The 495947-nt window shown below is 40.7% G+C and overlaps 4 protein-coding genes, 1 long non-coding RNA gene and 2 pseudogenes across 18 annotated transcripts; 4 read left to right on the top strand and 3 right to left on the bottom strand.

Moving 5' to 3' along the window:
- The first annotated feature begins 52351 nt into the window (after positions 1-52351).
- On the top strand, positions 52352-58472 carry ARL14 (ARF like GTPase 14). The gene is made up of 2 exons (XM_080658439.1): positions 52352-53110; positions 56468-58472. The coding sequence occupies exon 1, from the start codon at positions 52501-52503 to the stop codon at positions 53077-53079; it is 579 nt and encodes a 192-aa protein (XP_080514565.1). The 5' UTR covers positions 52352-52500; the 3' UTR covers positions 53080-53110; positions 56468-58472.
- LOC308241316 (PHD finger-like domain-containing protein 5A) lies at positions 56899-57197 on the top strand (annotated as a pseudogene). The gene has a single exon. The product of its transcript is annotated as a PHD finger-like domain-containing protein 5A (transcript).
- Positions 58473-71331: 12859 nt separating the features above from the next.
- On the bottom strand, positions 71332-107286 carry LOC308242008. Its single transcript, XR_013959913.1, has 3 exons — positions 106297-107286; positions 72415-72538; positions 71332-71714 (listed from the first exon to the last, which is right to left on the bottom strand). It is a non-coding gene; the product is annotated as an uncharacterized lncRNA (long non-coding RNA).
- On the top strand, positions 107214-355867 carry PPM1L (protein phosphatase, Mg2+/Mn2+ dependent 1L). 4 transcript variants are annotated; one of them, XM_080655774.1, is made up of 4 exons: positions 107214-108547; positions 291557-291731; positions 350049-350210; positions 352582-355867. In XM_080655774.1, exons 1-4 carry the CDS (start codon positions 108149-108151, stop codon positions 352926-352928), a joined length of 1083 nt encoding a protein of 360 aa, XP_080511900.1. In that variant the 5' UTR covers positions 107214-108148; the 3' UTR covers positions 352929-355867. The 4 variants fall into 4 exon arrangements, with proteins under 4 accessions (XP_080511900.1, XP_080511903.1, XP_080511902.1 ...); XM_080655777.1 differs by lacking the exon at positions 107214-108547 and adding an exon at positions 179341-179507; XM_080655776.1 differs by lacking the exon at positions 107214-108547 and adding an exon at positions 236159-236278.
- A 19102-nt stretch (positions 355868-374969) lies between these two features.
- Positions 374970-390905, bottom strand: B3GALNT1 (beta-1,3-N-acetylgalactosaminyltransferase 1 (Globoside blood group)). 8 transcript variants are annotated; one of them, XM_080655769.1, is made up of 6 exons: positions 390597-390905; positions 389269-389342; positions 388525-388615; positions 385639-385734; positions 378895-378990; positions 374970-377936 (listed from the first exon to the last, which is right to left on the bottom strand). In XM_080655769.1, the coding sequence occupies exon 6, from the start codon at positions 377902-377904 to the stop codon at positions 376909-376911; it is 996 nt and encodes a 331-aa protein (XP_080511895.1). In that variant the 5' UTR covers positions 377905-377936; positions 378895-378990; positions 385639-385734; positions 388525-388615; positions 389269-389342; positions 390597-390905; the 3' UTR covers positions 374970-376908. The 8 variants fall into 8 exon arrangements, with proteins under 8 accessions (XP_080511895.1, XP_080511892.1, XP_080511893.1 ...); XM_080655766.1 differs by lacking the exon at positions 390597-390905 and adding an exon at positions 390298-390464; XM_080655767.1 differs by lacking the exon at positions 390597-390905 and adding an exon at positions 390016-390172.
- A 63921-nt stretch (positions 390906-454826) lies between these two features.
- On the bottom strand, positions 454827-455786 carry LOC308241313 (pre-mRNA-splicing factor SPF27-like; annotated as a pseudogene). The gene is made up of 2 exons: positions 455057-455786; positions 454827-454831 (listed from the first exon to the last, which is right to left on the bottom strand). The product of its transcript is annotated as a pre-mRNA-splicing factor SPF27-like (transcript).
- An 11051-nt stretch (positions 455787-466837) lies between these two features.
- NMD3 (NMD3 ribosome export adaptor) lies at positions 466838-495675 on the top strand. 2 transcript variants are annotated; one of them, XM_080654592.1, is made up of 17 exons: positions 466838-466972; positions 467502-467563; positions 468451-468585; positions 469856-469952; positions 471724-471804; positions 473356-473484; positions 473742-473832; positions 474903-474981; positions 475537-475633; positions 478327-478444; positions 481159-481304; positions 489722-489834; positions 490879-490951; positions 492646-492752; positions 493802-493872; positions 494291-494401; positions 495521-495675. In XM_080654592.1, exons 2-17 carry the CDS (start codon positions 467520-467522, stop codon positions 495532-495534), a joined length of 1506 nt encoding a protein of 501 aa, XP_080510718.1. In that variant the 5' UTR covers positions 466838-466972; positions 467502-467519; the 3' UTR covers positions 495535-495675. The 2 variants fall into 2 exon arrangements, with proteins under 2 accessions (XP_080510718.1, XP_080510717.1); XM_080654591.1 differs by lacking the exon at positions 495521-495675 and having other exon boundaries at positions 494291-494555.
- Positions 495676-495947: the final 272 nt, after the last annotated feature.

Below are 495947 nucleotides of genomic sequence, written 5' to 3'. Positions count from 1 at the left end.
GTTGATGTAGAAAGATACTTTTTGGCAACCCAAATTCCAAATATCTTGTTGTTAAAGTTTTTTTTTTTTTTGTATTCATATGTTTTAAAGCAAAGTTGCTTAAAAAGGAAAAAAAAAGATTCAACAAGGAAGTGGTACACTCTTACTATAGGTAATAGACATTTGCAGCAGCTAAATCATAAGCTATAAAAAAGGAAAATTTCAGAAACCTTTGAAAGTGCCCTGGAATATTAAGAAAAAATTTTCCAGTGCCTTTCTAAAAAGATTGTTTGCTACTTTTACTAATGGTACTAGCTGTTGAAAGTCCTATTTGATTGTATACAAATCAAGTTCTTAGAGATCCTAGGGAAGGGAAAAAATGAAACAGATGTAATGAGAATTGACTCAATACCAGGGACAAGGGCATTTGTGTTCTTTGTAGGATGGAAGTGAACAGCTTTCTTTTCTCTGGATCTTTTATTAATAACCAAAATTGTGTGAGGTATGTTGACTGGATAAATTAACTCTTTAACTATGGTTAGCACTTGAATAGACTTCGTGAGGCGCTAAAGATTTTGGATAGTTGTGATCAGTTGATCTGAGAGTTTCTACAGTTTAAAGGAGTTCATAAAGAAGGTGCAGATGGATATTTTACTTATTAAATAGACATTCAAAAAGTGATCACTGAGTGTCAAACAATGTTTTAACCACCTTGAATGAAAACTCATTATCATAAAACATTTTCTATGTTATGAATGGGGAAACAAGGCACAGAGAGGTGAAGCAAGTTGTCTTAGGTCACACAGCTGACATGGCTAGGAAAATGAGGATCTCAAAGGAAAGCCTACGGGGGCCAGAGTGGTTTAATCCCATAAAATCTCAAATCTAACCCATCAGTTTTACTTTGAGGCTGGGCCCTCATACTGAGGAGAAATGGTTGGGAGCATGACCAAAATTCAGCAGGACAGGGGCAGTGAAGAAGGAAAGAGAGGGTCTGGACTAATGTAGTAGAGGGTCAACAGTCAGAAAAGCTCTGAAAGCAAGCTGCCATATTTATTTCTTTTTTATTAAGTTTATTGGGGGATCATTGGTCAACATGAATATATAGGTTTCAGGTGTAGGTTTCTATGTTACAAGATCTGTATATTGCATCACCACCCAAAGTCAAATTTTCTCTTGTCACCATACGCTGCTATATTTTTAACAAACGAAGTTATAAACACTCTCTGTTGCTAGCTTCCTTTTTAAAGTTCAGGGAAACTAAATTCATGTAAAAACGAGCAACAGAAAAATATCAAGGTCTGGTACCATAAATAGTTATTACTGGTATAAGGAACAGGAATAAAGGGTAAAATAGCAATAAAAGCATACCAGAAAGATGTACTCCAAAAGCAGATCTGAAGCACTATATTACTTCAAAATGAGATAAAATACCTTAAAAATTATATAAGAAATGAAAGAGCAGGGGAGATCAACCAAAGGACTTGTATGCATGCATATAAGCATAACAATGGACACAGACACTAGGGGGGTGAGGGCACGAGCTGGGAGTGGGGGTGGGAGGCAATGGGGGGAAAAGGACACATATGTAATACCTTAATCAATAGAGAGAAAAATAAGTAAATAAAAATAAAACCCTAAAAAAAGGAAATGAAAGAGCAAAATAAATTAGAATTCAAAAAGGAAGTGACTGAACTCAAGAAAGAATTAGAAAATAAAGTAGCAGAGTTTAGGTTCGCAGTCTAGAGCCTGACTGCAGAGGACCACACCACGGGCCACCCTCCAGGTTTAATAAAGGTCCTGAATGTCCTTACTCTTAAAAATGGCTTTAAAATATTTTAAAATAATAAATGCCATTGAGTGGTTTTTAGTAAAGATGATTATTTTAAATAAAATATGAACATTTTCTTTCATATTTTGTGGCTGCTTCAGTAGAGAATTATAATTTAAATCTCAGGTCCTGTAATTTCAATCCAAAGACTGTGGTGCCTTACTACATTAAATGCGATTTTTGTGAAAAGCAAATGAAAATTTATTTAGAAGCCAAAGCCAAAAAATTAATTTAATAAGTGACAGCATATGTCACAATATATTATGGAGACATTATACTTAAGTAGAAACTCACCCAAAATTTATGAGTGCAATCTTTTGTAATGTTACATTGCATTATTATATACTAGAGGCCCGGTGCACGAAATTCATGCACGGGGAGGGGGGTGTCCCTCAGCCCAGCCTGCACCCTCTCCAATCTGGGACTCCTTGAGGGATGTCCGACTGCCCGTTTAGGCCTGATCCCAGTAGGATCGGGCCTAAACGGGCAGTCGGACATCCCTCTCACAATCCAGGACTGCTGGCTCCCATCTGCTCACCTGCCTGCCTTCCTGATTGCCCCTAACTGCTTCTGCCTACATCAGGCCTAGTCCCTCCCATCTGCCCTCCCCTGCTGGCCATCTTGTGGCAGCCATCTTGTGTCCACATGGGGGCAGGATCTTTGACCACACGGGGGCAGCCATCTTGTGTGTTGGAGTGATGGTCAATTTGCATATTACTCTTTTATTAGATAGGATTGGAATTTTGCCATCATAAAGGTGTGAGGAATGTGTTTAAGAAGAGGGTGCTGTTGGCAGAAGAACTGAGTGGTAAACTGAGTCATTTTCAGGGTGGGAGAGCATGTGTACTTTTAAGACGTGTATTGAATATGACTATTGTTTTCCTAATACAACTCAAGAAAATTAAGCTTGATAAAATCTATTCAGTTTGGTGTTCTACTGTGAGAAGACATGATAATGGAATAGGATAAAATCTAATATATAGTGACATAGATCTCACCGTGTGTGTGTGTGTGTGTGTGTGTGTGTGTGTGTGTGTGTGTGTACACTGGAGGTGAATAAATGCAGACTGCATGTATTCAAATTATTTTGTTAGATTTACCAAACTAGTACATAGGCCAACCCCATCCCACCCTTGTTGAAAAGCACAAATACAAAATATTAAGGCTAGTTAAAGAGATATTTGGATATTTGGACTATGTACAGAGGCTGTGTATTCTAGCATAGATCATCCCAGAAAAGGTCCCTACCCCTGAAATTTTTTTGCACAAAAACATTGTTCATGAATGTTGAAAAGTCTTAAAGGCAAAAGGATGGCTTTATCAGCAAGTTGTTTTGAAGTTCTCCATAACTGTGAACCAACATAGAGTTGAAGGGGAAAGAAGCATTGTTTAAAATCAGATTTGGAAAAATGGAAGTCCTAGGTTCTGATTTGGACCTCTCCAAAAACAATTTGGACCTGGACTTTGGAGCCTTAAGTGGGCCTACCTCACGAAGAATGAAAATGGAAGTGACTTAGATCTCTTTGCCCACTATTCGTTAATACGTTAATTTACTAGTGCAGCTGAGCCACAGTTGAGCGCAGATGACATTAGCCAATTTATCTGGGGCTCACTTCCAGGGTGACTATGGACCCTGGACCCCAGGTGAATTCTGCCTGCTTTGTTTCCTGGCACCTTAACCTCAATGTCTTACACAGCCCATCCGTTCTTACCCAGTTACTGAATCCTTTCATGACTTGTTCAGATTCTTGACCTTTTTGGGGGGGTTTGTTTTAAATGCATTTTCACCGCCCATGACACATTCATTGGAGCTTGGAGGTTAAGAAATAAGAAACAATTTAACTCAGCACATTTTATTTCTTCTGAACAGGTTTAACAAAAAGTTGGTGGGGTGGGATAAAAACATCTGATTAAAAAGAGATTTGAATTTTGAAGAGTCCGGTTTATTTTTGGTACCATGACTCTGGGAATACAGAGAATTAACTTGTTCCTCCTGACTATACAGAGATTCAGCTTTGTTTTTTACATAATATAAAAGAGAATTTTATAGTAATAATATTAGTAAGTTTCAAGAAACTTTGGGGAAAGCACTTAATATTTTTAAGGAAGATACAAAAAAACTACTTATATATATATTTTTTTTTAATTTCTGGTTTTTATTTTATTTTATTTATTTTTTAAAGTCCTCACCCAAGGATATTTTTCCATTGATTTTTTTATTTTTTAAGAGAAAATGGAAGAGAGAGGGAAAGACAGAGAGAAATATTAATTGGTTGCGCCTGGCTCAAGGCCCGGGCTTGGGAGGAGCCTGAAACCGAGGTAAGGTACCTACGTGCCCTTGACCGCAATCAAACCCTGGACCCTTTGGTCCACAGTTTGACACTCTATCCGCTGAGCCAAACCGGCTAGGGCTATAGTTGTTTTTAATGTAGCTAACTTTATTTTTTTAATTTTGGCTTGTAGTTACCATAAGATAATACATGCATGTGATAAAATACATAAAGGAAATAAAACAGTAGGAGGTTATCCAGTAAAAATAAAAATTTCCTCCCAGATCTGCTCTCCAATCTTCAAATTTCCCTCTAAAAAAGACATGTACAATAGTTTCTGAAGCTGAGGCTGATGAGCAGGTGGTGAATTAATCCTTTTGCAACTCAATCTTTGTCTTTAAAGACTTAAAAAACCCCCAACATGTTGGGCTGCAAACCTCAGCACTGCTGGAAAGAGCCAAATAGCATTGGTTTCCTAAGAATCATCAGTGGTGTTGCTATGTAAAGTGGATAGAATCCAAGGTTTATAAATGATTGCACAATGAAAAGTAGAATGCCCTGTTGTGGATCACTGAGTAGGTACTGCTCAGGTTACAATTTAACCACTCTAAGGAAAACAAACTATGGGAACAAATGCTAATAAGTGAGACATTCATCAGAGATTTGCAACAATTTTGTTTTAATTTATAGTTTATGGAATATTCCTCCTTCCTCAGTGTCAAGAATTTGAATGACTGTTTAAAGTAATTGTTATCTGATAGGATAGTAACTTCAAAGAGATAGATGTATTCAAGATAAATTTATTTTATTTTTTATAAACCTAATTGTAAATGTTTATCTTTGTATTATTCACTGCTATTTGATTTTTTTAATGTAAGAAATTCTTTGTCTTTTTCTGTTCAATACCCACTTGTCTTTGATATATGAATACTACATTTCTAAAATTATGGTGAATATAGTCTTCCTTTACAGTTATTTGTATTAAGCTACTATTCTAAAGAGAATGTAGAATAGGTGCTTTTTAAAACAAGTTATTTATATTCTAGATTATTTTTTGCTCAGAGCCCAATATTTCATTAGTGTGATCTGACTTATTTTTTTCTAATGCATTTATCTTAACACTTGTCTATATTGAATTCACCTTCATCTTTCTGCATCTTTAGAACCATTATTGATATTAACTGCATTTCACAGTTCACACAATAAACATTCATTTCTTTATTCAGCAAACATTCATTGAATATCTATGAATGTTGAATGGTTCAAAGCTGGATAAGTCACAATGCTGTTTCTAGCAGCCTCACAATATTTGAATTGAGAGGTCAACCAACATGGAAATGCAAAACACACTTGAACAAATCAATTTTATGAAATGTTAATACAGAAGATATGTTCACAATTGGGCACCACTTTGGCGATGAAACATAATAATGTTGGCAGAATAAATTGTATTCTTGCTTAGAAAACCAGTTTCCTGCTATCCTTAGGTAATTGGACAAGAGCTCAGAAATGTTCTGTTGTATGCAGAAGAGAAATATTTTGGTTATTCATGATATTAATTTCTGTTCCACAAACTCTGAAAAAGTTGTTTGGTCCTATTTCCAAAGGTTTTACTTTCTGGTAACTATTACATCAGCAAATGTAAGATTAGTCACCTGCAGGGTGCATGGTTTGCCTAGTTCTAACATGCTAGAGTTGATGATGAGGGATACTGCCCAACTAAGATAGTGTCTTTGCAGTCCCATTCAGAAATAAATTGTAGAAAAAGCCCAAAGGTTGCTTCTTAACATGGTGGTGTGCTTCTGTAGCATATATATTTTATCTCCTAACTCTTAAGACAATTCTATATTGGAAAGCAAAAATCATGTGTTTTAATTGTTACCTAATCACTAAGCAGAAGATACGTTCACACTGGGCACCACTTTGGCGATGAAACATCTGGTTCGCAGATGTAAGTCCACATGCTGCTTGCCAATGATGTTGGTACTCTTACTCCTGGTGATTTCCATTGGCCATTCTTTACTTGATCCCATGGTTATGACATTTTACTCTCTAGAAATTTATTTCTGTTGAAAAACTGATAAATTTTGTTATTTTTCCTCTCTTCCAGATTATTATTATTTTTAAAACATTCTTTTTAAAAAATATATTTTATTGGTTTTTTACAGAGAGGAAGGGAGAGGGAGAGAGAGTTAGAAACATCGATGAGAGAGAAACATCGATTCAGCTGCCTCCTGCACACCCCCTACTGTGGATGTGCCTGTAACCAAGGTACATGCCCTTGACCGGAATTGAACCTGGGACCCTTGAGTCTGCAGGCCGATGCTCTGAGCCAAACCAGTTAGGGCTCTTCCAGATTATTTGAAAAATATAAACTACAATAGTACTAATACAGATTGATTTTTACTGTGACATCTCCTCCTAGTTTTTATCCCTAAGCCAGTTCCCTATTGTGTGGGGGCAGAGTCTAAGATGGGCCCATAATCTCTGCCTCTGGTATTTATGTCCTCATGCAATCCCCCTTCCTTGAGTGTGGGTGGGACCTGTGACTTGTTTCTAAGCAGAAGAACACAGCAAGATGATGGGATGTACTTGGTTACATGGATGTGATTACTTACTAAGACTGTAACATTTGTCTTGCTGAGAGACCTTCTCTTGTTGGCTTTACAGAAGCAAACTGCTGTGCTGTGAGCTTCCTTAAGGAGAGGACCATGCCCAGGGCTGCCTCCAGCCAACAGCTAGCAAGAAATGGCAGATCTCAGTCTGAAAGTGAGCAGATCCTTCCCAGTTGAGTCTCAGATAAAAATCCAGCTCTGGCAAACATTTTAATTACAGTCTTGCAGAGGACTCAGCTAAGCTGTACTACAACACCTACTCACGTAAACGGAGATAATAAAAATCCGCTGTTTTTAGTCACTGCGTTTACAGAATATTGTTATGCAGCAAGAGATAGCAAATACATCGATCCTTGACTAAAATGCCTTTCTGGCATATTCTTTCTCCATCCATTTATTAGTATCTTTCAGCATGGAATTTGGTCAAGGCTTTTTGAGAAAATAGATATAGCTTCCTCTTTCTACATGTAATTACTTACCTGCCAAAAAAATATCTAAGCAAGTATGACTTTTTGCCTTAAGAATCTGCATAATTGTTTCTTCTGCCCCCAGGGATCACATATATGTACATATTGAGTAATTCCTTTTATAATTGATTCTATCAGTTCTGTCTTAAGAAAACAAGGCTGTAGCTACTCCTTCCTTGATAAAATCTCTCTCACCAATAGGATAGCTCAGTGTAATGTAACACAGTGTCATTTGTTAAGCATGTGCACTCTAAAGATTTCTCTGGAAAATGGTGTGTGAATGTTTGGTTCCATGCCATGTGTATTTTTTCAGCAGTATGTCTGAATTGGAATGTACCTGGTCCTAAAAATGGACATATGTGTAGGATAAGCTCTAGGTTAGTGCCATCCAATAGAAATATAATGTGAACCACATATTTAATTTTAAAATTTCTAGAAGCTACATTTAAAAAGTAAAAGAAGCAGGTGTAATTGATTTTAACAATATATTTTTACTCAAAATCAAGATATTCAAAATAGTATAATTTTAACATGGAATCAATGTAATCCAATTAATGAGATATTTTCTATTTTTAAAAAACGGAATCTTAAAAATTTCACATATGTTTTGCATTTACAGCAAATCTCAATTTAGATTAGCCACGTTTCACATGCTCAGTAACCATAGGTGCCTGTTGGCTAGTGTGTTGGACAGTACAGCTTTAGAGAGTTACATGAGCATGTTAAACTATAGACATAAAATAACCCACATAAAATTCAGCTTGATATGGCCTAATCCTTCTGGATTGAAAATGCATATTATATATACATGTAAATATAATAAGACCTAAGATGTGGGTCAAAGAAGGGAGCCATGGTAGGTACTATGATTTAATAAATGTACAATGGGCCCTGGCTAGTGTGGCTCAATTGGTTGAGGGTCGTTCCAAAAGGTTGCCAGTTGATTCCTGGTAAGGTTGCAGGCTCAAGCCCCAGTAGGGGGCTACAGGAGGCAGCCAATCGATGTTTCTCTCTCCCTTTCCCTCTCTTTTCCGATCCCTCTAGAAATCATTAAAAATACTTTTAAAAAATTAAGTGTACAGTGTGTCCTTGGCATGTACAGATTTTACATTTGTGGTATTACCTGCCCAAGAGTGATTCTTGTAAATCTGCTGTGGTGTAAATTTAAATCACCCTGACTATAGGAGCAGTTCCTTGGCTGGCTGGTGTGTAAACCTGTCTGACCTCCCTGTATCTGTATTTCTTTATTTATCTCACTAGAGGCCCAGTGCATGAAATTCGTGCATGGCGGGGGGGCATCGCCTAAGCCCAGCCTGCACTCTCTCCAATCCAGAACCCCTCTCACAATCTGGGACTGCTGGCTCCTAACTGCTCACCTGCCTGCCTGCCTGATTGCCCCTAACTGCCCCCCCCCCCCCACACACCAGCCTGATCACTCCTAACCCCCTCTGCCTGCCGGCCTGGTCACCCCTTACTGCCCCCCCTGCTGGCCTGGTCACCCCCACCTCCCCCACATACCAGCCTGGTCGCCCATGCAGCCTGCTGTTCAGTCGTTTGTTCATCCCTCACTAACCCCCCTGCCGGCCTTGCTGCCCTACACAGCCTGCTGGTCATTACTGTTACTGTGATGGTGTCCCAGACAATTTGCATATTCCTCTATTATTAGTATAGATAAGCATTAATGTTGACTAAAATCCTGAAGGAGTCACTTAATTTTTACCATGTATATTGTGGCATTTTATGGGAGAAATCACATGCTTAGTGGAATACACAGACAAGGTCATGCCCATACTAAGACTGAATCTTTCACCAGTGCCAGATTTTGATGGAGCTGAAGGGCTCATAAGACTAGATTGTGTTTTCCTGTCTGATTCATTTAAGCAAAATCTCCATGAAATGTTATGCCCCATTTATTGAAAATTTTCATCGTAACACATAGCAGTTTTTCTTTCTTTTCCAGATACTGCTATGCTATCTTAATGTTATTTGTTAATATTGCTTAGTGAGCCAAAGAGAAAATTCTTTCTCTTAATTTAATAAATTATTCCTTTCAAAAACTTTGTATTTTAAAGTTATCTGAAGGAGAAATGAAGGACCTTTACCTGAAGATATTTAAGTATGTTTCTCAAGGATTATCTGACTCATGGCTCCACCTCCTTCTCCTTGATGGAGAAGAGCCAGATTATGAATATCTCTTACATTTTGCTACTAAGTATGTGGATGTTTGTTATATTTAAAGTATGTTTTAAATATTTCATAATTTTTTTAAAATTGAGGAAATGTCATTCAACTTGTTCTCTGATTTCTTTCCATCAATACAAGGTTCCTCAACCCTTGGCACTACTGACTTTTGGGGCTAGACAATTCTTTATTGTTGAGAGCTGTTGTGTACACTGTGGGATCTTTGGCCCCTCCCTACTAGAGATGCCAGTATCTCCCATTCTGTCATTTCTATTCTAACAGTCATTACTTATTTTGGGTCCTCTCACCTAGACTCTACATCAGTCCCTGAACAGGCCCACGTATCCTAATTTGTTAATACACCCTCCACATTATCATAAAAAGAATAATCTCTATAATTTATTCAGCCTCTAGTGTGCCATGCAAGTCTTGAGTGCTTTCTTTTGTTAGCTCTTGTCTGACATGATGAAACAAAGAAACAGAGAAGTGAAATGCCACTGCCAGTGAGTATAAGACAAGATTCAAATTTAGGTCTGCTTAACTTCAAAGCCTGTGATCTTTATGTCATCACACTGCCTAACCATGACATCTTCCTGAAACACGAGTGGAACTTGTTCCTTCCTTATCACACACTTTCAGTGGTTTCCCAGTGCATTCCGAAGGTGGATGATCTGTTCATTGCTTTCTACATCCTGCTCCCATTAGCATTTTCATGCACACCGCATTCTTATCTTGCTTATTTCTCCAAACTGCCATGTATATACACGTTTTCATGCCTTTGCCCATGCTGTTTCCTCAACCTGACGTACACTTTCTATCTCCCTTTTCCCCCCTCTAAAATGCTAATCACCTTTCAAAACCTAGCTCAAATGTTTTGTGTGTGTATGTGTGTGTGTGTGTTTTTTTTTTCAGGGAAAGCTTTCTTGATACGCCCAAGATAACTTGTTTCTTCTATTTCACTCCCACAGTGCAATGCTTACTCATATCTGTCTGCAAATACCTGGAAGGTAGGGATCACCCCTTATTTACATGCTGCCCCACTTAAAAAAATTGAGGCAACTACAAGCTTCCTCTTTTTAGCTCTGTATTTCCTAGAACATATCACATAGGGGTTTTTAGAAAATACACACACGACTATTCAATAAAACTTTATTGAATACATGGGTAAATGAATAAGTAAATAAAAAAATATTAATGGTGTTTTGTGTTTTCTTTGCATTGTAGAAAGTTTGGAAAATACAGGGGGAAAGAGTAATTTCTATCCCCACCACATAGATTTTGGAACATATTCCTCTGGTTAGCTGATGCTGAGATATGGCTTAGAACAGTGGTTGGCAAACTGCGGCTCTGTTGACTGAGTTTGCCGACCACTGGCTTAGAAAATCACCAATATGTGTTGTTTGGTCTAGAGTAGACATAATGGGCAAAAGGCAACAGTTGCACAGATTCCTGTCCTCTCAGAGAAGTGTACTCGTCTCAGATGAGGCTACACATACCAAGGTCTGGATAGTTATTTTTATGTATGGGTATAAATTCAAAAGCTACAAAAGGGTATGGAGTGAAAGCTAAATCTCCTCCATTTTTGTTGTCAGCCACCTAATTCCCCTTCCCAGAGGCAACCATTGTTATCAATTGATTTTACATATTTTAAAAGGTGATTATTCCAAATAATACTTATTTGAAAAATAATTTTTTTTGTGTGTGTTAATCCTCACCTGAAGATATTTTTCTATTGATTTTTGGGGAGAGTAAAAGAGAGAGGAAAGGACAGAGAGAAACATTGATGTGAGGGAAACACATTGATTGGTTGCCTCCTTTACGAGCCCTGACCAGGGCCCCGGGCCAGGGAGGATCCTGCAAACAAGGTGCGTGCCCTTGACTGGGATGGAACCAGGACCCTTTGGTCTGCAGGCCGGTGCTTTATCCACTGAGCCAAACTGGCTAGGGTGAAAAGTTAATTTTTATACATTACTCTTATACCATATACAAAAGCGACTATTAAAAAATCTAATATCTAAAAAATCACACTCATTTAGCTAGAATTGCCAGTGAATTGATTTTGTGAACCACCAATTCTTTTTAAGCAGAGATGAATGAAGAGTCTTGAGATTGCAGTACACATGCCGTATTTGTCCGTTGTAGTGGTTTTTGCTTCTTAGTGGCTCACAGTAAGGATTTCGGAGGACAAAAGGGTTTAGGAAAGGCTTTAAGGAGGAGGTGAGCATCTGGCTGGGCTTTGAATGTTAGAAAAAAATTTCTTTTTTTTTTAAAAAAAGATCTTTATTATTGAAAGTATTACATATGTTGCCTTTTTTTCCTCATTGACCCCTTCTAGCCTGCCCCTGCCTCCCATCCCAGGCCTTCACCACCCTATTTTCTGTGTCCATGGGTTATGCATACATGCATACAAGTTCATTGTTTGATCTCTACCCACGCACAAGACAGCTGGTTTTCAACAAAAATTTGTTTTTTCTTTCTCCCACAGAGGCTGTAACGATGTCGTGCCTGTCCAGCTACGAGCCTCTGAGTGTTTCACGTTTCATGTGGCTAAGCGCCTGCTAATAGGAGGCAGCAGAAGTAGTACATGCCCTCTGGTCTGTGCTTTCGGAGAATGGGTGCCGTGCTCCTCTCCTTCTCATGGGTTAAGCAGAGTGACTTTAGAAGCCAGATGTTGAAGATGACAGAAAGTCTGTGTGGCTGAGTCTCTGAATGACTTCATGGAGCAGAGCCTCTACCCCTCCAGGCTGGGACACCACTCTGAACCATTTTCTTAGAGAAAAATAGCTTCTCTTGTGCTTGAGTGATTATTGCTTAAGGTCTATGTATTAAAACAAGTAAGCCTACCCTAACTAAGTAGTTATGTTCCTCAAAATTTAAATGCTTAATTATTTCTCTAGAGTCTAGTCTTAATGTCATTTATTTCTGTATTTGTGTTAATATAGTAACTTTTTATTCTGTAAAATATCTGATATATAAAAGTAGAAGAAATCATATAATGAAGCCTTATGTACCCATCACTAAATTTCAGTATTTATGTTATAAAGCCATTCCTATCTTCTATGTGTATGTGCCATTTCCTGTATATTTATGGCTATTCTTTTTTCTTTAAAATATATTTTATTGATTTTTTACAGAGAGAAGGGAGAGGGATAGAGAGTTGGAAACATCGACGAGAGAGAAACATCGATCAGCTGCCTCCTGCACACCTCCTACTGGGGATGTGCCCGCAACCAAGGTACATGCCCTTGACTGGAATCGAACCTGGGACCTTTCAGTCCGCAGGCCGACACTCTAGCCACTGAGCCAAACCGGTTAGGGCTATGGACATTCTTATGTCATTGGTACCCTCTTCCCCCTGTGCTCCCTCCTGGATAATTTTAAAGCAAAGCTCAGAATCTCAAATATCATGTCATTTCATTGTGTCCATTAAAAATGCCATGTAAGAAACCTCCTTCACTTTCCCTGGAACTCAGTGCTCTTTATGAAACTGTGGCTGTGAAAAGGTCACTTCCCATGGCTTGACAACACATGATGAAGACAGTGTGAGCTGTAAGGTTAAGCTTGCCTGCCAACGTGAGAAGCACAAACTCTCTCCAGAATGTCCCAGAATCTACCTTCACCCCATTCAAGCTGGAAGTTTTGAGCTTATAAAGGGGCCTGGCTGTGCCAGGAAGGCTGAAAGTATGGAGTGACTGGCATCGGGTCAAGAACTGCCATCCGATAACTTGGGTTCTAAAAGTCTAAACTTTGCTCAGTTACTTACTAGGTGTATGTCCTTCAACAATTTACTTAATTATTCAGATCCTCAAGTTTTCTTATTTATAAGTTAGAAATGAGCCCTGACTGGGTAGCTCAGTTGGTTAGAGTGTCATCTCATACACCAAGGTTTCAGGTTCGATCCCTAGTCAGGGCACATAAAAGAATCAGCCAATGAATGCATCAATAAGTGGAACAACAAACTGATGTTTCTCTCTCTCTCTCTCTCTCTCTCTCTCTCTCTCTCTCTCTCTCTCTCTCTCCCTTCCCCTTCCTTTCTCTCAAATCAATAAAATTTTTTAAAAAAAATCCTTTTAAAAAAAGGAATGATACTCATTCTATCACTAGATTGATATAATAAAATCAGCTAAGGTTTTTAAAATTATCAACTTTATATATGATAATCAATTTATAATGTGGAAGCAAAAATAAGCTGTTTTAATTCTTAATGTTTTCCTCTGCAGTGGCATTTGAAGTCATTTAAGCTATAGGAATCTATTAAAATCAGTGTTATTGGTGGGAGAAATTATTTTTTCTAAGTAGATTTTGGATATGAATCAGCACCACCATCCATGAAAGGAAAAATGACTCTGCAGTTTGTATATTTCTAAACACCTTTTGTCTGGACAGTACAGTGTGAGCTCCTGCAGGGAAAAGAGCCAATAGAATCTTAACTGAATTTTCCCCTCAGCTCGGCTTCTCTGCATCCTCACCAATATCCAGGTTTTGACCCAGACAGTTCTGGGTAATCTGGGGTGTGGAGATTTCCAGATCGTAATGACTTCCCTTATACATCACAATGCCCCTTTCTGCATAACCGAGCTCAGTTCCAGCTGGGTCACAGTGACGAGTGTTGACGGGACAAGGCCAAGCAGGTTGCTTGGCTCTGGGCTCCAACCTTGTGGTGCCTGCCTGGCAGCCTCTGAGCCCTCACTGGGGCTTCCCCAGCCTTCACCCTAACCTCTGACCTGCCTCTTACTCTCTTTTACCTCCCTATGTTCTCTTTTCCTTTACAGTATTTTAGTAACACCATTGTAAAGCTGTTTTTAAAAAAGAAAGTATACAATAACTCATGTGAAAAATAAGCAATATATTTTTTCTCCTCTTCTGCTGAATCTGTAGGCAATGTTCCTCCTTTCTGGTTTCTGTTTTTTTTAATTACATTATATGTACCTGGTAAGTTAGAACCTTTTTTTTTTTTTTAACTTTTAAATCTAGTTAGTTAAACTAACCCCAGACTTTATTTGGATTACACTAGTTTTTCTATTAATGTCCTTTTTCTGTTTCAGGATCCCATCCAGGACACCACATTACACTTAGTCATCATGTCTCCTTGGTCCTTGTCTTATCTGCGACAAAATTTAGGCTTTCTTTATTTTTCCATAACCTTGACAGTTTTGAGGAGTACTAGTTTTCATGACAGTCAGGTATTTTGTACAATGCATCTCAATTTTATTTTATTTCCTTGGATTAGAGTGCTTTTATGGGTTTTGGGGAAGATGGCCACAGAAGGGAAGTACCAGTCTCATCAAATTACGTCAAGAGTATTTGCTAGCAATATGACTTATTATTGGTTATGTTAACCTTGGTCATTTAGTGTAGGCAGTGTTTGCCAGCTTTCTTCACTATAAAGTCACTTTCCCCCTTTTCCTATAGTCTATTCTTTAGAAGCAAATGACTAAACTCAGCCCACAATCATGGAATCATGGGGGAAAGAGGGATTAAACACCATCTCCTGTAAAGGGAGTACCTACAAAAATTATTTGGAATTCTAATAGAAGGAAGCTTTGTTTTTTTCTCCCTTGTTCATGTTTTCAATCATTTATTTATATCACACGGCCTTCTGGACATGAAGAGACGATGAGGCCAATACAGGAATTTTGTAAATGCCCAAGCTTGGGCTCCAAGAGTGGAGTTTCCCATGTGGTTGGTCTGAAATGGGGCTGAAGCATGTGCGCTCTCTTTAAATTTCTCCAAACTCTACCGTCCTGCCCAAGTTGAGAACCACTACTTTGTTTTTTCTTTTTAAATTTCAGGTTCATAGGACAGATTTGATCCTACTCAGTTCATGGCATGTTATCATCATCGGTCCATGCGATGTCCTTCTCTAATTTTGTTAATTCCGTTTTGTCTTCCATTTACACTGCCCTCAAAGATTACCATTCTAATGTGTTAAATGAGTATGTTCTCTTTGTATGTGCTTTTGTAAAATGTTTTTGTTGTTTTCTATACACGCATGTCTCAATTATTAAAACAGCACTTTGTAACATAGCCCATTCTCTCTCTGTGTGTGTTTTAACTTTAAAAACATTAACAAACTTCATTTTTTAGAGCACTTTTAGGTTTACAGGAAAACTGAGTGGAAAAATACAGAAAGATCCTATATGCTCCTCTTTTCCCTACCCTGGTTTCTCCTTTTATTATCATCCTGCATTAGTGATTAACTTTTCAACTTTAGCTGTCTGAGAAATGAAGAAGAGGACAGTGCTGTTGGTAAGAGAACCTTTTGACTCCCAATAAATAACTTTCTTATGAATGGAAATAAAAGAGATGTCTTGGGATGTGGAGATGGATACCATGAGACTCCACGCTCTTTAAGCAAAAAGAGCTGGATCGTTGAAAAATTTCTTTCCCTTCTGACTTTAAAATTCTTGACTCATCTTCAGAGAAAAAGAATGTAGGTCATTACAAATAGCATAGCAAGATTTCAAGTTTTGTGATTTCATACTTGTGAGAACTAGTTTCAAAGTAAGTTCTCAATTCGTTTTTTTTTTTGGAATTAAATTGAAAAAGAAAACTGCATCCAGGAGAAAGGGTCAGTATCTGAATGGAGGTGGTGGAGGTTCTTCTGATGGTGACTGTCATGGGGAGGTGGCACAGGACACTAAGATCTCCACAGGAAAAAGCAGTTTCTGTCTCTACCGGGGAGGCTGCAGGGAAACTAGTACCTTCTCCGTTTCTGGGGAATTCTGTAAACCTCTCTGAGAGGCATTTTGGGCAGTTATCTGTCAACTTTTCACAGGCGTCTACCTTCAGACCCACGGAAATTCTATTCAGTTTGGACTCAATCTGGAAGTCATTTCTTCCCCAGAGGAACTGAACTGGCTATAAATCTTACTGAACACCTCAATATAGGCGGAGCACAGAGACTGCTGATCAGAGACAGATACAAAGCTTCGAATGTGGAAAGGTGTTGCTCCCCAGCAGTAAGAAACTGGCAGCAGGTTCAGGGTATTCAAGGGAAGCTAAGCCCCGGTGGCATGGTTCGGAGAGATGTCTCAGTAAAATCCGAACGTTAAGCAATCGCAAATGCAGATTTGAAGGATCCTTCTAACTGATTTGTTAAGGCAAACTGATATGTGGTAAGAACAAAGTGTGATATCTGGAGGAGGATCAGTGACGTCTAGATAATATGGAAAGTGAAATTCAGTTGAGAACGAACACTTCCTGATAGTTGCCTAAAAATTTCCACTTCCTTAGTGGAGACATTGAAAGATGACACCAGAATGCATCAGCTCAGTATTTGTTCTAAAATATTAGGGGTGGGTATAATTAGTGGACTGCATGCTTTTTCTTTTACACTGTGATTCAGTCAGTTTCAATTAGTCTTTGTATTGTTTTCATAATACCCAAGCTGAAGAACCCCTCCAGATTGCTATAGATAATCATCAGGGCTGGGTGGACCCAAATGACAGTTGCAGGCAGTTGCCTGAGTGAGGTGACCAGGTGGCCCGTGGCCCTGGCAGTGTGGTGCCTGACTGTTTTGTCTGGTGTGCAGCCGTTACAGTGGCACTGGGCAGGAAGCAATGTTCATTATGGAGACTTGGGCCCCACAAGAAAGGAGCACTTTATGTTTAGTCTGTTCTGTTCCAAAAGGCAAGGAAGTATGTGATGTATTATAGAAATAGTTTCAGGTAATGAGTGATTTTTCAGTTTTTATGGTGGAGAGCAATGATTCTCTAACATGTCTGTGGATCAGAATCACCTAGAATGCTGTTAAGACCTCAGAGATTCTGATTCAGTAGGTCTGGAATAGAGCCCAAGAATTTGCATGGTAAGCTTTGGTTATCTAGAACATCCAGATAAATTTATCATTCCCTCATGACGCTGAACTTAAAACTTCAGATGTTATCGCCAAAGGACATGGAAAGCAGGATGCTCCTTACAACGGGCCCTACTTCCTTTCCTGCACCAAGGGCTTCTGGGATCAGTCTGCTCCACTTCCTCCATCCTCTACCAACGCCCACCTCCAAATCAGAATATAAAATGAGAACTTCACTCTCTCTTCTCTTTCCCTTAGTTCCTGGTGCTAATACATGTAAAAGAATAGTGAATAATATGTGGCAGTATATAATTGAGCAATTGTATTTTAGGAGTTCAAAGACAGGGGCAATCAAGAAAGACCCATGGTGAAGGGATTAAGAAGAGAAGAAGAAAAAGAAAACTCATAGACGCAGACAACAGTATGGTGATTACCAGAGGGAAAGGAGGGACTGGGGGAAGTAGAATAGGGTATAGGGGGGATAAATGGTGATGAGAGGAGACTTGACTTGGGGTGGTGAACAAACAATACAATATACAAATAATGTATTATATAGAATTGTACACCTGAAAGTTATATAATTTATTAACCAATGTTACCCCAATAAATTCAATTTAAAAATAAATAAACTAATAAAATTAAAAAAAAAGACAGATCCATGGTGGAATTGAAATGGAACTTTGATCTTGCCAGAAGAAGGGCACTTGGCTAAGCAGATAGGAGACAGCATACATTTCAGATCAAGGCAGTGTCTTGGGCAAAGGCCCAGAGGCAGGACAAGTGAGACAGGACTGAGAGAGGGGTGTGTGCTGGAGAGAACTCTGAAAGAAGAATGAATAGATAGGGTGGGGCTAGGAAGCCAGGCAGAGTTCAGAGTTGACTTCCTAAGACATGGGAAGGCCTTGTAGGTTTTATAGTGATTAAAGGCCTGCTTCAGCTGGTTTGTTAAGTGATGGAGTGTGCGGGATGGCATGACAGTGGAGGACACCCAGCAGGCTGTTCTGGAAATTCACATCTGTGTATGCCGGAAGTTCCTTCTTATAACCTCAAAAGCGCCTAATTCATGATCTAAGACATCCCTAGATATTACCTCAGTGGGTCTGGGCGAGCTGGGCCACGCCACACTCTGCTCACTTCCTTCCATTTAAACTTCCTGAAAATCACTCTCAAGTTCAAAACTTGGCGTGTAATTGTTCAAACTGATTTTAAATAAAGCCTTATCTTTTTCAGCTTAAAACTCTACTCTGCCCTTTTCACAATGTCAGTTATTGTTTCTGAACCAGCCTTTAATGTCTTTGTCCCACCTCACTTTCTCATCCCTCCAAGCTTTTTCTTTCCTACCTCAGCAACCTCTATTCTTCATTTGATCATCTAAACCTAAATTATCATTACTTTTTTATCCCACCTGGCTTAGTTTAGAGGTAAGGATTTTCTTTTGCCTGATGATCAAAAGATACACTGACAGATTTTTCCCCTAATGTTGCTTCCACTTAATTTATGTCATCTATGATTCATAGAGCATCGCAGAATAAAAATAGGCTATTTTCCTCATTTGAGTAAGAGAATATGAGCACCGTCCCCTCTGTTATATGTGTAACCACATTTCCCTAGTTCATGTTGATGAAACAGCAGCCTGTGCCTCTCAGTCTTCACCAGCAAAATGTGGAGCTGCCAGGCCTCAGGTTCTCACAGAGGCCATAGGGCATCTGCTTCAGAGGGCGTGCTCCCGCATCCTCATTTGCCCTCCTGATGTCAGTCCTCTGGTTCCCACTACCCTCACGCCCCCCCCCCCCCCCCTCACTCCAACACAGGCAAGTTCATGCTTGCTCCTTAATTTCACTTAACGGCTGTCTGTCACCCTTCCCTCCCTGCTTACCCTCTTCCTGGGCCCCAAAGCAGATGTGGTTTTTGCTCTGTGGTTTTCAGGGGCTCTGCTCTTTATTACTGCCCCTTTCCAGGAACAAAGCACCAGCCCGGAAGCTGAGCGCAGCTGCAATCACAGGGACACTGCTCGGTGCTGCCTCATTGCCATCCCCCCTTTGATCTCCTCCAATGTGCCCAGACCCAGCATCTGCGCCTCAACTCTCTTCTCAGAGAACAAAGAGAATCATGAATTATGCTGTGAGATTTATATAGTGATTTCATAAACGTTGGGTGGTTTTACCATGGTTTCCACCACGATAAAATGTTGACTTCGGATAATTTTGAAATGATGATGAAGTACTGCGGGGGTTAAAAAAAGTAATGCTTTTTCTCCCACCTTCGAAGTTCATCTAGCTGGGCTCAAGGGAGACAGATTAACAGGAGAAAGTTCAAATTGTAATATCTGTGGATAGGGTATATATGACATTTTGGACAAAGGAGAAGAGGGGGGTAGGGACCGGGTTCTTAGATTTCAGAAGTGAGAATGAATGATTTACAGGTAGTTGAGGAAGAGTGGAGCAAATGTGGCAGGCAAATTCTTGCTACTTGACTCAGAAACAATGAGACCCAGGGGGAATCTAGCTAACAGGCCTCTCCTATTTACCATACTTCATTCAACTTAGGCTATTCAGGCTAAGGGGACCATCCTGAAGCAGTTTTTTAAAAAATATATATATTGATTGATTTTAGAGAGGAAGGAAGAGGGAGAGAGAGCTATAGAAACATCAATGATGTGAGATAATCATTGATTGGCTGCTTCCTGCATGCCCCACTGGGGATCGAGCCTGAAACCCAGGCATGTGCCCTGACTGGGAATCAAACCATGACCTCCTAGTTCATAGGTTGACGCTCAACCACTGAGCCACGATGGCCAGCCTGAAGCAGATTTTTTATTTGAATCTCTTGGGCAGGAAAGGGGGGAGTGTCAGTACATTTCCCTGTGCTTTCTGTTTCTTACACCAGATACTGTACATGTGGCTTCAGTGTGCCCAGGAATGGAGTTTCTGAGGCTCTCATTCAAAACCAAGTGTAGCTCTCAGCACCCCAAATACCATCACAATGTCTACGTTTCCAACGTACACAAATTTAGGTCCCATTCATTCATTCAAAATATATTTTTTGAGAATTTACTCTGTGCCAGGCAACAGTCTTAGCACTTGGGTGATAGCTGTAAGCACAGCAGACAAAATCTCTGTTCTCAGAGAATACATATATAAACAAATAATATCAGACAGTGAAATGTGCTGTGAGAAAAATAATACAAGGTAATGTGATAGACAGTGATGGGGATGATGAGGGAGGCCTCTAGTTGAAGTGGTGACATAGATCTGAGATTCCCAGGATAAGAAAGAGGCAGTCATGAGAAGCCCTAGTCAAAGAATACTCCAAGCAGAAGGAAGATTAAGTGTAAAACATGAGTAAAATGGGGGGAGGGGGGAGGGGAGTGAACCTGCAATGAAAAGTCAGTGAGGGATGAGGAGTAAAGGGAGTGATGGGGATGGGATGAGAGAGGCAGGAAGGGTCCTATCATACAGAGCCGTATAGGCCTAGGTAAGGAGATTAGGTTTTATCTGAGTGCTATCAGAAGCCATTGCAGAGTTTAACCAGTACCGGTGGAAGATCATGATCTGGTGTAAGTTATTTTTTCCTTTTGAGTGTTTTGAAAATTTATAGTTCAGATAACACAAATGTCACCATTTTAAAGTACATAATTAATTGTGTGTTTTTTAGCAGTTCATAATGAGTGCAACTATTACCACTAATTCCAGACATTTCCATTACCCCCAAAAGAAACCCCATATCTATTAGCAGTTACTTCCCTTGCCCCTTTCCTCAGCCCCTGGCAAAAAAATAATATTATTGGTCTCTATGGATTTGTCTATTCTGGACATTTCATCTAAATGGAATTGCTATAGTAGGCAGTTAGATAGACATGAGCAGAGTAGGAAAAGCAGGCCAGGTATAGAAAGCCCTGGGTGCCTAGCAACAGACAATTGTTAGGTGGGACCTTGTGTCCCCTAGTATATCGCTAGTTGAGGGATTTAGACCCCCTGACTTTTCATATCTCGGGTCATGTGGTTGGACCCCCCCACCCCACCTTTCCTCTTCTGGCTTGTCGCTAGTCATGTGTTAGACCCCTTCAAAAGAGGAACAAGGGGCCTGGAGAAAAGCCTCATATGACTCCCATACAAGCCCTTGCAGGACCACTCACTTCAGCATCAAGCCCTCGGGACAATGAAGTTCTGACCCGCATCAAATAATCTTAGGAACAAAGTGTCTGGTCTGTTGACCACAGAGACAAGAGTTTGGGTTAGAGATAACATCTAGCCCTCACCTGAGCTTCAGCTCCTGGCCCAGAAAAGCAGCAAAACCAGATGGACCGCACCATAGTTGATATCAGGACCAGCTGCAATCAGTAGAGACCATGACCTCCCCTAAAATCCCTGCCTTTGGAAAGCAGATAAAAACCTTTCAGATGAAAAACCCACCTCTCTCTCTCTCTCTTTCTCTCTTTCTCTCTTTCTCTCTTTCTCTCTCTGTTTCTGTCTCTCTCAGGCCCGTGCCTTCCCCTCCCCCTTTCTTCTTCCAGGCACGTTATCTTTGCCTTTCTCCTAAATTCCAAAGGCCCTTCTTTTGCCTCCAACTTGTTTCATGAGTCCACGCAGCAGAGATTGCTCACTTCTATCTCTGTGACTTTCTAAATAAACTTTCACTTGTGTTTGAGTTTCTTGGCTCCGAATTATTTTCTTAGCCCAACTCAAGGACAGAGGTCCAACATCTGGTGCTATTTGCCATTAACAGAATCATACAGCCTGTTGTGTCTAACTTCTGTTACTTCGCATAATGTTTTCAAGGTCATTCATTTTGTAGCATGCAACACTACTTCATTTCTTTTTATGGCAAAACAATATTCCGCTGTATGTGTATGCCATATTTTATTTATTCATTCATCTATTAATGGACATTTGGGCTATTTAACTTTTTGTCTTTCATGAATAATGTTGTTATGAACATTTGTATACAAGTTTCTATATGAATATATGCTTTCATTTCTTGTGGGTATATATTTAGGAGTAGAATTGCTAGGTCATATGGTAACTCTATGTTTAACTTTTTTAAAAAAATAAGTCTTTATTGTTCAGATTATTACAGTTGTTCCTCTTTTTTCCCCCATAGCTCCCCTCCACCCGGTTTCACCCCACCCCATGCCCTTACCCCCCCTCCATTGTCCTCGTCCATAGGTGTTTGATTTTTGCCCAATCTCTCCCCGCAACACCCTACACACCCTCTTCCCCCCGAGAATTGTCAGTCCACTCCCTTTCTATGCCCCTGATTCTATTATATTCACCAGTTTATTCTGTTCATCATATTTTTTTTCACTCGATTTTTAGATACACTTGTTGACAGATATGTATTTGTTGTTCATAATTTTTATCTTTACCTTTTTTAAAAAAAATATATTTTATTGATATTTTACAGAGAGGAAGGGAGAGGGACAGAGAGCCAGAAACATCAATGAGAGAGAAACACTGATCAGCTGCCTCCTGCACACCCCTCACTGGGGATGTACCTGCAACCAAGGTACATGCCCTTGACTGGAATCGAACCTGGGACCCTTCAGTCCGCAGGCTGTCGCTCTATCCACCGAGCCAAACCAGCTAGGGCTTATCTTTACCTTTTTCTTCTTCTTCCTCTTCTTAAAGAATACCCTTCAGCATTTCATATAATATTGGTTTGGCAGTGATGAACTCCTTTAGCTTTTTCTTATCTGTGAAGCTCTTTATCTGACCTTCAATTCTAAATGATAGCTTTGCTGGGTAGAGTAACCTTTGTTGTAGGTTCTTGCTATTCATCACTTTGAATATTTCTTGCCACTCCCTTCTGGCCTGCATAGTTTCTGTTGAAAAATCAGCTGAGAGTCTGTATGGGTACTCCCTTGTAGGTAACTAACTGTTTTTCTCTTGCTGCTTTTAATACTCTCTCTTTGTCTTGCTCTTGGCATTTTAATTATGATGTGTTTTGGTGTGGTCCTCTTTGGGTTCCTTTTGTTCGAGGTTCTCTGTGCTTCCTGGACTTGTAAGTCAATTTCTTTCACCAGATTGGGGAAGTTTTCTGTCATTATTTCTTCAAATAGGTTTTCAATGTCTTGCTCTCTCTCTTCTTCTGGCACTCCCATAATTCGGATGTTGGTACGAATTGAAGTTGTCCCAGAGGCTCCTTACACTATCTTCATATTTTTGGATTCTTCTTGCTTTTTGCTTTTCCAGTTGCGTGTTTTTTGCTTCTTCGTATTTCAAATCTTTGACATGATTCTTGGGATTCTCTAGTCTGCTGTTGGATCTCTGTATATTATTCTTTATTTCAGCCAGTATATGCTTAATTTCTAATTGGTCCTTTTTCATATCCTTGAGGATCTCACTAAATTACTCAGAGGTTTCTAGGAGATTCTTGAATAACCTTATAACCGTGGTTTTGAACTCTATATCCAGTCATTTGCTTTCCTCCATTTCTTTCATTTGTGACCTGTTTCTTTGTCTCCGCATTTTGGCTGCTTCCCTGAGTTGATAGAGTGGCTTTGTGTGCTATGTGTCCTATAGGGCCCAGTGGCTCAGCCTCCCCAGTCACCTGAGGTGGAAGCTCTTTGTGAACCCCTTTGTGGGTTGTGTGCACAGTCTTGTTGTAGTTAAGCCTTAATTGCTGTTGGGCATAATTGACCTCCAGACCAATTGGCTGTGAGGACCAGTTGTGTCTACAATGGGAGAACTGCTGTGTTGGAGACACCCTTATGGGGCAGGACTTGCTTCAGTGGGGCTTTGGTGCTCACTGAGTCTGCCCCCTGAGTGTGTCTCTTATGGATCTGAAGAATTGTAATCTGGTATGGTTTCACTTTGACCACTGGGTACACTGGCTCTTGGATCTCCAAGGAGGTGGTAAGTCAACCCCTGCCTAAGGCCATCCAGCAGGAGCAACAGAGAGATCTGCAGTTTCCTCCTCTTAGTATGGGGTTTGGAGGTGCCCAGTTGAGGCGCAGCTGTCTTTTGGAAGCTCTGGGGTTCTTTGACCCAGCTGCAGTTTGTAAGATTAGGTTGCAAAAGGCCAGGCCAGGCCAGGCCATTCATATGCAAATGCCTCTGCGCACAGCTTGGGTGGGGTTGTAAATTGGGTTGGGCGTGGTCTCAGGGAATCACTGGGCGGAGCAAACCTCAATGGCCGCCAGTCTGCTCTGCCCCGGATAGGTCCCTGGGTCTCTGTGTCCCATGGCCCCATGCAGGAACAATGAATGCTGCGACCACCTCTGAGAGAAAGCTGCCCTCATGTTCTGGCCTGTTGCCAGACAGTCCAGTTTCTCCCCATATGAGTCTGGGTCCCCTGAGTCTTGCCCAGTACTGGAATTCAGAGCAGTTGGGAGCTTGTGTTTCCCTCCCGATTGAAAACGACCACAGCGTACTCAGTTGCCAGCCCATTTCCGCGCACGTGCGCCTCCATACCTTCACTCTTCCATACTTCTGCACCTTCTACCAGTCTATATGTGCTTTTCTCTTTCCTTCTTCTTTTATTTTATTTTATTTTATTTTATTTTTTTGAATTGACCTCCAGGCCAGTTGGCTGTAAGGATCAGCTGTGTCTATGCTGGGAGAAGTTCGGTGCTGGAGACAGCCTTATAGGATTAGACTTGCCAAATTGCAATAGCCTCTGTGCTCAGCTTGGATGGGGTGGAGCCTCAGTCTTTGCTTCCCGTCAGCCTTGCCCTTGTGCGCACGTGCGTGCCTTCAGACCTCTGCCTTCCCGGCTCCCGAGTCTCTGCCCGAGAGTCCAGACTCCCCCCACAAGAGCGTGGGTCCCCAGGGGCTCGCCTGGAACTGGGGTTCACTGCGGTCAGAACTGGGGCTCAGTGCATTCAGGAGCCTCTGACTCCCTTCCACTAGGGAAAGCCTGTGGCAACCTCCGCAGCCTTTGTGCGCACTGGTGTGCGTGCACTTTCAGTCCTCCGCCTTCCCCGGCTCCCGAGTCTCCGCCCAAGAGTCCAGACTCCCCCTGTAAGAGCGTGGGTCCCCAGGGGCTCGCCCGGAACTGGGGTTCAGTGCAGTCAGAACTGGGGTTCAGTGCATTCGGGGGCTTCCTTTCCCCTTCCGCCAGAGAAAGTCAGCCAGGCTCTCAGCCGCCCTTCCTCTCTGCGCGCCCAAAGACCCTTTGCCGTACCTCCAATTCTCTGTGAGCTTTTCTTTTTCCTTCTAGTTGTAGAATTTTCACTCAGCCAGCTTTCCTGTGGTTCTGGATGGTGTCCGTTCTGTCTTTTAGTTGTAGTTTTGAAATTGTTGTGCCAGGCAGCAGTTTAGGTGTTTACCTATGCCGCCATCTTGGTTTCTCCCATTCTCTTTCCTTCTTCTTGTAGAACCTCTCAGCCAGCCTTCCCATGGTTCTGGATGATATCCGTTTTTTCTTTTAGTTGTATTTTTGATGTGGTTGTGCGAGACAGCAAGTTCAGGTGTTTACCTATGCCGCCATCTTCTCTATGTTTAACTTTTTGAGGAACTGCTAAATTCATTTCTAAGGTGGCTGTACCATTTTATATTCCTGCCAGCAATATATGAGGATTCCACTTTTTCCACATCCTTGCCAGCACTTGTTATTTTCTGATTATAGCCATCTTCAGGGTAAAATATCTAATTGTGGTTTGACTAGCATTTCCCTAATGACTAATGATGAATCATTTCATATGCTTATTGGCTATTGGTATATCTGCTTTGGAGAAATTTTTATCCAAGCCCTTTGCACATTTTAAAATAGGGTTTGCAAAAACTTTCTCCCATTCTATGAGCTATCTTTTCACTTTCTTAACAGTCCTTTGAGCTTATGCAAGTGTTTAAAAGATTATTCAGGCAGCTATGTGGCAGATGACCTATTGGGAAGCAAGAATGGTGGTGGGGAGATAAGTCAGGTACTATGGTAGTGATCCAGGCAAGAGATGATTATGGCTTGAATGGTAGACATGGTCTGGCTTTAAATTGTTATTGTCAGATCTAACTAGGCAGTGTTAGATCAGCTGCCTGAGATTTTGTTCCATTTTATATTGTTTTGAGCTCAAGAGAGGAAATTGTGGCACAACTAACATTCATATGGCTTGTCGATAGACTCAACAACCAGGCCTACCATGTGACCTTAAGTGCCTGTGGATTTGTTATACAAGTTTAATCATGGCTTTAGATTTGGAATGCCCAAATTGCAAATCTCTCACAAAAAAGATGGTAAATTTTATCAGTAAACTCATTTTCATGGAACCTCTTAAGGTGAAGAGAATAAGCATTTTTATTGGGTTGAGGTAGAAAAACAACCCAAAGGCCTGTGCCTGAACTCTCTGTCCCCTGCAATAGTTTCCTGAGGAAATCAAGGAGGAATTGGAATAATTTGAAAGTTATGTAACAGCCTGATTATAAGAGTAAAGGAAGTGGAAGAATGAAATCAAAGTAAAGGAAGGCAAGATGATTATCTAGAGGGAGTATAAATTTTTCTTAGGAAACTCCCTTAGTCCAATTGGGATGTTATAACAAAATATCATAAACTGGGTAGCTTATAAACTGCAGAAATTTATTTCTTATAGTTCTGGGAGCTAGGAAGTCCAAGATCAAGGTGCTGGTAGATTCAGTGTCTGGTTCATAGACACTGGTTCATAGACAATTGTCTTCTCACTGTAACATCACCTGGTAGAAGGGATAGGGAGCCCTCCAACCTCATGAGAACTCCACTCTCATAACCTAATCAACCCCAAAGACCTACATCTGTTTAACATGAATGTGGAAGGCTACATTCAGTCCATAGTGGAAACAGAGTGAGCACTTAGTATATGCTAGTAGACTGGGGATATATGAAGACCAGAATAAGCTCTTGGAGACAAAGGTGGATATGCACAAAAGGAATAGGACGTGTACCCAGACCTAATTGTTTATAAAGAGGGTATTAGAAAAGTTAAAGATGTTTTAATTATTACTGGTTCAGCAGTAGGTGACTGGACCCATTAAAAAACAAACAAAAAGAGGTAAGACCTCTGACTAAATTCATCCCCACTGCCTGCAAAAAGCCAGATCCAGGAGTGAACTGAGAGGCCCTCTGAAAGGAGCAGATGAAGAATCCATGGTAACAGCAATTGGGGAACAACTTTTGAAGACTGGGTAGTTATATCAAGTTGTCACAAAGAATCTGGACAGATCTGAGAGCGGAAAAGCATGAAATACTCAAATAATTGTTGTATGGGTAAGATTCAGAGACAGGCCCTTATTGCAGGTGGCAAGCAGGTTTTGCCTGTGCCTTTAGGGGGTGTGTTGGAGAAAAATAGGAAATTGGCATTCTAACATTAATCAGCTAAGTCTAGGCCCAGATTGGATGCTGGTTTGATGGAATAATATCTTCCAGGTGGGACTATCCAACATGGGTAGGAGAAAGTGGCCAAGATTTGTTTGAACAGTGTAGCTTTTAGTAGGTTTATAATTGATTGATTTCATATGCCTCCCTAAAGTGGACCTCTGTGCATCAAACACCTAGACAGATATACTAGACAATCTATTTTCTCGGTTAGAAGGCAAAGAGAAAAATTAAAAAGACCTTTAATGCCAGCCGTTCATGTGTTAGAAAAGGAAAGTAACCAATTTAAGTAGGTTGAACTTTTAGAAAGTCAACTGAGTCATCTGGAAGGAGCAGAGTAACAGTAGCGGGAGGTAAAGCACTAGAAGCATATACTAGTACTTTAATTAAAGATGTCCCAGAAATAAATGCCATCCCCTCCTGGAATATTTAAAAGTGTAGGAAAGACAGAGAATCCAGGGTCCCATTGGAGAGGAATAGATCCCCACAGACCACAAGAAACACAAGCTTTGAAAGCATCAACAGTAATTCAGTTCAGGAATCTGCTAAGAGTAATTCTTCAGTGGAATCAACCAGGTGACAACTAGGTGAAAATCTCTTTTCTAAACATATTTTAGAGTTCTAAGCAATTTCATAGCAAGAGGCAATGGAAAGTACCCTCTGTGTCTGGGACCGAAGAGGCCTGCTGATGGGCCGTTGATGAGGCCCACATTCAGTTCAGCACGGGGATGCCAGAAACATGGCGCTCAGAGGGAAAATGAAAAGCTAGAGATTATGAATAATTAGAAAGGTAGGAGCACATTAAAAAAAAAAAGCTTGGTTATTTGGGCTGCCACCAACACAAACTTCTAACTTTACAAGAAGATTGTAATGTCTCTAATGCTACTATCTTAGAAAGAAGGCTATGTGCATATATCTTCAGTACTACTGCCACCCTCCCCTCACCACAATATGTCAAAATTCACTACCAGATGGGAGATTGATCCTGACTCAGTATAAATTCAGAGATTGTGAACTTCAGATAACTAGCCTGGACTCACTGGCATCATGAAGAGGATTTCTTTCATCCAGAACCACCGAACCTCTAGTAGGGTCACTGGTGACACTAACTGTGGGCTCTGGACACATCATTTTACTTATAATAACAAGATTGAGTTGTTCCCTAGATTTGGTGAGTTGGGCTAGTGCTGGGATAGTCTTTTGTGTTCTGGTATGTCTTGGAGTTTTTAAACACAAGACATAGTGGAGATGCTTTCCATATGCTTCCTCTAGGACCTATTTCCATTATGTAGAAGATAGCCCAGGTTTAGTTACCAAAGACAGCGTATGTACCTGACAGCAAAGACCCTTTTAGCTGAGAGGGGGCAGAAATAGGACATTGGAGAGGATAAAGTTTGGACTTTAACTTTTGGATCTTTAACTCACAAGTGCAAAAGAACATGATTTTGAACTTTAATTCTTTTGACCTCTAAAATCTTTGGACTAATTTGCATGGAATTTAATCTTTAACTTTAATTTCCTCTGAGGAAAATCCATTAAAAAGGCAGTTAATATTCAAATTTGGGATGTTGCATGTTGATGGCATTTTTATGATTGGAATATGTTTATGTTGTTATTTCATCCCATTGTCAAACCTTTGACAACCCTCCCATAGTTGAAAGTAAAACACTGCCTACCAGCATCCCAGAAGAGCGTGGTTCATGTTGGGGGAATAATCTTTTGACTGTGGGGCTGGGATTGCCCAAGTAGATTGTTAACCTTGTCTTCCAAGGAGGGCAGTCACACCACTAGTTCAAAAATCTGGGGAATGTTGGCAGAAGGGAATCTTTCCTGTGACTTCTCAGTAATCTTCCTGGTCTTTCCTCCTTCCCACTCACTCCTCCCAGAACTTGTCAGGCAGTGCCGGGTGATACCAGCAGGCTCCTCCACCTTCTCCCTCCTTCTTCCTGTTGGAGATCTGCCTGCTTGCTGCATGTGCATATTCTGCCCAGTTCCTCCATGTTTTAAGTGTTGCTAGGACAGGCATTCTACCCTGCACAGGGCGGTCTGCGACTTGCTAGCTCTGGGGTCACATTATTAGGATTCGTTTACTAGCAGGTAGAAGAATGAGCTATCATTCTGATTTCCATCGGTGTGACTTCTGTGTCTACTTCTCAGTTGATTCTTAAATCAGCTTGGGCACATACGTGTCAATTTAACTCCTTTTAGCTCTGTTAGCATTACTATATATTTTTGAAGGGAGAGCTGATGGTTGCTGATTAATTGGGTATGAAGGAAAATGACAAACCAAAGATGATTCCTAGGTTTATTGGCTTGAGTGACTAGGTGAAGAGTGGTACTATATAAGATAGAAGAATTAAATAGTCTACATTTAATACATATCAGAGGTATACATGTGGTGAGGTATACATGACTAGCATATGTTGAGGGAGGTCTTGCATGTGGTGAGTCTTTACTGGAGGGTGGATGGGTACTATACAGATAGTGAGAATGACTTGGAAGAGGTGGGATGGCTTGAAGGCCAGGAGAGGAGGAATTCATTGATGTAGATCAGGTATGGTTCAGATAAGAGATAAAGGCTTCAAACTTGGTGCTGGGAGTAGGGAAAGGAAGATTAATGTAGGAGACATTTAGGAGGTAGAATCAATAGATCTTGACCAGTGGATATGAATAGAGGGATAAGGAGAGGGAGTCAAGAACAACTTTAAAGTTTTACATTTATGAACTTGCCCATCTAAATTAAATATCTGGTAGTTACAAAAAATATGTTAATTTTATAGATTCTTCAATTTCAAATATGACAACTCTTTTAGTCACTATGAAGGCATGCAAGGTATATGGGGAGAAAAATGGAAGGATTAACTTCTCCAGAGTCTATTTCTCCTATTCAAAAGAAAAAACTACCCCTAAACATTAAAAGCAGCAGCTAAGATTAATCCCTCTGGTTGAAGTGGTCTTCCTTTTAGATGTGATACACTACATCAGGAGCTGACAATGGAAAAATATCCTCTGGTTTTTCTATAAGGAACCAGATAGTAAATATTTTAAGCTTTGTGGACCATAGGGTCACTGTTGTAACTACTCAGCGTTGCTGTTGTGGAACAGAAATAGACAGTAATGGGTATGGCTAGGTCCAATAAAACTTTACTTATAAAACAGGTGGTGGGCTGGATTTGGCTCACTGGGCATAGCCACAATATGCTGACTATTTACATAATACCTTACATGTATGATTAGGTTGCCTTTCCTTTCACTCTAGAGAGCAATGGCTGATCCCCAAACTAGTGAATTAGAGGGCTTTGCAATGTTACACAAGGCTGGGAGGAAGCAGTACTTGTTTGATTAATGAGTTCCTAAGTTATAGTATCAAGGGAAATATGATCCCCATATATCGACCTGTTGAGGGCTATTGGTAGGAAATGAACAGTCTGAGGCAAGATGTCTGAATTTGTTTAATGGATGGCCAATGCAGAGGGGAAGGGGAAGAAACAGAATACAAATCTCTCCAGCCCATGTCCTTCTGACCACATCTCCACCTTCAGGATGTAAACCTTCCAGTTCCTTCTATCCAGTGGCAGGAACAGGTAGAAGAGAGAAATGTTGTGACTCATAGCGCCTCAGCAAGGACTGAGAATTTCCAGGACCAGGAGGAGGACAAAGGCTTGCTAATGTAGGGGAAGGGTCACTCCTAGAGAGGAAAGGTGGGGACCACATAGGGGCAAAAGAAGTAAGTAAGCCCAGCTGGTGTGGCTTGATGGTTGAGCATCAACCCATGAACCAGGAGGTTGCAGTTTGATTCCTCGTCAGGGCACATGCCCGGGTTGTGTACTCAATCCCCAGGAGGGGGTGTACAGGAGGCAGCAGATCACTGATTCTCTCTCATCATTGATGTTTCTCTCTCCTCCGCTCTGAAATCAATAAAAACATGTATTTTTTTTTAAAAAAAAATAAAAGCACAGTGACTGTAGAAGAGAGGGGTGGTGTGATGAGAGACGAGGGGTTTATGAGAACACTCTCCATGGCCATGGGAGTATCCATGGGGGAACCCCCTCTCAAGGTCTGGTCAACGAGGCCTGTGCTCATGGACCATGCTCAGAGATGAGTCAGTTCAAAGAGGACGGTAATGGTGAATTTCTTCCCTCTACTAGACTTATACAGTTTGGAATCTGTGGGGATACTTGAGTTAAGAATTATTTGACTCCCGTTTAGCAATTTCCTCACACTTCTATGCAAACAACCAAGAATTTCATAATAAATAAGTATAGCTTTTTAAAAAATTATTGCATACTAATTAAGGAGATTAATATGCAGCACTAATTCTATTGTTTTATTGTGTGAGAACTGAAAAAGCATAATATAATTGCTGTTTTTAAGATCATTAAATATTTAAGGTTTTTCATAATGTGTTACTTTTTTTTTTTTTTTTTTTTGCTGTTTTTGCTTTCAGGCAAACCCAGATATAGTTATTTGATACAAAATAACAACAAATCTTTGCTCCAGTCTTTTTGTTGTTGTTAAGCCTCACCTGAGGATATTTTTCCATTGATTTTTTTAGAGAGAGTGGAAAGAGAGGGAGAGCTAGAGAGAGAGAAACATTGGTTATTGGAGAGAGACACATCAGTTGTTTGCCTCCCACACATGTCCCAGCCAAGGCCAGGGATTGGGCCTGCAACCCAGGTACATGCCCTTGACTGGGAATTGAACCTGGGGTTCTTTGGTGTGAGGGACGATACTCTAACCACTTAGCAACACCCGTCAGGGCTACACATTTATTTATTTTGATTATGAAACACATCTCATTTTAGATACCATTTGTGTACTGATCAGGCTAGGTTAGGCTATATGCTATGGTAACAAATTAACTCCCCAATCTCAGTGGCCTAACGTAACAGATTTATTTCTTGATCACATTACACGTTGTATTTGGGTCACTGGGGAGCGCTCTCCCACACATCTTGTAGCTGCGTCATCGGGAACATGAGGCCCCATGATTGCTGCCACAGAAGAGAGCTGCAGGGTTGCACACCGACGCTTCAATGTTTTGCCCAGAAATGACACGCATGATATTTACCTAATAAAGGGTATTTTAATATAATTACAGTGCTCTTTTGAAGTTCAGAATGGCCTTCCCTTTAGTTATGTCACCCTTCATACAGCTTTTATTGGGTAAATTCCAGTTTTGTTAGCCCAGCATTCTTATATATATAGACAAAGGAATCAAGTCTAAGTCATTTAAATAAGAAAGGACTTATAAAGGGAGATTAGAAAGTCCAGGTAATCATTGGAAAGGCTGGAGGAACAGGTTCTAGGGCAAGTTACCACCAATCCCAGTACCAAACTGTCTTTGTTGCAATGGGGAAGGTATCGCTCCCACTGCTGTCCACAGAACCATGACATTGAAACCACCCCTGCCAGCAGAATGGCTATCGGGACCCTGTCTGCTCTTCAGGTAGTTTCTGACAGGTGCAACTGAGAGCCAGAAACTGAACTACAGAACCTCACCCTAGACTCAGTTAGAGGCTCGGGAGACTAGGAAATTTTAAGTTTTAGAATTCACTTCTTCGAAGACAGAATTTACACTGCGGAGAACAATAAACATGTGAGGCTGCTTTGAATCACAAATGTTTACTATACTTTCTTTTACAGAACTCATTTTCTTTGTACTTGTTAATTTTGTTTCTGTTACAGAAGTAATATAACTAGAGATAAGAAAGAAACACTCATATTGCCACTACCCTAACACAGCTGTTATTATTTCGCCATATATATTTTTTTTCTGCCCCTTTTCTGTGCAGAATTCTTTTTCTATAAAATTATGTGACAATGAATACTGATTTCCTGGTGAAATATTAGAACACAAACATTTCCCCCCATGTTGCCACATTATCTTCAAGGTTATGAATTTTAATGGCTGTGCAATATTGCAACCATTGGAATGGCTTTAACTATGTAAATTTACTGTGTAAATATAATACTGTGATGTAAGTCAGTAGGTATAACTTTTCTGATTACAACTGTAAACGGATTCTCTCATTGATACATCAACAATTGATAGTTACCTTATTTTGTAGTTTTCATCAAGAAAACTACATCAACATCTTGATAGTTACCTTATTTTGTAGTTTTCATCAAGATGTTTGGCCTCACAGAGACATAGCCCAAGACTCAATGATAGGGAAGGAAATGTGAACATTTCAAGTAATTGTTTCATTTAAGTACAAAAACAGTCTTTACTCTTTAGAAAAAGGGACTTTAGTATGTATCAGCCATCTTGCCAGTCAGTCTTACTTTATATAATGCCAGATCATTTTAAAAGATTCCAGGTAACTGTTCCATTATTCATTTGCTTATGTCATCATAACTGCAATGTAGTTTCTATTATATACAGCAAAATCCAATTTTGTTAAATTATTACCCTTCCTCTCAAAGAAAAAGTCACATACACTATAGCCTTAAGAAAAATCCATTAATTCATTTGAAATGTATGTATTAAACACTCACTCTTCCAAAGAACTCTGTTATCCACGATGTATGGCACGATTCCTGTCAAGAAGAGGTTTCAAATCTCTGATCAGGAACTTTTTTTCCCCTAAAGCAACAGTATATTGTACAGCCTTTTAAGTTTTATTTAAAGGCACCAAAACAACATTGGACTGATAAGTTTTATTCATGGTTGTAGCACTGCATGATTTATTTTATTTTATTGTCTAAAGTTTTACATATGTCTCCTTTTTCCCCAATTGACCCCTCCCCACCAGCAATTTGCACTGTGTGATTTTTGACAAGTTACCCAAACTCTGGACCCCAGTTTCCTCATCTATGAAGGGACAACTGGGTGACAGCTCAGATTTCTCATTGCTAACATCCTAAACGTAGGTGAAATATTCCACAGGCAACCAGTGGTTCTCTATCGAAAACAGAATAATAAAAATATATTTATTATACATGTGTATATTTATATACACACATACACATAGGAAAGATATTTGCTTTGAAAAACCTTATAAGCACCGGCGATGTGGCTCAGTGATTGAGCATCAGCCTATGAACCAGGAGGTCATGGTTTGATTCCCGGTTGGGGTACATGCCTGGGTTGAGGGCTCCATCCCCAGTTTGGGGCGTGTAGGAGGCAGATGATCAAGGATTCTCTCTCGTCATTGATGTTTCTATTTCTCTCTCCCTCTCCCTTCCTCTCTGAAATAAAAAATATATATATATTTAAAAAACCTTATAAAATGGGTGTGCTATGTAAGATGTATGAAGTACTAATATAATCTTAAAATCTATCATGAAGCCAAAACTGGTTTGACTCAGTGGATAGAGCATCAGCCTGCGGACTGAAGGGTCCCAGGTTCGATTCCGGTCTAGGGCATGTACCTTGGTTGCGGGCACGTCCCCAGTAGGGGGTGTGCAGGAGGCAGCTGATCTATGTTTCTCTCTCATCGATGTTTCTAACTCTCTATCCCTCCCCCTTCCTCTCTGTAAAAAATCAATAAAATGTATTTAAAAAAAAAATCTATCATGAAAAGAACCGTTACCTCTGAAGAGTCATCTCTAACACTTGTAGCTGTGGAAGTCTTGATCGGTTTCAGTTCTGTCAAAGTGCTAATGAACTGTTGGACAACATTCTCTCAAATGGGGTCATTTAGGCACAAAATCATGTTTAGGTACAGGATTCATTGGGAATAACTGAATAATATAAAGTAAGACTGACTGGCAAAATGACTGATACATACTAAAGTCCCTTTTTCTAAAGGTTAAAGACGGTTTTGTACTCTTGTAAAGAAAATAGTTACTACACTGAGTGGCCAGATTATTATGATCTCTGAATGCATAATAATCTGGCCACTCAGTGTGTGTGTGTGTGTGTGTGTGTGTGTGTGTGTGTGTGTGTGTATATATATATATATATATATATATATATATATATATATATATATTAGAGGACCGGTGCATGAATTCATGCATGGGTGGGTCCGGCCAGCCTGGCCAAGGGGAGGGGACATGGGCGGTTGGCCGGCCTGCCTGCTGGTCGAACTCGTGGTTTAGGGGACAATTTGCATATTAGCCTTTTATTATATAGGATATACACCTAGTGGCCAGATTATTATGCATTCAGAGATCATAATAATCTGGCCACTCAGTGTATTTTTAAGTGCCTAATAGACAGCCAGCCTCTGAATAGGTGCTTTTCCAAATGAAATCTCATTTAATCCTCACAGCAGCCCTGTGATGGAGGCATTATTATTTGTTTTATAGACAAGAAACTGAGACTTAGGAAGTTAAGTAATTTGTCCACAGCCATCCAGCTAGCAAGCAGCGGAGCCAGTCAGCCCAAGTCTGCCCGACTCCAAAGTCCATGCTCCTTCCATCCCAACCTAGTTTGTAGCCTCTCTCACTAGACTTAATTAACATTCCCCTTATGGTAACAATCATATCTTATTTGAATTAATTTCTCATATCCTGATGTGGTCAAAACCAGTAAGTTTTCCAAATGAAGTTTAAAATATAGTCTTACTTAAAATCTAGTCTTATTTAAACACACACACACACACATGTCCTGGCATTAGTAGAAAGCATCATTACTTAGCGCATAAATAATTTCCTTTATAGGCTGTCTTTCCCATGAATCATTCTAAAATGAAGTAAAGAAGAGCTTTCCCCCCTGAAACATGACTGCTCAAGAACGTTTGAGTCAAAGTTTCTTTCTGAGTCTCAACCATTCTCAGATGAACCCCGGAGTAGTTTCTTTGGAAGGATGCCTCATTTGTAATCATTGTTACTTAGTGTGTAACTACTGCATCAGACTTGCAAAGCCCTTTACAATTATTGTCTAATAAATACTTCCAACAGCTTCTGGTGACACCAATATTTCACAGAAAAGCATAATGAGATGTAGATATGTTCATGCACTTGGCCAGAGTGACATTCTGCAGCCAAAGGAAAGCTGAAGCAGTCCTGGACCATTAGGACAGAAACTCTGCTCCTGGAATAAAACCATTTAACAGTCGCACTGATCCTGTAATTGTAGAAAAGGAATCAGTGGTAGAGGTGCCCTTAAAAAAATCTAGTTTCCAACTTACTACTCAGAACTGATTCACTTTATTTTCCAGTTACCTTGGAATCAAGGGTGTGCCCTTGAGTGAACTGATGTAGCTCTTCATTCTTACCTTTAAATTTTGCACTGATTTCAAAATGAGAGAAACAATGCTATTTTATGTCATAGGCTTCCCTGTCGCCATTTTGTTTTTTTAAAAAATATATTTTATTGATTTTTTACTGAGAGGAAGGGAGAGGGATAGAGAGTTAGAAACATCGATGAGAGAGAGACATCGATCAGCTGCCTCCTGCACACCTCCTACTGGGGATGTGCCCGCAACCAAGGTACATGCCCTTGACCGGAATCGAACCCGGGACCCCTCAGTCCGCAGGCCAACGCTCTATCCACTGAGCCAAACCGGTTAGGGCCCTGTCGCCATTTTGGATGGCTCTTTTAAATTCCTGTATTCACATAAGGCTTGGTGCAAAATAAGAAGTGTGAGAGAGAAGCTGCCGCTCTCCCCACAAACAGAAGTCCTCTTGTATTTGTCTTCTGGCCAGATCCACATGAACATAGGTCCGTCCGTGTTATTAAGTCGATACTTTCTGATCCATTTTATTGTTCACTCTTGGCAAGAGGAGCTTTCCGATTTCAACCTTTCTGATGACTAAGCTGAATGTGTTTGGATGAAAAATTATATAGTTAAGAGAAGACAGTAAATCTTTGCGGTGTGGCTAATAAATATGACTGTCGTATTTTATACTTGATTTCATGATGGTTCGGATTTGTCGTTAATAAGCAGACTTTCCAGCATCACATTATAAATGAAATGCCGACTTCACTTAAATTTTATGTTGGGTCATCGGATAATTTGACAGTAACTTTGATAGCTACAAAGGAAACCTAACAGCAGCAGGATTTACATAAGAAGCTGTGTCATCCTGTGCATTCAGAACCAGAAAAATAAAACTCCCGTAACAAAAGCACTGGTGTGTTTTTATGAGGTAAAATCTGGACAATAATCTTTAGATCAACTTGTGGGTAAATTTACAGATGGGATATTTATTAATTTCTCTGAGGTATAATTTAGAAATTTTTGAAGACAATGTCGTTACTTGACAAATACTGGCAGGCCCCCTTCAGAACTGATTTTTCTCTGAATGGTTCATTAAGGATGTCTTCTAAAAATTAATTATGATGAAATTTTGTTTAACTAGTTTTATTTAATCTTCTGAATTCAATAACCTCTTTAAAATATTTATGTAAGGTCAGATTTCTTGGGAAATCCAGAATAAGTGGAAATAAATTTATGCAGCTGAGAAACTTAATATATATATGTCTGAAATGTACAAAACCTAAATTCAAACATTTTTGTTTGATGGCCCTAGTGTGATGAATTTTAGTCTTAATAGAATTAATTGGGAGAAAAATTTAATTATCAAAATGATGTTTCTTTTACCAGATTAGGTAATCGACTCATTTCTTGGCAGAGAGAGCTATCCATATGAAGTTGCCTCTAGACTGGGGACAGAATGATTGGGTCCAAACCTGTCTGTTTGATGATGAGTCACTGATGTCTGGTATCGGGCCCTCGCCCATAAAATGTTATAATGATATTTTTAGACTTCAGTGGGTGGTGAAGAATATTTTATTAAGTACCTATAGAGTGCTTTGAAGGTTCCAAGTCCTGAATGTTATTAGATCACAATATACAGAGTAGGTATTTAAAAACTGCTCACTCATTACTGTCATGCTTGAATGGACTTCCTAGGATTGGGAAACTTAGTTAGCTAAATATAGAGCCCAGTTGCTGGCATTGGGAGGAAAACTGCTATGTTAGACTCACTGAGCAAGAGTATGTCAGTGTCTAACAGAGCATGGGTCTAGAATTACATCCTGTATTTGACTTTACTTATTGTGGTGTCTTTCAAACTGGTCCTACGGAGATTTCATAATTTTAACTGTGAACTATTTATTTATTTATTAAAATATATTTTATTAATTTTTTACAGAGAGGAAAGGAGAGGGATAGAGAGTTAGAAACATCAATGAGAGAGAAACATCGATCAGCTGCCTCTTGCACACCTCCTACTGGGGATGTGCCCGCAACCAAGGTATATGCCCTTGACCGGAATCGAACCGGGGACCCTTCAGTCCACAGGCCGACGCTCTATCCACTGAGCCAAACCGGTTAGGGCATGAATTATTTATTTTTAATATTACTTTTGGTTCCATCCAATCCTGAAGGGCAAAGAGATATTTACTTAAACCCGATCACAGAAATGTAAATGGTTCCACTATATATTGGTGACCAATATATTGGTGTTATTACCAATGCTCTGATGATTGTGTCACTGATTGTAGGGAGCTTTGGTTTTTAGCTGGCTTGGTTATGTGGATTTTACTGGGACTCCTCCTCTCTCAACCACCGAGACACCTTTGTTAATAGCCCTTCTGAGAATCTCCAAAGTAAAACAAACATAAAACCTCAAAATCCTGAATATTAGCAGGCACAGGAAATTATATGATCCATAAAGTCTCTCTAGGCTCCAAAGGCTGTAATGCTGACAGTTTCTACTTATCCCGCCCAGTGGATGGCACACAGGTGGATCTGCTGCTGCCTAGCAAGTTCTTCACTGTTCCATGAGGAGAGACCTGGGGCACTGAGGGGCAGATAACAAGGCTGCCCACAAAGACAGTGGGGCCAGGATGTGGAAGACTTGGCAGCTGTCTTAGACACATGTGGTTGCCACTTCTACCCTTTCCTGTTTACCCTGGCCCCACCGGAGAAGTGCCCACAGGTCCCTCTGCTCTCAGATCCCTCAGAAACAAGTTTTATTTCCAGTGGGAAAGCAGCAGGGTGTGGGCTAGGGTAAGGCAGTGAGGCACCTGGGATGCAACATTCAAAGAGGCATCTGCTGGCTTGATCCCTAGTGTGGGGCGTGCAGGAGGCACCCCATCAATGATTCTCCCTCATCATTGATGTCTCTCTCTCTCTCTCTCTCTCTCTCTCTCTCTCTCTCTCTCTCTCTCTCTCCCTCTTCCTCCCTCTCTCTCTCTCTCTCTCTCTCTCTCTCTCTCTCTCTCTCTCTCTCTCTCTCCCTTCCTCTTTGAAATCAATAAAAATGTATTTTAAAAAAACACAGAGGCATTTGCTCTCAGGGGCAGTCTGAGGGTGAGTGCCTCCTTAACTCAGGTACCTCAAGAGCCAGCCCTGGGAGAAGGTCTGAACAAGGTCCGTGCCAGGGAGAAAACAACCAGCACAACCTTCGAATCTCCAAGATGGCAGTATGAGTTGGAGAAGCCACTCAAATCAAACAAAGAGCTAGGAGTTCTTTGGTTTCTATTGTTTACTGTCCCTGGCTTCAGGGCACTAGATTTCAGCAGTTTCACAATCTTAATGGCCCCCACAAAGAGGAAAGGACTATTAATTATGGGGGTCAATATGGAGACAGCAGGAAAAAATAAGGTGTGTGGGGGGGAAAAAGGCAAGGTCAGAATGAATTGTGTACACAAAGGTGGGGCCATGAAGTTCCTTCTATGTCAACATTCTGTCTGCGGGGCTGGGACCCAGGCCACCTCGGTCAAGGACCCAGGCCACCCTGACAGCCAGCGTTAAAGGCCTGGCTCAGTGGTTGGCAAACTCAACAGAGCCAAATATCAACAGTACAACGACTGAAATTTCTTTTGAGAGCCAAATTTTTTAAACTTAAACTTCTTCTAACGCCACTTCTTCAAAATAGACTCGCCCAGGCCGTGGTATTTTGTGGAAGAGCCACACTCAAGGGGCCAAAGAGCCACATGTGGCTCACGAGTAGCAGTTTGCCGACCACTGGCCTGGCTGAGCTCTGAGAAACTCCTTTACCATCTTGGTAGTTATTGCTCTCCTTTGCACAGTGATCAGGGTAGACAGACCTGTTTTCATTTCACAAAACTGAACTTAAAAATCTAGAACTAAACTTAAATTTCTATTTCACGCTTTCATTCTCCCTGATAGCAGAAATATAGTGAATAGATTGCAGATACGCTTACTTCTGGTTTTTAAAAAATCATTTCTGGTAAAGTCTATGATTTCAGAATTCCCCCTTTCACCTCCATCTCCTTAGAGTCGCACCAAAGTTCTAAGGGACATGGGGTGGAGTATGGAGTTCCAGGCTGGCATTACAATGTGAACTTGAGAGCAGGGACTCTGTCTGTAGCATTCACCACCATACCTTCAATGTATAAAATATAACTGACTAACAATTAAATGTTTACAAATATTGGTTACTGATTGATTTTTATTGGACTGAGTCAACTTACTGATTAAATTAGGAGTGAACTGGCATTTTTACAATGCTATATCTTAGCCTTTACTTGGTTATTTTTTTAAAGATTAACAGTAAAAATTTAATATTTTCTTCATACAGGTCTTTCACATTTATTATTGAGTTTGTCCTTTGATATTGTACAATTTTTTATTGCTAATGAGAATGGGATCTCTCTCAGTTATTGCTGGCTAAGAGGAATGCTACTTATCTTGGTATGTTGATCTGGTGTCTGGCCACAATGAAGTCTTGATATGTCATCCAATTCTCTGGTCTTTTTTTGGTAAACAATCATGTCATCTGCAACTCTCCTTCCCTTTTCTTATGGCTTAGGACTCTTGGATGACTATCTTATGTTTTTGGGTTCCCTGGATGCTATTCAAATGAATGTTTCATGACTTTTCTATGTTATAAATGTACTTGTTTGGCATTCTGGATGGCAGCTGAGAGGCTAAGCGCCTCCTTTTTCCTTAGTGAAGATTATGCCTGTTATTTCAGTAGGCTGTGTCAGGTATTGGGTTATTGTGAGCCTGTAATGATAGAATTCTGGAAACCACTTCCATGTGGGTGGGAGAGAGAAATCATTAGTAAACATCTGTGGAAATGCAAGAAGCTAATAACCTGAGCTGAGGACCCGCTTGGTCAGGTCGTCAAACTGCGGATGTTGGCCAGCTAGCTCCTGTACATAACCTGAGAATCAAAGGCGCCCCTCCAACCACAAATGGGAACTCTGAAGGGTAGCTGAAACAGGAGGTATCAAGATTCTATTCAGGGCCCCTTCTGGCCAAACCCCTAGAGAAGTAGCACTCCACTGGAGGAATACTTTGAAGGAAGAGAAAGCTATGGCTCCTATGAAGGGCCCCCACAACCTAGACTCTCAAAAAGTTTCAGATCCTCCTGGAGCATACTTGGTTATCCTTTGCAGTGGCATCATCAGCATAATTTATGGGGGCTCAGACACACAGCCACCCTGGGAAGGATCCCTTGGCCAAAGGAAGACTGAGTCACAGATTCTTCCACTAAAGCTTCTTAGGAGCCTTGGAATCTAACTTTCAGGATAAAGCCTTTTTTATCTCCCACCACCTGGCACAGTGATTGGCACATGCCAATTAATAAATATTTGTCTAATTGCTTGCATATAAATATTTTCTGATGAATACATTTTATTTCTGTCAAGCCATGAAATTGAAAAAATAAAAAATTTCTATACCAAATTCAAGGGAAAGCCACATTCTATATTTATGAACTTTAGACCTTCCTTACTTTTGAGTAGTTACATTTCATGCTGAGATTTGTGTAAATATTTTAATGCAAACTTACATATATATATATATATATATATATATATATATTAAAATTACAGAAGCCATGCTTCTTTTTTTAATTAAAAATATTTTTACCAATTTTTAGAGAGAGGAAGGGACAGAGAGACATCCATCAGTTGCCTCACACACCTGCCCCAACTGGGGATCAAACCTGCAACCTGGGTATGTGCCCTGACTAGGAATTGAACCCACCAGCTTTTGGTGTACAGGACGATGCTGACCAGGGCCTTATGCATATATTTTTTACCTGGCAAGTATTCAGTGAAAGGTTGGCAGAGCAAGATATGCCAACATGGAGTTGGATATAATGATGGAGAATATAAAGTGGGCAATAATGAGAAGCCCATACTCAACAATCAAGAAGTTTTTAATGTTTTTAAAAAAGGCTTTATCCTGGAAGTTAGATTCCAAGGGTTAGGGATGCTAGTTATAAAAGTTTTTTAAAAAAACTGATTTGAGAGAGAGAGAGAGGAAGGGAGAGAGAGACACACACATCAATTTGCTGTTCTACTTATTTATGCATTCAGTGGTTGATTCTTGTATGTGCCCTGACTTAGGATGGAACCCACAACCATGGCATATTGGGACAAAGCTCGAACCAACTGAGCTCCCTGGCCAGGTCAGGGATGCTAGTTTTAGAACGTGTATGGCAAATGTGAGTGAGGGTACCTATTTCAGGAAGGAATTGGAGTGCAAGAAACCCAGTACCAGACTTGAGTTTAACATTTGCAACTGGGACTTATTTAAAAAGCCCCCCCCTCCCAAATTAAATTAAATTTACAAAGGCAGTTGCCTAGTTGTTAAAATTAAAATACCCCCGTTATGACGAGGTTAGTGGTAAGGATGACTCTGTGCTGAGTCTTAGAAAGGAAGATTGGAGCTGCTTAAGTACATGATGTCTCAGATTAGGATTGAGACTACAGTTAACTTCTAAAAGAGGATCAAGTGGCCCCAACTATGAGAGGAAGAATTATAGGCTTGGGAACCATGCTGTATCTGAATCCAACAACTGAGAATGGCAAATGTGGTACTATGCCCCTCCTACACTCATAATAGACTGTATTAGTCAAGATTCTGCAGAAAAATAGAACAGATGTAGATAGAAACATATAAAAAGACATTTATTACGAAGGATTGACTCACGTGATTATAAAAGCTGAGAATTCCCATGATCTGCTGTCTGCAAGCTGGAGGCCTAGGGAAGCTGGTAGCGCACTTTCAATCCAAACCCAAAGGCCTGAGAACCAAGGGAGCCAATGGCATACAACACAGTCTGAGTCTGTAAGCCCAAGAACCAGGGGGAGGGATGTCCAAGGGCAGGGAAAATGGACGCTCCGTCTTAAGCAGAGAGCAATTCACCCTTCCTTTGCCTCTTGTTCTATCAGGCCCTCAGTGGATTGGATGATGGCTCACTGTATCGGCAAGAATGATCTTCTTTACTCAGTTTACTGATTCAGATGCGAATCTCTTCCAGAAATACTCTCCCAAACACACCCAGAAGTCATGTCTATCTTGGAATCCCTTAGTTCAGTCAAGCTTGACACATAAAATTAACCATCACACAGACATTGATAATGGACCACAGTACTCTTTCCCACCAAGCCAAAATATAACTTTATAACCCCTCTCAGAATGTTGCTAACAATGTATCTCATTTGGCCAGCAAATATAGATCCACCTGCTATCCCTGTGACCAATCCTATATAATGAAAGGGTAATATGCAAATTGACCTTAAGGGCGGAACAACCAGAACGACCGCTCAACCAGTCACTGTGAGGCGCACTGACCACTTCTTGGTCCCTTTCTTCAGCCGGCAGGCTCTGATCGCCCGATGGCTAATGGGGAACCGGGAGTGATTGGCGGGGGGATGCGGGTGGTGCCAGGCCAAGGCCCCTGCCCCACCAGTTGCCCCAAACAGAGGGCAACCTGCGGCGGGGGCGGGGCCAGCAAGCAGGTGGGAACGGCAGACCTCTTGGTCCCTTCCCCTGGCCGTCAGGCTCGGATTGCCTGATGGCAAATGGGGAACCGGGGGTGGGTGGCAGCAGGGGGCAGGGCCAGCTGCAGGCAGCCAGGGAAGATGGCCCTGATCACAGGCCAGGCCTAGGCACTATACCCACACACGAATTTCGAGCACTGGTTATCTAGTAATAAAATAATAATAGCTACCATTTACTGAGTGTGCATCATGTGTCATGTATTAGGCTGTGTTGTATCTCATTTATTCCTTACAATAACCCTGTAGAGGCAGGTAATATTGTTTTCCAACTTACTAATGAAGAAACAAACCTGCTTAGGTTTATACTAGGGGGTGGGGGAGATACAGTTGTGATTGGAAGCCAGGTCTGTCTGATTGCAATCTGTGCTTGACTAAACCTGGAAAGTGTAGGGCTTCAAGCCTATACGAAGCTAAATACTTTGATTTACTTCTAGAGTATTTAATTTGTGTCTTGAAATTTCTCATACTGGAGTTAATTTTAGCTATGCACTTGAACCAGTTGTGCACCGTGGGTTGCACTATTTTGAGGTAAGAGGGCTACTTATGGAGAATAAAAGTGCAAGGGCCAAATCTTTGATAAAAATAATTTCATCTCATCTGACCTTTGATTGGTATTCCCGGAAAACCAGTCCTGAGAACCTGCAGCAATGGGCGGGGTTGGGGAACCGTGGGGAGGATGCCATATCTCTTGGTGGGCTGACTTATTATGTCACTTGTCACTTTAAGTGTGATAACATTTTCTTTTCTCTCTTCTTACTCAAAAATTCCCTTTGGAGTTTCTCATCAAAAATTGTTATTTGGGTATATTAGTATATGGATAATTATTTATACAAGTATTAAACTTGGTCATGGACTTTATTCACATCCATTAAGAAAGTGAGACCTGAATCATATTAAGTAATATTTTTATGCTCATCATTTTTATTTTCACGCTTATCATAGAAAGGAATTATTTTTTAAAAGATAAGAAAAGTGAGGCAAGAATAAAATTTGTTGCTTATATGAGTACTAGCGCTCTCTGAAACATAGTAGTTTATTTACATACTTCTAACAAGTGTAATTAGCATACATTAAAAAGGGCACAAGATGAGCTTTTCCATTATGACCCATATTAAGGACCATTTTATTTTAAAATAGAACTTGGAAGCTCATATGGATCCCAGCTTACTAGTATATCTTGATGCCCTTTACCCATGTTACAGGTCTGGGCAGAATTTTTGAATTTGTTTTCAATTTAATTGGTACAAACACCCAGGAGAATGTTGACACTATTTCCCTGTACAACCTCGTGGTTTAGAGCTGGGGACAGGGATAGCAGGGGCTAGTGGGCAGGGAACTTGAAGCACTTAAGAAAGGCTCTATTGCCGGCTCTGGGCATTGGAAATCATAATGTAAAACAAAAACAAACCCAGTTTGTGAAGTGAGAAACTTGTTTACCTAGGCTGTAATACATAATAACAATTCATTACTTTGTTCCTGGCCACTACTCTAGCATTTCATAGACTTAACCCAAACAGATAGAAGAGAAGAAAGGGGAAAAAAATTAATTGAGAGGAAGAAGGATAGAGCAAGGAGGTAAGAGGGTGAAAAGAGAGAACCGAATGACCTGAATCCTAACCACTCCCTCCACATTGCTGTCCATTCTCCTTGGAGGCAGTATGACATAATAACTACATCAAGTAGGTTTTATTATTCACTGCGTCCTCTTACGACTTTGACTTCTTGGTTTATCTTCCAGAAAGACCAGAAAGGAGAATGCCAGTGAGTGGCAGTGGACACACTTAGAAGACGCTATGCGGACATGGCACTGTAATCTTTCCTCCTGACACTAGCTCCAGCTTCCTCCTCTCATGAAGCCAGGCAAGTCTCAGGGGGCCTCTAGTGGGTGACCAAGAGCCTAGTTTTCCCAGGACTGTCCTGCTTTCTGACATACTCACTGTAAGTACCCCTTCCACTTTCAAAACTGTCCAAGTTTGGATGATAAAGGATGTGAGCACCCCATGCAATGAGCCATGCTTGCTTGACACAGACCTGCAGCCTCCTCTCCTCTTATTCCTCTGCCACCACACGCGTCAACTCCACAGTTGGGAAACTGCTTCCAGTTTCCTGGACACAACTTGCTATTTCACCCTTCTTTTTGATGACTTCTGTGCTTCCTTAAAGTTTTATTACCTTAGTGATAGCAATATCTCTGCCGTGTTAGTGTCGGTCTCCTTCTTAGACTATTAGTTCCTTGAAAATGGAGACTAGTTGGATTACATCCATATCACCAGTGTCTTCATTATATCCAGACATATTACATGCTCAATACAAGTTTGATGAATGAAGCATGTCAAAATTACATATGTACATAAACTAGGACAGGAAGAATATAGACAAAAGTGAAATTCAGAATCACATTAGATTTTTGTTGTCTCAGATGACTTGAGTTTGTTTAAATATTGTTTTTTAAAATATATTTTTATTGATTTCAGAGAGGAAAGGAGAGGTAGAAAGAGATAGAAACATCAATGATGAGAATCATTGATCCACTGCCTCCTGCACGCCCCCTACTGGGGATTGAGCCCAAAACCCAGGCATGTGCCCTTGACCAGAATTGAACCTGGGACCTTTCAGTCTGCAGGCTGACACTCTATCCACTGAGCCAAACCAGCCAGGGCTTAAATATTGTTTTTAAATAAAATTTTTATTTTTTAAAATAGCAAGGTTGGTATAGTGTTATTTTGAAAGGCTTAAAAAATAGTTTAACCTTCAGTTACTTCTTAAAGGGTGAACTCTATTATTCTGAACACAGCGGATAGACAGGGCTTGCCACTTAGTGTGTTCCACTCAGTAGATGTTGATTGAATAATCACAGATTTATCGTGAATAAGAAGAGAAATGAGAAACTATAAAGAATGGAGACCTATGAAAACCTGTAATTTGCATAATTTTTTTAGCTGAAGTGAAAAAGAAACCAAATAAGGTAAGGTGGTCAGGTTGCACCACCCAGTTCTTTGGTTGCTGGCTGGGCAGACACTCAGAGGGTACTATCTATAAATTATAATATATCAATTTTAACTGAGGAAGAGTGGGGCTGCCCCTCCCAAGTTCCAGATGGCCCTCACTGCCCCTTTGCTTTGTATCATCTCCTTGTTCATTTTAATCTCCTTTGGGGCAGGGGGAATAAAAAGTTTGGGGTGCTGGGAGAGAAGTCCAGCACATAGTAGGAATACACTGATGGTAATTATCAAATGAACAATTTGAAAATTGCAGGTATTTTTAAATATTAGCTCATATATAAAGCTTGTAAGAGGAGAGAAAGGAAGTTTTTATCAGTCATCTGCCAGGTTTGGTGAAATGTGTTTTCACATTTATTCTATGTAATACTATCAGTAATTATCACAACAGTCTTGATTTTATCACCATTCAACACTCAGTAAGTGCCAGAGGCTGGATTTGAAGTCAGACCCAGTGGTCTACTCATATGACCAAAAGAGTTCTCTGCCATTGGGGATGTGGATAGAAGTGTTGGTTCTGTCGTAGAAAAATGGCATTTGGAAAAGCTTTGAAGGTTGGAAGATATCATTCTTCACAGCATCAAAGAATCTCAACTATGATAATGAGTACCTGTTGTTCACATCACATGTTTGAGAATAGAGTATATTTCTGAGAACTGGCGTAGAAATATTTGAAGTCTGGAATTTTAGCTTGCAACAAAAAATGGGAAATTAAAAATGTAGCCTAGCTTCAGTGGTGGTTGCATATTTATGATTTTTGCATTTTTCTATGTGTATATGCTACTTCAATATTCCAAAAGTTTATTTTTTAAAAGACTGGTAAAATAGTTCTTGTAGATAAAGCAGGGTATATTTTAAGTCTGCATAAGCTAAGCAAGTCTTATGACCACATCCTGATTCTTTCTTTTTTATCTGTGAAAAATAATGATAATGGAATAAGTTGCCACTTTCTTCCAAGAGATAAGTTTCTATGTCTTTACTTGGTCAGTACATGGTTGAGTTTCTAATTTATGTCTATTTGCCTCCCATTTCCATGGTAAGAAGTTAAAGAAAATATTTCTTTCATTCCTGTATTTTAAAACAAATTTTCTGTGCTACTCAGCCTGCCAGTAACTCTCTCCCAATTCTAGCTTTTTGCATAATCTCAGAATGATTTACAGAAAACAAATACCTTGCCTTTCCTCAGGTTTGGCTGGGACAAATGAATCCATAAATGTTGTGGGACAATAGGAAAGGATGTTGAAATATTTATAGACTTTTAAAATGAAAATTAGCATGGAAAAGAAGTTATTTTACTCCCTTTCACAGAATTATCTCTTCATTTGGATGTAATATTTATCCAGAACTTGACCTTTCATTTGCTTGGCTATCCTGAAAATAAGGCACAATTGGTCAAATAGAAAACAGAGTGAAGGCATATACATACCAACAGTGGGTCTCAAAAGAATAAATCAAGTTTAATAAAAAATAAATGTTAAACATTTAAAAAGTTAATTTATTGAAATATGGAATTGGGAAGAGCTCAAGTGGTAGTGTAGTCAGGGTTCCTAAATTCACCTTTGGAAATACAGTCTTATCACAGGTGTAAGCTGAATAATATCTCTACATTACTTCAGACTGCAGCCTAATTTGATTAGCTCATTTCATTAAATTCTTTTTTTCAAGATGTTATTTTGAAAATTTTCAAATCCACAGGAGAGTTACAAGATAATACAATGAACACCAAATACCCCTAACTTAATTCCACCAGTTATTTTTACCACATTTCTGTGAGTGCTCTCTCTTTATACGTGTGTGTTTGCTGAATCAATTGAAATTAACTTGCTGATATCACCCCTAAGTACCTTAGCATGTGTCTCTTTAGAATAAGAACATCTCTTATACTAGTATAACCACAATACCATCCCTGTACACAAGACATTTGACATCTATAATAATAAAAGTGTAATATGCAAATTGACTGAAGGGCCAAACAGCGGAGCGACTGTCCATCTGGATGACCACACTATGACACCCACTGGTGCCAGGCCAGCCAAGGTGGGTGTGATGCGATTGGTGGGGGGCCCCACCATTGCCCCATGATCGCCCACAGAGGGAGGCCCAGGCCCCTGGCCAGTGGGGTGATCAATTTGGGGGCTCTGTGATCACCCCAAAGAGGGAGGCTCAGGCCACTGATTGGTGGGCTGTGACAGGTGGGTGCAGCCTCCCTCTGGGGGGCAATCCATTGTGGAGCCCTGGCTGGGTGGGTGGGGCCTACCTCTTTGAAGCGATTGATTGTGGAGTCCCATGATTGATTACTCAACAGAGGGAGGCCCAGGCTACTTGGCCGGCAGCTCTGTGAGGGGTCGCAGGCCGGGCTGAAGGACCCCACCCCCCAGTGCACGAATTTCATGCACCAGGCTTCTAGTTGATAAATAACAGCATCTAATATACAGTTCATAATCAAATGTCAATTGTCATACTTTCTTTAATCATTCTTTTGGACAAAGAATCCAATCAAAGATAAACATAATCTATTTAGGAAACATGTATCTTTTAATTTAGAATATTCTTCCTCTCCTCTTTTTTCTCTTTTCTATCTTTCATGATATGGACATTTTGAAGAGTCCAGGTCTGTTGTCTTGTAGCATGTCCTACAATCTAGATTTGTATGATCGTTTTCTCATAAAAGTTAAACATGTTTGTAGGAAAAAAATACATGTGTATATACTATGTATTCCTGTTTTCCTCATATGTTATATTTTCCCATATCTGAGACCTTGCTCACACAGACCATCTCTTTAATTACTGCCCTTCCCCCACCACATCTTTACAAGGCTCTGTTCAATATTTAATCTTGTCTAGGTGATTTCCCTAATGCCTTCTATCCTGAAATAATCTTTCAATATCCAAAATACTTTAGCTTTTCTTTTCTTATTAGAATTTACAAATTTTTTAAGTTAGTATTATTATTTTTATTTGTTCACATATTTTACTTTACCTTCTCTCCAATGAAATCCTCCTAAAGGGAGACCTAATTTATCTAGATTCCCTGTAATCTAGCATGGTGGTTCACAAAGTAGGCAATCAATATATATAGTTGTTGAGTGAATGACTAGATGGATGAATAAATGAATGAAAATGTTATCTCTATTTTCTGAGATACAGTGAGTTGGTTAAAATATTTCTTTAAAAGATTAAAATAATTTCTTCATAAGTGTATTTCTGCACCCAGAATAGTCTACTTATTTAAAAAAAATAAGATTTTAGTTTTAATAAAAATAAAATATGTATATTATATGCCTTGGTATAAGCTGTTTTAAAAAGCAACTTGCTAAACATTGAGGGAAGCCTTTCAATCTGGACAGTTCATTCTTTCAGTTTGGAATATAGTCTTATATTATTTTTTAAAATAATTTCTTCTTTTGCATTTTTCTATTCCCTCTAGAATAAAGAACTACGTCAAACATTGAAACTTCTGGATTAATCCTCTACAACTCTTACCTTTTCTTTCATATTTTCTATCTTCTACTTTCTAAACTATTTCCTTCCAACCTATTATTGATCTTTATTTAAAATTTGGAAGTCATGTTTTTAATTTTCTAGAGTTTTGTTTTTTGAGTGGTCTTTTTAACAGCATCCATTTATTGTTTTATGGATGCGATATCTTTTCAAATCTTTGGAAATATTGATTAAAACTTATTTTCTTCTGTTCCCTGCACTAACTGTTTAAACTTTCTTTTTTTTAAAAAAAAATATATTTTATTGATATTTTCACAGGAAGGAAAGGAGAGGGATAGAGAGCTAGAAACATCGATGAGAGAGAAACATCGATCAGCTGCCTCCTGCACACCTCCCACTAAGGATGTGCCCGCAACCAAGGTACATGCCCTTGACCGGAATTGAACCCGGGACCCTTCAGTCCACAGGCCGACGCTCTATCCACTGAGCCAAACCGGTTTCGGCTGTTTAAACTTTCTTTAAGTGTTCTTATTTCTATCTTGGTCTTACCCTCATTCACATTAAAGGCATTTTAAATATTAAATATAGAAATCTCTCTGTGCTGAAAAGCTGATTAGAAACTCTGTGTATATGAGCAATGTTTGCCAACTGCCAGGATGGCTATAGGTTACTTGAATGTTGAGTTAGGCATTATAATGTGAAAACTCCCAAATGCCAAAACATGGAGGTCTCTTTTTCTGACATCATTTAGTTTCTTTAGAAAAGAACCATTCAGTTTCTTTTTTTGTTTTGTTTTGTTTTGTGGTTTTTTTTTTTGGCCTGGGGAGTAACTTCTCATTGCTGAAATGTCACTCAGCAAAGGTGTGTGTGTTTGTGTGTGTGTGTGTGTGTGTGTGTGTGTGTGTGTGTGTGTATGTTTTGCTCCTGATTCAGAGTTTTAGCTTGACCCCCCTATGTTTTTACGCCCTCATCTCACTCCTTCCCTCTGTAACCTATGAATCAGCACCCAAAGCCTCAATTTCATCCTGTTGCATCAGTTACCCCTCATCTCCCATCTATATTCCATCTGCCAGAATTTTGTTAAAATCCCTAACTCTTTGATGGACTCTCCTGTCTTCTTGTCATGGGTTTATATGTTCTTTTTATTTTTATTTTACCATGATTTTGGTGGAATCTTGAGAAAGAGAGGAGATAAATACAAGAAAATATTTTTTAAGATATTGATTCCAAATAAATCAATTTATCATCTTTAATCAGACTGTGTGTTTAATTTTAAAAGTGTTTGTGTGATAAGCTACCTCCTCTGTAAATTTGGCCTTATGAATAGTGTAAATTTTCTGCTTAGAAGATTAAAGAAGTGATTCCCTATGTGATTATGGGAGTAAGGTTCAGACAACCTTGGGTGGTTTCAAGTTTCCTACTGAGTAATCTAGACAAGGGGAAAGTACTAAAGATACTGCATAGGGAAGTATGAGATAAACTCTCTCTTTATGACTTCAGAAGGCTGGTTACTTATTTGCTGCTGGGATAAGATAAATGGCCAAATAATTGGAGAATTTCTACAAACCACTTGTCAAGTTAAGTTTTATTCTGCCGCCAACTCTTGCTCCCATGCATGTCTGAACCTTTGGTTACCTTAGATTTCCAATACCTGGAAGAGAACAAGCTGCTGCATCATCCAGGCAGGCCCCTCCTGAGCCCGACTCACCCACAAAAAATTTCCCTTTGAGCGACTATGGCATTGGCTGGTTACTCACACCACGGATTCCTCAGGATTGGTTGGAACTGCAAATAAAACACTGTTTGCCCATAATCAAGCTGATAAGATACAGCATAAATACACACAAGTTCCTCTTCTCTGCATATAATGTGAAGTATTTGCTCTCTTCTTTCCTCCTACCATTTTCATGCAAGACCTGGAGAAGAAACGTTGTCTCTGGCGGAAAGGAGAATTCATGAAAGGCTTAAAATGGGCCTGTCGAGTTCTAAAAATCCTAAAGTCAAGCAAGCCCAAATTCTTCTTCTGGGACTGGACTCTGCTGGGAAGTCCACCGTCCTTTATAAGTTAAAGCTTGCTAAGGATATTGTGACCATGCCAACAGTAGGTTTCAACGTGGAGATGCTGGAGTTGGGGAAGAGTCTTTCCTTCACGGTCTGGGATGTTGGAGGCCAGGAGAAAATGAGGACCGTGTGGGACTGTTACTGCGAGCGTGCCGATGGGCTGGTGTACGTTGTGGACAGTACGGACAAACAGCGACTGGAAGACTCCAGGAGGGAGTTTGAGCACGTTCTGAAGAACGAACACATTAAAAACGTGCCGGTTGTCCTATTAGCCAATAAACAAGATAAGCCGGGAGCTCTGACCGCGGAGGACATCACCAGGCTGTTCAAGGTGAAGAAGCTCTGCTGTGACCGGAACTGGTATGTGCAGCCCTGCTGTGCCATCACCGGGGATGGGCTGACCGAGGGCTTCAGGAAATTAACCGAATTTGTGAAGAGCTACATGAAATCACGAGCAGACACGTTCGCATTCTTCAAGCAGAACTGAGGTCCAAGCAGGGGAAGACAAAGTTGAAAGGGTAATTTTTTTGTTTTCTCTCCATGCCGAGTGAGAAAAGAAAGTTGCTGAGATGGCAAACTTTTTTCTGAGATGTTATTTCACCCAAATTAAGTTAAATTACTCATAATAATAGCTATAAAATATTATTTTTGGCCAGTCACTTTAGCAGACTGTGGTAATAATAATTGAGAATGAAAAATTTACTATTTTGTGCATGTTGAGTGGTTCAGAATAATTATATTTAGGACCAAATAAATTATTGCTTTATTGTTTTTATATGACTACTAAGTAAACTGTCTGCTAATAGAGCCAGAATTCTTTCAGATTGTTTTCAGCTGTTTTCACCACACTCCTATGTAATAGTTGGATGGTGTAAAAAAAAAAATCAACTTTAAATTACAGAGAGGAAAAAGTTTGATGTTACCATTTTGTAAATCCCTATCTATTCCCTATATAAAATTTCTCTTCTGGATTCCTGCCAGCTTTTTGAAACCTATTGCTGGGAATTTTGTACAGTGAATCAAACAATGAACTGCTAATTTACCAGAGGCTGTGTTCCCTCATAGGTGGCAGAAGTTTCTATCTTAAAGCTCTGGGTATCAGGATAACACCTTAGAGTTCAGGGCAAGGCCTGGGATTTAGCTCAGCTTGAGCTTCGGCCCCAAGACTGGCTTCAGTATAATTCAGCTAAACAATCATTACTTGAGAACTGTGTACAGCTCACTGTACTCATCAAACAGGAATGAGAGCCAGACTTTGCTCACAGTGGGTAACGACATAAAGCTAATCAGCAGAATAGGACAATGAGTGCTATGTGATATAATAGGAGAGACTCTTTCTGACCTGGAAAAACAGGAAGTGCTTCATGCAGGAAGTGGTATTTAAGAGGGCACCCAACTCCTGGGGACCCCACAAAGTTACAGGTTAGTCACTGGAAGTTCCCATCATGAGGAGACTCTCTAGAGACGCCATAGGGGAGGGCAGGAAGAGTGAAAGAACTAGAGACAGAATTGGAATTCCCCTGAAAGGCTCAGAACGCCTAAGGAGGCCCTGGTACTATTTCATCCTACCCCACCTTTAACAAGGCTCATTTGGGCTAGAAGAAGGCTTCAAACCTCCATGGCAGACCCTGGGACTCCAAATCTTAAGGTCACAGAGAGAAATAAAGGTATAATAAAATAAGGGTGCCAGGCCCTAGATTCCTTTCTTCATTTTCTTCTCTCATCTTGGCCATGATTTGTTTAGCAAAGATCTGAGCAGCTACTTTTGTGCTATGTCGTAGCAATTCAAATCATAAAGTAGGCATACACATAATACTAGTTACCATTGGTTGAATACTTGGGTGTGTTCTAAACACTTTCATACATCTTCTCATTTAAAGTTCATGACTGCTCTGAGAGGAATAGGAGTTACCTCAATTTTACAGATGAGAGTACTGAGACTAAACAAGGTTAAACAACAACAACCACAACCACACACACACACAAAAGACTTAGTATTTTAACTAAGGAGTGGCAGAGCCAAGATTAAAACTTAGCTGTGTCTAACTTCAAGACCTATGCTGTTAATGGCCATGATATTGTTTTATAAGTCAGGTTTGGTCGCTCTCTTCAATGAGCTTACAAGACACAATTAAGAATAAACCCAGGCTAAACTAAAAATAGAACTACCATATGATCCAGCAAGCCCACTTTTGGGCATATATTCAAAAAACTGAAATTGCTCTCTCAAAGAGATATCTCTACTGTCATGTTCAGTGCAGCATTATTTACAGTAGCCAAGACATGGAAACAACCTACGTGTCTGTTGATGGATGGATAAAGAAAACGTGGTATATACACACAATGGAATTTATTCAGCCACAAGAAAGAAGGAAATCCTGCCATTTACAATGACATAGATAAAACAGGAAGGCATTATGCTCAGTGAAATAAGCCAGACCGAGAAAGACAAGTACTGTATGATCTCCCTTACATGTAGAATCTAAAAAAGCCAATTCATAGTAACAGAGTAGATTGGCAGTTGTCAGGAGCTGGGGGAGGTGGGAGGATGGGGAGACATTGCTCAAAGGCACAAACTTTGCATAAGATGGGTAAGTTCTGAGGATCTAATGTATAGCATGGTGACCATAGTTAATAATACTGTATAACATACTTGAAATTTGCTAAGAGAATACATTTGAAGCATTCCCCCCCACACACAAAAAAGTTAACTATGAGGTAATGTTAATTAACTCGAGTGTATGAATCCTTTTACAACGTATATCAAATCATCAAGTTGTATACTTTAATTTAATATTATATGTGAAATATAAAATATATTTTGTCAATTATACTTCAGTAAATTTGTGGGGGGAAAATACTAAATCCAGGCCAACATATGGTATTTTTATAAGAAGTTTCTTTGAAAAAACAAGCCAGGCAGAATAAATTGTGTATAATAACAGAGATATAAGAAAAATGCTGAAAGATTGTGGAAAAAAGAGTTTCTGATTTTAGGAAGACCTCAGGGTAGTAGCAATGTTAAATGCTTAATAGCAGAGTTTTCCCAGTTTCACAAAATGATAAAAACCTCAAGAAATGCATCTTTAAAGAATATGCATCATCCCTTAATACTTTCCCTATGTGTTTTTAAAAAATCTTCTTAATCTTAAAATTAGGAGTCACTAACTTATGTCTATAGAAAATGTCTAAATAGAAAATGTGTCCTGAGATTTTGATAGTTTGAATTGTCAAGTCCCTTGTGGCCCAGTCTTTGCATAATATATAAAATTCAGAGAAATTGAAAAAATATTGAAAGCAAATAAAACATTCACTTCAGAAAGCTCTAGGTGTGTGTGGTGGGTGCAGTGGACAGATGTACTCTTTAGAGCAAAACTTATAAAGTCCTCTTTACTATCTGTCATTTCAACATCCCTCCTTCATACAGTGGCTATATATCTCAACATCTCTACTAATATTTCCTCAGAAACTTGAGCACTTTCATGCCGTTTCCCCTTTCTTCCCTGAGATCAAATTTATTTTCTTCCATCAGTCATTTGCTTTCTTTTCAATGTAAATTTTACCAATCTTTCTTTGGTATTTCCCTCCTGCTTTCCTAGTATGTTCTCCTCCAAAACACACACACACACACACACACACACACACACACACACACACACACACATCTACACTCTGATCTACTAATAAAGCTCCAAACTGAGGGAAGAAGAAAAGGTTAGGTGGACAATAGCAAAATATTGCTTAGCAGGTGAGAAGAAAGAGGCTGTGAATAGTCATGCCTTGATATTTATTATTGTCATACATTTTATTCTTTGTTATCTATATGTAATAAAGCAAAACTTTAAAAAATGTTTTTTATTGTGTTTTGTTTTTAGAGAGAGAGGAAGGGAGAGAAACATCAATGTGAGAGCGAAACATTGATCAGCTACCTCCTGAACGTCTCTACTGGGGATCAAGCCTGCAATCCTGACAGGGAATTGAACCCGAGACCTTTCAGTGCATGGTATGATGCTCAACCAACTGAGCAACACTGGCCAGGGCAAAGCAAAACTGTTAATTTATCAAAATAAAATACTGACATGGATCTACAGCAACCAAAAGCGGAACACTTCTGAAATGTTCCTTGTTTAAAGATTTAAAGAGCCTGAAAGGAAATATCAGTTAAGTATTTCTAGCTAACGTTCTAAGTATTCCCAGGTGGAAAAAAGAAATCCCTCCAGGGCATAAGAATAAAGAATGGCAAATAAATAAAAGCAGCAGCAGTGACTGACATATGTTAAAATTAATTTGTCAGTTTAAAAAGCTGATGTTTGGACTTGACTTTTGCTGCAAGCAGGCTGGTGTTGACGCCGGAAGACTGTGAAAAATGTGGTGGCTAGTGTGTGATCTGTGACTCTTATGTGCACATATGTGAAGAGTGAAACTGTGGCTCCTCTCAGGGGGCTGTGTGATCTGTGGAGGCCCTGGAATCTCCGCTGCCCATCATTATAAGGAGTGCGCCATCCAGGAGAAAGGTAGAGATGGTTGCCCAAAGACCGTCAATCTGGGGAGCTCTAGGACAGATCTCTCTATGGACACAAAAAATACGGCTTCAAGAAGAGGTAATTGGTGGGTGGCCTCTTCCTCCCCCATCTACTACCAGCAGAAAGGCGCAGAGAGCAGAATATCGCCCGAATGGCCTGGCAGGACACTGGCACCTTCCCACTCTTCTGTCTCCTCTTATCCAGATAAAGTGGTGGGAATGGAAAGGGACTCTTCACAGAGCACTCTGCAGACTGTATCAGAGAAGGAAATGATAGATTCATTCATGGTTTTTCTTGAATTCAAAAATAAGACTGTTTTCCACACTGGTAAGTTCTCTCTGCACCAAGAACTTCTAAAACAGGAAGAATATCATTTCAGTCTTCTGTTTGAAGAACTGACCATGACGTGTTCTCACAGCAGCTCTGATGGTGGTTGTCCTTGATGAAACATCTGCAGTGTGGTTGGGAGCTCTCAGAACAACAAATGTGAGCACTTAAACCTGTAACATGTACCAGGTGGTGCTGGTCCATGTTATTTTTCTTCTAAGAAATTGGTAATCCTTTCTTTTTCTATTGTATTAATAAATGTAATTATTTTCTGGTAGTCAGCCACTGTCCCCATTAAACACACACACACACACACACACACACACACACACACACACACACACACGTTTTCATTATGTTCTGATGATGAACAAGTTGGTTTCTGCTAAAACAAGGAAGACCGGGAATTTCAGATGAAGAGGCCTGAAGTTCTTGACCCTTCTATGTGGCAAGGAGAGATAATCCACAGAGGCTGCAGTGCATTGAGTGGGTGGAGGAACAGCCCAAAGACAACATCTGTAGGGCTCTTGTAGACCCTGTGGTTGGCTGCTTTTGTTTGCATGAGCTCTCTCTCCAGAGAGAAACCACGATATGGAAAGAAGACAGAGGGACTTCTCCTTTGGTGGCTAATGATTATTTAACATAATTTGGGATATAGGGTCACTGAGGTTTCAGTCCACCAGCTTTTTAGCATGATATTAACTATTAGCAAACTGAATTGCTTCAAGCACAAGAAAGCACATTTTACCTTGAAAGTGCCACACAAATATTAAAGTTGGTTATTATGTGACTTAACCATATGAGTAGTATTTTTCACAAATATTACCTCATTTTGTTCTTGTCAAGTCTCATAATGGATCTCATAAGAAATATCAACACTATTTTAACAATATGAGGAACTGATCGAGAAGTTATTGAATCTAGTTCTCTTATTTCCAAGATTTAAAAACATGTAACTTTTACCATACAATGGGTTTTATAATAATGTGGCACATGCCACATTACCATTAAATTTCTCTGTTTTATAACCAAGTGGGACTGGTGAAAGTTTTTTAGTTAAAAATATTATATTAGTTTAAGGTGTACAACAGAGGATGAAAAAGGCAATTTGTATGCCTCAAGAGGGACATATTTCTTTGTGTGGGTGTTTTGTTAATCCTCACCTGAGAATATTTTTCCATTGATTTTTAGAGAGAGGGGGAAAGGGAAAGACCAAGAGAAACATCGATGTGAGAGAGACACATCAATTGGTTGCCTCCTGCACGCACCCCAACCAGGGCCCAGGCCAGGGAGGAGCCTGCAACTGAGGTATTTCCTGGACCCAAAACCTAGGAGCCATCTTCCTTTTTTCCTCATATCTCATGTCTATCAGCAAATCCTGGTATCTCTCCCTTTAAAATACATTTCCCTCTGGCCATTTCTCAATCCCCGCTGGATAGCTGCATTCTCCACACAGAATTCTGCAGGAGGTCTAAAATGAAAGTTAAATCACATTGCTGCCCTGCCTTAAAACCCTCTATTTACTTCTTACTCTGTCTTGTACCTGCCTCCTATATTTCCCACCTCTCTCCCTCTCCAGCCACACTTGCCTTAATGTGCTGGTATCACTTCTAATCTGTTACAGCCTCAGGGCCCTTAAATTTACTGTTTCCTCAGTTTAGAATATACTTTCTTGAGGCCTTCAAAGGGTTCAGACTTTATATCCTTCAGGGCTCCAAATATGTAGAGGTGTACCTGAATCCTTCTCTAAATGGACCTCCTCCTCCCTGCCACTCAATACCTGTTTATCCTGCTTCATTGTTTTTTCATAGTTTTTATCATAGCTTCAGTTTATTATTATTATTTATTCCATGTTTCTTTCCCTCCCTAGCAGGTAAGCTCCTTGGGAGTGGGGACTTGGTTCACTGTTGAATCCTAGAATAGTACTGAGGATGTTAAAGGTACTTAAAGGATATTTGTAGAACAAATGAATGAATGGTCTGGATCTACTGCATTTGGTTATATGACTTTTAATTTAGAATATTTAAAATGAGGTATTCTCAGGACCCCAGGCTGCCTCGCAGGATGGAGTATTGACCCAATCATGGAGAGTAAAAGGAATGTCACATTTGGGTTGACAGCCTCATTCTAACCTCAGGAGCATGTGCTGTGCTGAGAAGAACATGGGCTTTGGAGACAGAAGTGGGTGGGAATTCTGGTTGCCTCTGGTTTTGGCTATTACTTCACCTCTGAGAGTCTCAGTTTTCTCTACTAGAACAAGAAATAAGTTTTTATTGTGTTAAGCCATGGAAATTTGGAGGCTGTTCCAGTCATCACTGTTAATTACCCTAATAAATTAGGACCATGGGCCTTGCTCCTCCCATATGTCTGGAAACCCTCCTTTTCCTAGTCTTCTTTTCCTCACAAATCCCCTCTTCCCTAGACACATTCTAGGATCTTCATTGGACTCCTCCAAGAACAGGAAGGCAAAAATATTTTTACCTCAACTTTGTATTTTGAAAATTTACAAACCTTCAGAAAACTTGAAGAAAGAGTAAAACTAACACTGATGTGATTTTCACTTAAATTAACCAATTATAACAATTTTGCCATATTTGAGCACACTCGCCTCTCTCTACATACAGACACACACACAAATGCAGTAATTCTGACACTTCACACCTAAATATTTCATCATCCATCTCCTTACAATGGACCTTCTGTTATATAACCACAGTATCATTTTTACACATAAAATGTTAATCATTAAATATCATCTCATAGTCTATAGTCAAATCCCCCCAAGTAGAATTTATTTATAGAATTTATTTGATCCAAGATCTATTGCATTTGGTTATATCACTTTTAATTTAAAATATTTTCTCTGCCTTTTCCTATATTTTTTTGTTTTGTTTGTTTTTTGTGTTTGTTTTTTTTCATGACCTAGAAATTTTAAACACCCAGACCAGATAATTTAAAGACTATCCAGCAGTCTGGATTTGTCTGATTGTTTCTTCATGATTAAATTCAGGTTAAACATTTTTGACTAGAATATTGCCCAGGTGATGGTATACTTCCCACTGCATCCATTTAGGAGTCTCTTAGTGCCCATTTGTCCCCTTATTGATGATGTGAAATTTGATCACTTCCTTTATGATAGGGTTGATTAGATTGCCCCAAGGTAAAAACATAAACATAAAGCCACTGTTAAACATTGTTGAACTTAGTTAAAAAAAAACAAAAACAGGTCATGAATTATAACACATTGAATAAATAAAAACAAAAACTGGCCCTGGCCTGTGTGGCTCAGTTGGTTGAGTATAGTCCCATGTACCAACAGGTCACAGGTTCGATTCCCAGGAGGGGGCTTATAGGAGGCAAGCGATCAGTGTTTCTCTCTCATCGATGCCCCTCTCGCTCTCTCTCTCTCAAATCAATAAAAACATATTTAAAAAAAGAAGGAAATTAAAAAACAAAAACTGTAAATTCATTTGATAAATATCATTAACAATATAAGAATACAAAAAGAAAAGGTATGGGGTAGGGGAAAGGAAAACTCTTTTATACAGAAAAATGTGGAGGGCATGATACATTGGAAAGCCACTATTTTGCAACTGCAATGTAATAGCTAACCTTGGGTAAACACATCTTATTTGTATAATAAGATCACACAATGATTTCCTGAAATATCTTTTGGCTCTTCTGTGACATAGGATTAACAAACATTTGAAATGAAAAGCCTTGATCAGATAAAGGAAAAACTAGGGGATCCTTCCTTTTGTATATTTTTTCCTTTCTCCCAAAGCTGAAAAAGTCACCATTTACAAGTCTAAGATGAGCAGATTTCCAGTTTTCTGACCTTGGGTTCTTTTAATCTTTTGTCATGAGGCTACAAGGTATATTGGAACTACCTGCTAAAGGAGGCTTCTTCATAAACAAAATTGAAGACAAATGTCAAATTGTGAGTTAATATTTATAATATATATCATAGATAATAATCGAATGTCCCTAATATAAATCTTATATTGTTTTATATTGCTAAAGCACTAGAGAAAAAATATCCTGTTCTGTCTGTTGAGCTAGATAGTGTCTGATTTCCAGCCCAAAGCACTTATTTTCAGAGCAGAGTAAAGCCTCCCAATGTTTCCTTGATTTCTTTCTAAGAGAACAGGCTAGACCAGGGGTGGGCAAACTTTTTGACTCGAGGGCCACAATGGGTTCTTAAACTGGACCGGAGGGCCGGAACAAAAGCATGGATGGAGTGTTTGTGTGAACTAATATAAATTCAAAGTAAACATCATTACATAAAAGGGTACGGTCTTTTTTTTATTTCAATAGTTTTATTCATTTCAAACATTTTAACAAGAAGAATGTAAACACTAATTATTATAACTTGAAACTTCAAAAAATGGAGGAATCATAGCACAATAACATACCTTATATTGAAGATGGCAAAGGCAAAATAAAATTGCCTAACAAAGGAAAGGTACAAAAGCCTTTCAAATTAAACTTAAATATAATAAAATAATTTAAAACTAAAACAAATAGAAAAGAACAAAATGTGTAAACAGTAAATTAAACATTTTCTTTAGTGCAACTTCCAAATTATGCCCGGGACGTAGATGTAGATGGCAATGTAGACTGGGTTGAAAGGTTTTTGGTCTTTAAAACATCAACTTCAGTGGGAACAGTGTTGTTGGTCTCCTTTTTAGCTAATGCTCTGATACTGTGCTCTCCAGGGGCGTGTCTCCCTACATCACCACGATAACGTGTCTACGCATTCCCAGGGTGATGTCGGGGGACGCGTCCGCGGGCATTACAAGGAGCCTCTGGAAGATGGAGAGGTTGTTCCTTTACTGAATGAAGGAAGAAGGAGCTGCGGCCGTGTTTCCTGACGTTGCCATGTTAACACTGCTGCTGGTGAAGGAGCGGAGGGGAGAGCAAGAGAACCCTCCGCTCTTTCGGCTCCGCGGGCCGGATAGAACAGCCGAACGGGCCGGATCCGGCCCGTGGGCCGTAGTTTGCCCATGGCTGGGCTAGACGCTAGAGGGTAGAAGTCCATAATAATGTTGCTCCAACTCAGGGTAGGGTCACCATTTCATCCTGCTATGTCTGATCAGTCCATTGTACACCTATTGGCCTGGTATAAATGTTAATAGTACTCCCTATCACTCTCCAAAGTGTCTAAGTTTGGACTACAAATGGTTTCTCTACTTCTAGGAGACCCCTGATGCTTTCTAAGAAGACTTCATTTGGTTGATGTTGAAGAGTAAATGCCGAACCGGAGAGAGGAGCAAGAAAAGACTGGAATGTGATAGGCAGAATAATGATCCCCCTAAGATGTCCTTTTTTTAATCCCTGGTTGTTACCTCGAAGAGCAAAAGGAAAAGTGATTAAGTAGGTTGAAGTAGGAAGATTAGCCTGGATTATCCAGTTGAGCCCAATTTAATTACATGGAATCCTTAAAATTGGAGAAACTTTCCTGGCCACATTATTAGTTAGAGGAAGAAGGGACTATAAAAGAATGCTCAGAAAGATGCAACATTTCGGACTTTGAAGATGGAATAAAGGGATCTTAAGGAATGTGGGCAGCCTCTAGTGGCTCAAAAAAGCAAGGAAACAGATTCTCCCCTAGAGCCTCCAGAAAGGAATACAGCTCTGCCAACATCTACAGAACTGTAAATTTGTATTGTTTGAAGCCATTAATTGTGTGGTAATTTGTTACAGCAGTAATAGGAAACTAATACATGGAATTGACAGCATTTCTAATGAACCTTGAAGGGTTCAATAAGTCATCCATTCATTTAACTAATATTTCAGTTCTAATATATCCCTGACCCAATGGTAAATAAGATGAATTTCTCAAGGATGACATGAAATATTAACAAGCTGAGGGTAGTAAACCAGGATATGTAAACATGGACGAAGGATATCTAAGGTTGAAGGGATGGCATGGGTGAAGGTTCAGGCAGGGGGTGAAAGTACATAGATTAAGGCTGTAAATAGCCAGTAGTACAGTTTGGCTGGACCATAAAATGAATGGGAGAGAAGAAATAGAAGTGCAGTTTGGAGGCAAGTGGTAAAGGGCCTAGAATGCTAAACTAAGAGTTTGGACTTTATCCTTCAAGCAATGGGAAGATACTGAAAGTTTTAAAGCAGGGAAGGGGATATAACCACATCTGTCTTTTACAGAAATACCTCTGCTATACCACTGGGAAAGAAACCAAATGTGGTTTTGCTCACTATGTAGGTACTTATCAATCAGAAGAGACTAGCTTATGCTGTGGTAATCAACAATCCCAAAAGACTATGCCTCAAGACAAAAGAAGTTTCTCTTTCCCATGCTACATGTCCATCATGGGTCAACATGGGGGATCTGCTTTTTTTTTTCTCTGAACATAATACTTTAATGTATTAATTTGAAAGTGCTCGATAGCATAAAAATTTTAAGGCTAAAGAGAAAGAACATAGCAAGAAGCAATTTAAACTATTTTTTGTGACCGTTTAGCTAAATATGTTAGTTGGATCTTTGAGAGTTTTCACATGAATGAACAGAAGTTCATACTCCACTAGTACATATGCCTGTGTTTGAACAAAAGATAACCAATTTCCCCTTAAGCCAGAACATGGAGTTGAGTTTATTAACTGAACCAAGTGCCATGGGAATATGAGAGGTTAGGCCAAAGAGTAGTGACTAGTGCCAGAGGTCAAGAACATATTACTGTATTTGCTTTCTTGGCTTCAAAGAGTACTAAGAAGGCATTAGAAGTGCCAAAGCCTATACAACAGCCAAGAGAAGCTGGTAGAAGAGAGGGGTAGTAAGGTTGTTCTTGGACATGAAGAGGGAAAGGGATTGCACATTCTCCAAATGACCTCTATTTTCAAATTGGTGAAGCTGACTCTGTACTCAGCACTCATCAGCAAACTGGTCACAGAGTTTTTATTTTCTCATAGGGATTGGGATTGTTCTGTGTCTAAAAACTGTTTCTTGTTTTTGAAGAGATGTGCTTTTTTTCTTCTTTTCTCCTCCCCCTTCACCACTCCCCCCTCCACCCCGCCCCATTGCTTTTAAGCAACTGGGAGCTGAGAGCCTAAAGAAGAAGGCTCTCTTTTCATGGGCAATTGTGAGACTTTATACCACAACGGCATTCTCACAAGGGCCACTGCCTGCAGACGCATCCATGAGGCTGTGTCTATTCGACACTTTCATGAGAAGTGGGTAGCAAAAAGAGAAAGCCAGAGAAAGAGAGTGACATAAGGGACTTCTGCTGAGGACACATGTCACACAAATCTGGGTACTTTCAGAAAATACAGACATTAACAGGAATTGTACTATTTTTTCCTACATGGATCAAGATAGATTTCCCATTTCCTGTTCATTTGGGTAACTGCTTGGACGGTTTCTTTTAAATGTGAATGCCAGGTCAGGGTTAGGTGCAGAGTTAAATTAAATCGTTTATTTTGAAAATTGACATCACGTCAACATTAGCCATGGATATGTATATGGTTTAAAAACATTTAATAGTTTAGCTGACCTATAACTTAAGATGGCTCCCGATGAAGGAGATAAATAAATTATATGGGAAGTTAAGACTTAGGGGAAGAGGCAAGAAAATGTAAGAGAATGGAAATCAAGGTAACCCAGTGGACACTTCATGTCACCACTGAGGGTCATTATTAGAAATAGGATGCCTCTGCTCACCTTAATCAGGGATGCAGGCTGAGGAAGCTATCACCATTTCCTGTTAAAATAAAACCAGTTTAGTCATTAACTTAGCTTAATTATCAACCACTGTGAAGACACTTTTTCACTATGTAATAAACTGCTTACCCCTGAGCCTCATTCCATGTTTTGGTCTGAGCGCTCCAAGGCTGCAAACTGTCTTTTTAGTGTGTGCACAATACATTTTTAAAAATACATATTTTGTTGATTTTTTTTGCAGAGAGGAAGGGAAGGGATAGAGAGTTAGAAACATTGATGAGAGAGAAACATCAATCAGCTGCCTCCTGCACACTCCCTACTGGGTATGTGCCCGCAACCAAGGTACATGCCCTTGACTGGAACCGAACCTGGGACCCTTGAGTCCGCAGGCCGATGCTCTATCCACTGAACCAAACAGGTTAGGCTGCACAATACATTTTTACCAGTAATTCATTGGCTTTCCTTTGGCTCTGAACCTTTGGCATTGGAAAGTTGCCTGTTGCTGGGTCAGAGGGAAAAAAGCTCTGGAGCGCCTCAAAGTGGCAATTAATTACAAGCTGTGTCTGAAAGTAACCCATCCCATCCACTTTTATCTCATTGATCCCCGGCCAGGAAGTATAGTCCCACTAAGTGGGCAGAAGGAGTAAAACTGGCAACGTTTGGTGATGCTTTAATGACTAAACATCAATAAATATTCATTGGACAAATGAATCAATTGGAAGGAGTAGGTTAGAGGTCATTTGATGAAGTCTAGTGGAAATAGAGAACAGGAAGCAAAAGGAGACGGGAGTCAGTGACTAATCAGATGTGCAGGACGTGAAAGAGCAGTCTGATTTTCAGTCCGGAGTGTAGGAAGGGTGATGCCAGTAAAACACACACCACACACACACACACACCGAGACAAGGCGGGCATTTGGATATGTGCCTACGTGTGTGGTTACTAGAGTGCAGCTGAGACACCTACATTTTCTCACCTTTTGCTGGGTAAAATCTGCAATCTCGGCTTCAGGCCTTTTGCTCTGCATACAAACTGTTTCTCTTTTGTGTCGAGGCGCTGGGACCCGTCTGGAAATCAGAATTGGTCGCTGTTCTGGGGTGGACGGCCAGACCCACCACAGGAACGGAGGATGTGAGGCGCTTTACGTGAATCAACTCACAACATTTGGTAATATATGGTTATATATTTACGGTGAAGAGCATTAGCAGATTGTCTGGAATGCAGCTCTGCTGGGTAATCTGGTGCGAACCACTTCACTGCTCTGAGCCTCAGCTCTTTCCATTTTAAAAGCTGAATACCACCCACACCGAGTTCTGTGAGGATCTGGGGAGGAAGGGCCAAGAGTCCGATAGCGCGCACACCACGAACACACCACCCCGACCTCCCCTCGCACCTGCCGGGGACTGAGAACCAAAGGAGGGCACTGAGGGTGGGGATGGGAATGGGGATGGCAGTGGAATTGGGGGTGGGGCTGGGACTTAGTCCCGCCCCTGATCGCGCAGAGAGATGACGTCACTCCAGCCCCTCTCCACTCACCTGGAGCCGCCGGGAGCCGGAAAAAAAAAAAAAAAAACACCAAAAAAAAAAAAAAAAAAAAACTAGACTCCGTTGGCGGCTCGCGCGAAGTGCTGACGTAACGCCATTCGCAGCCTCCGCTGCGCGCTGACGTCACCCGCGGGCGTCCTTGCCCACCTGGATTCTGCCGCTAGTTTGCTAGACGGACAAGCGCGTGTGGAGCGTGTGGGGCTTTCCTGAAGTCAGTGTGACGTCAGCTAGTAGGGAACGATGGCTTTGGCCTCGTGTCTGGAACAACGGGGCACCTAGAGCGACGGTGGCACTGAGGCTGCATGCAGTTGGGGTTGGGTAGCTCCCCAGAGCAATGTAAGTGCTTCCTCTCGGAAGGGATCTTGGAGGAACATGACCTCTAATCAAACTTCTTTACGTAGTTAGTTGAATTTATTGGGGTGACACTGGTTATCAAAATTATACAGGTTTCAGGTGTGCAGTTCTACAACACATCATCTGTCCACTGTATTGTGTGTTCACCACCCCAAGTCAAGTCACGGTACATCACCATTTATTCCCCCTGTACCGTCTACTTTATAGTTGTATACACGTGTTAGCTGCTACTCATTTTCCATTCACTATGCACCTGTGCCATAAGTTAAAGATTATTTATTTTAAAAAGGTAAAGTCACAAATATTTTTGTATGCAAATAAAAAAGTGAACTTTAATGAGTTTAATGCATTAATTAATGAGGAACCTGTAAGATATTATGGGTTCCTAAAGACCGTAAAGTTTGTAAGGTATTCTGAAATGAATTTACACCTTTCCTTCCCTGACTTCCCCTCCATTCAATAGATCAAGTTTTTTTTTTTTACTCAACTTTCAAAATTGGATTCCTCTTCTCTCCGTTTTCACAAACACTATCTCAGTCTGAGCAGAAATTTTCTATGGATGGGACCACAGCCTTCCAACTGACTTCACCCTCCGGCCACCTTCCCCCAATTAGCCTTACCTCCCAAATCCATTCTCTATACAGCTTTCGAAGTGATCAAAACAAAACAAACAAACAAACAAAAAAACAACAGTAAGTATAATCTAGATTATGTTACTCCCTTTCTTAAAATCCACCAATAGTTTCTCCTTTGCCTGGAGAATTAAATTCACACTCCTTATGCTTGCTTACAAAGAACTACTACATGATTTCCTGTGCCTCTTCATCTACCTCATCTGACACTTTCTGATTCTCTCACGGTGCTTCAGGGCCTTCTGCTTGGACAAGGGAGGGAGAGCACATGCTGGGACCTTTCGTTGTGAGGGGTTTTAAAGGCTGGAGGCTTAGGGGAGGTCTTGGAGAGGATCTCAATAGAATATTCATCATTTTTTTTTTTTTTTTTTTGCTGATGCACCAAAATGAAATTTATTCCCTTAACTTCATCTGTCCTTGGGTGTGGTTGGCACAAATGGCACTAATTGAATTTCTGCTATCTATCTCCCCGAGTGTGGTGATTTCAGCTGTTTACTCTCTGGTTGGGGAGAAGTGCAAACCATTTACTCTTAAGTGTCTTTGGTTACAGAATATATGGTTTTGTGATTTATTAGATGGCTATATAAACTGCCTGGCTATCTAACTATCTGTCTCAGTTTCCCTATTCTGCTTGTCCTGGCCTACTAGCCAGTCTCAAAGGCAAGGGGAATATTCACAAGGGAAAAGTAATACAATCCAGATCCCACTTTTACACAGTCTCTTTTACATAGAAGTCAAACCTGCTTTTCTTCCTCTACTTTCCAGCTCAGTGATTGATGGCCACACCACCATTCATTCAGCTATAAAACCCAGAAGCCTGGGCATCCTTTTCAATTCCTGCCTCATTTTATTTCTCCTATTTAATTACACATCAAACTATTGCCCCCAGTTCTGAAACATTTTTAGAATTTTACCCTCTTCTTTATTCATACTATTATGGCCTTGCTTGATGTTATAGGAAACACTTCCTTCACTACATTATACCTTTTTCCTTTGCTTTGCAGAGTAGGTAGAATGAACAAACTGTTGAGCAAACTGAGGTCCACATGACCCTGTCCAAAAAGAGAAATTATGTGTAATGCAATAGGGAAGAAAATATGTCATATTTGTCAAGTTCCTGTGAGGTATCCTTCTGCATACAGGAATTATACTTGCGTAGATATTTATTTTTTTTATTAGAAAAGAGGGAGGAATGTGTTCTTCAGTGTCCTGAATGAGCCAGAAGTTGTGATTGGTTACCATAACTGAATCTGTTTCAAGTGATGGAAGCAGGTGTGATGGGGTGTCACCACAGGCTCACCATTCCTGCCTCTGGAAGTTACTAGTATAATGTGGCTACATCACTCCCCTTCTGGGCCAGTTTGGCCTGGTGGTGAAATGCATGTAATAACTCATGGTTAGCATTGTCATAGATAGTGATAGGGTTTCAGGACATGCTGCCCCAAATATGGCACCTTGGCAAAGTGAGTATTCTAAGCTGAAAGAGTCTGAGAAAACAGCAGAAACTGGAAGGTCACTTTGACTCCCCTCTGCACCTTCGCCCCTGAAGCAGGCCAAAACACCCTTTAACATGAGGGTTTTATGACCTGGAAAGGAGCAAGACAAAGGGACAGGGAGAAGAATCCAAACAAACTGGTTTTGCTAAGTTTCTCCCAGGTTACTACACTTACTTCATACTTTTTGACCTATCATATTTCCCCACAACTATCCACCCTTCATCAACCTAGCATAAAAATACTCTGGATTAACCCTTTCTTTAGGTCTTCATTTCCTGTGAAGGTTTCCATGTCACATAAAATTTATATGCTTGCTCTGGGTGATTGCAGGTTCAGTTCCTGATCAGAGCATATACCTAGATTGCTGGTTCGATTTCTTGTTGGGGCATGTAGGGGAGGCAACGGATTGATGCTTCTCTCTCACATAGATGCTTCTTTCTCTAAAAATCAATAAAAACATATCCTGGGGTGAAGATTAAAAAATAATATGCTTTTCTCTTGTTAATCTGTCTTTGTCAGTTTAATTTTCAGACCCATCCCAGGTAGGAGGACCCAGGAAAACGTTGTCCTCCCCTACAATAGGTAATAAAAGTAAAGTTAAAGACAAACACACACACACACAAAACCTTTCGGCTTATTCTACGTCCTTAAACTACTATCTCTTTGCAATTAAACTGAAACCTAGCCTAGTAAGGTAGAAGTTGCAGTTGCCTACCCAACAGCCATTTTTTTCTCTTTTCTTATAATATTTGGCACATAGTAAAACAATTATTTGAAATTCAAATTTAACTGGAAATCCTATATTTTATTTGGCAACCCTAACATTTATATATTCAACTGTTATATTCCTTAGTAACATGTCCTTATATAAACACTAGAGGCCCAGTGCACTGGTAGGGTCCCTAGCGGCTGCCTTCCCCCGGCCGGCCCCGCCCCCTTGTCGAACTCCCTGACAACTCCCAGTTGAGGGGACAATTTGCATACTATGCTTTTATTATATAGGCTATTCAGATTAGTAAACAAATAATTTTTAAAAAAATTATTTAAATGTGAGCATTTATGTCCAATATCAAGTCCTCAAGGTCCATATCCCCAAAAGTCCGGGGGTCCCAGTCCATGGCTCCAACTTTGTGCACATTGAGAGCCATGTCGTATGGTAGAAAGTATAGCACCTGCAGGGTCAAGTTAGCAAAGGAAGTGAGGTTGTTGTCCCAGATGAATCCTCTGGAGGGAAACTGTGATGCTGAAGATCCATTAGTGAAGACAAAATGACATCCAGCCAGCCTCCCCACGCCCTGCCCAAGAGAGAAATGATGCAGCCAGGCCTGCTTATCCAGGTCCTTCCAGTTACCACCTCTGGGTCGGAAAGGGCAAGGGGAGGGACAAACTGAGAACTTTCACTGAGAGATCCCTTCCTGGATGGGGGTCTGGGGAATCTGGGCATAAGTACCATGATCTAATTCTCCTTCCTCTTACAGATCTCTTGCCAATGCCTCCTCACCACCAATATTTTCTGATTGGACCTGGAGGTCACTGGTCAGTCTTCAGGGGAACAGAGCAAGACAAAGGTGAGTGGAGAATGTATCCAGAGAAGCAAAGGAAAAAATACTCCACATACTTTCTGAGGTTCGGGGCCTTGCCAGCATTATATCTCTCCTTGTTTCCTTTCCTACTGCTGGGAAAGAACCAGCAGAGATGGGCAGAAGAATCCTGCCTAGGAAATTATTTTCATAACAGAAAGCCACACAGAATGGACTCAGCATGGCTATCCATAATTTTTGGATTATGCTTCTTTGGGAAAGATTTTTTTGTTTTCTTTCACTACCCCAACCCAGGAAGGGTGCTCTGTCCTGTGACAATATTTTATCAGTACACTGTGACTGTATTCTACATAGTGTCTTATCTTATGTGCCCAGATCTAGCCAGGGCTAGCACAGAGTAAATGTTGAATGGAAGGATGAATGAATGCATGAATGCTTAATCAGAGGATGCTAAGGAGTTTAGGGAGATAACAGTATCTTGAATTTCTTTCACTCTCCCACAAGATGGCAGCAATTACCATGGTCCAGTTTTCCTACAGATGGAACTCAGCACATCTTCATTGAGTGCATTATGAATACAATAAGTCTATTTTTCAGATCATTATACCAAGGACAGAATAATACACTGATGGCAAGGAAAATAAAAAATAAAACGTAATATTTACTATCACAAATATTGGATATGGCACAATAAATTTTACTTTAAAAAGCATTTGGGAAACAAGTGTTACTGAATTTGTGAAAGAAAAATTGCCCTCTGTGCAAATGTTAGATAAACAAATGAATTATCTCTGCCCCATCTGGTACCTAGCTGTTATCTGATCTCGTAGAATCACTCTGTTGGGCTCTTCTCATACACCTGGCTCTGTTTTCTTGCTCTCAAAATTAAAAAGTTCACAGGTTCCAGGTTCTCAGGTGGCTTGCTTCTTATTCCAGCCATTTCAGTCTGTGCAGAGACCATACAGTGCTTCTTATACTGGACAGTGAGTGGTTAAACTCATCACGGTGTCAGATCATATTCACTTCTGAAAAAGGACACGATTTTCAGAAAATTGTCACTGAGTAAGTATTCTTTACAGGCTCAGAGATGAGAGTGTCCAGTGAGGTTGAGGGTAACTTAGTTTTCTTAAAAGTCTTAAAAAATTATTTATACACACACACACACACACACACACACACACACACACACACTAGGGGCCCAGTGCATGAATTCATGCACCTTGAAAGGAACTGTGGGCCATGAGGCTGTGGTGGGCACAAGGGTGGGTCTTGGCCAATCCTCCATGCTCCCGCCCAGCCCTTCCCACAGCAGCCCCCAGTCACCTGTCTGCCAACAGCCCAGTTCCTGCCACCGCTGCTCCCATCCGCTGAAGTGCAAAGTGATTGGGGCCAGCGCTGTCAGCAGATGCCAGTGGCAGCTGCTGTCCCGATGCTCCCTCAGGAGCAGGGGGAGGTGGAGTAGCCTTCAGAGGCAATCAGGGCCTGTAGCCGCCGCTCATACCTGCTGATGGCGCTGAGCGATCGGGACCGGCGCTGGGCACCAGCAGTGGGTGCAAGCAGCGGCTCCGGCACCGGCAGCTGACGCGAGCGGGGCCAGTGCTGGCAGCAGGTGTGAGCGTCAGACGGGACCACTGCGCGTGGGAGCAAAGAATTTTCAGTAACCACCAGAGGCTTGCCCCGGTGACAGCGACCGGCACCCCGCCTTGGTCTGGCACCCCTGCTCACCTGCTCCACCATCCTGCTGCGGCTGACGCCCGCCATGTTCCATGCATGCCCCTTGGTGGTCAGCACGCCCCTTGGTGACCGGTTGTTCTGGTTGTTCCGCCATTCGGTCTATTTGTATATTAGCCTTTTATTATATAGGATTATTTCAGAGAGGAAGGGAGAGAGGGAGAGAGAGAGAAACATCAATGATGAGAGAGAATCATTGATCGGCTACCTCCTGCACGCTCCCTACTGAGGATCAAGCCCGCAACCGCAGGCGGATGCTCTGTCCACTGAGCAAAACTGGGTAGTAGGGCCTTAAAAGTATTTACAGTTTCTGAATGTCTTAGAAATCAAGAGCATGGTTCCTACATTAAAAAAATAAACTTAACTTGCAGAAATCTTGCTTGGATTTTGCTACTTTTGCACTGCAAGATTGCCAAGACTTGTCTTCAAATTTACCAATTCTGGAATTAGCATATATTTGCCCTGTAACTTTAAGCAAAGCTATGTCCCAGAGACATGTCTATGTTAGTAACACACAAGAATACGAAGGATGAGGAGGTGGAAGAGAATACAGAGAAGAATGATCACAGAGCACAGTTGTTCTGGTCCCTGGGCAGTGGAGAGAGTCCCTAAGAGGCTGGTTCTCCTGAATCTCAGTTGCTAAGGGAGAGCCCACACTCCTGTATCGTCTCCCAGGAGCTATATTCATCTTTTTTATATGATATCATTTAAGCATTACAACTACTCCATGTCAAAGCACAATTTTAAAAAGTTAAAAACATGATTTTCATATAAAAATAGAATGCATATGTGCCAAAATATATTAAGCTCAATATTGAATGAAGGAACTAGTAACATAGCAAAGTTGGTTTCCAAAAGCATTTAAGGAAAAGGGAATTATGTAGCATGCCAGAAAAAAAATTTTAAAGATAGTGAATGTCCTATAAACAATAAAATTATAATGTTTGGTATGACTTTTTTCTATTGGACAGAAATCTAAAAATTAATATGTAACTTCATAATTATGGGGCTCTAATCAAATAGCAAATAGGAAAATCAAACAAAGGTACTTTTTCCAAGGGAATCAAATCATCCTTGCAGGCCTGATAAATAATGACTCAGCATGACATTGAAAGGACATATAGTGATCCTCTTTATTGCTTATAATTTCTTGTTTATCCTCCAGGCGTTTCCTCTCTAGACTGAAAGCATCACGAGGTCAGGGGCTGGCGTGTCTTTTCACCATTGTGAAGAACGTGCAAACACGTAATGAGCAGTGACGGGCGCTGAGTATGCAGTGAATCAATGTTTGTTTAGCTGAACTGAATTGAGTTTTAGAAAGATGAGTAACTTGGTAAGTGGTGAGTGGCAGATTCCCTGAGATTGCTTATAACTGCTCAGTAAGGAGGTGTACTATTTCCTAGGAGTGCTGTAGCACGTCATCACAAACTGGGCCCCTTAAGGCAACAGAAATTGATCTGCTCACAGTTCTGGAGGCTTGAAGTCTGAGAGGGGCTGGCAGGCCATGATCCCTCTGAAGGCTTTAGAGACGAATCCTTCCTTGCCTCTTCCTAGCTTCTGGTGGTGGCCAACAAGCTCTGGTGTTTCCTTTTAGCTGCATCACTCCATTCTGCCTGTCTTCACATGGTTGTCTTCCCTCCATGTGTGTCTGTATCTCTGTGTCTCTTTTTATAAGGACACCGGTGATTGCTAATAAAATATGGCCTCATCTTAATTTATACCTTAATTAAATCTGAAAAGACTATTTTCAAATAAGATCACATTCACAGTACCATCAGTTAGGACTTGAACATATATTTTTAAAAAATATATTTTTATTGATTTCAGAGAGGAAAGGAGAGGGTGAGAGAGCTAGAAACATCAATGATGAGAGAGAATCATTGATCGGCTGCCTCCTACATGCCCCCTACTGGGGACCGAGCCCACAACCCGGGGCTATGCCCTGACAGGGAATTGAACCGTGACCTCCTAGGTGGATGCTCAACCATTGAGCCACACCAGCCAACTTGAACATATTTTTATGGTGGACACAATTCAATCCATTATAGGAGGCTTGGAGTCAGAAGGTCTTGGGTGTGAATACCTTTAGTACATTTAGGTAAGAATCTCTCAGCATTGTGTGTAGGCTTTCTGCTTCCCTAGGTGTTGGGGAAAAAATCCCGTTCTTAGCTACATGCAATTTCAGGAGCCCCAGGCACTTATCATGACTATTTTGCATCTAGTCACCTTGATTTGATCTTTTATCTCTAGTTCTAAGAAATCCTTTTCATTTCTCTGAAATGAAGTACTTGCCTTTTACCCAGGTTCTAGTAAATAAGTTCTTACCTTGACCCTGTGTTATCTGAGGTTTGGTACCTGTTCAGGAGACCAGTTCTTCTGGGACCTAGTCCATGCCCTGATCTTGCCAAAGCACCCAGGTGCAATCAAGTACCAGCTGAGCTATAAGTTGCTAGAGAACAGGGAGGGAGCAGGCACTCCACTGTGACTGGCAAAGAGAAAAGTGGGCAGAGATGGCTTTTTTGTGTGGTTAGCCTGGCATTCATAAGGTGTGCTTAGCAGATTTCTGATCTGACGGGTGTCAGTGGCATCCTATCATGGTGCCTGTACTAGAGAGGCCTTTTGGGGTTTGGGAGCAGCAGCAGTTCTCAGCATTTGGCTGAAGAAAGCAGTAATATTCAAGTGTTTAGCTGTAAAAACCTTCCAAATTAATTTGGGGTTTTTTTTTGCACATCTCCTACAGTCAACTTCTTCTAGTTGACTAGAAGTCCAGTGCATGAATTCATGGACGGGTGGGATCCCTCCAGCTGGCCAGCAATCAGGGCCGGGGCCAGTGGCTGGGGAGGGACTGCAGGAAGGACCACGGGAGAGCTCCAGGGTGTGTCCAGCCCCATCTCACCCAGTCCAGATCGGCCGGATCCCAGCAGCAAGCTAATCTACTGGTCAGAGCATCTGCACCCTGGTGGTCAGTGCACATCATAGCAACCAGTTGGTCGACTGCTCGGTTGGACACTTAGCATATTAGGCTTTTATATATATACTAGAGGCCCAGTGCACAAAATTCGTGCATGGGGGGAGGGGTGTCCCTCAGCCCAGCCTGCACCCTCTCTAATATGGGACCCCTCAAGGGATGTCCAACTGTCCGGGATTGGGCCTAAATGGGCAGTCGGACATCCCTCTCACAATCCAGGACTACTGGCTCCCAACGACTCATCTGCCTGCCTGCCTGATTGTCCCTAACCCCTTCTGCCTGCCAGCCTGATCACCCTCTAACCACTCCCTCCCAGCCTGATCGATGCCTAACTGCTCCCCTGCCAACCCATTTGCCCCTAACTGCCTGCCCCTGCAGGTCCGGTCGCCCCCAACTGCCCTCCCTGCAGGCCTGGGTCTCCCCCCCGCAACTGCCCTCCCCTGTTGTCCTGATCGCCCACAACTGCCCTCCCTTGTAGACCTGATACCTCCCAACTACCCTCCCCTGCTGGCCATCTTGTGGTGGCCATCTTGTGTCCACATGGGGGCAGCCATCTTGTGTGTTGGAGTGATGCTCAACTTGCATATTACTCTTTTATTAGATAGGATAGAGGCCTGGTGCACGGGTGGGGGCCAGCTGGTTTGCCCTGAAGGGTGTCCAGGATCAGGTTGGGGGTTCCCTTGGGGCATGGGGCGGCCTGGGCGAGGGGCCTGTGGTGGTTTTCAGGCTGGCCATGCCCCCCCGGCAACCCAAACAGAGGCCCTGGTATCTGGAGTTTATTTATCTTCTATAATTGAAACTTTGTAGCCTTGAGTGGAGCCAAGCCTCCTGCTTACTCCGTGGCCACAGACATTTTTGTTGGGATTTATTTATCTTCTATAATTAAAACTTCGTAGCCTTGAGCGGAGCCAAGTCTCCTGCTCACTCCGTGGCCGCAGCCATTTTTGTTGGGATTTATCTATCTTCTATAATTGAAACTTTGTAGCCTTGAGTGTAGGCCTGGACCGGCCAGGGCAGCAGGGAAGCTTGGTTTCCTCCATTGCCGGGGGCAACTCAAGCCTCCTGCTCTCTCCAGCTCTGTGGCTGCTGCCATTTTTGTTGGGATTTATTTATCTTCTATAATTAAAACTTTGTAGCCTTGAGTGGAGGCCTGGGCCGGCCAGGGAGCAGGGAAGCTTGGCTTCCTCCATTGCCAGGGAAACCCAACCCTCCTGCTTGCTGCAGTTCTGTGGTTGCAGCCATCTTGGTTGGGTTAATTTGCATCCTCGCTCCTTATTGGCTGGTGGGCGTGGCTTGTGGGTGTAGCAGAGGCACGGTCAATTTGCATATTACTCTTTTATTAGGATAATAAAAAATAAAGATAAACTTTGATAATTATTAAACATAAAATGTAAACTTTTAGTAGAAATCTAATTTCTAATGAAGTAACTGTTTCCCCCCACACTCAGTTCTGATATCTATGAATGATTATTGCTTACTGCTAGAATGAGATAGAGTTTTGTATAATTCTAATTACTTTTTCATTTTTTGCAGATAAATGTGCCAAAAAATATTTTTCATATAAGTAACATATCAATATATTAAATATTTTAAAAAAGGCTTTATCAAGACTTAACAAATGATTATTAATTATAGTTATTACTCTTTCACTTTGAGATGCCTTGATTAACTCAATATAATCACAGAGGATTAGAAAAGTGGAAATATTCCTTATTTTCTATGTCTTTGCCAATACAATATGTTTTATAAAATGCTTTTCTCTTAATTACATAATTTAAACATATTTTCACTGAAATCTTGGAGCTGAAAATTTTCTTCATTTGGATAGTGGAAGGTCTAATTGGCAAACCAGTCATCTTTGTTAGTCCCATCTGTCCTAGTCAGATGACTTATTGTCCATCAGAAAAAAGTTTGACCTCATTTTTCAATTTAAATAGATGTGTGTTGCATTTCAGAAGAGAGTATAAAAATCACTGGAAGAATTATGGAACACATTTTATAAGACAAATTATTAAAAGCAGTCAAGATTTAAATGATGTAGATCTAACATAGTTAATTTATCAATGTCTTATCAAGTTATAAAAAAGTAACAAATCAAATGCTATTTTTCATTACTTAATTTACAATAATGTAGTGTAATTTGTAGCTTAAAATACTATTTATTTATGAGCGAGAGAGTATGATAAAAAGTATGCTTAGATGCTGGTGTTCAGCTTTTGGAATTAAATAAGAACAATATATACAATTAGAATTAACTCCATTAATTTTATTAGACATCATGATCAAGCTTTCCTATGTATTTAAAGAAAAGAAAAGGTAAATAGCACTATTAAAATTAATCAGTTCAGCAGCTAGCATTTATTTAAAAAAACCACAAAGAAATACTAAACATTTTAAGATGACATCAGATCAGGATTATAACCAAAGTAAATATTTCCTTGTATGATTTGATAAAAATAGATATACATCAATTCTAAAAAATATTTGTAAAGTTTTATGGGTAAATTTTTATCTACTTATTCTTTAAACTCTTGGTAGATCAAGATAACATTTTAGTTACATTAAGAGTCAGCTACGGAGGAGAAACCAAGATGGTGGCATAGGTAAACACCTAAACTGCTGCCTCGCACAACAATTTCAAAACTACAACTAAAAGACAGAACGGACACCATCCAGAACCACAGGAAAGCAGGCTGAGTGAAAATTCTACAACTAGAAGGAAGGAGAAAAGCTCACAGAGAATTGGAGGTACGGCAAAAGGGCTTTGTGCGCGCAGAGAGGAAGGGCGGCTGAGAGCCTGGCTGACTTCCTCTGGCGGAAGGGGGAAGGAAGCCTCCGACCGCACTGAACCCCAGTTCTGACTGCACTGAACCCCAGTTCCGGGCGAACCCCTGGGGACCCACGCTCTTACGGGGGGAGTCTGGACTCTCGGGCGGAGACTCGAGCTGGGAAAGGCAGAAGTCTGAAGGCGCGCGTGGGCCAGTGCGCACAAAGGCTGCGGGGGTTGCCACAGGCTTTCCCTAGTGGAGGGGAGTCAGAGGATTCTGACTGCACTGAGCCCCAGTTCTGACTGCAGTGAACCCCAGTTCCAGGTGAGCCCCTGGGGACCCACGCTCTTGTGGGTGGAGTCTGGACTCTCGGGCGGAGACTCGGGAGCTGGGGAAGGCGGAGGACTGAAAGCGTGCTCGCGCCAGTGCGCACAAGGGCTGCGGAGGTTGCCGCGGGCTTTCCCTGGTGGAGGGGAGTCAGAGGCTCCTGACGGCACTGTGCCCCAGTTCTGACTGCAGTGAACCCCAGTTCCAGGCGAGCCCCTGGGGACCCACGCTCTTGTGGGGGGAGTCTGGACTCTCAGGCGGAGACTCGAGCTGGGGAAGGCGGAGGACTGAAAGCGCACATGCGCGCAGGGGCGGGGCTGACAGGAAGCCAAGACTGAGACTCCACCCCATCCAAGCTGAGCACAGAGGCTATTGCAATTTGGCAAGTCTAATCCTATAGGGCTGTCGCCAGCACCGGGCTTCTCCCAGCATAGACACAGCTGATCCTTACAGCCAACTGGCCCGGAGGTCAATTCTTCCCAGTGATACCAACAACAATAAAGACTTAATTACAACAAGGCTGTACACACAGTCCACAAAGGGGTGCACCAAGAGTGTCCACCTCAGGTTAACTGGGGAAGCAGACCCACTGGGCCATATTGGAAACCTAGCACACAAATCTACCTTACCAACTCAGGGAATCAGTGAAAATGCGGGGTCAAAGAATCAGATCACAAACGAAAGAAATGGAGGAAAACAAACGACTGGATATAGAATTCAAAACCACCGTTATAAGACTTTTTAAGAATATCCTAGAAAAGGCCGATAAATATAACGAGACCCTCGAAGATATGAAAAAGGACCAACTACAAATTAAACATACACTGACTGAAATAAAAAATATTATACAGAGACCCAGAAACAGAATAGAGGAACACAAGAATCAAGTCAAAGAATTGAAATACAAAGAAGCAAAAAGCACTCAATCGAAAAAGCAAAAAGCAAAAAAAAAAATCCAAAAAGTTGAAGATAATGTAAGAAGACTCTGGGACAACTTCAAGCGTACCAACATCAGAATTATGGGGGTGCCAGAAGAAGAGAGAGAGCAAGATACTGAAAACCTATTTGAAGAAATAATGACCGAAAACTTCCCCCACCTGGTGAAAGAAATAGACTTACAAGTCCAGGAAGCCCACAGAACCCCAAACAAAAGGAATCCAAAGAGGACCACACCAAGACACATCATAATTAAAATGCCAAGAGCAAAAGACAAAGAGAGAATATTAAAAGCAGCAAGAGAAAAACAGTTACCTACAAGGGAGCACCCATACGACTGTCAGCTGACTTTTCAACAGAAACTATGCAGGCCAGACGGGAGTGGCAAGAAATTTTCAATGTGATGAATAGCAAGAACCTACAACCAAGATTACTCTACCCAGCAAAGCTATCATTCAGAATTGAAGGGCAGATAAAGAGCTTCACAGATAAGAAAAAGCTAAAGGAGTTCATCACCACCAAACCAGTATTATATGAAATGCTGAAAGGTATTCTTAAAGAAGAGGAAGAAGAAAAAAGTAAAGAGAAAAATTATGAACAACAAATACATATCTATCAACAAGCGAACCTAAAAATCAAGTGAATTAAAAACCTGAGGAGCAGAATAATCTGGTGAATATAATAGAATTAGGGGCATAGAAAGGGAGTGGACTGATAATTCTCAGGGGGAAAGGGGTATGGGGGGTTCATGAAGAGAATGGACAAAAATCATACACCTATGGATAAGGACAGTGGGGGGGAGGTAAGGGCAGAAGGTGGGGTGGGAAAGGGGTGGAGGGGAGCTATGGGGGGAAAAAGGAGAAATAATTGTAATAATCTGAATAAAGATTTATTTTAAAAAAATAGAAAAACTAAAAAAAAAAAAAAAAAAAAAAGAGTCAGCTACTCACAATTGTAGGGAGCGACTATAACGTCAAGCCTCGGACTGACCTGTGGCAGGGCCACAAACAAGTCCCAGCTTGGAGGGCAGACCCCTCTTAGAATAATTAAGCTTGACCTTACGGTCCTCCCTAGTTCCTTCCTAGGTAGCTAATGGGCTGTGGGAGGTGCAGCAGGTGCTGCCAAAACCAAGTGAAACTCACAAGAACATTGTAAGCATGTTGACCACTACCCTTGTTTTGCTTTGTGTGCTCTGACTATAAAATAAAGACTCGACTTGCAGGCCATGGCGCTGTCTCTCCATCAGAGAAGCAGCGTCCCACTGAGCCCCAGCTGTATTCTCTTGTCTGTCTTACTTAATCCTTCACCACCCCTTCTCAGGCTCACCGAACCTGCCCGTGCTGGATGTGGCCCAACTATGGTAGACCACAATCCTGTCCCTTGGAGTTATCACCTTAGTGTAATCCCTTTCTTTTGGTTCTAACAGAATATGGCAAAGGTGATTCTATGATTATGTAATGTTAGATGAGATGAGATGAGACTGTCTTGCTAGTAAAGTCACTCTAGAGCCTTACCTTCCTGGTTTGATGAAGTAATTGGCCATATTGAGGAAGCTCACATGGCAAGGAACTATGTGCTGGTGGCCTCTAAGAGCTGATGTTATTCTGAAGAGCTGAGGGTTACTGCTAGCCTAACTAACCCTTTACTGCAACCTTGTGAAACCCCAAGCAAAATACTCTAATAAACTCTAGCCAGACTCTTGACTCACAGAAACATGAAATAATGAGTCTATGTTGTTTTAAGTTGCTAAATTTGTGATAATTTGTTGTTCAACAATAGACACCTGATAAACAAATCTATTCAGTTTTGGCATTTTTAGGTGCTTTATAAATAATAACAAATCCAAGAAAATAATATTAGAATAGCTGAAAAGAATTGTCTGTGTTTAAATATGAGGGGAAGCCTTTTTAAAAAGAATTTAATATACCCTATTGATTCTCTCTTTGCTTTTTTTTTCATGGAACACTTCCAGAATAATGTATGTATGTTTGTTTGCTTATTTGTGTCAGTAGAGAGGAAATAGGAAGAGGCATAGTCCTTACATAGCAGGATTCCCCAGGCCAAGATACTATTTTTAATACTATGCTTTACTCTTAACTGAAATGTATGTAACACTAGGAAAGACAACAGTCTCTAAGGGTTTATTATACCCTGATTATTCATTAAAAGATTCCACTCCTTCCTTTAGGCCCCTGGAGGTTTGTACACTCAAAGAAATTCTCCACTGTAAGACTTGGGATGAGTGAGAGGTGTGCCTTTATTTAAAGAGTGGGAGACCTCTTGGTTCATGGTTCACTTCCCGGGTTGAGCACATGCCCTGGTTGCAAGCTCAACCCCCAGTAGGGGGCATGCCGGAGGCAGCCAATCGATGATGTTTCTCTCTCTTTTTTTTTTTTTAATATATTTTATTAATTTTTTACAGAGAGGAAGAGAGAGGAGAGGGATAGAGAGCTAGAAACATCGATGAGAGAGAAACATCAATCAGCTGCCTCCTGCACACCTCCTACTGGGGATGTGCCTGCAACCAAGGTACGTGCCCTTGACCGGAATTGAACCTGGGACCTTTCAGTCCGCAGGCCGACGCTCTATCCACTGAGCCAAACCGGTTTCGGCAGATGATGTTTCTCTCTTATCGATGTTTCTATCTCTTTATCCCTCTCCCTTCCGCTCTCTCTAAAAATCATTAAAAAATTTTAAAAAGTGGGCGAAACTCTCATATGAACATAGGCACTTTGTCTGGCTCATCAGTATTGGGAAAGATTATCTCTGGAGGTTAAGGACCTAGAATTTAATTCTCTTTACATTTTCTCTTTCATCCCATTTGGAAAGTTTTAGGACTACGTGATTAATCAAAGGCATCTCTAACAATTAAAAAACCCAGTCTCCTGATGCAGCGACTTAGAGCCTATTTAGTTCTCATGGGAAAGATAAAGCTAAAGGGAAGAAAAAACTCTCCACCCCTTTGAAACTTATATTCTGGTGGAAGGAGACATACACTAAATAAAATAAATGTATATAGTATGTGAGGAGGTTAATTATTATAGAAAAAAATAAAGATGTGGGATAGAGGTTATTTGAAGATGGCAATTTAAAGAGTTGGTCAGAGAAGTCCCCGCTGAGCAGGGTAACTTTAATTTCTGGGGGAGGTTCCATGCAGGTAAAGGAAATCCAACTGGTATTGGATTTCTAATCTGTAACCTTATGCAATGGAAAACAATGGATCAGTCTTTTTATAGGGTTATGAGCAGAATGTTTGTATCCCTAGAATTCTATACCTTGCTAAACCATCATTCACATATTGAAGGAAGAAAAGGCAACTTTAAATATGCACGAACTTATGTCTCCTTTAAGAAAAATATACTCGATGAAGTTATTGCAGTCAATTTAATGTGAGTCAGAAAAAATAATTTAAGAAAAAATACTGTGGTCTATAAGAAATAGTGGTGAGCAATAAAACAAGTAAGAACTATAATTAAATCTAAGTAATTATTTGAATTGTAGTTGTAGAGATTAGTTATTTAAAAGGATTTTTTTCATAGAAGAAGAAAATGTAAAATCTTAAAAATAAGAGCCTGTTAATTCAGAATCAGATATTTTACCTGGCCAGAATGGCTCAGTTCGTTAAGCATCATTCTGTGCACTGAAGGTTGTTGGTTTGATTCCGATCAGGGCACATACCTGGGTTGCAGGTTTAATCCCCAGTCAGGGAATTCATGGAAGGCAGATGATCAATGTTTCTCTCTTCCTCTCCCTTTCTCCCTCTTCCTTCCTCTCTTTAAGCATGTCCTTGGATGAGGATAAAAATAAAAAGAACTGGATATTTCAAAAGGAAACCTGAGACATAGCACATTATAGAAGTGAGAAGTACAGTAGAAAAGGGGCAAGTAAAAGCATTATAAAATTTTTATCTTCTTGGGAGAAAGACATAGAAACTTTAACTCTGGACTTCTTTTCTCTTTGACATTTAAAGGTTAGTACAATCAGGATAAAATGGAACATAAAGCTTCATCCTTATAGTGGAGAGCAAAATGAGTGGCACGGGTAAAGATTATGGCTTTATCTGGAAACTTCATTTCACAATAATAGTAACGAATAGAAAAACAAGAAGAAAAAAAATTCTAAAAGGAAGAGAGGGGAAATGTGAGAGAATGTTAATATCCTATTAATAAAAGGCTAATACACAAATTGACCGAACGGTGGAACAACTGGTTGCTATGGTGTGTACTGACCACCAGGGGGCAGACGCTCAGTGCAGGAGATGCCCCCTGGTGGTCAGTGTGCTCCTACAGGGGGAGTGCCGCTCAGCCAGAAGCTGGGCTCATGGCTAGCGAGCACAGCAGCGGAGGTGGGAGCCTCTCCTGCCTTCGTGGCAGCGCTAAGGATGTCTGACGGCTGAGGGCTCCTGGACTGCGAAAGGGTGCAGGCTGGGCTGAGGGGACCCCCCCCCACCCTGAGTACATGAATTTCATGCACTGGGCCTCTAGTATATTTAAAACAAGGAGTCAGCAGTAATGATGAAGTAGATAATTACCTTAGTAGGCCCTTGATATAAACTTCTTATTGGGAAAAACTAGAATATCTCAAGAGAATGTTTATACCCCTTTCCCCCTGTCTCTGTCTTTCTTAGAAATGTGAACCCATTTGGGGCTGCCTTTTCCTAATGATATCTGCCAACTCTAGAATAGGCAAAGGACAAAAAGCAGAGCAGGGCTCCTGAGAGACTCCTAAGATTTGGAGGAGTAAATTGGAGTTCAAGGCCCATGAAGGCAAGAGGCCTTGGTAAGCCCCCAGTTTGTGGACTGTGATACGGAAGGACTGCACTCCATGAATAAATGAGAAATAGACTGGCCCTCCTACAGACTGAAGCTCGGCTTTTATCTCAATCAGAATTAAAGGAATCTGGAATTTCTGGTGTTTCCAGCTATTGGCCAGAAATAAACATATTCTCTGTACAACTTTTCATATATACTGTCTGGTATCAGTAACAAGGGCATTTAGGATATAATACAACATGTTCAAAGCCAAGAGAGAAAACACAACAGAAATGGATTCATGGAGGATCTAGATAATGAACTCATCACTTGTGGACTTCAGCTATGTGACTGTGTTCAAGAAAATAAAAGAAGAGTGAAATTTTCAGCAGAGAACTGTAAAGCATGTACATGCACCTGCACACACAAAGCAGATGGAAATTCTAGAACTTAAAAAATTATGGTAATTGAAATTAAGAGCTCATCTTTTAAAAATTAGGTCATATAATGCATAGGTCCTGGAAAGACTATTGAATTAAAGTGCATTGATCAGGTATTATCTATTGGTCCAAGTTGACGGGGAGGTAACTAGAATATGCATCACTCACTAGATCAGTAAGAGGGGCAAGGTACTGGGTTAGCCTATTAGTAGTTAAGTTTGGGGGGAATCAAAAGTTATATGTGGCCCTAACTGGTTTGGCTCAGTGGATAGAGCGTCGGCCTGTGGACTAAAGGGTCCCAGGTTCGATTCCGGTCAAGGGCATGTACCTGGGTTGCGGGCACATCCCCAGTAGGGGGCGTGCAGGAGGCAGCTGATCGATATCTCTCTCTCATCGATGTTTCTAACTTTCTATCCCTCTCTCTTCCTCTCTGTAAAAAATCAATAAAATATATTAAAAAAAAAAAAGTTATATGTGGATCTATGACTGCCGAAATCCCCACATTGTTCAAGGGTCAAATATATATATATATATATATATATATATATATATATATATATGCACACACACATACATACATACACACACACACACACATACACACACACACACACACACACACACACACATATATATATATATATATATATATATATATATATTTATATATAAATTAAGTGTATGATGAAGATCATACCAGTCAATGGGTGAATTATACAGATTGTTTAATGTATGGTGCTATGTTAATTGAATGACCATCTGAAATATACATATATAATTTAATATACATAATTTAATATACATAAGTATATATTTCTACTTCATATCATACAGTAAATTAATTTTGAGAATGTGAAATGTTTACAAATAAGTACCATAAAGTAATAGGAAAAATGTTAGAATATATAATGTTTGAGGGAAGACGTTAGCATTTACCAAATCTAGAAATAATAAAGAAAGGATTGAGTACATCAAAAGACACCAAAAACAACTGAAATGAAAAATTGGGGAAAATAGTTAAGCATATATGTAAAAAAAAAATTAATGTTCTTAATGCATAAAAACTTTTGCAAGTAAATTATGAGCAAAGTAATCAGCTTGATAGATAAAAGAGCAAAGGACATAAAGAGGCAATTCAAAGAAGAAATGCAAATAACAATAAGCATTTGAAAAAGCCTTAGACTCAGTAACAATTAAAGGAATGCAAATTCAATGAGATGACTTTTTTTCCCCCCCTGTTATATTGGCAAAGGTGAAAAAGTCACGTTGGTGAGAGAGTGTGAGGATACAGATTTTGTTGGTGGCAGTGTAAACTGGTGCAGCTTTTCTGGAGGTTGGTTAGGCAATATATTGAAAAATTTTTAATGTGTAAGGCCTTGAATTCAGCAATTCCCCTTACAGGAGTTAATCCTAAGTAAATATCCTATCTAATAAAAGTAATATGCAAATTGACTGTCACTACAACATACAAGATGGCTGCCCCCATGTGGTCAAAGATGGATGCCCACATGTGGACACAAGATGGCCACCACAAGATGGCCAGCAGGGGAGGGCAGTTGGGAGGGACCAGGCCTGCAAGGGAGGGCAGTTAGGGGTGACCAGGCCTGCAGGGGAGGGCAGTTAGGGGTGACCAGGCCTGCAGGGGAGGGCAGTTAGGGGCAATCAGGCTGGCAAGGGAGCAGTTAGGCATCAATCAGGCTGGCATGGGAGTGGTTAGGGGTGATCAGGCTGGCAGGCAGAAGCAGTTAGGGGCAATCAGGAAGGCAGGCAGGCAAGCAGTTGGGAGCCAGCAGTCCCAGATTGGAGAGGGTGCACGCTGGGCTGAGGGACACACCCCCCATGCCCGAATTTAGTGCACCAGGCCTCTAGTCATATATAAAGATGGACAAAATGTATACTGCAGTATCAGAAACAGCCTAAATTTCCTGATAGAGGATTGGTTAAACAAACTAATATAGACACATAGAAGAGAATATGTAGCCATTAAAAATAACAACGTAGATCTATGAAAGCCTGGTTACTACACATTATTGAGAGAAAAAGAATAAAAATGCATGCATATTTACTAGTGGGAGAGTAACTTGGTAGGGCAGTTTGGGAATAACTATCAAAAGGTAAATGCAGAAATGCTTTAATGCAGATGTTCCACTTTTTAAAATATATATAAAGATATGTTTGAAACAATACAACAGGCCCAAAATTGAGTCACTGATGCTAAGCCTCTTGTTAACAAACCAAAACTTACAGTCTCGGTCTCTCCCAGAAATGGATTCTTAAACCAATCAGGAATGACTAGATCAGCACTACTTAATGTGCCCGATAGACCCCTGTTATTTTCTAAAGGAAAGTGATCTTGCCTTAACTCAGAATAGATCTGATTGTCTGAGAACCTCTGCTAAGTCCTGGCTTGAACATTGGTGGGACAGGACTTCTTTTCATTTCTAGAACTCGATGTCGGCAATCAATAGTGATTTAAGCAGATGCTTCAGGAAAAATGTCAAACTTCGGTCTTTAAAAATATTAATGGAAAATTTAAAAATCTGTAAACTCTTCAACACCTCCACTTTTCTGAAATCCAAAATTACTAATATAAAAAAAAGAATGCACTGCAATTCAGTTGAATTCACAGATACTTACTGGCACAGCTGCCATTTGCACCAGAAAATGAAGCAAAAGTGGCAGGATACGCAAGTAGCTATTTGCAGAGGCTCTTGAAACCCACAGTCTATGTTTGCATGGATTCCTGGCACTGGATGCTCAGTGCAAACCGGCATCCAAGAGCCTCGCTTAGGTACGTATCACCCTGCAAACCTTAAATTTACTTCACACCTGCTTTTGAAACCTGGAAGTACTGCCAACTTGTTTTCACAGATGGATTTGGCAAACATTCCAGCATCTTGTACAAAATTATAGATCACAGTAAATCCGTGTCCTAAATTCTTTGGACATATGGAATACGTAAAAAAAATGTGATATCTGCTTCAGAAAGGAGCCCAGTGCCCTCTCAGGTCCTTATCATTTTGACCAGAGCAGCACAAACCAGGAACGGGAGAAGCTGTGGCCCCAGGGTAGGCTTGCCCGGTTTTCTCCCCGCAGAAAGCATTCCTAGTCAGGCGAGACTATCCGTGCCCAAAGCTTTAATGACTTTGCTGCATTCTCTCAGAAGATAATTCTACAAGGTAATTGCTTGTATTATGGAATTGTATTTCTGGACTGAAGTTCAGGGTATTTTGAAAATTCAATGCAGTGCCATGTGTATACAAATAAGCTGCTTAGGAGGGGAAGAAAGAGGCAGCCAATGAGAATTCTTTACTAATGCTTTGAGATTGTCTGGGGTTTAAGCAATTAACCTTGTAATTTTGTCTTTAACTCTTAGAAAAAACAATTTGGGTACTTTAAATAACCACAACAGTGCTATATTCGCACTGTAAGTAGAAAGTGCAAGTAATGGAAAACATTGATATTTTCCCGACCATACACACAGCTTTCCTCTTTCATGTACTAAAAAGGCTGTAGAGAGTAGTGGTGAAGAGCTTGAATCTAGACCACAGTGCCTGAATCCTGGCTGTACCATTTAAAATATATATATATTTCAGAGAGGAAGGGAGAGGGAGAGAGACACATCAATGATAAAAGTAAATCATTGATCGGCTGTCTCCTACACGCCCCCTACTGGGGATGGAGTCCACAACCTGGGCATGTGCCCTTGGCCAGGATCAAACCTGGACCCTTCAGTCTGCAGGCCAATGCTCTATCTACTGAGCCAAACCAGCTAGGGCCTGGCTCTGCCATTTGTTAACTGGGTGATCTTGGGTAGATTACAAACTTTTCGTGCCTAGGCTTCTTTATCTGTAACATGGAGAAAATAGCTGCCTGTGTTATGGGCTATTAGAGCATTTAAAACAGTAAGCACTATTTAAGCATCAGCGGTCATTATGAACTTTTGGATACATTTTTTATATTGGAAGTTTTATTGCAATCCCAAGATAACTAAATCAATAGATACTTCCATACTATATTTTTGCAGACCAAAGTATTTGCTTTGAACAGTCACTTAACTCTTATTAAAAGATGAATAGCATACTCATTGTTAAAAATAATTTAGAATATTAATACCAGAAGCAGATGTGTGTGTGCGCAAAATCCTTGCTTACATGGGGCTTATGTCCTTTAAGGAGGACACAGACAGCAAATAAACAGATGATAAAGCTGGTGGTGATAGTTCTATGAAAAAATATAAGGCCAAGTCAGGGTGGAGAGTGATGGAGAATAGGCTCCTGTAGGGAAGGCCTCTCTGATGAGGTCACACTTGAGCAAAGAGCTAAAGAGGTGAAGGAATGAGCCATGTAAATATTTGAGAGGAGGGGTGTCCAGGAAGAGGGCACCACAGGTGCAAAGGCCCTGAGGTGAGAGAGTGCTTGGTATATTTAAGGAACGGCAGTATGGAATGTAAACCCAGGAAGTTTGTCTCCAGAGCCTACATTCCATATTCCCACATTAACTTCCGCTGTAAACTCTCTGCTTCAGATCTGAAGATTATGTGAAAAAAGTAATCATCAATATTATAACACATATAAGTTATATAGACTTACATTTGTTGTTCTGTTGACTTACACATTCCAAAGAATCAGTGTGGACAACAAATTTGACTTTTCCCTTTTCAAAAGCAGCTCAGATTAGCAAGCAAAAATAGTATGAGAAGCAAGTAGGACACTGTGAAATGCTCCTTAGCCTAGAAAGACCCTTAGCCTGAGATTTTTGTGTAAGAATTTTCATGCCTAATTTTTTTTCTGAGGCCAGTACTGGGTTCCTGAAGGGTCTCTGAACCCAATAAAAGTTGAGAATCATCACATCACCAAACAGTGTTTCAGAACCTAGATAATCTTTTTGGTTTTGTCTTAAAAATAACATCTCAAGCAAAAATGTAACAAAAAATTAAGCATGTTTTTAAAAATATAGAAGAAACCAATTGCTTTTTAAAAAAGGTTTTGTGGTTATGACACCATTTAGAGAATAATTACTAATTAGATGAATTAAAGTTCAGGATTTAAGTCTGGAAGAGCTTATTTTAGGGGAAATTATAAAGAGTAGCAGATAACGTCATAGAAAGCAGCCACCTGGTTAGAGGAATATTCTGAAGAACATGTAAAACTGAGTGGTATAAGCTTTCTATTTCTAACACAGGGCCAGAAATTCTGGGCACGGAGAATCTAAATCAGTGGTTGTAAACTGAGAAAGTGTGTTATTCCGGGTCCCCTGAGAAGCCTCCAAAATGGGATTCGATGTGAAAGGATTTTAGTAAGGGAAACATTTGTTTGAGAGAAGATGGAGAGGAAGGCAGATAAGCTGGGGAGCCATCACATTGTGATGCAAGCCTGACTCTGACTGAAGGAGACAGAGAAGGAAAGTTTGACGGAAACATCCTAGGTCACCTACAGTCTAAGGAGGGTTCAGCAAGGCTGCCATGGAGTCCTTGAGCCAGTCATGGGCTAGGGAAGTCCCCATCTCCCAGGACTCGGCTTGTCTTGACGTTTAGTGTCTTTGCAGCACTCAGTCGTAGGCTGGGAATAGCCTGCTGGAATCCTGGTCTCCCCACAAACGCAGCGATGGGTTTCAGTGCAGGGCTCTTGGTCAGTTATGCTGCAGCTGATGTTGGAGCGGTGCAGGGTCATGGCCACAGGGGGGTAGGTCTCTGAATCCCCTGGGGAGCCGTCTCTTCATTTTCCATCACCTTCAGCCCCAGCCCTTCCACTCTAACTCATTTTTTGGGTGGTGGTGGTTTAAATGTTACATTTTTAATCACTGAGAATGCCATTTCAAAGCTATACTCTCATCAGGAAAATGTGATAAAGGTATGGGTACCTTTTCAGTGATTTTATGCCACAAACACCACTGTTTAGTAGATCGTTTAATATGAAACAGTTTCCACTGACATGTCTTGTTTCATTTTCCCATTAGATAGAAATAAAACTTTAAGATAGCTTAAATATAACCATTAATGTTATTCTACAAAACAAAACAAAACAAAACAAAACAAGGCCATGTGGTCATTAGCAACCATAGGGACCTGCTGCAGCCTTGCCCCGGCAGCCAGAAGCTGGTGGGGAGAGAGGTACCATGTCCCGCGTGTGTTCTGAGGTGGTGGTAAAAGGGGTTGAAACCCTAGGAAACAGAAAAATATCTTCTGTGTTTATGTTTATTTTATGCATGCATTATTGGGAGTGATTTTTTTATAAATGGTTTACTAAGGATTTGCAACAACATTACTTAGTAGCTGATAAACTACTATCTCTGTATGTCTTATTTGTTCTAAAAATTTAGAGGACACCGTTATTTAGCAAAAACAGTTCTCATCCATCTATATAAAACCCTAATATGCAAATTGGCCAAACGGCAGAATGACCGGTTACTATAATGCACACTGACCATCAGGGGGCAGATGCTCAACGCAGGAGATGCCCCCAGCCCGCAGGCCCCCCGACTGGCGGCGGTGGCGGGGGGGTGAGGCTGGCAAGGGGGCGGTGCCAGGCCAGCCAAGGCGGGTGCGAGCGGGGGCCCCGATTGCCCCACTGGTCACCCCGCAGATCAGCCCTGATCGCTGGCCAGGCCTAGGGACCCTACCCATGCACGAATTTCATGCACCAGGCCTCTAGTGGTCATATAAAGATAGAGCCCAGTTCCTGTTGTCCCAAGATCATTTCAGCAATGATAAGTTTAAATGCTGACTGGGGAAGGGTAGCTCCAAAGATTACACTGTGGGTTTGCCATACATCCCATCCTCACATCCCTCAATCAGGACCCCTCTGCTTTCTGCTCTTCCTCCTCACTCTCTCGGACTGTGCAATGAAGCACTTCCTACCCCCTGCGGTGCATGCACAAGGGTGTCTCTTTTCCCACTGTGGATCTGACCTGGAGTAGAGCACTTGATTACAGGCATTTCCTCTAAACACGAGTACGCCAGTCCTGACTATCAGGTGTTATATGCAACAAACGCTGATGGTGTTCTATTTGCCATTATTTTAAGTGGGAAAAACTGCAATGGCTATTGGTCAATGCATAAGCATTTCCTAAACTGTAACACAATAGAGTAAAAAGCCTGAATATAATAAACAAAATGTTCATGTTCAGATATAAATTGCTCGATTATCACTTTCTGATCACCAAAAAATTAATACAGTTATTAACGATTGCTTTGTGTGCAGTAAAGTGCGCTACTTGAATGTCCTATGTAGCTATGTTGGCTAATTTTATGTGTTGACTTCACTGGCCTAAAGTGATGCCCAGATAGCTGGTAAAATGTTATTTATGGGCATGTGAGGGTATTTTTGGAGGAGATTAACATTTGATTCAGTAGACTGAGTAAAGAGATCACCCATCACCCTCACCAATGTGCGTGGGCATCATCCAATCTGTTGAGGGCCCGAAGAGAACAAAAAGGCAGAGGAAGGATACATTTCCTCCTCCTTCCTTTTTTTTTTTTTTTAAGTATATTTTATTGATTTTTTACAGAGAGGAAAGGAGAGGGATAGAGAGTTAGAAACATCGATGAGAGAGAAACATCCATCAGCTGCACACCTCCTTGGGGATGTGCCCGCAACCAAGGTACATGCCCTTGACCAGAATTGAACCTGGGACCCTTCAGTCCACAGGCCGCCGCTCTATCCACTGAGCCAAACTGGCCAGGGCTCCTCCTCCTTCTTGAGCTGGGACATCCATTTTCTCTTGTCCTGTCAGAGCTCCTGGTTCTTGGTCCTTCAGGCCCCAGGAAGGTTCTGAATTGCACCAGTGGCTTCCTGGTTCTCTAGCTTGTAGATGGCAGATTGTGGGATTTCTCAGCCTCCATAATAGCATGAGCCAATTTCTATAATATATCTCCTATATCTCCTCCTGTATTGGTTCTGTTTGTTCTTCTTCTCTGAAGGACCCTGATTAACACAGCAGCAGACACCATCTGTGACTGTCCATATCTCCCCTGGCCTTTCTGGCCCATAGCTGATTTCCAGTGCCAGCACCAGAGATTCTTTGCCTGAGGGCTCTCAGAGTCCATGGGAGCTACTAGGTCTTTGTCACCGGGTAGAACTGTGGGAGCAGTCCTCACCCAGGGACTGACCAGAATAAGGACTGCTGCTCCCTCATCCCTCTGGGGGAGTAATGTTGAGACCTGTACTCTACACTGACTTCCTTTATTGGTATTTCCTAGATCACTAGCCAAAAAGGTATTTGCACTTGAATCCTTGTCTTAGGTTTCTGCTTTTGAAGAACCTAAACCAAGACTTTTTACTGTAAACTTTATGCACTATGGATGACTGTGATCTCTTTCTTAGCTCCAGCAATATCCCACATGGACTTCCCTTCATTGGCCCTCAGCATGCTTTTCAAAGTAACTATGTGTTAGAATATAAACCGTTAATTTCCTCACACATCATTTTGTTTAAAATGCTGTATTGAGTTTTGAGGATGGAAATATAAATTTTTCCTATATAAATATCTCTGAAAAACATTGACATTGAATGCAGCTTGAGTACTAAAAATCAAGAAGTATCAATCAAAAGTTGGAAACAATTAAAATGTCCATCAACATTGGTAAATGGTGGGGGGGGGGAGCATACAAACAATGGAATGTTATTCAGCCATAAAGAGGAATAAAGTACTGCGCTGGCTGGGTGGCTCAGTTGGTTGGAACGTCGAAAAATATTCCTCGTCAGGGTACATACCTAAGTTGTGGGTTTGATCCCAGGTAGGGGTGGGTATGGGAAGCAACGCATCAATGTTTCTCTCACAAAAATGTTTCTCTCTCTCTCTCTCTCAAGGAAAACAAACACCAAAAAAATCCCCCACAAACATATCTTTGGGTGAGGATTTTTTAAAAAGGAATAAAGTACTGATATGTGTGCAACATGGATGGATTTAAAAATACGCCAAATAAAGGAAGTCATATACAAAAGGCCACATATTGTATGACCCCTCTCCCTGCCTCCTGCCTTTAAATGGAATATCCAAATTAGGCAAATAAGGAGACAGAAAACAGATTAGAGGTTGATAGGGACTGGAGGAAGGGCAAATGGGATTGATTGCTAATGTGTAAAGGTTTCTTTTAGGGTGACAAAAATGTTTTGGAATGAGATAATGGTGATTGTTGTACAACATGGTAAAATATACTAAAAACTGCTGAAATCAAGAGGCATCATACCAGGAAACTGATGACTGGGAAGATGTTCTGTGGGATATACATATACTGCCTTGCATTGATTTGTGTATCAATCTGTTCTGGCTATGTATGGTGTCAGATGGGTACTAGACTTATCAGCGTGGTCACTTTGTAAGTTATATTAATGTCTAATCACTATGTTGTACACCTGGAACTAATATAATGTATGACAATTACAATTGAAAATAAAAAATAAATAAAATATCATAGATTGGGTGGCTTAAACAACAGACACTATTTTTTCACCATTTTGGAGGCTAGAAAGAAGTCTAAGATCAAAGATCAAGATTGAGGCTGACTGATTCAGTTTCTGATGACTATTCTCTTTCTAGATTATAGATAGCCACCTTCTTGCCGTGTGTGTGTGTGTGTGTGTGTTTGTGTGTGTGTGTGTGTGTGTGTGTGTGTGTGTGTGTGTGTGTGTGTGTGAGAGAGAGAGAGAGAGAGAGAGAGAGAGAGAGAATGTGTGAGATGCCTCTTCTTATAAGGACACTAATCCTATTGGATCCCATCCTATGATCTTGTTTAACTTTACTAACTTCCTTAAAGGCCCCATCTCCAAACTCAGCCACACATTTGAATGCTTAGGCTTCAACATATGAATCTGGTGAGGGTGGGGAGGGACACAGACTTTTAGTCCATAACAGATGGCAATTGATGTACTGGTCATGGTTGGAAACTCTAAGATGACAAGATGCGGTTAGAGAAAAGGTCATTCAAATCATGAGAAGATTTAACACTTAGTAGAATATGCTTTCTTCTTTCTCTCTTCTTATATTTCCTTTTAAGATTTTTTACTCTAAAATTGTGTCTTTTTTCCTAATAGTTGAGCTCATTTTATATTAAGATAAATTTCTGATTTGCTCTTATTTCTATAATCTCACATCCACCCTCCACTATGTATCTCTTTACCCTGAGATGAACTAATTAAAAATGAGGCCATTCATTTTTGGGTTATTTCAGATAGTTCAGTAAATTATCTTTAGTTCTTATTTATTGACTTTGGTTGGTTCTATTGGTCAAAATAAAACAAACAAATAAGTTACTCTGCAAGGTGAGCAAGGAAATTGAACGTATACTTGCCCATGCACAGACTACTTTACATATTGCATTGCTTCAGAGATTTTGTTATTCTCTAAATAAACACTGTGAAAGACATTAAAGCATAATGAGCCTTCACAGTGTCTATCATTAGATTGCATATATGATAATATTTATAACAAATTCATTATCAGGTACAAAGAGAGCAGAAGGAAATGAGATGGGAAAACCAAGGGACTATCTGGAAAAATATCTAAAGATTTTTGTCCATAAGATAATTACATGATTTCTTTATGAAACAGAAGACTTCCATCAGGAGCAAACATTGTTCTGTGGTTAGGAAAAAATCTGGCAAGGAGATGTTCTAAGGGGTTGCTGGATAGAACTGGAAAAACAAAACAAAAATAACAGAGGAGAGACCTGAAGAAAAGATAAAGTCCTGAAGATAAGAAGAAAGATATAAATAGGAAACAAATGAAAAGTAGATTTTATCTCAGAGTAATATGTTTATCATTGCCTAATTCCCTTCTCTCCCCATTCTCATGGATGAACTCAAGCCAAAAAAAAAAAAAAAATGCAGAAAGAGAGATTTAGATATAGTTGTAAGGAATATTTCCTGAGAAAAGTTGTTAAACACTGTAATAGGCTAACAAAGGAAAGTCCAGAATCCTTTTCTTTTTTTTTTAAATTTTTTTTTCAAATTTTTTATTAAGGTATTATATGTGTACATATCTTACCATTGCCTCCCCCCCACCCGACTCCCATACCTGCCCTCACCCCCCAATGTTTTGCATCCGTTGGTTACTCTTATATGCATGCATACAAGTCCTTCAGTTGATCTCTTATTTCCCCCACCTCTCCCTAACCTTACCGCTGTAATTAGACAGTCTGTTTGATGCTTTACTGCCTCTGTAACTATCTTTTGGTTCATCAGTTTATAATGTTTTTCATTATCCCTAAATGAGTGAGATCATGTGGTATTTTTCTTTCATTGACTGGCTTATTTCACTTAGCATAATGTTCTCTAATTCCATCCAGACTCGTGCACTGCTGGTGGGAATGCAGACTGGTGCAGCCACTGTGGAGAACAGTATGGAGTTTCCTCAAAAAACTGAAAATGGAACTCCCATTTGACCCAGTAATCCCACTCCTAGGAATATATCCTAAGAAACCAGAAACTCCAATCAGAAAGGATATATGCACCCCTATGTTCATAGCAGCACAATTTACAATAGCTAAGATTTGGAAACAGCCTAGGTGCCCGTCAGCAGATGACTGGATCAGAAAACTATGGTACATCTACACAATGGAATACTATGCTGCCATAAAAAAGAAGGAATTACTACCATTTGCAGAATCCTTTTCTTTGGATATTCTTAAAAGAAAAACAAGTGTTTGTTTTTTTCATTTTCCCTGAAATGTGGCTCCAATCCAATAGACTTGAGAGGAGATATAAATTAAAAACAAACAGAAAATGACTAGTCATTATTCACCATTAGAGCTCCGATGTTATAAAAATAGCAATAATAATAAAGAGCTATTATTCTCTTTCTCCTCACTTAACTGGGCATTCATTTCCTCAGTTCGTTCCAGTAGATCTATTGAAAAAAATTATGAAGGATAGTATTTGTTTAATGCCACAGCATAGTTTTAAGATGTGAATGAAATGTAAAGTACCATGAGAGAAACTTTAGAATGAGAAACCATATAGTCAAACAGACTAAGTAGACCAGTGCTAATGATTATTTTGATGTTTCCTTTTGATGTCACATGAAGGAAACAAGCAGCAGCTAAGGATACATGTTATATGAGGATTCTCTGCAGGAAGAAAAAAAATGTAGGTGCTTCAAGCAGACAGGTATTTAATATGGGGAATTAGGTAATTACAAAAGCATTGGAAGTCTCTGAATAGCTGAAATCAAGGGGCTGTCATTAGGCAGCTTGCCTCACTTCCACAAAGCTAGAGACTACAAAGGAGAACCTGGAGTCAGACACTCACACATTCAGTTTACCAGAGCTTGGCTATTGAACAGAAGAACTATAGCTTCTACTTTCTAAACCTCACACCAGGTCATCTCATCAGTGGAATCTAAATTACATCCAAAATTCCAGCTGCAAAGAATTCTGGGAAAGGTGGTTTTTATTCTTCCATTTCCCATGATTGGGAGGATGTTTAGAAGGTGGTAGAGATGACTATCAAGGTCCAATAGACAATATCCAGGACACATATATATATTTTTTTTAGCAGAAAAGAGTCTTGCCAGTCTGTTGTTAAACACAGCACATAAAATCTTTAATGAAATAAAAGATATTAAAAACAAAAGTAATAAATATTCAAAACTCATCACTTTCTAATTATTTTACTACATTTTAGTATTATGTTCTTAAAGTTATTCAAATCAATGGAATCTCTATGATTGAAATACTATATAATATTGTGCTATGATCAACTCCAACTTCATATTCATTGATACAGCTTCAAATCAGCCATGGTGGGAGTATTTATACTATAGAAATTGGCAGACAATACAGACCTGGGTCACTTCCCATCCCCAACCCTCCAGAGCAAGTGGTTAAACATTTACTAGTTAAAAGTATTAGAAGAGTTGTGCAATAAGGAGAAAAATAAGGTAATTAATACGTTTTCAGGCAGTTAGAATAGGAGGGTCAAAACTGGAATGATGATTCACGACCAAGAAAAACATTGGGAAGTAGGAAATAACCAGTGGATAATTAAAATTCAGTGAAATACATATTTGTTAATTGGTTGGGATCTATCATTTGGAATCTTAGAAATTATGATATTTAACTTCAGTATTTAGGCTATCTGGTCAATCTCTGGGAATTCCAGGGCCACACATGGTCCAAAGAATGTTCTCTAGCGGTCAGTGAGGATTGAAACCCTTTTAAATTATGATACCATTTGGGAAATATATGTGGAAGTGTAACAGCTTTGGAGAGAAGGATGTGTGCTTTGAATAGATGGAGAGAAATGGGGGGCCTTTTAAAGAGTCCCTCAGCAGCACAGGTAGGGCTGGAGACAAGGAATTGACCAGCTACTTTATAAGCAATGCAGGAGAAAACTAAGGGTGTGGCCACAGAGTAAGAAGTTATAGGCAACTTAGACTCAGGTAGCAATGAATAAATGTTGGAGACTACTGAGGCAGCCTAAGAGCCAGGAAAGAGGAACTCTAAGTGCCATGCAAATGGAATGTGTCCTACTTTTACTTCTATATGATCTCAGATCATGTGATTATTTTGTCATAACAATCTTTACCTGAAGTATCTCATCAGTAATCAAACCTCAAATTATATCATGTGTGACTGAAAGGTTTATCAAGCATTCTGCCAAGAAGAGTAAAAACAGAAAGGTTTTGTGAATAATCTTATATTCAAAGTACTCAGACTCCCTAATTTAGTCTTTCTACCAGTGCCCCCAACATAAAACAAATGTTTTCAACATAAATAATTTAGGGAACACATATAACCAAAGGGACTCCAAATTATTCTCAGGGTGCTCAGAGAAGTCATCAGAAGAATCCTATCTAATAAAAGAGTAATATGCAAATTAACCATCACTCCACTACACCCACAAGCCACACCCACCAGCCAATCAGGAGTGAGTATGCAAATTAACCCTACCAAGATGGCTAAAGCCACAGAGAGAGCAGGAGGGAGGCTTGGGTTTCCCTGGCAATGGAGGAAGCCAAGCTTTCCACACGCTCTGGCCGGCCCAGGGCTCTGCTTAAGGCTACGACGTTTCAATTATAGAAGATACATAAATCCCAGATACCAGGGCCTCTGCTTGGGTCGCCAGGGGACGTGGCCAGCCTGCAAACCACCACAGGCCCCTCGCCCAGGCCGCCCCATGCCCCAAGGGAACCCCCACCCTGATCCGGGACACCCTTCAGGGCAAACCAGCTGGCCCCCACCCATGCACCAGGCCTCTATCCTATCTAATAAAAGAATAATATGCAGATTGACCATCACTCCAACACACAAGATGGCTGCCCCCAATGTGGTCAAAGATCCTGCCCCCATGTGAACACAAGATGGCCACCACAAGATGGCCAGCAGGAAAGGGCAGTTGGGAGGGATCAGACCTGCAAGGGAGGGCAGTTGTGGGCGATCAAGCCTGCAGGGGAGGGCAGTTAGGGGTGACCAGGCCTGCAGGGGAGGGGAGTTTGGGGAAAACAGGCTGGCAGGGGAGCAGTTAGACATCAATCAGGCTGGCAGGGGAGTGGCTAGGAGGTGATCAGGCTGGCAGGAAGAAGTGGTTAGGGGCAATCAGGAAGGCAGGCAGGTGAGCAGTTGGGAGCCAGCAGTCCTGGATTGTGAGAGGGATGTCCGACTGCCCGTTTAGACTCGATCCCACCAGGATCGGGTCTAAACGGGCAGTCGGACATCCCTCGAGGGGCCCCAGATTGGAGAGGGTGTAGGCTGGGCTGAGGGACACCCCCCCGCCCCTGTGCACGAATTTCGTGCACTGGGCCTCTAGTCTATACTAATAAAAGGGTAATATGCTAATTAGACTGGGAGACCTTCCAGGAGACCTTCCTGGATGACCTTCCGGGAGACCCACCCAGATGTCCTTCCAGACAAAGCTATGGTGGCGGGTTGGAGGCAGAGGTGGTTAGGAGTGATCAGGCCAGGAGGGTCAAGCAGCGGGGGAGGGGGGGCAGTTGGGGGCAAGCAGGCCAGCAGGGGGGGCAGTTGGGGGCGAGCAGGCCGGCAGTGGGGGGCAGTTGGGGGTGATCAGGCTGGTGGATGGGGGAGTTGGGGGTGAGCAGGTCGGCAGCGGGGGCAGTTGGGGGCAATCAGGCCGGCAGGGGGAGGCAGTTGGGGCGAGAAGGCCGGCGGGGGTGGGAGCAGCTGGGGGCAAGCAAGCCAGCAGCCAGAGTGGTTAGGGGCAATCAGATAGGCAGGCAGGTGAGCAGTTAGGAGCCAGCAGTCCCGGATTGTGAGAGGGACATCCTGTGGGATTGGGTCTAAACCGGCAGTTGGACATCCTCCGAGGGGTCCCAGATTGGAGAGGGTGCAGGCTGAGCTGAGGGTCACGCCCCCCACCCCTGCCCCGGTGCATAAATTTCGTGCACTGGGTCACTAGTTTGGGTATAAGAGTGGGTCATAACCATTAGCCTACTTTGTTATACTACAAATAGACATCAAGTGTGGCTTGACTCCAGCTCTCAAGGACCCTGTTCTTACTGTTCCGCCAGACTACCAACCAGGGTTAGTTGTGTTTGAGGCTGATACAAAATTTTGTTCTTTTTAAATTGCTCTAAAGAAAAAAATATCACTACCTCCTATAGGGAAAGAAACAAAATTTTATCTTTCCACTTATGCCATTTCTTGTTAGCATCAGATTATTAAAACTATTCACAGTGCTTCATATTATGAATTAGAATGTTGATGTGTGTTAAATTAGGATAAAGCAATTTAGGTAATGCTTTAGATTAACATTGTAATTTAAGAAGCTTGTTTGGAGATTATCAGAGAAAAACCTAGGGCAATTAGATGAAAGATTCTTAGGATAAGTATGGTTTCTGTAAACAGAGTTAGTGCAATGGCATAAAAATTTTATTCTGAAAACAAGTATTCTTGATATATCTCTGTAACTAATATAAAAACTTGAATTGTAAGAAAAGGACCTTGTGCTTTTCGAGTCCAGTAAAATAAAAATCATATTGCACCCTAACATGATTAGTATTTGCCAAATTAGTTCTCCATTTGACAGAACATGTGGGATATTAAAGTAAGTTTAGATCGATACACTATTATCCTAATATATAAAAACCCAGGGTCCGTAACGTCCAAAATGACTGAAGGCTCAACCGAAGGTGACCCAGCACTGACTGCCGCTGCTGCGGGCACAGCGACCCACACTGACTGCCGAGGGGGCTGTGGATCAGGCCCGGAGAGAGACCCGGGGGGGGAGAGAGGCAGGGTCTGATCCGCAGCCTCTGTGGCAGCTGTTGATTGGCCCTTGCCTCTCTCTTTCTCTCTGGGCTTCACCAGCAACCACAGCTCTCTCTCCCAGCCTCCATGGGGGCTGCTGATCAGACCTGCCTCTCTGATCAGGCCCAGAGACGCTGACTGGCATAGAAACCAACCAATCAGAACCAAATCTGGGTGAACTGTAAGGAGCCAATGGCTGCCTAGGAGGTGGAGCTTTTGACACTGATTTTCATAGAAACCGACCAATCAGAACCAAATCTGGGTGAAGTGCAAGGAGCCAATGGCTGCCTAGGAGGCGGAACTTTTGACGCTGACTGGCATAGAAACCGACCAATCAGAACCTAATCTGGGTGAACTGTGAAGGCAGAACCTAAGGTGGGGGCTGAGGAGGGGTTTTAAGGGCAACAGCTGTTTGGTGTAAGGCAGCCGTGGGCAAACTATGGCCCGCGGGACAGATCCGGCTGTTCTATCCGGTTCTCTTGCTCTCCCCTCCGCTCCTTTACTTTGAAATTATATTAGTTCACACAAACACTCCATCCATGCTTTTGTTCCAGCCCTCCGGTCCAGTTTAAGAACCCATTGTGGCCCTAGCCGGTTTGGCTCAGTGGATAGAGCATCGGCCTGTGGACTGAAGGGTCCCAGGTTCGATTCCGGTCAAGGGCATGTACCTTGGTTGCGGGCACATCCCCGGTAGGGGGTGTGCAGGAGGTAGCTGATCGATGTTTCTCTCTCATCGATGTTTCTAACTCTCTATCCCTCTCCCTTCCTCTCTGTAAGAAATCAATAAAATATATTAAAAAAAAAAAAAAAGAACCCATTGTGGCCCTCGAGTCAAAAAGTTTGCCCACCCCTGGTGTAAGGTGTAAGAAAGCGGTTCAATGTTTTTTTAAAAATATATTTTATTGATTTTTTTTTACAGAGAGGAAGGGAAAAGGATAGTTATTTTTGATGAAAGAGAAACATCGATCAACTGCCTCCTGCACACCCCCTACTGGGGATGTACCTGTAACCAAGGTACATGCCCTTGGCCAGAATTGAACCTGGGACCTTTCAGTCCATAGGCTGACACTCTATCCACTGAGCCAAACCGGCTAGGGCATGGTTCAATTTTTTAATGACTGGTTTGGCAGTATAGTGCATATGGCTGGCTATCAGTCCAGATATAGGGATTATGTACTTTTGTCTGCCAAGAGCATCTCCTCCTGCTGAAGGAGGCTTTTCCCCACCCATTTAAGCAATCCTATTCTATATAATCTATCTATATAAAAGGGTAATATGCTAATTAGACTGGGTCGACTGGCCATCTTCCTGATGTCCGAATTCCTTCTGGACAAAGCCAGGGTGGTGGGGGCTGAGGCAGAGAGGACAGTTGGGGGCGAGATCAGGCCAGCAGGGGAGGGCAGTTGGGGGCAACCAGATCGACAGGGGAGGGCAGTTGGGGGCGAGATCAGGCCAGCAGGGGAGGGCCGTTGGGGCGAGAACAGGCCGGCAGGGGAGGGCAGTTGGGGGTAACCAGGCCAGCAGGGGAGGGCAGTGGGGCAAGATCAGGCTGGCAGGGAGGGCAGTTAGGGGTAATCAGGCAGGCAGAGGCGGTTGGGGGCAAGATCAGGCCGGCAGGAGAGAGCAGTTGGGAGCGAGATCAGGCCGGCAGGGGAGGGCAGTTAGGGGCTATCAGGCAGGCAGGCAGAGAGGTTAGGGGCAATCAGGCAGGCAGGCAGGTGAGCGGTTAGGAGCCAGCGGTCCTAGATTGCGAGAGGGATGTCCAGCAGTCGGACAATCCCCAAGGGGTCCTCAATTGGGGAGGGTGCAGACTGGGCTGAGGGAACCTCCCCTCTGTGCACGAATTTCGTGTACCGGGCCACTAGTACTTATATAAAATGAATTAATTTTCTTAGATTAACTGCTAAGATTAATTTTCACTTAAAGGGCATTTAAAACACAAGATTTATTATTATATTTTACATCTAGAAAGATTTTATGAGAAGCACTGCAGATTTAATATAGTTCAATAGTCATGCTCATGATTTACCATTTAGCAAAAGGACAAATATCACTTTTAAGATAAAATTTATAGTAAGGGTCCCTTATAATAGGGAATTTTGATCACACTTTGGAAGTATATATAGAAGCAATGTATTTTCAAAAACCATTTGGCCATAAATTGTGAAGTTAAACATTTTTATTCCGAACTCTCCAGTAATTTCACTCCTACAGATATACTTTAGAGAAACTTTTGCATATATATATAAGATAGTAAAAAAAAACAATTTGTGAAATCATTGATTATAATAGCAAAACACTGGCTTAATCTCCATAGAAGAAAGATGAACACATAAATTATGAAACAGTGATACAGTGGAATATTATATAGCAGTGAAAAAGGATTGAATTACATGAAACAACATGGAAATATCTATAAATATTTCACTCAATATAATATCAAGTAAAAAAAAGTACCAGAAGACTATATACAGTAAGACAACCTTTTTAAAAATATATATATTTTTATTGATTTTGGAGAGGAAGGGAGAGATAGAAACATCAATGATGAGAATCATTGATTGGCTGCCTCCTGCACGCCCCCTAGTGGGGATTGAGCCCACAACCCAGCATGTGCCCTTGACTCAAATCGAACCTGGGACCCTTCAGTCCACAGGCCGATGCTCTATCCCCTGAGCCAAACCAGCTAGGGCAAGACAACCTTTTTATAAAGCTCAAAACCAAGCAAGACTAAAAGACTATATCACCTAGTGATGTAGACATATGATGACCTTATTTTTTTAAAGATAAGGAAAGATAAAACATAAAATACAGGATAGTGGCTACCTGTGGAGTACAGGCAGGAAGGTGGGATGGGAAAATAATCCTTAGGCTGGTACAAAAATTGGTCACAATCCAGGTTTTAGGTTGGATAGTGGGTTCCTAAGTATAGTACTTAGGGTTGTGCTTCCTAAAAATACTTTCATACACTCTTTTGTATGTATAGTTTATTTTTTGTCTTTCTTTGACTGATTTATTTCACTTATATGTATAGTTTAAAAGGTTATACACACATAAGGTGTATATCTACAAAATATTAGTAAAAGAGTCATACTCAATACCTAGTACATATTTATAAGCAGACTAGAGGCCCGGTGCATGAAATTGGTGCACTGGGGGTGTGGGTGTGTCCCTCAGCCCTCTTGCAGTACGGAGCCCTCAGGGGAGCAGGCCTAAGCCGTCCGTAGGACATCCTTAGTGTTGCACCGGAGGCAGGAGAGGCTCCCACCACTGCCGCTGCGCTCGCCAGTTGTGAGCCTAGCTTCTAGCTGAGCGCAGCTCCCCTGTGGGAGCACACTGACTTACCACTATGGGGCAGCTCCTGCGTTGAGTGTATGCCCCCTGGTGGTCAGTGCACGTCTTAGTGACCAGTCCTTCAGCCTTTTGGTTGATTTGCATAAAAGGATTTCAGGACAATTTAAGAATACAAATCAAACTGGGAAATTTTAAAATGTGCAGAGAATTTCTGTGTGTAAGAGGCTCATTTAAAATTCAGGGATTTTATTTACATTCATCATTAAGAAGCTCTGCTGATAAGTCATTTTACATTTGATTTTTACAACTTTGTAGTAAGTGGCAAAACCAAAAAAGAAATGAGGACATTATGGAACAACATCATACTTGAAACAGATTTATAATCAAACTCTGTTCTAAAGATTTCTTAAACCCAAAAGCTACAATTCTGAAAGTTTCTTCTGTGAATTTATTATTTTTAAAAGCTATTTTTTTTATGTTCTTTATATATGTGCAAGGCTGACATGAGTTAATTGCATAGTTGAAATTACCTGGTAACTATTATCACTATTATTTGTATCTCATGAAAACCTAGGATTGCAATTAGCTCTGTTCATTATCATGTCACTTGTAATGGTAAAATATTTGCATAATGTACATTGTATGATACTCTTCCCTGTGAAATTCAGATAATATTTTACTTTAGCAACAAATATTTTAGGCTTTTATGTAGAGATTAAGGAAAGTTAACTTGCACTTGTTTTCTGCCCCACAAATATTCATAGTGCTTGTCCCAAAGACTAAAGTCTTTGTGGAATAAGAACTTGTGTGTTCTTTTTGAGATTTATGTAAGACGTACTAAAATGTTACTATAGAAGTATAAAAATTAGACTAATCATCTCAGTATCAGCAGGCAATCAATGGATGTTAAAGTATTGAATTGGTGGTCAGAACTGAGCTTGAATTCCCAACTTCTTATTTGCTGAATTGTGATATTCATTTAACATCTTTGTGCCTTACTGCCCTCATATTTATAAATAGAGATAATAGCTCCTCTAACCTCACAGGCTTGTTATGAGAATGGAAATATATATGAAAAACCTTTATAATCTCAAGGAATATGCAAACATTAGTTTGTCACTAACTAGAGTAAGGTCTTTTTTATTTCTCAAATATATTAAAATTCACAGTAAACTATATCAAAAAGTTTATTTAGGTCTCTACAAATTACTATGTAAATGACATGTATTTAATAGAAATAAGAAAATGCTGATAGGGTCTGCTTGAAAAATCATTCTACTGATTTTCACACAAAGTAACTACTTAGATGTACATATCAAAGATTCTATCCACAGACTGCTTAGAACATTTAGATTTATTAGTGAAGTCAAGCCCGCCTTTTCCTATTTAACCTCCAGAGAGACCAGTGTGTTCTTTTCTCATCTTTATTTAGGTATTGTGGAAACAGAAATCATGCCTCTCACTAGTATCTGCTGTTATCATCAAAACAGTAATGCTATGGACAGGCTGGATGGAGCTGTAGGTCTGGAATTATACTTCTATTCCAGGGCCTAGTTCGACTTGTAGTTCTGGTATCTTGATCTGGTATATTGCTCTTGTTGTAGAGAAACAGATCCATATACAGAGAGGCTGTACAAAAGCCATTTGCTAACTTACACTAAGAAATATTGTAAACTCACCTTCATAATGACATTAAATGAATTACCTTTGCTTTATAGTTCCCAAAGGCATTTGAACCCAATATCTCATATTTGAACATCATAACTTATGAGTTTGGGACATAATGACCTAATTTATTTCTAAACTGTTTCTTTATTTACCAGGCACAAAATACTGAAAAGTAGAAAGCAGAACAGGAGACCATATCTTAGTTGTCAAAAATTAGACACTGTTAACAGTTTTTTCATATTTCCATCCTGTTTTTTCTATGTATGTTTATGTAATTGAGGTCATATGGTATATGCCGTTTAAATGTCAACGTTTTTCACTTTTTTCTGGTTATGATGGCAATCTATGCCTTTCGTAAAAACTTTGAAAAAGTAGAAAACAGACAAAAGTCCAAAGCAGAAAATGAAAAAAATACATATAATATACTACTGTAGTTAACCACCACAAACATTTTGGTGTATTTCCTTCCAGTATTTTATTCCTTCTTATTTTTTTTAAAACGTAGTCGATCTCATACCAAGGCAGGAGCGCTTGGGCGGCCTCCACTGTCCAGTCCAGCGATGGGAACTGCAGATCAGCACTCTTCTTCCTGGACAGGGGTAGTGAGAGGGAATAGTTTCCTTTCACGCTCACTGGTTTCCGTATCCTAAGCGGATTTGCACATAGTTCTCTTCTTTCCCCAACATCTTCAAGGCCACTGACTCCTACCCATATTTCAACAAGTTATCCTGATGGCGTCTGGAAGCCCATACTCTCCTCCGCGGTCTTTCACTTCCGCTCATTGACAGACTCCCGCCTCCACTTCACCTTCTGCGAAGACTGAGGAAGTGGTAGGAGCTTTACAGGGGCCTTCAAACCCAAACAGCAGTCAGAGCCCTCGGCCCGCGGCAGGGTCAGGGGACCACTGTGTCTCCCCGGGAAGGGTTGCGATTAAGTAGGGCCTTCGCGGCTAAGTCTCTGTTCTAGGGATGCCGGCGCCCGCAGAGAGGCCAGCGCATCTTCGCCTCTCCCGAGGTTATCATCAGAGTGCTTTCCTTGGGGCTCCGACTCTTCACATCCTACTGTTCTCGGGAGGCTCTTACTCCTTTAAAGCTCACGGATCGTTCTTCGCCTCTCGGGGATCCTGGAAAACCTCTGTCACTGAACCCCAAGGTCCGATCCCCTTCACTTCGCTTTGCGAGCCCGGAGAAGTGCGTCCCTTCTCGCTTGCCTTATGCCGGGCGAGGCGGGGACCGCACTATTGTGCCGCCTGCTGGAGGGGGGGACGCTCACGTGCGGCTCTCCGCTTTCCAGCCGGCTGCAGGGACTCCCGAGATACCAACGTTCAGACAACCAGGCTCAGGATTACATTGTCCTGGGGGCCCGCGCTGAAGGGACGAACGGCCATACACTGAGCTAGGCAGCGGGCGCACCCCTTTGCTCCCCCTCGATTCTCCTGGACCGCACGGGGCTGCAAGCGCGCCAGCCGCCGCTGAGCTTCCTCAGCCTTTGACAGCTCGGCCCGAGTACCTCGCGGCCCGAAGTCCCCGCTCCTGGGGCGGGGCGGGACGCACGCGTGCGGAGAGGGGCGGGGCGAGCGGGAGGCGGGAGGTCGGGAGGGGGCGCGCGATCGGAGCCGAGAGGAGCCGAGCTCGGAGGTGCTGGGAGAGGCAGGCAGAGCCGGGCGGCTGCCTGCGTCTCGGCGCCGTTTGTGCTGCCTCTCTGGGCTCCGCGTACCCCCAACTCTGCTCAGGCTCCAGCAAAACTTTTATTCTCTTGGGCCCCCCGGGGTGTCTGAAGGAATCGGAGCACTCGGCCGGCTCTGTGCTCCCCTGCAGCGCCGGCCATAGAGGGGACCTGCATCCCTCGCCCGCCGGGCTCTCGCGCCCCGAGCCTCCTCACCTGCTGATCGCACCCCGGAGCGGAGAGGGTGCACCCGAGGACGGGCCGCGCGGACGCCTGCGCCCCCGAACTCTCTCGCCTACCGTGGCAGACCTGCCCGGCGCAACTTTAACTTGATTCCTTGCGCCCAGCTCGGGCACCAGCTGCTGCTGCTGCCGCTGCCGCCGCCGCCGCTGCCGCCGTCTCGGCAGCCGCCGCCTCACAAAGGCGCGCAGGGAGGGGAGGCGGCGCGGGCGGCGAGCACTGGCGTCCGTGCGCTAGGCGCGGGCCGCCGGGTCGCCGAGGCCGGGAGACAAAAGGGAAACTGCCTCTGTTGGCGGTGCCTGGTCGGAGTAGGGTGCCTCCTGCCTGGCTCCGCGGTCCTCCTTCCCCCGCCATCGGCTGCTGCTCCGCCTCCCTCCCGGCGGACCGTCCCCGCAGTGCTCTGGGACCCGCAAGCCTTCGGGGCGCGCGTCGCTGCTGGTGGTTCGGGCTCTAGCGATAAATAAATGATAGAGGATACAATGACTTTGCTGTCTCTACTGGGTCGCATCATGCGCTACTTCTTGCTGAGACCCGAGACGCTCTTCCTGCTGTGCATCAGCTTGGCGCTGTGGAGTTACTTCTTCCACACGGACGAGGTGAAGACCATCGTCAAGTCCAGCCGGGACGCCGTGAAGATGGTGAAGGGCAAGGTCGCAGAGATCATGCAGAACGATCGGCTCGGGGGGCTCGACGTCTTGGAGGCCGAGTTTTCCAAGACCTGGGAGTTCAAGAGCCACAATGTGGCGGTGTATTCCATCCAGGGCCGGAGAGACCACATGGAGGACCGATTCGAAGTTCTTACGGACCTAGCCAACAAGACGCACCCGTCCATCTTCGGGATCTTCGACGGGCACGGGGGCGAGGTAGAGTTTTCCGGGGCTGTGTGTGTGTGTGTGTGTGTGTGTGTGTGTGTGTGTGTGTGCGCGCGCGCGCGCAAATAACAGGAAGGGGGCAGGGAAGGGGTAGGACTTGGGTGCGAGGGGTGTGGTGAAGACCTGGTGCCAGATTGTCAAGCCACTAGTTCCAAGTTGCCAAAAACATTTTTGGACTCAGACTTCTTGGGACTGAGGGTCCATTTTGGAAGAGGGAGGGTCATCCTTAGCTTATATGGTGTCTCATCATTTATGATGTTTCTCAAGGCCAGAACCCAGCAAATGACTGTGCTAGTTTTGCTGGGAGAGTTAATGGTTTCTACCTGGGGTCTCAGCGCCTCTGTTCTAGGGTTTGAGACCTAGGAATGCACAAAGAAGGAAGAAAATATCTTTGATTCTCATTAGGGAAAAGAGACACAAAATACAGAGCCGAGTCAGTGAGAGCTCAGTGAGGATGAAGGAAGCTGTGACTCCTTCCCTTCGCCTTCGCTTTGAGGAGAAACCCTAGGGACATCCCTGCGCTTCTTGCCAACTCCATTAACTTTGCAAATGCAGTCGGGCTAGTTGACAGCAGCGCCTCGCTGGCCGCCTGTGTTTAGCTGGTTCTGCAGCCCGGACCGGAGATGCCCCTGGCATTTGCAGAGGTGGCGATGCCAGATCTTGCCCCTGCGCCCTGGTCGAAGTGAGGCTCAGACGGCTCCCAGCTTCTCAAATCCTTTATTTGGGGTTCATGTGTTGAGGTTAGAAGGCCGGTTGAGGTCCCTCGCCCTCTTTTCTGCGGCACCCTGATTGCGCGCTGGGGCTCAGATTTCCTGGAGGTCCGGGGAGGATTGGCTCTGGTCCTTGGGCATGGGCCCAGTAGAAATGAGTGGCAAATGTGACTCCAAAGAGCACCGGGCCAGCCACCCCATCTCTTTCAGTTTGGCAGTTTATAACAGTTTCATTGTTGCATACTCTTTTTTTTTTTTTTTTTTTTTTGGCAGCATACTTTCTTCCTTATGTCCTCCCTACCTTCTTCCCACCCCTTCTTCATCATTTCCCCCTTCTCCTCACAACGCCCTGCTCCCATCCAACTTTCCCCCAACTCTCTTCTTAGCCCTTCTGATCTCTGGGTGGGCTGTAGGGGATGTCATTTTCTTTCAATCTTTGCTTGTTCTTTGTCATTTGTTTTGGGTGAATATTGAGAAAGCTTTCCATTAGTTGTCTGCGTTCTATCTCTGATATTAAGTCACTTCACCTACCACTCTGATAGTCTGTCCGTGATACTGTATCTACCTGCCTTGTAGAACCAGGTTTGCCAGGAATGGCAAACTTAGTTGGAAAATTTATTTGGTGGAGCTGAAATCAGTTTTTGCTCTTTCCCATTCACCCTAGCTCTTTCTATTCTGCCTTTCAAAATGAAGGTTTCTCATTGGTTGTAAATGTGTAGCCTCCTGTGTAGTGTGGGTTCCTTTCCCCTTGGTCACAGGGTGGGGAAAGATGTGAAGTTAATTGGAAGAGATGCTGTGTACTTGGGTACTAAAAGCATAGCCTGAATGGCATGGTTGCCAATATGATAACTGATATGTTTTCTTGCCTTGAGTCAGAATGTTTATATTTTCATTTTGTGTTCTAGACTGCGATAAGTCTTTTAATAAAGCTTGTATTTCTTAAACATTTTTACAATTAAGTTGTTGGCAGATGATAATCTGTTCCTGGTCTTAGAAAGCACAGCCTTGTTTTTAATGTAGAGGTCTGTATGTAATGTTAATGTTGTGAAACTCTGGCTTTTGCTTGTCTGGTGTGCTGTTGGCATGTTTTATTCTGCATGTGTCAGAAAAGGCTATTTAAAATTTTCCTTTACGTTGGTATTTTAAAACCTGAAAATTGCAGACCCAAATTGGTTGAAAAATTTTCAGTACTGTGTTCTGGAAAATGTGTCACCCAGAAAGGGGACTAGATAAATGCTTTTATTTAACCAGAACTATTTTACATGTACAGGGCTTTTCATTAAATTTTTAAATAATAGAGGAGAAGTGATTATTGTTAGAAAATTATGAAATGCTTTTTATTCTGCCTTACATTAAAAATCCCGCTCTTTGTAAAATAATCAATATTATCACATTTTAAGGTAATTTCTCTCTTGCTTTTTCTTTCTTCCCAAGAAAATCCCACCATGTGTTATTGAGCTCCTTTAACATTCACCAGAGGAGGGTGCTACTGTTTGGTTTTGGTAGAGATGATAGTTATCTTCTTCCAGAGAAGAGAAGGCTTCTTCTGAACTCTCTATTATTTAAATATGTATGCTGTCTGTAGTGTGTTACAGAAGGAAACTGAGGAGGCTAATTTTATTTCTAATAATTCACACTAATAAGATAGGCTATAAAAAACCCACCGGGACCCATCGAGAATGGTAGTGCTTTTTAGATCCAGAGAGGACCTAAGCCACATTGTGTGTTCATTTTATCCCATTTTTAGATGAGATGTTTGTTGATGGCTGGAGAAGTTGTGACCTTCCTAAGGCTACATGCCTAGTTCAAGGCCTTCCGTTTGGTGATTTTTATATGAAACCACTGGACAGATTAGTTTGCATATTAACCCGGAAAGGCAGATAACACACTAGGGATACAAAGGTGAATGAGACGTGACTCTCATTCTCAAAAAGTTTCAGTGTAGTGTCAGAGATAGACCTATATACCAAAAATTTCAGCTATGGTATACATGGGGTGACAGGGAAACACTGAGGGGGACATATAAATCAGACTGGGAGGTGGGAGGCCCGGGAAAGACACCATTTACTTCAAGGTTTTGGCTTGACATCTAGCTTTGAATCTCTGCTCTGCCTTATACTAGCTATGACCTTGGGCAAGTTCCACTTTATCTGGGAGTTTTTAATTTGAAAAAGAATAATAGTGCATGCAAACTGTACCCTCATCAATTGCATCATACACTATCTAGAGGAATGCCAATGGAGAGAAGGATATGGAAGAAGAAAGTTTAGAGACCAAAAAGTCTGCAGTGTTAGGGCAACAACATCCAAGGAGAGAGGCCATACATGTGAAAGCTACAACGTTGATCACTAGAAAGGTGTGTATGTTGGATGTGGATCATTCATTAGGAATCCCCCAAACTCTATTTCTCTTTATTCTAACTTCTGGTGAACTGACTATTAAATCAGGATTCCCAGTATCCTAATATTGGGATAGCAATACCCTGGCTTCAGGTACAAATTTTCGGATTGGTTAAAAAGAATATTCTCTATGATTAATTAATAAATTAATATTATTTTTTGAATCATATAAGAACATTTATTCCAATACTGCCAGCAGTATGGTAGAGCAGCAATAAATTGGTATTCTTATTTGTACTTCAGGCTCTTATGAGTTGGGTTAGCATGAGTTAGTTCTCTTGAGTCTATTCAACTGTGTATTTTTAGCAAAGATATCTTTGGCTTTGTTATGTCAAGGACCAGACTCTGGATGGCCACGATTTCTAGATGGATGAAATCTTAAAGAGCCTTGTCTTGATGGTCCTATAGGCCAGCTTCCTTGCTTGATATCCTTGGGCCCTTGAGACATTCTAAACACTAATACTATGGGTAGATGGTTGACTGCATGTGTGTATATGTGTGTGTGTGTGTGTATGTGTGTGTGTGTCTAAAGCTACGGCAGTGATTGTTTTGCTGTATAACAAAGATTAAAACAACTAAGAGGTCAAAAAAATAGCTCAGGTTGTATCAAGTGATGTGGGAAGTTTATTTTAAAAATTAAAACATAATGTTTATCTATGAAAATTTTTGTGTATTTACCTATAATTTTCATCCACAGGCAAAGGTGGGTTTTGTTTTGTTTTTATATTATCTGAAGAAATATCACCAATTCTTTGAAGCAACTTTGTCAGTGCTCATGGCTGAAACCTATCTAGAAGAACAGATTGTTATGCATTCCATATGCTTATAGGCATCACTGTATTAAAGGTCATGTATTATTGTATCATACATTTGACAAACAGCTTGGTCAGTGGGTAAGCTTAGAGTTCCACCTTCTCATCCGAGAGAAGCTGTACTTCAGATGCTGTCGGGCTACGGTCTTGAGGCTCAGCAGTTCTCAGGAGCTCAGCAGAGAAACAGCTCATGAAGGGTTGCCTGAAGGAACTAAAAAGTCTAGTTCTGTAGATGAGTGTTCTTAACTTTTCTGGAGTCATGCTCCTTTTTGAGGATGTTGTGAAACTACAGACATATCCTCCAGAAAAAGGGACCTGTGCATCAAGTTTTGTTTATAATTTCAAAGATAAGTGGATGCATGAAGCCTCTGGATTTTAGGTTAGTCTAGATACGATAAAATCTGTTCCTGATAAATCTAGACCTGCAGGGAGCTGTCTACTTGGACTCCTTGGCCCGATCGCCTTCCTCTCCATCATTTGCAAATACTGATTTGTGTGCTGGCTAGTGAGGGTTGTTATGAGGGGTGGTCTTCCAAAGCTGTCTGACAAATCAGCTGCAAGGATGTTATTGGGGACTTTTTATGCGGACCAAGGGAGAGATAGTTCTCTGATAGCTTTTTGTTTTTATCCGAAGGATGCCAAATCATGTACCTGATTGGATTGTTTTGTGTTTGTTGGCAGCTTTCAGTGTTAGAACCAAACCTCTGGCCTGCCTCTAGCAAATATGTGGAATTTTACTGAAAACATTCGTTTGGTGCATGAACTTCACTCCCAGGACAGCTTATCTTCCTACATTTGGCTTTCCTTTGTCCTGTTTCTGTCTTTCTCGTCTTACATATGTCATTTTATCTTGCTCTGGTATATGTATTTGTGTAAGCTTCATTGGATCCTTTCTGAAATGAGAGATGATTCTGAATAAATAAATTATGAGTTGGACAATGAATGATCTGCTTTACAGACATTACAGCTGCTGCTGGTAAATGTAGGGCTCCCATATTACTGACGTACAAGAGGCTTATGGATTTAGTGTGGACTGATGCCTTATGGTTTAAGAGAACATTTGCATTATTTTGGTTTAAAATGGCACATTAGCCCTGGTTGGGTGGCTCAGTCAGTTGGAGTGTCGTCCATACACCAACAGGTTGTAGCTTTGATTCCCAGTCAGGGCACATACCCAGGTTGCAGGTTCAATACCTGATCGGGGCAGGATGTGTTTCTCACATTGATCTTCCTTCCTTCCTTCCTTCCTTCCTTCCTTCCTTCCTTCCTTCCTTCCTTCCTTCCTTCCTTCCTTCTTTCCTTCCTTCCTCTCTCTCTCTCTCTAAGATCAATAACAATAATAAAAATCTTCAGGTGAGGATTAAAAAAAGGCACATTAACATTTTTGACAAAAAAAGCGGGTGCTTCCCTCTTAATACCCATTCCCCCCACCCCGAACCTCTTTGTAGGTGTAGGTGAATGTAGGATTCTGGCTGCTGACCTTGGTGCATCTTCTGAACAGATTGTTTAGAAATTCAGTTCAGTTAAACCAACATTTTCTGTATACTCTGCCCTAGGTGGAAAACAATGTTACAATGTTGTGCTCCCTATGATACCCAAAGATGAATCAGTGCATTCTCTGCCCTCCTAGAGCATTTTATCTACTGGGAAAGATGAGCTTTTTAAAAATAGCAGAGCTTACCAGACCCAACTGGACCACCTACAGAAGGGGAATGGCCTGACTCAGGGAGCTTCGAAAGTCTTAGATAATTTTTTAAAAGTATACATTTTTATTGATTTTAGAGCAGAGGGGAGAAGGAGAGAGAGATAGAAACATCAAAGATGAGAGAGAATAAAAAATTGGCTGCCTCCTGCAAGCCCCCTACTGGGGATCAAACCCGCAACCTGGGTATGTGCCCTGACTGGGAATCAAGCTGTGACTTCCTGGTTCATAGGTTGACACTCAACCACTGAGCCACACTGGCTGGGCAGTCTTGGATAATTTTGAAGAGGAACTGACATTTGACAATATCCTAGCATTTTAATAGACAGAGATTGGGTGGAGGGAGGATGAAAAGATGACATTACAGGTGGAAGAGCACTGTGCCAATGGTCTGGAGGAAGTAAAATGCAGGCACAGTTGGAAGAAAGGCAGGTAGCCCATGTCATGACCCAACTGCTGCCATTCTAGGAGCCCACTCATTATGTTTTTCCATATTTGAGGAGTACACTCTGGTTTTGATATACTTAATATTGTTTTTAGTTTGACTATTTTTAAGTTAAGTCTATTATTTAAAAAAGAAACTTCATATCAGCACTATAGTGGAAAATCCATACAATGAAACTCTTGGCCTCCAACTCACTAGAAGCTGTCTCCATCTTGATGAAATAGAGTGATTCTGAAAAGATTCCTCTCCTAGTCTCTGGTTACCTCTGTCTCCCTCCTTATGCATTTTATGAGTACAAGGGTGGCTTTTAAAATTTAATTGTTGGCCAAAATTTGAAGCGAGGCAGGCTGCTTGCTCCCTTCTCAGATGGAAGGTACCTCAAATGATGCCATTCCTTGAGGTAGCCCGGTTTGGAACAGCTTTCCACTGTGACTCACATGACAGATGAGATTTCACGTATAATATACTTCCATGGGGAACCCAGAGTTATGGGCAGTTCCCAATGTTCTCACAGAAATCCCACCCATTTCTAATGCTGGTAAATGAGACGACATTATAGGAATAAACCTGAATTCTTTTTAGCTTATTTTAAAAAGCAAGTAATTCACAAGTTATGGTACTCGAGCCATTATTGGTCACAAATTGTGACATATTTACAATGACAAGATACACCATTGTGCTGGGACCACAGTTGAGGAGCCTGGCCTGGGTTTAGTGTACACATAGGTGATGCTCTGGAACTGTTGTCAGCACTGATATTGAAAACCACGCTGAGGAGCCTTGGGCTGTGGGCTGTGATGTTGGAGAAACATTGGATAGTTTTGAGCAGAGGAATGGCATATGATCCATGCTTCAGTAATCCTGTTCCTATAATCTATAGAGAAGATCAATGTGAATAAACAAGATAGAAAGGGGAGGGGAGGTAAATTGGTAAGGCTGGGCCAAAGCAGTGAAGATGAAACCCAGGGGTGTGGGCCATTGCTGAGAGAGAGGAAGAGGATGAACTGGAGACGCTCTGAAGTGGTAAGACTGCTGTCAGGGCGGCACCATCAAAATGAATGAGGGCAGTTGGATGGAGGAGGAAATTTGGACAATGGTAAGTTTGGCTATACATTGGTTTCATTTTTCCTTAGATGTATATATTTTTCCAGGATTCATAAAATGTTTGTTGACCATTTGGTTGTTCAATTTGTAAAACATTATATCTGTCATACCTTATCTAAATGGACACATTTTAAAACTGAAAAATATACATTGTTTATAATATCTAATTATCCAAATGGTAAGACATTTCTTACTGTTTTACCTTGTTAAGTTTAGGTGTTGTTACAAAGTCTAGCTTTTCCAAGACTAAAAAACAGCATGTTTTCATTCCTCTTCATTTCCCTGGCACTGATTTTAAAATAACAAATATGTATATCATTCAGCCTCAGATTTAAGTGGTACTCTAGGTGGTCCCTAGGCTCTGATCAATTTATTTATTTTTAATATATTTTATTGATTTTTTTACAGAGAGGAAGGGAGAGGGATAGAGAGTTAGAAACGTCGATGAGAGAGAAACATCGATTCAGCTGCCTCCTGCACACCCCCTACTGGGGATGTGCCCGCAACCAAGGTACATGCCCTTGACCGGAATCGAACCTGGGACCCTTCAGTCCCCAGGCCGATGCTCTTTCCACGGAGCCAAACCAGTTAGGGCTCTGTCCAATTTAAATAGAGACAAATAATTCTTTAGGAACTCAGTTTTTTTAAAAAAGGTAATATTTTTATTTTGAGTATTAATATTTGAAGCATTTGTTTTATTCTTAACTTCTATTTTGATCTTTGTCTACTTAAGTAATATTTTTTGTGGTTTAACTTTTTTCACTATTTTAATAATCCTACTTAATGAATATTAAAATAAATCCAGAGCAAGTTAAAATATATTAAAATAAATTAATTTTAAAATTATAAAAGTAATATGACTACATGATAGATAGTATAAACCCCAAAATTAATCCAAATCTTATTATCCTGTGCTATCCACTATTAAGATTTTGGTGTATTATTTGGTTATATTTTTTATATGCATTTTAAAAAATATGTTTTTAGTGATTTGAGAGAGAGGGGAGGAGAGAGGGAGAGAGAGAAACATTGATCAGTTGCCATCCCTACAGGGATCAAACCGGAAATCTGGACATATCCAAGATCCTGCATTTGATGTATTTCATCCCTGGGAACTGCTTTCAAGGAAGAAGCAAATGCAGTCCAGCAGGATGATACTTTTCATCTAAAACTAATCTCATAGATAAGAGATGATAGAAATAGCAGTGGGGAAATGTTAGGGACAAGAAAGGAATATTGGGGACCGGCTATGGTTGTGGGAAATATTGATCATGCTCTGTTAACCACGATTGCCTTGTGTTGGTTAAAGAAAGGACATTCTGACCTGGCTGGGAGTTGTACACCCTCGGGACCTGGGAGTCAACCTTGGAATTTGGTCCATTCTCATGGAAAGATTTTGGTTGCCCAAACAATGGAGTCCCACTGCAGCCTCCTACTTTCCCATGCCTGTAATCCCTACTTCCCCATGCCTATAATCCAATTTCCCTGTGTGATCTTTGTCCTGCCCTATATAAGCAGCTGGCTTATGGGGGCAGCAGAGCAGATTTTTGTGGATGACCTGCTGCTCTCCCATACTGCCAGCAGTATTGGAAAAAAACAGTCCTTTTCTGAAAACAAAACAAAACAACTTCCCCCCCCCCCCGCAAAAAAAAAACACCCAAAAATAGCCATTCGCAATAAACAATAATGGTTTGTGTTTTTTAAAAAAATATTTTTATTGACTTCAGAAGGAAGGGAGAAGGATAGACAGATAGAAACATCAATGATGAGAGTCTTTGATCGGTTGCCTCCTGCACACCCCCACGGGGGATCGAGCCAGCAACCCAGGCATGTGCTCTTGGCCGGAATCGAACCTGGGACCCTTCAGTCCATAGGCTGATGCTCTATCCACTGAGCCAAACTGGCTAGGGCAGATTTGTGTTTTATTTTAAAGTAATAAAGGCTTGACTTTAGGAAAATGTATGGGGTGAATATATCCTTGTATAATTTCTCTTCATCCAGAAGCACTGTTTTGTTTTTAGAAAACCAAATAATGTCTTACTACCAAAATGATTGTTAATTTTAAACAGCAAAATACTATTTTTCTCATTTGTTTATAATACTGGAGTTGGTATGTTTAGTTTGAGCAGATGCTAGTCTTGTGTTTCCATTCCAGAAGGCTACTTAATACATTATTCTCTTAGTCAATCTTAAGTCAAGCCCAAGCTTTGGTGATGGCTAGTTATAATCTGTTTTTAATATAAATATTCAAAAGCAAAGTTTAAATAAACAAAGGAAGCCATCATTTAAAATAGTCACTAGCATTATAGTACTTTTTATAACTTCCTTTTATAGTTATAGGCCCTCCCTTGAAAAGTCTGAAACATTTTAAGTAAATATTCATGTAGAGAAAAACCATGCATACTGATAAATTGATATCCTTTCAATGAACTTGAAATCTGTGCTATGTAAAGCTGTGCTTAAAGAGTGAAGATATAGCCCAGCCGGTGTTGCTCAGTGGTTGAATATCAACCTGTGAACCAGGAGGTCACAGTTTGATTCCCGGTCAGGGCACACACCAGATTGCAGGCTCATCCCCAGTTTGGGGCCTGAAGGAGGCAGCCCATCAATGATTCTCCCTCATCATTGATGTTTCTATCTCTCTCACCCTCTCCCTTTCTCTCTGAAACCAATAAAAATATATTTAAAAAAAAGTGAAGGTAAAATATTTTACATTTGAAAAACAAATCTATAAATTTAATTACTTGATTTTTCTGGATAATTTTTTACCCTTTCACTATTTAGTGAGAACAGGCCCCAATGTAATGGACCCTTAGCTGCCTCCACCCTTCCTAGAATGAGGGAGGGCTATGGTAATTGAGTCTGTAAAGAATGAGACTTCCTTTCCTCCTTTCCTTGAAGACTAGGAGTTCCTGTCTGCCTCGGGGCATGGGGTTCCTCTGCAGGTAAGTTTGGGGCCACTGCATATAATTGTGCAAGAGGGACATATGCAGCAATACCAGAGACACCATTTTCTAATGTGTACAGAAGAACTGTCTGCTCCCCAAGCTAGGTAGCGCTGGGTCTATAATCACTTGGAAAGGGCACCTTTCTCTAATTTGTACAAAAATGAACAGTTCCATAGCATTAGGTTTCTTTCTGAGACTCACATTCTTTATCATACCATCCATCACTGTTACCGTCCTTGTTCTGCACCTGTGTGAGCAGCTGACAGATAATCTATGTGTCTTACTTGCTAAACCAAAGACCAGTTATCCATTGCACAGCGTGTCAGAAAACCTTATGACTTCCCTGGAGAAGTGAACACTTACTTGCATTTACTTTTCCATGATAATATTCCAGGTTTTGGTCATTATAAATGTGAGTGGGAATTTAATGCCCTGTAGTAATAAATCTTAAATATTTCAAATTGTATCTTTAATAAGACAGTCTCTATTCAGCACTGCCCTTGGACAGTGAAGATTTTAATCTAAAACCACTTAAAAATTATTCTTTTAGCTATAGAATCGCTATAAGGTTGAAATGGTTCTATTCTAATAAGTATATATGCTATTTTAAAAAAATCTAATGAGTACTTTCATTTCTCTTTTTAATTAAGTAAATTAACTTTCAGTTAAATTTGTCACTGGACATTTTCTGGCCAAAGAAGTCTGTACTGACATTGTCAGGATTTTATGGAAATTGATTCATAGGATTTTAGTCATGTTTGCTTTTTTCCTCCCTAGAATAATGAGGTGCATTTGCTACAACAATTAGTTTACATAGGTATATGATAAATATGGGTGTCCTAGAATTTGGGATTAAGAAGTTTTTAACTTCTCTTTTATTTCAACCCTTAGATGTTTTTCTAAATTTCTGTTGAGAAAGAAGATAAATTTTGTCTTTAGATAGGCCTGGCAGGAATCTTGAATTGTCATATAATCCAAATATAGTGCCTAAGGCTTCACAGCTACATGAATAATCTATTTTGAAAGACTTTCATCAAGGAGATTCCATTTGTCCCTGAAGAATTTTTTTTCTCTGTAATCCTTTCTTTCAGGAAATTCATCTTAATATGGGAACTAGGTCTCTTTGGTTTAAGCTTATTTCTCTTAATTTGGCCCTCAGCCAACATATATTAGGATTAGGTTGTTGCCATTCATATTTCAGTAAGATTACAGTAATAAAAAGTTTCCTTTTCCCCCTCCCCCATTTAAAATAAGTGCATCAATGTATGAGAGAAACACTCATCTCAAAGAAAAAGGAGACACAAGGTAATTTCTACCAAAGACAGTATCGAGCTAGTTCGGTAATAAAGAGAACGTCTTCCAGTTTTACAGATTGGTGGAGTAAATGCTAGCTAGACACCTAGATGGTGCATTAATTGGAAGTTTTTGGTGGCAAGTGATAGGAAACTCAACTGGCAGCAGCTTACACACTAGTGACATTTATCGTCCAACATAAGGAAAGGAATGGAAGTAGGTGTTTCCAAGACTAGTGCACTCAGCAGTTCAGTAACTTCAAGCCTTTTCTAGAACTATCCAGAGATAGGAGAAAGAAACTGTATTCTTACAGCCTGAGGAAAACCTCTCTAGAAACTACCGCTCATATCTCCTAGGTCAGAATTGTCTAAACCCATGACTTGGCCATGGGGATACTATCGTCATGGTGAACTCTGACCCAACATAGTTCACCTTGGGTTTGGGGAGGAGCCCAGCCTCCTCTGGAAGTCCTAAAAGCCTGAAGGTGAACAACACTAGGGTTTTGTTAGCTAGGAAGAAGGGGAAGTGGGAATGTTGTTGGTGGGCCCCACAAGTGGGAATGGGGTTCAGAGATGGTGGCCTGGAACATTTCTTGTTTGCACATTAGCAAATTCATCGGACAGTGGGGCTGTAAAAGTATATAACACTGATATGGGGAAAATTAGCTCTAGAAGACTTTAAAAAAGGGTAAACCATCTTATTTTCAATTGGCTTCAGGATGACTTTGCCTGGGAGCTGAGATGTAAATTTGGTATTTTAGGGCCCTAACAAATCTTAAGAAACGATTAGTAGTTAGTTTTGTAACTCAGATTTTCTCTCTGTTCTGTGTAAACTAGCAACAAGGAGGGGACTGAGTGTTTAGAAAACAACAAAGTGGATTCTTTTCCTCTAATATATGTTGTTCAGTGTGGTTAATGCTGCTGAAGAATGTGAAACATACCACAGCGGTTCTTCTGCTGGCTGTCCATTTCTATTTGACTCTCTTCCTGTTTTAGACAATGAATTTGTTGGTAAAATTCAGTAGGACTTCTGTCCCTTAAATATTAGATATCATAACTTTTAACATTATTATTTTAAATATTTTAATTGATTTCAGAGAGGAAGGGAGAGAGAGAGAGGGAGAAACATCAATGATGGGAGAGAATAATTGATTGGCTGCCTCCTGCACACCCCACACTAGGGATCTAGTCCACAACCCAGGAATGTGCCCTGACCGGGAATCAAACCGTGACCTCCTGGTTCTAGGTTGACGCTCACCACTGAGCCACGCTGGCTGAGCTATTATTTTGTTTTAAGGTATTTGTCCAGCCAGTGTGGCTCAATGGTTGAGCATTAACATATGAACCAGGAGGTCACTGAAATCAATAATAATAATAATAAAAAAAAAGATATCTGACTCCACTTCAGGTCAAAGAGAAGAGATTCCTGGGAGGTTCAGAATTTTTGTACACATTTTGGGGGGACAACCTGGCAGTGGTCTAGGATACAGGTACTCATCCTACCACTGCTGTTATAAATTGGTTACAATAAGGGCATCTTTCAATTATGTTGTTCTGACTGATTATTGCCAGTCTATACAAGTGCCTACTGACTAACCTTCCCATTTAGTTTTAATGGCCTTTCTGGGGATTCATTCTCTCCTTTTTTGTTTCTCAAGATATGCAATCATATTGTCTGCAAAAAATGTTAATTGTGTTTCTTACTTTCTAAATAATTATACTTTTTGTTTTTGATATTTTTTGCCTCATGACATGAACTAGAACAGAACAATGTTTTGTAATAGTCACGATAGTGGGTGTTATCCTGTTGCTGTATTTGAAATTATTTTAAAAGTTTGAGATGAGAGGAATGTGAAATGGCTTCCATTTGTGGATAATAGGGCCGACATTTCTTTATTAATATAATGAAAGATGAAAACCACTGGTAAAGAAGGAGCCAAAGAAGAAAGGATGGTCAAAGTATAGAAACATAGAGAATGAATGGTCACAAGAATGAATTAGAACTTAAGTGTACATGTGATGCTGAAAATCAGTGGGCATTGATCGCATTGATCACTCAAACACTGCCTTTGAGGGGAATTGTCATCCATTTCACAGAAACGTCCTAGGAGAGCATTAGTCTAAATCATAGGCACAATATCGACTGAACAGGATACTGTTCTGCAGGTTGTGGAAGACCTGGAGAGATACATACACACAGGAAACTGGCCCTCTGGAGCCCGAGATCTGGTGCTATCTGCTCTGGCACTTCAGCTGGTTTTGATGAAGGTTGTCCTTGTTTTATCTGGGATTTCTTTGTAGAAAACCCTTGCTCTAATTTTCACTGTCTTGTAAGAGTCTGTGTGGGGTTTAGTGTACAAAGACAAAATCATGCATAGCCAAAATTTCCCTTGGAAGATCTTCCAAATCGTCCATAAAAAACAGTGCTTTTGCACCTCTCATTCTGTAGACTATATACTATGTAGTTATAAAACATATAATATCCAAAGTAATCTATAGTATAGAATAAAGTATATGCATATAAAATAGAGTTTAATAGTGTTTTAAATGATATAGAGTATCTTGAGTTTGTGTAAATTTGTGAATAATACCATTCCTCTGTACCTTTTATAATAGAGTAAGAAAGTGAAGAATATTTTGATTTTTCAGGTGGTGACAGGAACTTTTTTGTTTTAAAAAGAGCATATTATACATATATCCTAGTGTGATCACTTTGAGAAAATGTCATTTCTTAAAATTTTAATGATACAAAGCAGAGTAAACATGTGGCTTTTTGGAGTTAGGAGTATGTTGAATATATCCTGATTATTTTTAAAGTCAATTTTAGAAAGATAATTATAATGCCATATTGAATACTTTATTTTTGGTCCAAGTGCCAGCCATATCTTTGGCAGCAGATGGGAATATAGAGAGATGGGCGCTCAGCCTGGTAATTTATACTCATAAACACATAGAAAAGGTTTACACTTGGTGTTTCTTTCTGACCTATATGGCTTGAGACCCTGCGGGATTTTATTATCCTTTGATTTCAGAGGAGAGACCAATTGGGGACTCCGACCTCTTCTTCTTTGCTGGCATCTCTCCTGAGCATCTGATATGGTACCTTCAGGCCTAAAACTGTTTTGGTAAATGTCTGCTCCTGGGTTTGTCTGAGAATGAGAATCTTTGAGCAGGAAAGAATTCTTGGAAAGGAAGCTTTTATTTTTAATACCTATGAGATTCAAGTGGCTACCGATGGAGAAATCACACGGGTAAGGAACTGGGATCCTGACAGTGTCCAGGGCAGCTCTGCACATCTCTGCGCACCCCCCTGTCCCAGCCACAGACCCTGCTCTGGTCCACAGAGCCACACAGAGGTGGAAGTTGTTCATCCCCAAAGGATTTTGTATTGTACAGTTTTGGACATGAAAGAGTTCAGGTAAGCATTTATTTACTTTGGAAATATTGCTTAAGTGGGAATTCTTTGATGAAAGGACAGCTAATGTTTTTCCCCCGCAAAAATAGAATAACAGCGGGAGTGCCCAACTGACGTTCCCACTTTACCAGAGTGATACCTTCATGGTGACTTTATGTGATGGTTATTAGGACATCTACTTTCTTCACTTAAGAAAATTTAACATTGATGCAGTGTTTTTTGGTACGCATTCCCTCTTCAGATTTTTCCAGTTGACCCAATTCTTCTTTTTAAAAACAGTTTTATTGGGATATGATTGACATACAATATACTACACACATTTAATACATAGTTTGATTAGTTTTGTATATACCTGTGAAACCATCACCATCATCAAGATAGCAAACATATCCATCACCCTCAAAAGTTTCTTCACGCCCCTTTGTCATGCCTCTCTTCTGTTCTTCTTCAATCCCTCCATCTCTAGGCAACCACTAATCTGCTTTCTCTCACTATAGATTTAGTTTTTATTTTGTAAAATTTTACAGAAATGGAAAGTTACAGTATGTACTCCCTATTTTTTCGCCTCCCCATGCACATAATTATTTTGAAATTCATCTATGCTGCTACATCCATCAATAGTTTACTCGTTTTTATTGCTTAGTATTCTATTATGTGGATATACCACAATTTGACCATCCATTTACATGTTGTTGGACATTTGAGTTTCTTCCACTTTTTGCCTGTGAACATTCATGTACATGTCTTTGTATGGCTTTTATTTCTCCTGGGTAAATACCCTAGGAGTAGATTGGTTGGATACTATGGTAGGTGTATGTTAGTTTAAAAAAAAAAACAAAAAAACTACTACACTATTCTACAAAGTGGTTGTGCTAGTTTACATTTCTGTCAGCGGTATATGAGAATTCCAGTGGCTTTATATCCTTGCTGGTCTTTTAAATTTGAGCTGTTCTGGACGTGGTTTCACAATGTGGTTTTAGTTTGCATTTTCCTAATGACTAATGATGTTGACTATCTTTTTAGGTACTTCTTTGTAAACATGAAGGAGGAATGATTATTAAATCTTGTTTTCTTATAAAATCTGACTTTTGTCCTTGCCTCTGCGGTGTGAGTGAAAAAAAGAGCAAGAGAGGTGAAAGGGTTAGACATGATTAGACATGACCCCCTCTTACTGAAAGGAGAGAGGCCCAAAAGTATAGCCTAGAAAAAAGAGGTGTTGACAGATTGCACAAGGTAACCAAGAAATCAGATGAAACAAGGAGAGCAGGAGAGAAAGACAGGGGCCTGCGACTACTAATGATGGTTTGTATTATCAGATTCTTCCATTTTTCTAAAACAACATATTCTTTTTTAATATATTTTATTGATTTTTTACAGAGAGGAAGGGAGAGGGATAGAGAGTTAGAAACATCGATGAAAGAGAAACATCGATCAGCTGCCTCTTGCACACTCCCCACTGGGTATGTGCCCGCAACCAGGGTACATGCCCTTCACCGGAATCGAACCTGGGACCCTTGAGTCCGCAGGCAGACGCTCTATCCACTGAGCAAAACCGGCCAGGGCTAAAACCACTTATTCTTGTATTCCAGAGTAAAAATTTGAATGAGATTTCTCTTAGAAAAATGCCTTTGAAAGCACAGACTATAGACATTGCTTCTGCTTTCTTCCTACTTACTCATTTCCTCTTCCCACCTGCCACCTTTTCAAACCTAGATTTTGGAAGGTTTCCAGGCTCTCATAATTTCCACATGTGCTGGCTTGTTTTCAGCCTCATCTTCTTAGGTGTTTCTGTAGAATTTGGCTTTCTTGACCACCTCTGACTTATTGAGACTCATCTCCTGGTACCACTTATATTTTTTTTGCTCCTTCTCTGACTTCTTTGGGAGTTTGACTTCCTTCATGAACCTGCGTTTCAAGGAGGGCTGTGCATGGTGAGCTGGTCTCATTTTGTTTCCTTGAGCCAGAATTTTTGCAGCTTCCAAGGATTCAGCCATCCTTTCTGAGTGGAGGGCTCTTCTTCCCATCTAGAGCCCATATCACCACATGCTGACTTAATATTTTGTTTCTGGGTATCACTTCCTTAACTACCTGTCTGAAACCAAATTTGCCTCCTGTGTCCCTAGATTCATTTTTTCTCTAAATGTGTCTCTTCCTCTCATGGGGCTGTCATTGCCTCAGTCTCCCATTCCTGAAACTACCATGTCATCTTTTTTTTTTTTTTTTATTGATTTCAGAGAGGAAGGGAGAAAGAGAAACATCAATGATGAGGGAGAATCATTGATCAGCTGCCTTTTGCATGGCCCCCAGTAGGGATTGAGCCCGCAACCCGGGCATGTGCCCTGAGAGGGAATTGAACCATGACCTCCTGGTTCATAGATCGACACTCAACCACTGAGCCACGCCAGCTGGGCTTACCATGTCATCTTTGTTTCTTCCCTCTTCATTTAAGTCTGGGAGATTTTGTATAATACCTCTTATCTCTGTCTCCATCTTTATAGTTAGACCGACACCATGCTCCTTCAGGCTTTCATTTCTTCCCGCTAGGATTGTGACAGTGGCTTCCCAACTGTTCACTTAGTCTCTGGTCTCTCTCCATTGAATCCATTCACTGATGATAGATCAGTCTTCTAAGAAACTCTCTGGGCGTATACATGGTTTCTTTTGAAAAAGTCTATGATTTCTATCAACCGTGATTTATTGCTCTGAAATTTGGCTTTTGGGCTGTCCTGATGGCATCCCTGACTGCTTTACCTTATTTAACCTTATCTTCCGTCACTCCCCTACAAAACTCTGCACTACAGCAGAATTGGTCTCTGCATCATTCCCCGAATACCTGATGGACGCACATGCCCACTGCTGTTATTTTGTTAACCATTTCATTCTATGAGAGATTTCTCATTCTTTATTTCAAGGCTCCCTTCAATTTCCAGCTTAAAATAGTCATTTCCTCCTTTGAACTTAGGTCTGTGACAGGCCATTGAACATGTTGTGTTAGTGTTCATTTTTAAGGTACTTTTCTAACCAGAGTTCAATTTCCTTGAGTTTCTTGCCTCTGTTAAATCCCCACGGTGTGCCTCCACTGATCCAGATGGCTTGCATTCTAAAAATAATGCCTCACAATAATTCTAGAAATAGTGATGCTTAACAAATGGAAAGAAAATGCTAAGTTGCATGACTGCATTTGTTATCACTTATATCTGTTGGATACCAGAGAGCTCTGCTCATTCTGACCGTCAAGTGCCTGCGGCATGTGGGACGCTTTCATCGATGCGCTCACTGAATCCTCAGGGTCCTTTGAGGCAGCTGTTGTTTATCCCCATTTTATAGTTGGGGAAACTGAAGCTCAGACTTCTGTGTGCCCAGGCTTACACAACTACTAAGTGGCAGAGCTAGCATGAAAATACTTTCCATGTCTGCCTGACTTCGAAGTCCTCCTCTTCTCTGTACCACACTGCCTTTTGCAGGCCTGGTTTGGCAAGACATTCATATGGTGGTTGTTTCTGAGATACTGTTAGCACTCTGCTTCTGACACGTTAGATTATCTGTCATACATGTTTCAAGTACATGTGAATAAAATCAAATTGAGGAGATGAAGTAATTTATTTACATTATTCATTGTATTTGCAGTTTTTTTTATCAACTCTCATGTCTTGTGCTTTGTGTTGTCCATGCAGAGCCCTTTAAATAATGAACAAGGAAAATGCAAATTGAATATATAGATTTGATTGCCTTGTCACAGACCATAAGGAGGGAACTGTTACTTAAAGCTGACATGACCAAGCAAGAATTCATGGAAAAGTTGGAAATTGAGAGGAACCTTGAAATAAGGATAAAAGACAGATAGCTGTGGGGAAAAGAAATGAGAAATCTCTGAGAATGGAATAGAGTTAACAACAATTAAAACCTAGGCAAGTGGTTTTCATCAGTTTGACAGGTAACTATTTCTGGTTGTAAGGCAGGAATTTTGAGAATTGAGGCTGGCTCCTAAGAAGAAGCTGGGCAATATTCTCAGATTTAACTTCATCTGCCCTTCAAAAGGTGGTTCAGTTATTTCCTCAGGGGTGTTATGGATTATCCGACATTAGACTTGCCTCAATTTTCAAACGTTAAGTACCAAAGAACATGTCCTAGAGCTCAATAGAAGAAAATTCAGGAGCTTGCCTTCCAAAAGCATCATGCAAGGTAAAATTATACATAGTATTTAGTATCAAAGAGTGGGGAAATGTAAATGAACAATTTCATCTGCCTGGGGGTGGAAACAAGGATTCATAGACTTAAGATTTGGCACTCAGACATTCTTGGTTTGTACTCAAAGAATGGAAACATCAGATAAGTTGCACAATAGAGTAGAAAACAACATATTGATACTGTGAAAATACCTTAGAAAGGAATAGAAATCATCGATTCGGTCTTATTTTGCCAAATGTCATCAGAATATATTTGTTTCCTCTACCCTAATTATTGAGTTAAAGGAATGGCATTTTATTTTACTTATTTTTTAAAATATATTTTTATTGATTTCAGAAAGGAAGGGAGAGGAACAGAGAGATAGAAACATCAATGATGAGAGAGAATCATTGATTTGGCTGCCTCCTGCATGCCCCCTACTGGGGGTTGAGCCCATAACCCAGGCATGCGCTCTTAACTGAAATTGAACCCAGGACCCTTTAATCCTCAGGCTGACACTCTATCCACTGAGCCAAACAAGCTAGGGCAAGGAATGGCATTTTAGAAAATGTCCAACATGAGAAATTTATAAATTCTCAGGTACAAAATGGACATTTCCTACTTTGGGGAACTTTATGAATCATGTTGAAAACCAAAGTAACTCAATTCATAACACCATTAGCTACCTTCTTCTCAGCTCTTCCAACTGTGGGAAACAGAACTTGCTTGTGGGTTGTTTTTTTAAACCATGCAGTTATTACTAATCACCATTTCAGAGAAAAGTGAGGTATCCCAGGATAAAAACATGATATTTCCTCAAGGATTAGATTAAGTTTCCCCTTGGCCATATTGAATCTGAGTTGCAAAACATTTTTACCTTCCTGAAATTGGGGAGAAGTTATGGCTATAAATGGTTAGGTTAGCATTATGTCTGTTTTTCCTGTTTAGTTATTGTATGTCTACTTTCAGATGTACTGTACCGCCTCAATGCCTTATGCAGAGTGGGTACCCCATATATGTTTGTCAGATTAGCCTTATCGTGAAATTAGGGAAGATTAGCACTATGAAGAGTCTTTTCCATTTCTTCTAGAATGAGCGTTTAATCTAAATACTTTCTAAAGTATTTTCCTAAAAAATTTTTCAATTGTGGTAAAAATAATTTAACAAAATTTACCAGCTTAACCATTTTTTAAGTATAGAGTGCAGTAGCGTTAAGTATACAGTAGTCCCCTCTTATCCGCGGTTTTGATTTCTGTGGTTTCTATTACCCACTGTCAACTATGGTCTGAAATAGTAAACAGAAAATTCTAGAATTGATTCATGAGTTTTAAATTGTGTGCTGTTCTGAGTAGTGTGATGAGATCTCTCGCCATCCAGCTCTGACCCTCCAGGATGTGAATCATCCCTTTGTTCAGCAGGTCCAGGATATATACACTCTGCACCCGTCAGTCACTTACTAGCCCTCTTGGTTATCAGATCGACTGTCACAGTATGACAGCGCTTGTGTTCATTACTTAATAATGGCCCCAAAGCGCAAGAGTAGTGATGCTGGCAATTCAGATATGTATGCCAAAGAGAATCCATAAAGTGCCTACTTTAAGTGAAAAGTATAATCAATAATATATTTTAAGAGAGACTAATATTCACATAACTTTTATTACATCATATTGTTATAATTGTTTTATTTTATTATTGTTGTTAATCTGTTACTGTGCCTAATTTATAAATTAAACTTTATCATAGGAATGTATGCATAGGAAAAAACATAGCATATATTGGTAGGGTTCAGTACTTTTCCCAGTTTTAGGTATCCACTGAGGGTCTTGGGATGTATCTCCTATAGATAAGGTGGGTGAACTCCTGTATGCACATTGTTATGCATCATCTCCAAAATGTTTTAATCTTGGAAAACTGAAAGTCTATACCTATGAAACAACAATTTCCATTTCCACTTATCCCTATCTTCTGGTAACCAGGAGTCATTCTGTCTCTATGAATGACTACTTTAGATACCATGTAAATGGAATCACTCAATATTGTTAAGGAACTAATAAAGTCTTCAATAATATTTTAACAACTCAATTTCCCTTTTATTTATTTTATTTTTTACTTTTTATGGACATACACACATTCAAAAAGTGCATGTCATAATTCTATAGCTTGATGAATTTTTGCAAACTGAACACACTCTTGCAGTCAACATCTAACTCAAGCAACAGTGTTTCCAGTAGCTCAGAAGCTCCATTCATGTTTCCTTCTGGCTATTATCCTTTCATTTTTAGAAAGAAAAATGTTTTTTCTGACATTAGAAACATTTTGTGACATTTGAACCTATTCATGGCATTATGTATACTTTTAATAGCTATGGCTGACAGTTATAGCCTTAGCGATGGCATTATTATATGTTCTTATTTTCTTTTGCTTTACAAAGCACATCTGGGAAGGGAGTTCGGTCCTGCAGGTTTTTACATTGGACATAGATAGGCTAAGTGATCTTATAGATCTTTCTCGACAAATTGGTGATGTGTTTCTTGCTTTTATTGGTTCATAGATAGAAGTCCATTGAAACCAAAAAGCTGTCCAATTGTATTAAAAGAAAAGGAAAATGGCTTGGCTGCACCGCCCCCTTAGATGTCCTGTCTAAAAGCATTCCACATTCAAAAGAGTTCAAGCACATGAAAGAAATCCTCTGGCGGAGGCAGGCCACACAGTGCTGGGTGCACTTGCAGGCCCTTGTCTCCTACCACCCAGTGAGGGGAGTAGGCCAAAGGACTGGCAATTTCTGAAAGTAATGGACTGCAGTGTTTACCCTGCTTTTGTCTGGACATATTTAGAAAACCAATAGAAATTTTTTTTCAGAAAGCAACTTCCCTGGAGAAGAATAAAAAAATGGAGGTTGAGTTTGAGGCTTTTTATATCTTCTTTTTGAAATCAAAGTACAGAACACAGTAACTCTGAAACCACCAGGAAATTAGCCTTGCCTGTGTGTTTTGTTGAACTTCCTGGGCCCCGCTATTGGCTCTGCTAAAATATTGTGCATGCATTTCAGAATGCCATTACTTATTTTTGGCTGCTGTTTTATTTCTTGATATTTACTTTTTTTTTAAAATTGAGGTAGAATTCACATAACATAAAATTTACTTGCTTAAAGTGTACAGTCAGTGGTTTTTAGTATATTCATAAAGCTGTAAAAACATCACCCACTATCTAACTCAAGGGCATTTTCTTCACCCCAAGGAGAAACCTCCTGCCCAGTAGCTGTCATTCTCCATTTGATTTATTTAGTTTTGCCAAATAAATGTTGTCATTGTTGTCTTTATTTCATAGAATTGTTTCTTCTGGACGGTGTCATGACAGTTGTATGTCTTTTCACGTAGAGTTTTGCCCCATCTCGTGTCTGTTCTGAAGTTGATTTGGGAGTGCATTTTTCATCACTACCACCAACACTATGTTGACTGAAACTGTTATAGGACAAACAACAACAGTACATTAGTCACGATCACTTATAAAAAAATTTCAGTGCAGCTGGTGGGAATGCAGACTGGTGCAGCCACTGTGGAAAACAGTGTGGCGTTTCCTCAAAAATTAAAAATGGAACTTCCATTTGACCCAGTAATCCCACTTCTAGGAATATATCCCAAGAAAACAGAAAGGATATATGCACCCCTATGTTCATAGCAGCACAATTTACAATAGCTAACATTTAGAAATAGCCTAAGTGCCCATCAGCCGATGAGTGGATTAGAAAACTGTAGTATATCCACACAATGGAATTCTATGCTGCTGTAAAAAAGAAGGAATTCTTTACCATTTGCAATAGCATGGATGGACCTGGAGAACATTGTGCTAAGCGAAATAAGCCAGTCAGAGAAAGATAAACATCACATGATCTCACTCATTTGTGGAATATAATGAATAACATAAACTGATGAACAAAAATAGAACCAGAGACATAGAAGCATCGAACAGACTGTCCAACCTATGAAGGAAGGCGGGGGGTGAGGAGGTAAGAGGTCAACCAAAGGATTTGTATACATGCCTATGGCCTATGAGCATAACCAATGGAGACAGACAGTAGGGGGGTGAGGGCATATGCTGTGGAGTGGGGGCGGCCAGGGAGAGGTCAGTGGGGGAAAAAGGAGACTTATGTAATACTTTAAACAATAAAGAATTTAAATTAAAAAATTTTCAGTGCAGTATAGTTCCCACAAAACTAACTGAGTGTGACGAGGCATTCTGATTACCTGCCAAAGTTGGCCTGTGTTTTAAAAGTTCAGTTGATTGCGGAAAAGCTAGGTTTTGGAAAAAAAAATGCATAAAATTGTATTTGTAATTACACATAGTTGATTTCTGAAGGACTGGGATTGTTTCTAAATGAATGAGATTACCCTACTTAAAAAACTTTAGATTAAAAAAATTTGTTTTGAATGTATTTTTATTATTTAAAAAATAATGTACACTAATTGAAAAAAATTAAATATGTAGAAGGGTTATGAAGATTTAGAAAAGTTGTTAAATAAAAAAAGAGTTGTCATCTCACCTCTCACTTCATAGAGTTTATATGTTAAGGACTTTTGATTTGTATATAATTTTTAAAGATATGATGGAAATGTTCACTTATTGAATTGCATTACTCCATAATTTAACATTGTTTAACATTTCTGTAAGGTTTAAAATTCTTTTCCTTTCAAAGTAGTGATTGTTAAAAACAAAACAAAAATCCTCCTAGTAATCTCTCTTAAAAATTACTTTGGCCTGTTCATGGTCCAGTGGAATCTCTGAGCCACTGTAGAAATGTACATACTTCCAGAGACTGTCTGTTTATCATCCAAGAAGTCCATACACATCCAGTACTCTTCAAGGGGCCTCCTCCCTCAGAGCAGCTTCTTTCCCAAGGCTTCAGAGCCAAATGACTTCCAAATTCTCATCTGCATCTTTTTTTATCTTTATTTTGAGAGTATTACAAAGGTCCCCCCTTTTTTCCCCTCTTGGCCCTCTCCATCTGGTTCCCACCCCAACCCAGGCCTTCACAACCCTATTATCTGTGTTCTTGGGCAAATTCTATATATATAAAAAGCTAAGCGACCATCTGACCGGCCGATATGACGTGCACTGACCACCAGGGGGCAGACGCTCCATGCAGGAGCTGCTGAGCTGCAATGACTTGGCAGTGGCGGTTCTCAGGTGATGCATCCTGAAACCAAAGAGGAGGAAGCCCAATCCCTGCAGGCTAGGCCGAGGTACCCCATCTGCCAGAGGGACCCCACTCATTCCGCAGATGCCCTTTGAATCCCGGCGTTGCCCCAGGTGCAGCTGGCCTGGGAGGGACCACAGGAGGTTGGCTCCAGGACGTGTCCGGCCCATCTCGCCCAGTCCTGCCCCACCAGCCACCATCTAATTAGTTTTCTTTCAATGTGTATGAATCCGTGCACCGAGCCTCTATTCTGCATATAAGTTCTTTTGTTAATCTCCTTCCCCTCCTTTCCCTCTGATATTTGTCAGTCTGTTCCATGTTTCCATGCCTCTGGTCCTATTTTATTCATCAGTTCATTAGATTCCACATATTTAATCTTTTAGTAATTTTCAGGAAGAGTATGCATTTATCTCATGTACTATGTATAGAAATTAAATACTGGAGGCATCAAAATTCTGTGGTTGACTGGATTCACTAGAAAAAACTCCCCTTCTCTGGGACTGAATATTTCTCTCTTTTCACTGCTGAATCATAGAGTTCTGTGTTGTCTCATAGAGTTTCCCAGAGGCTTTTTGTAATTATAGAGAGATGCTTGACTTCAGAATTTTGTTCCTGGGAAACAGGTATTGGACCAAAGAAAGATCTTGCAGGTAAAAGAGATGGCTCTAGCAGTAAGGTTTTTGGAACAGAATCCTCAATTTATTTTAGGTCAGATGTATCTAGGAAGACTATAAATGAACTACGACTTAAAATAAACAAGTTAGAATCAGTAATTGCCTGAGCAACTACCTAATAATGAATTTAGCATCTTTGTGCAATAATGTTTTCATTCTAGGGTAACTTGTAGCAAATTAATTTTAGAATACTTAATATATATTTCTATAGCTTCACTGTATTTTTAATACTATTCTTATCTACCATACTGTTTCATTCATTTATTGAAGTTGTGTGGTTATTAGACTATGATGATAATGATAATGGACTGGAGAAAGTTGTAGAAAGCCAAACAAACCATTTTTTACTACATGAATAGTTAATCAGGAATAAGAGTATTTTGCAGAAATTCTGGAGCTTTAATGGATATTAGATAGCACTTACTGTTGAAAGAGAAAATGGAAAAAAAGTGTAAAATGAGGTCAGGTTATGCATACTCTGTTTCCTCAGTAAAACAGAGAAGAATTTGTTGGCTCTGAAGCTTACCTTGTGTATTCAACATCCACACAAATTAAATAGTAATTTTAAAAATTGTTTTTGTTTCCCCCCTACATGCTCTTTCATCCAAAGGCAAATTCATTATCTTGTGTAATCACCCTGCCAAACATTGATTTATCTCAACCAATCCTTACTATGTTCCTACTATGTCGGGAGCACTGAATTTTGGATAAACACTGAATTTTGGATAAATCAGTGGTGAATTAGGTTAGTTGAATGGAGAATACTTCTTTTATTTGTTCAGATAAACTTTCCCTAAGGGAAGAATTGGGAGGTTGAAGAAAAGTTGTGCTGATCAACAAACTAGGAGTGGAAAGACAAAAGTGATGATTGTTTGGGGAAGAGTACTTTTGCAAGAAACCACTCTGACCCATCTGCCTGGCTCTGTGGTTGTTCTGAGGGTGACTGGGAAACTTTCTAAGCCTTTGACAAAACTAGCAAGTTGTTTCTCCTATTTGAAGAGTAGGGTTGGGTAATATGTTTTATTTCATTCAGTTTATTTTTTCTTTATCTCATCCAACAAGCATTTATAAAATGTTTGCTCACTCTCTGTTACACAGTGTGCTAAGTATTTAAAACCAGGAGTTAAATCATCAGAATTTTGCTTGGGGGTCTACATATACACTTTTTTTTTTTTTTTAAGGAAAGAATTTTAAAAGTTTACTTCCTGGAATATTTTGAATGTTCTATATAATTTTAAGCTTTGTATAAGAAATAGTAAATGATTATTTTATTTACTTAAAGAGAGAAAGAATTATATACTTAAAAGAAACATTGGTGATTTGTAGTACCATAAGTCTGAAAGTAAAAGGAAAGATATATTATTCTTGTTTTATATTCTTCTTTTTATAACTTAAAAATGCCCAAACTAAAAAATTCAAACAGTGTAAAAATAGTTCAATAAAAATAAATTCCCTTTTACTCCAGAGCTCTAAACTCCCTTCCAGAAGCAACTATCATTACCAGTTTCCTGTTGTATCTTTTGAGTAATATTTTAAGCTTGTACAAATATATCTATGTTACTCTAGGCCCCTTTTTATACAAATAGGAGTATATTATGTCAACTCTTCTGCTCCTTGTACTTTTTCAGATCTATTGCATTCTTGTTTACTGGCTGCTCAGTATTCCACAGTATGGGAGAAGCGTTCATTATTTAACTACTAGTAGCCCTGCGCATGAATCTGTGCGCCAGTAGCTCTCTGCCGGGCCTGGCCGCTCTGCGCCTGCTGCCCAGAGGCTCTCCGCGGCCCAGAGGCCCATTCGCGCCCCGGCCTGGCCAGAGGCCCATCCGCAGCCGGGCGGGGAACGCTTGCCTTGTGGCTGGGCAACGACACAAGCGTTCTTCCCCTCCCCCACCAGCCACTCCATGCCAGCTGCCCAGAGGCCCTCTGTGGCCGGGGTGGAATGCTTGCCTCATTGCCGCGGCGACGAAGCAAGCATTCTGCCAGGCCGCTCACATTGCCCGCTCTTAGCGGCTGTCTCCCCAGGACTGAGGGACTCTGGCGGGGCTGAGAGGACTGGGCACCGCCATCTTGTGGCTCTGGGCGCCGCCATCTTTGTGATGGAGTGACAGTTAATTTGAATATTACCCTTTTATTAGGTAGGATTCCTTGCTGATGGACATTTAAGTTTTACCCCAGTTTTTACTCTAATAGGTAGTGCTACACTGCTTTGTTTTTGTTTTTTTTAAATATGTCTTTTCCATGTGTATATCTTTAAGGATAAATTCCCAAAAGTGGAATTGCTGAGTTAAAGAGAATATAGTTCTGATTTTGATAGATATTCTCAGAAGGAGCTTCATGGGATTTGACCAATTTATATTTTCACTAGAGGCCCAGTGCACGGATTTGTGCACATTGAAAGGAAATTAATTAGAAGGTAGCCAGTGGGGTGGGACTGGGGGAGACAGGCCAGATACACCCTGGAGCCAACCTCCTGAGGTCTCTCCCTGGCCAGCTGCACCTGGGGCGGTGCCAGGGCTCGAAGGCATCTGCGGAGTGAGTGGGGTCCCTCTGGCAGACAGGGTCCCTCGGCCTGGCCTGCGGGGATCGGGTCGAAACCAGAAGTCTGACATCCCCTGAGAGTTAGAGAGGGCACTCTGAAAGTTGCTGTTGCTCGACAGCCCCTGCGTTGAGCGTCTGCCTCCTGGTCAGTGTGCGTCATACCTACCGGCCAGTTGGCCGGTCACTTAGCCTTTTATATATGTAGATTAGTGCTAGGTGAGAGTTCCTAAACCCTCACATTCTTATCAGAACATTACATGTATTTTTAAACTTTTTGACCTTTGCCTGTTGGATAGGTGAAAATGGTATCTCATTTTAATTTCCATTTCTTTAACTATAGCTAGTGTTGAACATTTCTTATGAATTAAAAGCCATTTGTTAGTATTTATATTTTGTGAACTTCTGGTTCGTGTCCTTTACCATTTCCCCATTGCATTATTGGTCTTTTTCTGATCAAGATGTAAGAGTTCTTCTTTCAATAAAAAAATTTGCCCTTTGTCATATGTGCTGCCAATATATTTTGAAGTTTGTTGTTTGTGTTATGACTTATGGCATTTTTTCTTTGCAGATTAAAAAAATCTTATGCTATCAAATTTAGCTCTTTTATAATTTTGGGATTTTGTGTTTCACTTTGGAAGCTCTTTCACATTTAGAGGTGATAAGGTTATTGTTTTCTTTTAGTATTTTTGTGAATTTATTATTTTTGTCTTTGATCAATCAGAATTTGAACTCTTGTTTGGCCAGTAGAGAGAGCTTCAGAAGGTCTTTGATTTGTAAACCTCTCACAAGTTCACAGTATTTTTATCTGTGTGTCCAGCTCGATTAGTGCTACTCTGTTTTCTGGTCACACTCACTAGTGTTATCAGGCTAAGTTCATAATGACAGTCACTGTAGTCAGTATCTACTAGACTCCCAGTTGTCACGAGACCATTTTTTGAGGAGAGTGATAATACGAAGATGTAGGTCTACACACCAAAGGAGTGGAAAGAGCACAGGCTTAGAGTCAATCAGATGTGAAGTCCTGTCACTTCTGCCGTTGAACTACTTATTAGACTTCTCCCAGCCTTCATCTGCAAATAGTAAATAGGAATAATAATATGTACTTTGCCAAGTTTTGTAAAGATTTAATGAAATACTGAATCTGAAGAACCTGGGGCGTAATTAGCATTTAATACATTTCTTAATAAATTCATTCCCCCTTCTCTTCCTAGCTTATCATTTAGTCTTCTTGAATGTTTTTTTTTTCAAAGCTCTAGTTTCATTTATTCATGCATTCAAAATCCATTCATCAAGTACGTACTTTGTGTATTTTGTGTCAGGCACTATTCCAGGGTCTGGCATTAGAGCAGTGATCAAGGTAGGCAAAGTCCTAGTTACCATTTCCCCATTGCATTATTGGTCTTTTTCTGATCAAGATGTAAGAGTTCTTCTTTCAATAAAAAAATTTGCCCTTTGTCATATGTGCTGCCAATATATTTTGAAGTTTGTTGTTTGTGTTATGACTTATGGCATTTTTTCTTTGCAGATTAAAAAAATCTTATGCTATCAAATTTAGCTCTTTTCTTTTATAATTTTGGGATTTTGTGTTTCACTTCGGAAGCTCTTTCACATTTAGAGGTGATAAGGTTATTGTTTTCTTTTAGTATTTTTGTGAATTTATTATTTTTGTCTTTGATCAATCAGAATTTGAACTCTTGTTTGGCCAGTAGAGAGAGCTTCAGAAGGTCTTTGATTTGTAAACCTCTCACAAGTTCACAGTATTTTTATCTGCGTGTCCAGCTCGATTAGTGCTGCTCTGTTTTCTGGTCACACTCACTAGTGTTATCAGGCTAAGTTCATAATGACAGTCACTGTAGTCAGTATCTACTAGACTCCCAGTTGTCACGAGACCATTTTTTGAGGAGAGTGATAATACGAAGATGTAGGTCTACACACCAAAGGAGTGGAAAGAGCACAGGCTTAGAGTCAATCAGATGTGAAGTCCTGTCACTTCTGCTGTTGAACTACTTATTAGACTTCTCCCAGCCTTCATCTGCAAATAGTAAATAGGAATAATAATATGTACTTTGCCAAGTTTTGTAAAGATTTAATGAAATACTGAATCTGAAGAACCTGGGGCGTAATTAGCATTTAATACATTTCTTAATAAATTCATTCCCCCTTCTCTTCCTAGCTTATCATTTAGTCTTCTTGAATGTTTTTTTTTTCAAAGCTCTAGTTTCATTTATTCATGCATTCAAAATCCATTCATCGAGTACGTACTTTGTGTATTTTGTGTCAGGCACTATTCCAGGGTCTGGCATTAGAGCAGTGATCAAGGTAGGCAAAGTCCTAGTTCTTATGAAATTTGCATGCTAGTGGATAGGTAGAAAGACAAAAAATAAAGCAAACTAGAAAATGTGGCGATGTGATAAACAATTTAAACAAGGAGAAATAGAAATAGAGTATTGGAAGTGTTTCTTTAAATTGGCTGGACGGGAAAGGCCTCTTGGATAAAGTGACATTTTACTGAGACCTGAACAACAAGAAGGAGCCAGCTGTATTAAGATTTGGAGGAATAACATTCCAGGCAGAGGGACCAGCCAGGCAATGGTGGCAGTGAAAACTTGTTATACTTCAGGGAGAGGAGAATGGAGCTTTTCAGATAAGGGCCAGATCTTGAGCGACCTCCCAGGCTAGCATTTGGAGTTTGGTGGGAGGGGAATTTGGAGTTTCTCATAGGCCTAAGATCTATGGGTATGTGTTAATTTTCATGGCTGAATGATTATGATAAAGTCAACGCTCAGCATGCTCTGGATAACATACATAATATCCTTTGGGGAGAATGAGAATGAGAGTCTTATCTTAACATAGTGAAGTTGGTGGATTAAAAATAAAAGTGAGGCCTAATACACATAACTAATTTTTCTGTGAGCTAATGAGATGTGATTAAAATAACATGTTCATATAATTAACTTTTAATTATTTTTTCTTAGTGCCATTTAGTTTATGATAATTCTTCTTGGGATATTGTGAAAAGTTATGACCACTTAGTTACAAATTTGTACTGAATATCACTCATATTTGATGATAGTTTAGGATTAAGACAAAAGTCTATTATTTATTTATTATTATTTTTTTATGTTTTTTGTTTTGTTTTTTTATTTCAGAGAGGAAGGGAGAGGGAGAGAGAGATAGAAACATCAGCGATGAGAGAGAATCATCGATTGGCTGCCTCCTGCACACCCCCTACTGGGGATCGAGCCCACAGCCTGGGCATGTGCCCTTGACCAGAATCGAACCTGGGACCCTTCAGTCCTCAGGCTGATGCTCTATCTACTGAGCCAAACCAGGCACAAACGTCTATCTTTAAAAATAAACTTTTTAGAATAGTTTTAGGTTTGCAAAAAAGTAGCAAAAAGAGTGCAGAGTTCCTATATACTCCACACCCAGTTTTCCCCATTATTAGCATATTACATTAGTATGGTACATTTGTGGGAACTGAGGAACCAGTAGTGATACGTTGTTATTAACTAAAGTCTCTATTTGCAAGGCAATTCTGATACTACTAATTACCAGGAGTTAGTGTAGACCTCACAGGCTGAGGTCTCAGTGCTCTACAAGGCTCTTCTCATTTCACATACCTGCCGCACCAGCTTTGGGGTTCTTAGACCACCTGTGTTCTGACCAACTAGGTACAAATTCAGGGGTTTCCAGTACCCCCTTAGGTTCAATGATTTGCTGGAATGACTCAGAACGTAGCAAAGCGCTATACTTATGATTACAGTTTTACATAAAGGATTCAAATCAGGACTAGCAAATGAAGAAACTCATAGAGTGAGGTCTGGAGGGTCCCACTAGGAAGCTCTATTGACCTCAGGATGCATCACCCCCTTGGCACATTGATATGTGCCAGGAAAGCTCATTGTGGAATGTACCTCAATTTGAGTTTGTCAGATGTTTTTCTCATGATTAAATTGGGGTTATGAAGAATGCCACAGAGGTAAGTGCCATTCTTATCCCATCATATCAAGGATACATAACTCTCATGACTTATGGCTGTTGATGTTGTCCTTAATCATCTGTCTGAGATCCTGTTTATCAGCTTTCTCCACCCTCTTTCTTTCATATTGTACTCTTTGGAAAAAAGTTACCATGTGCAGCACATACTTAAGGAGCAGGGAATTATTCTTCATCACACCTCCGGCATGGCGTAAGATAAAGGTATTTTTGGTAGAAAGAGAAAAAATTTGAAATTTATAAGTCATTAGGAATCTGTTAACCTTTTCAAATATTAGAAAAATGGAATCTTAAAGCTGGATGGGACCATTCTTTGTTTTGTTAATCCTCACCCGAGGATATTTTTTTTCATTGATTTTTTTTTAGAGAGAGTGAAGGGAGGGGAAGACACACAGAGAGAGAAACATCTATGTGAGAGAGACATATCCCTTGGTTGCCTCCCACACACACCTGGACTGGGGATCGAGCCTGCAACTGAAGTGTGTACCCTTGACCGGAATTGAACCTGAGACCCTTATAATCCCAGGGCCGGCTCTCTAATCACTGAGCAACCGGCTAGGGCATGACCATTCTTTTTTTTTTTTTGTTAAGTAAATTATGGTAGATCCACACAATGGCATATTGTGTAGATATATTTTTTTTTATTGTTTAAAGTATTACAAATAGTAGGACATATGTCTCCTTTTTTCCCCCCGTTGACCTTCCCCCGGCCTCCCCTACCCCCTGGCACATGCTTGACCATTCTTTATACAAGCAAATTTGGAGCAGCCATCAAGTTAGAGGCCAGTAGAGTCCACTGAAGGGGAGAGAGGCTGCAGTAATTCAAGTGCTGCATTTCCATGGTTGTCTCAAGTTGCCTTCAGTCTCCTCTGACTGCCACCCTAGGCCTCTGATTTGCTTTGTGATAGGAGATATGGTGAGAGTCGCTTCTTTCCATGTATAAAGCGGTGTGTACATTATTTAATGTCAGCTTGGTAAAGTGGTGTGCATGTTAACTTCCATGAAATTTAATTCTTCCATGGATTGACTTTTAGAAATTGAATTTTGGAGATTTTGTTATTGTTGTTTTTATCTGGGCAGATTCAACTTCTGGCTTATGGGAGCATTGTTTAAAGTATCATATATGTTCAGGTTTTGTGGTTTGGGATGTCAAATTACATACTTGTGGAACTACTTAGAGGAAAAATAACCACTATGTTAAATCTGATAGTTGGTGAATGGGTAAACGTGCATTCTGAGTTGCTGAAGGATTTGAGAACCATACTGTAACTGGCATCCTCATGTAAATAGCTCTCCTCCTGATAAAATTATAGCTTCCAGCCAAGTGGAAATAATGAAATTTTAAGTCACAATATGTTCTGAAAACCATTTGGACTGGGGAGGGGGATGTTGTTCACCTTGTAGTTTTATTTGCATCTTTTAAATTATTATTCCTTCAAGCGCTCCAAGCAGCAAGCATCATCTCTAACTTCTAAAAACACTTAGCCCCTCTTGTCTTCATTGTAAACCTTGTTTGTGGTTCTTAATGGGCTGAGTAATTCAAACAAAACCCTCTGAGAGCAAGAGCACTATCTTCACTTTATGGGAAGAAGAAACTCAGGGAGGGACTGTGAAACATCTGATTCCAGGCAGTGGCTGAGCTAGGAGATTAGCCTTGGTTGTCTTGACTGGTTCCATCTCTAATTGAAGAAGAAAAGCTGCTGTGTCTGCTTTAGCTGGTGAACCTCACCCACCTTTCAGGGAACAACACTATGGACTGGGCAATTGGAAAGTGCCACCTGGAAAGCAGACTTTGTCATGTATTGCCATATCTTTTCTCCTTCAAAACCCATCAATAAGTATTTTCCCCCAGTAATTTTCCCAACTTAAAAAATGGTTTTTTAAATCCTTACCTGAGGACATGCTTAGAGAGAGGGAGGGAGAGAGGGAGATAGGAACATCAATCAGCTGCCTTCTGTACACTCTCCAACTGGGGATCAAATCTGCAACCCAGGCATATGTCCTGACCGGGAATCGAACCGGCAACCTGTGGTGCATGGGATGATGCTCGACCAACCGAGCCACTCCGGCCAGGCCCAACTTTTTTCTTTTCTTTCCTCTCCTCTCCCTCTCCTCTCCCTCTCCTCTCCTCTCCCTCTCCTCTCCCTCTCCTCTCCCTCTCCTCTCCTCTCCCTCTCCTCTCCTCTCCCTCTCCTCTCTTTTCTCTTCTTTTCTCTTCTTTTCTCTTCTTTTTCCTTTCCCCTCTCCTCCCCTCCCCTTCCCCTTTTTCTTTTCTTTCTTTTTAAATTTAGAATTAGCCTGCTGGACTCAGTTTAGATGATCCCAGTTTTGTTGGCAACATCCAAAGCATAGTCAGGAGCCAGTCGAACATATGCCTTCTTCTCTCTATTAGGCCTGAGCAGGGTGTGATCTTGGCCACGTCAGTGTCATAGAGCTTCACAGCCTGTTTGATCTGGTGCTTGTTGGCCTTGACATCCACAATGAACACAAGTGTACTGTTGTCTTCTCTCTCCTTCATGGCTGACTTGGTGGTCCGGGGGAACTTGATGATGGCATCGTGGGCAAGCTTGTTTCTCCTGGGGTCGCTCTTCTGGGGATATTGAGGCTGCCTTCCGAGCTGCAGTCTCTGGTCATTGTGGGAAGGTGGGTGAGGCATAGATCATCTTTTATTTGTGTGGCTATGGACGTCTTTCAGCAGTGCTTTCTTTGCCTTAAAAGCCTTAGCTTTGGGTTCGGCTTTGGAAGGGTCAGGGGCTTTTTTCTTTGCTTTTGGTACCATCTTTGTGAAAAGGCCTTCCTTCCTTCCTTCCTTCCTTCCTTCCTTCCTTCCTTCCTTCCTTCCTTCCTTCCTTCCTTCCTTCCTTCCTTCTTTCCTTCCTTCCTCCCTCCCTCCTTCCCTCCCTCCCTCCTTCCCTTCCTTTCTCCCTCCCTCTCTCCCTCTCTCTCTCCCTCCCTCCTTCCCTCCCTCCCTCCCTCCCTCCCTCCCTCTCTTGCTTTATAACAGAAATCCCCTTTTCTGATTTATTTTAGACCACGATTTCTCAGCAGGGACACTGTTGGAACCCTGCTCTAAGGTTAGCAAAGAGACCTTCAGACCCCAGTTTTGACTGTGACGTGTAACTTGGCAGGGCCATGTAGCAGCACCAGCCAGCTTCCTCTTCCATCAGAAAAGCCTTCTCTGACCACGGTATACACAATAGGCCTTGCCCTCTATTTTCTGGTACGTCTCATCCCCCTTGCCCTGCTTATTTTTCTCCGTGCCACTTAGCCTCTATAGGAGTATTTTTGTTTCTGTGTTGACAGAAACAAAAATATTTCCCCACTAGAATATAAGCCTCCTGATGACAGGGCCTCTTCATGAATTTGCTGTATGCTCAGTGCATACTTGGCCTGAATTTGGTATTCAGTAAACATTTATTGAGTGCATGGATAAATGAATATTTTTTATTCCTGCTACATTTCCACTGAGTTTTAAGAAAAAAGCCTTTGTACTGGTTTTAAAAAATAGTTAACATATTTAAATCATCTCATTGTTATTGCCTCAAAATATTATTCACTGTAGAGGTGACCATTTTTAGCCTTTACTGTTTTGTATTAAAATATGATTTCTTCTGAGGCTCGTTTCCTTTATGCAGTTTTAATTTTAGAGAACTTTTAATTGTATCATTAACATTCCTGTCTGTAGGTCACTGTTGTATGGTGGATTGGGAAAACAGGGAGAGACCCTGTTCTACTTATACCAACGTTTTGTGACCTTCAGCTAACTGTGCTTTTCCCTTTTTTTTTTTTAATGGAGAAGTTGAAAATACATGATACATTGAGGTAGGTTTTCTCAATAACTTAAAATTATATTGAGAGATGTTTTATGGCCAAAAAACCTGTGGGGGAAAAACCTGCTGAATTGTTTTTTTAAAAATTTCTGTGTTTTCTCTGAAAGGACAGCACGCAGTATTTAAACACCCACAACTGTGGTCATTTTTATTTTAGCAATTCTGATGACAATTACACTTGCTGGCCGGGTGATTCGCCATGTGTCTTTAAAACTCTGACATAAAATGGGCTGTTTTATTTTTGTCCTATTTGGTACTTTACCTTGGATTCTGAATCCAGACTCCTTTGAATTAATAAAGTACTGTAAGAACAGAACTCTTTGGTATTCTTATAGCTCTATGGTTTTTACATGTTTTTTTTTTTTGTATTGTTATTTCAGGTAAGGAACAATAATTTACAGTTTAAACAATTGTTTTAATTTTATTTTTTATAGTTTTGGAGGCGAGAAGTCTGAAATCAAGGTGCCAACTTAATTGAGTAAGGGCTTTCTTCTGGCCAAATACTTTTTATTGTATCCTCACCTGGCAGAAGGGGTGAGGGAGCTCTCTGGGGTCCCTTTTTAAAATATATATATTTTTATTGATTTCAGAGAGGAAGGGAAAGGGAAAGAGAGAGAGAAACATCTATAATGAGAGAGAATAATTGATCATCTGCCTCCTGCACGCCCCCTACTGGGGATCGAGCCTGCAACCGGGGCATGTACCCTTAACCATAATTGAACATGGGACCCTTCAGTCAGTCCACAGGCCGATGATGTATCTACTGAGCCAAACCAGCTAGGGCTGGGGGTCTCTTCTTTAACCCTTACCCAAGGACAAAGAGAGAGAGAGAGAGAGAGAGAGAGAGAGAGAGAGAGAGAGAGAGAGATGAGAGCAAAACATCAATCAGCTGCCTTCCATATGTGCCCCCGGTGGGGATCAAATCTGAAACCCAGGTATATGCCCTGACCAGGAATTGAACTGGCAACCTTTCAGTGCACAGGATAATGCTCAACCAACTGAGCCACTCCAGGTGGGCCAATTTTTAAAACAAACTTTGAGCCCTAGCTGGTTTGGCTCAGTGGATAGAGCATCGGCCTGTGGACTGAAAGGTACCCGGGTTTGATTCCAGTCAAGGGCACATTCCCAGGTGTGGGCTCGATCCCCAGTAGGGGGCGTGCAGGAGGCAGCTGATCAATGATTCTCTCTCATCATTGATGTTTCTCTCTCTCTCTCTCTCTTCCTCTCTCTCTCTCCCTTCCTTTCTGAAATCAATTTAAAAACACACACAAAAAAACAAACTTTCATAAGATAGATGTTTTTATGAGCTAGTACCCAAGCTCTGTGTGTGTTTAAAAATAAGACTCCATACAGCTTTTATTTTCTATTTATTACTATGTATAAAGCCTGTTTAGAAAGTCTTATACTTTGCTATAGATCAGCTTTCACAATTTATAGTATTTGAGAAAACACAGACCTATAAATAAGCCTTTTCTAATGTGGGAGTGATGAGATTTACTAAATGTTTACTAATATTCATTGGGGTCCTTTTAGTATTGATGAGAGAAAAAAAGCAAAAATATTCTTGAGGTTGTTTATTGTACCTACCTAGATTATCCTAAACATTGGTGATTTTTATCTAGCAGGTTTAAACAGCCTTTTCTGAATATGGACATAAAAACTTTACTTTGAAGGACATTATATACTTGGAGCAAAGCAAAGTTTGTTAAGCAAATGGATTTTATATCTTGTAGGACTAGGGGAATAGTTATACTTTATTTTTGGCAACCGAGGATAAAGAACACTGTCCAGTTTAAGACAGCCAGTCCACAGTCATTTACCGGTTGAGTGGTTTTTAAAGCAGAACCATCTACATTTTCTAAGTTTTATGTACATCAGCAATTGATTCAAACTGTGTTTGTTCCCCTGGGCCAAGGGGTTCTTGTGTTGAAGTGATGAAACCTGGCATAGTCCAGCCCCACAGACCAGGCCTGGCCATTTGTGCCAAGGTAACTTGTACTCTCTTGACTTTACTCAGGGGACTTTTGCAATTTTTTTCCCCTTTCCAAACTGTGTCCCCTGCCTCCAGTGCATTTCTCTTTTAGTATTTTTCCTTTCCTGTCATGTTTAAGCCTGAGAAAATTTAACTCGCTCTAGTATATGGGAATTTGGGGACTTACATTACCTATAGGTTCAGATGTTCTATGGAGACACATTGCTCCGTCTCGGTTAGCTCAGTGTCACACATAGTTTGAACTTATATAGTCATTTCCAGCTCAACTTCCAGTTTCTCTTTACTTTCAGCCACTGTCTAATCTGGGCTGGAGCTATTTCTGTTTATTGCCTTGGTCACTGGGATAATAGGCAGCTTAAGAATTGCTTTCTTTGCAACTTCACAGCAGTCTTACTTGGGTCTTGCCTGGCATCTCCTACGTAGATGTATTGTTATAGGCATGAACTCGACCAAACTTCTCCTCTCTAAATGGATTCCTTCCATTGGAAAGGTTAGCCTTTGTCTTTTTGGTTCTGAGATGTTTCTGAAAGCTCTAGTTTTTTCTCACAACTCTGCCTTCATGGTTTTGCCCTACTTTCTCCTACCCTGGGTCCCCACTGTCACCCCCACCCCAGGTGTTCTCTGACAGTGCCTGGTCATGTGATTAGAAGAAAAGGATGTGGTCAGCATGTGGCTAGGCAGTTGTGTACCATCTAAGCAAGGGGCTAGAAACCTACTGGCCAAAGTTCAGAGCTGAGGTTTAAAGAGCCCATGTGATGGATCCTATGCAAGTGAGCAGTCCACCCTATGTCAGAATTCTTTTGTTTTTAAAAAGATAGCAACAGGGTCTTAAAAGATAGGCAACTGGGTCTTAGGAAGAACATTAGAATTTATTGACCCCTGATCTCATTCAGCCCTCACAGCATTCCTGAGGAGCAAGTGAGGGACAGATGCATTTGGGAAACAGGCATATCAATACAAACATGCACGTATTTATACTGTAAATTTTAAATGAGCCTAATAAATCACCCTAGAAGACAATGTGGTATAGCATGGGCTTTGTAAAGTCATGGAGGCCTGAGTTTAAATCTCTTTTATCCTGGCAAAAGCAATAGTCCTCCTGGGACAATATACTTTTTGAAAGTTAATTTTTAAATGTTTTTATTTCAGAGAGAGGAAGGGAGAGGGAGAGATGGAAACATTAATAATGAGAGATAATCATTGATCGGCTGCCTCCTGCACGCCCCCTACTGGGGATCAAGCCTGCAACCTGGGCATGTGCCCTAACCCGGAATCAAACCGTGATCTCTTGGTTCATGGGTCAAGGCTCAACCACTGAGCCATGCCAGCAGGCTAAAAGTTAATTTTTAAAAAAATTTAATAAATCTTTATTGTTCAGATTATTACAATTGTTCCTCTTTTTTCCCCCATAGCTCCCCTCCACCCAGTTCCCACTCCACCCTCTGCCCTTACCGCGCCCCCCCATCCCGCACTGACCTCATCCATAGGTGTACGATTTTTGTCCAGTCTCTTCCCGCACACCCCAAACCCTTTTCCCCCCGAGAATTGTCAGTGCACTCCCTTTCTATGCCCCTCATTCTATTATATTTACCAGTTTATTCTGTTCATCAGATTTTTTTATTCACTTGATTTTTACATTCACTTGTTGATAGATATGTATTTGCTGTTCATAATTTTTATCTTTACCTTTTTCTTCTTCTTTCTCTTCTTCTTAAAGAATACCTTTTAGCATTTCATATAATACTGGTTTGGTGGTGATGAACTCCTTTAGCTTTTTCTTATCTGTGAAGCTCTTTATCTGCCCTTCAATTCTGAATAATAGCTTTGCTGGGTAGAGCAATCTTGGCTGTATGTTCTTGCTATTCATCACTTTGAAAATTTCTTGCCACTCCTGTCTGGCCTGCATAGTTTCTGTTGAGAAATCAGCTGACAGTCGTATGGGTGCTCCCTTGTAGGTAATTAACTGCTTTTCACTTGCTGCTTTTAATATTCTCTCTTTGTCTTTTGCTCTTGGCATTTTAATTATGATGTGTCTTGGTGTGGTCCTCTTTGGATTCCTTTTGTTTGGGGTTCTGTGCACTTCCTGGACTTGTAAGTCTATTTCTTTCACCAGGTGAGGGAAGTTTTCGGTCATTATTTCTTCAAATAGGTTTTCAGTATCTTGCTCTCTGTCTTCTTCTGGCACCCCCATAATTTGGATGTTGGTACGCTTGAGGTTGTCCAGAGGCTCCTTACACTATCTTCATATTTTTGGATTCTTTTTGCTTTTTGCTTTTCCGGTTGAGTGTTTTTTGCTTCTTTGTATTTCAAGTCTTTGACTTGATCCTTGCGATCCTCTAGTCTGCTGTTAGATCTCTATATAATATTTTTATTACAGTCAGTGTATGCTTAATTTCTAGTTGGTCCTTTTTCATATTCTCGAGGGTCTGGCTAAATTTATTAGCCTTTTCTAGAATATTCTTGAAAAACCTTATAAGTGTGGTTTTGGACTCTATATCCAGTCGTTTGCTTTCCTCCATTTCTTTCATTTGTGATCTGTTTCTTTGTCTCTGCATTTTCGCTGCTTCCCTGAGTTGATAGAGTGGCTTTGTGTGCTAGGTGTCCTATAGGGCACAATGGCTTAGCCTCCCCAGTTACCTGAGGTGGACACTCTTGGTGCACCCCTTTGTGGGCTGTGTGCACAGTGTTGTTGTAGTTAAGCCTTGATTGTTGTTGGTATCACTAGGAGGAATTGACTTCCAGGCCAATTGGCTGTGAGGATCAGCTGTGTCTATGCTGGGAGAACTTCTGTGCTGGAGACACCCTTATGAGACAGGACTTGCAAAAGCCTCTGTGCTCAGCTTGGATGGGGCGGAGTCTCAGGGCAGAGCAGACAGCATTGGTTTCCCATCAGCCCTGCCCTAATAGGCCCCTGTGTCTCAGTGTCCTGTGGTAATTGCTGCAAGCACCTCTGAGAGAAAGCCGCCCTTGAGTTCCGCCCGCTGCCAGACAGTCCAGTTTCTCCCCGAATGAGTCTGGGTCCCCAGAGTCTCACCCGGAACTGGAGTTCAGTGCAGTCGGGAGCTTTTGTCTCTCTTCTGCTTGAGAAAGCCAGCCGCGCACTCAGTTGCCAGTCCTCTCCGCTCGCACGTCTCAGTACCTCTGCCTCTTGCAGCTTCTCTGAGTCTCAGTGTGCTTTTCTCTTTCCTTCTAGTTGTAGAAATTCCACTCAGCCAGCCTTCCTGTGGTTCTGGATGATGTCTATTTTGTCTTTTAGTTGTAGTTTTGAAATGTGCAAGGCAGCAGTTTAGGTGTTTACCTATGCCGCCATCTTGGTTTCTCCTAAAAGTTAATTTTTAAAAGAATCAAAGAAAAGCTTTGGTTTTAAAAAAGTATAATTTAAAAAAATCTCACTATTCATACCACTGGTGTGATTGTACAGCCTCTTTGTAGCTGGAACATAGACTCTATTAAGAAAGAGAATGCCAAAATTCCCCTCGTGGATTAACTGCAAGATTCCTAGATTCTTCATTGAGCCCAAACAGGTGAAAATGGAGCAAACTGTGCTGGCCAGCTGGTCTGACTTCAGCAGTTAAGCTAGCCCTGGGGATAACTCAACACTCAGTGTGAAATATGCATAAGGGAAATTTAGGGTGCTACTCAAAAGCTAATCCAGGAGAAGTAGAAAGAGATGTGTTTGTTTGTTTTTCCCTCCAAGAGGCAGTTGTATACTCTCAGTTCATTTTCCTTTTTTTCCTGTGTGGTGTCAGTTACCTAGGCCTCTCTTCTTGGCATGACCATTCCTATTCCAGCATCTGATGATTTGTTTAATCAAAATTACATTTGAATAAGAACATCACAAATTAGCAATGGTCCTCAATTTAGAGAAACCATTGAAGTGTTTACACAAATATTAATTTTTGTATCAAGAAAAATGTTAAATAATAGAGTGGACAAGTTTAGATAAGATCTAATGATGTATCCACCCAATCTAATACATCATAGATTGCTTTATGGGCTCATGAAGATCACTCTTTTCTTGCTGGAAAAAAAATCCCACTTCTAATGGTTTTTCTGCTATTATTTATTTATTTAGCTATTTAATTATGCTTGATAATTGATGGTTGGAGAATATATTTTCAAATTAAGCTTTGAGCCTTCATATTCAAAGATATTTTCCCTTCTCTATCTTTAGAGATCTTTTTTTGAGTCTGTGTAATATTTAATCTTTAAAAAATATTTGAGAGACTCTTAGCATAGAGATTGTTAAAGGATCATTGTTTGTGCTGAGTTATAAACGTTATTGTATAATTTCAAGCTTTCAGATATTCTAGTATCTCTCAGTTCAGCGACCCCTCTCAGAAAGTCAGAATGCCTGAGAGAATCCCATTTCCATATCTAAAATTGGAAATGACATTCAGAGACTACAGGCATTTTACCAGACTGGGATGATATGTTTTCTCTTTCTGTTAAAACCTGAAGGAAAAAATCAAGCAGAGCTCTTCACTAAATAAACTGTCTGTCTTTGGACAGTACTTTTTGTCCATTTATTCAAGTTGAGAATCCATTGTAGCCATGTATCTATGATGTGTTCCTTACCACTACCCGTTTTTAAATTTAGGATATATATTTTTCTGCTAATCAAATCTGTAGGGTTTCAGTTTTCTTTCTTTTTTTGTTTTACATTTTTTTTATTTGTTGATTTTTAGAGAGAGGAGAAGGCAGAGAGAGAGAGAGAGAGAGAGAGAGAGAGGGAGGGAGGGAGGGAGAGAGAGAGAGACATCGACCTGCTGCTCCATCCATTCATGCACTCCTTGGTTGATTCCTGTATGTGTCCTAATCGGGGACTTAACCCAAGACCTTGGTGCATCAGATGATGCTCTAACCCAGTGGTCGGCAAACTCATTAGTCAACAGAGCCAAATATCAACAGTACAACAATTGAAACTTCTTTTGAGAGCCAAATTTTTTAAACTTAAACTTCTTCTAACTCCACTTCTTCAAAATAGACTCGCCCAGGCTGTGGTATTTTGTGGAAGAGCCACATTCAAGGGGCCAAAGAGCCCATGTGGCTCGCGAGCCATGGTTTGCCGACCACGGCTCTAACCAACTGAGCTACCCAGCCAAGGCCAAACATTCTCGTTTTCTAATTTTGTTTATAGACAGCTATCTTTGTGAAATATACCTTTGCCACATTTAAGCCAAGTGCCTTGTATAGATTTTTTTGAGACTCTTAAGTGCTCTGTTTGCCATGCATGGGCCTTTTGTTGTGACTAAACTGATACTAACATTTTAGAGAGAGTGCAGAGAATTCACATTTGCTCTTGCGAATTTTGGTTTTTACAGTATTTGACAACTGATCATCATGTGAGAGGAATCTGCCTTCTCCCTTACATTTGGGAAATTGGCCTTAGGGAAGAGATTGAAGGAGGCCCAAATGGAGGAAGCAAAGTCCTCTCTGGGGACTGAGTGACCTTCCCCTGGCATCTGGGTTTTCCACCCCCTCCTGTGAGGCTGCCCTGCTTGGCAGCTGGCTGTATTCCCAGCCTGCAGGCGATCACTGCCCAGGGCCTAGAGCTCTGCCCAACTTGGCAAGATCATCTGTGATTTCTGACTGCCACCTCCGTACTCCAGCGGCATCCATCATCCAAAGCTGACTGTAGTTTGCATCACCTGGAAGCCTAGTAGTAAGTGTGGTCTTTACCTGCACCTAATATTTGTTAAATTGTTTTTTTCTTCTTTCAGTTACAAGGAAAGTCCTGTACTGAATGTGAGAAATGAAAAAGTAGGGGCCTAATTTCAGAACAGCGGTAGCCTGACTAGCATTACCGTGGGGAAAGCTTTGTCCTGTGGGATTTGTCAGATTGCTGTCTGCCACACTGCAGTTCAGTTAAAAAATGTACTTAAACCTAAAGTGGACACTATTTAATCCTTCAATAATTCTTTATAATGCAGTAAAAAGGTATAGTCCATAACTACAGCCCATAGGCAGTTTCTGGCCTGCACACTTGTTTATTTGTTCTGTTCAGCATTTAAAAACCTGTAAGTTTCACACAAGGACCAGATTCTCGGCATCCCTTGAAAATCTGGAAGATGAGTCAATATTGAGCCTTTGTTCTCACATTGGTTGGAGCTAAGAAACAATAGCTCCTCCATCCCCCAACAGCCCGCTTCCTGGGTTGGGCAGTCTGCCACACCAACTGTTGTCTTACACTGCAGACTACGTTACCAATCTGGGCCCTCTAGCCTTCATTTCCAGCTTCATTTCCCTCTTATATTGACACCCACCCTCTGTTTCACCTATAAGGAACAACGTGCAGAGCTCCAAGGAAGGGATCATGCTCTTCAGCTTCGGAGCCTTCACACATGCTAGTCCCTCTTCGTGAGATGCCTTTCCCCACTGTCTCCTCCTGGGGGACTCTCACTTAGCCTTTAAGGCCTGACTTGATCACTGTCTTTGAGAAGCTCGCCTGGACACCTTGTCCTCTTGCTTGGCTGTGTTAGTTGCTCCTTGGCTGGGCTCCCTTCATTGCTCTCCGCACCTCGGTCACAGCACACGGCACACGGTGTGGTGGCTGTTGTTACATGTCTTTCTCCCCCTCAGATTGAAGGCATTGAGGGCATTGAGGGCAGAGTCTGTCCTACATTTTTTAATTCAAGAACTCAACAATTCTTGGCACATAACACTTGCAATACATATTTTTTTTTAAATATATTTTATTGATATTTCACAGAGAGGAAGGGAGAGGGATAGAGAACTAGAAACATCGATGAGAGAGAAACATCGATCAGCTGCCACCTGCACACCTCCCACTGAGGATGTGCCCGCAACCAAGGTACATGCCCTTGACCGGAATCGAACCCGGGACCTTTCAGTCCGCAGGCCGACGCTCTATCCACTGAGCCAAACCGGTTTCGGCATTGCAATACATATTTTTAATTGATATGTTTAATGTTGTCTAAGGCAGTGGTGGGATGCTCTGAAAAATTCCAATACCAGGCCTCACCTCAGACCAGTTACATCAGAATCTGTGAGGGTGGGGTCCAGGCATTGGTAGTTTTTAAAGCTAGCTCCTCAGGTGATTTCAGTGTGTGGCCAAGGCTGAGAGCCACTAGTCTCAGGGGTTTGACTAGGGCAGTGGTCGGCAAACCGCGGCTCACGAGCCACATGCGGCTCTTTGGCCCCTTGAGTGTGGCTCTTCCACAAAATTACACGTGTGGGCACGCACGTACAGTGCGATTGAAGGAGTATCCTAATTAAGTTAATAACAATGTACCTACCTATATAGTTTAAGTTTAAAAAATTTGGCTCTCAAAAGAAATTTCAATCGTTGTACTGTTGATATTTGGCTCTGTTGACTAATGAGTTTGCCGACCCCTGGACTAGGGTAATCTAAAGAAAAGTGGTTTGCTGCGATGTTAGTTCGGGATTAGCACATTTGGTGATGATTTTAGGAAAATCCACCTGGGGTGAAAGATTGTATTTAATTTCGATAGCACAAATAAGTAAGAACCTATCTTCAGGAAATTAGTTTCTCCTATAGCAGTCAAGTAATTCTGCAAGCTCTAATAGTGACAAGTAGCTAATCAGCAATGCCACTGCAGTACATTAATAGCGCTTCATCATTTTAATAGTTGATGTTGTATAGCCACGCACCATTTCCCACCTTGCTGCATTTTTATTTAAAATTTAAGTGGATTATTTTTCAGTCACTCTGCACATTAGCCTAGGCATTTGTTGAGTTTCCAACAACTGCTTCTTTTTTGTGCACATCCTCCCTTTCTTTATATTGGGACTGCTAGTTGGAAAATAGACAAAACCAAAACATTAAGCGGTGTCATGTGGAAAACACACTTGGGATAAAAGCTATTTTAATTTGGTGAAAGCTATCACCAGCTGCATTGTCCAAAGATTAAAAGATCAGTCCTGCTCTGGCTGGTGAGGCTCAGTTAGTTGGGCATTGTCCTGCGCACTCAAGCATTGCCGGTTCGATTCCTGGTCAGGGCACATGCCCAAGTTGCAGGCTCCATCCCTGGTAGGGGGCATGCAGGATGCAGATGATCAAAGTTTCATTCTCACGTCAATGTTTCCCTTTCCTTCCCTCTCTCAATGAAAATAAATAAAAATATATTTTAAAATGTTTCTATCTCTCCCTTCCTTTCTGAAGTCAATTAAAAAAAAAAAAGAGAGAGAGATCAGCCCTGAGATAATGAATAGTTTGAAGGGGGTTCAGAAATCAATAAATAACCAAATAAAGAAAAGGAAAAGGAAAATAGTGAAGAATTGAGGAAGCACTTATGAATTGGGATTGTGTTTATTTTGGAGAAAAATAGGTGAAAAAATTTCTGTATGGGCACTTTTGTGTGGATGATGACTGTTATTTCCACTGAGAATGAGGTATAGTAGGTATTTGGTTTAAAATTTAAAAAGTTTTAGAGATTTGTGTCTAAACAATCATTTATAAAGACTGTTAGATAGTGATGTTAACTGTGTGATCTCTTCTAGAAAAGCTTTTGGAAGATGACTGACTACTGTCCGTCTGACCAGATAACTTCTTGAGATTTCTTTTCTCTCTGGATTGAAAAATCACTTCCAATTAATCTTTTGTGTCTTTAGCAAATGATCTTTTTCAAAGTGCCCGTTTATCTCACTGAGAAAGCTGAGTTATCTAGATTGAATCTAGCAGTAGTACCTTATTGGAGTATTTTAGCTTTTCTGAAAATTTTCTGCTTATTCAACTCTGTTTCCCCTTTGGGCTGAGGCTAAAAGGGAGTGATCTGACCTTTCTTCACAGGGATTCTCTTCCTTGTGGGAGGAGGATGGGAGGGTGCTGGGCTTCTGGAGAGATGTGGGAATTTACTAATGCGACAGAGTCAGCTCAGTGGCTGCCTGAGGAGCCCTGGCCAGGAGCTTTGGACTCGCCTCCAGCCCCACCTCTTGACCACTGGCTGGCTCATTCCCACTTGACCTGGAGGGAGAGGCAGCTCGCCCAGAAGGGCCAGACCTGCAGCTCTGCCCAGCCTGGCTGTCACCTGCAGGAACCTGAGTGAGGACACCCGGGATGTAATTACCTGCCTTGACACAGCGGCTTCCGGCACAGCGCAGAGAAAGGGCCTGATTAATCATCTAGTCAGCCTAGCCCTCCCAGCTGGATCCCTCTCTTCAGTCACAGCCTGGTGAATCAGGGGTTGAATTTTGAAATCCTGCTGCCCTTGCTCGCGTATTTGTAGGGCAGCCTCTTTTTTTCTGGAGCGGAGAGGACGGTTGCCAGTGGTGGCATTTTACCTTCCTGGTTCTCTCCCTGTCCTTCTGCTCCCTGTTCCTGCTGCCAGCCTCCTTCCCTCCTGCCTCACATCATCCAGAACTGGCTTCATACGTTTGCTTGGACGGCTTGGGTAAAGTGGTGGTGGCAGCCCACAGAAGGGTGAGGGTGCTGGCAGTAGGGCCAGGGAGAGATGCCAGCTGCTAATATTGGCATGCCTGGCACCAGTGCTCTCCCGGAATCTGCTCCCGAGGCTCAGCTCTGCCAGCACCAGGCTGCTGTTTGGAAATAGAAAATTCTCATCTAATTCTGGCAAAATACTATTTTTCCCCCTTGAGTTTGCTTAGATTATTATCTAGATTCCCTCCATTCCTTTGATTGTGGGGATTTGGCCTTCTGTGAAGGTCATCAACATGGAGAAATGCAAAGGAAAGTTATGTTTGCCATGGCCCTGGAGTAAAACATTGGCAGTCCTGTCTCATAACCCCTGACCTACTCCCTCTTCTTCCTCTCATGGAGTTTTTCACCTGAGACTCAACTTTAGTTCCTCGGCCAATCTGAAGCCACTACAGACAATATTTAAATAGCTTCAGCCTCTCAGGTGGTGGGGTCCAGGTTACCTTTCCAGACAGGTGACCTCCTGGACTCCTGTGGTGCCATCTGAGTCTCAATTCTCCCTCCTCCCTACGTGGTACCCTGCTTTCTAGCCTCACGTTGACAGCTCTAGACCTTTGGAGCTGACTTTGGGAAGATCACTGGTGCCAAGTATGACATCGGTTGCAACTGTGGCACTTGCATCCTCAAATGTGCTTGACAGTGAAGCCCGGGCCTGAGAGTGGAGCTCTGCTCCAGTACCACCTGCCTGTTGACCTCCTCAATGTGGTCTGCTCCATGCTCTGTTTTAGAATTTTTTCCATGGGAGATGGAGCCTGATGAAATGAAAGGGCACATGTGATCCCAGACAGACCCCTGTTCAACTTGCCTGGCACTTTTTACTCGTGTGCTCTTGGGTAAGTTTCTCTCCAAGCCTCAGTTCTTCAGTAAAACCAGGGAGCTAGTATCTATTTTACAAATTAATGATAATTATATAATATATATAATAATGATAGTTATATAATATATAACACAATGATGATTTTATATCTATATATATAAAAGCCTAAGTGACCATTCGACTGTTTGACTGGTAGCTATGATGTGCACTGACCACCAGGGGCAGATGCCCAATGCACAGGCATGGAAACATGGAACAGACTAGTGAATCTCAGAGGGAATGGGGGAGGGGGGAGAGTGGGAAGAGATTAACCAAAGATCTTATATGCATACTAGCGGCCCGGTGCAAGATGCATACTAGAGGCCCGGTGCACTGGTGGGGTTCCTTGGCCTGGCCTGTGCCCTCTCGCAATCCGGGACCCCTTGGGGGATGTCGGATTGCTGGTTTTGGCCAGATCCCCACAGGCCAGGCCTCCACTGGTGGAGGGACTCCACTGGTGCACGAATCCATGCATCAGGCCTCTAGTATCCTAATATATAAAAAGCCAGGGGCCATCACGACCGAAACAACTGGATGGATGACCGAACAGCAGGCTGCATGGGGCACAAGGTCGGCAGGGGAGTTAGTGAGGTACAACCAAATGACTGAACAGCAGGCTGCGTGGGATGACCAGACCGGCAGGGGGCGTTTAGTGAGGGATGACAAAACGACTGAACAGCAGGCTGCGTGGGGTGACCAGGCCAGCAGGGGAGGCAGTTGGGGGCGACCATGCTGGCAGGGGGGCAGTTGGGGGCAACCAGGCCAGCAGGAGGGGCAGTTAGGGGCAACCAGGCTGGCAGGGGGGGCGATTGGGGGTGACCAGCCTGGCAGGCAGAGGTGGTTAGGGGTGATCAGGCTGGCAGGGGGGCAGTTAGGGGTGATCAGGCAGTCAGGCAGAGGCAGTTAGGGGTGATCAGGCTGGCAAGGGGGGCAGTTAGGAGCGATCAGGCAGGCAGGCAGGTGAGCAGTTAGGAGCCAGCGGTCCCAGATTGTGAGAGGGTGCAGGCTGGGCTGAGAGGATCCCCCCCCCCCCCATGCACCAATTTTGTACACCGGGCCTCTAGTATAAAAATAAAAGCGTAATATGCTAATTAGACTGGATAGCTGAATGACCTTCTGGATGACCTTCCTGACGAAGCCAGGGCTGCTGCGAGGGCTGAGGCAAGCTGCTGTGGCCGTGAGGGCCGAGCCCCTTGCATGAATTTCGTGCATCAGGCCTCTCTCTATATAAAATGCCTAGCACACTTCTAGCCTTTAGGAAGAGCATCTAATTCCTTTCCTTCCTCTGCTTGGTGTCTACATCATGACTGAGGTTGCCATGCCCTTTGGCCACAAGGAAGCACTTTCCTTGCCTGACTGCATCCTGTAATTGGCTTTTGCACTCTTGGTCACTTTTTCTGGTCTTTGTGGAATTCGTATTAGTAGGTCTTGGGCCAGGCAGGTCTTTTTCCTGGCTGTCTTGGGTTTCACAAGAGGGGATTATGCAATCGGACAAAAGGGGCAAAATCCAAGAAGGTAGCTGCTTTTATTGCTCTCCCTCCTGTCCCAATATGCTAGTTGTTCCTTTGTTCCTGTATATATTTACCTGTAGGATGGGCTGTGTGGTTCCACATGCAGCCTTATGAAATAAGATGCCAGCCTTTCAAATCTGGAGTCTTCTGGCTTCCAACTTGTTTAGCTCAGCAGTGAAAATAACATTTGTTGCTATTAAATTGGTCCCTAATGGCCATCTTCTGTTTCTACTTTGTAGCTACCAAGCAGCTGGCCATGAATCAGCACAGTTGAAAATATTTTAACCAGACACTTGGACCAGGCGCTAATGTTGTATTGCCCAGACCAAGGCAGAGGTCAGCCAACCAACAACTGATAGGGCACATGGCTAGCGTGTGCTTCTGAATGGTCTGACAGCAAATCCTGGATGCAAGTTCAATATCTAAAGAGAAGATTAAGGAGGTCATAAATTGTACAATATTTTGCCTTGTGTAGCAAAATCTCAATGTGATTTAAAATGTATCTCATTATGTGCTCTGGTGTTGGTGAGCTGGGTCCAGCTTGCAACATCTGTTAGGCTGATTTGATGGTTATTGCAAGTTGCAGGGAGTGTTCAAAAGCCTGTTTTACAAGTGTCATAAAGTGAAGGGAAAATATTTTCTATAATTTCAAATAATAGAACCTCAGAGGCCTTTGATCATATTGAAAAAGTCCATGTCAGCTCAAATCACCCTAGGTTTCTGTTCGTTATGTTGTGGCCTTCTGAAATAGTTAGTTTTAATTAGACTGCAAAAAGCATTTATTTTCAGTGACAGATTAATGCTGAAGTTGGAATATGCAAAGGCATGGAAATAGAATGAGGAAATAAATGAAATAAATGCCAGATAGCTTTTGAAACTACTCTAGTGGAAAAATCTGTAAGTAAGGGGCTGCTATCCCTTCCACTTTATTAGTAATGGAATTTAGATGAGGTGTCTAGATTGAGTGCTGATCCTCTGGGATCCTCCTCTTTTCTCCCCTTCCTGAAATGAAGAGTGCTTTGGTAAACCGAGGCCTGGAGTCCGTGATACGATTCTCATGCACAGTCACCGGGCCTCGCTTGGATTGTGTGTTCTAACACGGGTCAGCAAACTGACCTGTGGCCAATTTTTGTACAGGTTTTTATGTTTTTAAACGGGTGAGAGAAAACAAAAGGAAATATTTGACAGAAACCGTATATGCTATATGGCTCACGGAGCCTGACATATTACAGGAAAAGTTTGCCAACTCCTGTTTTTAATATACATATTATAAATAAGATCTTTCTCTTAATGAACTTAAATTGAACATTCTACACTGTGCTTTTTGTCAGATGAATGAGAACAGTGGGAAACGTGTGCACTTCAGGGCTGGACAAACCTGTTGTGAATCCTGGGGTGACTTTCAACCTGCGAACTCAGGAGAGTTACTTCACTCCTCTGAGCCTCAGCTTCCTGGGTGTTGTTGTCACTCTGTGCCTTGCACTTTAGGCCAGAGCGGGCCTAAGCTGTAGTCTGGCCTCCGTCTGTGGGAGGCAACCGAGCCGATCACCCTGCTGATGCTGCCACTGCCGGCCCTCGCAGCTGCCGCGGCTGCCGGCCTTCCTCGGCCAATGCAACCTCTGCAGCTTTGTCTGGAAGGACATCTGGAAGATGTCCAGTCTATCCGGTCTAATTAGCATATTACCCTTTTATTAGTATAGATTACAATTAACACTCAATACTCTTTTATATTAGTTTTAGGTGTACAGAGTAGTGGTTAGACAATCATAATTTACAAAGTGATTCCCCTGATATTTCAAGTGCCCACCTGGCACCATACATAGTTACTACAATATTATTGACTATGTTCCCTCTGCTGTACCTTTATAATGCCTTTTATTTATGTAGCACTTTCCTACAAGGACAGAATGGTTTTATTAAGATACTAGAGGCCCGTTGCAGGAAGATTCCTGCAAGAATAGGGCTTCCTGTGGCCGGAGCGAAGCCCGCCTCGGCTCCCTTCTCTGCTGCCTCACTCCCTCCGCTGCCTCGCTCCCTTCTCCGCTGCCTCGCTCCCTTCTGCAGTGCTTGGCTTCCTTCTACGCTGTCTTCAGTCTTCGCTCCATGCCTGCGCATGCAAATTAACTGCCATCTTTGTTGGGTTAATTTTCATACTCGCTCCTGATTGGCGGTGGGTGTAGTGGAGGTATGGTCAATTTGCATGTTTCTCTTTTATTAGAGTAGATTACTTAAATATTCTGTAAAGATTTTTTTGACCTTTTATGTACTATTAATAGTGTTTTATTTTTGTTTAAGGGCTAAATGGCATTTTTTACTGAACTGGTTTGAGAAACCCAAATTTTCTAGATGTCAAAAATCTAGTTTATGTAGTTAATGCCCATGAACTGTATACTTAAAAATGGTTAAAAGAGTAACCATGTTATGTGTATTGTACCACAATTTAAAAAAGTCTACTGTAGATGACCAAAATTCAGTTTCAAGTAAGTTATTAAATAGCAGTTATTCTTGATATATTTTATTTTCTTCTTTGGATTTTTTGCATTTTTCAAGTTTTTTTTTTTAAAAAAAACAATAAATATGCATTACCTTTTCAAACATAAAATTTTTAAAAGACTGTTCTACAAATACTAACAGTACTTTCTATCCTCTCACACTTCTATTAGTTTAGCTTCATGCATGCTTTTGAGCCATACATTTTTATTTTCAAATTCAAAAATATTGTTCTGTAATCATCCTTGCCTTAGAGATTTAGAAGTGAGGAGAATGAGTTTAATTCAATGGAACAATCTGCACACACCATGTATCTACTTTATTGTAGAAAGCAATATTTTTTGACAACTTGACATACAGATCTCCAGGTCTGTAACAAAGTAAGGCAATAAGTATAGTTTACATATCTCTTTTCTGTGAAAAACAGAACATTTTATGAAATGGGAAAGAAAATTCATTTTTTTTTTGAAGATATAAATATGCCTAAAGAAAATGCAGTTAAAATGTGAGATTTAAGATAGACAGAGAGTTTTTTTGTTTTTTTACCCAACTAATTACACGTTCTGTAAAACCTGGATATTCTTGGGTTGGTGGGGGCAGGAAGGATAATATTAACAATTTCCAAGAGTCCTTAATTTTGCCCGGCCTTTTTGGCTTGGTAGTAGGGCGTCGACCTGTGAGCCAAGAGGTCACAGTTCGGTTCTTGGTCGGGGCGCATGCCCGGGTTGTGTGCTCAGTCCACAGTGTGGGGTGTGCAGGAGACAGCTGATCAGTGGTTCTCTCTCATCACTGATGTTTCTATCTCTCTCTTCCTCTTCCTTCCTCTCTGAAATCAATAAAAATACGTTTTTAAAAAAAGAGTCCTTAATTTTATATAGAGTTCTTCTCCACCTGAGATTTATCAACACTGGAGGAAAACACAGGGCCCTATTTAGCTTCTGATGAGATAGAGGAGAAAATCTAGAAAAATGTGAAGAGAGAAATTATGTTCATGCTACTTCTGTATTCCTGAATAAGTGGCAGCAAGGCATACTTTTCATCCTCAATGAGGCCTCCATTGTTAGATCTGAGAGCTTGTATGGCCTCACTCCAAACCTTATTTTAGAACTATTGGCCCAGTGCACAGATTCATGCACCGGTGCGGGCCCTCGGTCTGGCCTGCGCCCTCTCGCAATCTGGGACCTCTCGGGGGATGTCGGATAGTCGGTTTCAGCCTGATCCTCACAGGCCCAATACCCACAGGCCTGATCCCTGCAGGCCCGATCCAGACAGGAGGGAGCCCGATCCCCACAGGCCTGATCCACACAGGAGGGAGCCCGATCCTGTGTGTTGAGCGCCTGTCCCCTGGTGGTCAGTGCATGTCATAGTGACCAGTCGTTTGGCCATTTGGTCATTCAGTCACTTAAGCTTTATATATATAGACTAGGGGCCTAGTGTACAAATTTGTGCACCTTGAAAGGAACTGTGGGCCACGAAGCTGTGGTGGGCACAGAGGTGGGTCTTGGCCCATCCTCCGTGCCCCTGCCCGGCCCCTCCCACCGTGGCCCCCGGCCCCCTGTCCACCGGCAGCCCCGCTCCCGCCGCCACTGCTCCCATGCGCTGACAGTGCCAGCCCCGCTCACACCCACTGATGATGCAGAGCGATTGGGCTGGCACCAGCAGCGGATGCAAGCAGGGCTGGCACCATCAGCAGGTGCGAGTGGCAGCTGCTGTCCCCATCGTCCCTCAGGAGCAGGGGGAGGTGGAGAAGCCCTGAGGGGTGATTGGGGCCAGCAGCAGGTGCAAGCGGCGGCTCCAGCACCGGCAGCGGGTGCAAGGAGGGCTGGCACCAGCAGCAGGTGCGAGTGCCGGATGGGACCGTGGCACAGGGGAGCAAAGAATTTTCTGTAACACCAGAGGCTCACCCCAGTGACAGCAACTGGCACCCTGCCTTGGTCTGGCGCCCCTGCTCACCTGCTCCACCATCCCGCCACGGCCAGTGCCTGCCATGTTCCATGCTTTGCTGCCTGCTCCCGACGCCCGCCATATTCCGTGCATGCCCCCTGGTGGTCAGCGCACGTCATAGAGACTGGTTGTTTGGTTGTTCGGTTGTTCTGCCGTTTGATCTATTTGCATATTTGCCTTTTATTAGATAGGATTGCAGTGAGAACCTTGGCTACACAGTTATTCCAGAGCTCAGAACTCCTTTCTACCACCTCCCATTCTGTTGTGCCTGAGTCTATCTTATTAGTAACTACTGATTAGAACAATGATCAAAAGTCATTTTAGTTCTTAGGGTTACTAAGGATTAGAAATTCCTGTTGGTGCCATTGACATAGAGAAGAAGGTAGAAAAGAAATTAAACATAATAAAGTGGTAGGAAAGAAGAAAAGTTACGAAGAAAAAAATAGGAGAGAAAGAGAATAAAAAGGAAGCTGTAGATTCGGGTTGAATAAACTAGTTATTTCTTTTTTAAAAAATATATTTTATTGATTTTAGAGAGGAAGGGAGAGGGAGAGAAAGAAACATCAATGATGAGAGAGAATCATTGGTTGGCTGCCTCCTGCATGCCCCCCACTGGGGATTAAGCCCGCAACCCAGGCATGTGCCCTTGGCCAGAATCGAACCTCGGACCCTTCAGTCTGCAGGCAGATGCTCAATCCATTGAGCCAAACCAGCTAGGGCTAGTTATTTCTTTCTTGATCCCATACCTGCATGGGTACGTTCAGTCTGTGAACTGTGAGGATATCTCCGCATTGAAAAGCTCCCAACCCCAATGCCAGGAGTGGAATATAAGATTATATGCCAGACAAAGGAGTTTGAGGAGTCATTGAAAATATTTGGGTAAATGAATGGCATAACACACTTTGATGTCAGCGGTTGATGGGCAAAATGGATCAGAAGAGGGGTGGGACAAGCTGAGAAATGAGGTGATGAAAGCCTGAACTAGAGCAGGGGCGTTAGTAGGTAGAGAGGAAGGGATGGTGGTGAAGACAAGAACTGCTAAAACGGAAGAGACAATAATTGGATGTGCGTGATGATCATGCATCTGGACTGTTACATAGCACATCCTGCAAATAGTCTGGCCTCAAACGGTACTATTTGGGAAACCCCAATATTTTAATATTCAAACTATTTTTCTTTAATACTTTACTTTTGTGGTGGTGCTTTTCATTTTTTTACTTTTGTAGATCATGTCCTAATTTTGGCTCTGTAAGTAAAGGTTTCAGTACATTAATGGACTGGAGGAAACAGAGTCAAAGATAATTCTGAATGTCTGTATCTTAGTAACTTAGAGAGCTGTGGTACGACTGATGAAGATAGAGAAGTTGAGGAAGGGAGTTGGTTTGATTGGAGGAGGGGGATGGTTAGAGTTAGATTGGAAGGCATATTTCAACTGATAATTTACATAGTCTTACCATGGTGAAAATGTATTAATGTTGCAAATGGCTGAACTGACTACAGATACTTTGCTACAATTATTTAACAAATAGCTGAAGTGTCTATTATGTTTAAGACAGTCCCTGATGCATAAAATTGAATGCTAAATTAAGGAAAATTGAATTAGAATTTCTCAAAGGAAGAATTTTAAAAAAAAGACTAAGACAACATGAGATCCAAAGGGGAAAACATAGAAAAACTACAAGACAAAAGGAATATGAAAGTTAATCACAGAAGACAAAGAAAGTAAAAAAACAAGTCACCACTTACAGTAAGATGGAACTATCTTCTGTTATCTCAAGAGGAAAAAATGCATAATTTGTATGGGCACTGGATGCCTGGAAGGTTGCCAATATAGCCTTTGGTGAGAGTCCCAAAGTTCAGGGGACTTCTAATTTGCAGGAAGCCAGTTATTGTTCTTTTCTGTTATTTATCTGGTTGTTTGCTTTCTTTGATTTTTCTCAGTGTTGTTCTTGATTACTGATGGCCAGAGTAGTGAGGGAGTTTTAAGAAGTAGTTGATGTGTGACCTATTAGTATCAAATAATGGTAAGGCTTTCAACCTGTTGTTCACATGGACAAATAAATGATATTTTTATCTTTATATATAAAGATTCATCTTTTAATATTCATCACTCATTTTCTATATTTATAACATCATTATTGGCATAGATATGACCAGAGGTAATACTGCTTCCATGTCTTCAACATTTTACTATATGCCAGGTACTCTGCTAAGCACTTTTCATATATTAGCTCATTTAGTTCTTACAAGAACCTTGTGTGTTAGTACCTCTCTTCCCCCCATTTACAGACAATGAAAGTGAGGCACAGAGAGGTTAAATGATTTAAGTTCCTATAGCTACCAAGGCTGGGATTTAAATCTTGGCAGTGTGACATCGAAGCCTTTGATAGCAATGCTGTTCAGTATAGATCACCAGGCCTGACTGACTCAAAAGCTGGTTTATTAGAATTATTGTGGAAATAATATCCAGAGAACAGAAGAGCTCTCACTTTTATTTTGCAGTTCAGATCTAGACATAAAGTTCTCACTGGATTTAAGAAAGGATTATTTATGAGTGCTTGTTAGAGTACTGAATCATAAAGATGATGGTGTTTTGAATGAATGTGTTAGCAATGTTAGTGTGTGATTAGGGCAGGAGTTCCCTTGTGAGGGAAAGGTCATGGCTGGAATTCTGTGGGTGTCAGCCTGCTCCTAATATGGTCAAGGTCTACCCTTTTACCCTAGTTCCTCACATGACAAAAGCAGGCATTTGGGCATGAGGGTACCGGCATGTGAGGATGGAGATAGATCACTGCACCTCCATAACAAAGATGGTGGCCATAGTCAGAGCTCTGTCATTGAAAGCCTTTGTGAAAAAAAAAAAAAGTGTTTTTATATGTAATTATTTTTATCTACTTGAGTATATATATATTTAGTCTCATTTTTATACTCTTCTTGCTTCTTTGGGCCTCTTTATTTTCATTGAACCCAACCTTATTTTTGAAATTGTCACTTTTGGGGTCTCTAAGCCACCATATTTTAATGTAACTTTCCTTAATTGGCAATGCCTGTGCTAGGACAGTGTCATAAGCATGGTAATGCTGCAAATGGTTAAACTACTTAGTGAAATAGTCTTGTGGTCACCTCAGCCATTTTTAACATTCTATATCCTGATGTAGACTGGCTTTCCTGTGCTGGGAGAAGATGGGTGATTAATCTCGCTCCTTCTGGTTGGCCTGGTTACCCGTGGTTCGACATATCTGTCAGGATTCCACTGTTTTCAGATGTGGCCTCACTGTAGGTAAAAGTAATAGTCTTGCTTCTGAGATAAGTCTTATGATGAACATAGGAATGCTTTGGCATTTAGGTGTTTTAACCTTATTGTTGAAAGAATACAATGAATTGCAGTTGGGATTTTACATGCATTTTAATCTATGGCTAGAATATGATTTAGGGTCTTTGTTAAACTCTGGCTTAATGATATTATTTGTTTTTAATTTTTTCTTTGTTATACTTTTTCATTATCATTAGAGGCCATTGGGACAATTGGTAAATTGAATATAGTAAATTAAATAAAATGTTTTGTGAAGTTAATGAATATGGAGATCTATTAATAGCAACAAAAAAAGTCACACTTGAGTATTGAGTATTATAGAGAGTTTCTTTGGCAGTTTTACATATTAATTGCTAAAAATATCAGCATATTTTATGTGATCATTCTTACCAGGTACAGATGAGTTCCCTTCCTGGTAAAATTACTATTCAAAGTCTATTTAGATTTATTGCATCTTTTTGTCTTTTAAAGCCTATTTTTAAAGTAATATGATCTTTGATTAGGGGGTGAAGCAAATGGCGGGAATATTATCACCTGATTCTACTGAGTCTAGTTTTTCTTATTGAAAAGTACTATCTATAAAAGAAAATGTATATTTATAACACTCATTGAAACAAATTTATTGGATAATGACAACAATCTTTGGGTCGAAAATAGCAATGCAAAATTTGACTTAGTTTTATCACTTGCAGGAATTTTCATTATATCCCCTGTACAGAATTATCAGCTATAAATAGGGATCAGCTAATTTGATGAAGAGGCTGTAGGTCTACGGATAATTGAACAAATATATCATGGTTTTAAAAAACTCACATGAGATGACAGTAATAGTGAATAGGGCAGAGGAGAAAAATAGAAGGGGGAAAGAAAAGGAAAAGAAAATATAAAGGAACAATGATGGATTTGTGTGCAAGAAAATGTAGTTCCAATACCGACCTACTTACATGCTTTCTTACTAGAGGCCATTGTTCATTCTCAAACTTTTTTTGCTTGGCTGGTTTCTTTCCCCATTTAGAAGGAGGACAATCCTCCTCCCTCCCACTCTGGTCCTGTGACCAAAGACTAGTGTTATTGAGGTTGTGGGGAGAAGTAATGGAAATTTTCTTCTGCAAATGTGGTAAGCCTTTGCAAGGACTGGCTTCCAGCAGAAATCCTGTTATCGTCTTTTTCTTTTTGTTAATCCTTACCCGAGGATATTTTTCCATTGGATTTTAGAGAGAATGGAAGGGAGAGGGAGAGGCAGAGAGAAACATTGATGTGAGAGAGACACATCGATTGGTTGCCTCCTGCATGCACCCTGACCAGGGCCGGGGAACCTGCAACCAAGGTACATGCCCTTGACCGGAATCAAACCTGGGACCTTTCAGTTCACAGGCTAATGCTCTTTCCACTGAGTCAAACCTGCTAGAGCGAAATCCTGTTGTTTTCTGAGATACTTTTTTACTGATTAAAAAAAAAAATCTTAATGCTTAACAAGATACCTAGAGACGATCAGTAATATTCCTTTTTGTTGTTCTGTTCCTTTCCCCCCTCTTAGGGGTTATGCATGCCTTCATGTACAAAATGCCTACTAGGAAGGTGTGTGTGTGTGTGTGTGTGTGTGTGTGTGTGTGTGTGTGTGTTTGTTTTAAATTCCAAGGGGACGAGTGGCAGAACTGGGGAAAATATGTGCATATTCTAGTATTCAGAAAGACTTCTAGTATTCAAGAAGACACTTGGAGAGATAGGATAGAAAGTATAAAAGCATGTGGCCAGATCATAATGCTTGACAAAGGGATGGCTGTTAGACTGGGTTTTCACACAGGCCTTTGCATTCCATCCAGTTGACTTAGTGTCATTAGTATAGATTAACGTGTATAGCAACCATGTGGATTAGAGGGTTAGTGTTTCTTGAAGCTATGTAAGTATAATTAATTAAGGAGACCTGTGATCAGAAGGAAATAATAATTTCAGGGCAGGAATGTTACACAGTAAGAACTGATACATGTTGTCGTTTATTGGCTCAAGGAAGAGCAAGCAGTAGAAGACTGGTTTCCTCTATGCAGAACCCGCTCTGCCCTTGTGCCTACCTACCCCTGCATCTCTTGTTTCCCCTACCACTGAAATGGGTTTCTTTTGTTGCTCAAAACTCCACCCATCTCCTGGAAGATAGGGACTCAGCTCTTTATCTCTGTATCCTTAACAGCTTCTGTGGTATCTGGCATCAGTAAGTGGTCAATAAATGTCTAATTCGTGAATGAGTGAGTGGTCAATAAATGTCTAATACGTGAAAGAGGTAAGCACAACCGGCATTTCTCTACCTCACTTTTCTGTCCACAAATAGCTGTTAGAAGCAGTGTTTCCAGGCTTTGTCTCATATCTGACCTGTCTTAGACTCTCCTTCCTTTCACATTCCTCTAATTAAAACAAAGCAAAACTGTGGTTAATGAGGCTGCCAGACAACTCACTCAACTAACAGGATGACCACGGAAGCAGGAATATACAGTGGGGGAAAAGACAGTCTCTTTGATAACTGGTGTTGGGAAAACTGGACAGCTACATGCAAAAAATGAAGCTGGAACACTTTCTTACACCATATACAAAATAAACTCAAAATGGATTAAAGACTTAAATGTCAGCCCTGACACCATAAAACTTCTAGAAGAAAACACAGGCAGTAAACTCTTTGACATTGGTCTTAGCAATATTTTTTTTGTATATGTCTGTCTCCTCAGGCAAGGGCAACAAAAGCAGAAATAAACATATGGGACTATATCAAACCAAAAGCTTTTGCCCAGCAAAGGAAACCATCAACAAAACAAAAAGACAATCTATTGAATGGTAGAAGATATTTGCAAATGATATATCCAGTAAAGGGCTAATATCCAAAATATATAAAGAACACATACAGCTCAACATAAAACAAACAAACAACCTGATTAAAAAATGTGCAGAGCACCTGAATAGACATTTCTCTAAGAAAGAGATACAGATGGAAAGGTGGAAAGACAAACGTAAAAAGATGCTCAACATCCTTAAATCATCAGGGAAATGCAAATTAAATCCACAGTGAGATATCACCTTAAACCTGTCAGAATGGCTATCATCAATAAATCAATGAATAACTAGTGCTGGCGAGGATGTGGAGAAAAGGGAACCCTCGTGCACTGTTGGTGGAGTTGTAAATATGGAGGTTCCTCAAAAAATTAAACATGGAACTATGATGTAACCCAGCAATTCTACTTCTGGGTATTTACCCAAAGAAAACGAAAACCCTAATTTGAAAAGCTATATGCAGCCATGTTGTAGCATTATTTACAATAGCCAAGGTATGGAAGCAACGTAGGTGTCCATAAATAGATAAGTGGATAAAGAAGTTGTGGTCTGTATGTACACAATGGAATATTACTTAGCCATAAAGAAGAAAGAAATAATGTGGATGGACCTAGAGGATAATTATGTGAAGGGATGTAAGTCAGACAGAGAAAGACAAATACCATATGATTTCACGTTTATGTGGAATGTAAAACAAAAGAAATGAACAAACAAAACAAAGCAAAACAGAAACAGACTCAATAGATAACAGAGCACAAACTTATGGTTGCCAGAGGGTAGGAGGTTGAGGGGATGGATGAAAAAAGTGATGGGAAATAAAAGGTACAAACTCCCAATTAGGAAATAAATAAGTCATGGGGATGTAGTGTACAGCCCAGGGGAAAATAGTCAATATCATAATTTTGTATGGTGACAGTCAGTTACTAGTTATTGTGGTGATTACATTGTGAGGTGTGTTAATATCAGATCACTTTGTTATACACTGAAACTAATATAATATTATATGTCAATTATACTTTAATAAATAATACAATTTAAAAAATAAAGTGCTTCTCTTGTAGACAGGAAAAAATAAACTAGCGGAGAGGGAGGCCCTTTCGGTTTTCATGTTTCTAAGTGGACATCAGCTACAGCTCACTCTTTTCCCATCTACTTTGAAATAAAAGGCTGATAGTCCCTTATCAGGGGCCTTCTGTTCCCTTCTTGCCTCACTTAACTCCCTTCACATCCAGCAGGTAGACAGGCTGGTACAGGATTTCATTTGTAGCCTGTCAGTTCTACTTGTCAGCTGGCAGAGATATGGTTGAGTATTAAGAGGGGTTTGGGAGGTAGAGTTATTATGAGAGCAGCAGCTCTGGTTTACCAGGGGGTGAGAGGTGCAGGAAGAACACAGATATTTTCCAGTTCATTAAAGCGAGCAAAGATCTCCAGCTTTGGTCTCATCAGCATGCCACTCCTGGCCTGTTTCTTAACACATCAGGGTGTCCTTCACACACTACACCTCAACCTGCAAAGGGGCCGCCTGGCAACTGCTTCTCAGCCCTGGGAAATTCAAGTGGATTGGCCTATCACATAAACAGGGCTGAAGTCCTTAGGGCAGTTGAGAAAACAAGAAGGGATTTCAAAAGCCCGGCATGAGGAACCTTGGCTTTGTGAGCTGACCTTGCTCTCTGCATAGGCATTTCTTCGGGTGCAATGGTTTTTTAGCTTAATTTAAAACGAAACTTAAGGATTTTTCTTTTGTTATCATCATCATTCTCATGCTCTTTTTTTTTTTTTTGGTCATTTCATTATTGCTACTTATTGAATGTCAACTCTGAGCCAGTGTGGGCCTGTGCTTTGCATAGATTAGCTCATTTTCCCCAGTGTCCTTCCCAAGGAGGGATTGACCCCAAGCTTTAAACTACACTGTAGCACTAGACCCGAAAGAAAAACCATATACATTTTCCTATGGATATGTAAGTTGAGGTAGAACAAAGCCATGAAGAGGAGTCACTTATAAACTTTATTTTTCTTGGGATTGAGAATATTTCATAGGATTGCCACCCAACCCTAAAAGTTAAGTATTTAGTTTTCTAAGTGGATTGGAGAAATTTGGATTCACATAGAATAAGTTGAACCATCATTTTTGTTGCTCTGAAAATTAAGACTCTGAGGTCTTTCCACTTATTGCTAAAATTTTTAAAAAGTGTTTTTATTGATTTCAGTGAGAGGTAGGGAGGGGGAGAGAGAGAGAGAGAAAAATGATGAGAGAGGATCATTGATCTGCTGCCTCCTGCACGCCCCACTTGGGATGGAGCCCGCAACCCGGGCATGTGCCCTGACCAGGAATCGAACTGTGACCTCCGGGTTCATGAGTCAATACCCAGCCACTGAGCCACACTGGCTGGGCTGTTGCTGAATTTTTTGATCTTGAGATCCACATGAGATTGATAGGTCAGATCCTGTCCTGTCTATAGTTGTATATTCTGCAGTGGGGAAAATGAAGACCTAAAAATTGCACTCAGAACTTTTTTTCTTGTGAATCTTGATATAATAATATTTTCTCATGCAATTTCAAACTATTTTAAATAGGTCAAAAATAGCCTATTTCTGTTACTTGTAAGCATGCATGACTTTATAGCTGTAATAAACTTAATACTTAAGAACTATTTAAAGGAGCTTTCTAAGTACCCACTTTAGCAGAGATTATAAATCAAAACATATTCTAAATTCCTGTTCCATGTCAGGAGCTATGTTAGGTGTTGGGGGAATTCAGTTGAGCAGTACCAGTGATGGCCAGCACCCAAAAGGGTTTAATATTGGATGCATTGGAATGCATTTGTTCAAACATGTTTCATATGTTGCCAGGTCAGGGAGAACTTAGGTTTTCATTAGTGGCCACATGATTAAGAACCAATCTATGTGTGGTCTTAATTAACTTTGTAATAAAAATTAGTAATGAGTTGGAGGAAGAATATTAGGTATGATTCAAATATGGGTTGATGAGAAATAGAGGTTTGTTTATATGTATTTTATTTTTTGTCAGCAATCCTTCATGATGCCCCAGTATCATGATCTAATTTGAGTGGAATTAAGTTTAAACAGCTCAAAATCATATAAGTAAGACACTCTGTTTCAGATAACTATATTCCAAGTTAATCTAAGCCAGCTAGCATGACCCCTGTTACACAAAGACTGGTGCAGAAAGGATGAGAGGCAGGTGGCTACGGCCTCTGAGTCACTAGTTCATGGGAACTGATTTAGTTTTTTTTTTTTTTTAAATGGATTTTTAAAGAAAGAGAGAGAAGAAGGAAGAGGGGGAGAAAGAGAGAGAAGAAGGAAGCGGGGGAGAAAAAAGAGAAGAAGGAAGAGGGGAGAAAGAGAGAAACATTGAAACTGATCAGCTGCCTCCTGCACACCCCCTACTGGGGACTGAGCCCCTAACCCAAGCATGTGCCCTGATTGGGAATCGAACCGACAACCTTTCGGTGCATGGGATGATGCCCACTGAGCCACACCAGCCAGGCCGGGAGTTTTTTGTTTGTTTGTTTGTTTGTTTTGTCCTCTAATCTGTTAGGCCACCTTCTAGGGTTAGACAGGCTGTTTGTGAGAAGTTTGGGATCTGTGTGAAGCAATGAGTAGAGGTATGAGAAATCTAGATTTGAGTCCCAGCTTCATCCTATTTACCACCTATGTTAATGAGACTTAAACTCTCTGAGGTTTGGTTTCGTCATCAGTGAAATGGATATAATAGTACCTACTTACAGGTTGTTGTGAAGATTAAAGATTAAATCCAGGCCAATGTTGGCAGCCTCTCCTCAACTCTTAGTGAACTCCACCTGGGAAATTAACTACATACCCTGTTATGTAGTTAATGATAGTAACTAATTCATATGTTGAATAGTTTGGAATATGGTATTTTCATTATAAATCAAGTGTAAATTAATCTATATTTATTTACTGAATACCTTCTATGCAGTAGGCTTTGTGAATATTAAAGATATAAAGATGAGTAAGGCTTTATTTTATTCAAAGAGTGCACAATGTATTGAGGAAAGGGATGCAAAGTTAACCATCCAGAGTATAATATGGTGAAGTGTTTTACGCTCGGAATGGATACACTGCTGTGAATTATGGGGATGGAGAAGAACAGCCAGAACTCTGCCTGGTGGGATAGGGGAGCTCAGGACAGGCAACCCTTCTCAGAGATGTCACTGAACTGGTCCTTGAGATATGATAGAGTTTAAAGAGAAACTGAAGGGGTGGTGTAAAAGGGCATTTCAGGCAAAGGAGATGGCTAAGAGAGACATGGGATGCTGGCCAGGGGACTCAGGAGCCTTCTGCTCTAGTATTAATTTTGTAGCTCTTTAGCAAGAAAGTATATGCCTTTGAACAAGTCATTTAATTTAATTTTCATAATTTGTAAAATATAGGGGCTAGATTGAGTTTTTCAACTCTAAAATTTTGGTATTTGTGATTCACAGATACAGAGAAGCTAAATGAGTCTTAGTCCATTTGGACTGTTCTGTAACTAGATACCATTGACTGGGTGCCCTAAACAACAAATACATATTTCTCACAGTTGTGGAGGTTGGGAAGTCCAATATTAAGGTGTCAGCAGCATATTTGGTGTCCAGTGAGGACTTTCTTATATCCTCATATGGTAGAGAGAGAGAGAAAGCTCTGGTCTCCTCTCATCTTTTAAGGGCACTAATCCCATTACATGGGCCCAACCCTCATGACTTCTTCTAAAACTGATTACCTCCCAAAGTTTTCACTTCCAAATACCATTACATTTGAGAGTATGGCTACAACATATGAATTTTCAGTGGGAACACAAACATTTAGTCCATAGCGCTTAAAGTCACATGATTCACCTGTGGCAGGGCCAACAACGGAACTCCAGTGTCATCCCTGTCTTCCGCTCTCCTCCTCCATCTCGCTCCCTGTAGCACCTGCCTTGTATGTGCATAGTAGATTCGCCTCATGGAGGTTGAACACCTGTGCTTTCTGAATGTAGTCCTTGAGTCAGCAAGCTTTAGTCAACCAAATACTCCTGGTTATTACCATGTACCTTCCAAGCATTTTAGGTTCTTTAGACTGGTTGGTTTCCTTTTGACCTCTCAGTGGATTTTTATAAATTTCATTTGTTAAGTATTATGACAGCCCTAAATAATGTTCTGTAAATGCAAATTGGTATTCCACTTCTCTTCCTAAAGAGACGTTAGCTCTGCTGGAGGAAGAAGACATGAAAGCTTATTTTTACCTTAAGAGTCAGAGTTCTCTTGCCCTACATTCTAAAGCAGCATTTTCTACATTAAATTATTGACATTTTTTCCTTTCTGGTTGTCACACCTACTCTTTTGTATTTTTATTTTTTCTTAATTCTCACCAGAGGATATTTTCCCATTGATTTTTAGGGAGAATGGAAGAGAGAGGGAAAGACAGATAGAAACATCAATGTGAGAGAAACACATTAATTGGTTGCCTCCTCCATGAGTCCCCACCAGGGCCCAGGTTGGGGAGGAGCCTGCAACCAAGGTCCGTGCCCTTGACCGTAATCGAACCTGGAACCCTTTGGTCTGCAGGCCTGTTGCTCTATCCACTGAGCCAAACTGGCGTGGGCATCACCCCTACTCTTATATCATTAGTATTTATTATTAAGTTTACTTACTTTATTTTACTTAAGCACATTTAAAAATTTTAGTAACGGTGGGCTCACAGGTTGATTTCATTATGTCATTCATTATATTTGCTCATTATATATAGGAGGAACTGCAAATCTGGAATTTTTTTGGTGGTGATAATAAAAAAAAATACTATGTGGACTAAATAAAACCTGTGGACTAAATAATTAAATTCTTTTCAGTTCTTAAGAAAAACATTTAAAAAAACCTTATTTTCTAAAGGTAAATATTGGAAGTGACCAAGTTACTGTTTCATGGGAAGAAGCCATAGCAATGTCCCTAATTTTAATATCTTTGAGGAGGACAGCACTAGCAAGAGATGGAGTAGAGGCAAGAGTTGACAATGGATGTTAAGGATTATGATACAGAAGGAGCTCCAGATTTTCTATCTGGAGGGGCTTAGGGCTTAAAAGAGAGATTTTGGGGGAACCTGATTTGAAGCTGTGTTTGCCTAACTAAATCACTGTTTTTACTTAGACTGTATGATATGGATTGTAAAAAATAACCCAGCTTTATAGTAATTTTTTTTCCAATACTTCAGATAAAATGGAAAAGACAGCAACTGCCCACCTCCAGGAATGGACAGAGATGTTTTAGGGCTGCTAAAGATTAAGGAGGAGTAAAAGCTTCTTACATCCCCAGGCCAATCTTTTACTTACTAATGTTATGGTTTATTGTTAAAAGAAGGTATAGTGAGATGGTCACACCAGGCCTTCTTAGTCTGATGCTGTTAATAATGCAATTATCCACCCCACCCCCACACACACACCAATTGTGTGCTCACCTTCTCTTTTTAAAAAAAATATCAGTTTATTGATTTGAGAGAGAGGAAGCGAGAGGGAGAGAGAGATAGAAACATGGATGAGAGAAAAACATCAACATTGACCGGCTGCCTTCTGCATGCCCCCTACTGTGGATTGAGCCTGCAACCCAGGCATGTGCCCTGACTGGGAATCAAACTTGTGATCTCTTGATGCCTGGGTTGACGCTCAACCACTGAGCCACACTGGCTGGTCTGTGCTCACCTTCTTGAAACATTTTGGCTTTCCAAGTGTATCTACCAGAGGGAGGCAGTGGTTAGGTTGTCAGGATAGAATATAGGTGTTTCTGTGACTGCTTATTGCTAATGTTAATTTGATAAATTGACATCCTGGTGTTGTACCTATGACGGTGGCTACTAGGAATCTGCGAGTGAAATTTGGAATCTCTGGTGTGCTGACAAACTCAGTTTTGAACTTGCACAGCTTGGGGCCAGACCCTATCCTATGGCAAATTTATCAAAGTAGTGAATGCCACTTTGGGGAGGCCCTTGGGAGGACTTCCCCTAAGTGACACCAAAACTATCCCTGGAACGTACGCCTGCCTATCTGACTTCCTTTAGTAATAGAGATGAGATATACAGTGCATAAAAATCATGAGGTGCAGAGGGATAGCCCCATGGAAGTATTAATAGGATTTCAGATAAGCTTGGGAAATGCTGGTTTAGGTGAAGGTAAATTGAATTCTCTTTAAGAGAACCTTTTTCCAGAACATTTCATCTTCTAATGGGTGATCTCCAGTAGAAACACATGTTTAAGTAGTGTTTCCAGACTTCATTTGTTACTGGCACCTTTACAATGTTTCCTTTGGCGACACCTTTGGAAAAGCCCATGGATATTTTTAAAGCATAGTCCTAAGAATGCACTGAAATTGAGGTATTTCTGGAATTCTCCTTGGGGGTAGAGATGTGTGTCAGTTTGGGGAATTTTTTTTTTTAATTATTTAAGACCTTTTTAGAATTGCTTTTTTAAATTTGCTTTTTTTCAATTACAGTTTACATTCATTATTATTTTGTATTAGTTTCAGGTGTACAGCATAGTGGTTAGATAATCATATACTTTACAATGTCTTAAATACAACAAATAAGATTTATAGTCTGAAGCTGTACTTCTTTTTTTTTTCTTTTTTTATTTTTTAATTAATTAATTAATTAATTTTTTAAATAAATCTTTATTGTTCAGATTATTACAGGTGTTCCTCTTTTTTTCCCCCATAGCCCCCCTCCACCTGATTCCCCACCCCACCCCATGCCCTTACCCCCCACCACCACTGTCTTCATCCATAGGTGTAAGATTTTTGTCCAATCTCTTCCCACACCCCTCACACCCCCTTCCCCATGAGAATTGTCAGTCCACTCCCTTTCTATGTCCCTGATTCTATTATATTCACCAGTCCATTCTGTTCTTCAGATTTTTTATTCACTTGATTTTTAGATTCACTTGTTGGTAGGTATGTATTTGATGTCATTTTGTTGTTCATAATTTTTATCTTTACCTTTTTCTTCTTCTTCCTCTTCTTAAAGAACACCCTTCAGCATTTCATGTAATCCTGGTTTGGTGGTGATGAACTCCTTTAGCTTTTTCTTGTCTGTGAAGCTCTTTATCTGACCTTCAACTCTGAATGATAGCTTTGCTGGCTAGAGTAATCTTGGTTGGAGGTTCTTACTGTTCATCACTTTGAATATTTCTTGCCACTCCCTTCTGGCCTGCATAGTTTCTGCCGAGAAATCAGCTGACAGACGTATGGGTGCTCCCTTATAGATAACTAACCGTTTTTCTCTTGCTGCTTTCAAGATTCTCTCTTTGTCTTTTGCCCTTGGCATTTTAATTATGATGTGTCTTGGTGTGGTCCCCTTTGGATTCCTCTTTATGGGGTTCTGTGCGCTTCCTGAACTTGTAAGTCTATTTCTTTCACCAGGTGGGGAAAGTTTTCTGTCATTATTTCTTCTAATAGGTTTTCAATATTTTGCTCTCTCTCTTCTTCTGGCACCCCAAAAATTCGGATGTTGGTACGCTTAAAGTTGTCCCAGAGGCTCCTTACACTATCTTCATATTTTTGTATTTTTTTTGTTTTTGTTTTTCTGGTTGGGTGTTTTTTGTTTCCTCATATTTCAGATCTTTGGTTTGATTCTTGGGGTACGGTGAGCTACAGTTGAGTTTCTGTATATTCTTTATTTCAGACAGTGTATGCTTAATTTCTGACTGGTCCTTTTCCATTTTTTTGGCATTCTCATTAAGATCCTTAAAGGTCTCACTAAGTTCCTCAGCGGTTTTTAGAAGATTCTTGAGTAACCTTATAAATGTGGTTCTGAACTCTATGTCGTCCAGTAGTTTGCTTTCCTCCATTTCTTTCATTCGTGACATGTTTCTTTGTCTCCGCATTTTGCTGCTTCCTTGTGTTGGAGTGGCTTTGTGTGGTATGTGACCTCTAGGGGCCAGTAGCTCAGCCTCCCCAATCACCTGAAGTGGACGCCTTTGGTACACCCCTTTGAGGGTTGAGTGCAAAGTCTTGGTGTAGTTAAGCCTTGATTGCTGTTGGTACACTGGGAGGAATTGACCTCTAGGCCAATTGGCTGTGAGGACCCGCTGTGTCTATAATGGAAGAACTGCTGTGCTGGAGACACGCTTATGGTGCAGGACTTGTTTCAGTGGGGCTTTGGCGCTCACTGAGTCTGCCTCTTGAGTGTGTCACTTATGGATGTGAGGAGTTGAAATCTGGTGTCTCACACTGACCACTAGGTACACTGGCTTCTGGATCTCCAATGGGGTGCAGGTCAGCTACTGTCTGAGGCTACCCAGCAGGCGCTACAGCGAGAACTACAGTTTTCTCCTCTTTGCTTGGGGTTTGGAGGTTTTGGAGCTGTCTGGTCTGGGCTGCAAGTTTGCTAGGTTAAGCTGCGCTAGGGCAGGTCATTCATATGCTAAAGCCACTGCTTGGAGCTTGGGTGGGTTTGTAGATTGTGCAGGGCGGGGTCTCAGGGCATGACTAGGCTAGGGCATGGCAAACAGCGATGGCTGCCAGTAAGCTGGCTCTCCATCTCCAACCGTGTCCCCCGTCCCAGGCCCCAGCACAGTAAACAATTATTCCTGCTCGCAGCCCTGCAAGCAAGCCACCCTCACTTTCCGACCCCACGGCAGACAGTCCAGCTTCTCCCCGTAGGAGTTTGGGTCCCCTGCGTCTCCCCAGAAACTGGAGTTCGGAGTAATCGGGAGCTTGTCTCCCTTCAGGTTGAAAAAAGCAGCGCTCCCAGTCACCCGTAGCCAGCCCAATTCGTGCGCCTCTGTACCTCAGCTTTTCAGCGCTTGTGCACCCCTCAGTGCTGTTTGCTCTTTCCTTCTAGTTGTAGAACTTCCACTCAGCCAGCTTTCCCGTGGTTCTAGGTGATAGATGTTTTGTCTTTTAGTTGTAGTTTTGAAATGGTTGTGCGAGGCAGCAGTTTAGGTGTTTACCTACGCCGCCATCTTGCTGAAGCTGTTGGGAATTTTTGTTGAATACCAGTTTTCACTGTGTTCCCTAAGATCTACCCGAGTGTTCTGGAATCCATAGAAAAACCTGGTATGACCATTTGCTTACTAGTCATTTGAACCTGGAATTGTCCCAGCATGGACCCGGGCCAAAATGAAGTTTGGCTATCTGGTCTTGGAAATTTGGATCTACATGTTGTAGGTCAGCCTAGAATTCCCAGAGTCCAAGACTTCATCTGTTTTTTGTTTTGTTTTGTTTGTTTGTTTTTCCCCTGGTAGCTTGCTTCTTAGAAAGGAGCTTGGGAGGTTGCCTATTAAGACCTATTCCAGAACTCAACCATATTCTCACAGGTAGGACCCAATGTACATGGTTAACTATCTTTATAGAGGTTATTTTCAGAGGATCCAAAGATCAGATTATAGACTAATATGGTTTTATAGACACTCACGTTATTCTGATTCTAGGATAAGGAAAATGAATGCAGAACTCTAGTTCCAAATATGAAATGGTGATTTTAGGTTCAACTCAATTGTGAATTCTTAGTGTGTAATGACAACAATGAGAGGGAAATTGATTAGCATTTTTAAAACAGCAGGACAATTATTTTCTGCCCAAACATTGATTAGTCTTTGAATAGGCTTTCTTATAATTCTTTTCTTGCATAGACTGCAGGGTGCAGCACACTTATATTTTATGTGGAGTCAAGCAGAGAAACCTACTTGCTGAGATTAAACTTATTGCTGCTTTTTCAGCAGGTGCAAATAGCTTTGTCTTCAGTAGTTACACTTTCCTGGCTTGATAACACATCAGGACTTCTCTAGTTTTATTTTGATTGAGGGGATTAAAGAAACTATTGTCTCATATTGTGAAATGTGGAAACAATGAAATACTGAAAATTTCCAGTGATGTATAGTCCTCCCTTTGGCTTACAGATAGCAATTTGCTTGGCAACCTTGCATGAATGCTTAAAAATCCTATTAGCTGAAACTCATGTAACATTAATTTGCTCTTGGTTAGGTGTTATGGAAAATATAGGGATAAAGAAGACTGAAGCCCTTCTCTTCAGGGAACTTAAGATCTATGTGAAGGGTTAAGGCATAGAAATAAGAGAAATAAATATTGGTATGAGAGTGCTTATGGTGAGTCTCAAATGAATAGTTTATACTATTACATAACTGGGAAAGGATTTTGTAAGGGGAGAGATTTTTGTGCATACTGTGGTAGTTGGGGGTGGGGCCCTGGAACTGGAGCTAGTCCCTGGAGGTGGGAAGGATTTAGCCAAGTGGAGAAGGTTGGAAGGGATGCTGGTGGCATTACCAAAGGCTGCTAGGCTGGAATATGCCTGCCTTTTCCATAACGAGTAGACCTGTTTGGCCCTAATAGAGAACTCATGAAGGAGAATACTTTTGGGAAATAAAGCTGGAGAGGTAAGTTGAATTTAAATTGAAAAACACTTTGAATGCCAGGCAAAGGAATTTGGACTTTATTATGTGGAAAATGGCTAAACAGTGAAGCTTCTTGGACAAGAATAAGTGGAAAATGCAAGAAATGGCTTTATAGTTAGAGCAGAAGTGGCACATAGCCCCTTAGGATGGAAGACTGTGAAAAGAACTGTGAGCAAGCGCTGTCTTCACTTCTGATGGGGATGTAGGGTCAGCTCCTTATTTTTCATTCTTCCCTTTACTTTTCCTGTTCTCTTTTAAGGCTTGTATAAAACCATTTCTCAGTCTTAAAATACATTAATTCAAACCTGACCTTTCCTACTGCAAGATGGTTTGAATACCCAAAGCTATTTTAGGTTGTTCCAGATTGTCACAAGAGTTGGATGTCCAGGTGCCAATTGGAAGGGCCAAACCTGGCCTGTGGAGGATTGTTTTTAAAATCCGATTCTAAATTAAGCACTTTGGGACAGAAAAATGAGATGTGGCCTACTTCTCACTCACCATTTAACTAAAAGTATATGTATTTTTCTTCTCTGCCTAAATATTTGTCTGGCTTTTTCAGACTTAAAAGGAATATAACTCAGAGCCAAGACTATTTAGAATCCTCTTTACTCCATTTTTTTTTCCAGAGTAGTTTCCACTGTGCTTAAAAAGTTATAAAGGAATTTCTCCAACTATTAGGTAATAATTCTTAAAAAAAAAAAATTTTTTTTTTTTACTCTTGGCCTTCCTATTCTGTATCTCACTAATTATTGAAATGGAATTTAATTTTTTTGAAGTGTGAGACATTGATAGAAGACTTTTAAACATCTAAAATTAATGTGTAATTTTAGATTATATTAGTGGCAGGAGTATAGGGAAGTAGATCATAGAGCCAGAAAAACTTGATTTCAAACCTTTCCTCTGCCACTTACTACCTGAGTGACCTGAGTGTGTGACTATGACTATTTGTCATTTTTCGAGTTCCATGGGTGGAATTTTCTCTCTATGTAAATGGAATTATTCTGAGACACATAGTGACAGAGTATGGGTAAAAACACAAATAGGCTTTTAAGGGTGTCTCAGCCTAGAGACTTTTTGAGACCTGCTGAGATATAGAGTAGAAGCAGTAGAGAGTGTTTCTGGGCAAAAAGGGGGGTTAAGGAATATGTTTCTTCAGATTCCAGACCCTTACCTAATCTGAGCCTCAGTTTTTCATCATTAAAAATGGAGAATTAAGAAAATGGCGGCGGAATAGATGGACATGTCCCGAGCCTTGTCCTGGAGCAGATAGAATGAGCAGCTGAAACGAATAACATCCACCCCGCATTGGCGAAGGAGACTCAGCTGGTGAGACAGTTTGCAGCCGGGATGGGCAGAGGACCCCTGGAGAAAGGTAAAATCAAGGATCTGGGCAGGAGAGATCTGCCAGATCTCTGAGCCCAGAGGGTCAGAGGGAAACTGCACGGACCTGAGCCGCGTCCCTTGGGACAGGCACAGTGTCTGACTGTGGAAAGGAGGTCCGCAGGACTGCTGGTGGCAGTGGATTCTAGATCTGGGTCCACAGTCACGAAAGACTGAGCCCAGAGCGGGCAGCCTGAAGGGCTGACCAGACTGCGCAGTGCCGGCAGGAGAGGAGCTCGCAGAGGCGCAGTCTTTCCCCTCTCTGTGTCCTGTGCTTTTCTTCACTGAACCTAGTTCATAGGACCTTCTGGATATGGACCCTCACCCGTGGCTGAGGTGCAGGAGAAGGTGTGAACTTGTGGAGTCTGTGAAGAGGCTGGGGAGAGGAGTGGGTCCAGGAGAAGTGGCAACGAGTCTGGAGCTGATTCATACCAGAGCCCAGGACCTGGGCAGCCATTTTCTCCAGAAGAGATAGCCCCTCCCTCCAGTCTCCAGGCAACCAATACAGCCACACCCAGAATACACCCTGAATGGTACAAAGGATTAAAAAAAAATCGGAATAGTCCCTGAGAGTCCACAGGGACTGGCCTAAAGAGAGGCCTTCAGTCCTAGCAACAGGAACCTGAGAAACTGCAGACAGTACAGAAGACTGGGATCTTAAGCCAGCCAAAGGAATGACACTTCACTTTTTCATTTTCATTTTATTTTATTATTATTATTTTGTTAACTTTTTTCTTTATTTTCCTTTTTTTGTATGTGCTTTATTTTCTATTCCTTTTCGCATTATTTTTCCCTCATTTTATTTTATTTGCTATTTTTATACCATTTTTAAATCAATTTTTTTTGTAAATTTATTATTATTATTATTTTCTTCTTGTTCTCTTCCTTCTTACCCACTCATCCCCTTTCTACTTCCTCTATACTGAACTGAGGTCCTCCTCATATCCATCCAATTCTTAACCTTATTTTCTGTATATAAGCTCACCCTCTACAGATTCCTGCCCCCACCCTCTTTGCTGGGTGTTTGGTGTTTGCATTTTTTTGGTTTATCTGTTTTTTCTGTAGTGTTTTCTCCATATATATATAACCCTGAGAAACATATATGCACTCAATGCAGGAGCACCCAAATACATAAAATAAACTCCTGAAAGATATCAAGGGAGAGATCGACAACAAGACAATCATAGTAGGGGGCTTTAATACACCACTGACATCACTGGATAAATCCTCTAGACAATCAGTAAAGAAATAGCAATCCTAAATGACTAACTAGAGCAAATTAACTTAATTGACATCTTCAGAACATTTCACCCCAAAGCTGCGGAATATATGTTCTTCTCATGTGCACATGGGACATTTTCAAAAATAGACTACATATTGGGTCACAGGCAAAGTCTCCCCAAATTCAAGAAGATTGAAATCATATCAAGCATCTTCTCAGACCACAATGGCATAATATTAGAAATAAATTACAATAAAAACAATCCAAAAAATTCAAACACTTGGAAGCTGAATAGCATGCTATTAAAAAATGATTGGGTTATCAAAGAGATCAAAGAAGAAATTAAAAACATCCTGAAAACTAATGACAATAAAAACACAACAATCCAAAATCAATGGGACACAATCAAAGCAGTCCTGAGAGGGAAGTTTATAGCTCTACAAGCCTACCTCAAAAAACAAGAAAAAATGGTATAAAATCATCTAACTCTACAATTTAAAGAATTAGAAAGAGAGTAACAAGAAAAGCCCAGAGTGAGCAGAAGGAAGGAGATAATGAAGATCAGAGCAGAAATAAATGACATAGAAACAAAAAAAAACAATACAAAAGATCAACAAAACCAAGAGCTGGTTCTTTGAAAGGATAAACAAGATTGATGAACTTCTAGCCAAGCTTACCAAGAAGCAAAGAGAGAGGACCCAAATAAAGTCAGAAATGAAAGAGGCGAAATAACAACAGACCCCACAGAAATACAAAAGATTGTTAAAAAATACTATGAACAACTCTATTCCAACAAACTAGACAACCTGGAGGAAATGGACATATTCCTAGAAAAATACCACCTTCCAAAACTAAATCAGGAAGAATCTAAAAATTTCAATAGGCCGATAACTATGGAAGAAATTGAAGCAGTCATCAAAAAGCTTCCAGCAAACAAAAGCCCAGGGCCAGACGGCTTCACAGGGGAGTTTTACCAAACATTCAAGGAAGAACTAAAACCTATCCTCCTCAGACTATTCAAAAAAATTCAAGAGGAAGGAACACTTCCAAGCTCATTCTATGAAGCCAGCATCACCCTAATATCAAAACCAGATAAAGACAACACAATGAAAGAGAATTACAGGCCAATATCTCTCATGAACATAGATGCCAAAATCCTCAACAAAATTCTAGCAAATCGGATCCAGCAGTACATCAGAAAGATCATACACCATGACCAATTAGGATTTATCCCGGGGATGCAAGTATGGTACAATATCTGCAAATCAATAAACGTGATACATCACATAAACAAACTGAGATATACATAGTCATATCAATTGATGCAGAAAAACCATTTGACAAAATCCAACACCCTTTCTTGATAAAAACTCTCAACAAGGTGGGAACAGAAGGATCATACCTCAACATAATAAAAGCCATATATGACAAACCCCCAGCCAACATTATACTCAATGGACGAAAACTAAAACCATTTCCCCTAAAAACAGAAACAAGACAGGGATGCCCTCTCTCATCACTCCTGTTCAACACAGTACTGGAAGTACTAGCATTGCGATTAGAAGAAATAAAAGGCATCCAAATTGGAAAAGAAGTAAAACTCTCCTTATTCGCAGATGACGTGATACTGTACATAGAAAACCCTAAAGACTCCATAAAAAATTATTAGACTTAGCCGAAACCGGTTTGGCTCAGTGGATAGAGCGTCAGCCTGCGGACTGAAAGGTCCCAGGTTCGATTCTGGTCAAGGGCATGTACCTTGGTTGCGGGCACATCCCCAGTGGGAGGTGTGCAGGAGGCAGCTGATCCATGTTTCTCTCCCATTGATGTTTCTAACTCTCTATCCCTCTCCCTTCCTCTCTGTAAAAAAATCAATAAAATATATTAAAAAAAATTATTAGACTTAATAAATGAATTTGGCAATGAAGCAGGATACAAAATTAACGCCAAGAAATCTATGGCATTTCTATACACCAATAGTGAACTTACAGAAAGAGAGACTAAAAAAAGCAATCCCATTTACCATAGCACCAAAAAAATTAAGATACCTAGGAATAAACTTAACTTAGGAGGTAAAAGACCTATATGTGGAAAACTACAAGACACTGAAAAAAGAGATAGAGGAAGACATAAACAGGTGGAAGAACATACCATATTCATGGATTGGTAGAATCAACATCATCAAAATGTCCATACTACCCAAAGCAATCTATAGATTCAATGCACTCCAACAGCATATTTCACAGATCTAGAATGAACTTTCCAAAAATTCATCTGGAACAAAAAAAAAGACGCTGAATAGCTGCAGCAATCCTGAGAAAGAAGAACAAAGTAGGTGGGATCTCAATACCAGATTTCAAGCTGCATTACAAAGCCACTGCTCTCAAAACAGCCTCATACTGGCACAAGAACACACATATAGATCAATGGAATAGAATAGAGAACCAAGAAATCAACCCAAACCACTATGCTCAATTAATATTTGATAAAGGAAGCATGAACATAAAATGGAGTCAAGAGAGTCTCTTCAATAAATGGTGTTGGGAAAATTGGCTAGATACATGCAAATAAATGAAATTAGACCACCAGCTTACACCATACACAAAAATAAACTCAAAATGGATAAAGGACTTAAACATAAGACGGGAAACCATAAAAATACTAGAGGAGTCCACAGGCAGCAAAATCTCAGACGTATACTGAAGCAATTTCTTCATCAATACCACTCCTAGGGCAATGGAAACTAAAGAGAAAATAAACAATGGGGACTACATCAAAATAAAAAGCTTTTGCAAAGCAAAAGAAACCATCAACAAAACAACAAGAAAGCCCACTGCATGGGAGAACATATTTGCAAATGTTATCACCAATAAGGGTTTAATCTTCAACATTTACAGGGAACTCATAAAACTTAACAAAAGGAAGATAAGCAACCCAATCAAAAAATGGGCAGTGGACCTAAATAGGTACTTTTCAAAAGAAGACAGAAGGAAGGCCAAGAGACATATGAAAACATGCTCAAAGTCACTAATCATCCGAGAGATGCAAATCAAAATGACAATTCGGTACCATCTCACACCTGTCAGAATGGCTATCATCAACAAATCAACAAATAAGTGTTGGCAAGGATGCAGAGAAAAAGGAACCCTCGTGCACTGCTGGTGGGAATGCAGACTGGTGCAGCCACTGTGGAGAACAGTATGGAGTTTCCTCAAAAAACTAAAAATGGAACTCCCATTTGACCCAGTGATCCCACTTCTAGGAATAAATCCCAAGAAACTAGAAACACCAATCAGAAAGGATATATGCACCCCTATGTTCATAGCAGCACATTTTACAATAGCTAAGATTTGGAAACAGCCTAAGTGCCCATCAGCAGAGGAGTGGATTAAAAAGCGGTGGTAAATCTACACAATGGAATACTATGCTGCAGTAAAAAACAAGTTCTTACCATTTGCAACAGCATGAATGGAACTGGAGAGCATTATGCTAAATGAGCCAGTCAGAGAAAGATAAATATCACATGATCTCACTCATTTGTGGAATATAATGAACAACATAAACTGATGAACAAAAACAGATCCAGAGACAGAGAAGCATCGATCAGACCATCAAACCTCACAGGGAAGGTAGGGATCGGTGGGGCTAAGGGGGAGAGATCAACCAAAGGACTTTGATGCATGCATATAAGCCTAACCAATGGACACAGACACCAGGGGGTTGAGGGCATGAGTGGGGAAGGGGGTGTGGGGGGGGCAATGGGGGATAAGGATACATATGTAATACCTTAATCAATAAATACATTTTTAAAGAAAGAATGGAAAAAAAGTCAGAAACAAATAGAAAAAAAAAAAACTTACCTTACAGGGTTTTTATGAAGATTAAAATAAATAATTTAGCACAATGCTAGGCATGTTCCAGGCACTCAGTGAAAGAGTAGCTGTTATTATTGCTGGTGGTGGTATTTGTTGTGTTTAATTTAATTAATCTCTTCCTAGTTCTGCTACTCTTTTTTCTTTATTTCCTTTCCCACAACCTAGAAGATGTGGTTGTGTTCAGAGCCTAAGATCTAGAGCTAGGAGAAAGGAAAATCAAACAAAAACCTTAGGGTTCAGAGTAGTTTTTTAAGGAAAGTGGCAAGAAATTACCATGTGACACATTTCCATCTCATTGGCCAAATCTTAATCACATGGCCATACCTGGGTGCAATGGATGCTGGGAAATGTAGTCTCTTTCCTGGGTGGCCATTACAATGGAAGAGGAGAAGATTGGATTTTGATGAATAACCAACAGTTTCTACCAAAGCATTCAACATATTCCTGTGACTTAGGCCAGTGTCCTCATGGAAACAAAACCAATAATGTTTTTCTTCTCATGGACAAATACTAATCTTAAATATCCTATAAATGTGCTTGCATTTCACTGATACTCTTAATGTAGAACATTTTACCTTCAGTTTTTAATTTATTATAATTCATTTGACTTTCCAGTTAGGGAGGGTAAGATTTTATCATTCAGTCTAGTATTACATTATTTGTCTTTATAGTAATGAGGTCTTAGAATTTGGGATCTGATCTCCTCAAGAATCTCATCTCACAGCCTCAACTGACATAGACTTTGTGCCAGTTTCTCGTTTGTAGTCACAGATAATTGTATTGGTCAGCACCTCTAGAATTCTGAGGGTCACAGTTAGTGAAATATGTACCACAGTCACAGTAACATCAAATGTATAAAAACAATGATCACGTATCTGATAATAGCCTTTTGCGTACCCAACCTACTATTGTAAAAACTCCTATCTGTTTTTTGTTTGTTTTTTTTTCTGTTCATCATCTATTTAGGTCTTTAAACTATATTTAATTTTTTTTTAAATTTTGAGTTAATTGCAGATTTAATAGTTAAGAAATAATACTAGTACAGTGATATTCATTTTTTCCCATGAGTAACATCTTACATAACTATAGTACTTTTCACAACCATAATCCACAGTGCTTATTCATATTTCAGCAGTTCCATATGCATTCATTTATAAGTGTATGTGTGTGTGTAGAATTCTGTACAATTTTATCACATGTATAGATTCATGTGACCACATTTGAGATACAGAATAGATCCATCAACACAAGACTCCTTTAGTTATCCTTTTTTAGCCATAGCGACCTCTCTCCCAAACCCCTGTCCTAACTCCTGGCAACCACTGATCTGCTCACTAGCTTTGTCCTTTTAAGAATATTATATAAATGGAATCTTGCGATATGTTGCCTTTTTTTTTTTTGTTGTAAACATCCAGGGCTAGGAACCATTGTCTTAGTCATTTTCCGCAGAGGACAAAGAACAGTTAATATTCTAGGCATTAGATACCTTCCCTACATCACAGAAAGTTTATGAAAATACAGAAATCTGATATGCATGCTTTTTTTTATTACTTGCAGTTTTTAAAATAATTGTGTATGTAAGCTTTTGAGATTGTCTTCTTTCAGTCAGCATAATTCCCTTGAGATACATCCAAGTTGTTGTATGTATCAGTGGTTCATTCCTTTTATGTGGAGTAGTATTCTGTGGAGTGGATAGAATACTTGAACAATTCAGCCATTGGAAGAATATTTGGATTGTTTTCGGTTTTTGACTAATACATATAAAGCTGCTATAACCATTTATGTACAAGTTTTTGTGTGGGAATTCGTTTTCTTTTCTCTGGGATAAATGCCCAAGAGTGCAATTGCTAGGTCATATGAGAAATGCATGTTTAGTTTTATAAGAAACAACCATGCTCTTTTCCAGAGTGCCTGCAGCATTTTACATTCCCACAAGCAAAGTATTAGTAATCCAATTTCTCTACGTACTTGTACCTCGTGTCCTTGCCAGAATTGTTATCACTTAATTTTTTTACTATACTAATCTGATAACTTGTGCTATTTCATTGCGGTTTTAAGTAGCATTTTTCTAATGTAAATAAAGAAATATATCTCCAATAAGCACATGAAGAGAATATGGTACATCTTCTTTGGAGAAATGTCTATTTGAATTCTTTGACCATTGAAAAAGTGTTATCTTTTTATTGTTGAGTTGTAAGAGTCCCTTATATATGCTGGCTATAAATCTCTTACCAGATATATGATTTGCAAATATTTTCTACCGTTCTTGACTTGTGTTTTCACTTTCTTGGTGGTATCATTTGCAGCACAAAGGTTTTTCATTTCAATGAAGTCTGATTTATCTTTTTTTGTTTTTTGTTTTGTATCTTAGGTGCTTTTGTTGTTGTTTCTAAGAATTCATTACCTGACCCCAGGTCACAAATTTACTCCAATCCTTTTTTTAAAGAGTTTTATAGTTTTAACTCTTACATTTAGGTCTATGGCCCATTTTGAATTAATTTTTACCAATGGTGTAAAATTATTTTTTTCAGCTTTATTGAGATATAATTAACATATAACCTTGTATAAGTTTAATTTGTACAATATAAAGATTTGATACACATATGTATTGGAAAATGATTAGCACAAGAAGGTTTGTTAACACCTCCATCACCTCACATAATTACAATTTTTTGTTAGTGATAACATTTAAGATCTACTGTCTTAGTAACTTTCAAGTAATACAATATTGTTGTCTGTAGTCATCATACTGTACATTAGATCCCCAGAACTTATGCTTTTTTCTAAAAGTTTTAAAACTTTACATTTTACATTCAAGTCTGTGATCCATTTGAGTTATTTTTGTAAAAGATGTGTCCATTGTGCCAGTACCATTTGTGAACTCAAATCAAATTTTTAGGTTAAAATTTTAACTATCCCATATGTAGTCAGACTTTAAGCTGACTTTCCTTCTGAGAAGAAAGTATATCTGAGATGGAATTTTCCACTTATTAGCCTTTAAAGAAGAAAAATAAGAAGTAGAGGTATCAAGAATCTAAGAAGTTGGTCTACCACCTCAGGTTTTCTACCTGAAAAAGGAAGATAATGCTTCTTGTCAAAATAAAAATATGAAAATTAAAATCAGAAATACCAATTTCTTGTAACAAAGATACTTTATAATTCCACTTAACAGACATAGGACTAGAATAGTATTTGATAAGATACCTCCCAATAAAGAAAATGAAGTTCTCCTTGAAAATGAAAGCAGATGTATTTTTTAGAAGCCCTAAAGTCTTCAAGTTAGAGTAATGAACCACAATAAAAAAGTATTGGCTTTTCATATTTCAGGTCTTATTGTCTGGGACTTTGTTCATCCGTGGCTTTTATTAGGTTGTTTGTGAACAGTTGGTGCACGTATGGCGAAGTTACACCTCATTAACAGAATATGAATTTTCTATGTGGTTTTGTTGTCTCTCTCTTTGTAGTTATTTTACTTTAAGACAAACTTCTGTTTTGTGAAAGTTTGGCATTTCTGTCTTGGGAAATCCCTGCTGATACTTTATATTTGTTTTAAAATTTCCCATCTTCTGTGAAGTTTTGCAATCATGCATTAGATACTTTATACCTTATTGTTCCTTTAGAAATTTGTGTCTTTAGGTTGCTCAATTTGAAAGATGTATTTTAAAAAATCATTGTGGCATATCAGATAAGTCTTTAAAAGTACAAAAATATCCTGTTATCTAGAATAGCAGAATCACTGAGAGTTGTTATGTCCATCATATGTGGGTTACCAGTGAAATCAGTTGGTTAGTTATAAAGTATATTTTGACAATGTGCATAGTGCTTTTGCTATGCTCTTTTTTAAAAGATTTTTTATTGGCATATACTTTTATGATTCCTATACCATAAAATTTACCCATGTAATGTGTAGTATTTAGTGTTTTTTTAGTACATTCACAAAGTTGTGCAACCATTAGCATTAATACTAGAATCTTATTCTGTTGCTTATTTGTCCGTCCCTTATGATTTATTCTTGCTAATTTTGCTTAGTTTACTCTAAAATTGATTAGAGGTGGTTTACCAGAAGAAACTCATTATAACAGGGCCAGTATGATATGAGATAAAAAACAATAGTAGGAAGAGAGGAATAAATATACCAAAAATTTAAACAGAAGCTAATGTAATATTGCTTTTAAGCAAAGCATACAAATCTAAAACTTTGAATCTGATAGTATCTTATCTTCTATCATGGGTACAAAATTATATTCCTAAAAACAAGTCACATCACGCTGCTTCCCTCTTTAAATGTCCTTAATACCAATAACAAAATGTCATGTTAATGTATGAAACTCGTTCAAGTTTACATATATAGAAACTGGTAGGTGGGTAGGGGTTTATGTGTGTGGGACATGGCACCAATTTTACATAAACATTTTAGGAAGAAACAATACTTTATATTAATTTGAAGATATTGCTTAATGTAAGAAATACAACTTCAAATGTAGGCATACCTTGTTTTATTGCCCTTCTCAGATATTTCTTTCCTTTTTAACAAATTAGAGGTTTGTGGCAACCCTGCATTGAACAAGTCTATTAACACCATTTGTTCACTGTATGTCTCTGTGTCACACTTTGGTAATATTCACAATATTTCAAACTTTTATTATTATTATTATTATTACATTTTTTGTGGTGATTTGTGATCCGTGATCTTTGATGTTACTTTTGTAATTGTTCTGGAGTGCCACAAACCATGCCCATATGAGATGTGAGCTTATATTGATAAAATGAAAGACAGTACCTGCTTTTGATTAACCTGTATTTACTTAAGTAGATATATTTTTATAGACTGTATATTGTCTAGGGTTAAAAAGGTATCAAAGCAGTGGCTCTATTTTTTTCTTTGAAAAGCTGAGGTCTATGTCCAAACTTAAGGCCAAACTATGTGACAATAAGCAATTCAAGTGTCTATTTTCTTGGAAGTAAATGAGCTCGGCCAGTAGGTTCCGTGGCGGCCTGCAGGGCTTTCCAACTCGAGGTGATTTATCCCTCTTAGGAAGTTCCGTCTTCCTGGAAGACGTAAACACTTCATCTTTAAGAAGAAAGCTTGTTGGGCTATTTGTTGATGAGAGAAGAGATACATTTTGAGAACAAGATTTTTTATAAAGAGGGTGTCTTTGGTAAAGTGCTTAGTAGGAACATTAGTTAACTAGCGAGCAGGCATTTGAGGAATGGAGAGAGGCAAGCCATGAAGTGGGAAGGAATGAGGGAGGGAGGAAGGAGGAAGATAGAAAGGCACCCAAGACACATTTTGTCCTTGTTCTGTAGAGAGAGCCCTGCTGGATGGAGCCTGTTTTGTCTCAGCCAAGACCTTCCATTCTTTTTCAAGTGTAAGTCCCGGTTTTGCTCGTCATAGAAAATGAGTTCATTGTTGTTTCTGACATCATGTCAATTTTTTCCCTCCTAGGGGACAGATAATTAGAACTCTCTGATGAAGAAAAGGTCCTACGGTCTCTTTTATAGACAATCAGTTTCTGCATCATCAAGTGAAATTCAGCTTTAATCTTCAGAGCAAATGAAGATTAGTTGGGATGTATTGAACTCTGCATTTAATGTTTATGACAAGTGTTTCATAAGGAAAGATGCTGGCTATTATTCCTCCTCAGGAGGAAATTGTTGTTAAGAAATGATTTTAAGAAGGAAGATTTGTGGCAACATCAGAAGCTGGAAAAGCTGAGGTAGCTGAGCATCCAGGACATCAGGGCAGCTGGGGCAACTGAGTTTTATTGAGTATTTGTGCAGGTCGCTTCCCCCAAAGCCTTTACAGAAAATATTTACTCTTTGAAAGTGCACTCTATTTTAATGAAGCATGTTAATTACTAACAGGGAGAGTTCAATGAAAAGGGATACTAGTGAGAGAGTTTTCCCAATTCTTGTCTTATTATTTCCCCACTCAAATAAAATCCTTACAGTTGAATAATCCATTGATTAGGATACAGGGACCTGGTAATTTTATCTTGACCTAATTCATCCAAAGATGCTTATGACCCAAATGCAAAAAGTCAGACCCTTATACTGCAAAACCCAGCTCATCCTGTTAAACTGTATTGAAGGACCCCAATCTTTCACTTGCGGTCAATCAGCCACTGTGCTTTTAACATTGTGCTTTCCAAATGTATTCTGTGGACAGTTACTCACCTCTAAAGGTATTTCAGGTAGTTTATTGTAGAATTTTTTTTATACAATGGTATCTTTATTTTATATGAGGTTCACCAACAGCAATGTTATTTCCCTAATTTACTGAAAACAGATATTCTTTAGAGTCCTGTATTAGTTTCCTGTGGCTGCTGTTATAAATTACCATAAAGTTGTCAGCTTAAAACAATAGAAATTTATTCTCTCACAGTTCTGGGGGCCAGATGCCTGAAGTCAAGGTGGTAGCAAGGCTGTACTGCCTACAAAGGCTCTAGGGGACTACCTGTTCCTTGCCTCTTCCAGCATCTTGGTGGCACCTGGCATTCCTTGGCTTGTGACTGCATCACTCCAACTTCGTCTCCTCCTCCTAAAACTCCCTCTGATTGCATTTAGGGCCCACTAAATCTCTCTTCTCTAGATTAGCTTAATCACATCTTTTGCCATATAAAGTAATATTCATAGGTTCTATGGATTAGGACATGGGCATCTTTTTTTGGGGGGGTATCATTTAGGCCACTACAAGTACTCTGTCTTTTCATATTAGTCTATAAGATTCAGAAAGTTCAATTTACCCTGCCTGCATTAAGAATATATCATCATAATCTTTCTAAAATTCTGATTAGATCTAGGTAGAGATGAAAATATGAACATTTGCTTTTCCCAATAATCAACCTAGATTTAATTATTCATGTTATAGACTGCACTAGTGGGAAAAAAAAGAAAATATGAAAGGGAAGATAATTCCAGTATTATTTATACTTGACCTTGGTCAACTATAAGCATAAAATATTAAAGCCATTAGACTATTAAAAATCCTTTATACCATCATTTACATAGTTGGAAAGTATTAAGTGACAAGGGATACATTTGGGTTATGCTGAAAGGGTATTGAAAATAATTTATTTGGGGTTGAAATTCTGTCAGTGAAATATCCATAAGGTGCATACATTATGAGAAAGTTAGCAAGAGTATTTTGATACAAAGTATTTGTATTTGTGAAACTAAAGATAGTTTGTACTGAATTTGTTTCCAATTTAATTCATTTTGACAGATGCCAACCAAACTATCCTATCTAATAAAAGAGTAATATGCAAATTAACCACCACTCTGCTACACCCACAAGCCACACCCAACAGCCAATCAGGAGTGAGTAAGCAAATTAACCAATCCAAGATGACTGTGGCCACGGAGAGAGCCAGGAGGGAGGCTTGGGTTTCCCCGGCGATGGAGGAAGCCAAGCTTTCCACACACCCTGGCTGGCCCAGGCCTCCACTTCAGGCTACAAAGTTTCAACTATACAAGATAAATAAATCCCAACAAAAATGACAGCAGCCACGGAGCTGGAGAGAGCAGGAGGCTAGGGTTGCCCCCGGTGATGGAGGAAGTAAAGCTTCTGTAGCCCTGGCCTGCCTTGGCCTCCGCTTAAGGCTACAAAGTTTCAATTATAGAAGATAAATAAATCCCAACAGAAATGGCTGCCACCTCGGAGCAAGCAGAAGGCTTGGCTCCGCTCCAGGCTACAAAGTTTCAATTGTAGAAGATAAATAAATCCCAGATACCGGGGCCTCTGCTTGGGTCACTGGGGGGCGTGGCTGGCCTGCAAACCACCACAGGCCCCTCGCCCAGGCCGCCCCACGCCCCAAGGGAACCCCCACCCTGATCCGGGACACGCTTCAGGGCAAACCAGTTGGCCCCCACCCATGCACCAGGCCTCTATCCTATCTAATAAAAGAGTAATATGCAGATTGACCATCACTCCAACACACAAGATGGCTGCCCCATGTGGTCAAAGATCCTGCCCCCATGTGAACACAAGATGGCCACCACAAGATGGCCAGCAGAGGATGGCAGTTGTGGGCGATCAGGCCAGCAGGGGAGGGCAGTTGGGATGACCAGGCCTGCAAGGGAGGGCAGTTGGGGGCGATCAAGCCTGCAGGGGAGGGCAGTTAGGGGTGACCAGGCCAGCAGAGGAGGGAAGTTGGGGTGACAGGGCCTGCAGGGAAGGGCAGTTGGGGGAGGACCCGGGCTTACAGGGAAGGGCAGTTGGGGGGGACCCAGGCCTGCAGGGGAGAGCAGTTGGGGGGGACCAGGCCTGCAGGGGAGGGCAGTTAGGGGTGACCAGGCCTGTAGGGAGGGCAGTTAGGGGTGACCAGGCCTGCAGGAGAGGGCAGTTAGGGGCAAACAGACTGGCAGGGGAGAAGTTAGGCATCAATCAGGCTGGCAGGGGAGTGGTTAGGGGGTGATCAGGCTGGCAGGCAGAAGCAGTTAGGGGCAATCAGGAAGGCAGGCAGGCGAGCAGTTGGGAGCCAGCAGTCCTGGATTGTGAGAGGGATGTCCAACTGCCCGTTTAGGCCCAATCTCGGTAGGATCGAGCCTAAACGGTCAGTCGGACATCCCTCGAGGGGTCCCAGATTGGAGAGGGTGCAGGCTCGACTGAGGGACACACCCTCCCCCCCACTGTGCATGAATTTCATGCACCTGGCCTCTAGTTTCTTAATATTCAGAAAAAAGAGAGCAGGTGATGTCAAACTATAATGAACCTTTCTGTTCCTATACCTAGACTTCCCTACAGGAACATTTGTAATGTTATCATTACAAATCTGCATACATTAGTTACTGACCGCAGTGTCACATTAGTGTACACCCAGAAAGTAAGGTTTACTGAACTTTCAGGTGGCCTTTTGCATGCTAGGCAGGTAGTGCCAAATTATTTAAAAAGATCTTTCTTTCAGATCTTAGGAATGTCTTCTATTTGTAAACCAGATAGATGTCTTGACCCCATTATGTGGTTCAGTTAGTTTAAAAATGAAGACTGGGGCTTGGGGAAGAGTTACCTTTGTTGCCTGTGTTTACCTGAAATTTAGAGACCTCATTTTGAAAGAGCCAGAGCCAATTGGTATATCTCTGGGAACTGTCCTTAGACGCCCTTGGCTGGGTGGTATTTTCCCTGTACTTCTGTATAGGAGTAAAGGTGGTGGAATGTACAAGGTGAGGTGTTTTTATGATATACCTGTCTGAGCGTATGTAGGGAACAGTGAAAGAAAAGGGTAGAACCATTCACTGAATTTTGATCATGGAAAGCCTTGACTACCAGGCTTAGAAATTTGGATTTTCTTCATTTTCTGATCATCAGCAATCCTGAGAAAGAAGAACAAAGTTGGAGGGATCACAATACCAGATATCAAGCTATATTACAAAGCCTATAATTTTAAGCACATTTTTGAAACTTGTAAAAATGTATTTTGATGTTTGATTGTAAATTTCCTATCCTTTACTTGGCCAAATGTAACAAACAAAAAATCCTGGATTTGGAATTTTAAGTTTCAGGCTATTTAAAAAAAAAGAAAAGAAATAGGTTATATTCTTGATGTTACACTTCTTTTTAAAAAATGCCTTTTGTTTTCAGACAAAATACAGAAAGTTTGCTTCCAAAGGTCATGGTTTCCTCTTTCTAATTATGTTCTTTAAAATTCTGACAGTGTGGGCCTTGAAAAGTATATTACCATAATTTTTAAATGTACTTGTCATAAAATTCAACACATTTTATCTTTAGCCCCCAAAGTCCTTAGGACTTAAACCATGATTCGTAAAATTCATGGGTTTATAATTAAAAACAAAACAAAACACGCAAATACCCAAACTCCTGCTTTGATATACAACTAAAATAGTTTTGGTTGAGTTTCTGGTTGGATCATCAAGATTAAACTCTATGAGCAAGTGGTGTGATTAAGACAGCTGCCTTAAAAAATATAATGCAAAAAAACAGTCTTGTCGTTTGTCTTGCAACTGGGACCATATCATTTTCTGAACTTCATATGTATAATAGTCCTGATTTGTGTGGACTGCATTCATTTATGTTCTGTTGTTTATTCATTCATTCTTTCATACTGAAAATCTATTCTATACCAGTCTGGTGAATACAGAAATGTAAGGCATGGTCCTTGCCCTTAAAGAGGTTACAGGCTTGTGGGAGAGGCAGGTATATATTTGTTTGTTTATATGCCTGAAAGAATAAATGCTGTTATAGTGGTAAGACAGAGTCCTGCTTGTGGCTTAAACTCTACCCACATCCCCCAACTGAATATTTTCTTCTCTGGATCTTTTCTTCTTGTGCCTCAGCCTCTCTAGCATGTTGCTTGCTTACTCTTTCCTGCTTTCCTGTTTCCCCGTTTTAGGTGTGAAAGCACTTTCCTGTGACTGCGTCCTTTCCTGACACTGTTGGTAGCCCTCTGCAATATTCCAGCTTTGCCTTTAAATGTTAACAGAGAGAAAAACAATGTGTCTTATTATTTGTGAAGCATTCAGGATATCGCAGCTGATATGAAAAAAGCAGAGCCTACTGTCCTAAAAGGAAAATTATCCATGTTACTATTTATGTGAACTATTTATAGAATATACAACCAGGTGCACAATAGCTGTATATACCTATATATGCAATAAGTAAAGCAGTGCCTCCATTTTAGGACAAATAGCTTTCAAAGCAGCTTCAAGTGCATTGAATCACAGTAGAGTCATATCTCCTTATTGTTAGATTTGTTTTTATGGTGAAAGACTCTATATTGCCCTTAGAACGAAGGAAATTTCTCTCTTTATTTCATACCTTATATTTTGAATAAAAACACAAGGCTTAAGAGAGTGTTTACTAAACAATGAAGGACAGGTAATTAAAATTCAAGATTGTCTATGTAGGTGGCATTAATTTGTTTACATTCTTAATGAGTTAATGAAAGCTTGAGATATAGTCCTAACTCTCTGAGTTTGGGCATGCCTGTAATAAGGGATTGGTGTGGTAGACTTTTGTTTTGCCGGCTCAGCTTCCATTCTTCTCTATTCTTGGGGGAGTTGCCTTTTTCCAGAATTTGGCCCTCATTGTTCATGTGGATCCAACTTGATCCAGGGACGTGCTTATGAACCAATCCAGGTCAATGAATCGCTATCTGCCCTGGCCACTGCAGTTGGTTAGGATCAGCAGACAACCCAGGCTGGATGAATCAGAAGTCAACTTCTGGGCTTTGGTCTGAAACAATTAAGAAGATGCTTTTTGTCCAATAAGCAGTTCCAGTAGAAAGCTAGATCTACCACTGCCTTTTCAGATATTTGACCAATTAAGGCTTTTTTAAAATTGTTGTTTGTCTTAATCTTGTTTGAATGGTCCTTCCTTCAATCACATGCAAATGGCAGGGTACAGCCTAATTCATTTGAGTTAGTTAACCTCCAAGGCCTTTCTGTTTTCCACATTCTTTGATTCTCCTCTTTCCTGTATCACATATGAGTTAGATTGCTGTGATTGAATGAGGTCAGACAAATAATAAATGGATATTCTCAGAAGTACTTTCTCCATCTGAGAAATAGCAGTGGAAGAGTCAAGAGTAGTTATTCTACATTTTTATTTCATTTATCTTTATTCAGCAGTAGACTTCACCTTCTATGACTTTTAGCTACCCATGATCTAGTTGTATCTATTCCTACTGGGCTCTATACAATAAAACAAAAGAAAAACAAAAGCAAAACTCTGCTTGGTATTAGAAATGTAACTTTTTAAGAATATTACATGAGAATGGAGGAAAAGAAGACATCTGTGGTATGCCTGATAAAACCATAAAGTATCTGTGAGAGGGTTCATGCTGTAGTGAGTAGAATGGGTCCAGTGACATGGTACTTGGTACAGGATCAGAAAGTAACATGGACATAGAAGTCAGAGGTGAGTCTTGGCACTACCCTTATTTAGCTGTACCCTGATCAAGTCATGTAAACCTCCCTTATCTTTCAAATGTTTGGGTCATTGTGAGAATGATATATATACATATATAATGTGTATGAAAGCAGTTTACATGTAAAACCTCATGTTGACTGAAATCATTTAGGAATGAATGAGCATAGCATACTCAGTGAGTTTTATTGATGAATTTGTGACAGGAGAAACATATTGTGAAATATTGGGAGATGAGATCAGATTTGGAGATAGTTGTCACATTTCTGGTGACTCTGATGGTTCTGCCTCCTTCTTTTAAGGACCCCTGTGAGTGCATTGGGTCCACTCAGATAATCCAGGATATAATCTTCCCATGTCAAGATCCTTAACATCATCACATCTGCAAAGTCCTACCTGTCATTTAAGGGAACATAATCACAGGTGTCAGGGATTAGGATGTGGACAGCTATGGGTGATCACTGTTTTGCCTACCACACTGATGATAATACTAATGAAGATGATGAGGAATGGTAGTTACTACTATTAATATTTCACTTGCTCCCCAAATTACTTCTAGTATTTTGTCAACAAAATAAGCTCTTTTATCCTTAACACCTAAGAAGAGCAAGGCTGGCCTCATAAGGGAATTGAACTTCTGATTGAATAAAAGCTTCTCTTTTTATATTTTTATTTTTCAATTATAGTTTACATTCAACATTATTTTGTATTAGTGTCAGGTGTATAGCTAGCTGTTAGACAATCAAATACTGTACAGAGCATCCCCCGGATATTTCACGTACCCACCTGGCGCCACGCATTGTTATTTCACCCTGCAGACGAAATGGCTTTCTTCCCAGGGCTGCCCGGAAACCCCTGGAACGTTATATATTAGTCATCCTTTGATTCAGGCATCGAAAGTCTAGCAAAATGCAATTATGTTTTCTGGAAAGAAACCAACTATCAGTCTAGCACAAGTGACTATTAAGAAGATTGAGTGATTCACTAAGGAGATGTGAAACAGCAAAGGTGGGTTTTGATTTAGAATGAGATAAAGGAATTGCTTGTAGCAGAGGGTCAGTATTCCTATTTGAAATATTGAACAATTTGTTTGGCTCAGGTTCAGGTAAGGAGACTGTCTTACATAGAAGATGCACAGAAAGTTTTAGTCTCCATCCCTGATCCTACACACACACATACACACACACACACACACACACACACACACACACACACACACACACACAGACGCAAACACAAATGCATACACAAAGAGTTCTGAAACCACAATACTGCCACATTTCAAATGAGTCATAATATACAGGGATAACTGTGAATAAAAATTAAGAGGCCATATTAGGAAAGCAGTCGAAAAGTAAATCTTGAGTGAAGGGGCAGAATAAAATGCTGATCAGCTTTTAAAAAACACTGGTACTGCTTGCTTTAATTTTCCTTCTAATTTATTATAAATTATAGGTCTGACTGAGGAGAATAATAAAGAATAGATTGTCTTTTTCTTTAAAAACAACTCAGACAAATTGTTACATGGCGGGAGGATATTCCACTAATTTTGGCAGCCACTCAATGTGTTCATTTACTAGCCTTTCTCAGACATAAGACCTGTGTGGGGCTTTTATTTTTCCAGATGTTTCCACTAATACATCTTCCCTTGATATGTCAAGTATTCACCTGGCACCATGCATTGGTAATTTTGTCAATTTATGACAGGTATAAACTCAAATTTTTTTACTTCCAATAAAACACCACAGATTAAAATAGTGATTTTAAACTAAAGTCTGTAGAATTTAAAAACCGCAGACTTGGAGACCACATTCAAAATAACCTATGGCCAACTAGAGGCCATAGGTTATCTGGTTCTCCCTTAGCAGCCTTCTTTCTCAGCTCCTGGAATACCCAACGTAATCTACCAGCCAGCTAAACTCACTGTTTTCTGCTTGGCAGTTGTATATTCCCCTTCACTCCACTAAATGTTTTCTGTGATTAAATTATTTCTGGCAGAAATGTAACCTCATCCTTCACTCTTGCTATCTGGAGAAAGCTTTGCTCTCATCACCCAGGAGCGAAACAGGTTGACATTTCTCATTAAAGCTCCAACGCCTGGTCCTCGCCTGATTTAAGTCATGTGCTGTTGTAAAAAGTGTCCAGTACCTGGATAAAGTGTGATTCTGATGTTATTAGCTGGTGACAGGGCACTTTATAGACTGGATAGCTATCAAGTATGTTGTTGCAGTTTGAACCTTATCAATGTATAATCAATAGGTGGCTCCTTGGTCACACACAAAAAAGCCTAATTCTTTAATCTGTTCTTTCTGCCTGAAACCCTCATAGCTCACTTTTCTTGAATATTGTTCCAGGTGTCAAGGGGGCAATTTTAGGGATTTCATAGACTCCTGAAAGCCCCCATGGAGAACTCGGGGTAAAAATGTTCATTCTGTGAAGAAGTTAAGTTTTCTAATGGAAATACTTGAGTTTTAAAACCATCTGGTTGGATGTAGGTATATGAAGGAACCCTGGGTGAGTAAAAAAGTTGGATTCAGCAGTGCCTGAAAGTCTCCTGACAGACCATCCCAGAATCTCTACCTCTCTTACTCAGAATCCTGTTAGATATGCTACCACCCTATACTGAACTATAGGGGTCCCACTGACTCTTTAAAAAAACTCATGTCCCAAGATCTTAGAACCGTATTCTCCATTGTCTTTCTTCACCACCTTCTGTTACCCATCCCAGAAGGAAGGCGTGAAAGGATATCTAATGAACATTAGAATTCCAGAGTAATCCTTTTACCTCCATTTGGTCATAGTTGCTTTCAAATCTTGATCGATTCTTTTAGGAAATATTTCTTGAGCAGCTACCATTTGCCAGGTGTTGGGCATAAATGGATAAATCAGATATGTGTCTTGTCCTCATGGAAAGCCAGCACCACTGCCCTGTGGCCCTTCCTGTCCCCAGAGAGAGGCCCCCTGGCTCAGTGTTCACGGGGAATTATATACAGTGCTCTATTCTCAACAGGAAATAAAGAGTAGAAGGTTGCAGAAATTTCTGGATATAGTATTCACTAAGATTGTCTAGGAAGTTTTTATCTTATGAGTGGGTAGAAAAATTGGCAACACATTCAGAGTTGCAAGTTTAAAGAAATGTATATAACAAAAAAATCCAGTGACATTTATAAAAGATGGACTTTAATCTATGAAGTATTTAAACTGTGAGAAGGTTAAAGTTCAACACTTAAAATACCAAGTGTTGTCTGCAGATAAAACCCAGACAAAAAAGGAAGGATTTTTTGAAAAACAAAAACAAAAACAAAACAAAAAAAATGAAACAAATTTTAAAAATTCTGGTGTCTTTGTCATGGCCATAATTTGTTTCTAAAGTATCTAGTTCTGATTCCGGGTACCAGAAAGCAAAGAGCTGAGGTATTCTGGAAAAGTCAATAATTGAGGCTTTGAAGTAGTTTCAGTATAATGACTAACCAGGAAGACTGACTTTCTAGAAAGACAGAGTTTCAGAGGAGATAGGGTCCAGGTTCATGAAATCATGAAGTAGGCAAATAGGGAAAATGTGAACTTGTTCATCAAATTCTAGCAACATTTTAAAGCTTTGAAAATGTAATTTTAGAGTAGATGGAAGGTCACAGGGATTCTATTTTATTGTTGACCTTAACCTGTAGGATTGCCTTATTTAAAACCACATCAAGGTAAATATCTTTTGCTATTTTAGTAATTAGACCCCCTTGGATTCGTAAAATTGTTCTACCTTTTTCTGAACTTTGTTATAAGGCAAATGGGTCTTTTAGCCATTTTCTGATACAAGTAAGAAATTCTTTATTTTAGTGAGTGATACAAACATTATATTAATACCCATTCAGTAGTGGATGGTAGTTTCATAGTGTGAAGTATTAAAGACATGGATAATGTTGAATGTGTATCTCTTAACATCAGAAGTTGTCATGGAGAGCAAATATACTTTTTTTCAAATGTGTTTTGATATTTCAGAGAGTAAGTACCACGTTGACACGGATCTTTTTTAATCAGGCATCTCTCATGCTCTCCTGAGCTATTTCAGCTGCTGTGGCCTCCCCACCCTCTAATGGACATCGAGAATTGTCCTCCTCTCCATGCCCAGAAAGGTACTCAGCTAAAGCTCTTCTGCATATCAAGAGAGTAAAGCCTCCTACTTACAAACTGCTTTGTACTGAGTGCTGTGCAGAATGGCCATGTAGACATACTCCTTAGGATTTTAATATTAATGGGATGGTTTCACTTTATTAGCTTTTGATAAATTATAAAGGTCAGTGGAGCTGGTGAGGCCCTGGTCCATGGAAATATGGCAAACCTTGACAATTTCATTTTGCTTTGTTGGAAGGATCCATGTCCCATGTACACTTAATGACTTACATTTCCTTTAGAAATATTAAACATGTAGTACTTAATTCTTACCATTTTAGATGGTAATGTGCTCATGATGAAAATAATAATACAGAAATAATTATTGTATCACCACGTAATACAGGTGGCCCTTGAATAACACAGGTTTGAACGATGCAGGTCCACTTATACACAGATTTTCTTTTCTAATAAATACCTCTACTGTTTTCTCTCTTTGGTGTGGAGTTCACAGATATAGAAGGCTGACTGTATGCATTGATCTATGCCATTTTATATAGAGGACTTGAGCATTCATGGATTTTGGTATCCATGGGGTCCTGGAACAAGTTCCCACAAATACTGAGAAACAACTAAGGATTTGAAGAGTCAAAAGTTTTATGCATTGTTCAAGGATCAATTGTGTAAACATTGAGTGTCTTTGAATTTTAAGGTTTTCAGCTCAAAACCACTTTAATAGATCTTGCTTAAAAATCTAATGTGTTGCCCTGGCTGGTGTTTCTAAATGGTTAGAATGGCCCTAGCCGGTTTGGCTCAGTGGATAGAGCGTCGGTCTGCGGACTGAAAGGTCCCAGGTTCGATTCCGGTCAAGGGCATGTACCTTGGTTGCGGTCACATCCCCAGTAGGAGGTGTGCAGGAGGCAGCTGATCGATGTTTCTCTCTCATCGATGTTTCTAACTCTCTATCCCTGTACCTTCCTCTCTGTAAAAAATCAATAAAATATATTTTAAAAAAAATAAAAATAAAAATAAATAAATGGTTAGAACGTTGGCTCATGCACCCAAAGGTCTTAGGTTTGATTCCCTGTCAAGGGCACGTACCTGGCCCTGGTTGGGGCGCATGCTGGATGCAACCAATTGATGTGTCGCTCTCACATTGATGTTTCTCTCTCTCTCTCTCTCTCCACTCTCGCCCCCTCCACTCTCTCTAAAAAATCAGTGGGAAAAAATATCCTCAGGTGAGGATTAACCAAATCAAACCAAACAGAAAAGTCAAAAGTATTATCCACGCCGTTGTACAAAGGTGTGATAATGGTAACTATCTTTTTTTAAAAAATTTATTTTTATTGATTTCAGAGAGGAAGAAAGAGGGAAAGAGAGATAGAAACATCAATGATGAGAGAGAGTCATTGATTGGCTGCCTCCTGGAGGATCCCACTGGGAATCGAGCCCACAACCCGGGCATTTGCCCTTGACCGGAATCGAACCTGGGACCCTTCAGTCCGCAGGCCGATGCTCTATCCACTGAGCCAAACCAGGTAGGGCTAATGGTAACTATCTTGCCCCCAAACGCAGAACTCATTCTTCTTTATATTTCAGGTGATTTATCTTCATTCAGGAGGTATTTTGAGCAACTAATATGCCATCTGATTGCTTCTCTTTTTCTAATTCATAATCTCTCAGACTAATTTTTAGACTAAAAAGAAGCTTTAAAAAAAATCTCCTTTTTATACTCCTAGAATCAATTAATATTACAAGTTTTAAAAGAACTGAGAGAAAAGATGATCAGCATATAATGTGTAGTTACTGGAATTTATTTTTAAAAAATACATATTTTTTATTGATTTCAGAGAGGAAAGGAGAGGGAGAGAGATATAGAAACATCAATTATGAGAGAGAATCATTGATTGGCTGCCTCCTGCACACCCCCTACTGGGGATCAAGCCCGCAACCCAGGCATGTACCCTTGACTGGAATCGAACCTGGGACCTGTAGACCAACGCTCTATCTACAGAGCCAAACCGGCTAGGGCTAGTTACTGAAATTTATAGGATTATTTTTGAATTTTTAATGAACCCTTGAAAGTACCTGAAGCCTAAATTGATTTAGTAGGAATCTTAAAATCAGATTACTATTTGCTGTTTGGCCTAAAGTAGGTTCCATATTCTGTGTGCAGGAGATCACATGGACTTGTTAAGTTCTTTGTATCTCTATCTTTTTATTTCCGATTTTAAGGACATATAATTGTTAACCTAGGTTCTCTGTCTCCCTCTTTCCCTCCCCTGACACATACCTTGTACTGTTATGTCATTAAAATTATATTAGTTATAGGTAACTTTCCATGATACATTTCCTAGCCTCCTTTCCTCCCCTTCCTTTCTTTCCCTTAGATCAGTGGTCGGCAAACTCATTAGTCAACAGAGCGAGCCGCGGTTTGCCGACCACTGCCATAGATGTATAAATCTAGAAGAATTTTTTGCCCTGAATAAAATATTTTTTTAGTCAATATTGAAAACAGACAATTGTAAGCCTTGTCTTTGTTGAGGAAATATTTGAAATCGGATTAATGTTCTTTGTTTTTATGGTTAAAAAATAGTGATAATGTTTTGATGAATGACTGGTGAAAGGCAGCTGACAGTACATTTGGTGGCATGCTGTCATTCTAAAGGTCAAACAGCTGTGCCGAAAAGAGTTGTTTAGCCCTTTTAACGAGGAACTTTTTTGGAAGCTGAGTTCTGGGACAGAATGTCCATGACACTTCAGCCTATTTAACATATTCTCAAAAATGATTAGGATTTAGGCTAAATAACCTAACCCACTTGACTTCCTACTGGATTACATTTTGGTCATCAAGAAAAAATAAAGTTCGTGTTTAAAAGAACAGGCTGGCTTGTGAAGGGGCTATGAAGAAATATAAGTCTTGGATGCAATTTGAGAAGGATTATATAAGCATTAGGCTGATATTGTAGAATGGCTTCTAAGACTGAGGAATTGGAGGCATCCTGATTTAATCTTTTGTAACCCAGCCACTTGCGTCAAACTGGGCACTCTGAATACCTGGTATTTTTTTTAAAAGGGCAAGCGACCCGTGTTTCTTACAGTGGATCAGTATAAAAGTGGCATCTATTGCCTGTCTGCTGTATTCTCCCAACCTCAGTCTCGGGGAAGGAGGGTCCTGCCATTTTTCACCTGGGGATCAAGTGGCTGTCAGCACAGGCAGCATTGGTGACTTCCCGGACTGTGGCTTGTCTTCAAGGCATCCTGCCAACTTCATTGTTGGGGCAGCTGGAGGAATAGGGTTAGGTTTCAGGGCCTTACCTGTACAACATGCCCATAGCATGAACTCCAGCAGCCCTGGCCATTTATTTAGCACTCCTTCCCTCCTGGCCACGAGCAGGGCCTACTTGCCACTGGCCCCTCTTCCTTGGATGTTTTCATAAAAGTTTGTTTATTTTTCCATCTAAAACCAAATCTGAAGAAGAGGGATCTAGTTATTCTTGATGCAACCACTTTATTTTACTAAGGTGGACAGAATTTGAGTCATGGTTTTACTCTTAGTAGAAAACTCTTTATATTGAATCAAAACATTTTTTTAAGATGACACTTAACTTTTCCTTTTCCACAGTGAGAACATTGCAAACAGCACTTGGAGGAATCTGTTATGTGGCTGGACGCAAACATTTCAGATTCATGCAACCTGTTGCCTCTGGCCACAAGTTACTGATTTGGGCTTTAGACTCTGAGGTCCAGCCCTTGTTCTCAAGGGGGAATCTTTTATCTGAATAGAGTTTCTAAAATTATTCTGTGATTAGAAGCTATCTCAGACCTTTGAACTTAAAATCTGGGCTTCACCATACCTACTCAGAGATTTTGCTTAAATTACTCAGCTTCTCTAATGCTTGATTGCCTCATCTGTACAATGATAATGAGCTCACCAGAATACTGTGAGGTTTTAATGAGCTCATGTGGGAAATCTAGTAGTACAAGGCCTGGGACAGAAAAGGTTCTTCTTTTCTTTCCCTTTTCTCTGGGCTACACTAATAACTGGGCTTTTGGGGAGGATTAGGGTAGAGATAGGGCTTTAAAACGATCAATATCATAATAGTAACAACATAAATATTTAGATATAAAAAATGTTCTGCCTCTTTTTTGGTGAATTTCTTGTTTACATCCTTTGCCCATTTCTATTGTTTGCTCAGCTTTGATTTGATTTGTAAAAGCTCCTAGCTATTAACATGTCAGGCATGTTCTGAATTTTTTTTTTCTGTTTTCCCTTTTAACAGTGTGTATGGTGTTTTCTGCCCTGCAGAAATTTCAAGTTTTGTTTTCATGTCCTGGAGATCTGTTGTTTTTCTTTGAATTTAAGCACCATCGATTGAATGACATATATTGATTTTAGAGATGTCATGTGAAAAAGGAAAGTCTTAGATTCAATGAAATCAGATATTAATCTTTTAGTTGCTGCCTTTGGTGGTGGTGGTGGTGGTGGTAGTGGTGTGTGTACAAATGTTTATATGTACGTAAATTGGGCTTATTTTCAATACTCAGTAGAAAGATAGTGCAGACATAACTGGGGATGGGATTGTTCTCTCCAGTTAAGAAAATTTTGGAAAGAATATGGTTGTGTGGAGCTCAGAAGCACTGGCATGTACTTCAGGTATTGCTGTGGGATGCTCTAAAAGTCTTGGCTTCTCTTTTGCCAGCATCACCTGCTGCCCTGGCTGCTGCTCTTAGCCAGCTGTCACTGTGATACCTGTCACTGTGGCTGCAACAATTCAGAATTTGCTGAGAACAGGGTTAGTGTTTCTTGCCAGCACCTGCCACTTTCCCTTCCAGACACTAACTAAAAGAGAAGTGGGGGAGGAGGACGACAACCCCTGAATGCAGGACACAGAGGAGAGGCTGAAATACCAGGTCAAAGCTCTCAGGGCAGAGTGCTTTCACCACCACAGCACTGTAAGAAAGTTGTCCTGCCTTCCTTTCAAAAAATAAAAGTCAAGGTTGATCTAAGGACAGGAAGCAACTGTCCTCCTAAAGTATCCCAAGATCATAACAATGGAATAAAAAGATTGTTAACTTAGGAGTCAAGGCATCAGAAGTATCTAAATAGATCAAACAGGACTTTAAATTCATTATACATTTAAAGAGTCATGCCACTGTAATCATGAAGAGCCACTTATTCTGGTGAGGGTAAGTAATCACCAGCAAATCATTAGTTGGTGATGTCACAGTGGCCTAAGACCCACAGGATGGTGGACATGGAGCATGGTTGCCGTGTCTCCATGGTAATCCATAAACTGCGACAGTTCTTTGTTATTTCTGTTTTGGCAGGTAATGGTGGCTTTAAAGGCATTGAATCTTAAAGCCTTAAAATCTTGAAGCCTTGCAATTGTAATTTGTTGTCTGAAGCTGATAATTAGACTTACTGAGATCCTCCCACATACGACAGGTCTTTACACACAATTTATAAAAACAGAATACTTAATAGAGAATTATTTAAATTTATCTTCTGTAATATTTCACTTACAAGTGTTGTAGCATGGTTTTAGCCCTTGGCAAATCCCGAAATGATTATGATGATGATAAAGTGAAGGCAGTTATGGGAAAGAGTAGTTATTTTCTTTATTTATCTATTTTTATTCTCAACTGAGGATATGCTTAGAAAGAGGAATGGAGAGATCGAGAGAGAAAGAGGAAGAGAGAGAGAGAGATTGTTTGCCTCCTGTACAACCAACCATCACTGGGGATCAAACATGCAACCTAGGTATGTGCCCTGACCGGAAATCGAACCTACAACCTTTTGATGTATGGGACAATGCTCCAAGCAACAGAGCTACCCTGGCCAGGGCAAGAGTAGTTAGTTTTAAATCTCAGTAGACAAATAGGACCAATCCACTTGTTTACTGAGGACACCTTCATAATTTCTCAGAAATTGAATAGTATGACTCTTTGACTGAATCCCGAGCTGGAAATTTAAATAGGTAACTTCAGACTAATTGGATTGAAATTCAAGATTGATTCTGGGATGCTTTTAGAAATTCCCTTTTTACCCCAGCTTTAAAATGTCAACTATACTTTAATTAAAAAGAGCTTTACATTCCAGAATGAAAATTAAACATGAGGCCAGTGTTTTCTTTACTCTCTTTAAAAAGTGGTGTAAGATACCCAAGGTTGTTTATACTTAATTTCAGGGAGAAGTACCCCCATGCCATAAAAATTTACAATCAGTATTTGGAACAAAGTAACTGGGAACTGGGACTGGATTGTTACCCAGGTCCATGAGCTCCTTCATTTTCTTATTTCCTTGTACCTGCCCCCTCCAAAAAAAAAAAAAAAAAGAAAAAGAAAAAAAGAAAAGAAAAAAGAAAAAGAAAAAAAAGAAAGGGAAGGAAAGAAAACAAAAGAAAAGAAAAAAATGCACTGTGGAGTGGCTCTGTTCTGTTTATTTGGACAGGAGAAATGAATTGCTGTGGTCTGACTCTGCTTGGTGAAAATGGAGCCTCTCATCATTGTCCTGGTGAAGGTGTTGCCAGATTTCTCCTTCAAACCTGGCAGTCCATTGAATCCAGATGGTCCTTCAAGAAACACATTATAAGGAGAAACCAAGATGGCAGCATAGGTAAACACCTAAACTGCTGCCTCGCGCAACAATTTCAAAACTACAACTAAAAGACAAAACGGACACCATCCAGAACCACAGGAAAGCTGGCTGAGTGGAAATACTACAACTAGAAGGAAAGAGGAAAGCACATTGAGACTCAGAGGAGCTGCAAAAGGCTGAGGTACGGAGACGCGCGTGCGGAGAGGACGGGCGGCCGAATGCATGGGTGGCTGAGTGTGCGGCTGGCTTTCTAAAGCGGGAGGGAGACGGAAGCTCCCGACTGCACTGAACTCCAGTTCTGGGCGAGTTTCTGGGAACCTAAACTCATTCGAGGAGAAACTGGATTGTCAGGAAAAGAGAAAGCACACTGAGACTCGGGAGCTGCGGAAGGCAGAGGTCCGGAGGTGCTCCCGACTGTGCTGAACTCCAGTTTCTGGGAACCCAGACTCATTCAGGGAGGAACTGGACTGTCTGGCAGCAGGCAAAACTCGAGGGCGGCTTTCTCTCAGAGGTGCTTGCAGCGATTACCGAGGGACACTGAGACCCAGGGGCCTCATAGGGCAGAGCTGACGGGAAGCCAAGGCTGTCGGCTCCGCCCTGAAACTCTGCCCCATCCAAGCTGAGCACAGAGGCTTTTGCAATTTTGAAAGTCTTGTCCCATAAGGGTGTCTCCAGCACAGAAGTTCTCCCATCGTAGACACAGCTGATCCTCACAGCCAATTGGCCTGGAGGTCAATTCCTCCCAGTGATACCAACAACAATCAAGACTTAACTACAACAAGGCTGAGCACACAGTCCACAAAGGGGTGCACCAAGAGTGTCCACCTCAGGTAACTGGGGAGGCTGAGCCACTGTGCCCTATAGGACACCTACCACACAAAGCTACTCCACCAACTCATGGATGCAGCAAAAATGCAGAGACAAAGAAACAGATCACAAATGAAAGAAATGGAGAAAAGCAAATGACTGGATATAGAGTTCAAAACCACACTTATAAGGTTTTTCAAGAATTTCCTAGAAAAGGCCAATAAATTTAGCGAGACCCTCGAGGATATGAAAAAGGACTAACTAGAAATTAAGCATACACTGACTGAAATAAAAAATATTATACAGAGACCCAACAGCAGACTAGAGGACCGCAAGAATCAAGTCAAAGATTTGAAATACAAAGAAGCAAAAAACACTCAACCAGAAAAGCAAAAAGAAAAAAGAATCCAAAAATTTGAAGATAGTGTAAGGAGCCTCTGGGACAACCTCAACTGTACCAACATCCGAATTATGGGGGTGCCAGAAGAAGACAGAGAGCAAGATACTGAAAACCTATTTGAAGAAATAATGACCGAAAACTTCCCCCACCTGGTGAAAGAAATAGACTTATAAGTCCAAAAAGCACAGAGAACCCGAAACAAAAAGAATCCAAAGAGGACCACACCAAGACACATCATAATTAAAATGCCAAGAGCAAAAGACAAATAGAGAATATTAAAAGCAGCAAGAGAAAAACAGTTAGTTACCTACAAGGGAGCACCCATACGATTGTCAGCTGATTTCTCAACAGAAACTATGCAGGCCAGACGGGAGTGGCAAGAAATATTCAAAGTGATGAATAGCAAGAACCTACAACCAAGATTACTCTACCCAGCAAAGCTATCGTTCAGAATTGAAGGTCAGATAAAGAGCTTCACAGATAAGAAAAAGCTAAAGGAGTTCATCACCACCAAGCCAGTATTATATGAAATGCTGAAAGGTATTCTTAAAGAAGAGGAAGAAGAAGAAAAAGGTAAAGATAAAAATTATGAACAACAAATACATGTCTATCAACAAGTGAGTCTAAAAATCAAGTGAATTAAAAATCTGTTGAACAGAATAAACTGGTGAATATAATAAATCAGGGGCATAGAAAGGGAGTGTACTGACAATTCTCAGGGGGAAAGGGGTGTGGGGGGTGCAGGAAGAGACTGGACAAAAATCGTACACCTATGGATGAGGACAGTGGGGGGGAGGTAAGGGCAGAGGGTCGGGGGGAACTGGGTGGAGGGGAGCTATGGGGGGAAAAAGAGGAAAAATTGTAATAATCTGAACAATGGGGAGAAACCAAGATGGCGGCATAGGTAAACACCTAAACTGCTGCCTCGCACAACAATTTCAAAACTACAACTAAAAGACAGAACGGACACCATCCAGAACCACAGGAAAGCAGGCTGAGTGAAAATTCTACAACTAGAAGGAAGGAGAAAAGCTCACAGAGAATTGGAGGTACGGCAAAGGGGCTTTGTGCGCGCAGAGAGGAAGGGCGGCTGAGAGCTTGGCTGACTTCCTCTGGCGGAAGGGGGAAGGAAGCCTCGGACCGCGAGCTGGGAAAGGCAGAAGTCTGAAGGCGCACACGGGCCAGTGCGCACAAAGGCTGCGGAGGTAGCCATAGGCTTTCCCTAGTGAAAGGGAGTCAGAGGATCCTGACTGAGCCCCAGTTCTGACTGCAGTGAACCCCGGTTCCAGGCGAGCCCCTGGGGACCCACGCTCTTGTAGGGGGAGTCTGGACTCTCGGGCGGAGACTCAGGAGCCGGGGAAGACGGAGGACTGAAAGTGCGCACACGCGCCGCGCCGGTGCGCACAAAGGCTGCGGGGGTCGCCACAGGCTTTCCCTAGTGGAGGGGAGTCAGAGGATTCTGACTGCACCGAGCCCCAGTTCTGACTGCAGTGAACCCCAGTTCCAGGCGAGCCCCTGGGGACCCACGCTCTTGTGGGGGGAGTCTGGACTCTCAGGCGGAGACTCGAGCTGGGGAAGGCGGAGGACTGAAAGCGCACATGCGCGCAGGGGCGGGGCTGACAGGAAGCCAAGACTGAGACTCCACCCCATCCAAGCTGAGCACAGAGGCTATTGCAATTTGGCAAGTCTAATCCTATAAGGCTGTCTCCAGCACCGGGCTTCTCCCAGCATAGACACAGCTGATCCTTACAGCCAACTGGCCCGGAGGTCAATTCTTCCCAGTGATACCAACAACAATAAAGACTTAATTACAACAAGGCTGTACACACAGTCCACAAAGGGGTGCACCAAGAGTGTCCACCTCAGGTTAACTGGGGAAGCAGACCCACTGGGCCATATTGGAAACCTAGCACAAATATCTACCTTACCAACTCAGGGATTCAGTGAAAATGCGGGGTCAAAGAATCAGATCACAAACGAAAGAAATGGAGGAAAACAAACGACTGGATATAGAATTCAAAACCACCGTTATAAGACTTTTTAAGAATATCCTAGAAAAGGCCGATAAATATAACGAGACCCTCGAAGATATGAAAAAGGACCAACTAGAAATTAAACATACACTGACTGAAATAAAAAATATTATACAGAGACCCAGAAACAGAATAGAGGAACACAAGAATCAAGTCAAAGAATTGAAATACAAAGAAGCAAAAAACACTCAACCGAAAAAGCAAAAAGCAAAAAAAAAAATCCAAAAAGTTGAAGATAATGTAAGAAGACTCTGGGACAACTTCAAGCGTACCAACATCAGAATTATGGGGGTGCCAGAAGAAGAGAGAGAGCAAGATACTGAAAACTTATTTGAAGAAATAATGACCGAAAACTTCCCCCACCTGGTGAAAGAAATAGACTTACAAGTCCAGGAAGCCCACAGAACCCCAAACAAAAGGAATCCAAAGAGGACCACACCAAGACACATCATAATTAAAATGCCAAGAGCAAAAGACAAAGAGAGAATATTAAAAGCAGCAAGAGAAAAACAGTTAATTACCTACAAGGGAGCACCCATACGACTGTCAGCTGACTTCTCAACAGAAACTATGCAGGCCAGACGGGAGTGGCAAGAAATTTTCAATGTGATGAATAGCAAGAACCTACAACCAAGATTACTCTACCCAGCAAAGCTATCATTCAGAATTGAAGGGCAGATAAAGAGCTTCACAGATAAGAAAAAGCTGAAGGAGTTCATCACCACCAAACCAGTACTATATGAAATGCTGAAAGGTATTCTTAAAGAAGAGGAAGAAGAAAAAAGTAAAGAGAAAAAATTATGAACAACAAATACATATCTATCAACAAGCCAACCTAAAAATCAAGTGAATTAAAAACCTGAGGAGCAGAATAATCTGGTGAATATAATAGAATCAGGGGCATAGAAAGGGAGTGGGCTGATAATTCTCAGGGGGAAAGGGGTATGGGGGGGTTCATGAAGAGAATGGACAAAAATCATACACCTATGGATGAGGACAGTGGGGGGGAGGTAAGGGCAGAAGGTGGGGTGGGAAAGGGGTGGAGGGGAGCTATGGGGGGAAAAAGGAGAAATAATTGTAATAATCTGAATAAAGATTTATTAAAAAAAATAATAATAATCTGAACAATGAAGATTTATTTAAAAAAAAAGAAAGAAACACGTTATACACGTTGCAACATAAGCAACCTCAAGTTTGCTATTCCAAAGTACCAATTTAAATGTTTATGTATATATGATAAATCCCCAAATATAGAAAGGCATCACAAAGAATAGTGCCTTATAAAATGGCCAAACAGCCCTGGCCTGTGTGGCTCAGGTGGTTGGGCGTCATCTCGTGCACCTAAAGGTTTCAGGTTTGATTGCTAGTCAAGGAACATACCCAGGTTGTGGGCTGGATCCCTGGTAGCAAGTGTGCAGGAGTCAGCCAATCAGTATTTCACTCTCACATCAATGTTTCTCTCTCTCTCCCTCCCCTTTCCTCTCTCTTTAAAAATCAATAAAAACATGCATTTTTAAAAATGGTCAAACAATATTATTAAATGCTGACTAATGTAAAAATATGTATATAGATGTCAAGGCTTTAGTTTAAAAGTCTGCTGTTAAACTTATCTAAAACAATTTTCTTATAATTGGCACTGTTCAAATCCTTTTCAGAATAGGATTTGAACTTGAGTGGGAAGAAAAGATGGTTTGGAAGAATCAAGAAGTATATAACAGTGGGATCTAAAAACCAAAACAAAAAGAGGTTGAAAGGACAGATTGGACTTATTCCAGAGGAGCCAGAGTAGAAAGATGATATATTATCATAAAGGTTTTCATGCCCATGAAGTGTTCCATGTTAGACTTTGGGGATTCAATGCTTTCATCTTTGCTAAGGGCAAAATAAAAGGAAATGGTTTTAAGACTGAAACATGAAGTGGTTAGGTTAGACAAAAATCACTTAGAAATACTTGTTTGTTAACCATCTGAATAAGACTAAGTATACCCATAATTCTACCCTGTTAGTCTGGTTAGGTTGTAGAGTCTTGAATTTCCCCTAGATAGCTTTTAAAGTGACATGGAATGGTCAGGTATTTCTCAAGGTTATTTCCACCTAAGATTCAGTGATTCATTTTATTTCAGCGGGCTGTAAAATTATGTGCTTGTTTCCCTCGCTCCATGCTTCTCTCCCCACCCTCCCTTTCTTATTTTGAATAATATCAAAGAATAGGTGTCATTTAAAAAAAATTCATATTGAGGTATCCCTTTTTACTGTGGTTCATTTTATATTCAGATAGAATAATGAGAACATTTATTTTTTAAGTACGTTTTTATTGATTTTTGTAGAGAGGAATGGAGAGGGAGAGAGAGAGAGAACATTTTTTTATTGAGCAGAAAGTGTCCACTTTTGTGTTCTATTTAAAGCATCCTTTTAAGCTCTTATTTATCTCTTCAAGCAGTCCCTGAACACTAAAGTTACATTATATATAACACAGGTCTTTTCTCCATCTTATTCAGGACAGTAATTGCCAGAGAAATAAGTCTTTGCCCAAAGCAAGATAATCCTGTAGTGTTGAAAGTTGATATGGGTTTTAGTGTGCTCTGAAGTTAACAACTGGCAGTCACTTGGCGGTTTAACAAGTGTATGTTGGCCATTTCCTGTCTTTGGTGGGGGTGGGGAGTGGACAAAGAGATGGGGCATATGAATTTTGGAGGGGAATGGTTTAGGGAGTATTTATTGGATCCAGCTCTCTAGAAGAAATGAAGGAACACTCCTTACAGTCATTGGCTCAAATATATTTTATGAAATAATCCATTATTTTTTAAAATCCTTTTTGCTATTTTCTTATTCTCTCTCTTCCATCTCTTTAAAGCTTTAGCACCAACTCTCATTTATGGAACACCTGCCATATGGCCCCTACTGGGAACTGGGAATACAGCAGGGAGCAAAACAAGATAGGTCAGGTCCCTGCTCTCAGGGAGGAAACATTTCTCCACTTTTTTGTGTTCCCTTAAATGACAAGGAACAAAACTGGAATTAGTGCCTGAGATGCAGCATGTAGTTAATATTTTGACTACAAAATATTAGCATATTATTAAAATATTATAAGAAAAACCAGTAAATATACTACTAGTTTTACACATTCAAAATAGAAATAAACATATTAGCTCTACTATTTAGGATTTTGGGAGAACAACACGTCTGTCAACATTTGCTTTCAAAAGTTTGCAAAAGTTTTAGGTAGGTCTGTTATTCTAATATTTAGGTAGTGCCTAATTTTAAAAGATCAATGTGCAACATTTCCTTCCATATGAACAGTCACCTGGCGTGCAACAGCTTTTCTTCCCACCTTAGCAGGGCATTTCCTTTCCTGCTGCCAGCAAAGACAAAGCGAGATCTTCCAGGTTCTAGATGAGCATGTGTGCATCCCTTCCCTATAATAGCTATGTTCTAAAGACGGCTTATATTCTGTAAGCAATATTACTGGCTATAGTCAGATACATACATTTTTAGACTCATTAGATGTTTATGTGACAGCCTGGCAATTTAATCATTCTTGGGAAAATTTTGTTTTAAATTCAGAATAGCTGATCTATAGGTAGATATTGGAGTGTTAGCTACCCTTTTATTGGGGATATATAAGCCCATCCTCTGTGAAGAGAAAAAGCGCATTTCTATTTGTGGGATGTTTATAGTGTTAGAACACAACCTTGCTCCAGTAGAATGAAGATCTTAGTTCACTTAATACACTTCACTGTGAGGAATTTTCTTACCCTCATGGATTGCACCCTGGATTGAGGATTTGGCCTCATTCCAGGTTAAAACGTGGTTATTAACTAGGCTTTGCTCTCACTCTGTGCTGCCAGAAAATGGTATGACTTTTCATTTCAAAGTCATAGAGAGCTGTTAGTTTTCTGTGTGTGTCAGTACCTGGGATTTTGGCTACCCAGTGTCTGAATCTCTTCTCAGTTGGAGTGAATTCTTTCCTGGATGGACTTCCTCCAGCAGGGACCAGATCCTCCACCTTCTTGTCCCGGGATTCTAGGTCTCAGGCATGTGACATAGGCTAAGGGGAAGATTCAAGATTCAGAATCACTTAGAACTTTGAATCTTGAGGGCATGACTCAAAGAAATACAGAAAGTTTATTCTTGTTAGCAGTGCTTGTATTGAGAGCCCAGCAACGTGACTGTCCTGTCACTACAGTGGTGGTGAGAAAGGTGTGCTAACTGGATTCTTCTGTGGCTGAGACTCTTGTTTTCCAGTCTCCCTTGCTTCTGGCTCATTTCCAAGCCAGGCTTTCAGATTTTCCTTTGAGTCTTACAATTCTCAAGATCCTTCAAGTAAACTATTTTATTTTTTGCTTAAGTCTGCCAAAGTTGGTTGCTATTGCTTTGTAACCAAGACCCTTGACTGATTCATTGTATGAGAGCTAACTGTGGCTGATTATATTTTCCAAAAATGGTCTCACCAATATATATCCCAGCCTCTATGCCCTTCTTAGAGTGTAGTTTCCAGTGAGAGGTGGGGGTCTGAATCCCACTCCTTAAACCTGGGTGGATCAGTAGAATGTGGTGAAATTGATGATGGGTGACTTCAAAGGTGAGGCCATAAAAGCAATACAGTTTCCTCCTGGTCCTCCCTCCTTCTTATGACCTGTGCCTTGTGAGCCCCGAGTCCAGGAACCCTGAATCTGCCATGTGAGAGAGATCACATGGAAAAACTACATAGAATTAGAGGGAGATGCCCGAGGAGCCCCATCTGTTCCAGCTTCTAGCTGATTGAATTTTCCCAAATTATGTGACACACAGACTTGTGAATGAGTGAGCTTTCAGATTATTCCAGCTTCCAGCCTTTGAGCTGGTCCAGCAGATGCTAGTAGAGCAGAAATAAATTATCTCCATTGAGCCCTGTCCAGATTGCAGACTCATGACAAAATCAACACTGCTATTGTTTGAAGTCAGGTTGGGTTTATTATACAGTGTTATATACATCTGGAACTATGGCTTCTATAAATATTCAAACTAGAACACCTAAATGGCAATTCCTAGCAAAGAATCATGCCTTCAGGACATGATGACTGGTATGGAATGGAATTCCTGATCTAGTTTCTCCCTTTTGCATTTCCTAGATTGAGAGTGATTGCCACTTGGTCTATTATAGAATTACTTGGCTAAAATAAAGATACAGAGCTTTATTGTTGTTGGAAATGCAAGATATCAAGGCTGTCTTCAAAACTGAGGTGTTAAAAAGACTAGTTTTGTGGATATTTAGAGCAGCTTTACATCTGGTTCTTTTGAGACCATGATAAAATGTTGCTTGGCAGTCCCCTGTGTAAATAAATCTCCAAATATAAATTCATTCCCTCTATTAAGACTCTAATACATCTTTTAAGAAGCATGATGAAAATTCTACTTCTCTTTTGTGTTGGATGACCTACTTGACAAGGGGATTTAGAAGGAGTTTTAGAAATTAAGTAAGAATAGCCAAAAGTTATTGAGGGTTTACTGTTGCCAGGCACTATGCTAAGTGCCTCCAGGTCTTCTCATTTAAGCAACACAAGAATCTTATGAAGTAGATTTATTATACTCCTTATTTTAAAGGAGAAGAAACACAGTAAGGTTACATAAAACTTGCCCAGGTTACATAGTTAGTGGTTGGTATGTGAACCCAGGAATATTTGTGTCTCCAGGGTCAGTGTATTTATAACCACCATGCTCTACAGCCAGAGTGGCTACAAGGGATACTTCAGTATTTCAGCTCCTGCCTGCCTCTTCCTTGTCCTGAATTACCTTTAAGGCCCCTAAAATTCAGTGATTATACACACAAACTCTAGCCCTTTCTGCACATTTCCCTTTTAGAATCAGACAAAGATACAGTTTTTGGACCTCCTCCTATTTGTTATAAGCCTTGGTCCCTAAGCATTTTAAGGGGCTCCACTTACTCTTTTAGGAGAAGTGTGAAAACATATGCTTTATGGGGATCTTGATGGCCTGTGGGCCACCTTTTCCCACCAATTTTTTTAAAATCAAATCTACTTTTTGAAGGAAGTGTACAAGTTGTATACAAGTGATGCAAAGTGATTTATTCTTCATGATAACACTAATTGTTAAGTGTTTAAAATAGAAGATTCCTACCTCTAATATTTCGAATTTGGGTGACTTGTGACAATAATTCAAAGGTGGGGCTTCCGAGGGAAGAACCTAGAGACAGCTCTGTGTGTGTGTGTGTGTGTGTGTGTGTGTGTGTGTGTGTGTGTGTGTGTGTATGTCTCCCTGCCACACTTCTTAGCATGGAATAATGGCAAAATGCTGACCTAGAGTCAAAGGAGATCAAAGAAGAGCATATTGATGTTGAATGAGATCCTGAATATTTTAGCTTTTTTTTTTAATGTACATCATGTCTAGTTTCACCAGTATAGATCAAGGCTTATAACAAATGGGAGAAAACTGGCAAACAAGATGTTGGAAGAAATTTATCTCTGTGCTCCTCACCAAAGCCCTGATTTCCTCTCTGCAAGTGCTGCTGTACGTTACTGCAGACACGATGCTATTACCATAAGCCAGCACCACAGAATTTAAGACTGAGAGGAATTGATTTCCTAGCAAACAAGAAGCCCCTGGAAACTCAGCGCTCCCACATACTCTGCACCAAGCTTCCAGAGTCCTTTGAATGCAGAGGCTCCGTGAAAGCACGACTGCGGTGGTTCAAGTGCTTTACTGGGAGCCGGGCATGTCCCATTTTCCCTAATGACACAGAAGGGAATGAAAAAAGACTTTATGTTGTCTTTGTGTGTCTTGTACATAGCAACCCGAGCCTCGCCTGTGACAAAAAGCCTTTGCTGTTTTTATATTCTTTGAGACTGACTTCTGCACCTAGGCAACGAATCTAAGGCTGAGGACCCCCAACTACAGAGGAAAAAGGAACATTAGTAAAAAGGAACATTTTACTAATCAGCCACAGAGAAAGGGGCATTGCTCCTTCTAGAGCTGTGGTCAGCAAACTGCGGCTCGCGAGCCACATGCGGCTCTTTGGCCCCTTGAGTGTGGCTCTTCCACAAAATACCACAGCCTGGGCGAGTCTATTTTTGAAGAAGTGGCCTTAGAAGAAGTTTAAGTTTAAAAAATTTGGCTCTCAAAAGAAATTTCAACCATTGTACTGTTGATATTTGGCTCTGTTGACTAATGAGTTTGCTGACCACTGTTCTAGAGCATCTACATTTGCAAGAATCCAGCCAAGGACAAAGCTTTGCATTTTTAAGTCTAATATTTGCTGTGGTGTTTCACTGCAGAGACCTAGATTTAACTTGAATACTCCTCCAACGGCTCTTTATTATGAGCCGTTGCATCATAGGTATAAATCTGTCTTCAAACTCAGGTCAGTAAGAAATATTCACAATTAAAAAGTTTCTTTTGGTTAGCTTAATTTTTAGCAGAGGGTTTTCCTCATTCTCACCAAGCTGGAGAGAAATTTGACCCTTGTTATCTTTAGAGTTGTTCCCAACTCTAAGTTCGTGGCAAGCTGGGGATGGCAGTCATTTCTGCAGATATGCCTCTTGCCTCAGTGTGTACATCTTAGGTTGGCAATTCTCTGTTTCTTTTAGATTATGCCTGGCTCAAAGAATTGTTTTGGGTTTTTTTGAGGATGGGCGCCCAGTGGCTGCAATTTCCTCTCCATAGCTCACCACTTACACTGGCCCAGTTGGACTGCCTGCAGATAACTCAGCTCACACATTGGTGTATGGAAACAAAAGGCTTTCTTATCTTTACTAAAAACTTGTGGTCAGACACCGAGTGAAATGCCAGGGAAGAGAAGTTCAAGTTTGGAGCCTGTATTATTAGTCCGCTCAGGTTGCTATAAGAAAATATGACAGACTGGGTGGCTTAAACAAGAGAAATTTATTTCTCACAATTTTGGGCAGTCCAAGATGAAGGTGCTTTAAATTTGGTTCCTGGTGAGAATCTTCTTCCTGGCTCATAGACAGCTGCCTGCTTGCTTTGTCCTAACGTAGCAGAGAGAGTGCGCATGAGCAAGCTTTCTGATGTAGTAAGAGGGCACTATTACCATCTTGAGGGCCTCACTCTCATGACCTCATCATAATCTAATTAACCCTTAAAGGCCCCATCTCCAAATACCATTGGGTTAGAGTCTCAACATATAAATTTTGGGTGCATACAAACATTAAGTCCAAAACAGGGCCTCTTTTTTCAGATCAGCTTGAAGAAGCTACAGATGTATTAATCAGAGAAGTGGAAGAACTTAGGAGACACCTCACTCTTAAGTGTGCATACACTTTTTAAAAATATCAGGTCCAGGACAGGGGAGGTACAGTAATTCTTTCCATTTTAATGTGGAACATCTCTACAAATTTAGTTTAATAGGATACATGCTCAATGCTAACAACACCGCTGAACAAATTTCACTTATTTATACCAGGTGGCAGAATTCTTCTGTGGTTAGCTCTTCTATCTACAGGAGCTACCACTAAACTCCCAACATTTATTAAACTCAGAACCTGACTCATTAGCAACTGAGCAACTAGTTCCACTTTGCTCAAGGCTAGTGAGGACATGCTGTGTGTGAGGGGAAATATTTGCCTTATATGTTTTGAATTTAGCAGAGAAAGAGAAGGCAAATAAAACAATATTTTCATATCAAAAGAGTTTGGAAGGTTATATCTTGCCACAAGTGTAACTAATGAACATTTCCATGTATATGACCACTACTGTGCACTTCTGAGAAAGAAATGCTACTTTTTCTTCCTCCTCTCTCCATTCAAGGTTGCAAATCCTTTAGGGGAAATATTTTATGCAACTTTTAATTTGTTATCATTTAGATTGTCCAAGTTATGAAGCTGAACAGTTCCATCCAAAGAATTAATGAATCCTCTATAGACTGTAAGTTGGAAACTAGGGCCTTTTATTCCTAGATCATAATTAAGGGAGGTAGATATATCTCAGGTAGATGGGAGTATCATATTCTAAAAGGGAGAACTCTCCCCACGGTCGTCCTCCCTTGTTCCTGTCATTATGGATGCTCATTATGTTTCCTTTTGCTTATTAGCTCTATGTAAGGTACTGGTGGGTGAGGGGAAGCAAACAGGATAAGGGAAGAGAGAATTTTTTTTGCCCCCAGGATCTTATTAGTTGGAGAATATATACATATGGAAATGTTTAGTAACAATTCTGGTGGCATATAATTAAAAGCCAGAATGAACTGGCAGATAATACGTTCTGCAGGATATGGATGAACAAATTAGAATTGCATGGAATGTTTGTTGAAACAGATTCCTGTGTCCTTCCTCTAGAGTTTCTGAATCTGTAGGTCTAGGGTGGGGCCCACTAACTTGGATTTCTTATAAGTTTCCAGCTGATGTTGCTGATCTGGAGACCACAGTTGGCTAATTACTGCTGCAGGAGATCAGGGGATGGAGAGGGGATGGCACAGGTGAGACTGAAGTGTGTTGGGATGGTGCTTCCTGTCATCACTCATGGCCTGCATTTACCCACGCTTCTCTTTCTGGCCCCATTTTAAGAAGACAGCTGTGGCCCTCTTTAAAATGTCCACTTCTGATGGCATCAGCAGTGTGCTTTTTCCTATAATTGGGTAATTCTTCACAAGGAGAAGAAATGTATACCATCTTCTTGGCAACAGTAGAGAAACAATATTCTTATTTTTGCTTTGACTATTATTTTATCTTTTATCATTATTCTGCTCTAAGCCTTCACCTCTATATTCCCTATTATACATTAAGAATTTTTTTTGCAGCCAAATGCAAACAGGAAAAACATATTTTTGAATTCACAACCCATTAAGTTAAAATTAGGAGAGGAGAAGAATTCAGAAATAATGTAGGGTGAAGAGTTCAGAAAACAAGTTGCCTTGCAAGGGGTTATTTGGTGCTTTTGAGAATAACACTTGCTGATTGAGTACATACATTTCTGGAGCAGAAATGCAATAACATTTTCCCATCCTCTAAATGGGGGTTTGTCATAACGTTTAACTGCAGCGAAGTGGGATGTTTCATTGCTATTAAGTTAGTAGCAATCCAAACGTTTCTACTCCCAAATACGTGTTCCTACTACTTTGAATTACTGGGAAGATAGCATTTGCAGATTTTTTGTTGTTGTCAAAGCAACACATTTTACTTAAATGTGTCTGAAGTTTCTGTCAAATACCAGGACGAGCTGAAAAAAAATTTTTCCTAAAGTATCTCTGTCCTGTGCTGAAACCAGTTCCTAATGTGCTAATGACTTAGGGTTGATCTAATCAAGTTGATTTTGGTCATTTTGAACAGGAACAAGTTATCAAAAGTCTTGCTCGGCTCCAACTTACATTCTGCAACTTTCTCCCTTTTCTCTATTGTCTTCCAGTGATACATATTCAACTCCCAAAATATAGTGATGCTAGGATTTGGTGATACAGTGAAACTCAATGTCTATTTCATAGGATAGTAGTTCTTTGTTTTACTTTATGATAATTTTTTTAATGCTTGGTTGCATGTGATTCTTAAAATAGAGAGCCAACTTATTATTCCCACTTTTCAGCAGCATTTAAAAAATACCATGCTCTAAGGTAACGTTCTTCTGTTTTGAAGCACACCAGTGCATATATATAATTAGGCACTAAGAAGGACTGCTATTTTTTTTTTTAAGATTTTAACTACAGAATTGGACAATAATCCTTGGATGTGAAAATGCATGTTACATGATTTTTTACTTCTAAGAAGATTGAAGACCTGGTTCTAAGAGAGGGCTCCATATCCTTTAAATCAGCGGTCGCCAACCTTTCGGACCTCACGGACCACCGGTTGGCGACTGCTGCTTAAACTGATTTTTTTTTCATGATGAGAAAGTGACTGAATTATACTGTCAGTTTCTCGAAATTGAGTTATCATCAATTTTTCCTTAATTTGGCAATCACATAGGAACAGAAGGTTAGCAGAGAGGCCAGTATGAGGAAGTGGGTTGAGCCTGAATTGTTATTATTCTGTTCTTGACCAGTATCTTTTCAGAGTAATATTATCACTCTTCTTTCTTTCTTTCTTTCTTTCTTTCTTTCTTTCTTTCTTTCTTTCTTTCTTTCTTCTCTCTCTCTCTCTCTCTCTCTCTCTCTCTCTCTCTCTCTCTCTCTCTCAAGAATTCTCCAACATGACTCTTAATACTGGTGTTGTAGTGATTTCAGAATCTGCTTCCATTTTCAACTATTCTCTTGAGTGGTTTTAAAAATACATATTTATTCTTTCTTTTCAGAATTCTTGATAGGGTTTTCTTGCTATGTACATATCCAATGACTTCACTCTCTTGTAATTTGCATCTTATCTCCCATGATGCTTCTTGAACCATTCAAGTAATTAATATACATTCGATATCACTAATCTCATGGTTGAATAGTATCTTAATTCTTGATCTTAATCTTAATTCCCCAAGAATAATGCTTTCACTATGAGTTGATATAATCTGTTTCATCTACAATTGTTAGTGTAGACATCCTAAAGGACAGGAAGTATCTGATTTTTGGATTCTCTGGGATCTTTCCCAAACTACCACATTTGTAAGCACTTAGTTAAAGTTTGAATGAATGAATGAACAAAGAAACATGTAAAGGAAACTATACAAATGTACCAAACTGGTACATTTCTTACAAGTGATGAACATATGTTGACACTCCATTATCATCCCAAATCTATAGTTTACATTAGGGTTCACTCTTGGTGTTATACCTTCTATGTGTTTGGACAGATGTACAGTAGTCCCCCCCTTATCTGCATTTTCACCTTCCACAGTTTCAGTTACTTGTCATCAACTGAGGTCAGAAAATATTTAATAGAAAATTCCAGAAATAAATAATTTATATGTTTTAAATCAGGTGCTGTTCTGAGTAGCATGATGAAATTTGATGCTGTCCTGTTCTGTCCACCCAGAACATGAATCATCCCTTTGTCCTGTGTATCTATGTTGTATGGTCACCTAGTAGCCATCTCAGTTATTAGATCCACTATTGTGGTGCCTCAGTACTTGTATGCAAATAACCCTTATTTAACTTATTAATGGCCCCAATATGCAAGAGTACTAATGCTGGCAATTTGAATATGCCAGAGAGAAGCTGTAGAGTACTGTTTCCTTTAAATGGAAAGGTGAAAGTTTTCAATGTAATAAGGGAAGAAAATATATCGAATTATGAAGTTGCTAAGATCTGCATACAAATGAATTTTCTAAACCAATGGCACCCTAATAAATTTAATTTTAAAAGAGTGAATTTTCTATTCATGAAGGTATGAAGAAGGAAAAATAAATTAATGCTAGTTTTGTTGTTGTACCTTAAGCTATAAAAGTTACAGCCATACTGTGTGATAAGTGAATAGTTAAAATGGGAAAGCCATTAAATTGGTGGGCAGAAGACATGAACAGAAAATGTGTTCCAATTGATGATGATGTGTTGCACCAGAAAGCGTTGAGCCTTTATGAAGATTTGGCAGGGGATCCCCAGAAGTGAGTCACACCAAGCCATTTACTTCAAGTAAGGAAAACAGATTTAGGAATAGGTTTGGACTGAAAAATATAAAAATTACTTGAGAGAGACACAGAAAGAGAGAGAGGACATCAACATAACTTTTATTATAGTACTAGTGGCCCGGTGCACGAATTTGTGCACATTGAAAGGGAATTAATTAGAAGAAATATTTTAATATCACTATTTTCCCTTTCTCTTGCAGTGTCAAGCCCCCGCCGGTGCCCGCAGGGACGCAGTGTCAAGCCCCCACGGGTGCTGGCGGGGACGCAGTGTCAAGCCCCCTGCTGACGCCCACTGGGATGCAGCATCAAGCCCTTGCTGGCACCGCGTGGGACTCCCCCGAGTCCTGGAGTCCTGCCCCACAGGGCCGGCGCTGTGCGGGACTCCCCTGAGTCCCGCCCCGCGTGGCCGGCACCACGGGACTCCCCCGATGCACCTCCTGGTCAAGTCCCTGCTGGCACCCACGGGGACGCAGCGTCAAGTCCCCGACCACCCGCTTATGCCTACCGTGCATGCAACCTCCTAGTGATCAGTCGTTACGACTTGAGGGCTTCAGGACCATAGACTTTTTATAATATAGGATATTGTATAATTTCTATTTTATTATTAGTATTATTGTCAATCTCTTACTGTGCCTAATTTATAAATTAAACTTTATCATTGGTCTGTATATATAGGAAAAACATTTTATATATGATTTGCTACTATCTATGGTTTCAGGTATCCACTGGGGGGTCTTGGAACATATCCCCCAATGGATAAGGGGGGACTACTGTCCAGTAACATGCATCCACCATAATAATATCAGGTAGAGTAATTTTTCTGCCTTAAAAATCCTCTTTGCTTTGCATATATGTCCCTTCATCTAGCTTAACCCCTGACAACCACTGATCTTTTTACTGTGTTCATAGTTTTGCCTTTTTCAGAATGTCATATAGGTGGAATCATATAGGGTATAACCTTTTCAGATTGGCTTCTTTTACTAAGATTCCTCCATGTCTTTTTATGGCTTGATGGATCTTTTTCTAAAAGCACTGAATAATATGTAATTGTCTGGATATACCACAGTTTATTCATTCACCTCCTGAAGGACATCTTGGTTGCTTCCAAGTTTTAGCAATTATAATTAAAGCTGCTATAAACATCATGTACAGATTTTTGTGTGGATATCGTTTTCAACTCCTTTCGGTAAATATCAAGGAGCATGATTGCTGGATTATGTGGTAAAAATATGTTTAGCTTTGTAAGAAATTGCCAGAGTGACCATACGATTTTCATACCCACCAGAGTTCCTGGTTCTTCACAGCCTTGCCAGCATTTATTTGTTGCTGTCAGTGTTCCAGACTATGGCCATTCTAATAGGCGTATCTCATTGTTGTTTCAATGTGAATGTACTTATTTGCCATCTGTTGTCTTTTAAGGTCTTTAGCCCATTTTTAATTGGGTTTGTGTGTTTCTATATTGTTGAGTTTTAAGAATTCTTTTCATATTATAGATAATAGTCTTTTATCAGATTTGTATCTTTTGCTAATATTTTCTCCCAGTGTGTGGCTTTTATTTTCATTCTTCGAGCTTACTTTATTTTAATTTGATTAGTTTTGTGGTTTACTGTACTCATACTATAAAATTTAAAAGTTATTGTATTAGTTTCTTAGGGTTGCCATAACAAAATACCAGAAACTGTGGGTGGCTTTAAACAACAGAAATTTATTCTCTCACAGTTTTGGAGGCTTTAAGTCTGAGATCAAGATGTTGTTAGTGCCAGGGCCTCTCTGAAGGCTCTAGTAAAGAACCCTTCCTTTCTCTTCTAGCTTCGGCTGGTTAGGGGGAATCCGTGCTGTCCTTGGCTTGCAGCTGTGTCAACCCAATCTCTGCCTCTCATCACATGGAGTTCTCCCTGTATGCCCCTCTGTGTCTGTATCCAATTTTCTCTGTTCTTAAAAGGACCTTAGTCATTGGATTAGAGTCCACCCCAATCCACTGTGACCTCTTCTTAGCTTGATTATATCTGCAAAGACCCAATGTTCAAATAAAATCCTGTTCACAGACATGGGGAGGTGGTGATGTTAAGACTTGCACATATTTTTTTTTTTTTGGGGGGGGGGACATAATTTTATCTGCTACAGATATCAAAGTGTACAAATGAAATATTTCCCTCTCATTGCTGTCCCCAGGCCAACTAGTTACCCTCCGCAGAGGTTACCAATGTTATTTTAGTTTATTTTAAATAACTGCAACTAACCTAAAAATGACAACTGGGGGAAAGTCTCATTTGCTCCTAGAAGAGTCAGTCTTGTTTTCATCTGTGTCATTCAGCAAATTTATCCCATGTCCTTGGCTGGGTTCAGGGATGGGGAAGAAAAGGTGAAATGTTCAAATGCACACTAAATATAGTGACCCTATATTAATCATTGAATGAAATAATATGGTACATCAACGTGACTCCCTCATTAAATGCCAGGCATTGTGTGGGTAGCACTTAATCACTCACTTGCTTGTACAAAGTAGGTTTTTGCTAGTTTTAAATCCCAGTAGAATGTTGCTAGTTTCAAATCCTAGTAACATTAAATCCTATAGTATTTGGTTGTGAGATTTCTTATTTGAATGCATGTTTTTAAGTGGGTATGAATTTGTTGCTCTGTATGTTATATTGTGAAAATGGTGCTGTTAAAGTAAAACTCTTTGTTACGAGGCACTGCTATATTGAATTAGATGAAATTTATGAAAGATCGTTTTGTTCAATGATACATAACAAAAATGCATTAATATCGTATGCCTTCAAAAATATGAAATATGGATACAAAAATTATAATGCTGCATAGTAACATAGTAAATGATCTGTGAAGTCCTGCAGTAAGCACCAACATGTTTAATTTTGGTTAGTCTACAGCTTCCCATAAATCTCTTTTTAAAAAATAATTACCTCTCTCATTACTGTTGTTTCCCAGAATACACTTGGAGAAATGAAGGTCTAGAATCTAGATAGAAGGTAGAATTAAAACATTGAGTCAGAAACCAGGCAAAGAGAGGAGATAGGTAGAACTTTTATGCTGCCAGTCTCCAATAGGAGGTGACTTGGGGGTGGGGGAAAGAGGGATGTCTTTCGGTTGCCATAGAAACCATTAGCCAGCTGTGTAAAGAGTTGGGTGGAGGGAGACTAGGGCCGTGGTCAGCAAACTGCGGCTCGCGAGCCACATGCGGCTCTTTGGCGCCTTGAGTGTGGCTCTTCACAAAATACCACGGCCTGGGCGAGTCTATTTTGAAGAAGAGGTGTTAGAAGAAGTTTAAGTTTATAAAATTTGGCTCTCAAAAGAAATTTCAATCGATGTACTGTTGATATTTGGCTCTATTGACTAATGAGTTTGCTGACCACTGGACTAGGGGAAAGACAGATCTGGTGGGAATCCCAGCACTGCCACTTACTAGTTATGTGACCTTAGACAACTTGCTGCATTTTTTAAGCCTAAATTTCTTCATCTATAGAAGGAGAAGACACAGATCCTATCCTTATATTTACTATCTAATTAGAGGATGATATTAGAAGACCTATTGTTATGTAACAAGAATATGATTATTGCTTTAAGAGAGATTCACAGTGGTTGGAGGTGGGGTTGAAAGGAGGTAGAAGCCAGCCAAGTGTGAACAATCTGGAAAAGCTTCATGGAGGAGCTAGCATTTAGGTAGGTACGTCTACATGAGTTAGGAAGACTGACACTGGGAGACTTATTAGTGGGGAGCACATTCCCGGCAGTGCACAAAGCAAGGGCAAAGGTATGGAGACGGAAGAGAAAAGACATTAGCAGGAAAAGGAATAGCAAGTGGCCTTATTTCTCCAGAGGCAGGAGAGATGAGCAGCCGTTTTAACTTGGTGGCTTGTGTGCCCTACGGGACCCAATGGTACAAATAGAGTTAGCAGTGCTAACGGTGGCTTTTGAGTAGACTGATGCATTTAATAAGCACTGTGACACCATTACCAAGTAAAGAACCTTGTACTTGATTAAAATTTAGTCTTTTCTGGGTGTTCTTAAAAATTTGATCACTGTGTTAAGGTGCCTGTACACCTAATAGACTCCGGCACAGAGCCCCCATGCAATGGGATAGGGCCACTTTCATAAATATTTCAGGACTTCTAAATTAGTGTTGAGGGAAAGCTCAAAAGATGAGTAAGATTTTAACACCATTAAATAAAGTAAAACAGTTTTCTTCTCCTAAATTCAGAAAGTTTACTGTGTTGGTGCAGTGTGATTCCTGTGGAAGGAGATTTAGTCTGTGGCATTTCCCGAAATTTTTGGATCTCAGAACTTTTTGCATCCTGCATTCATATTAACATCTCCCCAGAGATGTTCTCTTCCAGTCATCAGAGTCAGTATTCTCATTATCTTGGAGCTTTACTTATCCTTTTCCTTACCCATATTCCCTTTCAGTGTACCAGACTTTGGGTGGGATAGGGGTGGGACAGGTCCTCAGAAGGTTAGCAATCTAGGCTCCCTGGCAATTCTGGTAACTCCCGTCTCCTCCTCCAACCTCCCACTCCCTAAACTCCTCCCCTTCTCTGACCTGACCTAAAGTATTAGAAATCATTCTGTCAGTTGTGTGAACAGTTACAGCCCATTCTTCTAATCACCAATTGTTAAACTTCATAAAGAAAAACCTTATTAAAAAGTTGTGAAGAAAAATATAAATACAAACACGTAAGCAAAGGAAAGTAGGTTATATAGATCACCTCTAAAATAGCAGCAGAGCATTGAAACAGAGTGAAACATGCCTGGACTATTTCATGCAAAGGAAATATATTTTAAAATTTACAAGTTTATTTCTAAGCCTACTATACTTTGATATTTTATATTTTACATCAATATTTTAAACTCACATTAATGCATGCTCAAACCAAATAATACAATATATAGAAAACTTTCTGCTACAGACTGGGGTTTCATATTTTGATATTAAAACAAAAAACCCCCACATAATTTGGCTCAGAATTATCGAGCATCTCTTCTGCAATAGGAAAACCTACACCAAAACTCACACGGAATCCAAAAGGACCTTGAATAACCAAAACAACCTTGTTTTAGACTCACACTTCCTGATTTCAAACTTACTAGAAAGCTATAGTAATAAAAACAATGTGATATTAGTATAGGACAGGCATGTAGACGAATGGAGTAGAATAGAGAGCCTAGAAATAAACCCTTACATATATGGTCAAATGATTTTTGACAAGGGAACCAAGGCCATTCAATTGAGAAAGACAGTCTTTTCCAACAAATGGTTCTGGGAAAACTGTATATCAACATGCAAAAGAATGAGGTTGGACCCTTTTACCTTACACCATACACAAAAATTAATGCAAATGGATCAAAGATGTAAACTTAAGACCAAAAACTATAAAACTCTTACTAAAAAAAACCATAGGGGAAAATTTTCATGACATTGGATGGGTAATGATTGCTTGGATATGACACCAAAGACACAGCAACAAAAGTAAAACAGCCAAATTGGATGTTACGAAAATGTAAATCTTTTGTGCATCAAAAGACACTATCAACAGAGACAAAAGGCAACTCACAGAATGGGAGAAAATATCTTCAAATTATATATCTGATAAGGGATTAATGTCCAGGATATACGGATTGGGGTTTTTTTTTAAAGAAAAATGTTATACTATTTTTGTGAGCTAAATAATTAATTTTAAATAATTAATATTTAAAATTTTAAAATCTGCTCTGCAATTGATATTTCTCTGTGCATGTTTCTTTTTTCTTAAATTGTTAGTACTTCTTTAAGAGGTCAGAAAGAAGAATTAAAGATTTTATCATCTCTGAAATCAGGGAAGATTACAATTAATGATTAGATTCCTAGAATTTATTGATAATAAGTATCAATCATTTCAGTAGAAATCATTACTCTTTTGACTGTATAACTCATTTTAAAATCTAAATGTTTGATATTTTGACAAACATCCCCATAGTAATGTTTTCTTAATAGTTAACAGGTATAATTATATATACATATATATATATATATGCCTATTAAATGTAGTGTCATGTAGTGGAACAAAGAAGTCTGTCTTCAGTAATCCTCAAGCAAGATGTCTTTACTTCCTGACTGGATACCTCAAAATATACTAAACTTGCTTTCCTCTCAGCATCAAAATGCATATACTTCCTGTTGGAAAAGATAACACCTTTCCTTATTATGATGGATAAAAATTTTCTCTAGATAGAAGGCAGGGAACCAATATAGGGAAATGTCTAGAGGAATGTATATAAGTTGCCAAAATTTGTCCCTCCTGAGATGTTTCCAAAAGCATCGTGAATAGCATTTCGTGAATGCCTTCCCTCCAGCTGAGCTTTTGGAATAGCTCACTCAGCATTTTTGTTAAATAATATCCCTGGGACATGAACCAAATAGCATTCTCTGTTCAGTCTCATTTGTCATTTTCCTGATTCCACAAACCAGTCTCCAGATGTCAAAATATGAAGGTGAAAGTGAATGGAGTTGTTTTTATTTACAGAGCTCTCTAAATCAAACCAAGAGACTAAGATTGTCCTCTGCCTCCCGTGCACCTAAAGGCTTGACACCAGGAGTTTCTAAGTCATCTTTAACCTTCATTGTAGTTCAAAGCCAAATACTATACTCGAAGGCCATTTTATCTGAGTTATGTAATTTGTTTCATAATTTCGCCAGAGTAAAATTATGATGGGCCTTGGATAATCATTGTAACAGACACTTTTAGGATATTTACAAGCATACACTGAAGCTCAGTTGCTATTTTAATATCTCCAGCATTGCATGAAAGATTTAGACTATTGTTTTCCATTTCTGTTCTAAGTTCTTGTAAGCGTAGCTTCAAGATGTGAAGGAAATGTGAAAATGTGCTATGAAATACCAAAGTGTTCTATAAGTATTGGTTATTATATTGGTTTTGTGGAGCTTGACTTACCTGTTCTGTGTGCATTTTAGGTTTTCAAATGTGCAAGTTTTATTATATTCTATTAGGGGAAAATGGCTCATCTAGTCTTTTGAATTGCCTCAATTTTAGAAAAGAAGAACTCATAAATATTACCAAGTTGAGTTGCTTTATTTTTCAGACCAGAATAAAGGCCTAGAGAGTACCTTGCCCAAGATCACAAAGTAGAAGAGTTGAAAGAGGAACATAAAAGCCTCAAATCCCTGGCTTATTCTTCATTCTTCAGTTTAGTAGATGTGGAATCTTATTTAGCAACATCAGCAACAACCATAAAACATGTTGGCTTTGCCCATCTTATTAGCATACTTTTTTTTGGCATAAAAATATACTCAATAACAAATATGCCTTAGCAGATTTGATTTTCCCATAATCAGGCGTCATGATCAGTTTAGAAGTGTGGATCTAATGATTTTGAAATTATAGATTCCTGTATTTTAATTCACTCCATAGGACTTGTTAACTTAGTGTTATCTGTTTTTTTTTTTTGTTTTTTTTTTGTTAAACCACATGTCTTCCACTGTTTTTCTCCTATGCTTTGTATTACACTATGCCTTGCGGAAAAAAGAAAGTTTTCATAGTTCATATCTAATGTTACATCCACATTATTGCTCAAGCACAGGGGTTAGATGTAGTTTGGGACTTTACTGCGGTATAACCTGACTCTGAATTTTGTCCTCACATTGGTGAGCTGGTGGGAAAAGCCCTAACTTGCCATTGGGAAACGTGGCTGAGTTTCTGCAGTTTTCAATATAGGGTCATTGCTATCCCTCGGCACCTGTTTCATGATCGATAACGGTGGGAATACTTGTCCATTCTGTGTCTTAGAATGGGACACTCATAGCATTTCTTAGAAATTTGTAAGAGAGTGCTTTGTTTTGTTGGGGGCCCTTGATCCTTGGGGTATGTAGTCTCAATAGGGACATTAAGGATGTCACCCCAACCCCCTAATATCCATTAATGAAGAAGAAAGAGGAGGAGAACAATGTGTTATATGTTGAAAAAACATAGCCAAAACAGTGTAAAGAGGTCTAATATTATTAGCAGGAGCAACCCCCTCCCCCAACTTTTAAAATTGATACCCTAGGTCCAAGAAATTGCTTCACTGTGCTGTTTTGTATCTTCTCTTTCAAAATCTTGCCCTTTCCTAAAATCTCCTGTGAATGCTGCTGCTTCTTTAAGCTTCTCTGATTCCCCTCTCCCCTCCCGTGTTAGGTTGAGTATCATATACTAGTACATACTTATTATTTTTTACTTAGCCTAGAACTGGAATGAAAGCTTCTTCATATGTCCAAACGCTTGGGAATGAATAGACTCAATTTTAGAAAAGAAGAACTCATAAATATTACCAAGTTCAGTTACTTTATTTTAGGAGAAGGCCTTACATGTTACAGTTGCTCAGTAATATCTGTTAAATTGATTTTGGGGGGAAGTGCATTTTTTAGTATTGTTTCCCAAATTCCTTTCTTTTAATTTCACATTGAGTTATTTACCTAGGTTTAAACAGTAGGTTTTTTTTTTTTTGGGGGGGGGGGGGGAATCTTTCACTTCAAATCCCTTTTAGTATATCTTCCTTTATTATCTAGAATTTTAGAAGTTTAAAAAGTGTTATTTTGTAGTTTATTTTATATCGCAGTCTCCCTTTATTCATGGTTTCACTGGCCACAGTTTTAGTCACCCACAGTCAATTGCAATCTGAAAATATTACATGGAAAATTCCAGAACTAAACAATTCCTAAGTTTTAAATTGATCACCGTTCTGAGTAGCGTGATGAAAGACATCTCATGCTGTCCAGCTCCATCCCATACAGGACGTGAATCATCCCTTTGGCCAGCATATCCACACTGTGCATGCTCCTCACCCTTAGTCACTCAGTAACTGGTTGGGTTATCAGATTGACTGTTAAGGTATTGCAGGGTTTGTGTTCAAGTAACCCTTATCGTAGCCTAACGCTACTGCACACTGCCTACGTCATTCACCTCACTTCATCTCATCCCGTAGACAGTGTACCATCTCACATCATCACAAGAAGAAGGATGAGCCCAGCACAATAAGACAGAGAGACCACATTCACACAACTTGCGTTACAGTGTGTTGTTATATTTGTTCTATTTTATTATTAGTTATTGTTGCTATCCTACTGTGTCTAATTTATAAATTAAACTTTATCATAGATATGTTTATATAGGAAAAAGCATACTATGTACAGGGTTTGGTACTATCTTCAGTTTTAGACATCTACTGGGATCTTGGACCGTATCCCCTGTGGATAAGGGGGGACCACTATAAATCAATTCAGGTGCACATCTTTTTTGAAAAGCTTAATTTTAAATATAATTTTCCATTCACATTTCCCCCCTCTAGTGACCATATCTAAGTGTTCAAAGTTAAAAACTGAGTGTTGGGCAAATCATGACTCAAAACATTATTTTTGAAAGTAAGTTTATTTCTATTTTCTCATAGCAAACCAACTTTTAGGATAAAATTGTGTTGTCTTAAAAATTGATGGCATGTTCAAGATGGTAACCAAAACCTTCCTACCCCCTTTAAAAAGTAAGTACAGGAGCCATTGTGAGCAATGATGCTTCACGTTTCATTTTCCACTACTAGTGTTTTAAAAATGATAAAAATTATTCTTTTAAATATTATGGTAGAAAATAAAATATATCTACTGGCTGAGAGCTGCGTGTTTCTGATAGCTTTGTCTGGAGTTATGATGGAAATTTCACAGAATCATAACTCAAGTTGACATTAATGGGAATCACTTTATTTTGATCTTGCCTGGCCTTATTAGAAGGTCATTTAGGGATCTTAGATAATCAGCTGGTTCTGAACAAGTAGAAATAATGCTTTATTTTTTGAGTTTTAATCTTTGGGTGCTCCCACTAAGTGTAGCTTCAGTGTGCACCCTTCTTTTGACTGTGAACATCTCTTATAGCTACGATGACTACTAGTCTAGTCATAGTAAATGGCTGACATTTCTTTTATTCTGACTTTTGTAAAGATTCATTTTCAGATGATGCCCGAAAGTCTCTGACTAGATAGTCCCTCTTTGCTTTTCTTAGTCTTCTGCTGTGTCCCCTCTATGCAACTCTTTAATGGAGGTGGTCCTTACCCTTAATCCTAATATAAATGAGACAGAGAAACCAACTAGCATCGATTCTGACAGCTAATGAGTTTTAAATCTTTCAGCAAATGACTTCTCCTCTCCAAACTTTATTTTCCTGATCTGTAATATGTGGGTTGTATTAGGGAATCCCTAAATGCCTCTGACTCTAACATTCTGTAATTCATCAAAATTCATCCACCAAAATGGCACTGTGATAATTAGATAGAGTGACAGCTGGGTGCAGAGAAATGGCAGAGCTAAAGCTCCAGTCTACACTATCCCTGGTAAATATTCATGTTTGTATATTTTAATAATAATATTCTCAGCATTCCACCTCTACCCAATCACTCACTTAGCAAGAACCCTTCTCCCCCTTAACATTCTACAACTGTAATTTAATGAAATCTATTAGTACAAACAACATGGAGTAAGAGTGATATTTTATTATACCTCTAATATTATTCCTATTACTTGAGAAGCCAAATGAAAGATTTTTAGCTTTGACTTTCAGGAAAGAAAAATATTATCCATCTTTATTTAATGGAAGGGAAAAGGTCTCCAATAAAGAATAATGCTCCAGAATTGTTGTTCACTCCACACTTGCTTCTTCTCTTTTGGCATGCATAACCTCGTGCATTCTTAAGCATAAAACAGAAGGTGGCACGTTAAGTGAAGGCTCATTCTGAAAACTAAGGTAGACCAAAATATTGCTTTACTCTTAAAGATAGTTATAAAGTAAAAACCAAAATAATAGTGTATTCAAAGCTAATATTTGGAGGTATTTCTTAAGTCCAGAAAGGTCAGAGGGAAAGCCAGTAAATGTCAACATTGTTTGTCAGGTGGGGAGACACATCTCCTGAGGAATTTAATTTATATTAATGAGGAGTGAGACCTGCCAAAGGCTGGCTCAGAGATTGTTCTGGTGTCAATTTTAATGATTTAACTTCTTAAAAACGAACTTCTTCAACTCGTTGCTGTTTAATTGTGAGGCCTCAGTTACTCTGATCCATGCTGAACCACAGTCATGTGTTGGGGCTTCTTGAGGACTTGCCTAACTAATTTGATAACTTGCTGTCATTTCTGGCCCTTGTTTGGTGATCAGGGAGGGGACCAAGCCAATCCTAGTGAGATTCTGACAAATGTTCTAATTCAATTCAGCAGATATTCCTGAAGACCTATCATTGAGGCAATGTGGGAGTGACAACAGAGCTGCTCTTTATGAGCATTCACTGTGTGCCAGGCCTCCTACTAAGTGTTTTATATTCCTGGTTTCTAATCTTTACAGTAACTGTACGGAATTACAGACATGGAAAAGGAGACTCGGAGATGTTAGGTAACTTGCTCACGATCATACTGTTAAGTAACTGGCAGAACCAGGTTTTGAGAGGTTGGTTTGGCTCCAGTATCCATGGTTTTATACTACTTACCTATTTCTTAGGTTTTTCCTTTACTCATCTAACTTCTCAGTGTTCATAATAGTTTCCCTTTATATAGCACTGACTATGTTCCAGATATTGTCCATGGTGTTTTAGATTGTAAACCTACTAAATAGATAATGCTAATTTCCCTTATAAAGGAGAAAGGAAGGCTAAAGGGTTAAATAGTTTGCCCTGTCATACGGCTAAAAAATGGTAGGGCTGGGATTCTAACCTCCGTCTATTTGACCTTCCAAAACTATGCTCTAACCATTAGAGAACAGTTCTAACACCACTGTATCCTGAGCTGGTGAAAGGTGATAAAGCCTGGTCCCCTGCGCTCTAGTAACAGGAAGTCCGCTGGGTTGAGCTGGACACAAACTCGAGTGCCTGTAAAGCCAAGCAGAATGGTGTAAGCGTGAAATGAAGGGATTTTTAAAAGGTGCTGAAAGCACAGAGGTAGGAAAATTAATGTGAAATGGAAGGTCCAGAATTGTTTTGCCAAGATGGAGGCATTTAATGAATTGGATTTCAAAATACAAAGAATGAAAGGAAATACATTTCAGACTCGGAAACTAATTTCTCCTTGGGTATGTCTTTGGTCACATTCTTTAGATTTGAGTGTATAGTGTTTTTGTTATTCATTTCAGAGTTTGTAACTTTAGTTTTGATGTTTTCATTGGCTCATGACTTCTTTTCTAGTTGTCAGAATCTCTAATTGGTTATATTTTTTGGTATCTATGAAGTTGTTTTGATTTGTATTACCTTTGTGTCAGAGAAAGTAACTGAGTCATTCTTACTTTAGCAATTTATCAAGGTTCTCTATGTGGTCTAGTAAATGATCAATTTTTAGAAATATTCTATGGATATTTGAGATGAATATTGAGATGTTGATGAACTTTATAAAGAATTAAAGTTATAAACTTGTTTATTGATCAAGTTTATTAATTATATTATTCTGATCCTCACATATTATTTCTTTGTCTGAGGAGCTAACAAATTCTGAGACAAGAGTCTCTCACTAGCATTTTAGATTCATGAGATTCTTCTCATGTTTCTTAGCTTTTACTTTCTGTAATTTGATGCTGTGTGTTTTGGTATATAAAAGTTTGTGCTTATGTCTTCTTTTTTTAATTTTTTTATTGATTAAGGTATTACATATGTGTCCTTATTCCCCCATTACCCCCCACTTCCCATTCATGACCCCAACCCCTGTTGTCTGTGTCCATTGATTAGGCTTACATGCATGCATGTAAGTCCTTGGGTTGATCTCTCCCCCTTACCCCCCCTCCCCTACCTTCCCTGAGGTTTCATGTTCTGATTGATGTTTCTCTGTCTCTGGATCTATTTTTGTTCATCAGTGTATGTTGTTCATTATATTCCACAAATGAGTGAGATCATGTGATATTTATCTTTCTCTGCCTGGCTTATTTCACTTAGCATAATGCTCTCCATCTCCATCCATGTTGTTGCAAATGGTAAGAACTCCTTCTTTTTTACCGCAGCGTAGTATTCCATTGTGTAGATGTACCACAGTTTTTTAATCACTCATCTGCTGATGGGCACTTAGGCTGTTTCCAAATCTTAGCTATGGTGAATTGTGCTGCTATGAACATAGGGGTGCATATATCCTTTCTGATTAGTGTTTCTAGTTTCTTGGGATATATTCCTAGAAGTGGGATCACTGGGTCAAATGAGAGTTCCATTTTTAGTTTTTTTGAGGAAACTCCATACTGTTCTCCACAGTAGCTGCACCCTCGTGCACTGCTGGTGGGAATGCAGACATGTTTTGTTTTTTGGGGGGTAAATACCCAAAAGTGGAATTGCTGGGTCGTATGGTATACCTATTTTTAGTTTTTTTTGCGGAATCTCCATACAGTTTTCCATAGGGTCTGCACCAGTTTGCAGTCCCACCAAGGGTGCATGAGGGTTCCCTTTTCTCCACTTCCTCGCCAACATGTTATTTTGATAATAGCCATTCTGACTGGTATGAAGTAGTATCTCATTGTGGGATTTTTTTTAACTCTGGAATTATTTTTATTCTGTTCTTTATCTTGTAGAGAATTTGACATTATTACTGATACTAGAGACCTGGTGCACGAATTTGTGCACAGGTGGGGTCCCTCGGCCTGGCCGGCAATTGGGGCCTATTGGAGGGGTTGCTTGCCTACAGAGGGGAGGGACCACGGCCGGCCATGGGGAGGTACTGCGGGAGGTTGGCCCCAGCAGCTAGCTAACCAACGGCCAATTCCACAAGGAATCGGGCTCCCTCCTCCCACTTGTCTTGGTCTGGGGTGCGAGTGAACCAGATTCGGGGCTGTCAGGGCAAGCTAAGGCATGGATGCTTCTGCGAGGAATCGGGTTCCCTCCTCCCTCCTGTCTGCGTCCGGGATGCGGGTGAACCAGATTCGGGTCTGTTAGGGCCCCAGCAGCAAGGTCTGGATCAGCGCACATCATAGCTATCGGCCAGCTGGCCGGTCATTCCAGTCTTTCGGTTGTAATGCTCACTTAGGCTTTTACTAATATATGTACAGATAGGTGCTAAGTAATAAAATTCTGAATGTCTGTTTAGAAAATTATGACTAGGAAAAGTATATATTTTTTCCCTTCCTGTGACATTCTAAAGAAGGGGAAAGGGGCATTGTTTGATAATTAGTGCTATAGATATGAGATGAAATGCTTCAAACTGCATGAATCTGAATGAGTAAAAATTCTAAAGACAGTGATCAAGATTTTAAATGTCTTATTAAAACACATTTCTTCACCAGAGGGAGAGACTGTAAACACCATCTGAAAATGAGTCTCAGTCGCTGGAATCTGCTTTCAGAGTGACTTGATGACTTTGATGAGCTCTCTCTGTGACAAAATTATTCTTTGACTCTGAAGGGTAGCTATTTGGTAATTATATAGAAGTTGATTTTTTTAAACCTAGGGAAACACTTCATTTTGATGAAGTGACAAACATTATATCTCACTAATTTATGAAAACCAATTTGTCATGACAATTTATCCATCAAATAAAAGTTGAGTCAAGAGAGCAGTGTGTCTTTGGAATGCCTGACGCGTGGACTGTAACAGATTCAGCAAACACCTGGTGAGTGGTTAATAATAATGATGATTATGGTATGTATGGAATGCTTAGCATGTGATAGGGACTTGGAAGCAAGCTTTATTTAAACTACCGATTCTCACAATGACCCTAGGAAGTAGGTCCTATTGTCCTTCTCATTTTAAAGATGGGGAGGCTGGATTACAAAGAGGATGGGGAACCTGAACAAAATCACAGAACTAGGAGATAGTGGAGCTGGGATTTGAAATCAAACATCTGCCCCTAGAGCAGCCTTGGGCAAACTACGGCCCGCGGGCCGGATCCGGCTGTTCTATACGGTTCTCTTGCTCTCCCCTCCGCTCCTTTACTTTGAATTTGTATTAGTTCACACAAACACTCCATCCATGCTTTTGTTCCGGCCCTCCGGTCCAGTTTAAGAACCCATTCTGGCCCTCGAGTCAAAAAGTTTGCCCACCCCTGCCCTAGAGTCTTAAATCACTGCTGTTTCTTAAATATGGGATGATGAAAGTTTGAGGTTTTCAAGCAGCAGGCCATAGTCATTGTGGTTTTGATTTGCATATCCCTGATGATCAGTGAGGTCTGTGCATAGCTGAAAAGTGTTGTTGTTGTTTTTAATTAACTCTGGGTGAGAAATATTATGTGTTAATCTTTTGTTGTTGTGGTTGAATTCTGATCAGATCAATTTTAACAATCTTTTGGAGGAAACTGTCCACCTTACTTCATTGGTTGCAAGGAATCTCTCCTGTGTTTTTTTTTGTTTTATTTTTTTTTTTTTGAAAAAGTTTGATCTCATTTGTTCATATTCTTCAAACAAATTCTTTATAAATGTATGATTTATTTATGACTTCCTGATTTTCCTGTGCTACATTTTTTCTTATAATTATTGTTTGTCTAATTTTCATCATAGGATTTTTTAGAAAGATGGGAAGCAAATGAGTAGGCTCAATTCTAAATCTTCAAAACAAAAATACATAAAATGTGTTTGGATTTAGCCAATTACAATCATATCTATCTATTTGAAAAATGAAACATTTCTCAGAGTGCATGTGTTTATTTTAATTTGTTAAGTCTAATGACAATGCTCAGTGGCTCATATGGATTTCCAGAACCTTTGCAATAACTCCACAGCCCTGGAATTTGGAAATCATTGCAATGAGTATGGAGCAGAATCATAGTTACTATGAATGGTGGAAATATGGGTATTAAGTGGTATCTCTAAAGAGTATTTGCACGTAGAAGAACTCAGTCTTCTTGTTTCATATTCAAAAACCATTTTAGATCATTCCCTGGTGCTATCTTAGAAAACTCAGGGTAAGTAACACAGGTGCAGGAGAAGTAAAGGCTCGGCAGCTCTTCAGAGATGTTATAAAGATAACATTTTCCTGCATTTTCTGAAGTCTATGCACAGTATATTAGCGGAGTGGAGAGAGAGAAGGAGGGAGAGAATAAGGGAGAAGAAGAGAGAGAGAGAGAGAGAGAGAGAGAGAGAGAGAGAGAGAGAGAGAGAGAGAGAGAGAGAGGAGAGAGAGAGAGAGAGAGAGAGATCTGTTATGATAGTAAGCCTACGGTGTGAGATGTGAACATGTGCTCCTCAGTCATCTCGGCTGCCTTGTGCCTCTCAGTCAGGTTGTGAGCCTCTTGCTATGCTGGGTGTGACTTTAGTGATGAAAGATATGTGATTTTGCACAACATGCTCCAACTTCTTCATCTGGTTCCGGTGTTGGAGGAAGGACTGGCCGAGTTAGACTCACTGGGAGATGATACAATCTATATTTCCATGATCCTTTCTAAGGGATCTTAAGGGTAATTTTTATTGTGATTTGCTAACCTAACCTCATATAAGGTTGCTCTACTGAATGTCTGTATTTTCCCTACCAGTTCAAATATATAACATCTTTCTGAATATGTGTTCTTCTGACAAAGAGCATGTTCTGCTAATCAGTCATTCTCAAGCTCATTACATCCCAAATTGAATCCTGTTCACCTTGGACCATTATGTTTTCATAGGTTGACACTGATTTATTGATAAGTGTGGAATATTGACCTTCCAATTACTTGAATGCCCATCTAATAGTTCTGAGAACTACATTTTATCTTCCTAGTTTTTGATGAGTCCTCCCCTCTTCCCTCATCATTGAAGGTAAGCTTTAAAATCAGTAACTTTGAGGATTACCTTCTTTTAATAGTTATAATCAAAATCATAGTATATTTATAATTTCTATATATTACATACATGTTGTTTTAAATAATTATGATAAGTCGTTATCAAGAAACTTATGCAATTTATTTAGTATTCTAAGAGCAAGTCATCAAATATGCAGAATGAAAGTTATATAGCTTTTTATGTTATCATTCATTAATTCTTTTCCTTCCTTAATTCTTGTTCTCTTTAAGAACAGTTTTCTGTTCTTAAAATTCTAGTATTTGTTAAGCCTATTCCCATTTTCTTTTTGATGGGAAAAGTAGAACTAGAGAAGGCATATTTTAAAACATTTTAAAAATCACAATATTTATAAGACAGTTTCTCTTTTTATTTGGATGCTATACATTTTAACTTCTCACTTAAGCCTTTTAAAATCTTAGCTCTAGTTAATCAGTTTTATCCTTTCATTTCTCTTTTGTTTACTTTTGGGCTTCTATTTATTGAACAATTCCTAATTTTAGCTAGAGTTCTTTCTATTTCCTGCCCCTTCATAACATGTTTTTAAAAGGAAAGACCACACATTTTGATGTTTTAAAATGTTATCCTTCCCCTAGTGCTATTAGTTTCTGCAGGTTGTATTTCTATAGGAATATTAATTTAAAAAAGGATTAAGATGCCTGATGACATATGTATATTAGGTATCTATTGCTGCATAGCTGATAACTCTAAAGTGTTACTGCATAAAACAACAACCATTTGTTTTCTCCCAGTTTTGGTGGACTAGAAATCAAGACACAGCTTACCTGGCGCTTCTGACTCAGGATCTCTCATGAGGTTATAGTCAGAGTGTTGGTTTGGGGCTGAAGGCTCATCTGAAGGCTTGACTGGGGAAAGATCCACTTGTATACTCACTTACCTGATTGTTGGCATAATTTAATCCCTTGTGGGCAATTGGACTGAGGGCCTCTGTTTCTCAGTGTCTGTTGCCTAGAGACCTCCCACAATTCTTTGCCATATGGTCCTTCATAGGGCAGTTTACAACATGGCAGCTGGCATTTTGTAGATCAAATAAGTGAGAGAGCAAGATGGAGCACCCTAGATGGAAGCCACAGTCTTTTTGTAACTACAAAATCATCACTTTTGCCATGTTCTGTTCCTTTGAAGTAAATCACTTGTTCCAGCCCATATTCAAGGGAGAGATTACATAAGGGCATAAATACCAGGAGCGGAGATTATTGGGGGCAATCTTAGGGGCCACATGCCACTGTATGTGTGTTAGGAGCATAACATCATACATACTTGGATACAATAAAAGCATAGCTCCTATGGAAAAGGGAAGGTGGCAGTGAAAATACAAGTTTGAGCAGATACCTTGGGCTACAGTAGCAGGGCTTTGTAAAAATATAATGAGAAATAAGTAGTTTAGGATGAAAATTAAAGAAAACTTTCTTGTCAACATTAATTCTAGTCTACTTAGAAAAAATCACATCAAAAAGTAAAGAATAATTAAGCAATTTATATTTAGGATTAAAATTTTTTTAATGTATCTGCTTTTCTTTTTCTCTCAAGTTTATATTTTTTATTCTGCACATCTTCGTTTTCCTTAATTGACAATGTAGTTTTTTTTCCCTCTTAGGTATATAAGTGTATTATATTCTTTGTATTATTTTATTTATTGCTGGGATTCAGTTATTTTTTTCAGCATCCAAGAATTGTCACTATGGTTAACGAAAGGATGATTTACAAGAGTGGGGCAGACAAGATTGGGCGGGTTCAGGGTGGTGTGTGGTGGGGGATAAGGACACATATGTAATACCTTAATCAATAAAGAAATTTAAAACAAACAAATAAATAAATAAATAAAAACGGGGGGCGGGGAAGAGTGGGGCAGAGTTAAGGAAAATAAAAAAAGGGATGGTGAAGGACCCCTGCGTTAGCAATAGTTCAAAGCTGTTTCTGTTCCTAAGCCTAAAGGGGAAGGGGTATCATGTTACTAGGAACCAGCAAGAGCTGAAGATAGGAGAGAGGGACTTTTCAGTAGGAGCAGTAACACAGTCACTGCCAGCCTGTAGTCTAGAGGGAGGAATCCAAGAAGATAAATGTCTCTCTTTATCTTCCCTCCCTCTTATTTCCTGCTTCTCATTAGTCAAACCAATGAGAAGCCAGAAGCCAAGGGAGTCCAGTTGATGCTGGCTGTGCAGATCAGCTTCTCTGGGTAGAGCACTTAGAAAGTAAAGAATGATTCTGGGAGCAAAAGGAGAATATTCAGCAAAGAAGGAAAAGTCTTTTTATTTCTTTGTATTGCCCTTGTTTGAAGCATAAACTTATTTGAGTGTGTCCACTATCCTAAAAGATTTTTGAGTTTGTGCTGATATTTAAAATTGAGTGACCTTATATTGCTTACAATCAACTCAAGAAATTTGGCCTTAGGTTTTCTTTTTAAAGTATTAGATCATGTTTATATTAGATTGTATTTATGATCAAAGTCATGACCTAAGAGTTGCTTTTACTGTGGATGTTTGATCTTAAAATGACTTACACAGAAGAACTATGGATCCTTGTTACATTTGGAACAATGAGAAATGGATGTCATGCTTATACAAAGATTTTTTGTTGGAAATTTGTTTATCAGTTTCCTTGAGCCCTATTTTATAAATACCTATAAACTAGGAGAAGAAAGTCTGCTAGACAGAAGTTGAAACTATATGTAATCTTATCACTACTTTCCTTTTTTAGAATCGTATTTTAGATTTAGAAACAGTAATCATAACACAGAAGCAAAGAGGATTGATGAAATTTATTCACCAAATACTTTTGGAGGCCTGTCTACTTAATGTGAATGCACAGAGATAAATAGTGTAAGAATGTGGTGATTACCAAGACAGAGTCTCAAACAGTTCACCATCAAGTAGGGCAATTAAATGCATGAACAACTAACTATAGCAATGGGCAGAGTCCCATAAGTACTCTATTAGAGGTGCAGGTTCTCTGCACTCCCATACAGGAGTGCAGATGGTGATGCAAAGGGGCTAATCCTATCTAATAAAGAGGGAATATGCTAATTGACCATCACTCCGTCACAAAAATGGCTGCACCCACAGCTGAGGCCAAGTTCCCATAAGGAGCCTTAACAAGCAATCAGCAGGGACCTGAGGCTACGCCCTCTCCTGCCCCCATGGGGCTTGACAGGGGACCTCAGGCTGTGTCCCCCACCTGGCAGGGCTTGATAGGGTACCTCAGGCCACATCCCCCGCCCCAGTGCCAGGCCAGGGGACCTGAGGCCATGCCCCCCGCCTGGCGGGGCTTGACAGAGGACCTCAAGGTGCACTTCCCGTCCTGGTGCTGGGCTAGGGGACCTCAGGCTGCTCCCCCTGCCCCAGGGCCAGGCCGGGGGACCTCAGGCCGCACCCCCCACCAGGTGGGGCTTGACAGGGGACCTCAGGCTGTGTCCCCCACCCCATCACCGGGCCAGGGGACCTGAGGCTGTGTCCCCCTGCCTGGTTGGGCTTGACAGGGGACCTTAGGCCGTGCCCCCCACCCAGCGGGGCTTGATGGGGAACCTCAAGGGGCACCCCCAGTGCTGGGTCTGGGGAACTCAGGCTGCGCCCCTGCCCAGCAGGGATTTACAGGGGACCTGAGGCTGCACCTTCCTGCCGATGGGGCTTGATGGGGACCTGAGGCTGTGCCCTCCTCCCGGTGCTGGGCCGGGAGACCTGAGGCTGTGCCCCCCCGCACCTGGCGGGGCTTGACGGGGGACCTCAGGCCATGCCCCCCCACCCAGTGGGGCTTGACAGGAGATCTCAGGCTATGTCCCCCACCTGGTGGGGCTTGATAGATGACCTCAAGGCACCCCCCCCCCCGCCCCAGTCTGGGCTGGGGGACCTCAGGCCATGCCCCCTGTCCTGGAGCTGGGTCAGGGGACCTGGGGCTACGTCCCCTGCCTGTCAGGGCTTGACAAGGGTGGGACTGGCCAGATCTGGATCTAGCCCATTGCGGGGGGGCCGGCTGGGTCTGGGTCTCACGCAATTTTGAGGCGCATGTGGGTGGGCGGGGACTTGACTCTGGGTCCTGTGGTGTGCCCCAGACTCTGACAGGAGGAAGGTTTTCATATACATTTTACTAATTTTCTTTCATCTCTGACACTTCTATTATAGAGAAAGGGCAAATAGCAATATTAAATTATTTCCTCTAATTAATCCCCTTTTAATGTGCATGAATTTCGTGCACCGGGTCACTAGTATTTAATATTTAAGCTGAGCTTTGACTAGTGAATTGAACATCTATTATTAGAAGTCAACAATACTACATTAGGAACTATGTTTATAACAACTTGCAAATTAGCTCCCTTTCCCCCTAGGACAGCTGTGGGCAAACAACGGCCCGCGGGCCGGATCCGGCTGTTCTATCCGGTTCTCTTGCTCTCCCCTCCGCTCCTTTACTTTGAATTTATATTAGTTCACACAAACACTCCATCCATGCTTTTGTTCCGGCCCTCCGGTCCAGTTTAAGAACCCATTGTGGCCCTCAAGTCAAAAAGTTTGCCCACCCCTGCCCTAGGACCTCTAAATTCTGCTCTTATGGGTGGGTTGAGAGGATCTTCAGTAACTCTGGATCTCTAAAAAACATGAAGGGGGTCCCTGTAGCTGAGGTGGTGTTCTGGCCTAGTTAATACTCCTTAGTCCTGAGAAGAAGGAAGGGGGTATGGCTGAAGAATCTATTTTTTGTCATGATAGGTCCTGCCATACCATGTCAAATCATGTCCTGAATATTAACCATTCCCCCTTCAAGCCACAAGTGAAAGAAGAACCTGGCTGTTAATGTTAAAATATTGAACATATAAGAAGAGCAATAATGCTTACTATTATCCTCAGTCTTGAAATATAATCAAAACTTGAAACTTTTCAAGTTTCTTTCAGTTCAATTTTATGGCTGGCCTGCCTTTCTCTCTTTCCTTCCTTTATCCCCTTCCTTCCTTCCTTCCTTCCTTCCTTCCTTCCTTCCTTCCTCCCTCCCTCCCTCCCTCCCTCCCTCCCTCCCTCCCTCCCTCCCTCCCTCCCTCCTTCCTTCCTTCCTTCCTTCCTTCCTTCCTTCCTTCCTTCCTTCCTTCCTTCGTTTTTATTCTCAGTTACTTTCTAAGTCTATTTTTTAATGTGTGTATATGATTAAAATTTTTCTCAACTGCATATGCTAAATGAGCTTTTATGAAGTGTTTATTTTGGTTTTTGTGTTTCTGTTTTTTTCAGAGCAATTGAGATAACTTTTTTAGCATTGCATGTTGGTTGTAGGCTGTAGCAGGTAACCAAGATGATATATGGCATGGTGAGTCATTTCTTCTGGGATTCAAAGTCATTTAAAAATTGTTTTTGAGGTAAAATTGACATATTATATTAGTTTTAGGTGTACAACATGATGATTTGATATTACAAAATGATCACCACAGTAAGTCTAGTTAACATCCATCACCATACACATTTTTTTCTTATGATAAGAACTTTTAAAATTTATTCTTAGCAACTTTCAAATATGCAATGCAGTATTATTAACTATAGTCACCATGCTGTATATCACATCCCCTATACTTATTTATTTTAAAACTGGAAGTTTGTACCTCTTGACTCCCTTCATCCATTTTGCTCACACCTCTGGCAGACACCAATCTGTTATTTGTATCTATGAGCTTGTTTATTATTATATTATCTTTTTTATTCCCCATGTAAATGAGGTCATATGTCTTTCTCTGTCTGCCTTATTTCACTTAGTATAATGCCCGTAAGGTCCATTCATGTTTTCACAAATTGAAAGATTTCATTCTTTTTTTATGGCTGAATAATACTCTATTGTGTGAGATATCACAATTTCTATATCCATTCATCTATTGATAGGCACTTAAGGTTTTCCATATCTTGGCTGTTGTTAATAATACTGCAATGAACATGAGGGCCCGTATTTATTTTTGAGTTAGTGTTTTCATTTCTTTGGATAAATCCCCAAAAGTAGATAATATAGTAGTTCTATTTTTAATTTTTTGAGGAACCTCTCCATATTGTTTTCCATAGGGACTGCAACAATTTACATTCCTACCAGGAGTGCACAAGGGTCCCCTTTTCTCCACATCCTCACCAACACTTATTTCTTGTCTTTTTTGATAATAACCTTTCTAACAAATGTGAGGTAATATCTCCTTGTGGTTTTCACTTTTATTTCCCTGGTGATTAGTAATGCTGAACATCTTTTTATGTACCTGTTTCAGACATTTCTTAAACTCAGGGAATTCAGAAACTGAAATTTGAACTTACCCTACTCTATAAACTACTTCAACATTGTGGTGTTTTTATAAACAGAGTTCAAGTTCCTCCACATCTTTCCCAACACTTGCCATGGTCATTCTTTTTCATTTTAGCCATTCTAGTAGGTGTGTGGTGGTATATCATTGTGGCTTTAATTTATATTTCCCTGATGACTAATGATGTGTGTGTTGGTTCTTCATGTATCTTCTTTTGTGACATGTCTGTTCAAGTCTTTGGTCAAAATGTTTTCTATTGTGTTGTTTACCTTCTTATTATTGAGTTGTAAGAGTTCTTTATATATTATGGATATAAATTCTTTACCACATACATGTGCTGTGAATTCTGAAAGTAATTTTTGACCACTAGAAATTAGTGGTTTCAATGCATAATTGAAATAAAAATAATGGTCTAGACCCCTCTAGGTGCTAAAATATAATGCATCTGGTGTGACGTAGCTCCCTTGAGTACAATAGGAAAATATAGATTAAAAATACTTTTTGCCACCTCCAACTTTCATGATCTCAGATATCAACCAAGATGCCTGCCCACGTATTTCTCTTTTCAGTACACTCTGATATCCACTTTTTTAAAGTGTATTTTCTTAGACAGATGCCAGTTGAGCGCCAGTTTCATATTCCAGTTTTCTTTTTATGGTAACACCTTTGAGAACCATATGCATACAACTTCGGCTTCTGTTTTTTGCTCCATATGCTTCTTGTTCCATTTCTAGGTATCAGAAATGCATTTTGGCTAAATATGTGCATGATGAAAATGGAGCTCAGTGGTGGAGTCGGGCCCCCCAAATAGGAAGGAAAAGAGAACTTGACTACTATCAACTTTTTAAAAGTGACTTAGAAACATTGAGCACCAAAATCTTTTCTGCCAGCGACTTTCATTTCATGGGGCAGAACGGGGGCATTCCTCTCAATAGCTTAGAGGACAGGTGCTGAGGGACAAGAGGCAATTAGGATTCTTGAATGCTTCTAATGCCATTTATTTCTGTTCCTCTACAACTCCCAGTCATCATCTGCTCTCATCAAATTAGAGGCTTACATGACAGTATTTGGTTCAGTGACATTGTGTAGGCATTCCGTAAAAGCATTAGTGGGACAAATTTGGTCTCGAAATCCCACTAATGCTTAAAGATATTAAAGAAATCTCCCAATCTACTGGCATTATAACTCTCCTGTTCTAGCTAGATTCATCTCAACTTACATTGTTATGTAAGGTCAGTGAAAGTGTTTCCACTTTTAGAAATTGTTGACTTTTCCAGAACCTGCATTCCAGGCTTTGATGACTCTGAATATAACTAGTCAATGAACGGTAAGCAAAGTATTCTCTGTAAGACTAAAATTGATACTATAAGGTCCTTTTATCTATCTCATATACTTTAGTCATAGCAGAATTCCTCCAGCCTCACTCATGTATTCTTATGTTAGACATGATTTTCATAAGCCTGCTTATCTGATTTCCTTGTCCATAGTTATTAAAACAAAAAAGCAGGTGGGATACAGAGGGTCTCCTATAAGCAGAAACAATGATAGCAGAGACCTCCATATAAAAAAAAAGAAGGAAGGACATGATTTCAAAGCGAAGGCTAATTTGGGACCAGTTAGTATAGGTAGCAAACCCCAATGGACCCTGAGGACATCCCTATGTTATAATGTGTGCCAACAATGTGATGGCCCGAATTACAAAGAAATATTAAATTTCCATCAGTGTTCTTCTTTTTTTTTTTTTTTAATTAACAGCATTTGGATTTATTTCAATATGTATAGTTTAAGGCCCTTGAACTTCTATTAACAAGAATCAGGTGGACATCAGTGTTCTTTTTGGTCTTTGTTTGTAATAAAATTCTAGCTATATTTCAAACTGAAATGATTAAATAAAAGTTGTTACACATCAATATTTAAGGCCTTGACTGTAGGAAAACTTTCTCCTGTCCTCTGCCCTGATGCCCTGTGCCCTGCCTCTACTCCCCTACACCCACACACATCCATTTAACTCTTCTCACCCAGGACTCACCTGCTAAGGGCATTTCCCCTGAGAAAAGCCGGTTTAGCTGCTTCTCCTTTGAGTGCCTTTAGCTTGTACTCTTCATGCCATATGGCAATTGCCTGTTGACTTGCTCATCTTTCCTACCAGACCAAAAGCTGTTTGCTGATGTATGTGCTAGCACTTAGCGCAGTAGTACCTGGCACATCATAGATGCCTAATAAATAGTTTTTGAATAAATGAATGTCTGAATAAATGGGAATGAATCTATAATAACATCTGGTTAAGATTAGTCTGTGCTGTACTTTGGAAAAGCAATATGCTCAAACCTTTTGAAAATTTGTTTTTGATTGTGTCTGGAAATTTCTGTTACAAAGCATCACAGTGGATAAGAGTTCAGAATAGGGTGAGGGATTTTTTTCAGATGTGAAAAACAAAAGTAAATCTAAAATGTGATGATATGCATAATCTAACAAAACAGAGAAGTTATTATTTAAATGTGTCTTTCCATAAGAGCTTTTGTTTCATATTAAAATATCCACATCAAGTTGCAAAATTGGATCGAGTATATTTCTATAACTTAAAAATTATTTTGAAAAATGATACTTAAGAACCATTAATAGTTCACCATTATCTTGGCTGATTGAGAACAATAAGAAACGTGTCATTTCATGGATCTAGTAACTAATAAAATACTGTTGTCTGGAATCATTTGAATCCAGAAAAGAATAAAAGCTATATCTGACAAGTTTGCTAATAATAAGAAATTAGATGGTAGTAGATAGCATTAGGTGAAAGCATTAAATTTCCAAATGCTATGTTCAAATCATTATACTTGGAAGCACAATGATACATACAGATGAAGAGGAGCTCAAGTTTAAAGAACAGTGCCAGGAATAAAACAGATTAAAGAGAAGGATTATTAAACTCTGGGTAGTTAATGAAAAATCCTTTGTGAAATCTCTTCAGACGAGGTTAATGGCTTTGAAATTCCTTTTATTTGTATGAGTGAGAATCATGACCATTAGTGCTCTTTAGTTTTAGAGTAAAATTGGTGAAATCCACTACATACAAGAAGTGTTGGGCTGAACTGGCTGTTTTTAAGGCCCGCTCTGTGAACCCTGTGATTCAGCAGGCTGGCTGCCATACCAGACTTTTCTGAGAGCTTCTCTTCCCGTTGGCCTTTCCCCTTCCATCTGGCCTATGTCAACTACTATGCTTCTGCTTTTTCATTTATCTTAGATCACAATTGGGCCACTTAAGAACTGGGCTTTCCTCCAGAATAGGATATTTGGTTGTGATCATTTTGACATTAGATTTCAGGCCCTGAAGATAAGCAGGCACACTAAACAAAACAAAGCAATGGATGTAATAGGTACCCCCAGACCCTATCCTCATGCCCCTGACAGTAGGTAGTCTGTATTGTATTATGTACTTTGTATACAAAAGTGTTTAATTGTTTGTTTTTAGACTGAAGAAAAATATCCTCCTGTCAGAAATGGCTGCATCAAAATGTCATATACCTGCTTTTTCCTGTTTTGCATAAAAAGTTAATAAGTGAGTAGCTGGTGTGAATTACTCTCTGAGCCTCAGGCTTAAGAAAGCATTACTTGCCTTTATTTTTATTACTCATTAAGTAGGTTTTTTGAGCCCTTCTTGCCAGGAATCTGATGTTGGTCATTATTGTGGTCTTCCCCAAACACAAATACTCTCTCTCTCTCTCTCTCTCTCTCTCTCTCTCTCTCTCTCTCTCTCTCTCTCTCTCTCTCACACACACACACACACACACACACACACACACACACACTCTTTCACTGTATTGCCCTGCCTCCCAGGGCTTAAATGGTCCTGGGAACACAGGGAGAGGCCTGGTCCTGAGCCATCGTCATGGTCACCATGGCTCTTTCTGTTCACGTTGCCAAAGCTGAAATGGCACTCCATCGCTGGGAGTGGGGAGCTCTGAGAAGCGCCCACCACCATCGTTGTCCCTGCAGCCAGGCTCCACAGTGCCAACCAAGGGCAGCATGCTTCGAAGCCAGCCAGTGCTCACACCAATAGGTGGGCAACCTGTTTAGAAGTGTGCTGCCTCTGGGAGCTCTATGGGAATAGGGCTGTCCCCCAAGACTTGATTCAAGGGACTGACCCACTACCGCGCCCCCCCCCCCCTTCCGTCCCCCCCCCCCCCCCCCCCCCCCGCAGTCTGCCTTTCTCCCTCAGGCTCCCAGTACAATTCTGGAAGGACCTTTTTGGCCTTTTCTTTAATAGTGATGTTTTGTGTGTTTTTTTAAAAAATATTTTTTTATTGATTTCAGAGAGGAAGGGAGAAGGAAAGAGAGCCTGCAACCCGGGCATATGTCCTCACTGGGAATTGAACCAGGGACCTCCTGGTTCATAGGTCGATGCTCAACCACTGAGCTATGCCGGCTGGGCTTACAGTGATGTTTAATGACCCATCTGGAAGCTCTAAATTGATAAAAGTCTAGGACTACAAAAGCCTGTTTACTTTTCCTGCTCATAAGAAGGCCTTAGTTTTTAGGAATGCAGTATATGGTCTCCCATCCCCCAAGGATAGACTGCATATTTCCTGGGGACACTGTGCTAGGCAAAAGGAACAGTCATAGTTAAGACAGACACGGATCCTCTCCTCATAAAGTATATGAAAAAGTGAGATTGATCACATCCTGGTTGTGAAATTTTGGAAACATAAGGACAGGTCTGATTTCTGCCAATGCATAAACGACTAAAGGTCCTAATTTTCTGCTGCTTTGGCATGTAACTAATGCCTGTTCAGTTGGGGTTCCTATAAAATTAACTTGGGGATTATTACTAGCAAAGGAACTAGAATTTGTGTCTGGTTACATTAAGAGTAACCTTGTGGAACAAAGAAAAAAGTTCACCTCTAAAAGCCATCTATTTCCTATTCACTGATGAGTTTTATTTTTATTTATATTTTTTGCTTTATTTTTAAATAAGCTACTCTGCCTTTTAAGATCTCACTATAGATACCACAATAAAGCTTGACCATAAAGAGTTTGGGCAGCCCCCTGGAAGCCAGTCAGGAAATTGCAGTGAGTCACACATTGCAGAAACCAGTTAGGCTGATTGCTGCCTTACTTCCACTTGAAGATATTTTTTGAATGAATATTTTATTGTTCCGAAAGAGCTTCATAAAAACCGGATGTTTTATTTCCTGATTTTCAAGAAAGAACTTTAGAAGTTATGTTAATCAGTCAAGATGAGTTAGAAAATGTGTCCTTATTTCAGCAAGTTTTAGGTCATTGAATAGTACATGCAACTGGTTTATTCGGTGAGTTGAACTCATGGCAACACTTGTGAAGTAGCCTTATTCTCTCACCACTGCCTTCAAATCTTACCACGTCAATGAATATTGAAATGGGTGCTAGTACACTAAATAGAAAAGTAATTAGGCATAAGAAAAAAAATCAGTTTCCTCTTCAGTCATCCTCACCTTTAAACCAGTGTTGAGGCTGAATTGGAAATTCAGACAGTAGATGCTACCTGTATTTGATATGACCCAAGAATGATTATCTGCTGGCCAAAATTGCAGTCTTTTTCAACAAAGCATGTGGGGGTGCATTTGAACCTTTGAGAATGATAACATCTCAGGCAGTCTTATTCTTGGGCTCAGGGACTCCTGACATATTCACAAGATGGTTATTTTCTTCTCAGGGCAAGCAGATGGAATTAATAAACTCTATTATTTGTTGTTCTTAGGCAAGTTAAACCACAATCCGTGTTTCCCAGAGGATGAGCAACTTTAGCAAAAAAGGTATCAATTTTTCTGCAAATGTACTGCTAAAAGTGTCTCTTTAGAAATGATATTCACTTGTTTCTTTTAGGATGGAGGTTCGGGTTTATTCTCTCTCCCAAAAGATGAAAGGGGATGTGATTAGATGTCACCATTGAGCAATGATTTCTGTCTTAGGGAAAAGAATTACTCTCTTTGGAATAGTCTATTGGTTGCTCCCACAGCAGTCGCCTATGGGCTATGAGCAAAACTCTGCCGTATCAGCTCGAAGCCTAGACATTTTGGATACATTGAAGAATATGTTCTTTTGCAGAGAGTTAGAAGCAGTGTGGGTAATAACTAAATATTGTATTTGAGAAAGACATTAACAACTTTTAGCTGGTCTCTGCTTCTTTATATTCTGAAACTTCCAAAGTCAAAGAATGGTCCAGCCCAGAGAGAAAAATCATTTCTAGTTTTGGCAGGTTCTGTCACAGGGAGTTGGGGAACCAAGTCTAGCCTGATAGTGACCGTGGCACCTTTCAGATGTGGAAGTCAGCACCTAACTATACTTCATTCTCTGGGACAACATAAAATAGTTTAATAAGCCATGGAGCTTAAGCGTTAGAAAAGTGCAGCATTGAGAGTATAGTTGGTGCCTGGAAAGCATTTGCTATTTCAAGGCTTGATAGAGGTGTTGTCATATGCCCTCCTTCACCTAAATATACGTGATATATGGCATCTCCTGGCGGATCATAGAGAAAGATCTATGTGCAATAGTTAGGCTTACATCCATATGGGACTGAGATAGGTCAGTTCTGATATTTTTACAAGGTCAACCTAAAATTACAAGCTAAGTCCTGACTATGCCTGATGATAGGCAATAATTCACATTTAGATTTCCTTTCAGAGGTGTATCCTTCTGTCAGCTCTTTACTGACATAAAACTTCATTGTAGAAATGTTGGAGGCTCATTTTTACCGAGCTTAGCAAAAATATGTAAAATGGCTCTTCTCTTCTGTTTGTTTTATGTTCCCTTTAAGAGTGAACAGCACCTGTCCAAAAAAACTCAACTTGTAAAAATCAGAAAATCAGGAAGCTGTTTCTAATCGTTGAAATTGGCTCTTAGAATTCTAAATGCGGAGCTACCTGTTATCATCAAACGAGAAGCAGTCGTTTGCAGCAGTCGCTGTTTTCAAAATCTGATTTACCAGTTCACCAGAACCCCAATTTGTAAGTGTCACACTCACATGCATACAATTGAATGTCTCAATCCAATTCGCACGGCCAGTGAGTTTTGGAAATAGAAATCGTCACGTTTTGGAGAGGGTTATTAAAATGTATTTAGTACCTGTATGTTATAGAACACATCCATGGAAAGACAATATAGTTTAACTTCTAAGCTAGCCATTTGGTGATCAAAACAACAATTCAGTTGAGTGTGGCTTATTTTCTAACGTTGTCTTTATTAACAAAATTTGTGGCCTTGGATTTCTTCAGTAGTTAAGTGTTTTAGTAAGTGGAGCTTTGTGTTCTCAGGAGGCTGTTTGTTTTGCTGTCAACTAGCCCCGCGGTTTGCCGCTCTGTTGACGAATGAGTTTGCTGACCACTGTCATATACTACCCTTTACCTCTTTGCACACAATATGCCACAATTGCCTAATCCTCACAGCTTCTAACTACGTGGTAACATTTAGTCTAGTCCAGTGGTGGGCAAACTCATTCGTCAACAGAGCGGCAAACCACTGAACAGCCCATTATTATTGAAAGTAGAATAACAAACTCTTTTAACCCATCATTTCAATAAGTCCTCACTTTTGTACCGTTAATAATAAGCATAAAAATGATGGCCTTATGTTTTTAGAGAACCTTAAGGTTTAGTTTCACCTGTTAACTCATGTAGTTTCCTCAGATGAAATTGATAATATGACTAAAGCAGACGTTTTGAAGGAAGAAACTGAAGCTTAGAGAGGTGGCTGGTGCAGGGTTGAAAAGTTAGTTGAGGGCAGTTGCAGACAGACCTTTTAGTTCTCGTTCTGCTCTTTCTGGTCTCACAGGGAGCTAGCACTGGGTTTTGAAAGGGTTGGTGATGGTAGATGATGAAGCCTACTCTGGCCATAGGGCAAGCTAATTTCACAGCCACAAACCTCAGATTCAGAAATCTAGCAGCAAGGAGTACTGTGGATAGCAAGAGTGGAGGCAGAAGTGAGGGAAGCAGGATGAGAGATGTAGGTGTGTCACTGGGAACTTTGAGGCAGTGGCCCTGACGGAGAAGGCTCCTTCGGTGACCTGATGTAGATGTAGCCAGAAAGGCTCTGTACCAACCTACCTCCTTTCCCCTGTCCCGTGGCTTCTTTCTCTCTGCCATTTCATATGGCTCCAGTGAGTCTCTCCCTTCATGATTTCTGAACCATATCGATGGTACCATGCCTTTTGATACCAAATTAGAATTCCGGAATTTGGGAACTGAAGTTTACAGATCTAGCCAGGCCCTATGTTCAAAGGTGATGGATTGAGGAGACGGCAGTGTTTGTGATGAAATGACTAACATCGTAGCCCTGATTCAGACCTCTTTCTGCTACATAATTCCTCTGTTGTTTCATTTCAATTAGCCAGTCTCCACACCAGGAATTTAAGCTCTGTGAGGACTAGGACTTCCTAGATCTCCCCATGACAGCTACACAGTACTGAATACCACATTCATCTTGTGTCATGGAAGCATGTGTTGAATTGACTTTGGAGCAAAAGAATTCTGCTAGCTGTGCAGCCAAGCAGGGGGATGTTCGTCTCAATTTGAGAAATCTCTTTTCTGGCTCTGCTCTGAATGTACTTTGGCAGTGGCAGCTGTGGGTGATGGGTACAAACACAAGTGCTAATGCTACAGGATTGCCTCTGACCCAAATAAATGGTCATCAGGACAGCATTCTCCAGAGCCCTCTGCACTTGTGTGAAATATTGGATGTGTAGAAGCGTGAATTGATAGAGGAACTTCTTTAAGAGGCAAGGCATTCGTGCTTGTTTTATTTCAAGTATATTCCAAGGAGCTTGTTATAGCCCTATAAATAATCATTGATCCTCCCAGGATGCCACACAGCATATATTTCTGTTTTGCAGATGAATCAGGAAAGCTAGAGCTGTTCAGTTTTTCTACCTGAGGCAAATGGGTTGATATCATGCAAATTAGATGCTACGAAGGATGATGGGGCAGGTCTTTTTCTGCATCTTTACTTTTGCCAGATATGTATACAAGGAACATCTCATGCCTGAGCATAAAGATAGAAAACCCTCACCTGTGTCACTTTAACACACCAACATCAGCAAAGGCCCAGAATCAAAGCCAGACTGCATTATCTCTTCTAACCAGAACTATTTCAAGAAAGTACAGTTGGGAAAGCAAAATAATTTCCAGTTGTATCTTGAAGTTGTCTGGTGTGATACCGTAGATGTGTAATATATATTCTGGGTATTTTTAAAATAGGGAGAAATTGCCCGGCCAGCATGACTCAGGGGTTGAGCGTTGACCTATGAACCAGGAGGTCACGGTTCCATTCCCTGGTCAGGGCACATGCCCGGGTTGCAGGCTTGATCCCCAGTGTGGGGCGTGCAAGAGGCAGCTGAGCAATGATTCTCTCTCACCATTGATGTTTCTAGCTCTCTCTACCTCTCCTTTCCTCTCTGAAATCAATAAAAAAAAATACATTTTTTTAATAGGGAGAAATTATATAGTGATAAACAGAAGAACGGTTTAAGCAACTACATTTAAGGCCTAAAAAAATCAGCTACATAAAATTTTGTTTTCCTCCTTTACTTTGTAGCTGTGTCTGTATTCTGATGCTGAGTTTATTTTTAGATTGGAGACTTATCCGGGCTGGTGGTGAAATTGTTACATCTTATGTGATTTTTATGCCATGAAGTTTCTCATTTTCACTGGATCTGTGATTTCATGTGTGTGTGAGAGAGAAAGAGAGAGAGAGGAAGAGAGATATGGTGATTAACATGTCTATAAGAAAATCTTTGTGTGGCTGGTCAGATGAAACTTGCCACTAATGCTTAATTTTATTTTGAGTATATGAATTTATTATACTAATTTTTCCATTTTTGTCAGGCAGTTGCTATGTTGTTCAAGGGCCTAGCTTGGTATTTGGGCTCTTTGATGTGCAATAGGACAAGAGAAGAACGCCTGGCATATAGTAAGTAGTAGGTGCTCAGTATATGTTCATTAAATGAACTAAATAAATAGAAGAATGACTCCAGAGCATACCACAAAACCTGGACTAAACCAGTGAGTGATCTCTTTTATAATCATAGAATTTTACAGTTAGAAGTGACATTAGAGGTTACTTATCTAGTTCCCTGTTAAGAGATATCAAATGAATTAGATCTGTTTGCTCTAAAATACCTTTTAAAAGACAGATTTGGAGTATTAGGAAAGGTACTAGATTTACATACAGTTAGATGATCTGGTTTCCATAGCCAGCCTACCACGTGCTTTTCTGTATGCCCTTGGATATGTTACTCAGTTTTTCCCCGCTAAAGTAAGGATAAAATGAGAGAATGGATGTAAATTGTGGGTTTTGTGTATGTAATCTGCTTGGCAGCCTTCTTCACCACTAGCAACAGCTGCCACATTCCTCCTGACCACAGGGTGCATGGCCAGGTACCTTACCCCGTCTGAACACAGCTATTGGTCTGGGAGGTGGAAGCCTAATTGAAGGAGGACCAATTAGACTATTCCTGTGGGATTCTTCAAACCAAACCTGACCAGGCCTTTTCTTCTAGGACAGTACTGCTGTGAGAATTTGAGCTTGGAGCACTGTTGGAGAAAATAAGATGACAGAGAATAGTAGAGATATAGGGTATCTTACGTTTCTTGGCCCTGAGGCAAACCTAACTCTTATCTTCACAGCAGTTTTCCTTGTTTTTAACTGCAGAAAAATTGCCATTTAGGGTTTAAGGTAGTAGTTTGCTAGGCTGCCATAGGAAGTACTGCCTTCTGGGTGGCTTAAAGGGCAGAATTCTATTTTCTCACAATTCGAGAGGCTAGTGTCAAGAGCGGGGTGTTGGCAGGTTTGGTTTCTCCTGAGGCTTCTCTTCCTGGCTTGCAGATGGCCATCTTCTCTGTGTCTTCACATGGTCTTCCCTCTGTGAGTGTCTATCCTAATCTCTTATTTTTATCATGACTGGAAAAGGAAGGAAGAAGAGGAGAGAAAAAGAGAGGGGCGGAAAAGTGCTTATTTGATTGAAATGGCCTCGAGCTTTCAGTGCCTCCTAAGTGCATAACAAACAATGCTCTTTCTCTCCAGGTCACGGGGCACCTACATTTTACTTGTAATATAAGCAATGCATTTTCCTAACCTCCTGGTTTTTGACAATCCCATTCTGTAGGACCCCCGTTGTGGAGTCCTTTCACCCCTCTGGGTGGTCCTCTTGGGCAGGATCTAAGTGGCTTCAGGCCCACTTTCTCTCCGTGGCCCAGATCTGTCTGCAGGGAGGACTACAGAACCTCAGACAGACCATAGCCTGGAGTGCTAGCCAGTCTGGCAGTCCCTTCGCCCTCCCCCACTCCTCCAGCCGGAGTCAGATACACCCCGTGCACTCCTCCCTGTCCGGGCACATGCCGAGCCTTCTGGATGGCCCTCCTGAAGCTCCTCTCTCCTGACATGAGCCAAAGGAAGATGCACCCGCTCCTTCGCCCTATGTGTGAGGAGGGACACATGGAATAGGATCTCCCCAGAATCTTCCTCAAAAACTTTTAATTTTTATTCTCTGGACCCTTCATTTTGAATGTGAGGCAGGGCCTTTTAGAACCACAGAGCTGGTTGTTAGGTGTTTCTTTTATAAATTTGCATGTGGGCCTGGACCCTCAAGTTGGAATGTTATGACCATTATATCTTGGTATCTCCACTGAAACTTACACATTTGAAAAACCTTTTTTAAAAAGTGCTTTGTGAATTGTGAGTTGCTACCCAAATGTAGGGAATTAACTCCCTTTGCCCTAAAGAAGTACAGGGAATGCATGAGACAGAACAGAGGATAAAGTGTGGCTTGAAGAAGCAATGATTTCCAAGGGATTTATATAGGCTGGTCTGTATGACTTTGGTTTGTGTCTAATGAATACATACTTGATTACTTAGTTAAGGAAGAATTGTTACTAATACACAGCTTCCAATTTGTGCTGCTCTCCTAACTAAATGTTTAAACGGCAGTAATTAGAACAGTAGGGAACAAACATTTGAAATGAAAAATGAGAGTCATCCAGGAAGCCAGCATTGCTCTCTCTTTAGTTGAGGCAGCCTGCAGTTGGCACACATACACACCATGTCTACACACTCAGTGTAGGTTTTTGTGGTGTGGTGCTTTGCCAAGGTGCCCAAACCGATGGACCATCCTGTCCTCAACTCCAAGAAAAGCCTTCTTCACTGAGAGGTTGGAGAAATTGTCAGAGAAAAGTAGAGATCCAGTGAGAGCTGCAGTCATGGAATCCACAAGTCTGCATTCATCTGTTTAGTTCATTCAAGCAATTATTTACTGAGCACCTCCGTAGTGGTGAACTAAACAGACAGAACTTGCCATCTAATGGGGGAGACAAACATCAAACATTTTAATGTACAATTGCAATTGTGCTAACTGGCAAGAAAAAAAAGAAGGCAGGACGGGGTGGGGGGGGGGGGCAGGGACTTCCTAGTTTGGGAATGGGGAGAAGGCATTCTTGGCCCAGGATATAAATGGTGGGTCTCACTATTTATCTACGTTTGCAGTTCACATGCACTTATAATTAGATAGCAGTAATCAGTAATTCTCAATGAAATATTTTATTTGATTAGAACGTAGTGTTTTCCAGGGGAACGACCCAGGCCTGTTCTTCCAAAATGTTGTCTTCTTCAGGTGGTGTTTGACCCTTTCCCCAAGTAGAACTTAGGATTTGTTTAAAGAGACTGCTTTGGAAATCCTCCTTATTTACCGGAATAGACGTTTGTGTAAAATAATTTCTCTAAGTGGTCAATTCTGTCCTCTAAGAGCTTCTTGTTATCTGAAACCTGAAGAGCTCTCACAGAGGAGTCATTCTTTTGTTTTCTGTTTTCTCATTCTCTGTGGTTAGTCCCTCTGTGTTTTGATTCTGTTTCAAAGCAGGGAAGTGGAGGGAGTCGGAAGGATGAGTGAGGAAAGTTTCTGTGCCAAAGAATAGTTTACTAAGAGGAATGTTTTCTCCAAAACAAATTACCGGAGGTTTTCTTCAAGAAAGCAAGAAAGTGAATATGGTTATGAATGAGTACATTGTGAACATCGAACAATTCAGCTAGACTGAAATGGCGGATTGAGAAAAAAAACCCTGAATTTCTTCTGTGATAGAATGTCTGCTTGAAGCAGAGAATGCTTGACACCTGTTCAAGCTATGGGTTGTCCTTTTAATTTGGATGGAAATTACTCCTCAAAGCCTTGTGACAAAGGAGAAGTGGCACTGTATAGTGCACTAAGAAACGTGGTTTCTGGCTTCTATTTTGCCACTGAGTATTGGTCCTCCTTAAGTAAGTCACTTGGTGCTCTGTACTTAGTTTTTCTAGCTACAAGATTAGAGTAGGGATAATACCTGCCTCACTGTTTCCCAGGATTATTGTGGGGATAAATGAAGTAAACTTAAGATGTTTTCTGATAATAAAAATCTTCACATTTAATAAATTATTTTCATTGCCATTTGTTTGTTTTTGAGTTTTGGGGTGTGATATCTTAGACCATAAAGCCATTCTTCCCAAGTTCATTTATTCTGGGGCCAAGATTCATGACATCTTGCCTCTGTACCTGCTTGAGTAAGTTTTACAACGTGACTGCTACCAATCTGGGTATTCCTGGTGGTTGGGTGTAATAGAAAAGCATGCCATTTGGAAACAGGGTCTGCATTTCAACTCCATTGTTCCCTGCTAAGTGACCCTGGGGGAATTTATACCTTCTGTGTTTCAGTTTCCCCACCTGTAAAATGGCTCTGAGGATAAATGAAACAGTAAGGAACCCAGTATTTGCAAAACAGAAATTTTTTTAGAAAAATAAAAGGATCCATGAAGGGTTATGATTAATACAAATTAGTTTCTTATCAAATTTTGCTGCAGCTGAGAAAGTGAGGCACATCTGTACTTGTTTTCTAATAAAATCATATTTGAAAACATTTTATTCTTGGTTTTATATACTTATGTTTTACAGGGAACTGAGTACAGCTGTTTCTTGATAGATATATCATAGAAAGTCATTCATTTTTATTTTATTACAATTTGAAATGTTACAACTTGGATAAACTATTTTGGTTGTTTATGTGGGATTTATATCTTACCTATTTTCAGAAAAGTTTTTAAATGGTTTATAAAATTAAACCTGGTGGAAAGCAAAGCAGTTAAAAATGACATTGGAATAAAAATAATAAAGGCAGGAAAATCGAGAGGTGCAAAATACCACTAAGGGAAAAGAAGAGTAAGCGTTTTTCTTGTTTGTTGCATTTCTTGTTTCATTATCAGTTTTCGTTGCCCCTGTTCGAGTGCCCTTCCTCTCAGCCCTGCCTCCTCATTATTTGCAGGAATGGGAGACTTGGGAGCTTGGTGGGAAATGAGCCACAGCTGCCCAAGAACTCACAGCACACAAATAGAAAGGGTACATTCTTTTTGTTGCCTTGACAATCTTCCCTGAATTGAGAGCTTCACACATTGCATCTGCAAGTGTGTTGTGTCTTACCTGGGATAGAACCTAACTTACTCTCTTTCTCAGAGATGTTTCTGGGCCAGGAATCACCGGTAGAACAAATGACTTCAGGCAATCTGATTCCAGAAAAGAGGACTTCGATGCATAGCTTTCTGTTTATGAATTAAAAATGACTATTTCTCTTTAAGAAGAGTGCCTCTTGAGGAATGTTTAATGGAGGTTTATGCTGTTATGGATATTTCAACCTAATGGTGTAATTATCATATGTCATTAATCCTATTCCTAAAGAGATTTTGTCTTTGTTTTTTCTTTGAAAGCTAGAGGGTAACAAGAGCAAATGTTTTCAACTTCAGCACATTATTCATTTTAAATGCAAGTTGACAAGTTGAGAATATGAAAAACAAGAAATGTAGATGATCAATTTTTTAAAAAGTGGAAACCACTAAACTGTGTTTAAAAGAATGCCTCATGGCATCTTCCGTGTTGGTATTAGTGTAAAACAACTTCTTGCTGCATCGTCTATATTTAGACTTTGATTATATCTGTGCTCTTCCCCACCCCATATACTTTTTTGGCAGGTTTCCTGCTGGGACCAAAGTCAAATGATTAGAAAGGAGGGAAGGTTAACATTTAAGAGGTACATTTAAGAGATTGTACTTAATTTTGGGCTCACTCTTCTCTGCGGGAAAGAGATGGTTCGATCTATGTTTTCTTCCTTTCCTTTCATCCAAGATTATTTTATTGCAAAAGTAATATGTATTCATTTTGGAAATCCGGAAGAGTAGAAAAAAACTTAAAGAAGAAAAAAAATCACATTTAATTCCTCCACCCAAAGAGATGCACTATTGAGAGTGGTCTGTGAGTGGCATCCTTATTTTATGTGTATGTGAGTTCATGCCATGGCACAGTTTGGTAAACTTTTTTTTCCAGTGAGCAATATACAGTACATATTTTCACGTTATCTTTAAAAATCTATATTTTTATTGATTTCAGAGGGGAAGAAAAAAGGAGAGAGATAGAAACATCAATGATGAGAGAATCATTGATCGGCTGCCTCCTGCATGCCCCACACTGGAAATCGAGCCACAACCCCGAGCATGTGCCCTGATCGGGAATCGAACCATGACTTCCTGGTTCTTAGGTCAATGCTCCACCACTGAGCCACGCCTGGCCAGGCTATTTTCACGTTATTAAAACTTCTTCTACATCATCATTTTTGATGGCTCTGTGGTGTCCTCTCTATTGTATAATTAATTGTATCTGACAGGGACAAAACATTTATCTGAAGACAAAAGCCTTCACACCTGGAACCAGAAGGTAACTCGCAGCCCCTGTATCCCAGGCACCAATGAGGACCTGTGTGTACTAGCTGAAGGCCGACTGCTGGAACTGCTCCACCTCTACTTTTTTATGCCTGGAGCCTCAATTCCCTGGTGGTTTTCTCAGCTATCATTGGTCAAAGCAAACAAGATAACTTATATACATTTTCTTTTCTTTAAAGACTACGTGTGGTCTGCAAGGACTCTTCCACACCTTTTAATTATAAATAATGAGCCTTGTGAACTTTATATTGGCAATCATTTAATTCTCTCATCCTGCAGGATGCAGTTTTAGATTAGATTTACTAATCTAATCTCTACTCCAGCTCCAACCTTAAAGAATTGTGTGATTTGCAACAGCCAGGGTTCCCTTTCTGACCCGGAGGAGGCCAAGGGAGTGACTGGGTACATAAATCAGTACAGGTTCTTAAATGTTTCTTACTTGTGTGTGGTTTCAAGTAGTCAAAAGAGTAGGGATCCATCAGTTACCTTTTGTCATGCCAGAAATGCTGCAGCGGAGACACTGGGAAATGGGAAGATTGCAAATGCTTAGGCAGTGCTGAAGTTGCCTTGTGAAAACAGTGCATGCAGCCACTCCCCTGTTTGTTTTTCCCAGCGGACTTGTCCTGGGGCCTGGAGTTGTGCACCACAGGAACCTGAGTGGAGAATGAGCCCACTGAAGGAGGCCTAATTGCACCACATCAAGCTCATTGAGCCAGCCAGGTCATTCACTCCTTGATAGTTAATTACTAGCTGCTGCACTACTGGAAAATGTCATCAGGTCCTTGTACTAAATCTCCTAAACAATGCATTTTCCCCTTTGCATAGTTCATGTTTCCTTGTAGTGCAGAAAGATCAGAAAAACATTCTGACTATCTAGTAAGCTGGGGGTGCCAGCTGCTGTGTCCGCCGCCACCATTGCTCTCCCAGGCCTGCATCTGACTGCAGGCAAAGAAAGCCCTGCACCAGGAACATAGTCAAAGGCTTAGTGATAACCAAAGACCCAGATTTGTATATGGGATTTGAAATGGATCCTTGACCTGGGTGTTTTGTTTGTCTGTTTGTTCCTCTCATCTGTTATGACTGTCATGTGTGGAAAATTGGGAGAGAATTTTTAATTTACTTTCTTGACATTATTTTAATGGCTCCAGATTCATTCAATCCTAGGTATCAATCTAATGACACATGAAGAACTTCTGCAGCATCTTCTCTTACACAGGTATAAATGTCTCAGATGTTTAGTATTCCCAAGGGCATGTGTTTTGTTTTATATTTTGAAATATGGTTTCAGCATCAACAAAATTGTTTGTTTTTTTAAATTTGTTTTTATCTTTTTTATTTTTTTTATTTTTTATTTATTTTTTTATTTTTTTAATAAATCTTTATTAAGATTATTACAATTGTTTCTCCTTTTTCCCCCCATAGCTCCCCTCCACCCGGTTCCCACCCCACCTTCTGCCCTTACCTCCCCCCCCACTGTCCTCATCCATAAGTGTATGATTTTTGTCCAGTCTCTTCCTGAACCCCCCATACCCCTTTCCCCCTGAGAATTATCAGTCCACTCCCTTTCTATGCCCCTGATTCTATTATATTCACCAGATTATTCTGTTCCTCAGGTTTTTAATTCACTTGATTTTTAGGTTCACTTGTTGATAGATATGTATTTGTTGTTCATAATTTTTCTCTTTACTTTTTTCTTCTTCCTCTTCTTTAAGAATACCTTTCAGCATTTCATATAATACTGGTTTGGTGGTGATGAACTCCTTCAGCTTTTTCTTATCTGTGAAGCTCTTTATCTGCCCTTCAATTCTGAATGATAGCTTTGCTGGGTAGAGTAATCTTGGTTGTAGGTTCTTGCTATTCATCACACTGAAAATTTCTTGCCACTCCCATCTGGCCTGCATAGTTTCTGTTGAGAAATCAGCTGACAGTCGAATGGGTGCTCCCTTGTAGGTAATTAACTGTTTTTCTCTTGCTGCTTTTAATATTCTCTCTTTGTCTTTTGCTCTTGGCATTTTAATTATGATGTGTCTTGGTGTGGTCCTCTTTGAGTTCCTTTTGTTTGGGGTTCTGTGCACTTCCTGGACTTGTAAGTCTATTTCTTTCACCAGGTGGGGGAAGTTTTCTGTCATTATTTCTTCCAATAGGTTTTCAGTATCTTGCTCTCTCTCTTCTTCTGGCACCCCCATAATTCTGATGTTGGTACGCTTGAAGTTGTCCCAAGTCTTCTTACACTATCTTCAACTTTTTGGATTTTTTTTTTTTCTTTTTGCTTTTCCGGTTGAGTGTTTTTTGCTTCTTTGTATTTCAGTTCTTTGACTTGATTCTTGTGTTCCTCTAGTCTGTTTTTGGGTCTCTGTATAATATTTTTTATTTCAGTCAGTGTATGTTTAATTTCTAGCTGGTCCTTTTTCATATCTTCGAGGGTCTCGTATTTATCGGCCTTTTCTAGGATATTCTTGAAAAGCCTTATAACTGTGGTTTTGAATTCTGTATCCAGTCGTTTGTTTTCCTCCATTTATTTCGTTTGTGATCTGTTTCTTTGATGTCGCATTTTCACTGCTTCCCTGAGTTGGTAGGGTAGATTTGTGTGCTAGGTTTCCTATATGGCCCAGTGGGTCGGCCTCCCCAGTTAACCTAAGGTGGACACTCTTGGTGCACCCCTTTGTGGACTGTGTGTACAGCCTTGTTGTAGTTAAGTCTTGATTGTTGTTGGTATCACTGGGAGGAATTGACCTCCAGGCCAGTTGGCTGTAAGGATCAGCTGTGTCTACGCTGGGAGAAGTTCGGTGTTGGAGACAGCCTTATAGGATTAGACTTGCCAAATTGCAATAGCCTCTGTGCTCAGCTTGGATGGGGTGGAGTCTCATGGCGGAGCAGACAGTCTTGGCTTCCAGTCAGCCTTGCCCTTGCGCGCGTGCGTGCCTGCAGACCTTTGCCTTCCCTGGCTCCCGAGTCTTCGCCCGAGAGTCCAGATTCCCCCCACAAGAGCATGGGTCCCCAGGGGCTCGCCTGGAACTGGGGTTCAGTGCAGTCAGAACTGGGGCTCAGTGCAGTCAGGAGCTTCTGACTCCCTTCCACTAGGGAAAGCCTGTGGCAACCTCCGCAGCCTTTGTGCGCACTGGCACGCGCGCGCCTTCAGACCTCTGCCTTCCCTGGCTCCTGAGTCTCCGCCCGAGAGTCCAGATTCCCCCCGTAAGAGCATGGGTCCCCAGGGGCTCGCCTGGAACTGGGGTTCAGTGCAGTCAGAACTGGGGTTCAGTGCAGTCGGGGGCTTCCTTCCCCCTTCCACCAGAGAAAGTCAGCCAGGCTCTCAGCCGCCCTTACCTCTGCGCGCACAAAGACCCTTTGCCGTACCTCCAATTCTCTGTGAGCTTTTCTCTTTCCTTCTAGTTGTAGAATTTTCACTCAGCCAGCCTTCCTGTGGTTCTGGATGGTGTCCGTTCTGTCTTTTAGTTGTAGTTTTGAAATTGTTGTGCGAGGCAGCAGTTTAGGTGCTTACCTATGCTGCCATCTTGGTTTCTCCCTTAAATATGTTTTATTGATTTTTTACAGCGAGAAAGGGAGAGGGCTAGAGAGTTAGAAACATCGATGAGAGAGAAACATCGATTAGCTGCCTCCTGCACACCCCTGCTGGGGATGTGCCTGCAACCAAGGCACATGCCCTTGCTCGGAATCGAACCCGGGACCCTTCAGTCCACAGGCCGACGCTCCAGCCACTGAGCCAAACTGGTTAGGGTCAAAATTGTTTTTTTAATATACTGTGTATTTTGCTTGTGTAATTATATGAGTTAACTAATGGCAGAAACATTAGAATGCAAAATAACCTAAAATCTGAAGCACTGGACAGAGTTGTGAGATTTATGTTTCTTAAATGGACTTAATACATTCTGCTTATTATTATTATATTTTCTTTTTTGGAGGGTTTCATTCATTTGTCACCATAATTATTTTATTGATCATGACCTTTTAAATTACTTTCTTAAGCTGAAAAAATGAAATCCTGACTTAATAATTTCCCGACTTATACATAAGCATGAAGTTTATATAACTATTTTTAATATGTCCTACTACACAGTGTGCTTTTTTTCCCTCCGTTAGTAAAATAAATATTTAATTCTCCCTCTCAAAATTAGTTTTTAAAATTTTTCATCATTTCACATAGGTGGAGCCCCAGATCTATCTATATATATAAAAGCCTAAGCGACCGAACGAGCAGTCGACTAGTTGCTATGACGTGCACTGACCACCAGGAGGCAGACACTCAATGCAGGAGCTGCCCCCCTGGTGGTCAGTGTGCTCCCACAGAAAAACTCCCATGGCTGGCCAACCTTCCATGGTCCCTACCCCCCCCCCCCGCAGCCAGCCTCCCATGGCCCCTCCCCCTATTTGGTAAACCAGGTGGGGGGAGGGGCCACAGGAGGTTGGCCGCCGGCTCAGTGAGGACTGGGAAAGACAGCCCCAATCAGCCCCGATCACTGGCCAGGCTGAAAAACCCCACCCGTGCACGAATTCGTGCACCGGGCCTCTAGTCCTATCTAATAAAAGAGTAATATTCAAATTGACCGTCACTCCAACACACAAGAGGGCCGCCCCCATGTGGTCAAAGATGGCCGCCACAAGATGGCCAGCAGGGGAGGGCAGTTGGGGGGACCAGGCCTGCAGGGGAGGGCAGTTGGGGGGGACCAGGCCTGCAGGGGAGGACAGTTAGGGGCGACCAGGCTGGCAAGGGAAGGCAGTTTGGGGTTGCTGGGCCAGCGGGGGGGAGGGGCAGTTAGGGCAATCAGGCCAGCAAGGGAGCAGTTAGACGTCAATCAGGCTGGCAGGGGCGTGATTAGGGGGTGATCAGGCTGGCAGGCAGAAGCGGTTAGGGGCAATCAGCCAGGCAGGCAGGCGAGCGGTTGGGAGCCAGCAGTACTGGATTGTGAGAGGGATGTCCTACTGCCCATTTAGGCCCAATCCCACCGATTCTTCCCAAATTTACTTTACTTTCATTGTGATAATATGTCAATGGTTCTTAGCTCACTGCCTGGCACATAGTACATGCTCAATAAATGTTAGCATTTGTGAACATTTTGATTATACTCACCAAAATATTTAGTTCATTTTTTACCTATAATAGCAGCTCTTCTGTTTTTTGTTTGAAATAATTAAATCTCCAAGTATTTACATAGTCTTACAGAATTAAAAGAAAGTAAACTTGGAATAAATTTTAATAAAATATGTTTCCCAGGAGCTAGTACAATAATTTACATTCATTTCATAGTCATTAAAACTCTTTTCATTTATCATCCAATTCATTTAATAATAAAAGAATGCAAAAACCACATAAGGGAAATCTTTGACATAACAGGAATTAATGCCTATTGTCTGGTTAAAGCATTTCAACACTTTGTACTGTTTTTATAATTCTATATTCATCTAGGTCCCAAATGTTTTATGCCCCAAAGTGCAATGAGTTAGCATGAAGAGTTATTGAATGGTAGAAACTCAATGCCACAAATTCAGGATACCCTTCTAAGTGAGTGTACTTCAATATTTAAATTATTGTTCAATATTAGTTTTAGTAGTTCTAGACCTACATAAATTAATTAAGAGTGCATAGTTTAAGTTAGGTGATACTTCAATCTTTTTTTAAAAAAAACTGACTTTAAGAGTGCTTGCTTAAGAGGTATTTTTAAATTTTTACAACTATTTTTCCTGCTTCATTCTTATATTATGACTGCTTATTTTTTAAAATATATTTTTATTGATTTCAGAGAGGAAGAGAGAGGGAGAGAGAGATAGAAACATCAATGATGAGAGGGAATCATTGATCGGCTGCCTCCTGCACAACTGGTAACCTGAGCATGTGCCCTGACTGGGAATGGAATATGACCTCCTGGTTCATAGCTCGACACTCAACCACTGAGCCACGCCAGCCAGGCATGACTGCTTATTAATACTATACTTGTAATGTTGAAAATCATTCAAACTAGGTCTCATTTTTGCAGCCTTAGTTAAGACTCATGAGAATTGCTGTTATTTAATAAATGAATTTGTTCATTGTTGCTAATGTGACAGCAGGAATTTGAAGCCATCTGATTTCTTAGCTGGTTCTGTTAATTCAGTTAGGGTCTCATACTGCCAATTGATGGTTGCTAAGTCACAAAAACTAACATAGAGATTTTGGAGAAACTTCTGTTCTAATGCTACATGAAAATAGCATATTTTTAACTATCTAGATAATCAATATGCCTCTGTTGGCTAGACTTACACAATTTAACTTTGCGAGATTACTACTTAATATGTTACCTGCAAAGCAGAAAGTTTGCCAAACAGGTATCTACTATTTTTCTCTGTTCTAGTCTATTGAATTATAGTCAGTCCTCAGGCTTTCCAGCCTGTATAGATTTTACAGATTCTTTGTATTCTGCCTGCATTACTCATTAGCACCTCCAAAGCCAGATAGTATGGTAGAGGGAAAGAAACAAACAAGCATACAGATAAATATATTTTAAAAATTCATGGCACAGCATTGAAGATAGAGATTTTGAAGATCCTCCAACCCAGTGTTTTCCCTTCAGCCCACTTTCCTGTCTTGCAGACCAGGAGACAGAGGGGTTAAGGAGTGTGTCCGAGAGCACACAGCCACAGAGCTGGCCTCTGCAGTGGGACCTGGAACCCAGGTTTCCTAGTTGTGTTCAGCTTTCCTTCCAGAAGAAGTTGAAACAACAGAAAACTTTACTGCCCCACAGTTTACGGTGGAATAGAATGAATTGCCCAAGGAAAGCATGCCTAGCATACTTCTAAAGGTTTTTAAAGTATGTGGGTGGTGGGGAGAGACTGTTAGTAGAGCTGGTCCGCAGTGGGAACCCAAGGGCAGGCGGGTGGCAGTGCTCCAGCACATTGTTTACAGTGAGTTCTGGGAATTAGCTGGGAAATTTACTTTTTAAAGTAACATCTGTCAATTGGTTCAACTATTCTTTTACAGTCAGAGAGAGAGCAATCACTCCATTCCTTCATGCATTCTCAAACATTGATCCATCACATTTAATTCACAAGTCCATGAAATGGCTCAATAAGAATGTTATATTTCCTCTTCCATGAAGTGCATTAGAAAAGTAAGTTGTCATATAGGTCGTTTTAAGTCATCCCTTCCCTGATTGGTGCCTGTTTAAAGAACAATTAAATTGTAAAATAGAAATTTGCTGAGAGAGAACTTAAATGTTCCCCCCCGACACACACACAAAAGATAAATGTGAGGTGATGAATATGTTAACTACATTGGGGAGGGGAGCACGGTCCTTTCACAATGTATACATATAACAAGTACCATGATGTACACTTTAAATATCTTACAAATTTAGATATCAATTATACCTCAGTAAAACTGAAAAAAAAAAAAAAAAAGAATAGCTGAAATGTGATTCAATCATACCTTGGAATTTCTCTGGGAAATATTTGGGTTTTAGGGCCCCAAAGCATCAAAAACTATGCAGCCCGCAAATTGTTGGTTGGTTTTTTGTTTTTTGTTTTTTTAAAAAAGCTTTCAATCTCAATATGATAAATCTGATGTAAGGCCCCAGTAGGCAATTGTATTTGAAAATAATGGAACTATTTCCATCTGATTTAATGTGATGAACTTATTAAACTTCAGATATCCCTTCTGCCAGACTTTACCTATATCAGTGTGTCCACACTGCAGCTCCACTTTCTGCTTTAAATCACAAATCTGGTGTTCCACTATTTTGTCTAAAACACTTCAGGGCCTGAGCCAGTTTGGCTTGGTGGGTAGATTGCCGGCCCGAAGACTGAAGGGTCGCTGGTTCGATTCCAGTCAAGGGCACTGCTTTGGTTGCAGGCTCCCTCCCTGGCCCTGGTGTGGAAGTATGTGTTTTACTCTAGAAACATTTCTATCAGAAGAGGTTAAAATAATTGTCCATCGTTTAGAGTAGTAAAGTTGAGTTACATGGGACATTCACTCATATTTATTTTCTGTGTGTGTGTGAAACAACCAATCAATGTGTCTCTTTCACATCCGTGTTTCTCTCTCTCTCTGTCTCTCCCCCTCCCTTTTACTCTCTCTAAAAATCAATGGAAAAAATATCCTCAGGTGAGGATTAACAACAAAAAACAAAACAAAACAAAACACTTTAGGGATTTGTTCACATGGTAGACTCTACAATAAGATTCTTTACATGCTATGGATTTAATAATTAGATCTTAGAATCAAGTATTGACTTGAGTTGAAATCCCAGCTCTACCATTTGCTAAGTTAAGCAAGTTAACCTTTTAGGGCCTTATCTGAAAATTGGGATTAAAAATAGTATATATTTATGAGTTATAATGAGGTATAAATAAGATAATACATTTGAGTGCTTAGCCTAGTATTCAGCATATAGAAGTATCAATAAATATTAACTATTGCTACTTATTATTATCATAGAATTAAAATTCCTAAGTATACGTACATGATTCCAGCCTGCTGTCAGTTCTTCATCTTCTACCATTTCTTTCACCTGGCTCTCCTTCTTGAAACTTATATACATACTCTTCACACCAGCTCTAAAACCCAATTTTAGCCTCAAATATACCAGGCTTTTTCATACCACCATACCTATGTGGACTACTAGAGGCCCACTGCATGAAAATTCATGCACTGGAGCCGGGGCGGGGTGGGGGGGGGGTTTCCTCAGCCTGGCCTGCCCCCTCTCACAGTCCGGGAGCCCCTCAGGGGCGGGAGGTGACCTGGCGATCAGGGGGAGGCAATGCCCCCATCACACCTCTGCTGCTGCAAGCCTTGGCCGGCCCTGGTTACCTGAGCCTCGGGCGGCCCAGGGCGGCTGGGCAGCCACCATCTGAGGCTTGCCTATGCCTCGGGCTGGCCCTGGACAGCTGGGCAGCTGACATCCAAGGCTTGCCTGCGCCTTGGGCCGGCCCTGGGCAGCTGGGGGGCTGAGGGGACTGGGCACCGCCATCTTGTGGCTGTGGGCGCTGCCATCTTTGAGGGCATGGCAGTCAGTTAGCATATTCCCTCCTTATTGGCTGTGTGCACTGCCATCTTTGTGATGGTGTGATGGTCAATTTGCATATTCCCTCTTTATTAGATAGGATGTTCTCTGCCTGTGTGGCTGCTCAGCCCATTGTTCTGTTCATCCCTTACATCCTTTAAGACTCAGCTCACATATCCCTTCTGACATGTGTTTCCAAGGCTTCTCAAAAGAGAAGTTGTTGTACCCTTTTGTAGTTATCTCTTGACCACTCATATGCTTCCTTAAGCCATAAGCTCCTTGAGGGCAATGGCTCTGCTCTGTATTCGGCATAATGCTGGCATTGTTGACACTCTGTAAATGTTGAAAGAGTGAACACTTGAATGAATTACTAGTTCTGCTTGGTAACCCAGTACAGGCAGCCATCTGCTTTTCATAACTGAATTTTTATAATTGCTCATCTAGTACACAAGAGGACAACCATCCCTTACTACATTTTATCGTTTGAATGTCATGGAAGTTAGGCATTTCGCCTGATTCATGGATGCCATCTGGTGGAGAAAAGGGTAACTATAGGTGCGTGTTTAACCAAAACTACTTGGAAGTTAAGATGATTACTGTCCATTTATATAGAAGTTCCTGCTGTTTCATGGTGGTTTCCAGAAGCATAGTCAGGAACCACTCCCTGGTAATTGTTCTTTCATTCTTGTATACTTTGTTCCTTAATATTTTAAGAAGTTGGTCAATCACGTATAAGGGTTGAAAACATCAATTTGGCTAATAAAATGTATGTAACTAAATATTAGTGACCTGTGCAGTATGTGATAGAATAAAACTCAACATTTTATAATGCTTGCTTATAAAAATATTTAAACTGTAGGAACTTTGCAGACCCCAATTGCTTTTCTAACTGATTTAGCTTCTCTAGAGGATAGTGAAAACCAGTGGCAGAGATCCTAGGGCAAATGGTCCATCCAGTGGATACAGCTCTCAGATTCTAGCTTGCATGTGGATTTTTTTCTAGTAAAATGGAGAAAAATATAGTGCAAAGTGATTTAAGATAAACTGATTATCTGAAATTTGAATGTTTCTGTGACACTGAAGTCTTTCCATTCATTCATTCGCCAAGCGTTTATTGAGCTAATGCCTGCTAGTGTGTACAAAGTGCTAAAGAACCAGAGATGAAAGACATAGTTTCGATGTTGGCCCAAATAATGAATATTTAAGTAAGAATACAAAGCTGTATAAATTTGCATAAGATGAGTCATACCAACTCCATTTAAATTTTCTAAGAGTTCCTTATGTTCGTTGACCCTCCATGTGCATTACCAATATCATATATGCAAAGTATTACCAGTCTTATTCATGTAATTTTGATGGATTTTCTGAGTATGTGAATCTAAAAAATTTTTTTCTATGATACCTAATAAAAGGTAGATATGCATTTACATTTTATATATTTACATTTTTGACTTGTACTTCACTTATCTAAAGAATAGACTTTTTTCTTTCTTTTTTTTTTTTTTTTTTTTTTTTTTTACTCATGTCTATTATCTGGAGCACTGTAATGGGCCAGGAAGTAAACAAACAAACAAACAAAAAAAGACTAACATGAAAATAAGAATCACAAAGTCCATGTACCTTTTTTTCCAGTTAGAAGGTTAAACGTTTTCCAAGCCTCTAGACTAGATTATTATGCATAAAGTAGCTGTTTTGAATCAGGATTATCTGCCTATGGAGGGAGAACCCAAAGTTCATCACAGCAATAAGACAGCAATTTGGTGCAGGAACCAACTTCATATGCAGTGGACATGCACATATGTTCCCACCCTCCCTTCATATTCTGAAGATGGCCATAAATCATCCCCCCAAAAAATAAATAAATAAAGCTTGCCCAGCCGATGTTGCTCAATGGTTGACCTGTGAACCAGGAGGTCACAGTTTGATTCCTGGTCAGGGCACTTGCCCAGTTGCAGGCTCAAGGGGGCATGCAGAAAGCAACCAATGAATGATTCTCATCATTGATGTTCCTATCCCTCTCTCCCTCTCCTTTCCTTTCTGAAATCAATAAAAAAAATTTTTTTTAAATTTCTGGATATTCTTCTATACATTCTCTGAAAAACTGTGGAAGTATGTGTTTTACTCTAGAGACATTTCTATCAGAAGAGGTTAAAATAATTTTCCATCATTTAGAGTAGTAAAGTTGAGTTAAATGGGACATTCACTTATGTAGAACTCTTCATTCCCTGATGGCACTTGTTCAATGATGTATTACAAAATTGAGCTATCATTTATAGAACTTTCATTTGAAAAATTACATAGGACACACACGTATATATCCAAATTTAATTTTCTCTTTAACTGAAGAACCGGGAAGGACCCTAAGAATTTACCTACTTCTTGAAAAGGATACCATTAAAGTATTATATTTAAACTAGAGGCCCGGTGCACAAAATTTGTGCACAGGTAGAGTCCCTAGGCCTGGCTGGCAATCAGGGCCGATCATTTTCCCCCTCCTCCTCCTTCCCTTGCTCCCTCAGCGCCCTACCACTGCCACTGATCACCTGCCATGTTCTGTGCCACCCCCTGGTGGTCAGCGCACATCATAGTGAGCAATCAAACTCCCGTTCTCCCAGTCGAACTCCCGAGGGGACACTTTGCATATTAGCAACATATATATATATATTTGAGGCCCAGTGCACGAAATTCATGCACGGGGGGGGGGGTCCCTCAGCCCAGCCTGCACCCTCTCCAATCTGGGACCCCTCAAGGAATGTCCGACTGCCCGTTTAGGCCCGATCCTCCAGTAGGATTGGGCCTAAACGGGCAGTCGGACATCCCTCTCACAATCCAGGACTGCTGGCTCCCAACTGCTCGCCTGCCTGCCTTCCTGATTGCCCCTAACCGCTTCTGCCTGCCAGCCTGATCACCCCCTAACCACTCTCCTGCCAGCCTGATTGATGCCTAACTGCTCCCCTGCCAGCCTGTTTGCCCCTAACTGCCCTCCCCTGCAGGCCTGGTCACCCCTAACTGCCCTCCCCGGCAGGCCTGGTCACCCCTAACTGCCCTCCTCTGCAGTCCTGGTCCCCCCCAACTGATCTCCCCTGCAGGCTTGGGTCCCCCACAACTGCCCTTTCCTGTAGGCCCGGTCGCCCCCAACTTCCCTCCTCTGCTGGCCTGGTCACCCCTAACTGCCCTCCCCTGAAGGCTTGATCGCTCCCAACTGCCCTCCCTTGCAGGCCTGGTCCCTCCCAACTGCCCTCCCCTGCTGGCCTGATCGCCCACAACTGCCCTCCCTTGCAGGCCTGGTCCCTCCCGACTGCCCTCCCCTGCTGGCCATCTTGTGGTGGCCATCTTGTGTCCACATGGGGGCATCCATCATTGACCACATGGGGGCAGCCATCTTGTGTGTTGGAGTGATGGTCAATTTGCATATTACTCATTTATTAGATAGGATAGATGTTACATATAAAACTTTGTTTGGTACAGCTCTTGAAAGAAAGTTTTCAAACAGAGCTGGCAACTCATTTCCTTTATAAATAGCTACTCAAAGCAAAAGTGGCCAGCCACCTTCTTTTAAAGTTCTATTAACCTTCACTATTTAATTTGCCTGAATGAATGTGGATGTATGATTTGTATTAGAAAAGAAATCTTGGTTTGTTGAGTGTGTCTCAGAAGTCATGTTGATTGTTTAATGACTTGTTTATCTTAGGGCACTTAAGTCAACATAGTATGTTTTGGAGAAGAATCATAGGTACTGTCTTGGGGATTAAAAGGAAATCAACAATTGAGTATTGTAGATGGCAGAGTTTATACTTTTTCTAGTCTGAATATTTGCATGCTGATTTATGACATTTGGAAATTGCTTGTTGCAACAATCAATTTTTAGGTGGATATGGACTGTCTGGGTATACTAGTATATAGGACATAAAGATAGGACACTGCTCCCTAGCAGATGGGTTTTTCTTGCCATTTCAAAGACACCAGCCCTCACTAAGCAATTCACTATTTTCTAAGGTTGAAGCAGCTGTGGATTACTACAATTATGAATTTATTATGTCCCTGCCAATCTACTATGAATCCTAATTCAAACTCTGCATGTCTCTTTGGAACCTTGTTAATTTTCTCATGATTATGTGGTTCCTGACAAATGGCAGTTTTGAGACTCCAAAGTTGCTTAAGTTCGTTTTTTATGGGGCATCACCAGTTGCCATTGGTTTTAGAATGCCTAATGAATGACCTTTTCATTTTTACTGCTACATCATGTCAAAGCAGCCATGCTTTACAATGTCTGCCTATATTTTTATCCACCCGTTTCCTCTAGAATTGCTGCAGTACTATACCCTCCAAGGCTCCCTCTGATTTTTTAGGTTGTATGGTCAAGTGGAAAGAAATAGAATATTTAAGAAATCTCTTTGGGGTATTAGAATTTTAAAATTACTTTATTGGATTCACACAGTAAACTGTACATGCTTATGTTTTAGAACTGATCAGATTGTTTTGTGACCTAGCCGGTATGGCTCAGTGGTTGAGCGTTGATCTATGATCCAGGAGGTCACGGTTCAATTCCAGTCAGGGTACATGCCCAGGTTGCAGGCTTGATCCCCAGTGTGGAGTGTACAGGAGGCAACCGATCAATGGTTCTCTCTTATCATTGATGTTTCTATCTCTCCCTCTCCCTTTCTGTCGTCAATAAAAATATATTTTTTAAAAAAAATTTGTTTTGTGATTAGCTAGATCGTGAGTTATTTCAAGGTAACAACTCTGTACAATTTATTTTTATATACCTGGAACCTAACACAGTGCTCAGTACATGAAGGCAAATGTGAACTAAACAATATAACACACACACACATACACACACACATTTTGCTTTAGTTCAGCCATTTATCTAGACCAGGGCTTGGCAAACATTTTTTGTAAAGAGTCATATAGGACATATTTTAGGCAAGATGTAAACAATTGGGGAGAAACCAAGATGGCGGCATAGGTAAGCACCTAAACTGCTGCCTCGCACAACAATTTCAAAACTACAACTAAAAGACAGAATGGACACCATCCAGAACCACAGGAAAGCTGGCTGAGTGAAAATTCTGCAACTAGAAGGAAAGAGAAAAGTTCACAGAGAATTGGAGGTACGGCAAAGGGTCGTTGTGCACGCAGAGAGGAAGGGCGGCTGAGAGCCTGGCTGACTTTCTCTGGTGGAAGGGGGAAGGAAGCCCCCGACCGCACTGAACCCCAGTTCTGACTGCACTGAACCCCAGTTCTGGGCGAGCCCCTGGGGACCCACACTCTTGTGGGGGGAATCTGGACTCTCAGGCGGAGACTCGGGAGCCGGGGAAGGCGGAGGACTGAAGGCGCGCGCGTGCCAGTGCGCACAAAGGCTGCGGAGGTTGCCACAGGCTTTCCCTAGTGGAAGGCAGTCAGAGCCTCCTGACTACACTGAGCCCCAGTTCTGACTGCATTGAACCCCAGTTCCAGGCGAGCCCCTGGGGACCCACGCTGTTGTGGGGGGAGTCTGGACTCTCGGGCGGAGACTCGGGAGCTGGGGAAGGCAAAGGTCTGAAGGCGCGCACGTGCGCGCAAGGGCAAGGCTGACAGGAAGCCAAGACTGAGACTCCACCCCATCCAAGCTGAGCACAGAGGCTATTGCAATTTGGCAAGTCTAATCCTATAAGGCTGTCTCCAGCACCGAACTTCTCCCAGCATAGACCAGCTGATCCTTACAGCCAACTGGCCTGGAGGTCAATTCCTCCCAGTGATACCAACAACAATCAAGACTTAATTACAACAAGGCTGTACACACAGTCCACAAAGGGGTGCACCAAGAGTGTCTACCTCAGGTTAACTGGGGAAGCAGACCCACTGGGCCATATTGGAAACCTAGCACACAAATCTACCTTACCAACTCAGGGAAGCAGAGAAAATGCGGCGTCAAAGAATTAGATCACAAACGAAAGAAATGGAGGAAAACAAACAACTGGATATAGAATTCAAAACCACATAAGGCTTTTCAAGAATATCCTAGAAAAGGCCGATAAATATAACGAGACCCTCGAAGATATGAAAAAGGACCAACTAGAAATTAAACATACACAGACTGAAATAAAAAATATTATACAGAGACCCAAAAACAGACTAGAGGAACACAAAAATCAAGTCAAAGAATTGAAATACAAAGAAGCAAAAAACACTCAACCGAAAAAGCAAAAAGCAAAAAAAAAAAATCCAAAAAGTTGAAGATAGTGTAAGAAGACTCTGGGACAACTTCAAGCGTACCAACATCCGAATTATGGGGGTGCCAGAAGAAGAGAGAGAGCAAGATAATGAAAACCTATTTGAAGAAATAATGACCGAAAATTTCCCCCACCTGGTGAAAGAAATAGACTTACAAGTCCAGGAAGCCCACAGAACCCCAAACAAAAGGAATCCAAAGAGGACCACACCAAGACACATCATCATTAAAATGCCAAGAGCAAAAGACAAAGAGAGAATATTAAAAGCAGCAAGAGAAAAACAGTTAGTTACCTACAAGGGAGCACCCATACGACTGTCAGCTGATTTCTCAACAGAAACTATGCAGGCCAGACGGGAGTGGCAAGAAATTTTCAATGTGATGAATAGCAAGAACCTACAACCAAGATTACTCTACCCAACAAAGCTATCATTCAGAATTGAAGGGCAGATAAAGAGCTTCACAGATAAGAAAAAGCTAAAGGAGTTCATCACCACCAAACCAGTATTATATGAAATGCTGAAAGGTATTCTTAAAGAAGAGGAAGAAGAGAGGAGAAACCAAGATGGCAGCATAGGTAAACACCTAAACTGCTGCCTCGCACAACAATTTCAAAACTACAACTAAAAGACAGAACGGACACCATCCAGAACCACAGGAAAGCTGGCTGAGTGAAAATTCTACAACTAGAAAGAAAGAGAAAAGCTCACAGAGAATTGGAAGTACGGCAAAGGGGCTTTGTGCGCGCAGAGAGGAAGGGCGGCTGAGAGCCTGGCTGACTTTCTCTGGCGGAAGGGGGAAGGAAGCCTCCGACCGCACTGAACCCCAGTTCTGACTGCACTGAACCCCAGTTCCGGGCGAACCCCTGGGGACCCACGCTCTTACGGGGGGAGTCTGGACTCTCGGGTGGAGACTCGAGCTGGGAAAGGCAGAAGTCTGAAGGCGCACGCGGGCCAGTGCGCACAAAGGCTGCGGAGGTTGCCACAGGCTTTCCCTAGTGGAAGGGAGTCAGAGGATCCTGACTGCACTGAGCCCCAGTTCTGACTGCAGTGAACCCCAGTTCCAGGCGAGCCCCTGGGGACCCACGCTCTTGTGGGGGGAGTCTGGACTCTCAGGCGCAGACTCGAGCTGGGGAAGGCGGAGGACTGAAAGTGCACATGCGCGCAAGGGCAAGGCTGACAGGAAGCCAAGACTGAGACTCCACCCCATCCAAGCTGAGCACAGAGGCTATTGCAATTTGGCAAGTCTAATCCTATAAGGCTGTCTCCAGCACCGAACTTCTCCCAGCATAGACACAGCTGATCCTTACAGCCAACTGGCCCGGAGGTCAATTCTTCCCAGTGATACCAACAACAATCAAGACTTAATTACAACAAGGCTGTACACACAGTCCACAAAGGGGTGCACCAAGAGTGTCCACCTCAGGTTAACTGGGGAAGCAGACCCACTGGGCCATATTGGAAACCTAGCACAAATATCTACCTTACCAACTCAGGGAATCAGTGAAAATGCGGCGTCAAAGAATCAGATCACAAACGAAAGAAATGGAGGAAAACAAACGACTGGATATAGAATTCAAAACCACGGTTATAAGACTTTTTAAGAATATCCTAGAAAAGGCCGATAAATATAACGAGACCCTCAAAGATATGAAAAAGGACCAACTAGAAATTAAACATACACTGACTGAAATAAAAAATATTATACAGAGACCCAAAAACAGACTAGAGGAACACAAGAATCAAGTCAAAGAATTGAAATACAAAGAAGCAAAAAACACTCAACCGAAAAAGTAAAAAGCAAAAAAAAAAAATCCAAAAAGTTGAAGATAATGTAAGAAGACTCTGGGACAACTTCAAGCGTACCAACATCAGAATTATGGGGGTGCCAGAAGAAGAGAGAGAGCAAGATACTGAAAACCTATTGGAAGAAATAATGACCGAAAACTTCCCCCACCTGGTGAAAGAAATAGACTTACAAGTCCAGGAAGCCCACAGAACCCCAAACAAAAGGAATCCAAAGAGGACCACACCAAGACACATCATCATTAAAATGCCAAGAGCAAAAGACAAAGAGAGAATATTAAAAGCAGCAAGAGAAAAACAGTTAATTACCTACAAGGGAGCACCCATACGACTGTCAGCTGACTTCTCAACAGAAACTATGCAGGCCAGACGGGAGTGGCAAGAAATTTTCAATGTGATGAATAGCAAGAACCTACAACCAAGATTACTCTACCCAACAAAGCTATCATTCAGAATTGAAGGGCAGATAAAGAGCTTCACAGATAAGAAAAAGCTAAAGGAGTTCATCACCACCAAACCAGTATTATATGAAATGCTGAAAGGTATTCTTAAAGAAGAAGAAGAAGAAAAAAGTAAAGAGAAAAATTATGAACAACAAATACATATCTATCAACAAGCGAACCTAAAAATCAAGTGAATTAAAAACCTGAGGAACAGAATAATCTGGTGAATATAATAGAATCAGGGGCATAGAAAGGGAGTGGACTGATAATTCTCAGGGGGAAAGGGGAATGGGGGTTCATGAAGAGAATGGACAAAAATCATACACCTATGGATGAGGACAGTGGGGGGGAGTTAAGGGCAGAAGGTGGGGTGGGAAATGGGTGGAGGGGAACTATGGGGGGGAAAAGGAGAAATAATTGTAATAATCTGAATAAAGATTTATTTTAAAAAAAAAAGAAGAGGAAGAAGAAAAAAGTAAAGAGAAAAATTATGAACAACAAATACATATCTATCAACAAGTGAACCTAAAAATCAAGTGAATTAAAAACCTGAGGAACAGAATAATCTGGTGAATATAATAGAATCAGGGGCATAGAAAGGGAGTGGACTGATAATTCTCAGGGGGAAACGGGTATGGGGGGTTCAGGAAGAGACTGGACAAAAATCATACACTTATGGATGAGGACAGTGGTGGGGAGGTAAGGGCAGAAGGTGGGGTGGGAACCGGGTGGAGGGGAGCTATGGGGGGAAAAAGGAGAAACAATTGTAATAATCTGAATAAAGATTTATTAAAATAAAAAAAAAAGATGTAAACAATTGGGTGGGATTGTGTTAACATAAAACTTTATTTACAAAAACAGGTATTTGGGCCATAATTTGCCATTCTGGATTTAGACCAAGGCTCATAACCAGGTTTCATCTTGTATGGTAACTTGGATTGATTGGTGGCTACTTGGAATACTATATTGAGAAGGATTCTCAGGGTGGGTTGGGGCTTAAGGCAAATAATTATTTAATTGATTAATAATGTCTGCCATAAGCATTATTTTGGCCCTTCCTCTAATTTATTTTAAGAACACTCTGACCTGTGCAGATGGTTGCCTTTATATTTTGGTTTTGTGTGCCAGCGAACTCAGTCAGTTTTTAATTAATCTCTAACAAAGAAAAGGAATCTTAAGGCATATATTTTGTGTTTCAACTTTATTCTTGACTCTATCTCTAATGTACTATCTTACTTTCCTTAGCTGTGGATTCCTAAAACTTGGCTATACAAAATATTTAGGAAATTTCAGATTTTGTTGAAGAGTAAAGGACTTAATGAGGTGTGCAGAGGCACATCTGCAATGCATTGATAATTCTACCTACGCTTTAGGGTTGTTGTGAGGAGTGAATGAAAGCATAGTGCTTGGCACAGTAAGTACTCAATAAGTAGTAGTTGTTAAAGAGATGCCTGCTAAGGAGCTGGGCCAGCCCACCTCTCTTATGATTTCTGCAGCCCTCCTCCCAGGTAGGTGGGAAAACCCGTGGAGAAGTGAATGCTCTCTCGATTACACAGATTTCACCTTTCTGAATGAAGTCTCTCCCAGTGGGATATACTAGCTACACTGTACAGTTGAGTCCTTTGCTCTGTTCTTCTGTTTGTGGGGAACTTTCTGCATGGAATAAGAACATGTATCCAAACAGGAGGATAATGAAGTGGGATTCAGCGTGGGGAGACCATTGGATTTCCTTCTTACTCTCCATACATTTCTGAAAAGGGAAAACCTCATTTTAGTGTTTTTAAAAAAATATTATGTTTTATTGATTTTTAGAGAGAGAGAAAGGGAGAGGGATAGATACAAACATTGATGAGAGAGAAACATCACTGATTGGCTGCCTTCTTCATACCCCTACTGGGGATCCAGCCAGCAACTGGGGTATGTGCCCTGACCAGTGACCTCTTGGTTCATGGGTTGGCACTCAACCACACCAGCCAGGCTCATTTTAGTTTTATTCCTCTGACTTTTAGGGTGAGAATTTCACAGGTTGGGACAAATGATTCCCAGCTAGTTGATGCATATCAGTTGATGCTATTTTAGCTGCACAGTTACCTTCACAAACATCTTTTCTGACTTAAAAACAAAATGAATAGTGTAAGACACCCAGATGTGTTATGACTCTGTATGCTATTGCAAAAAGGTCAAAACTTGGTGTAAATGCAACATTTCAGAGTATTGTGGAAGGAGCTCTAAGGCTCTACCGGTTGCCTGTACTAAACAAATCTAGGCAGCCCTGTGGGCACTGGGTGAGAGAAAAAGCATGAAAAATACGTGAGGCATTGACTGGACAGTCAAGGCTTAGGGACCTAACATTGTTCTTCACTCAGATTCTTTATAATAAACCCATTTTAATAAAAAGAGTGCAGAAACGAGCTCCCCAACCCTGTGCCCTGCCACAACAGCAAGTTGTTATTGGTTTCAGTTGGGCAAGTGTAGTGCACATTGCTTCCTTCCTTCTGTTCTCATCAGACCAGAGGCTGGTCTCCAACACCTCAGCGTGCGAGTCCCTCTTGAAGCCTTCCCTCCTATAAATGGCAACTTTTATTCACCCATGGCTTTCATTTGTCCACATTTTTAAAAATTGGTATCAGTGAAAATGCTCTCTTTACTGCCTGTATTGACCTCTTCTTCCTCCTTCCTCCTTGCCCTTTACCTGCGGACCTCCTGAAATGTTAGATCTACGCTGAAGCAGAGGCCTGCCTGCCCCCATCAGGCTGTTTTGTTTTCTCCCCTCAAAGAACCTTTCCTTAGCGCTTCTGTTTATACACTTAAGTGGTTATTTGATTAATTTTTGTCTCCCTTCGAGACCATAAGCACCAAAAGAACAGAGACATGTCTACGTTAGCCCACCTTTATTCCTAGAACCTAGCATGGTGCCTGCCACATGGTGGAGACTCAAATATTAATGGAAAGGCTGTAGCCCATGACTGCATCCCTGCTCATCCAGCTGTTGCCTTTCAGTGTTGAAGCAGGACTTGGGAAAAGACATATTTTTCTCTGTAAGTCCGTGAATTATTTGCCCATTGAGATTTTAAAATATGTCACTTTCTATTTACACAAGCAGGTGCGTTCACTGATGAAATTATAGCTTTTTCATGCAATTAGGTATCCCATTTTCCTCCTGCTAAAATAAGATACCTTTCAAATTCTATATGCAAAGTTACACAATACTGCTGGTGATGCTGATTTGCTTCTTTTCTGCTCCATTTTACTGCAACTGTCCACTGGTGGTCCCCACAGAGGTCAGGACAGTGTCCTGTCCATGGCTGGGCACGGTCGAGAGGAAGTCATTGTTTTCAAGGTGCTTTGCCACAGGTCATGTGGTGGCCTGTTTCACACAGCTTGCTGAGACTTGCTTGATTGCCCACAAGCTGTTGAAAAAGGGTTCCAAATGCTCATGGCATCAGAAGTACTCAGGTCAATTCGCTTGCTTTAGCCTTTCAGAAACTGAGCAGGCTGGCAATTTTATATGGTGAAAGAAAGCCCATGGCATTGAGGGTCAGGCCATGTGGGAAAGTCACTGCGTACAGTCAAGGTTTTTACAAGAATTAAACATATTCACTTGCCAAACTGAGTCTTGGGGGATGCAGATGGGGTATTATTGTGGAGGGTCTGATACACATCAGAATTCATTGTATAGCTTTGTAAGAATACACGTGCCTACACCTTATAACATTAGAACTCTGAGGGGTAGAAACTGGTCAGTTTTATTCTTTAGTGATCTTGTTAAAATGCAGCACAAGTTTAAGAAGCACATTCTAGAGTCACAACGGAAATATCTTGATTTATTAAAAATGGAACAGGACCGATGTTCTGCATTTTTAAGGAGACATTTCCTTTCCCATCCGAGGTGATTCAGGAGCAGTTGGTTGAAGTATCACTCTTTTTTTTTTAATTTCTTTATTGATTAAGGTATCACATATTTGTCCTCATCCCCCCATTCCCATCCCAAACCCCTCCCCACGCATGCCCCCACGCCCTGTTGTCCATGACCACTGGTTAGGCCCATATGCATGCATACAAGTCCTTTGGTTGATCTCTCCTCCTTACCCCCACCCTCCCCTGCCTTCCCTGAGGTTTGATAGTCTGATCGATGCTTCCCTGTCTCCGGGTCTGTTTTTGTTCATCAGTTTATGTTGTTCATTATCACTCTTGATCAAGTTCAACTACGAATTTTGTAGCTGTGGGGCAGGAGTCAAGTGAGGTCCTAGAGGGGTTCTCTTGCCCAATCACCAGCCAAGGAACATTTTGCCTGACTTTGTTTGGGCTGCCTTCCTAAGGGACTTCTCCATCATCATAGCTACAGAGTTCTTTTTGCTTAATAACTCCTGAGTGTGTTATAATTCATTTATAACAGTTGATCCCATTGGCTTTCTGAGTCCCTAAGGGCATTTTCAGTTAGCATTCTGCATGGAACTTTCTAGAACACATGTAGATAACACTCACAGAAGTTAATTTTTCCTCAAGCTTTATAGCCCAAAATTCAGAAATGGAAAGGAATTTATGCGTAGCCATATTTTTCTTTGAAATAGGAAATATTTTCCTCTGTAAACAAACATTGCCTTGCATTTTTCTTCTATACATCTCACATGTATAGAATGTGAAACAATTTCCTATTTCTTTCTATAACTGCCGAAAAGATAGGAACTCACTTATCACAAAAATTTAACAAGACTGCATTGGCTGAAGGCTGCATGTTTTCTCAGCAGATTTACAATAAACTCTGCATGTGGGCTGTTTTTATATTGCCATCTCTCAGGAGATCTTAAATGTGTTTTTTTTTTAAAAAAAAAAAAAAAAAAGAAAGAAACATTAAGCCTGGCCGGCGTGACTCAGTGGTTGAGCATCCACCTATGAACCAGGAGGTCACAGTTCATATTCCCAGTCAGGGCACATACCTGGGTTGCAGGCTCGATCCCCAGTGTGGAGCATGCAGAGGGTAGCTGATCAATGATTCTCTCTCATTATTGATGTTTCTATCTCTCTCTCTCTCTCTCCCTCTCACTTCCTCTCTGAAATCAATAGAAATATATATATTTTTAAATTAAAAGAAGCACCATGGAACTAGCCTGTTCCCCCTGCCTCTTTGTAATGTGTGTGGTGACCGAGGGGCAAAGACTCCATGAATCACCCCTTTGGTAGTAGGGAAAGAATCTTAACTTTTCTTCAGGCTGTATACAGACACATTTTTAATCCCTTCAAGATTGAATGTAGATTTGACCAAAATAATAAGATTAGGAAAATGGATCACGAAGCTAAGCCGTATTTGATTACCTTACTGCCATTAGAGAGCAGGGATTTAGAAAAAGGAGGTCATTTAAGTTTACACATTTAAAAACCACGATCTAAAAAAAAATAAATAAATAAAAAATAAATAAAAAAATAAATAAAAACCACGATCTGCAGTCAGGGAAGCCATCATTCAGGACATGGGTTTTGAATTATACTTTCACACTATGGCATGTGTGGTACTATCATGGGAAAATGGCCTCAGGTTAAAAATGGATGAGATGACTGATACAGTCATTAAAGGTTTGTCATTTGAGAAATTCCAGAGGAGTTGTCCTGAGTAACCTATAACTTAGCAGTCATCACCTTAATGTTTACACTAAATGAAAACTTCTGTCTTCATACTCATTAGGAGTATGATTTCAGGCCCCTCCCACACTCAGTGCTATGCCCTCTGTGGTGGTCACTTTGTTCCATGACTAGCAGCTGCACGTCCACATCTTTGGTTCTCCAGAGCAATATTAAATCTCCACCATAAGCGTTGGCTTTCATTTACATACTTCAGGGTTAAGCCTGGGTCTTTTTCCTGATGCCATCTCTCTTTGAAAGAATCAAATCCGCCTTCTTGGTGCAGAGTTATGAATTTAGGAGTGCAAGATGTTCTGTCTTCTCAAAGATGCTTTCCTTATTTAAATGACCCCTCCAGGTTAGAAGTGGCAAAGACCAAAAAGGGCAAGAAATGACTTGGCAGGTGTGAGAGGAACAATTCTCTTGCCTTATGTCCTCTTCCTGGTGGGCAAGGATACTCACTCTGACTTTGTTTTAAAGTTGCCTGGAGCCGAAGAGCAGTTGTCAAATGTTAATAATAATGTTACAGAAGAAAGATGGATTCCAAGGTGAACCTAAGTAAATTAACATGTGGTCTGAACGCTGGCTGCTGCGAAATCAGCACATTCACTTCCTTCAAGGGCAGGGAAACCTTGTCTGCAACAGAAGTAGCACTCCCTTCTCTCTTCTGTCCTCTTGCAGTGTGAGTTTGGGAGGATCTCCTTTACCATCTCTCCTTTATCATCGCTCCTGAATTACCATTTCTCCAGGTTCAGTTCTTTTCCTACTCACTGTTTGCAGAATTGGTTTGCCACTTGACCTCTCTCGTATGTCTTCCTCAGCGCCAAAGTCTGCTTCGCACCCAGAGGGATACTGACCAGGTGCCCTTCGAGCAAGATTTAGCACCTGCTTGTGTGTGAGATCGCTGTTAACTTCATCCATAACGTGGGCCAAGGATCAGTTCCTTTGCTTTAGTCTCCTTTTTATCCAGGTTTAGATGCCTGGGTCCATTCACAGTCAACACTCCTGTAGGAAGCATAGCACTGTGTTCCAGGTCAGGCAGACATGTGGTGTAACGGTAAACTAAACGGCACTGCCATCAGTTGTTTGTCCCATTCATTCCGACGGAGCTTGAGGCCTCTCTGCCAAATTAGAGGGTGTGTGTGTCTGTGTGTGTGTGTGTGTGTGTGTGTGTGTGTGTGTGTGTGTGTGTACCTGTCAAATAAACTGAAGGGGAAAGGGTAATTTATAAAATCAGAGAATTTGAAAGGTATTAAAATTCTGAAACTTTTCTTTTATCTTGGCAAAACACACTTTGGCAGACCATCCTGCCAAAAAAGGGCAAGAAATGACTTGGCAGGTATGAGAAGAACAATTCCCTTGCCTTATGTCCTCTTCCTGGTGGGCAAGGATACAAACCTTTAAAAACTGTAGGCAAAAGTGGGTATTTCTTCTTAACATGCATTGCCCAGGTTTTGCAATCTTAGAATCTCATCTGCTGGTTTTTTAAAATTGCCTTGAAATTGGGTCTTTACAGCAGGATCAACATTTATAACACAGATTATTAGAAACTAAATGATAAACTCCATTCCTTGGTTTTAAAAATATATTCCAAGTAAGAATTTATTTGCTATAGAGGGAGCTTTCTTTCTTTGAATACCATACCTGAAATTTTAAAGGACAAAATTGCATACTATAGACTAAGTCTTAGAATTGGTAATAAAATCGAACATTTGAATAAAAGGAGGGGACAACAAAATAAAAAACTCCCACAACTACGAAATATGCAGTATTAAATAAAAAATTATAAGGCATAGTTTCATAGTTAAGGATATCAGAAGCCTGTTTTTATTTAAAGTCTATTAAAGTTCAAAATGAATAGTAAGTTGACCTTTGCAAATTCCCAGAGACAAATACATACTAAAAATGATTTAAACATAGGTCTAATTTACTTGTGATCTTTCTCTAATGGGGGCTCTGTTAGATTTGATTTAATATCACTTAATGCTTTTCTTGAAAATAGCTTTTGCCTCTCTGGAACTCATAACCAAATCATTACTCTGGTATTTTTCTTTGGAATTCTATTAAATATGTCTAATACCTTTTCCTTGGGGAGGAGTAGATAGTACATAACATATGAAGAGGCGGGTAGTTTTCCAGCTTGCAGTTAAATGTTCAAACGTAAATTTAATATATTGTTTCACTTTGCTCAGTTTTCCCACTGAAGCCATTTTACATATTGCTCTTTCGCATCTGTCACGAGTCTTTGCTCAGGTGCTCTTTTGTCTCTTCTTAAGCTGCTTTGCTTTACAAGGCAATGTCCACAGTAGGCATCTAGGCATCTCTTCTTTAAAAAAAATTTTTTTTTTCTTTTCTGGTTCAAAACCTATTGGTGTTTCCTGATCCACCACTCACTGTATAACCCGAGATAAGTTGTTTAACTCTGAGTCTGTTTCCTCATCTGTATAAGCCTATAGGGTTGCTTTGAGGATTAAATAAGCAAGTACATGTAAAACATTCAGCACAGTGCTCAACCACTCAGTAAGTGGTCAATCGTTGTTCTATTATATGTATTTTAGAAAAATTGAGATATGCTGAAAACATCATAGAGGAAAAATAAATATCACCCAAACTTTTACTACCCTAGATAACTAATGATACATCCTATATACTAAAACCTAATATGCTAAGTGTCTGACCGTTCGACCAGTCGCTTTGACGTGCACTGACCACCAGGGGGCAGATGCTCTGACCGGTAGGTTAGCTTGCTGCTGGGGTCCGGCTGATTGGGACTGGGAGAGATGGGCCGGACATGCCCTGGAGCCCTCCCACAATCCCTCCCCGGCCCTGATCGAGCACTGGTGAGGTCCCTAGGCCTAGCCTGCACCCTCTCACAATCCGGGACCCCTTTGGGGATGTGGGAGAGCTATTTCAGCCCAATCCCCGCAGGCCAGGCCAAGGGACCCCACCGGTGCACGAATCCGTGCACCAGGCCTCTAGAATTAACATAATTGAGCCAATTTTTTCTCATACATGTAGTATACAAACTGTTTTGTAACCTGTGTGTCATTATGAACATTTTCCCACATGATCTTTTTTCCTGATGAATTTTTAAAATTCATTTTAAAATTATAGTTGACATGCCATGACATGATTTTCAATAGCTTTGTTGTTTTTTCCAATGCATGGACATCCCATAATTTAATCACTGGTTTCCAAAAATATTCATGAATAATATTTGATAAACATGTTTGCTCACAAGTCTTTAAAGCTTACCTTTAACTTCTTAAAATAAATTCCTAGAAAGACATGCTAGGTAAAAGGTGTAACTGTTCAAGTTTTTGTCACATTTTTTCGTTTTCTGTACAGGATTGTCTGATGTATAGTCCAACCACAATGTAGAAGGCCAGCTTTCCTTTCCTTCAGATTTTTTTCCTTGTCTCCGTACTTTAATCTCCTTCTATTTCAGTGCGTCTTAAACTCAGCGCCAAGCACATTCTTCTTCAAACAATATTTGATGATTTATTTTACTCCTTAAGACGTTTCAGTTTCCTGTGACTGCCACGAGTCAAAACTCCCTGGCTAACAGGGAGGTAAGCTTTCTCTACCTGCCAGCTTCCTCCTCCTCCCAGTCTTATCAACTTCATTTCTTATTATCTCTCCCTGTGAACTCGTATTTACTACTTTCTAGATTGCATCTCTTTTCTCCAGTACGTGCTTCTAACCTCAAAACTGATCTTTAAACTCCACTGGAATGACTTCCTGATTCTTTTTCTTGTCTCTTCTCCCGGATTTCTCTCTTTAGAGGCTGGGCAGCACTTGCCAGGGCTCCTATGTTGATTAAATAGGCTAATTCATCTCAAGATGCATGCCTATTTTTGTATTGCTTTGGAAAATGTTTTTCCCTTGTATTTCATGTGTGTGTTGTTTGAATATTAAAATTGCAGGTTCTTTAATGGCAAAGGGTTGTTCTCCAGATACGTGATGTACTCAGCAGACACTCAATAAATTGGAATTGGATGGCTGACAGGTTTTCTTTTTAAAGATGAATTGTGAAGCATTTAGTAGCTTTTAAATTACGTTTTGCATGCCAGCTGGCCAAATCTTTTCATATGCATTAGTAATTAATTAAAAAATATACCACTGAACAGTAAATAGTTTCTGTAGTATAATGTCTAGTGTCAGCATTCTACGTCCTGGGTTCCCAGAATTTAGATCCCTCGTCATTCTGCTTCTTTATTGCCTTCCAGACTGCAGTTGGCCTGGGTAATATAAATGTATGCAAATTCTGTAAGAAGTTGCAATAGGCACCTTTTGTGCCTTACCTCACAAGCACTTACTGGTAGCTCATCTAGCTCATCTTTTTATTCCCGCTGTTTACTATCTTCTTGGTATAACCAGAGGACTCCATGAACTATGTATCTTCTACTTTCTGCCCTGAGGCATCTCTGCTACCCCCCTGGGGTTTGTTTGGGGAGGTGGGGGAGGAGAACCTACTCAGTAGTTCAGACAAGCACAAACCCTGGCAGAATTTGCACCCCCAAGGCAACTCTTAACTCGGGCACAATTCTAAGGTATTCAACTCGTCAGTGCATCCCTAGCAGGATCAAACCTATTGCCAAATGAAGAAAGGCAAGAATGGAGATCAAACAGTTATACAGAGGAAATCATTAAAGCTCCATATGTAGCATTGCATGTTAAGTACTCCACAATTTACCATTTTAGCATGTAAATGTTGATTTGGGTTTCACCCTTTACTTTCCTAAAATAATGTCATCAATGGCAATTAAAGACCAAGTGTAGTTCCATTTGCCAGTAGGAAACCAGATGCACCGGGCCTCTAGTATGTATATAAGGCCAAGACATTTAAGTGGTGAACAGTTCTTTTTTCTGGCTAACAGATATCATTGTCTTAGATATTTTCTTTTTCTGTTTATCCCACTATTCCATTATCAGCTTGTACAGAGGGCTCTCCATTCTCTTCCCTTCACAAGAATTCCTGCGTGAGCATTAATGAGTAGAGAACAACAAAGCAAAGTAGAGATACGGCTGGCATAGCACATAGACTGTCTTCTGTTGAGACGAGTGACTGGCTTCTGCATTCTAGACAGGCCTGTCATATTTATATCCAGTAAGATTACTATGATGGGGCCTTCAGAGTTCAGTGGGATAGTTGTTGAAACTTCGAGTACTAACTCCATGAATGACAAACTACATCTATCATCTTTTAGACCTTTCAGCCTGGTAGAAAACTCTTAGAGGTCTGTGATTCTGCCTATTTGAAGAGTCACTGTACTAGGTACAGTGGAGACTAAAAATGACAAGGACATGGTTGTCTAAAGGGTTAGCACCACAGTGCTTTTGAGTTCTCGCTGCAGCACCTAAGACGAAGTGAAAAGCCTAAGATGAGAAATACTAATTTTTTTTACCTGTTTTATTTGCAGACTGCAGCTGAATATGTAAAATCTCGACTCCCAGAGGCCCTTAAACAGCATCTACAGGACTACGAGAAAGACAAAGAAAATAGTGTTTTGTCTTACCAGACCATCCTTGAACAACAGATTCTGTCAATTGACCGAGAAATGCTAGAAAAATTGACTGTATCCTATGATGAAGCAGGTATGTTGTCTTTCATACACACACAGTCACACGATTTTTTTCTCCCTGCAGAAATTTCTTTATAGATTGGTTAAATTTAGGCCCTTTTCTGAGGTAGAAGATGAAAGGCAAACTGGACCCAAAGTTAGATAACATGGATTAACAGAGAGTTTCTTCTCTGCAGTTTTAGTATAAAAAATTTCATCAGGAGGTTCCTAAAAATGAAACACACTCTTAAATATCAAATTCCTTTTACAGTTTTGCTGTTTCTTAAAAGGAAATTTCTGGTCTTTTATCAATCATAGACTCTTACGGATTTAATCTTTTGAAGTGTCACTTCAATTTCAGATACCAGCTGAAAACTTTTGCATCTGATAATCCAAGAACTATTATTTGCTTCAAGTATTATTTTTTAATTTCAGAGAATTTCTTTTCCAAAGAGGTGCCATTTTTTCTTAAAGTTTCAAGCTGAACTTGATTTTCTTTTTCCTTAACTCCTTATATGAATCCTAGTCCCTCTTATCATACCAGATACTTTGGTTCATTGCCTCCCATAAGTTCATCCTATCCAAGGGAGCTTATTATTGAAGGCATAGACAGACCTCCTTATAACACCATTTTTATTTATTACATGGTCTGTCAGCTAAATCCCAAATTTTAATGAAACCAGTGCAATATTACTTGGAATTATTAAAATATTTAATAAAATTAAACTTAAGAGAAATATCCTAATTAAAATGGTCATACTGCCCATCCCCCAACAAAATGGAGAAGAAAGGACAGGAAAATAACATTTCTAATAGTCAAATGTTGGTAGTATCAATCCCTATTACTAGGACCTTCTGTTTTTATTTCCACAAGGAAGTTGTTAGCATGCATCTCATTTTCTTTATCCTGATCCTAAGCAGTCTCAGTGCTGATGTTCTTAACATTTGATTTCAAGCTTGAATAGCAAACAGACGAGTAAATTAAAAAACAAACATTCTGCTACACATGCCTAAACACTAATGCAATTTTTTTAGTTATGAAGCTGTCCCCATTATATTCTGCCTTATAACCCCTTTGCCTCCCTCTCAGACAGGCTTCACATTTCAAGCCTTGCCTAAGACATCTCTGCTCTCTCTGATTCTTCTTTACTTCATTAATTTTCCAGACACATTGGTTTCTTCTGCCTGCTGGGTAGTTGGATATTTGGTTTCTGTATTTGCCTTGTTTTTCACATTCTTGTCTTTGGAATTCTCATTCATCTCTTCTCTCACCCCTAATGGAGTAAAGGCTATGGTTGGCCCAATCAAAATATTTAAATATTTATAGTATCTCAGAGATCATGAAACTCATATACTTCACCTACTTCCTACCCCCATAATCATTTTATGATGAAAAACCTGAGACTCACAGACTTGCCTGCAGTAACACAGTTACTTGGCTATGGAGCTGGAACTCCAACCTCCTATTACAAATCAAGCCAGGCTTCCATGGCCTGAATGCAGGTTTTCATTCATTCAGTAGGCATTTGTCCAATGCACAGTGATACACTAGGCCGTTGGAAGAAAGAGGGAAGAGTTTTGAAAAGGCAGAGAGGAATTAGAGATGTTGAAAACACTTTTTTTTAAGGTTAATCCTCACTAAGGATATTTTTTCATCGATATTTAGAGAAAGTGAAGTGGAAGGAAAGGAGGCATGAGGAGAGGAGGGGAAGGAGAGAGAAACATGTATGTGAGAGACATGCATCGATTGGTTGCTTCCCATACACTACCTGACCTGGACTGGGGATCGAACCCACAACACACTCCAGCAAGGCAGATCTTGTTTAAAGTCTAGCTGGAGAGCTAAAACACACATATATGACTTGTGGATAAAAATTCCAGATTTTGGGAATGAGTACACTCTATAGTATTCACAAGCTATTGGAGTTAAATTCTTTAGGGGAGGACATTGGTTTAAACCCCGAAGGACAAATGATATGTGGATTTGTGCAGATAAGAGAGATGCAGTCTTTGTGAGGAAGGGGCCCATGTAGACACCAAGGTGAAAAAACTAAGACCCATAGACCTGTTTACAGTAACATAATTACTTAGCCATAGAGCTGGGACTCTAACCTCCTATTATAAATTAATCTGGGCTTTCACTGCCCTACTGCAACCAGCTACAACTTCCCACCATTGAAATTTTCTACTCACCTGCATGTTGTTGAGCAACTACTGGTCTGCAGAGGTGCTCTTGTACATGGCCTTTGGGAGCAAATGCTTTGGCACAGAATTAATGTATCAATAAACTTTCAGCATGAAACAGCGGAAATCACTACAGGATTGAGAGTAGAAAATCTGAATTCCAGGCTTTTCCTCTAGCTTAATGGTGACCTTTAGCAAATTAATGTCTTACAGCCTCGGTTTCTTCATCTATAAATCTGAGCTAATAATATCTCACAGGGTTAGTATTATAAGAAAGTATGTCACATTTGAGGAAGTCCTTAGAAATTATATTAGAAATGCCACTCATGCTAAATGAGAACAGATTTATGATCTTTCTATCCCACAGACCAGTTTAAAGTACTCAGAGTTTTTTCTTGGCATGTCGTCTTTGGGGAGGCAAAGGCAAATTTTTTAAAATGATCTTCAGAAGCTTTGAGAAGTCAAGCAACATCTATGTTAAATCAGCCACTCCGGGCTCAGTTTGCCCTTGGTCGTTTATGCATGAGGTGACTCATTTGGTGGGGGCTGTGTACGTATGAGTCAGTAAAGGTCACTGTGTGTTGTAAAATCTCAACTGCCTTCTGCTGCACTACCCATATCTTAATGATTTCATTCAAAGAACAAGGAGAAGATATGAAAAGTCATTGCTATTAAAAAGAAAAATAGCCCTAACTGGTTTGGCTTAGTGGATAGAGCGTCGGCCTGCGGACTCAAGGCTCCCAGGTTCGATTCCGGTCAAGGGCATGTACCTTGGTTGCGGCACATACCCGGTGGGGAGTGTGCAGGAGGCAGCTGATCGATGTTTCTCTCTCATCGATGTTTCTAACTCTCTATCCCTCTCCCTTCCTCTCTGTAAAAAATCAATAAAATATATTTAAAAAAAAAAAAAAAGAAAAATAGGTTATCATAATACAAAGGAATCAGAAAATAGGATAGAAGAGAAGGTATCTAATACATTCAGATATAAACATTTTATACAAAGACATTTGTTTCAACTGCTTACCTTCTTTCCATGCTATCCCAGTCTTTACTTGTTCACATTCTTAATTCGGCTCTCCCAGTTTTAGGAAGTGGTTAATTATTAATTAGAAAATGCCCTTCTTTGTCTGTGAAGAGGTTAATTTGCCTTTCATGCTCATCCACTGATAAATCAGCCTGCGTGACAGTTACCACATCTGTGGTTTCTAAATTTCTAAAAACCAGTTAATGAAAAATCCTTAGACACTTGTCTAAAAGCATTGGCTCAGAACCTTTCCTCCCTCCTCTCTCTTCGGTCTTTCCCTCTCAGTTTCCTCTCTTCCCCATCTATACTAATAAAAGGGTAATATGCTAATTAGACCTGACATCTTCCGGATGTCCTTCCAGACAAAGCCATGGTGGTGGGGCCAAGGCAGAGGTGGTTAGGGGAGATCAGGCTGGCAGGGGAGAGCAGTTAGGGGGATCAGGCTGGCAGACAGGTGAGCAGTTAGGAGCCAGCGGTCCCAGATTGCGAGAGGGATGTCCGACTGCCAGTTTACGGGATCAGGCCACAACCGGTAGTCAGACATCCCCCAAGGGGTCCCAGATTGGAGAGGGTGCAGGCCGGGCTGAGGGGACCCGCCCCCCCCCCCCCCGCACGAATTTTGTGCACCGGGCCTCTAGTTAAACATATAAGTATCTGACATTTTTACTCTTCCACAATTCAACTATCCAGAAACCTGACTTTCAGCAAAGAAATGGGAAGGAAGCAAAAGCCACCCTCAGCCATACCATGTCACGGAAGCTTTAGATTCTCACCTGGAATCTATATATTTTCATTTTAAATCATTCTCACCTGTTAGATTATATTTTCTGATGTGATGTTTTTAAAAATTCTTGTTCTGACATTGAGTATTGTACTTTTATTACAGAAACAAATAGAAATAAGTAGAATGGTATAATAATAGAATAATAATTATCAGTAATCCTGTCATTGTAAACATTTGGTACGTTTCCCTCACTCTAAGCATTTTTGAAATGTCATTGATATCTAGCAGTTTTGTATCCTACATTTTTAATTGAACACTATGACATAAACTCTTCTTTATTTTATTAAAACCTCTTCATGTGACAGTCATTTTAATGGCTACATAATGTCCTGTTCTTTGAAAGTACTACTTACTAACCATTCTCCTATGTTAGACATTTGTGGTTTTGTTTTTGTGAATAATGCTGCAATAAATATGATGTGCATTTGTCTGCATTTCATATTACTCTAAAAAGCAGATTTTAGAAAACTGCGGTTTAGAATTAGAATTAGAAGGTGGGGAAAGGGGATGATACTGGGGGCAGAGACCTGAAAGCAGCAAGGAATAAAAGCAAAGAGCAAATTCATAGAAATCTACAAAAAACAGTTATCATATTCCCAGCATTGTGCTGCACTCTACGTTAAGTTGGCATTCATAGACTCTGTAGTACATAGAGATGACATCATTAATCTTCATAATGATGACCTTGAGTCACAGAGTAAAAGTTTAATTATACTCTATATATAAAAATAGGAATTGTGTAAACCATTTTAGAAGGATTTTTATCCAAATGTTTGTTTTTTTTAAGTTTGGATTATTACAGTGATTATTAAGTTTTGTGGTATAATTGAAAGAGGTTTTAGAACCAAAAGACCCAGATTCTATTGCTAGCCCTGCTGCCAACCAGATATATGACCTTGATTAAGTCACTAAATCTCCTTAAACCCTATTTTGCCATAAAACAAAGGAATGAACAGGATCTCATAGATGTCTTCCATTTCTAAAACTATTATTCTGGTCTCTTGGCAATGGAAAACTCAGGTGGCCATAGTTTCTGCAAGGTAGCATGTAGCTTCTTGAACTTCCTGCTTGCTCCATCAACTTTCTCCTGTCTCTTCACACAGCCATGTAATTTACACAATATCAGGCTCAAAGACCACTATTCAGTCTTTCTAGTATCTTTACAAGAAGATGCTCAGGCATACTTTTGTTGGTGGGATAGGAGCCAGGCAAAACTAGATTTTGAAAGGAGAGGCTCTGAGCCATTATTCATGGGTCCTCATTAAGATAGCTTAGATATTTTTACTAGCATTTATTAATGCTACAGAGTAAGAAAATATGGTTTGCATTTGATCTATTAATATTTTTATTTCAAATCCAAGTTTATATACATTTCTATAGATTCAGCTTAGACACTAAGGGAAGCAGTGGCATGATTTGAGAAGTGATCAAAATAGCATTTCACACCATCTCAGAGAACATCGTTAACCTAAATATTCATTATTTGTTATAGGAAGCAAAAATTGAAGGGTTAAAATAGCAGGAGAGGGAATCTTTCCTCTCATTGTTTATTTTTGTGCTGGTATATTATTATTTATGTTTCTTTAAGTAATGTTAAATTGGTTTTTCAAAAATATGTTTTTATTGATGGGTTGTTGTTTTAGAGAGAGAGAGGAAGGGAGAGGGAGAAAGACAGAAACATTGATGTGAGAGAGAAAAATGGATCAGCTGCCTCCCATATGCATCCTGACCAGGGATCAAGCCCTCAACCTAGGCATGTGCCCTGACCGGGAATCCAACTGATGACTTTTCAGTGTATGGAACGATGCTTAACCCACTTAGCCACACTGGCTGGGGCAAATTGTTTTTCATTTATTTTTAAGTTTGGGCATGAATAAATAACCTACTTATTCCCTTGTTAAGGATAACGTAATATGGCTTGTGATGGCTTGTATTTGAGGGAATTGTGAGGAGAGTAGGCCCCTTTATTTGAGAGTGATATTCTCTGTTGCACACTCAAGCACCCTCAGGCCTAAGAAACGGCACTTTGGGAAAAGCTGAGTATACCTGTGTTGGGTGGACTGGCCAGCGGCGGTATCTTGTTGCAGGCCTCAAGACAGTTGCCTAAGTTTCAGCTTAGATCTTTTTCTCAGAGTTAAACCTAAGACCAGCGAGGATTTTATTTCTGCTTACTAGAAATCCACATGGCTTTCCAATGAGCACAAGTTCCTACCACATAAAACGGGCACTTGCAAGTAGAAAGTGAACCAGGCATTAGAGGTGAGGGAAGAAGAGGACTCAGCTGGCTGTTTATTGTGTTCATTTGGGCATCAGTTAAAGCTGGGGACCTACAAATCCATTTCCAAGTGTCAGGCAATCACACAACTTTCCCAGAGGAGGCGAGAAAGCAGCGACAGCATTCATTTTTCAGCCTCTGCTTTGTGATCCCCTGATGCAGCTCTGCATTGGACATTCCTGAGAGCTGAGCCCAAGCAAAGCTACCTGCCGGGAAGACACACCACATACTGTACTGTACTTTTTGGGAAAATGGCTTTTTTGGAAGGTGGGGGAATGTGCTCTAGCAATTTAGAAAGTAGCTGGAGAGTTACCTCCAATTGAGCTTATTTTATTCTTCTTAAAATAGGTGGTACCTAAAAGTTCATCTACGATTTAATTGAGCCATTATTGTCAGAGTAATCAGTGATCTCCAAAGGAAAGCCATTTCCTGCCATGGACGGGCGGGAGGCGGCGGGGGGTGGGGGTGGGGGGGGGGGCGGGGGTGGAATTGAACACAGATCAAGAAACCAAACTCAAGAAAAGAGATTGTGAATTATTAAGAGTCTTTTCAGGTTTGCCAAGAACATAAAAAAAAAAAATGTAGTAAAAGTCATTTGCAGGAAGTTCTTCACTCTAACAAATAGAGTGAATTTCTCGGTAAGTTTCTCAAACAGGTCCCAAGGGAAGAGGTGGCACTAAGGTTTCTTTACTTTAAACCTTCAATCAGGACCCGGTTTCTGATCTCAAAAGATATTCTTGCCAGAGGCTTGCTGATAGGATTTGGAAGGAAGAAAAACACAGGGGCCCAAAAGAAATTTAAAAAGGGAAATTGAATACTGGTCATGCAACCTCTGACTCCAACTTCTGAATTTCTGTAAAAAAATTGCTGTTTTATTTTTCCACTATAAGAGTAATATAGTACATTTAAAACGTTTTTAAAATATGGAAAATAGAAAAGGAAAAGATAATCTCTATATTGTTACCGATGAGTAGAGGTCCTCGTCCGCACCTGTTGCTCATGGAAGTGGAATTCTTGGGATATCCCAAGAAAAATAATTTTCTGAGACTTGCATGAGAGACTGAATGATTTTTATTTGCATGGAATTAAATCCCCGAGTTTCCAACGTCTCCCTTCCCTTTGTCCTGCCAAGGAAGTAGTCCCATTTTGTCTTTAACAGGGCTAAGATCAGAGCCAGTGTCCAGAGCTTCCTTTCCATGTTGGAGCATAGTCAAATCCAGCATCAAGCTAGCTTAGTTTGTGTTCCCAGTTGCAGTCCATCAGTCCATGGTATGTGGGGTCTGCAGGGCCCCTTGGCTATGGGAAACATGGGCAGGAACAAAGCCGAAGGAACAGAGAGCTAAGAGAGCCATGAGCCTAGAGCTGAGAGAGCAAACTCCTCTCTTTGGGAGATTGTGTAACTCCCAACTTTTCTCAGGCTTGCATTGGCTCCACTCTTCTAGCCAATGATTTCTGTTCCCAGGTTTGATTGACAAGCACTTTCCCTGGGTCACCCCAACTTTACTGTGCATGAGCCCATCTCCCCTTTATTGGCTCCCTTTCCCCCAGTGTTTTGCAGGGAATGGGCTGGTGCTTCCCTGGGGAGTGCAAAGTTGCAGCTTCCTGGTGAAGCTTCCCAAATGGCCGTGCTTATGTCTGGCCTTCCCCTTTGCTCTTTTCCTATCCTATATAATAAAAGGCTAATATGCAAATTGACCAAACGGTGGAACGACCGGTCGCTATGACACGCACTGACCACCAGGGGGAAGACGCTCAACGCAGGAGCTGCTGTGACTTGGCAGCAGTGGTTCTCAGGTGATGCACCCCGAAATGAGAGAGGAGAAAGCGTGATTCCGCTTCGGCTGTGGGTTATGTTGTTGCTGAGGCACTGTAGGACCCGAATTTGGTTTACCACACACTTGCATTTGCGTTCCACATCCTGTACGACAGCAACTTTGCAGAGTGCCTTCTCACACTCCGGGACCCCTCAGGGGATGTCAGAGAGCCGTTTTTGGCCCGATCCCTGCAGGCCAGGCCAAGGGACTCCACCTGCCGAAGGGACCCCACTTACTCCACAGACCCCTTTCGAGCCATGGCTCTGACAGCCAGGGAGAGACCGCAGGAGATTGGCTTCAAGGCATGGCTGGCACGTCACACCGGCCACCTTCTAATTAATTTCCTTTCAATGTGCACAAATCCGTGCACCAGGTCACAGGTTATTAATAAGTAGCTAATACAACAATATCACTATTATTTAAACATAACCACCATTTTTAGTGTATTTATTTCTAGTAATTTTTCTCTGCTAGGTTTTTAATTATTTCTACCCAAATTTTTATATCTTTTTTTTATCAACACTGAAATATAATTATATTTCGCCATGCTCTTAGAAACTACTCATAAAAGTAATTCATAATGGCTGCATAATATACCACCATTCCTATATTAATATTTTCAACACAGTCCCTCTCTTTTATCCGTGTTTATTTTCAACACAGTCCCATTAATATTTTCAACACAGTCCCCCTCTTTTACCCATGTTTTAGTTCTCATCACCATGTAGAATCCCTGAGTTTGGAGGTATGTTTCTTATTTGTGAAAAGATGAGAATAGTAACCTGATTGGCATAAACATAATGAAGATGTTGGTAATGCAGCTAATTTTTAGTTATATAACAGTGAGAACAGAGGACTTAAATAGGTAGTCAAAATCCACTTATAATCAGAGAACTTCTTCCTGGCGAGTAATATCAATCTTGTTAACCAAGCTGATTTGAATTTCTTACACTTCCCCTTTTGTATGGGGAATTGAAGAAACCAAAAGAAAGCAAGTGGGGAAGTAGTAACTAAACAAAGTGTCTTTCCATCTACAAACTAGAAAACTGACATCCATGGCAGTTCAAAGCACCCAAACGTGTGATTCTCAAGTTCTGGGGTCAGTTTCTGTGTCTGTGGCGAGCCATTGAACCTCTCTGATTGGTTTCTTCAACTGTAAAATGAGGACTTTGGATTAGAAATTTTCTTAGGTCTCTTCCAGCATTGACATTCTGTCTTCAGTTCACTTAGCATTCATTGGCTCATTCATTTATTCACTCTGTAAACATTAATTGAGCACCAATGAGCCAGGCACTGTGCCCGCCTCGGGAACACCAGGATGACCATGTGGCCCTACACTCTGTGTGTGTGTGTGTGTGTGTGTGTGTGTGTGTGTGTGGTGCGCGCATACTTCTCTGTGCATGTGCATGTGGTAGTGGGAGGCCAGGGAGAGAGACAGTGGTAGAAACAGGTGACTAGAGTAGAGAGGAATCAGTGCTGTGTTCAGAGGACAGAAGATACCCAGAGGAAGAAGGAATTAGGTTTAGGATAGAGAAAGCAGAAAATAAATTATTTATTTATTTCTCTTAAATAAATCAGAGAACCCATAAGTGTCTTGAACTGTTCACCTTGAACTTTAATTAATGCCCATTGCATTTTTAAAGGTATGTTTATTGTAATGCTCTTTTCTTACTTTCCTTCTGTAACTGTGGTTATATGCTAGTGCCTTATCCCGACTTATTCTTGCCCTCTGCTATAGCATCACCTTCCATATTCTAAGTGTTACTCTCCAAATAATATTAATTAGTTTACATTAGCTTATCTCAGTGTTATTAGCATTGCCTGTTTCCTATGAGATCTCCAAAATTTAAAAAAAAAAGATAATTAGCGTTGAAGATTGTAAAAGTACTATGATGGGGAAAACACACTGATCCAAGTTTTGCAGGGAACAAAATAACATTAAAAAAATTTTAAATACGGGAAAATACTGGAAACCACAGGCTAACACTGAGATTTTGAACCAGGAAGTGCCACCTCTGGTGATCAGCACATTTAACTGGAGCTGTTCATCTTTCGAATCAAGTTGTCATTGTTAGCCACAAGGGAAGTAATGTTACTACCTGCTCTAAAGTAGTGTTTGATTGCGATGGGCTGGAGAAAATGTGTGCACTTCAAAGAAAATAATTGTGCCAGGTGGTCACAATTTAGAAGGCATTGACCAGCCAGAGACAGGATGCCGATGCTATCTGTATCTCTTTCTTTCTATTGGAATTTTGTAGCCAGGATTCTATAGACCTTGTTGGAATGCTCATAATAAATTTTAATGAGATCCAAGTTAGTGGTAAGACCTTCAATCTGTCAGGGAAAATAGGACAGTTTTAAAGTGCCCGAATTCCTAATGCACTTTACTGTCCATTTGTATTAGTGAGAGGTAAGCAAAATGCATCCTCTGGCTGGCTTCCAGACCAGGAAGATCTGTGATCAGAGGCAGCTGGACTGCTGTTTAATGTCATACCGTAAGAATGTTGAGCTTAGTCTTTGGGAGCTAGTAGACACTGAAGTTTTGTCTGATAAATTGCCTCCTGAAAGGCACTGTTTTCAAGTCACCTTCTAGTGCCCAGAGTTGTTCTCTTTGTGTTTATTTCTGTAGTCAATGTCCTCGTCTCAAGGCTGTGTGGCTTAAGCCATGCTGATGAATCTGGTTGGATGAAGTGTTTCTACAGTATGTGCCCTCTGGAGGCCTGAATGTGCAAAGTTCTGCAGTCAATCCAAGGGAACTGTAAGCCAACTACACAGAAATCACTAGGACAAACACTGTCCATTCACACAAACATTTACTGTACCGGGTTCTGGCTGGGTGCTGAGAGTCTAAGAAATGGAAAAGGACGGCCTCGTTAGAAGCCTTCTCCCTTTGAATTTATTGCTAATCTTTACTATGGTGTCTATAAATCTGTCTTCTAAGGCCTGCTTCAAAATCACACTCTTAACTGGCTTCTTTATCACCTGAGCCTGGCTCTCCATTCCTCTGATCTCAGTCTTTCCCATTCAAGGAAATAGCAAAATTACATTTCTTTGTTATTTACATTCTACTTGCTTCCTGAAAGTTTGATTTAACATACAGCCAATAATAATGTTACAATAAAAATAGAGAATCAAAGCCACAGAAAGAGAAGGAAGCAAATATGCTAACCATGAAGGATAGACAAAATAAAACAAACTTTCACTAGAGACGACTTCTCTTCTGGTACTAAAGTTTATGGGGACTTTTTCACAAGGTACCTTGTATACGGGGCATTAAACATGATCTCCACCTGAGTTCCCTGAAAGCAGAGCCTGAAATAAAAAGCTGAGTGCAGCTAGTTAATTCAGGAGTACAAGCCCTAGGAGCTGACGTGAGGGGCCTTGGGAGTGAAACTGGAAAGAAGAGAAAAGAGAAACAAGGGAAAGCTACTAAGAGGATACACAGTGGAGTTGGTCTCCCCTGAGGGCACCTGCTAAGGAACCTTCTAAGGAAGCTTATGAATGGGGCTCAGACCCATCCACCAGCAGGTGAAGGGGGAAGCATTTAGCTACTACCCTTATTTGTCGAGGGTAGCGCCATTTACATTAGCTTCCCTGCACTTTGGTTAACATATGCCCGAATGCTAAGTGGGTTCTTCAGCCCCCCCACCCACACACACACACTGGCATCAGGGAAGCTCCAAGGAAGGAGTCAAGTCTGCATCTGGGCTGAACTGGTCCCTACACCAGTAGCAAGAGAATGTGAGATGGTGCATAGGAGACGTCCCATATAAAAATGCAGCCAGTGAAATCTTAAAACTACTTTACAGGAAACACATGTGAGTTCATCACATGACCATTTCTTGTGTAACAATCATCTCTAATGCTGAGGATACTTAATTCATGTTTTTTAAAGCTCCTGTGTAAGCATATGGCTATGTCCAATGTAGAGAGTACTCAAATGCATTTACAGAAAATCTCACATATAGCAGAAGACAGAAGGTGACGGTGCTTTGTTTGATGTAACCGTTCTCAGCTTCCCAGCTCAAACCAAAATAAATGGACTAATCCTCATTTTTGTGATGAATGAACTGAAATCCCCCGGCCCTTCAACCTGAGTGGCACAGTGAGATCCAGTTTTCAAACTGGGTTGTACATTTTCATATAAGTAAAAAATAATTGCCTTCCATAGATAACTCACAATAGTGGTTATTCTGGAGAGGAGGAACTGGGGAAGGAGACTTAATTTTTTTTTTTCATTGAATTCTCTTATTGCACTGTTTGAATTTTTAACTTTGCCCAGGGACCTTCTATTTTTAAAAATTTACAAAAAATAAATAAAACTAAACAAAATCTTCCTAGTACATTAACCCTTATCTTCTGTGCTGGAAATAGACTATAAATAAGTCAGAAAGCCATTCTCCTTGTTTTCAATAAAGCTTTTCACTAAATCATGTGTCTCCCTGGAGTAAGTCAAGGAAAGAACTGAGTGACAAGGCCAGCCATCATGGAACTGCAATGTCAGGGTTAGAGAAAGTGGGTAGCGAGACGAACTCAGTACTGTGCCAAAGAGCACCTGGGGGCCAGGGCCCCTGCCAGCGGGTTCTTAGTAGTCTTCATACCTTGAGCCAGAGCTGATCCCACAGTCCAGAGAGGGCTGGTTTTATTGGAAAAAGAAGAAAGAAGAAGACGAAGGAGAAGAAGAGTATTCATGGGCAATGAGCTGTTGGGGATTCAGCAGTTCCTAATCTCACTTCCTATTTGTTGCCTCTGCTTCACCTCGAGCTTGATATTCCTGTGTCTGACAAGTTACTTGACTTGCTGTGTTACTTGGCCTTTTAGTCACATTCTTTCTTTCCTGAATGACAGCCAAACCTCTACTGATTTTCTTATAAGGAAGTATAGTATAATGGAAAGAGCCTAGGCTTTGAAGACAAGCTTTGTGATAATTCCTTATAATATCATACCTTATGGGGCTTCTTCTGAGAATTAAAGATAATGTATGGAAAATGATGGACATATGGTAGGCACCCTAAATGATGGCCTCTTTGTTATTATCTTTGCTCATACTTAATTTGGAATGTATTTAGTTTGGTATATAAGGATAATTTGTCAATCCCCTTCATGGTGGAGAGGGTTAACTATCTTATACTTTGCATAAATTAGCTTCCTAACTAGGACAAAACAAAAACCAGCAAAAGACTAACCCTGTCCTTGTCCTTCCTTGCCCTATCGTGGGTGGAAAAGCAATTCCTCAAGTTAAGTGTTGTACTATGTTTTTAGAGTCTGTTTATTTGTTTTTTGCCTTTTTCATTGCTATATATTAGTTATCTCCTGCTGCATAATTTAGTAGCTTAATTTTCAAAATTTAGTAGCTTAAAACAATAAATGTTTATTATCTCACACATCTTCTCAGTGTCCAGAATCCTGGTTGGTTCTCCCATGAGGTTGCGGTCAAGTCATCAGCCAGGGTAGCAGTCTCTGAAGACTTGGAAGTGCTGCTTCCAAGCTCACCCCTGTGGCTTTTGGTAGGAGGCTTCCTTCCCCCATGGGCCTGTCCACAGGCTGTTTGTACATGGCTTCCCTCAGTGTAGGTGATCTAAGAGAAAGAGCAAGGGAGGACCTGAGACTGAAGCTGCGGTCTTTTATAACCTAGTATTGAAAGTGAAATGCCGTAATTTCTGCCATATACTCTTGGTCACACAGACTAACCCTAATTCAGAGTGGGAGGGCACTCCACGAGGGTGGGAATAACAGGAGATACAGTCACTGTGGGCATCCTGGAGATAGGCCACCATAGTCTGTGTTGTAAAAAGATCTATTCTGACTCTGCCAACTCCTTCATCTCCCCTCTCTATTATCATCACCTTTTCCTCTCATTTTCTAATCACTACCTACATCTGCTTCCCGTAAGTCCAAAGCTGGAGTGTTCAACCCTGGAACCAGCACCAGGATGACTTTAGATTGTTTAGACCCAGCATCCTTTCCCATGTTTGTAATTTATGTTTCATTTGATCAGTGGCAGTGCCTTCAATGTATCAGTTATCAAATATTTTGATGATCACTTCTGATTCCCCAACCCACAAGGATATTTCTTTCCAGAGTTTCTTAAAATGCACAGTGTCTTGTCTGTTCTAGGTGCTATAACAAAATACCACAGACTTATACCACCCAGCTGAAAAACAACAGAAATTGATTTCTCACCGTACTAAAGGCTGAAAGTCCAAGATTAGGGTATTCTCATGGTCAGGTGAAGGCTGTCTCCTGGGTCATATACTTCATACTTCTTGTGTCTTCACATGGTGGATAGGGCTATGGGGCTCTCTCGGGCCTCTTCTGTAAGCGCACTAATCCCCTTGATGAGGACGCCATCCTCATGACCTATTCAAGTCCCAAAGGCCCTGTCTCCTAATACCATCATATTGGGCATCAGGATTTCAACATTAGAATTTGAGGAGGACACACATATTTAGACCATAGCATCCACATACCTCTACAGATGTGAAATTGAAGCTTAGTTTTTCACAGCAGTATTCTCAGTGCTTCAAGATTAAGGTATTATTCTCTAGATTGTAATCGCCTCTCTCTCTCTCTCTCTCTCTCTCTCTCTCTCTCTCTCTCTCTATTCCCTCACCACCCGTCCCTCATTTTTTCTCTGTTTATTCCTTTAACTAGCTATGTTCTAAAATTTAACACATTTAAATTTTTTATTTTTATTACATAATTTGATGACCTGTTTGTTTTTAATTTTTAAAATAGAAGAGTATGCCCTGACTAGTGTGGCTCAGTGGATAGAGCATTGGCCCATGGACTGGAGGGCCCCAGGTTCAATTCTGGTCAAGGGCATGTACCTTGGTTGCAGGCATATGTGGGAGTCAACCAGTCAGTGTGTCTCTCTCACATTGATGTTTCTCTCTGTGTGTCTCTCCAACTCCCTTCCACACTCTCAAAAAAAAAAAAAAATCAATGGAAAAGTATCCTCCTCGTGTGAGGATTAACAAAAAAAAATTAAAAGATAAAGTAAAATAAAAATATGAAAGAAAAGAAAAAATAAAATAAAATGGATGAGTAGAATAACTGGATAAATTGTTTCTATATTTGACCCAGCAATTGTCTTCAGTAAAAAAAATGTTTTCTCTCCTTTCTTTATGGCTTCTTGGGTGCCTTTTCTATAGTGTAGAGAAAAAGTGAAGAAGCAAAAACAAGGAAGTCACTGATTATCTTGTCTGTCTCTTCCACGTCTCACTATGCCATAATTGCCCTTACTTGTGGTCCTCTACTTTTCTACCAAAGCCCTATCTCAGATTCTTTGTTCCCAAAGAAAACAGCTGTAAACAAGTAAGTCTCTCATTGTGTCAGCTTTAGTGGGAGAAGAATGTGGATGACATAACAAGTAACTTTCCCCCCATTTCCTAGCTGTTTCTTTGCACCTAGATTCTTTTTTAAATGTTTTGAGAAAAACATTATTTTTGAGAAAACTCATATATTTTTAACCTACCACTCTTCAAATTGCTTTCCAAGCCACAGGAAATTCAATCTGAGATTACCCATTAAAGAGCTAGGAAAAATGAAAATGCCCTCACGGAATTAGAGGTGCATTTGATGTTTGCACTCACGATTCAGCTTGTGAAAAGTCTTGGCCCACATAAATAGAAAAATTCAGCCAAATTTGCCTACTTGTCTGCAGGCCTACATGTATTTTAAAAATCAGACCTGAAAGTGTTTTGGGCCTGGAAGGTCTAGTGTTCAGAGTACAATTAGGTGTGTTATTTTTCCCTGTTTGCTGTAATGTCAGTAATGCCAAGCCTCTTCCATTGACTGTACTTCCCTGTAAACCTTCCTCTATAGGGGAAATCAGTATTCCAGAGCTACCAAAGAAAATGAACTTGTCTAAAAACAGTTGCCTGTTGACAAGATTTTAGCAGATATTTATTTATTTTGTACCATGAAAGCTTTAAAAAATACAATGAGGTCAGATATGACATCTGTGGTCAAATCTACTTCTAATCTGTAAATCCCTGACCAGCTGCAGTTGTGCTAGTTTTTAAATGGATATTTTGAACTTATGACATTCTCAGCATTTTTATAATCTGAGCACTTGGGGGTCCACAGTTGCATTCTGTGCTCTAGCATCAGCATACTGTCCCTGGTGCCTGCTGGGTCTTTCTTGCTAGAGTCTCAAATGAGTTTCTGTTTTGTCCTGCTTTCATTTATCAGGAATTGTTTTTTAAGAGCCCAAAATAATAAAATTGATTTACTCTAATACTCTTTACAGGAGTGCTTCTCAACCAGGGGCAATTTCCCATCTATCTCCCTCCCCTCCACATTTGACAATGTCCGGAGGCATTTTGATTGTCACAACTGAGGAAGGGGAGTGGAAGACAGGGCAGGTGGTAACTAGCCAAACATGCTGCTAAACATGCTGTAATACACAGGACAGCCCCTCACCACAAAGAGTTATCTGGCCCCAAATGTTGATAGTGCCAAGCTTGAGAAACTGCTTTAGAGCAATAGTTACCAGCCTTTGTAGCATATTAGAATCACCTTGGGGGCCTTATGTTCCTACTGCACCCAAGTAAATTAGAATCTCTGAGCAGGGAGACTCAGGCCTCAGTATTTTGTGAAAGAGATTCTGTGCCCAGCCACGGTTGAGAACTGCTACTTTGGAGCAAACATTTTTAGAGGATATGACCAGTTTAGGCATAATCCCAGACAGTTTCCTTCCGGAAGTACTTGAAAAGATTAAATTGTGGTTTGATGTATTGGACAATATCCACATTATAGTATTGTAATGAATTTTCAATAACTTTTTATATTCTCTAAAACCAGCACTTGAAACTTGAGAAAGTGCTATTCTCATTGCCATATTGGAAGTTTGTTTACCCTTGGTCCTTTCTAGTTAATAAAATATGTTCTTTCTCCTTCTACGTGGAGATAACAAGTATTTACAGGTAGCTCTGGTCATAAAGTTCTCTCAGATAACGTTTGGAATGTTTGGAACAGTGGTGATTTGTTTTCCTCAAAGGTTTCTCATGTGTCTTTATTACTTGAGGAACAAGTCTCATCACTATGCAAAAGAGCTAAAATGCTCTTGCTAAGAATATTTTATTCAAATTTGCCCTTTCATCCCTTTCTTAACCATTTTATCTCACCCCAAATTAAATCTTAAATGCATTGTCACCCTGGACTCTAAACAGATAAATATTCTCTAAGTATTATTATTGTATAACTTTTTATTTTAGACGCCTGTGTTGATGGCATAGGTTCTCAGGACTCCCCCCCTCCCGCCTACCCCACTCCCATCAAAAAAAAAACACACACACAAACAAACCATAAATGCATCTCAAAGCTTTTGACAGTCAGGGTAGACTGAACAGTTCTTAGTGATGTACTGTATTGTAAAAACCATTCCATTTATGAAAACCAACACACTCCTGCCTAGTAAACAAAACAGTAAAACTGTCCTCTTCCACATTTGTCTCAAAGCCTTAGTGGAGATCAGGTTGCTGCACTCTGGAAAGCATCCAGCTTCTTTGAAGAAATAAGAGTGTGGTGTAACTCATGGAGAGCCGTCTGATGGTTGGGTCATTAACCTGCAAAGCTACCTGTCCCCCTTTAGCTGGATCCCAACCTGAGGCCAATATACAAGGGAAAATATGACCAAGGGGAGGGACTGAGTGAAAAGAGACAGTGGTCTTACTTGATTATTTCTTACCTCTCTAAATTTTTCAAAAACATCTGACCCAGGTCTTGGAAAGGGCTTATGCAAGGGAGGGACCTTCATGTTTCAGTTTCATTAGCTTCAAGTTTATCTGCCTCTGGCTAAGGGCTTATTCTTCCTCTTGACTTAGGAATTAGACAGATGATTTTTATCATAGTTATGAGGCAATTACTATCATTTCTGACAGTAATATAGAAATGAGATACTCTGATTACATTTTAGACTAGGTCATAAAACCCAAGAAAGGAATGTAAATGTCTGACTTCAAGACTCGGACAGAGGCAGGATATTCAGGGCAGTCCAGCACCTAACACCAATCACTCCAATTCACAGTGAGAGGTGAGACAGGCAAGAGTCTAAAGCAGGGGTGGGCAAACTTTTTGACTTGAGGGCCACAATGGGTTCTTAAACTGGACCGGAGGGCCGGAACAAAAGCATGGATGGAGTGTTTGTGTGAACTAATATAAATTCAAAGTAAAGGAGCGGAGGGGAGAGCAAGAGAACCGGATAGAACAGCCGAATCCGGCCCGCGGGCCGTAGTTTGCCCAAGGCTAGGTGCAACAAGGGCATCATAATTTAGGCAGTAGTTGATCTTAAGATTTTTAGAAGAAAGTAGAGTTGTAGACGAAGGTGGCCCATAGCAACCAGGAATCTGGGCAACAATATTTACTCCTGAATCACTCAGGTATGAGCCCTGTCCCAGAGGCCTGGTTAACTATGGGAAACAGAAGCTAGAGAAGGGAACTGATTAGTGAACTTAGAAAAAAAAGTTTGCAGATCTTTTCAAATAATTTTTAGAACTACAGACTTTTCTTGCACATTTATAAATTGACATATAAAACCTTTTGTCTTAAGTTTAAATAGATACAAAGGATATAATTTCTGTCATATGAGCTTTAAATATTCTAATCAAAATCTTAAACAACAACTTTAGATCATTAAATTTGGGGGAAATGGCTACTATTAAGCGTAGTTGTCCAAGTCAGTCCTTACTATCAAACAAAAGGACCAAATTATATTTACCGTCTATCAGAAAATGCCTGAGTTGTTTTTTAACTCAAAGTAAAGATATTAAAACAATTTCATATAAAAGTCATTTTATGTCTGATTTGTAATTCCAAGGTAACTAGCTAGATGAAGAATGAATGGGTGGACGGATAGAAGAAAAGATGGAAGGGGAGGGAGGAAGATGGAGGGATAGATAAATCAACCTCTAAGTGACACCTTGCCCTAAGTATGTCAGCTAGATGAAAGAATGCACATTCCAGTTCTCCCTTGTTTGACCTCCAATAAGTTTTTACACCCTGGGCAATGTTCATAGTCAGATTCTTGATGAATGTGAGAGATTCTGTCCTTTTGTGATATGGGAGGAGGGCAATTATGAAGGGAAGGTGGGAAAAGAGAACCAGCAAAGGTGTTAGCCCACATTGGCCTAAGTTACCAGAAAGGTCTAGGGAAGGGGATCTGAAAATGGATTTCATTAAACCTCTGTCCACATGGCTTCTGAGAAGATTTTGTATATCCCTAATGGTCAAGTTAGAGAAGGCTACTCTAAAACAATAGATATTACCTGGCTGAACATCAGAGTCAGAGGCATCTACAGGAAGGCTGTCTAGATAAATTCCTCAATATGGGGAGAAATTTATGCAAATCTGGTAGTGGTAACTAAGCTCTCATATCATAATCTGTTGGATACTATTTCAAAGTCTAGTTAGACTTGGAATAAGTATTTCTAGTTTAACCCAAACTGGCTTTAAATCCTAACCAACCAGTTACCAGGTATGTAACTTTGAGATCATTACTTAACTTCTCCAGTTAATAGTTTCTTCATCTGCAAAATGGTGCTAATAAAGAATGGTACCTAAAATATAGGATTACTGTTAAGATTAAATGATACAATACATGTAAAGCAGTGTGCAAGGATAACATGCATGAGATTGTTTACTTCATTTTTATTGTTATTTTTGGCTAAGGGAAGGTGTAGATTTCTTTTTAAAATGGGTTCCTAATATATGGGATGGACATGTACCTGAGGACAGTGGAGAGGATGTGATAATGTCATGCCGAGGATGCCTTCTGAGTTACCATGTGGAACATCCCAGAATTCAAGACAAGTTTCTCAATATCACAAAGCATGGAGTAATAGTTAGGCTTTATAAGGGATAGAGGAACCTTATAAGGCCAAGATTGGCAAGAGAAGGTATAGGTTCCACATACTCCAGCACTCCAAAGAGGTGTGTTCATGGCCAGTGCCCTCTACCAGACGCATTGTGGTGCCAATATTATTCGGAGAAACCACATCTTCACACCCCATGTTATCTTCCTTTTTCTATTACCAAGTATGAATGCATTATTCTCACTGGTGGATACCTAAACTTCTCAAGCAATGTAGATTCAGGTGCCAGCTTTACAGGTATTAGCTGGGAATACCAGCTTCCCAGCCTCTAGACACCTTGGGCCATGAAGTTGTAGCCCCTCTGGCTGGAGGAAGAAACACCAGATACTATGTGAAGCTTTCAATATTGCTTTTTCATGCATACGTCTAGCACATTGGAGGAATGGCTAAAAGGTAGGGCTTCACTGGGAGTATTGGCTGGAGTGCCAAATTCATGGGCTCATTAACATGGGGGCCAAAAGATAGTCAGGCTGTTTATTTGGTAATGCAGTGTTCTGAGAGGTGGAAGGGTGCGGGGGGAGTTCCTCAGAGGGAATGTCCAGAAAACGATCATTCCAAAGATCCAGGTAGAAGTTACATGCCTATTTTACCTAGATGGCGGAGTCATGTCTGCCAAATCCTATTGGTCAAAGCAGTCAAAGGCCTGCCCAGATTCGAGGGGAGGGAACAGAGACTCTACCTCTTCATGGCAGGAGTGTCAAAGCATTTGTGGCCATTAAAAAAGATTGTTATATTGGGCTACCAGCTTCACTTGTTTCTCGGTTTGAATTTTTTTTTTTAATTTTTATTGACAGTATTACAGATGGCCCCCAATTTCCCCCCTCCTTTACCCCTTCCACCTAGCCCCCACCCACCCCAGGCTTTCTCCATACCATTGTCTGTGTCTATTGGTTATGCATATCCTATCTAATAAAGAGGGAATATGCTAATTGACCATCACTCCATCACAAAGATGGCTGCACCCACAGCTGAAGCCAAGTTCCCATAAGGAGCCTTAACGAGCAATCAGCAGGGACCTGAGACTACACCCTCCCCCGCCCCCATAGGGCTTGACAGGGGACCTCAGGCCAAGCCCCCCTGCCCCGGCGCCAGGCCAGGGGACCTGAGGCCATGTCCCCCGCCTGGCAGGGCTTGACAGGAGACCTCAAGGTGCACTTCCCGTCCTGGTGCTGGGCTAGGAGACCTCGGGCTACTTCCCCCACCCCAGCGCCAGGCTGGGGGACCTCAGACCATGCCCCCCACTAGGTGGGGCTTGACAGGGGACTTCAGGCTGCGCCCCCCATCCCAGCACCAGGCCAGGGGACCTCAGACCACACCCCCTGCCCAGCAGGGCTTAACAGGGGACTTCAGGCCGCACCCCCTGCCCCAGCACTGGGCCAGGGAACCTGAGGCTGCGCTCCCCTGCCTGGCTGGGCTTGACAGGGGACCTCAGGACGTACCCCCCACCCAGTGGGGCTTGACAGGGGACTTTAGACTGCACCCCCCCACCCAGCAGGGCTTGACAGGGGACCTCAGGCCACGCCTTCCACCTTGGCACCAGGCCAGGGGACCTGAGGCCATGCCCCCCGACCCGGCGGGGCTTGATGGGGGACCTCAAGGTGCGCTTCCCATCCTGGTGCTAGGGGATTTCAGGCTGCTTCCCCTGCCCCAGCACCAGGCCAGGGGACCTCAAGCCGCGCCCCCCCCGCCCAGCGGGGCTTGGCAGGGGACCTGAGGCTACACCCCCCTACTGGTGGGGCTTGATGGCGGACCTGAGGCTGTGCCCCCCCCGCCTGGTGAGGCTTGATGGGGGACCTCAGGCCATGCCCCCCACCCAGCAGGGCTTGACAGGGGATCTCAGGCCATGTCCCCCACCTGGTGGGGCTTGACGGGGGACCTCAAGGCTTTCCCCCTACCCCGATCTGGGATGGGGGACCTCAGGCCATGCCCCCCCCCATCCTGGCACCAGGCCAGGGGACCTGAGGCTATGTCCCCTGCCTGGCGGGGCTTGACAAGGGTGGGACTGGCCAGGTCTGGATCTAGCCCAATGGGGGCGGGGGCCGGCCGGGTCTGGGTCTCATGCGATTTTGAGGCACATGTGGGTGGGTGGGGACTTGACTCTGGGTCCCGTGGTGTGCCCCAGACTCTGACAGGAAGAAAGTTTTCATATACATTTTACTAATTTTCTTTTATCTCTGACACTTCTATTATAGAGAAAGGGCAAATAGCAATATTAAATTACTTCCTCTAATTAATCCCCTTTTAATGTGCACAAATTTCGTGCACCGGGCCACTAGTATACATATAAATTTTTTGGCTAATCTCTTCCTGTTCCCCCCTACCCCTAGAATATGTCAATCTGTTGCCTGCCTCTGTGCTTCTGGACCTATTTTGGTTTGAATTCTTGAACCAGGGGATCTAATTGGCTCAGCTCGTTGTGTGGATGGTTTCCTTTGTTCTTATCAGCTGTGGTGAAGGGGACAAGCTTGCATATTTAGTAGAATGCCCCTTTCCTGGCTCTGGAAGAGGTGGGTTCTCTAAGACTTCATGAGTGAGGAGGAAATAATGGGATCTCTAGTGTAGACACTGGCAAGTGCAGCAACCATATTCCTGCCTTCTATAAGCAGTTTGATAAATAGAGGGAACCTGGAAAAGGAAGAAGGAATAGGGCAAATGCCATGAGCTGGCTGAAGGTCAGAGGAGGCACAGGCTCTGTGAAGAGCATGGCATTTGAGTTGTTTACGTTTGTAGGACATCCACAAGAAAGTAAGTTCTGGAAGCATTCAGGTTAAGCAGTTAGTGAATGATATGAGAAAATCAATCTTGTTCTTGAAATGAGAACAGATTTGACCTTGAGCAAAATCAAAGAACGATAGACTACTTCACAGCTGCTATAGGTTTCTAGTTTTTAGAAGCAGATGTTAAATATCAGATTTTCTTAGTTTTTAGTCTGTCAGTCCCAGTCAATAATTAACAACACTGAATGAAACATCTTTCCTCTGAGATTCTCTAGCTGCTCAGCTGATCAGCTTGCGAACATCCTGGGGTAGTAAGCAAAGGAAAAATATGGTTTCAATTTTGGAATGTGTGCTACTAAAGCAGGCACTAAAAAGAAATAGAATGTTTTCTAATCTTCCTTTCTGCTTAGGAGAATGGATTCATGGGAAGGTTAGTAACTTTCTTGGGGTCTCAGAACAACTTAGCAGCATAGAATAGCCAGTCTTTACCTACCAAAGCTTTCCTGGGAGCCACCATTTATGCTCTACTTACCTGCTGCATCTGTTCAGATAGAATTTGTAGTGCTAATGCAGTTAGCTGAACACATCTGTCTGTGCAATTCTTTGTGCTTGAGAAGAGGGCAGAGAATGTCTGTGATTTTATAAACCAGTTCTGTGGATCTCTTGAGCAGCATATTTTAAGGGGAATCAAAATCTTTACTAGAAAAAAAAATTTGCTATGGAAAGGAGAACTCATGATTCTTTTGTAGAAGAGATCTAACCAGAGGCAGCTGATAGAAAACCAATGTATTGATTAGAGTGAGTGTTGATACTCATTTCTTATGTCAAGGGAAAGAAAGGAAGAAATACACTGAAACAAATGGGACAATTCCTTAGGAAAATCAGACATCTGAAGAGTAGAAGGACTTCAGTGCCTTGTGTTGAAGGCCTGCCTTTCCTATCAATATTTCTTAATCTGTTTACTTACTCCTTACCCATTACTACTTTTTTCCCCTTTAATTTTTATACCACCAGGTCCTGTAAAGCCAACATGATGATTGCCCTGTAGTAAGTTCCTCTGGAGTGGGAAGTCAGAGAAAAACAATTTGAGTATTTCTTTCCTCTCTATTAATACTCTAAAACAGTCATTCTCACCTTCACAGAACCAAAACTTTTTAAATAAAAAATGCTTTAACACTCTAGTTATTATCCTGAAGTGAAATTTATAGGTAATAGAATATATCTATATGCATAATGTTTTAAAAATTCAGTGAAATGCCCCAATAATACAAAGGGAAAATTATATATAATAAAATTATATGTATTTCAATATGTAAATATTCAGGCATGACTGTGTTAGAAGGCATAATGGTATTGTCAGGTGCCTGCACTTTGATGCTCGTGGTACCTCCCTAAGTACAATAGCTACAGATGCAGACTGAAGGTTGGATTATTTTGACAATTGAAATACAATTGAGTGGTGCTGTTGGTGGTGAAGTAATTTTTCCAAGATGGGACAATTCTTTGTAAAGTTCTAAACAAAACAGTGTAAGCTCCTCTTAATTTTCACAGTGATGGCATTCCTGGAAAATTCAGTGTATAAATAGAGCCATTCCAAAAATATTTTTTGTCTACATGTAAAACAGAAGATCCTGGTCATGTGATTATAAACAAGGTTTTCACCTCTATTATTTGAAATTTGCATGGGATGTGGGAAAGTCTTTATTTGAGTCCATTTTGAATGTTATCTGATAATATTATTCTGTGTTAATAAGTAAAAATGATATTCATTTAGATAATGAGCATCTAACAACAAAAACAGCTTATTACATTGCGTCTTGTAGTATATAGGTGATGCCTAGCAACAATATCCCAAGGCTTGTTAGCAACTATATAAATTATGGAACAGAATTTCCTAATCTAGATTACTCTTGAGTTTGATAAATTAATCTGATTTTTTATAGCAGAGTTGGGGAGGGGAAAAGGAAGTCAGTTAAGAAAATATGGGAACTGAACTTCAACCTTTCATACTAAAGAGGCTCAGAGTAGAAATAGTCACATGGTTGTAAAATGTCTCTTCCCTGCTCTAGGACTGCCAGTTGAAAAGCATTCTGGTAATGATTCTAAACCATCAGCAGCAGTCTTCCTGGGTAATTTAGGAGCTTAGTCATACTATAGCACACAGGCCTCAACCCTGCAGATTGATTTGGTAAATGGGGAGGGTCCCCTATTCCCAGGGTATGTTTGTTGTGCAATTAAACATGAGAACTGCAATAATCAGCCTCTGTAATTTTTAGAGGAGCAGGTGTCACAGTAAGAACATGAAATAGACATGTGAGATCACTGGTTCTCAAACGTTAGCAGCATCAGAATCACCTGGAGGGCAGGGCCCTGCTTGGGGTTTCTAATTCAGTAAGTCTGATGTGGGTCCTGAAAATCTGTATTTCTGTCAAGTTTCCAGGTGATATTGATGGTGGTCCATGGTCCACATTTGGGAAATAACTGTCCGGGATAATACCTGATGGCTATGGTTTATGTAAAAAGACAATGTTGAATTTGGGTATCACGCAAACTGCCAGTCTCAAATGTACTGGCTAAGGGAGTTTCTGCTGTACTTATAATTTGATCATGTATGAGACACAATTCAGTTTGTCCATTCAAATTCAATTCATCAATTGAGAGAAAGCTGAGACTTAGAAGGACAGCAATGGAGAAATAAGAAAGATCACCAAGAGCAATGAGGTGTCATTCGAGACCAAGGCTAAGATCATCCATAGCCTCATATCCCCAATTACTGTGTATGGGTGCAAAAAAGTTGGACAGTGAAGAAGGCTGACAGGAAAAACATCGAGTCACTTGAAATATGGTGTTGGAGGAGAGTTTTACAGATACCCTGGACTGCTAGAGCAAATTAAGTCTGAAACATCATTGGGGGCAAAAATGCAAAACCAAAGCTGGCCTACTTCAGGCAATCATGAGAAGACAGGGTTCTTTGGACAAGACAGTAACGCTGGGAAAAATAGAAGGCAGCAAGCAGGAAAAGAGGAAGACCAACAATGAGATGGGTTGACTCCATAAAAAAGCCATCGGCACGAGCAGGACTGTTGAGGATAGGACACTGTGGACGCCAATCATTCATAGAGTTTTCAGGAGTCAGAGCCAACTCAGCAGAATGTAACACACAGGAGACAATGCCAAGGAAGAGTCACAGATGATACCTTGGACTAGGTTTTTGTTTTTGTTGTGCTAAGCAAAAGAAACAGTCTCTAGCTAATTTAAGCAAAGAGGAATTTATTGGAAGGCTATTGGGTGGATTTCAAATTTACTGGGGAAGCTGGGGAACCAGGCTTGAAAAATATGCAGGAATAGAGGCAGGCCCATATCCGAACAACAGCTAAAATGTCACCACAGAACTAATCTAATAAGGACGCTGCTTCCCCAACTTATATCACAAACACTGGGTGCTGGACACTATTGCTGCCATTGCTTCTCCTGGAAACTGCCTGAAAGAATTCTACCCCACCCCTGCTGTTTTTCATATTTAGCTCTGCATCAGTCTCAGGCCAGGTGACCTGATCGCCCAGGCCTTGCTCAGGTGCAGCATCCTGGCTGGTAAGGGAGGCTGTGAAAGTATGAAGGCTTTTCAGTTTCTCTGGCAGGAGATGGACTCTCCCTCCCACCAGTTATTAAAGTGATGAGGATATCCCCAAATAGGTTAAGTAGCCACTGGAGAGGACTTTTGACTATTTGACCTTGACTGAAAGGGAGACTGGAATGCTGTTGGCAGAAATTGGGATGTTAACAGTGGAAACCAGATTGAGAAATTAGTTGTTGTATCCTTTTCCATGAGTCAGTTATGGCTATTTAAGTATGTCCTAGGAAATCTGGGCTGTTCCAAGCAGTCATACTGTCAGACGCCACATGGGCCAGTTTAATGACTCACTTTGTTGTCATCTTAAGAACAACCTGGGGTCAGGCTTGAACAAGACTGGATAACTCCAGGTGTTGGTAGCTGGTCTTATTCTGGCTCTAAAATTCTCGTGATGGGATTTAAAAAGTCAGTTGGACAAGCAGGAAGCAAAGAAGCAAATGTGTTTTGCAGTTTTGTTTTTCTAGTATTAAAAATTGCTTCTTCTACATTAAATAAGGACAACCCATTGCTAACAATCTAAAAATAAAATAAAATTGTGCATGTCCCAAAGAACCAACCAGGACTTAGAACAGCTGAGAACCATGGGATCCTAGTCTCATACACAAGGAAATAGATTTGGTGAAAAACTTCAGAAGAGTATATAGCAGAGCCTTTCTGGAAAATATAATAGAAGAAAAGTGAGATATATAAGTAAAAGGTCTGATTGTAAAATTACTTTGAATGTATAAATAGCTTTTGCATTCAAGACAAATAACATTACTGGAAAACTTTCTCTGTTGGAAGACGTTTTATGCATTGCAGTTCTCACATTAAACAACAACGTGGTGAAAGTGCCCCCAAATTATATTGAAATGACCAAAAACATCATACTTAAGCACAACAGGATGGATTTCCACCTTGGATTCACTGTTAACAGGAAAAAACACATAAAATATTATTTAATCTGATGTGATTCTTATTGCTGTTCTGTGCCTCCTTCGCCCTTCCTTTCCTTTTTTTCTTTACAGAAAATCATAAAGGTGACTTTGTCGTCACCTTCATTATAGTCACAAAATTCAAAAAGGACTTTTTTGAGGGAAATTTTTGACAGGTGTCTTTGAAGAGATGTCTAGGGAGACTTGGAGCCCTGGATGACACTTTAGGGAATTGAGCAAGACTGAATACATTTATTGGCAGTACTAGCAAGACTGTTAAAAGTCTTTTCTTCAGTGTAAATTTTTGTGAAGCAAGAATAAATATTAACCATTAAGTTTGCCACTATAACACAGGGATCCCCCGTAAAGCCTAGTGGGTGGAGACTAATATGTTCCTAATAAGCCCAGAACTGACAGGGTTGACTTGAAAGTTATTTCATAATTGCATTTATTCATAGTGAGTTACGAGGTACTAGTACATGGCTTTTTAACGAAGACCTTGACCTAGTGAGAGAATGAGTTTCAGTTTTTCTGACTCGATTAAAATAACATCTGGGTTTTCTTAGCACCGTCTATGTGCCTGTATTCTTTTATGCATTCTAGATGTAGTAACTCATTTAATCCTCACAATCACCATATGAAGAAGAAATAACTAAGTCCATGTTTATAGATGAAGAGACTGTGGCATGGAAAGGTAGAGTGATTTGCTTAAGACCATCCTATATAATAAAAGTCTAACATGCTAAGTGTCCGGTCATCCAGTTGGCCGTTCAACCAATCAAAGCGTAATATGCTAATGATATGCTAAGGTCACTCAATCGCTCGCTATGACATGCACTGACCACCAGTGGGCAGATGCTCTGACTGGTAAGTTAGCTTGCTGCTGGGGTCTGGCCAATTGTGACTGAGCAAGACAGGTCAGACACACCCTGGAGCCCTCCTGCGGTCCCTCCCTGGCTGGCCAACCTCCCATGTCCCTCCCCGTCCCTGATCAGACACCAGTTGTGTCCCTTGGCCTGGCCTGTGCCCTCTCACAATCTGGGATCTCTTGGGGAATGTCGGAGAGCAGATTTTGGCCCGATCCCGTGGGCCAGGCCAAGGGACCCCATGGGTGCACGAATTCATGCACTGGGTCTCTAGTATTATTTGTAAATGGCCTTGCTGGGTTTCTACTGCAGACAGTCTGATTCCAGAGTTTATAGTCTAAGAAAGCTTTATGTCACATTGTGCAGCACTTAGTAGCCATATATCACTGCCTTAATCTCGCTATGACTTTTCATATACATTTTGAATCCAGGTTATTGTATCATAGCCCTGACGGGCCAGAGGGAGATAAAAACCTCTCAAACCTTAGCTATTGATCCCACGATGCTGCTTCCCGGGGGACCACTTCACATGTGCTCAGTGTTTTCTTTCCATCCATCTCAACTTGCTACTGCAGTTTCAACTATAATACTCTTAGGGGATTGCTGTTATGCCAGGCATAATCTTCTTTTTTGGATGCAACCTCCTTATTTCCAAAATTCTGACTTCAGGAATGGCACAGCTTCCTGTAATTCCTCAGAGTGCAATTAAGATCACTTAGCGACTTTCAAAGTCCTGCTCACACGCCCAGTTCTCAGTGCTCATATCTCATTCTGAAGCTTCCATAATTTGGGCCATTTTGCTTTATGTAGGACTTTGCCAAGAACAAAACTAAAGTTCTTACCTTTTTGGCTCACTGAAAGTGTTTTTCCCAGAATCAAGAGAGTCTGGGAAGCCCAATTCTAATTGCAATCCATAAAATGGCAGTTTTATATAAAGCTCCAACATCTTTTGTGTATTTATATTCTAAGTACTAATTTACAGGTATTTTTCCTTTCTAAGACTCTGAGGTACTCCAGAGCAGGAGCCGCTGTGTTCACCTTTGTATCCACAGAATCCAGCATACGATAGACAGTTAGTAAATGTATGCTCTGTGAAGAGGTGATAGAATAAACAGGCCATGGAAAGGAACAGCTCTTTGGTATAGCAGCAAGTCAATAGCGAAACATTCAATACACTTGTGCTTTAAGTAATTAGAGATTAGCTGCCAGAAATTGAATATGAGGTCAGAGCTACACATACAGACACAAAGATTTCCAATAAAGAATTAGAAGTTGAAGCTGTAATCCAAAAATAGGTCTTAAAGAGGAAAGCTGTGAAGCATCAGGAAGTTAAGAGTGAATCTTGAGAAAACACACTGTGTGGGAGAACACGAACTAGCAAGGGAGCTGGAGAGGTGGCATCCAGAGAGGTCAGAGCAGCTCAAAATCATGCCCATATCCGAAGCTAAGAAAGATGTGAATTCCAAAAAGTGACCAGTAGAAGCAAACACACAAAACATATGACCAGGAAGAGGATCAGGTAAATAAGGCAAGTTTAAAAAATGAGGGAGAGAAGGCCAATGAATTTGCCAACAACAAAAAAGTTATTAGTGGCCTTTAAAAATATATTTCCAGTGCAGTAGGGTTTTTTTTCCACATTTCTGACTTGTTTATATTGATTTCTTTAAAACAAAACAAAACACTATTGTTTTGTTAGAAATATGTAGCCTTTTGTCATTTTGATAAGATATACTGGAGAAATTTACCAATTAGAAATAATCGCTTTAGGAATTTCTCCCCAGTTGCACTGTGTATAGAGCGTACATTCTTTAATAGGTCATTGGATTCTTTTTTTTCTGTAAACACTTTGCACAGCTCAAAGATATATCTGACTAAAACCTCTTTAATCCATCAATGACCAGCCTAAAGGCTTTGCTGGGTACTTTCAGGTAATGATAAGAACACCAGGTCATTGAAGAATTAATTTTATTTCCTAAGTTTCAGGTCTATTTTAAACTCTTCTTGGGAATTTAATTTCAGGAACATGGCTTGAGTCTACTCAAACTATTAAGATTTAAGACCTTCTATAAATAATTAGAATTTCTGATTAAGTCTAATAACAGTAATTGCTTTTTCCTCTCAAGTGTTATTCTTCTAAGAATCACAGACCAATTACTTGGCCACTTCTCACAGAATTCTTATAGGCTAGATTTTAAGAAAACACCCCAGGAACTAAAAGCCTGTAGTTTTAAAGCAAACAAAGTCAGCTTTTCTCAATGACAGGAAAATATATGAAAATCAGGCCCAGTCATAAAAAAAATTATATCTTAAAAAATGCCCTTGGGCCTTCTTTTTCCTTCCTATCAAAACATCACCATCCGTGCCCTCAAGCTCTTTTTTTTCTTTCTCCCTCCTATTAGAATTTAGGATTGGAAAAGGATTTTTTTATCAACCATTATAACTTAATGTGAATTTAATATGAACCCTCCCAAGGCATCTACATTTCAAGCTTTTTTCTAATTTATGTATTTATTCACCCAATAAATATTTATTGAACTTTCTGTGTAACACTAGTTTCTGTGAGAATTATAAAGTGAATTGGATATGAAAGCTACTTTTAAAGTAGCATGAAATGTATGTAGTCAACTATAATCTAAGGTTTTTTGTTTTACTTTTTCTTTTTTAAATGAAGAGTACAGGTTTTCCAGAGTTTCTGGGAAGGAGAGGGCCTCTCAAGCCCAGAGTGGGAAAGTGTTACAGGAAGCAGTGGTAGTTGACAGGATAGTTTTCATGATTTAAAACAGGGTATCTAAAACCAGCCTTATCTGGGTTTACATTGTGGCTGTGATTTACTGAATAACCTTGGGCAAGTTACTTAGTAAGCTGTCTGTGACTCTCATTTATGAAGTGAAAATAGTAGTATTTACCTTATGGATCTTTTCTGATTGTTAAATGAGTTATGACATGTAAAGCACTTAAAACACAATGTAAGTCCTCCATAAATATTAGCTATTGTTCTTTAGACTGAGCCTAGAAAGGTAGGATAAATAAGATTTACATGTGCAAAAATGAGTCAGAATGAAATAAACTTTAGAAGGAACAAAGGTTAAAATGTAAAAAATTAAACCATAGTTCTTTAGAAGAAATTTCAGTATTTTTTACATATATTCTCAGGGTAGGAAAGCCTTCCTAGGTATGACCCCAGGTCCAGAAGCTATAAAAGAAAGGGCTGATAAATTTATAATTAAAATAAAAACTGCATAAAAATACCATAAATAACACTAAAATTTTGCAGAATGAAATAATGATCAACAAAGTTAAACTTAAGCATTGATTAGTTGCTTATGTGATTATTAAAAAGTAAAATTTGAGCATAAAACTATAAAACTCCTAGAAGAAAGCATAAGGGGAAAGCTTTATGACATTGGATTTGGTAATAATTTTCTGGATATGACACCCAAAGCACAGACAGCAAAAGCAAAAATAGACAAATCGAACTATATCACACTTAAAAGTTTCTGCACATCAAAGAAAATCAGTAGAATAAGAAGGCAACCTACAGGATAGAAGAAAACAATTGTAAATCGTATTATCTAATAAGGGATCAATATCCAGAATATACAGAGAACTTCAACTCAACTCAACAACAAACCTGATTTTTAAAAATGTGCAAAAGATCCAAATAGACATTTTTCAAAAGAAGATATATAAATGGTCAATATGCATATGAAAAGATGCTCAATATCACTAATCATTAGAGAAGTGTAAATTAAAACTGCAATTAGATATCACCTCATTAGGGTGGCCACTATGAAAAACAAACAAACAAACAAATAAAAAACTGAAAATAACAATTATTAATGATGATAGAGAACTTGAAACCCTTGTGCGCTGGGGGGAATGCAAAGTGGTGTAGCTACCATGGAAAACAGTGTGCAGGTTCCACAGAAGAACTAACAATTGAATTACCAAATGATTTAGCAATCCCACTTCTGGGTATATATCCAAAAGAATGGGAAGCAGGATCTTGAAGAAGTATGTGTACAACCATGTTCATTGCAATATTATTCATATTAGCTAGGAGATGGAAACAACCCAGATGTTCATCAACAGATGAATGGATAAAGAACGCGTGCTATATACATACAGTAGAATATTTTTTATCCTTTTAAAAAAATGAAATCCTATCACATGCTACAATATGGACAAACCTTGAGGACATTATGCTGAGTGAAATAAGTCAGTCACAAAGGGACAGACACTGTATGATTTCACTTATATGAACTATAATTTATGGAAACGGAAAGTGGAATAGTGGTTGCAAGGGGTAGAGCAAGGGAAATGGGGAGCTGTTTGATGGGTATAGAGCTTTAGTTTAGAAAATGAAAAAGATCTAGAGGTCTCTTACACGACAATGTGACACTGCTGAAATGTACACTTAAAATGGTTAAGAAGGAAAATTATATATATTTTTTACAATTAAATTTAAAGGACGTTTTTTAAAATAAGCTGAATAATTCCAAAGGTGAAGTGGAAAAAAAAATTTAAATAATTGGTTATCCTCAACAGCCCATTTCCACTCCCTCCCCGCCCCCCCACCATTTACTCTGATATTTGAAGCTTTTATGCCATATAATACCTCCTGAATTCCTACCCTTTCCATTGTGACTCCTTCCTCCCCTTTTGCCATTAGGAAAATGTGCACTTCAAATTATTCATCTTATCATCCCAGTCATTCATTCAGTTAATATTTATTGAGCACATAATACATGCTAGGTATTAGACAGGATTTTAGCACTGAACAGAACAAAATCCTTATACCCATTGATTTATACTCTAATGGAGGGAGACAGATAATAAATAAGTAAATATATAGTGTGTGATGTGGTGTTAAGAGTCTAGAGAAAAATCAGAGTGAGGGGGAAAGGAATGCCAGGGCATCAGAGGAACGCTATTACATATAGGGAAGCCTTATGCAGAAATTGACATTTGAGCAGACATATCTGAAAGACTTGAAGGAAGATGAATGGTGGATATCTGGGAGAAGACTGTTCCATGTAGGGAATCATAGAGGGCAACGGCCTGCAGGCAGGAACAGCTTGATGGGTTTGGGGAAGAGCAGGAGTCCCAATGCAGCTTGAGGAGAGTGAGCAAGCAGGAGAAGGATCAGAGAATGGATCAGAGAAGCGGTTGGCAGCAGAACATTGACTTTGTGGGCAGTTATAGAGACTGTGTTTACTGCGACATGGAAGCCATTGCAGGATGTTGAGCAGAGGACTGTAGGAGGAAGAGGAGGGAGGCAAATTAGGGGAAAATTATGGTGACTGAGACCAAATGGTAGCAACAGAGGTGGGAGAAGTACATTGTGAAGGTAGAGCCAGTGGATTCTAATGGACTTGATGTGAAGTGTGAAGAGAAAAGAGTCAAGGAAGACTCCCAATGTTTTGACCCAAGCTGCTATCGGGATGGAGTTATATACCGAGGCAAAGAATACCACAAAGAGGAACACTTCTGCTGGAATAACAGCAGGATATTCGTTTGTGATGTGTTAAATCTGAGATGCTAAATTTAGTCAAGTGGGCCATCCTATCTAATAAAAGGGTAATATGCAAATTAACCATCACTCCACTACACCCACAAGCCATGCCCACCAGCCAATCAGGAGCGAGTATGCAAATTAACCCAACCAAGATGGCTGCGGCCATGGAGAGAGCAGGAGGCTTGGGTTTCCCCAGCAATGGATGAAGCCAAGCTTTCCGCATACCCTGGCCGGCCCAGGCCTCCACTCAAGGCTACAAAGTTTCAATTATAGAAGATAAATAAATCCCAACAGAAATGGCAGCAGCCACAGAGCTGGAGAGAGCAGGAGGCTTGAGTTGCCCCTGGCGATGGAGGAAGCCAAGCTTCTGCAGCCCTGGCCTGCCTTGGCCTCCACTCAAGGCTACAAAGTTTCAATTATAGAAGATAAATAAATCCCATTAAAAATGGCTGCAGCCATGGAGCAAGCAGGAGGCTTGTCTCCACTCAAGGCTACAAAGTTTCAATTATAGAAGATAAATAAATCCCAGATACCAGGGCCTCCGCTTGGGTCACCAGGGGGCGTGACCGGCCTGCAAACCACCACAGGCCCCTCACCCAGGCCGCCCACACCCCAAGGGAACCCCCACCCTGATCCAGGACACTTTTCAGGGCAAACCAGCCAGCTCCCACCCATGCACCAGGCCTCTATCCTATCTACTAAAAGAGTAATATGCAAATTGACCATTACTCCAACACAAGATGGCTGCCCCCATGTGGTCAAAGATGGCTGCCCCCATGTGGACACAAGATGGCCAGCAAGGGAGGGCAGTTGGGAGGGGCCAGGCCTGCAAGGGAGGGCAGTTGGGGGCAATCAAGCCTGCAGGGGAGGGCAGTTAGGGGTGACCAGGCTGGCAGAGGAGGGAAGTTGGGGGAGATCAGGCCTGCAGGGGAGGGCAGTTAAGGGCAAACAGGCTGGCAGGGAAGCAGTTAGGCATCAATCAGGCTGGCAAGGGAGTGGTTAGGTGGTGATCAGGCTGGCAGGCAGAAGTGGTTAGGGGCAATCAGGAAGGCAAGCAGGCGAGCAGTTGGGAGCCAGCAGTCCTGGATTGTGAGAGGGATGTCCGACTGCCCGTTTGGGCCCAATCCTATTGGGATCGGGCCTAAACGGGCAGTCAGACATCCCTCAAGGGGTCCCAGATTGGAGAGGGTGCAGGCTGGGCTGAGGGACACCCCCCTCCCCCATGCACGAATTTCGTGCACGGGGCCTCTAGTTGAATATATGAGTCTGAAGCTCAGTGAAAAGATCAGGGCTGGAAATAAAAATTTGGAAGTTATTAACAGGTAATATTTAAAGCCATGGCCGGGATGAGACCAGGTAGAGAGTAAGCGTAATTGCGGGAGAGTTCTGTGGACTGAGCCCTGGGGTATCCCACTTCAAGGTGGGGAAATGAGGAAGAAGCTGCAGAGGCTGAAGAGCAGCCGGTGAGTGAGGTGGGAGATTGCATCTCAGAAAACAGCCCTTTGCAATTGTCTCTTTCATTAGTCAATGCCAGTACATATGTCTACAGGGTTTTATCAGTTGCCAGTGTGATCCTGACCCCTGGTTATATGGTGATGTTGGTCTTGGGTTATTCTTGACTAGTGAGACCAGAGTACTGGATAGCTTCCCACAGTGTTTTCCACATAGGTGGTTTCTTTTCTTTTCTTCCCTTTTCATAATGAAACCCTTACCATTATGTGATCTTACACATGGAAAATTAAGTAAATATATTCAGAAGTTTAAAAAAATAATGTGACCACCTATTACCCATACCATTTAGAGATGCAGTATTTGTTTTTTCAAATAGGATGCAAATCCACTTTCTACATCTGCTCAGTGAAAATGTTTTGAAATCCCAGTATGACTAGATTTGTGACCCAAACCTCTCTTCTCATTCATCTCTACGCTCTGCAGTCAAGGCATCCTTTCTGCAGCCTCTAAAATGCATTGTAGGAACCTATTGATTTCACTGTTATTCCACCTCCCTCCCTGCCTCTGGCCACAAATTAGTCTGAGTCAGAAAAGGTGGTGAGATAAAAAGGCTATATATAGACTGTCCTTTTCTATTCTTTCAAAAAGCTTTCAAGAAAAAAAAACAACCCTAGGTGACAAAAGACAAGCTCAAAACCAGCTGCAAACTATATGTCCTCCAGTTGAAGTCCTTTGTACTTTCAAAGCAAATATTTGGCTTGCTACACCCTATCCATTAAGCACAGGAAGCAATGCTGGTCAGAATGTATCTTTTCCTAAAAGTATATTGCAGAAGATATTCAAAATCACCCTGTCGCCCTAGCTGGTTTGGTTCAGTGGATAGAGCGGTGGCCTGTGGACTGAAGGATCCTGGGTTCGATTTTGGTCAGGGGCACATGCCCAAGTTGTGGGCTTGATCTCCAATGGGGGTTGTGCAGGAAGCAGCCAATCAATGGTTCTCTCTCATCACTGATGTTTCTATCTCTCTTTCTCTCTCCCTTCCTCTCTGAAATCAATAAACACACTAATAAAAGAGAAACATGCAAATTAACCATCACTCTGCTATGCCCACCAGCCAATCAGAGTGAGTATGCAAATTAACCCAACAAAGATGGTGGTTAATTTGCATATGCAGGCGCAGAGCAAAGACTGAAGACAGTGTACAAGGAAGAGGGAGGGAAAGCAGAAAGCAGGGCGAGGGCAGCGAATGTGCGGGGAGGCGGTAGCGGCTGGAGGGAAGCCTGCCTCACAGGGCTTCACTCCCTTCTCTGTTTCGCTCAGGCCACAGGAAGCCCTATTCTTGCAGGAATCTTCCTGCAACGGGCCTCTAGTGTGTGTGTGTGTGTGTATATATATATATATATATATATATATATATATATATATATATATTTAAAAAGAAATCCCCTGTCACTTAACTGAAGTAATTGTTTTTATCATCAACCCTGAAATGTAAAATATCCATGTTGTTTTTATGTTTCTATTCTCTAATTTAGGGAAGAAGAAATTGAGCTATTGGCTCATAAAGCCAATATTACTTTCTTTTTTCAAGTCAGGTTTTTAGTAGCAAAAGAAAGTATTGTCAGCATTAATTCTTTAAATGTCTCTGACCTTGGCTTCATCTTTTGGTGTGGGACGTTTGGGGGATTATATTGTATTACATCTAAGCAATGGATTCTACCATTCATGGAGCAAGATGAGTATGCCTGAGTTTCCCTGGTGCTGTGTGCCAGAAACCCCACTTCCATATAAAAGGAGAAGGCAAAGAAGAGAGCTGCTACCTGAGGAAAGGTCACAGTTGTAAATCATGGAGCAGTGGGTCTAGATGTGTGTCGGGAGCAGTTTGGTAGGGAGAGAAGCATAGGGAGAAGATTGTTAATGAATTATCTAACTACACCCCTCCCCAACACACACACACACACACACACACACACACACACACACACACACACACCATACCAAAAGCATCATAATATGTTTTTATTTGGACATATTTTATTTTTAATTAATAATCATGCACTATATTAAATTTTACTTCCCAGGTTTTGACAGCTTGACCCTAGAATCCCATTGCAGACCCTGTCTTATTTTTTTTAAATAATGCTGGTGATTCTTCCTTCACTTCAGTGCTTCCAGATTGGCTGGAAAGCTAAGTGATTATTTACAGGGTACCTCAGTGAAATTAGCAGTAGTCTGAAATATGGTGGTGCCGCTGATATATGCAAATTCTTCATAAAACCTCACTGCCCAGAATGGAGATAATACAGTTGTAGTAAAACCAATTTGTCAAATGTGATCTGGAAACCTAAAGGGGATTTCCAGCAGATGTGTTCTTTTAATGCTGGCGCTGAGTCGATCAGAAGATGCAAACACCATCTCTAAACTGGTCATTATTTATATCTTTTGGCTGCATTCACTAATTAAGTCCTCCTAGCACCTGGGACCCATCTCCAGGCAAAGGCTCTCTTGTGGCATGTCACCGAGCCAGGTCTGGGCCCTTCTGTTTTATGTCAGAGGAAATATTTTAGCTGAGTCTCTTTGTCCAACCGGATTCGGCAGTTCTCTTATAGGTTTGCTTTAGTTCTTCAGCAGGAATCAGTTTACTAAGCTAGCTGCTGTTTGGACTGGCTAATTAAAACCTGCTCAGTGTGTGTGCAGGCCACCTCCAATGTAAGCACAGCCCTGCATAGAACTCGAGTTCCATGTGTATTCATTAGGACAGATGGGTATTGTGTTACCTACAGCCAGTCTGACTCGTGTTTGCTGTCTAATTGCATGTCATTGTGAAAATATATCCCCACTTGAGAAGTGCCCAGAATTCCCAGTATTTGGGGAATCCTGTGAAAAGGAGAGAAGTGAGCTGAGTATTCCTTCATGGTTAGCCAGGCCACCAAGAGATGTAGCTATATGACATGGGACACTTGGCCTACAAAGAAACTTTGGAATTAGCTGTTTATACTCACTTATCAAGGTTTCTTGCAATGTGGATAACCAATTATGCAAGTTTTCCCAACACTGCAGTTCCTTTGGCTGGGGGTATTCTCAGCTGCTAATAATAAGAAAAAACAACAACACATAAATATTGTCTCCGATAGTTAACTGCTTTTCACTATGGTCTCCATCCACATTCAGGGAGAGACCTGTCATATTCCCCTAAGGAGCTATCAGCTTTATGGATTAAACAGCTGTGCAAACAGTTCTACTGCAGTGTGATAGATGGTCTCTCAGATTTCTAAATGAGGTAAATGGCTGGATGGTGATGCCCCAACCAAGTTATAGAACCCTGAAGAATGAGGGAGAAGGGTGGGGAGAGATGTTAATTTGGGTTTCAAGTGCTTACAGAGGAGGTTCTAAATTGGACTTAGGAGACAGATGAGGAACTGATTTTTACAGGAAACTATTATTTTGTCAGGACCCTGTCAGAGGAGTAAGGCATAGTACAAATCAGTTTTGATTGGAGGGAGTGATAAATAAAAGGGTAAGCGTGGAGGTCACAGTGATAGGACACCAGGTTAGGGGGCTAGCAAGCCTGTCAAGAACAGTTTTACTAATTCTCTGTTTTATTAAGAGTGGGCCCGGATTACAATATGTTCAAGAGTTGGAAACTTTCAGAGAGGTTAACCAGTGAATGGGCTTTTAAGAGAACAGCACATGCTCAGGGATTGGGTATGAGAGAAGATGCTATTTTCATCTCTTAGAACACGATATTTGGAATGTTGTCTGAACCAAATACAAGTCACTTTTTCTTTCTTTTTGTTTGCCAGATCTACTTGACTTGCCAGATGTTGAAATAACCAGTTTGAATTATTTCCATTGTTTTTTCTAGCTAGAAAATAATAGATTTCTGGAATCTGTCATTATTTTTAAAGAACTGTGAGTAGAAGTGATTCATAGCTTTCATTTTTGTATGTGACTCCTTAGAAAGAGGAAGTTGAGGGTATGTCTTCTGTTACTGTGAGGAACGTGGTAAAGTTCTCTCCCAAATGACCCTCATTTAAAGAACATTCTTGAATCAATGTTATAGTGAACATTAAAGAGGAAAGGTAATGTCACAGAATACAATACCCAGCAGATGGTCAGAACTTTAAGGAGTCTGAGGGAGATTAGATACAGAGCAGTGTTACACTTTTCTTTTTAGCTCAATTATGGAGTCTGAGCATCTTGATTCGGCTGATTATGCAGATTGGCTCTTCAGCAGCATTTTCATTTCTTCACCAATTTTCCTGTTCTCCAAAGACCTTCAAATTTCTGTCACATTCCTTAAGGAACTGCCTCCATTTGGGTGTTTTATTGAAGGTCCACTGGGTTCCATCTTCTTAAGTAAATGTCCACCTCAGAAGTAAGTGCCCATTATGCCTGTTGGGTTACAATTTTACTAAACTCAGAATTGTTGTGGGTGGTTGAAAACATTGCAGTGCTCAAAGAGATGGTCATTAGCTCATTTAAATCCTCTGCTGTGTCCCATTCTGTCCTTGGTACAAAGGTGCCAGCCTGTCTGTGTAAGAATTAGTGGGGCATATAGCCTGGCATTATTTAAGTCAGTTATCAGTCTTAAAAGAAACTGAGCAGATTATGAACCGAATTACATTTGCATGCAGACTGTGTGCACATGTGTTCTCCTCGTAGATTACGTGCTGGCATCCCCCTTCTCAGCAGCAGCTCGCCAGGGAAAGCTAGCTCTTTATAGAAGAGTGTTCCCGGCAGATCACAAATGCGGGATTTGCATTTACACATAAAAGACCATGGCGAGTCAATTTTTAAAAGTGCGCTTTTCATTTTACACACAAATTGGCTCTAAACAAGAATTTCTCAAGTAGAAATCTTCAAATGTATTTTGTTTATTCAATAGTAATAACGTCAATTGGTTTTTATATCTTCTCTTTGTTCTATTAACATGAAAGATAACATAGATATTTTTGTTAATGAAATTTCAATAGTATTGCTGTAGGCTTTTCAAAAACTTTGATTTAAGATACCATATTAAGTAAAATGTCAAACTATAATTGATGGAAAAAAGCATTAATTAGTTTAGGATTAGATTTAATTAGCATTTTAATGAACTTGAATAATATCTCTTTGAAAAGGAATTTTGTAGAGATTTAGTATTGTGAAATTTTTTGTAGTTAAATATTTACTGTACACTGTCTAATTACTATAAAACTGATATAAAATTTAAATCCAAGAATGATTATTTCTTAAAAAACTAAAACTTAATAGAAAAAAATGTTAAGAAAACAAAGGATCTTATTATTATAAGAAGCTGATGACAAGATAATCAAAGCAGAGCTGCATATTTTCCAATGTTTGTTCCTTGGGACCCAGGTATTCCAGGGAAAAAAATGTTTGGGATACGTTGCATAGCCCCTGTTAGGATCTACCATTTGACAGTACCTTAAAAGCTCTATATAGACCGATAGTTTAACTGGTTTAACTTTGATAAGTTAGTATTTCCCAAACTTACTAAAGCCTGAACCCTTTTACTGAATAACCCCTATTTACCTCCAATTGAATTGGTACTCCATGAAACCACTAAAGTGGAGGATAAGATTATTTGATGAATTTAGTCAATTGATTTTAATAACACCATATATGATGCTCAATTTTAGATAACACTATATATGATGCTCAAAACCTCATTCCAAATTTAGATCTTTTTGGTAATTATGGTTCTTTTTTTTTTAAATATATTTTATTGATATTTCACAGAGAGGAAGGGAGAGGGATAGAGAGTTAGAAACATCGATGAGAGAGAAACATCGATCAGCTGCCTCCTGCACACCTCCCACCGGGGATGTGCCCGCAACCAAGGTACATGCCCCTGACCGGAATCGAACCCGGGACCCTTCAGTCCGCAGGCCGACGCTCTAGCCACTGAGCCAAACCGGTTTCAGCTGGTAATTATGGTTCTTGTTTTAACTACTAAGATACATTCTAGATACTTTTCGGTGAGTTCAATAGCTGTTTTTCTTTGTTTGTTTAGTTTTGTTTTTAAAGGGAGATTTTTTCAAATGTTTTCATTGATTTTTAGAAAGAGAGGAAGGGAGAAGGAGAGGAGGAGAGAGAGAGAGAGAGAGATTCTGCACACCCCCTACTGGGGATGGAGCCCAAAACCCGGCCATGTGTCCTGACTGGGAATTGGACTGGGTGATTTCTAGGTGCATGGGACAATGCTAAACCAACTGAGCCACACCAGCCAGGGCCAGAAGCTAGTTTTTTAATATTGCAATATAATGGAAGTGAAATAGAATCATTTAGCGGCAGAAGTGAAATAGAATCATTTAGCGGCAAAACTTTTATATATAGAATAAATTCACAAATAAATTTGAGTAGACTTGTTTGTCTGCCACTGTAATATCATTGGTCATTCTGCGCATATTTGCTAAGTACATCTATTGTGTGATATATGTCCACAAGATGATATATCATATAGCAAGTTGGCCTTAACCTCTAAAATCTTAAGCCAAGCAAACTGTAAAATGTTGTGCTAAGCCTAGAAAAAATAAGCCTTCTCATAACTCAGTTTTATACTCTAATATATTCTGGTACTTCAAAATATTTGAGCATGTACTTAAATCCTGAACTTTTAGGTAGTCAAATTTGTTCAGTTATTCATTTCTTAGTGTAACATTGAAAATACCCGTTTTTCCCTTTAAAGTTTATAAGCAATTGAGAAATAAGATATAGAAGACACTTACGTAGCAATTAAAATAACAGCTCTATTTTGATAATGTGGATTGAGGGACCTGATTTTAATATGAGCAGGCATTTCAGAGAAGAGGGAATAGGAATAAGCCTTAAAAAGATGTTCAACCTCATTACTAATCAAGTAAATGCAAATTAAAATCACCAGGAGACACCATTTTATCTACATCAGATTAGCAGAAATTAGAAAGCCAGCAATACAAAGTGTTGCTGAGGATGTGGAGCAACAGAGTTCTGCAGATGAGCATGTGATTTGGCAGAATCACTTTGGAAAACAATTTGGCATTATCTAGTAAAGTTGAAACTGCACGTATGCATGACCCAGCAGACCCATCCCTAGGTAGATAAAGAAATGTGTAGCTCAGCCAGTGTGGCTCAGTGGTTGAGCGTTGGCCTATGAACCAGGAGGTCATGGTTCGATTTCCAATCAGGACACATGCCTAGGTTGTGGGCTCGATCCCCAGTAGGGAATGTGCAGGAGGCAGCCAATCAATGATTCTCTCTCATCCCTCTCCCTTCCTCTCTGAATTAAAAAATAAAAATATATTTTTAAAAAAAGAAAAAATGAGAAATGTGAAACCTTGTACAAAACCATGTACAAAAATATTTGTAGGCATTTGCTTATAATTAGAAAAAATAGAAAACAAAAATATTTATCACCAGGAAATGAAATAAAGAAGTGTAGAGTACTATTTGTCAGAGAAAATGAATGAATTACAGCTACATATGTCAACATGGATAAATATCGAAAATATTAGATGAAAAAAAGCAAATTGAAAAAAATACACAGAGAATGATTCTGTTTTTGTAAAGTTAAAACTTGACAAAACTAAACAATATATTGCTTAGCGAGCCATCCATTCATAATTAAACTTTAAAGAAAAGCAAGGGAATGATAGCCACACACTTCAGGGTGGACGGGAGCAGGAGGAGGTCAGAGAAGGGCATACTGAAGACTTCCCAGGCTTCCTGGCGTGCAGCCTTAGTTGTCACACTCATGCATGTAACACTTTGCATGACATTTAGGTTTTCTTTTATTATTGTGATGCTTAATTGATGTTTTTGTTAGATCTGAGTATCCTTAATAGTAAAATATATATACGTTTTTTTTCCTTTGTTGGTATGGAGAGAAGAATTTTATGCCCCACAACCTGTAGGTAACTGCCTGGAATCCCATCACTCTAATTTCTTATTTGGAGTTCTTTTATAAATAAGTTTGTGGATTCCTGACCCCCAATCAGAGAAACCCTCTTTTAATGACTAATACTAAAAATCTGGAAGAAACACAAGGGAAAAATCTATACCTTTCCTATTAAAGTGATGACTGAGTCAGCCCTCCTTTGGCACTCACCAAAACCTCCTGTGGTAGTCAGAACTCTAAGATGACTCCCAAGTTCCCAGCCCCCTAGTACACACATCCTGTGTAAATCCCTCCCCCTAGTACACACACCCTGTGTAAATCCCTCTCCTTGAGTGCTTGGTGCGGGGGAGGGGGGAGGGAGGTGGCACGGAACTGAGAATGTGCTAGGCTAGTGGTTCCCGTGATTGGATTGTTATAGAAACAAGGTGATGGCCCAGTCATCCGTGATGACATTACAGTATATAAGCTCCTACTCCTGCTGGCTTTGAAGCTGCCATGTGGCTAGGAACTGAGGGCCACCTTCAGGAGGAGCTGAGAGGGACTCCCCGCCAACAGCCAGCAAGAAAGTAAATCTGTCCTACATCTTCAAGGAACTGGATTCTGCCAGCGACCTGGATGAGCTTGGAAGCGGATACCAGGTTCCATCTAAGAACCATAGCTCTGCTGACACCTTGATTACATCCTTGGGAGACTTTGAGTAAAGACCCAGTAAAGCTGAATCCAGACTCCTGGGACCCAAAGAAATTGTACTATAATAAAAGTGTGTTGTTTTAAGCTGCTGAATTTGCAGTAAGTTGTTACAGGGCAATAGGACATGAAGACACACGTATTATTACGCCGAACCGCTGAACAGCCGGGGCAGCCAACCCGTGTTGGCCCCTTCTTTCTTTCCTTTCTCCACATTTTTGTAGAATTGTCAGTTTCTAGGAACAAGCCAGAATTGATATCCTCTTTCATCATGAAAAGGAAAGAAGATTGCCACAGTTTAAAGCCTGTACTCCAGCCAGTCCTCTCTCCCCTTTTATCCAAGAAATGCCCTCCTCATGTGCCCTGGAAAGGCTGCCAAAACTATAACACAGGTTACTTGGTAAGAAAGTCAAGCTAGCTTCCTTCCTTCCTTCCTTCCTTCATTCCTTCCTTCCTTCTTTCCTTCCTTCCTTCCTTCCTTCCTTCCTTCTTTCCTCTCTCCCTCCCTCCCTCCTTCCCTCCCTCTCTCCCTCCCTCCCTCCTTCCCTCCCTCCCTCCTTCCCTCTCTCCCTCCCTCCCTCCCTCCCTCCCTCCCTTCCTTCCTTCCTTCCTTCCTTCCTTCCTTCCTTCCTTCCTTCCTTCCTTCTTTCCTTCTTCCTTCCTTCCTTCCTTCTTTCCTTCCTTCCTTCCTTCCTTCCTTCCTTCCTTCCTTCCTTCCTTCCTTCCCTCTCTTCTTTATTATTCCTCCCCTTCTTTCTTTCTTTCCCTTTCTTCCTTCCTTTCACAAGCATTTCTTAAGCAGGAGCTGTGCTATGCCCCATGCTTCCAGAGATAAAGAAAATAACCTTTCCCTTTAAGGAGCTCACTATTTAATAGTGGAGACAAATTACCACATGGTAATTATTCTGCTCTTGAACAAGCAGCTAAAAAGTGGGGGAGAGAAGGTAGTAATTATTCTGGAATCTTTTCCTTTCACTATACACACACCCACTCTCTCCATTCTCTCATACACTCATTAGGACCCTATATAAATAACATTTTCGGTTTTAGTCGTGGTTGATTTCTGTTTAAGGCACTAAATTGCTGTTCAAAATGATGAGGTTCTTTTAAACTGACTTCCCAGTGTGCTAGTAGGGGAAGCTGATTTGGTTTTTAGGACTGCATTTCCCTGTAAGTTCCTGCCAGGACATTGATGATGTCTTTCGGGTTTTATTTTTCGAAGTGTGGAGTTTGTTTATCCTAATAGTCAATAGAATATGATTTCAGAAACACCATTCTGAAACATTAAAAGTGGGAGGAGTACCAAACAACTATTTGTTACTAAAGCCTGCTGCTGTTTCCATGGCTGACGTTTACGGGGTTTTATAATTAGAGCAGTTTATGCGGGTACCACATCTTGTATCTAAAAATGGTCAAATTAAACAGGATGTTGATAATCTGCTCTTAGAACAGTTAGGTTATCTAGATAGCTGCAGCATACCTGGACAATTTGAACTGGAGGCAAATTAGATGAATATGATGAAAATAAGTTGTTGCCATCAAAAGGAATTTGTTTACAGTACTTAGATTTTCAAATAAAAATAGGGTCCTATCAAAATCCTTGGGTCACAGGTTAAGGAAAAGCAAGTACAAAATTATCCAAACTCAAACAGGTCTTCTATTCTTCTAAATCCAAAACCTATGTCCAATTGCTTATAGGTGGCATTTCTTACCAAAAAAAAAAACAAAACAATAAAAGAAACTATAAGTCTATACTAATAAAAGAGAAAGATGCAAATTGACTGTACCTTTGTGACGCCCACCAGCCAATCAGGAGTGAGTATGCAAATTAACCCAACAAAGATGGAAGGTTAATTTGCATACACAGGCGCCGAGCAGCCGGGGGTGGGACGGGAAGGCATTCCACACTGCCCTAGCCGCTCCAGGCCTCTGGGCAGCGTGGGAAGGCAGGAAGGCAGAAAGGCAACTCTGGGCCAGAGCGAAAAGGCAGCTCCAGGCCAGAGGGAAGGTGGTGCTAGCAGCCAGGGGGAGGAAGGCCCATTATTGCATGAATCTTCGTGCATCGGGCCTCTAGTATATATATAAAACTACAGAAGAGAGCTTAATCTCGACTTTTGGCTAAGGACTGGTTTTCATTGCTGTCCTTTTATCAATGTTCAGAAACAAATTGCTTGATGCCTCTGTGTGGTGAACATTCAGAAGATGAAGAGGCGCCCAAAGACATTCTGCTGTTGCACAACTGGCCTTCCTGACGGTGCTCCATAAGATTTCACATGGAAAGTGCACTTATGTCAAGCCTTTCATTTCATTTCACCATGATCATTTTACTATCCAAGTTTTAATTATAGACACTGTTTCTGATGTAGCAATCCTCTGCATTCTCTTCCATTTGACTTAAATTGAATAAATGTGGCCATGCTCTACTATACACTTGGAGGCTAGAACAGAGAGAGGGAGAGAGGCAGTGTCTGTACAAGAGGTACATCCAGGTTAAGAGGGACCATCCAGTCAGTGTAAGCAGCCACAGGAAGGATGAGGTAATGGGAGGAAATTCATCACAGACTCCCAGCTGGTGTGCTTAGCTTCTAGTTTACAATTATTACTTCTTCTAGATTTATTTTTCTAAAGGAACAAGTGTGGATGTCTGACTTATGCTTCTTAGCAAGAATTATTCAGGGTCTCAGGGGGGTGCCAGAGTAATTTGAAGTATCCGTACTCATTTTTATATACAGTTGACCTTTCAACAACATGGGGTTAGGGGGCACCAACTCCCTGTGCCATCAAATATGCACATATAGCTCGGCTGGTGTTGCTTAGTCAGTGAGCGTCAACCTATGAACCAGGAAGTCACGGTTCAAATCTCTGTCAGGGCACATGCCAGGGTGTGGGCTCAATCCCCAGCTGGCATGCAGGAGGCAGCCAATCAATGATTCATCATTGGTATTTCTTTCTTTCTCTCCCTCTCCCTTCCTCTCTGAAATCAATAAAAAAAAAAATTTTTTTTTAAAGAAAAGGAATGGGATGTTAGACAAGACTTCTAAGTAAGAGAACAAAAGGAGAAAGAAACCTTAGGCAAGTAGGCTTGACCCTGAAGACTGTTTCCCACCTTCCCTCCTGAAATGGGGACCCAAAATGATTTCTTCGTTTTATTTCATTATCTTTATAAGCTTCCACCATAGACTAGTGACCACTAAGGTCTCTTCCCCCCAGAAATTCAGGAAGGTTAGAAGAATGTATTTCTGAGAAGTATCAAGGGAGGATCAGATGTCCTTTATCTGAAGAGCAGACAAGAGGGCAGGTGCAGTTAAGGCAGAAAGTACAGGAAGATATCACAGGTGAAAACTAATGGTAGAGGTTATGGGGTTCTTACAATGACCTGGAAAGAAAACCACAGGGAACAAGCAACCATTGAACAATGACTGTGTGCCAGATAATTTCTTAGGCCTTGCTAGAGATTGCTGAAACCACTAAAGCTTAAATCATTTACCTGAGGGCATTTAGCTACACTATGAAGCTCGGTTGTCTAATCTAAAGTTCATGTTCTTTCCATCACCCTCTCTGGCAGAACAGCTCTCCCCTTGCCTTGGTGGATGGCAGCCATGTATTCTGCATCCTGAAGCAGCAACAGCAGCAATCTGTGATGAGGGTTCAGCTGGGTTAGCTCACCTGCTGATGGTGCTGTTGAATCCCAAACAGCTTTTCTGTAGGAGCCATGAAGTGTGAAATAGGGCAACAAGAGTCCATCAGTAGCATCTTCCTCTGCCTGGGGAAAAAGTAGGAAAGAGAAAGTCTAACAGAGCTGACCTTTTTCATTTTTTTGTCTCCCTCTCACTTCCCATTTCCCCCAGCCCACTTTATTTTTGGGGCTTGAACACAAAAGGCCAAATTTTAAAGAACGTCCTTATAATAGTATCAGTAGATTTAACCAAATGGTTAAAGTGGAGCCAGTTGCTTTCCCTGTAAGTGGCAACCGTGAAATTGTCTTCATTTTATCCTGTTAGGGTTGAGTATTCCAGTATTTCAAAGAGATGCCGCCCTCACCTGCGTTCATTGCAGACCCCTGACCTTGGGTAGTTGACCGAGTTGCTATTATTCAGTGTTCATCTAACACCTAGGATCCTCAAACTAATGTCATAGAAACCCTAAGGAAGGGTAGAGGTGGAGAAGGAAGGAGTAGAAGTGGGATATTGTGAAGGCTTGGAGCATTGCTTGTGAAGAACAGACACAAGTAGAGTGCCTCAGTAGACACAAAAGCCTTGGAGTATTGGGTCTAGGAGATGGGCTCAGGGCCCCACCCTGACCCCTGGAAAGGAGATAGAGTATGTGATCCTTTGAGACAAAATGGAGCCATCTCACAGTTTTGCTTGAGCTTAGGTCTGCTTATTGAATAGGTAAGTAACCCAAGCAAAAGGAAGTGGTGGACAATTGAGGAAGCTTTCAAACCTGGTGTAAAACATGTAGTGTCGTGGTTTATGTGGTACAGGGCCACTTAAACTAATTTTGAGAGAAGTAACCATTAAGTCTCCAGGAAGTGGTTTTGACTATTTTCAGAAGTGCTGAGGGTTTGTGTCTCATTATTTAAAGGCAAAATGCTTACACACTTCTCTTTGTTGTTGATATAGTAATACATGCTGAAGGAATAAATAAAACGAATAGGAGATGCAAGATTAAAATGACACGAATGGAAAAAGTACAGGCTAAAACTCATGTCAGAATGATTGGTTTATTTCCCAACTAAATAAATCATGTCATGCTTCATGCATGAGTATTGTAGGGGAGGAAAATTTTTCCCTCTACCCTTCTAGGTTCTTTTGGCTGGCCTGGTAATTAAACTGATATAAGACGAATTAATAGAAGAAAACCAAATTTACTTTTGTACATGTAAGAGCCTCACATAGACATGAGAGGTTCAAAGACAGTCAGGTAATTCAGGTTTATATGCCATCCTGAGCTAAGCAAAAGGGGGTTTGGGTCCCCGGACTTCAGAGGGAAGGAAGATAATTTACAAGAAGAAGGGAAGATGATTGGTAAACAAATGTTTGCTATGCCATCCAGAGACAATGGGACACAGAGGGGCATCCAGAGAGGACTCCCTGAAACTTACCACACTTACCCCAAACTCTTTGTAGTTATTTCTAGTGTTAGCTCTCTTCCTGGACTAGGGCCTGTATCTAAATTCTCTTGATTTAAAGGGAAATTTAAAAAAAGAAAAAAGAGAAGAACTCTTCCTGAGTCTTTTGGGACTTGTCTTCAGCTCAAAATGATCCACATGTCAAAGTGGCAAGCCTTTGTATCTTTAAAAGTTGACTTCCAGAAAGGTGGTCCTGGATCTTAGGCAATGTATACTCCATTTGGAAACTGGATATACATTTACCAGATTTGTGTCTAAAATGGGTTATTCCGTTTGTGTTCCCTCTTTTTAAGGCCACAGGAATTTTCCGAAGTTGAGCATACTCTAAAAATTATTAGCTGGGCAGTTTCTTGGTGCTTAGTGAAATATATTCTTTTATCTCTGGGTAACCCTTTATGTTCATCTTTTCATTAAGATATTTCTTTCAAAGAGTGCCAGGTCAGCATTTTTTTTTTTTATTATTATTATTGATATTTTACAGAGAGGAAGGGAGAGGGATAGAGAGCTAGAAACATCGATGAGAGAGAAACATCAATCAGCTGCCTCCTGCACACCTCCCACTGGGGATGTGCCCGCAACCAAGGTACATGCCCTTGACCGGAATCGAACCCGGGACCCTTCAGTCCGCAGGCCGACGCTCTATCCACTGAGCCAAACCGGTTTCGGCAGGTCAGCATTTTTAAATCAAAATTTTTAAAGTATAATACATAGTTTTATAAAGTATATCCTTAAGGATTTAATTCTTAACTACTGCTAAGACACATCTCCCTTCCTTTTTTGAAACTCCTCAGCTGGTTGTCATTCAGCCATCCAAGCAGGATACTACTATAACATGTGTTCTTAATTTAAGATCCTTAAGGCTGGGAATTTCCCATTGCACATTAGTTTCAATTTCAATTTGCAAGCTAGCAAGAGCAACATGTTCCCTCTCTATAAGGTTAAACATGTGCACTGAAATAGAAGAGAAAAATCAAGTACCATAATTTACTATCGACAGTGCTGAAATTGGGCACTATAGTATATGGTCAAAGCCTTTTATTAATTAAGTTATCACAGAAAATTCTATATGGATGATTTGTGGACATTTTAAAGTCAGGATGGAAATTTGCTTCTTTTTCATGTTTTCTTAATAAACTCAATTTTCTTAAGTAGCCTGTGGGTTTATATTCATATTTGCAACTTAGGAATGTTTTTAAGAGCTTTGATGTCAGTAATTTCCATATTGAGATTTGACATACACTTGCACTCATGTTAAATCAGGTGTCCTAGTTATCATCATTTTAAAAGAATCTTTGCACATACACATACACACCACTCAAATACAAGCCAGAAATTCCTCCTTGCCAGCTTTGTTCGGCTAACTCCTATTCATGTTGAAATGAATCTCCTTCTCATAGCACTGTCAGGCTCCTCTCTTACCCAGATTCTATTGGAATGCCTGGCATAGCAGAAAGTGCTTGTTAAAATCGTGCTAAATGAATGAATAACTTGAGCCTCCAGGCTGGCTAGCAAATGAGTTCAGAGGCTATGTAAGCATCATTTATAGACTCAGACAGAATCTTGTGCCAGCCAGAATGGCAGACGCCCAGCAAGTCAGGGAAGATGCCACCCTGGGATTGATAGCTCCTTTAAGGGCGGGATGAGGCCAGACCAACAGGGGAAGCCACGTAATGAGGTGTGCTCCCACCCACACCTAGCAGTTCTACACGGCCTGTGGGCCAGGACCAGCTCTGTGTGCAAAGCTCCTACAAACTTCCTGCTCTTTAGGAACTCCAAGAAGTAGAATAGTTAGAGAGAAACATTCCCCTGGTGCTGCCCTAAACAAAATTTAATTACATGCATCATGCTTAATGTTTAAAAACCTCGTTTTCTAGTCAAGTCAGAGGTTGATTTCATTATGTTTGCCTAGAAAATAGCCTGGTGACAAGTGAAAAGGCTACCTTCAGAAGCCTGTTGGACTGTGGGTGGATGGATCCACAGGGAGGGGCTGTGAGAAGCTTTACTTCTCAGCTCTTAACCAGAGGGACAGCTTTTCCAGGGATCCTGAAAGGAGCTCTAGATAAATGAAGGTTGTGCCCCTTGAAGTGTCATTTTTCAGTTCAGAAGATGTCTCCTGCAGTTCACATGTTAAACAGCTGGGGGTCAAGAGGAGATTTAGACCTACTTAAAGCACAGTGTCCCCTATTTACTTATAGAATCTCCTCATTTTTAATTGGCCTGGCCAGCTCCTTTATCAGTTGTGTTCATGCAGTTTATGCCTTAAGTGCCAATTAAACTCTTGGGCCTATAACTGCTCTCTTTTCACACTTGGAAAATATGAATCAACGGAAGCTCAAGCTAGCAGCCTGAAATATGCCCCAGTCCTGGGCAGGTGCCCAGAGGACTAGACTGAGCAGTTGACATGCAGCCTGAGTTCTGGTTCTGTTGCAAACCAGCAACTTTAATAACCAATATTCTCTTTGTTTCTAATATTTTCTATACATATTTATTTATTAAAGTAAATGAAATTGCAGTAATATTTGTAGACAGTTTTTTCCCAAGTAAAAATACTAATGTAATATACTTCTAAAGAAATTTTATGTATAGTTTTATTTCATTTCTCACTTATCAGCACTTTCCCATGACAATTTATATTCTTCAGAAGCACAATATTTGATGCTCATAAAATGCTTTATTATTTGGATATTTTATAATGCATATATGTCTACTCATTTTCATTATTCCTGTTGTCTTGCTGTTTTAAATAATTCTGTGAGGTCAGTCCTTGTACATGAACTTCTGTTGTCATCTCAGAGTTTCCTTAGGATAAAATTCAAGACTTGGCATTATTGAGTCAAAGAGTACAAGCGTTTGTTCTGTTCTTTGTTTCAAAAGTGAAATATATATTTTTAAATCCCTTTTAAGAAGCTGCTTTTGCACTCATTTTTATTCTACAGAATCTTTTTTTACCTCTTCCTTTGTGCCAGGAACCATAGTAGGCTATGTGAATTTCTTACCCTATTGTGTCTTCAAGGGGGAGTTAAGGTCTCACTGCCTCCCAGCCATCCTCCCTTCAGTTCTCCACACCTCCTACCATCTCCCCAGACTGAACCCCTCTGCGTATCATTCCCACACAGCCAGGCTCTCAACGCACTGTCATAGCATTTACCACACTGGATTCTAAGTGCCTGGTTTCATCTTGCCATTAGGTAGTAAATGCTTTGGAGTTAAGGACTATATTTTGCTCATCTGGATTGTTTCAGTACCCAGCCTAGTAATTTGCATGCAGTAGGCGTTGAATGAGGGAACAAAGAACATAAAATGATTTTGTACATACAGATGCACATGCACTTATGCACACACACAGTCAATCTTATAATTAGAGGTTTGAGAGAATAACATGGTTGTATTTTCTCCATTGTTGATGTGCTGATGGGATCTCACTTTTTCTGTGTTCAGATAGGCCAGATGGAAGTAAAGTCAGGATTTAATCAGATCTTTGGGGTAAGCAGCCTTTTAGGAGGGGTAGATTTCAAGTCAGTTTGTAGTCTCACTGATTTCAAAGTAAGCTAAAGAGTTAGTAATAATTAGCCAAAACCGGTTTGGCTCAGTGGATAGAGCGTCAGCCTGCGGACTGAAAGGTCCCAGGTTCGATTCCCGTCAAGGGCACGTAACTTGGTTGTGGGCACATCCCCAGTGGGAGGTGTGCAAGAGGCAGCTGATCGATGTTTCTAACTCTCTATCCCTCTTCCTTCATCTCTGTAAAAAATCAATAAAATATATTTAAAAAAAAAAAAAGAGTTAGTAATAATTGGATCAAGTTGGCCCAAATCTGATTTGACTTTATTTACCCTAAATACACATCATTGTATGACCTTTATTTTAGTCCTTTAAATGGGGCATAGAAATTATTGTGTTGTTTGTATGGAAAATATCCTCTGGAAATAATTTATATAATTACAGAATCTGCCAATGGCCTGATTCACAGGCAGCTCAGCCTTGGTTAGCAAACATTGTTGGTACCTGCTATAGCATTTTTTTAAAAGTAAGTTTCATAATTGCTAGGTCAGGGTAAAATTTAAGATATGTAATATGCAATAGACATGTGATATCTATCCATCTACACACATTATACAGCTACAAAATAAACATGTGTAAAACTAGCAATTTATCTCTGTAGAACTGAATATAACTTAGCTTTGAGTTTGTATTAACTGATACTAAAATCTTACTCTATTCACTTCCGGGTATATTCCATAATTTCCTGATTTTTCTCAGGTTTTTATGTGTAAATACAAAGTGAGTTCATGTTTCCACCCCTCTTCCCCCAGGGGCTAAGTATTGGGATTTGTTACTGTTCTGGCATCTGGTGGGATGACCTAGGGTCTTCAGGACATGTGGTTGGACGGCCCACATCCCAGCTCTGAAGCTCCTGAGAGTTGCCATTCCTCCCTCAGGGGCAGCCCAGCAGCTCCTGATTCACACTAGACTAAGTGAGCTTCTCGTTCAACCATTGGCTCTCCATACTGGGGCAAAAGTTGATGATTTCTTGGGTTATGTCCTGGAAAGCAAGGTTTAGGTTTTCTGGACTTTAAACTCCACATAATTGTTGGAGATCCACACATCAATGGCATTGTCTTGTTTTCCTTTTTCTCTCCCATCTTCCCCTCCCTGCCAACCACCACGACCGCTCACCACCCTCCTGCCTGGCCAGTCTTAGTGGTCAGGGGGAACCAGAAGACAGGACTCAGGGGGCAGGAAAACTCACTGCTCCATCTTCATATGCCTGTGGTTTAGACCAGGACCTGGACTAAAAATGGTTTTTATCTTAAGAATACTCTATCTTTGTGAATTTCCAGTCACCTTGACATTCAAAAGCTAAACATGACTCTTTCTGTTTGCACTTCAGCCAGAGTAATCCTAATCTTCCCTGGGACGATTGGTGCCTCAGACTGAATAAAGGAGGGCCATGCACACGTAGAGGGGCAGTAACTTCATTAATATCTCCAACTGTCACCCTCCAACACATGTGTATATGCAATAGGTTTATAGCTATTTAAATAAATAAAAAAAGGCCAGGTTTGTTTTTCATTGAAACCATAGGGATGAGGGTTGATTCTACGCCAAGAGAAAGAAGGTGTAATTCTCTGTTAAGCACCAGATGAATCAGGCTGTACCTTTCATTTGCAGCCTTCTCCTCTTTTCTCTCTCAGCCTTTCCTCCCTTGGCCTTTAATGAAAAAGCAGGCAACTCTTTTAAGAAAATTCAATTTCCAAAGTTTTTATTAGACCCCACTCCCATAGATTTACATATAAAGAGACAGAGACACTACCTGAAATTTGCTGGAAACCTGAAGAAATATGAGCTATCTCACCGAAGAATCAGCAAATAACACGAAGACATGAAAAAAAATATAGTCTGTGCTTCTTTGGCTTGTATAGGAAGAATCAAAGAACCATGAAATTAATTTTATTTGCCATTAAAAAATACTAGACCTAGAATCCAGGATGTGATTATGTAATTATAAATTAATTTCAGTTAGCATGCTCTCATCTGAACTAAATGTCAGCAATAGTTATGAGAAGTATGTTAATGAGCATCACAGAAGCTTGTCTGCTTGCTTGTTCTCAGGATGCCCAGGGAGTAGAGATAAAGGCTCCTGTACCAAGAGGACCTACTGTGGCTTTCCAGACTCCCCAATGCATGTGATCAGTTTAACAGGGAGCAATTCTCTCTCATGGTCCTCCTTAACTGAAAAGGAAGGGTTAGAAGGGTGTTCCCGGGCCACACTCAAGTGTGAAGTAAACATGATTATTATAGCAGCTGAAATGTGAAGTTGAAGAACATTTCAATTTCAAAATGGTGTTCAAGAGCATCTGATGACACATCTATATTTTAACTCTGGTGAAGTGTGAAAATTAAATGAGTACTCCATCAGATTGTACGAATGAATTATGACCTCCCCTCTTAAATAAATTGTGTGTTTTTTATGGTTATGGTAGCATACCTCATTTGTGAAAAGACCTTTCTGGCATTCACACAGTTTTTTATTTCTTCTAGTCATTTTGTTAATTATATGTTTGCCGAGGAAGAGACCAAGCGTAGCTAAGTCTAGAATTAAACTACATAGCACTGGGGTTTAAAATAATAGTATTTGTCATCAAGTTGACTGCCTCATATTCAGCCAGTGTCAAAATCAATGGTTGATATTTGTGCTTACGCAGAAATCTCATGGAAGAAATGACAATTCTGATTGGTAATCGACCTTTTTCTCACAAATTGTTATTCCTGCCACTCTGCCCTCCAGAATGTGATGAGGGGAAGTTGAGGCAGCTGGAGTTATAGAGGAAGACCCAAAAAGGAGCCATTGGGTGGGGGGAGGGGAGGGGAGGTGGCTTCTGTCCATGCCCAGTCTGGAGACTCACCTAAGCCTCCTTGCATGTATATATGTGCCCCATCGCTGCTTTCTCTGTGTGGAAGCCCATGAAGAAAGTTTGCCCTCCAGTACTTCAGTCTTATTGACCCAAGGTCTTAACGTGTTCTCAGCAACAAGGTAGTTTGTTCTGTGAAGTAAGATTAGATTGTAAACCGTCTCTTATAATCCTGCTAAGATTACAAAGCCCAAACAAGAAATTGCTTACAGTGAGGTGTCCTGGTTTGCTTTAGAACATTCTTGGGCCTGCAGCCAGGATTCAGGCAGCTTTCCACAGAAGGAAATAGTGACATTTCAGTGATCCTGAACCCTGCCTGCAACGCTGATTTCACATCGGGGACGCAGCCATTTGGCCATGGCTCAGATTCTATTGTTAGCATGGGCAATCCCCACTTTCTCAAAGCAGTACCTTCCGGAAATCTGCGTCTTGAGGTTGCTCTTATTTACCCATAGAAACAATGGGATTGTGTTCTTGACAAAGGAATGAGCAGGCCATGAATCTTAAGTATACCCAACACATGAGTAAATCTGAACAGCCACACTCTAAATCCCTCGTTGATAAGCCCGTCTTGAACAATAAGCCCCTGAATCAGGATACTACAAGGAAGAGAAACACCCAACTTAAAAGCCTTAAGCAGTAAAGACATTTCCTGTCTCACAGAACAAGAATAGGTGAGTCCACGCTGGCTCAACGGTTTCATTTTGTCTCAGGGACTAGGGCGCTTTACTTCTGCTCTTTCCTCAGCACAGTGCCTTGAATTGAGCCATGTCCCCTCAAAGTTGCAAGATGGTGGAGAAACACATGAGCCCCAAAGAAGTGAATCGTTTTCAGCACTGAGTCCCTTCCAGTGAGAGAGAAAGCCTTTCCAGAAGCCCCAAGCAGACACCCCCTTAAGTCCTTGTCCGTGGAGCACCCAGGACATTATCCTAGACTTTCCTCCTCTCCTTTATTTCCTTCATTCTCCATGACCTACCCTTTCTGGTTTTAAATAACCTGTCCCCTACCCTCTATTTCTATGTGTACTATGTTAGTTCAGATCCTCATTAACTTGACCTGTTCTCCCTGCTTCCAGTTTACCTTTTACCGTGCCATTGAACTGATCTTTAAAACACAAATCTCACTATGTCACTGTCCTGCTTAAAAACCTTCAGTGGTTCCTAATCACATATGCAATTAAATTTCCACCCACACACACCCCCACCCCTGGTTATAAGAATGACCTCTCCCCTCTTTAAAAAAAAAAAAAAGAAAGAAAAAGAAAAAACAGCAAAAAAAATCCTACATGGCAGCTCAATACAGCAGATGACGGATGGAGAGCTGCTGTGGCTGGAATGGGGATGGGGAGGGGGCTCAGAGCTCAGCCGGGTGGATGCCTCTGCTTCCCTCTCATGGAGACCCCAGAGCCTTTCCTTGGATCCTCTGTAGTCAAGGCAAGTGGACACACCTACTAGGCAGTTAATTTGGACCTCAGGAGTGTCATTCAGGCAGCAGCATAGACTTCAATGGCAGTGGAAGAGAAGGTCAGGAACGTACTCTCTCACAGTATGCGGAGTGAGAAGCGAAGAGGGCCTTCTAGAAAGACAGCTCCAAGAGTTATGGTGATAGAATGCCCCCAAGTCATGTAATACTCAGTAACACAATGTTTCTATTTCATCTTTCAAACTCTGGCAATGTGCCTTATAGGAGAATTTATGCTTTGTGTTAGACAAGTCAACCCAATCAGATGCTTGCAGACAAGGTGAGAATGGTTTTGAAGACCAAAATGCAACTAATATAAAAAACTGAGAATAACAAATTGTATCTGTATGAATAGTTCCTGTGTTTACATTTTCATTCTTACAGTGTGTGGGGGGTTTTTTTAAGGTAAAATATTTGCAATTGGCTTTGATAATCCCTCAGATTAGTCTTTTTTCCTTTCACAGGGATTTCCATATCAGAAATCCTGAATTGACCAACATTTCATGTGTTTCCATGTCTGATCAGGGTAGTTTGGGGTTAAATGGGCTTAAGAATGGAATTTCAAATAGAGCTATAAGAACTGAATATGCTAATTATTCTACCAGCTCTTGATAGCAACCTGTATTTATTCTTTATTCTATTTAAGAATTCAGTCTTTTGTGTTGTTCTATGAAGACTAAAGAGCTGTTTAGATGCAGTTTACATTCTGTTATAGAATATGACTTTCTTAATGAGGAGTTTAAATATTAATGAAGACTAATTGATGAATAATTTTAACAAGCAAAGGCATTATCAGTTTGAAGCAAGCACTTAAAGGGTTGTGCATTCCGGCAGGTATTTGCATACTCGGTGACACTGTCAAAAGGGAGGGACGAGGAAGGAGAGGAGTTGGACAGGGCATCGGGCAGGTAATGAGGGCCGCTCCAATTAGACCAGACTGTCCAACTCTATTTGCTTTAATCCATTCTCATTCCAAGAAGGGTTTGAAGAGAACATGGCTTTTTGTGTCTCATGTGGGCTCCAGGCAAGAAGGTCTTCAATCTTGTCACCTACCCCCCATCCCCAACCTCTGCCAAACCCTCCCTCCTGTCTACCGAGGACTCATTTCTGCCATCATGGTAGGTTTTTCTGCTTCTACCTTTATGGTCTGCCCCCATCACACCCTGTTTCTAACCACTAGTCTTTGCTATCAGGCTGTGCAGGCAAATTTGTATAGGCAGCTCCCTCACGACTCCCGATGGCTTCATAGGATCTGGCTGCTGGCATCTGTCAATTACTGGCTCTTCCAGGCTGTCCAGCTGAGAAGCGTCCCCACCCCCTCCCCCCGCAACTCTCCCTACTTTCAAATGAATCTTCACAGAAACTAGGCACTGGCAAGAAGCAGAAAATATGTATCAATTGTCTGAAGCTTCAAACTGTTTTTTATTCTCTCCTAATCCTTTTAAATGTGATATGTGTTTAAATTAAGAGTAGCGGAGACAAAATGACTTGGGAAAATGATAATGTTATGCTAGCCTGTTTCAGTGACACGGTAACTTGGTTAAGAAAATTGACTGTCAGATTTGATCAGTGTGGTTGATGTGAATAGCTGTCATTCCCGGGCTGGAGTAGAATTCTCCCCCAACAGGAGCGGTTTAATGACTGAAGGATCCAGTCACCACGTGAAGCAGTCGCACCTCCATGCATTGCCGACCTCCTACATTGCCTCTCTCTTCTGCTTTTCAGGTACCACGTGCTTGATTGCTCTACTATCAGATAAAGACCTCACCGTGGCCAATGTGGGTGACTCCCGAGGGGTCCTATGTGACAAGGACGGGAACGCCATTCCCTTGTCCCATGATCACAAGCCTTACCAACTGAAGGAAAGAAAGAGGATCAAGAGAGCTGGTGAGCTTGTGAACGCCTCCAAGCTCTGTCTGCTGTCTCGCTGGGTGGACAGGGGCCTTATTGGATAGCCCCTGGGGCATAAGAGGTTTAGTTACTAGTGATTAATAGAACCCTACAGAGGTTGCTGCTGAAGTAGTTGAGACTGGATTTTGTAATATCGCCCAGCAAAAAAAAAAAAAAAAAACAGCCACTGAATTCACCCTTCTTCATGGTCAAGAATTCCAAAAGGGCCAAAAGAGCCCTTTGCTCATTTAAAGGCTAACGAGATCTTTAGACCCCTGCTTGGGTATCCCGCTTCCCTCCAGCCATGCCAGACTACTGACCTCTCCCCAAATGAACCTTGTTTCTGATACCTCATGCTTTTTTTCTTTTTTTAAAATATATTTTAATTGATTCTAGAGAGAGAAACATCCACAAGAGAGAAATTTCGATCAGCTGCCTTCCACACGCCTTCTACTGGGGACCAAGCTCTCAACCCGGAATTGAACCGGTGACCTCTCGGTGCATGGGACGATGCTCAACCAACTGAACCACACCGGCCATGGCTGATATCTCATGCCTTTGCAAATGCCGTTCTCACTGTCTAGTGGATAGCAATTACTTGTCCTATGAGACCCAGTTTAAGGGTGTCCTTTCAGAAGCCTTCCTGTCACACAGTACCACAGGCTCCCCAGGGCTGGGTTAGGTGCATCTTCGTTCCTTCCCCAGCATCCTCTGTGGACCTCGTGGGTCACCTTTTACAAAGTATGGCTCTCTTATCTGTCTTGCCTTCACAACTGGGAGTTCCTTGAGGCAAGAACATGGTCTGTTCATTTCTCCAAGCACCTTGCTCAGCACCTGGTATAAGTAAATACTTTAGGGAGTGGGGGATCCCCTTTTTATTTATTTATTTTTTCTCACAACTAATGGCTGGGGATATAAACTTACATTCTGGAATTGGGATGGAGATGGGGAATGTAGTAGACAGCCTTCCTTTTTGGGACACCTATGTCCCCTCCTGCTTTTGTGTGACAATTTGCTGCACCCAGTTGGGCCAGACATGTTAGTCTTTCCATCTCCATTCCTGATGGTGTCTCCAACAACAGTGACACCAACGGCTTTCGCAGGATCACTGTGTTTGGGGCCAAGCTTAGCAATTTACATGCGCTTTCTCTTTCCCTACCTTATGAGATCGATACTGTCATCCTCACTTTACCACCAAGAAAATGGAGCCTCCAATAGGCTTCTGTACACAAGGACACGTGGCTAGTGAATGGTGAAATGAGAATTGAGACCAGGACTGTCTGACTCCAGAGCCCGTGCCCTTGCCGATTAGACCACACTTCCTGAAATGTTCTCAGATATCCCCAGCCCAGCTTCATGCTCACTCCGTCCTGATCATCACAACTGGAAATCATTCCTTCCTCCTCTTCTGTGGGTGCTCATCTCTCCTGGGAGAATACTACTTTGTGCTTGGAGCTGTTGATAAACGCAGATTTTCTTTCCTGCCAGACCGTCTAGTTCTTTAGAGAAAGGTCTGGATCTTGCACAACTTTATAACCTGCAAATCACCTTGCAAGGAGTATGTATTTAATAACTACCTGACAAATAATATGTGAATGAACAAAGTTCTAATTATTTTAAAGAAAAATAATAATATATACTATTGAGTGCATGTTATATTCAGGCACTGTGCTAAGTGATACACATGGAATAACTCCTTTCTTTCTCACAACTCAGTGGAATAGGTACTATTATTGTCCCCATTTTGCAGCCAAGGAAACTGAGGGTCAGAGAGATAGAGTTTCTCATCCAAAGTCACATATAGCTGGAAATAATAAGCTAGGAATTAAATCCAAGCAGCCTGACACAAAAGCTGAGCCTTGAAACACTGTGCTAAAATACACAGGGGTTTTTTTAATCCTGATCCTATTTGGAGTACTGTTTTGAGAACTATAGAGGCACAACCAAGGGCAGTCTCAAGCCAAATAATGGATTCCAGCGTTGTCTCTGGTCCCCAACCACCTGCCTTTTGCCACTCTCCTCAAATCCCCACCCCAGTGCTCTCTACTCTCTATCACTGAGCTGTCAAGGTGTTAAGTTAAAACTGATGCCCTCATCCATACACATCTCCTACCCTCATTATTCTTATTGATATTTTCTTGAAGTCGTTTAAGATACAAGGATGAGGGCAGGAGGATCTAATGGTAGAGTGTCAAACCTCAAGCTATGCAGCAGGGGTGCTGTTCCTTCCTGGCAGTGCCAGGGTTGGGTGAGGGGAGCACATGCGATATGTCACCTACAACAGGTCAGCCTTCTGTACACGTGCCCAGACTGTACCAGGTGTGTGAGCTTTCTGTTGGTCAGGCTAATGATCTCATTCTCTTCCCAGGTGGTTTCATCAGTTTCAATGGCTCCTGGAGGGTCCAGGGCATCCTGGCCATGTCTCGATCCCTGGGGGATTATCCGCTGAAAAATCTCAACGTGGTCATCCCAGACCCAGACATCCTGACCTTCGACCTGGACAAGCTCCAGCCCGAGTTCATGATCTTGGCATCGGATGGCCTCTGGGATGCTTTCAGCAATGAAGAAGCTGTTCGGTTCATCAAGGAGCGCTTGGATGAACCTCACTTTGGGGCCAAGAGCATAGTTTTACAGTCATTTTACAGAGGCTGCCCTGACAATATAACAGTCATGGTGGTGAAGTTCAGGAATAGCAGCAAAACAGAAGAGCAGTGAACCCTTCGGGGCTCAGCTGCCGTAGACTAAAGGACTTTCAACACACTGGTCTCTTTTAATGTCGTGAAGCTGTGGAAGTTACAGTTAGGATCCCCCATCCCAGACGTGGGATGCCCCCTCCCTGGCGGTCTTAGGTCTGTATCCAGTGACGATAAAAAGAGGGCCGATGTTGAGAGGCTGCAAGATTGTTTTTTCATGTCTCCCAATCCTTTCATCCAACATTCAAAATGTACAAATATCTAGTCGTAGAGTCACATGTATGAAGTGAATGGCGTATGTGCCATGTGTTCTCCCTTTTAAGGTTCTTTTCGAGATTTCAAGATCCCTTACGGGCCCTCCAGGCATCAGACTTCGGAGCAGTGAGCAGGGCAGGCCGCCCAGAGCTGCCGGAGATAGGCCCCAGCATCCCCTGCGCGTCAGGGTGGCAGTTCTCTTACTGAGGGCAGAGCTGCCCTGAGAAGGCTTTACCCTCCTGAGCCCAGGTTTTCCACTCCACAGAAACCGATTTGGAGTGGTTTGCTGTTCTGCGGCTGCTCTTGGAGATGGAGGGAAGAAGGGAGGCTGCAGCGGCTACACAGCAGAAGTAACCTTTTCCCTCCTCCCTTTATTTCTTAAATAGACTTGTATACCATCTAGCCGGTCTTTGTGCCAGTCTTTGTGCACTTATCCTAATCCTGCATGATCTTAACCTTTTGCTTACACCTTACTGTATGTAACAGGCAGCTGTTAAACTTCACAACTGGAAGCCACTTTTTTTTGTCTTTCATCACCAAGAAACCTATTAGGGGAAGTCAGAAAAGCAAATCACAGTATCATAATTCCTTCCATCTTTAAGGGTAGATAGGGGGGAAGTAATGGCTGAATAAGTCACATTTTCCCCCTTGGGAAGTTGCTTGTTTGCATTGGCAGAGAAAGCTGGGGAAGTTACCACCCTGAATTGAGCTCCAGCTACAGTTTTATGCCCTCCCCCCCACTTCTCCTATCCTAGTAGCTTTCAAGTATCTTTCGAGGAGTGTTCTGAGAAGCAACAGAACTGTATGAGTATTTCTCGAAACCCAAGCCAGAGTTCCCACCCACATTTTGGAGTTTGGTGGTAAACTGTGGGATGCACTTCTCCATGACCATGGAGAAGCAGGTAGCTTCCCCAGGCCAACCATTCAGTGACCAAAAAGCGGTTTGGGAATTCAAGCTCAAACCGGTATTGTAAGGCGGCCCAGAGTTATTCTGGGGCCAGGCTTGCTGCTCTCTGTTTCCTATTACCAAAGTCACATTTCCAATCTCAGTATTTTATAAGTTAATTGACAGAAAATGCTCAGGCATCCTGTTGGCCTGACTGTGGTGGCTCAAGTAGCCAAACATGATTTTCCTTGGATTCCCAGCCCTGTGTCTGAAATGCCAGGGTGTCCACCTGGCTCTGTTCTTTCTGAGTCAGCATTTGTCATTATAGCTTCTCAAAGGCCCCATTCGCTTTCCTCAGCTGGGGAGTTTTTCTGAAGCAGGTTCCAGAGAGAACCCGGGAGAATGAAAAGAGCCCCTCACGGTCACCAAGGACTGCAGTCTGTCGATTCCTCCCAGCACTTACCTTTCTTTGACTCCAGTGAGGATGAATAACAGTTTCCCAAGAGCTTTGATTGCTTTTGTAAACTGTGACTTTAGAATTCCAACATTAGAATTAGAACCTTAATAATTTTTTTAGCCATAGTATGTTCTAGTACAAAATACCTACCACCATGTAGACTGAGCTCTTTGCCTAATTAAGAGGCACTGAACAGTTGGATGTGTGTATTTGGGGTGGGGGTCAGGAGGAGAATGTGGGGAACACGCTGACTGTGGTCAGTGTGGGACGATCAGGCCAGGTGGCCCGAGTTTGCCTGGAGATTTAGGATGTTCTAACTCCAGAGAGTTACCAAAACCCATCATCCAACTCAAGTTCAAGAATAAGCTCTTTCATTTTATGGTACACAGTCAATTTTCCTTTTTTATTTTTAACTTAACTCCAAAATTCATAATCACAAAGAAAGATGTTTTTAAATGCCATGATCATTGTTGTTGTCCAAAATGAAAATAGTATGGTTTTGGTGAAGATGAAAAAGAAAAGCTACTAAGTTAAATTAGTAAGTTAGTGTTGTTTGCTGCAGAACATCTCAGTAGGTGGTGCTGAGGGCAGGAGCGCATGACTGCCCCCCAGCTGAGGTTTACACGGCATCTACGTTTTGCTTTGTAGAATTAATTCATTTCTGACTTTAACCACATAGTATGTGTATTTCCTATTCCCTTTCTCCCCTTTTTCCTCTCATTTTTGCTTGTAGATTTTTAAAAGATAGAAGTTCTAGGCAAAATAGCAGCAGTTTGGTTAATACCTATGTCTTTAAAATACTACAGTCAGAGTATTTTGCTCCCTTCCCCTGTCCTGGAGCGCTCTCTCTCTCTCTCTCTCTCTCTCTCTCTCTCTCTCTCTCCCTCCTCCAGCTGTTGGGGGTCTACAGAACCACGCTTGGGGTGCACTGTGGCTCCTGGCTGCTCCCTTCTTCAGGGACAGGGAAGGTTGAATGTAGCCACTAGGGAAATCGAGTTGAGGAGTTTGCATGTGAAGCCTCCCTAAGCAGCACTGCCAAAGCTTTGGATTGTCCACCAAGGCTGCCCAGACTCCCCAGCCCGAGTTCACCTTGCCAATAGCTCCCACGGTGCCAAATCTGGGATGGTTTCTCAGCCTTTTGGAAATGAAGCTGGGAACGAATGACCACATGCCATGAGCCCCCAGCAAGATGCCAAGCCCAGGCCTCCTCCATGCACTGCTCTGCTACTGCTCCACTGGCCATTCTTAAAATGGATTGGGATTTGGGGGGACGGGGAGTGTTAAGGAAGGGAAATTTTAAAAAAATCATTGTATTTGCAATTCTCTAATCAATGGAATAAATGATACTTACACAGAAAATTCCAAAGCTAGTTCCCAAGACCTGCATTTATTTAATGTGACCCATTAGCCCAACTCTGAAGTTGTCGTTCTCATGCACATATGCACACATTACTGGTTACCAGTAGCCTCTTGAATCTTGTCTATGTAATACTCTTATTTCAGAGAGTGTTTTATAGAATGAAGGGGCATATGCAATCTGGGTAAGTTTAAACAGGCCTTATTTCATACAACGTGAACAATTTCAACCCATGTCCATTTTATGCAAACAGGATTCCATGAGAGTGGTGGCATCATCGTTTCAATCCTATCTAAGGTAATTTTAGGAAATTGATTACACTATTGAATTGGGATATCTATATCACTGGGCTATCTGACAATACACAAGGGATTCAGAAAGGCAATGATCACTTTTTTCTTTACCAGGTAAACCTTGACTTCCCCCCACCCCCCACCCCCTGAGTTGTTTTCAGGTCAAACTCTTAAATCTGAATTAATGCAGAAGGTTTAGAAAGGGCAACATTTCATTGTACATTTCAAAGTATAGTAATACATACTCTGGGTAAACAGTTTCCAATGATGTCAGATTTTTTCCCCTCCTTTTGACCCTTCTTGAGACGGATCTTCCCTTACTATGCCCCCCAAATTGCCTTAGCTCATCACACCAGCATTCCTGACCCAGAAATGACATGTTTGTTAGATACCACACTGGGGCCTATTTAACTGCCTCTAGATTAAATCATTGATATCTAGACTTTTGAGCTAGTTAGCTGCATACCACCGGAGTAATAGAATTTCATTATCTCCCAAAGTGAGTTCCACAGAACACACGTTCCAAAGATGCTCTTCCACATACAGGGTTCCGGGGTTAAAGGAGTTTGGAAAACATGGCACCTGAGAAAGTGCAAATAAGCACCTCGAAGGTTCTAAAATAAATGCCTTGCAGGAGGGAAGAAGCACACCATGGATGTCATTTCAGTTAGGGTAGTGTTTTCCAGATTAATTTGACCACAGAAGCTTTTTTGAGTAACACTCAGTAACATTCCAAGGAGCTCATGTTCCATAGGACCCACTTTGGGAAATTTTGAGATATGGAAATATTACTGTTTTTCATCCACTGTGATATGACTCTTGGTAGTTGTAGTACAATTTGTAATTTAGAAGCACCGATCCTTTGGAGTAAGAGGCTGAGCTGTTCATGAAAGCAGTTTGAAGAAAGAGCATCATTTACTATGACCATCAGCAGCCTTGCATTGACAGTAGAAGCCCAACCATCCTACCTGAAGCCCCAACCGTTGTCTCCTTTCTTCTATGTGAATACTCAGCAAGAGTCTTTGCCATCCAGAGTGAATCAAAATAAATATTTTTACATTTCATCACTATTGAGAGTAAAAAAAATATTTAAAATAATAGAAAATGAGGGGAAAATTATAAACTATTAACATTTACTTACTCTGCGCTGTTCTTCTTTCCAGATTCAGTGAAATCACAGCTAAAATCCCTGTCCCCTGTTGTCCCACCTTTCACATTTTCTGTTACAGAATTAAGTTTGGTGAGTTATCTCTTGCCTAAAATGTCAGGCTTATTGTCACTCTCAACTTGAACAATGGGTTCTGGAAACTTAGATAATCTCAAAATAACAGATGAGACAAATCTAGTCAAAAATATGGTACAAAGTGAATTTAAGGAAAAGTCATTAACTTAAAATCACATCCAATATTTAGGAATACACCTGCCCTCTGGACCTTACCCAAAATAGTAAAAAACTGAAAATAAAATCACTTAGATCAAGAGGAAGATTACAAAGAGCAGGTGACAGTCGAGCCTCTAATGCTTCCACTAGACATGTGCTTCTCCACATGTTTCTAATATGGAAAAGTTTTGCTGATTCTTAATAATGTGGATGCTTTGTCCATTTTTAATTTTTTCCACTGTGAAGTTGAAAACTGTCTAACCAAGGGATGATTATAACAGTTTTTATGTGTTTAGTAACAAAACACACCATCATCTATACAATCACTTTAATAAATCCAACGTGAGGACTTTGAAGAGAGCAGGTAGTAACTGTTCATTTTAACAAATCATCACAGGCATTTTCACAATTCAAAACTGCCCCAAAGCAAGCAAGCAGCAAATATGTAGATTATATTTAGAGGTGTGGTTCTGTTGCAGAAGACCAAAGAAAAACCAAGCAATGCTTTTAAAGAAAAGGAGTAACACTGTTTATTTACACCGGTGGACCCAGAGGAATAACTGCCCAAATCTGAGTAAAGTAACATGCAGGGGCTTCTCTTTTATATCTTTCTGGGGTCTTTGTCCTGCAAATATGGATTATGCTTCTGGTCCTTTCCGCGGCTTTGCAAGAAGGCCCCCAGGTGTTGGGGGTCTCCAGGCCATATCTGATGGTCTGGCCAGGTGCCAGCGTTAATAACCCTCCCTCCGGGGCAGTGCACTGTTCACAGTTTTATGGCCTCTGTAACAGGTTCTGCAAGACCAGTTTCTGGGAAAGAAGTAGTGACTTAATTATAGGTTATCAAGAATGTACACTCGGCTTGCTGGTATGGATTCAGATTGCTAGCCCCCCTACCCCTCAAATATCAGGGTTACATTGGAATTAGCCTTTTAGCCTCTTCTTCCATTTATTCTAAAAGTCCTATAATCTGGCCTCTGACATTTGCCAGATTCAAATTAATCTCAAAAACCTCCAGCGACCGGAGTCCCTAAATCTGAGCAAAGCAGCTTACAATAAAGGCCTGGTAGCAGGTTGTGGCTGGGCCTGTGAGGGGACAGGAAACCTTCCTGGGTCACTGGCTGCCTCTGTAGGAGATGTGTATCATGAAGAAATTCAGAGGTTAAATGTGATATCATGCATTAGTATCCCCACCTATTTCTAGATTAATTAGATAATGCATAATTTAAAATGTGTTGATTCAGAAGCAAAGGTAGAATAGTCAAGGAATTGGGGGTAAGAAACACCTTTAGAATACCGAGATAGTAAAAATGTGAAAAGTAGGTTATCCAAAATTTGGATTATCAGACTTTTACCATTCACAAGTTGTATTTAATAGCGAGTTTTTTTTTTTGACATCAGCATACACATGAGTAGAAGGCAGTTGTTCCCACTTTTCACCTATTCAAATGCAAGGTTCCCTTTTTTTAACATATTTTATTGATTTTTTACAGAGAGGAAGGGAGAGGGATAGAGTCAGAAACATCGATGAGAGAGAAATATCAATCAGCTGCCTCCTGCACACCCCCTACTGGGGATGTGCCCACAACCAAGGTATATGCCTTTGACCAGAATCGAACCTGGGACCCTTGAGTCCGCAGGCCGACACTCTATCCACTGAGCCAAACTGGTCAGGGCGCAAGACTTCCTTAAGAGTTGACTAATGCATTGCTTACATGTTAATGAAGACAAAATTCTCATGCTCCTTCTTATAGGACTGATGGCATAGGCAGAATCCCATTTAAGAAAAATAGTCTGGAACATTTTTAATCAAAAAAATACAAAATTAAATTCCGTGTGATCAAAGTCAGAGTGTAAAGAAAACATTTTTAAGAAAATATAAAAGACAAAATCATAGGGGAATACTATAAGAGGAAATATTTTAAATTAAGAAAAGGAGACATTTTATTACATCATGAATCATGCTTTCTGGTATTTGTGCTCTTTCTGATATGAAGGAGATAATATTGAAGTAAGAAAATGAACATTGAGTTATTTATAAAGCTAGTAAAATTACAGTCCCTATTTCATTCATCCCCAATGAAAATGGATAGATAGGGTCTTATTTATTGCTGTCCTACACTACCTTTACTGTCCTAGAATCTGTTCCCTTTCCAAACCCTAGACATGGTTTTACCCTAAATCCTTAAAATGTATGAATTTTTGAGAAGGAAATACCCCTTTTTAGAATTTTAAAAAATAATACAATAGACTGCATGATAGACCTTGCATTTCAGAGGGCCCAGATAAAACTGAGGTCAGATAAACAGTCACAGCTACATGTGAGAGTGAGTTTAACACACTGGTAGTTTTCCACACACCAACATGAGCACCAATGAGTATTCAGATTAAAACAATTTCACAAAAACAAACTCCAGAGTGATTGAATGTTCTTGCTTCTTAGAGATATTTCTAATCCATATAATGCAAAGGGTCATGTTTGCTCATACAAGCTTTTAAGATCTTGTAGAAGTGATGTATTAGACATCTCTAACCCAAGAGAATGATGTCTCTTGTGCAAATTTTAAATTATCATCTGCCTTAGTATGTAAGGACAAACAGTGGCTGCTTGGTTTAATAATGAAAAGGTATAAAATCCTGCTATGGGCAGGGCGGGGTGCCGGGTGGGTGGGGGGGTGGGACTAGAACCATGGGGTCTTTAGTGAGAATACCCATATTTGAGCTCCAAGACCACAGCCAGTCAATGTGCTCATCATCCTGATTGCCCTTTTACCTTGGGCATATATTCAGAAAATGGAAGAATAAATACAAAAATGGAGAAAACCAATAACTTTTGTTTCTGTTTTAAAAATCAGTTTGCCCTTTTTAATTGATCTGAAATGCATGTTTACATTGAAACATTAACATCTACAACGTTGTGCCATTTACTGTTCTATTACTAAAGTCAATGGTTTTGATTTATAGCCATTAGCACAGCTTCAATTCAGATTACAGAGTAGAAATCTATTTTGCAATGCCTCGACATCCCCATGGGTAGCCAGAAAAAAAGAAAACAAAAACAAAAGAAGAAATTCTAGTGAGTTCAGAAGAATGATTATTTTGACGAGCCTGAAAAATACTAATGAAACAGTTAATTCCAAAACACCCCAATGAGAACTGTGTTCACATACATAGCTCCTATGTGCCCAAAGTACACGGTGTATTTCTCTTTAATATAAGCATCTTGGCATTTATAACAGATTGAATTGGGAAAGTCACTGTTTTTGTTCTAAGTAAATCTGCTTATATATTTTATTCTTTCCTTTATTAATTTTCTTCCCTGAGCACTTGCCTTGTGCCAAGCAGATATACTCTAATTGAGTGTATCTAGAGGTAGGCACTCAGGCACCATCCCTGCCTTCTTGGCACTTGGAGTGGAGGCTGCACAGATAGTCTAATGCTCAGTATTGGTCAAATGGGTTGAAAATTGGCATCTTTCATGATTCCCTTCAATGGGCTTAGATTTGAGGGGACAGGCAGAATTAGAGTAAATCTTTCCTACACATAAAAGAGAGTGAATGGTAAAAGATTGGGAATATCTTGCCCACATTCAAGCAAATTACATCGGATAATTACACTGTTTGTTTGGTCACCTATGTTTTCCTAGGATGGAGTGGGCAGGGGTAAGACTGGAAGGTGGGGACCAGGGGAGAAGTAGGCCACCACTGGAAGCCTTTGTCCAAGGGGGTGGGCTCAGCAGTAGACGCCAAAGCCAGGTGTCTCCCTCCTGATCCTTCAGGAGGAAGGAGAGAATTACAGAAAAGGAGAATGAGAACATCTCTCCATGGCCTGATTTTATTTCTGTTCCCAAGAGGCTATTAGTGTAACAATCTCATGCCACCAAAGAGAACCCAGAACTGAGAGTGTTTATCATCAATGTTTATCAATTAGTGAATTCCTTATATAGAAAATTAACATATTTCAGGAATACAGTTATTTCTTGGTTTTGAATATGAACAGAAGACTAAATGCCAGATTTTTTTTTGAGAAATCATAAATTTGGTAGCCATACTTTAAACATTCCAGAACCTATGCATGGAATTTAAATGTTATATTCTGAACCAGAATAGCAACACCTATTTTCTGTACGGCAACCCAAAACTAAACATCAGACTTTTGTTTTTAACCACAGAAGTCATCACTTCTTTTTAAATTCTTTGGTCATTTTCCCTAGACATCTCTTTCTGTTTGTGCCAATTGCTTCTTTATCCCAGAAATATTTCTTGTTGCCAAGTTACATTAGAATCCTATTGAATTAGAATAATAGAAAGTGAATGAGCCCTAGTTGGTTTGAGTGTCAGCCTAGGGACTGAAGGGTTCCAGGTTCAATTCCAGTGAAGGGCACATGCCTGGGTTGTGGGCTTGATCCCCAGTAGGGGGCGTGCAGGAGGCAGCCAATCAATGATTCTCATTTTTTTTTAATATTTATTGTTCAGATTATTACAGGTGTTCCTCTTTTTTTTTCCCCCCCATAGCTCCCCTCCACCTGATTCCCCACCCGACCCGATGCCCTTACCCCCTGCCACTGTCTTCATCCATAGGTATAAGATTTTTGTCCAGTCTCTTCCCGCACCCCTCACACCCCTTCCCCCTGAGAATTGTCAGTCCACTCCCTTTCTATGTCCCTGATTCTATTATATTCATCAGTCCATTCTGTTCATCAGATTTTTTTTAAAATTTTTTTAATTGTTTGAAGTATTACAAATAGTAGTACATATGTCTCCTTTTTTTTTTTTTCCTTCCCCATTGACCTTCCCCCGGCCTCCCCTTCCCCCCAGTACATGCCTTTACCTGCCCCCTCCCCCCAGTTTTTTTTTATCCATTGGTTATGCTTATATACATGCGTACAAGTCCTTCGGTTGATCTCTTACAGCGCCCCCCCCCCACCCCCCGCAACCTCCTCTGCCCATCAGATTTTTTATTCACTTGATTTTTAGATTCACATGTTGGTAGGTATGTATTTGTTGTCATTTTGTTGATCATAATTTTTGTCTTTGCCTTTTTCTTCTTCTTCCTCTTCTTAAAGAATACCCTTCAGCATTTCATATAATCCTGGTTTGGTGGTGATGAACTCCTTTAGCTTTTTCTTGTCTGTGAAGCTCTTTATCTAACCTTCAATTCTGAATGATAGCTTTGCTGGGTAGAGTAATCTTGGTTGTAAGTTCTTGCTGTTCATCACTTTGAATATTTCTTGCCTCTCCCTTCTGGCCTGCATAGTTTCTGTTGAGAAATCAGCTGACAGTCGTATGGGTACTCCCTTGTAGGTAACTAACTGTTTTTCTCTTGCTGCTTTCAAGATACTCTCTTTGTCTTTTGCTCTTGGCATTTTCATTATGACGTGTCTGGTGTGGTCCTCTTTGGATTCCTCTTGTTTGGGGTTCTCTGCGCTTCCTGGACTTGTAAGTCTATTTCTTTCACCAGGTAGGGGAAGTTTTCTGTCATTATTTCTTCTAATAGGTTTTCAATATTTTGCTCTCTCTCTTCTTCTGGCACCCCAATAATTCGGATGTTGGTACTCTTAAAGTTGTCCCAGAGGCTCCTTACACTATCTTCAAATTTTTGGATTCTTTTTTCTTTTTGTTTTTCTGATTGGGTGTTTTTTGTTTCCTCATATTTCAGATCTTTAGTTTGATTCTTGGGATCCTTTGATCTACTGTTGAATTTCTGTATATTCTTTATTTCAGACAGGGTATGCTTAATTTCTGACTGGTCCTTTTCCATTTTTTTGGCATTCTCATTAAGATCCTTAAAGGTCTCACTAAGTTCCTCAGAGGTTTTTAGAAGGTTCTTGAGTAACCTTATAAATGTGGTTTTGAACTCTATGTCCAGTAGTTTGCTTTCCTCCATTTCTTTCATTCATGACATGTTTCTTTGTCTCTGCATTTTGCTGCTTCCCTTGTGTTGATGGAGTGGTTTTCTGTGGTAGGTGACCAGTGGTTCAGCCTATCACCTGAGGTGGACACTCTTGGTGCACCCCTTTGTGGGTTGAGTGCAAAGTCTTGGTGTAGTTAAGCCTTGATTGCTGTTGGTACACTGGGAGGAATTGACCTCCAGGCCAATTGGCTGTGAGGACCCACTGTGTCTATAATGGAAGAACTGCTGTGCTGGAGACACACTTAGGAGGCAGGACTTGCTTCAGTGGGGCTTTGGTGCTCACTGAGTCTGGCTCTTGAATGTGTCACTTAAGGATGTGAGTAGTTGAAATCTGGTGTCATCTCACACTGACCACTAGATACACTAGCTTTTGGATCTCCAATGGGGTGCAGGTCAGCTACTGTCTGAGGCCACCCAGCAGGAGCTACAGCAAGAACTACAGTTTTCTCCTCTTTGCTTGGGGTTTGGAGGTTTTGGAGCTGTCTGAAGCGGGCTGCAGTTTGTTAGGTTAAGCTGCGATAGGGCAGACCATTTATATGCAAAAGCTGCTGCGTGGAGCTTGGGTGGGTTTGTAGATTGTGCAGGGCGGGGTCTCAGGGAGTCACTAGGCTAGGGCGTGGCAAACAGCGATGGCTGCCTGTCAGCTGTCTCTGCGTCTCCGCGTTTCCAAGTCCCCGCGTCCCACGCCCCAGTGCAGTAAACAATGATTGCTGTGCACACCTCTGCAAGAAAGCCACCCTCACTTTCTGACCCGATGGCAGACAGTCCAGCTTCTCCCCAGAGGAGTTTGGGTCCCCAGCATCTCCCCAGAAACTGGAGTTCAGAGTAATCGGGAGCTTGTCTCCCTTCAGGTTGAAAAAAGCAGTGCACCCAGTCGCCTGCCGCCAGCCCAATTCACTTGCCTCCGTACCTCAGCTTTTCAGCGCTTGTGCACATCTCAATGCTCTTTTCTCTTTCCTTCTAGTTGTAGAACTTCCACTCAGCCAGTTTTCCCGTGGTTCTGGGTGATAGACGTTTTGTCTTTTAGTTGTAGTTTTAAAATTGTTGTGCGAGGCAGCAGTTTAGGTGTTTACCTACGCCGCCATCTTGTCTCCTCTCTCTCTCATCATTGATGTTTCTGTCTTTCTTCTCTCCCTCTCCCTTCCTCTCTAAAATCAATAAAATATTTTTTTTTTTTAAAAAAAGAAAGTGAATGAAAAGAGGTTGGGAATATCTCATTGTGATCAAAAGTGGGGGTTTTGTGGTTTTGTTCTTAAGCATGAGAACATATAAAAGGAAATTAAGCCAATTTCTGATTGGGTAAGATTACTAGGTGTACCATTTAATAATTCGGATTTTTTTCAATAGATGGAATTACACATATGTTGATATACATGTGATTTGATATGTATGCTATTTTGTTGTATTGACAGCAAGCTTCAAAACTTCTTATGTCAAATTTGCTGAAGGTGTTAACATCATAGATATTAAAAATGTCGAATTTCATGCTAAAAAAGAGCATATGTGGGAAGTTTTAATTCATTACTTTATTTTGAAGAGAAAGTTATTGTATACTTTGGGAAGCTTATGGTGAACATGCTCCATCTCAATACATTTGTGAACGCTGGTTTAAATACTTTCAAAGTGATGATTTCTATGTGAAAGACAAAGAACGTCCAGGTCAACTGAAAACATTTGAAGACCAACAATCACAAGCATTATTGGATGAAGATGCACGTCAAACTAAAAAACAACTTGCAGAAAAATTAAACGTTGCTCAGCAAACAATTTCCGATCATTTACAAGCATTGGGAAAGATTTTAAAGGAAGGAAAATGGGTGCCCCATCAACTGAACGAAAAACAAGTGGAAAACCGAAAAGTCATCTGTAAAATGTTGCTTCAACGGCACGAAAGTAAGTCTTTTTTGCATTGAATTGTGACTGGTGATGAAAAATGGATTTATTTTGAGAATCCCAAATGCACAAAATCATGGGTTGGTCCAGGTCAACCATCAACATCGACTGCAAGGCCAAATCACTTCGGAAAGAAGAGAATGCTCTGCGTTTGGTGGGATCAGGAAGGTGTGGTGTATTATGAGCTTCTAAAACCAGGTGAAACCATTAATACTGATCGCTACTGACAACAAATAATCAATTTGAACCATGCTTTGATTGTGAAACGACCAGAATGAGCCAGAAGACACGGCAAAGTAATTTTGCTTCATGATGACGCACAATCACACACTTCAAAACCAGTGAAAGACACATTAAAAGATCTTGCCTGGGAAGTATTAACCCACCCGCTATATTCACCAGACCTTGCTCCTTCAGATTACCACTTGTTCCGATCGATGGCACCCGCACTTTCTGAGCAGCACTTCAAAACGTATTAAGTGGAAAACTGGGTCTCTGAATGGTTTGCCTCAAAACAAGAAAAGTTCTTTTGGGACGGTATCCACAAATTACCTGAAATGTGTAGCTAGCGATGGACATTGCTTTGAATAAAGCACTTCTGATGTTTCTCTTGAACTTATCATGTTTTCTTTGATTACAAAATCCGAATTATTAACCCATATCCTATTAAAACCACTGGTGGAGCCAAATAATTAAGGAAGGAAAGGAGGGTTGGAGAGGGTAAGAGAAAAAAAAAAACCCACATAATTGAATAGTGTTTTTTTCATGAATGGTATATAGCAAAAGTTCTGATCTCTTTTTCTGCTGAATTTTGAAATAATAACATTATATAAGCCTTTACTATACCTACTTCAATACCAGGAAGCTTTTACCATCTGCCTTTTCTTGCTAGTTGAAAAACCATAAGAGGTTGTTTGTTTATAAAACAATATCTGGATCCATAATTTATAAGTCAGTGCTCTTTTTTAGGAACCTTCAACTTGTATTTAATAATGAAATCACAGATCAAAAGGACTGCTCAACTCAGTCAGGCTTTCTGGTAAATTAGTCTCTGAGAATCATCCATAAGAAATACCACAGAACCTTAGCAAAACCTCATTACTCTTGTTACTCTTCAGAGGTTTTTATACCTACTCTTCCATTTTTGTCTCCAAGAGACATTTGAAACAAGGTTAAAATGTCAGTTGGATGCAGAGCTCAGAGTACATGGCAGTGCATGGTCACTCAAGATGCATGGCATGTCCTTCAGGTCCTTCTGATGTGTGCTAGGCTAGGGGTAGGTGCAGCTTTGTAGAGACTAATGTGTTCATGCAATCACCAGTTCTGTGTTGTTGTATACAAACCGAGCAGCTAAAAATCACCCTTGATGACAAGATTAAAGCAAAAATAAACACATTCAAGGTATTGGACGTTACACGTGGGACTGCTTGTTTTTTTCTCTTTTTGGTTAAATTCATTTTCCGTACTAAAATTTTGTAATTACTTAATGCTTCTGAGTTAGAGTAGCTGTTGAGTTTAGAATCACAGAAAGCAAAGAAACAATTCGTGGGCAGAGGATAAGACCAAAGCATAATAAAAGCAGGAGCTATAGGAGATGTCAAGACTAGGCATTCTCATTTGGAAAACAGCCCTCAGCCCCTCATCCAGGCTGGCCACGTCCCCCCCAGCGGGGACCCTCACCCCATGGGGGCGTGGCTGGCCTGCAAACCACCACAGGCCCCTCGCCCAGGCCGCCCCATGCCCCAAGGGAACCCCCACCCTGATCTGGGACACTCTTCAGGGCAAACCAGCCGGCCCCCACCTGTGCACCAGACCTCTATCTATACTAATAAGAGGGTAATATGCTAATTAGACTGGGAGACCTTCCAGGAGACCTTCTGGACATTCTTCTGGACAAAGCCATGGTGGTGGGGCTGAGGTAGAGGCGGTTAGAGGACAAGAGGGGAGGGCAGTTGTGGGTCATCAGGCTGTTGGGGGTGGGGCTGTTGGGGGTAAGCAGACCAGCAGGGGGGCCAGTTGGGGTGAGCAGGCTGTCAGTGGGGGTCAGTTGGAGGTGATCAGGACAGCCGGGGGGGGGCAGTTTGGAGTGAGCAGGCCAGCAGGGCCGCAGTTGGGGGCGAGCAGGCCGGCAGGCAGAGTGGTTAGGGGCAATCAGGCAGGCAGGTGAGCAGTTAGGAGCCCACAGTCCCAGATTGTGAGAGGGATGTCTGACTGCCGGTTTAGGCCCAATCCCTGTAAACCTGTAAACCTGCAGTAGGACATCCTTTGAGGGGTCCCAGATTGGAGAGGGTGCAGGCCGGGCTGAGGAACATACCCCCCCCCGGGCACAAATTTCGTGCACTGGGCCACTAGTATCATATAAACAGTATTAGGTGACAAGGGTTAGGTTAGCTATCCGTACATGTAAACTCAAGCAATATGGCATGACACTCCTCTGAGAAAAGGGTTCAGAAAAGCACATCCATCTGATAGGGCTTTCACAAGGTGCAGGAAGAAACACTGGAGAGTTTGAAGGCAGTGAAATATACATATATATACATATACATATACATATACATATACATATACATATACATATACATATACATATACAATGCTCAAATGTGAACAGTGTCAGGGACCTAGATGAAGAACAATAAAAGTTAATCACCAGATTCTGAAATTGGAATTGGGTGTAAAAAAGCTGAGAAATGTGGCCTTGGATTATTTTTCTCCTTTTCATTAAAAATAATATTTGATAGCCAGAGTAGAAAATAAATTCCAGAAATTCTGGTCTTCCACTCCTTTTTCTGGGTAGAAAATTTCTAACATAGAAATGAAGGATATGATTAGAGATTTTAGAATGGATATTTATCATCTGGGTTAGAGGAGGAATTGTAGACTTTTCCAATACTACCCACAGATCCAAAGAAATAGGAACCAAAGGCCACAAACATTTTTAATTATTTCAATATTCCAATATTGATCTTAGTAAGCTCACAGCAGTTACAATAAATATGGAATTAAGTGCAACTATGGGCTTAATGAGGAAATAGATAAGTCTCAACAGAGAAATGGAAAATTAAAAATGAAAATTAAGAATAGAAAAGTAAATAACTATAATGAAAAATTCATTGGATTGGTTTAACCGAATTTGGAGATGGCAAAAGAAGGAGTCAGTGAACTTAATTAAAACAAATTACCCAATCTGAAGAAAAGACAAGAAAATTAATGGAACCTCAGGGACACGTAGGATACTAGAAACAATCCTATATAATAAAAGCCTAATATGCAAATCGACCAAACGGCAGAACAACCGGTGGAACGACCTGTCGCTATGACACGCACTGACCACCAGGGGTCAGACATTCAACGTAGGAGCTGCCCCCAGCCCGTAGGCCCTAGGCCAGCCAAGGTGGGTGCCAGTGGGGGTCCCACCAGTCGCCCTGCATAGGGAGGTGACCGGCAGCGGTGGGGGGTGGGGCTGGCGAGCAGGCGGTGCCAGGCTGGCCAAGGCAGGTGCCAGTGGGGCCCCCAATCACCCTGCCGGTCGCCTCACAGATTGGCCCTGATCGCCGGCCAGGCGTAGGGACCCTACCCATGCACAAATTTCGTGCACTGGGCCTCTAGTATAAGATACACATTATCCTAATGCCAAAAAGAGACAGAAGGAGAATGGGGCAGAAAAATGTTTGAAAAAATAATGGCCATAAATTTCTCAAATTTTATGAAAATATTAACATATAGAACCAAGAAGAACATCAAACTACAAAGAAGTTAAATAAAAAAGGAAGCACACCCCACAAAGAATTGTCTGACCCAAAATGTCAATAGTGCCAAGGCTGAGAAGCCCCACTCTAAAGAAATCAATTTTTAAAAGTACTAGCTGGGATTGTGGCCTCTGTGGTGGGACAGCCTCTGCCTGCGTGGGGGTGGGGGTGGGGAATTGGGGGCAGGCAGGGCTGGTGGCTCAGCAGCAAGCCCAGCATTTGATCCTCCCCCACCAGCTTTCCCCAAGACAGTTTCTGATCCCGCTTGTAAGCTTGTTAATATACTTGTTAAAACATTTATGTTATAATACTCATTTGTCCTCGTTGTTGAAAATGAAGTCATAAAAATTGCTTTAAACATAGAAAAAAGTGACTGAGAGGCGACTCCTGTTAACATTTTGGTATATTTTCATCTACTTGTTTCTGCAGTTTCCACATATGTAGCCAGAAGGGGGAAGCGTGGCATTTCCACTCATTTCAACGGCAGCTGCTGCAACCTTTTATGAGAAGGGCATATTTTATCTTGAGGGAAGTTGTGTGTTTTTTTTCAAATCTGGGAAATATCTTGAATGGGCTTCTTTAAAGGGAAAATGCCAGCAGTACTCACTTCCCACACCATCTGAAAGGCGAGAGTAAAACATCAACAGGGCTAAATTGGAAGACATTTTAGAAATTGTTCCTTGATCACCTAAAACAGGGGGAAGGGCTTGGAACATGGAGAAAGGGCCCGATCTGAGAGAGAAGTCTTGGCCCTGGGCCATGGAGGGTGTCTTGGTCCTTCCAGGCTGCCATGGCAACGCACCACAGCAGGGTGGCTCATCAACACCACCGTTCTGGAGGCTGGCAGTCTGAGCGCAGGGGCCAGCATGGTCAGGTCCTGGCGAGGGCCTCTTCTGGGGTGCAGACTGCACACTTGTTGCATCTCCACGTGGTGGAAAAAGAAAGGCACTGCTCCATTCATGAAGGCTCCCCCCTCATGACCTAACTCCCTCCCAACGGCCCACCTCCAAAACCATCACAGTGGGAGGGACACACACAGCCAGTCCGTAACAGAGGGCCACAACCAATGGGAAATTTGCTTGATGAGAAACATTTTAATTATCTGTGTGCAACACACCACCCCAAAACTCGGTTAGTTTCAATAAAATTTAGCGTTTTTAATGTTTTTCTTAATTTCAGAGAGAGAAAGGGAGAGGGGGAGAGAGAGAGAGAAACATCAGTGATGAGAGAGACTCATGGATCGGCTGTCTCTTTCGCACCCCCTGCCAGGGATCAAGCCTGCAACCCGGGCATGTGCCCTGACAGGGAGTAGAGCCATGACCTCCTGGCTCATAGGTCAATGCTCAACCACTGAGCCAGGCCAGTCGGGCAAGAAAAGTTAGCATTTCTAATGGTTCTGTGGGTTGATGGCCATCAGTCAGGAGGTTCTCAATTTCAGGCTGATGTAGTTGGGGCTGGTGTTATCTGAAGGCTCAACTCCAAACTGAGTTCTTCTCTCACATGCCTGGTGCCTCAGCTCTCGTGGCAGGGGCATGGGGAGCTGGCTGGCCAGGCATCTCTGTCGCCACGTGGCTGGATTGGCCTTCCTCCCAGGGTAGCGGGCTCAGAGCAGCGGGACCTTTCACCAAAGAATGCATTCCCAGAGGCTTCTTCTGAAGGATGGCACACTGGGGACGTTTTGTATCCTCGTGGGGATTTACAATTCTGTTTGGATACTGATGGGAAAGGACGGCTGGAGAATTTGGAGGGATCAGGGCACACACAGTTCAGAGCACATTAGACATAGACACACACATGTGCCTCTCACATTTTTTACTTTTAAAAAATTCAGGTTCATGACAAAAAATTAGTCTTTCCATAAACATAATTTTTAATGGCTGTATTATATTCATTTTTTTACAACACTGAAATTAATCAATATTCTCTTAATGTTGAACACTGAAAGATTTTTAATTAAAAAAAATAACATGGCAACAAACATCTCTGGTAAATTCATTAGGAAAGACTCCCTGTGTAACTTCTGAGGCAAAGAGCATAAATATTGGAAAGGCAAACTGCCAAACTGCCTTTCAGAAGCATCTGCCAATTTGCACACCACCTGCAGGGTAGGAAATGCGCTCTCACTTTAAGGTCAGCTGTAAATCAGCTATTGCCCCCTTCCTCTCATGTTCTGTTTCGTTTTGTTTTATTTTTAAAATATGTTTTTATTGATTTTTACAGAGAGAGGAAGGGAGAGGGGTAGAGAGATAGAAACATCAATGATGAGAGAGAAACATCATTGATCTGATACTTCCTGCACGCTCCCTACTGGGGATTGAGCCTGAAATCGGGGCATGTGCCCTGACCGGGAATCGAACCAGCGACCGCTTGGTTCCTGGGTCAACCACTGAGCAACACCAGCCAGGCATCGTGTTCTGTTTTTTGCCATGCCACTGTGGCCATGTCCTTTTCCAGGGCACACACCACCCGACTCACCATTTTACTGGAAAATGTCCCTCTCTCCTGAAACATTTCTTCTGGGTCTGAAGCTCAGAGCCATCCACCAAGGACTCAAAGAGTCTTTCCTCACCTGGGCAGTTCCTGGCTGTGTGGGAGCCTTCCCACACTGTGGGGATGGGGAGACAGTGGGATGGAGGGGGTTCTTTTTGGTCATGAAAGGAGGGATTCCTCATTCTGGAACTGGCAGTCATCAGGGTATTGGACTAGAGACTGAAAGATGCATCTTTTCATGGGATGGACCTGGTGGCCTCACCTGGGAAGGGGACGGGCCAGTTACCACCTCACAGAGAAGAAATGTCTGCAGTCAGCCTGAGTCCTACTCCTCCACTGGTGGCTGGCAGACTGTTCCACGGTGGCCCAGAGGTGTCTGCCTGCCCCTCTTTCTGTCTCTCCATTCTCCCAGCCCTGGGGCTGAGTTCAGACTCAGAGGAGTGGGAAGTAAGGGAAGTGACAGAGGAACAGAGAGCTGGGATGGGGATAGAGACCAAGCCCAGAGCCCTGGGAGGGTTGCATCTGCACTGAGCTTGGGCAGCCTGGGCTGCAGCGGGGCTGGTGGGAGTCAGGGTCTGTGGGCCCCAAGAACCTCAGCTGCTTCTGAGTGGCAGCAGCAAGATGCCTTAAGATGACTTATTTAACCACCACGAAGTGTGGGTGCTCCGTGACAAATTCTGAAAACCTGTTTCAGAAGTCCAGAAGTAATTTGTTTTCTTACCAATAACAAAAATGGTAACAACGAATAGTTATATAACTATGTGCCAACAACCCTACTAGGTAGGACATTTTCCTCATTTTTGTAGGTAAAGAAACTGAGGCACAAAAGAGGTAAAGTGACTTGCCCAAGGTCATGGAGCTAGTAATCAGAGAAGTCTTGGTTCAAATCCAGGCAGCCTGCTTTTGCTTCCTAAAGATTGAGAGCCTTAGTGTTTCTAGCCTTAGGATCTGAAATAGCAAAGAAATATATCCTCCATTACAGGTGGCTTCAGGGTAGCCATAATACCATTTTACTGTATTCTTTTCTCTGGGTGATGGATACCTTTTCATTGAAATTGTAGCACCCAGTCCGTGCGGCTTCGTGGTCCTCATGGGTCGAGTCCCAGTCAGGGCATATGCGCAGGTTGCAGGCTCGATCCCCAGTAGGGGGTGTGCAAGAGGCAGCCAACCAACGATTCTCTCTCATCCTTGATGTTTCTCTCTTTCTCCCTTTCCCTTTCTCTCTGAAGTCAATAAAAACATATTAAAAAAAGAAAAGAAGAAATTGTAGGAAACAAGTAGAAGCCTGTGGCACAAAGACCCCAGTTCCTATTTGGAACTGACTCACTGGCCATGGCCCTTGCCCCCTTCCAGAATCCTGGATTCTACACCCCTGTCTCCTACACAGCCCAGGGTTATTTCCAGAAGCGAGCATCCTAGCCATGGGTACTGAGGACATACTTGTATTTTGAAATGCATATGCAGCAAACTTGGTATGATGTCATCAGAGACCCCAGCGACCTCTTAGTATATATTACATATTTATTCTTCCTTTGCAATATGCCCTTCTCAGTGTTTAGTAACACCCCAGTGCCTGGCTCCAGGGCTGTCATACAGGGAAGCTGCTGCTGGAGTCGTTGCCTGCTAACCATTTGCTGCCGCTCACTGGCACCTCCCACCGTAATACTGAAAATTGTACATAAATTCATTATCTCCTTTCCTGCCACAGAGAAGCCTGGGAACCACGGTGAGAAGACTTCTAAGGTCTCTCCCAGCTCTGATATTTCACTAGCCTTCCCCCCCTCCACCAGGTTGTGTTGACCACACCCAGGACTTAAAGACTATGGAAATACAGGTTTTGTGCCTGACTTTTTTTTGTTAATCCTCGCCCAAGGATACTTCTCCATTGATTTTTAGAGAGCGTGGAAAGGAGGAGAGACAGTGAGAGAAACGAGAGAGACACATCGATTGGTTGCTTTCCGCATGGCACCCTGACCAGGCCCAGGATCAAGCCTGCAACTGAGGTACATGTCGTTGACCAGAATCGAACCCAGGACCCCTCAATCCGAGGGCCGATGCTCTATCCACTGAGCAAAACTGGCTAGGGCTGTGCCTGTCTTTATCACTTACCTTAAGGGCGAGAGTGTCCATCTTTGTTCCTTTATCCTTACAAGACCCGTGAGGTGGCCCTTCTTTCGGGCACAAATTCTGTCAAGAGACTTCCACTCAAATTGCGCCTTGGCCATTGGGGCCTGCGTCCCGTGCTTGCTTCCATCTCCGACCAACCCCCCATCAGCACGTGCCATCTATTCTGATAGACTCCTTGAATGTTTGGTCCCATATTAACTACACGTGGGATAATCAAGGAGCTGTTGGGAGAGTGAGAGGGGTTCCCAGTGAGAGTTGGTCTTTGGCTCACACAAAATCCAGGAGTTGGCTTAATATGAAGATTAATTCTCAGTGGATTAAAGCACAGATAAACCCCAGGGTCAGCAGGACGGGCCTGCTACATTCCTCATATTCACAGTCCTCCCACTACTTCTCAAAGTTGGCCCCCTTCCCTCCCTCCATCCTGCAGACCCCAAGAGAAACGCGCTTTATCCCCAACCTCATGCTCAGAAATACTGTTGTTATGAACAGCTCAGCTCTGGCTGCTCTGTATCTGGAGACTGATGGGAACACGATAATGCCAAGACCATGTGGGGTAGAGCAGGAAAAGATTGACAAGGGGGTAGCCCTCTCAGTTAAGGGCCCAAAGCACCAGCTCCAAGTGAACCAGAAAACCACTGAGTCGCTCAAGCCAGCCTCAGAAACACAGGGTCCCCCCCCCCCCTCCACCTTCCTGCCAAGCCCTTTCACATGCTAGTTGTGGCAGATTATATGTCTGTACCCAACTATTCAGTCTCCACCCTGTAGAACAATGCATTCTGGCCTGCTCCAACGTGACCTGCACTATATCTTGTGAGAACGCCCTCACGCACTGAGCTTGGTATGAGCTTTGCTTTGGTCAGTGGACCTGTATGCCACGTTTCCTCCAACTCCTTTTTCCTTCCTTCTAGAACAGCATGCTCCAGACGGGGGCTGCCCTTCGGCCTGGGTCCTGAGATGAAGAGATGCATGCAGCAGGGCCCCAGCCAACGGTGGCAACCAGTGGTGTGCAATGCAGGTAAAAAGAAAACACAGTGTCAACCTCTGAGATCTGGGAGTTGTTCTTGCAGCATAATCTGGCAAGAGCTAATGTGCGAGGGGTCACAAACTCAGTGCTTGTGGGCAAGCAAACTGGAAGAGCGAAGCTGAAAGAATGTGTAAGACATGGGACTGGCAGGGCTGTGGCAGGCAGGAAGTAGCCTAAGATTAGGCTCCAGTGTTAAACTTGATTATGAGTTAAAATAAAAAATGCTGTTTATGTGGTTAAACATCAGAGGCTAAGATTTTAATAACACAGAGGACTAATTTTTTTTTTACCTGAAAGCTTAACTACAAAGAAACATGCAGTTAAAAACAAAAAATGTAATGACACAACCTCATATTGATTTTTATAATCATTTAACTTTTTCGAGATCTTTTAGGCACCAATCTCTAGTTGAGAAGGAACAATTTTCTGAAATTTGGCAATTATTCACATTTTACGTCTGTGTTGTTGTTGTTGTTGTTTTGGTCTTATTTTAAAGTGAAGAGAAATTTTTTTTATTTTAAAAGTTCTCTTAAAAACTTCTGTGTTAGCTTCACAAACAATATAAACATTTACAAAATTAATTAAATCTAATCATGCCACAAAAATAATCACCATTTGTCTTAAAGAAAGTGACTCCTATATGAATAGGGATTGACAAGGGTATAGACTGATTCCATAGACCACCTCACCGAATTGATTTTATTATGACTGAATCAGGTCTGAGAACAGGGAAATGGAAATAGCCTTGTTATAGAGAATCACAAATTACAATAGTTCTAATTGAAATTGGTTCTTATAGAAGAATTACAAATATTTGTGTATTACAAGATCTAACTTTCAAGTTTATATTTTCTGCCAAAGGATTTGATCGCTTGCCATCAGTAATCCAGAAATAAGGAATCAACTGTCCCATGTCAGTCATAATAGGAAATTGCACAATCCCAAGAATATGGGGAAGAAGTGTTCCTCTTTCATCTACTGGTAACAGATCCAACAAAAGAGACATCACTGCTTCCATAAAAAAAATAAATATACTTCTACATGACATGAAAATCAGCTTTGATTTTAGACCACACATTAGGGCTTCCTCTTGATGTGAAACTAATAACAATAGAGCAGCATTGTTTTTTTCCTCTTTATTCTCAAACTGATTGCTAATGAGAAAACACATGGAGATTAGTAATGTAACTCAAATCTTTAGTCTTCTCTTTGCAACTTAAGTACCAGAATAACGACATTCCTTTCAATGTATTCTGACCATCAGATTCTTTTCTTTTTTGCCTTTGGAGTCCTTTCCCAAAGGAAACATATTGCCTGGCATTCTATATTAATCCTAATTCCCAGGTAGAAAATGAGACCAATGAAGTGACATCTAAAAACACTGGGGATTATATTTTTAAAAACAAGACAATAATTTATATTTTCTTCCTTTCATTCTTCTCAATATTACCACATTAAAATATTTATCAAAGTTAAAGAGATTATTGATACACAATAATGACCAATGACTTTACATTAATGGAGTTATCAATAACTCATTAGTGAAGTAACTGGAAAAGAGTTCAAATGTAAAGGGTAATTCACTATTCTGTTTATACAGTATTGAAAAAAACATAACATTTAAACACTCAAAAATTTCTAAGCAATATTAAATAATTGATAACTCTGAAATACTGCAACATCTTGAGGTACCTGCTGAATGACCAAAGACAGATAATAGTTTGGTATAACTCTAAGTTTTTACACAGAACTATAAATTTTTAAAATTGGTAATCCACATAAGAGATACACAAAACCATTAACTGACTAGACTATTCAATAAATAGAGCTCCACGTTGCTTTGTTGTTATGAACTAATGAGCTTATAATTCAATAAAACCCCTTTAAGAAGTTCTAGTCTACAGAATGATATATTCCAATTGTTTGGTCCTGTTATTAACAAAAGACTTTGTTTAATTCCTCTCAATATCATCTTGAAAGGGCCTGATTTGATTTCTGTCAAAATATAACACAAGTAAAGTGTAAGCCTGTAGTCTCTAGTCTATGGGTTCGTCATGAATTTCAGTTCAGAGCAAGCCAACACAGTGACCTTCTCATGAGTGTTCCATTACAGTGCCAACTCTGATGCTTCCCACAAAGTGTCCTGTCCCTTTCTAAGTTTTGAGTAGAACATGAAATTAATAATGGCATGTGGTGTTCCTTAGCATAACCTGCCAAAATGTGATGATTTCCTTGGAAGAAAAGCCATGGGCTGCAATCACACGTCTGAGTTGACAGACATCCAAATGAATCCTATACAAAAAGAAAAGGTTTGTGTCTTCTGGAATATGAATGTCCACTTTCAATAAATTCAAACAGATCCCAACATAAACATCTTCAAACTTGATGGGTTTTACGTGGCTCATCATCTCATAGATTTTTGGCACCAAGTCTCTGGACATCACATAACCAAACCCGCTGCAGTAGGGAGGGAACACCTTGAAGGGATACTCCTGGTATGAAATATGGGCTTTTTGGTAAAATCCTCTATAGGAGTAATTATCAATTAGAGGATAACCGGTGAAAAACTTCTCTGACTGGTTTAAATTTAAAAGATACTTTACTAAATTGCCAGTATTGATAAAGACATCAGTGTCTGTTTTCATGACGTACTTGGCATTGGGGCAAAACTCATTGACCCACCTGAATGCCATAATTGTTTTCAAGGTCAGGTTATTATATGTGTCTAAAAAATCCTGTCGTATTATGTCACCGTAGAGAAGGTTCTCATCCTCTAGGGACAATGATAACACTTTGTCTTCCTTTTCAGCCTGTTGGCCTAGTAAGAAAAATGTAAGAACCTCATATCCCCACCAAGACTTTTTTTCGCCCCAAGTAACTCTAACGGCCTGTCTGGCTTTCACATCGGAGGGGTGTGAGGTCACCAGGATGACAAGAAATGGGTTTTGATGAGAGCAGTTTGAATGCTCCTGAAGCGTGAAGCGAAAGTCTTGCCTGTAAATGGGCTCATACTCATAGAAGTACATCCAGTTTACACGCTCTATCACGTTGTACTGGGGCAGGCTGAGGTACCACATCACGAGGAAGCTCAGGAGTGACAGCAGCAGGAGGCTCCATTTGAGGGATCTCAGTGACATCCTACTGGGGAGTGTGGTCAAGAGAGCCAGGGCCATCCACAGCAGTTCAGAAGCACGAGGCTCAGCTTCTGGAAGATTGACCAGAGACCAGGTTAGTAATCCACCAACCAAAACACGTTTTCAAACGGTATCTGATTATCTGCTTAAGGAGAAAGAGCAGGAGAACAAAGCTCCAAGCAAACCCCCAAATCCTAACCCGAATCTTATTAACTTCATTTAATTGTAAATAAGTGGATACCAACAACCAAAAATATAGTTGAGCTTTTTACATCAAGATAAAGGGGCATCTTGATTATTTTGGAAAATTAATAGTTCCTGTTTCACATACATAACTGTTGCAATGTGTCTCATTCTAACAAAGCAGCGTATTTTAACAAGCCTCAGGCAAACGGAAGGAAAGTGTCCCGAGTAAAGGGAGTCGTTTATAACTGCATATAGGCAGTGGAGGCCTGTTACTCTTCAACAATGGGGAAAACTCAAAACCGCAAATCCCATTACAAAAGTTAACTTACATGCATTTCATAAGCCACGGTTTCCAAATGTGAAAATGGGACTGTGGTTATGATGCCTACGGCTTATGGGACCACGAAGAAAATAAAGCAGCAACAAAAAGCAGAGGAACTATTAGTCCAAAAGGCAGAAAGGCCTCACAAGGACTGGCCAGAACAGAATTTTGGCTTCCTATTACACAGGTGGGCAGAGAGACCAGGGTCTACAGCCCAGCTCCTTCCTTTACCAACGTGTATGTTGTTTACCTCTTGGGGCCTCAGCTTCCTCCTCTTTACATCCTGAAGATGTTAATAAAGTGCAAATTAGTGCTAATATGTGCAAAGTATGTGGCCAATGTTAGTTATTCAACAGAGGCTGCCATCACCAGCTGTGTTCTACCGTTGGCATCTTTTCCATCCTATTTGTGTCTCTAAATTGATTTTTACTGTCAAAGGGGATCATTCTAAAGAAATAATCTTGATGAATTCTTACTACCTGAAGGGGGTTTCAAAGCCATAAATATATTTCTATTATTACCTTCTTCTAGATTTCTTTTTTCTGGGTGAGTGGAAGACCTTCAATTTTACCAATTGAACATTCAGTAGTAAGCGGTAGTCAGAATGCTTGAAATTTCTGTAACATACATAAGAAACGTAACAGCATTGACATATGGGTCAAGGGACTAGGGAGGTCAAAGAGGGGAAGGAAGATTTATAACGTGAAATAAAAAGTTAAAAAAAAATACTGCTGGTCTACAGAATTCAGAGTTCCTGACTTCATCACGGAAGAGGGTGGCTGGTATTCAAGACTTAAAATCTCTATCTAAGTTCTCACATCAGCTGGTGTCTCATGTCCCCATACAACAGTTCTACTTCCCCCGTAGAGACCTCAGGAGCCACTACAGGAAGTAAAACACGGCACTTCTAAGTGACACTGCTGTATCCTATCTTTAATTCTGTTCCCATAACTACTTTGTAAAGTGACTGCAGGGATACCTCCCACACTCAGGAGTGTGGGTGTCGGTGTGGAAGAATGAAGGAGGCGTGTGGCGAAAAGGGGAAAAAAGAGACTAACCACAAATACTATAAAATAGTTGTTCATTCAGGGTGATGGAAACAGAGGCATTCTCATGTATTTATAGGTTTCTTTGTATTTGAAATTTATCCCAAAAAAGGAAGAAAAGGCATAATAAAAATGCTTGGATATCAGAGCTAAATGGCCCGCCCTACATCTTGGCTGCAACACTTAACGGCTGTGTGCCCCTTGGGGAAGTTATTTCACTTCATCAGAGTTTCTTTCTTCAGCTACAAGCCAAGCATCCCAACACTAACTCAGTTAGTCCGAGGCTTGTGGGGAGAAGATGAATTGCCCCGTCAGCTCAGGGGCCCTCAGCAATTTCCCAAGTGGAATGGCACAAAGGCATGCGGATGGATGCACGCACTAGGATGTCATGGGGCTCACACTGGCCTGGCCTCAGGTCTGGGATGGACTCATGCCCTGCCGTGGGATCACAGGCAGCTGGTCTCCCAGCATAGGCCTCCTTGGGCCAGCTGAGCAGTGGGCTCGGTGAACCCTGACATTGTTCTAAATCCCAAATCCCCGGGGAGGGACAGGAAGAAGACCCTGAAACATCGACAAACAAAAATAGAAAGAGGCCAACAGGGAAGTAGACCATGATTGTATTACTGACATCGTAAATAATAATGTCACATATCACTACCAAGAAATAAACTATATATAAATTATAATTTAAAAGCAATTTCCATTTTATTAAAGATAAACTCATGATTATGTAACTACACGTGCATTCCCCAACTGGATTCCACATCATCTACATTAAGCAAACATCCTCTCCTATCCCACAAGCCTAGTGCAATGCTGGCTACACAGCAGCTGCCAGTAATTACTTGTTGATTGGGTGGTAGATCCCTAACAGCTGAAAAAACATCTCAGCTAACAGAAAGGCCCAGAAAACCTCCAGAGACAGAGCACGTCAGCTTCCAGGTTATGAAGCGTGCCAAGGCTGTCACAGGAAACCACCCTCCCAGACAAGTCATTGGCACCTCCGTGATTGCCAGAACTTATTCCCCAGTCCAATCCCAGGCTGAGTCTATGTCTTAACTACAGGTGTTTTAGCTTCAAAAGGGCTCTGTGGGGCAAAAGAATTAGAAATCATTAAAACTTAAACCATTAATTTTGAATGGAGGGTTCCTCAGAGTTTTTCATGTTAATGTACATTCTCTCAGAAGAGTATATATTGTGCAATGTTTCTCAAATTTGTCTGAACAAAGAACCCACGTTAATTCTCAGTCTGTGGCAGGACTAGAAGAATTCCATACTTTGGGAAAGCGTGTCCTAGAACGTCATTGCAATCACTGAATTAAGAAACTAGTTTCTGTGAATTAATAAATAAAACTTTAAGAGTAGTTTAGAGTAAAAAAATTTGTGGGGGGACAAATTGGTTCAATTACTTTGGAAAAATTTTCAGTGTTGTTCACTAAGGCTGAACATCTATGTACCCTATGATAACAGCAATACCACTCCTAGCTACAACACTCAACAGTGTGTATGCATATAAGGACACCCAAATATGCCCAAGAATGTTCATAATAGCACACTTTTCATGACAGCCCCAACCTGGAGCCAACCCACAGTAGAAGAGAAAAATACATTTATATAATAGCACATTACACAAAATGAAAATGAACAAATTTCAACCTCACATGACATCATGGAGAATCTCTTAAAGATAACATGGAGCTAAAGAAACCAGACACATCAAGAAGAGACATCATGATTCCATTCACACAAAGTTGAAAAGCAGGCAAAAGTAATCTGTGGTGTTAGAATTGAGGACTCTAGGGAGAGGGAGGAAATATTCATTGGGAGAGGCTGAACAGGACTGGCTGGGCTGATGGTTCTATTCCTTGACCTAAATTGTGGTTACAGATGTGTCTACTTGGATAATTCATCTTCTAACTTTATTATACTTCAACAGAAACATTAAAAAAGCATGGCAATCCAATGAGTCATTTTGCATATCTAGTTACTGTGTGCAATGGGTGTTGGCAGGTGTCTACGTGACATGACGGCCCTGGGTCTCCCAGTCGTGGTGTGTAATGTTCAAGAGAGCCTACAAATTAAGGCACTTTTAAAACCTTTACTGTTTGCATTTAATAGGAAAGAAAACTAAGGCTTTTGGGGAGTGTCAGTGATTTGCCCAAAGTCCCAGGTTTGTAAGTGAGGGAGACAAAATCAAACAGGACCCCAGATCTCAGTTCTTGGCCACTCCCTTCTTACCTATCCTAGGGAGTCTGCTGCCCACCCCTTGACCAGGGTTGGGTTGAGTGGGTTTTAATTTCTTGCAACCATTGAATCTTGATAGAAACAGTAAAGCAGCATCACAGTCTTTAAACAGAAAGACTCAAGATTCCCATTCTCAAAACCTGAAACCTGAAGTGTTAACAACAGTAATAGTTAATAACTAATCAGTCATGTAAATACAGACCTTCTTATTTTGTAACAAAAACATGCTGGGCCCTAACCGGTTTGGCTCAGTGGATGGAGCGTCGGCCTGCGGACTCAAGGGTCCCAGGTTCGATTCCGGTCAGGGGCATGTACCTTGGTTGTGGGCACATACCCAGTGGGGAGTGTGCAGGAGGCAGCTGATTGATGTTTCTCTCTCATCGATGTTTCTAGCTCTCTATCCCTCTCCCTTCCTCTCTGTAAAAAAATCAATAAAATATATATTTTTTAAAAAAACATGCTGGGCACTAGGAAATAAATGGGGGAGGGGAGAGTGACCTGGGGGATTCAGTTCAAATGAAAATAAGTACTCCAGAGAAACAGAACAAAGAGTCACTGCAATGGTACCATTATTTAAACCAGAATGACCTGGAATTCTTTTCTGGGATGCAAAGATGTTATTTTTTGCAAAGGGAAAGCTAATTTAATTATTTTAAAAAATATACAAGAATGCTTCTAATTGCAAATGTAATGTATATATTCCCCACCCTTGCAGAGTCTGCACTTGCTCTTCCTCTTAACTCACAAGCCGGTTCTGGAAAAGGCTGGCTCCTTCTCATGCTACAGGTCTCAGCAAAATGTCATTTGGGAGAGTCCTTCCGAATCTCTTATCTCAAGCAGTACCCCAGCCCTTATTTTCTGTCACATCTTTCATCCTCTCCTTAGCATTTAACCCTACCTGAAAGGTTTTGTCTACTTGTTTACTGCCTGTCCTTGCCTGCCTTGTTCACTGCCATATCTCTGGTGCCTAGCACATAGTAGGTGCTTGCTAGATATCTGAATATTATGCAAATGGCCTGGTAATGTGCTTGTAAGTACCGTACATACATCAATCATGTCCTTTTTCTTATAAATACATGAGGAAAATTTCTCAAACTAAACACATTAATTCAGAAACAAAGCAATACAAAACTCTACCATTCTGACCACTGAGTATATCAGAAACAAACAACAGGTGATGTTGCACAACTTCTCTCCTGTCTCTTTCTTTAGCCCAGTGGTTCTCAAGCGTTGCTGCACATCATAATCTCCTGGAGAACTTGAAAAACTTGACACCAGGCTATACACAGGGCCAACTACCTCGGAGTTTCAGAGGGTGGTGAGGGTCAGGTAGCTTCCCAGGTGACTCCAATATGCTGCTCTAGACCCTCGAAGTGCAGTGCATGGGACCTTGTTAGACATGCAGACCCTCAGGCCCCACCCTAGACCTCCTAAATCAGAAACTACATTTTATAAAGTAACACATATAAACATGCAGGATGGGGCTGGCACACAGTGATGGCTGAGTAGATGGTACTGCTATTGTTAAAGTCCACACTATATGCTTCATAACTTACTCTTATTTGCTCATATTCGTTCTATTGACAAACCCCGCTGCCGGCTCCAATGTCTCCTACAGGATAGTGCATGCTCTAGAACACATTTAAACAGGCAAATAAATCCTAATCCATCCACTTTCCCCCTCCAAATCAGCAGGCCTTCTTTTAGAGCCCGCAGATTATGTTTCTTCCAGGATCTTAAAATTCCTGTTGTTCTGCTATCCTGAACATAGAAGCCGACGGGACCCGCCGGCGGCGGTGCACAAAGCCAAATGCGGACTTTTCGGGATCCTCCAACACACACAGGCTCCCCTCTCGCATGACCCTTCCTCCTGCCCTACAGTCTTCCCATGGCTGAATGACATTATTTTTCGAGGTATGATGTGCACTGTCAAAAGTCCTACAATAGGTACTTCTAGCCACTGGAGAGGAACAACAAAACACATTAGCCTTTTCAAATGGAGGTGTGAGGTATTCAAGTGGCATCAACCTACTGTAAGAATTGTGCATATTTGATAAGGTTTATGTTTTTCTTTTTACTTTGAAGCACACAGCTGGATGTAGAATAGAGAATCACCTTGCATTTATTGAACGAGTGAACTGTGACTATTATGTTTACCTAATTTAATGATGCTTAAAAATAAAATACGCTTTAATCTGACAAAGGTTTGCATTAAAAAGAACTTGCCTTTTACTTCATCCATTCCATATATATATATATATATATATATATATATATATATATATACACACACACACACACACACACACACATATATTCCATTTTGAAAGGACCACCGATAAGTTAGGTGTAAGTCATAGGAAGGTAAGTCGTTGGTTATGCATTTGGTTTATCGTCTTCCATGAGGACTAGTAGTGGCACTGGGGGATGTTCTAGTCTGGGGAAAACAAAAGCTTAGAAAAGCCATGGTAGATGCTTTCAAATATTTTGAACAATATGTGAGTTTTAACTCCAGAAGGCAAATGGAAGCCCAAAGATAAAAATTAGTGAGAGGGAAAATATAGATTTCTAGAACGGACTGCTCCTCACCAGTGGAAATCTTCAAGTGGTTGGCAGGAATATTACAGAAATTAATTCCTCATTGAGTTTCAAGTAATTTTAGGTAACCTCTATGGTCTCTCCCAACTCCAAGATTCCATGACTTCGTTACTGATGTTTAAAATGCAGTATATGGAAAAGGTTTTATGTAACTTAAAAACATTGTTCAATTTTTAAGAATGAATCTGAAGTATTCATTGAATTGAAGAAAAACAAAAAAACAAACCACCATTAAGCACAACTATGCATGGTTGTTACACAGTTTTAAGTAGATGGTGAGCATAAATACCTAATACTCCATCACCACTTCCCAATTCTGCCATTGGATTCCCTGCTGGTTGCATCAGTACTACCTTTAGGTATATTCTGAGAAATATGGGAGAATGTCTTTCATGCAAGTCTTATTAAAATAAAAGCCTTCTGCCTTGGTGTGTTGAAGTAGAAGACACGTGGAGTTTTAAAATCATATTTTAAAAAGACATGATTTCCTGGTATACATATAATATACATATACACTGAGTGGCCAGATTATTATGATCTCTGAATGCATAATAATCTGGCCACTCAGGTTATATCCTATATAATAAAAGGCTAATAGGCAAATTGTCCCCTCGACCAGGAGTTCAACCAGCAGGTAGGCCGGCCAACCGCCCATGTCCTCCCCCCGTGGCCAGGCTGGCTGGACCCTACCCATGCCGAATTTATGCACCAGGCCTCTAATATATATACACACACACACACACACACACACACACACACTGAGTGGCCAGATTATTATGCGTTCAGAGATCATAATAATCTGGCCACTCACTGTATATATGTATATATACATGGATACATATATACATATGTACTATTTGCAGACAATGTACTTCCTTATAGGAATAATAATATGTGGGAATATTTATAAATTTCTGGGATTGTGCTGTGTAGAGTCTCTGGGCTAAGAAAAATGAGGAGCAGCCAAAAGTAGCAAAACCTGAGAAGGAAAATTCAGCTGCAATTTTCTTTTTGCTTCTGCCCTATCTTGCAACAACAACAACAAAAACCACTCTTAATAATGTGAATGCATATTAGGATTTTAACTGGGGTTTTTTGTTTAAGGAACTGTGGGCTTGGGCTTAAGTCTGTATCACTTCTATAGCAATTTACAAAGCACGGTGACTATACTGTAAAATAAGTGTAATCACCCCATTTTTCAGAGACCTGTGCAGTCCAAGTACAGGCAGACCTGGAGCCCAAACTCAGGCCCACCTCCAAATGCTGTGCTTCTTCTCCAGAGCACAGTGCCACAGAAGAGCCCAGCCTCACATCCGATCTTACAGCCTCTAGAGATTCCTGGGCAGGGAGCAAAGAGTAGAGCAAAAGTGGATTTACCTTTGCACTCAGGCGTGGGTGGTCTGAGAGAATGCCATGACTAGCAGCCTGCGGGAAGAGGCAACAGGATGGCCGGATCCGGAGAAGCTAGGAAAACTGGAGCAGAGCAAAGATCACACCCATCAGGCAGAACAGCAGAAGGCTGTTGCATTATAGCTTTACCAATTGGAGGACATTTCATTCACTCATTCGGTACACTGGATAGGTGTCAGAAGCTGGGGCTGCAATGGGGAAGATGACAGGCAAACCCTGCCCTCAAGTTGCTGCACTCCATGAGTGAGGAGGAAGGCTCTTATCTCCAAGTTGTGCACCAAATGTAATGAGTAAAGCTCCCCTGGAGAAGATAAAGGGAGACCTCCCTCCTCAAATGTCTCCAAATTAGTGGGCAGCCTCCATGGCGGGGAGCTGAGTTTGCAACTCTCAGAATGTGTAGATGCTCAATTAATGTGCAAATTATAGGACCAGTGTCAGTTTAGAGAACCATTTAATACTAAGAGGTAAGAGTCAATTACCATTTTTTATCTTAGAAAGTGGGTAACTCCATCTTTGAAAACAAAGTCTGTTACTAAAATAGTAGCCAAATACAGTTCCAGATAAGAGACATGGTTTGAGTCCTCAGTCATAGTGAGGGTAGGTGGCCATAGACTTGTCTAAGCACAGCTTAGGAGTTTAGCAAAATTCTATGTTCTAGTCCAGAAGTGGGCAATTTAAAAAAATAAATAAAAAGCCAGACAGCAAACATTTTCTTTGTGAGCCATATGGTCTCTACTGAATTCTGCCTTTGTAGTAAAAACAGAGCCACAGACAATATTAATATATAGGTTATATATTATAGGTCAATATATGGCTATGCTCCAATACAGTCATCTATATTATAAAAGGCCAGTGGCCATAACGCCATAATGACCAAATGACGTCACCAGGAGGTGCACTGATGGGTCTCATGGCATGGCGGGTCTGGGGTCCTGCCGGCGAGGTGGGTCTGGGGTCTCGCGCGATTTCACGCACCGGGCCTCCAGTATATAATAAAAGCCCAGCAACCATAATGGTGTAATGACCAGAATGACCGCTCGACAAGTGGCTATGAGGTGCATTGACCACCTCTCGGTTCCTCCCCTTACCACCCCCTCCCCAGCCCACAGGCTCTGATTGCAGGATGGCAAATGGGGAGCCGGGGTGGATGGCAGCGGGGCAGGGCGGGACTGGGGACTGGTGAGCTGGTGGAACCTCTTGGTCCCTCCCCCCACCTGCAGGTTCCAATTGCAGGATGGCGAATGGGGAACCACGGTGAACGGGGCGGGACTGGGGACTGGCAAGTGGGCGGAAGATGGCCCTGATCGCAGGCTAGGCCTAGGGACCCTACCTGCACACGATTTTGTGTGCTGGACCTCTAGTTTTGTTTATAAAACAGGATGCTGGTCTGGAAGTGTTTGTTCTAACCACACGAAATAGCATGCCTTAGGACAGTGGTCAGCAAACTCATTAGTCAACAGAGCCAAATATCAACAGTACAACGATTGAAATTTCTTTTGAGAACCAAATTTTTTAAACTTAAACTTCTTCTAACGCCACTTCTTCAAAATAGACTCGCCCAGGCCGTGGTATTTTGTGGAAGAGCCACACTCAAGGAGCCAAAGAGCCGCATGTGGCTCGCAAGCCGCAGTTTGCCGACCACTGCCTTAGAACATCAATAAAGTGTCCTAAGAAGTCTCTTCTCTATGTTCCCTCGTGACCTCAAAGGGCCAGGCTACTGAGAAGAGGGTCCTAGCGTGGGTAAGGTGTTTCCTAAGTGAAATGGTTCCTGGAGGGTAGGCAGAGCTGATAATTATTAACCTGGGCTGTGGATGTCACATGGGGACAACAAAAGGCCTTGGCTCTCTGGTTGACTAGCTATATTCGGGGTCAGACACACACAGAATGGTAAACTCTGATCATCTACTCTAGTTTTCCGTTTTTATTCCTTAATTATCAGAGCTTCAAGTGGTACAAGCTCATGAAGCCAGATCTTCTGTTCTGCAGCCTCTCCAGGCTCTACCCTACAGATGACCTCCCATATTTAGATGTGGCCCCTGCACCTCTCTATGCTTCTAGCCCATACCCTCTTCTACCCTCTCCTCAAATTCACAATGTGTCAAAAGCTCTGGTGCCAAACACAAATCAATATTTGTAATATGCAACTTCTTATTAAAACCATTGTTCATAGTCCCAAAAGAGATATTTGCCAAAGAGCTTACTGTTAAGTGAACTGCAACTTCTGAATGCATCTGTTGTATAAGGTCATTTAAGGACACTCTGTTTGACCCCACACATTTGACTTCAATCATGAGCTGTGAAATATGGTTATCCACCAACACTGTGAGCAACAATGAGCAATGATAGCTTTTAGAGCTGCAACAGAATAGTACATTTGTCCTAGACATTATATACTGGTGAAAGGGATAACGGTATTTCCTAAAATGGGATTCTACCTATATCATCCAATGGTGGACAGAACAGAGCTGGAGACTGGACAGACAGAAAAGGCAAATCACTGGAAGGGGAAAGAAAAGAGAAGAAAGTATCCACTGGATTGTTTTCTTAGGGATAAAGAGAATTGAGTCAGAACGTGAAGTTGACTATAACCTCCAAATTAAGTTTATAGTTAAATTTTCCTGAGGTACTATGGTATTTTAATAATAATTCCATTTAAAAAAAAATATTTCAGAATGATTTAGTAGACCTTAACTAACTCTTGTACCTTCTCAAATCCTTTGGGGAAAGAAATATACTAGAATATATAACAAAATTTGTAGCTGTGTAAATGATCCTTAAAATTTTGTAAAGGAGACTATTATGTCAATTTTACATACACAGGATAATTTCTAAATTAAAATAAGAATAACTTACCTGTAGAATTTCAGATGAGACCAGAGCACTAGTTGAACTTCTTTGTTGTTTTCTGTATTCCATGTTTTAATGAAAACAGATTTGCTGGGGACTATGGAACAGAACAGAAAAACAATACAGCCGAGTCATAACAACATTGGGCACTACCATATCTAAATTCAATGTTCTAGCCTGGCTGGTGTGGCCCCATGGTTGAGCATCGATCGACCTATTGAACCAGAAGTCATGGGTTCAATTTCTGGTCAGGGCACATGCCTCGGTTGCAGGCTTGATCCCCAGTGTGGGTGCTGCAGGAGGCAGCCAATCAATTATTCTCTCTCATCATTGATGTTTCTATCTCTCTCTCCCTCTCCCCTCCTCTCTGAAATCAATAAATATATATTTAAAAAAATAAAACCAATGTTCTATACCTAGCAAGCTGCTATGGGAGCAAATTATTATATATCGACACTTCATTTTTGGAAAAATGATCCTCTCTTCTTCCTTCTTGTTCACAAATCACTTCACGCATCTAATCTGGAATTATATTTAGCCACTGTATTGATGGACTTTATTTTCAGGGTTGGAATTACCTACTGACCATTCATTTGAATAAGCCTTTCTAGTCTAGCAGAAAAATGTCATCGACTCTTACCCCTCAATTTTAAACAGTTCCCTTCTCTAGGCTGATACAGGTCCAATTTGCGCTTTTATCAGGCATCAACACAAAAACCAGATTCTGAAAGCACAAAACCAGCGCCCTACCTCTGTCCTAGCCGTCTGAGGAAAGCTGACACAAAGTTGTTCCCAGTTGGACTGCAAACTCAACCCTTTTACCTCTGAAAACAAAAAAGGGGCATGGGTCATCTGTTCCTTGGTGGTAGCTCTTCCTGCCAAAGCAGCCACCTCCCAAACGCTGACACGATGTGCAAAATACACAAAGAAAGGAAAGCCGCCTCTGCCGGGCCCATCTCCCTTCTGGTCCAGCGGTGAGGAGTGGGAGAGAAGGGCTACAGAAGGCAACCCGTGCTTGCTGCGGGCATCACTCCTGACTGCGTGGGAAAGTGCGACTCCGTTGCACCTTTAAGATTTCTTTGGAAAGGCCTTATATACTCGTTAAGATCGCCTCTTACAAATCACGTAACCACTAGGGGTTCCTCCGGTCTCTGCCCAATTTGCCCATTCTCCTCCTTAGTTCCACATTCTTCCCAACCCCTCCCCAGGAAGAGCCCTCCCACAATTCGGCTCCTGGGCCCTCCCTGCGCGTTGGGAATGCGTTCGCCTCGGGTCTGTTGGGGATCCACGGCCACCAAAACCCCCTCTCCGTCCGATCCCCGCCGCCGCCGCCAACGCCCCCTGTACCCGCCCGCCGCCCAGCTCCCGCCGCTCCTCGCCGGAGCCGCCCGGATTTACGGAGAGGCTGGGGCTGCGCCCCGGAGCCGAGTCGGGCCTACGGCGTGCTCCTAGCAGCCGAGGCCTGAGTCCGCCACGCATCCCCAGTCCGCCACGCACCCCGGCGCTCTCCGGCTGGCCCAGGGCGCCGCCGGGCCCCTCCTCCCGCGCCCGCCGGGCTCGAGCAGCTGTTGGTCGCGGAGGCCCCAGCCCGAGGGCTCGGCTACTCTCCGCGCTCCCGACAGGGCCGGAGTGGGCGGCGCCGCCCAGCCTCCTCCCAGCCTCGCTGTTCAGCTCCGGGCGTCCCCGAGGCGGGACGCCGAGGGCCCCCAGACCACGCCCGCCACCCGGCCCCGGGGTCTCAAAGCCTCAGGGCCGCCCCAGCCCCCGCCGCAGGCTCACTTTTTCGCGAGGCGCGCACCCCGTTCGTGCGCAGGCGGCGGCCGCCTCTCCCGCCCCGCGCTCACGCACCCTCCCCGCTACCGGGCGCGCTCAGACCACGCGCAGGGCCCGAGCCCCTCGCTCGCTCGCACGCACGCACGCGCGGCCCCACGCGGCCCCACGTGGCCGGTGGTCCGCAGCCCTCCTCGCTGGCAGGGGCGCGCTCTCACGCTCCTCGCCATCGCCAAGCACCGTCACCGTGGCACTAGGTATGCATTTACACTCGAGGATGGCAGAGGTCGGGCGGTGTCGTGGCGGACCTCACGCAAAGATTTGTTTCAGACTCGCTGCCCTTTGTCTCCTTGCAAAGTTCCAAAGCTGCGTAAATGCCACAAGCTAGAGGCAGTCATGGGGGATTTACTTATTTATAATCCCCATAGAACTATTACGGAAAGGAGAAAACAGGAAATTCTTGGCTCTTTCAGAAGAAATGCGCGTTCGCCTCCTAGAATCCATGGGGAATGAAGGGTGGGAATACGTCGGGGTGACAATCGTCTGGTGTTGCAACAGGAGTCCTAGGGAGTCCCGTGCTGTCTGGGAATGCCTCTCGGGAAACTCTCCTTTGGTCTGGAGAATTCAACGAAGGTCAGCCCCACCCGGAGTCGTCACCATCTACGTAGTGCTCCCTGGGAGGGCGGAGTGGCGAGGCTCTCAGCGTGGGTGGAGGTGGTTGAATTGATCCAGGAATAATACTTCTCCTTTCTCCTAAACCCTGGAGGAGTGCCATCTAACAACAGTTCCCCCTCCTGGCCACTTGGCTGTGGGTCGGTGATCAGCTTGCCTCCAGCATTACTGTGTGAAAAGTTGAAAGAGCCCTAGCCGGTTTGGCTCAGAGGCTAGAAGAGCGTCCTCCCGCAGACCGAAGGGTCCCGGGTACCATTCTGGTCAAGGGCACATCCCCAGAAGGGGGTGTGCAGGGTGCAGCTGATCAGTGAGTCTCTCTCATCATTGATGTTTCTATCTTTCTCTCCCTCTCCCTTCCTCTCTGAAATCAATAAAAATATATTTTTTTAAAAGTTGAAAGAGTAGGTCAGTGAACACCCGTTTAATAAAGGCCTCCAATATTGTATAACTTAACATTTTCCATAAATGCCTTCCTAAATACTTCAGCCTGCATTTCCGAAGAATAAAGATAGAGACATTCTTCTATGCAGTCATAAAAGAAACTTAATCACATATAAGAAGTTCAATAATTTGATGGCATCTAATTTCTAGTCCTTATGCAACTTTCTCCAGTTGTCAAAAAAGTCACATGTTGTATGAAGAGGCACGCATTGCATTTGCTTTTATGATGCTCTCTTTTAATGCAGAACAATCCTCCACCTTTTTTGTTTCATGGCATTGACTTGGTGAAGAGTTTAGGCCAGGTATCTCAGAGGGTTTTTCTTTCTCGATTTGTCTGGCCTTTTTCCCCAGTCTAAGTCAGTGGGTGGCATCAGTGGTTTTGCTATCAGACAAAGTGTGTGTTTCGGGGCGGGGGGTTGGGGGGTAGCTTTTCCCCATGGGGTTCTAGGGGTGGAGTCCTTATGATACCTTAAGAAAAAGAATTTTCTGAGATTTGCACGGCAAAATGAGTAACTTTTATTTGCGTTTCCAAAGTCCCATTTCTCTTAGTCCAGTCATAGAAGAAGTGTAGCTGGGGTTTCAGTAAAGCTGAAGCAAAGTAGAGTTTCCTTTCCATGTTGAATCTGGTCCAGTACAGCATCAGGCTGGCTGCAGTCCCTGAGTTCATTGCGTGTGGGGCTCTGCATGTGGAGGGGTCGGCCATGTGGGCAAACACAAGGGAGCCCCACAAGCCACAGTCACACAAGTTCCAAGAGTCCCAAGAGCAGAGAGAGGAACCAAGAGAGCACAAGAGTGTGCATTCCTTTGTTTAGGGAATTAGTATCCCAAATTTACGTGTGCTTGCAGCAGCCACACCCATTCTGGCCAATGACCTTTGTTCTCAGGTGTAACCGACAGCACCTGCCTATTTCACCCCAACTTTACTGGGCATACATCCATCTCCCCTTTGTTGGACCCCTTGGGAGTGAAAAGTAGCTTCCTGGTAAAGCTGTCCAAATGACATGCCTATAATATCTGGTCTTCCCTTTGCTCCTTTCCTGTTATTAATAACTAGTTAATTACAACGTATCAGTTTTTGTTTGTATCAGCAAATTAGTGTTTGCTCTTGACCTTGCCAGTTGATATGAATTTCATCAGAGTCAGCATTCTAAGAGTCCAAAACAGAAGCTGCAAGGCAGAAGTTCTATAGCAGGGGTCCTCAAACTTTTTAAACAGGGGGCCAGTTCACTGTCCCTCAGACCGTTGGAGGGCCGGACTATAGTTTAAAAAAACAACTATGAACAAATTCCTATGCGCACTGCGAGCCCGGGACGAGTCGGCTGCTAAGCAGGACAGGCAGCGGCACCCAGCAGGCCAGATAAATGTCCTCGGTGGGCCGCATGTGGCCCACGGGCCGTAGTTTGAGGACCCCTGTTCTATAGCATCATTTTATCATATTCTACTAGAGGCCTGGTGCACAAAAATTTGTGCACTGCGGGGGGGGGAGGGGCGTCCCTCAGCCCGGCCTGCCCCCTCTCACAGTCTGGGAGACCTCAGGGGATGTCCTACTGACGGCTTAGGCCCGCTCAGCGACCGGGCTGATCAGGGGAAGGCGCTGCCCCTATCACCCCACTGCTGCTGCCACTGCTGGTCTCAGTGGCTGTGAGGCCTGAGCCCTGGGCCTTGCAGCCACTGTGGTTTTGTCCGGATGGACATCCAGAAGACATCCACCCTAATTAGCATATTACCCTTTTATTAGTATAGATTGGTTAAATGCAAGCATAGGTTCAAGGGGAGGGGATCTGGCAAGGACATGGTCACCAGCAGATGAGGATTACTAGGGGCAGGGGAGAGGCCATATATTGAAAGGAGCTACCAGTCCAAATGCAAACACAGAAGTATAGTATTGGTCACCCTGGTCCTTTCCTCAAAATCATGTGGGTCTGGGTCATCTGGTTAATGTCAAGCCTAGCCATAATCACTATCCCCCATTGTGACCCACACATTTGCATCGACTATTAACATGGCCCACCGTTTTGTTGTTGTTGTTGTTGTTGTTGTTTTTTTTTGGGGGGGGGGGTTTGCTGACAGATTCCTTGGTTCAACAGCTTCTTCCTTATCAGTGCCTTTTTTTTTTTTTTCTGCAGAGGGAAAAGAATAGGGAAGTGAAATATGCATTTAAAAATCATGTATGGTAATTTGAAAGTTCTCTGAAAATAACAGAGGTGAATGTAGGGGTTAAAATGGGTGTACAACAGAACTGTGGTTAGATAGTAGCTGTGTAAGTGCAGGCACTGGACTTAGTTGGCACCATATACATATTCAAATCTAAATCATGATTGTGAGTCTTTTCCTAGTTCCAGCCTGGGCAGGTTGCAAAGGGTAAAGTGATTGCTGCCTACTGATGCCTTTATCACAACCATTCTTGACCCCACCTTGGCTAAGTAAAGAAAGCCTCCCTAAGTAAAGAAAACGCATTGATAAGAAAACGAGGCAGGCTCCGTTGCAAATAGATTAATATATGGAAAAATTTGGAAGGATGCTGTGGGACATTGATATTATGTCTTACAAATTCTGTATTTTTATTTTAGAAAAGTTATATTCCAAAACCTGTTTTTAAAATGTTTTGAATGTCCCATGAATGACTAGTGGGTATGTGTGCTTATGCCTGCCCAGACTTCCCTAGAATGCAAAACAGAGCTATGGACAGCAGTTTGGGGGTAAGAACCCCCCCCCCCAAAAAAAAATGAATGTGAAGAAAATGTCTAAAACCTTTAAGACACCTATTTCCTTTGAGGCAGTCTCCTTGTTCTTTGTGTGGCATTTATTAGCCTGTGACTCAGTTATCTACTGCTGTAGAGCAAACCATCCCATTTATTAAAGATATCAATGCACCAGCCCTGTCCCCGCCTCCACTTCCCAGGCCAGAGCTGCAGCCACCGGCCCTGTCTGCAGCCCGGAATCAGGAGCTGAAAGGCCATGGAGTTCTCGGGAGGAGCGGGAAGCTGGGCCCGCGCTGCCCTGCCCGGTGCCAGGCGCAGGTGCCATGCGAGGCTGCTGGTACCTTTGATCAGAGACTGGGAGGTGGACCACAGGGCACACAGGACCCGCCCCGAGGCGCCCACGTGCTCACACCTGGCGGCAAACAACCCGAGTTCTTGCTCTGAGCCAGGGTACCGACCCAGAAATAGGAAGCGGGGTAGAGGGGAGTTGCCGGCTCTGCCCGCCCCAGCTCTCAGGAACGCCCCCTGGCTGCGGCTTTCAGAAGGCGGGGAGAAAGCTGACAGACCGCCTTTGCCCGCCGCCTTCTGGGCTCCCTGCCCTCATCAGGACCAAACCGGGGTGCTATGGGCGGTCCTCCAAACTGAGGGTGAACATTTGACTTCGACAACAGCAGGGCTTAGCACAGATTATCTGTATAGAGCTGCAACCTAAAAAAGGTGAAAGAAGAGTAGAAGAACTCAAGAATTTGGGAGATGGAAAGCATGCTGTCTTGGGCAGGCTTTTGGCATCTCACCAGTCGCATTACAAGGAGGATCTCTGTGAGCTTTCTGCTGCCCTTTTAGATTGGGAAAGGAATAGGCAGGGAGAGAGACTGCTTTATGATTTCTTCCATCATGCTCTCAGAACCTAGCGGACTAACATTAGCAAATGGAACATATGCTTTAGAACACTGGTTATGCGCACTTCTGGGGACCTTACCTCACTTTTAACTGTAATAATGGCTGAGTCAAGAAGGTATTATCCCACATTTACAGCGAACTCATACAGCTTAACCAAAGGAAGATAACCCGATCAACAGACCTAAATAAATACTTTTTGAAAGAGGACATAGGAAGGCCAAGAGACATATGAAAACATGTTCAAAGTCACTAATCATCCGAGAGATGCAAATCAAAACGACAATGAGGTACCATCTCACACCTGTCAGAATGGTTATCACCAACAAATCAACAAATGACAAGTGGTGGCGAGGATGTGGAGAAAAAGGAACCCTCCTGCACTGTTGGTGGGAATGCAGACTGGTGCAGCCACTGTGGAGAATAGTATGGAGTTTCCTCAAAAAACTAAAAATGGAACTCCCATTTGACCCAGTGATCCCACTCCTAGGAATATATCCCTAGAAACACCAATCAGAAAGGATATATGCACCCCTATGTTCATAGCAGCACAATTCACCATAGCTAAGATTTGGAAAAAGCCTAAATGCCCATTAGCAGATGAGTGGATTAAAAAGCTGTGGTACATCTACACAATGGAATACTACGCTGCTGTAAAAAAAGAAGGAATTCTTACCATTTACAACAGCATGGATGGACCTGGAGAGCATTGTGCTAAGCAAAATAAGCCAGTCAGAGAGAGATAAATATTACATGATCTCACTCATTTGTGGAATATAATGAACAACGTAAACTGATGAACAAAAACAGATCCAGAGACAGAGAAGCATTGATCAGACTGTCAAACCTCAGAGGAAAGGTAGGGGAGGGTGGGGGTAAAGGGGAGAGATCAACCAAAGGACTTGTATGCATGCATATAAGCCGAACCAATGGACACAGACACCAAGGGGATGAGGGCATGAGTGGGGGCTGGGGGAGCAATGGGGGGATAAGGACACATATGTAATACCTTAATCAATAAAGGGGGAAAAAAGAAGGAATTATCCCTATTTTATAGATGAGAAAGATGAGGCTCAACGTCTTAAAGTCAGTAAATGATGAAACCTGATTGAGATGCAACTCCGAGGCCAGCATGCTCTGCCTCACTGGTGGATGGTCAGTGTGCCTGAAAAAGCGGCCTAGAATACACTGGCTGAGTGACTGTAGGACTGAAGAAACAAAATCTTGGACTCCCACTCATAAGTCTTCAGTTATTTTGTGTCCTCAGCAGCTTCTCTTCCCTTCAACCCTAAATGAAAGATCAAAGGATACAAGTTGGTGATTTTTCCAAGATTGTTACTTTGATAATTACCAGTGGACCTTGGCTAAAATTGTTTCAATTATGCAAGCCAAATAAGTTCTCCAGATCTGGCTGTGGAAGGAATCAGCAAAATTATCTGTAAAGGGACAGATAATACATATTTTAGGCTTTGTGTCTGTTGCATATTCTTTTATTTATTTTAATTAAAAATTTTGTCTTTAATTACAGTTTACATTCAGTATTATTTTGTATCCATTTAGTTGTACAACGTAGTGGTTAGACAATCATATAATTTATTCCCCACCCCATATTTCCAGTTCTCACTTGGCACCATTGGGTGTATTCCCAATACTGTACTTTACATCCCCGTGACTATTTTTTTTTTTAGTCTTTATTGTTGAGAGTATTACAGATGTCCTCCATTTTCCCCCATTGCCCCCCCATCTACCGAGTTCCCGCCCCACCCCAGGCCTCCACCATACCACTGTGCCTATGGATTATGCATGTATGCATACAAGTTGCTTGGTTATTCTAGGCCCTCCCCCCTTTCCCTCTGGGATTCACCTCTGGACCTATTTCGTTCATCAGTTTATGTTGTTTATTAGATTCCATGTATTAGTGATATCATGTGATACTTGTGTTTCTCTGACTGGCTTATTTCACTTAAGATAATGCTCTCTAGGTTCCTCCATACTGCTGTCTCAAAGGGTAAGAGATCCTTCTTTTTTACAGCTGCATAATATCTTACCTAATAAAAGAGAAACTTGCAAATTAACCATCACTCTGCTACACCCACAGCCAATCAGAGTGAGTATGCAAATTAACCCAACAAAGATGGAGGTTAATTTGCATATGCAGGCACGGAGCAGCCTGGAGGGGCGTGATGCCTGCTATGAAGGGAAGGGGGGCGGTGGAGGGAACTACTGAAGCCGTGCTCCGGACAGAAGCGAGGACTTGCTGGCTCCCCCCGGACTTGCCAGCTCCCGGCAGGCCGGGAGTGGGGACATGCTGGTTCCCGGGTGGCTGGGAGTGAAGCCAGGGGAAAGAAGGCCTATTCTTGCACGAATATCGCGCAATGGGCCTCTAGTTCCTTGTATAAATGTATCAGCTTTTTTTGTTGTTCTTAATCCTTACCACAAGATATTTTTCCATTAATATTTAGAGAGAGTGGAAGGGATGGAGGAAGGGAGGGGAGGAGGGAAGGAGGGTGGGAGGAAGAAAGAGGGAGATTGGTTACTTCCCCCATGAGCCCCTACCAGGGCTGGGGATCGAACCTGCAACCCAGGTACCTGCCCTTGACCAGGAATTGAACTCCAAATCCTTTCATGTGCAGGCCTATGCTCTAGCCCAGCCGTGGGCAAACTACGGCCCGCGGGCCGGATCCGGCCCATTCGGCTGTTCTATCCGGCCTGCGAAGCCGAAAGAGCTGAGGGTTCTCTTGCTCTCCCCTCCACTCCTTCACCAGCAGCAGTGTTAACATGGCAATGTCGGGAAACACGGCTGCAGCTCCTTCTTCTGAGTGGGTGGATTTATATCCGCCCATTCAGTAGAAGGAACAACCTCTCAGTCTTCCAGAGGCTCCTTGTAATGCGCGCGGATGTGTCCCCCGACATCACCCTGGGAATGCGTAGACACGTTATCGTGGTGATGTAGGGAGACACGCCCCTGGAGAGCACAGTATCAGAGCATTAGCTAAAAAGGAGACCAACAACACTGTTCCCACTGAAGTTGATGTTTTAAAGACCAAAAACCTTTCAACCCAGTCTACATTGCCATCTACATCTACGTCCCAGGCATAATTTGGAAGTTGCACTAAAGAAAATGTTTAATTTACTGTTTACACATTTTGTTCTTTTCTATTAGTTTTAGTTTTAAATTCTTTTATTATATTTAAGTTTAATTTGAAAGGCTTTTGTACCTTTCCTTTGTTAGGCAATTTTATTTTGCCTTTGCCATCTTTAATATAAGGTATGTATTGTGCTATGATTCCTTCATTTTTTGAAGTTTCAAATTATAATAATTAGTGTTTACATTCTTCTTGTTAAAATGTTTGAAATGAATAAAACTATTGAAATAATAATAAAAAAAAGACCGTACCCTTTTATGTAATGATGTTTACTTTGAATTTATATTAGTTCACACAAACACTCCATCCATGCTTTTGTTCCGGCCCTCCGGTCCAGTTTAAGAACCCATTGTGGCCCTCGAGTCAAAAAGTTTGCCCACCCCTGCTCTAGCCACTGAGCAATACCAGCCAGGGGTGTACCTCAGCTTTTCTGTCCACTCATCTACTGATGGGCACTTGGGCTGTGTCCAGATCTTAGCTATTCTGAAAAGCGCTGCTCTGAACATAAGGGTGCATGTATTCTTTCTTATTGATGTTTCGGGATTCTTAGCATATATTCCTAGAAGTGGAATCACTGGGTCAATACAAGAGTTCAATTTTTAATTTTTTGAGGAAATTCCATACTGTTTTCCACAGTGGCTGCACCTGTCTGTATTCCCACCAGTAGTGCACTAGGGTTCCCTTTTCTGGCCAGCACTTGTTATTTGTTGATTTACTGATGGTAGCCAATCTGGCAGGTGTAAGATGGTACCTAATTGTCGTTTTAATTTGCATCTCTCTGATGATTAGTGACTTTGAGCACTTTTTCATATGTCCTTTTTGGAGAAGTGTCTATTTAGGTCCTTTGCCCATTTTCAAATTGGATTGTTTGTCTTCCTTTCATTGAGTAGTATGAGTTCTTTATATATTTTGGAAATTAGCCCCTTATCAGATTTTCAATTGGCAAATATGTTCTCCCACACAGCGGGTTCCCTTTGCATTTTTTTCCCTTTGCATTTTGAGTATGGTTTCTTTTGCTCTGCAGAAGCTTTTTAGTTTGATGGAGTCCCATTGGTTTATTTTTTCCTTTCTTTCTCTTGCTTTAGGAGATGTATTTGTGAAAATTCTGCCACGTGAGATGTCTTCTGTTGCATATTCTTTTGATTTATTTATTTATTTATTACAAACCCTTAAAAGGCAAAAGCTATTCTTAGCTCAAGGACCCCCTGCAGGAGGCAGTTGATTGATGTTTCTCTCTCATCAATGTTTCTATCGCTCCCTCTCCCTTCCTCTCTCTGAAATCAATAAAAATATATTTAAAAAAAATTGAATGATGTATTTGTGCATTTAATTTAACTAACAAGATAATTTTTTTAATATATTTTATTGATTTTTTTTACAGAGAGGAAGGGAGAGGGATAGAGAGTTAGAAACATCGATGAGAGAGAGACATCGATCAGCTGCCTCCTGCACACCCCCCACTGGGGATGTGCCCGCAACCAAGGCACATGCCCTTGACCGGAATCGAACCCGGGACCCTTCAGTCCGCAGGCCAACGCTCTATCCACTGAGCCAAACCGGTTAGGGCACAAGATAATTTTTTATTTGTTAATCTCTGTCAGTCTTCTATAGCAAGAAAATTGAATATGTTTAAAAATTTACCAAAAAAAAGCAAAATGAATGATAAACAGAAAAATCTCAAAAAGCTGAAGAAAAGCCTGGAGAGTGAAAACATGAAAATTTGAGGACTTGAACTATATTATAAAAGTTGTTTATATTTAGAGAAAGCTAATATACTGCCCCTCAATAATTGCTGAAAATAAGATATGTACAGAATTTAATTGACTAACCTCATCGAGGTTTAAAGTCAGGTTATCTGTTTACTTCACAAAAATAAAACTAGTTTAACACTCTAGCACTACCTGCAAATTCCAAAAGAATAGTATGCATCAAAGAGTTACATTTCACATTCAAACACTGTCTGTGGTTAAATTTCTTAGCAGTTTTCCAAACATATAACCAAGAGTTAGAAAGCAATATGCTTAATGATAAGTTTGAACTAGCAATTGCCATTAAGGACATATTACATTTTAACTTGATTTGTCTGCAGATGAAAATCGAAATATAACAACAGTTTGTAATATATGCTGTGTATGTTCCAAGGCAAAAGTGATTCTGGAGAGGGTTTCTCATCTATAGTAAATGCTGCTACTCATTGCTCAGTTGAATTTTATAATATGTGTTTTCTCCCCAACCTCATTGTGACTGTGTCTTCTTCCACTGGATAGAAAGCTTTGACAATTTATTATGTTTCCAAGCAGCGGGGGTGTGTTTCTAATTGATGATTTGTTACCTTATATTTCTTACTTGACTATCCACATTTTTCATTCTCTTCAGCACTTTCCTCCAGCGTCTCCTGTGTTACTGAACTAGATGGATGTGATGCTTTGTGCAAGTGTGGGCAGTATTCCCATCTCTCCTCTGCTTCCCTCCATCAGACTGCAGATACATGCGGACTGATGCTAGATACTATGTAGGTGCCACTTACTAGTATACCTTAACAAAGTGTATTCACATCTATATATATAAAAGCCTAAGTGACCGTCCAACCATCTGACCATCCGACCCATAGCTATGATGCACAATGACCACCAGGGGTCAGACACTCCAGCTAGTAGCTATGACGTGCACTGACCACCAGGGGACAGATGCTCAACGCAGGAGCTGCCAAGCTACAGTGATTTGGCAGCTGTGATTCTCAGGTGACGCACCCAGAACCAGAGAGGAGGGAGCCCGATTCCAGAGTGCCTCACCCGAGAACCGCCCTCTCACAATCCAGGACCCCTCAGGGGATATCAGAGAGCCGGTTTTGGCCCTATCCCTGCAGGCCAGGCCGAGGGACCCCACCAGTGCACGAATCCGTGCACCGGGCCTCTAGTATACTATATCATTATTATTAATACATCAGTCCTGTGTGATGGACACTATCACTACTTTCATTTGGTGGGTGGGGAAACTATCAAATAAATGTTCCATAATACCTCAAATTGAATGTGTCCATGTCGACCTCAGTAGCTTCCCATGAAATCTGTTTATTCTCCTTGGTTCCTGATTTGGTTAAAGCAGCCCATCTATCAGTCACCCAAGTTTGACCCTCAAGTCTTCCTTCTCCCTTACTCCACATGTCTAGTCAGTCACCAAGACCCTGTGGATTCTCTCTCTGAGACCCCTGACCTTCTGGTTCTTCTCTTGCTCCCCAGAAAGCCTCATCTCTCACCTGAGTTTGTGCCAGAGCCTTCCATCTGCTCCCCTGACTTCCAAGTTGCCCACCTAGTCCTTCAGGTTACCCAAGGTCTGTCTTCTTCAAACCCAGACTTTTTTTTTAATTAAATTTATTGGGATGACATTGGTTAATAAGATTATATCGGTTTCACATATACAAATCTATAATACATAATCTGTATATTACACTTTGTGCCCACCACCCAAAGTCAAATATTCTTCCATCACCATATACTTGACCCCATTTACCCTTTACTACTCCCCCATCCCAACCCTTCCCTCTGGTAACCACCATACTGTTGTCTGTGTCTGTGAGTTTTTGTTTTGTTTGTCAAACCCAGATCTTTTCATGCACCCCGTTTTAAATTGGTCTGTGGCTGTCCACAGGGCCCAATCCAAAGGGCTGCAAAGCTCTTCCCAGCCTGTCTCAGCCTGCCAGCCCCTGCTGTTGTGCTTCCTGCTGTAGGTGCATTTGCATGCCATGCTCTCTCAGAATGACTTTTCTCTCCTTGATTCCCTCCACCCGAGAACCGCACCCACCTGGCTCACCCAAGGCCCGCATCTTCTATAATAGTCCTTCTCAAATCGAAATGTGCATGAGAATCACTGCAGCAGGGGGGTCTTGTTAAAAGCATATTCTGACTCAGTAGGTCTTGGAAGAGGCATGAGATTCTGCACTTGAACAAACTGATGATAAGATACTGCCCTTTGGTGCCCACACTTTGAGCAGCAAGTGTCGAGAGCTACACTGTCCCACAGAACTTTCTGTGATGATAGAAATGCTCTCTGTTTTCCCATACCATAGCATTAATCACTTGTGGCTACTGAGCACTTGAAGTGTCCCTAATGAGACTGAGAAACTGAATTTTTAATTTTACTTAAAAATTGAAATCTAAGTAGCCCCATGTGGCTAAGTGGCCACCAGGTTGAACAATGTAGACCTGTATATATTCCTTTTTCATTCTTCAAAACTCAGCTTAGCCCTGGCTGGTGTGGCTTAGTTGGTTGAGCATTGTCCCATGCATTGAGAGGTTGCCAGTTTGATTCCCGGTCAGGGCTCATGCCCAGTTGCAACTCAATCCTCAGTATGGGGCATGGAAGAGGCAGCCAATCGATGTTCATCTCTCTCCCTCTCCTTTCCTCTCTCTCTCTCTCTCAAAAAAAAAAAAAGAATACATATATATTTTTTAAAACATTAAATTTAAACATAGCTCAGCCTTAGGACCAGCTACATAATTTGTGGAACTCAGTGCAAAATGAAAACTCAGGGCCCCTTATTAAAAAATTATTAAGAATTTCAAGATAGCAATAGCAGAACATTAAACAAAGCAGAGGCCCCCCTCTAAGTGCAGGGCCCTGTGTGAATGCACAGTCCCCATGCCCACAAAGATGACCTTGCATAGACTAGTAGAAAAATTGACCAAGTAAATGATAGGTAACTTACAGAAGAGAAAATCTGTATGATCAACAAATATCTGAAATATGCAAATTTTCATAGGAATTAGAAAAATGTAAATTAAAGCCACAATGAGATACATGAAATTGCATGAACTTAATTGATAAAGCAGTACCAGGGTTAAGAACATTTTAAATTCTTTGTTGTCATTTCAACAATCCTCATAGCATCTTTACCAGCGGTAGAGTCCATCTCAAGAAACCACTTTCTTTCCTCATTCTTAAGAAGCAACTCCTCATCCATTAAAGTTTTATCATGAGAGTGCAGAATTCAGTCACATCTTCAGGCTCCACTTCTAATTCTAGTTCTCCTGCTATTTCCACCACATCTGTAGCTTCTTTCTCCACAGAAGTCTTGAACCCTCAAAAGCCATCCATGAGGTTTGAAATCAACTTCCAAAGTCCTGTTAATGTTGATATTTTGACCTATTCCCAATATCACAAATGTTCTTAATGATATCTGTAATGGTGAATCCTTTCCAGAAGGCTTTCGATATACTTTGCCTAGATCCATCACTATCTATGGCTGCTATATAGCCTTATGAAATGTATTTCTTAAATAATAAGACTTAAAAGTCAAAATTACTCCTTGTAGGCATGGGAACAACATTATTGTCATTGTGCATTTCTATCAGAACTCTTAAGTGACCAGATGCATTGTCAATGAGCAATAATATTTTTAAAGGAATCTTTTTCTGATTCTCAACAGTGGGCTTAAAATATACAGTAAGCCATGCTGTAAACAGACTTGCTGTCTTCCAGGCTTTGTTGTTCTAGAGCACAGGCAAAGTAGATTTAGCGTAATCCTTAAAGGCCTTAGTATTTTTAGAATAGTAAATGAGCATTGGCTTCAACTTGAAGTCCTTTGTTGCATTAGCCTCTAACAAAAGAGTCAGCCTGTCCTTTGAAGTCAGGCATTTGAAGCCATGAAAGTCCTGGATGGCATCTTCTTCCAATACAAGGCTGTTTCTTATCCATTGAAAACCTGTTGTTTTGTGTAGCCACCTTCATCAGTTATCTTATCTAGATCTTCTAGATAACTTGATGAAGCTTCTACATCAGCACTTGCTGCTTCGCCTTGCACTTTTATGTTATGGACACAACTTCTTTCCTTAAACCTCATGAACCAACCTCTGCTAGCTTCAAACTTTTCTTCTGTAGATTCCTCACCTCTCTTGGCCTTTATAGAATTAAATGGAGTTAGACCTTGCTCTGGATTAGGTCTTGGCTCAAGGGAATATTGTGGCTAGTTTGATCTTTCATCCAGACCATGAAAACTTTCTCCATATCAACAATGAGGCTCTTTTGTTTTCTTATCATTTGTGGGTTCAGTGGATTAGCACTTTTCATTTCCCTCAAGAACTTTTCCTTTGCATTCGAAGCTTGGCTATTTAGTGCAAGAGGCCTAGCTTTTGCCGTATCTTGGCTTTTGACATGCCTTCCTCACTAAGCTTAATCATTTCTAGCTTTTGATTTAGAGAGAGAGACATGAGACTCTTCCTTTCACTTAAACATTTAGAGGCCACTGTAGGATTATTAATTGGCCTAATCTCAATATTGTTGTCTCAGGGAGGCCTGAGGAGAGTGAGTGAAAGGGGGGTGGGGGTGGACTGGTTGGCAGAGCAGTCAGAACACATACAATATTTATCAGTATAAGCTCACCACCGCATGTGGGTGCAGTTCATAGTGCTACAAAACAATTACAAAAGTAACATCAAAGATCACTGATCACAGATTACCATAACAAATATGATAATAATGAAAAGTTTGAAATATTGTGAGAGTTAGCAAAATGTGACCGAGATACAAAGTGAACAAATTCTGTTGGAAACCTTCAATATGTAAAGGTTTGTCACAATATGTAAAGGTTTGAGGCAAGGTTGTCACAAACCTTCAATGTGTAAAAAATATTGTGCTGTGAAGCACTATATTGTGAATCATAATAAAATAAGGTATGCCTTTAATAAAGATTAAAAAGCAGAAATTAATGATTGGGACGGGAAAAAAAAAAACACTAGTAATTAGATTGTTGGAAAAGAAAAATAGATAAACCCACCAGATAACCTAATCATGAAAAGAAAAAGGAGAAAATATCTATAATAATAAAAGCATAATATGCTAATTAGACCAGACAACCTTCTGGACGACCTTCTGGACTAAGCCGTGGTGCCCCGTGGTGGCAGGGGACAAGCCCCTTGCATGAATTTTGTACATTGGGCCTCTAGTATAAAATAAGAAATGACAAGGAAGATATAAGTATTAAAATAGAAGAAAATTTTAAATATTTGGTAACTGCATAACTTCATGGAAATACATTAAAACCTAGTTGAAATAAATAATCCCTTTGGAAAATAAAAATTTCCAAAATTGTCCCTAGTAGGGATAAAAGTTTAAGCTAGTAAATTTTCATAGAAGAAACAGAGAACAATCTAAATGTCCATCTAACTAAAACTAGTTGAATAAATGATGGTACATCCAAACAATGAATACTATGAACTGATATGGAATGTTTTCAAGAAATATCAAATTTTAAAAAGCAAGATGTAAAAGAGTGTATATATAATATAAATAATTTTATAAGAAAAAGTGGGGATTAAGCTGACATATATTTGCTTATTATTAAAAAAGAAATAATAAGAATAAACCAGAAACTAATGAAAATCTTGAAAGTGAAAGAATAAAACTTCTCTTTGCTTATCTTTTTATACAGTTTCTACTTTTGAACCATGTAAATGTTTTGCATATCTATATTATAAAAGGCCAGTGGCCATAACGCCATAACACCATAATGACCAAACGACTGGTCACCAGGAGCTTCATTGATGGTTCTTGCAGCATGGTGGGTCTTGGTCTCGTGGCGCGGTGGGTCTGGGGTCTCATGCGATTTCATACCCTGGGCATCTAGTTAAATCAATACATTTTTAAAAGCAAACCCTGATGATGTTGAACACAACCACAAATTAACCTAACTAATGAAACTATCATATTGATATCATAACCACTTAGAAAAAAATTAATTTAAGTTTTGAGCACAGTACTCCCTTAATAGAATATATTTTACAGAAAGAATTACAAAGAAATATTGATCTTTTGCTAATAGGTTTGTTTTTTTTAAAAAGAAAATGAGATTAGTGAAGAAATTCTTAAATTATAAGTATTATAGGTTAGAGAAAATTGTTGGAAACCAGGAAGTTTTGTTTCTCACCGTGGGAGAAGGGAGAACAGAAGTTTTAGCAGAATTATGTTTTTTAAAAATGATTTGATCAGATTTGAATTGAAGGTATCAGTATTAACTCATGATTCTTTACATTTTTTTATTTTCTAGCTATCTTCTAAAAAAGCCTAGAAGCAATAATATTCCAATAACATTAGGTACATCAAGTACACAGATGCTGATTTCTAAATATTATTCTCCACCAAAAGGAACCAAGGTTTGGAGAAATGGCTGACTCCAAGTCTGGGATATGGGAAGTAAACAGTGAGTTGGAAACACCTTGTGCTCAAAAGTGAGGAAGTGCTCAAATTTAATGGTGACAGGTAAAAGAATACAGGGCTAGCTTAAATTTGTCCCCCTGGCCAAGTTTTTGATGAGTTGAACATCAAGAAGAATAATGATGGTAATGGATTACATTCTTTTGAGTTAGAAAAGAACCCATGAGTCCTGAGCGACACTCACAATAAAGGTGATAAAGGTGAGCTTTCTTCTTCCAAAGCCTGGAAGTTAATAAATGAAGAAAAAGTTATAGAATTAGAAAAATCAGCATTTTGTAATCACAGTTGCAATAATCCAATGATCATCAATGGGTGCTAAAATTATTTGGTGAAAGACTTTTGAGAATTATTGGGTAATAGGATATTCATACATAATCATGTATCACCCAACAGATTATTTATTAACTGCAATATAGTATGTATACACACATACTCCAGAATTTATACCATGATCTTTACAAATCTCAAGTAGCCCAGAAATGGGAGATATTCAACAGTAACCTCCATTGGAAGAAGAGACTTTCTTTTGTCTTTGGGTATCATGTTTTGGAACACTCCTAATCTAGAGACACAAAGGCATTTTCCTGAAGGAAACAGAGGCTACCAGAGTAGAGAGGTTTAGGATGAGAAGTTAAGCCAAGTAAATATGGTATGTCTTGCCACAGAGTGGCATCTTAGCCAAGTCAAGACCCTGCAGAATTGTATCTTCCACAGGAGAAAGGATTATTTTCCATATTTGGATTTAGACTGTGTTCTGTTTGGTTCTTATCTCTGGGGATGTCTATATGCTCTTCTGTGTGGAGTAACACACGTAGAACCAGGAGCAGAACCCATAAAGCTGCAGGGGATACACACTTGATCTTCCTCCAGGACTTTGAAGATGTGACCTGGACTTGGTCTAGTTAGCACAGAGTAGATTGTGGATATACCCACTAAGATTCCATAACCCAGAATGTGCTGATATTGGCTGCTGATATGTTGTGATTATCCTAGAGATTGGGAGGGGGTAGAGCTCAGGATAACCATAGCCATGAGGCTTGGTGTGTGTATGTGGGGGGGAGGAGGGGCGAGGGGGGGAGACGGGGAGGGTAGATTCTTTTGAAAAGAAGTGTAATTCCACTTGCAATAATCCACCTGGATAGTAGTTATAAATTACTAAGGATGGAGGAGGGGCAGGAAATTGAGGATGGAGGAGGGGCAGGAACTAGAAAGGAAGAAGAACTTATTACTGGTTAGAGTCCTCATTGAGAGTTTGGCATAAACCTTGAAGCATCAAGATAATTGGGAGTTGAACAGAAGGCAGTCAAGGCCAGGTCCCACTGAAGGGACCTTTGGAAGTAACTACCTATGTGAAGCTTCCCTGCCACCTGTCTCAGCGATGCTGGGGGGATTAAGGGAAGGACCTGCCCCAGGTAGTGAGACAGCGGTAAAGGCCAAAGTTGAGATAGCAGGGATATCCCCAGTTAGCCGAGATACAAAAATAGTTTCCAACCAATAGAAGCAAATAGATATAAATTTTATAGAAGTTCATTAAACGATGGAGTGTGTATCCATTACTCATTGGTTTTATCTCCCTTTTGTAATAGGTTCATAATCTCCTATCAATAAAACTGAAACCCCAATGATTTTAAAGCATTATTGTTTATAATTTACAATGATCTTACTTGGTGGCAAAACTTGACTGGGACTTGTGTGAGGTTATTTATACTCTATTTATTTCACTTGACTTCGGAATGTCTACATGATTTTCTGTAGAAAAATTGATGTGTTTGTTAATAGGGCACTGCCTCAGAGTTCTCTTGGCATGCGGCCTGGGCCCCATAAATCGGAATTCCAAAACCTGTCCAGTCACCAGATAAGGATTTAGATCTAGATAAGGCATTTGTACCTGAATCCACTTTCATCTAAGCTGGAGATCTGCCTCAGGGCCCCTGGGGAAATGGGGCCGGTTTCCTTTGATTCTTGGCAATAAATGTCCTCCCCTCTCCACCCCCACACACAACCTTGCTGTGGGATAGAACCTGCACACTGGTGTGCACCACTGGGTCACAGATCTTGCCTGGTGCACGCAGGTTTAAAATACTTGAATGCGTTGCCAGCAGTTACAACTTAAGAGGTTACACATAAACATCTAAATTTCTAGTGTCTCTCGGGAAATGGGAAAGCTAACACTATTTAGTCTGCGGTCTGGGCAGTTGCTGGAACTGAACAGCAGCTGTTTTGTGTAGATGGGACCATTGTCCTCTCTGCCACAGTTCCCACCACTCCCAAGAAAGCCATCTACTATGAAATGGGACTCAAAAATAGTGACAACCTAGAAATCCGTCTTCCTTCAAGCCAGTAGCTGTTGTTTTTTGAGGGGGATGAAAAAGGGTGGCAAGCTCACTTCGTTTATTTTTATTATCCCTCTTGGTGCTGTAGACATTTTTATTTCCAGTCCCTGCTGTATCCCCCAGTCAGAGCTTTTTCCTCAAAGGCTCTGGAAACCCCAAGTGAGTTACCATGCTAACTGTTGCCCTGACCCAGCTGTGACCTATAGTTGACTTTGGCTCTGGATGGAACCCAGGACATTTTTCCGTAAGAGGCTTGCTCCTCTCGTGAGTCACTCCCTGTGCACTCCTTTCTCCAGGCCTGGGAAGTCTCCCCGAGAGCTGGCTATCTTCACTGAAGCCCTCTCCATTCAGTGCATTTCTTTCTAACTGTCCTGTAGCTTTCCAGCCTGTGCCAGCTGGTGCTGTTTGCAGTCTTTCACACCGCTGTCCTGGTCCTGGCAGGCAGGGGACAGCCTGGCTGCATAATGAATGATGGGTCTCCTGTGTCTCTGGCTTTGATGAGGTGCCCTTGTTCTGATCCTCCATGCTCCTAGGTGATTTCCTGTGTTGGTTTTTTTTTGTGTTTCTAACCCCAGCCTGGTCGCCTGTAGTTTTTGTTTGTTTGTTTGTTTGTTTGTTTACCCTGGAGCTGGCACTTTTGGAAACCCCACCACGTATATCAGCCAGAAGGACTCAAGGCTTCATCCTGACGTGTGATGGAAAGAGAGGACTGAGCAAGGGCCCGGATCTGGCCTCTGCTCCCAGTGACAGCCTCACTGGTGGAAAGTCCATGAATGAATCACTTTCCTGTCTGGTTCTTGGCTTTCTCCGTTGTAAAATGAGGCAATCATACTGTGGATGTACTCGATATCCCTTCTCTCTGGCTTAATAGGCACCCCCTCCAGTGGATAAAATATATTTAATTTATTTGTGTGAACCTGTTCCCCTCCTTTTCCTACTGGTCATGGTTAGGGGATCTTGCTGGAAGAAAACATTCATCTCCTTATTTGGTGCCTGAGGATTTTCTTGCTGTAATGATTTACAATATGTACAGATATACCTCATTTTATTGTACTTCACTTTGTTACACTTCATAGATTTTGGGCTTTTTTTTTTTTTTTAAACAAATTGAAGGCAAAACCCTCCACCAGCAATAGATTATGACTCACTTTATTGCAGTAGTCTGGAACTACTAGTAAACCCGCAATATCTCTGAGGTATGGCTGTATGTCAGAGCTGGCCTCTCTCCTGGGAGCAGACACAGAGCCTGAGTAAGCCCGGAATCAGCATGGGGGGTGGGGAAGGAGGGCAAAGGCTCCAGATCTTGAGATCAGATCCTGGGCAGGTAAGTGCTCTGCTCTGGAGAGGAACAGATGGACACAGACATAATTAAGTTTTATCACCCTTCCTAGCCTTCCTGCCAGGCAATCGGCTCCTGTTCTCCGGCTGGCAGGCCTCATTTCTCTTGGGCAAGGGCAAAAATGAGAGGACCTGGGGTCAGACCTCTGTATAAATCAGAGCTGAACCACTTACTGCTGGGTGACCTCGAGCCATTTACCTTACTTCTCCTAGAAAAGTGAGGTAATTATAGTGCCTTTTGCATAGGGGGTGTCAGGATTAAATGAGATAATGCATGTAAAACTCGTAGTACAGTGCCTGGCACATGTTAAATATCCAAATGCTGTTATAATGCTTTATCATTGTTAGCACAGTTTATTTCCCCAGAGCCTCCAAGACTCTCAGTGAAAAATTATACTCCATCTCAGGAGTATGCAATTTTTTTTTTCTCAAAAATTAGCTTATGAAGCTCATTTGTTCTTGTGAAGCTAGTAAGCAGGTTCTCCATTGAACACCTGCCTTTTGTCTTCCTAGTTCCCACTGACAGATGAGTACAATGGAAAGCCACTCCCGGAGCTCTGCTAAACTGGAAGAACCTATTCTAGACTCAGAGGCCACTGCCTCACTCCACCTTCACGTGTGGCCCAATGTAAGCTACAGATATTCCTAAGGATCTTCTTTCAAGAAAAGGAGAACTTTCCATGATCATGACATTTTCATCCCTTTAAAAAAATGTTGTTTTCTGGTACAACAAATGGGTATGTTTTATTGACTCACATGGGGATTTTTCTGGATTTGTATTTATCTTCAATTTCACATGTAATACTTTCATTCTGGTAAAAAAAAAAAAAAAATCCAAACAATGCAGGGAAAATGAAAGTGTGAAAGTCCTTATCACCGTCCCTTTGTTCTTTTCCCTGTATCCACACCGCCCCTGGCTCCCCCCTCCCCCACCCCCCAAAAAAAATTCCACTGCCCTTCCAGGAGAAACCACTATGTGGCTTCCCAGTCCTTTCCCCCACAAACCATTGGAGAGCAGGATTTCCATATGTATGTAAATGAGTGTGGGCTAGACTTGGTGACGTGTTTCACTTCATAGATGCTGTGATATTCTATCACTAGAACAGGGTAAAAGTGATGGCATGTCACTTCCGAGATTAGGTTTCAGAAAGAATGGATTCTGTCTTGTCTTTCTCTCTGAGCCCTGCTCTGGGGATGCAAGCTGCCGCATTGTGAGCAGCCCTAGGGAGAAGCCACATGGAAAACATGTTGATCTCTGGTCAACAGCAAGTGAGGACCTCATTGTTAGCACAGCTGAAAACAGCCACAACAGTGAGCTGGAAGTACATCCAGCTCCACTCAAGCCCTGGGTCATCGCAGCTGTGGTCAACACCTTGCTTGCAGCTTCCTAAGAGAGTGAACAGCACCTGATTCCTGACCCACAGCAGAGACAATAAATGTCTACTGTTTTATGCTAACTTTTGGAATAATTTGTTATGTATCAGCAGAGGTGATGGTTAATTTTTTTAAATATATTTTTAATGATTTCAGAGAGGAAAGGAGAGGGAGAGAGAAACATCAATGATGAGAGAGAATCATTGATCAGCTGCCTCTTGCACACACCCCCGCACTGGGAATCAAGCATGCAATCTGGGCATGTGCCCTGACCTGGAATCAAACAGTGACCTCCTGGTTCATAGGTCAACGCTCAATCATTGAGCCACTCCAGCTAGGCAGTGGTTAATTTTATGTGCCAACTTGACTAGGCCATGGTGTACCTATTGGCTCTGTTTCATTGGAGAACCCAGACTAACATAGATTTTGAACCGAGAATGCTTCTAGTGGAACAGAACATTTAGGATAAGTTTTCTGGAAATGACTCTCTAATCTGATTCGATTAAAAGACACTAATGACTCTCTAGTATAGTAGAGAGAAAGTGATAGTCCATGATGTGATCTGGTGACAGATATGCAGAATGTCTGCATTGGATACTCCCAATCAAGCATTTATAAGAAGCAAGGAGCTGGGTGGCTGTGTATGTAACTTTTAAACATATTTGGAAATGTAGCAAATATCATGAGGTTGGCTGGTTGCTCCTCATGTTGCTGGACAAAGTAGTGAAGGAAAAGTTTGAACTCCGTGATTCAAATTTCCAGCTCAAGCACCACATAAATGACCTGAAAGCATACTTCCACGTGCCCTGAAGGACTCCAATCTCCTGCAGCTGCAGGGCTGCGAATGCTGAAAAGCAAATGCTGAATCTCATCCTGTGATTAACTGAATTATAACACAGTTTAAATTCCCAGTCTCTGCAGGGTGTCTGCTGTTAGAATAGGGTATTGATTGGGAAACAGTGGGATCTTGTAACCTGTAATGGGAACATGTGAAAGACTCTGATGAAGCTGGAGACATTGAGCCCCTAAATTCTGACGAGTCTTCTTTGCCACTGGAAGAGCCTCCCCACCCCCAGTAGAGTACCTTCCCTACCCCCCAGTGGTAGCAGCCTCTCCACCACTATCTGATGGGATTAACCCTGTCTTGTCAGGAGACTGTATTGGCATCCCCTGAGGCTAGTGACCCACTAGCCAAATTTTTGCTTCTTATTCCCATGACCTTATGCTCTGCTAGCTTAGAGCTCTTAGGTCAAAGGGGGGAAATGCTTCCATTACAGGACAGAACAATGATTTCATTGAACTGTGAGTTAAAACTGCCACCCAGACACTTAGGATTCCTCAGACCTCTGAATCAACAGGCAAAGAAGAGAGTTACTGCGCTGGCTGGAGTGATTGATCCTGACTACCAAGGATTATTATTCCACAATGGAAGTAAGGGAGAGTATTCCTGGAATACAGGAGATCCCTTAAAGAGGCCTAAGTATTACCATGACCTGTGATTAAGATCAGTAGGAAACTACAAGCCAATCCAGGCAGGACTACTAATGTCCCAGATCCTTCAGTGTAAAGGTTTGGGTCACTTCAATGGGTAAAGAACCACAACTAGCTGAGGTGCTTGCTGAAGGCAAAGGGAATCCAGAGTGGGGAGCGGAAGAAGGTAGCTATAAATACGACCATGTAACCAGATACAGAAATAGGACTGTCATCGTCATGAGTATTCCTCCTTATTTTGCTCTGAATGTTTGTGTGTGTATTTTCCAGCAAATATCTTTGTTTTCTTTTCTCTCTTATTTCCCTATCATGTAGCATAAGATGTATTAACTTTTTATCATAGTATTTAAGTTACTAGAGGCCTGGTGCACAAAATTCGTGCAGGGGGGTGTGTGTCCCTCAGCCCAGCCTGCACCCTCTCCAATCTGGGACCCCTCGAGGGATGTCCGACTGCCCACCAGGATCGGGCCTAAACTGGCACAATCCAGGACTGCTGGCTCTCAACTGCTCACCTGCCTGCCTTCCTGATTGCCCCTAACTGTTTCTGCCTGCCAGCCTGATCACCCCCTAACCACTCCCCTGTCAGCCTGATTGATGCCTAACTGCTCCCCTGCCAGCCTGTTTTCCCCTAACTGCCCTCCCCTGCAGGCCTGGTCCCCCCCAACTGCTCTCCCCTGCAGGCCTGGGTCCCTCCCAACTGCCTTTCCCTGCAGGCCTGGGTCCCTCCCAACTGCCTTTCCCTGCAGGCCTGGTCGCCCCCAACTTCCCTCCTCTGCCGGCCTGGTCACCCCTAACTGCCCTCCCTTGCAGGCCTGGTCCCTCCCAACTGCCCTCCCCTGCTGGCTTGATCGCCCACAACTGCCCTCCCTTGCAGGCCTGGTCCCTCCCAACTGCCTTCCCTTGCTGGCCATCTTGTGGTGGCCATCTTGTGTCCACATGGGGGCAGCCATCTTTGACCACATGGGGGCAGCCATCTTGTGTGTTGGAGTGATGGTCAATCTGCATATTACTCTTTTATTAGATAGGATAGAGGCCTGGTGCATGGGTGGGGGCCAGCTGGTTTGCCCTGAAGGGTGTCCCAGATCAGGGTGGGGTTCCCTTGGGGCGTGGGGCCTGTGGTGGTTTGCAGGCTGGCCATGCCCCCTCGCGACCCAAGCGGAGGCCCTGGTATCTAGGGTTTATTTATCTTCTACAATTGAAACTTTGTAGCCTGGAGCCAAGCCAAGCCTTCTGCTTGCTCTGTGGCGGCAGCCATTTCTATTGGGATTTATGTATCTTCTATAATTGAAACTTTGTAGCCTTAAGCGGAGACCTGGGCCGGCCAGGGTGTGCAGAAAGCTTGGCTTCCTCCATCACCGGGGGCAACCCTAGCCTCCTGCTCTTTCCAGCTCCGTGGCTGCCGCCATTTCTGTTTGGGTTTATGTATCTTCTATCATTGAAACTTTGTAGCCTTGAGTGGAGGCCTAGGCCCGCAAGGGCAGGCAGAAAGCTTGGCTTCCTCCATTGCCGGGGAAACCCAAGCCTCCCTCCTGCTCTCTGTGGCCGTAGCCATCTTGGTTGGGTTTATTTGCATATTCACTCCTGATTGGCTGGTGGGCGTGGCTTGTGGTTGTAGCAGAGTGATGGTTAATTTGCATATTACTCTTTTATTAGATAGGATAGGTATCAAGGAGAAGAGTAAGGGCTTAGTACATTTCTTATACACAGATTAGTTGTATCATGTTAGGTGGAACTATGAGCTTGTTATTGTCTTTATTTGTAGATTAGCTATAGTTTAAGAAGATGCATGTGACTTCCAAGTTGAGAAGGAATAAACTTGTGATGATTAATTTTTTGTGTCACCTACAGGGTGCCCAGTTGTTTGGTGTGATTATTTCTGGGTGTGATTGTGTTTCCGGATGAGATTAACATTTGAATCAGTAGGCTGAATAAAGCAGATTACCCTCCCCAATGTAAATGGGCTTCATCCAATCCACTGATGGCCTGAATAGAATAAAAGGCTGGGTAGTAAATAATTCATCAGTCTCCTCCTGCCTTCTAGTTAATACTGGGACTTGAACTTACACCTGGTTTCCAGGCCTTCAGACTTGGACTGGAGCTACCTCATCCGCTCTCCTGGGTCTCCAGCTTGCCTGTTGCATCAGCCAGTTCTCAGACAATTGTGTGAGGCAATTCCTTATTCTCTCTCTCTCTCTCTCTCTCTCTCTCTCTCTCTCTCTCTTTCATTCTGTATATATAAAGCTCCTTGGTTAAGTAGCTATCTCAGCAATATTTAGACATAGGACATGTAAAATAATAACTGCATATAGACACATATCCAATTCTATGTGGTGTTCACCCCTGACAGCATCTTATTTTGCCGTATTTGAAACCAGCCTTAATACTGGACCCAGGACAGACAGTACTTTGTCTCATCTGGCACCTCCTCTCCCCATTGCTGGCTCATTTTGTGGCAGCCATGCTGGCCTTCTTTCTTTCTTTTAAATACATCAAGTTTCATATGTATTTGGGTCTAGTTTGGATTTCATTCTGTCTGGTTGATCTATTTATTTATGTCGCACTGCTAAATTTAAAAAAAATGGTACTATGAGGATGCTATATTGTGGCATGAAATACAAGGAACTACTATAAATCTAAGATTTTGGAATGTCAGAAATCAGAAAGCTTCAAGGACTAGGAGATCTTTCTAGAATTCTTCCATTAAAGTGACTCAGCTCCAACAATGTATATTCTGGGTGACTTTTAGTCCGAAATTTCAAATTCCTTAGAAGATATAACTGGTTCAGTATAGGCTGAGTGTCAATCCCAGAATTAATTATCTATTCTTAGGAGGACAAGTCTGTTTATTACAGACATGACTATTGGGTGCCCAACCCTGTGTATCAATGCAAGTTTCCATAAAGTGTTGTGAGCTGAACAGTACTCTAAAAACTGTCTGCTACACTGTACCCACCCACCCATCTTATATATCTGAAGCTCTTCTACCTCTGCATGATGCAACTCTCCCACACAGAATTAGAGCCACCACTTTTCAATTTGAGGTGATGCAAATCATTTCCCTGTATTGATCCAGAGGCAATGTCATAGGATCATATAACTGTAAGCCGCGGATTTTCTAGAGCATGCCTACTACTCCAATTCTACCAAAATATCCTCTATGTATTCTACAACCCATGAATTAGCTGGAAAATGTAATCACTAACACATCCTAAATAATAGTGGTTTACAAACTGGGGTACAATACATATAGAGGCACACAAAAATATTCCAAAGGATACTCCAGCATGGGACATTTTGAGGGAATCAGTGTTTAGACCCTCAGCTTCAATATGGAGTCTTTCAAATAACGGATCTACCTGAGATGTGTTTGCGTTAGAGGACTCTTTGCTTTCTCACCTCCTCTTTACAGTAGACTTTTACTTACTTCATTTTCCCCTTCACAGATCTTACATGGTGCATCTACTAGGGTGTAAAACCCCAGGAGGACCAAATACCTTTGCAAGTCAAGTGGTTTCTAATTTTTTGCTTGCAAATTGAAGGAGGTCCTAATTGTATTGTCAGCTATTAGAATCTTCAAAATATTTCAGTGATAGATACCAGAGGATTTTTTTAAAAACACAAAAGAATTCAAAGACCCACCTGGTGCTATTAGAACAAAACTCCATCTATTCCCATCTACTTATTTATATGAATAAGGTTTCTTAGAAATGAAATCTGTAAAAATTTAAAAATTGGAATATAATGCTGTACTCTGTTTCATTCTACTAATGAATATTATTTATTCATAATTCCATAAGCTATATATTTTAAAAAACTCTGTCTAATTCAGTAGGAGATGAATCTATACTCAATTTTTAATTTTTATATTTATTATTTTTAATCAAACTATTTTATATATATATTAGAGGCCTGGTACATGACATTCGTGCACTGGTGGAGGGGTCCCCTCAGCCCAGCCTGTGCCCTCTCACAGTCCAGGACCCCCGAAGGGTCCTTAATACTGCTGTGGAGGTGGGAGAGGTTCCCGCCACCGCCACCGCCACCGCCACTGCGCTCACCAGCCCTGAGCCAGGCTTGTCTGAGCCGTGCTCCTCCTGCATTGAGCATCTGCCCTCTGGTGGTCAGTGCGCATCATAGTGACCGGTGGTTCCGCTGTTTGGTCGATTGCATATTAGGGTTCTATTATATAGGATTGCTTTGATCATTTGTATTTACATAACAGTTTTAAGGTTGAATCAATCTAGAAGACATTTCTTTAGACTTAGAGTCTTTTATTTTTTTACTTTTTTTTCAGTTTCTTTTAAAAATATATTTTTATTGATTTCAGAGAGGAAGGGAAAGGGAGAGAGATAGAAACATCAATGATGAGAGAATAATTGATTGGCTGCCTCCTGCACACCCTGTATTGGAGATCAAGCCCTCAACCTAGGCATGTGCCCTTGGCCAAAATCAAACCTGGGACCCTTCAGTCCTCAGGCCAATGCTCTATCCATTATCCACTGAGCCAAACTGTCTAGGGCTGACTTAGAGTCTTTTATATTCACAGAGAATCTAAAAACATTAATCTCAATGTATGTACATATTTTCATTAAACAGAGTACGGAAAAATGGTTAAAAAGACACCCAGGCATAAAAATATAATACATTAGGATAAAATTTCATGAAGGAAGTAGAATGCAAATATGAGTTCAAGGAGAAAAAAATGATGTAAAACTTATGACTATTGTATAAAAACTTGTTCATATAGTTTTTAAATGGATGCTTATACCTTTCAAATTGCTAACTTGAGTTTATATTAAATTTATTTTAAAAAAATGATGTGTTAGTCCAGCCAGCATGGCTCAGTGGTTGAGCATCAACCTGTGAACCAGGAGGTCAGGCTTCGATTCCTGGTCAGGGCACATGCCTGGATTGCGGGCTCTATCCCCAGTGTGGGGCATGCAGGAGGCAACCGATCAATGGTTCTGTCTCATCATTGATGTTTCTACCTCTCTCTTCCTCTCCCTTACTCTCTGAAATCAATAAAAATGTATTTTAAAAAAATAAAGAATGATGTGTTTTAAGGTTAATACTAATAGATCACATATTATAAGCATTTAAGCTCATGTTGAAAAATTTTAGGTAACCTAATATTGTGTAATACAGTTTTTTAAAAAATTCTTTTGAGGATTTACTGGCAAAGAAGTCTGAAGACTATTGCTATAAACAACAACATAGAGTCCGGCTGGCGTGGCTTAGTGGTTGAGCATCAATCTATGAACCAGGAGGTCACGGTTCAATTCCCAGTTAGGGCACATGCTCAGTTCGTGGGCTCAATCCCCACTGTGGGATGTGCAGGAGGCAGCCGATCAATGATTCTCTCTCATCATTGACACCTCTCTCTCCCCCTTCCTCTCTGAAATCAATAAAAATGTATTTTAAAAACACATAAAAAACACACAACAACATGGAAAAAAGAAGAGGAAAGAGATGAAAGATTTTTGTTTAAATTATGCTAATTCTTACAAATAGTAGGGGAAGGAGAAATTAGTCAATCTTCTAGCACTATGCTCACATACCGAGCAGAAGTCTGAAGTTTAAAGAGGGGAAGGAAAAGTGTGCTGAATAGCAATATCCAATTGAGTAAATTTGAATATCTAAGTGGCATTTTTCAACAATTCATGAAACACACAGCATCCCATCTAGCGGGTAGAAAGTGCCCCAGGGAGCTGTGTCCAGCTTGTAGATTTGGACATTGAAGGTTTTAGAAGACATTACAAGTTAGTTGATTTGCCCATTGTCTATCGACCTACTTTTGTGTCTACCCAGCCCTTTCTTTTCCTCATTTCCTATGCCTGGAGTGCCTCCCCATGTCCTTGGCATGGGTAACTTTTACATGGCCTGTAAGACTTACCTCAGCCAATCCCTTGGAGCTGTACAAAGTGGCAGGCAGAAGCTGGGAGGGAAAAGGAAAGAATGGATGACCTCATCTTCCTTTGGGGGATAGGAAGGGCTTATGTGGGGTATGACTTCATTGGTGCTGATTAGAAAATTCCAGTGGGCTTAGCACAAGTGAGTTCATTTGGGCCTGCTGTCTCTTTTTTAACAAATGAAAACTTAAGATTTTAAAGAAATAATATCTCTTGATTTCATACAACAAAAAACAATGTGACCAAGCAAAACACATTTGTGGGCTGGAATTTGTCCTTGGGCCATCTGTTTCTGGTTTAGGAAAAACTTGTTCCATTAATGAGGTGTTTTACCCCGAATTTAGAATGTGTTCAAGCTTTCAAATAACTTCTGGAAGCCAGCAGTAATAGTTCAGTTTCTGGGGACACAGAGTCAGTGACACGTTGCGGCCACTCCAATGGAGCTCTGAGCGTCATCAAAGAAAGGGCATGTGGCCAGAGGCTGATAGCACAACATGAGTGTATGCAGGCAAGAGCCTGCAGACACGCAGTTAGCCCAGCCATGGTGCTATGGGCTGAACTGTGTCCCCCACCCCAAATTCACATGTTGAAGACCTAACCCCAGCACCTCAGTATGTGTGTTTGAAAAAGGTAAATTGAAAGGGGTTGTTAGGATGGGCCCTAATCCAATATGACTGGCATCCTTATCAGAAGAGGAGATTAGGATACAGACAGTCACAGAGGGAAAGCCATCTGAAGACACAGTGAGAAGGTGGCCATCTGCAAGCCAAGGAGAGAGGCCTCAGGAGAAACCAAACCTGCCAACACCTTGATCTTGGGCTTCTAGTCTCCAGAATTGTGACAGAATAATTTCTGTTGTTGAAGCTATGGAATCCGTGTTATGACAGCCCTTGCAAACTAATACATGTGGGAAGCCTTAATTTTGCTTCAGAAATCTGTGAAAGTTTTGTAAAGAAAGTGTTACCCATAAAAGTCCTAATTTCCTGCCTGGCTAGCATGACTCAGTAGTTGAGCATTGACCTATGAATCTGGAGGTCACAGTTCAATTCCCCTTCAGGGCACATGCCCAGGTTGTGGGCTCAATCCCCAGTGTGGGGTGTGCAGGAGGCAGCCAATCAATGATCCTCTCTCCTCATGGATGTTTCTATCTCTTTCTCCCTCTCCCTTCCTCTCTGAAATCAAAAAAAATATGTTTTTTTAAAAAATTCTTGATTTCCTTGAGTCACTTCAGGACATTTTCAGGTTCAAGTCCCTGTCACTGCATCTGTCTAAGCAAAGTCATCTCTCCTATAACTTTCATTGCTTTCTATATGTTTATAACCTAAAGTCTGTCCCTCAATCCTCATTTTTCCTCTACCTGACTATTCTGCCGGCCACTAGACATGTTCACCTGCATGTCTCCTGAACCCTAAATGAAAATATCTTCCTGTTCTGCCCAGTCCCCAAGCACACTCCTTCTCTTGTCTTCTTGCTTACTATTCTTCATTTGTAATATAGAGGAATTTTAGACTCGGCCTAGACTCTTCCCTCTCCTTTACCCCCACATCTAATCTGTCACTGGTTCTAACTCATCCCCTCCTAATAATCTGGCTTCCCCTTACTGTATCAGCCCTGCTTCAGTTCAGACCCTCACTTATTCCTCTTTAGATTATTTGCTAGCCTTTTTTTTGGTCTCTTCTCCAGTCCTTCTCCATTTTGCCTTGGAACAATCTTCAGAGAATGCAAATCTCACAATGTCATGTCTTTGTTTAAAGTCCTCTGGTTATATTTCATCATCCATAGCATAAAATGAAAACTCTTATGCGTGTCAGGCAAGGACCTTCACCAAGAGGACCCAGTCTACTCTCCTTGGTCTTATCTTTGCACTTCCCCATGCCCAGCTGCTAGAAGTTCCTCAAATAAGCCATTATGTCACATCTCCTTTTCATATTGTTCTCTCTTTTCTCGTCCCTGTTCAACTGGGCAGCTCCTGCACATTATTGAAGACTCTGCATAGTCATCACCCCATTTATAGAATCTCCCTCCCCTGAACTCTGTTCTTGAACGAGGTTGGTGAGAGCAGCCAGCACAGGCAGCAGACAAATGCCTGTGAACAGCTCTGCCTACCTGTGCTCTGAAGCCACCAGAGGCACCCCTGGGAAAGGTGCTGATTCTACCAGGATGGCTGGTGACATGCAGCCACCAGATGAACTGGCAGCCTCTGCTTCGCCACAGCACCAACAAGCAGTTTATCCTGCTTATTCGAAACTTTTCACAGGGTCTGTGAATACTTTTGGTGGCCCTCCCTTTGATATGACACCTGCAGGCACATTATCTACATACATGTACCTGTGCCCAAGTCATTGGGACACCATCATGAGACTGTCTAGACCTGATGTCATTGTATTGATGGTAAGCCTGCTTGTCCTGCCCATCCCATCCCCACGGTCCTGGAGCAGCCCCTGTGATTGATCAAAAAAGTCACCAGCTCCTGGGGTATCAGAGCTACCTGCTCTCTGACTATCACCCCTTGTTTAGTACTCAGGCCTAGAGTGTGCTGCTTCACACCCTCCATGTCACTGTCTTTTGTTTACAGCCACTACTCACAGACATACCAGCAAGGATTCTAGAGCAGAGCATCTTGAGGACAACACCTCTGAGACAGAGTAATCACTGGAGAAGTTAATAGCCAACACCAGATCAAGGCCAACATTTGGTTCTCTATGAAGGATCTTCTATCTTCCTCTTTTGGGCCCAGCAGGAGAGAAGTCTTTGGAGGCAAAATCTTGTTATTTCATGCCTTTTTGTTTCCTGCATAATCATTTCCTTTTTGTTTTGTTTTGTTTTTTTTTAATAATAATTTGCAAAACACTTTTAAACCTGCTGACTTGTCACAGCAATGCTAAGTTGAACAAATCATAGAAATTGAAATCAGTTACTAGTCTTTATGTTCCAAGGTACATAAACCTAAACTGGGTTTATCAATAAAGAGAAGTTAATGGTTCCTGAATGGTAGCTGAAAAATCTGGAGGTAGGGCTAGCTTCAGGTGGGTTGCACTATGTCAGTAATTTCTGAGTCATTGGGGGAGGCCACTGCTCTCACTGAACCTAGGAGAACAGATGGATCACAGTGACACCAGCTACAGACCTTGGTGGCTGACAGCCACACAGCACTCCATGCTACCTCACCAGTAGTCGGCCTAAGGAGCAGTAGAGACCTGTCAGTCCATCTTAGACCACGGGGAATAGAGGGATCATTATGTACTTCCCAGGACCTGCTCTGCACCTCCTGACCGTGACACACCTCTCCAGTGGATCCACAGCCCGCCTTGGAGAAAACCTGGGAAAAGGTGTGAAGCTCTGAAAAACAGCCTTTACGTGGGTCTTTCGGACAGAGTGAGTTACATAAAAAGATAGTTTATTTAGTTGGATTGGACTATGTTGATCAGATTAGAATAAAATTTACCTTTTTTCCCCCCTTAACCATTGGGTTGGGGGTTTATTTAAAATATCAGATAAATTACGGAAAACTTTTTAAAGGCCATACTTTTACTGAACATCTGATTATATAATCAGTAGATTTGTGACCATATTATTAAGCTTATTTTACTATTGACAAATAATGAATGCTCCTTAAGAAGAATTAGCAAAGTTTGAAAATAGAGGAAAAATCTGATTCTTCGTGGTACCCAAACACAGTTACTACAAATCTATAATAATAAAAGGGTAATATGCTAATTGGACTGGACATCATTCCAGACGTCCTTCTGGACGAAGCCGGGGCCGGAGGGAAGTCCGGGTCCCCGGTGCCAGAGGGAAGCCAGTGCCGGCAGCCAGGGCAAGAAAGGCCCACTCTTGCATGAATTTCATGCATCAGGCCTCTAGCATGTTTATAAAATACCTTCCACTGTTTTTTATATGAATAGGTTTACATAGTTGAAATCATATTATATATGTAGTGTTTTATTATGTTCTTATTTAATATCATATCAAAGAATTTTGCTTTATCTCTCTATGTATAATTTAAATGAGTATACGTTATTCCACTTCATAATATCCCAGAGTTTACTTAACTGAACTTTTTTTTTTTAAATATGTTTTACTGATTTTTTTTTTTTTTACAGAGAGGAAGTGAGAGGGAGAGAGCGTTAGAAACATCGATGAAAGGGAAAGATCAATCAGCTGCCTCCTGCACACCCCCCAATGGGTATGTGCCCACAACCAAGGTACATGCCCTTGACCGGAATCGAACCTGGGACCCTTGAGTCCACAGGCTGACGCTCTATCCACTAAGCCAAACCGGTTAGGGCTTTAACTGATCTTTTAATGCTGTATCATATTCCTCGAAGAAGAGGAAAAGTAAAAAATATACCAAGGTTGAAACATGCATAAAAAGAACAAAATAATTTTAATTATTTCTTATCCTATACAGAGTCTTTCCCTGAACTCTACCTTGGTTTATAATTAATCAAGTTGAAACGTAGGTCCAAAGTGTCTAATAAGCTCTCAGAGTGATATGTCACACGCCTTAGCAATGCAGAATTGTACATACGGCCAATTTTGATAAAGTCAGATCAAGGGACAGGGGAGAGTTGGCTGGTAAGTGTGGGCAGTTGTGTATTTCCAGCTCATGCCACCCTGGGTGGTTCCACTAATTCCTGGACTTGGCACCTTGTGAGTCAGTGGACTAGATATCTGATCTACTTTGGTTATGCAAAACTGGCCAGGTCTGTACTATAACCCCTCAGACTGATAAGTTCACAGAAAGGGTTTGAAAAGCCTGAAGAATGCTAAGCCATACTATTTCCTTTTTTTCTCCCAACGCACACACAATCTATCCAGATTGCTTTGCATAAGTGAATTTCATAAGGAGAAATATGTATGTGTGTATTTCAGTGTGAGTGTGTGCGTATTGTGTGTGTGCGAGAAGCATTTCTTAATTTCTTATTCAACAGCATCTCCTACAGTCTGCACTAGCATCCCATTTCTTTCTTTTTTTCTTTCTCCCTTTCTTTTACCATTCCATTTCTTGGCTGACTCCTTGCTAGTGGTGAAACCAAATGGAAAAAACAGTTAACATTTTTCATTCTTTGGTCCAAATGACCTGGATCCTGCATTTCACTTTGTTCCGCATAACCAGCAACACAAATGTGCATATAAATAGTAAAATGGAATGAGGAAAGAACAGGAACATGTAAAACACTGTCTTTCCTTTTACTTGATGAAGCAATCAAACTATTCTCTAATTATTTTTTTTGTGGTGGAAGCATACATTATTGCACAGACATTGTATTACATTTTGGTCACATTTTTAACTGCACATAAAGGTAATAGATACAGAATACAGCAACATATGAAATCTGTTCCTAAAATTTGTTTCTGGTAACATAGTCTTTATGTTGTTTGCTAGCTAAATTTCATATTTAAAGTGTTTATTTTAGCATTAACTAATATTACTTTATTCTCATTCGGGAGGGCATTTTAAAAGGAAAATATCTAAAGAATGGCCAGATTTTCCTGTAGGTGAATTCTGATTCAGTATGCAGGGTCCAATTATAGTGGGAGCAATACTTTGGCCAGCTTATTAAGGTCAACGAAAATGGAATTCTACACCTCTCAATCAAATCACCTATGACTAATTCAGTCCATAGGATTGTGCGTATGAATATTTTATATATAGCTTCCAGTAATAGTGCTCATTCTATCAATCAATATCAAATTAACCCCAAGATTACTGACAATCTGGAATAAAATATAAAATATCGAATCATTCATTTTTAATAGCATAGGTTAGAAATGTGTATTGCTCTGGAGAAATGACTCTTGATTTTGTAATGTAGGATTTATGAGGCAGTCTGGAGCAGGGGAGGAAGTTCTGCCCTCCCGCCTCCATGTCAGAGGAGCAGCTCAGTGGGAACAACCAGCAGCCATCATACATGAAGCATTGGCCCACCCGTGTCTTGTATTCCTGAAGCTGCCCGCTTCCAATTCCACTTGCGGAAATTCTGTTCAATGTAATGTTGTCTAACACTTCAACTTAATAAGCATTTAATGAGCAAAGCATAATGCCAGGCTGTATTAAAAAGGATCCCTTAGTTGTACAGAAAGGCAGTTCTAACTCAGGTTTGCTTATGTGAAGGGTAGGGGTGCAGAGAGGTCTCATAAAACCTATGCTGGGATGGAAGCCAGGCCTCACTGGCATGAAAAACTGCCCGACACCTTCTTCCTTCTCTCCCGATGACGCACACACCCTCTTCTGTTTCCTCTTTCTCTTTGCATGGCGCTCTGACTCTGCCATATTTCTGCTTTATTCTGCTTTGTGTAAGCCTCCTGTCTGCTCTCTTACTTGCTTGTACATGACCCATCAGGGATACCCCAAATGAGAGCCCTAGGTCCGACGTCCACATTATCCTCCAACTAGGTCTTGTGTATTTAGGTAAGTGTGTGTTCATGTTCTACATTCAAATTCAGAAGAAGAGAATCTGATTGGCTTAGTCCTAGGCCAAGTATCCACTCCTGCTCCAATCAGCTGTTGCCACAGGAAGGAGGGTTCAAAGGTCAGGTATAATTAGGTATGTTCCTTTTATACTATGGAAAGCACAGACAAATTATCCAAGAAGAAATGGGAGTGGGGAGGATAAAGAAAACACTAATTCTGGCCCTTAGGTTTCAACCTTGCAGAAGAGGCATATATAAGGACAGATGGTGATAAGAGTACAGAAAGCACCTGAAATATGGAGGAGGGCAAGATGGAGATAACAAGGGTGCAGGAGCCCTTCTGTGCTTGGTGGACATGCAGTAGCACTAGTATACCAGGAATGCCTTGAATGACAGCCTGGAGATAAGAAGTGTGGAGTGAAGCCCAGGGAGATGTGGCGCTATGGGCATAGGCATGACTTGAGAGGCAGCTGGTGTTACTCCTCTGCAACGGGCAATCATCAAAGGTTTGTGATCAGGAGAGTCACATGATCAAAGCTGTGTTTTATGTAGGTGTCTTAGGATGTGGTAGTTGGGTAAACGTGACGTGGCATAGGGCTGGGAGCTTCTGCGGGTGAGTCTGCATAAGATGCAGTAGGGTCTGAATTAGGAGAAAAGCCATGGAAGACAGTGCTCATGAATAACTAACATTTAACAAAGATGCTACGACTTTACTGTGGAATGTATGCATAATAATTGGAGTTTGACATGCTGGGGAAATGCTAAGTATTCCTAGTAAAATCTGACATGATTTTTAAATAGTTGAACTTTTAAGTGTAGGAAAGAGGAAGAATATTCGTATGAAGATGGAGAAGTGTTAAGACGGTTGTTTTTAGTTTTAAAACACACACAAATACTTCCTGTGAGCCCTGGAGGACTGCTGCCTCACAGGCCAGTGATTAGGATGGCTCCCCCTTCTTGGTCCAAGCCTGGTGTGTTGGGTGTCATAGTTGGTGTCTCGGTGAGGGACCAGGAGCATCACAACAGTGATGGAGTTGATGTGAGGGAAAGAGCTGCTGTGCAGACACCGATGCAGGAAAGACAATGTTGCATCTTGGATTAAAATGCTGACAGGAAAGACGTCCTAAGGTCCACACGTTGCTGAGTTCCATTAAAAAATAGCATCCCAGCCCTAACCGGTTTGGCTCAGTGGATAGAGCATCAGCCTGCGGACTCAAGGGTCCTGGGTTCGATTCCGGTCAAGGGCATGTACCTTGGTTGCGGGCACATCCCCAGTAGGGGGTGTGCAGGAGGCAGCTGATCGATGTTCCTCTCTCATCGATGTTTCTAACTCTCTGTCCCTCTCCTTCCTCTCTGTGAAATATCAATAAAATATATTTTTTTAAAAAAATAGCATCCCAGTTCTCTGGCAGGTGATAAAGACAGAGAACTTGGACTTGGGATGTTGGGAGAGGATTGTGGTATAGAGCAAGTGAGGCTTATAAATCTGAAAGACATCTTGTTATCTGCTAGGACCATCAGGCTGTGGCCAGGAGCCCCATCCTCAGCCCTGGAATATATTCTCAGCACCGAGCAGAGGTAGGGCACTGCACAGGCACCAGGCAGCCTCAAAAGCCAGCGGGGCCGAGGGGCCAGTGTTTTCTGAGGATCTGCTATATATTCAAGGCACGTGTCTAGAAGCTTTGCAAATGTCATTTAAAATTCTTTATTTGTTTTACTTCTAGAGCTCTCTTTTTTTCACATTGCAATTAGTAGGACTTTTTCCTCTGGCAAACCAGAGAAATTTCAGTAGAACTTTTTCTTTGTCTGATCTCCTTCCTCATCCTTTGCCCCAAGCACACAAGAGGGGAAGTACTTCCCTCCAGAAGTCAGCAGTTGAGATGAGGAACTTGCCTTGTCCCCAGGTCACCTGACAGTTCAGCAGCCCACACTTCTGACTCATCCTCACCCCTCAGAGCCTCTTTGTCCTGTCAGCTGTGGGCCTAATCTTCCCCCGGGGCCTGACACTCATCCTGAGTGGCTGCTGTTTCTTTTCCTCAGGCAGCTGCTTCTTTCTAACCAGAGCCCACAATCTTTTTGGGGAGCTTTGTCTTCTAAAACCTCCCCTTCCAATGCATGGAAGCACACTTCATCAAAAAGACAGCATTTTTAAAAAACGTACACATGTGCACACACACACACACACACACACCCCTGTCACATATACTCAAACATAAAATTTGGGGAGGAAAAAAGCACACTGAGAAGACAGCACATTGCACTATTTATTCTGTCAGACCTCACTGCTTTGTATCTCATCTCTTTATTTGTTTATGCAAATACTAGCTTTGCGGTTGACAAAGTAGAAAATTAAGAACTGGAAGGATGGGAATCTTATAAATTTAAAAATAGTTGTGGAGGTGATGAATAGCAAGAACCTACAACCAAGATTACTCTACCCAGCAAAGCTATCATTCAGAATTGAAGGTCAGATCAAGAGCTTCATAGACAAGAAAAAGCTAAAGGAGTTCATCACCACCAAACCAGTATTATATGAAATGCTGAAGGGTATTCTTTAAGAAGAGGAAGAAGAAGAAAAAGGTAAAGATAAAAAATTATGAACAACAAAATGACAACAAATACATATCTATCAACAAGTGAATCCAAAAATCAAATGAATAAAAAAATCTGATGGCCCTAACCGGTTTGGCTCAGTGGATAGAGTGTTGGCCTACGGACTCAAGGGTCCCAGGTTCGATTCCGGTCAAAGGCATGTACCTTGGTTGCGGGCACATACCCAGTAGGGAGTGTGCAGGAGGCAGCTGATTGATGTTTCACTCTCATCGATGTTTCTAACTCTGTATCTCTCTCCCTTCCTCTCTGTAAAAAATCAATAAAATATATTTTTTTAAAAATCTGATGAACAGAATAAACTGGTGAATGTAATAGAATCAGGGTCATGGAAAGGGAACAGACTGACAATTCTCAGGGGGAAGGGGAAGAGATTGGACAAAGATCTTACACCTATGGATGAGGACAGCGGCGGGGGGTAGGGGTAGGGGGCGAGGCCCTGGGGTAGGGTGGGAACCAGGTGGAGGGGAGCTATGGGGGGAAAAAGAGGAACATCTGTAATAATCTGAACAATAAAGATTAAAAACATTGGCAAAAAAAATTAAAAAAATAGTTGTGGAGTGATTGAGGGTAAAATTTTGCTGTTTTCAAGCATTGTTCTAATGTTACTATTTTAGATTTACAAATTAATGTTTTTTAAAATAATTTTAATATAAAGTGCATATCTGGATTTTTTTTCCCATTTGTATTGGTGCAGGATTCTTCCCAGATAGTTTCCCATCTAACTGGACATGAGTGAATGCCATAATAACCAACCCAGGGTCTTCCCTCCATGAAGAATTCTGCATTCCAACCCTTAGCTTGATCTAAACACTGTATATCTTGAACACTGAATGATGTTGCATAAGGAATTCATTAGATCATTTTAATAATTGATCTTTTTAATAAAAAGTATATACAATTACATATAATTATTTTAGAATTATTTTCTACACATTTGGATATTTTACATTATTCAGACTATTTTCTCTATCTGGAATGTCTCCTCTTCACTCATTGTATACATGAATTTATTCTAAATTTAAAAAACAGCCTGGCAGGTGTGGCTCAGTGGTTGAGTGTTGACCCATGAACCAAGAAGTCACTGGTTTGATTCCCGGTTAGGGCACATGCCCAGGTTGTGGACTCGATCCCCAGTAGGGGGCATTCAGGAGGCAGCCAATCGATGTTTCTCTCTCAGTGATGTTTCTCTCTCTCTCTCCCTCTTCATTTCTCTCTCTGTAAAATCAATAAAATATTAAAACAAACACACATACTATGTAAGTACATTCTTATTATAAAAATGGAAACAATACAGAAGTATATATAGAAAATCTCTTTCTCCCTTAATGTAAGATAATGTGATTGTGTTTGGGGTATCAGTGTGCCAACTGAAAAGCTAGGTTCCCCAGACTTCCGTGCAGCGTGCGTGGCTGCATGACAGTTCTGGCAACGAGCTATAAGTTGGAATCTAATGGAGACACTTGGGAAAGAGCCTAGAGCCTTGAGGTGTTCCAACCTGGAGAGCCTACCTCTGGACTTAATTGAATCAAAATAAACCCCTTTCTTGTTTATGTCAGTGTTCCTGTTCTAGGCAGCTACATACTATGTTCTCCCAACCTCCAATTCCATTCCTACCCCAGAGATAAACATTCTTAATATTTAGTATGTGTCTTTTGAGACCAATCTATAGTCATACAACATTAAATTTTTATTTATTTTTCCCCAAAATGGGATAATACTATATGTATTATTCTGGGCCTTCTTTTTTTGACTTAATAATATGACCTAGACATTTTTTTTTCATACCAGTACAAGAAATAGCATCCTTTTAAAAATATTACTTTTAAAAAGATTTTTTTCTCTTAAAAGTGACACCTGCTTATTCAAATGATGAGGAAAAATTGAAAATAAAAAGCAGTAAATGTCCTAAACTTCACTATCTTGAAATAACCAGTGTTATTGTTGGTGAGTGTTATTCCTATCAGGTCTCTTTGGAAATACCAGGAGTCCTCCTCTCTCACTACAATCTGCGTGTACATGTGTAAACACACTCACAGACCTGCACATACACACAAGCACAGGTACAAATATAATCACACACACATACAAATATACACATCTATTCACATGGGAGGAGTGCAAGAGAAGTAACTTTCAAAACCAGAACCTATTAAAAAGTGTTTAATTTAGTTGAATTAAACACAGGAACTAGTAAAGTACCTCTGAAAGTTATGACTAAAATAGTCAGAAAACCAGAGAGATACCCCAAATTCAACCAGATACCATTTTAATACCCATACAAATTATAGAACTAATAACAAATAGTTGAGACTAAAATATATCATATTAATATTTTCTTTTGCTAAAGGATCTGTGTATATTTAGAATTACTGGGTTGTAATAGTAATAAGAATTTTACTTATTAGGTTAACAAGGTAGCCTTGTGATTACAAATTAAACTGTAGAATTGAGTGATTTATTTAAATGTATGGATTTTAGTAGTTTTACTGTTTATATATAGTATTAGAATATATAATAGACTTTAAGTTTCAACATGTTTTTAAGTTTAACTAATTTAATTCATAGGAATGACTTAATTACTTGGGGCTATTTGTCATTTACATAATTGAAGGACTTTTAAAAGACTGTATTAAATTTATAAATCCAGTTTAAAACACTTAAAAGAGTTTAATTAACTAAGTTAGAAAATGTAATCAAATATTAATTGAAGGTCATTAAAATGACAGTTCAAATCTGCTAGGCTTATAATGGAATAATAACATTTGTAAGCTGATCTTAAATGTTTAAAGAATTAAATTAGAATCCTTGAATTAATAAATTATTAAATTTTAAAACAAAGTTACCTCTAAATTGCTTTTTTCCAGGGACCATAAAGAAATTCATGTTTATGCAAGAAAAAACAACAATCCTAAAGTGAACCTTAAAGAATTGTCGAGTTTGAATCTTCTCTTTTTAAATATACTGTGTCTTATGAAACCTATTGTGAAGACAAAAGACTGAAAACCATTAAAAATTTGTAGTCGTTATGGTTTTTGTATTTATGTTTTATTTTAGCATTGAATGTTTTTCTGCTATGAAGATGAGAAAATTAACACTAGGATAATAGGATGACCAGCCATCCCAGTTTGTCTGGAACTGTGCTAAAATCCCCAGTGGTAAAATCGTATCATTGGTCATCTTCATGGAAGGCATGTGGTAGAGATGCTAAAATTCTAGCATCTACATATGAGACTAAGCTCTTCAACTTACCACCAATTTATCATGGAAAAATGACTTACTTTAGTGCTTCTATTTTCTCCTCTGTAAAATGGTGATAAAACTATGAGTATCGATCCCAAAAGGTTATTTTGAAAATTAAATGAGTTACTGTACAGAAAGCACCTACAATTGTACCTAGAATGTAATAAGCACTAAGTATATATAGCCTGCTATTGCTGGGGCCTCAAACCTCTTCTTTCTTTCTTTATTTATTTATTTATTTATTTATTTATTTATTTATTTATTTTTAGAGAGGGAGGAAGAGAGAGAGAGAGAGAGACATTGATGTGTGAAAGATAAGTCGATATGCTGCCTCCTGTATGCACCCCAACTAGGGATCAAACCTGCAACCTAGATATGTGCCCTGACCAGGAATTGAACTTTTGATCTTCCAATGCATGGGACAATGCTCCAACCAACTTTATTTTATACTAGAGGCCCAGTGCACAAAATTCGTGCACGGGGGTGGGTGTGTCCCTCAGCCCAGCCTGCACCCTCTCCAATCTGGGACCCCTGGAGGGTCCCAGATTGGAGAGGGCAGTCAGACATCCCTCTCACAATCCAGGACTGCTGGCTCCCAAATGCTTGCCTACCTGACTTCCTGATTGCCCCTAACTGCTTCTGCCTGCCAGCCTGATCACCCCCTAACCACTCCCCTGCCAGCCTGATTGATGCCTAACTGCTCCCCTGCCAGCCTGTTTTCCCCTAACTGCCCTCTCCTGCAGGCCTGGTCCCCCCCAACTGCTCTCCCCTGCAGGCCTGGGTCCCTCCCAACTGCCTTTCCCTGCAGGCCTGGTCGGCCCCAACTTTCCTCCCCTGCAGGCTTGATCGCCCCCAACTGCCCTCCCTTGCAGGCCTGGTCCCTCCCAACTGCCCTCCCCTGCTGGCCTGATCGCCCACAACTGCCCTTCCTTGCAGGCCTGGTCCCTCCCAACTGCCCTCCCTTGCTGGCCATCTTGTGGTGGCCATCTTGTGTCCACATGGGGGCAGAATCTTTGACCACATGGGGGCAGCCACCTTGTGTGTTGGAGTGATGGTCAATCTACATATTACTCTTTTATTAAATAGGATAGAGGCCTAGTGCATGGGTGGGGGCCAGCTGAAGGGTGTCCCGGATGAGGGTGGGGGTTCCCTTGCGGCCTGGGCGAGGGGCCTGTGGTGGCTTGCAGGCTGGCCATGCCCCCTGGCGACCCAAGCGGAGGCCCTGGTATCTGGGGTTTATTTATCTTCTACAATTGAAACTTTGTAGCCTGGAGCGGAGCCAAGCCTTCTGCTTGCTCTGTGGCGGCAGCCATTTCTGTTTGGATTTATGTATCTTCTATCATTGAAACTTTATAGCCTTAAGTGGAGGCCTGGGCCGGCCAGGGTGTGCGGAAAGCTTGGCTTCCTCCATCGCCGGGGCAACCCTTGCCTCCTGCTCTTTCCAGCTCCGTGGCTGCCGCCATTTCTGTTTGGGTTTATGTATCTTCTATCATTCAAACTTTGTAGCCTTGAGTGGAGGCCTAGGCTGGCAAGGGCAGGCGGAAAGCTTGGTTTTCTCCATCGCCGGGGAAACCCAAACCTCCCTCCTGCTCTCTGTGGCTGTAGCCATCTTGGTTGGGTTTATTTGCATATTTGCTCCTGATTGTCTTGTGGGCATGGCTTGTGGGCATGGCTTGTGGGTATAGCGGAGTGATGGTTAATTTGCATATTACTCTTTTATTAGATAGGATGTTAGTAGATCTGATGATTGCCACCTTGTTATGGTTTTTTTATTTCTCTTGATTTACTTCTCAGTTGGCTTTTATAATAAAACTAGAGGCCTGGCCTGTGAAATCGGGCCGAAACCAGCTCTCTGACATCCCTCAAGGGGTCCCGGATTGTGAGAGGGTGCAGGCCAGGCTGAGGGACCTCACTGGTGCATGATTGGGGCCAGGGAAGGTCACGAGAGGTTGGCCAGCTGGAGAGGGACCACGGGAGGGCTCCAGGGCGTGTCTAGCCCATCTTACTCAGTCCCGATAGGCCGAACCCCAGCAGCAAGCTAACCTACCAGTTGGAGTGTCTGCCCCCTGGTGGTCAGCACATGTTATAGCAAGCAGTTGAACAGCCTTAGCATATCCTATCTAATAAAAGAGTAATATGCAAATTGACCATCACTCCAACACACAAGATGGCTGCCCCCATGTGGTCAAAGATGACTGCCCTCATGTGGACACAAGATGGCCACCACAAGATGGCCAGCAGGGGAGGGCAGTTGGGAGGGACCAGGCCTGCAAGGGAGGGCAGTTGTGGGCGATCAGGCCAGCAGGGGAGGGCAGTTAGGGGTGACCAGGCTGGCAGAGGAGGGAAGTTGGGGGCGACCGGGCCTGCAGGGAAGGGCAGTTGCGGGGGGACCAGGCCTGCAGGGGAGGGCAGTTAGGGGTGACCAGGCCTGCAGAGGAGGGCAGTTAGGGGCAAACAGGCTAGCAGGGGAACAGTTAGGCATCAATCAGGCTGGCAGGGGAGTGGTTAGGGGGTGATTAGGCTGGCAGGCAGAAGCAGTTAGGGGCAATCAGGAAGGCAGGCAGGCGAGCAGTTGGGAGCCAGCAGTCCTGGATTGTGAGAGGGATGTCCAACTGCCCATTTAGGCCCGATCCCACCGGGAGAAAATATGCAAATATTTGCCCTAATCGGGCAGTCAGACATCCCTCGAGGGGTCCCAGATTGGAGAGGGTGCAGGCTGGGCTGAGGGACACATCCCCTGTGCACGAATTTCATGCACCGGGCCTCTAGTCATTAACATATTATGCTTTATGCTTTGATTGATTGAACGGCAGACCAGATGACTGGACACTTAGCATATTAGGCTTTTATTATATAGGATATATATATTTTAAAACTTTAGTTACAAGAAACTCATAAGAGCTACGTTCTCTGAGATTTGGGGTTTTGAAAACGTCTGGTGCTTTGCCTTATGACTGAGTGGAGTGATGTTCTTGACTGGAAGACAGTTCTCTATTTTCTTTCTGGCCTAGAAGTTTGCCATACCAAAGTTGGAGGTCAGTCTGACTTTCTTTTCTCTTATAAATGAATTGTTTTGCTAGAATATTTTAAATTCCTTTTTAAAAATTAATGTTTTAAATTCTTGAAGTTTAATAACTTAGCCATATTGTATCTTGATCTATATCAATTTTTTTCTTATACAATATGTCCTAACTACAGATTCAGTTCCTATATATCAGTAAAGCTTTACTGTAGTTTATTTTTAAATTCTTTTCCTGTTGAGTTTTGCCTCAGGGCATCAATTATGGAACAGATCATCTTTGTGTTCTTTATTTTTCATGTTCTCTGATATTGCTTTAAGCTTTTTGCCTTTCTCCTCCTCATTCATTATGATATTCTCAAGTCTTTCTTTCATGCCATAAGCAGACAGTGGTAGTGGCCTTCTTGATGTAAGTTTCTTCTTTCTCACTAACAGAACCCCGGACACAGTTCTGGCCAAAGAGCTATAAGTCTACCACGTGGGATTTAGGAAAACTCTCTATAAGTGTACCAGGTGGGACTTGGGTCTGACTAAGCAGGCACATGCCTTTTATCTTTCTTCCTTCATTCTCCCGTTCTGGAATATAGATGCAAGGTGGAAGGAAAAGAGCTATTTTGGTATTATGAGGTGAAAGGATGAAAGTACATGCTAGAAATGTCAGAGCAGAGAGCTAGCAGGATCTTTGATGGCTCCTTTGAAGAAACAAGAAAAGCCACTACCACAATTTAATTGACTACTGTTTAGTTAAGCTTTCTGTTACATACAATTGAAAATAATTCCTACTGATACAGACCATTTAATTTTTAACAATGTTAAAATGTGGAGTATTTGCGTAGTTTTCGTGTCCTTTTGAGTTGGAGTCATCCTAATTCATTTTTGGGATTTGCTTCAATTTTCATATATGTATTCCTGAAGGAAGCAGGATATTGTTTTTTTCTTTAATGGTGAAAAATATTTAAAAGGAAGGATTTTTTTAAAGATTTAAAAGTCAGGTCACCAAGATCAAGCAAGTGTCATCCTCCGTGATAATTGCATGAGTCCATGGGAGAACCACAGAAGGGGAAAGAGAGACAGTCAGTGGGCTATTCTTCTTAGAGAGATGGGCACTCTTTCAAATATTTGACAATGAGATGTTTTTAAAAAGTATTTTCTGTTTTCTACTGCTTTTTAGGGATTAATCCAGAGTCTAGAATTCAGAATTCAAAAGTGAGTTTGAAATCACCTTGATCATATGTGTATTGGATGATAAATTTGATAACAGGTATTTAAAGCAAGAAAGCATGAAATAGTTCAACTCAAGAGAAAAGACTATTTAGCCAATATTGGCTTGGGATTTAGAACAAATCTGTACTTTTTGTTGTCATTACTGAATTAGAGTTGCCTGGTGGCTCTACCCAACTCTTAATTAAGCACTTAGGCAGCCACAGTCATTAACTCCTTCAGGTCCCCAGGATACTACTTGGTTATTGCTTCAATTTACTGTACTAAGCTCACTAATAGACAATGCCTTAAAACACTGAGAATACCTGGGTCATAATATGTTTAGATTTCTACATGATTAGAAGGAAAAAGCAATTCTAATTTAGTTCCTCGTTCATTTTAATTTGGGTTAGCAGATGTTCGCTGTGTACTGCCATCAACTATATAATTTGCATTATGAAAGAGCCTATAATACCAATTTGTCAGGGTCTATTTTTTGTTATAGTGTGGTTTTAATTTCCTCCAAAATGTTGCTATAAAAATAGGATACATTTATTTTCTAATTCATGTAGAATACCCCAAGAGCAAAAGTGGGCTCATAAAATTCAAGCAATATTTTAAAATTAGTTTTGGCTGAAGAGGAAATGAGGGAAATAGAGGGGGAAAAAGTAAAGCAAGGGAAGGAAGGAAAGGAAGCTGAACAATGAAGCTCTCAGCTTGCCCAGGACCCACAGCCACTGTGGGAACAGGTGGTAGTGGGTGGGAGAAGCAATTCACCTGGAGAACATTCCTATTTCTAGTATCCTATCTAGTAAAGAGGGAATATGCTAATTGACCCTCACACCGTCGCAAAGATGGTGGCGCCCACAGCCAATAAGGAGGGAATATGCTAATTGACTGCCCCGCCCTCAAATATGGCGGTGCCCACAGCCACAAGATGGCAGCGCCCAGTCCCTCAGCCCCACTGGGGCAGCAGGCATGTGGCAAGTCTGGGCCTGCCCCCAGGGGGGCCTGGCCAGTCCACGCACCTGCCTCTGGAGTCCCCCATTCACCTCAGCACCCCAGCTGCCCAGGGCCAGCCCGAGGCACAGGCAAGCCTCAGATGGCGGCTCCCAGCCACCCAGGGCCACCTGGGGCTCAGGTAACCAGGGCTGGCCGAGATTTGCGCTACCAGCAGTGGCAGCAGCAGAGGTGTGATGGGGCATCGCCTTCCCCTGATCACCAGGTCACTTCCTGCCCCTGAGGGCTCCTGGACTGTGAGAGGGGGCAGGCCGAGCTGAGGAAGCCCCCCTCCAGTGCATGAATTTTCATGCACCGGAACTCTAGTCTATATATATAAAAGCCTAAGTGACCATTATGATGGGGGTGGGGACAGATGCTCATCGCAGAGCTGCCCCCTGGTGGTCAGTGCACTCCCACAGCCAACCTCCTGCAGTCAGCCAACCTCCTGCAGTCCCTCCCCCTGGCTGGCTGGCCCGATCGGCCCTGATCAGGACTGGGCAAGATGGCCCCCGATCGGCCCCCATCACCGACCAGGACGAAGGATCCCACCTATGCATGAATTTGTGCACCGGGCCTCTAGTTTCTAGTATAATGTTACTATTCAAAAACATACCTTACATGGGGATTTTTGTCATGGGTATGTAGATATTGAGGAAGATTTATTTTTACAAGCCACCATTTTGATAAATGGAAGGGAATGTACATATGAGCACTTTAGTTTTATAATTGTTTAGCCTATTTGGAGGTAATCAAACAAAAAATGTGTTGTTGCTTTTTGTTTTAAGCCTCTGAGTTTGGGGGAAGGGGATTTTTTATGCAGGAATAGATAATGAATACAACCTACCTCATACAATAGTCTTGATGAGAACAAGAGAAAAGTACATATTATCATTATGAGTTTGGTTTATCAGAACTTTGGTCAGGACACTACTTCTTTTATATAGATTACACTATTCTGTTGATGGGTTCAATTTTTTGACATTCTGTTATCTTTTAGTTCTTATTTTTAGTTTCTCTGGATTCTCCTGTCACTCTTTAAATTAGGGGTTACAAACATTCCTGCTTTCACTTCACATTGGGAATATACTTGACAAAAAGTGAATTCCGAGACCTTATAATAAATATAAAATACATTATGTTGAAAGTATTCAACTACTCTTTGGATACCTGTATATATAGATGAATAGAGAAAAAAAATAGTTTTTGGCTCATCTGCTGAAAAGTCACTTAGCAAGGCCTACATAGTCTCTGTAGGGTTTTAATTACAGAGTAGTTACTTCTATAATCTCCTATATTTGGGCCTGATTCTTACAAACCATGAGTCTTATCAGTAACAACTTCATCTTTACATATATTGGTGGATAATGCTTACAAGATAATATTTTAATCACATAAAGATCTCAAACTCAATTTCTTTAAGGCTGAGCAGGTCAGGAACATGAATGGAGACAGGTCCTTTAGGAGCTGAAAATACTCAGCTCACCCCAGTGTTCTCATGAAGGAATTTGAATTCTGGGTTGCCAGATTCTCCAAGTTTTAAGAGAAGATATAAATCTGTGGGGTGTTTTTACAATGCTTAAAAATTATTTTTAATTCTCCATATTTAAAAATATTATATAATTTTTAAAAAACCCACTTACAGTTCAAATAAAATATGTCTGTTGACTAGTGCCATTTCTTAGGTACCAAGAGATGAGAGAGAAGCTAAGTGTCTGGTAGCAATTATATTGTGGGCAAAGCCTGTATCTCCTGGGAGTTTTCGAAGTTCGAGTTCTGCACGTTTCTAGGTGTCGGATAACCAATGCATGGTTTCTATAAAAAGTTCAGCACTGATGATCCATCATCAGACAAAGGTAGTCTTTAAAGTCTTCTCATCAACAGTTCTCATTCATATAGACAAACTAGGTAAAGTTTCCAAGAAAGACATTTCCCTGCATCTGTAACCACTTCCATGTGGATACACAATGGCCTACAATCTATGACAGTGCTATTTAACCAGCTGCAAAATCAGTAAATGGAAGCCAATGTAGAAATAAGGGGTCAGCTGCCAGCTGGCTCGCGCTGATTTATAATCAGAGGGCCAAGAAAGCTGAGGTTCTCTCCTCCTTGTCAGCAGTTTGGAGGGTCCGGAATACATGTGCTCTACTTGAACCTTTCCTCCTTTCACTTTCACAGTGTTTAATACTTTATTCAGCATGGCTACTCATGTAAAATGTGAGTTTATTGTCCTTTAATCATAACCTCAGGAATATTATAATTGTATAATTACAGTGTAGGAGATACCTTTTGAATTGTTGGAAAATGAGAGAGGATAACATTTTAGGCATCATTTCTACCATATTCTGTTGGTCAAAGCAAACTAAAAGCTAGCTGAGAGTGAAGAAATACACCCATCTGCCCTATAGAACCCCTGCAGGACTCACACATCAGGGATACCAGGGGTTAAGTATGGTCTTAAAAATGGGAATCTCCTGAAGTCAATATTTAGAGAGGTCAGACCTTTAGTTTTCCTTCTGTGCATCCAGTGATCCCCCAGGCAGGCAATCACAGGCTTCTTTTCTGGAGAAACTGAACCAGAGGAGTAAGTGTAGGCACACTATGTGTGATAGAGGGTGGAGGTAGAGGATAGAGCTTCTAAAATCCTTCGAATTTCATGAGTGATAGGAGTCTTTGTTATTCATAATGAACCCCTTTGGATGCAACTGAATTTATACTAATAAGGTGACTTAGGTTGAGGCCCCGACCTGGCCTCAGAAGGTCACTGGTCATCAGAAAGACCAAGTAATTAGAGGGTTGCGACTTCCAGCCCCAACCAGAGACTTCCAGGGACGGGGGGAGGGGGGGGGACGGGGGGGGGGCCTGGAGATTAAGTCTATAAAAATTCTGAACAATGAGATTTGATGAGCTTCTGGGTTGATTAAGATGAAATGCTTGCTGGGAGGGTGGCAGGCCCAGAGAAGGCATGCAGGGTTGCCCTATATGCATCTCTCCCCTCTGACTGTTTCTGAGTTGTGTGGACAGAAAAGGGGCCACATGCTAAACCTGATGAGTTTAGGGGAGGCCTGCATGGCAGCCTTACAAACTCAGAGACCTAAAGTAACTACATAGTAGGGTTTGAACATAAAAATTCCTAACTAAAAGTGAGTAATGGGGAGTAGTCACATCCCAGGCCTGTAGCTTCCTGACAAAGATCAATCTTTACCTTAAGTGAGTCTGCCTATTGTCTTTTTACATCTAAGATAACAAACCTTTGGAAGGCAAAAGTAATCCCCTTTTTCCAGACCCCTGAGGGCACAACCTCCTCCCAGAGCACTAGACTACAGAACCCTTCCTTGATATCTTGTTCCCACATCCATCTCTATGTGCTGTAATGTTAATTATTAACTATCCTATATCCACCGATGTAAAAGAAGTATGTGTCTCTTTGTTTTTCTTTTTATACAGTTCCAGAGATTTGCCTGCTTTACTTTCTCCCACCCCCTTATTCTACCACCAGTGGATTTCAGGTAACCCCTTTATGTCTCCCCCTTAGATTCTAATGTATAAAATAAGCTGCAAAATTGCCATTCTGCAGAGCATTTTCTCAGTCCATTTGAGATTTTGCTTCCCGGCAATTGTCATCAGTTTGGCTCAAATAAACTCATTAAAATTCTCCACAGGGTTGGATGTTTATTACGTCAACAGTTGTAAATGTAAGCAAGGTACTTCCCTGAGTTCTGTGAGCAATTCTGGAAAATTATCAAACCTTAGGAGGGAATCATAGAACCCATTTATAGTACAGGTTAGAAGTATGGGTGGCCCCAGATTTGAGATTGTTGTCTGAAGTGGGGGCAGTCTTGTGGAGGACTAAGTCCTTAACCTGTGTGTGGGGGGGGGGGGGAGGGGGGGTCTATGCTAAATCAAAGTAGTTACTGTCAAAATTAGATTGTAGGACTCCAGTTAGTGTCCAGAGAATCAGCGAATTGATTTTGGTGTTAGCAAGTATTCCAGGCACGCATACATATCCTTTCTCTATATACTGATTACTAGCTCTTATTAACTGAGACTTCTTCTTACATTTTCCCCTCCTTGAAATAATTAGAACATTAAGTCCTTTTCACTGGTAAGTATAAATTCAGCAAGATTTTCAATTGATTTACTGGCAGGACTTTAGGCAAATGTCTGATTTCTACAGCAAAGTGTTTATCAGCAATGCTATTATTCTCCTTGTTGATGTGTCAGAAGTTTGTTTTTCTCTAATTAATAGATTTGGGGAGCCATTCATATTTTTCCCTTTTCCTTTTTCACAACCTTTTTTTTTTTTTTTAAATATATTTTATTGGTATTTTACAGAGAGGAAGGGAGAGGGATAGAGAGCTAGAAACATCGATGAGAGAGAAACATCGATCAGCTGCCTCCTGCACACCTCCCACTGGGGATGTGCCTGCAACCAAGGTACATGCCCTTGACCGGAATCGAACCCGGGACCTTTCAGTCGGCAGGCTGACGCTCTATCCACTGAGCCAAACTGGTTTCGGCATCACAACCTATTTTTATTAAATTTTTAATTCAGTGAATTTAGAAAGAATATAATAAAGAAATCAGAAATCTATAGAAATAATTACAAAGCTCTGAAAGTAAAGTTAAATATATTTTCTAAAATTTTATTTATTACCTAAGCTTTTGGTTTTTCAGATTCCAATGATCTATTTTCCTCTTTACTTCTTTTTAGAGTTTCAAAACAATGTTCTATACAAAATATATATTAATCACACACACAAAAGTGATATTTTTTTATATAAAGATGAAGCAGAGAAAAATAAAATAGAAAATGAAAAGAGATTGAAAGGAGGTACGTGCATAAAGTTGTTCATCATGGTTTTCTCAGCTAACTGGAAGGAGTAGCAATGAAACCTAAAATGTGCCATTCAGGCTCTTACTGTCTCCAGTGATATTTATCACCATCATGTTATTACCTCCTGTTAACCACCTGGACAGCTGCCTGCCCCTGCTCCTGCCTGGCAGCTCCACAGACCTGGCTGGGGCGGGGACAAGGGCTATGTTTTCTGAGTGCTGCTTCCAAGATACCAGACAGTTATTCCTAATTTAGTCCTTAGGTAAAAACAGCCTTTGAGGCCTAAGGCTTTAGAAACTCAGACAATTCAGAAATAAGGGCTTGTAGTACAATAGAAAACTGGGGAGGACGGAAAAGAAAGAGAGAAAAAGACAAGTTGTTTGAAATTCTCCTGATATACTCAGGAAAAACAAAAGGAAAACTGAATGCCAAATTGATATTTTCCCCATAAATTACAGTTCATACAAGTGCATATATTTTGGAATGTTGCTATGTGCTCAGCCATTTACAGTTAGTTTTCCACAACTAATTTTATAGGTGAAGAAAAACTAAATGTAAATGTACTTTACGTGAGGTAGCATAGAAACATTGTGATTTCCAAATAAGTTATTAACTGAAACATAATTTTCCAAAACAACCCGAAAAAAGAAAACACAGGGGCATTTTAATAATGCGTTAAAAACCGTGTATGGTTCACACATCAGTATGCTTTCCTCCATCCAACCAAAAAGAGGCAGAATCACTATTTATTTTAAACTAGAGGCCGGGGAATGAAGTTTGTGCATGGGTAGGGTCCCTAGGCCTGGCCAGCAATCAGGGCCGATCGGGGCTGATCCAGCCTTCTGCTGTCTGGCCTCCTGGCTGTTGGCCGGGGCTTTCCTTTCCTGGCTGCCGGCTGCTGGCTGAGGCCTCCCTTCGTTCTGCACCACCCCCTGGTGGTCAGCGCACGTCATAGCGAGCTATTGAACTCCCAGTCTCCTGGTGGAACTCCTGAGGGAACACTTTGCATATTAGCCTTTTATATAGAGAGATACCTCTGCACCTTAAGGCAAGTTACAAAAATCAGCAGTCATCCACACAAACCATGCTCAGGCTTTTTTTTCCCTCACTGTTTGTGTTGTCCTTCACTTCATTTTTCTAGTTAAAGCATAGGGGTTCACAGGATGTGTTCTGTTTAATAATAGAGAACAGCACTGGCAGAGTGAACATATTTCCAGGTTGTTTTTTTCTTCTCAGGATAGATTTGTCAGCACTTTGGAGAGTGCTGAGGCTTGCCTGGTGTGATGATGATAATGTACTCTCTCATAAAAGAAACCCTGGTTCTTCAGATGGGAGCTCATTTATACTCCACCATTCCCGTGGTGAAGGAGAAGGTACAGCTTTTTGAAATGGAATAAAACATCCAGACATAGTAGATGATTGAACTGGAAAAATGATTTAGGCTCATTGATTAAATGACAATAACTTTGGAGAAAGTGAGATTTAAGGCCTCTGAAGTATTAGAGTAGAAGTCAAAATATCACTTGTTAGGGATAATGTCTGAGGGACTCAAGCAAGATGGATAGTAGGACAGGGCAACTTCTTAAGAATCTTCCAAATGTTGAGCACTGGCTCCCTGAAAATACTACCAAAATAACCTGTTGATAAAGCAAAGTTTTTATTGCAATAATAAAGGAGAATGCTACCTTGAAAAGTCTTATTAGTGTTTCTGCATGGAGGACAAAGGAAGGATATTTATGAAGTTTTTAAGATATGATTTAAGGTGGGCCCTAAAATGCAGGCTGAGGGGGCTGAGGGAGAGGGTCCAGGGCTTGTAGAGGTGGAGGGAAGGGCTTGATTAGAATTGGCAAAGTCAGGACATAATGGTTTACATTTGGTAGATACAGTGAGGGGAGGTTTCAAAGAAAGACTCAGAGAAACTGAATTGAGCCAACTATTATTAGTTCAGCACTTTCAAGAAATTCCCATTTCTCTCTCTCCCAATTTTTTTTTTTTTTTTGGAGGCAACCAAAATTTTTGGTGGCCTTCTTTCGACAAGGCTTAAAATTTTTTTTTTCTAAAAAAACAAAAACAAACAATAGTCCAGCCGGCATGGCTCAGTGGTTGAACATCAATCTATGAACCAAGAGGTCACGGTTTGATTCTGTCAGGGCACATGCCTGGGTTTCGGGCTTAATCCCCATCGTGGTGTGTGCAGGAGGCAGCCGATCAATGATTCTCTCTCATCATTGATGTTTCTATCTCACACTTTCTCTCTGAAATCAATAAAAATATATTTTTTAAAACAACAATAAAGTTATTTACAAATTTATTTTCTTGGGCAAGAGTTTCTTAAGATAGAAAAGTCATTTTATTGCAGTTAAATTGTAAAATCATAATGATAAAGACACTCAGTTCTTCATCCTACAGTGCTGCTTTCAATCTTGGCAATCCTGAAATACTTTGATTTCTCTGCTTCAATCCGAAGTGGGATAAATGAAAGAAAAAAGGACTGGTTGGTTGTCTTTGGCTATCTTTTAAAAAACATTTCACTTTATTTAAAGAGCTAACTTTTAAAATAATAAAATCAATACATGTTCATTATAGAAACTTGAGAAAACAGAGAAAAGTTTAAAGGAGATGTGGGTAGGGTTTTGACCTCTACTTTTTTCTCTATTTCCCAAAGTTTCTATAATTAACTTCAAAGCAAATAATTTGAAGTTTTACATTTGATGATATCTTAGTCTTTAGAAAAAGCAGATTATATAAAACTGAAGGGAAATGGGATGGACATAGTTTATTATGTACATGTAATAGTTAATTAGATTTTTTCTTACTAACTTTCCTAAGTACATGTTTATGGGTTGAATTGTGTCCTCCCCAAATTCATAATTTGAAGCCCTAACTCCCAGTACCTCAGAATGTGACAAGTTGGAGATGGGGCCTTTAAAGAGGTGATTAAGTTAAAATAGGTTTATTAGGGTGGCCTTCATCCAATATGACTGCTGTCCTTATAAGAAGAGAAAATGTGGCCGAAACCGGTTTGGCTCAGTGGATAGAACATCGGCCTGCAGACTGAAGGGTCCCGGGTTCGATTCTGATCAAGGGCATGTACCTTGGTTGCGGGCACATCCCCAGTGGGAGGTGTGCAGGAGGCGGCTGATCGATGTTTCTCTCTCATCGATGTTTCTAGCTCTCTATCCCTCTCCCTTCCTCTCTGTAAAATATGAATAAAAATATATTAAAAAAAAAAAAGAAGAAGAGAAAATGTGAACACACAGATGGATATCAGAGGGGAGCACACATGAGGACACAGCAAAGAGGCAGCAGTCTCCAACGCCAGGAGACAGGCCTCAGGAGAAAGCAAACCTGCCAATCCCTTAATCTCGGACGTCCAGCCTCCAGCACTGAGGAACATTTCTGTTAGGTGAGCCCGACAGGCTGTGGCATTTTGTTACGGCAGCTCGAGCAGACCCATACAATGTGCCTATGTAATTACTTCTTTTCCCTTCAGTACTGCAATTGAAATTCCCGTCCAGGACTTTTCTATTCTGCCGGTCATCATGGAGACATGGTAATGTCAGGAGCAGGAGCTCCTGGTGGTCATTTCTTTAGCAGCCGTCAGGTACACAGTTGCAGACGGTTTTATTTTGAGGCTTATCCCGGAATTCCAGGGGTTTGACTGTGTTACCTATTGGGTTAAATCCTTTAGGTGAATTGAATTCTCTTTTGAGGGAGGATAAGTAGCTTCCCTAAATGTCAGCATGAGACTTTTGACAGATGGATGCTCAGTGTCTTGGTGAGAGTCCTTCGTGAAGCCCAGATGAGTCACATCAGCCTCGCCTCGCCTTGAAAATTCTGTTTCTACTCCAAACACTGCTCGGTTCTCCAGCCTTTGACAGCATTTCCCGGCATGTGACAGGCAGTCATTTTGCAATGGAATTAGTGACAATAAGGAAGACAGCTTTATTTATGTGTGGCTGCTCCTTCGTTGCTAGTATTTACCTCACATAGCGAGCACGCTTGCAGCTCCATCGCTGTGCTCTCTGCGTGCACAGTTTTTGAAGACAATTTAAGAAAATTGTGACTCCAAACTTAGGTTAAAATGTTTAACCTTGAATGTGGTTATCAATGCCAACTTACTACCCAGCTGGTTACTGACAATATATTTTTAACTTCTCTGGTCATACAAAACCAAAGACTTTGTTAATTTCATTATAAAAGTGGTAAATCATCACTTCATGACACATATAAGGTGTAGCTCAATTTTTAGATAAGAGGTGAATAAAAATGGATATCTGAGAACAAAAATAAATTGAAAAATCAGAGAAAAATAATAATTTAAAACCAACTTTGATCTTTCTCCCAATTTTTTTTTTTTTTTTTTTTTTTTTTTTTTTTGAGGAGGAAACCAAAATTTTTAGTGGCCTTGTTTTGGCAAGGCTTGCTTTTAAGTGTCTAAAAAAAAAAAAGAAATGGAAAATCTAGGAGTAACGTTTTAATGTTCATAGTCACAGGAAACAGAAGTGCTAATTTAAAATATTTTATAACACTAGTATTAGAGTGCAGAGGACCTCGTTAGGGTAGGTAGGGGCTGGACGAAGCGGGATAGAAATGGGAGGTATCTGTAATACTATCAGAAAAAAAAATTAATTAAAAAAAAACTTGTTTTTAAAGAATTATTTCCTAGACAAGGTTTGTTCTAGTAAAATCCACGGTAAAATTTGCATAGCACGTAAGTGCAAAGGCTGATGGGAAGATGATATTCAAGAGGAAATACAAGATTAAAAGACAAACTTAAACTTTTTTCCACTTACATTTTCTGAATATTGAACTGATATTTACAGAGTAACCTGGAAGTTTTTATTCAAGCACTGAATTTTGGTGTCCACTAACGACATACACAGTGTAATAGGAGTTGCTTTTACCTGAGGCGTGAATTACAACGTTAACCGGCTTCTCTCTCTCTCCCATTTTTTTTTTGGGAGGCAACCAAAATTTTTGGTGGCCTTGTTTCGGCAAGGCTTTCTTGTGTTGGTCTAAAAATAGAAGTGAAAGTGTCCCGATGGGAGTCGGGGAGACTACCCAAAGACGTTACACGCTTCTCCGCAAGGCGAGCGGGCACCATCAACGGGTTAAATAACGTAACGCAGACCTGCTGCGGAGCCCGAGGGCTGGCTGAAGGCCGGTGGGCCGGTAGGCCGGTGGGCCGGCCGGCGGGCGGGCGAAACGGCCGGCGGGCGGGAGGGGGAGAGGGCTGATACCTGTAATACTATCAACAATAAGAAATATTTTTTGAAAAAGACGTCCTAGACAACATTTTATGAGCCATGTGCTCTACTGAAATCCACGGCCAAATTTGCATAGCACGTAAATGCAAAGGCTGATGGGAAAATGATATTCAAGAAAAAATACAAGATTAAAAGACAAACTTTAATTTTTTTCCACTTACATTTTCTGAAAATTGAACTATTATTTACAGAGTAACCTGGAAGTTTTTATTCAAGCACTGAATTTTGGTATCCAGTAACCACATACACAGTGTAATAGGAGTTGCTTTTACCCGAGGGGTGGATTACAACGGTGACCGTCTTCTCTCTCTCTCCCAATTTTTTTTGGGAGGCAGCTGAAATTTTTGGCGGCCTTGCTTCGGCAAGGCTTACTTTCCAGTGTCTAAAAAAAGAATTGGAAGCTCCTGGAGGAGCATTTCAGTGTGCTTAGTTACAGGAAATGAAGGGGTTAATTTAAGGTATTTTTTAACGTCAGCGCTAGGGTGCAGAAGACCTCGTTAGGGTAGGTAGGTGCTGGGGGAAGCGGGATAGAAATGGGAGGTATCTGTAATTAGCAATTAAAAAAAAAAAAAAAAGAAACGGAAAAAAACCCCAGCTCTAACCGCATTGGCTCGGTGGATAGAGCGGTGGATAGAGCGTCCGCCTGTGGACGGAAAGGTCCCAGGTTTGATTCCGGTCAAGGGCATGTATCTTGGTTGCAGGCACATTCCGAGTAGGAGGTGTGCAGGAGGCAGCTGATTGATGTTTCTCTCTCATTGATGTTTCTAACTCTCTATCCCTCTCCCTTCCTCTCTGTAAAAAAGCAATAAAATATATTTAAAAAAACAACAACAACAAACACCAACTTTGAGGACAGCCATTTCTGCCTTTTGTGAGGGGTATGGAGGGGCAGGATACCATAATTCATTTCTGCAGTTAAGCAGTGCATCTCCACTTGTCTCTGCCTTCTCCTCAAAGACTGCTGGGTGGCCAGAGGACTTTAGCAAGAAGGATATCTAATGTTCACCTTTGTGTTGTTTGTCAGATGCAACTATCGTGCCGTCCCACCCTTTGTATACCTCATTCCAAAGTGCAGAAAGCAGCTGAATATGTATTAGGATTTTTTTAAAAAATGTTTTGTCTGTCTGGCCGGCGTTGATCAGTGGTTGAGCATCAACCTATGAACCAGAAGGTCAGTCAGGGTTGGATTCCCGGTCAGGGCATATGCCCGGGTTGCTCGCTGGATTCCCAGTAGGGGGCGTGCAGGAGGCAGCCGATCAATGATTCTCTTTTCATCATTGATGTTTCTCTCTCCCCACTTCCTCTCTGAAATCAATAAAAATATATATTAAAAACCAACCAAACAAACAAAAATGTTCTGCCTATAAAGGGAGAGAAGAATGTTCCTTCTTCCTTTTTTTTTTTTTTTTTTGAAAGGGTCTCTTTAGAAACAACAGGCCTTGAGTTTCTACTCTCACTTTTGGGAACATACATAAATCTCTCCAGGGCTAGATCAGCCCCCCCTCCGGTTTCCCTTTGCAGAGATGTCTCCAAGCTGCATGCTGCATGCCCCCTTGAAATGTCTGCACACAACTCTGGAGTTCATCTAGCAACTTCTCTCAAGGAGATGAGGGAAGTTCCACTTTTCTTTCTTCTGCTTTGCTTAACGAATTGTGTGAAATTTCCTTCTGACTTCGTAGTTCCTTGCAGGGTGTCTGTGCATGTGTTATTCCGTTGTATTTACTCAGTGATCAGGTTTTTTGTTTGTTTGTTTGTTTTTTCCTATATTGATGTGCAGGGATCTCTCTCTGTTGGTAGGACTTACTTTTAGTTCCCAACATGTGCAAATGAGTTATTTTGTGCTTTAAAAGAAGTCAGGAAAAGGAGATGTGCCCATTCTCTAGAGAAGAGATATGGCATCCACAGCAGAGCATCCTTACACAGAAATAATTTATCAAAAGCAGAAGTTTGGAGCCAGAGAAGACCAGGAGAAATATAGGGGATCTCCCTCTCCCCTCCCCCCCCCCCACCCCAACACAGACACATTTTAACTCCTAGAACTGTTCAGAGTGACTGTTTCCAGTTTTGAAATTGGAATCAATTTTATTATGATCTTATGAGCTTACATCTGGGACAAACACATAAACTATTAATTTTTTACGTAATTGGGGTCAGCCTGTATGGATTGTTGATTTCAACATTTTTTTGGTTTTGTTTTAAGGAACATTTATGTAACATTTTTCCATGTTATGGAACATTTTTAAAACATCACTTTTGATGGCTATGATAACATTGAATGGATACAAAAAAGTTTAAGAAAAATTTTTTTTGCTTTTATAGATATTTCAATGAGTAGCTCTTTAAAATAAAACAAACACCTTTTATTTGGAAAAAATTTCAAACCTACAGAAAATTTGCCAGAATAATACAAAGAATAGACATATACCCTCTACCTAGATTCACCTATTATTAACATCTTGCCTCATTTGCTTTATCCTTTGTTCTTTGTTTTGTGTGTGTAGGGGAGGGTCGGGGCCGGGGGTGGGGGGGGGGTACTTTCTCTCTACCAACTTAGGTCAGAGTGCGGTGGGAGCCTGGGAATTAGCTGACAATAGCCAGATTTGTGGGAGGAAAGACAAGGTTTATTTACATGCATGTGGGAGTATGCAAAAACAGTTTATATAGCAGTTTAATAAGAGGAAAAGGGGGTGGTTAAGGGCTTCAATGGGAAAGCATGGAAGATTTTACTGGGCTTTCTTATCCTGCTGCAAATGGCCAGTCTCTTTCCTGGCTGGAAACTCCCCTGGAGTGGAATTTATGTCAGCCGAATTCTTACCTCCCAGGTTTGTTTCCTCCCAAACAGGAAACTCCCTTGGAGAGGGATCAAAGACAGCTGTATTTTCAGGGGCCCCTGCTTTAGTGAGATAAGGGGAGATCAAATAAGATTTCTCTCTTTATATCTATCTAGATACTTAGATATAGATAGATGTAGATGGATAGATAGATTTAAACTCAGAGAAATAATATGTATATTTTTCTTAACCATTTCTTCCCACCATATTTACTCCTAATACTTCAGTGTGTATGAACTGTTAAAAAGATAAACAGAGGCATATTAAAAATTTTAAGAGTTTAGTTGAGCAAAAACTGATTTTGTTTGTGTACTATTTCCTCATGTTTGGTTTCAGATCATGCTAGAATAGTACATTAGTGATGTTGTGTCCCCAGGAGACCACATCTGGAGGTGCACAATGTGTGTGCCATCTGCCTTTCTTTCCTGATGTTAATTTTGATCTCCTGGTCAGGGTGTTGTATGGGTTGTTCACATTATGATTAATTGTTTTTTTCCTCTTTTTACCAATTAGCCACCTGTGAGATGGCACCCTTTGGTGAATATCAGATTCTAATCCTGTTAATCGTCTTTGAGGTTTTGTTATCTGCCTGTAAACAGTTGGCTTCAATTATATAGACCAGTGGTCGGCAAACTGCGGCTCTCGAGCCACATGAGGCTCTTTGGCCCCTTGAGTGTGGCTCTTCCACAAAATACCACGTGTGGGCGCGCACGTACAGTGCGATTGAAACTTCGTGGCCCATGCACAGAAGTTGGTTTTCGGCTCTCAAAAGAAATTTCAATCGTTGTACTGTTGATATTTGGCTCTGTTGACTAATGAGTTTGCCGACCACTCATATAGACTAACATTTCAAATTTTCTTCCCCTTCTGACTTGAAGCCATTAAGGACAAAGCCTGCCCTTTTTTCCTGCAAACTCAAGCTGGACAACTTGATAAAAATTTCACAAAAATCACTGCAACAATTTAGGTATGGGCAATCTCCGTGCCTATTGTATGGGCCACTCATAAAGGTCACTGAACATCTGGTGGCATCACCAGAGACATTCACACTTGAGAAGATGCTTCAAACTCAACATCTGCAAATCACTGGCTGTTCTCAGGACTCAGAAACTAGGTTTATAGTCTGCTCCGGCTATTAACCTTTGATTTTGTTTTGTTTTGTTTCTACAGTAATGCCTCTTACTAAATACCTGATTGGTTGAACCAGACAGGCCTAACTCTGATACAGAGACCCCACCTATGTCATCACTGTAAGGATTCAGAATATGCCACATTGGCATATTGATTATTTTGAATTAAAGGTACTGGTGAAACAGCCAGTGCTGAAAGAACACTCTGACCCTCCTTTGTCCCCCTTAAAAATAGGAGATAAATCTTATCACTAGAGACAGGGAATTTACAACCAAGAATTTATAACCAAACCTTGCTACTTTTTCACCATTTTATTACCCTAAGCTTAAACCCCTTGTCTTGTTAATTTTTCACAAATGTATTGTTTCTTTGTCTAAAATGTATGAAGCTTCCTGCTTTGGTCACTTCCTTAAATCTCATATCTTTGTGGGGCTCCCATATGTACAGAAATAAATTGTTTTTCTCCTGTTGATCTGTCTTTTATTATGAGCTGGGTGGCTCTCAGCCAAGAACCTAGAAGGGTAGAGGAAATTATTTTTCCTCTCCTACACTGCCTCCTGAAATAGACACAACTATTTAACTGAACTCACCTATTATCGGGACTAAGAAATTGATTCAGTGAGATGGAGGAATATACCAACTCAGCTTTCTGGACTATGAAACTTCTTCGAGATTACCGTATTTTTCTGTGTATAAGACACCCCCATATATAAGACACCCCCCACTTTTCCAACCCAAAATTAAGAAATCAATATTTTTAACATAAAACAGAACATGTTTTTATTTAGTAACTAGAGGCCCAGTGCACAAAATTTGTGCATGGGTAGGGTCCCTAGGCCTGGCCGGTGATCAGGGCCTTCCAGCTGCGGGCCAGGGCCTCCCTTCCCCGGCTGCCAGCTGCTGGCTGGGGCCTTTCTTCATTCCACACCACCCCCTGGTGGTCAGCACATGTCATAGCAAGCAATCGAACTCCCGGTCTCCTAGTTGAACTCCTGAGGGGATACCTTACATATTAACCTTTTATATATATAGACTAGAGGCCCAATGCATGGAATTCATGCAAGGGTAGGCCTTCGCAGCCCTGGCTTCTGGGGCCTTCACAAACCTGGCTGCCAGAACCCTCGCAGCCCCAGCTGCCTCGCAACCCCGGCTGCTTTGTGGCCCCGGCTGCCTTGTGGCCCCATCCACCACCCGCACCCACCTTGGCCTGGTGCTGCCCACGTCCATGGCCACACACTCCCAGTTCCACAGAGCCCTCTGATCGATCGCCCTGCAGCGGGTGGCCTGGACCTCCCTCTGCGGGGTGACGATGGGGTGATGGCAGGCCCCCTGACCAGTCGCATCACACCCACCTTGGCTGGCCTGATGCCAGTGCATATCATAGTGTGGCTGTCCTGATGGTAGTTCTGCTGTTCAGCAGTTCAGTCGATTTGCGTATTATGCTTTTATTATTACAGATTACCACAGGTAATGGTTACATATTAGTACTGTGATATTATGCAGCATATCACTTTATTCAGCCTCTGTTGCATCACTGCTCTCTTCTTCATCACTATTAGTTCCAGACATATCCATTTCGTCAACTTCTATTGTATCACTGCTGTCTTCTGAGTCACTGTTTATATATGTGAGATCTTCATAAACGGATGCCATTTTCTGAGCTAACTTTATTCGTGAAATTGAAGCACCATTTTGCCTCACCTGTAAAACTGAAAATGCTTATTTCGCTTGCAAACATTCTTGCCTGACATTGAATAGGCTTATGACACACATAAGCCACTCTGGCACTGCTCATAATCCAAGTCTTAAGCCTCTGCTCCAAGTTTGTCCATTTTGCTGGTTTTCCTCTTAAGGCCTTCTTCTTTTTTGGCATCTTAAGGAGTTGTTCTTCCTGTTTTCTCCACTGTCTGATCATACACTCAGTGGGAAGGAGGTTCAGACTGTCTCTCTGCAACTCTTTTCCATGCTCTTTTGCATAGCTGATCACATTCAGTTTGAATTTTGCAGAGTAAGACAATCACTTACTGGTATTGATCTTTTTATGTTTTGAAATCTTTATGGGCTCAGAACGCTCGGGTCCCTGTTGTATCTGTGCATTCTCCACCTCCACCAATTACAGCATCAGCTGAGGTCAGTAACAATAAGACTCGTGATTGGAGGAAGCCTATTTAACAAGGTATGGGCAGCTACACACCTGCGCGGCTCCCTCCTTGGCTGACTTCGTGTATAAGACTCCTTTCAATTTTCAGTCTAATGATTTTAGAAAAAAATAGCATCTTATACACGGGAAAATATGGTATTTTTTAAGACAGAGCAATCACAGGAGAAGTGCTGAAAATAGAGTTGAATTTACTGTTTTGTAAGGGAAATCTCTATTGGTTAGTGCTTCCCTTTCTGTACCAGGAAGAGAGAGATAACTCTAAATAACAAGTTTGCATAACAATCTTACCTATTTCTCTGTTTTTCATGATAACATCCTATAACTGGCCTCACCATTCCCCAACATTTTTATTTTGTCTTTGGCTGAAAATGGTATTTAAGTTGGTGGCTTGGGCCATTTTGGGGAGTTTTATTCAGTTTTCTTGGGTATCACCTATGTATATATGAGGCATACATATTAATAAGCTTCTGTTTGTTTTCTTCTTGTTAATCATCTTTTATTAAAGGGGTTGATTCTTAGCCACAGAACTTGGAAGGGTTGAAGGAAAATTATTTTTCCTCCCCTACAGTGGGAAGACATCATGAGACCATGCAAATATTCTGCTTTTCATCAGTTTTTTTTTTTCTCTCTAGATTTAGCATTTATTGATAAATTTTGCCTGAACCAATCAATACTGTTTTGGCTGAAAAATGAAGATTTTTTTTTCAATTCAAACATTCTTTTCACACTTAGAAGTCAGCACTTTTTTTTTTTAATCCTCACCTAAGGATATGTTCTTATTGATTTAGAGAGAGAAGAAGAGAGAGGAGAGAGAGGAACTGCATCCCAACCAGGGATTGAAAATGCGCCCTGGATATGTGTCCTGACCAGGAATCAATACCACAACCTTTTGGTGTATGGGACAATGCTCTAACCAAGTGAGCCACCTGACCAGGGCTACAGGTCAGCACTTTCTTACAGCTACAGTGCATGAAATTGTTCTTTTCTTCACCCTCATTAATACCTATTATCTTTCCAACTTAATAGATTATAAAGTAGCCCTGACCGGTTTGGCTCAGTGGATAGAGCGTCAGCCTGCGGACTGAAAGGTCCCAGGTTCGATTCTGGTCAGGGGCATGTACCTTGGTTGTGGTCACATCCCCAACGGGGGGTGTGCAGGAGGCAGCTGATTGATGTTTCTCTCTCATCAATGTTTCTAACTCTCTGTCCCTCTCCCTTCCTCTCTGTAAAAAAATCAATAAAATATATAGAAAAAAAAATAGATTATAAAGTATATTGTATCTTTTTGTGTTTCCTAGATTTTTAATAGGTTTATTCATTTTTAACTGTTCTTATTAAACAATATGTTTATATTATATCTACTTTTATCAAGAGTTTAGTGTTTTATATATCTGCATGTTTATATATATTAATGCTTTTAAACCATTTTCATATTTGTGACTCTTATTTTTCTAGTTTGTTATTTGCATTTAAATTTTGTTTATACTTTTAACTTAGATTCACATATTTAATTTTTATATTGAGTCAGATGTATCCACCTTTTCCTTTGTGATTTTTTTCCCATTGAGATAATACTTAGAAAGTCTATTTCATAGAGTACATAATAAATTATGTACTAATTATTTCAGTGTTGGTTACATTCATGCTGCCCATATTGAAAGAGGTTAATATTTGTGCATATTTGAGAGGGGATAAGAAAGAATGACAATTAGTTCCAAAGATAATTTCATAAGGGTAACAGTTATTAATACTGGAACTTTTAATAAAAAAGAATGTGTGTGCATTTCTAAAAGCTCTTTTAATATCAGGATCATTCACAACTCTCTCCTTAGGATCAGGTATAGTTGAAAGGTAATATAATAGCATTAAGCAAAAGATTAGTTGTTATTTTTACAAAAGACAAAATGGGGTAAAGATGCCCTCTAGTGGAAGATTAGGTCCTTTCTACAATCAAGCTGAAAGGAGAAAAATCTACCCATCTATATTATAAAAACCCAGTGGCCCTAACACCATAATGACCAAAGAACGGTCACCAGGAGGCTGCATGCGCCGTGAGACATGCGGGGGTGGGCAGGGACTTGGCGCTGCGTACCATGGCGCACTGGGTCTGGGTCTTGCACGATTTCGTGCACTGGGCCCCTAGTTGTTTTATAAAATGCTCCACATAAACAATTTCAGTGTGGGGCTTTTGCTTTCTTTCTAAACAACAGAATCAATAATAGAGATAAGAAATTAATTCCCTTGTATGAAAAATTATATTTCTATTCATATGTTCTTCTTGAATGGATTTTATTTATTTCTAAGCTGCATTATCCTGTAAATAGGAAAAAACAAATTGTCAGGATCAACAAAGTCTCTTGTTTTCCCTTTTGATAAAAAGTCACTCTTTATTGATAAGTAAATATATTCTTTCTCACACAAATAAATATTTTTTTTCCAAGTTGAAACTTTTTGTTTTTCTAATGTATAAATAGAAGATCACAGTCCACTTTTTATGGTTTCTAAACACAACTGATGATTTCCGTAAGATGCTGCTGACCTTCACAGAGCAGTGCCTGATCTTCTGTGAAAGTCCAACCGGCCTTCCTTCTGACCCACCGAATTAATGTCTTTTCAGAAGACTTGTCCTCTCCAAGTTGCTGCTTCATTTGAAAGACTTCATTTTCTAATTGTACAATAGTCCTTTCAATCTCATAATTCTTACTGATCAGGGATACCCAATTTGACTCCATTTCTCTTAATTTAGACCCAGCTGTGAGTTGCATGTTCTTTCGCTGCCAGTTTAAATCTTGAATATGTTTCCTTAACTTCTGGAGCTCTTTCTGTGCATGTTCAGTCATATGAACTAGATTTTCATTATATACTTTCCAAGTATTGCATCCATGCTGTGACACTGGTTCTAGATTCTCAATATGAACCGCTTGATGCTCTAACTGGGCCATAGAATTGTTTATACATTCTTGCCATGCAGTGATGTCATTTTTCTGACCCGAGGAAGGGGCTGGAAGTTCATATTGTTTCATACTGAGCAATTAATTCAATTGGTTGTCGAGCAGCCAGTCTTTCGAATTCATTTCTCATTATGTCTGTCTCAAAAGCAGAATAATCTGGGGCTGTCAGGTAGCTCAGGTAGTTCTTAGTAGGTCGGTATCTGCGAGTTTCCTCCTCCACCAGTGCCACAGCCACTCCCCGCACTCCAGGCACTCCAGGTTAAAATATGGCAGCACATCCACCACAGCCTCTCCAGCCCCCAAACCCGTGCCCGCCATTCTTAAGTTCGCCTAAGTTTTCTCTCATGCAAGTAAATATTGATTTCTTATAAATATTTATTTATGTAATAGATAATCAGTTTTCAGAATTTGCTTTAATATTATAAAAGAAAATAATTTGAAAGTTTTCAAAAGATCTATGATAAATACCTAGAAAAGGAAGATATGGACAGAAATGTTTATTTTATGACTTTCGGTGTCAATGTGTTTGGAAAAGAGGCAAAAGGATAAAGGAATTGAGTGCATAGTGTTGATTTTTTGTGTGGGGGGAGGGTATATTTTCAGAAGCTAACTGCGGGTCTTGTTCATAGTGAAAATCAATAAACACTATTGATTTGAGGTGAGAAAAGTTATTCCCCAATCATTTAAATGAAATCTCTTCTCTTTTGGATGAATTATTAAAATGGCTGAGATGATAAAATACTTGAAAAATGCAAAAATTCTTCATTTCATTGATTTAAAATTATGCCCTAGCCAGTTTGTCTCAGTGGATAGAGCATCAGCCTATAGACCAAACATTCCCAGGTTCCATTCTGGTCAAGGGCAAGTACCTTGGTTATAGGCTCCTCCCCAGCCTTGGCCCTGGGAAGGGCTCAGGCAGGAGGCAGCCAATGGATGTGTTTCTTTTTTTCTTTTTTTTAAAAAATGTATTTCTTTATTGATTTCAGAGAGGAAGGGAGAGGGAGAGAGAGATAGAAACATCAATGATGAGAGAGAATCATTGATTGGCTGCCTCCTGCACGACCCCTACTGGGGGTCGAGCGCACAACCCGGGCATGTGCCCTTGGCCGGAATTGAACCTGTGATTCTTCAGTCCACAGGCCGATGCTCTATCTACTGAGCCAAATCAGCTAGGGCAAGAAGTAATTTCTTGAAGGTTTCTGTGAACCTCACATTTTGGTCAAGGATGAGAATTATCACTGAACATCAGTTTTGCAATAAATCTACCCATCTTCTTTCAAAAGATCTTGGAACTGTTTTAGATATCTGGCTCTGTACACTCACCAACCTTATAAATGTGAATAATAGGCTCAGATTGACTAAACAGCCACATGAAGACACCACTTGGGTAAATCAAACAAGATTTCTATATTTAAAGGTGCAGCATTGTAGTTAGAGCAGGTAGGGTATGCAGCTCTCAGTTCCTTTTAACAGAGAGAAGTGCTTCCACTTGAGGATCCCTCAAAATGACCACACCAGCAGATACGCATTTGGGGATGCTAAGTCTGAGCAAATGAAGCTCACATCAGGCCTTTTAAAGCTCAGCTGCCCCTTCAAACGCAGTCTTACACACAGGGTGCTAAAGCAGTTCGGGACATGGCACTGCTTGGGTACATGGTGGAGACAACTGCACCCTGCATCTATCTCAGAGTCATGTAACATGGTAGGTTAAATAAAATCCTCACTCATTACTCTTAACCTCTCCAAGCCAAAACAGTTTGGACCAGATAGAATCTTGAATTCCATGCTGTGGAGCCAGAGTGAGGATCTGTTACCCAGATGGTGCTGGGAGTCATATGAATGCACCCTTGGACCAACTCTTGGGCTCCACACTGGGGATCAGGGATCGAGCCCACAATCTGGGCATGTGCCCTGACCGGGAGTCAACTGTGACCTCCTGGGTCATAGGTCGATGCTCAACCACTGAGCCATGGCAGCCAGGCTGTGATTTCTTTTTTTTAGTCCCACAGACCTTGAGCTTTGCTTTCCTCGTCAGTGAAGTGGGATTAACTCTACCTTGTGTGTTTGTAGTGATAGTTAAGATAATGTTTATAGCCTTGCCTAGAAAAGTGTGTGTAAGTTTATGCTAGGTAAATATAAAACTGAGTCTAAATCTGACAGTTTAGTATTTTGCAATGTAGCACATACAAAAATTCTTCTGCCATGGATGGGTTTTATTGAAAAACCTCTAAACTTCAGCAATAAACTAATTGCTAGAATTTTTAGAGGATGAGTTTGTTGTGTTCTGAACAGAAGTTAAAATGCTTACAGCTGAAAGCATTTCCTTGTATGGGAAATTAAGGCTATGACTACATGCCAAGCAACTCATGAATAAATATCATATTCTGGGCCACCACTTACCCTCTTGGAAGCTTTTTGAGAAAATTAATGAGTGCATCCAAGAATGTGTTGAACTCAGGTAAATTTTCACTGAGCTGTTCAATTGCTCACTCTGTTAGATGGATTAAAGGTTATTGGAGGAGGGCCATAGTTGACGGACTAGGAAACAGTCAGCCTACACAATAATGCAGGCAAAGAATCACTCCCTAGAGGGATTAAGATTTTAATTGGTTTCTCAAGGCACTCACAGACTCTATTTAGATTCTAATTCTGAATTTGAAAGGATTACTGGAAGAGTGCAATCATAACCATTAGACCATTTAGGGCTGTATTAGACCATTTAGGGCTTTCTATTTTGCATTCATAAATATTAATTGAATGCATTACCATGTCTAAAAGTGGCCTAATAAATATTTACCAAGAACAGGCAGCTATTAGACTTCTTAACTTAGTGCTTCCAACTGTGTTAATTTTGTCAATGAATGTGCAAATTACTAAACTTGTTTACCGGTTCTAAACTCAGAAGGGGCAAAGGTGGGGGAGTAGGAGGGAGATATTTGAAAATTAACAAGGAAGGGACAGGGCAGTAGCAGGCAATGGCTTAACTCTCCCTCCATCTCTAGTTACTGCCCAATTTCCTTCATCCACTCCCATGATCTGGGCTCTGATGATTACAGGAGCCTGCCCTGAACTTCTCAGCTAGTGATGCAAAGAAGCAGGGACTACGGGAAGCCCTGTGGTGGCCACAGAGTGGAGTTCCCGGGGAAACAGAGGCTTTGCTGCCAGCAGCAGTAGCCTTGTCTGAGGTGTATGTGTAGCATGTATCCTGTGAAAATATGGTCTTAATGGGGTGAGTTGGCCCTGCTGTGTGGTTTTGAGTCATGTTTCTGGCTGCATGGTCCTGAGTCTGGTCCTCCACCCTCATTTGGATTGTGGGGCCAACCAAGAGCATGTGCACAAATTTTTTTCTGTTAAATTAGCCGGAGTCAGTTTTTCTTGCTTGTCACTAAGAATATAATGTGGTAGAGCAAATAATTGCGTTTTTTAAAAACCAATGTTAGGCTGTCAAAAAGTTCCATAAATTGCATTTGGTATGGTGCGCCAGTTTGAAACCTCCCTGATATTACAAGCTTCTTTATAAATGAAGTGGGAGGAGAGAAAATATGAACAGAATCCATACAAATTAGATTTCTTAATTTTCCCCTCCTCATTATCAAAGGGATACATCATTCTATCTTTCAAAAAAGGTAGCAACTCTTTAGCAAATTGTTATAGGTTCAAAGAAAAGGCAAGGGTCAGGGGTGGGGTGGAATGGTTGGTGTAAAGGGGATGTCTAGATTGCCGGAGCCTGGACAGTCAATAATTGATAGCGACAAGTGGGCTAGGGAATGCACAATAGTGTAGCCCGATAAGAGAGGAGACCTTTCCCTTTCCTCTTTTGAATACTCATACAATCAATAAATATTCCCTATTTTAAGCAAAACCTGTGCTAACAATCAAGAGAAACTCAAAGATGTATGAGTCACCTTAAAGGAAGCGTATTAATTAATTAATTAATTCATTCATCATTCAAATGTTTATTAGACTCTCCTGTATGAGACCTGTTGGATACAAAAGTATACAAGGTATAGTCCTTGCCCTCAAGGCTTATGCTTAAGGTATGATCATTTGCATGACTAGAAGCTTGGGTAATCATGACACAGAGGAGCCTATTAGATATATTTATTTACTTGTTAAGTTATTTATTTTTTGTTGAAATTTTAGGCATGTACAACCAATTATCATAGCTTATGATATATTTTTTTCAAAATATATTTTTATTGATTTCTGAGAGAAAGGGAGGGAGAGAGAGAGAGAGATAAAAACATCAGTGATGAGAATCATTGATTGGCTGCCTCTTGCATGCCCCCTACTGGGGATCGAGCCCACAACCTGGGCATGTGCCCTTGACCAGAACCAAACCTGGGACTCTTCAGTCTGCAGGTTGATGCTCTATCCATTGAGCCAAGCCAGCTAGGGCAGCTTATGATATATTTTTATTTTATTTATTTTTATCTTTTTAAATATTTTTATTGATTTCAGAGAGGAAGAGAGAGGGAGAGAGAGATAGAAACATCAATGATGAGAGAGAATCATTGATTGGCTGCCTCTGGCACGTCTCCTACTGGGGATTGAGCCCACAACCCTGGCAGTGCCCTTGACCGGAATAGAACCTGGGACCCTCCAGTCCGCAGGCTGATGCTCTATCCACTGAGCCAAAACAGCTAGGGCTTTAAAAAAAAATTGATATTCACCACAGTATTTTGAGTTCATAGATTTAAGCAGTATAGATTCAAAATATTATGTTCCCAAAAGTAACATGTACATTAATTAAAAGCACGCATCTAAAATTATGACCAAACTCTTTAAAACACAGAAATGTATAATTTTTTAAAATGAAGAGACTATCTATAAACGTCAAAAATCAAATGTGGTTTATATTGGAGATGAATGACAGCTACAGGATCGGACCCTTCAAAGCTGGTTACCTAATATTTTTCTTGTCACCTAAAGTTTATTTAATAGCAATGGCAGTAAAAAAAAATTACACTTGCATTTTAATCACCAATTGAGCATTAAGGAGGTTCTGCAAAAAGGTAATGCCACTGAAAAGCTTCAAACTCCAAATTAAAAAATCTGCTAGGCTCAGATGAAAATATGGAATGTGGCAGATGAAAAATAAAGGTACAGTTGTTTTATTGAATAGAATCAAAAGTTGCCAACGTTTCTGTGACTCTAGGAGCTTAAGATCTAGTTGGGACGTTAGGCTGTAAACCCATGAAGAGATAAGAAAATCCAGAAGTTAAGTTACAATTCACATGCACTGAGGTGGCTGGAGAAGATGATCTTTAATGTCCCTCCCAGCACTAAACATCGATTATTCTGTGACAGCTGTAAGAGAAATGTCACAGGGCAGTGCATGATGAATTGCAACTCGGAGGTGCAGACACTAAGTACTGTCAGGTCGAAGAAAGGAGCGACTGCCTTGGGCTGGAATGGTTTAGGACGACCTTTAAAAAAATTCTGAGCTGGCTACAACAAAAGCTCGATTCAATTAGGAGACTGAGAGTCTGATTATAATACAAATTCAGGCCAAGCTGAGGAGAATAAGAAACATAAAATACTGTAGAGAAAGAAGAAACGAAAAGACAGTATCAGCAATTTGGTTTCTGAAACACACCAAGAATATTAAGCAGTTATCATGCTTTCCATTCTTACAATAAATAGTTTTATTGATAGGCAATGTTTATCAGCCCTGCTGAGAATCTCCTGTGAGTGAGGAATTCGTTAGAACCGTGTTACAATTAATAGAAAACCTGGCCAATAGTGGCTTAAACCAATAAAGTGGCTTTTTTTTTTCTCCTTAAATAGGTAGAACTCTGAAGTGGAGGCTCTTTCTAGCTCTGTCACACCAGCCTTAGCATGATGGCATTTGCCTTTATTGCTTGTTGCCCAAGGTCAGGAGGTGGCTGCTGTACCTCCAAGTATCACATTTGCATTCCAGACAGAAAGCAGACAAAAGGGCAAAGGAGCCAAGAGTGAGAGCAAAATGGCATACCCACCTAGTCTGTGCCCTTTTGTTCAGAAAGCTAAAGTTTTCCTGGAAGATTGCCCAATGTACTTCCCATTTTAACCTGCTGCCGGGGAGACTGGGAAGTGTAATGTGGATGGGTTTAACCAGCCAACCAAGGCTGAAGACCAAAGTGTTGAAGCCTTGTGAAAAAAATTACAAAAGATAAAACCAGGGAGTTGCTTTCCTTAAACAGAAAACTTTACCCTACATCCGAAAAAATAAAACTTTTAAAGTTTTTTATAATTGTAGATTCACATGCCATTGTAAGAAACAAAACAGAGAGATTCCTGAATGCTTTAACCCAGGGGTCCTCAAACTTTTTAAACAGGGGGCCAGTTCACTGTCCCTCAGACAGTTGGAGGGCCGGACTATAGTTTTAAAAAAAAAACTATGAACAAATTTCTATGCGCACTGTGGGCCCGGGATGAGTCGGCTGCTAAGCAGGACAGGCAGCGGCACCTGGCGGGCTGGATAAATGTCCTCGGCGGGCCATAGTTTGAGGACGCCTGCAACCTGTTCTCCCACCCTTCCCCCAAAGACAACATCTTGTACAGCAATAATACAAGATCACAACTGGGATATTGACATGGATACAGTCAAAATACAGAACATTTCCATTACCACTAGTATCCTTCATGTTGTCTTTGTATAGCTACACTGAATTCTTTCCTGCCCTTGCCTCTTTCTTCATTTGTGGCAACCATTAATCCATTCTCCAGCTCTTTAATTTTGTCATTTCAAGAATTCTATATAATAAAAGCATAGTATGCAAATTGTCCCCTCCACCGGGAGGTCATCCAGGAGTTTGACCAGGGGCAGGCCAGCTGGGAAGGGAGGGAAGCCTGGCTGGTGGCCAGCAGCCGCTAGGGATGCTCCAGTGTATGAATTTTGAGCACTGGGCCTCTAGTGTTATATAAATGGAATGATGCAGTATGTAACTTTTTGGAATTGGTTCCCCCCCCCCCCCCACACACACACATAATTCTCTGGAGATTCATGAAAGTTGTTGTTTGTACAATACCATAATTCACTTCTTGTTGCTGAATGGTATTTCATAGTATGGATGTAATACAGTTTGTTTAATCATTCATCCATTGAAAGATACTGGGGCCCTAGCTGGTGTGGCTCAGTGGATAGAGCGTCGGCCTGCGGACTAAAGGGTCCTGGGTTCGATTCTGGTCAAGGGCATGCACCTTGGTTGCGGGCACATCCCCAGTGGGAGGTGTGCAGGAGGCAGCTGATTGATGTTTCTCTCTCATCGATGTTTCTAACTCTCTATCCCTCTCCCTTCCTCTCTGTAAAAAATCAATAAAATATATTAAAAAAAAAAAAAGAAAGATACTGGGATATTTTATCTACAACAAATAAAGCTGCTATAAACATTTGTGTACAGGTTTTTAGGTGAACATAAGTTTTCATTTCATTAGGATAACTGGCTAGGAGTACAATGGCTAGATTGTATGGTAATGGCATTTTTAGTTTTTAAGTAAACTGTCGAATTGCAAAATGGCTTTACCATTTTACATGTCCTCCAGCAGTGTATAAGCAATCCAGTTTCTTGGCATCCTGCCAGTATGTGGTGTTATCACTACTTTTTATGTTAGCCATTCTGATAGATAGGTAGTGATAGCTCATTGTGCTTTTAATCTGCATACCCCTACTGGCTAATGACATTAAACATCTTCCTATCTGCTACTGGATATCCTCTTCAGTGCAATGTCTCTCCATGTTGTTTGCCCATTTTCTAATTAGGTTTTTTTTTTTTTTTTTTTTTCACGTTTAAGTTTTGAGAGTTCTTTATGTATTTAAGACACTAGTCCTGCCCGGCCATCACAGGTTGTGGGGTCAATGCCCAGTGTGGGGCATGCAGGAGGCAGCCAATCAATGATTCTCTCTTATCACTAGTCCTTTGGTAGTTACTGTTTGCACGTATTTTCTCCCACTCAATAGCTTGTCATCTTATCCTCTTAACAGTGTCTTTCAACAGAGCAAGTCTTTAAATCTTGATCATTTAAAATCAACTTACCAAATTTTCCTTTTGTGGATGATGCTTTTGGAGTCAAATACAAAACAATTCTTTCCTTTGTCCTGGATCACAGAGATTTTCTCCCGAGTTTTTGTAAAGGTTTCATAGTTTTACATTTGATCTTAAATCCGTGATGCATTTTGAGTTAATTTTTATAGGAAGTTTGAGACTTAAGCCGAGGAGGTTTATTTTTTTGCTTGTGGATGGACATCGACTTGCTCCAGCACCATTTGTTGAAAGGGCCATTTCCTCCATTGACTTTCTCTTGGTTTAGATCTGTCAGTAACTTCCTCAGAAGGGTGCAAGTGAAAAGATCTTTATTCTACACTCACACTTTATTGATAGTTTGGCCTAGAATAGCATTCAAGGTTGGAAATACTTTTCCTTCAGAATTTTCAAACTATTTCTTTTTTTAAAAAATATATTTTTATTGATTTCAGAGAGAAAGGGAGAGGGAGAGATAGAAACATCAACGATGAGAATCATTGATTGGCTGCCTCCTGCACGCCCCCTACTGGGGATCAAGCCCACAGCCTGGGCATGTGCCCTTGACCGGAATTGAACCCGGGACTCTTCAGTCGGCAGGCTGACGCTCTAGCCACTGAGCCAAACCAGCTAGGGCTCAAACTATTTCTTTATTGCCTTCTTGTTTCTGGTCTTGCTATTGAGAAGGTTGAAGCTGTTCTGATGGTAATCCTCTGTATGTGACCTATTTTATTCTCCCTGGAAGCTTCCAGGATCTTTCTTTCATCACCAGCATCCTGAACCTCAGCATAACGATCTAAAAATAGGTGGGTGCCTATTTTTACCCATTTTGATGAGAATATGGTGGACCCTTTCAATCTGTGAATTTCATGTCCTTTCAGTCTGGAAAATATTTCTTCAATATTACCACTTTTCATAATTAATTGAAAGATCACAGTTTAACTAAGTGAAAAGTACCCTAAAGTACATCAGCTACATACCCAGACATTTTAGAAAGTACTTTTTTCTGATATCCAAACTTGCTTACTTGGGAATAACCACTGAGTGCTTTTAAGCGGTTCTTCCTCAGACTCTTAAGCAGAAAATGGAACTAAGGTTGATGGAAAATGAATAGTTTCTTAAAAAAAAAAAAAGCCTGTGGATAACAATAGATGGCCTGAGTCTCAGAAGGACAGGTAGCCTGATACAGTGTTGAGGGCATAGGTACAGAGTTAGACAAACTATAGTTCAGGTCCTGGTCCTGCCACTCACTTGCTGCAGAACTCTCAGCAAAGTTCCCAGTCTTTTGGAATATCAGCCTCACCTGTAAAATGTCAGCTCCACGAGGGCAGGGACCAAGTCTGTGTTGTTCACTATTATATATCCAGTGCCACATCAAATAGGGTATTGAAGGAGTATGTTGAGAAAGAAAAAAAGAGCTGCCTTAGACATTCAGAGGCTGGCCTGGACTCACAGGTAGACCATGTTATTCTCCTGTTAGGCATAAAAATGTCATAGAATACCAACCTCAGACAAGGTTACTCCGAGACCACGATAAAACGAGACAAAGCAAAGCTGCATAATTTTGTCTGAGCATAAATAAATACAAGGTCACTGTGCTAACCACACAATACCGGACACTCACTCCCTCTTTTGGCCAAAAGGAGTGACTGCTACTTCTTTACCAATCGCAGCTTTATCCTTTTGCCTCTCGTTCTATTTATAAGATTTATTGAGATTTCCAATAATAGAATCATCCCTGCTTTCTGACTACATCCAATCTACAGCAAATTCTTGCTTTCTTAGACTCTCTTTGAGAGTCTAATCTATGATACATTTCTTTCTACCACCCTCTTATTAAAACACTCCAGGATTACTCAAGGTCTGTTTGCACTTACTTCAATGAATAATAAGCACAATCTGTTTAACTAGTAGTCTTTCTAGCGGTATTTGACTTAAGGGAAATGACAATGTGAATGAAAAAAAAATAAGAAGAACACTGTCTCTTGTGAGTTTTTATCAGATGGATAATTAATTTGCCAAGATACACTGAGGCTGTGTTTTGTGCCAGGCATTGTGTTAGGTTCAGTGAACACCAAAGGGAACAAGACCCAGCCTGCTCTCCAGTAGTTTGAGCCTGTAGAACATGCAGAATAGAACCTGTATGATCCAACTTAATGTTGCTAGCACTACTATACAGGCATATGCAGCCTATCAAGATGTTATACAACCATATGTAAAGGAGGAGGAGCATCTATTTTTAAATCTATAATCTCCAGAACTGTAAGATAATAAAGTTGTGTTGTTTTAAGCCACAAAATTTGTGATATATGTTATGGCAGCAATAGGAAACAAATATAGGATGCTCGAGCTTAATCTTTAAGGTGAAGTATCCCAGGCATAAACAAAGGTAGACTAGTTCTTGTGAGGACCTTCTAGTGGGCTGTGTGCTTAGAAATGTGACAGGATTTGTCAGGGTCAGATCCTGAAAGGTCTTTCTATGCAGAAAATTGGAAATAATTCAGGAGGTGGTCAGAGACCACTGAAGGATTAACAGCAGGGAAGTGTGACAAAATCAGATTTGCATTTTAGCAGGACGGATTGGAGTCTGGAAAAAAATAATGAATTGGAGACTACTTAAGTACCCCGGGCAAGAAATGACAAGAGACCTTCTTTGATCACCTGCTGTAAGATGATCTTGCTTTTTCCTTGAAAGTTGGGTGAGAACACTTGGAAAAAATATAAGTTTGCTCTTCAAATATTTGAAATTCTGCCATGAGAAAGAGTGGGTAGACATGGTCTGTTCTGCTCTATGCTCAAGGTATAAAGTTATAGGGAAACATTAAGTGCACTATTAGGGGGTACATTCTAATAATTAGAGTGGCCTAAAAGCAGCATAGACTTCTTCTCAAATAAGTATGCCTTACATTTTTCCTTTCATCTGTTCAACAAATATCCATTTGAGCATTTAGGATGAGGCAGGCATTAGGTGGTGAACACAATAACAAAGGCACTGCCCTCCATGGAGTTTAATTTCTTTGTGTAATCTGACACTGTTTACAGATAGCTTTTATATAATCATTTCACCAAGAAGCAAGCTCCCAATCCGGATATCTGAAAAGTGGGCGAGGTTGGGTTGGCGTTAACTGGGGCCCAAGAAAATCGGTAAGGAAGACACCCCAATAGGAGAGTTGGAAAGTATTAGTCCACCTAAGTCTCAAGCGTCTTTGGGTAGTGCAACACGGCCTTTCCTCCAGGATCCTTGCAGCTGCCCCGCCCCTCGCCCCGCCCTGCCCCGCCCTGCCCCGCCCCGCCCCGCCCCGCCCCGCCCCGCTGCTCGCCTGTGCCCGCCCCTTTCTCCGCCCACACCAGCCCTTTAACTTCCAACTCTCAGCCGCGAGATTTGGATCCTTCTGTCGCGAGATCTTCACCGTACTGGGCCGGCCGCGGAGGCCGTTGGGGCGGGTGGCCTTAGTTCTGTTGCGGTTTTTGAGAAGTTTGGCTCCTGCCCATAGGAACTAAGTAGGTTCTGGGGGCCGAGACCCAGGCTTTTGTGGCGCGGGGTCCCTGGGGCGAGAGTGGGGCGCACTCCCCGGGCTCCGCCGGCCTCTGGCCGCATGCGCGCCGCGTGTGCGCTGCGGGTCTTAATCCGAGGTCTCACCGGCGGATGTGGGTCGGGGGGCGTGGGTGGGCCGCGGCGCAGTGACACCGTCCGGGGGCTCCCGCGGGTCCGGGTGGGTGGCCCGCGGCGTCGTTCGGGGGCTCCTGCGGCTCGGGTCCGAGGCGTGGGGGTGCCCGGAGCGGCGCCCAAGTGACACGTGGGGTCCGCGGCCGAGTTTAGCGGCCCGAGAGGGTCACCGCAGATGGGCGACTCGGGAATTCCCTTCGTTTTCATATTAAAGAAGTTCTTTCAAAGTTACCAAATAGAATTGGTTTCCTTATTTGCTGCTTTACGAGGCTTGGCTGCCTTATTCAGAGAGGCAGGAGGAAGAGGTGTATAAAGAAGGGGATGGACAAATGACAGCTCCCACGATGTTCTCTTCCTTTTTAGAATAGGGCCCCCATCACCATGGAGTACATGACAGAATCCGCCGAGCGCACCCCCGGACACATGTGAGTCGCGCCCCGTTCCTCCATCCCCTTAAATGTAAAGCTGTTAAAGTGAGTCTGAAACTTACTGTGAGAAACGCTTTTTTTTTTTTTTTTTTTTTTGAGGGGGCAGTTCTTAAGTTAAAAAAAAATCCTTATTTTCTGAGGAAATAGAATTGATTTTTACTTGGAAAGTTATCGCAAATATTTGCTTTAAGAGTGTTAATATATATATTCATCCTACCTTCTTCTAGATGGGCACTGTCCAATACCATAGCCATTGGCCAGATGTGGCTATTTAAATGTAAAGTAATTACGATGAAATAAAATTAAATGTGGCTCGTGCTGAGCTACATTTCAAGTGATCACTAGTCACGTGTGCCTCCAAACAGGACATCACAGATTATAGAACATTTCTTTTGGACGACATCAGTGATTCTTAACCATCATCTGCTCCCAATGCATCTAGGACCCTGACGCTCTCATCGGTTACATTGAATCACTAAACATGATCCTCTTTCCAGCCTGTAAAAATTTTCTGCTCTGGGTAAATGTTTATATTTTGGCAGTCCCTGTACTATGCTGAAGCTTTAAAAAAAATGTCTTTGGACTATAATGCTATCTGAGGACTGTTAGACATAATTGAGACCCTTTGGATATATTTGAGGCTTTTTGGAATTTTGGCCATCCTTGATTTTTTTTTTTTTTTTTTTTTTTTGTATCTCAGTATTCCAGATTGTTCTTTATTGCCTCTTTGAAGATTGTTTTTTTTTTTCTTATTTGCTGCTTTTAGGGCAGAGATACTATGGCCCTAACTTGAAGGCTTTTGTTTATTTGTTTGGTAGTTTTCAAAACGTAACCAGTGCATTTGTGACATCTAATTTGTAAACTTTATGCTTTCTTTATTTAAGCTTGTGCTGCGAATGTGGTGTTGTAATTAGTCCAAATCCTGCCAATATTTGTGTGGCCTGTCTGCGAAGTAAAGTAGACATCAGCCAAGGCATCCCGAAACAGGTCTCTATATCTTTCTGCAAACAATGCCAAAGGTATGGTGCGGTACTATTATTCATCCTACTTACAGTTGAGATTTATATATAGGAGAGCAACCAGGATGTGCTAGTACTACCAAGGTACATGAATAAAGTGCATGTAACTGAGAATTAAGTTTTATTTATGTCAGTGTTGCCAAAGATTTTAGAATTTGCAATTTTGTAGTGTACTTTTTAGTTTTCCCTGCTAATCTGGTAAAGATGTGTAAGGGTATATAAATTTGTTCTTTTTACGTTCAGAGATTAGTGGGTTTGATGTATACAGTTAATATACAACGAGTTGATGTTTGTAAGGGGGTGAACAGTTTAAGGACATACTATTATTATCATGGTAGTTTTCCCCCTCTTAGTCACTAGAAGCTAAAAAAGCACCTTATATTTTTAGTAATTTAGCAGTGTGTTTTAAAAATTACATCTATAAATGTTCCTATGTAACTAAAATGACTAGTTGATGGGGAAAAAAGCTCAGTAAATCATATCTGGAGTGGTCTGAAATGAAACTGGATTTGAAGGCAGAAGACCTGAAAATTAATGGGTGTGTGTGTGTGTATGTATGTGTATAGATATATGAAGCCCTTTCTAACTGAAAACATGCTTACAACAAAGGGACCTGTATAACATTTTTGAATGAATCTTTAAAAGTGTGGCAAAAAAAGTATTCGCATAGCACATTAATGTATCATGTATTTAACAAACATTTATTGAGCACTTAATATGTGCTAGGCATTGTTGTAAATCCTGGGTGGGCTGGGCCAAAAAACTTAAAGCACATGCATAAGGGATTTCAATTTTAACGTAGGTTTTATGAAAGATTTTAAAACTTGAGGTTTACAGTTAAAATTTGGAAAGGGACTTGAAATAGATGAATAGTCTGAACTATATTGGCACATAGTATGTGTACTAAGCAGTTCCCTAACATTACAGAAGTACATTACAATCATTTTAATGGCATTTTGAGATTCATGGAACTTTTGATCGTTTTGTCATCCTCACTGGAACTCTTACTGGTGCTTGAAGCATAAGACCTCTTTAATAGGTTATTTTAGTTTATCTTTTGCAAATACCCAGAATTTTATCTTTTTAACTAAAGCTACACTTCTAATTGAAAGTTGTCTAGAACTATTAAAGTATATTGGGATAAGTGCTTCAGATTAGCCCTGGGTTATTATATCTGGTTAATAATCAGTATTATATCTGCATATTTAGATGGAAATGTTTTGTTTTTCCTTGAGAACGGCTGGGTTTCAGTATATTATCTCTCTCTCAGATATTTCCAGCCACCAGGAACTTGGATACAATGTGCATTAGAATCCAGGGAACTTCTTGCTTTGTGTTTAAAAAAAATCAAAGCCCCTCTGAGTAAGGTAGGTCAAATAGCTACCTTTTTGTAATACCTTTTTAATATCTCATTTTCAGAAAATCCTTGTATAAGTAGGTTTTTCAAAAGTAACTATTAAGTGATACTTTTGGTAAGCACTCTACTACAAATATTTCATTTTTAAAGTTACATATATTCTTTTTTATGAAAGTGAAAATCCACCTGCTTTGAAAGAAAATCAAATTTGTCATTCATTATTTATGGAGAACTTTTACATGCAATTAATTTCTTGGGAAATATTTGTATAAAACCATTGCTAAACTTTGTCTTTTTCCTTTTGTATTCTTTTAAATCTTTATGTTGTATTGTTTTGTCTTTTTTTTCCCTGTGTTCTTGGCATTTTTCTTTACTTTATCTTCCTATCTTTGTATTGATTTTTCCCCCCCAAGAGTAATATTTTTAAGCTTCAGTCTTGATGCATTCTGTTCTTGAATTTTACTGAGGGTTTGTTAATAGGTTTAAAAAAATTTTTTTCTATTTTCTGATTTGTCTCCTTTATTTCTAGAGTCAGTTTTTTTTTTGTGTACAGTAAAACCTCAATATATTCTGGATTGCTGCAGCTATACTAGCTAATCTAGCTCTTACCAGCCAGGACTTGATTAAATTACCACCTGCCACTGATGTCTCCCAAATACGTTGTCTAGAGCTCAGATTTCTCCATAGAGCTCCAGACTAAATGTATGTTTTATCTACTGAACAGCTTCCCTTGGACATCTCATAGATGAATCCTCTTAAACTCAAATGTCTGAAACCAAATGTAGCATCTTCTCCCTATTAAGTCTGATTTTTTTGTGTCAGAAAAATAGCATTATCTAGATGCCCAAGGTGGATACTTGAGCATCATTCTAGAATGCTCTTTTCCTCTTTCCATATCTAGTAATTAAATCCTATAGATTTTATCTACTAAATAGCTCTTGGATATATATATTTTTTTAATGTATTTTATTGATTTTTTTACAGAGAGGAAGGGAGAGGGATAGAGAGTCAGAAACATCGATGAGAGAGAAACAATCGATCAGCTGCCTCCTGCACACCTCCTACTGGGGATGTGCCCGCAACCAAGGTACATGCCCTTGACCAGAATCGAACCTGGGACCCTTCAGTCCGCAGACCGACGCTCTATCCACTGAGCCAAACCGGTCAGGGCAATCTTTTTACTTCTGTTATTTCCAGCACCTCTCAGTTCAGCTCACCTACAACTTCCAAATTATTGAAACAGCCTCTTGTTCTCTCATCTCTGTCTTTAAAATACCCATTTTAGCAATGTGCATGAAAAGCCCTCCATTGAATGTTCATTCTTTATTTTATTTATTTTTTGTTAATCTTTACCTGAGGATATTTTTCCATTGATTTTTAGAGAGAGTGGATGGGAGGGGGAGAGACACAGAGAGAGGAACATCCATGTGAGAGACACATTGATTGGTTGCCTCCTGCATGCGCCCTGACTGGTGCTGGGATCGAGCCTATAATCAAGGTATGTTCCCTTGACCGGGAATTGAACCTGTGACCCTTCAGAGTGAGGACTGATGCTCTAACCACTAAGACACACTGGCCAGGGCAGATTGTCCCTTTACTTGCTGTTTTTGTTGCCATACCTTTCATGATAAATTTTTATTTTTTACTGGTTAGTTTGGGTAGTGATGCTAATTACAGATTTCTTTAACATCTTATGAAATGTATTTGTTAATGAACTGTAATTTCATATTTTTCTCCTCATATGGGAATTTATGTTTCGTTCTGTTTGTATTTTATTGAAGGTTCGGCTTGTAGATGCAGGCTTTGTTTGGACTGAGCCACATTCTAAGAGACTTAAAGTTAAACTAACTGTTCAGAAAGAAGTAAGTTGTGCATGATTTTCTCAGCATGGTTAAAATATAGGTAGTCAAATGAAGGGGCTATTAGTAAGTTACTTGATGACTTGAACAGCTTAAAAGGACATGAATACACTCTTAAACCTTGGTTTTCTTTTGGATCATTTGCATAGAGGATTGGGTCACTAATAATAGCAACCATTGCTTATGATTAGTGGGCTAAGATAATCTTATTTTTGTGTTAACTGCTCAATTTATACGGTTTGCTTAATGGCCCAACTTGGGCCCATAAGATAATCTTTTCAAAGTTACTTATTTATTTTTTTATTACTTTTTAAAATATATCTTTATTGATTTCAGAGAGGAATGGAGAGGGAGAAAGAAACACAATGATGAGAGAGAACCATTGATCGGCTGCCTCCTGTACTCACCCCCCACTGGGGACCAAGCCGGCAACCTGGGCTTATGCCCTGACCAGGAATTGAACCATGACCTCCTAGTTCATAGGTTGACACTCGGCCATCTGGCTGGGCTTAAAGTTATTTTTATTAGGAAAAAGATTGAAGTAAAAATATGAACTAAGACAGTGCTTCTCTAACTTGTTTGATCATTATGACTCATAGTAACTGAGTCAAAATTGATTCTCCTGGATGTGAGAGAAGCTTCCCAGGTGATTGCAGATGATTGGCTATGTTTGGAAACAATTAACTTAGGAGAGTTTTTGTCTTATTTTTTTTCCTAAGGATGAATTTTATATGCACATATGCAAATACTAGAGGTCTGGTGCACGAAATTTGAGCACTTGAGGGGTGGGGGGATTCCTAAGTCCCTAAGCCCCTAAGCCCAGCCTGCGCCCTCTTGCAATCCAGGAGCCCTCGGAGGATGTCCTTAGTGCTGCTGCAGAGGTGGGAGAGGCTCCCACCACCGCCACTGTGCTCGCCAGCCATGAGCCCGGCTTCTGGCTGAGCGGTGCTCCCCCTGTGGGAGCGCACTGACCACCAGGGAGCAGCTCCTGCATTGAGCATCTGCCCCCTGGTGGTCAGTGCACGTCATAGCGACCGGTTGTTTCGCTGTTCGGGTGATTTGCATTTTAGCCTTTTAGCCTTTTATTATATAGGATATCCTATATAATAAAAGTGTAGTATGCAAATTGTCTTCTCGACTGGGAGTTCCTCCAGGAGTTCAACCAGGGGGCGGGGCTGGCCGGGGGAAGGGAGGGAGTACTGTGCTGGTAGCTGGCAGCTGCTAGGGACCCTGCCAGTGCACTAATTTCGTGCACTGGGCCTCTAGTATAGATAAAAAATTCTGCAAAAAAATTCTCATAACCATTTCAACTAAAGGTAAATTTGAAATGTTAATATAGTAATAAATACTACAAATTAAACCTGTATATCTTTCTTAAAATAGTATAACTTATTCCTATGACTTAATTTAAAGTGATTAATTATTGATATTCTCAAAGCATTAATGGAAAATGATTTTGAGTTAAATATTAAAAGTGTCTTCTTTTAAGAAAAAGATTTGTTATTAAACAAAAGGAAAGGATGAAGGAGTATGATTGTTGTTTTTTTAAATCAGGTGATGAATGGTGCTATCCTTCAGCAAGTGTTCGTGGTGGATTATGTTGTTCAGCCCCAGATGTGTGGAGATTGCCATAGAGTAGAAGCTAAGGATTTCTGGAAGGCTGTGGTTCAAGTTAGGCAAAAGGTAATGAAAGATGATGAGTGAATCCTCCAGTTGGTATATATTTGTCAGTTATAAATAGCTAGTAAAACCTCCTTTTTCCCAAATCCTTCATACACCAGGGCTAATCCCTGGAGCATCCACCTTTAGAAATAGATCACTATTGCATTTTAGATAATCTTTAAAGATTATTTTAGTTTTAAAATCAGTGTGCTATATCTATAAATAGCTTTTTTTTTTTTGCATTTCATGTATTAATTTAATAATGCATTTATGTTTAGACTTTACACAAAAAAACTTTCTACTATCTGGAACAGTTAATTTTGAAATATGGAATGCATCAGAATACACTTCGTATCAAAGAAATTCATGGTGAGTTAAAATGTAAAATCATTTGAAATGATGTCAGAATTTTATTTCAGCTAACCTAAGGAGTCTTTTATTTTACTGATAATATCTAAAATAGTACTGTTTAAAAGAACTTTCTGTTAGTAAGAAAAAAATCTTAGTTCTTTATCTGGACTGTCCAGTATGTAGTCAGTAGCCATATGTGACTATTGGATACTTGAAATGTGCCTAGTGCAACAGGGGAACTGAATTTTTATTTTTTTTTTCTGTTTTAATTTAAATGTATACTAAGTAGCTAGCAGATGAGTAAACCAGTAACTACATTAATAGATTGTCAAGTACTATGATAGAAAATTCATTGGAAATTTGTTTTAAGCAGAGATCAGTTTTTTTTTTAAAATATATTTTTTTGATATTTTACAGAGAGGAAGGGAGAGGGATAAGAGCTAGAAACATCGATGAGAGAGAAACATCGATCAGCTGCCTCCTGCACACCTCCCACTGGGGATGTGCCCGCAACCAAGGTACATGCCCTTGACCGGAATCGAACCCGGGACCCTTCAGTCCGCAGGCGGACGCTCTATCCACTGAGCCAAACCGGTTTCGGCAGAGATCAGTTTTTGATGGGAAGAAAGTTATTTTTGAGAACTCAAGTTATTCTGTAGTATATTTGTTTTTCATATGCCTAGAGGCATTTATTATGGCTATATTAAATCAGAAGACTAAACTTAGTAATAATAAACTGGTAAACAAATGATATAATTAGATTTCTTGAAGATGGAATTTAAAATTTTTTGCATAATTTTATAATGGCTCTTTAGAGCATATTCTTATCACTTGCTGTTGATGTAGCATACTTATACAACTAGATGATGGATGAATATTTCTTTAATAGTAAAAAATATATTCTTTAGCACACTCTTAAATTTCTTGCTAACAGTGCTTGCTGTTGGTGGACAGTACATTGTTTTTCTAGTCTCTAAAGTACAGGTTTAGAAATAGCTATTAAAGGATTTGTTATATAGTCATGTTAGTAGAGGAAAATCTTATTTTGCAGAATTATTTTCATGTGGGTTTTTTTTTTTTTTTTTAAGATGGACTGGATTTCTATTATTCTTCAAAGCAGCATGCTCAGAAGATGGTAGAATTTCTTCATTGTACAGTTCCCTGTAGGTATGTACTGAACCTAAATGTGATTAATTAAATCCAAGGAGTGGGGAGTGGATATAGGTCATATCCATGCTTTAGACTGAAACAGCCTCTCTTATGCTAAAATATTTAAAATTGTAGGAGGAATACTTACACAATTAGTGAACATTTATTTGTTTTAGTCACTTTAAGGGAGGAAGTATTACCCTAAGAGCACATAAGAATCACTTTGGGGATATAGAACTCACCCTGTGGTAAAGCACTGTAGTGCCAAACGGTTGATTGAATATCTTTAAATAAGAGAACAGAAAGAAGGGGTAGATACTCCATATGGATTAGAATGGTCTGAGCCAAGGGAATGTTTGTAGGTTTTTAGTAGATAAAGTTGAAGATAGGGTGCAGTCATATTGGTGAAGGTTTGAAATGTAAATGGATGAAATTAGGCTTCACTATACTGGACATCAGAAAGCTGTTTCAGACTTTTGCCGGTGATGATTTGATTTGACAAAAATTGATATTTCGAGACCGTATAAGTAAGACATTTGTCTTTTCATTACTATTAACTTTTTCTCTTAATAGATACAAAGCCTCACAGAGACTGATCTCTCAGGATATCCATAGTAACACATACAATTACAAAAGCACTTTTTCTATGGAAATTGTTCCAATATGCAAGGTACTTTTTCTTATTTAATTAATCCATGTCCATAAAAGAGTACAAGTAATTAATTGGTTTATATGTAATGATTAGCTTTTGGTTTCCTTCTGGGGTTGGTTAACATTTTAGAATAACTTCCTTCATAAATGATTCTAACACACGCAGCCATGTGAAAAAGATGTTAAAAAGTAATTACACTTAAAATTGGCACACCCTTTCTTTGAGTGTACTAATTAAAAGGCCTATTTCAGTTTTTTAATGTCCCTATTCCTTAAAATTTGTGATCCTTGTGGACACATGACAGTTCTATGAAACTTTGAATACAGGAAATGACATTAAAATAAATATCAGTGAACTACTTTGGAATATGTTCAAATTGGATTTTAGCATGATGAAAATAAATCGTATTGTAGAAATGAGACCATAGAATCATTTTTGTGATTTAAAAACAATATGAATAACACTTAAAATGTGTAGGTTATCATTTCATTTAGTTGTACTAAGGTAAAAACTTGCTTCTAAAAACATAAGTGGTGCCCTGGCTGGTTTGGCTCAGTGGATAGAGCGTCGGCCTGTGGACTGAAGGGTCCCAGGTTCGATTTCGGTCAAGGGCATGTACCTGGGTTGCGGGCACATCCCCAGTAGGGGGCGTGCAGGAGGCAGCTGATCGATGTCTCTCTCTCATCGATGTTTCTAACTTTCTATCCCTCTCTCTTCCTCTCTGTAAAAAATCAATAAAGTATATTAAAAAACAAAACAAAACAAAACAAAACATAAGTCGATTAAAATTCAACAAATAGTTATTGAGGATCTAGTGTACAGAAGACTGTGTGCTAAGGATTATGTCTCTAGAGGTCTCTGCAATAATGGATCTTATATGTTGATATTTAAAACTAATAATAATAAGTGCCATAATTTATTCTGAGCATTCTGTATAAGTTAATATCTAAGTACTTGAGTATATTTCACCTCTTTATGTCTCATAATAACCGGGGTAAATTATACTAGCATTTTGAAGATGAGGTAATTGAATCTTCTGGGGATTAGATGACTTGACCAGAGTTACACAACTGTAAAATGATGAAGCCAGGATTTATTTGTACCTAGGTCTGTGACTTTTAAGCTTTAAAGCTATTATTGCTAATTTATAATGTAATGCAATTTCAGGGATGAAATGATGGCTTAAAGTAGGGTTAGCAAAGTTTTTCTGTAATGGGCCAGATAGTAAATATTTTCAACTTTTAGGCCACATAGTCTCCTTTGCAACTATACAACTCTTGCTGTTGCACAAAGTAGCCATAGATAATAGGTAAATGAATGGCTGAGGATGTGTTCCATAGAAGTGGACTGTGGGCCAAATTTGGCCTGAGGGGCATATTTTGCAAACCCCTGATTTAAAACTGAACATTTTACTGGTGCAGAGCCTGGGAAACATAAATCTAGGTATGAGGGCATATTTGAGGCCTTGTGTGTAAAGTACTTTGAGTGATTCATACAGATAACTGGATGCATACACCATGTAAAGTAGTATTTTCATTCATCTTTGGAGACTCTTAAGTTAAAAAGGAAGTACTGGACGAGGTGCTATTAGGGATAAGCAGATGTCCTTTTAGTGGAGGAACCTATGATTGTGCATAGATGCAGCTTAAAATATAATCCATATTATTTTATATTTTAACTAAAGGCCCAATGCATGAAAATTCATGCACTGGAGGGGCATCCCTCAGCCCGGCCTGCCCCTCTTACTATCTGGGAGCCCTCAGGGGCAGGAGGCAACCTGGTGATCAGGGGAAGGTGACACCCCCATCACACATCTGCTGCTGTCACTGCTGGTACTGCAAGCCTTGGCCAGCCCTGTTTACCTGAGCCTCGGGTGGCCCTGGGCAGCTGGGCAGCTGCCATTGGCAGCTTGCCTGTGTCTCGGACTGGCCCTGGGAGGCTGAGGGGACTGGAGGACTCCAGAGGCAGGCACGCGGAGTGGCCAGACCCACCTGGGGGCAGGCCCAGCCATGCCTCGCTCCTGCCACCCCGGCAGGGCTGAGGGGACTGGGCACTGCCATCTTGTGGCTGTGGGTGCCGCCATCTTTGAGGGCATGACAGTCAATTAGCATATCCCCTCATTGGCTGTGGGCGCTTCCATCTTTGTGAGGGTGTGACCACAATTAGCATATTCCCTCTTTATTAGATAGGATACAGTTTATAAACAGATAACCCCATTACTGGTATTATTTCCCAGTGTACACATAGAGGTGTACTGTTTGGGGCATATTGTTAATGTAGCTATGAAAGAGAAACATGCGGCTCCCCTAAAATTTTTTTTTTATGGAGATTAAAAGAAGTCAAAGGTAGATTTAGAAAATCACTCTCCTTCTGATACTTAATATTTTGCTTAGAATGTACAATGTTAACATAGAGTGGTAAGCATTCACACTTCAATAAAATTGAAATAAACTTAATAGCTGATGAATATGACCTGAAAAAAAAATTAAAACATTTTTATTAAGACAAATATCCCCATTTTAAGAAGGTATAGCTTATTTTCTACTTCTCTAAAAATTCCTTTTTTTAGGCTCTTCGTTTGATACACAGAATTAAAAATTTAATGTTTTAATTTGAGCAAATGCATTTGAATCAGGTATGCATTGATGAGTGTTTTTTGGAGACTGTTACTTAAGATTAGCTTTACTCTAAATGTGAGTTCTTATGTCTAGGATAATGTAGTTTGTCTGTCTCCAAAACTGGCGCAAAGCCTGGGAAATATGAATCAGATTTGTGTGTGTATCCGCGTAACCAGTGCCATCCATCTCATAGATCCAAATACCCTACAAGGTAAGTTTTCGGAACTGTTTGCCTTGACAATTCTATCTGGCAAGCAGTAATAATTTATATTGTTAATTTTATCAAATTTTTCAATAATATTCTGAAAAACTTGTTGGAGCCCCTCGTTCGGGTGTCAATTGCATTCGAAGGGTTCAGCATTCTGGAGAAAGGGGCTGTGCGTAGATGGTTAAGAAGGAGTCCATGGACGAAAGATATTTTTGAAAGGCATTGGGGGTCAGAGGAGCTTCCAACTGAAGGAGCTAGAAGGCTCTCACCTTGACCAAGGAACCTGCTTTTATTAAACACAGTTGGTCCCAAGGCAAGGTGGAAATATACACTTCAAAGGGTACAGTATCAAAGGATATACAGAAACATTGTCAGTTTGGGGAATAGCCTACAGCTGTTCAAGTGTTTGGCCAACAGGATGCAATAAAATGCCCTGAGCTGTCTGGCAACTAACAGTCATCCTTTTCAGGTTTGGGGGAAATGCTTTGTAGCTGTTTCCAACAGGTAAACTACAAGTGACTCAACCCTGTTGAGCTCCCCAAGCTTCACCAACCTTTTGGTAAAACTCTTGTAATTATTACATGCTGGAATTGGTTCTTGGCAAAAACTAGTTAACATTTTTACTGTTGTTTCTTACAAAACCCTAATTTTCAAAGCTTTTGATAAGTTACCTTGTATTTTTTACTTGAAGAAATAATTCTGTGAACTTTTAAAAATGTACTAGTTTTATGCTATTTATTTTATTTTTTAATTTTTAAAAAACATATTTTTATTGATTTCAGAGAGGAAGGGAGAGGGGGAGGGGGGGTGAGAGAGAGAGAGAAACAGAGAAGCATCAATGATGAGAGAGAATCATTAATCGGCTGCCTCCTGCATGCCCCTTAGTGGGGATCTTGAGCCTGCAACCTGGGCATGTGCCCATGACCAGAATTGAACCCGGGACCCTTTAGTCCACAGGCCAATGCTCTATTCACTGAGCCAAACCAGCCACAGCATATGCCATTTATTTTTACTGAAATTGACTTATTTACCTCATTTTACTTTGTGACTAATTAAAGTTTTGAACAGTTAACTTTGTGTAATTCAGTAGAACATTTAGTTTAAATATGAATTTTAACTAATTTCATCATTACTATACATAATTTTTAACATTTCCTTGATAAAAACTATTTTTTAAAGAAGATCCCATATTGATAGGTGTCTCCTCAGGATTTGTTTGTATCTTCTACTTCTTGATCTTTTTCACTTTTTATTTCTAATATAAGTTTTCTGTTATAAAAAATTGAGTTTATTTTGCTATTTTCCCAAAAGTCATTTATTATCCTTGTCAATTAAGATTAGAATTCATCAGGCAGAAGTTTTTTTTTTTACAATATTGGGATGAACATCTGTCAGGTAAAACTTTTCCATAAATTTTCCATAAATTAAGTGCCCAAGACAACTGATAATGTTTCTGAAATAAAATGACAACCCATGGAACAACTATACAACTGATTGTATCTGACTTTATATTAAAGGCACTTAGCTTTGTGGTGTTGTGATGTTAGTAACTTCTTAAAGATAATGTTTGGCACCTGATAGTCTTGAGCTGTGAGCAGTTTGGGCTGATTTATAAGAATAAATGGTGACTCTAGACCAGCCGTGGGCAAACTACGGCCTGCGGGCCGGATCCAGCCCGTTCGGCTGTTCTATCCGGCCCGCGGAGCCGAAAGAGCGGAGGGTTCTCTTGCTCTCCCCTCTGCTCCTTTACTTTGAATTTATATTAGTTCACACAAACACTCCATCCATGCTTTTGTTCCGGCCCTAAGGTCCAGTCTAGACTCTAGAGCAGGGGTGGGCAAACTTTTTGACTCGAGGGCCACAATGGGTTCTTTTTTTTTTTATCTTTTTTTTTTTTAAAAATATATTTTATTGATATTTTACAGAGAGGAAGGGAGAGAGATAGAGAGTTAGAAACATCGATGAGAGAGAAACATCGATCAGCTGCCTCCGGCACACCTCCTACTGGGGATGTGCCCGCAACCAAGGTACGTGCCCCTGACCGGAATCGAACCTGGGACCTTTCAGTCTGCAGGCCGACGCTCTATCCACTGAGCCAAACCGGTTTCGGCCACAATGGGTTCTTAAACTGGACCGGAGGGCCAGAACAAAAGCATGGATGGAGTGTTTGTGTGAACTAATATAAATTCAAAGTAAAGGAGAGGAGGGGAGAGCAAGAGAACCGGATAGAACAGCCGGATACGGCCTGCGGGCTGTAGTTTGCCCAAGGCTGGTCTAGAGTCTAGAGTCCTTCCCTCCCTCATGCTCTCCCTCCCTCTTTCCCTTCCTCCCTTCCTCCCTTCGTTCTTTCCTTCCTTCCTTCCTCCCTCTAGAGTCTAGAATCTAGAGCAGGGGTGGGCAAACTTTTTGACTCGAGGGCCACAATGGGTTCTTAAACTGGACCAGAGGGCCGGAACAAAAGCATGGATGGAGTGTTTGTGTGAACTAATATAAATTCAAAGTAAAGGAGCGGAGGGGAGAGCAAGAGAACCGGATAGAACAGCGGATCCGGCCCGCAGGCCGTAGTTTGCCCAAGGATGGAGAGTGAGTTGCCCCTTTTGTTCCTGTTGACCTGATGCTTCCCAGTTCGTACATACCAAATTGTTCCTACTTAACGCTTGTTGACTTTTAAAACACTTAATTTCTCTTGTTCTTTAATAGTCTATGTTTATTCTTAGTGGCAGATATTGATGGGAGCACTTTCTGGAGTCACCCTTTCAATAGTTTATGCCATCCCAAACAGCTAGAGGAGTTTATTGTGATGGAATGCAGCATAGTCCGAGATCTAAAACGCAAAGCAGGTGCTGGAATGATATCAAAAAAGGTAAGTACTATCTTGCACATCTTTTTTTTTCTCCCCCAAATTATTGTTTTGGTCCCAGTAATTCTAAAATGTGTTTACAAATAAAGCTAACACCACACTAGATTAAAAATGCATTCCATGCTTGTATATTGTTTGCTTTTAACATGGTCATTGTGGTGATTATTATCAGGCTTACACTATCTGGTAAATTTATTTTTTGTTTTATGTGAAACATTTAAAAAAAAGTTTATTATTATGGAAAAACATTTTCTTGCTTTACTTTTGTACAAGAGGACCAAGTGACAAGTTAATCTTTTATGAAAGCTGTATTATCAGTATACTAGAGGCCTGGTGCATGAAATTCGTGCATGGGGGAGGGGGGGTCCCCTCAGCCCAGCCTGCACCCTCTCCAATCTGGGACCCCTTGGGGGATGTCCGACTGCCAGTTTAGGCCCGATTCCTAACTGCCCCCCACTGGCCTGGTCGCTCCAACTGCACCCCTCTGCTGGCCTAGTCGCCCCCAACCACCTCCCTTCCCCCCCTCCCTCCCCTCCCCCTCCCCCCCCCCCCGGCCTGGTCGCCCCCAACTGCCCCGCCCCACGCAGCCTGTTTGTTCAGTCGTTTCTCACTAACCTCCCTGCCGGCCTGGTTGCCCCACGCAGCCTGGTTGTTCAGTCGTTTGGTTGTCTTTCACCCCCTTGCGGGTCTGGTTGTAGGCAGCTGTCTTGTGAGGGTCAATTTGCATATTACCTCTTTATTATATAGGATACTGAATACATCAGTTTGCATTTCTAAAACATGGGAACATTCTCTACATAATCAAAGTGTTAATATACTGTTATGCAAAGTGCTGAGGTCCCAGAAGACCTCAGCATATTGTTTGTGGATTCCAAAGAAATAATCTGGAGGATTGACTGTGAAAGGTGTTATTAGGACTTACATGCACACTTTCAGAGTGGCCACGTGGGGTGGGGGGACGGGCAGGTGAAGGGGCAGCAGTGCTATTGTTTTGCTACCACACAAGGTTTTATAGAGTACAGAAAACAGGGCATGTAGGGGGAGGGGGACGTGCATGAATTCAAAACAGTAACTATTTACAATCCAGGCTCATATCTAGAAGCAATTTCTCTTTGGCCTTTCTTAGATCGAGTTGCTGGCCAGGTTCCCAAGGTTTCACAGTCTGCTTACTGATGGCCTTCACTGTTTCCCGTAGGGTAGGAGGGCGGGTTGGAGCATGGGAAGGGGCCCATGTTCCCATTTATCATAGACATACATATAAACATTATTATTTATATATAAATTTCCTCATTTGTCCCCAAGTATCTTTCATGAGTTAAACTAGTATCAATTTGGGGATCATACATGGAATGTAAATATTATACCTCTTAAATCTTTTATTTAGTGATAGGCCCCCCCCCCCCCCCTTTTTATGATACCACCTTCCTAAGTAGGGCATTTATCTTGTGGATCTCTTATTGTTTCTTCATGATGTCATTTAACTTGCTACTTAATCTCTAGTAATTCCTTTAAGAAAGTGGATCTAAAGGCTTGCTTAAATTTATTTTTGGCCAGAACATTTGAGTGGTGATGCTGTGTATTTTCTATGATATATCAAGAGAGAAGTAACGTTTGGCTATTTCACTGATAGCCAGATCTCTCTATTGTAATATTATGATTTCCCCCCCTTATTAGCTGGTCTGCCTGACTTCTTTCTTTGCTTGCTTCCTTCCTTTTTTCCTTCCTTCCTCCTTCCCTCCCTCACGCTCTCCCTCCCTCTTTCCCTTCCTCCCTTCCTCCCTTTGTTCTTTTCTTCCTTCCTTCCTCCCTCTCAGATTGCCCCAAATTTTGCCAGTGGGAACCCCTTCAGAATAGTTTTAGTGTCTTGTTAAAATTTTTTTTCTAGTGGCTTTTATTTTTTTAGAGCAGTTTTAGCAAATTAAGAGGAGTTCAGAAATTTCCCATATACCCCCTCCTCTACACATGCATAGCCTCCTCCATTCTTAATATCCCCCATCAGAGTCTTCTAGCCATGAACATGGAATTTCTCTACATTTATTTAGCTGTTTTTTTAAAAATTTTATTCATCAGAGTTTTGTAGTTTTTCTCATAAAGTTCTTACACATATTTTATTAGATTTAGACCTAAGTATTTTATTTTTGGGGTACTAATATAAATAATTGTGTTTTTAATTTCAAGTTCCACTTTTTCATGTTGGTATATTGGAAAGCAGTGGACTTTCATTTATAACCTTGTATCCTGTAACCATGCTATATTCTGGTAGTTTCTTTGTTCATTAAAATTTTCTACATACTCAGTCATTATCTGCAAACAAAGATAATTTTATTTTTTCCTTCCCAATCTATATATTTTTTCATTTTCTTTTCTTGTTTTTCACATTATCTAATAGATATTGAAAAGCAGTGATAAGAGAGAACATCCTTGCCTTGTACCTGATCTTAGTGGGAAGTCTTCGAGTTTCTCACCATTAAGTATATTAGCTGTGTTTTTTATATATTCTTATCAAGTTGATGAAGTTCCCCTCTGTTCCTACTTTACTAAGAGTTTTTAACATGGATGGTGTGTTGGATTTTGTAAAGTGCTTTTTCTGTATTGATAATATCGTAATTTTTTTGTATTATTGATAGATTATATTAATTGATTTTCAGATGTTGAACCAGCCTTGTGTACATGGGGGTAAGTCCCATTTGGTCATGACATACAGTTCTTTTATATTTAGTGGAGGATTTTTATATCTATGTTCATGAGAGAACATCGGTCTGTAGTTTGCTTGCCTGGTAATATCTTTATCTGGTTTTGGTATTATAGTAATGGGTAGCCTTGTAAGAGTGTTAGGAAGTATTCCGTCTTTTTCTGGAAGAGATTGTAGAGAATTGGTATAATTTTTTGTTGAAATCTTTGGTTAGATTCACCAGCAAATCCATCTGGGCCTCCTGCTTTCAGTTTTTGAAAGTTATTAATTATTGATTCAATTTCTTTAATAGATACAGGTCTTTTCCTATGTCCTTTTGACATGACTTTCCTAGTCTTGAAAGCATTCTTAGTTTCTTGCATAGCACCACAGTGTTTAGGTGTTCTAGAATCACATTGTATAGTTTCTTACCCCATGTCTGAAATCAGGTAGTTCTTCAAAGATATAAATCTGTTGTTTTTTTTTACTGTGAATTAGTATTTAGATATCCCTAATCTGTATACTAATGGTGCTTATATTGCTTATTTCTAGAGAGGTAATATTGTGTTTTGAGGCAAAATTAATTTCTGATAATTTGGAAAAATAAATGGAAAGGGAAGACAGCTTACTTTTCACATTTTTATTTAAAATGAAAAAATGTAGTAATAAGATTAAGAGCAAACTTTTATCATTTACAATGTAGAATACCACTTTCCCTTCGGCAAATATAAAACCAGATAGTATATACTTTTGATTTTCAAAAAATATGCTTAACTAGAACAGGTTCATACGTGTAAATAGAAGCAGTCTGGTAGCCAGAAAGTAAATCCTGTTACATAGGATTTAGTCTCTTTCTGGTGATTCACTTTAAAAATTTTTTTTTTTCCTAAACCTAAGACTTTAAATTTCAATTTTTCCTTTTATCGCTACTTCTTTTCAGTTCTTTGAATTTCCTTAGTTCTACCTGTAACTCTTAGTATTGCTCTTGATCTTAATGGATCTGTTTTTGTTAGTAAAAGGTCTTGCCATGTGCTATACTTATCTGGAAGTCTGAATGTCAGTTACAATTGCTTGTAAAATTCTGTATTGGAAGGGGACTTGAATGGTTTTTCTAGTTTAAAGTTTCAAACTTGGGATGTTGTTTCTCCAACGGTGTTTTTTGTTTTTTTAAGTGTTACACTTCAAAATAGTAGGCATCCAAAAAATATTATTTGAGAAGTTTTAGGTTCTCTAGTAAGTAGTATGACCACTTGGGTTGCTAGAATGTTTTGTCTGAATCCTGATTTTTTTAAGTTTATGTGTAAAAAACACAAGGGGTTGCTTAATATTGGACATTTATTTATTTATATTGTTTAAAGTATTACATATATCATTTTTTCCCCCCATTGACCTTCCCCCAGCCTCCCCTACCCCCTGTCGCATGCCCTCATTTCACCCCCCCAGTGTCTTGTGTCCATTGGTTGTGCTTATATGCATGCATACAAGTCCTTTGGTTGATCTCTTTCCCCCCTCTCCCCAACACTCCCCAGCCTTCCCGCTGTAATTTGACAGTCTGTTCGGTGCTTTACTGCCTCTGTATCTATCTTTTTGTTCATCAGGTTATAATGTTCTTTATTTTCCATAAATGAGTGAGATCATGTGGCATTTTTCTTTCATTGCCTGGCTTATTTCACTTAACATAATGCTCTCCAGGTCCATCCATGCTGCTGCAAATGGTAAGAATTCCTTCTTTTTTATAGCAGTGTGTAGTACTCCATTGTGTAGATGTACCATAGTTTTCTAATCCGCTCATCTGCTGATGGGCATTTAGGCTGTTTCCAAATCTTAGCTATGGTGAATTGTGCTGCTATGAACATAGGGGTGCATATATCCTTTCTGATTGGTGTTTCTAGTTTCTTGGGATACATTCTTAGAAGTGGGATTACTGGGTCAAATGGGAGTTCCATTTTCAGTTTTTTGAGGAAACTCCATACTGTTCTTTACAGTGGCTGCACCAGTCTGCATTCCCACCAGCAGTGCACGAGGGTTCCTTTTTCTCCGCATCCTCACCAGCACTTGTCGTTTGTTGATTTGTTGATGATAGCCATTCTGACAGGTGTGAGATGGTACCTCATTGTCGTTTTGATTTGCATCAAATATAATTAGTGACTGGATAATTAGTGACTTTGAGCATGTTTTCATATGTCTCTTGGCCTTCCTTCGAAAAGTTTCTATTTAGGTCCGTTGCCCATTTTTTTTATTGGATCATTTATCTTCCTTTTATTAAGTTGTGTGAGTTTCCTGTAAATGTTGGAGATTAGACATTTATCAGTGATAACATTTGCAAATATGTTCTCCCATACAGTGGGCTTTCTTGTTGTTTTGTTGATGGTTTCTTTTGCTGTGCAAAAGCTTTTAATTTTGATGTGGTCCCATTTGTTTATTTTCTCTTTAGTTTCCATTGCCCTAGGAGCGGTATCGGTGAAGAAATTGCTTCGGCATATGTGTGAGATTTCCCTGCCTGTGGATTCCTCTAGTATTTTTATCGTTTCCTGTCTTATGTTTAAGTACTTTATCCATTTAGAGTTTATTTTTGTGTATGGTGTAAGTTGGTGGTCTAGTTTCATTTTTTTGCATGTATCTGTCCAATTTTCCCAACACTATTTATTGAAGAGACTGTCTTGACTCCATTGTATGTTCATGCCTCCTTTGTCGAATATTAATTGGGCATAGTGGTTTGTTTGGGTCGATATCTGGATTCTCTATTCTATTCCATTGGTCTATATGTCTGTTCTTGTGATAGTACCAGGCTGTTTTGAGAACAGTGGCTTTGTAATACAGCTTGAAATTTGGTATTGAGATCCCACCTACTTTGTTCTTCTTTCTCAGGATTGCTGTGGCTATTCGGTGTCTTTTTTTATTCCAGATGCATTTTTGGAGAGTTCTTTCTAGGTCTGTGAAATATGCCGTTGGTATTTTAATGGGGATTGCATTGAATCTGTAGATTGCTTTGGGTAGTATGGACATTTTAATGATGTTGATTCTACCAATCCATGAACATGGTATGTTCTTCCATCTGTTTACGTCTTCCTCTATCTCTTTTTTCAGTGTCCTATAGTTTCCTGCATATAGGTCTTTTACCTCCTTAGTTAAGTTTATTCCTAGGTATCTTAATTTTTTTGGTGCGATGGTAAATGGGATTGGTTTTTTTTATTTCTGTAAGTTCACTATTGGTGTATAGAAATGCCATAGATTTCTTGGCGTTAATTTTGTATCCTGCTACATTGCCGAATTCATTTAAGTCTTATAGTTTTTTGATGGAGTCTTTCGGGTTTTTTTTATGTATAATATCATGTCATCTGCAAATAAGGACAGCTTTACTTCTTCTTTTCCAATTTGGATGCCTTTTATTTCTTCTTCTTGTCTAATTGCAGTGGCTAATACTTCCAGTACTATGTCGAACAGGAGTGGTGAGAGTGAGCATCCCTGTCTTTTTCCTATTCTTAGGAGAAATGGTTTTAGTTTTTGCCCATTGAGTATGATGTTGGCGGTGGGTTTATCATATATGGCTTTTATTATGTTGAGGTATGAGCCTTCTATTCCCACATTGCTGAGAGTTTTTATCAAGAAAGGGTGTTGGATTCTGCCAAATGCTTTTTCTGCATCAATTGATATGACTGTGATTTTTATCTCTCAATTTGTTTATGTGATGTATCGCGTTTATTGATTTGTGGATATTGTACCATCCTTGCATTCCTGGGATAAATTCTACTTGGTCATGGTGTATGATCTTCCTGATGTAGTGCTGGATCCGATTTGCTAGAATTTTGTTGAGGATTTTGGCATCTTATGTTCATGAGGGATATTGGCCTGTAATTCTCTTTCATTGTGTTGTCTTTATCTGGTTTTGGTATTAGGGTGATGCTGGCTTCATAGAATGAGCTTGGAAGTGTTCCTTCCTCTTGAATTTTTTGGAATAGTCTGAGGAGGATAGGTTTTAGTTCTTCCTTGAATGTTTGGTAAACTCTCCTGTGAAGCCGTCTGGCCCCAGGCTTTTGTTTGCTAGAAGCTTTTTGATGACTGCTTCAATTTCTTCCATAGTTATTGGCCTATTGAGATGTTTAGATTCTTCCTGATTGAGTTTTGGAAGGTTGTATTTTTATAGGAATATGTCCATTTCCTCCACGTTGTCCAGTTTGTTGGAATAGAGTTGTTCGTAGTATTTTTTAACAATCCTTTGTATTTCGGTGGGGTCAGTTATTATTTCTCCTCTTTCATTTCTGATTTTGTTTATTTGGGTCCTCTCTCTTTGCTTCTTGGTGAGCCTGGCTAGAGGTTCATCAATCTTGTTTATCCTTTCCGAGAACCAGCTCTTGGTTTTGTTGATCTTTTGTATTGTTTTTTTGGTCTCTATGTTGTTTATTTCCGCTCTGATCTTTATTATTTCCTTCCTTCTGCTTACACTGTGCTTTTCTTGTTGCTCTCTTTCTAACTCTTTGAGTTGTAGGGTTAGGTAATTTATTACCATTGTTTGTTGTTTTTTGCAGTAGGCTTCTAGAGCTATGAACTTCCCTCTCAAGACTGCTTTCGCTGTGTCGCATAGATTTTGGAATATTGGGCTTAAGATTCCCCTACTTTCCCAGTTACTCTCTTTGCTCAGTCTGTATTGGCCCATCTCCCTGTGAAAACATTTCTTATGAAAATTCTATATATGTCGCCCTGGCCAGTGTTGTTCAGTTGGATGGGCATCTTCCTGTGCACCAAAAGGTTGCCAATTCAATTCCCTGGTAGGGGGCGTGCAGGAGGCAACCTTGTTTCACTCTCACATCGATGTTTCTCTCTTTCTCCCTTTCTATTCCTCTCTCTAAAAATCAATTTTTAAAATGTTTTAAAAAATTCTACATATGTCTGTTTTTAGGTGACATTTGTATCCTATCTAATAAAGAGGGAATCTGCTAATTGACCCTCACGCCGTCACAAAGATGGTGGCGCCCACAGCCAATAAGGAGGGAATATGCTAATTGATTGCCCTGCCCTTAAAGATCGTGGCACCCATAGCCAATAAGGAGGGAATATGCTAATTGACTGCCCTGCCCTCAAAGATGGCGGCGCCCACAGCCAATAAGGAGGTAATATGATAATTGACTGCCACGCCCTCAAAAATGGCCGCACCCACAGCCACAAAATGGTGGTGACCAGTCCCCTCAACCCCGTCGGGGCAGCAGGCATGCGGCAAAGCCAGGCCCGCCCCGCGCGCCTGAGTCCCCCAGTCCCCTCAGCCCTCCAGCTGCCCAGGGCCAACCCGAGGCACAGGCAAGCCTTGGATGGTAGCTTCCCAGCCGCCCAGGGCTGACCGAGGCTCAGGTAACCGGGGCTGGCCGAGGCTTGCAGTACTAGCAGTGGCAACAGCAGAGGTGTGATGGGGTGTCGCTTTCCCCTGATTGCTGGGTCACCTCCCGCCCCTGAGGGCTCCCAGACTGTGAGAGGGGGCAGGCCAGGCTGAGTGAACCCCCTCCCGTGCATGAATTTTCATTCACTGGGCCTCTAGTATTTTATAAAAGCTTTGACTGAAATCTTAAGAATATTTATTTTATGAATTTCTTAGGAATATTTTATATATTCATAATTAAGTAATTTCTTAATTTGACAGTGTTTCAAAGATCTGAAAAATAAAATAATTTGTTTTTAAAATGAAAATTAGAAAACCAAAATCATTGTATTTAAGTTTTCTAAGAAATGCATTTTGAGTTCCATTTTCTTTCCTGTTAAGCATACCCTTGGGGAAGTCTGGGTACAGAAAACATCTGAAATGGATACAGATAAACAGTATTTTTGTCGCACTCATTTGGGACATCTTCTGAATCCTGGGGACCTGGTATTGGGGTTTGTATTATTTTACAATATTTTCAGCTGTCAGTTTGCATTGCAGATTTTCTTCTGGAATCAGCAAAGCTATCTGTAAAATACTAAAGTTTATTCCAAAAAGAATTTAAAAGTTCCCGCTATTAATAAGTAAATTAAAGTGTGGATTGGACAGAAACCCATACTTATTCCATTTGGCCATCATCTTAAATCATTATTTGTTTCAAAATTTTGAGTAACTGAACTCTGAGGTTGTATGGTTACATCATATTTACAGCTTTTTTTAAAAACTATTTTCTTATGTTGTTTTTTTGTTTTGTTTTGCTTCTAATATATTTTATTGATTTTTTTAACAGAGAAGAAGGAAGGGATAGAGAGTTAGAAACATCGATGAGAGAGATACATCGATCAGCTGCCTCCTGCACACCCCCTACTGGGGATGTGCCTGCAACCAAGGTACATGCCCTTGACCAGAATCGAACCTGGGACCCTTGAGTCTGCAGGCAGACGCTCTATCCACTGAGCCAAACCAGTTAGGGCTATTTACAGCTTTTTGAGGGCAGTTTTTATTATGCATATGCTGCTGCTCAGGTATTTCACTTTTACAAAATGGCAGCCATGTATGTAAGGGGCCTTGACAGGCATAGGATAGTCCTTTCTGATGCAGAGCTTATCATCATGTCTTAAACATTACTTTTGCGCTTAGGGATTTAGTTAGTTTTACTAGAGAATGAGGGTGTTTTTTGTTTGTTTTACTATAAACTGAATGGAACAATCTAACAGTCCTTTAGACTGATAGATAAGTCTGTTTCGCTTCTTTACAAATACATGGTGAGATAGAGAGTAATAGATATGTGAAACTCAGATATAGTGTGCATTGCTATCTTTACTGCGATATGTAGAAGCTTGTTCACTGTATTTGTACACTGCAAAACTTTTGAAATTGTAACGCATATTAAATGTTTGATCTGAGAAGGAACTTTTAGGTGATTATCCATAAAATAAAAAGTTACATGGAAAGGGAAAATGTTTTTGCCATTAAGTGTTCTATTATTTTCATTTCAGGTTTGATTTGGCAAACTGTAACGTAAATGATGAACATGTCAACAAAATGAACTCCGATAGAGTCCCAGATGTGGTAAGGCTTTAGATTTCTTCCTTTTTCCTTGTGTTAAAGAGGATTGATGTAACTCTTAAGTGTAAGATGCACAAGTTCACATTTTAAAAAATAAATCAATTTAGAGGTTTCTTTTGAAATTGCACTTAAGGTATAATAGCAAAGGCCTTCATTTTAAGTTAGCACTTTTCAACTAGTATGCCACAAGATTTTTTAAAACTTGCAATACCTGACTATTAGTCAGATGCACTGACCTCTATTCTCTAAGATTGTCAAATTAAAAAATGACAGCCAACACAACAGTAGCCATCTGGTATGAATGAATCAAAAATATACTTATTTTTTTGTAAGATCGGCAAAAAATATATTTTTTGGTGTGCCACAGAATTTTAGTAACTAGTTTATGTGTGCCATGAGATGAAAAAGGTTGAAGGTTGCTGTTTCATTTGATTTTTCTTAGAAAACCCAAGATTTAAAGAGTTCTTTTGTTGCTCTTATAATTAAATTTTCATATTCTGTCAAAATAACTATTGGTAGAGAAAAAAAGAAATTTGCAGCTAAAGTCAATGACCTTTATAGTTTATTCAGGTTCATTCTTTTAGGCTCAGCTTATTTCATGTAATGTTCAGTTAGGAAGGCATTTAGAGTTAAACTCTTTTTCTGGTTGGAATATAATTACAGTTGAAAGTGATCTTCACAGTAGCAAGTCTTAGAGAAAGAATCTGACCTTTGAAAAAAAAAACTTAAAATTCTAGCATGAGTTTATAAGAGCCATGAGCAACAGTGAATGTGAAAGACCTGCTTCCTTAATCTTTTAAAATAAACATTGATCCCTTTAGCTGTGGGCAGGATACAGTCATGGTATAAGGTGGACGCCTCTCCTCACCACCCAGTTAGGCTTCTGTTAGTTAATAGATTAAGATATAGAAGCATGGCTTAGGTGTAAGTTGATATTTCTAAGTAGGTCATAAAAGCAGATCATGATGGTCTTATAAGGTTTTGTATTATGTAAAATTATTTTATTCATTCTGCAATTTATTAAATTGTTCTAGGACATACGTTGTGAATGATACATATAGTTCTGTAATTAGTGGGAATAAAAGGGAGAAAAAGTATCTGTGATAATGTTTCAGAATGACTTACGTGAATGGTAGCTAAAAACTGAATGATGCTGTAAAAACATACCAGACACCTGAAGTTTTTGGTTTGAAGAAAAACATTTTTCAATTACTGAAAAATTTTAGTTAGTAAATTTTAAATTATACAAAAAAGGCTGAATGCATTCTCATAAAATAATAAGTACATGCAAAAAAATATTAAACGTTCTCTTGACACTGCCTCTCGATCCCTCTCTACTCCTTCCCCCTAAGGCAGTGGTCGGCAAACTCATTAGTCAACAGAACCAAATATCAACAGTACAACGATTGAAATTTCTTTTGAGAGCCAAATTTTTTAAACTTCTAACGCCACTTCTTCAAAATAGACTTGCCCAGGCCATGGTATTTTGTGGAAGAGCCACACTCAAGGGGCCAAAGAGCCGCATGTGGCTCACGAGCCGCAGTTTGCCGACCACTGCCAAGGTATAACCACTGTCATCAGTTTGGTGACTTCCTGGCATTCCCATAACTTTTTGTTTTTTATTTTTGCTGGATTTTGAGGCAGTGTTACCTAGTTCCCATTTTGTATAACTTTGCAAACATTTTTGTTACTTTTAGGTATTAATCAAGAAGAGCTATGACCGTACCAAACGTCAGCGTCGTAGAAACTGGAAACTGAAAGAGCTTGCAAGAGATAGAGAAAACATGGATACAGATGATGAAAGGTCCCACTTTTCTTTCAACCTGTGTGTTGTCTCAAAGGAAATCCTTATGATAATAAGTCTTTATGGTTTTTATATTAGAAAGAAATAGTCATCACACAATTGATCCTTGCACTCAATATTAATTTTCTTTTCTTACCAATGTTTGATAGAATTAGTATAACAGACTATAATGACATTTAACACAGATCTAGGTATTATTTCCTGGGTTATGACCTAATAATTGCAGTGTTATTGTAAACAGTTTATTTGAAAAGACAAAATATAGTAATAGCAAATGAGTACTATGACTTGGGATAAAAAGAAAATGGGTCATTGATACCAAATATGCTATTTTCAAAAAAACTTAGGGAGAAATGGAGATACTATGTTCTAGTAAAGTGTATTGGATAATTTGAAAAGTGGCCTTAATGGTAAAGACACTGATATCTAAAAAAATGAAGAGTTTAATTAAAATTGTGTCATTAAGTGTGTGTGAAACAGCAGTATTTCTAAAACATAATCTCACATAATTTAAAATACCAGTAAGTATGTATTAATAAATTGTACTCATAAATTAAGTAGGTATAAGTACGCATTTGACTATTAATTTACAGTCTTAAAAGTATATGATGTAACTTTGAAAGAAAAAACTTTAAAAATTATATGTATATATTTTGTTGATTTCAGAGAGGATGGGAGAGTGAGAGAGAGATAGAAACATCAATGATGAGAGAGAATTGTTGATCAGTTGCCTCCTGCACGCCCCCTACTGGGGATTGAGCCGGCAACCTGGCATGCAACCTGGGCATGTGCCTGACCAGGAATTGAACCATGACTTCCTGGTTCATAGATTGATGCTCAACCACTGAGCCACACACTGGCCAGGTGAAAGAAAAACTTTAAAAAAATTCATCAGAATATTTAACATGCATATTTGAAAATCAGCTATTATTTCAAAGATTGTAATACTTGTAACACACTTACCTTATACTTTTGAAAATAAAGAAAATATGACTTTATACTTTCTTGGTAAAGATGAAATATTTAAATGTTTCTTTATTCTTCTATAGGCAATACCAAGATTTCCTTGAAGATCTTGAAGAAGATGAGGCAATTAGAAAAAATGTAAACATTTACAGAGGTTGGTATTTGAGTGTTTTGTGTCTTCTATACTATATAGATGTATTCCCCCACAGTGAGTATTCTGGTACCTTAAACTTTGATTCTATAAATGACTTTTATTGTGTGTTTTTTAAAGTACTCTAGTTAAACATTTATTTTTTAAAAATTTGCAGAACAGTAAATCTTATTAAAATGTTTGCTATATCACATTTGTATCCTAGGATGATCTCTCAAGTTGTTGACCCCTATACTAGTAGATATTTATTCATATATTTATGCAGCTCAGTCATTCAATGAATGTCTAAATGTCTGCTCTAGATATGATATAAGAGCTGTGGATATAATATGGTTAAACAATAGTAATGATGGTAGGGGCTGGTATTTGCATATTTCCCTCTTTGTATTCATTTGAAATCCTCCTTGTGGTTTTTTCTTAGATTCCACCATTCCTGTGGAAAGTGAGACAGATGATGAGGGAGCACCTCGAATTAGTCTGGCTGAGATGCTTGAAGACCTTCACATTTCTCAAGATGCTACTGGGGAAGAAGGTGCCTCGATGATGACATAATGAGATCATGTGGATGGTTTTCCTATCTGTAGGCTCAGGATGTTGGACAAAAGAACCTTTTCTATTTCATTTATGCCTTCATATTTAGAGAGGAGAAATTTAGTTTTAAACCTAAATAAATAAGACTATTTTGATTGCCCTCTCAAAGCATTGAAAAAGATGGCTTAGAAATTTTAGATAAAAGATTATGGAGAATATTCTTATTACTGATATTTAGGCTATTTTACCTGTAGGATTTGATTGGTTCACTTTTTTTCTTACACTATTTTTACATAACATTAGCATGGGATTTGAAAGCTTACCGTAAAAGTTGTGATTCCTTGGAGGTAGTCTGAAAGCATAAAGCAAGCTTTTACATTCTTTTTATATTGATTGCTTTAGTAAAAGACCATATGACGAATCATTTTTAATATGAAGTTGTTATGCACTTTGATCAGTTTTATGTCCTTGGGGTAGGTAGGGAAGTTAGGGTTCAGTTTATCACTGGACATTCAGGAGGAAAATTAGTAATTTTTATTAACACCTTTAAAAGTTGATAAATTGACCTGGCAATTTATCAGAAGAAAATATATAAATTATTTGTGGATTTGTAGCAAACAGACTAATTATTTAAAGGTTAAATAACAATTTGTATCTTTGTTATTTTTGCCTGTGCCAGCAGCTTAGGGCAGTAGCTACTTATGTCATTAAAATGTCTTCCTTTCATTTCAATGATTTTTCTTTTAAAATTTTGGTTTACTAATTGAGAGGGAAGGGATTTTCTCTATATAAGTTTCTATCATTGAACACATAACCATCACAAAGAATATTAGAAGCCAGCGTATAGATGATGAAGTAGTAAGAATGATCTTCATGATTTATAAAACCATGAATCAGATTGGAATGAGGAACGCCTTCCACATCCTTGAAAGAAAAGAGCTGGCTGGGGTTTTGAAGTGTTCTCAGAATGAAATAGTAAGATCCTATTTTTGTAAGCGAGATCATACTTACTAAATATGCTAGAACTAAGAGCTAATTTAAAAATTCTAGGTATACCACTAAAGGAAATTGAGTAAGTGCTGAATGGAACATTTTCTTTTTTTTTTTTTTTTTTTTTAAGATCGAACTCCTTAATTCTGAAGTTATGAATAAAGGCCTGAACTTACTGTATGGCTTGTTTTCTGTCTCCATATTTATAGTTTTCACTTGTAGTCTGTGTTTACTTGTTCTATGTCAAGACTTTAAAAAGCATGAAAATAAAAACATTTTCCCCTTCTTTGTGTCCTTGAGGTGATTACATCAGTGTCATATTTAAATGACAATATCTCATGTGGTTTTCCAAACTGGAATTGCATTGTTTAAGTATTTGTCAGATTTTTCCACTGAAAAATACAGTTGGCCACTAACCTTGTGTAGTCTTCTCTTTTGGATGCCATGTCTTTGTAAGTAATGACACTTAACGGTTGAAATAGGTTGTGACAGGTGCAGCAGTGTAGCTAAGAGAAAAGCTGTTTGTCAGGAGTTGCACAGCTATATGGCCTTGATAA

The sequence above is a fragment of the Plecotus auritus genome (genome assembly GCF_963455305.1).
Source record: "Plecotus auritus genome assembly, chromosome: 2".
Lineage (NCBI taxonomy): Eukaryota > Metazoa > Chordata > Mammalia > Chiroptera > Vespertilionidae > Plecotus > Plecotus auritus.
The sequence above is the reverse complement of the archived record's forward strand: the minus strand, read 5'-3'. Positions and strand labels throughout refer to the sequence as shown.

Coding starts and splice junctions, on each gene's coding strand:
- ARL14 (XM_080658439.1), top strand. CDS start 52,501: ATGGGCCTGTCGAGTTCTAAAAATCCTAAAGTCAAGCAAGCCCAAATT.
- PPM1L (XM_080655774.1), top strand. CDS start 108,149: ATGATAGAGGATACAATGACTTTGCTGTCTCTACTGGGTCGCATCATG. Junction 291,732..350,048: donor TGTATCCTATGATGAAGCAG/GTATGTTGTCTT, acceptor TCTGCTTTTCAG/GTACCACGTGCTTGATTGCT. Junction 350,211..352,581: donor AAAGAGGATCAAGAGAGCTG/GTGAGCTTGTGA, acceptor TTCTCTTCCCAG/GTGGTTTCATCAGTTTCAAT.
- B3GALNT1 (XM_080655769.1), bottom strand. CDS start 377,904: ATGGCCCTGGCTCTCTTGACCACACTCCCCAGTAGGATGTCACTGAGA.
- NMD3 (XM_080654591.1), top strand. CDS start 467,520: ATGGAGTACATGACAGAATCCGCCGAGCGCACCCCCGGACACAT. Junction 471,805..473,355: donor AACTAACTGTTCAGAAAGAA/GTAAGTTGTGCA, acceptor TTTTTAAATCAG/GTGATGAATGGTGCTATCCT. Junction 474,982..475,536: donor CATTGTACAGTTCCCTGTAG/GTATGTACTGAA, acceptor TTCTCTTAATAG/ATACAAAGCCTCACAGAGAC.